Source organism: Bos indicus x Bos taurus, chromosome 22 (assembly GCF_003369695.1).
Source record: "Bos indicus x Bos taurus breed Angus x Brahman F1 hybrid chromosome 22, Bos_hybrid_MaternalHap_v2.0, whole genome shotgun sequence".
Classification (NCBI taxonomy): domain Eukaryota; kingdom Metazoa; phylum Chordata; class Mammalia; order Artiodactyla; family Bovidae; genus Bos; species Bos indicus x Bos taurus.
In genome coordinates, this window is record NC_040097.1 from 33,357,339 (window position 1) to 33,934,054 (window position 576,716).

Here is a 576,716-nt window from a genome sequence, read left to right on the forward strand (position 1 = left end):
GTTTTCAGGATACAAGCCTGAATATAAAAGCGTCAGGAAGAGGACAGGGTTACTGAGGAGTCTGGTTCCTGGTGAAAGTCCTGAGTAGTGTTTTTTCAGGCCTGACCATGGCAGTTTGCAAAGGCTTCAACCGGCAGGTCCAGTGCAGAGCTGTGCATCAGATGCAGGCATGCAGTCTCTGCAAGGGGCCGCAGTCGAGGGCGCAGGCCCCTGGTCAGGTCATGCTCTTCACACACTTCCATTTCCAGCTCCAGAGTCCTCATCCCCCGGACTCTTTATCTCAGTTCTCAGGCCGATGTCTCCTTCAGGTACCTCAGCCAAGGCCCCCTGTTAAGGAGGGGTCAGCTCCCAGTGACTCCACACCCAGCATTTTACTATTCTGAGGTCTTCCCTTTCCCATTGCCCTCAACTTCAGGGTCCACAAAGCTGCCAGAGCCCTCGGTCTGCAGCTTCATCAGCAGGGGAAGGCCCAGCCCTCTCCCCAACCCTGCATGGGGGTACAGCTCCATGGGAAGAAATGGGACAGGGCAGAGGGCTCCTTCTCTGGTTTTAAACTCCTACTGTTACCGTCACATAAATTGGTGAAGAGGCTTAAGGCTTTCATTTTTGTCTGTGGTTTTTAACAGGAAACATGGCCTTGCCAATTCCTTTAAGGAAATAATAAGCAAGGCCTTCTCTATGGGGCACAATCAAGAGGCTGTTCCTCCTCCAGGCCTGTGGGGCCAGGGCTTGGAGCTAGAAGCTCAAGCCTTTATTTCATCCTCGTCCACCTGCGCAGCCATAGCAGCGGCCCAGGCCCTAGCAAAAGACATGGAAGGGGGAAGGGGTGATTTCTCTATGGAGAGTAAGGCTCTGGGCAGACAACAGACAGAGCCAACACCCTAGGCTGCGTGCAGCAGCGACTATAGTGAGGACTGGAATCGGGCCTTTCGTTATAACAATGATGGAATCTGTGCAAAGTGGAGAACGCAGGGTCCTTTGTCGCCCTTCAGAAGGCAGTGAGTACACAGAGGCACGCGGACAGTTCATCTCACCACAACACAGGGGAGACGAACACACTCATAACTGAGAAGAAAATCGCGGAAAGAAACAAAGGCACTTCAAATAAATACCCAAACGTTCTCACACCCACTGTGTCGCTAGACCCATGATTAATACCTTGAGATGAGCATATTTATCCAGTCCTTTGTCAATGTTTGTTTTTATGAACTGTTAAAAGCTTGGATCTCTAGCCTCGAACTTTCTATTTCTATTGCTAAACTATAATTTCTATGCACAAACTAAAGAGCAGATGAAATGTAATTAGAATATACCTTTCAAGAAGAAAAACGAATACCTAATAGGAGCATGTCAAAACAAAGTTTGAGCTTGAGCAACGAAACTCACCAAATACTCTCAGTGTTTCGCTGATGCATGTGGTGATGTTTGAATCGGGGACCCTTTATTGGATAGAGATGATTGAACTCTTAATGAATTCAAAAGTGACCTGAAAAAACTACATCTATCTTTTTCCTTTGAAAAGGATTTGGAATCTAATCTTTACCCTCAAAGTATAATCTTTTCCAAGCAAGCACATTTTGAGGACAACATAATGACCTGGAGGTGGTGACTTTTTTGTTTTTTGTTTTTTAAATGTATGTCCTTCCCAGGTACAATGATCACTTGATTTCTAAAGTGCCTTTAAGTATGATAGTACCATTTTAGCTACTTTTAAAAAGTCAATGTGAATGTAACCTCAGATCCTCTTATTGTTACACCTTCAAAAAACCATTCTCATCCTCTTAAATTGAACACTTTTACAGTCTACAGTAGATCACCATCTTTCAGAGATTTAAACCTCATGATTTTGACAACTGGCAGTGACTATGAATGTATGCTAAGTCATTTCAGTTGTGTCCGACTCTTTGTGATCCCGTGGACATTGGCCCACCAGGCTCCTCTGTCCATGGGGTTTCCCAGGCAAGAATACTGGAATGGGTTGCCATGCCCTTCTCCAGGGGATCTTTCTGACCCAGGGATCAAACCAGCATCTCCTGAGCCTCCTGCTTTGGCAGGCGGGGTTCTCTACCACTATTGCCACCTGGGAACCTATAAATGTCTATGACATATAGTAATTTGTCATTTTCTGGAGCCCTTCATTGAAAGAAGTAAATCCTTCCCTTCCCTTCCTTACCCACACAACTCCCTTCAACTGACCCATGAACTCAGCAGTCAGATGCTAATACCTAGCCTGGGAGGGGACCTCCCAACTTTTCAATCCATCATCACTCTTGTTTTAAAACTCAAAGAATATAATTGTCCAAGATCAATCAGAGCCCAGCTTATCCAGAGAGTAAGGGAAATGGAAGACATACTAAGGCTTCTTTTTAATTAAAGAAAAGAGTTGACAAGTTTGTTTATGTCTGCTGCAGTCATGGTGGATTTTTTTTTCCCCCACCATGGAACAACCTGAAGTTTCTATGAATTCCTGAGGCTCTCAAATCTCCCAGACTTGTCCAATTGTGTCAAAGATCAAAAGGAATCTAAGAGGGAAATTCCTGCATTAATACGAATGCACCAAATTTCAGGGTGCTCTCTTTACTTTTAGAGACTCAGAGTGTTGACAGGCAGATGCGGATTTAGATTTGGGACATAGCCATCTCAACGATTCAATGAGACGAAAATGTCAACAACAGTTTGAAAGTTGTCTCATATATAACCATATGACATAATAATGAATGCATGAGAATTTGTCATCACCATATGTTTTTAGATAATCATTGGGTTTAAAGATGTTCTAAAGCAGCACTAATACAGATATCCAGGGGAATGTCTTAGTCACATCTTGGACAGATTTTCCTCCCGTCCCTGTTGGCTAAGTTCTTCATGTGTAAATTATGCCAGTTTAAATTGAATCACTTTTCTCCATTTGGTCCTTAAAGAAACAATTGTTGTTCCTCATAAAAAGCTCCTTCAATGTGAAACAAATGGTTTAAAATTTTCTGTCACCTTCTCTTTTCATTCTCCTTTAGTCAAATTATTAAGTACCATGTACTATGCTAGGTACCGGGGCTATAGATGAACAACATATAATATTATATATAATTCTTGTCCCCATGACCTATGTCATGAGGGTCAGATATGAACGGGGGAATAGCAAGGAAAGAAGAAAAGGATGAGAAGGCCTTGACTTGGAAAAGCTACTCTGCGCAGCAGGAAAAAGAACTATGTGGACATGGTGAAAGTCGCTCAGTCACGTCTGACTCTTTGCGACTCTTTGCGACAGTCCCTGGAATTCTCCAGGCCAGAATACTGGGGTGGGTAGCCGTTCCCTTCTCCAGAGGATCTTCCCAACTCAGGGATCAAACTCAGGTCTCCCACATTGCAGGTGGATTCTTTACCAGCTGAGCCACCAGAGAAGCCCTACACGGTGGCCCTGACATGGTGGGAGAAGGGCAAAGAGGTACGGCATTTGTGACCTCATTGAAGATTTAAAGAACAACAGAAAAGATCTGAAGACGTACAAATTAAATGTCATACAGCAGATTCCATTTCTATAAAGATCTCTTGGGTCACAGTGTGAATACTGTCTTGGATAGGACTAACAAGGAAACAAACGATCCTCGTAAATATTTCATGCCAGACAAAGGGTGGCTTGAACAAAAATAATGGTAGTGAACATGGAAAAACATGGACAGATCTGATATACATTCAGGAGGTAAAATAATCAAGATAATTTGGTGGTGACATGAATACAAGGGATTGGGGTAAAGGGTATTATAAGGATTGAAGTAGTGGTGTCATCTCCTCCATATTCAGAGTCAGGGGAGACTGTACTAGGGAAGAACAGAATCTGTCCATGTTGGATCTGTTTCTTTTCCTTTAACCTTTGCTCTCTGTTGCTTTTGATAGGGTCATCACTGAAAGCATGCTGTCTATAGCTGTAAACATACAAAATGGCCTGTCTTAGGGAACCCTTCCCTTTGGCCTGAATGTTAAACTAAAATCCTTTGTTCAGCTCAAGGGAGACATTCTGACCCTGCTCACCTGTTAAAGTCTGCAGAAAAGCAGAAATCGACACATCTCCTCCCTGATGTTGGCCAAGCCAGGAGACATTTTGCAAGATTTATGGCCTTTTTACTTTACTTGCTCACTTCTTCTCCTTCTCTGTTCTGTAAGAGAACTGGCATCCGGGCCCCAATAAGACAGTACTCTAGGACGCTAGCCTGTCATCATCTTAGACACCCAGCTTTCCGAATAAAGTTTCTATTTCCTGCCACAACACCTCATCTCCCAATTGTTGGCCTGTCGTGTGGTGAGCAGGGCAAGCTTGTATTTGGTAACAAGATCAAAGGTTCATTTTCAGTTTTTCTCAAGGTCTATCAGCATTCATAAGGAGAGGCCATAGGGACTCAGCTCTCACTATGCAAGTCTAGAGTTCATAAAAATTAAACTTAATCATGTTGGTCACTAACATTTGCAGGAGCAGTATAGCATAGAGGAGAGTTTAGGCTTTGTATTCAAAGGCCTGGGAGGCAGAACCAAAGAGATTGTGAATCACCAGAGAAAGACTCTGAGCTAGCCTAGGAACTACTTTTATTGTTTACATGGTTTTCCAGTTCCAATCCACAAGTGTTCACATAATAGTAAACTTGACCTTATGGTTGCCTTGGTCTGTATCTTGAAAGCAAAGAAATAAACATAATGGATTTTCATTTGGCTCTGCTCAGATGACTAACTGACTGGAGGCTGGATAAGGAGGCTAAACTCAAAGGGATCAATAATCAAAACACACAGTAGCTCCAGTCTTGCTCTGGAGACTTCTTTATACATTTTGCTTTTTCACTCTAATTGCTTGGCACTCTAGTTAATGATTTCTGTGGGATTAAACTCTATGACAAATAGTACTGATTCTAGCAAGAATCAGCTCTGTAACCATTCCTGCCCCTGTCTGTTTAGATGTCATCAGCAGAGCCAGTGAGTCCTACCTATGAAATCTACCTTCACATTTCAGTGTGAAGCAGTAAGCAAAATTCTCAGGATATTAACTCAGCACCAAAAGTACCCACTCTATACAAAGAAAATCATTACCTTTTTCATCTTTTATATATACCTTGCTCTTCCCTGTGCCAGCCTGGGAGATATTCTTTCCCTCTGTTTCATAACAAAGTCACATTTGGAAGGGAGTATCTTAATATAAATTGCTAAATTGGCTATGATTAGTCATAATGTTTCTCTAACATGATCATTTTCCTTCTCTTTTAATCCCTGATTGGACAAACTCACTCTGGCTTCTGCCTTGTCACTTATAAGACCTACACTTGATTGAGAAATTACTGTATACTTGGGTAATTTGGGTAAATTCTTTAAAGTGCATTACAATATAACCACTTTAAGAGGCAAGACATATCTATGTTTTATTATATATATCTATGTTTATGACTAAGCTGTACTTATCTATCTATATATTTACCTATGCCTATAAATAGATATATTTTACTTTCATATAGGACTTCCCTGGTAGCTCAGACAGTAAAGCATCTGTCTACAATGCGGGAGACCTGGGTTCGATCCCTGGGTCGGGAAGATCCGCTGGAGAAGGAAATGGCAATCCACTCCAGTACTATTGCCTGGAAAATCCCATGGACAGAGGAACCTGGTAGGCTACAGTCCATGGGGTCACAAATAGTCAGACAGGACTGAGCGACTTCACTTACTTTCATATTATAAACATATAAATATACTTTGTTTGTTAATTATAGTCAAACAAGTTGAAGGTTAGTATGCTGCTGCTGCTGCTAAGTCACTTCAGTCGTGTCCGACTCTGTGGGACCCCATAGACGGCAGCCCACCAGGCTCCCCCGTCCCTGCGACTCTCCAGGCAAGAATACTGGAGTGGGTTGCCATTTCCTTCTCCAATGCATGAAAGTGAAAAGTGAAAGTGAAGTCACTCAGTTGTGTCCGACTCCTAGCGACCCCATAGACTGCAGCCTACCAGGCTCCTCTGTCCATGGGATCTTCCAGGCAAGAGTACTAGAGTGGGGTGCCATTGCCTTCTCCGTGAACTCTAGATTGCGTGATTTCCAACCAGAGCTCTTGGCTGCATAAAGGTGGTATTTTCAGAATCATTCTTATCTGTAAGATTCCATAATATTTGTGACATCATATGTCTCAATGAAATTAAATATTTGCATTAAATACCTGTATATGAAATACCACCTTCATAAAAGCTTATGTGCATGATCTTTGGTGTTTTGAGACCAATGTAACTGAGTTGCCAAAGAAAGAATCATTTTCTCAGACTAAATGCAACTACTGAGAATTATAGCCACTTGTTCAGCAGCAGTATCTACTTGCAGTGAAATGTCTTTAAAAATAATCGGCTCTCCTAGATATTCAGTTCATTTTCCAGCTGTAAATTATTTAGAAAAGGTATCATCTATGCAGTTCTAATAAATCCTATGGACTGTTTCTCATGATATCATATTTATATGAGAATGTGAAAAACCTCCATCATCTTCTTCTTTTGAACCAAAATAAAATATAGCAAAGCTGCTGAAAACTTACAGTAAAGCCCTGGAATTATGTTTCCAAAAATAGTCAGGAAATATTCAAATAGAAATTTTTTTTTTGTATGTGAGTGAAACTGATTAAGAGCCTAACATACTTGTGAGCCAATGGAGGTGTCAAACTGATGGTATAAAAGGTTTCAAGTAGGTGTCTAACTTATTTTAAGGTGAAAACATACCACTCACCACATGCATATTGTTTTAATGCACATGTCTTCCTTAATGAGTTCTGAGTAATAAAAAGAGAATTATTCTAGGAATTTCATGTGGAATTATGTAATGCAATGAACAGTCTTTGCAAATGGTTTCTTTTCTACCCAGGAGATGCAGTGTGTAATTCACTAAAACCCTGGGTATTAACAGCTCCTATATCTGGGCTGAACAGCCTTAGCTACAAATGAAAATTTCATAGAAATATAGCCAAGTTTAAAACGTTGTTCTCAGAAGAAGTTGGGAGAGGAAGAATGTAATATTTTTACTTATATTTATTCCTTACCTTAGGAGGACAAGCTAAGAATGGTTTGACTTTTTCTGTGTTATGTAAAACACCAGAATATGCCCAAGGGGCATCACTCATTTTACCTGACACACAGTGATTTCTACTTCTTCTTGGGAGTCTTCACCCTTCTTTACTCAATCATAATCCTTACATCCCAAAACAAGCACACTGAAATGTCTTAAGTCCTTCCTTACAGCATTCAGGAGCTGCTGCTGCTGTTAAGTCACTTCAGTCGTGTCCGACTCTGTGCAACCCCATAGACCGCAGCTTGCCAGGCTCCCCTGTCCCTGGGATTCTCCAGGCAAGAACACTGGCATGGGTTGCCATTTCCTTCTCCAATGCATGAAAGTGAAAAGTGAAAGTGACGTCACTCAATCAAGTCTGACTCCTAGCGACCCCATGGACTGTAGCCCACCAGGCTCCTCCGTTCATGGGATTTTCCAGGCAAGAGTACTGCAGTGGGGTGCCACTGCCTTCTCCAAGCATTCAGGAGAATACTGTCCAATTAACTTCTAAGGAGATTCATCCTCAAAAGCTTCTTCTAGGGACATGGAATACAATGTCTTTATTACTTACATAATCTTTAGATCTCAGAGTGTCTGACAAAGTGAAAAGTGTTATGAGGTTAAACCGTCTCTCTGATAGCTAGCAAATCTCAAATATTAAGTCCTCTTAAGGCAACCCTGTAATTTTATCTTGCAGTTATTTCTAATAAGAAATTGTATACATCATGGAAATAGAAATTAATTTTCAAAAATCTGGGGTTCTTTGAGAGTGGTGTATACATGTATTTATAGAAATGAACTCTGCGTATTACATTGTATTTGTTTTTTAAAATTCTGTCTTATCCTAACATTCTCCAAGACAAAGGAGACTTCAATACTTGGACAATATCTGGGAGACTTCAGCAAGTAGAAGATGGTATATTCCAGAATTCAAGAAACAAAGGCCTCTTTGTTTTCAGTAGTAGCTGACAGCCTCACTTTTCTCAGGACTCAATTTAGCATGGTATTCCCTCCTCAGAGAGTTCAGGCCTAAAGTCATTAGGTGGAGGTGAGCAAAGTAAGTGTCCAGGTGGGGTTCTGGGGAGGGGATGTACAAGGGGAACTAGAGATCAGAGATGAAGAGGGGTGTTCTCGAGCAAGTATGGAATGGGGTGGAGGAGGCAGCCTGGCAGATAGCCTGGAGGTAGTGTCAGAGTCCTAGCAGGCTACAGAGTGCTATCCAGTGTGGGGTGTTAGAGCCCCAGAGGGGTCAGAGGGCAGGCATGTGGAAGACAGTCTGCCACAGGGGTACCTGAGCCCGAGCAGACTAAAGTTGTCATCCACATGGGAAAGCAACTTGATTCAGGGTGTCAGGACTTATCTAGATGATGAAGGCATCCCTGCATGAGGAGAATATAGTTAGGGGATGTTTGGGGGTGCAGTTCTTGGTATGAGGAACTGGGATGTGGACAGGGAAAGGAGAGGTGGTAAGGGTTTTAGCAGGTGGTGGTGGCAATTCTATCTTGGTTACACATAAGCAGAGTGAGCAAATAAGTAAATACTGGGTTGGTCAAAAAGTTTGCTTGGATTTTTCTATAACATGGAAAGGTTCAAACAAACTTTTTGGTCAACCCAACGCTTCAAAGGATGTAGAGGCTGGGATTCTCATTGTCAGAAAATGCAGAAACCAAAATGCCACAGAAACTAAGCCCACTGAATCCCTTTTATGAGAGGGCAATGAGGAAGCACTTGGAAAGTTCTAATATCTGATTATTCAAGTCCGTGAAACTACATTGCTAGCCAACAGATGAGTCTCAGATGAATCCTTAGATTTTCCTGAGACTTAGCACATAATTACACATCATAGACTTAAAGGTACAGATTAAAGGCCCAATTCAGCCACCTAAAAACTGAAGAGCCTTAAACCTGATAAACGTGGGGACAGATGATCCTTCTCCTCTGAAAGACGTAGAAGAGTAACTTACTCGGTCTCATGGGACTAACCCCGGAAAAGGAGGAATGGGTAAGACTGCTAACAATCAACAGATTAATGTGCTGCACTATGATACATGCTTTACAGGTGTTTTCTCAATTCTCACAGCAACGCATTGTGGGTATTGGGAATATGGATATAGTAAGACTATTTTTCAGATGAATAGTGCAAAGGTTCAAAGTTAAATACATTGCCAGGGACTTCTGATGGTCCAGTGGCTAAGACTCTGTGCTCCCAATGTAAGGGGCTGGGAGTAGATTCATGATTGGGGAACTAGATCCCACAGGCCACAACTAAGAGTTCCTCATTAACAACTAAAGATCTCACATGCCGCAACAAAGATCGGAGAACCCATCCCAAGTGCCACAATTAAAAAGCAGACAAAAGAAACCACGGCTAGCGAGGGCCTTTGAATACGCATGTATTATTGGGTAAAAGACCTTAGTATGATTTTGAGCCCATATTTTCAGTCTTTTTACTTCTTTCCTAAGAAAGAAAGAAAAGTAGTCTCTCAGGTACAGTAGACTTTCTAATAATGTAGCATTGCCAACTTTCACTAAGTATGTTACAATAAATACTCTCTTACCAGGATACATGAGCATTGCGTATTCTAAGGAAAAAACCAGTGATGAAACGTTTATGGCTCTAAGATAATCAAGTGTTTTCTAAGCTAATGAGTTACTACTTTTATCCCTAAATGAAAATTTACACTTTATAAGAAAGCTGAGTTTGTTTTTCTTGTTTCTACTGACTTTCACTCGTGGTGCCTTATTTCCTTATGTGTTTATCAATTTTTAACTGTTTGCTGCTCATTTTGTTCGTAGACTTACATGTGAAACATCTTTTGAGTTGTGGGATGCAGGTGGGTACCTCCTGAGGGGATTTGTCATCTGGTCCTGGCATGGGTCTTAAATGCACTATTACTTGGGAAACACTTATATCTAAATTTCTGGCTTGAAGTGGTTCTGTGTTGACCACATAGTATGAATTTATGTCATAGACTGGTTCAAATATCAGCTTCTAGTTACAGGCAATTCCCCCATTTTCATGTGGATACACAGTTACTTTTAATTCAAGTTTAGATGGAGACTGTAGCCCTTTTGAGACCCAGCTATCATAAAAGAGGATCCCTGTTTCCCTTTCTCATTTTGAATTAGCTTTAGAATTTTTGTCCCTTCTGTACCAGCACCTTTTCCAGTCCTGTGAAAAAGTATAACAAGAAATGATACTCAGCAAATCTGATTCACATGTGCCCTCAAGGTGAAAGCGGGTGGCAGTTTTCCAATTATTCTCCAGTTCTTGCCTTCACTTAATTATTGCTTTAAATTTTTTGCTTTCTTGCTAGACTACATGTACATTTCTCTTCTATGTTATTTACTGTTTTCAGAAGAAAGACTGGTCCTAGATCCTCACCTGCTACATTGCTAGAAATGGAACCAGAGGGTAAGTTTTTCACTAATTTCCATTCAGTTATTCAAACTTTATAGTTAAAAGTTCAATGATATGCATTATTATTTACCTGAGGAGAAACTATTATAGATGGCATGGATTGTCTCATAACTTTAAATTCAAATAAGAAATTTAAGCTATTTTAATCTTCCCCTGTTAATGGATTTCTATTCTTTTTATAGAAGCTCAATAATTTTCTCTCAATATTCTAAGGGATAATGATTTATTGACAGGCCCACACAGACACTTGCGTTCTATGCTAGCTTCTATACTAAAAAACTGTATCACTTGGTAAGTGACAATCTCTCTAGACTACAACTTTAAGAAGTTAGTAATCTCAAGTGGAAAGTTTTGTGGTTCCTATAGCATTTAATCATGGACAAGAATAATACACAGATGTAAAGAGTAAATCACAAAGAGGCCGTTTTGGACTTAAATCTCATTTCTAACCATAAGATCTTCGAGCATGTTGATTTTAAATTGATGCATAATTGCATAGCAGACACTTTCTACTTATAATTCTGGTGTCATTTGGTCTCACAAGACCTAATCTAAAGTTGGTAATGCTTATTACATTAAAACTTACCAATGCCACTTGGACAAATTAAACTGTGTTAGATAATTAAAATATGCAGTATTTAATATGATACTTCAAATCAGTACAGATACTTGACAGACGTATAAGGGCTTCAATGACTCATCTTTTAGAATTCAATGAGTGAAGCTGCTTCTTTTCATCTTATGCATAATCTTGGACTTCACAAAGGAAACACACTGGAATGTACCGAGAGAAAACCAACAGTTTATTTTCACTTCTATTTATTTTATATGAAATATAGGTTTCTAACAACTACATAGTCAAATTATGTTGCTTAAGTCCTGATAAAAAATAAGATGAAAATTTCCTCTTGTTAAGTTCTGATAAAAACTAGAAGGAGTAATGCTTAGTAAATGCACGAATGTTTCCTTGTAAATTTTACACAAAACTTGGTTCAGTCAAGATACTTCACTGATTGGTTTTATGACAAAACCCACATGTTAAGTAATCATATTAAAATGTTTTGAGAATAATAGTATTGCCTGACAGTGTCTGGCACCTAAGAGCATCTGTATTTAGTAAAATATATGTGGAATAAATCAACCACTGAATGAATAAAATGTGTAACGGATTTACACATTTAAAATAGCTCAAATCAAATAGCACATTATTCTTTTTTTTTTAATTTTATTTTTAAACTTTACATAATTGTATTAGTTTTGCCAAATATCAAAATGAATCCGCCACAGGTATACATGTGTTCCCCATCCATTAACTTATCAAATAGGTATTCTAGGTCAGAGCTTTTAGCTCTATGGATGGACTAGGGAAGGTCTTATGCTTTTGTAAAGTATGTACAAAATTATGATTTACAGGCCTAAATGTATTGTTCCCCCTGCTGAATGATCACGGCTCCCAAAAGATCCTTTAAGTGGCTGAGGTGAATAAAGGTCAAATATCACAATCTTAAGCAAAGATGGACTCACTGTTTGGGATCAAGTTATTTTTCTAATCAACATGATTCTCTTTTACCAGAACAAAAAAGAAAAAAAAAATACTCTGATGTAGTCAAGTCTTGGGATTTTAAAAGAACAAAACAGTATTAAGTTTAATCACCGCACTTCCTGACATAAAATCTCATGAATGTAAATTTCACAAGGGCAGGGCTTTTTTTGTTGTTGTTCTCTTGTTTATTGGATGTGTTTCCCAGCACCTAGAGTGGCACTTAGCTTATAAAAGTTCGTCAGGTTTTGTTGAATAAATCAATCAAAATTCAAATAAAGTATTAGACATTGGTGATATTTCAACAACTTAGTGAACTATCACTGTAAATATTAATAAGCTCAAAGCAGAGGGTGTATCCTCAAAAATATCAAGTTACATAAATATGAAATATTATATACAGATATTTTATGTGCTTAGATTCTGGAAAGCCCTTAATTATCAACTTCAGAAATACCTGAAGCACGGACTTCCCTCACGGTCCAGTATGTAAGAATTCACCTTCCAATTCAGGGGGCGTGGGTTCCATCCACGGTTGGGGAACTAAGATGCCACGTGACACAGGGCAACTAAGCCTGCGTGTCACACCTACTGAGCCCAGGAGCTCTGGAATCCCCGCGTCTCAGCAAGAGAGAAACCTACGCTGCAACTACATAGCGCATGTGCTCTGGAGCCCGGGCGCAGCCAGGACAAGATCCGGAGTGTCAGCCACAATGAAAAGATTTCACATGCTGCAAGGAAGACCCGCCTCCCTGAGTGGCCAAAAAAATGAAATTTAAGAAGCTGTTGTTTAAATAACCTACCATAATTTTTGAAAACCTTCCTAGAGTATGGTAAAAAAAAAAAAATGGTTTTGCTCTATTGAATGGTTTCCCCTATCCCAGTCAACCTAAAGGGGTCCCAGTTATTTCATTCATCCATCAAAAGCCCAGTGTGCCCTATAAGCACAATGTGTTAATGAACCAGCTAGATACGACAGCACTTATACTCATGCAGGTGAAAACTGAGAGATCCAGGTCTTTGATTTGTGTTTTCTGTTTGAAAAGATTAAATCACAAATTACTAGATAAACAAAAGAAAGCAAAAAAAAAAAAAAATCAAGAACTAACATTGAGTAGTAATACATTATTCATTATATCCACATTTACACATTAATGACAAGTTAAACCTAGAAGAATATTTAGGGATGATCCAATCCTACACTCATTTGACAGATGGAATACAGAAGAGCAAAGAGGTGACTTGGCTTATGCAGGATTAAAAGAAATAAAGCAAGAAATCAGAAGTTAGGATAGACAACCATGTTTTCTAATGGCTATCTCAGAAGGTACTTCCTCATAAAATGAGAACACACTTGTCCCCTAATATAGCCAGTCTGTTAGTTGAATATATTAGATACATTTTATTTCCCATATAAACAGACACATAATAGCATGCTAAAAAACTCAGCATAGTCAAGAACTAAGAGTAGGCCCTTTGTGTACTGACAGGTGATTATTTATTAGCTGGTATGCTAGTGGTTCTAATCTAAGAGTCTAAGGGCTCCCTTAGTAAAAAATTAAACTGTAGGTAATGGCTATCCTGGTGAAACGTTGATGGTTACATTCTGGTACACCATATTGGAGGGGCATTTGGCAATATCTATTAACACTATTGCTTATCTTTTGACCTTGCCATCTTGTTTCTAGAAGGTAGGCCTAAAGATGTGCATACACATTGGCCAGGATACTTATAAAAGTAACATGTGTAATAGGAAAGAAAAAAGGCACATGGCTAGCTCTGTTCAAATTTGTAGGATTACAGTGAAGTGACTATTTAAAAAGTATCTGAAAACTTTAGTCCCAGCATCTAGAATCAGTATGATACGTACTTAACCTTTGAACAATATCAGGGTTGGGGCACCCACTCTCCACAGAGTCAAATATTCACATATTGTCAGCCCTGTAGATCCTGGAGGTACTTCTGTGTCCTCTGTTCCTCTAAATCCACCTATTCCACCAATTCCTATTCCTATTCCACCTATCCCACCAATCATAAATTATGTAGCACAATAGAATCTACTATTGAAAAATATCCACGTGTAAGTGGCTCCCAGAAGTTCAAATTCATTTCTTTGAGGGTCAAATGTGGACTATCAAATTCATCTTAACTAACTAATTCCTCAAAAGCACAGAAACTGACCCCTCTTATACAGAGAACTTCCATGAATGTTCCTGATCAACTCATTCTACCCTAAATGTACTCACTCAACCTACTAGGAGGTATCTCATGATTGGTGTCAAACACCTAGATACTTATCTAGACTGGAAACACTTAGACACTCAAAACCTGTTTTCCTTTTGTTTGTTTCTATAAAGCAGGGGTAATAGCACTAACTTCATTAGGCAGTTCTAAGCAATTATCCTAACATCAGAGCCACTTTGAATGGCCACCATCATCATCCTCTGTATACACGCACAGGCATTATATACCGGAAGCATCATTTTTGTTGTCTTGGAAGGGGTTAAAATACTGGCTCCATTTTACTGGGTTGCATTGGAGCTCAAGGGAAATGCTGACTACAATATCCTTTACATTTCACATAATTTAAAGTAGTATTATTAAAAATTATATTTTAACAGAAATCCTAAGAATTCTTAATTGAGGTATATGTCTCATATAATAATTACAGAGGTTGTGACAGAGCTATGGAAGAAGTCTAGTAATATAGAAATCTATTTAAAGTAAAAGTACCCTGATATGCCATGTGCCTACTATACAGAAATTCTGAAAGTATAATAGTATATGCAGTAAAAAAGCCAAAATTCCTTCTTTTCCTCCTAAAGAATAACCATTTATTGAGGCTGGTATATTTTTTGAAGCATGTATAACCACTGACTAACACTGGGCTCTATATTTTAAAAAGGGACAACAGTCCACGTTTTTCTTTGCAAATTCTAGTTTCTATAGACCCTCAAACAGCTCAAATCTGACAATCTATGTCATGTCAATAATATATATTCTTGTGATTTTGTAGCTTCAAAAAGAAACAGGTTTGATTTTATTTAAACCGAGAGTCAGCAATCTTTTTTTTCCCTGTAAAGGGCCAGATGATATCTTCAACTTTGAGGGTCAGATAGTCTTTGCAGCAACTACTCAACTCTGTCATTATAGCATGAAAGCGGCCAAAGGCAATATGTAAATTCATAGGAATGGATGTGTTCCAATAAAACTTTATTTACAAAAAACCGGTTGTGGGTCAACTTCACCTAAGGTTTCTGTTTGCTGAGCCTTATTTTAGATCACTTTTCAGCATCGAACACTAGTTCCTAGTCCCCTAAGCTAGACAGCATTTACATGAACTTTATATCCTTGTGCAAACTCATGGAAACTAGAGATTTCACAGAGACTTTTAATTTCTAAAGGCACACAATTGTCAAATGATGAGTAAAACATGGTCACAGGGCAACTCAAAGGCATCTTGAATATAACTGGCCCCCGTGGAGAGAATCCCAGTAGACTGTTACTTTATAAAGAGAAAATGGCACATCATTTATTCTTCATTAAATGAAAAGAACAAAAACTACTCAGAAAATATATTAAAAGCATGTGCAGATTAAGTGAAAAAAGAAATAGATGAGGTATGGCAGCAAAAAGAACTATGTCAGTGCATTTTATTGATCATTAACCTTTTGCTTTAGGAGGCATTTGAAAACAGCAGAGAAGTTTGTTATTGGTTTGGCATAAAACCTCTAATGATGCATGAGAATATATGCTCAAAAATGTCAGAGGTCACTAGAATCACATATTGGCAGATAAAATGTTTTTGATACTGTGTTATATAGAAGTAAAGGGCAGCAAGCTGACTTTGATTGTAATGCTCGCTGGGGAAGTTTTGTGGTACTTCATAAAGTAAAGTTAAAACTGAATGTGGTGCAATGTAACCCTGACCTTTTTTCTACACACCATCAAATAACACTTTGCTAAAATAACAATGCCATGGATGTATTTCTTATCAAGTGTTCATTAAAAATGTCAAGTATCATCCAAAATTGTTATATTAATGGCGGTTCAACTATTTACCAGTGTAGATTTTTTGTCAAAAATTGGAAAACCAACTCACTGATAGAGACATAGGTGTCTATCTTAGAAAACAAAGTTCTCCTCCAATTTACTCATTCTGTGATTGCAAATATCTAAAATATTTCCATGAGTGGTATTTTATCTAAGCCATTAAGCCTTACAATAAATTTGATTGAACCTACTTTTCTAGAACAACAAAAAAAAAAGGGTCTAAGGAAAACAGGGATCTGCAAAGTTTTCCATATTTTTTAAAGATCACCAAATAAACATTGAAATAAAAAATAAATCCTACCATACTCAGAACATTATACCTATAGGACCTGATCTGGATTTCTTGAGTTGCTTTATTTGGAAAATAATTCAACATTCTCTTTTCAAATAAAATCAATTTACAAAGTTAAGCTCTAGAGGTGTATTAATTTGATAAAGATAGAAATTAACTTTAGATCAAAAATAGTAACTTAGTATTAGGGTAGGATGGATTTCCTGATTTTTGTTGACAGTGACCTACAATCTATCTGAAGAGAAGACAACACTTATAACATGTGGTATAAACGAGAATACCAAATACACAGGAAAAGAAAATTATCCTCATGCATTCTCCTAGAGACTTTAAAAAAATGAAATGCCCTGTGAGTTTTAGTTTGACACCAAAAACAAAAACAAAATAAGACATCATCCTGTATTTCTAGTTTCCCATATCCTCCCCTATTGAATTCATTAACACTATTATTGATCTTGTCCCCAGAATCTCACAGGCATTTCATTTCCATTCCTCTTTATCACCCTTTCCAGTTTTTACTCCAGTCTGCACAACCGAAAGTCTTATCGTTACAATCACACTGACCTCCCAACTGGCCTCCCCAGTTTAAACAGTTTAACACACATTGGCCAATTTGATTCTTCTAAAACTATCTAGATCATACCACTCTTATGCTTAAATATTAGATTGTTTTCCATTTTACTGCATATAAAATCCAACTTTATCATGACAAGTCTACAAGATGTTTGCATATTTCATCTGATATTATTTTCTCTTGTTCAAACTCTATTCTTGCCTCAAAGTCTTTAAATGCTTTCTCTGTTTGGAAATGTGAAGTAAAATTCATATTGTTTGGCAAGACAAGAAAAAATTATACGTAAAATTTTTTCTGTGCCCTTTCCCCCTGGCTGTGCACTGTGTATCTGAATTACACATGAACCGAACCTCCTCCACAGGCAGAAACACCTGCTCAACCATAAAGACCAATATTCTCTAGCGTCAACAAGAACCAACCAGACAACTCTGCAAAAAACTAACACTCCTTCTTGATCTTGTAAGGGGTCACATGACCCACCGGAAGGACACTTAGATCAGGATTACATAAACTGTCAATAATTTGTCATTTGACATAGTCTCCTCTGCCTCAAAAAACTTATATAACTGTGCCTTGATTTCTAATTGGTAAAACAGAGTGCCTGCCTGCTCAGTCCCTTCAGTCACGTCTGACTCTTTGTGATCCTATGGACTGTAGCCCACCAGCTCCTCTGTCCATGGGGATTCTCCAGCCAAGAATAATAGAGTGAGTTGCCATGACCCCCTTCTAGGGGATCTTCCCAGCCCAGGGATTGAACCCATGTCTCCCTCATTGCAGGCAGATTCTTTATCACTCAGCCACTGGGGAAGCCCAGTACTCACGAGTTTTCTGAGATGCTGTTCCTGGGTTATAATCATCAAATTTGGCTCAAATCAAGTTTTCTATCTCTTTGCCACAAATGATTAATTTCTCAATGACAACAGATTATCAGGCATTAAGGAATGAATGAGATACACACAAAGGATAGAAGTTCTGCAGATCCAAGGATAAAATAATGGCAATATAAGAAAAGCATGCACACACAGAACCAGATATTTTATAATTAAAGCCTCAAGTCTTAATTAGGCATTTTTTGAAAATGGCATAATTACAATCAGCTATTAAATGTAGACAGACAAGGGAGGGAAAATATTATAATAGCAAAAATTCAAAAACTCTTTTATGCTGAAAAAACATAAGAAAGCTTAAAATCAGAATAATTTTGTTTATGTAACTGATTTTATGTCCCCAGATTCAACAGGAGCTTGATTAGAAACATTCCTCTATCAAAATGCATCTCAGTAAATTCAGTGCACTCCTAGCTACACCAGACTATGCACTTTGCTTTACTTGGGTTCCACATTAATTCTTACAACAGCTTGACTGAGGTGCTATGACCATTGTTGTCATTTTGCAGATTAGGGAATCTTGAGTCTCTTATTTCAACAGGCTATAGAAATAATACTTCAGCAAATCATTGGCGAGGCTTATAGAAATGAAGACACTGCAGATTTCACTGCTGTGTCTAACCATTTATGAATCTTAGTTTAAATTCCATCTCTTGCTAGAGACTGGAGACACTGTGGAATCCCTAGTTAATTAAGGGAAAGGACATTTCATGTCTTTCCCTGTAATTCACACAGAAATGTCAGTTATTAGAGATTGGCATCAGAAGCAACAGGACTGAGAAGATGAAATCAGACTAACGGATGGGAGAGAAGATTCCAGAACTCTTATTAATTCATTTAATTATTTTATTTATTGATTCTCTACCAGTTATCAAGAAGAGTTGCCTACCTCTGAGTTACAAAGATGAACAAAATGTATTCCCTGCCCTAGACTCAGTGACTGTCATTTGAGCAGAGACAAGTAAACCAATGATAAAAGTACACCAGATAACTTCTATAATAGATGGTGTTTATGGAAAACTTTAGGAGTTAAATATACTTAGCTTCTGAGTAAAGGAAACAGTGCAAAACCAGTTGGCGTCAAATGCTCTCTTATAAGAAAGTAGGGAAATGTTGAAAACACAACTCATGAAATAATTATACACATCTTAGTATATGTTAATAGATATATAATCAAAACACAGTTTCCAGAAGGAAATAGAAAAATTGCTGTGAAACAAGAAAATCTACTTTATTACTGTTTGACTATTTACTTACTTATCCCACTCACCAAATTCATACCATATTGCTATTTATTTTAGACATAAAGCTGTCAGATTAATGCATGCTTTCATGCAAAACTTTATCCTTGATTGTCTGAATTTAATTCCTAAGTGCCACTGCCTGACAGATGGTTTCAACTTTTCTATTCTCACAATAGACAAGTTTACCCTTCTCAGGAAAACAATCTAAATTTGATTTCCAATAATTCTTAAGGATAAATTAGTGACTACATATCTATAAAATGTCCAGCATATCTATGCAAAATACTTGACAGTCTATTGTCTTATAAACCAAGTGATATTTTTGTACTGACAAGTCAAATTTAAAGCATCTTTTCAAATTAATGTTGCTGGGAATATAAACACATTATTGTAAACACAAATACTTGACAAAAGCATTTCTATTCCTGAAAGGTTTATTTATAAGACTTTAAAAATTTATTTTCTTTCTTACACTTGATTCAAATATATTTCTCTTTGTTGGTATTTGTATAACACTGATTATTATATACTCCCATGCTTAAAAACTATTTTTAAATAACAATATAATTTCTATGTTCAGTTTGCAACATTCTCTTCTCTTTTTCATGCTTGTTTTATGTCATACCAGATTTTTAGAGATTAAAGTTTAAAAGGAATATAAAGAATATAAATATTCCATAATGAATGCATGATTTATTTGCACCATACATATTAATTATATTAAATTATATACATATATATATTTAGGAAAATAAAAATGAAACAGTACGATATATACAACACCAAGATTTTGCAAAACAAGATTTCCCTCAGGCCCCAGCTAGTAACCTTAACATGATTTCACGGCCTCCAAGCCAAGCAAGCATTTCAGAAATTCCTTTGACCTCTTCTGATTAATCACCCTATCTTTCCATAAGGAACTCCTCCTTTCACACCCCTGCTCCTTTGTCTAAACTGCAAATTTACCCTGTGCTTTATTGTATTATTCAAATTATGAGCCCATTCTTTTCCTGTTTTACTTGGCTCCAAGAACGATGACTTAAGATTCAGTTCAGTTCAATTGCTTAGTCGTGTCTGATTTTTTGTGACCCCATGGACTGCAGCACGCCAGACCTCCCTGTCCATCATCAACTCCCAGAGTTTATTCAAACTCATGTCCATTGAGTTGGTGATGCCATCCAACCATTTCATCTCTGTTATCCCCTTCTCCTCCTGCCTTCAATCTTTCCCAGCATCAGGGTCTTTTCAAATGAGGAGTTCTTCGCATCAGGTGGCCAAAGTATTGGAGTTTCAGCTTCAGTATCAGTCCTTCCAATGAACACTCAAGACTGACCTTTAGAATGGACTGGTTGGATCTCCCTGCAGTCCAACGGACTCTCAAGAGTCTTCTCCACCACCACAGTTCAAAACCATTAATTCTTCGGCACTCAGCTTTCTTTATAGTCCAACTTTCACATCCATACATGACTACTGGAAAAAACACAGCCTTGACTAGATGGACTTGACTAGCCTTTACTTTGTTGGCAATGTCTCTGCTTTTTAATATGCCATCTAGGTTAGTGACAGATTTTCTCCTAAGGAGCAAGCATCTTTTAATTTCATGGCTGCCGACACCATCTGCAGTGATTTTGGAGCCTCAAAAAATAAAGTCTGACACTGTTTCCACTGTTTCCCCATCTATTTCCCATGAAGTGATGGGACCAGATGCCATGGTTTTAGTTTTCTGAATGTTGAGCTTTAAGCCAACTTTTTCACTCTCCTTTTTCACTTTCATCAAAAGACTCTTCAGTTATTTTTCACTTCCTGCCATTAGGGTGGTGTTATTTGCATATCTGAGGTTATTGATATTTCTCCCGGCAATCTTGATTCCAGCTTGTGCTTCCTTTAGCCCAGTGTTTCTCATGATGTACTCTGCATAGAAGTTAAATAAGCAGGGTGACAATATACAGCCTTGATGTACTCCTTTTCCTATTTGGAACCAGTCTGTTGTTCCATGTCCAGTTCTAACTGTTGTTTCCTGACCTGCATACAGATTGCTCAAGAGATAGATCAGGTGGTCTGGTATTCCTATCTCTTTCAGAATTTTCCACAGTTTATTGTGATCCACACAGTCAAATGCTTTGGCATAGTCAATAAAGCAGAAATAGATGTTTTTCTGGAACTCTCTTGCTTTTTTGATGATCCAGTGGATGTTGGTAATTTGATCTCTGGTTCTTCTGCCTTTTCTAAAACCAGCTTGAACATCTGGAGGTTCACGGTTCACGTATTTCTGAAGCCTGGCTTGGAGAATTTTGAGCATTACTTTACCAGCGTGTGAGATGAGTGCAATTGTGCGGTAGTGTGAGCATTTTTTGGCATTGCTTTTCTTTGGGATTGGAATGAAACTGACCTTTTTCAGCCCTGTGGCCACTGCTGAGTTTTCCAAATTTCCTGGTATATTGATTTAAGATTAGTAAAGTAAAACTTTTTACTCATAACCAGAAGCTTTTCTGTGTGAATCAAGAAAACCTTCATTTGAAATCCAACTTGCTGGCTCTAAGGACTGGGGAAAACAAAGTATTTTCTCTCTTGCTTGGATTAGCCTTATTTCACTCACTGCCATGGCTACGAGCCCATAAAGGAAAACATACTCAGACCACCCCTGAGAAGACAATGCTATGATAACTGAATCTGAGACTTAAATCTGAGATGAAGCCTGAAGACAACAGGGTCCACATTTTAAGAGTGTGGAGCTCAACCTCCATGTGATACTTACAAACTATACTTCAATTAAAAAAAAAAAAAATAATAAAAATCAACGTGAGGAAAAATTTTAGGAGTCAAAGCCCTCATTCATACTAAACAAATGTAAGAAATTTATGAGTGAGGAAACATTTTCTTAAAATATTGAATTTTATTGAAGTATAATTCTCTTACAGGGTAAGTCCATAATGACTCAATATTTATGTAGAATACACTCCATACAAAGTTATTATAAGAATTTTGAGGAAGGTTTTGTTTGTTACAATTACAAATACTCATTCCCTTGCATTGGAAAGATAATGTTTCTTCCTCTTTAACTCAGTTTTAGAGAGAGGCTTCAAGGAGTTCACTTTATGTATCATCTGTATTTTGAGAACATAATGGATTGATGTGTGTGTGACTGAGCAGGACCCTATGGGGCCTTTCCAGGACAGACTCCTGCTGCTGTGTTCTCTGCCTGCCTCTTATTTATAGAAGACTTGTAGTCTCCTAGGGCTCTTCTGTGGAGAAGGCAATGGCACCCCACTCCAGTACTCTTGCCTGGAAAATCCCATGGACGGAGGAGCCTGGTGGGCTGCAGTCCATGGGGTTGCTAAGAGTGGGACACGACTGAGCGACTTCACTTTCACTTTGCACTTTCATGCATTGGAGAAGGAAATGGCAACCCACTCCAGTGTTCTTGCCTGGAGAATCCCAGGGACGGGGGAGCCTGGTGGGCTGCCGTCCATGGGGTCGCACAGAGTCGGACACGACTGAAGCGACTTAGCAGCAGCAGCAGGCCTCTTCTGAATCACAAAAGTCTGGCTGAAGAATTAATGACTGAATTGATGTGAACATGAAGTGACAAAGATATCTGTCAGCGGCTTCCCTGGTGGTCCTGCCAAAGAATCGCCTGCCAATGCAGGGGTCACAGGTTTGATTGCTTGCTGGTCCAGGATGATCTCACATGCCGCGGGCCAACTAAGCCCACGCAGCACAACCCTGAGCCAGCCCTCTAGAACCGAGAGTACAGCTACAGAGCCACGTGCTTAGAGTTCAGGCTCTACAAGTGAAGCCACCACAACAAGTCTGCACGCCGCAACTAGAGAGCAGCCCCTGTTCACTGCAACAAGATAAAGCCCAAGAGCAGCAACAAAGACTCAGCCATAAATAAATAATTTTTTACTAAAGGATAGCAGTTAGCCCAGCCTAATTGGTGAAAATTTAAATAGTCTACCAGTCACATGGAAATCACAGAATATTTAGTTCCTCCCTGAAGTACACAGGTAACACTATTTGATGCACAGTCCCTGAGTTGTTTTACAGATGCTGCAGCTCCCATCAAATGGAAGAAGTCAACTGCTTGATGACCATGAGCACACAGTCCCCAGACTGGCTGAAGCCTGAGGACTGACAATGCTAATCCTGTGACAGCGCCCTGTTACCACACCGTCAACCAGTCAGAGAACTGTGCAGGGCTGATCATGTATCTGTAACTTCCCTCCCTCACTTTGCCTTTAAAAATGCTTCTCTGAAATCCAGTAGGCAGTTTGGGTTTTTAGAGCATGTGCTGCCTGGACTCGTTGTACAACACCTACAATAAATGCTACACTTTCCTTTACCACAAGGAGTTAGTAGATTGGCTTTACCACACGAGGGCAAGTGGACCCAAGTTTGGTTCAGTAACCTGTTTCCCACATGGGATTATCTGAAGACAAGGTGTTCAGCCTGCATTCTGAGCTGCAATATGCAACATAATGACTAGAGTTAACAATGACATATAGTATATATGAATGTTCTTAAATTCTGAGTTCTCGCCATAAGAAAAAGATTTTTCCCTTATTTTTATGAGATGATGAATGTTTACTACACTTGTGGTCATCATTTAATGATACATGTAAGAAAAGTCATCATGTTGTACACCTTAAACTTATACTGATGTGAAGTACAAGTCACTCAGTCGTGTCCGACTCCTTTCCCTTCTCCAGGGGATCTTCCCAACCCAGGGATCGAACCCAGGTCTCCCACATTGCAGGCAGATTCTTTACTAGCTGAGCCACAAGGGAAGCCCAAGAATATTGGAGTGGATAGCCTTTCCCTTCTCCAGTGGATCTTCCCAAGCCAGGAATCAAACCAGGGTCTCCTGCATTGCAGGCAGATTCTTTACCGACTGAGCTATCAGGAAAGCCCCAAAACTTATACTGCTATGTATCAATTATATCTCAAAAAATCCAGAAAAATACAAAAATAACATGGTGATAAGTCAAAAATAAGATGCTTTATAGTTATATCCCATGAGCCTTGCTTGTCTGTTTTTTGATATAAAAGTTATACCACTTTTTAAATATGCTGCTGCTGCTGCTAAGTTGCTTCAGTTGTGTCCGACTCTGTGCAACCCCATAGATGGCAGCCCACCAGGCTCCCCCGTCCCTGGGATTCTCCAGGCAAGAACACTGGAGGGGGTTGCCATTTCCTTCTCCAGTGAATGGAAGTGAAAAGTGAAAGTGAAGTCGCTCAGTCGTGTCTGACTCTTCGTGACCCCATGGACTGCAGCCCACCAGGCTCCTCTGTCCATGGGATTTTTCCAGGCAAGAGTACTGGAGTGGGGTGCCATTGCCTTCTCCGTTTTAAAATATATACCCAAGTAAATCTGGTCCCATCACTTCATGGAAAATAGATGGGGAAACAGTGTCAGACTTTATTTTTCTGGGCTCCAAAATGACTGCAGACGGTGATTTCAGCCATGAAATTAAGAGCTGCTCCTTGGAATACCTCCTTTAGGCCCTCCTGCACCAGTGCAGCTACCACTCCTTGGACATGGGGTTGCTCGTCTCGGGTGTTGCCCCTGGCCTCGGGTGGGGGATAGCTCCTCCTGGCCACCGCCCCTGACCTCGGACATGGGGTAGCTCCTCTCGGCTGCTCCAAGAAAATTAGACATACCAAGGGAACATTTCATGCAAAGATGGGCTTGATAAAGGTCAGAAATGGTATGGACCTAACAGAAGCAGTAGATATTAAGAAGAGGTGGCAACAATACACAGAAGAACTGTACAAAAAAGATCTTCACAAACAAGATAATCATGATAGTGTGATCACTCACCTAGAGCCAGACATCCTAAAATGCAAAGTCAAGTGGGCCTTAGAAAGTATCACTACGAACAAAGCTAGTGGAGGTGATGGAATTCCAGTTGAGCTATTTCAAATCCTGAAAGATGATGCTGTGAAAGTGCTGCACTCAACACGCCAGCAAATTTGGAAAACTCAGCAGTGGCCACAGGACTGGAAAAGGTCAGTTTTCATTCCATTCCCAAAGAAAGGCAATGCCAAAGAATGCTCAAACTACCGCACAATTACACTCATCTCACATGCTAGTAAAGTAATGCTCAGAATTCTCCAAGCCAGGCTTCAGAAATACGTGAACCAGGAACTTCCAGATGGTTTTCAAAAAGGCAGAGGAACCAGAGATCAAATTGCCAACATCCGCTGGATCATGGAAAAAGCAAGAGAGTTCCAGAAAAACATCTATTTCTGCCTTATTGACTATGCCAAAGCCTTTGACTGTGTGGATCACAATCAACTCTGGAAAATTCTCAAAGAGATAGAAATACCAGACCACCTGACCTGCCTGTTGAGAAACCTTTATGCAGGTCAGGAAGCAACAGTTAGAAATGGACATGGAACAACAGATTGGTTCCAAATAGGAAAAGGAATACGTCAAGGCTGTATAGTGTCACCCTGCTTATTTAACTTCTATGCAGAGTACATCATGAGAAACGCTGGGCTGGAAGAAGCACAAGATGGAATCAAGATTGCCAGGAGAAATATCAATAACCTCAGATATGCAGATGACACCACCCTTATGGCAGAAAGTGAAGAGGAACTCAAAAGCCTCTTGATGAAAGTGAAAGTGGAGAGTGAAAAAGTTGGCTTAAAGCTCAACATTCAGAAAACAAAGATCATGGCATCTGGTCCCATCACTTCATGGGAAATAGATGGGGAAACAGTGGAGACTGTCAGACTTTATTTTTCTGGGCTCCAAAATCACTGCAGATGGTGACTGCAGGCATGAAATTAAAAGACTTTTACTCCTTGGAAGGAAAGTTATGACCAACCTAGATAGCATATTCAAAAGCAGACATTACTTTGCCAACAAAGGTCCGTCTAGTCAAGGCTATGGTTTTCCCAGTGGTCACGTATGGATGTGAAAGTTGGACTGTGAAGAAGGCTGAGCCCCGAAGAATTGATGCTTTTGAACTGTGGTGTTGGAGAAGACTCTTGAGAGTCCGTTGGACTGCAAGGAGATCCAACCAGTCCATTCTGAAGGAGATCAGCCCTGGGATTTCTTTGGAAGGAATGATGCTAAAGCTGAAACTCCAGTACTCTGGCTACCTCATGCGAAGAGTTGACTCAGTGCAAAAGACTCTGATGCTGGGAGGGATTGGGGGCAGAAGATGGGGATGACAGAGGATGAGATGGCTGGATGGCATCACTGACTCGATGGACGTGAGTCTGAGTCAACTCTAGGAGTTGGTGATAGACAGGGAGGCCCGGTGTGCTGTGATTCATGGGGTCGCAGAGAGTCGGACATGACTGAGCAACCGAACTGAACTACTCCTTGGAAGGAAAGTTATGACCAACCTAGATAGCATATTGAAAAGCAAAGATATTACTTTGCCAACAAAGGCCCGTCTAGTCAAGGCTATGGTTTTTCCAGTGGTTATGTATGGATGTGAGAGTTGGACTGTGAAGAAAGCTAAGCACTGAAGAATTGATGCTTTTGAACTGTGGTGTTGGAGAAGACTCTTGAGAGTCCCTTGGACTGCAAGGAGATCCAACCAGTCCATCCTAAAGGAGATCACTCCTGGGTGTTCATTGGAACGACTGATGTTGAAGCTGAAACTCCAATACTTTGGCCATCTTATGTGAAGAGTTGACTCATTGGAAAAGACCTTGATGCTGGGAAAGATTGAGGGCAGGAAGAGAAGGGGACAACAGAGGATGAGATGGCTGGATGGCATCACCGACTCGATGTACATGAGTCTGGGTGAACTCTGGAAGTTGGTGATGGACAGGGAAGCCGGGTGTGCTGTAGTTAATGGGGTCGCAAAGGGTTGGACACGACTGAGCAACTGAACTGAACGGAAGTAAATCATGAAGCATGGAATGCATTATTTTAATTAAGGTGAATATTTTAACAAAATTATCATGGGTAAGGCTAAATACATCTTATATTACAACTCCTAATCTCAATACTGCCACTTCATTCCAGAGATAACTATTTTTGATATATGTTTTCTTTCAGACCTATGGTATTATAATGAAAGTATATCCATTGAAAATATCACTTACATTTTCACATGATTAGAACCATTCATTTTTTTCATCTTTATATTTGCCTGTAACTCCCGAAACTTGCACTGGGGGAGGCAGTTAGGAAAACTTGACTGCTGGTTGACCCACAAGCTAGACCCAGGCAGCTGGAGGCTTCCATCCCACCTACCTTGTCTTGGTATGTGTGTTCAATTTGCCTTCTCTGTTCCTAGAAGCTGCTCCAGGGATACAGCCTCAAAAGAGTGACAAATCCACTTAGGTGCTCTATATAAACATTTAACCTCTGTCTGGTGGGCAAGGAGATCGTCTCTTCTTGCAACCATCAAGATAAGCCTTCTTCTATGCTCTCCTGCTTATTATTATTACAAACCTGCCACCTAGGAACCTGGATGATATGCCTTTTCCTTTGGTCTCTCACACCCTGCACCTATTTCAGATTAAACCCAGGAAGCTCCTGAGGAGGTTATGAAGCAGCAATCTCTCTTGCATATTTTGTACTTGCAGATTCCTTTTTAAGTACTCCATGCTAATCCTCAGCATCTATTTATCATATCATAGTTAATAGTTTTCCTTCTTGTGGATTTCTAAATTGTTCTTTTTTTTTTCACAGACAATGAATATCCTTCTTATACTATTAAGAAAGCATTTTGATATAAATCTCAGTTTATAAATTCTTAAGGCTAAAAGATAAATACTTTAATTAGATTCATTCTTTCATAGATCTTAATCATGATGTCTGATTTTACTTTACACATTATTTGTCTTATTAAGAAATGTTTTTGCCTTGTCTCAGATATTCTTTACTCATTTGTATTTTAGAACATTGGATACCAAATCATTTTAATCGGCTCATTAGACAAAAATTTGTAGATTCCTTCCCTTATCCTGAGAGACTCTGATTCAATACACTTGGGGAGGAGCCCAATTCTGATACTTTGGTTTCAAAGACCATAATAGAGAAAAAAGACCTAAAGACACACTCGTCCTTCTGTAAACATTTTCTTAAAGAAAATTCTCAGGGTAAGTTATTTTCATGCATATGCTATGCTGTGCCGTGGCAGCAGTATCTAGATAGTAACCTCTGATGTCCTGATACAGAAAACTGTGGGACTTGCTGGTATTTCTAACCACTGATATCATCTATACATCACAAATAGCTCTGCACAAGGCCCAGGTTTGGCCTGGGAAACAAGGGATTTTCAACGAAGAGTCAAGAAAAAAATCCATAGTATATGCTGGTAGGAAGGCATTCAAAGATTTTCTATCTCAAAGTTAGTGGCTGGAAAGCTTCTTTTTTTTTTTTTTTCCTGCTATTGGAAAAGGGATCTTAGGTTCGTTCAAGTAAAAGAAAAATATCCAGATCCATACGTTTAGTTAAGGTACCACTCTCCTAGACAGCATATTAAAAAGCAGAGACATTAATTTGCCAACAAAGATCTGTCTAGTCAAAGCTATGGTTTTTCTAGTAGTCATGTACAGATGTGAGTGTTGGTCTATAAAGAAAGCTGAGTGCCACAGAATTGATGCTTTTGTGGTGTTGGAGAAGTCTCCTGACAGTCTCTTGGACTGCAAGGAGATCCAACCAGTCCATCCTAAAGGAAATCAGTCCTTAATATTCATTGGAAGGACTGATACTGAAGCTGAAACTCCAAAATTTTGGCCACCTGATGTGGGAAAGATTGAAGGCGGGAGGAGAAGGGGACGACAGAAGATGAGATGGTTGGATGGCATCACCAACTCAATGGACGTGAGTGTGAATAATCTCTGGGAGTTGGTGATGCACAGGGAAATCTGGAGTGCTGCAGCCCATGGGGTCGCAAGAGTCGGACACGACTAAGTAACTGAACTGAACTCCTAAAATCAGGATGTCATGATTAAACTGGAGAAGGAAATGGCAACCCACTCCAGTGTTCCTGCCTGGGGAATCCCAGAGACGGGGGAGCCTGGTGGGCTGCCGTCTATGGGGTTGCACAGAGTCGGACACAACTGAAGTGACTTAGCAGCAGCAGCACCATGATTAAACTGTTTTCATGTTAGAGTCTTACTCAAATTCTCGAGAAAAATCTCACAAATAAGATTAAGCCTGAAGATATTCCTGCTGGCTCATACTTGTTTTATTCATAAAAATTTGAAGGTATCTAAGAGTCAAGTTTTACCTTTATTGATAGAGAAAAGCTTTAAAACTAAAAGACTCAGATGGGAATATGCTATTAGAGAAGAGGGAGAAATGAGTTAATTTTTGGTACATTTTTTCCCTTAAGAATACCATTTTGTTTCAAGGAAAATAATAATTCAAAAAGAACAGTTAGGGATGCATGGCCCTAAAATTATTTACATGTGACCACTTTGGGAAAGTGTTCTGAATCAGTCAAGAATGAAGGCTACTTTTCCTTTTTGATCTCCCTTTTAAACCCAAGAAAAAGCTGTCGGTATTTCTTTTCAATATGGTGCTTTGTGTGTCAATTTTCACCCTGAGCAACAAGCAAGTGTACACATGGGGTCAATGAAAATGATACACAAAATGAAACTTCAAGTATTAAGAAATTAGCACTCACCTTCTCCTTTCTGTAATATTTAAGATGGGAGAAGAGCAGAACTGGTTCTAAGTTCAGAGAGCCGAGAGGGCTTCCTTTCTCAGGCAGAGCTGTAACCACATTCTCCGTATTTTTTCCTTTATTTATCACGCACCAGAGGCAGGCACATCCCGCCTTCTTTTCACAGGTGAGGAAAGGGATTTTGATTGCTCAAGCACTGAGCTTGAAAGCCCCAGGCAAGTGAGAGACAGGCTCCGGCACTACAGGCTCTGATTTGAAAGCACATTATTGTAATCATTTCCTAAACCCTCCTACACCAACCCTTCTAAAACATGATTTAAGTGTACCTACCAAGACTGAATGCTCAGCTCACAGGTCTGCACCACTTCTTTTCCACCACTGTGTTGCTCAGATCTGGAAATTCTTTCCCCCCACCACCCCGGAGGAAGCACCTTTGGCTTTGTCTACGACCTTTCAGCCTCCTTGCTTCTCTCCTGAGCAGCTGGGGCTCATCTACCTTCAAAAACACCTGTAGCCACTTAGCTGCCTTTTCAATGGGGCTCACTGCAGAATGATCTCCACAGAAGTTAGCAAGCCTCTGAATAGAAGTATGGGTATGTGTCATTTTAAAGAAAATTCTCTTTGAAGGTAGTGAACAACCTTTCAGTGAAAGGTACATGTCCCTGAAAATAAGTGAAATGTTTTCAATTAGTATACAGTTCAGTTCAGTCACTCAGTCGTGTCCGAATCTTTGCAGCCCCATGGACTGCAGCACGCCAGGGCTCCCTGTCCATCGCCAACTCCCAGAGTTTACTCAAACTCATGTCCATTGAGTCAACGATGCCATCCAGCCATCTCATCCTCTGTCATCCCCCTTTCCTCCTGCCTTCAATCTTTCCCCGCATCAGGGTCTTTTCAAATGAGTCAGTTCTTTGCATCCGGTGGCCAAAGTATTGGAGTTTCAGCCTCAGAATCAGTCCTTCCAATGAATATTCAGGACTTATTTCCTTTAGGATGTACCGGTTAGATCTCCTAAATGGAAAACCACTTCAGTATTCTTGCCTTGAGAACCCCATGAACAGTATGAAAAGGCAGTTAGTATTACCCTAGAAAATATTCCTAGGACTTACTCTCCCCTGTGCCTTTTCTTTAGACTCAAACCTTGGCCTAGATCTTTGTTTTCTCTTTTATCTCTCTCTTCACGATCATTTCACTACTATACCAATGAATCTGCAGAGCTATGGCAACTAGATTTTTCCCCCCATTCTGCATTCCTTAGCATCTCCTCTTATAGGAGAGGGGAGACCCAAGGAAAGAATGGCTTTCTTTCCTACCGAAAGGGTCTAGTCAGGTGTTGCAAATTAAGATAAATGCGCTTAATTTCTGAAGTAAGAAAGCTTTTCTTCATGTGGTATCCCCCCCAAAATATCCCTTGACACTTGCAGTCCTAGCAGAACTTAGCCTGTCACTCATGGGCTGTGGTCCTGACAGATGACAGTAAACTGCTCTAAGTAAGACACCAAACTAAGAGCTGTCCTCAAAATGGGGCTCTCAGACAGTCTTCCCATGATTTCCTTTTACTCAATACATTCCTCTATGCCAAAGCTCTGCAAAAATTCTCAGCTCCTCTTGCTCTTCAGACTAACATCTGGAACCTTCTCTGTAGCCAAACAAGCTGTAGTAGGCCACAGACACTGGTTTCAACTTAATTACATGAGGAACAAGTATGAGGTCATAAACAGGCCTGACTGACTGAAGGCAGAAGCAGTGACATTTTAGTCTGAGATCTAACATCTTTCTGAACAACATCTTCTGAGTAGTATTACTGCACTTACCTGTGACAACATTCTGAGCTACCTGCCATTTGGATCTTGTTTTCAGAGAATAAGGATTGCCACTAACAGAGACTGAGTGCCTGACATGTACCCAGTATTTTGCTATAAGCCCTATAAATATTACTTTAGTTCTCACAAATACTTAAGCATGTATTCTACAATATCTTTCTCATCCTCAAATTACTCTTTAGTCCTTTTCTTTGCTTTATAACTCACATGGAACCTCCATAAAAGGAGATATCTTGTCCCAAGACCAGTATCTGAAATTATGGATGAAATAATGAACTCCCATTGGAGGTTTAATATTGTTTGTGTATTTTGCAAGTAACTTTGAAGAATAATTCAGCATTTAAAACCCAATCATCATAATAGTATTATTATTAGACTCTCTTATTGAGTACTCATTAACCTAACATGATGAAAGCTTACTGTGATTGGATCATGTCCTCTTATCATGACTATTCTCCAAGGCAGGTCCTTCCGTTCATTGTTGTCTTTTTAGAGATAAGCATCATATCTCAGAAAGTTTAACCTGCCTGCACAAGGTCACACAGTTCTTTAGAGACATGCCTAGGGTTCCAACACAGACCTACTACTGAGAACAAATGTTCTTAACCACTATGTCACACTTCCTTCTTTCCAATTTGGTCAACTTTCCCAACAGAGATGATCTATTGCTTTTATTTCAAATACATTTTAAAATGCATTTTAGTCTCCTAATTGGCATATCTTAATGTCTCCAGGGGCAGCATGGGAGAAAAAAAGTAAGTAAGTAAGATATGCAAGGGTGAGACAAAATGGTTCACTCAACTGTTAGGTGCTGAGCATCTGAATAGGAGCTGCACACAATGACGAGTGTACTTATTGTGCCACAGTTTATGATCCCAATGAGCATTTCCATATGTGAATCTGAAACTTACTCTTGCAAGGGCAGCCATTCCTGTCTGAAGGCTTTGGAAAAGTCAAAACACCAATCACACTGAATGGATCCTTCACTTCATCAATAGCCAGTCTCCACCAACACTTCACATTAGCATGGGCATTTACATTAGTCTGTCCCATTCCACTGTCTGATGGATGGTAAAATAATTCTACTAATTTGCTATTCTTATCACTTGTCTCTGTTTTTTTTTCCTGACTTTTCCCAGGTAACATCCAATTATACAGGATTTAATTCTTTTCCTTCCCCATGGTATTACTGATCAAGGTAGAATCATCAGCCTGCAAGATAATTTCGGCAGGCAAAGTAAGATTCAAGAATAAGAATGAATGCTGACAATCAATAGAAACAACCCTTTCTTACAAATTTAATTCTGTATTATTCTGGTGCAAGTTCAAGAGGTAATTATCACCTATATGTAAACCAAGACATTAAATCAGGACAGGGTTCAAATAAAAACAACAGCAGAAAACCTGACCATTCAAAAGAATTATAGTCCTATCTGTTTACATATTTTCTTTCAAAAGAGTGGTACAATTTACTAATTGCTAAATTTGTAATTGCTGTTCTGGTGATTTTACCTCCAATATTTACTGAAGTGTATCCAAATGATAATGAATATCAGTGCAATTTTCATTTTTAAAAAGGGTAAAATACTTTGGAAAAAAATGAAACCAGTTAAGATTAATTTTAAATTTAAAAAGAGATGTCATTATAAGAATATGAAACAGCAGGGGTGATTTTAATTAGGAAATAAAACTTGTAACACTCTAATAATTTTTCTTTATTTAATTGAACTATACTCCTAGGTTTTCATTGAAAATGGTAATACTACTGAAAATCAACACAAACCATTTTCATTTTAAAAATGTCTGAAGAAAATTAAACATACAGCTTGAAAAATATTTTTAAAACAGAAAAATATTTTCGTAATTTTTACTAAAAGAATTCTGACACTTGGTCAATTTTAGATTGGATAGCCTTCCATGTAAGAATTAGAGACTATCAAAATCCACAATACCTAAAAGAAGTCTTCCTAGGTGTTTGGTTCTCCAACTTGAATTATCAATAATAGCAGCAGAACAAAGTATACCACAAATTGGCATTAGAGATACTTATTTGGGATCTCTAAATCTAATGGATCTGATTTTCAGAGAGATTAAAAACCTAATCATGCCTCAGCCTCAGGGGTTGCAGCCAGATTGCCTGGGCTAGAATCCCTTTTAACGGTGTCCCTGCTGGGATGATCTAGTACAGTGTCCTTAATCTTCCTGAACCTTGGTTTCCTCATTTGTAGAAAGGGCTGGATAACGGTATCTAGTTAAGATGGCTGTGTGGATGAATTGAGAAAAGATAGAGAGCTTACCGCAGAATCGGGCACCTAGAGAGTGAAGACAAGTTAGCATCAATATTACATGATGATGAAAAGCTAATCTGATTCTAGAATCACTTTACTCTCTCTTCTAGGAACTCCTGGAATCATGTACCTTTCTTCTCAGCAGAATGAGACCAAAGGAGAGCTCTGAACATATATAAGGCCACCTTCGAACATTGTCTTTTGTCTTCCAGTGTCATATAGTTAGCTACTGATACGAAGAATAATAAGGGCATGATTCTAGGCACTCACACACATCATTTTGTTTCCTAACTCTCAACAGGTAACACCAATAACTGCCATTTTCTTAAGAGTAGAAACTTCCACAAAGAGCAGTCACTGAAGATTTGACACCCCTGAGAAGATAATACCACTGGGGCTGGTTTGGATGGTCTAATCTGTTTCTGCACATTCCCCAGTTTTTTGACCTTTATTTGCATGTTCAGTCTCTCAGTCATGTCTGACTCTTTGCAACCCCGTGGATGGGAGCCCGCCAGGCTCCTCTGTCCATGAGATTCTCCATGCAAGAATACTGGAGTGGGTTGTCGTGCCCTCCTCCAGGGGATCTTCCTGACCCAGGGATCAAACTCATTTTTTCTGCATTGGCAGGTGGATTCTTTACCACTGAGCCACCAGGGAAGCTGAAGTTACACTAATACAACTGGTACAACTAGACTTAAAATCAGAGCCACACACATATGTGTGCACACACACATGTATTCTCACACCCTGGCAGAAGCCCTACACATACTTTTTCCACTGAATTCTCCTGCCTCTAAGTATACCTTAGGTTTTCATGTAAGAAAATGATTGAATTATTATTTCATGTCTAATTTTCCTTACATCGATGATAACATTTAAAACTCTTTACTAATTAAAAATCAATCTTTTCCTACTGCATGTATTCAAATACTTAGTGTATATTATAGCACAAGGATTGTTTAGAAGCAAGTCTCTAACCCTGATACCAAGGAGAAAATTAATGAGAGTTGATAAATTGACACCAATATTAAGAAGATATTTGTCAAAAAAGTGGGAGTAGCTGTATCAACCAAATAAAATCAGAAGAAACTAAATACCATAATTCAATAAGATAATTTTCTGCTTCTCTTTTCTCCCATCTACCCAAAGCTGAAATACCTTTAATAGAGAGGGCATTGTCTCAAACTACTGTCATGAGATTATAAAAAGATAAAAGTTTAAAAGATAGAAAGACAAAAAGTAGACTGAAAAATATAAGAAATGATAGCATCAGAACAACTATTATGATGCCCTCTTATTTCTCCCTTAAAATGTTCTTTTTGACCATAACACAATTAATCACACATAGGCATTTGCTTTTTATAAATTTTATTAGAATAATAAAAAATAATACATACAGATAACCATAGGATACACACACAGGAATTTAAAGGTAAATGTCATACTTTTCAATATGAAACAAAGTACATATCTCATGGAGATATATTTCTAGAAACACCATGAAACAAGAGATTAATCATCTTGAAAAATGAAAACTATAGGAACATATTCTAGGAATTACTAAGTAATAAAAAGGTACAACTCCATTACATGTTGCATAAAATACAGGTATTGGAGGAAGTGTTCCCCCACTTTTTGACCTGAAATAACAATGGTCATATGAAATCTACTTGTTCAGATTTTTTTCTAGATATATACACTATATACAGAACTTCCAGAGAAAAGTTATAAATATTTTTTTCTTTGTGTATAATGATGTTATCTTAAAAGGAATCTCTAAATGTAAAGTAATGCTTTATGGTGATATCAGAATTTTGCTAATATGTATTCTCTTTTGATATCTGTTGGTTTCAAATTCAGGTATCTTTGCAAAGAACAAGTTCCTGCAAAATGTGAAACCGTTGGAAATAGGTAAAAAATTGATTTTGCAATGTTTAACACTCAATCTGCTGATTTTCTTATATTTTTAACATATTGCTATGAAGTCATGTCTTTGACAATCCTTTGAACACAATGCATTGAGAGACTGAGTCATACATATCAAAGTCAGCAGCATGGCCATGGTTCTATTACAAATTTAGCTCAGGAGCTAAAAATTCTGCCAGACTCACTCTGATAGACTGTTGGACTTCATTAAAAAACCATCTCCACCATCCAAAAAAGAGTCCCGTAATGGAATAAAAAATTGGAAATGAAGGATCATGTGAATTTTGTATAATATATGGGTTAAGATTCAGGTCATTTCTTATTTCCTCCACCAGGTTTTAATAAAACCTGAAAGCTTGTTCATAGGTATGAAGGAAACTATTCCTTTTAATTTTATTTCAGTTTTTAAAACTTTTGAGAAAATGATAGAATGTGATCATGCCAAAATAATATCATGGAATGAAAGAGAAAGCATTACCTACAATGAAAACTTTGTTTAAAGTGCAAACTTTAAAAATATGACAGGTTCTCATGACTTTAATATTATTAAATAAACTCACACTAATATTTTGTACAGGCTTAGTGCATTAGGGGTAACAAAGCACTTTCAGATTTCCTTCTTTATCTTTTAGTAAGTAATGTACGGGGCAGAGGCAGATAAGATGGGTATTACTATCTCCACATTTTAGGGATGAGTAATTGAGAAGCAGAGTGAGAAAAGTGATTTGTAAACAATCTCACAAACACTCACTAGTTTACCTGAACAAATAGCACACTTCCACATTCTAGCGGAGCATCTCTAACAACGTTCTTTTGAATCACATGCACCCTTTTCCAAACAGGGTAAATTTTAAAATGTAATTTTTCATCCTTGAGTATTTCAAATGAGCATTTCAAAATAATATTAATTATATCTTCCAAATAGTGCTATTACAATGGGAAGAAAGCATTTGGATTACATGAGTTTTTCTCTATTAATTAAAAAAAAACCCTAAAAGCACCACAGCCATGCATGTGTCTGCATATGCATACACATGGTGGCATGTGAGTCTTCATCCACAGGCAGGCCTCAAATCATAGCTTAAGAATGTCTCTATCAAAAATCGGGTGGATGTAATATATAAATTCCTTTGGTTTATCAAGTAAATATTAAGGCATTTCAGAGTCCCCTAAAGGGATTTACTGTTTTTTTCTATTATATTCATATTTTACCTATGTAGAAATTTAAAAATACAGTTGAAAAAAAACCATGCATCATCACTGGATTTCATGAAAGCACTTCTTTTCCAATAAATAATTAAAAATGACTATCACCACAAGGTGTTTACAATAAAGAACATTATTACAGAGACATAACTTGACACAGGGTAGACAGTGGAGATGGCTGACGTACAACCTCTTGCATCCATATCTGTCAAAGACGATAAACAGCTCATTAATGAGAACTGCACCAATTTAAGCAACCAGGACAAAAGCAAAGTCTTTCCAATCATAAGCAAATCATATCAGGGACCTAATTTACTACCACAAGTTAACATTAGTTTTCAGTTTATTTATCAATGTAGCCGATTTTATTTGCCATGGGTATCTATAAACACCCTGACGTACTTAAGCTTTCTTAAATGATTCTGGGTTTTGTTTATCTAGTATTATTTAACTTTAATTGAAAGTGGAAAAGCAACTTAATCATTTTGAAAACAACTATACTCTATTACAGACAATTTTGAGCTAATTCAATGGTTTAATTAAAGCTTCATCAGAGAAGGGTTCTGAAAAATCTGTGTTTATTTCTCTTTTGTGCATTTGTACATAAATTGTTATGTATAATATAAAACAACATCTTAAAAAAGCAATCAGTAACAAGCTCCATTTTCCTAGAGATGGCTTTGTCTGCACTTAAGACCGGCAACCTATGCATGCTCAGCAAGATGGCAGATGTCAGAGGAAAAGGCTACTCTTGAGATGGCAGCCCTCAAATGCTAAAATCATGTCTGTTCCTGCAAACACACAGAACCCATTCCTGTTGACAGTTCCTCTTTGGCCACGCTGTGCACCGGATCTTAGTTGAGGGCACACGGGGCCTTCGGTCTTTGTTGCGGCACATGGGTTCATTAGTTGTGGCATGCAGGATCAGCAGTTGCGGCATGCGAACTCTTAGCTGCAGCATGCTAACCACCAGGGAAGTCCCCATGCTGGGTCTTTTAGCTGTAGCATGCAGCATCTTTTTCATTTCGGCCTGTGGCGTCTTTAGTTGCAGTATGCAGAATTTTCAGTGGCGTCATGCAGGGTCTTTTAGTTATGGCATGCGGCATCTTTAGTTGTGGCATGCAAACTCTCAGTTGCAGCATGCAAACCAAGGACATCCCCACGCGGGATTTTTAGTTGTAGCATGCAAACTCTTAGCTGTGGCATGTGGGATCTAGTTCCCTGACTAGGGATCGAACCCCAGGCCCCCAGCATTGGGAGTGTGGTGTCTTAGCCACTTGACTACCACAAAAGTACCTGGCCATATTGTAATTTTAACTCTGAACCTTGAGCTATCGTAGAAATAGGACAGAATATCTTAATCTTAATTTTAAAACTTAAATATTATCACTAATATTACCAATAATAAGCTTAAATTAATTTCTGGTTTTGCTCTACTGAAGTGCATACACTTTTAAAAATGTCTGTAGTCCTAAATGGTTTCTACAGATTTTTATGTTGCAGAAGTCAGTTCTGAGATAAACATTTCGCATTTTCTTCACATGGCTACTTGTTTGTTTTTGGTCTAAGTATTGCAGTCTTTATGCTTTCATGAAAAGATAAAATTCTTCCAAATTTCCACATCTCCCTTTCTCTATATTTGCTAAAGATGTCCCATTTTGTTTTCCAAGATTACAGATAAGGGTTTTAATTTTGAATGTCTAAGACTATAGATTAGGTAGAGTTCAGTGAAAGGAAACAAAGTAATTTAGGTTACTAAGGACCAGAGAATAAAGTATGAAGACAGGATGGCTTCTGCGGTACTTAAATGAGGCCCCAAAACTCCACACTTGAGATTTAAAAGAAAAGATAAAATGTGTTCTACCGCTGTCACTGATAAAATATGTATGAAAAGTCTGTTTCCCTCAACTCTGAAAGTGTAACTTTATATTGTAATAAAGTAGGCTTCATGTGGACTTTGAAAGGAAAAGTAAGTATGAACTTCCTTTGAAATCAGAAACCAAGAATTTGTTTAGAAAGTGTCTTTCAGTTTGGCCAAAAGTGGGTTATGACCTTAAAAATGTTAAAATTTCTACTTGGTAAAGAACTGATAAGACATATCTATAATTTCTAGGAGGCAAACAACTGGAATATTAAAGATCTTAAAATTGTTTTGTGGGTTCAACATTGCCCTTGAGAAAAAGAATTCTATTTTTATGGAACTCCAAAGGCAAATTTATGCAAAGCTCAGAATACAAAAGTTAAACTAATAACATTTGCTAAACATTTCTCAAGGGTTTTTTTTTTTTTTTTCCTGTCTTTCGGCTCTTATCATTCTCCTTACTTAGCAGCACTCTTGAGGAATTCCTCCTTCCCTCACTTCTCATATTCTAAAACCTTCTCAGCATTCAGACAAAAGACACAGTAGGAAAAAAAAGAAAAAAGACGGGGTGGGTTGTGCGCAAACAGACTCTCTCTTGCAGGCTCATAACTGATGCTGGGAATTGAGACACTGACTTCGACCGACTTACTGGTTATTCTTGGAATCCTGATCTGTTCACTACTGGTCCCATCCCCGCCATCCGTTGTGGCCTTAACTTCAATAATGTAGTCCTCTTTAATGGGCAGCAAAAGTTCAGCTGAAGTTTTATTTGTGTTCAGCACTTGCACATTATTTTGACTGCTAGTCCTATAGAAAACCTAAAATGCATGAACAAACATAATCTTTTTTACTGCCTGCTTTTATTTTTTCATCAGAATTATTCCCCTGATGTTACTTCATTTATATCAGTTGTTTTTCTATACCCACTACAGTATCTGCTGCATTCATAGATCTATCATAGATCTTAGATGAAGGGTCAGCACATGGTAAGACTCATCCAATCCTCAAAATCAATGAGGTGGGGAGACTGAACTTCTTCCAAGAAACATTCAGTTGGTTGGGTATTTCTAAGGCTTCAGAGACGGGGCAAGGACCTGAACACCAGACCAAGGAATCAGAGCCAAAACTATGGATTCATTTTAAGTAGTATATAGATGAGTATCAGAAATAGGAAACAACAAACGCTTTACCAACATTTGGCCTAAAATTCCCATATGAGCACAATTATTTCACTTAAATTTATATTTAAGAAATCAGGCATTTTGGAAAAATATTCTTTTCACAAACAGCTTGATATCTGTATGTCAAAAGTAGTTTATAAAGACCACACCATCAACATTTAGGGAAAAAACAAACAAACAAACAAACAAAAAACTGTTCAAATCTAGCTTTCTTTGAAAAGTACTATCAGAAGTGGGAAAAGAAAGCATTGCGAATTATACCACTTACTTTATATCCTGTTACTTCTGATTCATTCTCCATGGCTTTCACTTGTTCCCAATTAAGCAACACTTTCGTGTCTGTAGCATTCCAAACAACATTTCCTGGTGGCTGACTGGGAGCTTGAAATGCAGAATGAGAAAAGCAAAATAGATTTGAGCATGGAGTGATATTTTACATACGACACATAGATAAAGGAGGCGGCAGAAGTAAGGCAGAATCTCTTTGGTAACTCATAGTGCATAGGCAGAATCAGAAAAAATAACAGAATAGCTAAATTTCCTTTTACAAAGTCATTTCCAGAACACTGTGAGACAATTCATTTTAGCATATTCATGATACACTTTAGGGCATTTCTTCCCAGGTGGCTCAGCAGTAAAGAATCCATCTGCAATGCAGGAGACATGGGTTTGATTCCTGGGTTGGGAAGATCCCCTGGAGAAGGAAATGACAACCCACTCCTGGAGAACCCCATGGACAGAGGAGCCTGGTAGGTTATATAGTCCATGGGATCGCAAAAAGTTGGAGACAACTTAGCAACTAAACCACCATCACCACAGTGATGTCTTGGAAAACTTGTTGATACTGGAGATAAAGAAATTCTTTTATCCACCACTAGAGGGTTGCCTGTTGATGGGCCAGGAAAGGCAGGCAGTGTGTCCTGTTTCATACATCCAGAGGCTGAGAGAAATTGCCAACTGAGCAGATTAAAGTTGTAGGAAATGAAGTGCAGATGATTTTTAAGCCAGCCATGTATGATGAGACGAGCAAAATGGGAGGCAATCAAAAATAAAGATTACTTAGATTTATTCCCATGAAGTAATAGCTACACACATGAAAAATTGCAGCAAACAGTCTATATTTTAGTCTTCGTTTTCCAAGTTTAAATCAATTTTTGAGAAAAATAAGGCAAAACACTAAAACGTTAATGAGAATTCCATTACATAATTAATGAAACTCTCTGAGGTTTAAAAACGTGGATTTATAATTTAGTTTCCTCTCACTAGCGGAGAAGGCAATGGTGCCCCACTCCAGTACTCTTGCCTGGAAAATCCCAGGGATGGAGGAGCCTGGTGGGCTGCAGTCCATGGGGTCGCTAAGAGTCGGACACACTGAGTGACGTAACTTTCACTTTTCACTTTCACGCATTGGAGAAGGAAATGGCAACCCACTCCAGTGTTCTTGCCTGGAGAATCCCAGGGATGGGGAAGCCTGGTGGGCTGCCGTCTATGGGGTCGCACAGAGTCAGACATGACTGAAGCGACTTAGCAACAGCAGCAGCAGCATGAACACTAGATGCAGGAGGAGCGGGGTTTGGTAGCATTTGTCAAGAGCAACATAGGGCACTGAAAAGTCAGTTTCTTAATCACGAAACAGCAAACATAATATTATCCATTTGGCAACAACATCACAATTGCCCGAAACAGTGCTGAAATACATTGTACTTGTAGATTTAGCCACAAAATGTAACTTGGTTAACTGAATTTGTTACGGGAAAATGATATAAAAGATTGGCCATGCTGAGACATTTCTAGATATCGCTGACTCATGCCATGAGGGAGAGGTGGCTGGACTTACACATGGGGAGACCACACAGATACACTGAGGTGACTAATGATGCTAAACAAGACTATTCCCTGCAGATTCTTTGGCTTCCTGTCTGTTCTTTCATACTATTCCACATTGCGTTTAAAATTTGTGATCTGATATTCACAAGGAGTTCAGGTCAGCTCAGAGCATTCAAGTTGCAAAGCTTATATAACAAAACATACATAATGGCAGTTGCCTAGGGTTCCTAATGACTATGTTCTGGGGGCTCCATCCAAATGTTATGAATGCACTGTTGTGAGAACAGTTACCAAAGTCTGTGATTCCCCATGGCCTAGCAGCACCAGAAAAGGACAGGCTCCATTTGATGCAGTTCAGATAATATACTTCATCATGATGTGTCCTGTCAAGAGATATGTGCTTGCAGAGTATAGAAAACTTGAGTGATTTTGGTGGAATTTATTTTGGAGTGATTTATTCCATCACTAGTCTTGCAGAAGAAGTGACTTCATGTTTAGCATTCAGCCTTATTTTGTATGAGTCCCAGAATATCAACAGACGAGCTGAATGAGTGCATCCTAAACTCAATACTTTTTGAATGGACAAAAAGAAAAAAAAATAATAATAACAAAACAGGAAATGGGAAAGGGGGGGAAATAAAAGCTCCATGCTGGGTCTGATTACTCATTTTCCATATTGGTGTTTCTAAGCATCAGATAGTCATGTTCCATTTCCATCATTTTTGCTATTTTTTAATAAATGAACTTGATTGAACAAAAAAACACATAAACATTGACTTTCAGTTCAGTTTAGTTCAGTCGCTCAGTTGTTTCCCACTCTTTGCGACCCTATGGACTGCACCAAGTCAGGCCTCCCTGTCCATCACAAACTCATGTCCATTGAGTGCGTGATGCCATCCAACCACCTCATCCTCTGTTGTCCCCTTCTCCTCCCACCTTCAATCTTTCCCAGCATCAGGGTCTTTTCAAATGAGTCAGTTCTTCGCATCAGGTAGCCAAAGTATTAAAGTTTCCACTTTAGCATCAGTCCTTCCAATGAATATTCAGGACTTATTTCCTTCAGAATGGACTGGTTGGATCTCCTTGCAGTCCAAGGGACTCTCAAGAGTCTTCTCCAACACCACAGTTCAAAAGCATCAATTCTTTGGTGCTCAGCCTTCTTTATAGTCCAACTCTCACATCAATACATGACTAATGGAAAAACCATAGCCTTGACTAGACGGACCTTTGTTGGCACGGTAATCTCTCTGCTTTTTAATATGCCATCTACGTTGGTCACAACTTTTCTTCCAAGGAGTAAGTGTCTTTTAATTTCATGGCTGCAGTAACCATCTGCAGTGATTTTGGAGCCCCCCCAAATAAAGTCTGCCACTATTCCCACCGTTTCCCCATCTATTTGCCATGAAGTGATGGGACTGGATGCCATGATCTTAGTTTTTTGAATGTGGAGCTTTAAGCCAACTTTTTCACTCTCCTCTTTCACTTTCATCAAGAGGCTCATTAGTTCTTCTTTGCTTTCACCAACGCCATAAGCGTGGTGTCATCTGCATATCTGAGGTTATTGATATTTCTCCTGGCAATCTTGATTCCAGCTTGTGCTTCATCCAGCCCAGCGATTCTCATGATGTACTCTGCATATAAATTAAATAAGCAGGGTAACAAGATACAGCCTTGACATACTCCTTTCCCTATTTATGTCCAGTTCTAACTGTTGCTTCCTGACCTGCATACAGGTTTCTCAAGAGGCAGGTCTGGTATTCCCATCTCATTCAGAATTTTCCACAGTTTGTGGTGATCCACACAGTTTAGCCTTTTCCTAAACACCAATAGTCACATTATCATGAGCCTGTTATGCTAGTTACATTCCTATGGTATTCTATTTAATAAATGAAGCATTATTAAAACTTAAAAAATATTTATAAGCTATTTTAAAATCATCTCTTATCACTACTGGTAAGAATAACATCTAGAAAATCCTTGATCAGACCAAATTTCTCTTCACATTTAAAATTCTATTACTGTTAGCAACTAACGTTTATTAAAACCTAAACTATGTTAGGAATGGTAGAATATACTTTTTTATAATTTACTCAATTCTCATTATATTGCATTATAATGATGCCCATTTTCTGTACATGGGTAATCTGGACCCAGAGAGTTTATAAAAACAGATTCTACATTCATGTTGATAGCAGCATCATCCCCAGTAGACAAAAGGTTGAGCAACCTAAGTGTCCATCAACAAATGAATGAGTAATTAAAATGAGGCTTATCCGTAGAGTGGAATACTATTTAGCCCTAAATAGGAAGGAAATCCTGACACATGTTATAATATGGATGAGCCTTGAGGAAATTATGAAATAAACCAGTCACAAGAAGACAAATTCTGTATGTGAATCCACATATACAAGGCAGCTGGAGTAGTTAATCCATAAAGGCATAATGTAGAATTGCGGTTGCCAGGGGTGAAGGAGAGGAGAAGAGGAGATGTTTAATAGGTACAGATTTTCTCTTTCCTAAGGTGAAAAGAGTTCTGGAGATTAGCTAACCAAGCCTAACAGCAACCAAGCCTAACACTCAGGAACTATACATTTAAAAACAAGTGAGATGGAAATTGTATGTCATGTGTATTTTTATCACAAAAATTAAAAGCAAAGAACTTGCTAAGATGCACAACTGGTAAGAGATACCATGTGGATTCAAACAAGCTCTTGTTAATTCCAAAGTCTATGCCGCCCCTATTACACTGTGCTGACTATCTGTGACTACAGCTCTTGAAAGAGTTGACAAATGATTTGTCCATATGTCCATAGTTTTTAGTCACGAATCCAGTATCCTGTCAAAGGTAGATATCAACTTAAGATTTTATATGTAACTGGCTGCCATTTTAAGGCAAGAAATAAAACACAAGGATTAAGAAAAAAACTTTTGTAGCATTATTAGAAAATAAGTTTGATCTATTCCCTATGTGTCCCTAAGGAATGGTTCATGCAATGATAAAGTAAGATAATGAATTGGGTAAAGAATCAGGAAAAAAAATATCAGTTTATTCACCATGGTATCATCAGGACAACATATGGCTGGACAGTGTTTTCAAATATGACATAATAGGATTTAGAATGTATTTTCTAGCTCCATGGTTTTTATAGTCCTCTAAGACACAACCCAATAAATGCTATAAATTTCACAAAGACCAAACTGGGACATTAATGCTGACCATCAGCTTGAGAGTTTGAATATAGCTGATCATGTTGAGGCTAAGAAGACAAGAAACATAACAGAAAGAAAAAATAAGAAAAAAACAGTTAAACAATTGGTGTGTTAGTTAAATACTTAAATGATTTGTTAACTAACATAGTTCTAAGTGTTAAGGGAAAAAGCAGATAAGGAGGTGCCAACATCTCAAGTGGATTTTGAAAGATGATAAGAGTTGAACATGTGGGGGTTGAGCCGGGCGTGGCAGGGGGTATCCAAGGCGAAGGAATGACACAGGCCAGGGTGCAGAGGCCAAGAACTAACACGGTGCCATGGGGAGCTGAGTCCTGACAATACAGGTAAGGATGAGGGGAAGGGATCAGAGCAAAGGCAGTTGGAGAGGCAGGTAGGAACCATATTCTAAAGGGTCTAGAAGGTCAAAGGAACTAGAAAAGGAATATTTCTTTGTAGGCAATTGGCAGAAGGCTGAAGAAGGATCAGATTTGTGGAACCAATAGGTGTATGCTCATAGATCTTTTGCGGGGCAGAGGGAGAAGGAGGAAAACCTTGGTGGAAGCTCCGTAGGGAATACACTGTAGCATTTTGTGTAAAAGGCAATAAAGGTCCAAATGCAAGTGATGGTAGTGGAGTTGGAGGGATGGGGCAGAACTGGAATCTGTGAATAGGCCATGATGATGGCGGTCATATGAGTGGTGGGATAAGAAGGAAGGCATGGCAGACCGGATGAATGACACAGGCCTTGCAGAAAAGGTTTCTATCTGGAAATCCCTTTCAGTCACTACATACTCAATAAGCACTTGCTCTGTGTCAGAGATTCTCCTAAGTACAGTGAGAACAAGGTAAAGATATTTTCTCACTTCTAACCACGAACCATGTTAGTGGTTCCCAGAGATCAGTACTTGTACCACTAAGATGATTTATGTGGATAACATTTTAATTGCAAATATTTGCCTATATTCACATTAGGGGAAAAAAAAAAAAAAACTACAACATCCAACTCTTAGTTGGATGCAATTATTCATAAATATGATTCTTTTTGATGATGCTGAAATTGGCATATCAGTGGCAATCTACTTTAAATACAACACATAGATTAAACTATGATCTAAATAATGACACAGAACAAAGGGCATTATACAAACAAATAACTCAGATGTTTTCAGTTGCACACAGATGTCTGGTAAACACCCCAAAACACACAGTCATAATTCAAATTAACTCTGACCTAAGGATATATTTACTACAAATAATTCATCTCAAATTGAGCAATCAAGAACAGAATATCACTCTACTAATAACAATCATTAACACTCCGATTCGCTCATTGCAAAACTTATTTTCATGGACACATTTCTGGCAAATGATTATGTTTCTTTTTGCTATTCACTGTAGTTTTAACTGTTAAACTTTTCTCTGTTTAAATAACTGATTTGCTTTCATTTTTATAGAAAAAAAATGTAGGACTACCACTTTGTAATGGAGAGAATATTAATCATGTTCTGTAAATAACAATGATACAAAGCCTTTTAAAATAAATATATTTTACAAGCAACTCCTACAGCTCAACTCCACGAAAATAAATTACCCAATCAAAAAATGGGCCAAAGAACTAAATAGACATTTCTCCAAAGAAGACATACAGATGGCTAACAAACACATGAAAAGATGCTCAACATCACTCATTAACAGAGAAATGCAAATCAAAACCACTATGAGGTACCATTTCACACCAGTCAGAATGGCTGCGATCCAAAAGTCTACAAGCAATAAATGTTGGAGAGGGTGTGGAGAAAAGGGAACCCTCTTACACTGTTGGTGGGAATGCAAACTAGTACAGCCACTATGGAGAACAGTGTGGAGATTCCTTAAAAAACTGGAGATAGAACTGCCTTATGATCCAGCAATCCCACTGCTGGGCATACACACTGAGGAAACCAGAAGGGAAAGAGACACGTGTACCCCAATGTTCATCGCAGCACTGTTTATAATAGCCAGGACATGGAAGCAACCTAGATGCCCATCAGCAGATGAATGGATAAGAAAGCTGTGGTACATATACACAATGGAGTATTACTCAGCCATTAAAAAGAATACATTTGAATCAGATCTAATGAGGTGGATGAAACTGGAGCCTATTATACAGAGTGAAGTAAGCCAGAAAGAAAAACACCAATACAGTATACTAATGCATATATATGGAATTTAGAAAGATGGTAACAATAACCCTGTATATGAGAGAGCAAAAGAGACACTGATGTATAGAACAGTCTTTTGGACTCGGTGGGAGAGGGAGAGGGTGGGATGATTTGGGAGAATGGCATTGAAACATGTATAATATCATATATGAAATGAGTCGCCAGTCCAGGTTCGATGCACGATATTGGATGCTTGGGGCTGGTGCACTGGGATGACCCAAAGGGATGGTATGGGGAGGGAGGAGGGAGGAGGGTTCAGGATGGGGAACACATGTATACCTGTGGTGGATTCATTTTGATATATGGCAAAACCAATACAATATTGTAAAGTTAAAAAATAAAATAAAAGAAATAAATAAAATAACAACAAAAAAGAGTCTTCTCCAACAACAAAAAATAAAATAATAAAATAAATATATTTGGGTATTAAAGTAAATAAATTAGGGAAATAATAATCAGGTTGTTTGAGTATGTGACTAAAATCTTGCAAGAATCATTCAATGACTGGAGATTGTAAAACATTAAGCAAATTATGAACAAAGTTTGATTATTGTATGATCCAAACTTCTCTTTAGTTATCTTCATCCCTACTTTCGACTTCCACCCTTAGTAATCTTTAGTTACCCTGTATTAGGGGATTCTGTGATGGTTCAGTGGTAAAGAATCCGCCTGTAATGCAGGAGACATGGGTTTGATCCCTGAGTCCAATCCCTGGGTCATGAAGCTCCCCTGGAGGAAGGTATGGCAACCTACTCCAGTATTCTTGCCTGGAGAATCCCATGGCCAGAGGAGTATGGCAGGCTACAGTCTAGAGGGTGGCAAAGAGTTGTGCACGACTGAAGTGACTGAGCACGCATGTACCTTGTATTAAGTCTTAACTGCTCTTCTTTTCTAGCTTACTAAGGTCAAACTTCAACTATTAACCCTTTCCTTCCACAAACTAGCAAAACTATTTACCTTTAAGTGAAAGTGTTAGTCACTCAGTCATGTCCAACTCCTTGGGACCCCATGGACTGTAGCCTGCCAGGCTCCTCTGTTCATGGAATTCTCCCCTCAATAATACTGGAGTGGGTTGCCATGCCTCCTCCAGGGGATCTTCCTGACCAAGGTATCGAAATTGGGTCTCCTGCTTTGCAGGCAGATTCTTTACCACTGAGCCACCTGGGAAGTCCTAACACTATGCCTTCTCTGAGACATGAGCTCAGACCCTTCAGATTATGAGGTTGATGTGCTGCCACTTCGCTAAGAATTTACCTTTGTGCACCAACAAACAGCAAGCCTGAAACATCACAGACCAGATCTACCTAATACACTTCAGACTTTCTAGATGCACTGTGGCCATTCACAAGTCAGCTGTAATGAGTCTACTCCCCTGACCTGATAGACGCCAGTGTCTCAACTGCAAAAGAAGGAAAACGGCCGGCAGAGCTATTGCTGAAGTTAAAAACACAAGACAGTGAAACATCTGAAACTATAAAGCTTCAAATCAGACACGGCAACCTGAGAGTTCCTGAAAGCCAGACCCAGCTAACAAATATTTCTTGTCTAATCCAAATACTGTATTTTAATTTGGGGTAGGTGCCAACATTTAAATTTGGGAAGTTTCATTTAAGTTCTAGACTTCTGGTTTCTTTTGCAAAACCAGACGATGAGAAACACTGGTCCTACAGTGATGGATAGAAAGGATGGGGTGAAGGAAGAAGAGATTGCCCCACTCACCTCCCATTGCTTAGTTAAACCTGCCTGTCTATTGAAGGCATTTGAGGTTATCATTCTTCTTTCTAAATCAAGAGTCATTTGGGGTAATTTTTATACGTCTTGGGGATATTTAATTGACATATTTATGTAAGTAATCCATCTGGCTGGAATAAATTAACTTGTTATATCTATAAAGGCTTGAGGTTGAAGATGCTGAAGGAAAGATATGAAGGACGAAGGCGCAGGCAGTATAGGCAGATGAAAGAGCAACTCAGGGATCCCTAGGCATCTCTTGATACCTGCAATTTATTCTTAGCTCCTCCAGAAACATTTTTAATGATCCTTATTATTGGTTGGTAGGATTGATTATCAGTGTCTAAAAATGTTTTGGGGTAGACTGTATTATTATTTAAAGTCTCTGCAATCCTCTGTTCCTCACCCTCTGTGAGAAGATCAAGCTCCCCTGCCTCTCTGTCACTGACAAGCAGCTTGGCTACAGTACTTGTGGTCCCCTGCTCTTAGGAAGACATGCGTCCCCTTCTCACTGGCATCTCACAGACATCAGGCTTTGTCATATGGCTTTCTTCAGGCAGGGGAAGGAAAGCAAATGTGGAATGACCCCTTTAGGGGGCACTGAAGAGCATGGTCCATCATTTTCCCTCTGCCATGAGACCAGCACGACCTGGAAAGCGGCTGCTCCTCCAGTCTGGATCCTGCAATGAAGACGGAATAGACTGGATCTGAGCTACACCAGTGATGGATATGTAGTATGAATGGGAAAGAAACTCTTGTAAGTTTAAAGCGTCTGAGGTGTGGAAATTTTCGATACTTGAGCTATGCTAGCCCAGTCTGACAGAGCTATGAAGCAGTAGCCTAAGCAGTTCTGGCTTCCCTTGGTGGCGCAGAGGGTGAAGCGTCTGCCTGTAATGTGGGAGACGTGGGTTCAATCCCCTGGTTGGCAAGATCCCCTGGAGAAGGAAATAGCAACCCACTTCAGTACTCTTGCCTGGAAAATGCCAAGGATTTTGCATGCTCCAGGAGGAGCCTGGTAGGCTACAGTCCAAGGGATCGCAAAGGGTATTACACGACTGAGCAATTTTTTTTTTTTTTCATTTTTTAGGCTTCCCTGATAGCTCAGTAGGTAAAGAATCTGCCTGCAATACAGGATTTATGGATCAGGATGATCCGATGGAGAAAGGATAGGCTACCCACTCCAGTATTCTTGGACTTCTATTGTGGCTCAACTGGTAAAGAATCTGCCTGCAATGTGGGAGACCTGGGTTCGATTCCCAGGTTGGGAAGATCCCCTGGAGAAGGGAAAGGCTACCCACTCCAGTATTCTGGCCTGGAGAATTCCATGGACTCCATAGTCCATGGGGCTATGATTATATGGGTTATAACCCTTATGATTATACAGTGGAAATGACAAATAGATTCAAGGGATTAGATTTTAGATCTGATAGACAAGAGTGCCTGAAGAACTATGGAAGAAGGTTCATGACACTGTACAGGAGGTAGTGATCAAGACCATCCCCAAGAAAAAGAAATGCAAAAAAGCAAAATGATTGTCTGAGGAGGCCTTACATAGCTGAGAAAAGAAGAGAAGCGAAAGGCAAAGGAGAAAAGGAAAGATATACCCAGTTGAATGCAGAGTTCCAAAGAATAGCAAGGAGAGATAAGAAAGCCTTCCTCAGCAATCAATGCAAAGAAATAGAGGAAAACAATAGAATGGAAAGACTAGAGATCTCTTCAAGAAAATTAGAGATACCAAGGGAACATTTCATGCAAAGATGGGCACAATAAAGGACAGAAGTGGTAAGGACTTAACAGAAGCAAAAGATACTAAGAAGAGGTGGCAAGAATACACAGAAGAACTGTACAAAAAAGACCTTCATGACCCAAATAATCATGATGGTGTGATCACTCACCTAGAGCCAGACATCCTAATGAGAAGTCAAGTGGGGGTTAGGAAACATCACTACGAACAAAGCTAGTGGAGGTGATGGAATTCCAGTTGAGCTATTTCAAATCTTAAAAGATGATGCTGTCAAAGTGCCACATGCAATATGCCAGCAAATTTGGAAAATTCAGCAGTGGCCACAGGACTGGAAAAGATCAGTTTTCATTCCAATCCCAAAGAAAGGCAATGCCAAAGAATGTTCAAACTACAATGGCACTCATCTCACACACTAGCAGGTAAAGTCAAAATTTCTAAGCCAGGCTTAAGCAGTATGTGAACTGTGAACTTCCAGATGTTCAAGCTGGGTTTAGAAAAGGCAGAGGAACCAGAGGTCAAATTGCCAACATTGGTTGCATCATGGAAAAAGCAAGAGAGTTTCAGAAAAACATCTACTCAGGCTTTATTGACTATGCTAATACCTTTGACTATGTGGATCACAACAAACTGTGGAAAACTCTGAAAGAGATGGGAATGCCAGACCACCTGACCTTCCTCCTGAGAAATCCATATGCAGTCAAGAAGCAACAGTTAGAACTGGACATGGAACAACAGACTAGGTCCAAATTTGAAAGGAGTATGTCAAGGCTGTGTATTGTTACCCTACTTATTTAAGTTATATGCAGAATACATCATGCGAGATGCCGGGGTGGATGAAGGACAAGCTGGAATCAAGATTGCCAGGAGAAATATCAGTAACCTCAGAGACACAGATGAAACCACCCTTACAACAGAAAGCAAAGAAGACCTAAAGAGCCTCTTGATGAAAGTGAAAGAGGAGAGTGAAAAATCTGGCTTACAACTCAACATTTAGAAAACTAAGATCACGGCATCCGGTCCCATTACTTCATGGCAAATAGACGGGGAAACAATAGAAACAGTGACAGATTTTATTTTTGGGGGCTTCAAAATCACTGCAGATGGTGACTTCAGCCATGAAATTAAAAGATGCTTGCGCCTTGGAAGAAAATCTATTACCAACCTAGACAGCATATTAAAAAGCAGAGACATTATTTTGCCAAAAATTGTCTGTCTAGTCAAAGCTATGGTTTTTCTAGTAGTCACGTATGGATGTGAGAGATGGACTATAAAGAAAGCTGAGCATGGAAGAATGGATGCTTTTGAACTGTGGTGTTGGAGAAGACTCTTGAGAGTCCCTTGGACAGCAAGGAGATCCAACCAGTCCATTCTAATGGAAATAAATCCTGAATATTCATTGAAAGGACTGATGCTGAAGCTGAAATTCAAATACTTTGGCCACCTGATGTGAAGAGCTGACTCATTTGAAAAGACCCTGATGCTGGGAAAGATTGGAGGCAGGAGAAAAGGGGATGACAGAGGATGAGATGGTTGGATGACATCAATGACTCAATGGACATGAGTTTGAGTAAACTCCAGGATTTGGTGATGGACAGGGAGGTCTGGCGTGCTGTAGTCCACGTGGTTGCTAAGAGTTGACACGACTCAGTGACTAAACTGAACTGAACTGAAGCAGCTCTGATGAAACACAGTGCATTTTTGTACCTGCATGGAGTTAGGTACTGAAGCGAAAATGGGCAGGAGAGTTGATGGCATCTCTCTTAGGAATTCCAGTTTTATTTTTCAGTTCCATCTGGTTAGAAACCCAATCCAGAAGGCTGGCTGAATTTCACACTTTATTAAAACTAACTTGATATACGATCTACATTTTGAAATTTGTGTAATCATATCTCAACTTTCATAACCTGTAGATTTTTCCTTTGTCAACTCAATCTCTACTGTATTGGCAGTACAGTAAAATGGAAAGAAAATGGTAAAAACTAATCTAATTCTAGTAGAAATGTGGCACAGTGACAACACTAATTGATAGGCTGCAGCATTATTTCAGTAATTTCAAATGTTATGTGACAAGAATAATATTATGTCGAAGGCTTTTATTATTATCATTTTTTTAGCACCTATAATGATATCCTCCATATATATGCTTATCAGACTCCTCAACACCATCTCTGTAAGTTTTACTAAGTCTGCAGCCACTTGACTGCATACAGGTGATTACAAGGCTGTTGATTGGATGAAGCTGGAAATATAAGACATGTCTACCAATAGGAAAATGGTTAAACTGTGGCGCATTATCACAATGGAATGTTATACATACACTAACATATTTACGAAAATTATTAATGACCTAGTGAAAGTTCTGATACCAGGTAGCTAAATACATGGCAAAACTGGCACTGTCTAAGAGAAATACCATAGAACATAAGTCTGGAAAGAAAGAACAATTTTAAAATGGTCTTTCTGAGTGATAGGCTTATGGGTGATTACTTTCTTCTACTTTCCTCCAATTTCTAGCAATGAATGGTTTCCTTTATTTATAAAAAGTAGAGGTTGTTAAAGAATATTGCTGTCAAGAATTTTCAGTAGTGATATCTTCATCGTGTGGATAGGGAAGTTGGCACTGACTTTCAAAACATGGAATTTTAAGAACATATGTTTGCTGTGACTTAAGGCAAAACTCAATAGATTTCTTGACTATCTGATGGTAACGAGCTGACTTACATGATAAGTGGTAGCTTGAGGATATACTTTCCACTCGGATTTCACTTGAGTTAAACATCAGCATTTGTAATTAAACTGCTAAAATATATGACATGGTGCAGAAAACAAATCACCAAAAGCCATTTTTTCCCAAATAATAAGATATATTTGTCCTGAAATCACTGAATTATAAATTTATTTACCATAGGAAATTGACACCATTTTTTAAAAACCCAACAAAAACACCTGCTTCTTAACTTAGCATAAACTCAGAAAAGCCTCTGCATGTGTGCATGCTAAGTCACTTCAGTCATGTCCAACTCTCTGCAACGGACAACCAGTCTCCTCTGTCCATTGTGTCCTCCAGGCAAGAATACTAGAACGGGTAGCCACGCCCTTCTCCAGGGGATTTGCCCAAGCCAGGAATCAAATCTGCGTATTTTATGTCTCCAGCGCTGGCTAGCGGGTTCTTTACCACTAGCACCACCTGGGAAGGCTAGAAAAGACGTTACTTGGGGTCTAATCTAGAAAGTCAGGGAAGAAATTCTTTCTTCATTTTTAAATGACCAGGGATTTCCTTAACCAAAATCTCTCCTTTAGAATAATATCAACATGAAAATTTGTAGTCTATAATTAGAACATTTACACATTTTTAGAGAATTCATGGGCAAGGTAGGCCAATTTTCAAAAAAAAAGTACCAAAGCTCCTACCAAGTAAAGTTCATAAGATTTATACATTTTTCCAAAGGGAGGATTTGACTCTGTATTAGCTGAAACTTCCTAATGGAATCCTGCTTAAATTCACTGTTATATTGCTATCTTGCTTCAGTGCTTACAAAATCAGGAATCAATTTCCTGAAGTCCACAGATTGGGGGGAAAAAAGTCTAAATCCGAGGCATGTGCATTGTTAGTAAACAGTATATTCTAATGCTGTATGTGTGATCTCTGGCATGTCATAAACAAACATATATACATGGTATGTGATACACACAAAAGCCAACAAATAATATTTAGTCATTGGGAGAGGAAGTGTCTTTTAGTCTTATTGGTTTCAAGAGAAAGCTGGATTTGGGGGCCATAAGCACAAATGCATGCACAGGTCCTTTATGGGCTTCCCTGGTAGCTCAGTGGTAAAGAATCCTTCCTCCATTGCAGGAGACATGGGTTCAATCCCTGGTCTGGGAAGATCCCCTGGAAAAGGAAATGAAAAGCCATTCCAGTATTCTTGCCTGGGAAATCCCATGGACAGAGGAAACTGGCATGCTATATAGTCCATGGGGTCAAAAAAGAGTTGGATATGACTTAGCAACTTAAACAACAGGTCCTTCATATTCCTTTAGTGCTACATCACAAACAAAGAGGAAGCAGGTTCAGATGTCTGAACAGACAAGACCATGTTGCTAGTATTTAAAATGGAGAATAGCTTATTTTTCATTATATTTATTTTGTCATTGTTATTTATTATTTTTTAACATCCAATGATATTGGTTTCCTTACACAGGAAGTTAGTTTTCATTTTCTTTAAGTTTATTTAAGTAAAAAGAGAAGTTAGTTAGTTTTTAAGAAAAAATACTAGGTACACATTAGTAGAGAAGGCCTACAGAAATGGCAAAAATTGAGAAAGCGGATCATCTAAAATGAGAAGCCTTGCACTGATATATATATATGGATCCTGAGTCTTAGAGTGGTTGCTTATATAATTAAATTGTACCTATAAAAACTCTAGAATTTTCAAATTAGGTATTTGAAGCAGGAATATTCATTTTATCTACAGACTCTGAAATATTCTTACTCTTTCTTACTTACTAAATATTCATACTCTTTCTATGCTTGTTTTATTCACATTTCCTTTTTACTTCCTGAGGACACACTTAATTGGCTTCCTTAAATCCAGGCAATTAATTTTGGCTCAACTTACACGGATGAGCTTTCCATTTGGACATGTGAACACTCAAGTGAAAAACTGATTTCACCATTTAATTTCATTGTTTTCTCAAGGGGAGAATCTGGGCATGTGACAGAGGCCAGGCCAATCGAGGTTTTCTCCCTACTGGCCACAATTTGGCTCTGAGTGCAGGAATCAGGAAGGAGTTGCCCAATTTCCCAGCATGTTGAGTTGATAGAAATGGGCTTGGAGGTGCTTACTGGAAATTCTGTTACTCTGAAGAGGGTATCTGGTGAGAATGATGCCACCATGGAACAGAGCCAAGAGATAGTCTTGTTGGTTTAATAAATACGTATAGGGCACCAACTATGATTACTTAGACAGTAATGATAGAGCAATGATCAAAACAGGGAAAATCTCTGCCCTGCAGGAGTCTGCCCTTCAGTCAAGGAAGACTGCTGAAACAATAAAATAAATACGAACATGCCACAGTATGTATGATGGCTCTAAGCATGATGGGCAGGAATAAAGCAGCAAGGAAGATGAGGGAAGGCTGGGAGATGAGGTGCAGTGCTTTTAAATATGGCAGTCAGGGGGCACTGAGGTGACATGTGAGCCTGGGGGAGGGTGCCACATGGGCATCTAGAGGAAGAGCTTTCCCAGTAGAGGAAAAAGCAAATGCAGTGGCCCTGAAAGGAAAGTGGAATGAGTCAGGTGGAAGATAGCAGGAAGCAAGTCTAAGTAGGATTTGAAGTTGGATTATACAGGCCTTGTCCAATGTTTTAAGGATTTAGCATTCATCTGGAGTGGGATGGGAAGTGACTGGAAGGATCAGAGCAGAGAATTGACACCATCACTCCCACTCTGGCTGAGGGAGGCAAAGGCAGCTGGGCTGAATGACCAGGGCCACTGCTCTGATCCCTGTGAGGGCTGTACCAGTGGGTACCAGGGCGGCTGCAGTGAATGCCTTAAGAAGTGGTGGATTCTTGCAGAAGTCAGGTTTTGGATCAGGTGTAGGGTATAAGAGAAAGAGAAAAGTTGAGAGTGATCCCCACCCAAACTTTGTGCCTGAGCAAATGAGATAATGGGATTGAATTCACCAAGATGGGGGAATACTGTAGAAGGGCCAGGTTTGAAATGGGGTAAATAATTTAAATAATTTAGCTTTAGAAATGGGTTTCCCTGGTAGCTCAGTTGGTAAAGAATTTTGCCTGCAATGCAGGAGACCCTGGTTTAACTCCTGGGTCAGGAAGTTCCCCTGGAGAAGGGATAGGCTATCCATTCCAGTATTCTTGGGCTTCCCTGGTGGCTTAGATGATAAAGAATCTCCCTGCAACGTGGGAAACCTGGGTTTGATCCCTGGGTTGGGAAGATTACCTGGAGAAGGGAACAGCTACCCACTCCAGTATTCTTGCCTGGAGAATTTCATGGACAGAGGAGCCTGGCGGGCTGCAATCCATGGAGTCACAAAGAGTCAGATATGACTGAGAGTCAATTTGAGATAATGGATGATTCTCAAGGATGCAAAGAGCTGAATCTACCCACAATGAAAGCCAGAATTAACACCTGAATTTTCAGTCATACAAAGCAGAATATGTGGCCTCCACATTCTTTCTTGCAATCTCCAAACATAAACTTCTTAATATACATGTCTCCTTTCAGAAGCCACATCATTTCATCATTTATATGCCATCTGAAATTTTTCCTCATCAGCACCTTTAGATAAAAGTTGTTCTTAAGAGTTAGCTCTCTTTGGGTTTCCAGTTAAAAAAAAAACCATCTTATTTAAAGATGCTAATTAGTGTTTAACTTAGAAATGCTTTAAAAAATACAAGTATTTGGATATCAGAAATAAAGTGCTTAATGGAAGCTACACGTGCAGTACTTGAGAATCCTCGTATTATTTACATTAATCAAAAATATCACCCAAGATCTGTATGAATATAAAGCCTTGCATACAGAATTCCCTGATTACAAGTACATGGAACTTGCACATTCTAAGCAAGATGGTGAAGGACTCCAGACATTTTGGAGTTTTGAATTCATCATGTTCAGTACTTCACACTTATGGGCTTCTTTAGATTTCATTCATCCATCTAGTCACCCACTCAATATTTAACGAGCGACCCTCAGAGCCATGCTGGGCACTGGGGCTGGGTAAACAAGACACAGAAGGACTCTTTCCCCATAAAGTTTACAAATCCAGAGGAGAAGACAGATAGAAAGAAAGGACTCAAAGATGCTATTTTCATTCTTTATGCCTGACGCATGACAATAATTCTTATAATGATAATCACAAAAGCCTTATCAAAGTTCTTAACTAGAATTTCAAGCTAATACCACATTAAAGGTTAGGATGACTATTAAGAGCTGTCAGAAAAACTTTTAAAAGATTTTGTTATTTTGATAAATTTGAAAAATTATTACCATAAAATTTCAAAATTAACAATGATCTTTATATACAATCTTTGAATAGTTATGGGATTTTAATTATCTCTATGAATTTCCCACTCAGCATAAGAAAACTTTCTTTAATAACACTGACAGCCCCACAGACAAATTCCAGTTAATGGCAGTAGGAATGTATCATTTTCAGGCAGATATTATTCAATTGCTGGAAGTTCTATCACGCTCCAGCTCCATGAGCACAGAAGTTCTGTCTATCTCTGATCACCTTACCTGGTTCCTAAACACAAAGTAAAGTCCCGATAAATATTGGTGCTATGTATGACATGAACATTCTAATTATATGGTTGAAAGAAAAGATAGTACAGTGATTAAGACTAATTTGTATGGCTCTCTGGCTACTTTGTGATCTCATGGAGTTATATAACCTCTCATATAATTATAAATATAGTTATATGATGTTTCAGCAAACTCGTCTCCAAAGTGTGAGACTACTAATAATTTCCAAGTCATGGTGTTGCTGTGAGTATTAAGAATCAATACATGAAACACACTTAGAACAGTGACTGGAAATTGCTCTCTAAATTGCTAGTCATTAAAATCATCATCATCATCATTATTGTAACCTGCAAATTTCTACTTTAGATGGGGTATTTATAAGCTATCTTTAAATTTCAAAGGGGTTGTGCTTCCTTTTAAAATTTTATTTCACTCACTGTGCATTACCATGATATTCCTATTGATTTATAATCAATCTCTTCTGTCTAACCAATTCACGAAACTCTTCACTGATTCCATGATGATGTCACACTGTCTTTTACAATCATAATTTCTTAGTGAGTAATCACATCAATTATTAAGTCAGATGAAAGAACCAGATAAATCTGTTTGCATATATTTGTGCAATCAGAAATTTTGATTAATACTGTGCCTTTGAATATATAAATAATGATGTGTATTTAAATCTTACTAATTCACAAGTGTTATTGGGAATACCAAACATACTTAGTGAGAAGTTCTAAATGCAGAATATTTTTAGCTTGTTGTCACACCTATATGTTCCATGGTCTAAACCCCAACCATGTGCTATAAATAAGAGATTGGGTCAGGCTTCTCCTAATAATTAGTGAAGGACAATTAATTATCACATTAGATGGCTGCTTGTAAATACATGCTGCTTAAAGGGATTAAAGTGTTTTATTGCTAAACTTCTACTCCAAACTCTCTTTTTTATAGATAATATTGATACAAAAGTAACCATATGGACTTTCCTAATCAAATTAACACTGGTTAAAAAAAAAATCCAAAGTAGTAGAATTATGTTGTTTGTTTTTCACTTTTTGGTCACACTGTATGGCATGCAGGATCTTAGTTTCCTGACCCAGGACTGAACCCGTGGCTCTCTGTAGTGGGACTATCTTAACTGCTGGACCACCAGGGAAATCTCTAGAATTATCTTTATATATATGTTTTAACTTAGATCTTCCCTGGTGGCTCAGATGGTAAGGAATCTGCCTGCATGTGGGAGATCCCTGGGTCAGGAAGATCCTCTGGAGAAGGGCATGGCACTCCAGTATTCTTGAATGGAGAATACCATGGACACATAAGCCTGGTGGGCTATAGTCCACGGGGTCCCAAAAGAGTCAGACAAGACTGAGTGACTAACATATGTTTTAATTTACCCACAACACTAGCCAATACAATTAAATTTTATACTATCTTTGTTCTTAGCCCTTTTAGCCAGCCAATGAAAATCTGGGAATTATATATAGAAATAGGATTAAATGAAATTGGCGATCAAGCAAAATAACTATTTCATTCCCATATACAGAAAGTTTAAAAACATTTTTACTGAGTTAATTTTGGGAATAAACTTAGAAGAAAAAATTGTTTTCTGCAAGTCAACGTGATACATCATTATGGTAAAATTAAATTAATCCCTTCATGCCTCACATTCCTCACCTTTAAAAAAGAAAGAAAAATGACACCTATCTTAATGTGGTAGGTCTGAAGTGTAGATGTGGAAATACATGTCAAACAAGTGGACATAAAATGTTCTCAGTCGCTGTGATGATGACAATGTGACTCGAGTGGCTGCATTGCATACAGTGACTACATAGATACTGGCTGCTATCAGTTTCGTGGAAATATATGTGAACAGCAATCAGACTGCAAATCACTGATTTTCTTGTAGCCTAACTTGCTGCTGCTGCTGCTGCTAAGTCGCTTTAGCTGTGTCCGACTCTGTGCGACCCTAGAGACGGCAGCCCACCAGGCTCCCCCATCCCTGGGATTCTGCAGGCAAGAACACTGAGTAGGTTGCCATTTCCACCTCCATGCATGAAAGTGAAAAGTGAAAGTGAAGTCACTCAGTTGCGTCCAACTCTTAGCGACCCCATGGACTTCAGCTTTCCAGGCTCCTCCATCCATGAGATTTTCCAGGCAAGAGTACTGGAGCGGGGTCCCATTGCCTTCTTCGGTAGCCTAACTTAAAGCCAGGTTAATGTATAGCTCATAATTGGTGTTTGTGAATGCATCTGTGAATACAGTTACCAAAGACTCAGCTTTGAAGAAATCACTGACTGACATCTCTGGTCAGATTTCTAAATATATCAATATATTCATGTGGACCAACATCTTTGGATGGTAACCTTTTATTGTACACTTCCCTCTTTGCAATAATGTAGGAAAGAAAAAAATCACTTTTGATTGTTTGGCCTAAGCTCCCTGGTGGCTTAGACGGTAAAGTGTCTGCCTGCAATGCAGGAGACCCAAGTTTGATCCCTGGGTTGGGAAGATCCCCTGGAGAAGAAAATGGCAATCTACTCCAGCACTCTTGCCTGGAAAATCCCATGGACAGAGGAGCCTGACAGGCCACAGTCCACGGAGTCACAAAGAGGCGGACACGACTGAGAGACTTCACTTTAAGTTATTCATGCTTATCAAATATCCTCAAGCTTTGGAGACCTAAAAATACATGAAACAAACCAATTTGTGTGATCACATTTTTAAAAGAAAAGTGGATAGCCTTGACTGAACATCCCACACTAAGACTTTTCAAAAAGTGCGCATTCATATTCACATGGAATTTTTAACCAAAGATTTAGGGGAGTCAGGAAGACATGTATGTGTGCCTCTGAGTTTGAGCTGGCTTTAAAAAATCCAGTGGGCTTATGGACTTGGGTTGTCCATCTAGAATAATAAAGAAGACTATTATTTTTAAGTGGAAAGTATGTTTTTTGCCATTTAAAACATCAGAATGTACGTACGAGTTTTCTTGGTGGTTGCATTAACTGTGGCACTAAAGGGACCGGTACCAGCGCTGTTGAAAGCCCGGACAGCCGTGTAATATGCCAGGTTGCTCTTCAAGCCACGGAGTCTGGCTGATGTCACATTTCCTGCCACTTTCAGTTTGTTTGATGAGTCCTCTTCTCCTCCATTATTCCAGTACCTCACCTGGTAGAAAGAAAACATAAAAGATGTGGAGGGTTGACAAAACAGCATCCTTACATTAAATGATTTTCACCAACACAGGCACTGTAATTTATGTACTTCATCAGTTATTCCACAGGAGTTATTAAGGACCTACTATGTGCTAGGTGGTGTGGCTCAGTGATAAAGAATCTCCCTGCGAATACAGGAGAGGAGGGTTCAGTCCCTGGGTTGGGAAGATCCCCTGTAGGAAGAAATGGCAACCCATTCTAGTATCCTTGCCAGGAAAATCCCATGGACAGAGGATCCTGGCAGGCTACAGTCCATGGGTCTTCGCAAGAAGCTGGATGTGACTTAGCATGCAGGCAGTGTGCTGGGTGCTGCTTTAGGCTCACAGAGGTGAAAGAAAAGGGACCCCAGAGGAGACAGATATTAAGTATGCAAATAAAGCATATAAATTCAAAGAGTAAGTGCTACATGCTGCTAGACCATAGCCTTATAAATGGGAAAATGAAGGGAAATCTGCATTTCTAATAGAGTGAGCTGCTCCTCTTTCTTAGACCCTAATCAACCTGGCCCAAGTTCTACTCCAGAAGGCTGACAGCTATGCTTAAACTCTAAAGGATTGTGAAGATTCCTTCTATGAAGAAACCGACTTGTCAGAGCAAAGAGGATCAAAAAGCCAGGACTGTCCACTGGCTTGTCCTACAGTGATAGCTAAGTGTCACCAAGTCCCCCTGTGCAGGCAGAGCTGCTGCAGAAAACAGGAATGCAGGTAGTAGGTAAATTTATGGATATACTGAAATATTTTATTTGTATTTCATTATACTGAATTGTGTGGAGAAGGCAATGGCACCCCACTCCAGTACTCTTGCCTGGAATATCCCATGGGCGGAGGAGCCTGGTAGGCTGCAGTCCATGGTGTCACTAAGAGTCGGACACAACTGAGCGACTTCACTTTCACTTTCATGCATTGGAGAAGAAAATGGCAACCCACTCCAGTGTTCTTGCCTGGAGAATCCCAGGGACGGGGGAGCCTGGGGGGCTGCCATCTATGGGGTCACACAGAGTCAGACCCGACTGAAGTGACTTAGCATAGCATAGCATACTGAATTGTGTAATATGATCTGAAACTTCTTATAAATGTATATATTTACATTCACAGTATAAAAATATAAAAGTAAGTTATGAGAGTATTTGATAAATTAAAGAAATAAGGGTAGAAGAGATAACCATAATAAGACATGTTCCCCAGTGAACTCCAATTTATGCAATGAAGTTTGGCTATGTTTGGTAGACAGTTTGTACCCTTCCTAAGCAAAAAAAGAGACAAAACCAACAGCAGCAAGAAAGTTACCAAACTATTCCTCAGGTTTTCCTGTGATATGTGCCCTTTGGTCTGATTTTCATTGTTCTACTTTGACAGCAAAATATGAAAACAAGAAACCATTTCTATAATTTGAGTAAGTAAACAGTTTCTTGAGCACCATGAAAACGGCAATCAAACCCTAGCCATCAGAGTCATGAAGGCAATACAGACTTGTGGGGTCTGTGGAAAAAAGACAGGCAAGTCTCATCTTTGTAATGGAACCTCTGCTCAGCTCTGACTGATGGGGAGAAGGTGGACCCAGTGTTTTCTTTTTATAAAAGAAAGCAGAAATCCTGCTTTAAATGTCAAATTGTCCTAAGTGAAGAGTTGGCTCAATCTTTTAAAAATAATGTGTGGACAAACAAAATGTGTTTATAGGCTGCATAGGGCAAACCCATTTCAGTTCTCTGAGAAAAATACACCTAAAGCTACATTTTGCTTTGTTTTTTATTTTAAATGATCAACTATAAAATTATTTCTTTAAAAAATTAGTAGTAAAATATAAAATCTCATGTTTTCCAATAATAATCACAAAATGCCACAGTAATATTATGCTAGATATTTTCCCCATATATGTGCATGTATATATGCATGTATATTTATATATTTTTATATTTATATCAATGACCCCTTAAATTCATGTAAAATACTGGGCTCATGGATAGGTGTATGTGCATTTTTCCTGGAAAGCAGTTGTCAATATTCAGAAAAAACCTTGAAAGGAAGATGCAAGCCCAAGTGATTAGGATTAAACTTAACATGTAGTTCCTACAGCTTTAAAGCATTAGATCTACTAAAACTTGGGCTTCCCGGTAGCTCAGTTGGTAAAGAATCTGCCTGCAATGCATGAGACCCTGGTTTGATTCCCAAGTCAGGAAGTTTCCCTGGAGAAGGGATGGGCTACCTACTCCAGTATTCTTGGGCTTCCCTGGTGGCTCAGATGGGGAAGAATTGCCCTGCAATGTGGAAGACCTGGGTTTGACCCCTGGGTTGGGAAGATCCCCTAGAGAAGGGCATTGAAACCCATTCCAGTATTCTTGCCTGGAGAATGCCCATGGACAGAGAAGACTGGCAGGCTATAGTCCACGGGGTCACAAAGAGTCGGACATGACTGAGCGACTAAGCACAGCACAGCACAGCACATACTAAAACTTGATGATAAAATTGTAGGGAAAAAAAAATCCATATATCTGACACCATTTACCATTCTCAAACAAAACTACATATTATTTTTATTAATTAGAAATAACATGCCAAATTGTCTTTTATAAAGTCACACCCAATAAATTGGGGCTTCCCAGGTGGCGCAGCGGTAAAGAATCCAACTGCCAGTGCAGAAGGTGTAAGAGATGAGTTCGATCCCTGGGGTGGGAAAATCCCCTGGAGTAGGAAGCGGCAACCCACAACTGAGCACGCACACGCACACATGCAACAAACGGCTAATGGCCACTGAAAACTCATACTCTGGGTTAGCCAACAATTGCATTTGGGTTTTCCTATAATGTCTTACAGAAAAATGCAAATAAACGTTTCTTGACAGCCCTCATTCTAAATTCACCAACTGTGAGCACTAGAGGTATTGCTAGGTTTAGATGGCTCCAAACATAAAATGCTCTCCCTGCCCTTGAAAGCATTGTCTAGTTATTAACCAAGAATGACACATAATTGATAATTTTATTAAAACATTATGGGCAACCTCAAAACTTGTGGCCTGAGATATAGCATAGATTGGGGGAAAGATCACATAATTATGAGCTTTAGTAAAGGTCACTCAACAGGTGGAAGGGCAGAGGTCAGTTGAAATTAAGTAATCAATCAGGATCCTTACATACTGGCCTCTTGTTAGGCTGCAATCCTTGCACCGTTCTTCTTGTATTCAAATTACCTCAATATAAATTGCCTAAGAAATCTCTCCTTAGAAGACTGATTTAAAGAAGAGAGAAAAACAGTTTTCGATTGGCATACGGATTATCTTTTATAAATCAATTCCTAAAAGGTGCTTGAAGGCTCTTAACAGCAGTTTCTGAAGCACTTGAAGCAATCTCCATGTATTAGAATGAGAGATTTATTTTTAGATCTCAGTTGCTGACAAGTATTATCAATATTTAATCATAGAGAAAATTAGTGCAAAAATTGAGCATGGTATTAGTTCGAATTGATTATATGATCTTCTCAAATAGCTTTACTTTAAAAGTTGAATAAAAATGCATATAACTAAAGCATAAAGAAATAAAGCAATGACATATATATTTCCAGGTAATAAATCAGTTACATTTTGGTCAAAAATATGTATATGAGGATAGATACTTTTATTATATAAGTAATAAATTACTTATATTCTATAAAATTTTGTTCAAAATATTTATATGAGGATAGACTATTTTTAAAGAGGGAAAAGCCAAGCATGAAAAGAGACCAAAAGTTCTACACCCGAGAGGACAGAATGTAACTCCACACTAATTTGGATTTCCTAGGCACAACCGCAATACAGGGATGAAGAAAGGAAATGGGTCCCAGGAACACAACTGTGTAAAAAGAGTTAGTGTAACACTGACAGAACATGAAGGCAGCAGCTACAAAGGATGAGCAGAGAAAGAAATACTACAAAGCTCAGGAAGAGCTCTGCCCACAAGAAACAGAGTCAGCAGACTGGACGACAGGAGACGAGCTATAACACACTTATCTGAAATGACCTTGAAAGAAGTATACTTAAAATGTTCACATTTACTAAAGAAGAGACTAAATTTATGATATGAGAAGAGGAGACAAAGAAAAAAGATGGGGCAAATCTGAAAAATATCAAGTAGGATTCCGACCCCTGAAGAATACAGTGTTAAGAAAGAAATCAGTCCTAGAACTGAGCTGAAGGCTGGAAGGTATAGAAGAATGGATAATTCCAGAACATGAAGAAAGAAACAAAAATTATGAAAGCCAAATTAAGAAACACTGAGAATAAAATGAAATGTTCCAACCAGAGTTCCGGAAGGAAAAGTCCAACAATTAAAGGCACCAATTAAAGACAAAATGTCCTGAGAATTTTCCAGACCTGAAGAAACACAGACATTTTCATGTGGTAGCTTCACTATGAGTTCAGAGCCAGCAAAAATAAAAGGCAAAGCTACTCCAAAGAAAGAGGTGATTAAGACTGAACTGTGGCTCTCAACACTGTTTCATCACCTGAGAGGTACAGGGCACTCCTTTCATCAGTAGAGGATGACACTGCCTTGGTTTTTGCTAGAGGGAGTGTGCCCCAGGGGTAGCAACTGCATTCCTTGGCACAGCAGATAGCAGGAAGGGAGGATGCTAAAGTAGAATCAAGCACAGGAGGCAGATTTGTCTTAGTCATCACCATAGCTCTGCCACTCAGTACAAAGCTTGTACACATCAAGTACCCAATATTGTTTAATTTGTAAATAACTTAAACACATGCAGTTTACAAATCCCTCCCTCCTTCCCATCACAGAGATACAGCGGAAATATGTATCTGGCCTTTGCTGGAGTTTCCTGACACACCCCTCCCTCCAAATCCTTAGGATGTCAGAAGTGATAAGTGTCATTGTATGCCAATGATATATCTGGTGATTGTGCCTTCCTGGTTACCTTCAGGATGGAAATTGGTCATCAACCTTGTAATTACAGGGTTGGAACTTAGAGGCCCACCTCCTGACACAAGGCTGGAGGTTAATTTAATTTGGTTGCTGCTGCTGCTGCTAAGTCACTTCGGTCGTGTCTGACTCTGTGAGACCCCATAGACGGCAGCCCACCAGGCTCCCTGGTCCCTGGGATTCTCCAGGCAAGAACACTGGAGTGGGTTGCCATTTCCTTCTCCAATGCATGAAAGTGAAAAGTGAAAGTGAAGTCGCTCAGTTGTGTCCGACTCTTCGTGACCCCATGGACTTCAGCCTACCAGGCTCCTCCATCCATAGGATTTTCCAAGCAGAAGTACTGGAGTGGGCTGCCATTGCCTTCTCCATTAATTGACTCATTAGAAAAGACTCTGATGCTGTGAGGGATTAGGGGCAGGAGGAGAAGGGGACAATAGAGGATGAGATGGCTGGATGGCATCACTGACTCGATGGACGTGAGTCTGAGTGAACTTCGGGAGTTGGTGATGGACAGGGAGGCCTGGAGTGCTGCGATTCATGGGGTCGCAAAGAGTCGGACACGACTGACCAACTGAACTGAACTGAACTAGATGGTAAATGATTCAATCCTTCCTTCCTTTCAATGAAGTGCTAAGTTGCTTTAGTTGTCTCTGACTCTTTGCAACTCTGTTGACTGTAGCCTGCCAGGTTCCTCTGTTCATGGGGTTTCCCAGGCAAACTGGAGTGGGTTGCCATTTTCTCCCCCAGGGGATCTTCCCAACCCAGGGATCGAACCCACATCTCCCGTCTCCTGCACTGGCAGGCAGGTTCTTTACCCCTAGCGCTACCAAACCTCCATAAAAAACCCTAACTGACAAGGTTTGAGGGCTTCCTAGTAACTGAACATATTGAGGCGCTGGGAGAGTGGAGGGCATGGGAAGGGCATGGAAGCCCTGTGCCCCTTCTCACGAACCTCACCCTAGGCATCTCTTCTACTTAGCTGTTCCTGAGTTGTATCCTTTATGATAAATGGATAATGGTAAGCAAAGTGCTTTCCTGAGTTTTGTGAGCCATTCTAGCAAGTTCTCAAACCCAAGGAGGGGGTTGTGGTAACCCCCCTAGTTGACCAGAGGAGACCTGGACTGATGGCATCTATGTTTGTGTGTGGTGGGTACCAGTCTTGTGGGACTGAACCCTTAGCCTGTAGGAAAGTGAAAGCGTCAGTCATTCAGTCATGTCCTACTCTTTTCGATCCCATGGACTGTAGCCAGCCAGGCTCCTCTGTCCACAGAATTCTCCAGGCAAGAATATCGGAGTGGGTAGCCATTCTCTTCTCCAGGAAATCTTCCCAACCCAGTAAGCCTTGTAGTATCTGAAGCTAACTCCTCATACAGTGTCAGAATTGAATTGTATTTTGGGGCACCTAGCTGGTATCAGGGGCTTCCCTGGTGACTCAGACAGTTAACAATCTGCCTGCAATGTGGGAGACCTGGGTTCAATCTCTGGGTTGGGATGATCCCCTGGAGGAAGGCATGGCAACCCACTGTAGTACTCTTGCCTGGAGAATCCCATGGACAGATGAGCCTGGTGGCTACATACAGTTCATGGGGTCGCAAAGAGTTGTACATGACTGAGTGACTAAGCACAGCATAGCTGCTGGTATCAGAGAACAGGCTGGTGTAGAGAAAAAAGAAAAACAACAACAACAACAACAACAACACATTTTTCATGTCAGAACTGTTCTGTGGATAGAACAGAGACGGATATTTTTTCTCCTTTAATTCACCAAGCTAGTTACTCAAGTCCTACTACTGTATGTGCCTATAAAACACTGGGACTCCAATTTCTTGATGAGATAATAATTTTTTCTTTAGAACCGTAACACCAGTTCACAAACCAATATATTTTGATCTGGGTAGGTAAACAGAAGCAAACTTGAGGAATATCAGCATTTTAAATGCTATCTCTATTCCTGCAAGTAATGTGGTTATTCCGAAAACTAATGTCCTTGCAGTGAGGAGTCCTTCATATTATGGCATCACAGATTTCACTTAACCTTAAACCAAATGCAGTTTATGAAAATAATGTATTGAAAAATGGCACCTTTTTAAGCCATTAAAGTACAGGTATTGTCAGAAATGCAGTTTTAATAGACCAAAATAATTTTGTGCATACTTCTAGATTTTCAGGGAGACATATTTCCTCTTAGCTGCCAGACAAAACACATTTCGATAAATATCAGGCAGGCAAATGCATTCGATGGTGTTTAAGAAGACAAATCCAGATCTATCTTCTGCTCTTCTTTAGGGGTTCCCTGACAGCCCTTCCCTGCTTGGCACTCAGTCCCTGGGGGGCTGACTTGTGAGAACTGCATGCCAGGCTCTCTGACCCTCTCTCCGGCTTCTCACTGGATGGAGACGAGATGGAGCAGGACACTGTGGGACCCTCCAGGTACAAATCCTTTCTGTGTCCCCTATTTCTTGTTTGCAGAAGATAGTTTCATTTAACCTCCTTGACCTTCCCTGATTTCCAAAGGGCAGATTCAAATAGTTGCTTAACAGGAAAGAGAGGAAATGCAGAAACTAAGGAGAAGCAGTAAAGAACTAATAGTGCATGCAAGTGGAGTGGAGGTGCAGGGTCCTCAAGAAATATACTTAACAATACCTCTGAGTTCTTCTGCAAGAACTTAGCACCACCCTTCCCCTCACCCGGGTGAAGGAGGAGCACAAGATTCCTGGAGTACTTCCCTGTTACCTCCCCACCAACCAATTAGAAAATAGTCTGCACGTGACGAAGATAGATGAAGGTTCTGGCCCACTCCCCAAATGATTCTCCCTTTAAAAACTTGACTGTCGAGCAGAATCTTCAGAATCCGTTTGCCATCTCCCCAGGTTGCTGGCCTCCTGAATAAAGCAACCTTTCCATTCCTATCAGCACTTGTCTCTTGACCTTTTGAGAGGTGAGCAGCCAAACCTGAGTTTAGAAACAGAGAAGCCAGGAGATGGGCCGGTGCAAGGTAAGAGAGGCTGGGTATTTAGTCTCTCAGTGCTGAGTGAGTCACAGTTTGGTAAGGACAATATGTGCCTAATAACAAACCCTGCTTTGTTTGGGCAACCCTCACTCACACACATACTTACTGCTCTCTCCAGCATAACAAATCCTTCCATTACCTCCCAATAGTCTGCTTTTTATTTACTCACTTCATTTTTTGCCAGCTTTCTATTTATTTAAAAGGGTTTGAATTGTCTATATCCAATTTTCCTATGTACCTGTGACTCTTCGTTCTAGAATGAAGTTAATTCTTTGCCTGATTGTAAGGAATCAGACTCTGTCTATATGTTTTCATTTTTGCCAGTAGAAATTTTATATTCAAAAAGAATTCAAAGTATTTAACATCTTTTCCTATTCTAATTAAAATAGTGGGAGCTAAATATATTCCATATAGCTGTTTACAACAGGGGGCTGAACAGAGATATCAGTGAAGTTTCAGTTTGGTCTTCTGTATACATTTTTTAGTTATATTCTCCTGGCAACAACAACAAAAATCTACTAGGTCCCCCACCCCTTCACTGCCCAAGTTATGTTCCTCTGTCAAATATTAAAAAAAAAAAAATCTACTAGCTCCCCTCTCAAAATATACTTACCTGTAATATTTCAAAATGCTTCCCAGGTGCCTCAGTGGTAAAAAATCTGCCTGCCAATTCAGGAGACTTGGGTTCAATCTCTGGGTCGAAAAGATTCCCTGGAGTAGGAAATGGCAACCTACTCCAGTATCCTGTCCATGGGGTAACAAGGAGTCCAACACAGCTGAGCGTGTGTGTGTGCACGCACACATGCACACACACACACTATTTCACAATATAGCTTTTCCCATTGCTTGTCAAGATTATTCTTCCAAGTTTTATTTTCTCAAGACACAAAATGACTGTAAAGAAATGGACCGTATGTACCCAAATAGAACTTTTGAGCTTTTGTTTCTCAGGCACCTACTACCCATGAATTTAAACCATCTGTCTCCTCTTTATCTTGTTCTTATCTGTTGTTTCTACAAAAAGGGGCACAAGAAGAGATCTGAGCCTGAGTGTTGTGGTTAGAAGATGAAATAAATTGGAGCCCAGGGAAATGAGCTCCTCAACAACTTCTTGGTCAAATCAGAAAAAAAAATTAGTCTAGCTGCTAATGATGATGTGTGCTCAGCACGCCCCATGGCACATGATCAACCCCCACTGAGATGAGAGGAAGGCAGGAGCTATTAACAATTGCGAAGATATATTGGGGAAACTGCAACCCAGAAAGTTAGCCACACGACTGCTAATTAAATACTCAGCTAAGTCATTTATTCTTCCAGGTTACTGTTTAAATCATTACTGAGACTATGAAAATACGTATTTCTATCTTGGCACAATTATATACACTATTTCTTAAGTTGTTGCACAGAGTGTTTCTTTCTTTCTTTTTTCTTTCTTTTCATACACACCAAACCCTTGGGGAGTTCCCAGGGGGCATTAGTGATAAAGAATCCACCTGCCAATGCAGGAGATTCAAGAGATGAGGGTTCAATCCCTGGGTCGGGATGATCCCCTGGAGGAGGAAATGACAACACAGTCCACTATTCTTGCCTGGGAAATCCCATGGACAGAGAAGCCTGGCAGCCATAGTCCACTGGGTCGCAAAGAGTCAGACACCACCGAGCATACCCAGCACACGCAAGCCCTTGGGGGGAAATTTTCACTAGCTGTTTCCTTTCAATACTGTACTCAGGCTTTATGTGGATGTTAAGTTCGCTACTCTCATAGGGAAGATGCTATAATTAATTCAAGGCAATTTCCATTTCCTCATCAGTTCCTCATCTTTTTTGCTCTCCTGGCCAATGGCAACACCAGTAGCAACACAAACCATAGTGCTGAGTCCCATGCTCAAGACTGTGCTATGTGTTTCTGTACTCCTTCACTGGTTTTCAGAATTCTCCTTCCAGTGAAATCTTATCCCAAAGCCCAATATGCAAAAACAGAAAAGCAGAAGCTCCCAAAGTGTCTTTGGCCCATTTTCGCAAAGGCTGCTTTATCTCATTTAAAACTTCTCCAATGATGCTGTGAGTTACTTACTATTATCTTTATTTTAACAGGGCCTTGGAGAACATTCATCACGTGCTCAAGGCCAAACAGCAATAAGATAATGGAGCTGAAATTGTATTTCTTCAGTCACCATGAGCTTTCTGCAAATTTCCTCTGTGCTGGATACAACTGCTGGCACCTGGGATACATAAGTGAGCAAACAGGCAGGGTTTCTTGTTCCTGATGGAGACTGTATTCTGCTCTAGTGGATCTGAATGCAGGTTTGTCTAATTCAAAAATGGTGGGAACTTAACAAGATAACTATCCTGGAACTACATGGATGCTTTGGTTTTCTCTCTTGTTCAATCAACCTGAGCCACAGCAGTATAATTCTCTTTTCTTACAGAGTTGCTTATCTGGATGACTCCTGATCTGCTTAAACTGACATATTCTAACATCAACATCTACCTGCCTTCAAGCTGTCAGACAATCACCAGTGACTGATAACACTCCTGTGGCCCTTGGAAGCCTACAAAGCTCATTTATATATAGTCTCTTATTTATTTCTCTTAAGTATTTCACAAGCTACAACCAGGTTGAGAATTATGCCCCTGTCATAGAGTGTACCCTGGAGAAGGAAATGGCAAGCCAATCCATTATCCTTGCCTAGAAAATCCCATGGACAGAGGAGACTGGTGGGCTGCAGTCCATGGGGTTGCAAAGAGTCGGGCATGACTGAATGACTAACACACACTGAAACACACACAGAGTTTGTAAAGGACAAAGTTATTGAACGGGGGAGGTGTACCTCAGTCTCCTGTTGGAGGGATGTACGATGAGCTCATTTATTTTCTCTAAGTAAATCTGATTTAACATTGAATTTCATATCCTGCTTGACTTCAATCACTCCTGGGGTTCCCTTCCCAAAGCCTTGCCAAGATAACTTACTCTTAAACTGTTTGATCCCTGTAGGCCCAGCAATTCTGCCATGCTGGGGAAATAAGAAGTCCTTGTTGAGTATAGGAAGCGCATCTGTTCCCTTCTGTGGCCTCACCATCACCCTGGGCACTGCCAGGGAGAAAGTGATAGGACCCACAGGACTTCGTAAGCCTAAGATCTTTGTTTCTTCCAAAATCACCTGAAATTTCTCTTGCATTTTTTTCCACTGTGGCATTTTCTCTCTCCCCACTCTCTAGGATACATGAAATAATCGGCTTAAAGGCCTGAGCTTTGGAAACAAAGCCAGGAAGGAAGGAATCTCACAGGTCATCCCATCTTAATAGCTGTCACAAACTCTCCTGAGGCAAAAGCGCTTAGAGTTGAAGAATTGTTTGAGAATATTTACTGGGAAGAAATCTATAAATTTATATCTCAAAATTCTTTGGGAATATGGCTCATGCTTCTTCATTGGTTACTAATATGAGCCAGAAACTGTGAGATGCACAAGTATCTAATCACAGTTTATGTTCTCAAAATCCTAGTTAGGTTAGGTCCATTGTTCCCACTCTGCAGGTGATAAAAGTAAGGCTCATAGAATTTACATCACTTTTGCAGCAAAGGGAAAGGCAGGGTTGGAATCTGGCACAGATTTGACCTCAGAACTATACTAGTACATCTGTGTTCCGTCTATCCCACCTACCTTCCCTGTCAATGCCACTTCTCTAATTATGGGGGACCTACTATTGGTTGCCCACTATCTTTCACTGCTTCCATTCACTGCTAGGGAATTACAGGAATTTTTCATCCAAATGTTCCTGGCTCCCTTTAATATGCTAACCAAGTTGCTCTTCTATATGTATGTGGTGTTTTGCTTCTTCAATATCATTTTACCTTCCTTAAGCTGAACAGCTCTGTCTCTGATCAAGGGTCACTGTGCCAAGACCAGGGCCTCCTATACACACATGTGCAGGAAGATATTTCCCTATGGGTACTCACTAAAAATTCGCATTCATGACATCTGTCTCTAGATGAGTGGGTTCAGTGGGTCCAGGGATGATTCTGGGGGCTCATCTTCAGCAAAAATTCAGGTAATTGCGGGCAAGATGGCCTATGGGGCCTCCTCTGAACACCTCTGCTCTAGCTTATCCTTTCTTGGCTTTGTCATTAGTGCTTACTCAAGTCACTGCTTGTTTGGTTACAAGGACCTGGAACTCTTGGAAGTTCACTTGTAAAGAAAGTTGACTGAAAAGAAGGACAAGGCGACATTATGAGAAAGAACACAGCCAACTTGAGTACTGGGTGCTGTCAAAGAGCTATTCTGTTCTGTTCTTTAAGGCTCCGTGGGTCCTTGTCTCCTGCATTTTTTTAGGGTTGCATCCGTGTTCTTGCCTGGAGAATCCCAGGGATGGGGGAGCCTGGTGGGCTGCCGTCTATGGGGCTGCACAGAGTCGGACACGACTGAAGTGACTTAGCAGCAGCAGCAGAGTATGTCTGCTCCATCTTGTCCTGGTAGAGCTTCTTTGTTATATTTCCCAATGGCCTTCACTGGGCTTCCAGGGGGCTGAGATGGTAAAGAATCCATTTACAAGGCAGGAGACCTGGGTTCAATCCCTGAGTCAGAAAAATCCCCTGGAGAAGGAAATGGCAACCCACTCCAATATTCTTGCTTGGAGAATCCCACGGACAGAGGGGCTTGGGACCCTATGGTCCACAGCATCTCAAAGAGAGTTGGACACAACTGAGAGAATAACTCTTTCTCACTTTCACTTGGCAAGTCTGATGTGGGTGCTAAATTTGACATATCATGGCATCACTCTTACTAAACACAACCTCTGTGTTGCTTGCTTCAAGACATCATACAAGAATCTGACTTAGTTCAGCTGACCTGTCCATGTGCAGTTGCCTTTGATCCACCTTTTGGCCACCCTGGTGTAATCATTTGAGGGTATGTTGGCAGGTGGCAGGGTACATGGTCCTGTACTGCAAACATGTGCTGCATGTAAACCTGCCACGGAATCAGGAATTAGAAGCATGAGGGAAGCTTCCTAAGCAGATGGCTGGGGGTGGAGGTAAATCACAACGGCTACTACCAAGTAGTAGAGAAATCTGAAGACTGAACTTTTTATCTTGTCCATTCTCTGCCCGTTTGTTTTCAGTTCTCTCTAACGGCTCCCTCCTAAACATGGGGCCCAGTCAGAATGGTTCTTCTTAACAGTTATGGCCATCTGTGACCTGGCCCCACTATATTTTTCTTTTCTTCACCTGAAACCAGCTTCCACAGGCAGACCGCTACTCCTTCCATTCCTCCAAAGTGCCATGCTCAGTCTGGAATGTTTCCACTTTCTCTGTGTTTCCTTACTTTTTCTGTTAAGCCTGAATGCCCTTATGAAGCCTTTCAAGGTCTCTCAGCCCTCAGCCACTCTGTGTGACCTAGTCTGATATTCATGACATTTGGTTGTGTGTTATCCTATTTCACACCATTCATCTTCTTTCACCAAAGACAATTATTTGAAGGCAAGAATTATATTCTACACAGATGGCTTCTTCAGAGCCCAGAAGCAACAAGTCCACCAAGAAAATAAGCCAAAGCACTGGAGATTGAGTTAACTGTCGTCAAAGTCATCCTATGAACTTAAACACTAGAGTTCAATCTTATTTTTTGTCAATCCAGCTAAAAGATTAGGCCCATGGGATACATTATTTCCTTTCATTTTATTATTATTTTCTTTTCTACCATGCTAAAGTTATTTTCATTCAATTGGTTGAGTTAAAACCAATATTTGTTGATAGTCACAGGGAACAATATCCAAAGTCAGACTTTAGCTAAGATTTCATTACTATAAAGACTTGTAAACGAAAGCAAAGTAGCCTGCCAACATTCATACATGAGCTAGTTAATTTTAAAAGATATTACCTCATAACCGAGTAAGTGTCCATTGCTCAATTTCCAAGGAATGGCATTCCATGAAACTTCAATTTCTGAGGAAGATAGGCTATTTGCAGAAACTTGAGATGGAGCTGTTGTAGGCTCTGTTTGGGAACAGAATGTGAAATCCAGTTATAATTTTGATAGTTAATTTAAAAATCTACTGAAGTCTTTATTAAAAAAAAACATTTCAACATATTTGAAAATACTATAAAATACTCTTTAAAAATATTTGAAAATATGAATCATGTCTTGGTCATGTCCCATTTCCTAGGAAAAGATGGCATCAGAACCACAGGCTTCTTCTTGCTGAACAACCAGAACAATGCTACCCTCCTCTCTGGCACTCCTTTCTGGGTATTCTACTTTTCTCCCTTTTTTCCCCCTTTGTTCTTTCCACTATATCATTATTTCTCTCTTTTTCATCCTTCAGCCCTGGTGGGAAATCCTATGTCCATAAATGCTACCTATTTTTATTTTTGGCCTTGCCAATCAAAAGTCAAGGTCTACAGAATTCATTTACTCAATAAGCATTTAGTGAGTGTCTTGTCCAACCAGGCTCACAAGAGGGGCAAAGTTCAATGAGATCCTCTACTCTGCTGAAGAGGAGATAAACCTGCACAGAGCTATTACACAGTACAGAGATCCCCTTGCTAATGGAGAACTCCTGGGGTTTCACAGGCCCTCCGCAGTGATTCTCCCATCTCAGGACACAGCTCTGAGTAGACCTGTCTCCTCCCCCAACATTCATTTCTATGTTAAAGGATCCTGCTCCCTGGCCATGGCTGATGGATACTGACAGCCTGGTCCAAGGATGGGCCTATTAGATAACTTTCTCTTGAGAACGTGGGTTTGGAGAAACAAGGGGGACTTGAGGCCAGTCAATCAGCCCTGGCGCCCTAGAGAAGCCCTAGGTTTCTGAGGGCTAAGAGCTTCCTTGATTAAGACTCTTCATGAGGTCTGCTATTCAAACCCCCCCCCCCCCCTTTGATTCAGTGAAATGTCTGAGGATATTTCCAATAACTCTCGCTTTTTTCAAAGACCAGTCAAGTCAGATTCTGACATCTGGAACAGACAGAAAGACCTTTAACTGACTCATCAGTGGTTGCAGGGAAGGTAACAGGAGAAGGAACGTGCAGGAGGCAAGAGGCTCCGGCTGTTGCCTCCCTCCTAGCTACCAGCCCCACTCCTGTCCAGGATGCACAGGGTGGACAGCACCCCAAAACTCCCTGGTCACTCCCCATCACTCCCCAGACCCCTGACCTGCCTTTGTAATGATAATCCTTCTCAGTAACTCTTGGAGAAGAGTTCTGGCTATGAATTTAAAAGCTCTTTCTGCTGCAAAAATTCTGATAATGCCTTTTCCTTTTTCTCTCAGAACTCGGCAGAAAAAGAACAAAACTAGGGGGTGATGGTATGATGAAAAAGTGAGCTTTCCTTACTTGTTTTTATGAATGACAACTGTGGACCCACTTCTGCAATTTACTGTAAGGCTTGGTAGATAGAGGAGATGCTGTTAAATCTTATTTCATGAGCTCAGACTACTCAAGAGCAAAAGCCTAAGTTAAAATACTAGCTCGATAGGTCTGTATGGATTTTGGCAAATTCATTAATTTTTCATCAAGCTTCCATTTTCTCCTATGTAAATGGGAAATGACAATAGTACCAACACATCACTCCTCTTTGGAAAATTCAAATTAGGTAATGTCTGGCTCATAGTAAGCATTCGATACTTGTTACTCCTGCCATTCTAATTAGGTAGAACCACATGAGCTAGCAAAATATTCAGCTGCTTTTAACCTACAAAATGGCTTTATAGACTTCTCCTAACACTACTATTATTTTGTAAAGAGATGCAATAACTGGGACAGAAAGGCAGACAAAGGGAATGAGTCCAGAGTGGAGTGTGTGTGAGTCTATACTAACTGGAACTGGTGAACCCCATCCTCGAACCTGCACATTCTGTGCTTCACCAAAGTCATACTTGTGGTCTTCCCTCTCCAATCTGCTAAAACCTCTCTTTCAGCAATTAGGAACCACTTTATAACTTGAGACTAGGGCACTTCAAAGAGAGTATCTTAATCTTACCCCCAAAAGAAGAAAGCTCTGGAAGGCAGAGCCACTCCCTGCTTCAGAGACTAGGATTCAATGTATTTCCCCCTAAAGAGATGTTTAACTAATTGTGAACCCCTCTGACTATTCACTGAATTTCACACTTCAGGTAAGCATGGTTGATCTTTATTACCTGGATGAGGACTCTAACTGTGACTTCAAACATTCTTCTTTTGAAGAAATATATCTGAACTCACAAAGAACTTCCAAATTGGGGTTTTGGATCATAATTGGATTATTAAGTTTGGAACTGATAAAAAGAGCTTCCTATATTTATGATGAGGCTTCCCTGGTGGCTCAGATGGTAAAGCATCTGCCTGCAATGTGGGAGACCTGTGTTTGATCCCTGGGTCAGAAAGATCCCCTGGAGAAGGAAATGGCAACCCACTCCAGTACTCTTGCCTGGAAAATTCCATGGATGGAGGACCCTGGTAGGCTACAGTCCATGGGGTCACAAAGAGTCAGACATGACTGAGTGACTTCACTTATATATCAACAAACACATTGTCAGTCAAAAATATAAGTTGAAAATGCATGTAATACACCCAATATATGAAGAGCATAGCTTAGCCTGTGCTATGTGCTTAGTTGCTTAGTCATGTCCTACCCTTTGTGATCCCATGGATTGTAGCCTGCCCAGGCTCCTCTGGCCATGGGGATTCTCCAGTCTAGAATACTAGACTAGGCTACTATGCCCTCCTCCAGGGGATCTTCCCAACCCAGGTCTCCCACATTGCAGGCACATTCTTTACTGTCTGAACCACCAATGAAGCCCAAGAATATTGGAGTGGGTAGCCTGACCCTTCTCCAGGGGATCTTCCCAACCCAAGAATCAAACCAGGGTCTTCTGCATTGCAGGCAGGCAGATTCTTTACCAGCTGAGCTACCAGGGAAGCTCTAGCTTAGCTTAGTCTATCTTAAACAGGCCCTGGACACTTACATTAGCCTCCAGTTGGGCAAAATCATTTAATACAAGGCCTATTTTACAATAAAGTGTTGAACGTCTCATGTAATTTATTGGCTACTGTACTGAAAGTAGCCAAAACTAGGAGCTGTGTCTACTGCTGCCCAACACCCTGATACATTATTTGATTCCACATGACCAGCCCAGGAAAAGACTGAACCAAAGTAAAATTTCCACTGAATATGTGGCCCACTTCACACCACTGTGAAGTTGAAAAATCATTAATAGCCTTTCCATACCTTCTTCTGCAGAGAAAACCGTTGTCACTGGGCTAAACGGCCCTTCACCTTTGTTATTATAAACACCCACTTTAACTTCATACAGTGAAAATGGCAGGATGCTTTCATTCCTAAAGACGTATCTTGGGGTATCAGGAGACGTGACCACTGTCTGGATCCAGTTGGTTACTCCAAGAGGGCGGAAAGCAACAACATACCCAAAACCTTCACCATTCTGTAGTTCTTCAGGGACTGGCTATAAAGGGAAGACATATTAAATCACACTTTCACATGAGGGCAAGGCAAAAATAATTTCAGCTATAATGCGAAGTCTTTTCTAAAACTAAAAGTCATCAAATAATAATCTTCATTGTACGAAGTGGCTGGATTAGGAAAGGAGAAAAGGGACAGGGAGCGAGTGAGCTGCTTTAAAACAGACACACGCCACTCTTTCATAGCCATCTAGATAACTAACTAGAATTTTCCAAAATAATTTAGATTTTTGAGCATCCTGTAGCCCCAATTTGAGTTCTGAGTAATAAAGATATACTTTCAGTTGAAATACTGCATCTCTAAATTAAATAAAAATCATCTCCTCTCTAATGTTGATCTTACAGAAAAAATTATATATTGACATGATAATTCACTGCAAGAGTAAAACTTTAAAAAAGGAAGTAAAAACAAGGTTTTAAACTCAAAGCTGTATTTGCATCATGTCAAAAATTTCTATTGATACTCCATGATCTCTTGACTTCTTATTTCTCCATCAACATCTTCAAAAAATAAAGATAACTTTAGCGCCTTCTGGCTTTGTTAGTTAACATTTTTCCCAATTATGACATAAAGCAAGGGCTGAGAGAATGGCCAGAAGGCAGCACTGCCTGGAGCCGTGGCGTGTGCATCCTCAGTGGGGGAACAGCTCCAGAGCCAACAGTCAAGACTTGACTCATCCCCAGCCAGATGACCTTGGGCAAAGTATTTCGTATCTCTATGCCTTAGTGTTTTTAACCTAAAAAATGTTGTGAGGATAAAGTGAAAAAAAAAAAAAGCAAAATGCTAGGAACAGAGAATAACACAAAGTGAACATTAAAAAATATGAGCCAGTATTAATAGCTCTACCACCATCAGCACCATCAGCATCACCCAGGAAGCCATGGCTATGGGAAGACCATCACCCTAAGGGGGCAGACGCGGCCCAGACACTTACATCCCAGGTGATCACCAGTTCAGACCGGCTCCCACCTCCTCCACTGACTTCTGAAGGAGGCACTTCTGGCACTACACAGGTTAGAGAGAAGAAATGAAACCCTATTCACATTTGGTAATATTTATCTGAAGGAAGACTCAACATTGTTTACTTTTAATATCTGAATAATTCTACGACTGGCACATTACGTGTGTGTGTGTGCATGTGTGCGTGTGCATATATACATGCAATACGTATGTGTGTATATCTAAATATATTTATCTTTTGGGGAGATAGTCACATGATTTACATTTGCATAAAATTATTAAAGATTCAAATATTTCAAACAGTAAGAAAAAATTACTCAGTATGAAGGTTAATAAAATGAGAAAAAGCGTTTCACGAGGGATTATGATAAATCAATCCAGCATGGAAATTTTTTTCCCCAAGTGTCAAAGTTACTTTTTTTAAAATTGAAATATAGTTGATTAACAATGTTTTAGGTGTACAGCAAAGTGATTCAGTTATAGACATATATACATACATATGAACACACACATATATATATTTTTCAGATTCTTTTCCCTTACAGTTATTGCAAGATATTGAATACAGTTCCCTGGTTGCTTATCTATTTTATATATAGTAGTGTATCTGTTAATCCCAAATTTCTAATGTATCCTGCCCCTTTCATTCTCCCTTTGGGAACATTTCTTTTCTACGTCTGTGAATCTATTTCTGTTTTATAAATCAGTTCATTTGTACCATGTTTTCAGAGTCCACATATAAGTAATATCATATGATTTAATTTTACTTGGTATGATAATCTCTAGGCCTATCCATGTAAGCATGAACATTTAATTTGTGACTACTCTAAGTAGAGTTCCCACAACACTGGTTTTATATAAAAATGACTCACACTGAAATCTTCAAGTCCTGTTCTTTTATGAATCTCACACAGGCATTAGATTTCTCACTAACAGAAATTTGTTTTATAAATCTCACGACACACCTAGAGCATAAGATACCTAAAGGTAGGTCCTTGTTGTGTTCACAGCTGTACCCACTGTACCTAGAAAGTGCTCAGCACACAGCAGATACTTTCTAAACATATTTCTGTGAATAAGTGAACTGAGTCTCAAGATGGATGTGGCTCCCCAATTTCTCATAATCCCTGGCACGAACATTCTATGCATTGTCCTAAGTGAAAAAGCATCATTAAAATTACTGAAATATATTCCATGACTTCTATCTTGGCTTTGTTCCAAAGTGATACATCGGCTGTATTTATAATTTTAGTCTTAACACTACAGATTCTGAAAAGGAAAGTCTTAAATCCTGTCTGATGCCTCAATAATGTGATACCATACACATTTTCTGTTCTGCGGTTTCAATGTTAGGCTGTTTTTAGCATTACAAAGGGGTCTTATGGTTAATATTAATAGTTACCCCTCATGAAAATTTTAAAAATAATTCTCCCTTAATTTAGTACTCAAGGAGCCAAAATATACCTATTCATCAATCACTTAAGCTCATTCACTGAGCTTGGAGGGCAGAATGAGATTTCCTAGCAGCTGATCTCCCAAAAGTCATTATCCTACCAATTTGTCAATGCTTGTTATAAATGAAAACAGCACTTCCCCTGTTAACAAGGTGACGATGTCAGATAGTAATTATAACCTTAAGTGACAAAAACATAGTCACTCTACATGCACTAATGAAGGCTGGCACTGGACTGAACTCTTGCAAATGTCACACTACATCAGATTCACTTACACGTGTGTCTTTTGACAAACGCCATATGGCCAGTCTGCCGTGAGACAGGTCAGATAATTGCAACGAGGCATTATTGAGGCTGAACCCCTGCTGGCCTGGGGATCAAGGGCAAGAGAAGTGGAAACACACCCCGAGGAAGACCTATGAAGCCAAGACTCAGAAAACAAAACACTAACCTGCCTCTTCAGTTCTTACTTTTTCTGAGGGTAAACTGGGTTCTCCACCTCCGATTTTGTTACTGGCTACAACCCGAAATTCGTACTCCACCCATGGATTTAACTCGACTACCGTAGCTGTGTGTGTTTTCCCATCAATGACCTCAGGCACTACAAAGGAATATTTCAGAGAGGTGAACGTTTGCGCATCTTAGGGTTGATCTGAAATCCATTCATTTGTACCAGTGGCATCTGCCTCACCCCCTTTACCTGTTGTGGCCGTTTGCCAACCCACGGAGAAGGGCGTCCTCGCCTGGACAGAATAGGCTATAACTGGGCTGTGGTTGTCTGTACCTTCTTTCCAAGAGAGCTGGGCAGTTGTGTCTGTAATTTCATCTACCTTCACGCTCTCTGGTGGCCCAGGTGAACCTATGGAAAGCAAAAATGCAAAGAACAGTTCAGTTCAGTTCAGTCACTCAGTCACGTCTGACTCTAGTTAGCAATTCCATAAACCAAAGTGAAGAACCTGCCTCATGACACGTGACACCTCATGACACTCCAATGGATCCCAATTTCAAAAGCACTTATGGAAAAAGGAAATTTCCCTGGCTATAAAACAGCCATTTTCTTTTGCATTCCTGTTGTTAGATATTTAATCTGGATTTTGAGCCATGAATTCCAAAGGCATAACACTCCATGACTGCAAATGTACATCTGCTTTTTGAGTCCTCTGTTTGGCAGGATTCCTGTCTCTTTCCAAATTCAATAACCTTCACTTTTGTGTGAAGCCTTTTTTTTTTTTTTTTAACCTCTTGGGACATCTCTGTAGTTTCCGGTTTGTTATCTAGAGCTGTTTTATTTTACAACGCACTCTGGGTCATTTTTCAGCCCAGTAGAAAATCAGTACTTTGGACAGTAGCTCAGATTGGCAAATTTTCTCAGGCATTCTGGATGATCCTGGTTTTTTGGAAGTACACACATACACACACACGCACACTCTATCACTATTATCTTTCACATTTTCACATTAAACACTATCACTGAATTAATGACATATTCAAAAACACATCAGCTTGGCAGCACCTGTGGAATGCTTACTAGTGTGAGAGCTATTGGAATGACAGAATTGAGATTTTTATTTCTTTGAATTAGCATCTGTCCTCATTGGTACAACTTCTGGTCTATTTGGGTGGGGTGGGTATCAAATCAATATTATAACTTGCATGCTCATACTGCTATCTCTGGAGAAGGAAATGGCAACCTACTCCAGTATTCCTGTTTAGAGAATCCTGTGGACAGAGGAGCCTTGTGGGCTGCTGTCCATAGGGTTGCATAGAGTTGGACACGACTGAAGTGACTTAGCATAGCATTGCTATCTCATCATGGTTTTTTCTTCAGCAAGGAAGGCTCAGTTAACATGTTTAAAAACAAAACAAAACAAAACACTGAGCCATTAACGCTTACCTCTTACTATGAGGTCAGCAGCAGATGAAACGCTGTCCACCCCCGTCTGCACCATACAAACATATTTTCCACTGTGCTTCAGTTGAATGTTTCTGATCATTAAATCACCTGATGAACTCTGTTGGAAAACACAGGTAATGAACATATTATTATTCAGAAAACACAGAGAATCTTAAAGGCCATATTCAACACCACTGGGACAAAACCCATATTTAGAAAGAAGACCTAGCTGGTTACAAAACAGAAAATTGCTCCAATGGAAAGTATGGAAATAAAAACAAGTTAAAAACCACACATGACTGCAGACATAGGTTTCTGTAGCTAAATAAATGACAAGCTTTCCCCTGAGCGTTTATGGTTTCACAGATAAATAAGGGCAGAGATTACAGTCTCAGAGTCTATTTACTTCCACTAGGGTGACACTTCTTTTTATATCCACTGCTCAGCACCAGCTCAACTCTTTTCTCTTGTTCCAGCCTCTCTGCAATTATCTGCCTGAGAAGAAGAGGGAAGCATTTAGGTATCTGGTGAGAGATAAATGCAGCACGACAAGGGGATTACCACGGTTGAGACACTTTTCTGAGCTCTTTGAAGCTTAAAAAGCCTAATGCTGTTTAATTCCTTTGCTACAGAATTTAGGGACAGTCAGTATGAACCCCTCAGTAAGAAGAAATTAAACATTTTAAACCAAAAAATAATAGCTGCCCATAAAGACACTGGCTGGCGTTTCCCAGTGCCAATTAATGAAGCAAATGTATTTCTAAAAGCTCAACTTCAAATAGTCTTCATTTTAAAAGAATGTAAAATCATGTTCATAAAATGACTAACTGCAGGCCAGTTTCACGCATTAGTAAAAGTATGGATTGAAATAAAATGATTTGGAAAGCAAAGCCTTTTGAAAAGGATCACTTACTGGGAAAATCTCTAAACTGTACAGACAAGGAAGCAATGAGTGGTTTGTCTTATACATTAAAAGGATAGTTTTACTTTTGGGTTTTCCTAGTATTTGTTGAAAGATGGATTCCACTATCTTGTTTTTAGGTAATTTCCCAAGATCTTCTCTAGGTTGATTTCTTAAATATTGCTTCAAATCCTCAGGACTCTTAATGGTCTATACATTCTCTGACGGTTTGGAAAGTGGCTTCAGCATGATTTTCTTGAGTACTGGGAATAGACAGATGTGAGGTGATTGATGGCTGTAATTAAATAATAATCCAGAAACTGTTAAGTTTGCACATTTTACTTTGATCAAGTTAAACTCTTTCCTTTCTCTCCCTCTCTCTCTTTCTCCTCAGGGTTATTTAGAAATTTATCCCTAGGACAAAACCTTCAATGCTTGCTGACCTTTAGAAACTCTCAGGTTTTATGAGCTCCATATCCTCACAGGAGGTTGATTATCATTTCTATAGAAATCTCTTATTTTCAGTGAAGTAAGAACTTTTTAACGATTAAATTCCATTAAGGCATTAGGGTAAGCTGTTATTATTTCCTGTGTTTATTTGCTTATTTTGAAAGCAGTTGGGTAAAAAGGGGCTGAAAGCAGGATTTTCTTTATGTCCATAGATTCATGAATACAGTTTCTAGGCATATAAGCTGGTTTTGTTTCTTGAAGAAGTTAAAAAAAAAAAAAAAAGACTGATGTTGGGTTTGTCATTTCTGTTCATTTCGGTATTGATGGGTGAAGAGAGACATAACTTAGCTAGTTTATGTAATACCCAAACCATCTTCCTGAAGAAATATAGCTAGGCTCACTCACGATGAAGAGAAATATAACTTTTAATTATTTTTTACACTGAGAGTGAAAACAGAAACAATGAACATGCACACAAGGAACAATTGAGTTTTTCTTTCAGAACCAACATGAAATTGAGTGGATGAATACATTAATGAAAAACAAAATGCAGCAAAAACAAAGAAGGATCCTGTCCTTAATTTTTGTCTTTCTCAGTAGACTAAATTTATGTTATTCCTCTTCTAGCACTTTTTCTCTCTCACCCTATCTGTTGTCTTTTAATGAAGCAATATAAAGAGTCAAGATTGATCTTAACAAAATTTCATTAAATGCTTGCCATATATGACTCACTTGAGGTTAGAGAAGTGCCTTATACATAACCTCTGCTCCCTAGGATAGAAACCTAAGTCAGGGTTTTATGTGTGTGTGTATGAAAGAATTTATGTTTACAAATTTATGGAAGTTTATTTAATAAAGGTTCAATAAATCACATGGCACATACCATATATACACAACCTCAGAATGAAAGAGGAAAGAAATTTCCAGTCCCACTGAGGATATGGAGCAACTGGAACTTTTATTATTACTTATGGGAGTGCAGACTGGTGCAATTACTCTGGAACTCTGTTTAGAAATAGCTACTAAGGCAGGATATAAGCATAATCTACAATCCGGCAATTCCACCCCTATTACATACTTTACAGATACGTGTACATATGCTCCCCAAAGACATTTATAAGAACGTCTGTGGTAGTACTAACCATAATAGCTAAAGGATGAAAACAATCTAACGTCCATCACAATAAAGCAGCTTAATAAGCAGTGAAATATTCATTTAATGAAATACTAATAGACCATGAAAATCAATGAACTATAACTACACAGATCATGCACAGCCAAGACTCAACATAAATAAAAGATATAAACCAGATAGAAAGAGTAAAATGATACTGACCTATCATATTATAAATCTGGATTGTGACTATCTTTGGTGGGCTATTTAGCACTGCAATGAAGCAGTCACTAGACTTCTGGAATAGGGCTTCCATTGCTTCTGGGTTTCACTGTTGTTTACTTGAATGGGTTCATTTTATGAAAATTCATCAGGCTATACATTTATAGGTTGTGTATTTTTGGTGAGAACATAATAGCTGTCAAGATGTAGTTATTCTAATGTGTAACTACGGCTCTAAAAGCACCACTCTAAATAGGACCATAGTTGAAATGGTCAAAAAAACATGGCTGTAATTCTAAACTTCAATTTCTTTCACAAGAATAAAATGCTTAATAATAATAAAATACTATTAATTAAACCATTTGATACTTTCTTATGAAAATGACTATTCCCAGACATTAAAAAAAAAAAGATAAAAAAGGACAAGGGAATTCCAAAAGGAAGTTTCACTTTGACCAAACCAATCTTTTCCCCATTAGTTTTCACTGTTAATGGTTAAAATACATGCAATTAATTACTGATTACAATAAAGATAATAGGAGAAGAGTGTAAAAAAAAAATCCAAGTAGAATTAGTCTATTTGTGGTATAATGGCACCTGATAGATTATTTTTCAATATAGTCATCAGTGAAATAACATCTATTATTTAGAAATATTTAGAAACCAGCTTGTAATCCCTTGAGTGTAAACATAATTCACATAAAGCAACTTACAAACATTACAAACATTAATATTCTTTGAATAAATTCTTAGAAGCACAATAATTCTTTGAATAAAAATAGCTTCTACTTTATTATCTCTTAAATTAGTGTTTTAGTCTTTCTTTATACAGTTTTCCTAAATTTTCCTTCCCCTCACCTCAAAAACAATGGACTAGAATTAGAACAATACAGAAGCAAATCTTCATTTCCCTATCCCTATTTCCCTTAAAACATCTCCCTCAAACTTCAGCAGTATAATTTCAGTCTTTCAGAAAGCAAGTCCTTTTTCTACGCTGCTGATCATAGCATTACTTGAAAATGGAGCTTTTCAGTAATAGAAGAGCCCTGTTCCTACAGGTTAAACAGGGTTTTAAGATGAGGGAGACATTCAACTAAGTCATATGAATTTTAGCTCTTTCTAGAAAGCACTATCTTTTTAAATATAATCATTGATTCAAATAATGGCTATCAAACCATTCAACATCACAGTAATCCAAGTCTATGCCCCAACCAATAACGCTGAGGAAGCTGAAGTTGAACGGTTCTATGAAGACCTACAAGACCTTTTAGAACTAACACCCCAAAAGATGTCCTTTTCATTCTAGGGGACTGGAATGCAAAAGTAGGAAGTCAAGAAACACCTGGAGTAACAGGCAAATTTGGCCTTGGAATATGGAATGAAGCAGGGCAAAGACTAATAGAGTTTTGCCAAGAAAATGCACTGATCATAACAAACACCCTCTTCGAATAACACAAGAGAAGACTCTACCAATGGACATCACCAGATGGTCAACACTGAAATCAGATTGATTATATTCTTTGCAGCCAAAGATGGAGAAGCTCTATACACTGAGCACAAACAAGACCAGGAGCTGACTGTGGCTCAGACCATGAACTCCTTATTGCCAAATTCAGACTTAAATTGAAGAAAGTAGGGAAAACCACTAGACCATTCAGGTATGGCCTAAATCAAATCCCTTATGATTATACAGTGGAAGTGAGAAATAGATTTAAGGGCCTAGATCTGATAGATAGAGTGCCTGATGAACTATGGAATGAGGTTCGTGACATTGTACAGGAGACAGGGATCAAGACCATTCTCATAGAAAAGAAATACAAAAAAGCAAAATGGCTGTCTGGGGAGGCCTTACAAATAGCTGTGAAAAGAAGAGAAGCGAAAAGCAAAGGAGAAAAGGAAAGATACAAGCATCTGAATGCAGAGTTCCAAAGAATAGCAAGAAGAGATAAGAAAGCCTTCCTCAGTGATCAATGCAAAGAAATAGAGGAAAACAACAGAATCGGAAAGACTAGAGATCTCTTCAAGAAAATTAGAGATACCAAGGGAAAATTTCATGCAAAGATGGGCTCGATAAAGGACAGAAATGGTATGGACCTAACAGAAGCAGAAGATATTAAAAAGAGATGGCAAGAATACACAGAAGAACTGTACAAAAAAGATCTTCACGACCCAGATAATCACGATGGTGTGATCACTGACCTAGAGCCAGACATCCAGGAATGTGAAGTCAAGTGGGACTTAGAAAGCATCACTATGAACAAAGCTAGTGGAGGTGATGGAATTCCAGTGGAGCTATTTCAAATCCTGAAAGATGATGCTGTGGAAGTGCTGCACTGAATATACCAGCAAATTTGGAAAACTCAGCAGTGGCCACAGGACTGGAAAAGATCAGTTTTCATTCCAATCCCAAAGAAAGGCAATGCCAAAGAATGCTCAAACTACTGCACAATTGCACTCATCTCACACGCTAGTAAAGTAATGCTTAAAATTCTCCAAGCCAGGCTTCAGCAATATGTGAACCATGAACTTCCTGATGTTCAAGCTAGTTTTTGAAAAGGCAGAGGAACCAGAGATCAAATTGCCAACATCCGCTGGATCATGGAAAAAGCAAGAGAGTTCCAGAAAAACATCTATTTCTGCTTTATTGACTATGCCAAAGCCTTTGACTGTGTGGATCACAATAAACTGTGGAAAATTCTGAAAGAGATGGGAATACCAGACCACCTGATCTGCCTCTTGAGAAATCTATATGCAGGTCAGGAAGCAACAGTCAGAACTGGACATGGAACAACAGACTGGTTCCAAATAGGAAAAGGAGTACGTCAAGGCTGTATATTGTCACCCTGCTTATTTAACTTATATGCAGAGTACATCATGAGAAATGCTGGGCTGGAAGAAGCACAAGCTAGAATCAAGATTGCCGGGAGAAATATCAATAACCTCAGATATGCAAATCACACCACCCTTATGGCAGAAAGTGAAGAGGAACTCAAAAGCCTCTTGATGAAAGTGAGAGTGGACAGTGAAAAAGTTGGCTTAAAGCTCAACATTCAGAAAATGAAGATCATGGCATCCGGTCCCATCACTTCATGGGAAATAGATGGGGAAACAGTGGAAACAGTGTCAGACTTTATTTTTCTGGGCTCCAAAATCACTGCAGATGGTGACTGCAGCCATGAAATTAAAAGACGCTTACTCCTTGGAAGGAAAGTTATGACCAACGTAGATAGCATATTAAAAAGCAGAGACATTACTTTGCCAACAAAGGTCCATCTAGTCAAGGGTATGGTTTTTCCTGTGGTCATGTATGGATGTGAGAGTTGGACTGTGAAGAAGGCTGAGCGCCGAAGAATTGAGGCTTTTGAACTGTGGTGTTGGAGAAGACTCTTGAGAGTCCCTTGGACTGCAAGGAGATCCAACCAGTCCATTCTGAAGGAGATCAGCCCTGGGATTTCTTTGGAAGGAATGATGCTAAAGCTGAAACTCCAGTACTCTGGCCACCTCATGTGAAGAGTTGACTCATTGGAAAAGACTCTGATGCTGGGAGAGATTGGGGGCAGGAGGAGAAGGGGATGACAGAGGATGAGATGGCTGGATGGCATCACTGACTTGATGGAAGTGAGTCTGGGTGAACTCCGGGAGTTGGTGATGGACAGGGAGGCCTGGCTGCTGTGAGTCATGGGGTCGCAAAGAGTTGGACACGACTGAGTGACTGAACTGAACTGAACTGAACTGATACTTTAGTCACTGGGGATACAATGGTGAGGGAGAAAAAAACAACAACAGTCCTTATGTTCATGGAGCTTTCAGCTGAAAGATGGCCATTAGTCAAAGGACTACTACAAATCAATGTAAAATACAGTGTAATGCAAGGTCAAATATGCAGACAAATCTATGAGTTTCTGGAGTCTCAATATATTGATAGTTAATATCTGCAATAGGAACAGAAGCCATCCAGCAAAAGAGGGTTAGAAAAAATGGTCTATAAAAGAGACATATATGCAGAGACTCCAAGACAGGTGAGAAAATAAGTCTACTTTGAGGGTGTGAGGGGTAAGGTATGTCAGGGGGATAATCAATTCACAAATCCAAATGAATAAGCCTCCCCCACCACCAAAGGCTCCATTTAATTTTGCTGTAGCTGATTTCAGGTTTATACTTATGTCTTAATGACAGTACATTTTTTATTATTTTTGAAAAAACTCAAAGAGGTTTGCTAAGTAATTAAGAATTACTTACTTATCTAATTATTTGTTCATCTAATGACATAGATTTCTCCAAGTAAAGATCATATTTACAGAACATGTTACATGTATAAACAGTAAATGGATTTATAAGCCAAATCACCTGTGAAGTAAATGCTAAGGAAAAGTTCAGAGTCCATAAGATGAAATAGAAGAGAAGTTTTCAGAAGCTTTAACTATAAGCAAGGTGAAAAGACAGCCTTCAGAATGGGAGAAAATAATAGCAAATGAAGCAACTGACAAAGAACTAATCTCAAAAATATACAAGCAACTCCTGCAGCTCAATTCCAGAAAAATAAACGACCCAATCAAAAAATGGGCCAAAGAACTAAACAGACATTTCTTCAAAGAAGACATACAGATGGCTAACAAACACATGAAAAGATGCTCAACATCACTCATTATCAGAGAAATGCAAATCAAAACCACTATGAAGTACCATTTCACGCCAGTCAGAATGGCTGAGATCCAAAAGTCTACAAGAAATAAATGCTGGAGAGGGTGTGGAGAAAAGGGAACCCTCTTACATTGTTGGTAGGAATGCAAACTAGTACAGCCACTATGGAGAACAGTGTGGAGATTCCTTAAAAAACTGGAAATAGAACTGCCATATGATCCAGCAATCCCACTGCTGGGCATACACCCTGAGGAAACCAGAATTGAAAGAGACATGCGTACCCCAATGTTCATTGCAGCACTGTTTATAATAGCCAGGACATGGAAGCAACTTAGATGCCCATCAGCAGACGAATGGATAAGAAAGCTGTGGTACATATACACAATGGAGTATTACTCAGCCATTAAAAAGAATACATTTGAATCAGTTCTAATGAGGTGGATGAAACTGTAGCCTATTGTACAGAGTGAAGTAAGCCAGAAAGAAAAACAGCAATACAGTATACTAACACATATATATGGAATTTAGAAAGATGGTAATGATAACCCTGTATGCAAGACTGCAAAAGAGACACTGATGTATAGAACAGTCTTTTGGACTCTGTGGGAGAGGGAGAGGGTGGGAAGATTTGGGAGAATGGCATTGAAACATGTATAATATCATATATGAAACGAATCGCTAGTCCAGGTTTGATGCATGATACTGGATGCTTGGGGCTGGTGCACTGGGATGACCCAGAGGGATGGTACGGGGAGGGAGGTGGAGGGGGGGTTCAGGATGGGGAACACGTGTATACCTATGGTGGATTCATGTTGATGTATGGCAAAACCAATAAAATATTGTAAGTAATTAGCCTCCAATTAAAATAAATAAATTTATATTAAAAAAAAGAGAAGTTTGTTAATTTTCCTATATATTTTCTTAGGTGATGATGGTAATGAAATTTCTGATATAATTTAAAAACCGTTCTGTATTGAAAGAAAAACACTACATAATAACCCACACCAGGTGAAGATAAGGAAGCAGATAGCTCATCACTAAATACAGGTAAGCTGAAAGTACATTGTGAGATATACAGCATGCTAAAAGTCAAATTATAAAATAAACCTTGGAACTTGGAAAACCTCTTGAACCCTGCACATATAACATGAACTTTCAATAAAACAAATTTTCAGCAAAAACTAATTCCCTAGTAAGCACTCTTGATATAAATGCTGCTGCTGGGCTGCCAAGAAGCATAATTTGCCAGTGTAAGTGGGAAAAAAGGTACTTTGAAAACAATTTGGAAGGCAAGGTAGAATAGAATTTCTTCTCTTTTTAAAATCACTTTTACACAGCCTGTTATTGTACAGACTCCAATATTAATCATTCATCCCAGCAACTGGGTTGTCTTCCAAGCCCTGACATTGCATGTGAATCATACATAGGAACCTTGCAACAGTCTAACCAATAGCTTACTTCTGAAACCTGAGTGGTGGTTTTATCTGTGAAGGTCCCTGAGGGAATTGGTAGCAGATGTGAGTAACTTCTGTATTTCTGACCAACCAAGTTAAGTCCCCCCAACACATCCCAAATGGCTGTGACACAGCCACCTGTTTTACAGATGGACACTGCTCACCCAAGGAACAGAAATAATGACAACCACTGAAAGATGAAGATAGGCCCTAACACTAGAAACAGTGTTAGTTTATCTGGTTCATTAATAGTTTCATCTGAAACTTTGATGCCAAGCTATCTATAGAGGTCATATTTAGGGCAGTAATAAGCAACTGGTTCACATCAAAAAACTTTTGACTTTCTTTGGTACCAATAAATTGGAATACATGATCCTTTATAGATTCAAAGGATTAGATCTGATGGACAGAGTGCCTGAAGAACTATGGACAGAGGTTCGTGAGATTGTACCGGAGGTAGTGATCAAGACCATCCCCACGGAAAAGAAATGCAGAAAAGCAAAACGGTTGTCTGAGGAGGCCTTACAAATAGCTATGAAAACAGAAGAAGCAAAAGGCAAAGGAAAAAAGGAAAGATATGCCCATTTGAATGCAGAGTTCCAGCCAATAGCAAGGAGACATAAGAAAGCCTTCCTCAGTGATCAATGCAAAGGAATGGAGGAAAACAATAGAATGGGAACGACTAGAGATCTCCTCAAGAAAATTAGAGATACCAAGGGAATTTTTCAAGCAAAGATGGGCTCAATAAAGGAAAGAAATGGTATGGACCTAACAGAAGCAGAAGATATTAAGAGGTGGCAAGAATACACAGAACTGTACTAAAAAGGTCTTCATGACCCAGATAATTATGATGGTGTGATCACTCACCTAGAGTCAGACTTAGAATATGAAGTCAAGTGGGGCTTAGGAAGCATCACTACAAACAAAGCTAGTGGAGGTGATGGAATTCCAGTTGAGCTATTTCAAATCCTAAAAGATGATGCTGTGAAAGTGCAGCACTCAATATGCCAGTAAATCTGGAAAATTCAGCAGTGGCCACAGGCCTGGAAAAGATCAGTTTTCATTCCAAACCCAAAGAAAGGCAATGCCAAAGAATAATCAAACTATGCACAATTGCACTCATCTCACACACTAACAAAGTAATGCTCAAAATTCTCCACGCCAGGCTTCAACAGTATGTAAACTGTGAACTCCCAGATGTTCAAGCTGGATTTAGAAAAGGCAAAAGAACCAGAAATCAAATTGCCAACATCTGTTGGGACACTGAAAAACCAATAGAGTTCCAGAAAAACATCTATTTCTGCTTTAATGACTATGCCAAAGCCTTTGACTGTGTGGATCACAACAAACTGTGGAAAATTCTTAAAAGTGATGGGAGTACCAGACTATCTTATCTGCCTCCTGAGAAACCTGGATGCAGGTCAAGAAGCAACAGTTAGAACTGGGCATGGGAAAACAGACTGGCTCCAAATTTGAAAGGAGTATGTCAAGGCTGTATATTGTCACCCTGCTTATTTAACTTAAATGCAGAGTACATCATGAGAAATGTTGGACTGGATGAAGCACAAGCTAAAATGAAGATTGTCAATAACCTCAGACATGCAGATGACACCACCCTATGGCAGAAAGTGAAGAATAACTAAAGAGCCTCTTGATGAAAGTGAAAGAGGAGAGTGAAAAATTTGGCTTAAAAATCAACATTCAGAAAACTAAGATCATGGCATCTGGTCCCATCACTTCCTTGCAAATAAATGGGGAAACAGTGGAGACATTGACAGACTGGGCTCCAAAATCACTGCAGATGGTGACTGCAGCCATGAAATTAAAAGACACTTGCTCCTTGGAAGAAAAGTTATGACCAACCTAGACAGCATATTAAAAAGTAGAGACATTACTTTGGCAACAAGGGTCTATCTAGTCAAAATTATGGTTTTTCCAGTAGTCATGTATGGATATGAGAGCTGGACTACAAAGAAAGCTGAGCACCAAAGAATTGATACTTTCAAACTGTGGTGTTGGAGAAGACTCTTCAGAGTCCCTTGTACTGCAAAGAGATCCAACCAGTCCATCCTAAAGGAAATCAGTCCTGAATATTCATTGGAAGGGTTGATGTTGAAGCTGAAATTCCAGTACTTTGGCCACAGCCACCTGATGCAAAGAACTGACTCATTTGAGGACTCTGATGCTGGGAAAGATTGAAGGAAGGAGGAGAAGGAGATGACAAAGGATGAGATGGTTGGATGGCATCACTGACTCAATGGACATGAGTTTGAGTAAACCCAAAAGTAAGCTTTTGAGTATAAGTTTGGTGATAGACAGAGAGGCCTGGCATGCTGCAGTCCATGGGGAAACAAAGAGTTGGACAAGACTGAGCAACTGAACTGAACTGATCCTTTACAGGATTTAGATATCAGCTTCTTTTATCCTAACTATTGCGAGAGTGACATATAGAAGATAAAAGCTTGGTCAAAGACTCTTCAGACATATATTTAATTGTATCTAATATCCAAGTTACCTTTGAGGTATCAGCTTCTATTTCAACATCAAGCTCATATTAACGACCTGGGGATTTTTTTTTTTTTTTTTTCTGGTCAGGGTAGTGTTCGTGGAGTATCTTACTGGAAGCTGGTGATCTCAAGATCCCAAGTGTCTGTTCCCAGAGTGATTGTTTCCTCAATGCTTCCTAAACTTCAGCCATTAGAAGGACACCTCTGCATTTTTGGTAAGCCACATCTCAGCACAAAATGCTCTATTATTTACTTAATTTTTTCTTAAACTATTTAACTTTCTTAAACTTAAATTATATAGAAGTCAACACAGAAATATGTGTACTTTTATCTAACATGGAACACTGCTGACCAAAATAATAGTTAACTGATAAAATGAAAAGTGTAGAAATAGAAAATAATGCAAACAGACATGGTCCACAATAATGTAAATGGACACTAGCTGTACATTTTCAAAGTCTCTGAGAATGTGACCTTTGCTCTTTTAATTAAAAAGGCAGATTAACAAGAATTGGAAAATCATTTGTGACCAACCTAACACCATACTGAATTACTCTCATTGATTTAACCTAAATGATTGAAACAAAATTGAAAACAGTATGGATCTTACTCTGCTTTGTTGTCTATGGTACCTTATCTTTGCTTTGCAAAATACTTGGCTACTCAGATCATTAAGCCAGTAGTTCTCAACACTGGCTGTACAATAAATTCACCTGGACAGTCTTTATAAACATACCAGAACTCATGAAGCTGCATCTCAGAACAGTTAAATTAGGATGGATAAGAAATGGAGAGCTTTTAGCTAATTCTAATGATCAGCTAGTATCAAAACTCGTTAAACTCCTGAGATTTTATATTCTTCATCTTCACTCCTCCTGGAACGAAAAGGCTCAAGACAGTCACCAACATCTTCTCCCTAGGTTTAAAGCTCCACAGTCAATAAATGCAAAAAATAATCATCAAGTTAGGTTGTTTAGTGCTGGATTTATAAGCAGAGGAAAGTATCCCGGTACATATTTTCATTCTGGAGGATGGGTGAGAAAGTAATATTTGTGAAACAGGAACTATAGGTCAAGCACAAGGCTCATTTCCTTGACATTAGTTGCACTGACGTACCTGTTGTCATTTTAAAAACAATAGTCATTGAAATAATTCAACACAGTGATAGGTTTCTACAGAAACTGTTAGTCAATGTGAATCACCCTAAGATTACTCTGAACTGATGTGACAATTCTGACAAAGAATGAAGGTGTTTCAAGTCATAATATCTAAGAGCATATCTTGAGTGGCAATCACATCTCACAGATCAAATGTCTTTTTTCTTTTTGTTGTTTTTACCCTGATACAAGAGGTTTAAAATATACTGGGAGTAGATCTGTCCCTTGTAGAATTATAAAGTAGCACATAAAAAAATGAAACCCACTGATACAAAGGTACAAAAAGCCACTGTTTCATGGAAACTTGAGCAAGCAATTTGTGCCAAATGTCTTGCGTTGACTTCCTAGTTCCAATTAATTTTGGTGTGTAATAAATTACTCCCAAAATTTAGTGGCTTAAAAAAATGATGATCATTCACACCACTCAACAATGTGTAATCTGAGCAGAGATCATCAGCTCATCTCAGTTGTAAACCTTATCAGCTGGGGCAGCTTGAATGGGGACAGTACCAGCTTACATGACTGTTGAGTGGTGTTGGCTAGTGAGTGGAAGCACAGCCCTGCTCTTAAGGTAGACCTCTCTGTCTACCTGTTTGTACTTCCTCATATTATGCTGGCTGGATTCCAAGCAAAACTGTACCAATACAACAAGGTGGAAGTGCATGCATTTTTATGAGCTAGCCTCAGCAATCACAGAGCTTCACTCCTATTTTTCTTTAGCAGTTAAGGCAGTCACAAAGGTCTACCTGGGTTTAAGCAGAGACGCATTCATTTCACCACTTGATGAGAAACAGTGTCAAAGTCATAGTGAAAGAAGAGCAAGTTGGGCAAAGTGTGCTTGTGTAGCCATTTTTGGAAAACACCATGAGCCACATCCCTTCAGATCCATTCTGTAGCTGCCATACTGCCTCTTTTGAGGGTAGGTGACCTACAAAGACTATACAAAATGGTCCTCTTACTTTCTGTCTTTTCCTCGGCTTCCTCCCATCAGCAGTTCTGAGAGAGGGAGAATGGTGAGTTTATAGTTTTTGTTCAAAATTCATCCTTGCAGGGTTGTTTTAAGCTGACTGTGCCAAGAAACCAAAATAGATGTAAAAAACTCTAACAACCCTGAGCTAGATGTCCTTGCATGTCAGTAGCCTGTGTGATAAGCCAGAGAAAAGATACCCACAGTCAGAGAGAATAAAATCATACTCTCTCCTAGGAGAGTTGTTCACAAAGTGATCATGCTAGCTTTATTACGACTTCAGACCAAAATATTCCAACAGTTTTCCTGATACTCCAGAAATATAGATTTTTAAAATCTCAAAGTGAAAGAAAGAAAAGTGAAAGTGAAGTTGCTCAGTCGTGTCTGGCTCTTTGCAACCCCATGGACTGTAGTCTACCATGCTCCTCCATCCATAGGATTTTCCAGGCAAGAGTACTGGAGTGGGTTGTCATTTCCTTCTCCAAAATCTCAAAGTCTTATTTAAAAATATAACGAAAAAGATGAGAGACTGAGAGAGTCAATTCCTAGGCAGGTTGATAAGAAGTCCAGGGTCCCCAAGGAGGTCTCAAGAAGGAGGAAAGGACAAATGTCTTTTTTTTTCTCTACATTCCTTAGTCTTAGTCACATAAAATGTTTTAAAATGTTATATAAATTAGTCACATAAAATGTTTTCCATAACTGATGATTACGCAACAAACAACTCTGTTTAAACTTTGTACTAAGGATTATATAATATATCTTGCTTGAGGACAGTTTCTCCTTCTTGAAAACCTGACGAATCCTGTTATCTTAAAATGTATATTATGGGAGTGGGTCTAGTAAGATCTTTACAACCTTGAGACATTCTTTTGATCTACTGTAATAACCAATTAAAAAGTATATAACTCCCTTACTAACACTAGCGAGGGGGGCACTCTCCATACCCCTTTTGATGTCTATGTCAGAAGCTTTCTCTGCCCCTTTTCTTACTTTAATAAAACTCTGCTACACAAAAGCTCTTGCGTGATCCCAAAGCTAAATCTTCTTCTTCTTTGGAGATCATGAATCCAACATCATTCACTGTAAGCTATCAAAGACAGAAGGTTGGATGTCAAATATTATCATTAGACTATTTTTCTAGTAAAAAGCATCATCTAAAATTTTCAAGTCAGTATTAATAAATGGTTTTCAAAATTAGAGTATTTACTGTAATAAAAAATGGCTAAAATTCCTGGGTTTTGTGTCTAAAATTTTCAATTGCCCAAAATGAGCCATTTATTCTTCACTTTCTTTTTCATGTCCAGATCAACTATATGGTATAATTAAATATTATGTCTTGTAAAGTAGAGTAATTTTCTTTCTGAAATTGAGACATAAAAATCAAGCCACTATGGACAATTACAACTCAATAATAAAAAGTCAAATAACCTAATTAAAAAACAGAACAATCACCCTGACTTCTGATTTTCAACTGGCATATAAACAGTTTAGCAGTCATCACTCTGTTCTGACAACAAGTAAAAAGCTAAGCAACTCCTGTTAAATCTGACAGAGAAGTGAGGTCAAGAATAAAACCACTACCTCTAAAATGGAGAGACAATAGGCAAATACAGGGAACCACAACTTTCTGGAGCAGAAATCCAACAGCAGAATTTTCCCTGGAAGCCAGTACTGGAGTAGAAAAATCTGAACTGTGATTGATGAATTTCTGGAGGGTCAGCAGAACAAGTCTAAGAGCTAACACTCCTGGGAACCCAGGACATAGGTGGTTCCCCACATTTTTCTGAGTTTTACCTCCAGGAACTCAACTGGATCATCATAGTGAATGATTGAAGATCTTCTCATACTTCTGGGAGGGGGAGGTAAAATGAACCATTCTGCAACAAGCCACAGCACTATATTCTTCTTAAAAAAACAAATTTTGCCTTCAGAAGAAACTATTTTACCAGAGCCTAACCTGCTGGGGTTTTGTAATAGCCTAGTAAATCTTGTCCATGGGGTGGCATAGCATCACACATGACAGGAACACAGCACCACCACCTCTTTCTAAGAAAAATACCCAAATATAGCTTTCCACACGGGGGAAAAGAAACACACAGCTCCAGTCCCTCAGCCATCCTATCTCACCAAATGGGTGAGGAGGAGACAAAGAACTGGTGAAGTTGATAATTCAGGAGGACAGGTTCACCAAAACAATGGGACCAAGACACATAACTAGAGAATACTCCCTCTCACTCCCATACTTTCCCACTATATTTATAAAGCCCTATTCACTGCACTTCTTTTAGCCAGTACATCATTCATGGGTTTCAAGAGAAAACTTACACAGCATATTAAAATGCAAAACACAACAGTATTAAGAGGTTGAATACACATCGGAACAGGCATCAGACATGGCATGAGTTATCAGACCAGAAATTTTAAAGAACTATGATTAATATGCTAAGGTATTTAATGGAAAAAAAATAGGTAGTATGCAAAAAATGGATAATGTAAGCAGAGGAATGGAGATTCTAAAAAAAAAAAAAAAACACAAAAAAAACTAAAAAAGAAACGTGTGAGTTGAAGGGCAAGTTGCTATCATCTATAGGAAGCAGTATAAGACAAGGCACCTGTTTTCTTAAGGATCTGTAGAGAAGAAAGTCTCCTTAAAAAAATTCTTAAATTTAAAATTTAAAATTTAATTTTAGTTTTAATTAAGAAAATTTAATTTAATTAATTTAAATAAATTAATTTTTAATTAAGAAAAATTCTTAAATCTCCTTAAAAATTCTTAAAAAATTCTTAAAAAAGAAAGCCAGTGATCAAAAATACTGTAAAGAGATAAGTAATGACTTTGATGGGCTCATTAGTAGACTAAACATGGCTGAGAAAACAATCTCTAAGCTTGAGGATAAAGTGTGTATGTGTGTGACAATCAAATGTTCCAAAACTTAAAAGATGAAACAACTAAAAATAAAGAAGAAAATACTTAAGAACTGCATAATGGTGGTAACAGAAGGAGAAGAAAGAAAAAAAGGAACAGAAATAACATGTGAAGCAGTGGTGATGAAGAATTTCCCAGATTTATATCTGAAATCAAACCACAGGTCTCTCTCCAGAGAGTACGAAAGTGATAAAGGCCAGAAACACAGGCCTAAATAAGAAAAGAAGAACATCAGAAAATAAATAAGTAAAATATTCTTAATTGATCTCATAGTTTTTTTCAAAATAACAATTCACTGCTAGGAGGAAAGTGAAACTAAACATATTCTTGCCATATGTAGGACCATAGGAAAAACAAGAGAATTCCAGAAAAAACATCTGCTTCATTGACTATGCTAAAACCCTGGACTGTGTGGATCACAACAAACTATGGGAAATTTTTCAAGAGATAGAAATACCATACCACCATACCTGCTTCCTAAGAAATCTGTATGCACGTCCAGAAGCAACAGTTAGAACTTGACATGGAACAATGGACTGGTTCAAATTGGGAAAGGAGTACCTCAGGCTGTATATTATCACCCTGCTTATTTAACTTATATAAAGAGTACATCAGGCAAAATTCCAGGCTGGATGAAGCACAAGCTGGAATCAAGATTGCCAGGAGGAAATATCAATAACCTCAGATATGCAGATGACACCATGCTTATGACAGAAAACAAAGAGGAATTTTTCATCAACCAAAGACCTCTTGATGAAAGTGAAAGAGGAGAGTGAAAAAGCTGGCTTAAAACTCAACATTTAAAAAACCAAGATCACGGCATCAGGTCTCAGCACTTCATGGGAAATAAATGGGGGAAAAGTGGAAACAGTGACAGATTTATATCCCTGGGCTCCAAAATCACTGTGAATGGTGACTGCAGCCATGAAATTAAAAGACGCTTACTCCTTGGAAGGAAAGTTATGACCAACTTAGCATATTCAAAAGCAGAGACATTACTTTGCTGATAAAGGTCTGTCTAGTCAAAGCTATGGTTTTCCCAGTAGTCATGTATAGATGTGAGAGTTGGACCATAAAGAAGGCTGAGTGCTGAAGCATTGATGCTTTTGAATTGTGGTGCTGGAAGACTCTTGAGATTTCCCTGGAGATCTCCCCTGGAGATCAACCAGTCAATCCTAAAGGAAATCAACCCTAAATATTCACTGGGAGGACTGATGCTGAAGCTGAAGCTGAAGCTCCAATACTTTGGCCACTTGATGCAAAGAGCCAACTCTTTGGAAAAGACCCTTATGCTGGGAAATATTGAGGGCAAGAAGAGAAAGGGACAACAGAGGAGGAGATGGTTGGATGGCATCATCGACTCAATGGATATGAGTTTGAGCAAGCTTCGTGAGACAGTGAAGGACAGTGAAGCCTGGCCTGCTGCAGTCCGTGGGGTTGCAAAGAGTTGGACACGACTGAGTGACTGAACAACAACAACAACAACAAAAAGGACCTAGAAATCTTACTCCTTGATGTTTAACCAGATTGAAAACTTATGTCCATACAAAACCTGCACACAGCTTTATTCATAATTTCAAAAACTTGGAAGTGACCAAGCAGGCCTTCAGGAGGTGAGTGGTACACTATTATATCCAGTACAAAAAAAAAAAAAAGAAAAGAAAACCACCTTTTAAGCCACTAAAAGATAGGGAGGAAATAAAAATGTACAGTACTAAGTGAAGTAAGTCAATCCAAAATGGCTATATACCACGTGATTCCAACTACAGGACATTCTGGAAAAAGGCAAAACTATGGAGATAGTAAGGAAAAGGCAATGGCACCCCACTCCAGTACTCTTGCCTGGCAAGTCCCATGGACAGAGGAGCCTGGTGGCTGCAATCCATGGGGTCACGAAGAGTCGGACACGACTGAACAACTTCCCTTTCACTTTTCACTTTCATGCATTGGAGAAGGAAATGGCAACCCACTCCAGTGTTCTTGCCTGGAGAATCCCATGGACAGTGGAGTCTGGTGGGCTGCCGTCTTTGGGGTTGCACAGAGTCGGACACGACTGAAGTGACTTAGCAGCAGCAGCAGCAGCATGGAGATAGTAAAGATTATAGGATGCCAAGGGTTTTTAGGACACTCTAAAGTTGATGATGATGATAGATGTAGATCTCTTTGAACATACCAAAGCTGTTTAATGGTACACTTTAAATAGTTGAATTATGAGAATTATTTCCTAAAAAAGCTTTTAAAATAATAAGTCATCAGGAATAAAAGATAATGCTGTGATTAGCAGATACCATTTACCTCCTCATTTGGTTTGACTGATTTGTTCATTTACTGGATTTGTTAGTTTTAAGCCTATTTTTGACATTTTTCAGAATGTATTCATGAACCTTTGGCTCACCCCAAAAATAAAACCAAAATTACAAACTGCTAGTTCATTCCTCCACCTCCAGAGATGAGATATTTTAAATTTGCAAATCATAGATACAAGCAAACACCTGTTATTTACAATGGTGGATCTGAAAGAATTATAAGCAATACTGAATGAATTATTACTGACTCAGAACTTCCTTTGGAGATTTTTTAAAAGTATCTGTACATAGCTGCATTTAGATTTTCATGTGCTGGGATATATACAAACATATTTATAGATACACAAACATACACATTAGTATCTCTTTGGTGGTAGCTTATAGTTTTCAACTGGCTAACTGGAGGACGGGTCCCGTGGTGGAATCTCAGTATGTCCTAAGATCAACAGTAAACAATAGATACCCCCACCCCTGAGAAAAATTCAATTCCTAAAAATTGGAGTGGTGACATTTTATAGAAGTTATGTGGGGAACAATATGAAATTAACAGCAAAATCTCCCTGAAATATTCTGTAAATATCTGCATATCTCCCAAAGTTCCTCTCCCATAGCATTAGCCTAACTTCTCCAAATTTTCTAATGTTACTCTCCATGAATACTAGTTTTAAAATCTTCATATTCCTCTTCAAATTGCTACAGTTTGAATTTTCCATTCAATCCAAGAAAAGTTATGAGAACTATTAGGAAAAGAACAATACAGATTTTTTTGACTACATGAAAATGAAAAGTTTTATTCTGAGTGATATAATAATAGACAAGTTTAACACAAAAGTGGCATACTAAAAGAAGACATTTCCAGTGAATCACACTAAGATAAGATATAATTAAGAGTCTGACTATATAAAGACCTACTGTAAACCTGTAAAACAAAAGACCTGACTTCTAATGGAAGAAATGAACGGAGGATACAAATCTGCAAGGTATGGAAGAGGAACAGGAAATGGCCAGTACATACTGTGAATTTGTGTGTAATATTTCCTGCTATGACCTAAGGAGAACACTGTCTAAAGGACACAAAAAATACGTGAGATTAAAAATCAATTATATGAAAATATCAACATCATTACTTTGTTTCTAGCAGAAATAAAATAGGTCTGATTTAGCTGATGGTTGTCTTGAAGCAACGTGTTCTACTTTTGTGATCTGGGGAAGTCATTCTCTATTGCTAGATTTAAAATAATTTTTTGAATATTCTTCTGTATAATAATTCAGGCAGCTGGGCTTTTGTAAATTTCTTGAGCTAGAAATTAGGCAAATTTTTTTTGTTTTCTGCAGAAGTTTCATGCATTTCAGAAGTCAGTATTAAGCCCCAAATTTTCTTGATTTGGAGGAGTCTGTTATAATTCTGAATCTTCCTTAAGTATCCAAGTTACTAATAAGCAAAATGGAAAGATTCTCAATTTTACTGTTTATTCTGAGAAATGAGAAACTGTTCATAAAGAGATAACACTTCTCAACCACCTGCTTGGGAATTTTTTTATTTAAAAACCTCAAGGGAAAAGATGTGTGGAAACGACTGGGGAAACAGGCACCCTCCTGCTCTGCTAATGAAGCTGTAAATTGTTGCAGTTTTCCTAGAGAATTCTTTAGAAACAATCCTACCAGTGGTGCTAGTTGTAGTAACCACAACAACAGCAGCAGCAAGAGCTAACACAAGTTGGTCCAAGTATTTTATGCATACCTTAGAATAAATTACTATTATCATGTTAGTTTTATAGATGAGTAGATAAAAGTTTTATAGATGAGGCAAAGAAAGATAAACAGCAGTTCACAGGAGAATGAAACAGGTTACAAGAGTTGGAATTTTGAGTGCAGATGATTCAGTGATGTAACTATACGTATAATTCCAATCCTATCCAGCAATTCATACCTGAACACATATCCTCCAGAAAACAACCTGGGAATTGCTGACAAAGTGTCATTACTCTTCTTTCAGAACACTCTAAACTTTTCTTTTCTTTACCTCAGAATTGTCCCAAGTGGAATCTGACTGATAGTCATTTTGGAACCATGGAAAAATCTAAGAAAAATGAAAAGCCTTACGATATATAGCTCTTATATTTCATCTAGGAGCACGGATGGTTTTTATTATTCTTTCCCTGTGCTTCTCTACATCCACCCATTCATCCTAAGAAAGTACTGTAGCTGGCTTTATTTAGACCTTCTGCACTTGTGCAAATTATTAACATATATTTTAATCTATCTTTTGAGGGACATTTTTGTATACTTTTCATTGGTTATTGTTGACACATAAATAAGTCTATTGCTTTTTGTGAATTTATTTTGTATCACAGTAGTTGACTGAACTCTGGTTAGTTTTAAAAATTTTTAGAGTTGATACTATTCGGTTTTGAGAAGCCCTAGTAAGTCGGACACGACTGAAGTGGCTTAGCAGCAGCAGCGGCAGCAGTATCATTTTGTTCTCCAATAATGATAATTCTGTCTCCTTATTTCACAAATTAGACATTCATTCTTGTTCATATCAACTGTATTGGCCCAAAACCCTCCAAATGGATTTAAGGTAATGGTCTATGTGAAAGTTGCTCAGTCACGTCCAACTCTTCACAACCTCATGGACTATACAGTCCATGGAATTCTCTAGACCAGAATACTGGAGTGGGTAGCCTTTCCCTTCTCCGGGGGATCTTCCCAACCCAGGGATCGAACCCAGGTTTCCCGCATTGCGGGCAGATTCTTTACCAGCTGAGCCACAAGGGAAGCCTGAGAATACTTGAGTGGGTAGTCTATCCCTTCTCCAGCAGATGTTCCTGACCCAGGAATCGAACTAGGGTCTCCTGCATTGCAGGTGGATTCTTTACCAACTGAGCTATCAGTGAAGTCCAAGGTAATGGTACTGGTGTGTATTTTGTATTGTTCCTGGTTTAAATAAAAGGATTCCTGGCATTTCCTTTAAAGATATTTTTGAGGTGTGAAGAAGCAATTATTTCTTCCTATATTGGTCATTAATTTTATTGAATGTCTTATAAATGTCCATTGAGGATACAGTGGTCTATTTTATTATATTTATTGATATGAAGCATGCACATTTCTGAAACCATCACTGAGTACTTCAGATTTTATTAGGACTTCCCTGGTAGCTCAGATGGTAAAGCATCTGCCTACAAAGTGGAGACCCAGGTTCGATCCCTGGGTCAGGAAGATCTTCTGGAGAAGGAAATGGCAACCCACTCCAGTACTCTTGCCTAGAAAATCCCATGGTCAGAGGAGCCTGGTAGGCTACAGTCCATGGGGTTGCAGAGAGTCGGACATGACTGAGCAACTAAACTTTTCAAATTTTTTTGCTAAAATCTTATTTAGGTTTTCACACTATAATCATGAAATTGATTCAAATTTACTAATTTTTTGTAATCTTGCCAGGTTTTGTCCTCAGGAATATACTAGCCTAACAAAATAAATTAGAAAGATTTAAAACTTTTTATATTTTCAAATAGCTTATATAACAATTTATCTACTGCCAAAGAATTGAAAAAAATTACCAGTAAAACTCTAGTTTTAGAATCCTTTTTTTGTGGGGGCAGGGGGTTACACAGTTTTTTTTATGATTATGGATTTACAAAGGAATTCTTATTAATATTGATCATTTATATTCTTCCCAAAAGTTTATATTTAATTGAGTTTTCATACATATGACTTGAACATGGAATGCTGTTTATTAATTCTTTCTTACCTATCACATTCTCTTTCTCATTTCTAATTTTAGCTGTTTTAACAGCTGTATTCTTCATTAGTATCTTTCAGAGCTTAACCATTGCTCTTGGCCATTCCTCCATCCTTCCATTTCTTCCTCTATCTATCTCCTTTCTATATAATTGTTTTGTTATTTTTATTTTCTAAAATTCACAAAGGTGTGAAAAGGATGAAAAAGAAGGTATATTTTTTAATTTTAGGATCAATGTTTTATATGTATGTTACTTCCATTATGAAATAGTTTTTTTCTAATTTTTGGCAAACTATCTGTTGATGATTAAAAGAGGAATTCTCAGACTACATGATAATTTTGTTTCTCACTTTTCTCTTTGTTCCTGACTTGATACATTTTAATGGCATATTAATTAGACTATTATGATTCATGATTACTATCTTTATGGCAGAGCAAACTTTTTACAAAATAAATTTCCTTTTTTACATTAAAGGTTTGCCTTGAATTACTATTGTTTTTTTTATTTTATTTTTTTGTTTTTGTTTTTTATTTTATTTTATTTTTAAACTTTACAAATTGTATTAGTTTTGCCAAATATCAAAATGAATCCGCCACAGGTATACATGTGTTCCCCATCCTGAACCCTCCTCCCTCCTCCCTCCCCATACCCTCCTTCTGGGTCGTCCCAGTGCACCAGCCCCAAGCATCCAGTATCGTGCATCGAACCTGAACTGGTGACTCGTTTCATACATGATATTATACATGTTTCAATGCCATTCTCCCAAATCTTCCCACCCTCTCCCTCTGCAACAGAGTCCATAAGACTGTTCTATACTTCAGTGTCTCTTTTGCTGTCTCGTACACAGGGTTATTGTTGTTTTTGAAATTAACACTTGTTAGCCTTTTTTTTTTCTTCTGTTAAATATGACTGATTAGTATTTGCACATCTTTTCACTCATAGTGTTGGTTTTGTTTTAACTCTGGCTGTTTTTATGGATTTTAGCTCAAGTTATAAGTTACTTGGTCTGACTTCTGCTCATCTTCTTATAAATTTAAATCTTGCAGGGTTTCTACTGGGGTGGAGCTTAATAAACACTGTATATAATAAACACATTCCTGGGATACTAATCACACCTTAATAAGGAACTGAGTCTATATGCCTGGGTGGGCAAATGATGAGCTAGTAAAACAAGCTCAACTTCAGCTATTTTGTGCAATTCCCTTTTTCCAACAGGCATTGGAGAATTCTTATTTTTTCATCCCCAAATAGTTTTGTGGGAGGAATTGTGAGGGGCTATTGTACTATGCTCAAGATGAATAAAAATAATTCTTCTGGTGGAATCACCAACTTTTATGGGCTCATTGCTGAATACAGTCTCCTAATGATCTTTCCAAGTCAGTTAATATTTTGAATTTGGACAAGGTATAACATTTATATGACACTCTAAGTGGAAGATGTTTAAAAACACAGTGTATTACCACTGGTACTGTTTGGAATGAGTGCTTTGCCTCGGTTCTGTATTTCAAATGCACATAAAACCTCTTACAGAATTTCGTATCATAAAATAACTGGTATTTTCAAACCCTTAGTCATCATACCCAAATAATTCTATGAAATTAATCAAGTCAAAGTGGCCATATTGTGTTATTACACACAAAGGATTTCTTTCAAAGATACTCTTTCCTGCCATCGAGGGCTGGGAAATACATCAAGACTCAGGCTCACAAGGAGTGGCTGTCACTCGACTGTGATTGTGGCCCGTGGGAGATAAATCACACTGAAGGCAGTCAGTTCAATGAGTGGCAGATTGGTTGTCACTGCTAAACCTCTTATTGCTTCCAGTGACTTTTATCCACACACATTCTAATCCATCACAGATCCAATTCCACAAACCGTGTATAAAGCTCTACAGCTTGGCTCTATACATTCCTCATTTCTAAACTATCTGCCCCACATCAGGTTTATCAAATATACAGGGGACTCATGAGATGTTTAGGTTTGAAAGTTTCAAGCTATAGTCAGTCTCCATTATGTAATATATCTAAGTCCAAAAGTTAACTTATCACAGCAAGCCAAATTATTTTTGAACGTTCTTAAAAGCATACTTAAGTTGTCAGGCCCTTTAAATCCTTAGGTACCAGCCAATAATGTTCCTTCATTTCTCCTGTGCTTGGGGCTATTATCCCCTTTTTCTTGTCAGTAGAAGCTTGCTGCTGCTACTGCTGATAAGTCGCTTCAGTCCTGTTCGACTCTGTGCGACCCCATAGACAGCAGCTCACCAGGCTCCCCCGTCCCTGGGATTCTCCAGGCAAGAACACTGGAGTGGCTTTCCATTTCCCTCTCCAATGCAGGAAAGTGAAAAGTGAAAGTGAAGTCGCTCAGTCGTGTCAGACTCTTAGCGACCCCATGGACTGCAGCCTACCAGGCTCCTCCGTCCATGGGATTTTCCAGGCAAGAGTACTGGAGTGGGGTGCCATTGCCTTCTCCACAGTAGAAGCTTAGATATATTTAAAAGCAGAGAAAGAAAGATGCTATACTGGGTACTGGGTGAATGATGCAATTCCTCTTTTTTCTTTCTCCTTTTCTCTTTTTCTTTTCTTTCTTTTTTTTTGGAGGGGGAGTGAATGGCATAGAGTTCTGTTGATTAAACATGGGTATGATAGAATGCTACTGTAAACATACTGTTGGGACTGTGTCTCATCCTATTACTGTGCATATATGAAATTTAAGTATACACAAACCCACATACATTCTTACCTACATATACACAACTACATATGAAGATATCTAAACAGGCAAAAGGAGAGGGAACAGTATTCTTGGAAGAGGGATCAATGTGTGCAAAATCTTGTGGTGGGAGGGAACATGGCAAATACTAAAAAGTTTTGGGAAAAGCAACCAGAAAATGGGGAACATAAAGGACCCCAGGCAAGGGTATCATCTAGTGAGCAAGAGGATCTAGACCTCACCTGTACCTGAACACAAACTCCCTGCTTCTCTATTTATACCACATACATGCGCCTGCAAACAAGATTTGCTTGGCCAACAGTGGACTTAAGTGGAAGCCTTTTACTGTTGACTTAGTTATACAACTTTGATTTGTCGTATGGAACAAAGCCTGTATTTGACCTATATTTCTCCTTGGTGATGTGTCAATTTGCTTTACACAATTAGCTTAACAAGCTTTTCTGAATGTTATACATTCTGACAGAGCAGAAACCTGAACTGCAGTTGAAACAGGAGGTAAGTAGGCGGGGCACAACAATAAGATTAATGAAGCAGGGGTGCAGCCTTTAGGATGTGATAAAAACTGGATGGAACTGGCTGAATGCAAGGTGGAACGGAGAACAGTCTGGTCACTGACTTTTAGCTCATTGTATCTTCATTTCAATACTCAAAACCAGTCTCTTGTGCACCATGAGAATTCAGAGGTGGACCATAAAAGATCAAAAAGTGGGCAGTAGCCCAGTTCCTGGGGATCTGCATCCTTCCCTGGAATAGTTAGAATATTCTTCGGAATCCTTACAGCATGCAATTACTCAGTCCATAAAAACCAACAATCCCATGCCCTGGGGCCCCTCTCACTTTCTGAGGAGGTCCCCGTTCTGCCTATGGAATATCTGTCTCTCTAAATAAATTTGCTTTCACTTTACTCTGGCTTGCTCTTGAATTCTTTTCTTCATGAAGCCAATGACCCTCACTTGGTGACCTGTATTGGACATGACAATTTCCTCTCCTCCAACAGTCATCACACTCCTTTGGCATGATGTACAAGTCTATACAACAGATTTAATCTAAATGGTTAGAGGTTGTTTTGAGCTTCTGGGTTTTTCTCGAAAAGTGTGTGCTTTTTATAACAAATGAATACTGAGTACTCAGAGTAGTCTCAAGGACAAGTGGCTGAAATAGTTTAAAGCTGTATGCTTGATTTTCCATTTTTCAAATTCTTTCTCTCTTTTTCTTAAAAAAAAATAAATGGTTCTTAGACTATCCAGCTTTCTAGACAACTTTCCCACTTGGCAACTCCTTCCTCACATTCCATTGCTTTTGAAAACAGGGAATCTATCTATGAACACAATGCGATAAAAGAAAAGCAGACTTTCTAGATATTAACGTGGATGCTGCAATGAACACACAATCAGAGGATAAAGTGTTGTTATGTGACTCCCTTCTCATGCAACAGAAAACCAATTTATTTAATAGCCTGTACTTGAGGGTAATGTCATCTTGTAGGGCTTACCATTTTACATTGATGGGAGAATATTAAGTTAACTAATGTGACAAGTCAATAAAAAATTCATAGGCTGTGATCAAGGATGTTAGAAAAAGAACAGAATTGGCAAGTGATAGGGTTAATTCATGAAATTGCATGGTTCAGATACCCGAGTCTTGTAGAGAGATGGCTGACTTAATACTTTTTATGTAGAACCTATCAGCAGCACAGCAGCAGTTAAGTAACATTATTATCTTGAATATTCTCAATTCTAAGATCCTCTTAAGAAAGCAGCTGTCTACTTCAGTCTTAGCAAATGTTTCTTTGAGGATGTTTGATGCATATAAAATCAAAATACTTTGAATTTTTAGTATATCAACATATATTTCTTTAGCATTAGCTCAGATGGAGGACATTGTATTGGATAAAATATTATCAACAGTTTAAAATCCAGAGGATAAATCACAAATACTGTTATCTACAATATGCAGAAAAGCAAAAGTTTTAAATCAAATTGTTTATGAATTAGAGTAAGAGCTGGGTTACAGGAGAAGCATTTTTCTGATTGGATAAGCAGTTATTGTGAAGGTAACATTCTTGCCTTTTTTTTTTTTTTTTTTCCCCTCCCCATTGCCTCCTCTCCAAGAAAATGCAAATGATAAACCCTAAGCATGGAGTAAAGAGCTGGCAGAGGATACTGGCATATGCCTTTTCCTGTTGTGATCGAAGAGACTGGTGATTTTTAAAAAAAGCATTTAAAGCAATAGTGAAAGAAATGGTAATGCTTTGTAGCAACTGATGACGTTCTTAAAAGCCTTGAATTGGTCAGAATAATTTGGAAAGTTAACTAGAACTTTGAAAACAAAAGCCAGATGACAGAAAATAGAAACAGCATTGAAATTGCACTTAACTGTGGCTAGATATCTAAACATCTTCAATTTCTTGAAAACCATTTGTAGAGGGTCAGTAGGGCTGCTATAACACAGTAACATAAGCGGGGGGGCTTCAAACAACAGAACTTTGTCCTCTTAGAGTTTTGGAGCCAGAAATCTGAAATCAAGATCTCTCTCCAAAATTTCTAGGATAAGACCCTTCCCTGCCTCTTCCAGGTTCTGGCAACTCCAGGAACTCTAGGACTTGTGGAAGCAAAACTTCACAGTGCCCGCCTCCATCTTCACAGGGCCATTTTCCTTGTGTCTATGACTTTACAAGGTGATCTTCTCTCTGTGTGTTTGTCTGTGTACAAATTTCCCCTGTCTTATAAGGACAACAGTCATACTGGATTAGGGTCCATCCTATTCTAGTATGACATCACCATAACTTCACTAACTATTTCTGCAACAACCCTTTCCAAATAAGGTCACATTCTGAGGTACTAGTGTAAAGGACAAACTCTTTCTGTGTCACCTTTATGGTCAACCACTCTACACACACTTAGAACACCAAACGTGTGTGTCTTCCGTATCAGGCAAATTTCCAACACTAGGTCTGGTAATTCAATGACAGGCAGTCCTATAATTCAATTCTGGTATTAACTGCCTGGAGATAGCATCAGATTGAGTCTCAGATTGCCATTTGTACTCCTCACCAATCACTTATAAACTGACGCTTCCATGACATGCTCCTTGGGCTCAATAATGTGCTAGAATGACTCACAGAGCTCAGGGTAGTACTTATTTATTTTATGATGCTTTAAACATGAATGCCATAAAGGATCATTAAGAATGCACCTAAACATCCAGAGGAAGAGATATAGGGTGAGATCCTGAGGGGTTTCAAGTGAGAGAATTTCTATCCCATGGATGTGGGGTGTGTCACCCACGAAGCATGTAGCTATGTTCACCAACTCAGAAGCTCTCTGTGGTGAAAAGTATTTTACTTTTGGGATGCTTCTGGGAGCATCATCACATAGGCCTGGTCAATCATAAGTTCAATCCCCAACCCTTCCCTCCTTCCTGAAGGATGGGGATGGGGTAGGGAGTGCTGAAATTCCAGGCTTCTAATCATGGCTTGGTCTTTCTCATGACCATCCTGAAGCTATCCAGGAGCCCACAGATTCACTTCATTATGGCAAAAGAGGTTTCATCACCCTGGAAACTCTAAAGATTTTAGAAGCTCTTTGCTAGGAACCAGGGACAGAGACTAATAATTCTATTTCACAGCTAGGCATTAGGATTAGAACAGATCTTTTAAGGGAACACCATTCAGGTGGCTCAATTGTAAGGAATCTGCCGGCCAGTGCAGGAGACACAAGAGACACAGGTTCGACTTTGGGTTGGGAAGATCCCCTGGAGAAGAAAATGACAATCCTCTCCAGGACTTTTGCCAGGAAAATTCCAAGGACAGAGGAGCCTGGCAGACTACAGTCCATGGGGTTGCAAAGAGTCGGAAACGACTGAGCATACACACACACATTCAAGTTTTAACACCATCCTTTGAAGTTGCACACAATCCTGACACATTACTAGGCCCATGTATATACATACGTACTTTTAATAAATACTTTCAAATGAATATAGATGAATTAAGCATCATACTGTTTTGTCCATAAGGAGAAAACCCAGATTTCATAATGATGCACCACTGACATCTTAGCCAAAATGAGTGAAGATAATCTTGTGTCGATGCAAACTGGCTGGCAAGGAAAGCTGGCCTTGTGATTCTGGATTCACAGACATGTGGCCAGGTATGAGGTTTAACTCTGAGTGGTTCACAACACTGAGTCCCTTCTCAGCAGTTCTCCTCAATGTGTCTATTTTCCCTTGAAATTTATAATTCTTCCTCAAGTAGAACCATCACACATGAGGTGAAAAAATGGACCAGAAGAAAATATATGTGTAATTTGGGGACTCACATATTTAAACTTGGATCTAAGTTCCACCACTAACCAGCTCAGTGACGTTGGACAGATTAATAAGTTTACAAATCCTTGGTTTAAACACCTGCAAAATGACAATTCTTACCACTAACATCCAGCACCACTGCAAGAATTAACTGGGATGAAGAACCTGACCTGATACATTGGAAGCACTTCATAAATGTGAACTTCATTCAATTTCATAACATTTTATGTTGAAAATAAACACTTGCATAAGAACACCTTCCCTTCTGGAAGGGAATACTCATGACAAAAGTATCACAAAGTACTGTTAACACAAATACAAATTTATGTTCATGTTAAAGTAATATTTAACATAAACACAACAAACATTAATTTTAAATAAAATTATAATTTACAGATTGAAATAAATGTGATCACTTTCTGGTAATTACAATGATAAAGTTAGATCACAGATCACTACAGAATTGAAACCCTAGTTGTCTCAAAGAACAAACATTACTGGCGCAACACATATGTCCCTGATGTTTCTATGGGGATAAAACATCAGAGACGTGTAAAAAGCAGGAGGAAACTGTCACGACTTACCCCACCAACTTTCTCAAAGTGAGATCCATCTTTCCTAAAATCTGCGAGGGCCCCATTGAAATACCAGGTAAACATGGTAGCTAACAGGGGGTCGTGTTGCACCTGGCAGGGCAAAATGACGCTCTCACCCACGGAGACATCCATGTTGGACGGTGCCAAGGTTATCCTCGTTGGTTCTATTGGGGAAACAATAAAGTGTTCAGCAAAGCTTCAGCATTTTTATTTCAACAAAAGCAATTTTCAGAGGCAGATTGTTAATCTCACTTACAGTATGCATGTTTGTGTAGGTATATATATGTGTATGTGTGTGTGTGTGTGTAAATATACCTCTATATAATGAAAAGTCTTCAGGATTAAAACAGACATTTTGATGAAGATCCATAATATATTTCACTGCACACACAAATTCTTGTTAAAAGAATTAGGATATCTAAACCTATAGACTATAGAAGTTTAAAAATTAAAGTCACCTGTAAACAAGAGTTATAATACTATTACAAAATCAATTTCATTTTAGTTTTATTGCTTCATGAAATATAAGAGTAGAAATAGAAATCACTGCATTTTCAATGATTGGAAAATATACTACTACCAAGATTTAAATAGACTCAAAACTTTTGAGATACTACAAAAAAAAAAAAAAATGATGTTTAGAATAGGTAGGATACTTAGTTAAAATGCTAATTAATTTGTTTCTTCCTAAATGCAAATATCCACATGTGCATTTCTGTCATCACAGTCCTTCCAACTTTTATGAATTCAAAGTTCTCTGACTCCAGTTTTCCATTGCTACTCCCCGTTTCTTGCTCCACGTCACAGCAAAAGTCTTCAAAAGAGTCATTTACTATGTTTTCCACAACAGCAATCTCCTGATGCTCCTCCTACCCTACCTGGTAGGACCTCAGCCTTTCTCATCTCGGTTGTTTTGGCTGGTATTCTTCCTGCTGTTCACCACACACCCTGCAGGAATGCTTCTCTGAGCACTCATATCCAGTCTGCCAGCCATGCCAGTGACTCCACACTCAGAATATATTTAGATTTGAATGCCTTCCGTCCATCAGCTGCTGCCGCCATCTCACTGTGGTCATTATCACTCCTGCCTGGATTACTGCAGCGTCTCCTGGGATTCCTCCCATTTCGGCCCTTGACTCTCCATAGTCTGTTCTCTACTGAGCAGTGAAGAGTAAACCTTTAAATATACACTTTCCATCATTTCATTTCTCTGCTCAAAACTCTACACCGGTCTCTACTTTTCACTCCAACTAAAACCTTAGTCCAACTAAGTGCTAACAAGGGTTACAGAACCTCTACAGGATTGTCCCTAAGAAACAAACTGAATTCCTTCATCTCCATGAAATCTTGGTTCACATCTCTCCTTCTCCGATCCCCTGGTTTCATGCTCCAGCTTATGTTTCTCAGACACTCCTCTGGTATTTTCTGCTTGTGTGAATTTTGTTTTCAGTGGATTTCCTTGCTTTATATTCCTTGCAGTATACTTATATACTGCCTATTTTCTTTGTACCTCCGAAAGAAGGTACAGTGCATGTGGGCAGCATCTTTGTCAGTTTGTTTACTGAATAACCCAAGCGTGTTGTTGTGCTGTGTTAGCTGCTCAGTTGTGTCTGACTCTTTGCAACCCCATGGACTGTAGCCTGCCAGGGTCCTCTGTCCATGGAATTCTCTAGGTAAGAATATTGTAGTGGGTTGCCATTGCCTTTTCCAGGGGATCTTTCCCAACACAGGGATCAAAACTGTATCTCTTGAGTCTCCTGCATTGGCAGGCAGATTCTTTACCACTGCACCAGCTGGGAAGGATAACCCAAGCATGGTAGGTACTCAATGTTTTTCTTCGATGAATAAATGAACAAAAATACAATCACAACTCTAAGTAACTCTGACTGATAGCAAGGATTATTTCAGAGATTTAAACATCTGCAGAAAATATTAAAGATATTGAAGAGGGAAAAAGTGTACAAAAGATTTGACATAATAGAATAGCATAACATAAAAGTATAGGAGCAGCACACGCGACTTGCAGTTCTATTGACCATTACTCCAACTGGTAACTCGTGGATTCCTGGTACACACTGTGATGTCTAAGGAAATATTAAGAACTGTTCTCTGACTGTCACTTGTTAAAGATAGTGAAAGTGTGGAACTGTTAGTCACTTAGTCATCTCCAACTCTTTACAAACCCATGGACTGTAGCTCACCAGGATCCTCTGTCCATGGAATTCTCCATGCAAGAATATTGGAGTGGGTAGCCATTTCTTTCTCCAAGGGATCTCCCTGACCCATGGATCGAACCCGGGTCTCCCGCATTGCAGGTAGATTCTCTCCCATCTGAGCCAAACACAAGGCCGACCTTTATAGTGCACTGCATATCATGAGAAACATTTTTTCCCTTTGATCTTAGTAAGAAGGCATGCAGCATATCCCTATGTAAAGAAGTCTTTAAGAAAGGCACCTACCTGTAACAACCAAGTGTGTTGTGCCATTTGCTTTCCCAAACTGGTTTTCAGCTATGCAGGTATAAATTCCAGCATCAGCTTTAGTTACATTGACAATTTTGAGTCCTCCATCATTTAGGAAAGAAGTTCTAAAGGAAATACAAATGAAACAAATAAATGTCTAGAAGTCACTTTTTTCCCCAAAGTAAACAGAGTTTTTTAACAGAAGTATCACCTTTAGCTACTATATTTAAAGCAAGATAAAGCAGCCCCTTAGCTTTCTTGGGTATTAAAAAAAATAAAACAAAAGACTGTTCTATACATCAGTGTCTCTTTTGCTGTCTCATATACAGGGTTATAGTTACCATCTTTTTAAATTCCATATATATGCATTAGTATACTGTATTGGTGTTTTTCTTTCTGGCTTACTTCACTCTGTATAATAGGCTCCAGTTTCATCCACCTCATTAGAACTGATTCAAATGTATTCTTTTTAATGGCTGAGTAATGCTCCATTGTGTATATGTACCACAGCTTTCTTATCCATTCATCTGTTGATGGACATCTAGGTTGCTTCCATGTCCTGGCTATTATAAACAGTGCTGCGATGAACATTGGGGTACATGTGTCTCTTTAGGGAGGCGGGAGGAGGGTTCAGGATGGGCAACACGTGTATACCTGTGGCGGATTCATGTTGATATATGGCAAAACCAATACAATGTTGTAAAGTTAAATAATAAAATAAAATTAAAACAAAATTAACATACACATGCACACAGATGACTAAAAAGAGACATTCTACCAATATGAGTATTTCTCGATATTTTTACACAAATTTACCTAACAGCAATACCAAATATTTTACCTGATTTCAAGGATGCCTTTATCATATAAGTGTGGTATATTTTCCAAAACTATACGGTGAAGGAGATTACTCAAGGTTTTGCCTTCTCAATTTGGAGAAAACAAAAAGTAGACAGGACACCATTTTCCTTAAGTGTGAAATAGCTTATGAGAAATAAGAAACTCCCTGACCTTTAGTGATGAACTTGGGAAAGTCATATCTAACCCAGTATAAATCCAAATTTTGCAAAAGAACATGCATATGGTCACTCATGAAATACTGCAGAGAATTGGGACAACGTAAATGAAAATCACATTTGAATTTCTGAGGGTACGCTTAAAGTACTTAAGGCTTTTGCATCTAACTAATTAACTAAGGACACAGAACTGAGTACCTTACATGTGCTAGACACTATCAGAGTCTCTGGGATCACAGAGTGAGCAAGAGAGAAAATTTCTACCTCGTGGAAATAACAGTCTAGTGAGTGGCACATGCAGTAAATGATTAAACAGGTAAATGTGGTAAGTTCAGATTTTTGAGAAGTAATCAGAAAGATTCAGATGGGGTGATAAAATAAAGGCAATGGCCACAGGGAATGTTTCCATGAGAGAGCGCTTCCGAAAAGCCTCTTAGAAAAGGTGCCATTTGAACTGAGAAAGAAGAATGAGAAAGAGCTGACCTGTCATTAGTCCGATTCATGAATCTTTACTGCCCATCTTGTCTACCCAGATTTATTTTCCTTTTCTTTGAATCCCTAAAATCTTTACTATCTATATTATACATTTAATGCTTTGAATACTTTTTATTATTTATGGTTCACATCTCTGTTACCTGAGTGTCGTATCCAAATGAGTGGTAAATTTCTTAAAAGATCTGCAACTCCAGCATCAGCAATGCATGATAAGTGTAAATCCTGGGAGAAACAATGCTCCAACTTCTGGGTGACATAGTACAGTAGACAGGAAAGATGCTGAGGACCTTAGACTAGAGTTGGAGGATCTCAATTCAATCTCTAAATACTATCCTATTTGTGGGAAGATATTTAGGTGTGTGTCAAAAAAATGTGACTATTAGGACAAGTTTATGTATCACAATACACAAGATACAGATTTCATGCTGTATATGTACATATATATGTGTGTGTGTATGTATATATGTGTGTGTATATATATAATTTGTATGTATTTTTCATAGCTTATGATTCACCTTCACCTGCATCTTGGTTATATTTTCTTGGTGGGAAGGTTGCAGTGGAATCAGAGCTCGCACATAGGGACCTGTTCGTGATTCTGGGTACAGATACCCATGACTGTTAGTTGCTCATATGATTTTTTTTTTTTTTTTGACATGTCCAGGTATATTCCAAATACAAAGGTTTAAAAGCAATGGCTTGGGCAGCTAACCACAGAACACACAGCACTATTTTATCTCAATTTGAAGAACTACAGTGAAGGGTTAAAAATTCTAAGATCCTGTAAAAAAGGCACTATGTCTGATTTCCTTCCAGAGGCCCTGCCCTCTTTGCTGGGTGTGAAATGTAATCTGATCACTTTTTGCAAAGGGATGATAAAAAAAAAAAATCTCTTTATACCTTATCATAGAACAGATATTTTCTTAAATAGTGTGCAATAATAACTGAAAGAGAAAAGCCTGCAGGGAGGTACACATGAATGAAAGCTTAAGATACAAAGATTCTTTGGAAAAACATGGGGAGTAAGCTTAGAGAAATAGAAATCTGACCACTAATCCTGCCTTACTCCCTTCTGCCCAATTCTGGCTTAGACCTCCTTCCTGGCATCTTATTACCTGCAGGAAAAAGATGACATCCTAAGCCCTAAATTAGCCATGTGTCCCATCAGGACCCTGCCCCTCTAACTACAAAAGGCCTCAGGAATTCTATGCTTTGCTTTTCTCATCACCCAAGCCTTCTTTTAACTGCTTTTGTGCTTCCTGTCTTGGGGCCTTTATAAAACCTGTTCCCTATGTTTGATAAATGTGTACTCAATCATCAGATTTTGGTCACTTCCCTAAACCGGTTGGATTACATCTTTCTCTACTGATTATACATCATCTGTGCCTTTGTCATAGCAATGGGCAACTGGCCAATTATATACCTGTGTACTTATCTGGCTAATATTTTCCTCCTCTTGTGAGTTTAGAGATGCTAAGGTCTTTTGAAGCACAGAGTGGATAGTATCAGGATTTTTCATCACTAAATTCCTAGAGCCTTGAATTATTTCTGGTATAGAGAGATGCTCAAATATAAAGCTTGCTGAATGAATAAATGATTATGTTCTTTTAGAGAGTCAGTGTAGAGGAGAGGATTAGTGAAGGCAGGATTCAAGGCACTGAGAAGTTTACAGATTACAAGGAAGTAAGTTCAGAGATCAAATTGCCAACATCTGCTGGAAAATGAAAAAAGGAAGAGAGTTCCAGAAAAGCATCTATTTCTGCTTTATTGACTATGCCAAAGCCTTTGACTGTGTGGATCACAATAAACTGTTGGAAATTCTGAGATGGGAATACCAGACCACCTGACATGCCTCTTGAGAAACCTGTATGCATGCCAGGAAGCAGCAGTTAGAACTGGACATGGAACAACAGACTGGTTCCAAACAGGAAAAGGAGTTTGTCAAGGCTGTATATTGTCACCCTGCTTATTTAACTTGTATGCAGAGTACATCATGAGAAACGCTGGGCTGGAGGAAGCATAAGCTGGAATCAAGACAGCCAGGAGAAAAATCAATAACCTCAGATATGCAGATGACACCACCCTTATGGCAGAAAGTGAAGAGGAACTAAAAAGCCTCTTGATGAAAGTGAAAGAGGAGAGTGAAAAAGTTGGCTTCAAGCTCAACATTCAGAAAACGAAGATCATGGCATCTGGTCCCAACACTTCATGGCAAATAAATGCGGAAACAGTGCAAACAGTGTCAGACTTTATTTTTGGGGGGCTCCAAAATCACTGCAGATGGTGACTGCAGCCATGAAATTAAAAGACGCTTACTCCTTGGAAGGAAAGTTATGACCAACCTAGGCAGCATATTAAAAAGCAGAGACATTACTTTGCCAACAAAGGTCCATCTAGTCAAGGGTATGGTTTTTCCTGTGGTCATGTATGGATGTGAGAGTTGGACTGAGAAGAAAGCTGAGCGCCGAAGAATTGATGCTTTTGAACTGTGGTGTTGGAGAAGACTCTTGAGAGTCCCTTGGACTGCAAGGAGATCCAACCAGTCCATTCTAAAGGAGATCAGCCCTGGGATTTCTTTGGAAGGAATGATGCTAAAGCCGAAACTCCAGTACTTTGGCCACCTCATGCGAAGAGTTGACTCATTGGAAAAGACTCTGATGCTGGGAGGGGTTGGGGGCAGGAGGAGAAGGGGACGACGGAGGATGAGATGTCTGGAAGGCATCACCGACTCGATGGACATGAGTTTGGGTGAACTCTCGGAGTTGGTGATGGACAGGGAGGCCTGGCGTGCTGCAATTCGTGGTCCGCAAAGAGTCAGACACGACTGATTGACTGAAGTTCAGAAAGTGTGCAGACTTTTATACACACATATATTTATGTATATATGCACATATGCATGTTTTTTCTCAATATAAATATATATGTTATGTTGTTGTTGCTCTGTTGCCCAGTCATCTCCGACTCTTTGCGACCCCATGGACTGCAGCATGCCAGGCCTCCCTGTCCCTCACTATCTCGTGGAGTATGTTCTTTGCATTGCTGATACCATTCAACCATCTCATCTTCTGACGCTCTCTTAAATGTGCGTGTGTATATATACACAACTATACATATGTACATACATATATATGTGGAAAAGGAAAGATGAAGCAGTAGAGGGCTGGGTGAAGAGAATTCAACAACTCCTGTTAAGAGGACTGAAAATTCACTTGTACTATTAAGCAAGATGCTAATCAAGGGGGAAGGACTGAAAATAAGGGGAAGAGAAATGGGGCGGGGGGTGGGGAAAGAGAGAAAACTGATGGAGAAATGTCTCAGAGGAAGAAGGAATGAGAATAAATTAATAAACCAGGGCAATGTTCCTGACTGATTCTGGTTGCTAATGTACTTGTTAAACTTTTGACCAAGATCCCCAAAGAAGACAGTCCTTGATCCACAGCTTCACTCATTAAATTTTCCCTCCCACTGCTTTAAAAAGAAAGTGGAGATTTGCTGGACATTTTCATATTTAAAACAAAACAAAACAAACAGGCAAGCAAAAAAAACCAAGTTGATGTCAGAAATATGGTATCAGAAGGTCCTGAAGACATTGAAAGGCTGAGGCAACCTTATCTGTTCTGAGTTGGAGGATAGAAATAGAATTGGAATCTCCAGGAGGTGGGCAATCAACTTCTGAGATTTGTAAGCGATAAAACAAAGTAAAGATGTCTACTGTCGCCTGAACAAATATTCAACTTAAGCATAGCGCTTCTCCATTTGGGTACCACAGAGCAGAGATAGGCAATTTCAGATATCTTCTCAAGCTATAAACTAGTGTAACTGTCAACCTTTGACCACAAATAAAGAACTATTTACTGTTGGAAGAACTAGAAATCCTTTAGTGCATGAGGTTTAATAACTCTAAACAAGCAGGCCTAGACTCATGGCTACGTTAAGATAAGTAACAGTTTAAAAGGCAAGGCTGGTACCTCGGGAATTGCACAAAAACTCCAAAACAAACATATTGACGCTCAAAGAATGCAAACTCTGTACATTGTAAAATTTTGAGCTAATTGGATATTTTCTTCGTCAATTGGTTCTTCCAGTCAATTCTAAGAGGCCCACAGGGCATTTCACACAACATAAAAATAAACAATATTCAGTAAATGGATAAAGTAATTGTTTCTCAACAGAAAACCTTCAATAACCCGTGCTTCCCTACAGAGATTCGAAGTGAAAATTTTATACCACTTCACTATAAATGAAATTGCTTTCTGTGCTTTCTGGGAACACGATTTTCTGCAAATGGGTAGAGCTGAAAAGGTAGATAACCATGAGTGACTCTAGTCTTGGCACAAAAAGTTTAATGAAGATTTATGAGACTGAAATTCAGAAATGTGGTACTCTGGGCTGATTTGAGAAATGTGTAATTTTAATCACTGTGGAATTTTATCTCCTCGATCAGTTTTACGATATACCTTTATATGAAACCTTTTACTGGTTTTTCCTTTTGTAGTAAAAGAGGTTAAGTATTTCACTTAACTTCATGCAGTCGATGGTTAGTTTGGAATAAGGAAACTTAATGGCTCTACACTGCTCTAATGGGTCCATTCTGTAATTCAGTGATAGCATTAAATTTATGGCTGTTAAGAAACTCTGTTTGCTCAGAAAGTAGACTGCTGTCTATGCAACACTGACCTGTACTATATGACGACATTTTAGCATAAAAACACACTATGTATCAGAATGGAAGAAGTATGGAGCATTATGTATGCAAGGCAGGAAAACATTGTTTTCCCCCCGCCTAGGTTCTGAATATTACAGTAATTTATTCAACTTGAATTTTAACAAACACACGGCAACTCTATGTTTTCTCAGGAAGCTCATCTCAGTGGAGATGAGATCACATGAGACTGTAATGATTAAACCGCTCTATAGAAAATAACAACGCTATTTTGGACTTCACTTTCTGAGTACATATTGTAAGAGACGGATGCTTACAATTAGCAAGAAGAAAAAAGTACTCATGATGCATATACTACAGGATAAATAATGACATTTAAGAAAAGCAAATATAAATTGATGAAAATGCATGAGAAAATAAATGTCAAAGACAAAGAGCATATAGCGTATGTTTTCATTTACAACCAATCTCACTCCCGTATGCTTGGTAAATAACGTCTCTCCACTGAGTTCAAAGATAACCTACAAATAGTATTTAGGAAAATAATATTAGCATTTTCATCCTTTTAGCTATACCATTTGGAGCTTTCATCTTATGAATTCAACAGTGTTAGTTTAGTGATTTATTGATGAGAAAGTCTCCAAGGAAAAGAGAGACAGAGTAGAGAAGACTCAGCAGTTAATTATCCTATCTTTGAGTAAGTACCAGGCTAATAATATGCAGCTCTGTTACTCTGTTGGATACACAGGTTACACAGAACAGGCACCTGAAGTCCTAAAGAAATAATACAGTGTGGCCCGACTCTGTAGCCAAAATAAATATGCATTTCTCACATTAATACTTACCCATAGTCAGAAGAAGAGAACCAACAAAAAAAGAACATTTTCATTACATTTATAAAACTTTTCCAAATGTGTATCTATCGTAACAAATATATCTGGAGCTAAATTTATTGTTATGACACAGACAACAGTTTTACTCCTAAAGTAGACTCACATCTATAGAACAAAAGGCCCCTAAAAAGAGATTTCCAGTTCGAATGAATATATAAAACTATTTAAGTAATTCATGAAGCCTCAGCAACAACCCATTTGAAACATTTAAATTCTCATACAATAAATCTGCAAAAATTACAAATACTCAGATGAATGAGTTAGTAAAACAAACAAACATGACAAATCAACAATTCTCTGATGGCAAATGTATTTAAAGAAAACCTCATAAAGAATATTTAATAGGATTCAAAGGGGCCTCATACTTGACACTATTCCTCTCTGCCTGAAACAGAGAGTCATCAATCACATCAATGCAAATCACGATGTCAGCTGTATTACAGGAAAACGTAGTTCAAAACTGCTTAAGTGAGTGGCTGTGGTTTCTTGACACCTCACCCCAGGATTAACAAAAATGGTATGGACCTAACAGAAGCAGAAGATATTAAGAAAAGGTGGCAAGAATACATAGGAGAAATGTACAAAAAAGATTTTCACGACCCAGATAATCATGATGGTGTGATCACTGACCTAGAGCCAGACATCCTGGAATGTGAAGTCAAGTGGGCCTTAGAGAGCATCACTACGAACAAAGCTAGTGGAGGTGATGGAATTCCAGTGGAGCTATTTCAAATCCTCAATGATGATGCTGTGAAAGTGCTGCACTCAATATGCCAGAAAATTTGGAAAACTCAGCAGTGGCCAGAGGACTGGAAAAGGTCAGTTTTCATTCCAATCCCAAAGAAAGGCAATGCCAAAGAATGCTCAAACTACTGCACAATTGCACTCATCTCACACGCTAGTAAAGTAATGCTCAAAATTCTCCAAGCCAGGCTTCAGCAATATGTGAACCGTGAACTTCCAGATGTTCAAGCTGGTTTTAGAAAAGGCAGAGGAAGCAGCTGGATGCCAACATCCACTGGATCATGGGAAAAGGAAGAGTTCCAGAAAAACATCTATTCCTGCTTTATTGACTATGCCAAAGCCTTCGACTCTGTGGATCACAATAAACTGTGGAAAATTCTGAAAGAGATGGAAATACCAGAACACCTGACCTGCCTCTTGGGAAACCTATATGCAGGTCAGGAAGCAACAGTTAGAACTGGACATGGAACAACAGACTGGTTCCAAATAGGAAAAGGAGTATGTCAAGGCTGTATATTGTCACCCTGCTTATTTAACTTATATGCAGAGTATATCATGAGAAATGGTGGACTGCATGAAGCACAAGCTGGAATCAAGATTGCTGGGAGAAATATCAATAACCTCAGATAGGCAGGTGACACCACCCTTATGGCAGAAAGTGAAGAGGAACTCAAAAGCCTCTTGATGAAAGTGAAAGAGGAGAGTGAAAAAGTTGGCTTAAAGCTCAACATTCAGAAACAAAGATCATGGCATCTGGTCCCATCACTTCATGGCAAATAAATGCGGAAACAGTGGACACTGTGGTTGACTTTATTTATTTGGGCTCCAAAATCACTGCAGATGATGATTGCAGCCATGAAATTAAAAGACACTTACTCCTTGGAAGAAAAGTTATGACCAACCTAGATAGCATATTAAAAAGCAGAGACATTACTTTGCCAACAAAGGTCCGTCTAGTAAAGGCTATGGTTTTTCCAGTGGTCATGTATGGATGTGAGAGTTGGACTGTGAAGAAAGCTGAGCGCCGAAGAATTGATGCTTTTGAACTGTGGTGTTGGAGAAGACTCTTGAGAGTCCCTTGGACTGCAAGGAGATCCAACCAGTCCATTCTAAAGGAGTTCAGTCCTGGGTATTCTTTGGAAGGTCTGATGCTAAAGCTGAAACTCCAATACTTTGGCCACCTCATGCGAAGAGTTGACTCATTGGAAAAGAATCTGATGCTGGGAGGGATTGGGGGCAGGAGGAGAAGGGGACGACAGAGGATGAGATGGCTGGATGGCATCACCGACTCGATGGACATGAGTTTGAATGAACTCTGGGAGTTGGTGATGGACAGGGAGGCCTGGCGTGCTGCGATTCATGGGATCGCAAAGAGTCGGACACGACTGAGCAACTGAACAGAAGTGAGACTTCCTGGCACAGGTACATTAGCACAGATCCTCCTTGTGAGGGCAATCTCCATTCCTGTACAGTAAAGAGAACAGCAGAATATATTTATTCTCTACAGGCAGATGGACCCACAGAGAAAGAAGGAAGATATCTTAGCTACAATCTCAAGGTCTTCCACCCAATTTTAGGAGTCAGATGGTTTCTCTGGGGAGGTGTTGAAGAGAGACACAAGTGTTATCCAAATGAATGCTCTTTTTCTAGAGATGAGCAGTCCTGGAATGGAGCCCACTTTCAACAATAACTATAGAAGCAAGATACCGTGTATGCAAAAGAGAAATGTCATTGACTCAAGGAATGTGGAAGGTACTGGGCATTTTTTGGTTGCCCAGAATCTATTTCCCTTTCCTAAGTAGCCAACATTGATCTTTCTTTGGAGAATTCTCTTCTATTATTGTATGCAGTCTTGGTAGGAATATGAATTAAGGTCCTCACCCTATCCTAGCCAAAGGGGAAATATGGAACACAGGGCTGCACGGTTTCTCAAACTTTGTGTGCATGCTCAGTCGTGTCAGACTTTTTGCCACCCTATGAACTGCAGCCTGCCAGACTTCCCTGTCCATGGGGTTTTCCAGGCAAGAATAATGGAGTGGGTTGCCATTTCCTAATCCAGGGTATCTTCTCAAACCATGGATCGAACGTGTTTCCTACAATGGTAGATTCCTTATCACCGAGTCACCCAGGAAAAGTTTCACCTTCTCAAACTTTTGTTGTTGTTTAGTTGTTCAGTTATGTCTGACTCTTTTTGACCCCATGGACTGCAGCACGCCGGGCCCCCTGCCTTCACAGTCTCCTGGAGCTTGCTCAAACTAATGGCCATCAAGTCAGTGATGCCATACAGCCATCTTATAATCTGTTTTCTCCTTCTCTTCCTGCCTTCAATCTTTCCAAGCATCAGGATCTTTTCCAATGAGTCAGTTCTTTACACCAGGTGGCAAAAAAAAATGCGAGCTTCAGCTTCAACATCAGTCTTTCCAATGAATATTCAGGACTGATTTCCTTTAGGAAACCCCAGTCCAAGGGACTCTCAAGAGTCTTCTCCAACACCATAATTCAAAAGCATCAATTCTTTGGCACTCAGCTTTCTTTATGATCCAACTCTCACATCCATACATGACTACTGGAAAAATCATAGCTTTGACTATAGGGACATTTATTTGCAAAGTAATGTCTCTTCTTTTTAATATGCTGTCTAGGTTTGTCATAGCTTTTCTTCCAAGGAGCAAGTGTCTTTTAATTTCATGACTGCAGTCACCATCTACAGAAGTTTTGGAGCCCAAGAAAATAAAGTCTGTGACAGTTTCCATGTTTCCCTATCTATTTTCCATGCAGTGATGGGACTGGATGTCATGATCTTCGTTTGTCACTCTCCTCTTTCACTTTCATCAAGAGGTCTTTGTTTTATGAAAAGTTCCTCTTTGTTTTCTGCCATAAGGATGGTGTCATCTGCATATCTGAGGTTACTGATATATCTTCTGGCAATCTTGATTCCAGTAGGTGCATCATCCAGCCTGCCATTTTGCATGATGTACTCTGCACATAAGTTAAATAAGCAGGGTGACAATAGAGAGCCTTGACATACTCATTCCCAATTTGGAACCAGTCTGTTGTTCCATGTCCGGTTCTAACTGTCACTTCTTGACCTGCATACAGGTTTCTCATGAGGCAGAGGTTTCTGGTATTCCTGTCTCTTTAAGATTTTTCCACAGTTTCCTGTGATCCACACAGTAAAAGGTTTTAGCAGAGTCAGTTAAGCAGAAGTAGATGTTTTTTTGGAATTCTCTCGCTTTTTCTATGATCTGACAGATTTTGGAATTTCATCTCTGGTTCTTCTGCTTTTTCTAAATCTAGCTTGAACATCTGGAAGTTCTTGGTTTGTGTACTGTTGAAGCCTAACTTACAGAATTTTGAGCATTACTTTGCTAGTGTATGAGATGAGTGCAATTGTGTGGTAGTTTGAGCATTCTTTGGGATTGGAATGAAAACTGACCTTTTCCAGTCCTGTGGCCACTGCTGAGTTTTCCAAACTTGCTGGCATATTGAGTGCAGCCCTTTCACAGCATCATCTTTCAGGATTTGAAACAGCTCAACTGGAATTCCATCACTTCCACTAGCTTTGTTTGTAGTGATGCTTCCTAAGGGCCACTTGACGTCACATGCCACAATGTCTGGCTCTAGGTGAGTGATCACACCATCATGATTATCTGGGTCATGAAGATCTTTTTTGTACAGTTCTGTGTATTCTTGCCACTTCTTTTTAATATCTTCTGCTTCTATTAGATCCATACTGTTTCTGTCCTTTATTGTGCCCATATCAAACTTAATTTTGTACCATTCACCTGGAGGACTTGGTCTTTCAAGTAATCCCTCCTGAGCCCACTGCCAGATTAAGGGCCAAGGAGTTACATTTCTAATTTCCCAGATGGTTCTGGTGCTACTAATTTGGGGATACACTTTGAAAAACAGTAATGTAAGGCTCTGTCCTTTGGACTCACCCACTTCAGACTTTGATTTGTAACATAAGGATGAAAATAATGATTAGTTCACTCATTTCAGCACTTGCTATGACAAGATGTTGCAATGCAGGATTCCTGGAGCCATTCAATTCCTGTCCATTCCTAAATCAGTTCTTACAGCTTATTTAACAATTTGTTCAATATCTTTGAATTGCTTCTCAGCTAGAGTGCCCAAATCCCTAAAACGTACAAGTTACTAAAAGTCAGTGCTATGCACGTAGTACCTGTTGAATAAAATTTTGTCTTAACCAATGTGAAGGGTTCAGAGACAGTTTTCTACATAGAGAGGATGAGGTTTTTCCACAAATTGAGTGACCCTACTATTCCAATTCTAAAGTCATCCTGTTTTAGAGATGTCCATTAAAGTTTAAGTGGCTCATTTAGAACTTTATGCAGTGTTTATCTGGGACACAAAGTTCTTTGAATATTTGAAAAATCTGAGGACTCCATCTGCAGAAAACACACACACATAAACAACTATAGTAATAACAACAGATCTGATACAATTCAGGATGCATCATTTATGCTTCTGTGGACACCAGGTTAGCAACTCTTGGTAGAAATTCAGCTCATCTGATGAGACGGGTGTATTTAGAATGTCTCTGCTTTAGATGTTTCTGTGTGAGTCTTTTACGCTGTGCCTTATTGAGCTTTTCTTTTTATAATGACTATGTACATTTGATTACTGGCTACTTATAAATTATTTTGCACAAAAGAGAGTACTGATATTACACAGAAGGGAGAGTCTTAGATCCCACGTTCATCCACACACTGGAGTGGGTTGCAAAGTTTTCTGAGAGAAGAATCTCAGCCCCAATAACCTGAACTTGCTTTTCCCTCCTTCACACAGAGGTTTAATCATCATCATCTATTTCGACACAGTATCTGGTAATCCACCAACCCTTGATGAGATGATATAAACTTTAATGTTAGTCCAACTGACTCAGCATTTGACTGCATTTTCACAGCAGCACCTTCTCTTTCTCCAAGACTCTTGACACTGAACATAACCTTCTATTTTCAAGCTTATTAAAACATACATGTGAGAAATAAGCTTCACGGAAAATTAGCTAAAAATAATGGCTATCTATTCCTTAAGAGTATTAAGCCTTAAAACTCAAGGTTACCCTTGGATTTTGGGAAAGAACAAAAAAAACTTTGCAAGTCATATTTCATCTTAAGGACATTAATTTATATATTACTCAATGTTATCTCCATCACAATCCACTGACTTTGGACATATCCATTTGCATATTTTTGCCTAGGAATAGCTGCATATCTCCTCATCAAATGGCTTCATTCAATATTACAGACAGCATGGATTCTGTTATTAGCAGTACTATTCTTTGCTCATTTGTTAAAAGCTCTGAGTCAACACTGTGGATCTCAACTAAGTGAATTAATCTGCTGGCATATGTTTTGTACACCAACCTCAGACATTCATTCTGTAAGTATTTAATGAATGTGGACTATGGACCATGCTCTGTGATAAGCAAAAAGGATTTACTGGGAAGAATTTATCCTGTCTCGATGAAACCTGTGTTCTAGAAAATTGGAACTCTGGCATGATTTTTCTCCTCAATGTTCACTTTGTGACTACTTTGATAAACTATCCTCAAACTCTTCAGAATGAGGCATGATGTCAGGAAATGAAATTAACTAGAAAATATAAAGTTATTAAATCAGTAGAGTCATAAGCAAATAATAAATTTAGTGAGATATAAGGTGTTTCAAGAACCTAAACTAGAAAAACATACTTTATATCAAGCTTTAAAAACAATTTTACCAATTATGTAAATTGAGAAATACTGCAGAAAATTAAGTACATAGTACAATCTTCAAGTTAAAGGGGCTTCCTTCTTTAGCATTTGAATGTAAAAGGTAAGAGGTAACAATAACCCTGTGTATGAGACAGCAAAAGAGACACTGATGTATAGAACAGTCTTATGGACTCTGTGGGAGAGGGAGAGGGTGGGAAGATTTGGGAGAATGACATTGTAACATGTAAAATATCATGTAAGAAACGAGTTGCCAGTCCAGGTTCGATGCACGATACTGGATGCTTGGGGCTGGTGCACTAGGACGACCCAGAGGGATGGTATGGGGAGGGAGGAGGGAGGAGGGTTCAGGATGGGGAACACATGTATACCTGTGGTGGATTCATTTTGATGTTTGGCAAAACTAATACAATTATGTAAAGTTTAAAAATAAAATAAAATTAAAACCAAAAAAAAAAAAGAAAGAAAAAAAAAAAAAAAAAGAAAATGATTTCTTCAAAACAAGACAGATTATATATATTCAACCTCAATTACAGATTTTTTTCTCAGAATTACAAGACTCACAAAGGGTCAAACACTCTCGTGCCCCAAAACAAAAACTGCTTTAGCAGTTAAGTCTACATTAAGATATTAATGTGGTCTACATTAAGATAAAACATTGCAAATAATATCAGTAAATGAGAAACAGGTAAAAGTACAAAATGATTTTTCAAAATTTTAAAAAATTTGTTAGGCAGTAAGAAATGTAACTCTGGGTACCAACTGATTAGAACTTATATAACAGATTATAAAGAATTTATATAACAGATTATAAATTATGAATAACTCCTTTCCAGCATAAGAATGTAGGAGGCAGCAACCATCAGTGCCAGTCCACATGCTTATTCCTTTTTCTATAGACGTGCAATGCCAGCTCACCTAATCATTCATTCAACCATCCTATCCATTCCACCCCTCTTTCTATTATGGGCTTCAAGAGGGGGAAGAATAAACTAAAATACAGCACTTTTCATATTTTAATAGGAAGCTTCAAGTATAAATCTATAAAAAAATCAATTTTATCCATTTCTAAGAAATTGTTGCAATAAATTAAATAAGAAACTTATAGGTACTTTTAAGATATGGGAAACTATCCAAAAAAAGAATAAAATTCATTTCAACAAATACTTGTTGAGCACTTACAACACAGTTTTCTGAAAAACTCACAGAGGAGTAAGGATTGGCCCCCATTCTTTAGAGACTTACAATCTAATGGTTGCAGGGGGTGCATTTAGTTCATGCACAACTACCAATAAAATCTGACGGTCTGGTAAGAAATTTTGTATCTGAGGTACAAATGTATCCAGCTCGATCACAATATGCACAGTAACCTTTTCTACAATTCCTACACTTTATTCGAAATCAAGCCTCTAGTAATTACTGCCTGGACAACTCCACGTTGCCTCCTAACCAGAGTCATTGTGCTTTCCCTCTTTCTCTCCTCAACCCACTCTCCACACTATAGCCAGCGTGGTCTTAACCAGAGCATGACACACCTCTGGGTTAAAATCTCCAATGACTTATTATTCCTAACAGTTTTATCACAGTCTTCAAGGATCCCATTTCTGGATTCCGCCCATCTCTGGTGCTATTGTTGTTCAGTTGCTAAGTTGTGTCCAACTCTTTGTGACCCATGGACTGCAGCACGCCAGGCTCCTTGGTCCCCCACTATCTCCTGGAGTTTGCTCAAATTCATATCCATTGAATTGGTGATGCTATCTAACCATCTTATCATCTGCTGCTCCCTTCTCCTTTTGCCTTCAACCTTTCCCAGCATCGGGGGCTTTTACAACGAGTTGGCCCACCTCTGGGACCTCATATTTCATTATTCTTCCTCTCTATGGATGACACTTCAGTCACACAGTCTCAAATAACTCAATTTCATTCCCATCTCCTGGCTTTTGTTTTTATCAGTGCCTCTCCATGAATGGCACATCTTGGCATGACCCACTGCTTCTTACTATTTAGTTCTTGTCCAATAGTTACTTCCTTAAAGAGGCCTTTCTTGAAACCTCCTATATAATTAAATAACTTTCCCCCTTGGTGGCTAATATAATTGCATTTTTACCCTATTAAATGTGGTCTCTCCTTCTCCAAGTACCACGAGGAAGGGACCATATCTGTCTGGTTCACTGCTATTTCCTCCCATTCCAGCACAATGCAAGGCATGTGGTGGGTGTGCTAGACTGCATTTCTTAAAAGTGGCCACAGAAGGACTTCCCGTCCTAAATGCTCTCCTAGAATCTCGCCATTCTCTCACGAAGATAGAAGGTCCAACTCCCCTCTTTCTGAATCTGGTTAGGTTGGGAATTCACTGGTAACCAATGGAATGCAAGGAAAATAAGGTTCCGTGTCTTTGAAGCCTAGGCGATCAGATTTCCACTTTGCTTGCTTAAAAATTCACTCTTGAAGCTCTTGCTGGCCTTAAATATTTCAGCTTCCCCTGAGGCTGCTATGTTTTGAGGGAACCCAAACTAGCCCACAGAGAAGCCATGGGCTGGCCAGAGAGATAGCAGTGCACAGCCAGCCCTCAGCTACTGGAGCCCCAGCACAAGCCTGACTACAACCATGTGAGATGCTCTGAATAAACAATGCCCAGCCAAGCCTTTCCCCAACTCCTGACCCATGGAAACTGCAAGAGATAATAAAATGATTGCTGTTTTATACTGTTAAGTTTGAAGGTGATTTGTTATGCAGCAATAGTTAAAGCGAACAGTTTAGTTCAGTTCGTCGCTGTCACGTCCGACTCTTTGCAACCCCATGAACTGCAGCACGCCAGGCCTCCCTGTCCATCACCAACCCTCAGAGTCCACCCAAACCCATGTTCATAGAGTCGGTGATGCCATCCAACCATCTCATCCTCTGTCATCCCCTTCTCCTCCTGCCCCCAATCTTTCCCAGCATCAGGGTCTTTCCCAATGAGTCACCTCTTCTCATCAGGTGGCCAAAGTGTTGGAGTTTCAGCTTCAACATCAGTCCTTCCAATGAACACCCAGGAACTGATCTCCATTAGAATGCACTGGTTGGATCTCCTTGCAGTCCAAGGGACTTTCAAGAGTCTTCTCCAACACCACAGTTCAAAAGCATCAGTTCTTTAGCGCTCAGCTTTCTTTATAGTCCCACTCTCACATCCATACATGACCACTGGAAAAACCATAGCCTTGACTAGACAGACCTTTGTTGGCAAAATAATGTCTCTGCTTTTTAATATGCTGCCTAGGTTGGTCATAGCTTTCCTTCCAAGGAGCAAGCGTCTTTTAATTTCATGGCTGCAGTCACCATCTGGAGCCCAGAAAAATAAAGTCTGACACTGTGTCCACTGTTTCCACATTTATTTGCCATGAAGTGATGGAACCAGATGCCATGATCTTCGTTTTCTGAATGTTGAGCTTTAAGCCAAATTTTTCACTTTCCTCTTTCACTTTCCTCAAGAGGCTTTTGAGTTCCTCTTCACTTTCTGCCATAAGGGTGGTGTCATCTGCATATCTGAGGTTATTGATATTTCTCCTGGCAATTTTGATTCCAGCTTGTGCTTGCTCCAGCCCAGCGTTTCTCATGATGTACTCTGCTGCTGCTGCTAAGTCGCTTCAGTCATGTCCGACTCTGTGCGACTCCATAGACTGCAGCCCACCAGGCTCCCCCGTCCCTGGGATTCTCCAGGCAAGAACACTGGAGTGGGTTGCCATTTCCTTCTCCAATGCATGAAAGTGAAAAGTGAAAGTGAAGTCGCTCAGTCGTGTCCGACTCCCAGCAACCCCATGGACTGCATATAAGTTAAATAAGCAGGGTGACAATATACAGCCTTGACGTACTCCTTTTCCTATTTGGAACCAGTCTGTTGTTCCATGTCCAGTTCTTACTGTTGCTTCCTAACCTGCATACAGGTTTCTCAAGAGGCAGGTCAGGTGTTCTGGTATTTCCATCTCTTTCAGAATTTTCCACAGTTTACTGTGATCCACAGAGTCAAAGGCTTTGGCATAGTCAATAAAGCAGGAACTGAATGAATATTTGATAAGTAAATGAATGCTAAAATGAATAAACATGTATGGAACAGTGGTCTAGGCTACAAAGATAGAGAAGGTGAGAACCCAGCCGAGATCGCCTCCTGCACGAAGAGCTGTGTTAAATGACACAGTTGGGCCTAAAGAAGTCTCAAGGGTAAAGCAGAAGAGCTATGAATCTCACCTACTGGGCTCGGGAAAGGGTTCCCATAGTGAGTAATAATAAGATGGGCCTTGCTTGATAAGTAGAGGTTTGCTGGGCTGAAAGGAAAAGACATTCCAGCCCAGGAAATACAGAGTTATAAATGCAGGAATATATATATGCAGACTGCAATAAGAGTTCTGCTTTGTCTTAAAAAAAAAAAAAGAATTATGAAAAAGGCAATGGTATACACTCTTGATAATGTTAAAATCAATATTCTTATTCTGAGAGAAAGTTCCTCTTTTTTTCTATCTTAAACATTTTTATCAGAAAATGTGCAAAGGTAGTACATAATGATATGACAGGATTCTATGACAAAATAGTTTTTCTTTAAGTTTTCAGTGAAAGCAGGGATATAGAACATGATTAGGCTGTAGGCAAATGCACATGGGATTTTGGGGCTTGAGTGAGAAAATATATATGACCATATGGATGTGGTATGGGGAGACGCACCCAGTAAATAAAACATCTATGCTGAGCATTGTTATGAATTAATGTACCCAGTTCTAACACAGAACTGGCTAGAAGTAAATTCCAATGCCCAGCACATTCAAATTCATTAACCAGCTTTCCCCTACCAAAATCATAAACTGACAAAATATTTTTAAAGGGGCCTTAACTTTTACATCCATAAAAATCAAATTTAAAACATGGATTTAAGAACCACACAGTCATGGGCAAAATTTAGATGATATACTTTTAGGAAAACATTTGAAAGCTGCCAATTCTTTAATAATATGTGGGTGGAATTTATTCACTTGAGGTTAAATAACATAAAACTCAAAACTGGTTGCTGTAAAAAAGAAAGGTCTTTTTTGTTTTGCTTTAAGAAAGCTCTTTGCCCATCTTTCTTTTTAACCCAGTCTTATTACTTTTAATGTATATGAGTAACATGATGAAAAAAATAATATTAAAAACATAGATGTGGGGATTAACAGATGCAAACTGTTATATATAGGGTAGATAAACAACAAGGTCCTACTGTATAGCCCAGGGAACTATATTCAATACCCTGTGATAAACCAAAACAGAAAAGAATATGAAAAAGAATATATATAAAGAACGTACATATGTATATATATATACACACACACAGACGTGTGTGTGTGTGTGTGTGTGTAGTATGTGTGTAACTGAGTCAGTCTTCCCTGATGGCTCAGTGGTAAGAAATCCTCCTGCAATTCTGGAGATATGGGTTTGATCCCTGGATCAGGAAGGTCTCCTGGAGAATAAATGGCAACCCACTCTAGTATCCTCGTCTGGAAAATCCCATGGACAGAGGAGCCTGGCAGGCATCAATCTGTGGGATTGCAAAAGAGTTGAACTTGACTTAGCAATTAAAGAACAATAGTAAATGAATCATTTTCCTGTACAGCTTAAATTAACAAAAAATTGTAAATCAAACGTACTTTAATCAAATAAATTTGAAAAAACTGTATCAACAGCAGCAGGTACATTTTTTTGAGAGCCTATGTAGAAGCCACCACCATAGTGGATGCTTCATATATTTCATTTTATTATTTTTATTATTGCAACTAGAGTCTACTGAGACAAAAAAAGAATGTAAGAAATTACTTTGGATAGTATATTCATTTTCACTATATTGATTCTTCCAATCCATGAACACGGTATATTTCCCCCTATCAAGCTACCAAAGGTATTTTTCACAGAGCTAGAACAAATAATTTCACAATTTGTATGGAAATACAAAAAACCTTGAATAGCCAAAGCTATCTTGAGAAAGAAGAATGGAACTGGAGGAATCAACCTGCCTGACTTCAGGCTCTACTACAAAGCCACAGTTCATCAAGACAGTATGGTACTGGCACAAAGACAGAAATATAGATCAATGGAACAAAATAGAAAGCCCAGAGATAAATCCACGCACATATGGACACCTTATCTTTGACAAAGGAGGCAAGAATATACAATGGAGAAAAGACAATTTCTTTAACAAGTGGTGCTGGGAAAACTGGTCAACCACTTGTAAAAGAATGAAACTAGAACACTTTCTAACACCATACAGAAAAATAAACTCAAAATGGATTAAAGATCTAAATGTAAGACCAGAAACTATAAAACTCTTAGAGGAGAACATAGGCAAAACACTCTCTGACATACATCACAGCAGGATCCTCTATGACCCACCTCCCAGAATATTGGAAACAAAAGCAAAAATAAACAAATGGGACCTAATTAAAATTAAAAGCTTCTGCACAACAAAGGAAACTATAAGCAAGGTGAAAAGACAGCCTTCAGAATGGGAGAAAATAACAGCAAATGAAGCAACTGACAAAGAACTAATCTCAAAAATATACAAGCAACTCCTGCAGCTCAATCCCAGAAAAATAAATGACCCAATCAAAAAATGGGCCAAAGAACTAAACAGACATTTCTCCAAAGAAGACATACAGATGGCTAACAAACACATGAAAAGATGTTCAACATCACTCATTATCAGAGAAATGCAAATTAAAACCACAATGAGGTACCATTTCACACCAATCAGATAGGCTACAATCCAAAAGTCTACAAGAAATAAATGCTGGAGAGGGTGTGGAGAAAAGGGAACCCTCTTACACTGTTGGTGGGAATGCAAACTAGTACAGCCACTATGGAGAACAGTGTGGAGATTCCTTAAAAAACTGGAAATAGAACTGCCTTATGACTCAGCAATCCCACTGCTGGGCATACACACGGAGGAAACCAGAATTGAAAGAGACATATGTACCCCAATGTTCATCGTAACACTGTTTATAATAGCCAGGACATGGAAGCAACCTAGATGTCCATCGGCAGATGAATGGATAAGAAAGCTATGGTACATATTCACAATGGAGTATTCAGTTCAGTTCAGTCACTCAGTCGTGTCCGACTCTTTGCAACCCCATGAATCGCACCATGCCAGGCCTCCCTGTCCATCACCAACTCCCGGAGTTCACTTAGACTCACGTCCATTGAGTCAGTGATGCCATCCAGCCATCTCATCCTCTGTCGTCCCCTTCTTCTCCTGCCCCCAATCCCCCCCAGCATCAGTCTTTTCCAATGAGTCAACTCTTCGCATGAGGTGGCCAAAGTACTGGAGTTTCAGCTTTAGCATCATTCCTTCCAAAGAAATCCCAGGGCTGATCTCCTTCAGAAGGGACTGGTTGGATCTCCTTGCAGTCCAAAGGACTCTCAAGAGTCTTCTCCAACACCATAGTTCAAAAGCATCAATTCTTCGGCGCTCAGCCTTCTTCACAGTCCAACTCTCACATCCATACATGACCACAGGAAAAACCATAGCCTTGACTAGACAGACCTTTGTTGGCAAAGTAATGTCTCTGCTTTTGAATATGCTATCTAGGTTGGTCATAAGTTTTCTTCCAAGGAGTAAGCGTCTTCAGCCATTAAAAAGAATACATTTGAATCAGTTATAATGAGATGGATGAAATTGGAGCCTATTATACTGAGTGAAGTAAGCCAGAAAGAAAAACACCAATACAGTATACTAACGCATATATATGGAATTTAGAAAGATGGTAACAATAACCCTGTGTACGAGACAGCAAAAGAGACACTGATGTATAGAACAGTCTTTTGGACTCTGTGAGAGAGGGAGAGGGTGGGATGATTTGGGAGAATGGCACTGAAACATGTATAATATCATATATGAAATGAGTCGCCAGTCCAGGTTCGATGTACAATACTGGATGCTTGGGGCTGGTGCACTGGGATGACCCAGAGGGATGGTACGGGGAGGGAGGAGGGTTCAGGTTGGGGAACACGTGTATACCTGTGGCGGATTCATGTTGATATATGGCAAAACCAATACAATATTGTAAAGTTAAAAAATAAAATAAAATAAAAAAGAAAGTAAAAAAAGAAAAAAAAACTAAAAAAAAAAAAAAAAAAAAGAATGTGAGAGAAATGGGGCAGGACAGAGCTGGAAGTAAGTTGTCCTCTCTCTACCTGTCAACCAAGACGAGTCTTTTTAGCCAACCTCTTGCTAAGAGTTGGCTATGCCACAAAGCAAATGTCATCTAATATACTGACTATCTCTGCACAGTAAGAATTTCTGGCTCTAATACACAAAATAAGGAAACCAAGGCTCAGGGGTTAAGTAACTTGACTAACATCACACCTGTGTGGTAAATGGCAGAGTCACAATTTGACCAGTATCTTTTTGACTTCAATCCTCTGCTCTTTCCACTTACTAAAATTAAATCAAGAAGCAAATAAAATATATACTTAACTTCATCTGACACAATGAGTAATATGCACAGAATTAGTATGCATGTAAATAATTATACAAATAGGCAGAAAATTAAGCTGACTGCAGTTAAGAGGAGATCATCTGTAGGTCTTGTTTGTGGCTGGAGAATGGGAAGGAGGAGAGAAGTGATTATGATCCCTTCCCATGAGTCCCATTCAAAACCCAGTCTTGGGCTGCATGGACTCCTCTCTTTTCTTAAATAGTAGTTTATGCTCTTACGGTGTGGGGATTATGTGGCAAATGCATCCTTTTCCTCTTCTTTTCCCAGCTGGAAGCATAAGAGAAACAGAGGTATGGGTTGGGTAACCCAGTGACAGGAGAGGAATGTCTCTCTTTTCTGAGATTCTTGTGTATTTACCCAGGTGTATCAATCTCCCCTTCAGGAAAAATTATCTTCCTCCAGGGTTCACATCCTCTGAAGGAGAAAAATGGTTCCCTATATGGGAAGGAACTCAGGTTAGGCTTTCTCATTTTCCTAGTTACATGAGAACTTTACTTTGGACATAATTGTAATACATAAGCAGTTTTACTTCCTGTCCATGCAATGGTTTTGTTCAGATGGTGTTTTCCCTACTATTATTCCTTTGCTTGGTTTCATAGATCCTTCATAATGGAGCTTCATCATCACTTCCTTTGAGATACCTCTAGGTATGGAGTTGCTTGCCCACTCCCCCAAGATGCTGGCTGAGACAACAACTCTTCTCTGTGCTTCTTACTGTCTTACAAACATCTCCATGATAGGGTGGAAATGTCCCATTTCCTTGGGCAAGTCTCGGTTTCTATGTGTTGTCTTGGCAGGAATTACCAACAGGGTCCCCTTTCTCACCAGAATGCCCCAGACTGTAGAATAAAGTACGTATGGTCACCTTAATCATACAGTCCCTCCCAAATTAACTTATGGGTAAATTCTCCACATTCTAAACAGAATGTGTGTGGACTCCCTGAGGGTTTATCTCTATATTCCCAGCCCAGTGCATAGTCCCTAGTGTTGAAAAGATAAGAGAAACTAGTGGACAGCCTAGTACCTTCCCTGCAGACATGAAGCAGAGACAGCAATCTCGAAATGACTAATATCCAGGTCCTGAAAGCTGGCAACATCACATGTGTTAAATAAATAAAATTCTCCTCTGTTACTGTAAATTTACCAGTAAGAGATTAATCTGGAGTTAAGGGCACAGTCCTTTGGCCACTTGATACGAAGAGCTTACTCATTGGAAAAGACCCTGATGCTGGGAAAGATTGAGGGCAGGAGGAGAAGGGGATGACAGAGGATGAGATGGTTGGATGGCATCACCGACTTGATGGACATGAGTTTGAGCAAGCTCTGGGAGTTGGTGATGGACAGGAAGCCTGGCATGTTGCAGTCCATGGCATAACAGAGTCAGACACGACTGAGAGACTGAACTGAAGGGTACAGGAGTAAAGGTTCCTTGAGGTCTTGGCTTATGTGCCCAGGGGTAGATGAACTGAAACTCTCTGAGCTTCATTACCTATCTAATCAGTGTGAGGGGACAGCTGTTGAGATGCGGACACCAAGGATGATGAGGAAGATAATCCAGTCTGGATTTTTGTGAAAGGAGCAATGGCAGGCAGAGAGAGAACAGCATTTTTCAATAGTATGAAGAAAAATCGACTCCAGTGTGATAAGAGACAGAGGAGCCAAGAAATGTGAGGAAATAGGGAAGGAATAGAGACAGAAACGATTTGGCAAAAAAATTCTTCATCTTCATCTAAAAGCTCCAGCCAAGGGAAATACCATCTAACAGATTTGCTGGATAGTAACAGAGTCCCCAGACACATCTTTACAAAATAAGACTGTGGCGACTACTAGCAGCAATGGCAGAAATGCCAAGTGGTTCTTGCTCTGATGAATTATCTTGTTTACTGGCAAAAGTTTAGATGCTACTTCCAAGTAACGTCATCAAACTACTCAGAGTCCCCAAAGGGGCAAAGTGACCAGTTGGGGGCATTTCTTGAGCTCTGAAACTCCTATATTAAGCTACTCATGAAATCAGATATATTTAAAATTGCATGCAAAAGTTTGCTTAATATATTTAGGTATAATTTATAGACAAAATAACCTTTTTGGCACAGAGTTAGGTGACTTCTAAAGAAGCAATGCAGTCATGTAACCATTGTTATAATCAAGGTCTAGAACAATTCCCTTACCCTCCAAATTCTACCATGACCCCAAAGAGACAATCTCTCCTCCCACTCTGAGCTCTGGACAAGCAGTGATCACTGTTTTATGTCTGTAAAGCAGACTTTTTCAGGTATTACGTATACATGGAATCATACAGCATACAAAGCTAACTGACTTTTAAAGCCAGCTCCTAACTACATGTAAAAAAATACATTAAAATTGGCTAATATATTTTAAAACACTGGATTATGGCTATTAATATTTGGGGAAATCTTTATTTCTTTCTTTAGAAAGCATTTAAATTTCTATAGTATTAAATGCTGCCTAAAACCTTTGAGACAACTTTAATGTGTTTAATTAGAAGTAATGGGTCATTCTTAGACTCTCTGCTGAATTGAGGCTATTGTAATAAAATATTTACTGTTATAAGCAATAGCATTCAAGAGAAAACCCCATTTTTAAAGATAATTGGCTAATGTGTTTTAAGTACCACTAAGTGATACAAAAAAGCTAAACATTCTCTAAAATATGCCAGCTGGCTTTCTCTTCTTGCATACCATGCCTATTCACGTTCTCAAGCATCTTCTACAATTCTCCTTGGCCGAAAAAAGACAACACACCCTGTTTTAATTCAAGTCTTTTGAAAATATGTGAATTTAAGTAAATGAATATAAAAGCACTAAAATTTTGACATTTAGTGAAATACCATTGTATGCTCGAAAGGGTACAGCATTTCTGTTTATAAAGAAAACCTCCATTTTACAGGGTAAAAAGCAGAACAGTTCTTCTTGGTACTGGATGATACAAATATAAAACAAAAAGAAGGGGAAAAACTTTATCAGAATTAATAGTAGTAACTTAAAAGTTTAGAATATCTGCATTCCAAGCAACAAGCAGACCTTTACTTAACAAATCAATTACTATATAAATCAATTGTGACTGTTGGTCATTTAAATGATGTAAAAATAGGCATCTTCTACTTACATTTAAATTTCCATCAGCTTCAGAATTAAAGATACAGGCTCTCTTTTAAGTAAATGATTTACTACTTAATGATATGTACCTGCCAAAAACTTTGATCCACTGCCATGCTTTCAGCTACCATCTATATACACACAACACCTAAATTTCCATCTATAGCTCCGGCCTCATTCCTGAGTTCCGGATTCAAATAGTCAATCTCCAAACCCACATAGATATATCCAGCTGGTTTGTCAACAAGCAGATCAAACTGAAACAATTCCGAATTGAATGTGTCACACTTGCCCTCACCTCCGCTCTTTCTGTGTTAGTCCCCGTCTTACTAACTAGGTCTAACACAATCCTGATATCTGAAATGGAAATTCAGGATTTGACTTTTACGAGCTTCTTCCCTCCTCATCTTTAATTGAATCAAATCCTGAGTCCTGTTAATTTAACTGTTTCACAACCCTCTCTATTCTCTTTGCTATTTCTTTACTTTGGGCTCTAATTCTCTCTTGCTCAGACTGCTGAATTGTTGCTAACTGGGATTGTTGCCTTAGGTTGCAGTGATTTCAATTCATGCTTTCTGTGATTTTTTAAGAACGTAAATTTTCTCTTTCTCCTGGGCATAAATCCAGTTAATGGGTGCGTGTGTGTTAAGCACTTCAGTTGTGTCTGACTCTTTCTGACATTATGGACTGTTGCCCTCCAGCTCCTCTGTCCATGGGATTCCCCAGGCAAGAACACTGCAGTGGGTTGCCATGCCCTCCTCCAGGGGATCTTCCCAACCCAGGGATCAAATCTAAGTCTCTTACATCTTCTACATTGGCAGATGGGTTCTTTACCACAAGTGCCATCTGGAAAGCCCTCATATATCCAGAGAAAACTGTAATTCTCAAAGATATATGTACCCCAACGTTGACTGCAGCATTATTTACAATAGCCAAGACATGGGACTATGTAAATGTCCATCAATAGAAGAATTCCTAACACACACACACACACATATATATACATACACACACACACACAAACACACACAATGCAACGCTACTCAGCCATTCAAAAAGAATGAAATAATGCCATTGGCAGGAGCATGGACGGACCTAGAGATTATCTTATGAAGCAAAGTAAGTCAGACAGAGAAAGATACATACCATAACATACATATGTGGACTTTAAAATATTACACAAATGAACTTATCTACAAAATATAAACTGACTCATAGAGTCAAACCTGTGCTTGCCAAGGTAGAGGAGAGTGGCAGAGGGATGGAGTGGGAGTTTGGGATTAGCAGACACAAACTATTACAAATAGAATGGGTAAAAAACAAGGTCCTACTATATAGCACAGGGAATTAAATTCAATATCTTATGATAAACCATATGGAAAAGAACATGAACAGAATGTGTATATATGCAAACTGAATCACCTTGCTGTGCAACAGATATTAACACTATATGGTAGATCAACTATATTTCAATAAAAATTTTAAAAATAAATAAATGTGATATTTTATGTATTATTTTATTGCCGTTTTATTTTGTTGCTTTCATCAGAAATAAAGTTGGAACTGTTTATTTCATTTGGTTTCCTGTGCCACTCACAATAAAGTCCTTGCTCACCTCCACGGCCTCTCTCCACAGCCTTCTCTCCTAAATCACTTTACACTTGAACAGATTCACTGAACATCAGATGCCTACGCTGTTATAGCCTTTGTGCCTTCGCACATGCTGTTCCCCCTGCCCAGAACACTCTTCTCCAGTGGATCCCAGTCATCGTTCAAGTCTTGCTATACATATTACATCTGCCAGAAAGCCTGCTCTACTCTCTAATTAGAAGATGGGGCCTGTTCCGCTAATCACTGAACATTCTGTACTTTGCCATTTGAGTTTTACTATAACTGTCCTCTGATACCTGTCTTCATACCCTGTAAAGCTACAAATAATGGGATGGACTTCTCTAATGAAATGTAAACTTAGTGCCTAGCACATAGTAGGTATTCAAAATATTTCAAGTGAATGAATGAGCACTTAATTTTAAGAGCTCAGGAACCACTATTTCCATTATAAGCCCTTATTATCTATTCAGACCAGCTTCACTAAGACCTCTGTTACGAAATAATCTTTTTATTATCTTAGCTTGAAAGGTTCTCTCTACTTCTAAGCACTAACACTGGTTTCTTTAAAACTTTTCTGTAATTCAGGTGTCTCACTCACTTAGATCCACAATACTATGGCTGATGCAAAACTGCAAAGCTCTTACTGTGCTAATACAAAACCTTCACACCACGTAAACTCTAATTATTTAAACATATTGTGTGGTTTACATTGGGTATATCTATCACTTTATCCAATTTTTAAAAGACACATTTAATCCTTGAATTTGTTTTTCTGGTTAGGGTTTGAATGATACTATATATCTATATAAATACACAGATATCTACATTTATGTCTCTATCGCATACTAGATATAAATATAGACATGCGTTTATGCATGTGTGTGTGTACGTGGTCACTTCAGTCATGTCTGGCTCTTTGCAACCCCACAGATTGTAGCCCACCAGGCTCCTCTTCCTATAGGATTCTCCAGGCAAGAAAACTGGAGTGGGTAGCCTTTCCCTTCTCCAGGGGATCTTTCTGACCCAGGAATTGAAGCTGTGTCTCTTATGTCTCCTGTATTGGCAGGCAGGTTCTTTACCGCTAGCATCACCTGAGAATGTATATACAGGTTTAATGAAAGAAACTGTCAGCAACCCCTAAGCTAGGCTAGGGAAAGCTTTCCTATTTATCCCAAGTTTCTTATTCATTGACAAACCCCTCTTGATTTACCTAAAAACACCAAACAAAACAAAAAAACAAAGTACAACCAAAGTAATTAAGTAAGAAATGGATTGAAAATCTTGCCATAAATATGTTACCAAAAAAATTTTGCCTTATCTTATATTTTTAAATTCACCAGTGAATTCATTTGTCCCCAAGATGAGATCTGAATCTGCATGTATTATGCTGGAACAGCCCATGACTGAACAACCACAATAAATCTATCATTTAAAGTGCTTCCTCAATTTGGCTTAAGGCTGCAGACCAAGAGGGATAGATATGGGGTTTCTGTTGCCAAGTGATGGCTGAGACCCACTCCAATTTCACATGAACTTGGAGAAGATTCAACTCTGCAACTTGTTCCATAATTGCTTCGAGCAGCTTTTCCCCTAAGCATCAAGGCCCTGGCTTATCAGTGCTGTTGCTGTCCAAAGAGATAAAAGCAAAATCCAAACCACCAGCCCTGGTGCCATATACTGAGTATTAGTGTTTCCCCCAAATTTTTATGTTAAATCCTAGTCTCCAATGTGATGGTGTTCAGAGGCAGGGCCTCTAGGAGGGGATTTGGTCATGAGGGTAGAACCTTGATGAACAGGATTAGTGCCCTTATAGACAAGACCTCAGAGAGCTCTCTGGCTCTTTCTGCCTTGTCAAGTATATAATGAGAAGGCAGATGTCCTTACCAGGAGTCAACCATGCTGGCACCCTGATTCTGGGCTCCCATCCTACAGAACTGTGAGAAAGAAATCTCCAGTGTTTAAGCCGTCCAGTTTACGGTGTTTTGGTGTAAAATCTCAAACTAAGATACCTGTGAAGAACCTGCAGCACTGTGACCCTTGCCTTAAACATGTTTACTCCTTTTAACCTCATTTTTATACCTGAAAGTTTCCTTATTCACTGAGGAGATGTTAGAAATACTTCAAATGGGAGGTTCAGGAGGGAGAAGACATATGCATACCTACGGCTGATTCATGTTGATGTATGGCAGAAAGCAGCACGATATTGTAGAACAATTATCCTCCAGTTAAACATAAAGGTACTTAATAAAACAATTAAAAAAAAAGAAATACACCATACAAAGTAGAAGGTCAGAAGGCTTAAAGGGGCTTCCCTGGTGGCTCAGATGGTGAAGAATCCACCTGCAATGCAGGAAAGCCAGGTTTGATACAGAGGTCAGAGAAACAACATTAAACATGAGACAGGGCTGGAGTGACCACCACTTTCCCCCTTTCCTCTTAAATCATAATCTCAATTTCTCATTGGGCATATTCCCATCCAGGAAACAAATCTGTATTTCCCAATCTCTATGGTAGCTACATTTGGCTAGGGAACTAACTTCTGACAAACTGGGTCAGAGAACTAATTTTCCATAAGGAAAATTGTTGGATGGAACTTCTGGGAAGTTTCTTAAAAGGAAGTAAGTAGACTTTGGTTTCTACCTTCCTCTCTCCTGTCATCAGGGGATGACATGGGGATGACACTGGGAAGAATGTCTTTGAGAGGCTGAAGCCGTCCAGCAGCCGGCCTGGTTCATGATGGGAAGCTGGAAGCAGCAAGATAAAAAAGGTATGTATCTTTGATGTGTGTGGACTCTGGGTAGCCTTAACTGCCAACCTTTCAAGAGACCAACCTATCAATGAGTAGCCCAACCTACCAACAAAAAACTTCGTCTCTCAGCCACTGCTTCTTCCAATGTTTTATTTATAATGTAACCTCACTGGCCTGTATAGTAAAAGCTATAGTTTTTCCAGTAGTTATGTACAGACGTCAGAGTTGGACCATAAAGGAGGCTGGCACCCAAGAATTGAGGTTTTTTGAACTCTGCTGCTGGAGAAGACTTTTGAGAGTCCCTCAGACAGTGAAGAGATCAAACCAGTCAATCCTAAAGGAAATCAACCCTGAATATTCATTGGAAGGACTGATGTTGAAGCTGGAGCTCCAATAATACCCTTTGGCTACTTGATGAGAAGAACCGTCTGTTTGGAAAAGACCCTGATGCTGGGAGAGTATGAGGGCAGGGGCAGGGGGTGACAGAGGATGAGATGGTTGGATGGCATCACTGATTCAATGGATGTGAGTTTGAGCAAAGTCAGGGAGACAGTCAAAGACAGGGAAGTCTGGTGTGCTGCAGCTCACGGGGTTGCAAAGAGTCAGACATGACTTAGCAACTGAATAATGCTAACAGCAACCACCACTACCTCATTCTTATTGATCAGTGTATCTACAGACAGTGGGTAAATGCTTACTTTACAGCAACTGTATAAGGTAGGAGTTTATCTTTCAGTGTCATATCTTTTTGCCTTTTCATACTGTTCATGGAGTTCTCAAGGCAAGAATACTGAAGTGGTTTGCCATTCCCTTCTCCAGTGGACCACATTTTGTCAGAACTCTACACCATGACCCGTCAGTCTTGGGTGGCCCTACATGGTATGGCTTGTAGTTTCATTGAGTTAGACAAGGCTGTGGTTCTAATTTGATTAGTTTTCTGAGATTGTGGTTTTCATTCTGTCTGCCCTCTGAAAGATAAGGATAAGAGGCTTTATGGAAGCTTCCTGATGGGAGAGACTGACTGTGGGGGAACTGGGTCTTGTTCTGATAGGTGGGGCCATGCTCAGTAAATCTTTAATCCAATTTTCTATTTATGTGCAGGGTTATATTCCCACCCTTTGTTTGATGTGAGACCGAACCAAGGAAGGAGTAATGAAGATAATGGCCACCTCCTTCAAAAGGTCTTGTGCATCCACTGTTATATTCAGCGCTCCTGACCCTGCAGGAAGCCACAGTCAACCCATGCCTCCACTGGAGACACCTGGACACTCACAGGCAAGTCTGGGTGAGTCTCTTGTGGGGTCATTGCTCCTTTTTTTCTGGGTCCTGGTGCACACAAGGTTTTGTTTGTGCCCTCCAACTCTGTCTCCCCAGTCCTGTGTAAGTTCTGTAATCAAATCCCACTGGCCTCCAAAGTCAAATACCCTGGGGGAATTCTGAGTCCCTTTGCGAGATCTTCAGGATGGGAAATCTGTTGTGGGTCCTAGAACTTTCTTAACAGTGTGAGAATTTATTTGGTATAATTGTTCTGCAATTTGTGGGTCATCTGCTCAGTGGCTCTATGGTGGGGTTAATGGTGACCTCCTCCAAGAAGGCCTATGCCACATGCTGTGTGACCCAAGTCTGCAGCACCCAGAGTCCCTGACCCTAGGACAGGCCACTGTTGAACCACGCCTCCGCAGGAGATACTGACACACTCAAAGGCAGGTCTAGCTCAGTCTCTGTGGGGTCTTTGGGTCCTGGTGCACACAAGGTTTTGTTTGAGCCCTCCAAGCGTATCTGGCGGGTATGGGGTTTGATTCTAAACGTGATTGTGCCCCTCCTATCATCTCGTGGGGCTTCTCCTTTGCCCGTGGACATACGGTATTTTATTTTTTTATGGTATCCAACATTCTCCTGTTGATGGTTGTTCAGCAGCGAGCTGCAATTTTGGAGTTCTCACAGGAGAAGATTAACGTATGTCCTTCTATTATGTCATCTTGTTCCCAGTATGAAAAGGCAAAAAAATATGACACTGAAAGATGAACTTCCCAACTGGGTAGGTGCCCAATATGCTACTGGAGAAGAGTGGAGAAATAACTCCAGAAAGAAGGAAGAGACAGAGAGAGCCAAAGTGAAAACAAGACCCAGTTGTGGATGTGACTGGTGATGGAAATAAATTCCAGTGCTGTAAAGAACGATACTGCATAGGAACCTGGAATGTTAGGTCCATAATCAAGGCAAATAGGACGTGGTCAAACAGGAGAGGGCAAGAGTGAACATCAACGTTTTAGGAATCAGTGAACTAAAATGGACTGGAATGGGTGAATTTACTTGACATGACCATTTTATCTACTACTGTGGGCAAGAATCTCTTAGAAAAAATGGAGTAGCTTTCATAGTCAACAAAAGAGTCCAAAATGCAGTACTTGGTACAATCTCAAAAACGACAGAATGATCTCTGCTTGTTTCCAAGGCAAAGTATTCAATATCACAGTAATCCAAGTCTATGCCCCAACCACTAATGCCCAAGAAGCTAAAGTTGAAACGTTCTATAAACACCTACAAGACCTTCAAAACTAACACTCAAAAGAGAAGTCCTTTTCATCATAGGGGGCTGGAATGCAAAAGTAGGAAGTCAAGAGATACCTGGAGTAACAGGCAAATTTGGCCTTAGACTACAGAATGAATCAGGACCAAGGATAACAGAGTTTTGCCAAGAGAATGCTCTGGTCATAGCAACCCTCTTTCAACAACACAGGAGAAGACTCTACATATGGACATCACCAGATGGTCAATACTGAAATCAGACTGATCATATTTTTTGCAACCAAAGATGGAGAGGCTCCACATAATCAGCAAAAGCAAGACCAGGAGCTGACTGTGGCTCAGATCATGAAGTCCTTATTGCCTGATTCAGACTTAAATTGAAGAAAGTAGGGAAAACCACTAGACCATTCAGGTATGACCTAAATCAAATCCCTAATGATTATACAGTGGAAGTGACAAATATATTCAAGGGATTAGATCTGATAGAGTGCCTGAAGAACTATGGATGGAGGTTTGTGACATTGTACAGGAGGCAGTGATCAAGACCATCCTCAAGAAAAATAAATGCAAAAAGGCAAAATGGTTGCCTCAGGAGGCCTTACAAATAGCTGAGAAAAGAACAGAAGCTAAGGGAAAGGAGAAAAGGGAAGATATACCCATCTGAATGCAAGTTTCAAAGAATAACAAGGAGAGATAAGAAAGCTTTCCTCAGTGATAAGTGCAAAGAAATAGAGAAAAGCATTAGAATGGGAAAGACTAGAGATCTCTTCAAGAAAATTAGAGATACCAAGGGGACATTTCATGCAAATATGGGGACAATTAAGGACAGAAATTTTTGGACCTAACAGAAGCAGAAGATATTAAGAAGAGATGGCAAGAATACACAGAAGAACTGTACAAAAAAGTTCTTCGTGACCCAGATAACCATGATGGTGTGATCACTCACCTAGAGCCAGACATCTTAGAATGGGAAGTCAAGTGGGCCTTAGGTAATCATCACTACGAACAAAGCTAGTGGAGGTGATGGAATTCCAGTTGAGCTATTTCAAATCCTAAAAGATGGTGCTGTGAAAGTGCTACAGTCAATATGCCAGCAAATTTGGAAAACTCAGCCATGGCCATAGGACTGGAAAAGGTCAGTTTTCATTCCAATCCCAAAGAAAGGCAATGCCAAAGAATGCTCAAACTACCTCACAATTGCACTCATCTCCCACACTAGCAAAGTAATACTCAAAATTCTCCAAGCCAGGCTTCAACAGTTCATGAACTGAGAACTTCCAGATGTTCAAGCTGGATTTAGAAAAGGCAGAGGAACCAGAGATCAAATTGCCAACATCCATTGGAGCTTCGAAAAAGCAAGAAAGTTCCAGAAAAACATCCTATTTCTGCTTTATTAACTATGCCAAAGCCTTTGACTGTGTGGATCACAACAAACTGTAGAAAATTTTTCAAGAGATGGGAATACCAGATCACCTTACCTTCCTCTTGAGAAATTTGTATGTAGGTCAAGAAACAACAATCAGAACCAGAGATGGAACAACAGACTGCTTCCATATTGTGAAAGGAGTGCATCAAGGCTGTATATTGTCACCCTGCTTATTTAACTTATATGCAGAGTACATCATGTGAGATCCAGGCTGGATGAAGCACAAGCTGGAATCAAGATTGTTGGGAGAAATATCAATAACCTCAGATATGCAGATGACACCACCCTTATGGCAGAAGGCAGAGAAGAACTAAAGTGCCCCTTGATGACAATGAAAGAAGAGAGTGAAAAAACTGGCTTAAAACTCAACATTCAGAAAACGAAGATCATGGCATCTGGTCCCATCACTTCATGGCAAATAGATGGGAAACAATGGAAACACTGGGCTCCCAAATTACTGCAGATGATAACTGCTGCCATGAAATTAAAAGACACTTGCTCCTTAGAAGTAAAGCTATGACCAACCTTGAAAGCATATTAAAAATCAGAGACCTTACTTTGCTGACAAAGATCCATCTAGTCAAAGCTATGTTTTTGCCAGTAGTCATGTATGTATGTGAGAGCTGGACTATAAAGAAAGCTGAGCGCTGAAGAATAGATGCTTCTGAACTGTGGTGTTGGAGAGTCCCTTGGACTGCAAGGAGATCAAACCAGTCAATCCTAAAGGAAATCAACTCTGAATATTCATTGGAAGTATTGATGCTGAAGCTTAAACTCCAATATTTTGGCCACCTGATGGGAAGAACTGACTGATTGGAAAATACCCTGATGCTGGGAAAGACTGAAGGTAGGAACAGCAGGGGATGACAGAGGATAAGATATTGGATGGCATCATCAACTCAATGGAGATGAGTTTGAGCAAGCTCTGGGAGTTGGTGATGGACAGGGAAGCCTGGAATACTGCAGTCATGAAGACTCGGACATGACTGAGTAACTGAACTGGAGGTAGGAATTATTATCTCTCTCTTATGGATGAGGATATTAATGTTTATGGGAGAAGGCAATGGCACCCCACTCCAGTACTGTTGCCCGGAAAATCCCATGGATGGAGGAGCCTGGTAGGCTGCAGTCCATGGGGTCACTAAGAGTCAGACACGACTGAGTGACTTCACTTTCACTTTCCACTTTCATGCATTGGAGAAGGAAATGGCAACCCACTCCAGTGTTCTTGCCTGGAGAATCCCATGGACAGAGAAGCCTGGTAGGCTGCAGTTCATGGGGTCGCACAGAGTCGGACACGACTGAAGCGACTTAGCAGCATTAATGTTTATAGGTGTTAGAGAAATGACCTAATGATACTGATGTAGCAAGTGGCCAAGTGAAAAATACCAGGTGAGATTCTAGACCTTAAATTTTTTTAGTGCATCATCCCATCATTATGTAAAGTGAAAGTTGCTCAGTCATCTCCAACTCCTGGGACCCCATGGACTATACAGTTCATGGAATTCTCCAGGCCAGAATACTGCAGTGGGTACCCACTCCCTTTTCTGGGGGATCTTCCCAACCCAGGGATCAAACCCAGGTCTCCCGCATTGTAGTTGGATTCTTTGCCAGTTCAGCCACAAGGGAAGCCCACCATTCTCTAAAGTGGGAGTAAATCTCTCCTGTGTGCCTTCAGCTAAACCCGCTAATCTTCTGTCCTCTTTTAAAGTTAAGATTAAAACCTCTGCCTACTATAGGCACTACTGTGAGGACAAGTGTGTTTATTATTGTGCAAAGCATTTAAGTCCTTGGAACATAATTACTATTTAATTTATGTGTACAATTAAAAGTCTTTAAAATGTTTTCAACAACAAAACTGTCACCATTTATACAGAAAGGTTTAACTTGCAGCATTGTAAAAATTAAATGGTTTGTATCTTGACCTGTTTAAACTGGCTTGGACAACTAAATTCGAAATCACTAATTACTTTTCTGTTCCAGAAATCTATTCTGTACTGCCCAGCACTTGGTTAGACTGTGTTTCGTAACCGCTCAGTTCACAATTTTGCCTTGTCATCCCGCTGTGGCTGCCTGAGGCATAAAGTATCGTATAGTCCCCCACAAAGTATCATAGGAATAGCAGATTGTGTTATCCTAACCAACTCACAAAAATAACTTTGGGACAACAATCTAAATGCAGTTCAACCTGGTTGTCTGTCTGCAGTAGGCCTTAGCAGTTTTGGAAAAGTAAATTTACATTTCTTTGTCTAAGAACTTGTTTCCTTGTTTCCCTCCATCTCCAAAAAGAATAATTCAGACCCCCTGATTTCAAAGGCTGAGACCACCTCTCAGATTCTGTGTTCTCTATACAAAATGTTGCCCTGAAAACACTTCATGGTTATGCCCTAGCTATGGATTCACTCTGGCTATGTGACTTAGGCAAATTATATAATTCCTCTAAGCTTTAGTTTTTTCATTAGTGAAATGGGGATAATAATATGATATAAACAGCACAGAGCTGCAGAAATATTGAAAGGAAATAAGATGTGTGGCACTCTGTATCAGTTTCCTTTTTTCCCAATTACAAGTTACTATAAACTTGGTGGCCTAAAGCAACACAAATGTATTATATTACAGTTCTGGAGGTCAGAGGTCCAGTATGGGTCACAACAGGCTAAAATCAAGGTGTTGTTAGTGTTGTGCTAGTTTTTGTTGTCATCATTAGTGTTCAATCGATAAGTCATGTCAGACTCTTGCGACCCCACGGACTGCAGCCGGCCAGGCTCCTCTGTTCCTGGGATTTCCGAAGGCAAGAATACTGAAGTGGTTGCCCTTTCCTCCTCCAGGGGATCTCCACTCCCAGCCACTGCCATCCCCGACATATCAAATGAATGTCTTCTGCCTTGGGAGGTGGATTCTTTACCACTGAGCCACTTGGGAAGCCCTGTGTTACTCTGGAAGGTTCTGGAATCATTTTCTACTCTTTCACATTGTTGGAAGAATTCACTTCATTTAAGTTGTGGGACTGATATCCCTATCTCCTTGCTGTCAACTGAGGATTTTCCCATTTGATAGAGGAATCTGGAATTCCTTTGTTCCTTGGCCCCCTCCCACCATCTTCAAAGTCAGCAGTCCCAATTAGGGTCTCCCTCATGCTGGAAATCTCACTTGCACCTTCCTTCATTATCATACATTTCTTTCAAACACTTCTGCGTCTTCTTCCCCTTTCAAGTGCCCACCTAGAGGATCCAAGATAATCTCCCTATTTTAAGATCAAGTTGTTGGCAACCTTAATTTCACCTTTAACTTTCATTATCTTTTGTCATGTGACATAATATAATCAAATTCTCCAGAAGAAGGACATGGACATGTTTGCGGCCATCAGTCCACTTATCAGAAGCTTTCAGCACAAGGTTCCAAGAGGTAGTAAGTACTCAATCAATTAGAACAATACCCAATACTTATGTTTACTCTCTGCCAGGTTCTGACCTAAGTGCTGTATAGATATTTATGGGTTTTATCCACATACCAACCCTCATAATGTGATGTATTTGCTAATCCTATTAATTAACAAATGAGGACTCAAAACACACAAAGAGTAAGTCACTTCCTTGATCTGGTAAAAGAATACAGATTGGAACCCGACAGTCTTGTTCCAAAATCTGTGCTTTAAACTAAGCCCTATTCTGCTTCTTCATTTTAAATGTTATCATAGCAGTCAGGAAATCAAGAGAGCCTTTGCTTAAACTAATACCCATAAAATTACTTCAATATAGGCCAACAAGATTGATATTCATCTAGCATAGGCTGCCATCTTCTATTTTCTTTGCCCTGAGACGTTGGGCCACCTGAGAGAGAGCCTTGGGCCAGGGCCAGCGTTCCTTTGTCATTCCAGTTTTGAGTCTTACCAGTCAAATGTGGAAGAAACTCATTTCTAAAATACTCTATGTTGGAAGAGGTGAGGTAAATCTGTTTTTAGATTTCAAAACCTGATTAGTATCATCTCAAGAGTATTGCGAACAAAAATACTGCTATTATGGTTCCCGAACGCCTCACATTTTATTGAAATGCTACTGTTTTTCATTTCATATTGAAAGCCTACTTCAGCATTGCTATGGAAAGCCAGAAGCAGGTAAAGCACCACCTTTATGGGCAATAGAATACCTTTCATTTTCCTGAACGATCACCTCTCCTTTCTTCCAGGAGGAGAGTGCCCTGGGGGAAGCTCTGGGTTTACAATCCAAGTTGACCTCACTGCCCACCTGCACCTGAATCAACTTCTTCATTGGAGTCTTTGAAAAATCTGGAGCAGAAGCTGAAAAAGAGGAAAGAATATGAATTTGATTTTATTTCTTTAAATTCCTATCAATTCCAAAGGTTGACTTTATAATGATTTTTTTAAAGGTTCTTGACAGGTGAGCTATGACTTCTTGATTTGTTTGACTGACTGGGGACCACTTACAAGATGTTTTCGATGCTCAAAAGCTAATTCCTACTATTGTGTTTTATGGCAAGTACTAATTCTTGAGACAGTTACTTTATATGAAAATTTTAAGTTTACCATGAACTTTTAAAATAGCTCAGTCACAAATTTAATAACACTAAAAATACTTATCATAGAATGTTCTTGAAAGTTCCATAAAGATAACAGGGTCAGTCTCTCTCTCGTGACTTCAAAGACACAGTGTATAGCACAGTGCCTGATAGTCAGTAGGTACTTAGCAATGTTTACTGAATAAAGGCTGAGTGCTGAACACTTAGTCTCCTGGATAAACATTATCAAGATCTATCATAAACATTATTAAGATCTATTATAAAATGTTCATGTGGTTAGCTTTAACTTCAAAGTTGGAGAAGTATAACATGCATCATTACACTATGTTACAATATTCAATTAAATAATATGTAGAAAACACGTTTGCTAATAATGCATGGAATGCTGATCTTGAAACAATACCTGAACATTCAAGAGACAATCTATCATTTGAAGGAAAGCATATGTTAATCAGAAAATCATCTTCCTTTTACTGCAAATGTGGAAAAAAGTTAAGAACTCAGTGCATTTCTATAAATATCTAATCTACTTTCCTATGGCATATCCCAATGAATATAATTTATTTTTTAATAACTGGATATCATACAATGAATTATATGATACATATATGTGATTGCAGATAAAGAAGACATGTTATCTTGGAGGTTGCTGGCCTTAAAAATTAAAATTCTAAGAGAATGCTGCTGCTGCTGCTGCTGCTAAGTCGCTTCAGTCGTGTCCGACTCTGTGAGACCCCATAGACGGCAGCCCACCAGGCTCCCCCGTCCCTGGGATTCTCCAGCCAAGAACACTGGAGTGGGCTGCCATTTCCTTCTCCAATGCAGGAAAGTGAAAAGTGAAAGTGAAGTCGCTCAGTCGTGTCCAACTCTTAGGAACCTCATGGACTGCAGCCTACCAGGCTCCTCCGTCCATGGGATTTTCCAGGCAAGAGTACTGGAGTGGGTGCCATTGCCTTCTCTGAGTCTAAGAGAATAATTTTTACTAAAACAAGCCAAAAATATCTTTATATATTAGTATAATCTCTTTTCAAACATAGGTCATATTTTTTTCCCATTAAAAAACCCCATGCAACACTAGGCAGAGATTCATTTGGTTTAAGATGAATAAACTATGGTTTATAAGACTGATTGAGAGTACAGCAGGCTTCCACTTCAGATATGTGCACATTTCACCTCCTTTCTGTTGTAATACCATATGTCTCTGTCATGGATAACACCAGCCAGATTTTCAGGTGATGATCTGCTGTTCCCAAGCTTTAGTCTTCTTGGTACAGATGAAGTGTTTCTAACTTCCAGGCACCAAGAGACACCTGTTTTCCTTAAACCAGTGTTTTTCCATGAAACACATAACATTTTGGCTATCTTGGGCACTGAAGGACATTAAGCATTAAGCAGTCTCTGGTATCTGTCTGCAAGATGCCAGGAGCATATGCAGGCTCCATCCCTTACACTGTGGCAGCCCAAAATGTCTCCAGACATTTCCCACTATTTCCAGGGTGCAAAACCGTCCCCAGTAGGGAAGCACTGAGTTAGATCAATCAGGACTGTGACTTGCACTTAAGCAATTAAGAAAGCTATCCTTCTTTCACTAGATTGATAATGAAAATTGAATGTCCTGGGGATCATCATATGAGACCTGAGAGTGGTGATGATGTTAGAACCCTGAGTCAAATCAAACTGAAATCCAAATTCTCTATTTTAATTACAATGAACAATACATTTCCCCACTCCCCTTCTCTTTCCTTCTTCCCACCCTCTTGCTTGCTCTCTTCCCTCCTTCCCTCTTACCCTTCCTTTCTTCCTCCTCTCTTTCTTTCTTATCTATACATATTATGTTATGCTCTGACAATTTCGGTTGGACTTGAAGTCATTTGCACCTTACAGTATCTTTTCTGGACAATGGGCCTAAACATAACATTTCCTTTCTTCTCTTATACCTGAAGTACAAGAGAAACAACTCGTAATTTCAAGTAGTTGAGCCTCGGTTAGTTAAAGCTCTGGTGTGCCCCAAACTTAAACCTTCCAGCAGAGTTATTAAAGACAAGGACAACAACTCCTTTTGGATCAATAAACTATTGATTGGAATTTTGATATTTACTTTTATGGACCAGCAACTGAGAACACCAGAGTCACTTATTCTCCTAAAAGGTACTACTTAGTTCACACTATTGGTGCTGGATAAGGATGTTTTAGCTCAACACTCTCTCCCTATTGTTTCTCTACTTCCAACTTTGGGTTTAATTCTGGCCATAATTGTTGCCTTTCCTTAGAAATCATTAAAGTGTACGCCTCGATTAAAAACTCTGCATGATTCTGCTGCAATACTGAAAATGTTATTAGATGTAGGAATCTAATATGAAAGGTAAATATTTCTGCTTCTGGCAAAAATGTAGGATTTAAGAAAAATAAATTAAGATGAGAAAGTTGGTCTTACCCATGACCTTGAGCTCAGCACTAGAATAGACGAGACCATGTTTGTTCTCTGCTATGCACTGGAACATGCCAGAATCGGTCACATTTAGGTTTGATATTGTAAGGGCACCATTTTCTATCTGTATTCTCTCCTAGACAATAATAAAAATGCCTTGCATATAAATGTATATACCATTTTAGATGAAAAATGATAACCACTGAATATTATTTCAATCATGCAAAAGTGTCCTTAATTTCTTCCCTCATAGTATTAGGCAATCTGACCTGAAATTTAAATGATTCCCTTATTTGAAATGCTGAGAGTGACTTAACAGCTAGACATTAAAAATACTAATAAATATACTGCAGTCAAAAAGTATATCAGTCAAATAAATAACAAAGCATAAATGGAAAATATTGCAACTATTTCATTTTTCCCTATGGATAAAGTTGCAGATTTTAAGAAATATACCAGGTTCCCAACCCATGAACTGGAAAGGTTTTCACCAGTTTTTAAAATCATGCAAATTGAAGACATAATAAATTCTGTGTATTAAAAAGGGTGCTGGAAAACATATATCTATTTAAGATTTGTAGTATTATGAATGGTTATGTGGAAAAATCTGAAGGAACATAAGTGACTTAGTACAACAATTTTTAAAAAGAGCAAAAATTACATGGCTTGAGAAGTGATTGAGAAAATACTCATGTAACAAGGTAAACATATAATTGATACATTTATTTTCCAGAGGCCATCCATGTCATTAAACAGGAAAAATAGAAATCGCATTCTACGAATGATTAAAATAAAGCCTTCTCTAATTTCAAAATGAAAAAAAACAATAGTGCAGTGGACCAAAGTTTGAACTATGGGGAGTCCACTTATTTCATACTTTTTCATTGAAAACTGCAAATACTACAGGACCTCATAGTCCCTGGTTGGTTGCATCCATGGATCAGGGACACAGGGAACTGATTATAAATTATACAAGAGCTAACACTTGCACTGTTCATAGGTTGACTTTATATCATGAACTAAATTGATAATATAATCTTTCTCCAATGAAATTCAATACTGAAAATATTTCCTCCTTGGAAGACTGGGTACTTGATTTTATCCTTTTTTCCCTTGCACCACTTCTCAGATGAATGTGATAAAAACTCTTCAGATGAATGTGTGCAAACTCACCAGTTTACTCTGACAGTTGGTACCAGAAAAGGCATTTATACAAAGCGGGAAAAATGTGTATTAACCAGGCACATGACCTTACCTCAAGCACAAGGGCTTCTCCATTTTTCAACCATCGGTAGGAGGGTTTGGGCTTACCACTAGCCCGACATTCCCAGTAAAGACTGTCCTCCACTGCTAATTCTACATCTTTTATGAGTTGAACCCAATGAGGCTTTGCTGCAACGAAAAAAAAAAAAAAATTCAAACCACTCCACGATAAAAAACAAATACTTTATCCACATAAATATAAGTGGATATGACTATGGGCAATAATAGACTAATGTAAGCTAATGTAATGTAAGTGGCTAAAACTGTATTTAATTCACTAGGTATTTATTAAGTGGTATGTGAAACATTTATAGATTTGAGAACGGATGTTACAACCTGCCCTTTCCTAAGTCAAATTCATTATGCTTTCTCTGTTTTCAAAATTCTGGGCACTGTATTACGTTCTTCAGATATCAGCAGAAAAATGCAGGTACACAAACTATATAGATTTTCTTGTCCACCTACATTTTTGAATTACGAGCTCACAACTGATGGCAACTTAATATGTGAATGACAGCAGATACCAGTCTTAATTATGCACTAAAAATCAGCATCAATAGAAGAGAAACTTGTACAGCAAAAGAAAAAAAATATTTCCTTCAGGTTAGAAATAACTCTTAATTAAATACAAACCAGTGAACATCTTACGAACCTCTGTGCAAATTAAAATGAAAGCAGGGAAAGATGGATAAATTCATTTAATTTGAATCAAATGATTTTTTATGAAAAAGAAGTAACTCGTGCAACCTTAAATTAGGTATGCAAATCAGTTGCATCAAGTGGATTTATCATTTTTACTTGCATTTTAGAAGACACTTGGGAAGTCCTTTTACAGATGAAAGCAACATACCACTCACAATGAAAGTCACTCAACATTCAAAGTATATGCAGCCAAATCTCAGTCTGTGTTTTCGATCTAAGACTAGGAGGTGAGATTTCTTCCCGATTTCACATTGCATTATACATGTGATATGTACTTCGGGGTTCACATTTGCATCCTCCATATGAAGAAAGATTTTATCTATTGCTATTTAATTTCAACCATGGGAAGATTTGTTTTTCTATTTATATCTCATAAAATTGCCTTTTCTATAAATGAAACTGAAACTATAGCTATTCAGCTTTTAGAGAAAATGTACCCATCGAAGTTTTACCTTATTTTGTCCTTTTATAAAATATAAACAGCTTGCCCAATCTGAAGTATAATTCAGTCCCAGATCACTCCTCTCTACTCTATATTGAAACACACTGTCTTCTTTCAGGAATTAATCAGCCTAGGTGGGATGAGACTACAGTAGACTCACATATGATCCCTTGACTAAGGCTCAAGTTTCTAGCAAAAATTTCCACTGGCTTCTCATACTACTGTTCTCCAAATGGAAAGATAATTTGCTGGACTAAGTGAATCCTAAGACTACAATTGCCGCATAATGTGATTTATCCCCTTATTCCATCATATGAAATTCAAATATTCTACTGGACCATTTTTTACATGAAATATCAGAGCAGATAATCAAGAACTGCAAGGCATTTATTGAATATACTAGACTTCAGACAGAATTTTAAAGTAACTTTCATCAAACTCTCTAATTGATTTCTGATTTCTTTTTTTAAATTGAGATTTTTTTTTTCATTTTATTTTTTGGCTGCACCGCACTGCATATGGTATCTTAATTTTCTGATGAGGGATCAAACCTGTGACCCCTGCAATGAAAGTGCAGAGTCCTAACCACTGGACCACCAGGGAGTTCCCTCTAATTTATTTCTTAGGTACATATAAAAATGGACTAAAGCAACCATCTGCCTCATTTACTAAGTATAGCAGATAATGTTTGTTGTCTATTGTGTATCCATTTTCTCTCTTCTTTATTCCTAAGATGCCCTCATTTTTTATTGAATTATCTTCTCTTCTACAAAATCCAGGGAAACCTGACCATATTTTGTATTCCAAAAAAGGCTCATAAGTTGTTGAAGCCAATTTGTCTTGTTAGTGATTGGTTTAGGAATGAACATGCAGCCAATGAGATCTGAAAAGTGAACTGCAAGATGTTTTAGAGAAAGGAAGCATGCACAAGAACGAATGTGCTGGTCACTGCTGGTAGCCATTCTATGACTGTCAGGGAAGTCAACATGCAGAGAAAGGGAAAAGGTAAGGGCAGAAAGAAACGCCAGAGAAACTGAGCCAGGGCCTGATTATAAGGCGCTTAAATGTCAGCTTAGCTTTGAATGTCTTGCCAAACAAGCAAACAAGGGTTTATTATTGGTGCAGGGCTGCCGTTCCATACAGCTAAAAACATTCCTACTAAAACATTAAGACAGTTGGAATATCTTGTATTTTCCTGTCCTGGTCACTTCTTACCCTGGGTCAGGTACTGGCTGTTTAGAAAGGAGAAAATGAGCTTGGACTTGTTTGTGGTCAACTTAGAGCCATACAAGCGCATGGTTTAGGGGTCCCCAGCACATATCTGTATCATCCTGCCAACATGTAGAACGTGGTGTCTGGGAAACTACAACTTGGCGCTGTGTATTCTAACCAAATCTTGTAATAAGAAGGGAGAAGTACAACACAGAATGGCTCATGCTATCAATCCACACCTCCGTTTTGTTCCTGGCAGATCCTATAAACTTACAATAAAACAAGTGTCAGTCTAATCAGATGTAATGCACTTGCAAACTTCACGTTCCTTTGAAGAGGCTTTACTTGTCTTTGCAAAATTTTTCCTCTCTGTAATATTTATGTACACTATACAAGTTTGCATTGCAAATTATTTCAATTTTCAGTTTTTAAAATAAATAGAATATATTGTCATTTGCCGTTCACAAAAGTGATCAATTCTCATTCGTTTTACAATGTTTTTAATGGTTAAACTGCAAAAATACATTCACTGAGTTTACATCTTCACATATTTTATAGTACATTTTATAAAATGTTTTATTTCTAGTTTCTAAATCATACTTTCATAAAAATACTTAATATTATTTTTCTTAATAAAAGTGATTTGAAAAGAAGTTTGGGCAAAAAAGATAATCTAATTTTCCTAAGACCCTGATGCTGGGAGATTGAAGGCAGGAGGAGAAGAGGACGAGAGAGGATGAGATGGTTGGATGGTATCACCCACTCAATGGGTATGAGTCTGAGTGAACTCTGGGAGTTGGTGATGGACAGGGAGGCCTGGCGTGCTGCAATTCATGGGGTCACAAAGGGTCGGACACAACTGAGTGACTGAACTGAACTGAATTTTCCTAAAAACAGACTCTAAACAAAGGTAATTGTATTAACCTTTCTTACCCAAATTTAACAGTACATAAAATAAATGTGACTACAAATTAAAGGCGGCAAACATGGTACATTTTTATTATTGGAAAGCACAGAATAACACTGAAGAGGTCAAGCGAGCCTGAGTTTATGTGGTTGGACTAATGCAGTAATTTCAGGTTTTCCAAGTAGACAGTTTCTTTCTGCTTAGTAAAGATCACAGAGAAAGATATAAAATCCCATTTTCTAGAGGTAATAGCAGACAGAAAGGAGATCTCTCCTTGATTCGGTTAAGTGAGTAAATTGCTATTCTTAACCCCCCCCAAAAAAGTGAATATTTCATTATCATATAAATCAGTTTAAAATGCAGTAAGAATATATTACGTCTCCAACTTCATTGCAAAATTTTCTTTCTTTTTAATTCCTTTTATGATAAATATTTATCCTCATTTAACAAAGTATAGAACAGGACAAGCTGGACATTGGGATTCTGCTAAAATCTCCTACCCAGCCTCCAATCCAAATACCAATAATTTATAGAGAGAGCAAAAGGTAAAAATCCAATATGCCAAAAGTGAAGGCTTACCATAGTAAGTGAGACGCCCCCTGGCAACATTTTTCCCTCGTGAATTCTCAGCAATGCATTCATAGGAACCTGAATCTTCTTGTTGGAAGTTGGGAATTTCAAGCACACCACTGAACTTCCTTAACTTAATTTTACTGGAAAAAGGCAGTCCATCACTTCTTCTCCAATTAATCTGAGGTACAGGACTATGAAGAAATTTATCAAGTTATTTGCTATTTTAAGACATGTCTGGAAGCCTTTTAGGTTTGACAAAATAAAACTTTTGTTAGGATAGAATAGAAATGGTACAGATTTTTCAAATGCAGAAAGTCAGCTGTCAATTACTAAACCTGCAAATGCAAAGATTTATCTCTTTAACTTGATATTTTAATAAAATAAACTGTGCATTTTCTCGAGTTAATTAATAATTTAGAGAAAATGCATACCCACAGTATTATAATACAACAAATGAACAAGCAAAAGAAAAATAACACCAATTTAGTTTATGAAATTAGGCAGGCACAGTCATTTACTGCAAATTGCCTTTAAAATTTCAAACTAAATTATATATGTGAATTTCCCCTCTATTTTAATTTTCCTTTACTTCTAAATGAAAGACATTTTTAGAAAGTAAGGAAAAGAAGAGTCTGTCTAAAGCTATCTTGATCTCTCACAGCAACCAAATGTTTCCGCATATCGGTGTAAATGTTATAAAACTTACTTTCCAAGGGCAAAACATTCCAATTTCACAGTTGAACCTTTAGCTGCTGGAAGAGTTTCTGGAAACTGAACTTCTATTTTCGGCTCATATTCACCCATCACACCTGTAAATGCACAATACAAAGTTAATGGTTTCAATCTTTCCTTTCGGAATTCTCCCATTTTTCTTAAATAAATTTTTTTTTGCTCTATTTTGAAGTACTTCTTCCTAATGATTTAAATTACTGACTTGCCATCTAGTAGGTACTTTTAGAAGCAGTGTTACCTTGGTCCAAATACGCAATATCATTAAACATGTGGAAACTTTGGATTCCATGATTCATAAGTTACAGCTTACAGAGGAGTTTCAAGAAAACAACTAGACCTTTTTTACATTATATAAAATGGGAGGCTTTTTTATTCTGTATTCAATTTGGAAATTTCTAGTCAAACTTCAATATACAATATATAATGACTTCTTAAAATTTCCTAAAGAGCAAAAATTATGGGAGGAAATTTACTTAATGGTACCCTGGTAGCATAGACACAACCTTAAACTTATTAAATAGCTCCCTGAAGTCAAGAAACGGTAATGTAATAAACAAGAACGGTCAAATTCAATTACACTTGACTGGAAAGAAGTACTTAGATACTTCGTGTTCATGGCATTGTGCTGTATCAGATATTGTTTTGTGTAACTGGGACAGGACCCAGGCTTATAAATCTGCTTTGCAGTTCATGGGCTCCCTTGAAACAGTCACTGAGGGGCTAAAGAAACATGTTTTCCTTTTTCCCCCTCCAGTTTTAGTGAGGTATGACTGACAAATAAAAACTGCATAATGTCATTTTTTAGGGTGTACAATGTGATGAGTTCATACATATATACATTGTGAAATAATTACACCAGTCAAGTCAACATATTTAACACCTCACATATTTACTATTTTCAATTTTTAAAAATAATTTTTTTTCTCTAGTGAGAACACTTAAGATATACTCTCTCAGCCAATTTCAAGTTTGCAACACGGCATTACTATAATCGCTATGCTGGTAGGGGTAGGGGAAATGAGGTGATGTTGGTCAGAGTGTACAAACTTTCAATTATAAGATGAATAAATTCTAGGGATCTAATGTACAATTTTTTATTTGATTTTATTTATAGATGCTTTTTAACCTATAACAAAATATCTAGAACTTTAATAATGTCAGGCTGGCAAAAGTCAAGACGGGTGACGTCATGAGAATGCAAGGTGACCCCCAGGCTTGAAGGGTTCATATTTGGTTTAAAGGCATAGTGCCACCATCTTGAGATTCTTTAAAACATTTTAACAAGCAGTTCATCATCTTTACTCAGTATTGGTCCCTGCAAATTAGGAAGTCAGTTCTGAGTAAGAATTACTTTACAGGGACTTATAGTTGATGGAATCATTTTAGCCACTGTACTCATAAATATTTTTTGTTCTGGAAAAAAAAAATAATTCTACAGGATACACTTTTCATTTCTCCTAATTTGTTTTGTCTAGTATTCACAACAGCATTTCCACTTAGAATTGCCCCTTGAAATATTTCCTACCGTCAGAACGAAGCACCAAAGGAGTTGGGGAACCCAGCACTCTGGCATTTGTCACTGTACTAGTCACCACACACGTATAATTGCCCACGTCCGATGGTTCCACTTTGGCTATGTAGAGGTGGCCTGTCTCTTGAGAGACAAATCTCCGACTATCTTCTTCAACAAATGATGGATATTCATTGAAGATCCAAGCATATGACAGTTCTAGTAAAATTTTTAAAGAAAAGAAATTCTATCTTGAAGGAAAAATTTCTACAATATATTAAAAATATCTGAAATCACCTTTACTGCAAAGCAACACTTAGGGTTTTCTTGCAGGTCATGGAGAGAAACCATTATGTGACATGATGCTGTTTATTCTGCATTCTACGGAGGTCACTGTCAATCCGCATTCTTGTGGGAGCGATATTATCACTGTTATTATCACTACTCTAGACACCTCCTAACAAGTTTCTTTGGCTTGTCTTGCTCCCTTTTAATTTGTGTCTCCACACTACATGCTCTATGATCTCTCAAAATTATCAATCTCATCATGCCACCTCCTGCTATAACACTTTCAGCAATTACTCGGTACTCTTTGGAATAATGAAAAATTGCTTAACTTGAAAATGAGACCATGCATGATTAAGCCCCTACTTATTGCCTTAGAAACTGAGAAGCCTACTACTGTCTCTTGTTTGTGGGTCTTTATATATGCTTCTCTCAGAGGCTGTACTGTCCTTTTGCTCTGTTCAAGGCTTTCCTCCCCTTTCAACACCAAAGCTCATTCTGTCGAAATAACTTATAAAGTTATATTTTTCAAAGATTGGTTCCAATATCATGAATCACCTACTCAGAAAAGTCTTCCTTATCTCTCATTCTCTGAGTAAGTGCTTTTATACAGAGCAACTCTATGCTGATATTACTTAAATTACTTGTCACTTTTATATAACGATCTATTTACTTATCTGTCTTCCCACCACTTGGTAAACAAAAAGAGATGTCAATTTTTATCCTGCTTGCCTTCCTCTTCTAAATTAGCAAATGGAAACATCCAAAAACGTCTAACTGCCCTCGATAAATATTTATTGAGTTAATTAAGATAAAATTATGTTACTAATGTCCAAATCAAGTCCAACATTAGAGTTTTCCTGAACTTTGGGAACAAGGCAAACGAACTCTCCCTTTTAAAGGAACTGTTGTTCTCCTCCTCTGTGATAATAAGGGCTAAATATTAGGTTGCTTTGCTCTAGATGCTCATATTTTTCAGAAGCAAGTCATTATGTAATATAGTTATTGTAGTTGGCCTATTTAATTTTTTCTTTCTGTGGCTGTATTTTCTTTTACAATTTTACTAACCTTGTAGCACTGGTTCATACTGTAATGCTTTTCCAAAAGCATCTTCAAAAACCAGATGCAATAAAAATCAATTTTAATGAATAACAAACTCAAAGAAATATATTTAAGGCACAATTCCAAAGGTGTAGGGTCTTTCTACTTGTTAGAGGGAGACAATTAGTCATTACACAAATAACAGTGACACAGTGTCACTGGGTGAGAGTTACTGTGGGTTTCAGAGGAAGGAGAGATGACATTCTTATAACTGAAGAACGGGTCTTAAAAAACAGGAGAACATTCTGACACGAAGGGATAAAAGTGCTCCTGACGGAGGGAAAAGAGCATGTAAAAGGGGAACTGGGTGAAGAGCAAGCACCTGGTGAAAATGAAAAATGACTGTCTCTCTTCTACCTTCAAAGCAGCTGGGAATGCTGGATGATTCTAAAGCTTAGCAAGTCAATGTCATACTGTGCAGATGTTCAGAAACATTGATCTGTAATCCTGAACTGAGCTTTACATCGGGCTATCATATCAGCAGAGTGTTTCATGAAATTCTACTCAGTCATGTGATTTGTTTGTTAAATTGTATGAAAACAAAAATGTATCTCCAACATCCACTCCACAGTTGGTCTCCTGCCTATCCTGATGGTGCTTTCTCTTGCACTAGTACTAAATAAACTACAGAGCTGAAGAATGTTGTAGGCTCCCCTAAATGGCTCAGTGGGTAAAGAATCCACTGCAATGCAGGAGATCTGGTTTCAGTCTCTGGGTTGGGAAGATCCCCTGGAGAAGGGAATGGGAATACCCACTCCAGTATTCTTGCCTGGAGAATCCCATGGACAGAGGAGCCTGGAAGGCTACAGACCATGGGGGCTCAAAGAGTCAGGACATGACAGAATGACTAATCCGGCTTTCTTTGTTTTAAAGAAAGCAAAGCAAAGCAATCTTATTCTGCTTTTTGAAATGTTTTATTCATGAAATTGATATGATTGTACCTCTCTCTTTAATCCAGGGAGAGTAAAACTTCTGCTGCTCCCTGACAGAACAGGCTGCTTCCAGCTAACGAAGTTCCCCTAGGGTGTTAATGCTGCCATTCCTGCAGGATTCCTCACAAGGGCAACTAACGCTTGCAGACTCCACCAGAATGGCCACGGTGTTTTCAGAACTGTGCTCTGGCATTCTGCCTGCCCAAGTTTTCCTCCCCTATCTTTGTTCAAAGCTTTCAGAGCTGAATCTCAGTCTGAATCTGCCTTGACCCATTGCTGCTCCCTTCCTCCTTATCCTTCACAGGCACTTTTTCTGTTTTGTTTGCTTGTTTATGTGTGTGTTTTTAATGTCTGATTCTCTGATCCTGTCTTGTAGTCTGTCTCTTAGGAAACCTGAACTCACACGATGTTGCTGAAATTGAGCAACACACTATCTTCCTTCACTGAGGGATATTTAAAAACTGCCTCTCCCTTCAGACCTGGAGGAAACATTGCCTTTCACTCACTTTCTTTCAGGCAACTGCCCCTCTCTACAACTTCCATCAAGAGAGTCCTGCCCCTCATCCCCCAAGCTCTTCAAATTTACAAATTGATCTTTGGTTTATTCTTAGTGGCTCAGCTGGGAAAGAATCCACCTGCAATGTGGGAGACTGGGTTCAATTCCTGGGTTGGGAAGATCCCCTGGAGAAGGGAAAGGATACCCACTTCAGTATTCTGGCCTGGAGAATTCCAAGGAGAGTATAGTCCATGGGGTTGCAAAGAGTCTGACACAACTGAGTGACTTTCTCTCTCACTTTTTCACTTTTATTCTTAGTACCTGTCCTCTAGAGAAGCCCAGACAAATCAGCATCCCAGAGTCAGTGTAAGCCTATCTTGATACCTAACTCATGCCCCCTCAAAGTAGAAAAATTTCCACCATTTATGCAATCTTTCTGGGCTTAGTTACTGATTTCTTGTTCAGTCACTAAGCTGTGTCCAATTCTTTGCAACCCCGTGGACTGCATAATGCCAGGCTCCTCTGTCCTCCATTGTCTCCCTGAGTTTGCTCAAATTCATGTCCATTGATGCTATCTAACCATCTCATCCCATGCTGCCCCCTTTTCCATTTGCCTTCAATCTTTCCCAGAATCAGGGTCTGTTCCAATGAGTCAGCTCTTCACACCAGGTGGCCAAAGTACTGGAGTTTCAGCTTTAGCAACAGTCCTTCAGAAGTAATGAATATTCAGGGTTGATTTCCTTTAGAAATGACTGGTTTGATCCCCCTGCTGTGGAAGGGACTCTAGAGTCTTCTCCAGCACCACAGTTTGAAAGCATTGATTCTCTGGCTCTCAGCCTTCTTTATGGTCTGATTCTCACACATGTATGTGATTACTAGAAAAACTATAGCTTTGATTATACGGATCTTTTTTTGCTGTTGTTGTTGGCAACCGATACCTCAGGTTTTTAATACACTGTCTAACTTTGTCATAGCTTTCCTTCCAAGGAGCAAGTGTCTTTTAATTTCATGGCTGCAGTCACTGTCCGCAATGATTTTGGAGCACAAGGAAATAAAACCGGTCACTGCTTCCACTTTTCTCCTTCTAGTTTCCATAAAGTGATAGGACCAGATGCCATGATCTTAGTTTTTTGAGTGTTGAGTTTTAAGCCAGCTTTTTCACTCTCATCTTTCACTTTCATCAAGAGGCTCGTTAGCTCCTTTTCACTTTCTGCTGTTAGAACGGTATTATCTGCATATTTGTGGTTGTTGATGTTTCTCCCAGAAATCTTGATTCCAGCTTGTGGTTCATCAAGCCTGGCATTTCACATGATGTACTCTACATATAAGTTAAATAGGCAGGATGACAACATATAGCCGTGATGTACTGCTTTCCCAATTTGGAACCAGTCTGCTGTTCCATGTCCGGTTCTAACTGTTCCTTCTTGACCTGCATGCAGGTTTCTAAGGAGACAGGTAATGTGGTATGGTGCTCCCATCTCTTTAAGAATTTTCCACAATTTTATTGTGATACACACAGTCAAAGGCTTTAGCATAGTCAATGAAGCAAAGTAGATGTTTTTCTGGAATCTTCTTGCTTTTTTGATGATCCAATGGATGTTGGTTCCTCTGCCTCTTTGAAACACAGCTTGTACACTGGAATTTCTTGGTTCACACTCTGCGGAAGCCTAGCTTGAAGGCTTTTGAGTATAACCTTGCCAGCATGTGGAATGAGTGCAATTGTATGGTAGTCTGAACACTCTCTGGCATTGCTTTCTTTGGGATTGGAATGAAAACTGACTTTTTCCAGTCCTGTGGCCACTGCTGAGTTTTCCAAACTTTCTTACATATGAGTGCAACAGTTCATGGTTCACCTACTGTTCAAGCCTGGCTTGGAGAATTTTGAGCATTATTTTGCTAGCATGTGAGATTAGTGCAATTGTGCGGTAGCTCTAGCATTCTTTGGCATTGCCTTTCTTTGGGATTAGAATGAAAACTGACCTTTTCCAGTCCTGTGGCCACTGCTGAGTTTTCCAGATTTGCTGGCATATTGAGTGCAGCACTTTAACAGCATCATCTTTTAGGATTTTAAGTAGCTCAGCTGGAATTACATCCCCTCCACTAGCTATGTTTGTAGAAATGTTTCCTAAGGCCCACTTGACTTCACACTCCAGGATGTCTGGCTCTAGGTGAGTGACCAAACCATCTTGGTTATCTGGGTCATTAATACCTTTCTTGTATAGTTCTTCTGTGTATTCTTGCCTAGTTTTCTTAATCCCTTCTGCTTCTGTTAGGTCCTTGCAATTTCTGTCTTTTATTGTGCCCACCCTTGCATGAAATATTTCCTTGATATCTCCAATGTTCCTGATGAAATTTCTATAGTCTTTCCCATTCTATTGCTTTCCTCTATTTCTCTGCATTGTTCATTGAAGAAGGCCTTCTTGTCTCGCCTTGCTATTCTCTGTAACTCTGCATTCAGCTGCATATATCATTCCCTTTCTCCCTTGCTTTGCACTTCTCTCCTTTCCTCATCTATTTGTAAAACCTCCTCAGACAACCACTTCACCTTCTTGCAGTTCTTTTTCTTTGGGATGGTTTTGGTCACCATCTCCTGTACAATATTACAAACCTTCGCTCATAGTTCTTCAGGAACTCTGTCTCCCAGATCTAATCCATTGATTCTATTCTTCATCTCCACCATATAATCATAAGGAATTTGATTTAGGTCATATGTGAATGGCCTAGTGGTTTTCCCTACTTTCTTCAATTTAAGCCTGAATTTTGCAATAAGAAGCTCAGGATCTGAGCCACCAGCAGCTCCAGGTCTTGTTTTTACTGACTGTATAGAGTATCTCCATCTTTGGCTGCAAAGAACATAATCAATCTGATTTTGGTAGCCTTAAACCACTGTACAATAACCCACCTATTGGAATATGATATAACCAGAATAATACAGTGGTTTTCCTCCACTGCTTCCTCCAAAGACATCCTCAGAAAATCAAGAGGGATAAAAAAAAATCTAACAACACAAAATACTAACTCTAAGGTTTTGAGCTGGAATAAGCAGAGGAAATAGGAAAATCAGAAAGAAATACCACTGTGGAGATGGGAAAAAGGTTGTCCTGAAAAAAGATTTTGAGACACTAGGAAGATAACTTAGAAGCAAATGCCTAACACATGGGCAGAAACCTGGCAAACAAAAGTTTAAAAGAGAGCCCGGGCTTAATAACGGTAGACAGAATAGTATACATTCTTTGAGTTTACATACTTTTACTTTAGAACATGTCTACATCCTAATTCCTAAATTCTGATTATGCTAGCTGGTAAGGCAGGAGGGACTTTGAAGATGATAATACATTGAGGGTGTTGCAATGGGACAATTATTCCAGATTATCTGGGTGGGCCCGCTGTCACCTCAAGGGTCCTTATAAGAGTGAAGCAGGAGGGTCAGAGTCATTGAAAGGATGTGTGATGTCAGAGGCAGAAGTTGTAGTCAGAGAAAGATTACTTCAAGATGCTAAATTTGGGGTTTGAAAATGAAGAAAGGGACCACAAGTCCAGGAATGCAATGACTTCTAGAAGCAGGAAAAGGCAAGAAGTCAGATTTTTCCTTTGGACCTCTGGAAGGAAAGCACATCTGCCAACATCTTGACTTTTAGTCAAATGAAACTGGTTTTGGCCTTTGGACCTTCAGAACTAAGAAAGAAGAAATGTGTGTGTTTTAAGCCACTAAATTCATGGTGATTTCATTACAGCAGCATTAGGGGAAATAATACAAACAACAAAGGAAGTCTGCAGATGTGATCAAGTTGAGACTCTTAGATGGATCTGGAATTATGAAATGTAATCCCAAACGTCCTAAGGAACAAAATGGGGAGACAGGAGGGTCAGAACTGCAACCAGGAAAGCAGAGAACAGAGTTATGGGATTGCTGTCTGAGACCAAGAGCCAACAAATGTGGGTAGCCTTAGAAACTGCAGAAGCAAGTGAACGTAGCCCTTTATTTTAGCCCAGTGAGACCTGTGTTGGACTTGAAGGACAGAAGAATATAGCACCTCAAAATATGCCTGTTTGGCATAAGGATCACGTTAAGTTGGTTATTTTTAAGAAGCAGTACTTAGGGAAAGCTCTGAAAACTGAGTAGAAATTATCGTTTTATAAGAGATGTTTACATTTATAAGGGGAATCTCTATCTGTGTACCAGGAAAAAAAGGATGACTAAGCTCTAATCAATGTGGAATTTAAGAATTGAAATCTATATAACTGTCTTCATCTTGCTGACCATACTTTTCCTAACCACCTCCTATAACAGCTGTCCTCCTCCCTGACCACATTTTTTTCTGTCTTTTATCTGGAAATGTTTGTTAAGGTGGTGACTCTGGCCATTACAGGGAGTTATTCATTTTTCTTGGGTCTCTTCAATGTACATATGAGACATATGTATGTATACTCAGTCGTGTCTGACTTTTTGAAACATATGGACTGTAGCTCAGCAGGCTTGTCTGTCCATGGAATTTTTTCAGCAAGAATACTGGAGTGGGTTGCCATTTCCTTCTCCAGGGCATCTTCCCGACCCAGGGATCTAACCTATGTCTCCTGCATCGGCATGCGGATTCTTTACCACTAGCACCACCTGGGCTATCATATTTAGCGTGTTCATATATAATATATATGTTTTATATTCAAATTCTGCTTGCTTTTCTTCTGTTCATTTGTCTCTTATTATGGGTGGGGGGTGTCTAAGCCAAGAGACTAGAAGGCTAGAAGGAAAACTATTTTTCCTCCTCCACAGGTTTCTGACTTGCAGCACTGTGAGATAATAAATTTGTGACGTTTTGAGCTATGAAATTTGTGATAATTCCTAACAGTGGCAACAGAAAACTAATACAAATGACGATGACAGTTCCAATGAAGTGGTCACTATATGTTAGGCACACTAAATGCTACAGATACAATTTTCAAAGAAAAGCAAACAACCAGGGACAAAGAGTGGAGAAAGCATACCCGGCTAATGACTAAGGAAGAATTAGCTTTTACACAATCTATTTATAAGATCAATACAAGTAGGGAGGGGTAATTCCAAAAGACATATTAAGCTACAATGAAACCACAAGGCAAATGAATTAGTGAGTGTTCTATATAAAGATTCAGATCCTCAAAGATTTATGGAAAGAAATCAAACCTATAGTTACAGTATATACTGTTCATGAGTGGTACACAGAATTTTCTAGCACCAACCTTCCTTTCTTTACAGACTTTCTCATTGAAATGGAATGAAATATAACTTTTCTGTCTTACAGTGAAGAGAAAGAAGATCTGCACTACTTCATTTATTGACTGCATGTCTATGTTAAAATATATACGGTGCCACTCTGATTAAAAATGTTAGAAAATTATGCGATTCACTGTATTCTGAAAAAAGAAAAAAAATACCTGGCATAATACTATCAGAGTTTTATTCATCACAAAAATCTGCATTTGCAATAAATGTTAATTGCATACTGCAAAGTAAAATGTATATCAAATCAGCATTCTTTGGAGACTTTTCAACATCATTTTATGCATGATGATAAATACAAAGCTATAATAAAAATGATAATTTTATATACTCAAACAAGCTAGGCTTTATGAAACCTTTCCCAACCTCTTGTATAAATCACAAGCACATTATGCCAAAACTTCTTGGCCGCTGGGCTTTCTATTAACAATGTTACATGAATATTGGGAATGAGAAATATTTCTTATTAGAGAACAAAGAGGTTTTACCAATCGAAGCCATAAATTAACAAAATGCAGTACTGAACCTCAGCTTTCTAAAAAGTAATACTTGATGAATGACATCATTCCTCCAATCACCTGCCTTCCTGAGTCACTTAAGCGTAAGGCCAGTCAACTTAACATGAAATATGTCACCTCAGTGTTTACCTGGAGATACATTAATACGCATATTACTGATATTTAAGGGTTTATTTCAGGTTCCATTATAAAATTCTATTATGAGGGATATCCAATCCTTTGTATAGGCATTTTCTAGAAGAAATTCTGTCAAACAGAATTGCAGTTGAGCAAATCTGTGCAAGTAACAGGCGATTTTCTGTGGTGCCAAGTGGAAAGTGTGACCTACTTTAAAATAAGACATATTTAAAAGGGTCTGAGAGCTTGCTTGATGTCACTCAAGATTTTTAACACTGATTCATACAGTTGAGAAGGAAATTTTGCTAGTTTACACATGACACCACAATGACAGAGGATCTAGAACAAATAACATATACAAAAACTAAGGCAATGGTAGACAATTGAAACTTTGAGTTTCAAAGAAGGATCGAGGATTAGGATAGAAAAGTCTGCACCTTGAAGCAGAAGGCATCTACGGCCACTTCTAACATTCCAATGTCTTGTCTTTCAAAAGTTGTTTTGTAATAACTTTTGGTGACAATATTACCTATGCAGGTTTCCAATGCGTTCTGATTTACAGGCTTACAGGCTTGGCTTGCGAAGGTCCTAGGGTTAGAACAACGATCGGGGAGGGAAAACACTAAAGGTGACCTTCTTTTCTCCTTTCATACCAGGTGGCCACAGGTCAGCAAGAAACACCCAGGAGGTCAAACCCAGACTGCTACCTGCTTTGTAAACTACATCTTTCGGAACGTACTCACACCTCTTCAATCGTTGTGCGAGGGCCACTTTCGGGCTGTGAGAGCAGAGTGAGTAGCTGACACAAAGACTATATGGCTCGTGAAGCTTCAAAGATTTAGCTGATCTTTTTTTTTTTTTTTAATTTGTCGACTCTTGTTTTAGGTTAATATTATCTCTAGACCAAATTTATGAGTTTGATGACCTCTTAGTTGCCTTATTTATTTTTACTCCTCCCTTCTTTATAGGGCTGTCATGTTTTCTTCTTTAGTGGGAAAAAAAAAAAAAAAAAATCATGGAGCTCATGCTAGCCCGTTAGCCCCCTGTACTTCACTTTCTTTGTTTCTCTCTCTTGCTTTAGTCAGTACCATGAGGAAGCATATACCAGCCATTCTATTGTGTAATAACTTCCAAGAAATAATGTAGTTCTGTGACCTCTACTTTTGACTCTACTATTTTCTTTTAGGAACAGGGAGTATTTTCAGTGGGTACCTGCATCTTCCATCACATTCTGACTTGACTAGGCATTGCCATCCTTGTCTTTATTTTTATTGCTTCTGCTAGGGAAGCCATGAAATTAAAAGACACTCCTTGGAAGGAAAGTTATGACCAACCTAGATAGCATACTGAAAGGCAGAGACATCATTACTTTGCCAACAAAGGTCCGTCTAGTCAAGGCTATGGTTTTTCCTGTGGTCATGTATGGATGTGAGAGTTGGACTGTGAAGAAAGCTGAGCACCGAAGAATTGATGCTTTTGAACTGTGGTGTTGGAGAAGACTCTTGAGAATCCCTTGGACTGCAAGGAGATCCAATCAGTCCATTTTGAAGGAGATCAGCCCTGGGGTTTCTTTGGAAGGAATGATGCTAAAGCTGAAACTCCAGTACTTTGGCCACCTCATGAGAAGAACTGACTCATTGGAAAAGACTCTGATGCTGGGGGGGATTGGGGGCAGGAGGAGAAGGGGATGACAGAGGATGAGATGGCTGGATGGCCTCACCGACTTGATGGACATGAGTCTGAGTGAACTCCAGGAGTTGGTGATAGACAGGGAATCCTGGCGTGCTGCGATTCATGGGGTCGCAAAGAGTCGGACACGACTGAGCGACTGAACTGAACTGAGGGAAGCTCATCTCCTAACAAATGCCTTCTGGGTATCATGGCTGCTAAAATTGATTTGGTGCCAAAGTGACACTCTTTCCTCCATATTTGTTGAGGCAGAAATGTGCACTGCCCTCTCTAGAGGCTATTTTTTTATTTTTGTTTCTATATACACCTGTGTGCCTAGGTGCTCAGTGACAGCTGACTCTTTGCGACCCCGTGGACTTCAGTCCTTCAGGCTCCTCTGTCCATGGACTTCACCAGGCAAGAAGACTGGAGTGAGTGGTCATTCTCTTCTCCAGAGTTTCTTCCTGACCCAGAGAATGAACTCGGGTCTCCTGCACTGTAGGTAGATTCTTTGCTATCTGAGCCACCAGGGAAGCCTGCTTCCATGTATGCATTCTTCCTCTTTCTCAAGAACATTTATTTATTTATTTTTCCAATTAACCTCCTCTCTCTCATCCTTAGTTCAAGTTATTCTGGTGAGACTGTCTCCTTGCTACAAGGCAATCTCAAGAGGAAATACAAGTGGGAGTCCACTGCAGTGACATTCAATACTTAATGCCCAGAAATGATCTGGGGTAAAAGTGGAGACAGATTTAGAGATGGATTTGCAAAAACACTGGCAAGGTATTTACTGACATACTTCCTTTGCAAGGGTGCTAAAGAAAAAGGATATTGCTACAGCAAGTGGTTCAGACTTTCATAGAAGATGAGATCTAACAAGGACAGGATGGAGTCATCATGATGCTTTATGAGGATATGACAAGACTTCTCATGCCACAGACCCAATCAGCAGTTACTCATCCCCCAGCTTGTATGAGAATTGCTGGTATTACAATGACACTCAGGAAGAGAGCCACAAAATGGTAGTTAGAAGTTAAGAAAAAAGAGACTTTGGGGAATATAATTCATTTCTTCTTGACTTCCTCATCTTTATTATAAAAATGTACCTTTTCAAAGAGTGTAGATATCCTGAAAATGTTAAAAAGTGATTTTATGATTAGCTCAAATGCTACAACATTGGAAGTTTCATTGCCATGACTTGCTTGTGCAGCTAAAAGAAAATGCTTTGTAACGAACACGTTTTTGTACACTGCTACACTTGACATGGACTTCCCAGGTGGTGCTGGTGGTCAAGAACCCAGGTGGTGCTGGTGGTCAAGAACCCCTGCTGCCAGTGCAGGAGACATAAGAGACAAGATTCAATCCCTAGGTCGGGAAGATCCCCTGGAGGAGGGCATGGCAACCCACTCCAGTATTCTCGCCTGGAGACTACCATGGACAGAGGAGCCAGGTGGGCTACAGTCCATGGGGTCACAACGAATCAGACACAACTGAAGCAACTTAGCATGCACGCACACACACACGCTTGACATATTGTGCATTTGGTGCACAGATCTTAAATATATGCCATATCCTTTTTTCCAGGTTTGCACTTGCTTCATCACTTACACTGAATAATGGATATTTTTAATGACTTCAGTGACAGTAAATAACATTTTCTTTTTAAGTGCAGCCCAAGAGAAGGTAAAGAGTCCTACAGCTCATGGGAGTGCTAATTGGAGCCAATTATAATTTGATTGACCTGCCTTGCTTATTAAAATGATATGCAAAATTTACACTGCCTTGCAAAATGGAAACTGTCTTTAGTACAAGCTATCTATGGGAAGGCTGCCTTTTAATGAATCTAAAGGTGGTGTTTTGGGGCTGTAATTCCCACATCAAACCTCAGAAGCTAATTCCAGACAGGGATTTCATGGGATTGCAAATGATACAAAAGAAGTCTATGGAGGAGGAAAATGTGCAATAAAATAAATGAAATAATTAAGGGCTAGTTAATAAAGAAGCAGCATCACAATAACTCTGTCCATTCCTCATCAAGTCTCATTTTCTTTTATGAAAATTAAAATGATTTTCTTAAGGAATGTGTTGAGGACTTGATATTTCTCTTCTTACCATGTAGGTGATTTTTTAAGCAGAATGTTCATTCTCACTGTTAAATAGAAATCAGGTTATTAGTAGGAGATGAAGTCATTCTGCCAAATCACAAGGGTCGTCGTACAGAAGACAAAAAATGAGTTCTTAGGAAGGTAAAGACATTAATGTTTCTCTCTCTCTTTCTCACACACACACACACACAGTACAACTACTTACCATTAGTAACATATCAAACTGTTCATCAAAATAGGGTTGAATACCATTTAAAAAAACTTATTTTAAAATGGATCTTCACCCTTCCTGGTCTAGCTTTTCTGAATGACAGATTTTAAAAAGTAGTGGCTCCATGATAAATTATACTACTAAAATAATTCTAAGTCATCTCATTAAAAAATAAATGAAAATCAAATGAATCCAAATCAAATAAATATTTGATTATGGCAGGATGTGCAATTATGCCTGAATAAGTGAAATAAACATGATAACAAAAAAAACAAGACCCAAAGAAATCAATCACCAAAAGTAATTCCCTTCCTTCAAATCTGCAGGGCTCTATAAATGCCAATTTCTTTAGGCACTAAAGGATATGCTCTGGAGATTTCATAGCAGCCTCAGGTTCAAGTCAAATATAGACAGAAGTTTGCAGGTTTTCAGAAAAGTGATAGATCACAGAGTCAGAAAAATAGCTTTTAGACCACCTCACATTTCCCTGCCTCCCATGCTCCCTAACACATGTATAAAGGCATATATCACTTTATTGAGTTTCACTTTATTTTGCTTTGCAGATACCCTATTATTTTCCAAACTGAGAGTTTGCAGCAACCCTGTGTTACATGAGTCTGCTGCTGCTGCTGCTGCTGCTGCTAAGTGGCTTCAGTCGTGTCTGCCTCTGTGTGACCCCACAGACGGCAGCCCACCAGGCTCCTCCGTCCCTGGGATTCTCCAGGCAAGAACACTGGAGTGGGTTGCCATTTCCTTCTCCAATGCATGAAAGTGAAAAGTCAAAGTGAAGTTGCTCAGTCGTGTCCGACCCTCAGCGACCCCATGGACTGCAACCTACCAGGCTTCTCCGTCCATGGGATTTTCCAGGCAAGAGTACTGGAGTGGGGTGCCATTGCCTTCTCCGTACATGAGTCTATTGGGGCCATTTTTCCAACAGCATTTCCTCACATTCTGTCTCTGTGTTACATTTTGGTAACTCTTGCAATCAATATTTCAAACTTTTCATTATTATTATATTTATTATGGGGAACTGTGATCACTGACCTTTCATATTACTGCTGTAAGTGTTCAGAGCATCCACTTAAGACAGCAAATTGCTGGGGGCCAGGAAAGGCTACCCAAAATACGACTCAATGGCATATTGATTACTTTGAATTAAAGTTACTCAAATGGCCAATGCAGGAGATACACTCTGACCCTCGTTTCTGTCTCTCTGAAAGAAAGAAAGAAATGTCTCCTGAGAAAGGTGCGCTCCTGTGTCTGGAGGTAGAAGGACATCCTTATCACCACAGATAGGAATCTGGGGCCAAGAAGCTCATATAAACAAACCTTGTTATTTCCTTATTTTACTACCCAGAGCCCATACTTTGTTTAAATTCTTCACTTATTAAGAACCCAAAGCTTCAGTTTCTTTGTCCTGTCAAATCTTCACAAATGTACTGTTTCTTTTTCTAAAAAGTATAACAGCAGCCTGTTTGGCCACTTCTGAATTCACTTTCTGTGCACATGAATTAAAATGTGTTTCTTTTCCTCTGGTTAATCTATCTTGTGCCAATTTAATTATTAGTCAAGCCACAAGAGGGCTTCCCAGGTGTCTCAGCAGTAAAGAATCTGCCTGTCAATGCAGGACGCAGGGTTCGACACCTGGCTGGGGAAGATTCCCTGGAGAAGGAAATGGCAAGTCACTAGTGTTCTTGCCTGGAGAATTCCATGGACAGAGGAGCCTGGCAGGCTCCAGTGCATTGAGTCACTAAGAGTCAGACAAGACGGAGCAACTAACACACACACAACGAGGAAGGCTTGTGGAAAGCTGAGACAGGCAGAGAGCTAGGCTTCTTGTGCTGGTTAGGAAGTTGTGAAGGCAAAGGAGAGGTTCTTGAAGGAAATTACAAGTGCCACTCCACTGAAGACATGGATTATCAAAAAAAAAAAAAAAAAAGCCCAACAGTCTATTTGCTGATATGGAGAAAGCTTTTGTGGTCTAGATAGAAGATCAACCAGCCACAACATTCCTTTAAGCCAAAGCATAACCAAGAGCAAGGCCCTAACTTCTTTTCTTTCCAAGAAGGCTGAGTGAAGTAGGAAGATGCAGAAAGAAAAGCTGGAAGCTAAAAGAGCTTGTTTCATGAGATTTAAGGAAAGAAGCCATCTCCAAAACATAAAAGCACAAGATGAAGCTGCAAGGACTGACGTGGAAGCTGCAGCAAGTTATCCAGGGGATCTAACTAAGATAATAATTGAAACTGCCTACACTCAACAACAGGTTTTCACTGTAGGCGAAACAGCTTTATGTTAGAAGAAGATGCCATCTAAGACTTTGATAGTTAGAGAGAACTCAATGCCCAGCTTCAAATCTCAAAGGATAGGCTGACTCTGTTGTTGGGGATTAATGCAGCTGATGACTTTAGGTTGAAGCCAATAATCATTGATGATTCTGAAAATCTTATGGCCCTTAAGAATTATGCTCCATCTACTATGTCTGTGCTCTATAAACAGAACAACAAAGCCTAGATGAGAGCACATCTATTGACAACAGGGTTGACAATACTTTAATACTTTCTGAGACCTACTGCTGAGAAACAAAGACTCCTTTCAAAATATTACTGCTCCTTGACAAGGCACCCAAGAACTCTGATGGAGATGTATGAGAGTCTTGCTGTTTCCATGCCTGCTAATACAATGTCCATTCTGCAGCCCACGGATCAAGGAGTCATTTCAAATTTCAAGACGTATTATTTCAGAAATACATTCTGTAAGGCTACAGCTGCCATAATAGTGATTCCTCTGACGGATCTGGGCAAAGTCAGTTGAAAATCTTCTGGAAAGAATTCACCATTTTAGATGTCATTATGAACATTTATGATTCCTGAGAAGAGGTCAAAATATCAACACAAACAGGAATTTGGAAGAAGTGAATTCCTACCTTCATGAATGACTTTGAGGGTTCAAGACTTCGGTAAAGGAAGTAATTGCAGATGTGGTAGAAACAGTAAGAGAACTAGAATTAGAAGTGGGGCTTGAAGATGTGACTGAGTTGCTGCAATCTCGTGATAAAACTTTAACAAATGAAGAGTTGCTTCTTATGGCCAAGAAAAGAAAGTCATTTCTTGAGACAAAACCTACTCATGGTAAAGATGCTGTAAAGTTTGTTAAAACAACAATAAAAGATTTAGAATATTACATACTTTAATATGTAATATTTGAGAACTTTGCCTTTTCAGAAGATTTCAGAAGATTCTCTAATCCTGAAGGTTCTACTGTGGGTAAAATGCTATCAAACAGTACTGACTGCTACAAAAAATCATCCTTGAAAGGAAAAGCCCATTGATGAGGCAAACGTTGTTGTTGTCTTATTTTAAGAAATTGCTGCAGTCATACCAGCCTCCACCAACCACCACCCTGATCAGTCAGGAGGCATCAACACCAAGGCAAGTCCTTCACCAGCCAAAAGACTGCAGCTCCCTGAAGCCTCATAGATTGGTTAGAATTTTTTTAGCAATAAGGTATTTATTTATGTATTTATTTTTGGCCACACTGCTCAGCTCGTGGGATCTTAGCTCAACAATCAGGGACTAAACCTGAGTTCGCGGAACGAAAGCCCCAGGTCGTAACCACTGGGCCACTAGGGAACTCCCTGCAATAATTTTTAATTAAGGTTAAGACACTCATTTCAAAAAATAAAGTTATTTCACACTCAATAAACTACAGTCTAGTATAAACGAATCTTTTATATGTACTGGAAAGACAAAAACATCATGGGATTCACCTTACTGCAGGATTTGCTTATTGTGGTCTGGACTGAACGTGCAATCTCTGAAGTTCGCCACTAGTGGTACTACTGACAATTGTCTCCAAAACGTAGTAAATTTTATGTTTACTATTTTAATTAATTTCTTCCCTTTTACTTTTTCCAAACAAGGAACAATTATAATAAAAGCTTTAAGAGCAAATGACCCTTTTTGTGGCTCAATATATTTAACGGAAACAATACAAAGAAATGCAAAACAAAACCACCACCTGCTCACTCTTTCAAACATTCCATTGCAAAATGTTTCTAATAAAGGAGAGAGGTTTCCTTTTGAAAAGAAACAGCAGCAATCATGTAAGCTATTCTTCAGCTGGTATGATGAAATGTTTGTTTGTTTGTTTGTTTCCAAGAAGCAAATATGCAGATCTACAGTATAAGAGTATTAGATCTGGCCTTGATCAAAGTCAAGAATAAATATATCTAGAAATTTTAATCTGTTTGACATAAATGTTCACTGATCCTTTTTCACTGAGAAGGATACTGAGCTTCATTCCTTCAACTTCTAATTCAATATTATGTCTTCTATTTATTTCCCTAACAGTATTATATTTTTTATTTTCAGAATAAATTCATATTAAACAAGTTGTCCTGCTGCTTTACCCTGCTTTCTCTGATTCTTTTCCTTTCACATTACCTGAGGTGATATAAAGATTTCTTCTGTCAATTATTTTTTCAGCAGTTAATACTCTATTATAAGCAAGAGTAGTACATTTATTTTAGTTACCCTGTAGGACTCTAGTCCTCTGCTTCTAGATAGGTTTGCTGTATTTTTTGAGACCATCTGTTTAAGGCTCTGGGAATTATTGAAACAGCTTATATTTGTTTTATACCACATTATATTTCAACAACATATCTTCTGGGAAATTTATAAGAATGCTTATTTCTCTCACTCCTTTATTGTATTAATTCAATTAGTTGACCTTCAGCTGGCATGCAATGAAGGACTTTCCTAGCTTCCAATGTGAATGTGTTAAATCAAATGGGTCAGAGCTATATTTTATTTCTGTTGCTTATGGACACTTAAATTACTTGGGCTCCAATAAAAAAAATAAATTTTATCTCTTCTCTTTAGAAAAAGATTTTTGAGTTCCAGTCAGAATTCTCTTTTTGTACCACTTGTTCACAGAGAACATGTAAGAAGGCAAGATCTTAACTCTGAGGATTCAGTCATCAACTCCTAGGAGTCATGAGACTAACAATGGTAACAGTTACACAGGATAGAAACTGTTCTGTCTTTTCTCCTAATTTCCTTTCAGCTTCATACAAGAAGATACAAAGGGAAGCTTTTCTACTGCTTAGCAAGGAGAAGGAGTAAATATAACATGGATAATGGAAACTAAGAGAGCTTGAAATATTGTTTAAGGATGACACAAATTTTGACCAAGCTATGTCTTTGATTGTGAAACGAACCTGAAATAAGCTTTGATGGTGTGAGGCATTTTTGGAAGAAAGAAAGATTTCTGCACTGGAGTCATGGGATTTGGGGTTTATACCTGACTTTCTCTCATTCTAGGTATGTGCCTTTGGTAAATTCACTTAAAATATCTGGCCTGTTTTTTTTCCCTTACATGAAAAATGAGAGCGTTGCATAAGATTGCCCTGAGTTGCAACCTGTAGGTTTTATGAGATTGCTCTGGTTGCTAACCTATAGGATATGGGTTCTTTGGGAATTTGGAATTGCCATAAGACTAGGAAATCCATATGCATCATCATGATGGATAGACTAGATACATGATGTACTACAAAATATATAAAAAGGTTCTGCTATTTAAAATGTGAGTTGTACTGTAATTAACAAAACTATACATTCAATTAAAAAGTGTTAGTGAAGTCATTGTGACTTTTAGGTATCATGCATTTTCTCTCTCAGAAATACAAAAAGTAATAAAATCACCTGAGTATTTACTTTGAGTCTGATACTGATGTTCTCAAACTAAACATATTATGTTATTTAATTTTCACAAAAGTCTATAAGGTAAGTCTACATACTTTTTACACAGACTTGGTAACTAAGACAATGAAGGAAGTTCCAAGTAATAAATAGTGTTAGAAGGATTTGAATCCATGCAATGTGGAATGGCTTGGAGAAGGGAATGGCAACCCACTCCAGTATTCTTGTCTGGAAAATCCCTTGGGCAGAGGAGCCTGGTGGGCTATAGTCCATGGGGTCACAAAGAGTGGGACACAACTGAATTGACTTAGCACCCAGCACCTGGTGGCTCAGATGGTAAAGAATCCACCTGCAATGCAGGAGACCAGGGATTGATCCCTGGGTTGGGAAGATCCCCTGGAGGAGGGCATGGCAACCCACTCCAGTATTCTTGCCTGGAGAATCCCCATGGACAGAGGAGCCTGGTGGGCTACAGTCCATATGGTTGCAGAGAGTTGGACATGACTGAGCGACTAAGCACAGCACAATGTGGAACAGAGTCGATCCCATGATACAGGGCTGTCTTCTCTGTGTGGTGTCTAAATCATGTGACAATAGTAAAATTTTCACAGTTAAGATGAATCCATAAATTCAAAAGGGTTGAGGACTATTTGTGTTTCAGATTCCCTTTTATCCTTTAAATATCCTCTGGTATAAGTTTTATCTCAACAAAAGATAATCTAGGGCAGAAGTTAAAAATAAAAATTGCTGGTAAATTAAACCATAAACTATGACTGGAGTCCACCCCTAGTTCCGTCCCTACAGCTATGTAACCCAGGGCAAGGCTTTTTTCTTCTCAGTGCCTCAGTTTCCTTATTTGTAATATAGAGATATCCCATAGGTTTGGTGTTTGGATTAATTAAGAAAACACAGAGTATTTACAGTTATGCATGATAATTAGTAAAGGTTCAATAAATGTCTGTGTTTATTGTTTTTGTTGTTTTCCTCGTTTGATTGTCCTCTGTGGGGATCCTACAAAGAAGCTAAATATGCAAATTGCAGCTTTTGTGGAGGAAACAGAAAGGCAGGACTGCATAGCTCAGACACTGCAATGAACCAGCCCATCCAAATTCAAAGAGTAAAGATACAGTTTTCACTGGCAGATCTAGGGAGCACACCAAACCAACTGGAGGAGTTTAAGATGCTGGTAGCAGATGTCAAGCTCTAAGATGATGGTGTGCATGAAGATACTTGACTCCTATAACCAGCTAGGTTGAGTGGTGAGAGTTGCTTTTTGATGGTGTTTTGATGCACTTTAAGGAGACATTGAGATATGTACTTCTGGATATTTAACTACAATCACACGTGAAAAACAGAACAAGAACTTGGCAATCAACTTTTCCCAAACAAAAGAACTGACAGAACTGGACAGAGCAGATTAAAATCATTATACAGCACAACCAAGATTACAGCTTACTCATGAGAGAAAGAGAGATTCTGAGATGGTCCACACTCTGTCTGTGGCGTGCCACGTCACTTCAGTTATGTCTGACTCTATGCAAACCTACAGACTGCAGCCCCCCAGGCTCCTCTGTCGAGGGGATTCTCCAGGCAAGGATACTGGAGTGGGTTGCGATGCCCTCCTCCAGGGGATCTTCCCAACCCAGGGATTGAACCTGCATCTCTTATGTCTTCTGCATTGGCAGAAGGGCCACCTGGGAAGCCACTCTTAAGAGAAAATACAAACTAAACTAAGTGTTCTGAAAAAAATCAACTGGTCTCACTTTAAAAGGAAGGTAATAGGATTGAACAACGATTCTGAGAAATAGTCACAATGCAAGCAAGACAAAATGCAGCATCCTTTTTGCACAATTAATCAGATGAGCTAAGTATGCCACAAAAGCAGGGGTTCACAGTATACATGGTGCCAAGTGAGCTGGGGAGTGGGTACCCTGCTCTGCTCAGCACTCAAAGCTAGCAATGATTTGCAGTTCTATTTCTAAGTTGCTCTTGGAGTTATTTCCAAACGGGAATAATCATTTCTAAATGTCAGTTGACTGTCTGTTATCTTAAGTCATAGAAATATCTCCTCACATCTCTATGAGGATATTGAAGAGGCTTTGCCTTTAAAATCAGAAGGGCTGTTAATTAAATGCTCACGTGTGTGCTCTTGTTTTGGGAGGCATACAGATATTAAATGAAACGAACAGATCCCCATCCCACTCAACTGGTGAACCTTAATGATGACATAATGACACAGGTAGGAAAAGAAACTAAATTTATATTTAACATTCTAATATCGCAGACATAAAATGAGATCCCAGTAATTAAGAATGCTCTCTACTATTCTTTAGTTGATGAATTCTTACCCTGGGGTTAAAGGGAGAAAGTTTAAAGGCAGATGATCAGCCCAAATTAGCTCTCCTGACTGATGGCTGAGTCAGGATGGTTTATTCTAGGCTCTCTGAATAGCCAGACAATAGCCCATTCCAGTGCCAGGGTGATTTCTGATAAAAACTATATCACTGAAGTAAAATTAGCCTAGTGTTTCTCAAAAGGTAGGCACCTAATGGATAGTGCCTAATAAGCTAATGTGGACAAATTTTAAAAGGAACATGAATTTAAATAAAATTCTACATTGTAAATATTTATGAAAATTTAACATGCCAGAAAGGTAAGTATTTAAAGCCTCTTAGAATTATTAATTATATAATATTATGATCAGATATATTCAAATTGAGTGGCTATAAAGTCACTAACTTTTGATAAGTATCTTAAATATGACTCAAAAATTAGTACCAGAAAAATTCTAGCATATGAACGCTCAGAGATGTTTCATAATTGTTTAAAAGAAAAAAAGAAACAAAGAAAAAAGCTTTTAAAACCCAGCAAAAGTTTATCTTTATTAAAAACTTTGCTATCCCACAAAAAAGGTTTTCAAATAAATCCTAATTTCCTAATTATTACATTTAACAAGTTTTTTCCTTTAAAGTTGTATTCTAAGGGGAAGCTAAAATAGTCTTTGGATATACAACAGAGGTTACCCATTTTTCTTCACAGTACATCTCACAAAATTGCCTATAGGCACACAGGCAAGAGAAAATTGACTGGCCTTTATAACCTTAACAAAGAAGGCACTCTTGTAGGCCACTTGGCAGAAAGTCCTGGATAAAAATCAAGGAAATAAAATTTTATAAGGATTTATCCTTATACTTACTTCAGAGAAAAGATGACTATTCCATTAGACCCTCTTCTTCTTTTTTTTTTTTTTCTTTTTCATCTCTTAGGCTAGTTACCAAGTTTGATTTGATTTGATTACTGAAGCTAATTCTCACAATTTTCCATATTAAAGATCAATATATATACTCCTGGCACTTTTCCTAAACAACTGATTAATTTTTCAGTTTGGATCCAGTCTGTGAACATGAAGCAAGTGACTTTCTATGCAAGTTATTGTTAGAAGAAATTAAGGCATATAAAATATAATTTTAATTATTGAGCCTTATCTTTCAACAATTGTATGTTCAAATAGATAATTTACAGACAAACCTATGGAATCAGATATATTTGCAGAAAGACTAAATTTAAGTCACCCTCATATTGTCACTGAATCAATAGGTTGAATTAATTTGGGAAATTAACATGCTGCTTAATAAAGTAAGAGTTTACAAGTTACATGACAGGAAACAGGTATCCCCCTTTCTCATGGGAAGAATATTTCTGACTCTTATAGTCTATTTAAAAAATACTTCTTAGGACTTCCCTGGTGGTCCAGTGGCTAAGACTCCATGTTCCCAATGCAGGACACCCAGGTTGTATCCCTGGTTAGAGAACTAGATCCTGCATGCCGCAACCAAGACCTGATGCAGCCAAATAAATAAATATTAAAAAAGAACCCCAAACCAAAAAAATCCCGGTTCTCACAAACATCAAAAACTCACATAAGGACCATGACATTATTTTTGTGCTGGTTGCTATGGTTTGAGAAGTATTACATAAATGAGAAGAGAATCTTATCATTTTAATCCCATTTTACAGAGGGGAGTAATGAGGTCCCAAAATTAAATGAGTTCTCATACACAGTATGGGACTAAAGTAAACTTGAACCCAGCCTGGTCCCTGAGACCCTGCTCTTAAAATCTAAGCAGCTCCATATCCACTAATTCAGGCTTGCCATCATTATCCATTCTCCCTCTTTAATCCAAGCTCTGTTCCATACGCCAAAGATAAAAGAGAAAATGAAGGCCTAAAAGTTAGATTCCAAGCCTAACGACTTGGAAGGAAACCTTATTATTCTCTCTGAAATAAATCATGAACTCCTGGAAGATGTAATTAAGATTCTGGGGAACAAGCATGATAATGACTTGTAGGAGTCAACACATACCCTTGCCTATCTTCAGATCTCTTCTTTTGAATTGATCCTCTATTCACATGTCTCCCTCACCTCTCACTGGAGCTAAACGGTACTGAGAATTACATTCAATGGTCTTCAAAAAGTACTCTGTAAAGTACTCAAAACAAAATTCTAATGTATTAGCCTAGCGATCTCATTAAGGAGCATTACTCCGGCTGTCAGCTTAAGAGCTCTAACAGGGCTGGATTTCCAGATCCTGAAGTATTTGACTGGGGTGGGACAGGGGCCGAGAATGCCAGCTTTCGTCAAAGGGTTTGACTAAATAGAAAAAAAATGTTAAACAACCCTAACAGCGTGCCATTTTATACTTTCTCTCTCTGCTGAGAGTCTGCTCTTTTTAGAGAAAGGGCCATTTCATGACAGAATAATTGGTTCTGATTCCACAGTTTTCTATGTCAATGTTCTTTCTTCCATGAAGCCTCAGAAAGCTCTAAGCTCCATTGAGGGTAAAAAAAATCAGGATACAGACTCAACCCATTTAGAAGCTCCAGCCCAGTTGGAAAATCAGGCACTGGAAACAGAGCAGAAGTCACAGAAGATGGGTCCTTCCTCTGAGAATTGCATAAGGTCACTGTATTCTGGGGCTTCCCTGGTGGCTCAGATGGTAAAGAATCTGCCCGCAATGCAGGAGACCTGGGTTTGATCCCTGGGTTCGGGAGATCCCCTGGAGGAGGGCATGGCAACCCACTCCAGTATACTTACCTGGAGAATCCCCATGGACACAGGAGCCTGTGGGCTACAGTCTTTGGGGTCGCAAACAGTTGGACAGGACTGAGTGGCTAAGCACAGCACAGCACTGTATTCGTGCCCAGAGAATTTCATGGACAGGGGAGCCTGGCAGGCTATGGTCCATAGGGTCACAAAGAGCTGACATGACTGAAGCGACTGAGCACGGTCATCACTGTCATGATCAGCCCAGCCTCGGCCTACCAGGCGACCTGGGCCAGCCTGATGGGCTCCTAGCGCACAGTATCCACCCGCTCACCTGTTCTTCAGGTCCCCACTTAACACTTCCAGACGTCTTCCCAACACAAATTAGACCACTGTAAAGTTGGTAATAGGCTAACAATAAAAGTCAGAATTTAGTAGTGTTCAGACAAATAGGTAAACGTAACTGAGCAATCAGAGATATGATACACATGCTAATTTAGGTGAACAAGTAGGATTATAAAGGCATCCTGCACTCTGAAAGCATTTCCTCTCACATTTATTAGTTTCTCTGCCACAATGCTATTTATTAAAGTATAATAAGAGCCCATTCTTGGTCATGAATTACCGGAGATGGGTCTTACCAGAGGAATTAAACACGTAACAGCCTGTGATATGAATGAAGCTGTTTTAATAACTTTGGGTTTGGCAGCCCAATAAAACATTATGATCATCTTGGGATTTACACTGAAGTTAGCAGTCCTGCTTAATGGAAACAGGCTGCACGTGGATAATCTATGCTTGCCTAACTACATGTTTCCTCCTTAGGGTGATATGGGTTCAGATTAAAGAACATACGGAGGCATATCATATCACGGGCATAAAATTGCAAAGAATGTGGATGTTTCTATAAACAGTAAATATTTGTTTCCTGGGTTAAGAGGCAGTTTTAAGTAGTGCTCAAGAGCATTAACTCTGACTCTGCTGCTCATCAACTACCTCTGAGCTTCCATGCCCAACTGTGAAATGAAGAAAATAATACCCTGACCTTTATGAGGTTGTTGTGAAGATTAAATAACTTAACATACTTCAGTGGTTCAAATTAAATGCTCAATAAACTTTAGCTATTAGCCTATTTTTTTTTTTGTATTATTATTTTGCACTCTTCTACTTAGATTGGTGAGAACAGAGCCCTCTAATTTTGATGTGAACTGTTATGTGACTTTACTCAAGTAATTAGAGATGGGATGTGGAATGACAGAGAGGGGATGAGAAGGAATGGGAAAAAAGGGATGAAGACAAAGTAAGAGGAAGGGGAATTAAGGAAGGATTGAGGGGAGAAAAAAATGACAGAGTCTATATCAGAATCCAGTAAGTGGAATATTTAATTCAGGAGACATTAATTAGAAAGCATTACTCCAATGGAAAGGGCTGTGCTTAGGCAAAGAAGAGCTGCTGGTGAAGAGAATTAGAGGTGACCAGGCAAAGGTAGAAATGGCAACCCACTCCAGTGTTCTTGCCTGGAAAATCCCAGGGACGGGGGAGCCTCATGGGCTGCCGTCTATGGGGTCACACAGAGTCAGACACGACTGAAGCGACTTAGCAGCAGCAGGCGAGGGTAGAAGGCCCATAGCTCTGCTTGTCCTGCTGACACTTTGTCCTTTCTCATCCTTTCTTTCTTTCCTTTCTTGTTTTACTCCTTTCTTTTTCCTGCTTCCCACCTACCCTCCAGTCTTTTCACACTCCTTCTCTCCTTCCTTCTTTCCTCCCATTCACCCAACAAACATTTATTCAGGCGTCATTAAACCCTCAGAATATCATAAAAATACACGCTACATAAACCTCAGTAACAAAAGCGGAAAGATTAGGTATCGGATAGACAGGATATTTGGAGAAGGCGATGAAACCCCACTCTAGTACTCTTGCCTGGAAAATCCCATGGATGGAGGAGCCTGGTGGGCTGCCGTCTATGGGGTCGCACAGAGTCGGACACGACTGAAGCGACTTAGCAGCAGCAGCAGAGAGGATATTGCAAAGTCCATGAAGACAGAGAAATTCAGTGCCAGTAGAAGTGTGACTGTATGGTGACTAACAATTTAGAGGAATACTCTGCTCTTAGGGAGCCTGCATTTTCATAACAGACACAAAAATCTGTATCAGAATAATATCATTTGAGGAGAGCTACTATGAAGAAAGTGTCAGAAGGTAAGACAGAGAGAACTCACAGGGTGCAGGGTGGTCAGGAACAGGATTTACTTCCCTAATTTTTGAACTGAGGTTTAGCATTCACCTACAGAGAGCAGCATTCTAAATGCACAACAGGGTGCATTTTATATCTATATATACCTGTGCAACTATCTCCAAGATCAAGTCCAGAACATGTCTAGAGATTTGGTTCATGTATTTTAGTTTTTCATAAATGATATTAATAGCATGCTATATCTCTCTCTCTTTTTTTTTCACCAGGCACTATTTTAAGACCTCTCTCTACTACACTATTTACTTATGTTTTCTAACCTCTGTACATACTCCGTGATGTGCATCAACCATACTTCTACTCATCCTCTAACCTGGTAACGGGTCTAAGGTTGCTTCCAACATTCCGGCCATGTAAAGAACACGGAAAGGGACATCCTCAAACATTAACACTTACTGAGCTATATGAATTTTTTAAAGAAAAATCATGAGTAGAAGCAGTAAGTCACTATCTGAATCTATAGGAAGAATAATTTGATCAGTGCCAGATTACTTTCCAGAACACATACCACTCTGCACTCCCACCAGCACTGCACATTTGACTGTTGTTTTGTATATTTACATCCCCTGACATCTCAGAATTTAGAAAATTTTTCACATAACTCTAAAGCCTCTGAATTTCCTCCTCTTAAACTCATCACTCCTTTTCTGGGGTACATTTTTCAAAGTGTGTGGCTGTCCCCTTCTTGATTATTTGTAAGAAGAGTATTATTGGGGTAATACAAGCTTAGATGTGATTAACACAGAGGAGCAGACGCTGAAAAGATAGGGGAGGAGCAGGCAGAGGACAATGGCCCTCAGGCAAGATGGAGGCCCGTTGTGTAGAGGAACAGGGAAGTTCACCAGTGTGGCTCAAACACAGTGGGGATGGGTTGGGAACAGGGGGAAGGAAAACAGATGAGGTCAGAGATGGCGAAAGGGCTGGAAATAGCCACGTGATTCAGAATCTGCCAGACAGAGCAGTTTTCTTGTTCCACTTGCAGAATTTTTAGTGTTGAACCTAACCTTTTAGTTGCCATCAATGAATGGAGTATGGCAAGACCAACTTCAGCTGATGTGCCTTCAAGAGGTTAATAGTAATAAAAGTGTTGTGTTAGTCGCTCAGTCGTGTCCAACTCTGTGTGACTCCATACATGGCAGCCCACCAGGCTCCTCTGTCCCTGGGATTCTCCATGCAAGAATACAGGAGTGGGCTGCCATTTCTTCCTCCAGGGTATTTTCCCAACGCAGGGATCAAACCTGCATTTCTTGCGTCTCCTGCACTGACAAGCAGATTCTTTACCACTGCACCAGCTGGGAAGCCCAGTAAAACAACTGTGACTCTAAGCATTTAGAACATCAGAAAAGTGCATTCTAAAATAATCTTAATAACAAAGAGTTAAAATATTCCAAATCAGGTAGAGGAGAATTTGTGTAGCAGACTAAGATACACCACTGAGAGGGCACAGAAAATTGCTTCCTCTTCACAGGAAAGGCTGAAAATAATAATAATAATACACTTATTTCATTAGACCAGTCTGTGGAGATATTCTCCTCAAATTACTATTGAAATGAGTCTACACAAGGTAAGGGATTTTGAGATTTAAGTTTAAGGACAAACTGTTCTCATTTTTAAGTAAAAACTCAAAGGGTAGTAAAGGGTAGTAAGTTAATAGCTATTAAAAAAAAAAAAACAAAACAAGCCTGGGACTGATTAGTGAGAACATTATATAGTCTTAATAAAATATATTAACTTTTCAGATGTTAATTAAGCATCTAGCAATATAAAAATAATGTGATTCAGAAGCAATGTATTCTAAGGCTCCTGGAGGACAGAAATAGAAGATTTATTATTTTAATCTGGTAGAGAGTGAAATGGGAGAAAAAAATGGCAACCCACTCCAGTATTCTTGCCTAGAGAATCCCGTGGACAGAGGAGCCTGGTGGGCTGCTGGCCATAGGGTCACTCAGAGTTGGACACGACTGAAGTGACTTAGCATGCCTGCATGCATTGGAGAAGGAAATGGCCACCCACTCCAGTGTTCTTGCCTGGAGCATCCCAGGGACAGAGGAGCCTGGTGGGCTGCCGTCTGTGGAGTTGCACAGAGTCAGACATGACTGAGAGACTTAGCAGCAGCAGCAGAGAATGAAGTAACAAAGACTTTGTTGTTTGACACTGGGGCACGTGACATCTAACCTCAATATGTCTGGCCAACAGTAAAAAAGTCATTATGAAGATAATGGCGAGCATGGTTAAAAAAAGAAGCAGCAGAGAAGAGTAAACACAGAGATAAGTATATTTATGTTTGTTGTTGTTTAGTTGCTCAGTCGTGTCTGACTCTTTGCGACCCCATGGTCTGTAGCCCACCAGGCTCCTTGAGAGATTTCCCAGGCAAGAATACTGGAGTGGGTTGCCATTTCCTTCTCCAGGGCATCTTCCCGGACCAGGGATCGAAACTGCATCTCCTCCATTGGCAAGCAGATTCTTTATTGCTGAGCCATGAGGGAAGCCCCCATATTTATGTTTATTTTATAAATAATTTTTTTCAAATATTAAATGGGAAGTTAATCTCTCTTTTTAGCTATTTGATTTGAAAAGATGGTGTGGAATAATAAAGGGTGAAGATAGTTTCTAAGCCTTTGCAATAAATGTTAAAATAACCATCACAATTAAGAAAACCTTTGATTCCTCTCTCATCTTTAACAGTGACTTCTAATTTTAAAAAGAAGATATGATTTTAATCACTCCTTTTTACTCTGCGGTGATGATTAATAATTTGATATGCATGGAAGTGCTTTGAACTCATAGAAAAAAAGAATCTATAAATATAGAACTCTCATTCTTTCAAACAGTATAAGAAAATGTTTAATGTACAATGAAAATGAAATATATGTTAATAATGTACTAAGATAAAAATGCAAATAATCTAAATTGATATAATGATCAAAACAACTGTAATTAACTGAGTGGCCTGAGAAGTCTAGATTAGATACACTTGATTACATAGGTCTATCCTGTATATTCTGTTTTCCTACAAATTGTTCATGTCCTTCTCTGTTTCTCCTATTGGTCCCTAAGCATCTCAGATAAGGAGCATCATCCTCACCTCTGTGGCCCAGAGCATGGGATGGGGAAAGAGGTCAGGAAACATATGAACTGCTCTGTCCAATGAGCAACTGAGGGAAACACACATGCTTTGAAAAATAAAACCAAAATTGGCTTGATTCAGCTTTTCTGTAATCATCCGGATGCTAAGCATCCGTCATTGCCTACTCTATTATATATACATACACACACACACACACAAACCCATATACATGGAAATTAGAAAGACACTGAAATCAGAGCAAGACATATGAGTCTGACTCCTAATAAATACGGATTTTATTATTAAACATTTATGATAGTATCTGGTGTTTAGTAAGGCTTATGTAAGTGCTTGATTTATTTTAAAACAAACAAAATGGTACTTCATAGTGGTTTTGATTTGCATTTCTCTGATAATGAGTGATGTTGAGCATCTTTTCACGTGTTTGTTAGCCATCTGTATGTCTTCTTTGGAGAAATGTCTGTTTAGTTCTTTGGCCCATTTTTTGATTGGGTCGTTTATTTTTCTGGAATTGAGCTGCAGGGGTTGCTTGTATATTTTTGAAATTAGTTCTTTGTCAGTTGCTTCATTTGCTATTATTTTCTCCCTTTCTGAAGGCTGTCTTTTCACTTTGCTAATAGTTTCCTTTGATGTGCAGAAGCTTTTAAGGTTAATTAGGTCCCATTTGTTTATTTTTGCTTTTATTTCCAATATTCTGGGAGGTGGGTCATAGAGGATCCTGCTGTGATGTATGTCAGAGAGTGTTTTGCCTATGTTCTCCTCTAGGAGTTTTATAGTTTCTGGTCTTACGTTGAGATCTTTAATCCATTTTGAGTTTATTTTTGTGTATGGTGTTAGAAAGTGTTCTAGTTTCATTCTTTTACAAGTGGTTGACCAGATTTCTCAGCACCACTTGTTAAAGTGATTGTCTTTAATCCACTGTATATTCTTGCCTCCTTTGTCAAAGATAAGGTGTCCATATGTGCGTGGATTTATCTCTGGGCTTTCTATTTTGTTCCATTGATCTATATTTCTGTCTTTGTGCCAGTACCATACTGTCTTGATGAACTGTGGCTTTGTAGTAGAGCCTGAAATCAGGTAGGTTGATTCCTCCAGTTCCATTCTTTTTTCTCAAGATCGCTTTGGCTATTTGAGGTTTTTTGTATTTCCATACAAATTGTGAAATTATTTGTTCTAGCTCTGTGAAGAATACCATTGGTAGCTTGATAGGGATTGCATTGAATCTATAAATTGCTTTGGGTAGTATACTCATTTTCACTATATTGATTCTTCCAATCCATGAACATGGTATATTTCTCCATCTATTAGTGTCCTCTTTGATTTCTTTCACCAGTGTTTTATAGTTTTCTATGTATAGGTCTTTAGGTAGATATATTCCTAAGTATTTTATTCTTTCCGTTGCAATGGTGAATGGAATTGTTTCCTTAATTTCTCTTTCTGTTTTCTCATTATTATAAAGTCTACAAATAATAAATGCTGGAGAGGGTGTGGAGAAAAGGGAACCCTCTTACACTGTTGGTGGGAATGCAAACTAGTACAGCCACTATGGAGAACAGTGTGGAGATTCCTTAAAAAACTGGAAATAGAACTGACTTATGATCCAGCAATCCCACTGCTGGGCATACACACTGAGGAAACCAGAAGGGAAAGATACACGTGTACCCCAATGTTCATCGCAGCACTGTTTATAATAGCCAGGACATGGAAGCAACCTAGATGTCCATCAGCAGATGAATGGATAAGAAAGCTATGGTACATATACACAATGGAGTATTACTCAGCCATTAAAAAGAATACATTTGAATCAGTTTTAATGAGGTGGATGAAACTGGAGCCTATTATACAGAGTGAAGTAAGCCAGAAAGAAAAGCACCAATACAGTATACTAACACATATATATGGAATTTAGAAAGATGCTAACAATAACCCTGTGTACGAGACAGCAAAAGAGACACTGATGTATAGAACAGCCTTATGGACTCTGTGGGAGAGGGAGAGGGTGGGAAGATTTGGGAGAATGGCATTGAAACATGTAAAATATCATGTATGAACGAGTTGCCAGTCCAGGTTCGATGCACGATACTGGATGCTTGGGGCTGGTGCACTGGGACGACCCAGAGGGATGGTATGGGGAGGGAGGAGGGAGGAGGGTTCAGGATGGGGAACACATGTATACCTGTGGCGGATTCATTTTGATATTTGGCAAAACTAATACAATTATGTAAAGTTTAAAAATAAAATAAAATTAAAAAAAAAACACAAACAAACAAAAGCCAAGCTAGGCCAAACCTACGGTGTCTATTAGCTTGTCGATCTTGGGTGACTTTTTACTGCTCTGAGCCAGGGTTTCCTATATCTGAAAAATGGAATACTTCTTACTTAACAGGATTTTTGTCAGGAGTAAAATATAGAAATGAACAGAAAAGTATTTAGCATGCAGGTTCAAAAAACACTACCTCTTTTCCCCTACTGCTGATGTCTACCCTTTAAAAAACGATCTAGCTCGACATCTGTAATGTGTATCTCTAAATTTACTCTTAAATAATTAACTTTTGGTAAAGTGAGTTTCTATGATGAAGAGTCATACGATAAGAGAGGTTTTACAGAATGCTGTGTAAAGGTGAAACTTTAGTCCCTTGCTAACCTCTGAGTCCCACCTGTCCACCCCCAGGGCAATTCGTAAATGCCTTCACTGCTTATCATGTGGCTTAAAGGTCTCTTTTTCACATGTTTCTCTATCCCTAGATTATGAGCAGCATCAATGCAACAATTATGTCTTCTTTACTGTTATATCCTTTGAGCCCAGCACAAAGTAAAATAAACGCTTGCTGAATTAAATGAACAAGTGATATTGTGAGTCAAAACCTCCTGACTCATCTGTTTATGCCTGGCTGCATCACAAAACCAGAAAAGTTAACCTACTCTGGACAGAGACTTATAACTGTGTTTAAATTGTTAAAAATAAATTTCTGATTGAAGCGTCTAATTAAAATTTGAAAGTAAATTTTACACAAAGATTCTCCAATTTAACACAAGGCTCTTCCTTTCTCCTTCAAAGATCCCATTACTTTTTCTTTTAACTTTCCCATTTGTTTATCTTCAAATAGGAGGTGTTCATAATCATATCCATTTAACAGATGGGAACACTGAAGTTCAGAGCTGCTGTGAAATTGCTTTCTCAAACAAGAGCACCATCCCAGTTGGGGTCATGATAGAAGTCCTATATCTTCCATTACTCTTTCAATTAGAATCTGCTTCCAAGTAATTAACACATTTTCTTTAGCTTGCAAAATAATAATCTTTTGTACAGCTGCAGTGTGGAAAATTTTTATTTGAGAAAGACTTATTTTGGGAAGTTTTATACGAATGTGTAATCGCAGGCCATTGTGAAAATCACCATGCCATTTCAGGTTTAAAAGTGTAATCGTGATCAACAGTTCTCTGCAACCATGACAACACAATGTGTCCCTTTCTAGCTGTTTACTCTCAAAGAATTAAGAGACTATTTAAGGATTCAGATTACCATGCATGCTATACCAAATGACCTTACAAAGAAGAAGATAAAAGCTCTGAGTACTCAGCTTTGTAAATCAGTGCTAGTGATTACTTCAGATTACATAGGTATACATAAAAATTCAATTCCTTGGGAAACATTAGATTAGATTAGATATAGATTCCTATAGGAATCTAGCAATGACAATGATATTTTAAGAACTGATCTACATACCAAAGGGAACTTTATTATAATATTTGTTTCCATAAGTTTATGGATCAGTGTTTAGTACCTGTTATGAGATCAAAGCAAAGGAAGATTCCTTCTACCTTGAATTTCCAAATCAGAAGACAATCAGACTTTTGACCGCTTCTCTTAAAGATCTATTAGTGTTCATGTAAGATGAAGAGAGAAGAAAAACTCAAGAGGGTTAATTGTGTGACCTTGTAATAGAAAGAGAAAAAAAAAGCATCTTAACTCCAAGGTTATTTGTGCCTGACTACCAAGAGACCAACTCAGTTATTAACAAAAATATCAAGAACAAACAAAGGCTTCATGTATTTTGGTTCCACTACTTAAAAAAAGATTCAACTTAATCTATTCTTGAAGCTCAATCACTACCCAGGATGAGTTCTTTAATCACAACTTTTTAAACTGCTTATACTAAAAAAGGGATTCAAACTGTCCTTATTGTAACCAAATTAGTTTTCATAAAAGCTTGTGCTCAAGATAATAGGAAACCAGTATTTAAAGAATTTTTTTTTTTTTTTTAACCAATTTACCTGTAAGCCACAGGTCATTAATCCATCTAGCTAAATTCGAATGCTTTAATCTTATACCCCAGATATTTGAAACAAGCTGATTTAGGAGCCTAATTAAACATTACAGTATTTGTAAGAACCATTCTAAAATGCATGACATGCTTCTCTCTCTTAGTATACTGAGTCTGAGGCACACAACTCTCATAGCAAAAGCATTAGTTAACATAATGTAATAAACTGATGCTAAGAGATGCTCCAGGGAGCCATAGGGACAGAGTTGAAGTCTCTGTAATGAATGCTCCCAATGCTCCCTCAGCCTCTTGCGTCCCTCATCCTGTCATATCCACACAGCCCACAACTCTGCTACTCAGCGAGTTATTTTTCCAGACGAGCCCACTCTTCTAACCATGCTCATGGTTAAGCTTTCGTATCATCCTTCTACGGTGAGGGACAGGAAAGCCTGGTGTGCTGCAGTCCATGGGGTCACAAAGAGTTGGACATGAATTGGTGACGGAACAACAAGAAGAAATCAGCATTCTATATTTACTTTTAAGCAACAGGCTGTGGTTACGAAGCAAGCTCATCTCCTAAGGATAAACTCTGCAAAAGATATAAGATCTTTAATGTTTCTTAGACTGAAGGGTATGCTCCTCAGAAGCAGAAGCTTGGCTCCTGGGGATATGAGGCTCTGGGGCACACACTGCACATCTTCCAAGGGTATCTATTTTACCATGTGGATACACCGTGGGGCAGGAGGCAAAAACACAAGAATCTTCAAAGTAAGATCTGAGACTTCAAAGGATTCTTGGGTTTATGTTTGCTTTCCTATGGCTATGTCCCAGAACCCCTAAGGTCTGTGCTTTTTTTTCTCTCCTCTTTTCAGAAAGAGAGAGAGAGAGATGAACATTACAGGCAGAAAGAGTAGCCCTAAATGCTGGAGGTTCTGAGGAGTAAAGGACAGCAGGTCTAGGCAGAAGGAAACATTGGAGAGGGGAATGGGAGAGTGTCCTACCTTGGGTTGATACCAGATGTTCCACACTGTGTGGGGAAGACAAGGATCTGAACTTGACTTTGTGATAAGCAGCTGCTGAAGGGCTTTTAAACAAGAGAATGAGGTGACTGAATTTACATTTTAAAGCCATAACTGGCTACTGTGTGGACAAGCACTGTAGGGAGAGACTATAGTGGAAATGAGAAATCTGAGAGGAGACTCCTCAGGTACAGACACTGGCAGTTTCCAGAACTGGAGAACTTAAAAGATGTCCAAGCCTTTGTTGAGTGGAATTGCTAAGGTCAGATGAAGGGTAGAGAAGAACATAGAACACCTCACATGCAATTCTCTCAGCCTAAGGAGTCTGGAGGTCCCATGATGACCTCATGCAAGGTCATAAGGTGCTGCTCCTGCTAAGTCGCTTCGGTCGTGTCCGACTCTGTGCGACCCCAGAGACGGCAGCCCACCTAGGAGGTTTAATCAGGACTGAAAGTAGAATTTTGACTCCACCCACAAACTTTTTGATGTCAACTGATCAGTTCAAAAATTCTAGTTCTTCAATAGAAAGCAAGGCAATACGATCAGAAAGAACTTAAAAGTCTAGTTCATCAACCCGATGTTTGACTGTCCTCTACCACCATCCCCAACATACCACAAAGCAGTGGGTGTTCAATATCGCATAATTTCAGGTTTTTTTTTTTTTTTTTTAAACACGTACTCAGAAAAATGTCATAGGAAATAGGAGCCTGTTCAGGTGATCATGAAATCAAACAGAAGTTCCTGGGCTTTCAGAAATATTCTCATTTCCTTCTTGTTTGCCATTAAACCCATTAACGTAGGGAGTTCAAGTATTCTCCTCTGGTTCTCATTTCTCTCCTTTGTCTAGATTTATTGATACTTCATGCCCTAATGGAGAAGGCAATGGCACCCTACTCCAGTACTCTTGCCTGGGAAATCCCATGGACTGAGGAGCCTGGTAGGCTACAGTCCATGGGGTCGCTAAGAGTCGGACACGACTGAGCAATTTCACTTTCACTTTTCACTTTATGCATTGGAGAAGGAAATGGCAACCCACTCCAGTGTTCTTGCCTGGAGAATCCCAGGGATAGAGAAGCCTGGTGGGCTGCCATCTATGGGGTCGCACAGAGTTGGACACGACTGACGTGACTTAGCAGCAGCAGCATCCCTTAATTCTGAAAGGCCACTTTGCCAGGAATCTCCTACATCTCATCAAGTAAAATAGTCTTTCACAAAATGCCTCCTTTTTGAAATCTTCTCTTCTCAGCTCATAATATGGGGTTGGCCAAAAGCTTTGTTTGGGTTTTTCTTTAACATCTCATAGGAAAAACCAATTGAGCCTTTTGGTCAACCCAATACTTTCATTCACTTGGCTCTGATGGGTTCACCATTCTCTGTCTTTCCTTATTTAGACCAATGTCTAAGGCTCCCGCTTACACATTAGAAATTATTTCTGATTTATCTTTTTGATAAGATCCTTTCCCCACACAAAAGGCAAAAAATGAATATATACAAAGTAAACAATTACCTAACTTTTAAGCTAAGTTTACTCTATAAGGGGTCCATTCCATTTTAGAAAAGATGCCAAGGGATCAGAAATTTTCTTTCTTAATTTAAGTTGGTGAAAGTGAACTCACAAACATTTGTTAATTCAGTAATTATTTACTAGGCCTTTTCAGTAAGATAGCGATGCTGTACTCATTGGACAAACAAAAGAAAGGAGGATGGCTAAGTCTCCTCAACGTCCATTATTCTGGTTTCTCTAACTGGGGGACCTTGAATATGATAAATCATTTCCATGCTTGACTGTCTTTGACTACAATATCACCTTTTTCTCCCAACTAAAACTGAAGTCTGTTTCCTTTTAAGAAAAGCTTAACACCCATTTTTCCTTATAGAATTCATCATGTTCTTAAAAGAAGCCAGAAGACAGCACCCTGTACTGAAAAGAACAATTCAGAGTTATCAAAAAACCTGAGTTTGACTAGGGCTCTGACATACACTATGTGATTTTGCTCAAATCAGTCTATAAAGATCTCAAGATTCCTCATCTGTAACTAGACTTTTCTATAGCATACTAATGCAAAATACTGATGTGGTTATGAAACAATATAGTTTGCTTGAGATATTGATGTTTTTTTTGCTTGTTTGTTGGGACGCTTTTAAAGCAGTGGAAAAGAAAAGAAAAAAAGATAGAATAGACAAGAATGGCTCGTGTTTCAACTACAAAAACTGTATCATCAGGCTCACTACTTGTGGTCTTGAAAAGGAATTCAAATAGAGAAAAATCTTTTATAATACCCTTAACTATGAACTAAATTTTACACTCAAAGCTATTCATCACAGCATTATAACAGCAGAAGTCCAAACAATCTAAATGACCAAACAAAACCAAGATGATTATCTATTAGAACAAAAGAAAGATAGCCCTAGTTACACAAGAGCAATGGAACTCTCCTCCAGGTGTATTTCAAAAATGGCTCCGATGGTATCTTCTGGGGACACAAGAGCATCACCCAAGAATTTAGACACTAACTTAGTGGCCAGAAAATTTGCAAGTAAGTATGGAAAACTAGGTAGCCCTCTTTAATTTAGTCACCATGTTTTTTTAAAATATGTAAATTAAAAACATTTAAATGTAATGATTCTGATGTGCGTTTAGAAGAATGTGTTTGAAAGACTTTTTTTTTTCTTTTTTGGCTAACTGTATAATAGGATTTGTCCCACAAATTATTAAAACAGTATGGAATTAAAATAGATACAGCATTTAAATACCATGGTGATGCTATAGCAATAGAACAGTAACACAGAATAAAGAGTTCAAAAATTTATTCATGCATGTATATACGTATATATCAATCTACATGATATTTTAATACAATTTTGATGGATTTCAAAGATGTCGAGGAAAGAAAGGATTAGTCATTGAAGTGTGCTGAGATAACTATTAATAGCTGTTCGTGTGACAAGTTCAGTTCAGTTCAGTCGCTCAGTTGTGTCCAACTCTTTGCAACCCCATGAATTGCAGCACGCCAGGCCTCCCTGTCCATCAACAACTCCTGGAGTTCACCCAAACCCATGTCCATCGAGTCAGTGATGCCATTCAGCCATCTCATCCTCTGTCATCCCCTTCTCCTCCTGCCCCCAATCCCACCCAGCATCAGAGTCTTTTCCAATGAGTTAACTCATCTCATGAGGCAGCCAAAGTATTGGAGTTTCAGCTTCAGCATCAGTCCTTCCAAAGAACACCCAGGACTGATCTCCTTTAGAATGGACTGGTTGGATCTCCTTGCAGTCCAAGGGACTCTCAAGAGTCTACTCCAACACCACAGTTCAAAAGCATCAATTCTTAGGTGCTCAGCTTTCTTCACAGTCCAATTCTCACATCCATATATGACCACTGGAAAAACCATAGCCTTGACTAGATGGACCTTTGTTGGCAAAGTAATGTCTCTGCTTTTTAATATGCTATCTAGGTTGGTCATAACTTTCCTTCCAAGGAGTAAGCGTCTTTTAATTTCATGGCTACAGTCACCATCCGTAGTGATTTTGGAGCCCAGAAAAATAAAGTCTGACACTATTTCCACTGTTTCCCCATCTATTTCCCATGAAGTGAGGGGACCAGATGCCATGATCTTCGTTTTCTGAATGTTGAGCTTTAAGCCAACTTTTTCACTCTCCTCTTTCACTTTCATCAAGAGGCTTTTGAGTTCCTCTTCACTTTCTGCCATAAGGGTGGTGTCATCTGCATATCTGAGGTTATTGATACTTCTCCCGGCAATCTTGATTTCAGCTGTGCTTCTTCCAGCCCAGCATTTCTCATGATGTACTCTGCATAGAAGTTAAATAAGCAGGGTAACAATATACAGCCTTGACATACTCCTTTTCCTATTTGGAACCAGTCTGTTGTTCCATGTCCAGTTCTAACTGTCGCTTTCTGAGCTGCATATAGATTTCTCAAGAAGCAGGTCAGGTGGTCTGGTATTCCCATCTCTTTCAGAATTTCCCAGTTTATTGTGATCTACACAGTCAAAGGCTTAGGCATAGTCAATATATCAGAAATAGATGATTTTGTGGAACTCTCTTGCTTTTTCCATGATCCAGCAGATGTTGGCAATTTGAAATTTGGTTCTTCTGCCTTTTATAAAACCAGCTTGAACATCTGGAAGTTCATGGTTCACGTATTGCTGAAGCCTGGCTTGCAGAATTTTGATCATTACTTTACTAGTGTGTGAGATGAGTGCAACTGTGTGGTAGTTTGAGCATTCTTTGGCATTGCCTTTCCTTGGGATTGGAATGAAAACTGACCTTTTCTAGTCCTGTGGCCACTGCTGAATTTTCCAAATTTGCTGGCATAATGAGTGCAGCACTTTCACAGCATCATCTTCCAGGATTTGAAATAGCTCAACTGGAATTCCATCACCTCCACTAGCTTTGTTCGTAGTGATGCTTTCTAAGGCCCACTTGACTTCCCATCAGGATGTCTGGCTCTAGGTGAGTGATCACACCGTCATGATTATCTTGGTCGTGAAGATCTTTTTTGTACAGTTCTTCTGTGTATTCTTGCCACCTCTTCTTAATATCTTCTGTTTCTGTTAGGTCCATACCATTTCTGTCCTTTATTTAGCCCATCTTTGCATGAAATGTTCCCTTGGTATCTCTAATTTTCTTGAAGAGATCTCTAGTCTTTCCCATTCTGTTGTTTTCCTCTATTTCTTTGCATTGATTGCTTGCCATTCCCTTCTTGTAAGACAAAAATGATGCTAAATCCTTATCTTACACATTACATCAAAGAAATTCTAGATAGATCAAAAGCATAAAGATCTGAAAAAATACATATTTAGTTGAACATACTTATAACGTGGAGACTTTATCAAAAGTGACACTCAAGGCAGAACACTGTATATAAACCAAAGGGATTTTACTATACAGTTTTATTTTTGATACTCTAATAAAGCAAAATAAGGAAACAAAAACAAAACTAACTAAATACAATAATAAAAGGTGACAAATCAGATAAAAAGTACAAAAATGTGCCATATATGACAAATAAAATGATATTCATCTTAAAATATAAGGAATGATTTAAATCATTATTTTTATATAAAGATTTTCAATAAGATAGGATTGTTTCTAAAGTGTTCGTACTAACATAGAAATGTTACCACATTAATAGAAAAAATGTAAATATGTCAGTGCAGTTGCTCTCGATTATGAAACAAAATATGTTAAGAAAAAATAAAATAAATAGATCAAGATGATGGCTATTTTGGTAATATGGGTAATTTTACCTCTGTGATTTAAACCTGCTAAATTTTCTGTGTTCTATAATAAGCACCATTGATTTTAACACCTAAAAAAAAAAAAAAAAAAAAAACACAAACTCTTTTTTTTTAAGTATCTTCAAGGGAAAATATTGGGTTTATTTTAAAAATCTTACTTTTCAATATGTTCTTTAGTTTAACTATATTTAGTGGAGACTATGTGTCAATAAATACCTCCTTTTCTCTATGCATGTCATTCTCCTGCATCGACAATTCCCTTCCTTAGCAAATCTACAATTTTGCCAAAAAGCAATATGTACACGTGCACACAGGAAGGAAATAAACAGCTGAAATATAACAGCTACATTATTTCTCATTGTTAGTAATTTTTTTTTTTCTGCCAGAGGAGGAAAGCAATAAAGAAAACATATATAGAATTTTAGCAGTGAACACGTACTTATTAATTCTTTTTCAGGGCTACAGTGACAACTCTACTTCATTTCCTACATTGTATCTTGAAAAATATACAAAGGGACAAAAGAAAAATGAAATTTCCTGTGCTCAGCATCCAGTTCTCAGATCTGAGGTTTACATAAAAATGTGGTAGAGTGGAAGGAGTCCTGTATTCTCCTTTACAACTAAACATGAAGTCTTCTTTCAGTTTCAGTGGTCAACTGGAATTTGTTATACTTTTCTATGTAAAGCTCAAGATAAGTGGAACTTCAGAGAAACAATAAACTGAAGAATCAGATCAGATCAGATCAGTCGGACTCTTTGCAACCCCATGAATCGCAGCACGCCAGGCCTCCCTGTCCATCACCAACTCCCGGAGTTCACTGAGACTCACGTCCATCGAGTCAGTGATGCCATTCAGCCATCTCATCCTCTGTCGTCCCCTTTTCCTCTTGCCCCCAATCCCTCCCAGCATCAGAGTCTTTTCCAATGAGTCAACTCTTCGCATGAGGTGGCCAAAGTACTGGACTTTCAGCTTTAGCATCATTCCTTCCAAAGAAATCCCAGGGCTGTTCTCCTTCAGAACTGAAGAATAATACATGCCAAATGTTCTTCGCAAAAGACCCAGAAATTTTTGTGCCCAAAGAAGAATTTTAAGTAGCAAGTTTGGAATACAAATAAATAAATACTTGATGGTAAAATATAACACACATCGCATCCATTCAAAGATATCCATTTAAAGATATCTCAGCTTGAGAAAATATCTCACCTTGACAGTGTATTCAAAAAGCAGAGACATCAATTAGCTGACAAAGGTCCCTACAGTCAAAACGATGGCTTTCAAAAAGTTGATGCTTTTGAATTGTGGTGCTGGAGCAAAGAGATCAAACCAGTCAATCCTAAAAGAAATCAACCCCGAATATTTGTTGGAAGGACTGATGCTGAAGCTGAAGCTTCAATACTCTGGCCACCTGATGTGAAGAGCCAACTCATTGGAAAAGACCCTGATGCTGTGAAAGATTGAGGGCAGGAGGAGAAGGAGGCAACAGAGGATAAGATGGTTGGATGGCATCACTGACTCCATACATGAATTTGAGCAAACTCCGGGAGATAGTGAAGGACAGGGAAGCCTGGCATTACTAACTCAATGGACATGAGTTTGAACAAACTCTGAGAGACAGTGAAGGACAGGAAGGCTGGCATGCTGCAGCCATGGGTCACAAAGAGTCAGACATCACTTAGTGACTGAACAACAACAGCTTGATAAAATATAATACCTTGTCAACATTTAAAGGAATCATCTTCTCCCTAACTATACAGGATGCATATCATAAGTGCCATGTACATACAAGACACGTTCTCCAATGGGGGTCCATGTTTGTGAGCAACGTGAGCAGTCTCTAGTTAACCTTACTTTGACCTGATATTTCCTAGATTAGCCAGAATGACCCAGGCAATCACTGGCTTCCTGCAGTCAGCTTGTAATTTGGGGTAGAAAGGACCTTAAGAGGTCATCAACAGTGCCTGAATAAATTTCGCTCCATGGTGGGAGGATGCAAACTTCAAGCTCTTGTACTTCAAAGGAAATTAATTTCCCACTGGTCTTGCAACTTTGTGTTATATAAATCCCTGGATTTAAGACTAGGAATATTTCTGATGTGCTTTTGAAAATCTGATCTAAGAGTTTAAAAAAAGGAAAACAAAATTCTCTAGAACGAAGCACTGTAGGCCTTTAATAAAAGGTTTGCACTGAGTAAGTCTTATCCCTGGATTATCTCCCTAGTACAGTAACTGGCTGGTTTTTAAAGGGTATCACAGAAAAAAGAGACAATAATAGGGCACGCTCAGGAGGCAGTGCATGGTATTCTTTCAACTGTACTTGGAAGTTTTGCCTGTCCTTGGAGGGGACACAACCAGGCCTGAAACCAACCTGCAATTGGAATGTTTCCTGATGCATTTCCAAACTGGGCCAGATTGTTGGAGACATTCTCCCAAAGGTGCATTCAAACCGCATACCCCTATCCTGACAGAGATCATGCTGAACCTCGGTAAACAGACTTGGAATTCTCTGGAGAATGTCCCTCATTTCCCATGTGGAATTGTGTACGTGACTTTGTTAAAGAATTCCTTTCCCTTAGTCAGGGCAATTATCCGGCAAAGGAGGCTCTTGCATTCTCCGATTCCAAAAGAATTTTCATAGAACTCATCTGTCCTTTAGTCTTCCAGTGAAACACCCCATTGTTCAAAAGACCATTTGAAGGTTACTTCCCTAAGCTCTTACTAGTATTCTACCAGCACTAAGATAGAGTATGATTGTCTATACATTTATCAACTCCATTATATTTTTTCAATTCCAGGTATAAAGGTTCTCATTCATTAGGCTTGCACAGAGCTTAGAAGAATCAATTTTATATGATACAAAATTTTAAATAAATTTGTGTGCATATATATATATATGTATAATGGTTTTAAGTTATGTCCTCTATTAGGATGTCTTATCATAGTCCTAGTAACCACTGTTGTCCTGTGTGCTGTGCTTAGTCGCTCAGTCATGACCGACTCTTTGCAACCCCATGGACTGTAGCCCACCAGGCTCCACTGTCCATGGGGATTCTCCAGGCAAGAATACTAGAATGCGTGCCATGCTCTCCTCCAGGGGAACTTCCCATCCCAGGGGTTGAACCCAGGTCTCCCACATTGCAGGCAGATTCTTTACTGTCTGAGCAGCCAGGGAAGCCCAACCCACTGCTAGTTGTCTCAATTCCTATTAAAAGAGATTCAAGGAATTAGTCTCTAATCATGTGTGTAAGACTGAGAGGGTCACAAGTGTAACAGCAGATATGCACAGATGCTGTTCTTTGGGCAAAACTCTCTCACAGTTTCAGTTCTAAATTTTCTCTACATAATACTTCCAATGGAAATTCCCAGCCTATCTCTTTAATGCTTCCTTCCTTTGACTAGGTATCCAATTCATGCATTGTTTTCAAGTTCTCCCAACTTGCAGATACCTGGATTTTCAGTGAGTTTTGCATTTCATCTACTCCTTTCACTTGCTCAAGATTTCCTTCATTATATTACAATGGGCGGATCGTAATGACTTGGCTTTAGAAAACCAGCATTTCTTTCAATTAAGCGTAGGATTCTTAATGATTCTTTGTAGCTTGGAATATATACCTCCAAAATACTTCATTGAGAATCAGAAAGAAATCATGGGCACTTTGATACATTCCAATGCCTATTGCTACTTCTGCTAAGTCACCTTAGTCGTGTCCGACTCTGTGCGACCCCCACCCCTGGGATTCTCCAGGCAAGAACACTGGAGTGGGTTGCTATTTCCTTCTCCAATGCATGAAAGTGAAAAGTGAAAGTGAAGTCGCTCAGTCGTGTCCGACTCTTCGAGACCCCATGGACTGCAGCCCACTAGGCTCCTCCATCCATGGGATTTTCCAGGCAAGAGTACTGGAGTGGGGTGCCATTGCCTTCTCCACCAATGCCTATTGGAGATATGTAATTGTGCCTCTGTTCTACTTCCATAATAGAAAGATTAGCAATGCCTTTTTTTACCCTCTTTTGCATCTGCTTCTTGTTCTAATATTCCTTTAACCTTCCTTATTCTCCACTCTGGGGCTTCCCAGATGGTGCTAGTAGTAAAGAACCCACCTGCCAATGCAGGAGATGCAAGAGATGCTGGTTCAATCCCTGGGTCGGGAAGATCCCTTGGAGAAGGCATGGCAACCCACTCCAGTATTCTTGCCTGGAGAATGTCATGGACAGAGAAGTCTGGTGGGTTACAATCCACAAGATCACACAGAGTCAGACACAACTGAAGTGACTTAGCACGCACGCATGCATTAGCCACTCTAGTACTGTAAAGGACAAAATTCTCTCATTTTATTGCTAAGGACTCTTGAACCTCTGCCACTCAACTAATCTATACTAAGGAATCCAAGATTCAGAACCACAGCGAAGGAAAACCAAGAAATAACTTTTACTGCATACCAGCATTAGTTTAAGAAAACTCATATAGATTATGTGTTATAGCCATGGGAAAAAAACAAAACATTTCACACGAGTATTGGAAAGCAGTTGGCAATATTAAGTATGTGCTAAGAATTAACATTTCATGTTTACACCAGATGTCAGGTATACCACTTCTCTCTCTGAGCTGTCAAAAAAGCATAATGCAGAGAAAAAAGGTCAAAGAATCCTGAGGGACGCGAGTGGTGCTTAAAGGCATAATGATTGGAAAAGATTGCTTTAAGTCTACATACATCACCACTTCAAATGTCATTTCAAATCACAAGTGGAAACAGAATAGGCCTTCTCAAGAGATTTGTGGAATACAATATGTTTTGGCAGTAGTCTTCAAAACACAGTATGGCTACTGTAAGCATGGGCCGGCATCGGGCCCCTTATCTGAAGATCAATGATTAGAGATGATTGATGGACTCGTTTTCTCAGCAGAAAACACCAGCCTGTTGTTATTCCTGTAACAGATGTAATGTGATCCACACATAATTAATCAAATTTATAAAATGCTAGAAGTATATTAACTAGTCAAAGCAACACTTATTTTTCTCCCCTAGTTTTCATAATGATATAATGAAGACTTCACCCCCTAATACATTAACAATTCTACAGCCAAGATTAATCAGAACAAATGCAGGGAACTGACTGCACCTGCTCACTGATAAGATAGGCATGTCCTCTACTGCTGTCCTTCTCTTTTCTTTCCTCCTCTCCCTCTTCTTTCCTCTCTCCCTCCCTTCCTTTTATAATATGTTAGTACATAATTCTATCTTTAAAGAGTATTCATGTGTAAGGTAAGGTAAGTCACTTCAGTCGTGTCCGACTCTGTGCGACCCCATAGATGGCAGCCCACCAGGCTCCCCCGTCCCTGGGATTCTCCAGGCAAGAACACTGGAGTGTGTTGCCATTTCCTTCTCCAATGCATGAAAGTGAAAAGTCAAAGTGAAGTCACTCAGTCGTGTTCAACTCTTAGCGACTCCATGGACTGCAGCCTAACAGGCTCCTCCGTCCATGGGATTTTCCAGGCAAGAGTACTGGAGTGGGGTGTCATTGCCTTCTCCGATTCATGTGTAACTACAACATTTAAAATTGGTAAAGACAGAATTGTTCTATAATGCAGGAGACCTGGGTTCGATCCCTGGGTTCGGAAGATCCCCTGGAGAAGGGAAGACTATTCACTCCAGTATTCTGGCCTGGAGAATTCCAACCAGAATTTGCAACCATGGGGTTGCAGAGTCGGACACGGCTGAGTGATTTTCACTTTCCCTTTTGGGGAAATGTGAGGTCTGTACACTAAGCTATCCCAAACTTTCAGAAACCCTTAGAGCATTTGGCAGAGGATATTTTGAAAATTTTTCTGGTATGTATGGTCTTTAAGCTATGTAAATGTTTCCTGAGGTGTACTTCTCAGAATATCTGGTCTTGCAAGATGCTACATAAAGGGTTCTGTTGTCAAGTAAGTTTGGGAGAAGATGCACACTAGACTCCTCCTCTAGGTTACATAAAATTAACACTGTGCTATTAAAAGTTCTGAGAAATAAAAGAAAGGTGCTTTCTTTTGCTTTTCCTAGCATTTTTGCAAACTTTTTTTTTTTTTTTTTGTAAACTGCCTCACTCTTTTATTTGATGCCTATTACTATTCCACAAGAACATGGTGAAAAATGTTTGCTCAGTGTCAAACAAATGGTCTATGAGTAAAAATATAAAACCACAAGAGAAAACAAGGAGTCTATGGCAGGTACACAGAAAGTACCTGTACCCAGTGTATATAATCTATCAACCCATGCGTGAGATGGTCATGGCAGGGGGCAATGCACAGGAAGGTTCCTTTCTATGATGGGTGATCAAGACTAGGGAGTGCAGACATATGTGTAATGTTGTATGAAAATTATAAGGAAATTAAAAGAAGCGATACAAGTGGGCTGCAAAATACATAATACTTTCAAGTACAGCAATGTCACTGAAAACATTAAGCTTATATTAGAAACATAAGAAAAAAATGTCTTCTTTTTTTTTTTTGGCTACTCTGCTCGGCTGGTGAAATTTTAGTTTGCCAGATGAGGAATTGAACTGGGGTTCTCAGCAGTGCAAGCATGGAGTTCTGACCAATGGACTGTCCGGGAATGCCTGAAAAATTCTTAGCTTTTTACATGTACATAAAAATTTACATTAGGAATAAAAAATGATATACTCATAGCTACAACAGAAGAACTAGCTATGTGGCACCAGTGTTATGAACCTGCCTGCCAATGCAGGAGACACAGGAGACACAGGTTCGATCCCTGGGTCGGGAAGATCCCATGGAGGAGGGCATGGAAACTCACTCTAGTACTCTGCCCTGGAGAATCCCATGGACAGAGGAGCCTGGCAGGCTACAGTCTATGGGGTCACAAAGAGTCACACAAGACTGAAGCGACTTAGCACACAACACTGCTGAATTGTCATGTTTACTCTTGAGAATACAGTGCTTCTTTATGGCAACTGAACTTTAGCTGACATCTACCACTGACTTTCCAAGTTCATTTCCTTTCAGATAAAACCAAACGGAATCTCAAAAATGACAAAGTTTGTACTTACATCTAATAAAACCTCACACATTAGACCCCCAGGACTTTGCTGTGTATAGTTGACTGGTTTATTCCCACTTTGGGGGCATAAAACATTTGCTAACAAACGTAATAATGAAAACAAACTGAAAGGGAAGAATGCTTAAGTGCTTCAGAAAATGGATATACAATGAATTTGGAAAACTGTTTAAAGAAGGATTGAGGTGCTACTTCCAGCACTGCAGGCCTCCAGGAGCCCATAATTAGCTGTTTTAATTAGCCGTATTTGGAATTGTTTTATGTACTCCTGAATCTCATAAAAGATGAATTTTTAAAGGCTATAAACAATACTTTCAACTTTCTCTTAGACATACATCCCCTTGGACTATTGAGTGAATAAGACTTTTTAAAAAATTAACATTAATTGAATGTGCTTGAGGAAGAGACTTCTAACTACAACCCACCGGTTAAAGGCACCCTCAGACCAAGTACTATCTGATTCACATTGCTAACATTTTGGAAAATTTTGCCAACATATAGTTTCTAGCTATACTTGCTTTCCCCATGGAAATAATTAACTGGAGATGAGCAACATTTGAACACTTTGGGTGGCGTGACCCTTTCGAGTGCCATTTTTCATCATGATATATCATTGTACTTAAACATTTTTGTGTTGGAAAAGCGGGATATCTTAAACTAGTTGTTGGATCTAGGTGTCATCACATCTGGGGAAACTGAAAGAGATTACAAGGCCAAAAAGCTAAAGAAAACAATAGGAACATATGGTCAATTACATTATTAGTAAAGTTATCTGTTGCTCCTTCTGTGACAGAATGGTTTCTGGCTCATTTGATCAGTATTGGCCATAGTACATGCTTTTCAAAACAGAATGGGAGCAAAAATGATGTATATACCACCTGTGAACAGGCAAAATGGGTCTTACAATTTTTTTTCTTCTCCCATGAGAATGACATATCCCAGGGACTTCCCTTGTTGGTTCAATGGTTAAAAATCCTCCTTGAATATGGGGGATGTGGATTCGACCCCTGGTTGGGAAACTAAGGTCCCATATGCCTCAGAGCAACTAAGCTCGAGGGCCACACCTGTAACTAGAGAGCCTACATGCCACCACTACTGAAGCCTGCCTCACGACTAGACAATTGGTGTACCACCAAGAAAGATCCTGCATGATGCAATGAAGACGTGCTACAGCTTAAAAAAAAAAAAAAAAGACAAATCTCAGACAGGGGCTGCTTTTTCCCAAATTAAGTAAGTCCCTTGGGTTTCCCTGATAGCTCAGCTGGGAAAGAATTCACCTGCAATGCAGGAGACTCTGATTTGATTCTTGGGTGGGGAAGATCCGCTACAGAAGGGATAGGCTACCCACTCCAGTAATCTTGGGCTCCCCTGGTGGCTCAGCTAGTAAAGAATCTGTCTGCAATGTGGGAGACCTGGGTTCGATCCCTGGGTTGGGAGATTCCCTGGCGAAGGAAAAGGCTACCCACTGCAGTATTCTGGCCTGGAGAATTTCATGGACTGTATAGTCCATGGGGTCGCAAAGAGTGGGACATGACTGAGAGACTTTCAGTTTCATGGAATATAGTGGCAACAAACCCCCAGCATAGAGCCTACAAAACTGGAAATCAATCTAAATTATTATAAGCCATTGAGACTCTGGAGTCATGTGTTACTGCAACAGAACTTAGTAAAAGCTTGACTGATAGAGAGCAAATTTCAAATAAAGAAAAAAAATATTTCTATGTGTTTAATATGCCAAGTGTGTCTGTATCTAATGACTTTAACTCAAGAGGACATTAGGAAAAAAGCCACAGTAAGAAATGTAAGCAGAAAATGGAGAGTATGTCTGATAAACTCTCCATAAACTCAGAGTTCAGTCCAGTTCAGTCACTCAGTCATGTCCGACTCTTTGTAACACCACAGCACGCCAGGCCTCCCTGTCCATCACCTGGAGTCCACCCAAACCCATGTCCATTGTGTCGGTGATGCCATCCAACCATCTCATCCTCTGTCGTCCCCTTCTCCTCCTGCCCTCAATCTTTCCCAGCATCAGGGTCTCTTCCAATGAGTCAGCTCTTCGCATCAGGTGGCCAAAGTATTGGAGTTTCAGCTTCAACGTCAGGTCCTCCAAAGAACACCTAGGACTGATCTCCTTTAGAGTGGACGGTTGAATCTCCTTGCAGACCAAGGGACTCTCTAGAGTCTTCTCCAACACCATAGTTCAAAAGCATCAATTCTTTGGTGCTCAGCTTGCTTGATAGTCCAATTCTCACATCCATACATGACTCCTGGAAAAACCACAGCCTTGACTAGATGGACCTTTGTTGGCAAAGTAATGTCTCTGCTTTTGAATATGCTGTCTAGGTTGGCTATAACTTTCCTTCCAAGGAGTAAGCGTCTTTTAATTTCATGGCTGCAATCACCATCCGCAGTGATTTTGGAGCCCAGAAAAATAAAGTCTGACACTGTTTCTACTGTTTCCCATCTATTTGCCATAAAGTGATGGGACCAGATGCCATGATCTTAGTTTTCTGAATGTTGAGCTTTAAGCCAGACCTCAAAGGGTAAAGGGAGTTGAAGGATTTTAAAACTCCTCCCTGATAAGATCAGTCTGGGTTCTACTCCAGATGGGCACATCCCCTTGAGATGAACACACACACAAACACAGACAATAACAACAATAAACGAATCCAAACTGCTCAAGGATAAGATACTCAAGGATTGAAAGCTCTGAAAACTTAACCAATGCACAGTTCCTGTGATTATTAACAAGCACAGCTGACTGCCTGGCACCAATTGCTCCACACGTGGGAAAGTGGATGAGCCCCAGGGAATATTCCGCTATACACCTAGGCACGCTGGAAGCTGTACTCTCTAAGAGGATCAATGTTAATGAAGGACAAATTGAGCTGAGATAGGAATTGTCCAGCTTATAAATAAATGAACCTCAATGCCATATATAAGGCAAAAATTCCACTTTCCTTTTAAAGTCCAACATGTCCTACTTAAGAAAATGTAACTCCTGAAATGCTTCAATGCAGTCCACCAGGCTCCTCTGTCCATGGGATTTCCCAGGCAAGAATACTGGAGTGGGGGTGTCATTTCTTCCTCCTGGAGAGCTTCCCAACCCAGAGATCCAACTTGCATCTCCTGCCCTGGCAGGCAGATTTGTTTTTTACTGCTGAGCCACCTGGGAAGCCCCAAAGAGTGGAGATTCCCAGGAAAGACTCCACATTAAGGAATGAGAATCTCTGAGAGTGGGATCGTGGGATACACATTTTCAACAAGTTCTCCAAAATGAACTTCTTATGTTGCCACTAGAGTTCATGAAATACAGACTTTTGAGACACTCTGCACCTCATGTGTCTTTGGTCTTAACATGTTTGTGCTTATTTTCAAAAGTACATGTCAGAGTGTGGCAGAGAGACCCGTTCCCACTTCCCCAGGGACACACAGTGGTCCTCCTTTGCTCTCGCTCTGACTGTGTGACTGGGGACCAGTCAACAGAAAGTACACTTAAGTGACGTGCCATCTCCTGCAGTCAGAGGTCCATAAAAACCACCCATGGGGCTTTCCCCTCCTTTTTTATCTGTCAACTCTACAAAGACAGAGGTAGTGACCATGGATTTTAGACGCTGAAATGGAGAGGCATAAACAGATGGAGCCAGAGGCCTATGATCAAAAACACTTGATGTGGACTTTGAGCAAGAAATATGATTTGGTTTGAGCTAATATATTTTCAGATTTCTTTGTTACAGTAGCTCATGTAATCTTAATTAAAACATTAGTACATACAAATGCATTTTTATGGCAAATCAATGAGCATTTAACTCTCTTGCTAGCACACAAATTAGTTCTTAGGTTTCCCCTAATGTTACTGTTTTTGTTTTTGACAAAACCCACCAAGTAGTAGTTATCCTTAATTTCTGCTTAAGCTGGCAAGAATCAAAGCCTTTACTATTTACAGTGCAATTTTTACTTAAAGCAGAAAACGTCAGAGCTCTGCTACCTTTAAGTTCTTATAGAAGAAACTTCCAGCTTACACATGTGATTTTTTTGTTGCTTTCATGAGCATAATGTTCTTTCTTACTTCTCTTTGTGAGTGGATGGAATTACAGCAAGGAAAACTATGTGGTCTTTTCAGTGGGAGAAAATGATTTCTCACTGACTATACCAGACCATTTTACGGGATTTGAGAATGAAATGGGGGGCGGAGTGAGCCTGAATTCATGCTGCTGTGATGAAATATATGCAGAGCAGTCCTAGATAGTCCTAAAATTTTCAGGAAACCTACTCATAGAATGAACAGGTAAATAACCCTAAATGCAGTTTCTTCAAATTGTCTTCTGTGACCCGTCTCCTTCTAGGACCACTTATGGTATGTTCTGTGCTGACTTCAATCACAAATGGATGCTAGAACAGCGCAGGGGCTCTTGTGCAGACATGTAGCTTCTCTTCCTTTACTTTTTACATTAAATTTCCTCTTCTCCTTGCATCAGTTATATTACCTCTCCACCTCCACACTGGTGTAGCCCTAACCATAATGCCCTTTGTATTAGCTCGAGCCCTTGGATGTAAAAAACAAACCCAGTAGACTCAGATTAAAATAATTAAGGGAACAGAATACATATCCCTATACTGGGGCTGTTTCATGGCGACAGAGGATAAGAAAGCAGCTGCTAAGGGAGGAAGGCTGGAGGGCCGGCAGCCAGGCAGTCTTTAGCCTTCACTCTGTCCCCGGTCTCTGTTTTCAGTCTCTGAAGGGCTGCTTCTCTGTTCTACGTCCATCAGCTTTCTCAGCATGATAGGGAAGTTCTGCCTCAAATCTCCAAATTCAAACACTGCAGCCTGTCAGGTCAATTTTCTAACTTCTAGGAGAGAGTAGCTGATTGACCCTTCTCTGGGCTAAGCAGCTGAGACTGGCTGGAACACACTAGGTGAGGGTCTAGGCTGTGGAGGCGAAGGAGGGAATCCGCAGGAGGAGAGGCAGCCACTGATGCTTGTACAGGCCGGGCACCTCAGAGGCATCTCTAGGCCTCTAAGTATCAGCGTGTTGGTAAGCAACACATAAACAAGTCTGAAGTCTCCAACCACAGATAATCCGACCCTCATGGTTGCAAGCAGGAAACCCAAACACTCTCCAGAACTGTGTTTTCTAAAATGGGGTACCAATATTCCAGACAAATGTACAAACGTACCTTGGGGTACAAGAAGAAAACAGAAATAAACCCTCTTCATAAATGTACTTAGCTATTTTAATTTTATATTTTCTCCACAGTAAACATATTAGGATTATAGTATATTTTGATCTATATAAATAAATCAGACATACATTGATATATATTATTTTCATAAATTCTCACAACCACCCTATAAGTTCTGTGATTATTCCCTGTTTACACATAAGAAACAGAGATTCAGAGGCTAGTTCTTGGAGGCCTGGTTTGTCCTCCCTGCGCCTGCAGGTCTGCCTCAGTGTATATGCATGTGTGTGCACTGGGTGTTGGTGCTTAACAAATATTTTAATTATATCAGTGCATCTGTGAAAAGGGTTTGGAGAATGCTGTCCCAGAATGCAGAAGATATGTAAATCGGAAAACTGAAGCCTGTAGTTTCTGGAAGCATAAGAAAATTTTCCATCAGAAAGCAATAGACCTAGGTCTGAAGTCAAATTTACTGTGTGTGTCTTTGGACAAATCACCTGACTGCTCTGAGGCCCAGCTGGTTGGTGCAGAGTGATCCTCCCTTCCTTGATGCTATCAACAACAAGCTCAGCATCCACCTGAATAACAGCGCTTATCTTACTGTCACTACAGGGTTAACCCATCACCAGTAATCCCACCTTTCTCCCTTCCAGTGGAGCCATAGCCCTTGAGGACAGGTGGATTCCTACTGCCTATAGTATGAGTGCATTGCACTTCATTTGGGGAGCAGTTTGGGTGGGGTTCAAAAAATATTGATTTGATACACTCCTATCAAGTTTATCAGTAATGCTTTCTACTTTATTCTATTTAATATTAAAATTATTTGAGTAAATGGCCATATTTAGTATTGTAAAAGTAGCATTATAAGATATAAATACCTTTCCTACATCAAAAGATACTTGATGAATGCATGAATAAATCAAAACATGAATAAAATAGTTGGATGGGTAGGTGGACAGATGGAAGGGTGGATGGATGGATGGAAGTAAGGAGGCATGGCAGACTCAAGGAATAATTTTTTTTAATTTAAATTTATTTATTTTAATTGGAGGCTAATTAGTTTACAATATTGTCTTGGTTTTGCCATACATCAACATGAATCCACCATGGATGTACACGTGTTTCCCATCCTGAACCCCCCTCAAGGAATATTTTTAATTCACAGTTTCTACATTTAAGCAATCTGGAGAAACTAGCGGTTTTTCATTTCCATTTCCAACTATAAAATCAATGTGCAGGAATAAGAGTATTTACTACAATAGATACTTCCTTGAGAGATCAAAATATTTCATTGTTATCCATGTAAGCAGTGACTGAGGCTTTTGTGTTAACAAATTCAGAACATACTTGTCTAAATGCCGCTAGGAATTTGTTAATATTTTGGACTCCTATAAATATCGACAGTCACATCAACATTAGCATATAGTCAAAAAACAGTTTTACAATTGAAAAATATGATTCAGTCATTGTACAGATGGATTCTCTTAACTCTTTGTCATGACATGGTAATATCCCTCCGCCTTCCAGGCTTGGGGGCATTAACTGAGGAGTGATATTTTGTGGTGTAGATAGAGGCTTACTCCTCAGTAACCCACCAATCGTCTGCTGGATTTTGATTTCACAATCTGTGACAGTATAAAGGTGTGCATGGCGCAACTTTCAGACACACTGTTTTAGGGAAGGGGAAATCGCTGGGTTCTCAGAAAAACCTTTTACACAGTGACCAGTGATGCAAAGATCATGGGAGGCAGAAAGCACATTTTGCCCATGAACAGCCTATGTATTCTTTACCTCAAAGTTTTGTAAAAAGCTATTGTTGCTGCTTAGTCACTAATTCGTGTCCGACTCTTTGTGACCAACTCTTTCTCGCCTCTTTCAAGGGCAAGAATACTAGAGTGGATTGCCATATCCTTCTCCAGAGGATCTTCCAGACTCAGTGATAAAACCCACATCCCCTGCACTGGCAGGTGATTCTTTACCACTGAGCCACCTGGGATCCAGCAACTAAGATTCCATAGATTAGGAACCTCAACAGTAGAGAAGTGTAGTTCAAGGAAAAATGAGTGCCCAAGACAAGACATGCGAAGTTTACACATTAAGGTATTTAGGGAAATTCTCGATTGGGGTCAAAGTCACATTGAAAATGCTTGGTAATATCTCATTCCCTTGAAACAAAGTCTAGTAGCTGGACGAATCTTTCCAGAACATTCCTACTTGGAAACTTTTCTTTAAGTTCCCTCAGCTAAACTATCTGAGTTAGCTTTTGGGTTTTGGTCCTCGGTAAAGGGGGCAGAAAAAAAAAAAAAAAGATGTTGCTACAGAGTGTGTAAATCCCATGCCATCTGGTTATGCTGCTGACAGTTCTCACCTCTGTCACACCAGGATTTACAAAGCAATTTTTAGGATGAAGTTGCTTCAACCTCCACTACTTGTTGTTTGGCATCTCACACTCTCCTTTTCACATCTCAGAGGCTGTGTTGTTGTAAGTGGATGGCAGTGTCCAGGGCTGTTATTGGAAGAAGAATATTCACAGAGCACAGACATGGGAAACTGAATCAGACACCAAAGTCATCTGCTTATGAAACACTGCGAAACACTCAGGTCTATTATTTACTCAGAATAAATCTCATTAGCCATCCTTGGACAAAAATCAAGTCTTTGTTCACATGTGTGTATGCAATAACTTGATTAACCTATGAATTCCTGTCTAATTAGTACTTATCATGAAGGACTCATAATCCAGTGTTGTATCTTTATTTATACTAGGATATTTTTTTGTATGCATTTGAATTTCTAATGATCTTGTAGCGAAATCAGTAACTGACTGGTAATTATACTAATTCCCAGCTTTTCACACTACTGGTAACTAGAATAATAATTAAGCCACAGATAATCCCTGGCTGGTACCTTTTTTTTGGCTTGCTAATTCCTGATCTTCCAACTAATTTTCAAGAGTATACAAATCCTTTTCACCTTAAAGAAGTACTGGATTATTCTGCAGAGATGATGATGAATAGGAAGTGGCAGAAAGGTCACAGAATGCGTGAGAGATAAGACTCTTGTCAAATGACAGTAGCCTGCATTGCTTAGGAATTATGCGGACCCCCAAGAAACATTTCTAATTGTCACTTATCATGAAACAATTTTTCTTTCTTATGGCATCAAATAAATGGGAACTGCTCTTCAGCAAAGCAGCCCCAGGTGGCTGCTACTTTCCTATAAATTATCTGCATACATGAATTAATTAAGGGAGTAGGAGGAACATATGCAGTGTCCATACTCTGGGACTCCTGTTGAGGCTCTCTCCTTGCATATCTATCTCCCTTGTCACTTATCCGGTTCCTCTCCATACTTTTAATCAAAAGAATCTCCTAGAAGTTGATTTATTTCCACCAAGAGCAAGCATACTGCTTAGCAACTAAGTAGCACTCAGTAAATAGAGGGTACTATTATTTGTTGTTGTTATTATTACTGTCATTACTTCTATTATTATTTTGCCCCTGTGTCTACTCTGTCAGGCTATTAGAGCATATGACAGATGAATAAAATATGAGGGTATCTTCAGTAATCAGAAAGTAACAATGACATTAAACATTTCTGACCAATGAAAAGAGACCAAGTAGAATGGAAGAAACATGGCAAAGTGAATAAAAATAACACAGTGGCGAAGACAGAAAAGGGAAACTCATGTCCTGGAGGGACGATGGGACTTTGTGGGAAGAAGACAAAATAGGTCACAGCAGGGCGGCCAGTGCCCCACATCACGCCTGCTGATAAACCCTGAGGTCATGGCTTTGGCTGCTCTATGCTGCCTCATATCCTCCCCTGAATTAGAAGTCTCCCAGTCCACAAGAAAATGAAGAAGGGCAGATAAAGTTGCTGTGGTCAGAGTTCACCATGATCTGGCCGTGTCTGCACCTGTCTTCTTGGTGCCCAGGGCATATCAACTGTTAAATGCGTCTATGTCTAGAAACAGGATTTCCAGTACATTCTCAAAAAGCATTTATCATTGGCCAAATCTAAGAAGATTCCTCTGTTCATTTCATGAATATGTTCATTTGTTAACTATTACTTACTGACTGCTTGTTATAAACCAGCCTTGTGCTGGGCTGCTGCTGCTACTGCTGCTGCTACGTCACTTTAGTCGTGTCCGACTCTGTGCGACCCCATAGACGGCAGACCACCAGGCTTCCTGTCCCTGGGATTCTCCAGGCAAGAACACTGGAGTGGGTTGCCATTTCCTTCTCCAATGCATGAAAATGAAAAGTGAAAGTGAAGTCGCTCAGTCGTGTCCGACTCTAGCGACCCCATGGACTGCAGCCTACCAGGCTCCTCTGTCCATGGGATTTTCTAGGCAAGAGTACTGGAGTGGGGTGCCATTGCCTTGCTGGGCACTTGGGTGCAAGGCAAACTTGAACATAGGCTCTGTCTTCAAGATGCTCCCAAACCAAGGGGTCAGAGCAGTGGGTATAAACTGTGTCTTGGCAGGCACAGCATTAGGTAGACCTAGATCAATGACAATCCTGTTTTCAGTGTCTACATCTGTTGCTCTGGTCCCTATCATTTTCCTGCACAACCTGGCATGAAGGCAAGTATGCTTTTGTTCAGTTGTTTGTTCTCCCGTGCATGCACCGAGTTCTTAAGAGCTAATGCACCATATCCAGGCAGATTTCTTTCCTTCTTTGCCAACAGTTCTACAGACCTCCACTGTCAGCCCAGACTGTGAGCTTTAAAAATGAAAGGAGAACTATATGAAGTCACCAAAGACAGAGAGAAATCAGGATGTCATTACATGAGGAGAGCTGTGATTGGCGGGCAGTTCTCCAATTTCATGACAACAGAAATGATTCATCTTTTGTAATATGTTTTATCCAACAGCTTATTAAGACACCCTCACGGTGTGCAACTCAAAGAGCCCCTCCTCTGTCATCAGGGAGCGCATCATAAAAGCGCTTAAAGAAGATCATCTAGGCAGGCTCATAAATCGGGTCAGCATTTCCCAAATACATCATAAACAAGACTGCCCAGCTACTATTTTATGTTGATTTAAACAGTAAATTTTAGTAATTTTGATACTTGCTTACTAGCTGTAATTCCAACACTGTTTAGTGGTTAGTGTGTATCTAACACATCCCTCTCCCTTTTTTTCCTTTTTTTTTTTTTCTCATAATGAAACCCTTTTCCTTTGAAAACGATGTCTTTCTTATTCAAGTGCTTGTCATTAGATGGAGCTGGTTTCAGCCCTTTGCTGGAGGGAAAAATCTGATAAGCAAGGCCAGTCCAATTAACATCAGGAGCTACTGAGCAACAGGCTGTCTGGCCCAAGAGGATCTTTAGCATCAAGGATCATGAGAGCCCAGAGTTGCCAGGGGCCACCTGTGCTACACAGGGAGTCTACAGAACAACGGAATCAACATGGAGGGAAGCAGAGCCAAAAAATACCAAGAAACATAAACTGCTTGAGAAATTGGCTAAATTAGTGAGTTCACTAGTTTGGGTTCTCAGGGAGCAAAAATTAGAGTCTGGGATGAAAGATTTTGATTAATGATCAAAACCTGTGAAAACAAGGAGGCAGAAGCAGGATCTGAGATCAGAAAGAAGTCAAATTGGGGTCATCCAAAAAAGCCATGGTCATCCTGGCAGGTAGCTCTGGATAGAGCACTGGCCACCAGAACTTCCCAGTGTTAACAGGCAGAAATGGCTGACCCCAAGACATCCTCTCCTTGTTCAGACACCAGAGGCAGGCAGCACCTGGAAGGGTGAGGTCACAGGCAAGTGGCTCCTGCAGCCAAGGAGACTGGGAAAGAGCTGAGAGCAGGAGGCCACCGGCTGACCCCACTAACCACAGTGAGGCAGCGAGCTGTTCTGGGTGGCACATCTCCATGTTAACCACACAGCTCTATAGACAGCATGCGATCAACCCAGTTTTATAAGCCAGTAAATTCCCTATTTTCTTCAAGTCATTTTGAAATCAGTTACTTTTCTTGCTAATCAAAAGAATCTATGCTTCCCTTCAAAGTCAAAGATCTGATGGAACTTCATGATGTCAGCAAAATATATACTGCTGAATTAGACTGGGGAGCCCAATTTAAACTCGTACCCACCAACACGAGGGCAGGCAAAGCAGATAAGCCCCAAATTTGCAGTGTGCAGCTGGCTCAGACATTTCAAATGATCAGATACTGAAGACGGGAAATGTCTGTTTTACTGGGCTGAAGGTTTTGTGATTTAAACTGCCTACTCACCAAAGGGCCACAAGGACTTTGCTTCAGATGTCATGAAACAATTGAAGTCTAGCATATTTTTATTTGAATAAGCTTTACTCTCTTGGGAAGAAGACTTTTCAGTTTCCCCTCTGGTCAGGAGCATGAGAGGAAAATCCAACCAGCACTCCAGGCTCTTAACAGGGAACAGGGCTTATTAAATTACTTTCATACATGCAGAAGTTCATTTTCACTCTTGCAGCTTTTTCATTAAGGTCCTGAATTTCCAGCAATAATTCAATTTATACCAATGTAGCATAAAATTTGTAATTTCAACACCTCAATAAAAATGATATGAATATAAACATATTTCATTTTCAATACATATTACATATATATCAAGAGGTCCAACAGCATATATCAATAATCATGTATAAGTGTGTGTGTATGAGGCAGGGGGAGAGACAGAAAGAGAGAGGGAAAGAGAGGAAAGAACCCCACGGACACCAATATATGTCATGGTCTAAAACTGAATAACAAATGGTAATAGTGTAAGGATGAAGCATTGTTCAGCACCATTAGGGAACTGGAATGAACTTGATCTTGCCTGCCTTTAGATCTGTTTTGTTGGAATGAGTAAATCATGTTTGTAAACTTCTCGAGATAGACAATGTTTTGTTGAGTTTCTTATATTCCAACTCAGCCGACAGAATACAATGCTTGGATTATCAAGTTTCTCAAAGTAATTTATGGAAGCAATAAGAGCACATATACTGTGGGTCTTGCCCTGAAACTTATTTAATAAATATAAGAAGCAAAAACATAGCACTTGTTACCTCCAGAGTGTGGCGGGGGGCCGCAGAGCAGGACGACTCCCTGGCCTTCACGCACTGACACTGTACTTCTCATTTTGGTTTTAAAATTTTCAAGATCTGATTTGAAAACAAAACAAAACAGGATTTCAGAAAGGACCATACATTTAAAATGTTTGAACAAGAGACATTCCTTTCCTTTTATAGGAAAATTAAAAAAAAAAAAAAATCCCTCTCAGGAACCTTAGAACTTTCAGCATTTGCTTTGAGAAGGAAACTTTGGATTTTGATTTCTTTATTAGTGTTTCTAGAAATTCAGTAATAAAAATAAAAACTATACTCACTAACCCTGTGAATTAAATTCACATATTTCTTCTTTATTTATAGTGAAAAAAATACAAACTGTTTTTATCATTGCCCACATAATTATTTTTAAGTATTTAATAAAGCAATTAAGGCAAATACTATTTTGATCACCAGTGATCTTTTTTAAAAACCATTTGATTTCTTCTCATAACAATCCAGAATAGCAAATTCTAATTCATATTCTCCAGCTTATAGCATGGAGAAAATTTATGGGCTTCATTTGAACAAAGCTTAAGACTATGAGGAAAGAGAAGAAAAGCCTGTTTCTCTAAACTCTGATTAAAAAAAAAAAAATACTGTGCATTCCACAGTTAATACACCGCGAGGTGTCACTTTCTGTATCAGAACACTTGTACTGTCAATTTGTGAAAGAATATACTTACTTCACAGCTTTTAAGGGTTGATATAAATTGCCTATGTGGTGACTATGAAAAGTAAGGCAGAGCATGAATTTTAAGATACGACTTCAAAAATTTCAACTTTGCCTTGAAAAATGCAAAAACCGAAACAACCATCTTCAAATTGATAAAACTACAAACTGTAGACACATGAATATAGTCAACACATCAAAGGGAAATAAGAACCCTATGCTGTTTCATTTTATTGTGACTAAAAATAGTATTAAATTGTTAGATTATAAACATGGAATTAAACAATCAGCAAAACTGATCGTATGTGTGACTATAAAAGGAGAAAACATAGTGTTCATGGTCTTATTCAGAGTTTACCCTACAAAATTTATATAACAGTATTATAGCATCTTAAATCTGTAACCAAAAGCTGCTGCTGCTGCTAAGTCACTTCAGTTGTGTCCGACTCTGTGCGACCCCATAGACGGCGGCCCACCAGGCTCCCCTGTCCCTGGGATTCTCCAGGCAAGAACACTGGAGTGGGTTGCCATTTCCTTCTCCAATGCATGAAAGTGAAAAGTGAAAGTGAAGTCGCTCAGTCGTGTCTGACTCTTCTCGACCCCATGGTCTGCAGCCTACCAGGCTCCTCCGTCCATGGGATTTTCCAGGCAAGAGTACTGGAGTGGGGTGCCATTGCCATAACCAAAAGCAGCATTATCAAAACAGTAAGGCTCTTGAAATGTAACTGAGTTGAAACTGCAATACTGGAATGTTTTCCAAAGACTAGAGAGAAGAGTACATCATATCAGAATGTTAGCCCATACATGGAAAAAGTTTCAAAACATTATTTTCTGACAACCAAGTGTGTATCATAATTTTTACTGATTTCTTGTCCAATTTTTGTTCTCTTCTATTGTATATAACTTTGCATCAGAAAACATACTCATCACTGATTTTACCTAGAATACACCAAAAAGATAGAAGCCCTACAGAAACTAATGTCTCTTCTCTTCCAAAGGTGAAAATCTCTTTTGCCTAAACACTAACTATGTCTGTCACAGGTCTGTCCCTTGCTCTGCAGTGACACTGTCTCTACAGTATATAAGGGCGTGTGTGTGTCTGACACTCTGAGACCTTGTGGACTGTAGCTGGCCAGGCTCCTTCGTCCATGGGGTTCTCCAGGCAAGAATACTGGAGTTGGTTGCCATGCCCTCCTGCAGGGAATCTTCCCTACCCAGGGATCAAACCTGTGTCTCTTTCATCTCCTGCATTGGCAGGCAGATTCTTTACCACTGCACCCCCTGGGAAGCCCCACAGCCTATAAGGGCAAGGCACATTATTTGTGGAAACCTGATGTGGCCAGTTTCTGGAGAATACGCACCAGAAGAGCAAAGAAAAAATAACTGTAGTGCTGTAAGTGTTTTCCCAGCTTCTTTCTTTTTTTTTGAACCTTAGGGAATATAGAGATAAAAGCAGTATAAACATCCAAAGTTTCAGATTACTGATATATCCTGACAGATTACATATACAACCCCAAACTCAAGTCAAAGCTGCATATGGTTCAATCTTGACAAGAACTATATTAGAACAAGGCCTGTCTAGGAGTCAAAATAAATAAGAAGTCATGCCAGAAATTATTTGGTAGAAACTTCTCAGAATTTTCTTCCTATCTCCTAATTCTTGCAAACTCTGACATTATTCTGAAGCCTCCAAAGCCAGATTTCAAGAAACCAACGTGATAAGGAGCATCTAAAAAGAACTACATCTAGGACCAAAGCTGAACGTGAATTTCAGAAAGAGGATGGTTTACTGGTTGCCAGTGTTTAGGGTTTCCATCTATGGGGTCGCAACAGAGTCGGACACGACTGAAGCGACTTAGCAGCAGCACCAGCAGCATTGTTTAGGGAAGCTGGGGGCAGGACTATGGGAGTGGTTATAAAAGGGCATTGTGAGGGATCTTGACCATGAGGTGGATATACAAACTACATGTGATACAACTGTATAAAACTAAATACACAGACACACACAAAATAAGTATATATACAACTGGGCAAATCTGAATTAAAAATCAAAGGCAGAGACTTCCTTGGCAGTCCAGTGGTCGACGTCACGCTTCCAGTGCAAGGGGGTGCATGTTTGATCCCTGGTCAAGGAACGAAGATACCACAACAAAGATAAAATCCACCTGTCCACATTTTTTACTTTCTTTCACCTTCTTCCACACCACCTCCTACAGGATCCAAATGGCTCACCTTGACTGCCCTTCTGGTCACACACTGTGCAGCTCTAAGGTATCCCAAGTTCTAATCACACCCTGGAGACAGTAACTCCCAAACTGACATTAAAGGCAGGAACGTAGAACCATGAGAGATACACTCTCTATTCTAATTGCTTTCTCTGTGAATATGCACATGGACCATTCTTGGTGTATAAAACAGTTCACCCGGACACATGTTAACTTTCTATATTGGGTCAGGTTTTCTAAGGTCTGCTCGCACACTTCACTTTCAAGTTGATCTCACCACACCAGAGAGAGGAAGACAAGGCCACAAGACAGAAGCAGTGCCCACAGAGAAGAGTGAGGGGTGACTCTGATTTCCTCCGACATGCATGTGCTCAGTTTGGAGTCTGAGTCTACTGGCTACATATCACTGATGCTGGTTTCTCTGTGTGGATTCATCCAGGTAGGCTATCAAGCAGGGTATGTGAAATGTCACATAATATAACTGCACGGCTTAGAGTACACAATTCTACCTCTGTAGGACTTGAAATCCGGAGAAGGCAATGGCACCCCACTCCAGTACTCTTGCCTGGAAAATCCCATGGACAGAGGAGCCATGGGGTTGCAAAGAGTTGGACATGACTGAGCGACTTCACTTTCACTTTTCACTTTCATGCATTGGAGAAGGAAATGGCAACCCACTCCAGTGTTCTTGCCTGGAGAATCCCAGGGACGGGGGAGCCTGGTGGGCTGCTGTCTATGGGGTCGCACAGAGTCAGACGTGACTGAAGTGACTTAGCAGCAGGACTTGAAATCAGCCAAAGAATGACGACGGTTTCCCAACAAGAAGCACTTGTTTCTTGAGCCATAAGATGTGTTCAGCTAAGCAAAATGAGAAACATCAAGTACAGTATGGCAGAGACAGAAAACAAAATAAAATATGCACTGATAATGTCTACTACGGTGGGATGGATGTTACAGAATGGCCTATATATTTCTGACCAAAGAATTCTGTATAGATCGTTTTATGGGAAATGGTGGAAAAGGTCATATGTTGAACTGGATATACATATGTGCAGTTGAATATGTCATAATACAAAACATATGACAATAAGAGATGTCAAGGTAAAAAACAAAATCCCCCTAAGAGGATTAAAATGGAACATACAAGTAGCAATAAATCTGAAACTATGGCCAGCTGACTAAATGGTCCTAAAGTTTAAAAATTTAGAGCTCAGTCTCAAAACACCTTGTGATCACTTGCAATTATAACACGAGAAGCTAATAAAATCAGCATCACTGAAAACTGCATGTGAGCTTTACTACTTATATAATACAACCCTACTGTATTCTATGAGGCGATGTGTTGCTTTTTCAATTAAAATGCAAAATCCTGTCCAGTAGTGATAGTTAAATTGCAAATAGAATACAGATATTAGCAATGTAATAGCTTTTTACACATAATTCCTGAAATTTCTTTAAAGTTTAATATTGAAATGCTTAATGGTTTATAGTTACCAAATTAAATCATTACCCGAACAGTGTCAACAACAAGATTGCTTTTGAAGGAATCAGAAAGCTTCCAGTAAGAGAAGTCATGCGTGTGAGTAAAAAAGCTGGGGAAAAAAAACACAATGAACACATCCAAAAAGACAATAAAGATCAAGACTGCAGTTCAGTGAAGATTTTGGTCTGAATCTCTCTGATACCAGATGTTACAAATAAAGAAGAATCCCATGCAATGATCCAGCTTCCATGATCAGAGGTATAATTGCAATTAGCTGAAAAATCTCAGTAAAGGATGCCCTACTACAAAAAGAAAAAGAAAACTAGGGTTCAGGGGATGATCATGACTTCTCCTTTTTCCTGACAAAAGCTGAAGCTTCTGGAAGGCAGACCAAATGTGCATATAACACAGAACCCATTGACTCTTAATCATGATCAGTATCAGCAGGACATAAATTTAACCATTATTTTCTGCTCTGTATTCCAACCTCCAAATTTAAAGCATCTCCTCCTCTTTTGTTCCCTTTCCTACTTAACAGGTTAGTCAAATTCTTAAAATGTTTAATCAACATTGAAGTTTCTAAGGGAAAATTCTATCATGGCAGGCAATATGTATGTCCTGGGAAAATAAGTGTTTCCTTCTGTAAAAACAACGGTTTAATCAACAAAGTCAACAGTATCTTAGTTTTTCTTCTCCAAAAGTAGAGCCAAGAAAGACTTGAGTGACTGAGTGTATATGGATGATTATCTCAGGAGGTAAGAGAAACAGTCTGAGGTAAGTAAAAAAGGGATGGAGGAAAAATCATTACGTGGTACATTACTTACTAGAATCAATGAGGGCTTGATTCTGCATGAACCTCTGATAAGTATACAGAATGCCTCCTAGAACTGTCAGTTTGAAAGATGTGTGGGGAAGGGGGGTACTTCCCTGGATGTCCAATGATTAGGACTTCCCCTTCCAATGCATGGGATATGGGGTTAATTCTCAGTTGGGCAGCTAAGAATCCATAACCTCATGCTCCCCCCCAAAATTAAAAAAAATAAAACAGAAGCAATATTGTTCAGCTGAGTTCAGTTCAGTTGGTCAGTAATGTCTGACTCTTTGTGACCCCGTGAACTACAGCACGCCAGGCCTCCCTGTCCATCACCAACTCCTGGAGTTCACTCAAACCTGTGTCCATTGAGTTGGTGATGCCATCCAGCCATCTCATCCTCTGTCGTCCCCTTCTCCTCCTGCCCTCAATCTTTCCCAGCATCAGAGTCTTTTCCAATGAGTCAACTCTTCGCATGAGGTGGCCAAAGTACTGGAGTTTCAGCTTTAGCATCATTCCTTCCAAAGAAATCCCAGGGCTGATCTCCTTCAGAATGGACTTGTTGGATCTCCTTGCAGTCCAAGGGACTCTCAAGAGTCTTCTCCAACACCACAGTTCAAAAGCATCAATTCTTCAGCACTCAGCTTTCTTCACAGTCCAACTCTCACATCCATACATGACCACTGGAAAAACCATATCCTTGACCAGACGGACCTTTGTTGGCAGAGTAATGTCTCTGCTTTTCAATATGCTATTTAGTGTGTTAGATGACTGCAATTGTGTGGTAGTTTGAGCATTATTTGGCATTGCCTTTCCTTGGGATTGAAATGAAAACTGACCTTTTCCAGTCCTGTGGCCACTGCTGAGTTTTCCAAATTTGCTGGCATATTCAGTGCAGCACTTTCACAGCATCATCTTTCAGGATTTGAAACAGCTCAATTGGAATTCCATCACCTCCACTAGCTTTGTTCGTAGTGATGCTTTCTAAGGCCCACTTGACTTCACATTCCAGGATGTCTGGCTCTAAGTCAGTGATCACACCATCGTGATTATCTGGGTCGTGAAGATCTTTTTTGTACAGTTCTTCTGTGTATTCTTGCCATCTCTTCTTAATATCTTCTGCTTCTGTTAGGTCCATACCATTTCTGGCCTTTATCGAGCCCATCTTTGCATGAAATGTTCCTTTGGTATCTCTGATTTTCTTGAAGAGATCCCTAGTCTTTCCCATTCTGTTGTTTTCCTGTATTTCTTTGCATTGATCACTGAAGAAGGCTTTCTTATCTCTTCTTGCTATTCTTTGGAACTCTGCATTCAGATGTTTATATCTTTCCTTTTCTCTTTTTTTTTTTTTTTTGGTCTTGTTTTTGTGACTGTATAGAGCTTCTCCATCTTTGGTTGCAAAGAATATAATCAATCTGATTTCAGTTTTGACCATCTGGTGATGTCCATGTGTAGAGTCTTCTCTTGTGTTGTTGGAAGAGAGTGTTTGTTATGACCAGTGCATTTTTTTGGCAAAACTCTAGTAGTCTTTGGCCTACTTCATTCCGTATTCCAAGGCCAAATTTGCCTGTTACTCCAGGTGTTTCTTGACTTCCTACTTTTGCATTCCAGTCCCCTAGAATGAAAAGGACATCTTTTTTGGGTGTTAGTTCTAAAAGGTCTTGTAGGTCTTCACAGAACCTTTTAACTTCATCTTCTTCAGCGTTACTGGTTGGGGCATAGACTTGGATTACTGTGATATTGAATGGTTTGCCTTGGAAACGAACAGAGATCAATCTATCATTTTTGAGATTGCATCCAAGTACTGCATTTCGGACTCTTTTGTTGACCATGATGGCCACTCTATTTCTTATGAGGGATTCCTGCCTGAAGTAGTAGATATAATGGTCATCTGAGTTAAATTCACCCATTCCAGTCCATTTTAGTTTGCTGATTCCTAGAATGTTGACATTCACTCTTGCCATCTCTTGTTTGACCACTTCCAATTTGCCTTGATTCATGGACCTGACATTCCAGGTTCCTATGCAATATTGCTCTTTACAGCATCGGACCTTGCTTCTATCACCAGTCACATCCTCAGCTGGGTATTGTTTTTGCTTTGGCTCCATCCCTTCATTCTTTATGGAGTTATTTCTCCACTGATCTCCAGTAGCATCTTAACTCAAGGCAAGAATACTGAAGTGGTTTGCCATTCCCTTCTCCAGTGGACCACATTCTGTCAGATCTCTCCACCATGACCCGCCCATATTGGGTTGCCCCACGGGCATGGCTTAGTTTCACTGAGTTAGACAAGGCTGTGGTCCTAGTGTGATTAGATTGACTAGTTTTCTGTGTGTATGGTTTCAGTGTGTTTGCCCTCTGATGCTCTCTTGCAACACCTACCATCTTACTTGGGTTTCTCTTACCTTGGGCATAGGGTATCTCTTCACAGTTGCTCCAGCAAAGCGCAGCCATTGCTCCTTACCTTGGACGAGGGGTATCTCCTTACCGCTGCCCTTCCTGACCTTCAACGTGGGATAGCTCCTCTAGGCCCTCCTGCGCCCGTGCAGCCACGGCTCCTTGGATGTGCAGTATATTTTCTATACTTTTCTGTTTTTCCATTTTGTTCTCTTATTCTAGGGGCTCCAAAAAGATTAGAACATTGTCATTTTCATCTTGATAGCTCTAGACTATTGCATATTTGCTGGCATTGTATGGGTCATCAATAGTTGTTTGAAATGAGTTAAATTATCTTTGCATCCATCATGTCATTTTCCTTGGAATCTCCATGCTGGTTCTCCCCACCAAAGTTAAATCCTCTGTGCCTGGGTTGCAGATTTTTAAACTTTCTACCAGTGAAATTTAGGAAAAGAACACAAGACTGAGCACACCAGGAATCCTGTCTCAGCTCTAAGATAATCCAGGTCTGTAAGCCTGGAGGAGTTACCACTTGATTGGTCTGTTGTTTTTGTTGTTCAGTCGCTCAATTGTGTCCAGTACTTTGCAACCCCAATGGACTGAACCGTAGCAGGCTTCCCTGTCCTCCACCATCTCCCAGAGCTTGCTAAACTAATGTCCATTGAGTCGATTATGCATCCAACCATCTCATCCTCTGTTGTCCTCTTCTCCTGATTTCAATCTTTCCCAGCATCAGCGTCTTTTCCAAAGAGTTGGCTCTTCACATCTGGTGGCCAAAGTATTGGGCTTCAGCATTAGCATCAGTCCTTCCAATGAATATTCAGGGTTGATTTTCTTTAGGATTGACTGGTTTGATCTCCTTGCACTCCAAGGGACTCTCAAGAGTCTCTTCCAACACCACCATTTGAAAACATCCATTCTTCAGGGCTGAGCCTTCTTTATGGTCCAAATCTGACATCCATACGTGACTACTGGAAAAATCACAGCTTTGACTAGACAGACCTTTGTTGACAAAGTAAAGTCTCTGCTTTTTAGTATGCTGCCTAGGTTGCTCATAGCTTTTCTTCCAAGGAGCTACTGTCTTAATTTCATAGCTGCAGTCACCATCTGCAGTGATTTCAGAGGCCAAGAAAATAAAATCTGTCACTGTTTCTATTGTTTCTTGCCATTAAGTAATGGGATCAAATGGCATGATCTTCATTTTTTGAATGCTGAGTTTTAAGGCAGCTTTGTCACTCTCCTCTTTCACTTTCATCAAGAGGCTCTTTAGTTCTTCTCTGTTTTCTGTCATAAGGATGGTGTCATCTGCATATCTGAGGTTATTGATATTTCTCCTGGCAATCTTGATTTCAGCTTGTGCTTCATATAAGTTAAGTAAGCAGAGTGACAGACAATATACAGCCTTTACATACTCCTTTCCCAATCTGGAACCAGTCTGTTGTTCCATCTCCAGTTCTAACTGTTGCTTCTTGACAAGCATATAGGTTTCGCAGGAGGCAGGTAAGGTGGTCTGCTTTTCCCATTTCTTTAAGAATTTTCCACAGTTTGTTGTGACCCACACAGTCAAAGGCTTTAGCATAGTCAGTGAAGCACAGGCAAATTTTTTTTCTGGAATTCTCTTGCTTTTTCTATGATCCAACGGATGTTGACAATTTGATCTCTGGTTCCTCTGCCTTTTCTAAATCCAGCTTGAAAAACTGGGAATTCTCAGTTCCTGTACTAGTGAAGCCTGGCTTGGAGAATTTTGAGCATTACTTTGCTAGTGTGTTAGATGAGTGCAATTCTGTGGTAGTTTGAACATTCTTTGGCATTGCTTATCTTTGGGATTAGTCTGTACCTCCCAGTTTTTCATTTGTAAACTGTGGACAACACCTGCCCTCTGAACCTCACAGGCTTTTTGAGAGGGAATCTCCAGCATCACAGGCCTGCAAGCCCTTTGACAAATAAAAAGAATTCTAGCAGTGCAAGACTCCCTTATTCCTTTTGAATCTCTTCCCCCTCTAGTATTCCAGCACTTATATATTTTAAATTATTCAATAACAATCTAAGATGTTCATAATTATTTTAATGTTCACAATCAGAAAGCTTGATGAGGTACCCAAGACAATAGCTCTCATTCTTCTAGATCCTGAAAGCAGGTGCCAGGGCAGAAATCACAGGAGGGCTTATTCCTGCGGCATCCTGCCCATCACAGCGTATGGAAATTGCTGGTGCAGTCATATTGCTGTTTTGGTTTTTTTTTTGCATTTTATTTTTTTTTAATTGGAGGACAAGTGCTCTACAATATTGTGTTGGCCTCTGCTGCACATCAACATGAATTAGCCACAGGTATACATATGTCCTCTCCCTCTCTGTTTTTACAACTATCTGTATTTCAGTCTCTTTCATCACCTCGTATATGATTTCAAACATGCAAAGATCATGCGTACAAAAGCAAAATACATCTTCCAATAACTCTCATGCTCCACTTTTGTTAAATAAGTTCCCTTTCCCACTGACCACCTCTTTGTTTCCTTCCACTTTTTAACTTGGGTTAAACTCAAGTCTGTATCCTCAAGAGTCAGACAAACCCAGCCACAAATCCCTGTCCTGAAACTGCCTGACCTACGGTACATTCCTTCACTTGTTGATCCACAGTTTCATCATCTGTAAATTGAGGAAAATAATAGAAATTATCTCTGCTACTGTCATGAGGAAGAAATAAGATATGCCATATCATTCACTTAAAACAGTGTATAACATAGAAATGTTCAAAAGTGATAACTATCATTTTTCTTTACATTCTCTCAGAACTCGTGATGCTTCTACCACTGTGCATATATCAATGCTGTGCTCATCAAAATTTTGATTCAAAACATGCATTTTCTGCTTGCCTTCTGGATACATTTTGGAAATCTAAATGCCATCTCATAGTCAACATTTCATTTTCCTATTCTTACAGTGGCCGCTCTAAAACCCTACAACTTCTGTACTGTATTGTTACTAAGACGCCCATGTAACTTGCCACTGGTCATTCCTACATTTGTTTGACTCATTCAATTTTATCATGTTAATTGTTTTGCTAAGTTCATCCTCGTTCTTCCCATTTTTCTCTAATTTCTCACAAGCACCATTTTAATTTTATTGAAAAATTTTTAGAGTGCAAATTCACTGGGGGTATACAAAGCATATGGCCCCAACATGCCATGTCTGTCTTTTAAATCTCAGCAGCCCCACTGTCAAAAGAATATGCTCTATCAAAACTCACTAAATTGATATATGAAGGGATTAATGGATGAATGGATTTACAAGGCTGTGTGACAGAATTTTGTGGAATTGAGCTAATTAATTTTCACAAAAGCTCCATTTAAAGGTAACATTTTTTCCATTTTCCAAAAAAGCTGTGGCTCAATTAGTTATGGACTTTGACAAAGGTGACACAGTAAGGGATAGAGCCGCTTACACTGATTTCCAACCCAGTTCTTTTAATCTTTATACTGTGTGAGAAGTTTATCTAACCTTTGGGCTGGTCTCCCCAGCTGTGGTCTCACCTTTCTCATCAATCCATCTATGTGCCCATAGAGTTGAGTTTAGCTTTCTTCATAAAACACATTTCCAGTTTTTAATACCTGCTCAAAATTTTACATCAGTCTCTCATTTCCTAGATGATGAAGTCCATTTTCTTGTCCTAACATTTGGCCATTCATTAGACAGACATGTTTATATTTGTAAATATAGGTGCGTGTGTCTGTATGCATGCGTGAAATATGTACCTGTGTTCTAGGTATTGAGACAAGAGAGCGTGGTTTGTCATTCAGAGTATTTCTGATTCTAAAATTTTACTTATTCCCCATCCTTCTCCTTTTAATTTATGTTAAGTTTCCACATCTCAGTTCAGTTCAGTTCAGTTACTCAGTCATGTCTGATTCTTTCTGACCTCATGGACTGCAACACATCAGGTCTAACTGTCCATCACCAATTCCCAGAGCTTGCTCAAACTCACGTCCATTGAGTCAGTGATGCCATCCAACCATCTCATCCTTTGTCATCCCCTTCTCCTCCTGCCTTCAATCTTCCCCAGCATCAGGGTCTTTTCCAAAGAGTCAGTTCTTCGCATCAAGTGGCTAAAGTATTGGGAGTTTCGGCTTCAGCATCAGTCTTTCCAAGGATAATTCAGGGCTGATTTCTTTTAGGATTGACTAATAGGATCTCCTTGCAGTCCAAGGGACTCTCAAGCATCTCCTCCAACACCACAGTTCAAAAGTATAGATTCTTCTGCACTCAGCTTTCTTTATAGTCCAACTCTCACGTCCATACATGACTGGAAAAACCACAGTTGACTAGATGAACTCTTGTTGCAAAGTAATGTCACTGCTTTTTAGTCTGCTGTCTAGGTTGGTCATAACTTTCCTTCCAAGGAGCTACCGACTTTTAATTTCAAAGTAGCTCCTTGCAATTTCTGCAGTGGGCTTTGGAGCCCAAGAAAATACAGTCTGTCACTGTTTCCCCATCTATTTGCCATGATGTGATGGGAATGGATGCCATGATCTTAGTTTTCTGAAAGTTGAGTTTTAAGCCAGCTTTTTCACTCTTTTCTTTCATTTTCATCAAGAGGCACTTTAGTTCTTCTCTGCTTTCTGCCATAAGGATGGTGTCACCTGCATATCTGAGGTTACTGATATTTCTCCCGGCAATCTTGATTCCAGCTTGTACTTCATCCAGCCCAGCATTTCTCATGATGTACTCTGCATATAAGTTAAATAAGCAGGGTGACAATATACAGCCTCTGACATAATCCTTTCCCAATTTGTAACCAGTCTGTTGTTCCATGTCCAGTTCTAACTGTTGCTTCTTGACCTGCACACAGATCTCTCAGGAGGCAGGTTTAAGGGGGTCTGGTATTCCCATTTCTTTAAGAATTTTCCACAGTTTTTTGTGATCCACACAGTCAAATTTGGCATAATCAATAAAGCAGAAGAAGATGTTTTTCTTGAACTCTCTTGCTTTTTCTATGATATAACAGATGTTGGCAATTTGACCTCTGGTTCCTCTGCCTTTTCTACATCCATCTTGAACAGCCGGAATTTCATGGTTCACATACTATTGAAGCCTGGTTTAGAGATTTTTGAGCACTACTTTACTAGCATGTGAGATGAGTACAATTGTGTGGTAGTCTGAACATTCTTTGTCATTGCCTTTCTTTGGGATTGGAATGAAAACTGACCTTTTCTAGTCCTGTGGCCACTGCTGAGTTTTCCAAATTTGCTGGCATATTGAAGGCAGCATTTAAACACCATCATCTTGGTCCAGTTAAAAATACTCATCCTTTGTGACAGAAGAGTTCTCAGATAATTCTGAACTATACAGTAATTGTGTTTTAGATTAGCTGCTCTCACAAAACTAAGGATTTTGGTTAGGCCCTCCTCTAGCTGCTCTTTTTGCTTTCTGCAGACCTCAAAAAGCACCTATCCAGCACAAATGGCTTCCACTCAAGCAGTATGATTTACCCGCTCTAAGAAAGATACTGTCGGCTGTCAAGAGCACACAGAATGCTTGTACCTAGTAGCTACTTTCTAGCATGCCTTTCTGCTTCCACCAGGTGAACTGCTTATATTTGTTAACAGAACTGATCACCTTCGCTACGCGTCTTTGCTGTTGCTGAAATTAAATTACTAGTGAAACACTAAAAAAGTTGATGGAATAAGTATATGAGAAAATGGAACTGTTGCTTATAGAGAATTTTTAACTTTTGAAAAACTCAATAAAGAAACTCACCCCTTCCCCAAGATTGATGCTAAAATAGATGGAATACATGTTGCAAAATACCATAGAAGCTTATAAATACAAGATAAAAATCTTTAGACTATTTCCATATCCAGGTTTCTTAAGAAATATTTTTAAAAATTATCACTTAAATTCAAAGAAAAACAATAGCTGGAAATCACAACATATTCCTAAGAGGTATGGTTTATACAAATAATACAATGAATAATACCTTCCATCAAAGAATAGTGCATGGCACTACATTGAAAACTAAAAAAAAAAAAGCAGAATACATATATAGATTCATATTTGAAGCAGAAATAAAATTTTTATAATAGCCAGATACTTTTTCTTTAAATGGTTATATATTTTAATTTATTAAGGAGTTTTTCAACTAAATAGTCCAACTACTGGTCCTGACTATATCAAAGCCCCCTGTGTATTTAAGGAAAAGTAAATGTTGGATTTTTAAATCAAATGAGAAAAATTATGATGTTTTTGATATTGACAGCTCTACTCTTCTAGTACATTAAATCTAAGGAAAAAAAAGCAAAAAATGGTTCCCAGTTGACTGTGGATATTAATTCACCTGTAATACTATATTTTAAAACATGAACAGTTTAATGTAAACTGAAGAATAATATAAATCTTACTTTCTGAAAATTTTTTCTTCTTATGCTTCATGTATAATTTAAAAAGCTAGCTTTGTCATTAAACCACATTTTAAAAAATTTATGTGGCAATACTATAAATCATTTTCGTTTTCTGTGAAACTAAGATCTCCAGGTATGCCAGAGGTTTGAGATAATTCAGAAAATCTGTATGAGAACCATCCTTTAAAAGATAATTTGATTTTTATAGGGCCATTGAAGCCAGTTTTCTTATACAAAACAGTGCCAAATACAGAAAACTATTTTCAAGACTTTTAAAAAATGTTATATTTCAAAAACTAACCATTATTGGGTGTGTCACAGAGGAATTCTAATGATTAGTTATACAAAAATGTGCTTGATCTTTTCACTTAGAAACACCTACTTGCCAATTTGGAAATAAAAATATCACATAAAATGACAATATTCTGAAAATCGGAACAAATCACATAATTTCAATGCAGTTATCTTAATAATATCTCAAACATTTTAAAAAAGCTTTTCAACAGTCTAGATTAAAATGGCTTAGTGACTTCTTCAGCAAAGAATCTAAGTTAGATTTCTGTTAGAGTCTCTGCTACTAAAATAAGTTTTGTGATTTTAGACAGTTTTCTCAGACTCTTTGATAAGCAGATTCTTCTGAAAAATGCAGATAATATGACCTGTGTTAGAAACCTGCTGAGAGGATTATATGGGAAAATAAATACAAAATTCTTGGAATTTATTATTCTTGGTAAGTATTACCAAGCTGCTTCCCCTCCCCAGCCAATGGTAAATTCTACATACTCATCAGCCCAGACCTGCATCATTCAAGCCCAGCTAAAAGTTTCCATTCTCCTTTGAAGATTTTAACAATATTTCAATTTATCTGTACTTGGTCTCTTGCTTTTAACAGGCATGTCTCTCTCTCCAGGAACATAATAATTTCTACTGTTTTCTCCCTGCAATTAGTAGAGTAGTTGCTAAGTAGTATTTATTGAAATTCAACACATGAAGTGAATTTTTAAAAAGCTCCTGTTATTTGCTAAATTGGCTGAGTCACTGAGACTGTTTATACATTTCATGGAACAGTTGCCATTAAGACACATGTGATTTTAGCAATGAATATATAGTGTTACATTATATATTTATTTCTATCCATTATAGGAATAAAGAAAAATAAAATAGTGACTGAAGAACAATCTATTACAGGAATAAAGAAAAATAAAAATGAATTAACATAATGCAATAACCCTCCAACATTATAAGAAAAAAATATCAAATACTGCATTCTTACCCTTATTTATAAATAGCTTTTTTTTTTTTTTTTAATGATTCACTCTGCAGCACATTTGCAGACTAATAGCAGGGCTCACAGGTAATAAGAACTCCTGTGGTCTGGCATTTAAAGATCACCTTTTTTTACACAGAAAGAAGCTAATTAGGTTTATTTTTCTTTAATTGTATGAACACTTCACACTGTCCATTTTCATCAAAGTGAGAAAGAGAGAGAGACATCAAAGATTAGTTAGGGAGTGCCTGAAAAAAATTACTTACTTAATTCAAATTAAATGAAGATTACTTTCTAAAGAATCAAAATTACTTGCATGTGCACAGACCTCTTGAGGTAGACACATCTTATCGCACATTTCTCAGAAACAATCTGTGAGACAGGCAACACATATATCATTATTCCCAATTTCTACAAGAGCAAGCCAAGTCCAAGAGAGGTTAGATTTTACCCAAAGTCACACTGCTAATTAAGTATCAAGCCCAGACAGATGACATAGCCTCTGATTTCTAACTTGGAGAAAAAAAGGAGGAATATCACATCCAAATTAAAGTTTAAGCTTCTGATTCTTTCAACTGGTTACTCAATTCTTTTTTTTTATCACTGTGAATATCAACATTCTATTTTATTTTTTTAATTTAAATTTATTTATTTTAATTAGAGGCTAATTACTTTACAATATTGTATTGGTTTTGCCATACATCAACATGAATCCGCCACAGGTGTACACGTGTTCCCAATCCTGAACCCCTCTCCTACCTCCATCCCCATACCATCCCTCTGGGTCATCCCAGTGCACCAGCCCCAAGCATCCTGTATCCTGCATCAAATCTGGACTGGTGATTCGTTTCTTACATGATATTATACACATTTCAATGTCATTCTCCCAAATCATCCCCTACCCCCATTCAATTCTTCAACAAATGTTACTATGTGCCAACAAGATATTGAAGAAGATGTGCTCTCCCTCTGGACCTTGCCAACTCAGTCTTCAACCATGCAGTGCCTTGGTTTTCTCTCTCAAAACAAGGAGGGATAACACCCACCCAGGAATCCCTTGGGGTTTGATACAATGATCAAAGGCAATGATCAATGAAACAGATTTCAGTAAATGATAGCAACATATTTAGCTGTAAATGCGCCCATTTGTCATCAATCTCTTGATCTTACGTACTTTCTGTTTCTTTGAAGTCATTATACAATATTGTAGAATGTACTTACTGTTTCTTCATTTACTGCCCATCCATCCCTCAATCCTGGGTAGAAAGTAAACTTTACAAAACTAAAGCCTTTCTTCTGCTTAATTTTAATAGTAGGCATACAGAACAGTGTTTTGGATATATTACGGGTCAAGTACATAAATTAATGTTATCACAGTTCTCATTTTCCATGCCCCTATATTAACAACACATATAAACTAATTCCTGTATGTTGCTGCAAGACTGAGAATACCTTAGATCATCACCTTGTGCACAGCTGACTTCTGTTGTTCTGCTGCATATCTCCTGAATGATTAAGTTAAAGCTTACAAAGCAAAATAGCTATAAAAAAAACTCCCCAAAAATATCATTATGAAATCTAAAGTTATGCATGATGCATGTATTTCTCCCTAATTTTCATACAGGTCAGACTTACTGTGTTGTGTACATCAATTTCAAAACTTTTATAAACAAATAATGTATATAATTTAAAGTAGGGAATAAGAAAAATCTACACATGATTCATGTTGAGGTTTGACAGAAAACAGCAAAATTCTGTAAAGCAATGATCCTCCAATAAAAAATAAATTAAGTAAAAAAAAATCTACAAGTGTAATAATGACTTCTTAATTTTCATGATGTCTTCAAAACCATTTAACACAGAAAAAAGCAACCTAATATAAAGTTATTTAAGAAAATAAGGGTGTATGTTATCGTACCCTAAACACCAAACCCTAAAATAAACTAAAGCATAATAGATGATATAAATATTATGATAGTCTGCTTGTTGCCATGGAAACATCACTATCAGTCAACCTCTGAATATGCATTTGCCTATGTTTCTTAGAAGAAAGCAAGCATGAATTTATATTACTTGTTTTCTTTATAAGTTATATCTGAATTTGAGAATAAGCAAAGAACAACAGTGCAATTTTGTGCTACAGAAATGCATTACACAGGATACTAGGTGACACTAGGCCCCCCCGACACACACATACACTTCAGTACTTAAAGAGTTAGTGAAAAAGGTCTTATCAGTCTAAATTTTTAAAGCATAAATGTGTATACAAATTAGAACGCAATTAGGGCAAATGTGCTGATGCAGAGAGTAAAATAAAGTGAAAATGGGACAAATGTAAATATACTACTGTTAGAATAAATGGGACAACTTATTTAATGGGTTATATTATCCTTTGCACCTGTTTATTAAAGGTGCCAGAAATCATGAAGCTGGTGGAAGAAATGCACTCCATCAATGCTGTGGATGATGTTTCTATCCATAAATAAGCCCTCTCTTGCATTTAACCAATATGAAACATTAGGCTACCATTCTTCCCTAAGTATATATTCTATGCTTGAGTGTATGCTAAGTCACTTCAGTCATGTCTAACTCTTTGTGACTCTATGGATTGTACCACCAGGCTCCTCTGTCCATGGGATTCTCCAGGCAAGAATGCTTGTCTGATTACCATTTTTTCCTCCAGTGGATCTTCCCAATCCAGGGATTGAACCCGCAACTCATGTCTCCTGCATTGACAGGCAAGTTCTTTACCACTAGCGTCACTTGGGACCCCATATATTCCATAAGCTCTATTTTTCAAACACAGAGATCGCTGTTCCTATTCTAATCAAAATCATTTCTTGTTTAATGATTACATAATCAGGTAGGAGGTAGATACATCACTCCAATCTCTGCCTTCATAGTCATATGCCTTCTTCCTGTGTGTGTCTATCTTCACAAGGATGTCCTCTCATAAAGACATCAGTCACATTGGATCAGGAACCCACTCTACTCCAGCATGTGAAGTGTGAAAGCGTTAGTCACTCAGTCATGTCCGACTCTGCAACCCCATGGGCTGCAGTGTTTGCCCATGGAACTCTCCAGACAAGAATACTGGAGTGGGTTGCCATTCCCTTCTCCAGGGGATCTTCCCAAACCAGGGATCGAACCCAGGTCTCCTGCACTGCAGACAGATTCTTCACCATCTGAGCCATCAGAACCACATCTTAATTATTTACATCTCCAGTGACCCTATTTCCAAATAAGGGCACATTTTGAAGCATTGGGTTAAGACTTCAATGCAGTTTTTCTGAGAGAACAAAATTCAACCCACAACAGGTAGTGAACAATATAATAAAGGCAGCAAGTAGAAATGTTCTGTCTGGGGCAGAAAGGGTATTCAAGAATAGAGACTTGGGCATTTTTCTTATATCTATGCATATTTCAGTGGATATCCTACTGAAAGCCACACTTTTTATGTTTCTTCCCAGAACTTTTCACCTCTCAGACAATAAAGTATGTTTAATCACAAGCTTCAAGTTCATATGACAGTTTTCTTTAGATTCTTTTTATGTCAAACAGAACCAACTTTCCAGTTTTCCAGTTTTCTTGGTGTTGTCTACTTCCAACACAACTGGCACATTAAATGCAGCAAAACTTCACTTAAACTTTTTTAAAATTAGTACTTTAAATTTTGATACCCACTAAGAAAACCATTTTAATTCAGGTATTTTTATTATAACAACAATTAAAATTTTCTCCATTATAAACCTATCAGGAACTAACTGAATATAGCCTGTTCCTTTACTGCTCAATAAAGGGACATTACCAACCAGAAACAATTAATTTTAATTGAAATCCACAAATGGTTAAAACTAGGTAATACTGAATATAAATGACTCTGAATATTTTTACATACCACAAAGATATCTTACCTGTGATACATGTTAATACAGAAACATGATAAAAACTATACCTAGTTTTTATATAAAACTATATAAAAAAACTATAAAAAAACTATATAAAAACTATAGCTATCTTTCCTGAAATCAGCAAACATTCAATAAAGCATATATTGTCTAGACAGCTACTGTAGTAATACTCCATGATGAATACTGCATTTCAGTATGCTTGATGCCTCTAACAGCATTCATAATATTTAAAGCACTCATGATATATTTTAGTTAGGAGGTTAGCTGATGTTTTCAATGCAACACTTTCTAGAATGTCACAGTCTTCTGACAGTAACATATGGAAACATTAAAAACTACTCGTTTTATGAAAGCCTTCTATTAGAATCAATGAAATTAAAGAGAAATGCTTTAATAAGATATGTATTTAACTATGACAGTAGGCAAAAGCAGTACTACTAAGGCATGAATTTGGAAAGCAATACATTTTATGCAGCTCCTTAATGTGTATTGCCAAACCAGGGGTAACAAAAATGAGGGATATGATAGTCATGCTAGTGGAGAAAGATGTGTGCCTCGTGATTAAGAATCACAGGACAAGTCAGGGCCTCTGTGATGGCATCAGAGTATATTCTTCATTAGTGTTTTTTTTTTTTTTTTTAAAGAGAGGGAGCTCTAGTAATTTGTCTATTGATCTGGGGTACATATGCACCTGAATTCAGGGCTGCCACCCACAGCTGCACAGATTGTAATTCAAGTGAGAATCCTTCGCATGGATATGATGTGAACAGGGCCCTGAGGATGTGTCCTGTGTTCAACTGTCAATCAGAGAGAAGTTCTGCTTAACTGCCAAGTCTCTATGATCCTGATCTTTACACTACGTAACACATGTCTGACAATGTTGTGGCCTAGGGCAAAGGCAAGTAAATGCCAGATCAGAATTTCTCTCTTTCCCACTGTCAACCCCTATAGGTCAAACCTACCTCTACCTAGTCACACCTGGAGGACTCGGACCTCTGGCTTCTAAGTGCATTGGTTTTAGAGCCATAAGAACTGGATATGAGTCTAGGATCTGTTACATAAAACCTCTGCAACTCTGGGCTAGCTGCTTATTCTCCCTGTGATTCAGTTTCCTTGTCTGTAAAATAAGAATAATACTCACTTAGAATATCTTAAGAAGATTTTAATGACAACCAGTAACAACAGCAACAACAACAAAAAACACAACATATACAAAGTTGTACTATGCACCAGGTTTCCTTGGAAGAAAAGCTGACAAACCTAGAAAGCATATTAAACAGCAGAGACATTAATTTGCCAACAAAGATCCATCTAGTCAAAGCCATGGTTTTACCAGTAGTCATGTTTGGATGTGAGAGTTGGACTATAAAGAGGGCTGAGCACTGAAGAACTTATGCTTTCAACTGTGGCGTTGGGGAGAAGACTCTTGAGAGTCCCTTGGACAGCAAGGAGATTAAACCAGTCAATCCTAAAGGAAATCAACTGTGCATATTCATTGGAAGGACTGATGCTGAAGCTAAAGTTCCAATACTTTGGCCAAATGATGCAAAAGATCGACTGGCTGGAAAAGACCCTGATTCTGGGAAAGACTGAGGGCAGGGGAAGGGGGTGACAGAGGATGAGGTGGTTGGAACACTGACTCAATGGACATGAGTTTGAGCAAATTCCCGGAAATAGTGAAGGACAGAGAAGCCTGGCATGCTGCAGTCCATGGGGTCACAAAGAGTCAGACCCAACTAAGAGACTGAACAACTCAGCGCCAGGCACTGCTTTAAGTGTTTCACAAACATTAATTGTTGCAGCCCAGTAGAGCAGTCACTACCCACATGCAGCTACTGAGCCTTAGAAATGTGACTAGTCTGGACTGCATATACTGTAACTGGATTTCAAAGATTTTGTATAAAAAAAAAAATTAGATGCCTCATTACTAAAATCTACTGGTATAACATCAAATAACTCACTAATAATTTTTTATATTGAATTCATGTTGACAACAAAACTTAGGATATACTGTGTTCAATAAAATATATTATTAAAATTAATCTCACCCATTTCCTTTTCCTTTTAATGTGGCTACTGTGACATTTTATATTACAAGAGTGACTTGCATTATATTTTTATTCGACAGTGCTGCTTAAAAGTATTTTTCATCTGGAAGCCAAAACACAAATACATTTCCAGAAATTAGGGTCAGAATGTATGGATTTTGACTTTTAGTCAGAAAGACTTGCATTATAGGGCATGCCGATAAATCTTACCTTACTATTCTCTACACAAATATTCCACACCAGGTGTTATTTATATGAATATAATACAAGTAGTTTGAAAGTTCCAAAGACATTTTCTTCCATTTGGGTCTATTTACAATTATTTCATAAATGTGTATTCATAAAGCTTCCTGCAGTATACAGGGGGCACACTTCACTGGGGCAACTGGAGAAGAGTTTGACAAAGAGCAGGGTATAAGGAAGCTGACAAAGCATGAAGCAGAATTGCAGGGCTAGTGACATGGGGAACAAGAACATGCTTAGATCCAAACAGTGAGAGGACTGGAGATTTCCAAAACACAGAGATGGTAACTGTATAGAGACAGGTACTGTTCGGAGCTGTAGCCTCTAGTAGGAGGACTCCTAGATAATATACAGTGTCTAGCAGCCAGTACTTTTGCCTGGAAAATCCCATGGATGGAGGAGCCTGGTAGGCTGCAGTCCATGGGGTCGCTAGAGTCAGACACGACTGAGCGACTTCACTTTCACTTTTCACTTTCCTGCATTGGAGGAGGAAATGGCAACCCACTCCAGTGTTCTTGCCTGGAGAATCCCAGAGATGGGGGAGCCTGGTGGGCTGCAGTCTATGGAGTCACACAGAGTCGGACACGACTGAAGCGACTTAGCAGCAGCAGCAGCAACAGCCAGAGAGCTGAGTTGGTAAATACCCCGACCTTTCCTCTTCCCACTCTCCAACTTCCTACACTGTCTCTCATTAGCCAAAACCTATCCAAAAAGCCAAATGGCAAAGGAACCCTCTGATGTGGTCCATATGGGTCTCATGGGGGCAGAAAACAGGGTGGAAGATGGATCTGGAAGGGCAGATGGAAGACAACTAGCACAACTTATTTTTATTCGTTTTTCATTATTCTTTGGTCAATTAATTGAATAAAGAGATGAGTAATTACAGGGAAAATAAGACATGCTAAGATGCTCCCCCAAACATTTGAAATTGAATTTAGTTGAAGGCTCTGGCATTTTTGTCACAAGTGAGGTCACAATATTACTCTCACCACCTGTCCTATTTTCAAGTTCAAGATTTACCATTAACTTTCTTAGAATGAACGATCTAGTTTTTAGGTGTTATTATCCTTTAGGTGAAGAGTGCAGGAGTTTCACTGCTCTGGGTTTCTAAAAGGAGGAAAATAATTTAGATCTCAAATTAAATTGTTCTATTTGAAAAACATGATGCAGTTTATAATGAAGAGAGGAAAGCAATCTCAATAAGTCTTTTTTTTTTTTTTTTTTCAGTTACTTGGAGAATAACTCATTCTGGCAGATCCATCAGGATGCAGCCCAGCTTCAAACTGGATGATCCACTGCAGCCCACTGCCTGATGTCACTTTATGGATGAGGCACTCAGCTGGGAACATCTGCTTTAAGATTTTCCAGGTTAAAGCTTTGTCTTCTATACTACATGGGGCAGAACTCCAGGGCTTTTTAATGAATTGCTTGCACACATACTCAGTATGATCCATGGATCTCCTCTGGACAAAGAATCTTTTTACTCTGCTACCATCATGAATTCCATGATACACACCCACACTGCAGTTGGAAAACCCAGGGTCTAGGTGAGAATAAGAGGGCAAATTCATCTTTCTTCCTTGCTTACATCCATTCCAAACACATATGTTTGCCATGTATACTGCCATAAAAGCACATAAATAGATGGGCTTCTTTTAACCTACAATATAAAGTAACAACAGAATCTTTAGACACCATTTTCATCTCAGGACACTAGATAAAGGGATTAAGGTAATCTGTCTTGGTCTAGAAAATGAAAGGCTGAAATAATGAAACTATAAACTCTCTATTCATCCTTATTCTCCAATATGCACAATTTATTATTTTAATTTAGGACAGCAGAAGGCAAACCACTTGGATGAATCTGATAAGCACATAAAGTGTAATACGAGACTCTCAAGTCAGGGTGACACTTGGTAACCCAAGCAACTCAAATTACTCAGCCTCCCTACACACACCTAAGGTTCTAAGATGTAAAACAAGAAGAACAATATTATATACATTTCTGGGTTTTTTTTTTTTTTGGAAGATTAAATGAAAAACCATATACCAGGGCAGGACAAACACCAAATGTTAGCTATTATTATAAGGTATTAGCCAAATTCCCTGGTGGCTCAGACGGTAAAGTGTCTGCCTGCAATGCCGCAGACCCAGGTTTGATCCCTGGGTTGGGAAAATCCCCTGGAGAAGAAAATGGCAACCCACTCCAGTATTCTTGCCTGGGAAATCACATGGACAGAGGAACCTGGTAGGATACAGTCCATGGGGTCACAAAGAGTTGGACACGACTGAGTGACTTCACTTCCCTATTAACCAAACAAGAAGTGTCTTTCATGGCTGTATTTAATGCAAAGCTCTCAGAGTAACTAGAATGATACATTTCACAAATATTTTTCTCTATATTTTGCAAAACATTTATTATTTTCTCTGTTATACAATATCCATCACTATACAGCCCACATTCACACTTGATTATTTAGTTCAAAGAAAATAAATGTTAGCCTCTTCTGACAGTCATATATGCTTTCTATAACCTCGATTAAAAATGTATAAGCCAACGTGTTTCATTGGGTGGCAGTGATCAGGATACTTCCCAGCTGTTAGAATCAGCATCTCCCAGATGCCTCTGTCTTTTAAATGGTCTCCATCCATTATTATCTGTGGCTGTCCTGTTTCATACTTTCTTCTGCAAGCCAACTCTAGTCTTTTCAGGAAGCATCAAGTATAAATCATGAAGAAATATCTACATATTTATAATAAAAATTAATGGAGATTCACTGTGGCTGCTTATTGTACCTGCTCTGGGGCCATTTCATTGTCAACTGACATCCTACCACAAGAATGACAAAGAGAAAAGGACTGAAAATCATTTTTGGATGAGGTTCTGACTTTTAAGTAAATCATACCATTATAGCAAAGAGTTTAAACCTGAATTATTTATATGCTCTTTTAGAACACTAATCTCTTTAGTCATCTGTGCTCAATTAAAAAGAAAACCAGCCATCATTTTTAATAGAGAGAAGAATAAAATTCACTCTGGTATATAATAATCAGCAGGGAAGTATGCTTAAAGTTAAGATCCCCAGGCCCCAACTCTAAAGATTCTGATTCTGCCAGTGGGGGGCAGAAGGCTTTTGGATTTATTATTAATAAACATAAAACATGTGCACACATGCATGCTCAGTCGTGTCCGACTCTGCAACCCCAAGGACTGTAGCCCACCAGGCTCCTCTGTCCATGTGATTTTCTAAGCAAGAATACTAGAGTGGGTTGGCATTTCCTCCTCCAGGGAATCTTCCTGCCAGGGATCGAAACCACGAATACAAATATAAATATGAAATAGGTACATCTAGTTAGTGATTTGAGGGCCACACATTTTAATATTTTGTACAAAGGGGTAGTCTACTTGACAGGCAGCAAAACCTGCTGACAGAATTTACCCTTCATTAAAATATAAGCCTGGGTTGACTGAAGTCATTTTGATTCTTACAGTTACCAAAAGCTATGTGGCCTTAATTGCTCTTTTCCCAAATGTTCAGGAGAACAGAAGACTACTCCATTATAGAGTAAGTAAAATACATGTACCCAGGACCCTAAGATCCATAGGAATATCTTTGGAACACTGTCATTAAACATAAGAAGTGTTTGAAAATTCTGGACACATAAGGCAATTTAACTCCATGTTTCTCAAAAGAGCATGTTAAAAATACATTTCTTACCTTCATAATAATTTCTGTGATCTTAAGTAGTTACATAATAATTTAGTCACAAGAGAATGAAATATACTGAGTGTATTTCCCTCATTCCTTATCTAAAAATGAAAACCCTTCACTTGAAAGCTTATGAAAATTAAGTTACTAAATTTCTACAAAAGCATCTTACTCTATGCTAGGGAAGATTTTTATTTTGTTTTATAACTATTTGAAATATATTTTACATGTGTACAATTCTTTGACATACAGTTTTTAAAAACCACTGAATCTTCCAATTATAAGGATACCATGTATTTAATTTCCTAAGCATACCAGGAACTCCATATTTTAGACTAATTATACATGTGTGCAGTCTATAAATTATTCTGAATTTAAGAACTTGCTCATTCCAAAAGTTCAGTTCCAAGCTTGTTTGACTGGAGAATGCAGAACAGGAAATACTTAATTTTGAACCTATTATTTTTAAGCATCTGCCTCTACCTTCCCTGCTCTAAGAGTGCTAGAAACCTATTAGATCTTAAAGAGCCCTTGTTCCAGTTTTCTACTGCTGGGTAACAATCATTCCAAATAAACTAGTTGCTTAAAATAACAATAATAATTTGTTTCTTCACAAATATGTAACCAGGGCAGGGTTCAGCAAGGAACTCTAATAATCTCTGCTACATGTGACATCAGGTGGGGCAGCTATTGGGACTGGAAGGTTTTCTTCAAAGAGAGCAAGCTGACATTGACTGTCAGTGGGGAGTTAAGCCAGAGCTGAGAGCAAAGAACCTTGGTTCTCTCAATGGGTGACATGGTTTTGTTTTGCTTTGTTTTGTATTTTGCATAGTTGCTCAGTTTCAAGAGGGACTATCAAAGGACAGACAAGCAATATTGCCTTTGATGACCTCTTCTTTAGAAATCACGTATGATCACTTCCACTGTAGTTACAGGATTGCCCAGATTCAAGAAGGTTGCACAGATCTTACTACTTCTCTTTGGGAGGAATGTTAATATCACACTGTAGGTCGGCCATCCTGAAACAATCTTCCACAGCCCTTTTAATATTCTCTCCTCCTGTAATCACCTACCTATCTATAGGATCATATTTTCTCAGTCTTTTTTGGTGCCTTTTTCCCCCTGACAGATCCTCTGTCTAGCCCTCTTAGCCATTCATTTATTATCAATACTAATTTTTAAAAGTTACAAAAATAGAAGAAAACCTCAAGAAAGATTGTTTTAGAAATGCTTAGAAAAATCTCATACATTATTGGTGGGGATGTACATTGGTATAACTTTGAAAAGCAGTTTAACAAAGATCCATCAATCTCCTTAAAAGGTCTATATATAAGGATCTTCACTGCAGTACTATTCATAAAAGGAAAAGGCTAGAAAAAGCCTAAGTGATTTTTAATAGACACCTCTATAAAGAAGATGATTCATCTGAAGCCCTGCATCTCAAGCTTTCATGGGCATCAGAATCTCCTGAGATCTTCTCGGGTCCGACCCATAACTGTCTGATGCAGAAGGTCTGCATTAGAATTTGGATTTGCAATAAGTTTTCAGGTGAAGCTGATGCTGCTGGTCGGAAAGAACTATGCTTTGAATTTAGTGGTCTATGGCATGGACTGTTACACAGCTCTGTGGGGGAAAGCCATATATTCGGATAGGAAACAATATTCAGTATATACTAAATGGGAATTGTAAGGTGCTGAACAATGTGGTGTTACTATTTTAAACCTATGCATGCTTGAATAGTCATACAGGAATTGTTGCCTGGCAACCAAAGGTATGGGGGTAGGAAAGAGACACCCTTATCAATACAAAGCTTTAACATATTATAGGGCTTCCCAGGGCACTAGCGGTAACAACTGCCAATTCAGGACACATAAGAGACTAGGGTTCAATCCCTGTGTCAGGAAGATGCCCTGGTGGAGGGCATGGCAATCGACCCAAACATTCTTGCCTGGAGAATCTCATGGAGAGAGGAGTCTGGAGGGCTACAGTCCATCGGGTTGCAAAGAGTTGGACATGGCTGAGTGACTTAGCATGCACACAGGCTACTTTTAAAAATGAAGATCTATTGATTGAAAAAAATTAACAATATTAAAATTTAATTACTTTTCCACTAACTCACAAAACCCCTCTATATCTTTCTTGCCTAAGAGCATCTTACTTCAGAGTTATTGCAGTAGCATAAAATTTGCAATCTGGAGAACCCTAAAGCCACTTATACACTTTTTTGGCAATGTGTTAGAATCATATTGCATTAATGGGTTCAGGACGAGTGGTATAGATATAAAAAGTGATTTGTTTCTTTTAGAGCAGTAAAGTACACTACTAAAATAGGAACATAATGTCAGCATGTAGGAACAGATGAAAACACTGAAAGAGATAATCTGCTCATTTAGCATTAGGCGGTATGCGTTGGTAAAAGCACCTGATATTCATGCAGGTGTCAAGAGGTGGAAAGTAAATTATTAAAAACAGTTGGGTTGTTGAATGTTTTGCTATCTAGGAAGCCAATGACTGGTAGGAAGTTACACTGTAGGTGATTTTGCATTTGCCATTAAATAAAACACAAAACTTTTTCAATTTCCCTTTTTATGACTTAGGTTAAAACTTTCTTGGTAGATGAACATGTGGTGTTCATTTCATCTGGCTGAACATTTACAATGTTCCTTTTATATTGAAATAGCAAATTAGGACACATTCAAGGGAAAATAAAATCTATTTATGAAGAATTTTTAATATATACTTTGCATACTATAAAAATAAAACAAAGTAATTCTTAAGGCCAATGAACACAAAGGATATTAATAAATCTCCTTCTACAAATATGCCATGTTAATGGCAGAGTTTACTTTACCTTCATAAAATATTATATTTTGTAAAAGAATAGAAGCGAAAAGCAAAGGAGAAAAGGAAAGATACAAACATCTGAATGCAGAGTACCAAAGAATAGCAAGAAGAGATAAGAAAGCCTTCTTCAGCGATCAATGCAAAGAAATACAGGAAAACAATAGAATGGGAAAGACTAGGGATCTCTTCAAGAAAATCAGAGATACCAAGGGAACATTTCATGCAAAGATGGGCTCAATAAAGGACAGAAATGGTATGGACCTAACAGAAGCAGAAGATATTAGAAGAGGTGGCAAGAATACACAGAAGAACTGTACAAAAAAGATCTTCATGACCCAGATAATCACGATGGTGTGATCACTGACCTAGAGCCAGATATCCTGGAATGTGAAGTCAAGTGGGCCTTAGAAAGCATCACTACAAACAAAGCTAGTGGAGGTGATGGAATTTCAGTTGAGCTATTCCAAATCCTGAAAGATGATGTTGTGACAGTGCTGCACTCAATATGCCAGCAAATTTGGAAAACTCAGCAGTGGCCACAGGACTGGAAAAGGTCAGTTTTCATTCCAATCCCAAAGAAAGGCAATGCCAAAGAATGCTCAAACTACCGCACAATTGCACACAAGTGCAATTTACGCTAGTAGAGTAATGCTCAAAATTCTCCAAGCCAGGCTTCAGCAGTATGTGAACCATGAACTTCCTGATGTTCAAGCTGGTTTTAGAAAAGGCAGAGAAACCAGAGATCAAATTGCCAACATCCACTGGATCATCGAAAAAGCAAGAGAGTTCTAGAAAAACATCTATTTCTGCTTTATTGACTATGCCAAAGCCTTTGACTGTGTGGATCACAATAAACTGGGGAAAACTCTGAAAGAGATGGGAATACCAGACCACCTAATCTGCCTCTTGAGAAATTTGTATGCAGGTCAGGAAGCAACAGTTAGAATTGGACATGGAAAAACAGACTGGTTCCAAATAGGAAAAGGAGTACGTCAAGGCTGTATATTGTCACCCTGCTTATTTAACTTATATGCAGAGTACATCATGAGAAACACTAGACTGGAAGAAACACAAGCTGGAATCAAGATTGCCAGGAGAACTACCAATAACCTCAGATATGCAGATGACACCACCCTTATGGCAAAAAGTCTTGAGGAACTAAAAAGCCTCTTGATGAAGGTGAAAGTGGAGAGTGAAAAAGTTGGCTTAAAGCTCAACATTCAGAAAACGAAGATCATGGCATCCGGTCCCACCACTTCATGGAACAGATGGGGAAACAGTGGAAACAGTGTCAGACTTTATTTTTCTGGGCTCCAAAATCATTGTAGATGATGACTGCAGCCATGAAATTAAAAGACGCTTACTCCTTGGAAGGAAAGTTATGACCAACCTAGATAGCATATTGAAAAGCAGAGACATTACTTTGCCAACAAAGGTTCATCTAGTCAAGGCTATGGTTTTTCCTGTGGTCATGTATGGATGTGAGAGTTGGACTGTTAAGAAGGCTGAGCGCCGAAGAATTGATGCTTTTGAACTGTGGTGTTGGAGAAGACTCTTGAGAGTCCCTTGGACTGCAAGGAGATCGAACCAGTCCACTCTGAAGGAGATCAGCCCTGGGATTTCTTTGGAAGGAATGATGCTAAAGCTGAAACTCCAGTACTTTGGCCACGTCATGTGAAGAGTTGACTCATTGGAAAAGACTCTGATGCTGGGAAGGATTGGTGGCAAGAGGAGAAGGGGATGACAGAGGATGAGATCACTGGATGGCATCACTGACTCGATGGACATGAGTTTGAGTGAACTCCGGGAGTTGTTGATGGACAGGGAGGCCTGGCGTGCTGCGATTCATGGGGTCGCAAAGAGTCGGACATGACTGAGCGACTGATCTGATCTGATCTGATGGTAAAATTAATATTCTAGTAGTTAATAGTCTTTTATTTTAATATTATAAAAATCTGATATTTTTGCAGAAGCCTATGATAAACAAAATTATACAACTGAATTTATTGGGGAAAAAAATCACCATTTAACGTTAAGAGTGAGAAAAATTAAAAACTGTTTTAATTGTTTGCAAAGGTTTAATGTACTCCAAATGGGTAACAGTTTTCAGAAAATAACTCTGCATAAAGGTAGAAATTTACAAGTTAGGTATGCATAACAGCTTTTCAGCTACAGGTAAGTAGCCAAGGTTTATCATAATCTGTATGCCTAAAGCATATCACCTAAAGTCTTTGAGACTCAGTATTCTCATCAGGAAAAGAGGAATAACAGAATAATACCATTTACCATAACCAAATTAAGTAAGATAGCCCTCCGAGAAGCTTCCTCAATCAAAAAAAAAAAAAAAAAAAAACACTATTCAAATTTTAAACATTATTTGTAGAACAAGGTGTAGGTGTAGGAAGAACACTGTGTAGCTATTCCTACTGCCCTTTAAAAATAATTAGGCCAATAAAAAAATTATTTTCACTCCATATGTTTACTTTGACCTCTTACACTCACTACCAAAACTAAGAAATCTTTTACATTTATTATGTATAAAGAAAGCATGACAAAACTTAAAATGCATTAAATTTTAAATGCCTTGCCTTTTTTAAGAAAACTTTTGCATGACTCAGAAGGACAAGACAAAAGAATAATAAGATCTAAAATGTGTAAAAAGTAAAAAGCAGTGGTATAAAATATGGAGAATTAGGAACTGCATAAAGTCCTACCTTCTTACATTCTAGTCATAAATTTCATTCTGAGCTTTCTAATGATTATGAAGAAAACAAACATTTGTTTGGTTCAACAATGCACTATGTCCAGAAAGACTTTTTTTTTTTTTTTCCATTCCACAAGTGAAACACAACCATACCTGATACTAAATGTTCCCATACAGAGAACGGTTGGAATTTCTGAGTGTTTCACGGCTATTTCTCACAGCATCTTCCACATAGGCTGATGAGCTCTGGATTGACCACATAACATCATCTACCTCAAGACAATTTTGAACGTGAAAATAGGCACTAAATACACATGCAGATGCTTCCTCCTTGGAAGAAAAGCTATGATAAACCTAGAAAATATATTAAAGGGCAGAGACATTGCTTTGCCAACAAGGGTCCATACAGTCAATGCTGTGGTTTTTCTGGAGGTCATATATGAATGTGAGAGTTGGACCATAAGGAAGGCTTGATGCCAAACAGTTGATGCTTTAGAGTTGTGGTGCTAGAGAGAACTCTTCAGAGTCTTTCAGACTGTACAGAGATCAAGCCGGTCAACCCTAAAATAAATCAACCCTGAATACTCAGTGGAGGGACTGCTGCTGAAGCTGAAGTTCCAATGCTTTGGACACCTAGTGTGAATGACTGAGTGGGATGGACCCCAATGCTGAGGAAGACTGAAGACAAAAGGGGAAGGGGGTGGCAAAGGATGGGATGTTTAGATGGCATCACTGACTCAGTGGACACAGATCTGAGCAAACTCCAGGAGACAGTGGAGGACAGAGAAGCCTAGTGGGCTACAGTCCATGGGGGTGGCAAACTGCTGGCCACGACTTAGCAAGTGAATAACAACAATGCACCAAGAAGAGAAAATAGATCTAAGCTGAAAATGCCCCAGGCAAGTTGACATCAGTGGTCATCCTTGCTGAATTTATCAGTAACACTTGATTCTTGAGAGACTGAGGAAGAGAGTGGCTAGTACTTTGATGAGGTCCAGGTACACAACTCTCTGATGGAATTAATACATATCTTATCCTCTTCTAATCAGCAACGGAGATCATAAGGCTTTTATAGTCATCAATAATAAAAGTAGTTAACATTTTCTAGGATTTACAATATGTTTGGGGTTAATGGTTTGAGATTTGGCACCCTACTGCCTAAAGGACAAATCCAGTGTGCCATCTAGTTTTTGTTATTATTGTTCATTATATTAGTTAAAAATAATGAAAAGAAGAATTCTCTTTAATGACATTTAACAACTATAGAAGAAAAAAAAATTCAGTGCCAAAAGACGGTTGTACTGGAACAGAGCCAAATCCATTTTATCTATATATTTTCTCTGGCAAAGGGAGAACTGAGTATGAATGGACAGAGACCAATATGGTCCACAGAGAAGCCAGACTCAAAAGATGTACTGTAAATCCCATTTATATGGCTTTATGGAAAAGGCACAACAATATACACAGAGAAGAGATCAGAGGTTGCCCAAAGTAAGGGATATGGGAAATTGGACTACAAAGGAAAGCTGGAGAAAATGCGCTTCACTGTGCCATCGTGCAGCTGTCAACACCTGTACATCTATATACACCAAATGGTGTGAACGACATAATTAAGGGAGAGAAAAAAGATCTATTTGGTTCCAAACTCTGTAGCTATCCAGACTCAATAAAACACAGTTTTGTGTCTTTTCAGTTCTGTTTTCTTCCAGCTGGAAGCTACAGAGCAGCTGTAAATCTGGAGTCTCTATTCACATACCATGTAATGCAAGAGCTATATTTCATTCAGTTAAAGACTGCTAAGTGCATCTGCCTCATGTGAAGATCAGCCAAAGCCTTTGTCCACTTGACTGATCTAGAACCCCACAGCCATTCCTATACTGACTGGACTGCTCAGCGCTCCTCGAATCTTCAGCTCTGTGCCTTGTAACAGGGGGTTGTCCAAAGTAGAGCTTGCTCTCTTTACTCCATGTTGCCTCTTCATACCCCATTGTTTCCCCAGACCCAGAAAGATCTTGCTACCACTTTTCACTTATTCTTCCTTACACTCAATCTATCACCAAGTTCTGACACTTCCAATTACCTCATGAACCTCCAGGGTTACGATCCTTATCTGAGCCACCATGATCAATCCATTTTAGCAAACATCCTCCACAATCATCCAAGTGCAAATCTCACTCTCCTACCTCCCAGCTTACACCACTTCAATGTCTTCCCACTGACTGACTTCTTACCAAGGCTTGTGAGATCCCTGCATGCCTCATCTCTTTCCATCGATCTCTATAAATTCTAGAGTCCAATCATCAAAGTACTCTCAAGCCCTAGCATGTCCTATGCTTGCTGCTTTTCCGACCACTAAGACTCTATACGTGCCATTCCCTCTGTTGAAACTTTTCTTCAATCATTCTACTTGGGTCTTCACCCTGTATTCATCCATTAGCCCTCAGTTAAAAGCTGTCTTTAACCTTGAAGGTAGCCTGCCTAAATTTAGTCCGTGAACAAGATCACGTCCATCTTTCATCACACTTTTACTAAGGTTTCATACATTCTACTTTTATATTTTCCTGGGGTACTTTAAAGCAAATCTGAACAGCTCATTATTTTAAATACAGTCAGCTCTCTGTATCCATGGCTCCTGCATCCCGGGATCCAACCAACCACAGATTGAAAATACTCAAAACAAAGTTCTACCAAGTTTCTTCCAAAAAGCAAAACTCGAATTTGCCTTGAGCTGTGAACTATTTACATAGCATTTACATTGTATTTACAACTATATACATAGCATTTACACTGTATTAGTTATTCAAGCAAACTAGAAATGACAAAGTATAATGAAGGCTGTGGATAAGTTATATGGAAACACAATACCATTTTATATAAGAAACTCAAACATGGGGGGATTCTGGTATGTGGGGTGGTATCCTGGAACCAATCCCCTTGGATACAGAGAGACAAGTGTATTGTAGTATTATTTCTAATAGCTACAACCCATTTCATTCAGTTAACATATGAGCTTTACCATTAGCACACACAATGTTTGCAATAATTTCTTCTAGTCCATAGGATAGATTTTCATCCTCTTCCCGTGGTCTTTGATAGGGCAAAAAATGATTCTTAATTAATGAGGTCTAACTTAAAATTTTTCCTTTTATGAATAATGTTTTGGAGCCCAAGCTTAAGAACTCTTTAGCTAGTCCTTGGGCCTCAAGAAATTTTTTTCCTATTTTTATAAGTTTTATATTTTTGCATTTTACACTGAAGTTCATGATTAATTTTGAGTCGATTTTTGTAAAAAGTATGAAGTTTCTGTCGAGTCATTGTTTTGCTTAGACATATCCAATTGTTCCAACACCATCTGTTGAAAAGCTTGTATTATCTTGAATTGCCTCTGCATCTTTGTTTAGAATATATGTGTAGGTCTAGGTATGGATCCTCTATTCCACTCCTTCATCTGTGCGCTACCCATTTTCCAACACAATGGTCTTCATTACTGTAGTTAAATATTAATCCTTAATACCAGGAATCAGAGTGATTCCTCACACTTTATTCTTCCTTTAAGGAGTGCTTTCAAAGTCTATGCCTCATATAAATTTTAGAGGAAGTTTTTCTATATATAAAAACAAAACAAATCAAAATAAAGTTCTTTTTTTTTTCCCTTTTGGAATGTAATTAAACCTTCAGATCAGTTTGGAGAGAACTGACATGATGGTATTCTGTTTTATGAACATGGTATTTCATTCCATTTATTTAGGTATGCTATTTCCTTCATTAGCATTATACAAATTTCAGCATAAGGATGTCGAATGTATTCTGAAAAGTCTGTATCTCTAGGATTTCATTTTCTTTGGAGCACCTGTAACAATTTTGATTTCAGTGAGTTCACTTGTCATCGTATAAAAACATGATTGTTTTTTGTGTGAACTTGTTTTCTTTGACCTTGCTAAACTTAGTTCTAAGAGATTTTTGTAGATTCCTTTGGATTTTACATATATCTGTAAATACAATTGTGTTTTTTTTTTTTTTTTTTACTTTCCAATATGTATGCCTTTTCTTTTCCATGACTTACTTATTGCAGGGGCTACAATTTCTAGTATTATATTGAAACAATAAAGGTTAGAATGGGCATCTCTGCCTCATTTCTGTCTTTACATGGAAACCATCCAATCCTTCACCCTTAAATACAATGTTAACTATAGGGGCTTCCCTGGTGGCTCAGATGGTAAAGAGTCTGCCTGCAATGAGTGAGACCTGCGTTTGAACCCTGGGTTAGGAAGATCCCCTGGAGAAGGGAAAGGCTATCCACTCCAGTATTCTTACCGGGAGAATTCCATGGATAGAGGAGCCCGATGGGCTACATCTCTTGGAGTCACAAAGAGTCGGACATGACTTAGTGATTTATTATCCTTATACTGAATAAGAAAGATGAGAATAAACATCTTGGTCTCATTTCTGACCTTAAATGGAAACCATTCAATCTTTCAGCATTAAATACCATGCTAACTACAGTGAGGTAATTCCCCTGTATTTTTAACTTGGTGAGAGATTTTATCACACATGGGTGATAAAATATGTAACATGATCATATGACTTTTCTTATATATCATGTTGATAAATGTACTGGTTGATTTTTACTTCTTTTACAATGTAAGGATACAAGAAGTCTGTGACTCTCTGTGAAGAGGGCCCTCAAGGGACCAGGCTGAAACCCTGGTCTTTGACTTCCAACCTCCGGAAGTGTGAGAAATAAATGTCTAATGTTTATAAGTTCCCAGTCTGTTATTTGATATAGCAGCCCAAATGAACCAAAATAACAAGCTTTTTGTTTCACTGATGTGTTTTACCTCCCCTTCTTCCTGCTCCTTCTCTTTTTCTTCGTGCCATTTTTATGTTGAAGGAAATAAGTCACGTGTGCTGTTGAAATGATTTTAATATAGACTAATTGCATCCCTGTGATTTCTTTTAACTTGAACTTCTATCCCTAAACTGGTAGTTTGACTTAGAAACTTAATTAAAGTCATTATTTTTTACTTATTTAAGTTAACCATCATTTATAGGTTTTACTTTCCATAGCATCACATCGAGAGGCACCTAATTCTGGATGCTCCTTTTTGTGGATGTTAAAATTGATCAGTAGGTTCAGATATTATTTGTTTCTCTACCTAGATGCATTAATCTCCATCACTTGGAGTTTTGATAAAACTGCAATTCCACTTTTCAATCTGTTTGCATTTAATCCACATTATATTATTGGATACTTGAATTATCATTGAGATGGCTTGAGAAAAACTTAGGAGAGGTCATAGTTGATACTAGGGGTATTAGTAAGGAGGGATATTTCAATGTGGAATGCTTTTATAAGTGCTTAACTTATTAATGTTAGATCACTGAAAAAGCAAGAGAGTTCCAGAAAAACATCTATTTCTTCTTTATTGACTAGGCCAAAGCCTTTGACTGTGTGGATCACAATAAACTGTGGAAAATTCTGAAAGAGGTGGGAATACCAGACCACCTGACCTGCCTCTTGAGAAACCTATATGCAGGTCAGGAAGCAACAGTTAGAACTCGACATGGAACAACAGACTGGTTCCAGATAGGAAAAGGAGTATGTAAAGGCTGTATATTGTCACCCTGCTTATTCAACTTCTATGCAGAGTACATCAAGAGAAACACTGGGCTGGATGAAGCACAAGCTGGAATCAAGATTGCCGGGAGAAATACCAATAACCTCAGATATGCAGATGACACCACCTTACGGCAGAAAGTGAAGAAGAACTAAAAAGCTGGTTGATGAAAGTGAAAGAAGAGAGTGAAAAAGTTGGCTTAAAGATCATGACATCTGGTCCCATCACTTCATGCAAATAGATGGGAAACAGTGGAAACAGTGGCTGACTTTATCTTTTTGGGGCTCCAAAATCACTGCATATGGTGACTGCAGCCATGAAATTAAAAGACGCTTACTCCTTGGAAGGAAAGTTATGACCAACCTAGATTGCATATTCAAAAGCAGAGACATTACTTTGTCAACAAAGGTCCATCTAGTCAAGGCTATGGTTTTTCCAGTAGTCATGTATGGGTATGAGAGTTGGACTGTAAATAAAGCTGAATGCAGAAGAATTGATGCTTTTGAACTGTGATATTGGAGAAGACTCTTGAGAGTCCCTTGGATTGCAAGGAGGTCCAACCAGTCCATCCTAAAGGAGATCAGTCCTGGGTGTTCATTGGAAGGACTGATGTTGAAGCTGAAACTCCAATACTTTGGTTACCTGATGAAGAGCTGACTCATTGGAAAAGACCCTGATGCTGGGAAAGATTGAAGGTGGGAGGAGAAGGGGATGACAGAGGATGAGATGGTTGGATGGCATCACGAACTCAATGGACATGAGTTTGGGTACACTTCAGGAGTTGGTGATGGACAGGGAGGCCTGGTGTGCTGCAGCTCATGGGGTCGCAAACAGTCGGATATGACTGAGCAACTAAACTGAACTGAATTTATTAATGAATATTTTCTTATTAAAATCACTTTGCTACTCAATTGTACTTCTTAACTATAAGGAATCAGATAATGAAAACTTGCATATTGAGAAGGCATCCTATCCTTCAAATGACCTAGCTCCCATGCTCTTCCATTATAGTTTATCCTCCTAAATTAGAAAATACTGGGGAGAGCAAACATAAGAAGGACTTTCCTTATAAACACTTTTCTCTCTCCTAGCACATAACTAAAACATTGGCAGCTGAATGATATATCAATAATAAACGTCTCAAAAAAAAATGCTTTTTTACCCAGTCCTCTAAAGCTATCACAGCACTCTTCAATCTCCCTGTTATGCAAAAGTAAAAGTGAAGAATCAGCCTGAGTCATCTTGCTTCTTTATTCATTACTCAGATCTAATCCAGACTATCTTGAACGTGTTTTATCAATTCTTTTCCTGCTGTGTCTAACGGCAGTCTAATTAGCCTTCCTTTTTCTAACCTCTTCACCTCCAAACTATCATATAATCCTGCAGATCACACATCTGAAAACACACACCTGGTCACCTTGTCAACTCTGACATTTAATATCTTTCCATTGACTATAAATGAAGTCCCAAATTCCATACAATTTCATAAGACCTATGTCATCTATTCTTATTTCTCACCAGTCTCCTTTGTGCAAAATTTACTCAAGAAACAAACAAAAACCCTCTTTCCTTGCATCCATATGTCTGTACTTTGTTTAAAAAGGACTACTGGCTAGCATGTTATCTCTAAAAACTGAAAGCTGTGTCAATATTCAAAGCTTTTGATGAGCTGTGTGACATGGGCACCAACAAACAGGTTGACTGCCAGCCAATAAACCCCACTGGTTGGTATAAGTTTTAGAGCAGTCTGACTGTCAAGTCTCAGCATTCTTTGGGAAACTATGTATTGAGCTCCTTCCTCTACAATATTTCTGTGTATTCCTCCAGATTCCCATAGTCCTATTAGACTTTAAAGTATCACCTCACTCCATTTTTAATACTTAAGGCATATGTCATTTTCCCTTTTAATCTGTAAATATCCTGAATTAAGAGCTCTCAGATTTATCTTTAATGTCTTTACCATGCCTATAATAAAGCCTGTGCTCCATTTATCTAAGACAGACCTGTAAGTCTTTGAAGTCCAAGAATAACTGGCATCTCTGAAGTACAACCTTCCAGAACCTTCATGAATTGGTTAATATCTCCCTAGTCTGTACTTCAATAATTTCTTCAAATTGCTACCTGCAGATAAGTCAATCTTTCCTGGTAAGCTATAAGTCAATTAAGGGCATGGACGCATGCCTTTATATTCCACATATTTAGCATAAAGACAGGCACATAGAACTTGCTCATAAAGAATTATTAATTTATATAAAGCATTAAATGTGCTCAGGATCCCTGCTTCAATGAAGATTTGTAACAGCTTTGATCCATTAAGTGTTAGATTCTACAATGTCTTGACTTAGCTAATTTGCATTTTGTGTATATCCTTTTTTGGCAAAAGACTGGAAACCTCATGAGTATGTGCCATGTCCCTTTTGTCTCTCCCATAATGTTTAATATCTCTGAATACCTGAAAATGATTGATAGCTAGCATCAATACAATTAGACACGAATTTCAGTTACCAAGTAGATGATTAAAAGCTCACTCTGCAGGATTCTAGGCAGAGTAGAGAGGGAGTGAGGCATACCTATCCTGGTAGCCTGCTGTTAGAATGCATGGTTCTTTCTCTCATTATAAAGCTGACTCCCTTCCTGAATGCCACTAGGAGGAACTAATTGGTTTTCTGGATTCCAGATTTCCTATATAAGATGTCAAATGAGTTTGCACTTCATGCAGACATATCTCACAGCAGGGACCAGACTATCTCAGAAATGTTACATGTTTCCAGTTTAACACTGTTTTGGCTGGTTTCCTGGTCAGTCACTTAGGGAAATCTGAGAAAACATGTCTTGTGTTGTTGTTTTGTTCTCAGGTCAACATCTCCTGGAGAGCTAGCATGTCTTATTCACACCTTTCACTTTCTCTCTAATGAAATGATGCTGTTGTCTAAATAATTGTCTGTCTTGTCCACCAGCATCTTTAAATCAATCCATACTACACAAGTGTTGAATCTGAAGACAAAAATCCACAAGGACAAGAAACAGTGGTTTCCAGCCAAAGGTATATGGGTCTGGTTTTACTGTTTTTATTACACTTGATCCAGTTGAAACTGCCAAATAAACTTTCCCTAAGAATCCCTTGACAGTGTTTCCCACTAAACCTAGCTGGGCCTTAAATGTCTTCCATAGTTGTTTTTTTTTTCCCCTAGAGTCAATCTATGCTAGGCTATGCTAAGTCACTTCAGTTGTGTCCGACTCTGTGTGACCCCATAGACGGCAGCCACCAGGCTCCCCCGTCCCTGGGATTCTCCAGGCAAGAACACTGAAGTGGGTTGCCATTTCCTTCTCCAGTGCATGAAAGTGAAAAGTGAAAGTGAAGTCGCTCAGTCATGTCCGACTCTTAGTGACCCCATGGACTGCAGCCTACCAGGCTCCTCCGTCCATGGGATTTTCCAGGCAAGAGTACTGGAGTGGGGTGCCATTGCCTTCTCCGAGAGTCAATCTAGTTAGTGGTTAAAGCATGGGTTTTGCATGAAAGTATTAGGTTTCAAAATGTGGCTCTCCTCTTGCAAGCTGTGTGACCTCATAGAGTTGTTATAAGAATTAAATGACAGGACCACACAAATGACGTCATTAGAACTGTGCAAGTGTTAGTCACTCAGTCATGCCTGACTCTGCGACCTCATGGACTGTAGCCCACCAGGCTCCTCTGTCCATGGAATTCTCCAGGCAAGAATACTGAGTGGGTAGCCATTCCCTTCTCCAGGGGATCTTCCTGACCCAGAGATCAAACCCAGGTCTCCTGCATTGCAGGCAGATTCTTTACTGCCTGAGTCACCAGGATGCAAGTTCACAATAAATGCTTTACATATGTGTACTCAAATACACAAAAGGAAAAAACCATAAACTATGTTTTGTTAACTAGCACTGAAAATTCTCAAGTGAACATATTATCTATTGGCCCCAAAATAAACTTGGTTATGGGACCCAAACTAATGTACTGTGATTTCTTCTTTGCTGAAATACTTGATGGTATATGCAGATATAACAGCAGAGGTGTAGAAAACAGTGCTAAAGCATGACATAAGAAGAAGAATTTAAAGGAGAGAATGCAGTAGCAGAACCTGCTGACAGCTTAAAAGTCAGCTGTCAAAGTCCATAGCACTTATACCTCAGTCAAGAAGAGGCCCATCAAAACCATTTACTGAGGAACCACTGAACCCAGAGGACAGTATGTGAAAAGTGCCAAGTCAGGGAAAAAGTCTATCTTATTCGGTAAATCCATATAATAAAACTGTTGAATTTGAGAAGAGTCCACAGAGGAAAATGGTGTTTCCAGTCAAGAATACATAGGTACCACATTTTACTGTTTCTATTACATGTACCTCTGTTACTAGTAAATACATGTTCTCTAAGAATATCCTCTGACATCAGTTTCCTATGAAATCCCACTGATCTTAAAATGCTTTCCCAGATACTTAAGAAAGCAATTGGTATATGGAAGGCCCTCATAACTGTTAACAAGCTATCAGAATTATTTTCCTTCAGGCACTGTATACCATTCTGAGGACAAAAAGTCTATAAAATGATCCCACACAGTGTACTAAGTGCTGTGGATATAGACAAAAAGCACAAAAAAATAAAGGTCCTTATACTGTTATTAGGCTCAGGAATCAGTTAGCGGGGGTGGTGACTGGTACATTATTTAAGAAAGAAAAAAATAACTACATGGTAAAAAAGTTCTAGGGGAAAAAAGCAAACAACTTGACTACAGCCTCAATTAACCAACTACCTCTGAAATTGTTTTCTCCTGCTGCTTCTCTAAAAGAAAGAATCTAGAAAGCACTGTAAAGTGGTGATTGTTTCCAGGGCATTAAATGCTTTCTTATCCTTGTCCAGGAACCATCTTTGCACACACAAAATATATTTCTATCCAAGAAAATGGTTACCGTGGTATATTCCTTTTTGTCTCTGCAGCCTCCATCCCTCCTTTGGTAACAGAACCTTTAATTTCCTTTCAAATCACTTCCCAACCTGCACTCCCTCATGCCTCACTGTAAAAAGAGTGAAGGAGGCTTACCCATTGGTATATTCCAGCCACCTTGTCAGAGTTGGTCCAAGACAGAAAGGCCTCCCATTCAAGGTGGGTAAGGTTTACATTTGGGCTCCTCTCGCCTGAGATGGCTAAGCTTGGGATTCTGACAGTGATCCTGACATGGAGCAGACAGAGGATGACCCAGAGTGACGCCAACAGAGAGGAAAGGTGACACTGGAGAAACCAAGGCTTGCGGGGCATCATTAGAACCCTTGGATTCAGTCTTGAGTAAAGCCAGTTGACTTAGGACTTTTCAGCTGCAGGAGCCAAGAATCCCCTTTGGAGCTTAAGCCAGTTCTGATTTGAGTTTGTATCACTTGTCACTGAAAGAGTCCAAGTTAAAATAAGTGGGGTCTGAAAAGAAATAGAAAGACACTGCCAACAGGAGAGAACAATAGCACTAAGTGAGTTTGGTGGGAGGGCAAGAGACTCCTGGCAGGAGCAGAGGCCAGTTAGGGAGCAGTAACAGACAAGAGGGGCTTCCCTGGTGGCTCAGTGGTAAAGAATCCGCCTGCAGTGCAGGAGACACAGGAGATGCGGGTCCAATCCCTGAGTTGGGAAGATTGCCTGGAGGAGGAAATGGCAACCCATTCCAGGATTCTTCAAGTAAAATTCCATGGACAGATGAATCTGGCAGGCTACAGTTCAAGGGGTTAAAAAGAGTCAGACACAACTGAGCAGAAACACACGCACATACACACACGAGACAACAGGAGAAGATAAACATGCCAAGTGGCGTAATATTAGTCTTACTGGACACTGAACTCCTTGCAGAGGAGCTCAGGATCTACTCAAGGCAAAAATAATTTGAATTGCTGACACTAGCGAAACACAATGTTTAAAAAAAAAAAATCCATGATTAAAACATTACTAACAAAGAAATTTGGAGAAGGCAATAGCACCCCACTCCAGTACTCTTGCCTGGAAAATCCCATGGATGGAGGAGCCTGGTGGGCTGCTGTCTATGGGGTTGCACAGAGTCGGACACGACTGAGAGACTTCACTTTCACTTTTCACTTTCATGCATTGGAGAAGGAAATGGCAACCCACTCCAGTGTTCTTGCCTGGAGAATCCCAGGGACCAGGGAGCCTGGTGGGCTGCCTTCTATGGGGTCGCACAGAGTTGGACACGACTGAAGCAACTTAGCAGCAACAAAGAAATTTATAATAAAGAAAGACAGGGAAATATAATAATGAAATTGAGATCACCTACTAAAATTTATGCTAACTATTATTATTCATTAGGAGATATAACTATTTTGATGGGTGAGAAAATTATAATATGTATAGTTATATGCCTTATCATTAATATCTCCTCTGATAGGAGATTCAAGTCTCAATGAGTTGTCATGGGGAAAATTTATCTAAAAATCCTGGGTTGAGGGAGACATTTTATTAATAAGTTATCTACTGAAAAACCTGGAGCTATAGATTTTTAGGAAACATTTTCAGTGTATACATTAAAACAAATTTAATAATATGAGAAGTTAGTTACCATTAAAAAATGTGAACTTGATAAAGTCACAATCAAGATACTATGGATAAAAAAGATACACTAAAGAAATGAATATTACCTGTTGACATTAAACCATTAACATATTAGTGTTTTTGAGAAGGGATACAAATTCAGTGTGAAAGTCACAGACAGCATTGTTAATCATAATCTGCACATAAAGAAAGAGAAACTGATTAATGTTCACAGTAGGAAATTTCTATCAATAGCTTTACCAAATCAAATAACTGAAGTTATAAAATAATAAATTTTATAAAGTACTATCCTTTGAGATTTTGAAATAAAACACTCTTAAGCATGATCTATAAGCCAATAGAATTTTTTAAAAGATATAATGAACTCTTGAATAGCATATTCTTCCCTCTATCACAGAAAAATTAGGGCAGAAAATTCACAAAACAAAAAGAATAATGTGTTTCACAAATCAAATCATTTAAAAACTGACAAACAGGAGATGATTTACCAAACTAGAATAATAAAAAGATGTACAGTGAAGTATTATATGCTTATAAAAGCTATTTTGATTTTTAAAGTCGTAACTCCAAATTGAACAAAAATAAAGGAAAGGAGGAAGAAGAGAAAAATCCTCCAAAACAGATCATTACTCTGAAAATTACAGGATTTCAGGTGTGATTTTAAAGACATTTTTCAACATTTGCAAAATAGAATCACAGCAGTATAATGGATGAGCATTAAACCAGAACTCAATTAAATAGATGCTCCTGTAGAAGAAGAAATTATAGAATATTTTTAGCATGCTGCAGCAAGGAAATACAACAGTCTAAAAAATTATGGTACACGATATACTACGAAACACCATACACATATAATAGTGCCTTATCCTAAATTAAATGCTTGAGTTCAATTCCAGCCTTTTCACAAGCCATTTGGTTTCAACTTTAAATACACCACCCAAGCAGCTGCTTCCTTCACCAGGCAACACTTTCTTTCACAGACAAGCCATAACAGTTCTACTATAGACAGGAAATTGCTTTCAGAGTCCTTAAGAAGAAGTGATTAAAAAAAAAAAATCCCAACAGAGTAGCAATAAAGGAACACTCCTACAGTGACCAAAGAGGGAAAGTAAAACAAAACAACAGGCAGATGATTTCTAAGCAAGAACTTCTCTGAGGTTCAAGGAAATAAAACTGATCTATCCAGAGAAATATCCAATCTACTCCTACTGTATGAACAGAAAAAAATCCATATGAAAGAATGCCAGTTAATCCAATGGCCAAATGGGCTGATGATATTGCCAGCTTTGAGAAATTTCCAAGTTTCTGGGATACTGCATTCTGACAAGACAGGATTTCATATGCATATGTACATATATTACAGCATATATATATATATATATATATAGCATCTATATAATGAATATATTGCATTTAATTTGAAAGCAATTTGAATCAGCTTCATTAAAAGCTAAGCAGCATTTTTTCTTTGATCCCTACCATGATGTAATCAACATGCTTTGCATTCAAAAATATTTATAGCAAGTTAAAATGTTATTGCTACTCAAGCAAAATCTTGACTCTAGAAGTTTTCCATGACAGATAATGGACAAAAAAGGGAAGGGGACTAAAGTCCAAACAAGGCTTAATATAAAAGATTTAAATTATTTTTTAAAGAAATGTAATAAAAACTAAATTATATATGTAATTAAGAGATTAGAAATCTTTTAGATGCTCATGCATGAGATATATTTCCATCATTATCAAAGAGTCTAACTTAATGAATTTTATATAACATCCAGTGATTGGCCCATGCTGATGAGACAACTCTATTTCAATAGCAACATGTTTGATGGAAATATTCTATTTGAATTCATACAATTAACTGGTCAAATTTTTTAATGATGGCATTAACCAAAACTAACTGGATAAGACAAACCACAGCTGAGAAAAAAGCAAAAAAAAAAAAAAAAAAGGAAAGAAAAATATATTAACCATCAACTGGATTTCCAAGAATGCTACTAAATTTCAATACAGGAAGAGGGAAGTACCTAGACTTTCCAGAGTAACAACCTGTGGTTATAGCAAACAAGAGCCACTTCCAATTGTCAGCCTCCACATGACAGATGAGTCTCCTTGAGACCATAGATTCTGGAGGAATTTAACATTATTGTTCAAACTGTGAATCATTTTATAGAAACAGTTTATAAGCCTATTATTTGGTTCTTAGTTTCAACAAGACTCCTTGGAAGGGAGAAATGCAAAAGGGGATTCTAAGAACCCTTGTTAATACCCTGACATTTGGAGAGTTCTCAACAAAAAAAGAAGAGGCGAAAGATATTCCATCCAAACTCTCAGTTGTTTCAAAATCCCGAAGTTAGAATCTTTGCCTGGAAAGGAAAACTAGGTTCATTCTCTTCAACTTAACTTCTAAACTTAGAATTACACAATAGAAGAAGGAGAGTCTTTTAGGGGCTAAATTCTTCCTTACAAATAAAGCAATTAAAGCCCAGGGTGGTCAAGTGATTCCCACATAGTGGCTGAGCCAGAACCAGAACCAAGATCTTCCACATCTAATCTTGAATTAATTCTATTCTATCACATTGTTTGATTACTATAGTATCTGAAATATTTCATTTTAACCCTGCTGGATGACTTTCAACCTTTTCAGCCTACTATTTGCACATTTCTACCACTGACCTCAGAAATTTAATTATGTATGATGTATAGAAACCAACATAATATTATAAAGCAATGATCCTCCAATTAAAAATAAATTTAAAAAATAAAGCTAAATAACACACAAAAATAAAAATAAAGAGGTGACTAAAAAATTCATCTTATCAATAGAATGTTAGGAAACATTACATGAATCTGACAAAGGACTTCTTATATCTAGTATGTATAAATAATTCATAAAACTTAGTAAGACAAATAACCCAATTAGAATATGAGCAAAGGATATAAATAGACCTTTTCCCAAACCAGAGAAATGGCCAATAAAAACATGAAAGCAGCTTTGAATCACTAGTCACCAGGGAGATGAACATCAAAACCACAATGAGATATGACTTCATACCCACTAGGACCATTGTAATCCAAAGGACAAATGTAACACATGTTGGCTAGCCTGGGGAAAGCTGGAACCTTCATACACTGCCAATGGGACCGTTAAGTGCTGCAGTGACTTTGTGAAACAGTATGGCACATCTCCTTAAGAGGTGAAATACAGAGTTATCATATAGTGTAGTGATTTCAGTCTTAGTTACAAATACAATAGAAATGAAAACTGTCTACAAGAAAACTTGTACACAAATGTTTACAGCAGCATTAGGTATAATATCCCTTAATGTGAACACAACCCTAATGACCATCAACTACTGAAATGATAAATAGCAAGTGACATATCCACATAAGGAATACTATTCAGCGATAGAAAGGAATGAACTACTGATGTATTTTACAATATAGATGAAGCTCCAAGACATTATACCAGATAAAAAGAGTCAATGAAAAATGACCTTATATAGTCTTACTCCATTCATATAAAATGTTCAAAACAGGGAAATCCATGGAGATAGAAAGTAGACGAGTGATTTCCAGGAGGAGGACGCTTGGGAGGAAATAGAGAATGACTGCTAAAAGGGTACAGTTTCTTTGTGGGATTATAAAAATGTTCTAAAATTGATTGTGCTGGTGGTGAACATGTATATCATACACAACACATGAATGGATTTATATATTTAAAAACTCTGTGAATATACTGTAAATAACTGAGGTATAGTCTTTAAAAGGGAAATTGTTTGGTAATGTGAATTATATCTCAATGAAGCAGTCATAAAGTAATATCAATTAAATCTGTCCATTGTCTCAACTCAAAACACCCCTAGCTATTGACAGAACCATCGTGACATATATAATGTCTGTGTAAGAACTGTAAAAAGCTCCCTCTTCTGGATAGTCACCTTGTCCTCCATGCAGACCCAGCCAGAACAAGGGCAGCCTGTCTCAATAGAAAAGGAAGCCTTAGTTACACTTCATCAAAGTGCCTCTGGGCAAGGCTTGGCCTGAACAAACATGCATGACAATCAGGCTGATAGATTGCTCTATTATTATCACACCAGATGGACTTATAGAAGATGTCATAAATCTGTTATTGCTGTTCAGTCACTCAGCACTGTCTGACTCTTTGTGACCCCATGGACTGCAACACTCCAGGCTTTCCTGTACTTTAGCATCTCCCAGAGCTTGCTCAAACTATGTCCATTGAGTTGATAAGGCCATACAACCATCTTGTTCTCTGTCATCCCCTTCTCCTCCTGCCTTCAATTTTTCCTGGCATCAAGGTCTTTTCTAATGAGTCAGCTCTTGGCATCAGGTGGCCAAAGTATTGGAGTTTCAGCTTCAGTGTCAGTCTTCCCAATGAATATTAAGGGTTGATTTCCTTTAGGATTGACTGGTTGGATCTCCTTCAGTCCAAGGGACTCTCAAGAGTCTCCTCCAACACCATACTTCAAAGGCATGAATTCTTCAGCACTCAGCCTTCTTTGTGGTCCAACTCTCACATCCACACATGACTACTGTAAAAAACATCGCCTTGACTATATGGACCTTTGTTGGCAAAGTAATGTTTCTGCTTTTTAATATGCTGCCTAGGTGGGTCATAGCTTTTCTTCCAAGGAGCAAGAATCTTTTGATTTCATGGCTGCAGTCACCATCTGCAGTGACTTGAGACACCAAGAAAATAAACTCTGTCACTGTTTACATTGTTTCCCCACCTGTTTTCCATGAGATGGGACTGGATGCCATGATCTTCATTTTTTTAAATGTTGAGTTTTAAGCCAGCTTTTTCACTCTCCTCTTTCAAATTCATAAAGAGAATTTTTTAGTTCCTCCTTGCTTTCTGCCTTAAAGGGGGAGTCATCTGCATATCTGAGGTTATTGATATTTCTCCCAGCAATCTTGATTCCAGCTTGTATTTTATCAACCCTGATATTTCGCATGATGTACTCTGTATCAGTTCAGCTCAGTTCAGTCACCCAGTCATGTCTGACTCTTTGTGACCCCAAGAACCGCAGCATAACAGGCCTCTCTGTCCATCACCAACTCCCAGAGTCCACCCAAACCCATGTCCATTGAGTCAGTGATCCCATCCAATCGTCTCATCCTCTGTCGTCCCCTTCTCCTCCCGCCTTCAATCTCTCCCAGCATCAGGGTCTTTTCCAATGAGTCAACTCTTCGCATCAGGGGGCCAAAGTATTGGAGTTTCAGCTTCAGCATCAGTCCTTCCAATAAACACCCAGGACTGGTCTCCTTTAGGGTGGACTGGTTGGATCTACCTGCAGTCCAAGGGACTCTCAAGAGTCTTCTCCAACACCACAGTTCAAAAGCATCAATTCTTCTGTGCTCAGCTTTCTTTATAGTACAACTCTCACATCCATACATGACTACTGGAAAAACCAAGCCTTGACTAGACACACCTTTGTCTCTACTTTTTAATATGCTGTCCAGGTTGGTCATAACTTTCCTTTGAAGGAGTAAGCATCTTTTAATTCCATGGCTGCGATCACCATCTGCAGTGACTTTGGAGCCCCAAAAAATAAAGTCAGCCACTGATTCCCTGTCTATTTGCCATGAAGTGATGGGACTGGATGCCTTGATCTTAGTTTTTGAATTCTGAGCTTTAAACCAAGTTTTTGACTCTCCTCTTTTGCTTTCATCAAGAGGTTTTAGGTTCTTCTTCACTTTCTGCCATAAGGGTGGTGTCATCTGCATATCTGAGGTTACTGATCTTTCTCCCAGCCATCTTGATTGTAGTTTGTGCTTCCTCCAGATCAATATTTCTCATCATGTAATCTGCATGTAAGTTAATTAAGCAGGGTAACAATATACAGCCTTGACATACTCCTTTTCCTATTGGGAACTGGTCTGTTTTTCCATGTCCAGTTCTAACTGCTGCTTCCTGACCTGCATACAGGTTTCTCAAGAGGCAGGTCTGGTGGTCTGATATTCCCATCTCTTCAGAATTTGGCACAGTTTATTGTGATCCACACAGTCAAAGGCTTTGGCATAGTCAATAAAGCAGAAATAGATGTTTTTCTGGAACTCTCTTGCTTTTTCGATGATCCAGCGGATGTTGGTAATTTGATCTCTGGTTCCTCTGCCTTTCCTAAAACCAGCTTGAACATCTGGAAGTTCACCATTCATGTATTGCTGAGGCCTGGCTTGGAGAATTTTGAGCATTACTTGACTAGTGTGAGAAGAATGCAATTGTGTGGTAGTTTGAGCATTCTTTGGCATTGCCTTTCTTTGGGATTGGAATGAAAACTAACCTTTCCCAGTCCTGTGGCCACTGCTGAGTTTTCCGTATTTGCTGACATATTGAGTGCTGCACTTTCACAGCATCATCTTTTAGGATTTGAAATAGCTCAACTGGAATTCCATCACCTCCACTACTTTGTTTGTAGTGATGCTTCCTAAGGCCCACTTGACTTCACATTCCAGGATGTCTGGCTCTAGACGAATGTGAGTGATCACATCATCGTGATTATCTTGGTCGTGACGATCTTTTTTGTACAGTTCTTCTGTGTATTCTTGCCACCTCTTCTTAATATCATCTGCTTCTGTTAGGTCCATACGTTTTCTGTCCTTTATCGAGCCCATCTTTGCATGAAATGTTCCCTTGGTATCTCTAATTTCCTTGAAGAGATCCCTAGTCTTTCCCATTCTGTTGTTTTCCTCTATTTCTTTGCATTGATTGCTGAGGAAAGCTTTCTTATCTCTCCTTGCTATTCTTTGGAACTCTGAATTCAGATGCTTGTATCTTTCCTTTTCTCCTTTGCTTTTGGCTTCTCTTCTTTTCACAGCTATTTGTAAGGCCTCCCCAGACAGCCATTTTGCTTTTTTGCATTTCTTTTCCATGGGGATGGTCTTGATTCCTGTCTCCTGTACAATGTCATGAACCTCCATCCATAGTTCATCAGGCACTCTATCTATCAGATCTAGTCCCTTAAATCTATTTCTCACTTCCACTGTATAATCATAAGGGATTTGATTTAGGTCATACCTGAATGGTCTAGTGGTTTTCCCTACTTTCTTCAATTTAAGTCTGAATTTGGCAATAAGTAGGTCATGGTCTGAGCCACAATCAGCTCCCGGTCTTGTTTTTGCTGACTGTATAGAGCTTCTCCATCTTTGGCTGCAAAGAATATAATCAGTCTGATTTCGGTATTGACTATCTGGTGATGTTCGTGTGTAGAGTCTTCTCTTGTGTTGTTGGAAGAGGGTGTTTGCTATGACCACTGCGTTCTCTTGGCAAAACTCTATTAGTCTTTGCCCTGCTTCATTCCGTACTCCATGGCCAAATTTTCCTGTTACCCCAGGTGCTTCTTGACTTCCTACTTTTGCATTCCAGTCCCCTAGAATGAAAAGGACATCTTTTTGGGGTGTTAGTTCTAAAAGGTCTTGTAGGTCTTCATAGAACCATTCAACTTCAGCTTCTTCAGTGTTACTGGTTGGGGCATAGACTTGGATTACTGTGATACTGAATGGTTTGCCTTGGAAACAAACAGAGATCATTCTGTCGTTTTTGAGATTGCATCCAAGTACTACATTTTAGACACTTTTGTTGACCATGATGGCTACTCCATTTCTTCTAAGGGATTCCTGCCCACAGGAGTAGATATAATGGTCATCAGAGTTAAACTCACCCATTCCAGTCCATTTTAGTTTGCTGATTCCTAGAATGTCAACGTTCACTCTTGCCATCTCCTGTTTGACTCTTTCCAATTTGCCTTGATTCTTGGACCTAACATTCCAGGTTCCTATGGAATATTGCTCTTTACAGCATCAGCCCTTGCTTCTATCACCAGTCACATCCTCAAGTGGGTATTGTTTTTGCTTTGGCTCCATCCCTTCATTCTTTCTGGAGTTATTTCTCCACTGATCTCCAGTAGCAAATTGGGCATCTACTGACCTGGGGAGTTCTTCTTTCAGTATCCTATCATTTTGCCTTTTCATACTGTTCATGGGGTTCTTAAGACAAGAATACATCAGGTGACCAAAATATCAGATCTTCCGCTTCAGCATAAGTCCTTCAAATGAGTATTCAGGGTTGATTTCCTTTAAGATTGACAGGTTCAATCTCCTTGCTGTGCAAGGAACTCTCAGCAGTCTTCTCCAGCATCACAGTTTGAAGGGATCAGTTCTTCGGTGCTCTACCTTCCCAGCTCTCACAACCATACATGACCACTGGATAGACTATGGCCTGGATTATATGGACCTTTGTTGGCAGATTAACGTCTCTGCTTTTCAACACACTGTCTAGGTTTGTGGTAGCTTTCCTGTGTTGGTGGTATAGTGGTAAACATTTTCACATTAAGCTCCTCAAAAACAAGAGAACTGAATTGTAAACACAGCAAATCCAGTGGAAACTTAGATTAAGACACTTGTCAGCGCAATCTTCCAACTAGCTTTGGCCCCAAAATGTAGAAGTGAAATAATATTTTCATAAATGTCCTAAGATATCAGCAGTTATTTTATAAACTAAAACCTTTCATGATTCAAAGGCAAACAACAAATATATTCCATTTACATGGAAAAACATAAAATACATAGACTGAGAAGTTACTGAAAAAACACTGACTTTAACAGAATCTTAGTTTTAAAGCTCACAACCTTCCTGTGTGACTAGGTTGAAATGTATTGTGTTTGACTAAAACACTTGCTTTTCAAATTCAGAGAGAATGAACAGACTACTGATAAAGTTACAGCCTTTTAAAAGAAATTTAACTTGTTGTTAAACCATCAGAGCAAAGTAGCTTTGAACTTCATCAAAGTCTTTATGTTCAAAGATGAAATTTATTTTTTTAGCTTCACTTTTAGTTACGAGAAATAGCACTGCCTGTAACTCACAGCAAACTAAGCTCCTACTAATTATAACAGAACAATTTTAGCTAATTAGTCTTTAGTAATTTTTCTTTTCAGATACCGCCAGCCACTCTGGGATTCATCCTTCAAAATTTTTGCACTTCTTTAATCTTTCTCCACATTTAGTTTTCTAAGTCTCTATGTGTTTTTAAAGAGGAAGAAGTAAACTTTTGTAGTCGAAATATAGTCAATTTATGTTTTATACAAAGATTGCAAATGGACAGAAGTTAAAAGGGAATAAAAAAGGAAAAAAGAAGCTTTGGGCTGAAGAAATGAGCTCTTAAATATCTTCTTAAGAGACAGAGGTAAGAACATTTCATAATCTAGTGTAACATTTTTTATGTGTTGAGAGCATCTGTTCTCAACATCTAGGTTGGAAGTCATTAATGACAACCCCTGGGCTATATTTGACTTTCACTTGTCTGCTGCAGATAGGGTTGACCCATGCAGTGTTTTCGTAAAAATTAAACTTAGTCTCTAATATGTAAAAGGTCAAAACACTGTATGTAAATAATGGATTCTGGGTTATTCTGAAAAGTGATCAGCTTTGGTAACTGTATGGTCAGGCTATTCTCCTGCTCTCTGTACAGACCCAGCTCAACCAGTACCTGATTCTCCTACATCTTCCTGACTGACCTTTCTGGCCCAGGCCCCAGCTAGAGATTGTATTTATCAAAGAAGTGGTGAGGGGCTTGCTCTTATGCTAGTCTCCCTGGTGACCGAAAAGCCAACCTGGCATCAATTTCCCCTCTAACTGGCAATCTCCTCTTCTCCCCAGGAGTAAAGACTCCCACCAAGTCCTGCCTGCCTTCTGCAGAAGATTGCGGGGTATCACTTCAGGACTTTGTTTCAGACATGTCAGATTCCCCATCCAGTAAACTACTGATGTCTCTGTCACTGACTCCGGGCTCTTTCTTGGGTCTTGAATCTGGGCAAACACAGGATTTGTAGACCTGTGGGCTGCACCCCAACAGTAACACTGTTTCTGCATTTCTCACTCATTATTTCACTCATTAATTCACTCATGAAATCATGAATAGTTCATTCATTATTTCATTCATTATTTCACTCATTAATAGCAAATGAGTGAAAATCTGATCGCTTTTCAGAATAACCCAGAATCCATTATTTACAAAAGACTGGATGGCTGCACAGTGAGCATCCCTATAGGAAGAGCATGTCGTGGCTCTGATCCATTCCAGATCTCACTATCCTTAATGCTTACACAAAGATGGCTTCACTCATGAACATTATCTTCCTAAGTAATCCAACTGAATAGAAATATAAAGAAGCACAAAAAAATGGTAGGAGATTTTGAGTTCCAAAAATTGCTTTGCAATGCTGGTTAAAATACAACAAAAATTTAGTAGAATGTAAAGCTGAGCAAACAAAGTAAGCTGCAAAGCAGAATGATTAATTCTAGAGCCTAGGCTGTGACAGCCAGGGCAGCAGAAAGGTGTGGGGAATGGGAGATCAGTCTGGGCAATCTGATAGCGTAGGTTTAATTGCCCTTGAGGAAACAGGAGATGAGGAGGTCCTGGGCTCAGGAGCTGGATATTTGAAAAGGAGTCCTTTCAGACATAGCTGGGTTTCCAAGGTGGCTCAGTGGTAAAGAATATGCCTGTCAATGCAGGAGATGCAAGTTTTATCCCTGGGTCAGGAAAACCTCCTTCAGGAGGAAATAGCAACCCTCACCAGGATTCTTGCCTGGGAAATTCCATGGACAGCAAAGCCTGATGGGCTACAGTTCATGGGATTGCAGAGAATTGGACACAACTGAGCAGCTGAACACACATTCGTGCTTTAAGGGCTGCACTCATGCGTAAACCCACCCACAAACTTAGAGAGAAGGCTAGGGAGTTAGTCTATCCTTCATTTACTTTTTGGAGTGAGGTTGCAGTGAGGTGGGAGACTTGGAGGGAGCGGCTACTTCAATGAAGAATTCATGATTGGGGGCATATATCTCACATGATTCAGGGTTTCATATGCATTTTACATATAATAGACCCTCATTTGTGGATTTCATATTTGTGAATTCACCTGCTCCCTAAAATGTATTTGTAAAGCCTTAATCAGTATTTGTGCACTTTTGTGGTCACTCTCAGATATGCTCAAAGTGGTGAAAAATCTGAATCACTCCAGGTGCACGTTTCCAGCTGAGGTGGAAGGCAGCAATGCTTTCTGCCTTGCTTCAGTTTACCTTCTTTACTCTAACTGTAAAAAAGGGTCCTTTTTCCTACACACTTAATGCCTTTTTTTTTTTTTTTTTGGCATCTTTGTGCTTTCTGTTGACTCTGCTTTTTAAATTGGAACTAAAGCATAATGCTGAAACGTTATCTAATCTCAAGCACAAGGAGGCCGTGCTGGTCTTATGAAGAAAAACCCATGTTAGGAGAGTTTTGTTCAGGCTTGAGTTACAGGGTTCCTGACCATGAGGTTAATGTTAGCAAACCAACAATGTTTATTACATAAGATGCCTTTAAACAGAAATATCCATAAAACAAGGTTATGTATTGAATGGTGAATGAAAACCATACGGCCCAAGGTTTGCAGGAACCCGCCAACCCTACTTTTCCTAAAAGTGATGCTGCAGTATCTACAAATTCATTTTTACAGGTGAGTGATAAGAAAAAGTGACTATAGATGGTAGGCTACATTGAGCCAATACATTAACATAATACAGTCTCCAGGCTGGTTATATCCCTGGTTCCTGGGGAAACCCACAAAAGCTGTTGGGTATGGACACTTCTTCAACCAAGGTTAAGAACAATCTCATGTTGACATGGGAGGGGAAATTCTCCTAAAGATCAGATTCACATCAAACATTACAAAAATGGTAATATGTTCTACAAATGAGAGTGAACAGATCAACAAATCACAGGTTAACATCAATGATATCCTGAGCTTACAGAACAATATAATGAAAGAACACCTAAATGAACTTTAAACAATTGAAGTAATAAAAAAATGAAGATGGGTGTCAAATCCTCAGAAAAAACAGGATGCTCTAAGGAGAGAACAGAAACCTATGGAAAACAATCAGACAGAAAGTCTAGACAAGAAAAACATAACCACTGAAATTAAAACTCAAAGGACAGTTTAATAGTAAATTAGGCAGAGAACAAAGATTAGTGAACTGAAGATAAGAACTAAGTAAGCAGAGATAGAAAACATGAAAGACAGGTTAACAGACATGGTGAAATGAGAAATTTCAATATACACTTATAAAGGAAAACCAAAAGGAGTAAGAAGCAGACAAAACTGGAAGAGATAACAGCTATGAAATCATCAGTTACCATAAGACATGTATTTCAAGATCTGGGAATCATAACCTAGAATTGTCTAAATATGATAATAGCTTATCTTTGAACAGCAGGCACTGTGTGCCAGGCACTGCTCCAGATGCTTAACAATATTGTAGCTCGTTTAACCCTCACACCTGATGAAGTAAATTCTACTGTTATCTTTGATTTACAGTTGAAAAGTTGGAAAAATAGGTTCAATATTTGTCCAAAGTTACATGGCCGCTAAGAGGAAGGATTTGAATCCACACAGCCTGGCTCCAGTCTCTGCACCTTTAAAATTACATTTTATAGCAGAATTATTTTTGGAAGAATAAGGGCAAGTAACACACTCTCTGAAGACCAAAAGAGGGAAGAGAAGAAAAACAAAAGAGTACTGACCATCAATGGAAACTCACAAAATGAACTTCTAGAAAATAAAAAGTCATAGATGCATGAATGATGGTGCACAAAGGAAATGATAAATGCGGGTAAATCTAAAAAAAAAAAACTAATATGAAATAAGAATAAGTCTCCTAGGGAAAACACACACATCTGTACTTTCTCCATTCCTCTGAGAGATTCCCCAACGTAAGACGTAAGTGCAGTAAAGATATTTTTTGAAGGTATAAACTCAACAAAAACAAGTAATAGAGCAAAGTGCAATAAAATTTTGGAAACTAGAAAGTAGAAGTGATGGTGTTGAGGGTTCGACATAACAGAGAAAGATGTCTTTAAACTTACAGTGAGGAAAGGAATGGGAGAAAGTAGTAAAGTTGGAATTTTAAGCAATTGCTAGGTACTCAGCTTCCCTGTCCCACCTACATATCACTCCACATCAGGTCAGAGGAGGCTTAACTCTCTAGAGACGGTAAAACATAGGATGCCAACAGGTCACTCGGCAGATTTTATAGAGGATCTTGTGAGGAAACAGGCGGCTTAAGGAAATATATATGTACACACACTGGATGCTGCAGTCTCTTAGGCCTCTTCTCCCATCAGGCTTCCAAATGCCAATGGAGCCTTTCATCATCCAAGGGGGCGTTTGGACTGTCTCTCAACCAAGCATGTCAGTATAATAACTTTTAGAACATACACTCCAGAACAATCACAGCTATCCTTCATCCTTTCTTGAGAAACTTGAGGACATGGTGCTCTTAGACACTGAACACCAAGAACAGGATTATAGCGGAAGGAAGATCCTGGAAATACAGCCTTGCCCCTAATGTGCAGGAAAACCAAATCCAAATGGGAGCACCCTGAAACCTCCAAAAAAAGATTTCTCCAAGAAGGTAAAATAGAATACTGGACACCTCTCAAAAATTTGAGAAGAGATTCAGAAAACTGGTCAAAATTTTGGCTGATGTAAGTCTCTCTCTCTCTCTAGTCTCTAAGTCATGTCCAACTCTTGTGACCCTATGGACTGTAGCCTGCCAGGTTCCCGAGTCCATGGGATTTTCCAAGCAAGAATACTGGAGTGGGTTTCCATTTCCTTCTCCAGACATAAATATAAGACCATAGCAAAATGGAAAATTAAAAAGTAAGATTACTAATTTGAAGGAAAATAATTATGCATGGAAGGAAAAACAATCATAATTATAGTGTGCTATAAAAGTCAGCTCTGAATATCATTTATAAATTCAGAGTAATATAAACACTGAATATTGACCTAATTCAAATTCTGACCCAATAAACGCCTGTAATAAAATGCCCTGAATTAATACATGTTCAAATGTTAATCACTGGAAACTTGAGGCAGGTGAAATGTTTATTCTCTGTGGAGGTTTGAATGGGGATTAGGTTGAAGAATGGGCTTGTCATCACTCTATCCAATCAAAGTACAGTGAATGGAATATAATGTGGATTTCCCTATTTTTAATTTTTGTGTTTTTGTACAAGCTATGCATTTAAAAATGCTGTTATTTTCATAAACCTCATAGAAAGGCAACCTTACATTTCTGTGGTGGCAAGGTAGTGGTATGAAAGCATTAAAGCATCAGCTACCAAATTTGATGGTCAACAGTAATACTTAAAATTGAAAAAATCAAGAGGTAGCAAATAAGCAAATTATTTCAAGAGCCAATCAAAAAGTTGAAAGTAAATAAGAGCCAATCAAAAAGTTGAAAGTTGTTCTCTCTAGGAAAGGAGAAATAAAAAGGATGTGAGCAGAAGTCTAACATTTTCCTTGAAAACAAGCAGGAAACTCCCAAACTATGTAGAAGTTTGCATAGACTTATATTATTTCAGATATAAAAGAAAAACTAGAAAATAAAAGGAACAGTAGCAATAATATCTAATTAATGGTGTTAAAAATTTTGACTAAACTACTGGACAACAATAATATTAATATAACATCCAGGAGGAGGGAAATACAGTTTAAAATATTGGAAATTTTTCTATTGTTGGAGACATTAAGTTTAGAATTTGTTAAATATGTCTAGTAAATTTTCTAGGGTGATTATTATAAGAAAATAAGTAGAGTATATAACATTTGATGTTACTGAAGGAAAAATAAACTCTCAATCAGTCCAAGGAAAGAACACAAATATTAACATTTCTGTATTAATATGTTAATATTTAAACTATAAGGCAAATGCCTTATTAGAGATAAGTGGGTCACCACTTATCTATTAAATGCTTTATTAGAGATAGTGGGTCACCTCATACTGACCAAAAATATACCCATTCTAAACTTTCATACATCAATAATTTATTAATTAAAAAAAGCAAAATAATCAGAAATATCAGGATAAACAGAAATCTACCATCACTGTGAGAGAAACTGATAGATTAATTAGATAAAGCATCATTAATGATATATATGATTTGAATACAATTGCGGACTTTAACTCAAAGAACATAAGGAAGACACTTCTCTTGTCAATAGGCCACTAGGTTAGAAATCAGTAACCAAAGATGACTAGAAAAATTCCATATGTTTGGAAATTTTAAAACACACATCTGACAATTCATGGATCCAAGAGAAAGTAATAATGAAATCATAAAATTTATAGACAGTGTGAAAAGTGTTAGTTGCTCAGTCATGTCCAACTCTTTGTAACCCCAGAGACTGTAGCTCCCCAGGCACCTCTGTTCATGGCAAGAATACTGGAGTGGGTTGCCATTCCCTTCTCCAGGGGATCCTTCTAACCCATGGATTGAATCCAGGTATCACACATTGTAGGCAGATTCTTTGCTGTCTGAGCCACCAGAGAAGCCATAAAACTGAACCAATAAATATGCTACAAGTCAGAACACTGGTTTACAGCTAAAGCTGTGCTTTTGAGAAAAGTTAAAGTCATACATATTTAAATTAGAACAGAAGAAAGGTAGGAATGTAAGGAGTTAACTACACAATTTAAGGGATTAAGAAAAGAACAGTCAAATAATCCAAGAAGTTGGAAAGAACAGTAAAAAATTGAGTGAAATGAATGAAATATAGTATAAAAATTCAAAAGCAAGGAATAACATTAAATTCTGAAAGGTAAGATACTAAAATAATACTTAGAATGAAATAGGGAATGTATCTATTGATAAAGCACAAACAAGAAGATTGAGAAGATGCTTCGAAACAACTTTTGGGCAATTCATTAGAAAACAAAAACCAAATGGATATAATTCCTAGAAGAAAAAACACAACATACCACAAAGAAAGAGATAGTATGCTGGTCCTACAACTATTCAAATGATTTCATCAATAGTTAAAATATTTCCTGAATAAGAGCTCCAGGCCCAGTTAGTTTTATTTGTATGTTTTACTTTTTATTCAAGAAGTAGATAATTCCAATATTTTTAAAATCTTATAGGGAATATAAAATAAGAAGTAATCGTCTATTCATTTATAGAGACAAATGACTTTGATACTGAAGCCAAAAAAGTACAGTATGAGAGAAGGAAAGAAAATCTCCTATATTGATATATGTGCAAAATACTAAACAAAATACTTACAGATAATAACATCCAAGTATTAAAAAACATAAAAGCCAATCTGAAACTAACCCAGGACTAGAAGGTTGGTTAATACTAAAAATGGTTCACTGTATTAACAGGTTAAAGGAGAAAAACAGAATGACTATCTCAGTAAATGTAGGAAAAGCATTTACAATAATAAAGAATTCCTGATTAAAAACTAACAGAGAAGAACTGCCTTAACTTGATAAAAGAGTACCTATGAAATCTAGAGTAACCATCATACCAAATGGTGAAATGTTAACCTTATTCACTCTTGAAAATCAAGAGCAAGACAGGGATATTCATGCTCAATATACCTATTCAACACTGTACTGGGTGAGAGAAAGTGCGCTCATATAAAAGCTATAAAAGGAGCCAAAAACTCACACTATTTTCAAATAATACGATTTTCCAGACACAAAATTCCAAAAAAGCCAGAGACATGACCACACATTGCTTTACAGTTGGTTAAGAATTGCCATCAACTGAGCACGTAGAGTTGATTCCCCTCTGAAATAAAATAAACAAGTAAATCTACTTCACAAGATATACAAAACCAATTCTAGGTAATTAAAGACTTAAATGCAAAGAGGAGAATATTAAACGTTTATAAGTACATTTAAGAAAATGTTTTTACCATTTCATGGTAAGGAAGAAAAAAAATTTAAACGATTCATGAGAGAACATGAGCTATAAAAAAAAATCAATACTTTAATGTAAAATTAAGAACATCTGCTCATCATTTGACAGCATCAAGGAAAAATAAAAAACCTAGCCACTAAAATGGAGAAACATATATAACTGGCAAAGGATTAATCCAAACTATACAAAGAACTCTTAAGTTTAAAAACAAAAAAGACTACCATACAGTGAAAAAGTATCTAGATAACAGAAACATAAACGTGGTCAACAAATATCTGAAAATGAACTTGCTGCTACTGCTAAGTCACTTCAGTCGTGTCCGACTCTGTGTGACCCCATAGACGTCAGCCCACCAGGCTCCCCCGTCCCTGAGATAGAAATGCAAATTAAAACCAAAATCACATTTTATTTAAAAAATAAAAATGGAAACTGAAAAGTGAAATACAATTTTGTATTCAATAGATTTGCACAATTTAAAATACAGAACAATAACAAATGTTGACAAATATCAACAGATATTCACAAATATAATGCTCATGTGAAAAGTAGTGTAGATATAAGAATGCTGCTTGATGTCATTACATAAAAGTTTAGAAATTAAAAAGGTAAAAATTTTATCTGTTGCTTAGAAACACATACATATTTATTCAAACAATAAAAAAAAAAACACCATATAATTCAGAACAGTGACCACCTATTCAGAGGAAGCTTAAGAGAGAAGGAAATGTCATCAAGGTGAGTTACCAGGTAAGTTTAATTGTACTCTGAATTTTTAAATCTTAAGATAAGTGGTAGCTACACAGGCATTCTTTATACTTTTCTCCATACCATTTTCATGTCTAATATAATTCATGATTAAAATGTATTGCACCTTAAAATAGGTAAAATGAAAACATTTTAATAAAGAATGTCAGGAAATTCAAGAGTAAGAGAAGTAAAACTAATTGTCAACAAAGCAAAGATATTTGTAGTTTTGGAGGTACTGTCCTAACATTTTGTGGTTGGAATTCAAATTCTGTCAAAAACACCTGGAAACACATTTTAAAGGCTTCAAAAATCACACACATGCAACATAACAGCAAATCACTAAGAAAATGTCTACAATTCAAACACTGCATTACTTCATGTATTTTTCCCCTCTCTAAATTTTGTGATTATTCCACAAAGCATCTGTTAAAAGGGATAAAGAATGCTTACAGAAAGCAGACAGCTTAAACTATGAATGAGCTTTTCACCTTCATTTAATTATAAATACTATTTTTAAGCATCTTGAACAGTAAGATAAAATTTCATTGCATTTTCATCAGTGTTAAAAGTGGTACATTGAAGATGTTATTTATTCATTTCTCCACAAAGAACATTTTGAATGTATTTTTCCATGGCTGACAGAAACAAAGAAGTATTACTAAGTTTGCAAACATAGAACAATTAGAACATTTTTCAACAACAACACTTCATTAATTGTTTACCTGTGACAAAACCAGTCACGGCTCCCCTGTAGTCATGAGCACCTAGAAGGATATACTTGGAGGAATACAAGTCTCCTTATTAACCCCTTCTTTGAGTCCATGTATTACATCCCTTCAAGGCCTCCAAGTGAAAGCAATGCTTTCTAATGCCTTGTAACTTGGAACTCTGATGTATTAAATACTTTCCACTTTTTGCCACCTTCTTTGGCTTCTTTACCAGAAACCTGTATCTCAGCCTGTACCTTAGGTTGAGAAATTAAAAAAAAAATTTTTTCATTTTTATCTTCTTAGCTCAACTAGGCATGGGCTAAGAATACCCAATATTGCTCTTCATAATTTCCAAAAACCACATGTGAAACCATCAAAAAAAATTACAAAGCAAACAAGACTAAAGAATATCACTGTATGTCAAAAACCACAAAAGCAATCACATGCCAAGCACATGAGAAAATAAAACTCATGAGGCAGATGAGGATAAACTGCAGGGAAACCCAATGGACTAAATGCTACATTCTGGGTTTTCTTTATGAAAGCAAGAAATCACAACAGAAGTAGGAAGGTATTCTGTACCTTACTCCCCACACTTATCCTGACGGGATGCACCCAAAAGAGAAACTCAAGGACAGTAGTACCAAGTGAAAAATAGAAAAACTTAGTTGGGATAAGCAATCCACTCCATGTGCTCTTGCTTCCTTTTAAGATTTTCTGGGTTTGCCAAGAATGAAAGGCCTAATCATTCTTTACCAGGCCCATTTCTCATGAATATATTTTCAGAGAGCAACCAGGAGGGATAAGACAAGCTCTCCCTCTAGGAAAAGCAGGCTTGCTTACTGCTTGCTATAAAAGAGGTGGATTCCCTAATCTTAATGCTCCTCCTAGAATGCAGCATCCATCCTGGCTAAATCCTATCACCTCTGTGGGACCTGGGGGCAAGGGGAATTGAAGCACGGAGCTTGCTATGTGGTGAGTAATAAACCTCTCTGTTACTGACCCAGGAAATCATGTCTTCTGGTAGCATCCATAAAAGAGCAACAGGCTAGCTTATTAGCTTCTAACTGGGGTAAAATAAAATCCCAGGATCAACAACTTTATCCCACTTTGCCTATAAATTACTGGCCATGAAGTAGGGGCAGACTTCAAGAGGCATGATATATTTTCAGAAGTATTTCCAAACAAGTTACATTCTCCAGGAAGAATAGACTGAGGAAAAACTTGTAAGTAAATGATACTTTGTCAGATATTGGAAGAAAAGACTAAGGAAAAACTTGTAAGTTAATAATACTTTTTCAGATATTAGAAAAGTATAGCATGCAGTAAAAATATACTCCAGTATTTCTATATGCATTAAGAAATATACTTAAATATGTGAAAGTCACTCAGTGTCTCTTTTGTGACCCCAGGGATAGTCCATGGAATCCTCCAGGACGGAATACTGGAGTGGGTAGCTGTTCCGTTCTCAAGGGAATCTACCCAACCCAGGGAATGGACCCAGGTCTCCCACATTGCAGGCTGATTCTTTACCAGCTGAGCCACCAGGGAAGCCCAAAAATACTGGAGTGGATAGGCTATTCCTTCTCCAGCGGATCTTCTTGACCCAGGAATCAAACGGGAGTCTCCTGTATTACAGGCGGATTCTTTACCAGCTGAGCTACCAAGGAAGACCCTACTTAAATACAGTTAGAAGAAATAATGTATTTTGTGAAAGACTCCTGGCAATACAAAATTAAGACTGGAAACTGCACCTTCCCCTGTAGATCAGAGAAGTGCATCTGACCTCTGCAAATTCAGAGTAATCAACTGACATGTGTGTATAAAGGCTGACTTTGGACAAAATTTGCTTTCTAACCTATTAAAAGTTTTAAGCATAAAAATGGGAGGACCAAATGGAAGTAGGAAGAAAGACTGCCTGTAAGAGCCAAAATGGCATTTTAGAGGACTGACTGTATCTTCAGAATAATACAAGCAAACAGATGTGACTTCAATAAATCAGAAACAGAAATTCATAGGAAAGAACAACCTGAAATAAAAAGTATTTCAAGAAATAAGACAAAAATAATCCCTTTCTACCCTTTTAAGAATATAAATAAATCAAACATAAAACAAATAGAGACACAAAAATTTCCTAAATTCTTTATGGGATGTGTAAGTATAACAAAATAAATTTTCAAGTTCTAAGCAAAGCAAATTAAGAGATCTAAACGAAGCTACATGCTGGAAAATTAAATATATATACGTGTATATATATATGTATGTATGTATATACACATATATGTATGTATGTATATATACATATGCTATGCTGTGTTTAATAACTCAGTGTTCAACTATTTGCAACCCCATGGACTACAGCCTGCCAGGCTCCTCTGTACATGGTGATTCTCCAGACAAGATCACTGGAGTGGGTTGCCATGCCCTCCTCCAGGGGATCTTCCCAACCCAGGGATCAAACCCAGGTCTCCCGCATTGTGGGTGGATTCTCTACCAACTAAGCCACCAGGGAAGCTGAAGAATACTGGAGTGGGTAGCCTATCCCCTCTTCAGAGGATTTTGCTGACCCAAGAATTGAAGCAGGGTCTCCTGAAAGCTATCAAAATACCCAGGGAAGATACAGGTAAAAAAAAAAAAAAATATATATATATATATATATATATATATATATATATATTCAAAGAGAGAAAAAAACTGAAAATGAAAGAAGTGAAAGAGCAAGAAGTATGAAAAAAAGAACACACAGAATATAATGGCAGGAATAAAACCAACCACTGCCATTATAAAAACAGAAAGCAAAAGAATAAGCCATGCATTAAATGACACATCATCAATTTATTAATGGCTTGTGGCAGTGGGGGAAGACTACTACCACATTATTAGAACATCTGCATTCTAATTTCGGAATAACTGAGGTGTAAAGAACTAAAAGAAATCTCAGAACCAAGGTAATGATGATATGCATTATATACGAAACATGGCAAAAACAAAGGAAGACAGACTAGTAAAAAGAAAGAAAAAGTAGAAAATGGTCTAAATATGCATCAGGAAGATAAAGACTAAATTAGGTCTCTGGTCTCAATTCTAAATTCCCAGCTAAAGAGCATGTGATTTCCTCAGGATGGGACATGGGTTCACCCTGGTCCAATTAACATGGTACAGACTTTGTCTCCAGAGCCAGACCTCATGGGGGTTGCACTGAAGGTCATCGTGAGCTGGCCAAAACTGCCATGGAGGTCAAAGATATGTTACATTCTTTTCTTTCTCACTGTCTTTGTTCCTTTATATTTTCAGATTTGTTAGATGTAATTTTCTAATTTCAATGTTCTGCCAGAGCAAAGGTCGTGACTGACAATTTGTTCATACTCTTTTTAGTTCTAACATAGTACAAAGCACAGAGTAACTAATGAGTAAACACATCCTTAACTAGATTATTTTTCCTCCCTTAAGCAGAATCCTTACAAAACAGTCAAACAGAAAACAGGCATGCACACACACACCACATTCATACACACACACACACACTTTAAACTCTGCTTTGTACAGTATATAGAGATAAAAAACATTGAATTAATTTCTCAGCCTATTTCCTTAATTAATAAAAATCCTCATACTGTTTCTGAAATCCAAAATGACCACACAAAGTCAGTTATATGTTTTTAAATGTTGGATTTGTTACATGTGTAAACATACACTTACAGGCAAACTGGAGCTTAGCTTCTCTGCTGACAATTGTCCCGACTGAATTTGTGGCAAAGCATTGATAATTTCCTGTATCCCAATTTCTGTTGGGGTTAATAACCACAAGATTTCCTCTTATCAGCTTATAACGATACTCCATACTCAAATCAATATCGCTTCCATTCAGCTGCCATCTGTAAAACAAATGTCCAGGATTTCTCCCTTAGTATAATTAAAAAAAAAAAAAAAAAAACCTACATTATAGAGAATCTACTTTAAACATCAGCTCTCTTATGAATGAAAGGGGACAAATATATCATTCAATTGTTATATAACTGGAAATCAAAGATGCCCCAGTTTAAAAAAAAAAAAACAGAAACAAAAGGTTAAATTATAGTAGAAAGCACAATAGAGTAGTATCTAAAAGCTGAAAGTTTTCAAGATTTTCTGCAGAGGAGAAAATAATTTAGTTTGTTCACTAGGGGGAAAATTAGTCTAGGTCTGCATAGGCAAAGATGAAGTAGAAAGTTGAGGTAATTATCTCATACACTTCAGGCCAGTCTCATGCTGCCGATGGAGGAGGGGGAAGCACATTTCTTTGATTTACCCAGACTGACTGAGCACATTTAATAAATTAATTGGGTAAGTGTTCAACCATCCATTTCAATTTGTCTGGGTAAAAACCTGTCCCCAAGGCACCTTCGGCTCGTCTAAGCCATCACAGAGCTATTTACTAAATGGTACACTGTGGTACAAGACCCTAAATGCCACCCAGAGGGTCGGAAACGGTAAAGGCACTAACCTGAGAGCCGTATTTATCAATGGGAAGCCAAAAGAGAAAAACAAAGTAGTTGGTTTTTAAATAAGAGTTTTTAAACAGAAAAACCAGAATTTTTTTAAACAGTCAGCACACCAGACACATCAAAGTAAAAAGTAGACATTACGTTTAAAAACTCATTAAATACCCCGCAATCTCAAGAGCACATCCATTGTACAAAGCCATCGACCTGCCAGAAGGCTTGATTTTATAAGAAAATTACACTGGTATCGGGTCTATAAATTTAAGGGTAATATGGCAACAATCATCTCAATTCCTCTTTATAATAACTTTCAGAAAATGGGTAATAAAACACCCATTTCACAGATGAGAATTTCAATAAAACAGCTTAGTGAGCTGTTGTCAACTTTCTCCAAACTCTTAATTACAGATCAGAACTACTATCCATTTGAATTCTGGCCCAGAGATTTTTAACCATGTCACGGGTCATATAAAAACTGTATCAATACACAAAATGTTTAACCTGGAAATAGTAGCATTGTGAAAGCACATAAAGTATTGTGAAATGTGAACATTATCACAAATAAAAGTGCATGAAGTTAAAGGAAATATCACATAGCTGTGAAAAATGTATGAGATTTTGTAAACATAGAAAAGCCTTACAAAGGTGAAAACTTTTTTGCAAAATGCAGTTCAATATTATGTATATAAAGTATTTAAAGATATAAAGTAATATTAAGGAAGTATTAAACATGTTTTTAAATGTATAAAAACAAAACACTTCAAGTTTAAGGTATTTTAGAGTTTTCACGGAGGGAAAAGTGTGAAGAGGTTACAGGGCAAACACTGGAAATTGAGCTTTTTAGGTTTGATTTTCTAAACCAAATAGTGTTTTTATGTGGTATTCATCATTATACTTGCCTCTATGTTTGTATCATTTTCTATACCTGAAAGAGCAGGACATTTAAAAAAAATTAATGCTAAGAAATGAATAAATTTAAAAGTTTAGTTTCTATTGATCAAAGTAGTATTGTATCATTTGCTCAACTTAAAAATTAAGACTTCCTTGATTTTTTTTTTCTGTATTCACATACAAGACTCCTAGGTTTAAAGCAACATTCTGAAATTAAGAGGAAAATCTGGAGGCCTCAAGTCTTTTCTTTTGAGCTGAAAAGAACAAAATGTTAAAGAAATAGAAAAACGCCATAACTGCTTTCTCATTTGTGGCAGACTTTTGCTATTGGTTTGATTTTGCTTGGCTTGTACAGTAACTCCCTTATGATCCTTCCCAAGGCAAGTCTATATTTGCATGTGTCTTTTAGATTACTTTCTTCTATTCGGACTTTAATCCTGCCCCTAGAATTTTGAAGTGGGACTGTAAACACCTATTACCCCTTCTTCATTTGATTCCTGCCCAAATCCTAGAACTATGGAAACTCAGAAAAGGAAATTAAGGAAAACTGTTCATCCACATTCTTTCTTAATACTCTGCACTCTTGATATACAAGGTGGTCTGCAGATGGTCATGAGCACCCTAATTATCATCCAAGAGTATGCTTTAAATGCAGAATCTTAGACTCTATCCAGGTCTACTAAACCAGAAAATGGCATCCTAGTGAGAGTTGCCAGTGTTTAATAGGCCCATTCCAGTTTGGAAGAACTGGTCTATAATATCCCCAAGAAGTAACCATGGACGGCCTATGAGGGACATAGATAAGAGTTACCCAATCTTGATTTATCCCATTCCATTTTCAAGAACTCTTATTAGAAAAATCAACCCTCCTTCCTTCTTTCCTTCTTCATTCTACCCTTCTTCCCTCTCGCCCTTCATCCCTTCATCCTTTCTTGGCAAAAAAATATTTGAAAGGTAAGAGAAAAGTGTTAGTTGCTCAGTCGTGTCCCACTCTTTGTGACCCCATGAACTGTAGCCCACCAGATTCCTCTGTCCATGGGATTCTCTAGGCAAAAGTACTGGAGTGGGTTGCCATTCCCTTCTCCAGGGGATCTTCTAGACCCAAGGATTAAACCCAGGTCTCCCACAATGCAAGCAGATTCTTTACCATCTGAGCCACCTCTGAGTGCCTATGTGTCCAGGCTCTAAGGAAGGGGTGAAAAAGCTCCTTCATGGAGCTTACACTGTGCGAGAAGCCGTTTTTCTGTTTCTCAGTTCCTGTCCCTCCCCCCGTGTCTAGCCTAGTCTCTATCCAACCCTACCATTAACAGCAGAATGAACAGAAATGAGATTCATAACCAAGTGCTCCTTGGTTTATGGGTTGAACTCATTGTGTGACCATGAGCAATTAACCAAACTCCATTAAACCTAAGATTTCAACATGTAAAATGAAGACAGTATCATCTTCCCCACATGGTTGTTCTATCAATTTAATTACAAACCGCTGAGAAAAGAAGTAAAACAAAGGTGAAGGAAAAAAGGAAAGATATACCCATCTGAAGGCACAGTTCCAAAGAATAGCAAGCAGACATAAGAAAACATTCCTAAGTGATCAATGAAAAGAAATAGAGGAAAACAATAGAATGGGACAGATTAGAGATCTCTTCAAGAAAATTAGAGATACCAAGGGAATATTTCATGCAATGATAGGCACAATAAAGGACAGAAACAGTATGGACCTAACAGAAGCAGAAGATATTAATAAGAGGTGACAAGAATACACAGAAACTATACAAAAAAGATCTTCATGACCCAGATAACCATGGTGGTGTGATCACTCCCAAGACCCAGATATCCTGGAATGCAAAGTCAACTGCACCCTAGGAAGCATCACTACCAACAGCTAGTGGAGGTGATGGAATTACAGCTGAGCTATTTCAAATCCTAAAAGATGATGCTGTGAAAGTGCTGCACTCACTATGCCAGCAATTATGGAAAACTCATCAGTGGCCACAGGACTGGAATAGGTCACTTTTCATTGGCATCTCAAAGAAAGGCAATGCCAAAGAACATTCATACTGCCACACAATTGCCCTCATTTCACAAGCTTGAAAAGTAATGCTCAAAATTCTCCAAGCTAGGCTTCAACAATACATGAACTGAGACTGTCCAGATGCTCAAACTGGATTTAGAAAAGGAAGAGGAACCAGAGATCAAATTGCCAACATCCGTTCAATTGTAGAAAAAGTAAGAGAATTCCACAAAAACATCTACTTCTGCTTCATTGACTATGCTTAAGCTCTTGAGTGCGTGGATCACAACAAATTGTGGAAAATTCTTAAAGACATGGGAATACCAGACAACCTTACCTGCCTCCTGAGAAATCTCTATGCAGGTCAAGAAGTTACAGTTAGAATGGGACATGGAACAACAGACTGGTTCCAAATTGGGAAAGGAGTATGTAAAGGCTGTATATTGTCAACCTGCTTATTTAACTTATATGCAGAGTACATTATGCAAAATGCCAGGGTGGATGAAGCACAAGCTGGAATCAAGATTGCTAGGAGAAATTCCAATAACCTCAGATATTCAGATGACACCATCCTTATGTTAGAAAGGGAAGAGGAACTAAAGGGCCTCTTGATAAAGGTGAAAGAGGAGACTGAAAAAGCTGCCTTAAAACTCAACATTCAGAAAATGAAGATTATGGCATCCAGTCCCATCACTTCATGGCGAATAGAAGAGGAAACCATGGAAACAGTGATAGACTTTATTTTCTTGGTCTCCCAAATCACTGCAGATGGTGACTGTGGCCATGAAATTAAAAGATGCCTGCTCCTTGGAAGAAAAGCTATAACAAACCTAGATAGCATATTAAAGAGCAGAGACATTACTTTGCCAACAAAGCCCCATATAGCCAAATCTATGATTTTTCCAGTAGCCATGAATGGATGTGAGAGTTGGACTATAAAAATAGCTGAGCACCAAAGAATGGATGCTTTTGAACTGTGGTGTTGGAGAAGACTCTTGAGAGTGTCTTGGACTTCAAGGAGATCAAACAAGTCAATTCTAAAGGAAATCAACCCTGAATATTCATTGGAAGGACTGATGCTGAAGCTGAAGCTCCAATACCTTGGCCACCTGATTCGAAGAGCTGACTCTTTAGAAAATACCCTGATGCTGGGAAAGACTTAAGGCAGGAGGAGAAGGGTATGACAGAAGACAAGATGGTTGGATGGGATCACTGACAGCTGACAATGAGCTTGAGCAAGCTCTGGGAGATGGTAAAGAACAGGGAAGCCTGGCATGCTGCAGTCCATGGGGTTGCAAAGAGTCAGACACAACTGAGCAACTGAACAACAACAACCATCAATCAATCAATTTATTTAAACAGTGTATATAAAACCAGTGGCTCATGGTAGTCATCCAACAAATAGGCAGGCGCCAGTGTTAACATGGGAGGGCTTTCCATCCAAATCTGCAAGTCCATCCATTTGCTTTGTTTTTCTTTTCTTCTATCCTCATAGAGCGTATGCTGGTTAAATGCAACCTGTGTGATTCAATGCTTTGGGTCATCTCTTCTCATGTGGCATGAACTGTGTCTTCCACATATGGTCTGTCTGCATTTGTACCTGACTTAGAAGTCAGTGAAACGCGGGACAAAACACATGCTGGGCTTGACCTTCAGAGAATAAATCTGACAGTAAATCACAAGTAGGTGGGCTGAATTTTTAAGCTGCAAACAGTTTGCTAGTTACTAAGTTATTTGACGGCTTGTGGAGGAAGAAGGGAGAACTCCTCTACATGCAAAGCAGGAAAAATGCAGTTAATTTCACACACTTTTGAATGGAGAACTCTCATGACAAATGGTACTTGTGGCTTTGTTATCTACAAAGAACAGTGTGTATCAAGGAAAAAAGGTTTCAGCTCCACAGTCTAGAATGTTTATGGCCTGATGAAGCGTGCCTGATGGCTTCATTTGAAAATTCTGTTTTCGTGTTTAGCTGATGAAAAATAAAGGTACAATGGCTATGTGGCAAATTGTAAAGATAAATAAAAATATATAGAAGCACTTCTTCTTGTCTATTTAATAGCTGGAAAGATTTAAGAGATCATAAAATATGTGGGAAAACACCTTATTTCAGTAAGCATCTAAGATGTAAAAGCTATCATATCTCTCAGTTTTGACTGAAGAGCCAAAATGGAAAACATTTCTTACATTATGCATGAATGTTTCTTACTTATGTTATCTCACTCTTTGTCATATACACACAATCTCTAAATTATTTTACTGTGCAAAAAGACCAAAACTGCTCTTGTACATATGTTTCTGCTGTAACAAAATTATAACTGCGTTTGTTTTAGTAAACTCATCAGAGTGAAGATATACTTGAGATACTCAGAAGATGGTTAATTTTCTTTTAACAAAGCAATATAATTATGTCTCTCCTTCTTAGTATTATTCATCATTAAATGGAACCCATCCCCCGGTGATATAAAATTTCTCAATATCTTATTATACATGGGTTGCTTTTCTTCTTGCTAAAAATATGTTGATTCAAAAGGGTTGTTTTTAAACTCTGCAATGTGTAAGCAACCCGTGAGCCTGGGCATCCAAGTGTTATTTTATTCTGAGAAAATAGTGCACTTCACTTCCTAATACAGAAATTTATTTCAGAATATTTTCAATACAATCTTTTGTATAAGAAATAATCAGGAAAATTGAAGGCACACAAACATACTCCTTCCACAAAGAATGTGTCTAATAAACCTACAAATTAGACTACATTTCTTTGGAGTAAATTGTAATCCAACTGTCCAGAGTTCGTAAACATCATGCACAGTGGTAAGACAGCAACAGGTAAATGGTGCATTTAGATCATAAATTTGGGAAGCTTTCAGAAGCAGACACTGCCTTTTAGCTTTGAACATGCACAATCCTTTGTGAAAGTTAAAAATGTCTACTTTTATGAAGGGATTTTGAAGTTCCTTAGGACTTTAAAGTCTCAGAATGAAATACTTTTTGAAATATGGAAATCATTTAAAACTTCATAAAAGTAAAATCTGCATATTCCAATTTCATTCCGAAAAGCTTCATGCAGTGATTTGGAGCAAAAGAAGACAGCTCTGGGGCTCTGGGGGTGATGTACACTAGCATTTCAATCATATAACATTTACACTGTGCTCTGGAAGCAGACTAACCTTGTAGCTTTCGTTCAGTGGTAAATGTCACAAGATTAAGTACCTTTGCATACTCATCATCTTGTAATGCTCTTGAATGATCTTGTAAGATCACTGTCAGCTTTCAGTGTTCAAACACTCATTCTACATGAATTAGGATTTGCTTTTAGAATCCACAAGTGAGAAATGGTTTAATTTTCATATTTCACAACTCTGATTCTCAAGCAATAGGCTCTCAACCCCTTTAACTGCTTGATGTGGAACTTATATGTGAATTAAGGTCAATAACTCGAGGTTCAGATTCTGGAAGAAGTTGCAGTTCCAGAAGAAGTCCTGGACCACTTACTCTGCCAGCTGACCTGAGGTAGCATGAATTAGATCGGTCCATTTCTAAATTTCAGTTACACACTCTATACAACAGGAAGCTGTTACTGGCCTACAATTTCTTTAAGACATTGTACAGGCCCTTGGGTTAACAGGTTTTGAATCTTAAGTATAAAGCATAAGGTGGGGATATTTCAACTGGGAGTTAATAGTTTTAAATGATGGAAACAGTAATTGTGACTTCTAAGAAATAACAGAATCATCAATCATGGGGAGTATATGAATCACTACCTTCCAATACAGAGAACAAAATATGTGTAAGATTCTGTGTATGTTTGTGTGCAAACAAAAGTTTATGTAACAATGAGTAAATTAACATAAAAAGACTAGATTCTAAGTGTCGAAAGGTATTTTCAAACCATAAGGCACGCTATCCATCACTGCTGAATTCCTACCATCAGTCATAACAGGTAGGTGAGCATACTGGGTGCTCACAGAAGTTTCCTGAATGAAGTAATCTTATTCTACCCTCTAACCTAGCCATCCTAGCCTCCATACAGTCATCCCTCTCACTGTGGTCATCCATATTATCAATAAATATCTCAAAGACAGGGAATGAATGTATAATTATTTTCACTACCATCCAGTTATTATTTATTTACCATACTAGTTATTATTGGATATGGCAACCTCTTTACACAAAACCACACTAGTATGGAATGAGAATCATGAAGATAAACATAGACATATCTTGTTGTCAGTTTAATTTAAGGCACTAAATCCTAACTTGGATCTTCCACTAAAACTCTGAAATAAAAGGTTAGAGAATATCACCCTTTGAAATTGAAACTAACAAAACTCAGTGACAATAAATTGAGTGACAATTAGGTAGTTTCAAAATAATCTCAGGATGTAATTCATCTCATGGTTGACTGTATTATCCTTCAAGGTATCTACACCAACTTATAAAGTTTGGTCAGGAAAAATGGAAACATAAACAATATTCTGGAGAAAAACAAATGCTACATATTAGAGTTTGATGAAAAACCAAGAAAAAAGCAAAATAATTTACTAAATTCTTTAAGAAGCTGGGGCTGGGTTTTGAAAATATGCCCACATTAAACACTTGTTAAATCAACAGGCAATACTTTATTTAGGGTTTGACAGGAAAATTAGGAATTTAATCACAGAAGCAATTTGTGGTTGTGGATGCAGCTTTCAAGTTAATAAGCAAATGCATTTGTGTTCAAATGCAATGTTTGTTAATATGTTTACTGAAGTGATGAGAATAATTGCAGCCCTTGAAGAATGAATGCCTGAATTTGCATATTCAATACTTTATCCAAAAATAACTAGTTAGGCTTCAGCAATAATTAGTGACGATACAAATGAGTTAAACTGTGATGCTGTGTTTTTAAAAATGAATTTCTAAAATGTGTTTCATGACAGAGATTCCCACTCATTGATAAATTTTAATCATATACAATAAAAAAAGACATAAGAAGAGATGAGACCTACACTGGGATTAAAAACAATTTAACTCCTCAGTTTATACAGGTAAAGCCTAGCTCAGACTGACCAGTGATTACCTTTATATTACGCTGAGAAGAATCAAAGAAGATGGCTGAGCTTTCTGCATCTCTGCTTTCCTTTCAGCTTTTACTGGCAGCATCTTTCTCATTCTCCTCTGGACAGACCATGCCTCCCAGGACCCAGGCATGGCCACTGAGACCATTCCTACTTTCAGGCCTTAGAGATTAGTTAGTTGTATAACTGTGATCCAGTTGATATAACTAGTGTTTGATCAGTATCTGTTTTCCTTCCTTCTTGCCTCATGACAAAAACATAACAACAACAAAAATATGTTAATTTTTCAACTACCATCTTTAATATCTAAAACCTAACCTCTACATTTCTCCTGGGTTCTGACTACTGACAGTATTAGCTGTGTTTTTATTTCATGTTTTTCTGACACCTTTCAGAGCTTTTGGTAACACTAATAGGAAATATTTCCTCTTTTTCTAGTTAACATTTTGTGGAGGATGTAAGTAGACCTAGGCAGTCATCTTTGCCATTTCAAGGGCAATCTGTCTTAAAATAGAGCCATTAAGAAGGGCTCAATCCAAATTTAAGAATATCCTATAGAAGCAACTATAGATTGCTTTTGTTCCTGTGATGCTTCATGACACTCTTGACTCCTGAAATAAAACCTAATCCCAAACTGTTTCTGTTTCTTCCCAGTTAACTTCATCCCATTTCTTCATTCATGCCACCGATTTACTTTTCACTACCATCCCTGTAGAAAAGAAATGCAAAAAAGCAAAATGGCTGTCTGGGGAGGCCTTACAAATAGCTGTGAAAAGAAGAGAAGCCAAAAGCAAAGGAGAAAAGGAAAGACATTAGCATCTGAATGCAGAGTTCCAAGAATAGCAAGAAGAGAAAAGAAAGCCTTCCTCAGCAATCAATGCAAAGAAATAGAGGAAAACAACAGAATGGGAAAGCCTAGAGATCTCTTCAAGAAAATTAGAGATACCAAGGGAACATTTCATGCAAAGATGGGCTCAATAAAGGACAGAAATGGTATGGAACTAACAGAAGCAGAAGATATTAAGAAGAGGTGGCAAAAATACACAGAAGAACTGTACAAAAAAGATCTTCACAACCCAGATAATCACGATGGTGTGATCACTGACCTACAGCCAGACATCCTGGAATGTGAAGTTAAGTGGGCCTTAGAAAGCAGCACTACAAACAAAGCGAGTGGAGGTGATGGAATTCCAGTTGAGCTATTTAAAATCCTGAAAGATGATGCTGTGAAAGTGCTGCACTCAATGTGTCAGCAAATTTGGAAAACTCAGCAGTGGCCACAGGACTGGAAAAGGTCAGTTTTCATTCCAATCCCAAAGAAAGGCAATGCCAAAGAATGCTCAAACTACCACACAACTGCACTCATTTCACACTTTAGTAAAGTAATGCTCAAAATTCTCCAAGCAAGTGTTCAGCAATACATAAACCGTGAACTTCCAGATGTTCAAGCTGGTTTTAGAAAAGGTAGAGGAACCAGAGATCAAATTGCCAACATCCACAGGATCATGGAAAAAGCAAGAGAGTTCCAGAAAAGCATCTATTTCTGCTTTATTGACTATGCCAAAGCCTTTGACTGTGTGGATCACAATAAACTGTGGAAAATTCTGAAAGAGATGGGAATACCAGACCACCTGATCTGTCTCTTGAGAAATTTGTATGCAGGTCAGGAAGCAACAGTTAGAACTGGACATGGAACAACAGACTAGTTCCAAATAGGAGAAGGAGTACGTCAAGGCTGTATACTGTCACCCTGCTTATTTAACTTCTATGCAGAGTTCATCATGAGAAACACTGGACTGGAAGAAGCACAAGCTGGAATCAAGATTGCTGGGAGAGATATCAATAACCTCAGATATGCAGATGACACCACCCTTATGGCAGAAAGTGAAGAGGAACTCAAAAGCCTCTTGATGAAAGTGAAAGAAGAGAGTGAAAAAGTTGGCTTCAAGCTCAACATTCAGAAAACGAAGATCATGGTATCCGGTCCCATCACTTCATGGGAAATAGATGGGGCAACAGTGGAAACAGTGTCAGATTTTATTTTTTGGGCTCCAAAATCACTGCAGATGGTGGTTGCAGCCATGAAATTAAAAGACGCTTACTCCTTGGAAGGAAAGTTATGACCAACCTAGATTGCATATTCAAAAGCAGAGACATTACTTTGCCAACAAAGGTCCGTCTAGTCAAGGCTATGGTTTTTCCAGTGGTCATGTATGGATGTGAGAGTTGGACTGTGAAGAAGGCTGAGCGCCAAAGAATTGATGCCTTTGAAGTATGGTGTTGGAGAAGACTCTTGAGAGTCCCTTGGACTGCAAGGAGATCCAACCAGTGCATTCTGAAGGAGATCAGCCCTGGGATTTCTTTGGAAGGAATGATGCTAAAGCTGAAACTCTAGTCCTTTGGCCACCTCATGCGAAGAGTTGACTCATTGGAAAAGACTCTGATGCTGGGAGGGATTGGGGGCAGGAGGAGAAGGAGACGACAGAGGATGAGATGGCTGGATGGCATCACTGACTCGATGGACATGAGTCTGAGTGAACTCTGGGAGTTGGTGATGGACAGGGAGGCCTGGTGTGCTGCAGTTCATGGGGTCGCAAAGATTCAGACATGACTGAGCGACTGAACTGAACTGATTTGCTAAGCATTTTGAATGAAGGATGAAGAAAGAACTGTCTTCACCTTAAGGGAGTTACATTCAACCAGGCAAGTACACTTCATTTTAGTAAACTTAATAATACAGGAAGGCATAGGTAAAATAGGCAGTGCATGGTGGGAACACGGAACCCAGCTCTGAGGGTATTGAGAAGGCTTCATGGGAGAGATGGTAGCATAGTGAAGTTTAAAATGCCTACCTCTACTTGCCATCAGGCACCACAGAAATTCTTTGTACTTAGTGTTTGCAATCATTTCAATCATGTAAACATTTCACTGCTCTTAGTAAAAGTGACTGTGGGTTTGGGGACCACAGCTTATCAGCTAGAGAAGTCGGGATGCCAAGGGAAGTTGAGCGTGAGGATAAACAGAGAATTGAGCCTAGTAACCTGGCAGAATGCACTGTATCTCCTTAGGACCAAGAGACTTTAGAAGAATAAAGGGGCAAACTGCATATAATCAAAGATATACTAAATACAGTCCTATTGTATTAATATAATGTATCACATCCTATATATAATACATAGGCTATGGATGCTCTACCCTATAAACTGTATGTGGTCCCATGTACAGTGTTACATTTGTGTGTCTGCAAGGATGTGTGTTTTTAGATAACAAGTAAACACCTTACATTTACTCCCTGGATAAATGATGGCCAGAAATTAGTCCATTATTATTATTTTTTCTTTCTTATACTGGATGCGCTTAGTAGAATTCCAATAAATTAAACACATGAGAGCTAACTCCATTACAGCAAACACTACTTAAAAGGGAGAAACTACCGCCTGAAAATCTGCATTTTGCAGTGCTATGTAGTCCTTACAATGTGTATATCCAAGAGTCCTCCCCTGTACTTCATTAAAATTGCTTACTTATTATATAAAGCTAGAAGAGAATTATATTCTGGTTGCTTCCTTGTGCTGAGAATAAAACAGAACATTTATAGAAAAGCTGTGGATCCAACAAGGATCAAAGTAGAGCACTGCTGTCCAACAGAACTTTCTGCAAGCACAGAAATGTCCATTTGTGTGTCCAGTACAGTAGCTATTAGCTACGTGTGGCTACTGAGCACTGGAAATGAGGCTGCTATGACTGAGGAACTGAATTCTTGGTTGAACTGATTTAAACATACGTGGACACATTTGGCTACTGGCTACCATACTGGACGGCACAGCCTGTTAAGTCTTGAGCCAGACTAAATGTTGTAAACACAAAACCCACATGGCCCACATTCACATTTAAGGCTTATCATCTTTGGCCTTTACTATGTTTAAAAAGTAAGAGTCAACATTAGAAATACAGAGAATCAAAAAAAGAAAATTTCTGTTTTAAACATCTCTTGAAAAGGTTTTGTAGTAGTGGACCAGGGTTCCTGGATGATAACAACTGGCCAGTGCTCAGAAGCAATCATGACCACTGGATGGACTTCTGGCTAAACGTGGGCCAGTCTCTCGTCATGATTAGATGTGTCTACATGTTATTAAGGGCCGCCTCTTCTAGTTTGTTACTTGCCTGGTCCCCACTGACATTTCCATATTAAACCCTGGTCAGTCCAATATGTGCCTTGTAATGCTGAATGGCATTAGTTGAAGTGACCAGGGAACTTCTTATTTGGGGTCTTTCATCTTAGCAAATGATGGGCAAATTTAACCCTATGAGAAGTCAGAGAAAATCCTTCCCATTTAAAAAATGTTATTAATACTTCCTCAGGGCAACCTCTTTCAGCATCATCAGCAATTACAACCAGACTGAATACTAATTAACCTTTAAACATAGGCTTTGGGGCTCAAGCGGGAAGAGGCAAAAGAAAGAATAAAAGTCTCAAATAAACCCTAAGATGAGTAATTTCTCTTGAGAATTTCTGAACTTTTAGATTTCTAATATGGCCAATTAAGAGTTCTTTTTATCCAGTGGGATAATAACAAACACAAGATCTCTCATCAGAAAAGTTTGCCTCAGTCTACAAGACAGGATCTGGGCTTTCAAAAGGATATTCCTTTACAAGACTCTTAGACTTTACTCTGAGTCTTAGAGAATGTGTTTGGGTTGCTTTTAATTTACATTTTCACATGAACTGTTAATTTCCTCCTTGATATCTTTCTTTTACCCTCCCTTCTTCCCTTCCCTCATTCTTTCCTCCCTCCCTCCCTTTTCTCTTTCTTATCTATGTGCTTGTATTTATAAATACTTACAAAAACATATCCTTTCTCTAAATTAATGTAAAAAAAAAAAATCCCCATGTTAGATGGCTCAGATGGTAAAGAATCTGCCTGCAATTCAGAAGACTCGGGTTCAATCCCTAGACTGGGAAGATCCCCTGGAGAATGAAATGGCTACCCACTCCAGTATTCCTGCTTGGAGAATTTGATGGACAGAGGAGCCTGGTAGGCTAGAGTCCATAGGATGGCAAAGAGTTGGACACGACTGAGCAACTAACACTGTCTTTCACTTTTAAAGTCATTACCTATTTGCACTATTTATTCATAATTTTTAAAGGATAGCAGAAAATAAGAACCAGCACGTGTATTTTCTTCTGGAACAGGTAAAGGAATAATGCAGGATATTACTTGGTTGACTATTAAAATCAAAAACTAGGAGAAAAATCAGGCCATAAGTGAAGGTGTTGTCTAAGCAAAGAGGCGGACATGACTGAGCGACTGAACTGAAGTAGATGAGGTATAATTGCAGCCCACTGTAGTCTATAATCCCATCTACTCATCAGCATAATAACTGATTCAGATAACATGGTAATATGGAATCATTGCTTATTATAGAAAAGCCTAATATTTTCACAGGGAAAGGAGGTTTCCTCATGTTTTTTCTAGGTCTCAATTTCTAGTAACTCTAATGTGAAATTTTATACTGGTCAGAAGTTTTAACTTCAGAGTATCTTTAGAGCAATAATGAAAGTGTTTTCTATTTACCTATAAACCAAATATTTTAAAACAATACCTAGCATGTAAAATTTCTTCATTTATCAAACTTAAAACTGATTAATTAATTTCAGTCACACATCTCCTATTTTCAGGTACAGATTTGTTTCTAAATGCAACATATAGTCTCAGGACATACAATAAAACATAAAAAGTACTGTGCAAATGACAGAACTTTGTCAACATTTTATACATGTTATCAGTTTATTTAAACACATATATCATGTCTATACAATAGCATTTTGAAAACACTTGGTACTTTAATTGTATTTACTCTAATTGTAATACACTGGCATTAAAATAAGTACCTGATAAATAAATAAACACAACAAAAAGATATTTCTGAATTTCTAAGCTCAAGACTTCTTGCTGTTTGATTACTTTACCAACATAATTAATCTATTCATTTAGAAATAAAATCCTACGTGACTATATCTTATATCTTGACAAGTTTTCAACTGAACAGATTCATCACCAAATTATTCATAAGATAAAATGCCAGGAAATAATTTTACTGACAACAACCAAAAAAAAAAAAAAAAACCAGCCCACGCATCAGTCATTCACATGTATTCTTTAAAATATTTACAGTCATATCTAAAAGGATAATCTTCCATTTCAGGGAGAAACAAACAGATGCATTTAGAAAGTGTTAGAATGTCCTACAAAAACGCTGGTGAAAATGTTTCCAGGACAATGTCCTAATTAAGTGGATCTGTTCATCTTCCCTCCAAAGAAGAAAATATTTCCACCTGTTGCAGGTACGGTGTCTGATTAACTGACCAAGCTCATAAAATAGTTTTTTGTTTGATTTTAAATCATGTTGACAACTTTTCTTATTTCTATAGGTTAAGGAAAAGGCAGAGAGAAGAAAATCTTCTATCACCTCAGCCAATTCTGACCAGTAACCAGGATCATTACAATTATTGTGTTGAAAATACTCAACAGGTGCTCAATATATACGCTGTTGAGTACTGCTGACAGAAACTGATTTTTACTTGCAAATGCAAAAATACAAAGGTCTACCTTCTAACCTAAGCTTGAGCCAAGTTAACAATGATTGTTGGCTACTATTATCAACATGGGTTAAGAGAACAATAGGAGTTCAATAAGATCTACATCACTACTCAAAACACTAAGAATTTCATTAATAAAGGCTGAAGTCTGCTTGTCCTTCAGGTTATAGAAAAGGTTTTGCCAAGCGAAGTTGACTGTAAACAGGGAGTTTGAGACAAACGCTTGCAGTACTCAAAAGAGCATGCTGTTTTCAAGGTGCCTCCGGCACTTTCTCATAACCATTTAAATAAAAGCAGCATATCCTGTTCATAAATAATTCATCTCTTCATTAATGTGGGTCCCCTGAGAACCCTAAAAGTAAAAATTGTTAATCCTGTATTATTTAATAAAGTATATACCCATCACATCCAAATAAACTATCATCATCTCACCAAATATTATATTTTTATCTTAAGGTGATGGGAGTTCAGTTTTGTTTTGTTTTTTTTTTCTGTTTTTCCTTATACCTTTCTGTGTTGCTGGAAGGTTTCTAGTGAACAGGTTATTATTTATATTATTTGAAAAATGTATACTTTCACATGAAAAAAATACAATAAAATTTATCTTCTCTTCAAGAACAGTTAGTATGACTTTAGTGGGAACGTAGTTTATTCTTCTACACTGTATGAACCTTCTAACACATACTCAGTAAAATAATAAAGGAAGAAGGATAGACGCGGTTACCTTTTTCTAAAGAAAAACTGTGATTGCTACATACTTTTACAACATATTTAATTTCATTCCTACAATGGATGTGTTCCCCAAAACTACATGTAAATCCAAGTTTATACATTAATTTCTACCACAAATCAAATGAAAAGACATTGCTTATTTAAGAGACTCTATCATGTTTTCTTTAATCAAGAATTCTTACTGTAAAGTAAACAATCAATCAAATATACAAAATATGGACCCAAAGTTTAGGTATGACTGTTGAATAAAGCTTCATGTATTATAACTTACTGATAGCATAAGTATACTGAAGCAAAAAAAATAAGTTCACAGTTGCCAAATTGCTTTTTTTTTTTAATATGGATTTTCAAACTTTTTCCACTGTACCTGTAATGAGGTGAAGGGTTGCCTCGTGCTTCACAATTTAAAGTTATTTTTTCATCCTCTGAGCCAACAGGAAAAATGCTGTTGCTGGGTTCTTTGACAAACACTGGGCCCTGTAAGAGCAGCTCACCTATATGGGTAGAGGACATCCAAAAAATAATCATAATAAGTAAAAGGTACTGTACCAGCTGCACTCTAGAATCAAAGAAGAAAAGCAACCAACCAGTGTCTCTAGTGCTGTTTTTTAAAAAAGGGAAGCAGACACCGCTTCTTCCCTTATCCACAAAGATGCTCTGCAGGCACTGCTTTGTTGACAAGGCATCACTGAAGCTGTCCTTGCAACCTAGTAACACTTCTAAGAAAATGAAAATCACTATCAAAACCACTGCCATATTAATAAGATTACTTAAAAGAATAAATAAGGCTGTACTAATCATTTTTATAATATAAATTCTACCTAAATTATCATTGGTGAATTACCTGGTCTAGGAAGTCTCTCTGTCATAAGCCTCTTTACAAAACTAAAGCTGTATTCAAAATCACTTGAATCCCTGAGTATTGTCTTTCTCATAATACTTGCCACGAATGCAAATCTGAGTGTTGACAATGTCATTTTGCATTCCAACCTCAAAACGCTCAATATTTGGTAGGATTTCCATTTGATTACTAGCAAATTGAAGAGAAGGATACAACACTGAACAAGTGTCCTTTAAAAAGTGCTTTTACTTTGGTTAAGAGAACTTGAACTTCCTGAGAATTTCCACATATACACAACTAGAAACCTGTGTCTTTGTATGATGAATTTAAAAAGGAAAGAAATAATGCCATCACTAACAGCTTATGCCACTGCAATTGTATAATCATTGGCAGAGCATTCTGAAAACAAACACATTCACAGGAAAAAATATAAACACAACCAAACCCCTTACTCCTATTTTGAAATGCTCAGTAAAACTGCAGGAAAAAATAAATAACCAGACTAGGAGACAAAGAGAACCTCTGAAGAGATAACAAAGAAAATTAAATAGAAAAGCATTCAAAAAGCCTAGAAACAATTTAGGCTACCTAAGTAGTAATAGCATTATAACATTAACAAAAAATTTCCCATATTAACAGGAATAGTAAAATAACACACTACTGAAAATAATCATTGAAATGATGAAAAAGCCACAATGAAAGCCACCATGTGAACTCTACGTGTCCACATCTGTTCTGTAACTTTCACCACGCTTTAGGAGGTAAGTCCTGTAATTATTCCCAATGTACAGAAGAGAAGGGTTGAGTCCAAAAGTGGGTTTATGAAACATGCAAGTACACACAGCTTTTCAGAATGTGCAGTTGATGATAGAAACGGCAGTCTGGAGACTGTGCAGTCAAATGCCAAGCTTTGGCTGAATCTGAGCACTCTTCACTGAAACATCACTACACAGTTAACCCCTACTACGGCCCACAATGATTTAAGAAAGTTGTGGGCTGTCCTCAGAAGTCCCTGGTTTTTATTTACATATAAGGGGAAAATGTCACAAAGGGGAAAAAAGTCTTACTTTCCCTTTGGACAATCTCCAGAAGAAAGGGATTTTGAAACAGGTACTAAAGAAACAGCTCTTAATTAAAAAGAGCCAATGCTGTCATTTTCTTGAATTTCCCCCCTCAGTTTATTGCATAAAAGTAAAAAAAAAAAAAAAAAGTGTATCATTAATAATATTTACTGTCTTAGAAATTTGAATATATTTCTGTCTGTTACAATGTCTGCCTGTATTTACAAAAAAAATAGATTTTTTCAGTGTTTTTTCTAGTGCAATGGCTTCTGAATATTTTGAGTGGCATATATTTTACTCATTTAGGAGATGGTATAGCAGTGCTGTCCTGACCAATTGATGCTTGCAGGGCTTGACAGCAATAATATATTAACATAATAGTGTATGTTTGAAACCAACAGGTAAGTTGGGGAAGCAAACCAACAAAAGGAAAATTGGGTATAGATAAAAAGGGTGATTTCAATGAAAAAGACAGGTGTTTTTAGAGAATCAACTTACAGTCACTAGGGTGAAGAAGGGTAAGAATAGATTAGGAGTTTGGGATTGATATATACACACTGCTATATTTAAAAAGATAACCAACAAGGACATACTGCTAAAGAAAGATAAATAGAGGTGTTTTTTAAAAAAATTTTCCTACAAGTGACCACAATGAAAACACAAACATTCATCATAATTTAGTAAAAGTCAAATTCCCAAATGATGTTCTAATTCTTCTCCAGAGACTGCTATTAATTTAAGGTGACAGTATTAAATAATTAGAAGCATTTCTTTCTGAGACCCTTTTGAAAGAGGGGTGATAACAGCTAATTTGCTAACATTTATGAGCCAGGCACTGTACTCAGCCATCCACAAGCCTTGACTCCCTTATTCCCAGGCTGCATTTGCCGCACTGCCTACTTTCTGAGGTCCAGCTGCACCATCATCCTTGTCTTTGGCTCTGAGACACGCTGAATTTTGGGTTGACCTTCCTTCTTATTCTTGTGTTCTCATTTCCTTTTGTCATTCAGAACAGAGCATAAATGTCATCTTCTCAGCTTAAATAAGACTGCCCCTCCCCCAACTATGTCATGACTCACCCCTCACTTCCACCAGTCAGAGACATCAGCTGTGTACCTCACTATCTATAAATATTAGACACATTTATATAAGTGCTTGCCATTTATTTTGTATCGAATTCATTGCTGCTTCTCCAACTCCTAGAGCATGGCAGCTATTCAATATCTGCTAAACAGGTGATTAAGATGAAGAAATTCTCGTAATAACGTAAGACAGATATTATTTTACAGCTGGTGAATGACAAAGTTAAGGTTTTAATTCCAGAGCTTATATTCTCACCTTATAGTTGTTCAGCCTCCCCAGAAGAAATGAGACCCAAAGAGGTTAAATAATCAACCACGGTAACACAGTTTTTGGCTGAGAAACCTGGGATCACAGCCCAATGGTCATATTCTTGGTTTGTTTCTCTTTCCATTAAACTACACTGTTCTAAATAGAGTCAAAGGTGAAAACTAACCATCAACTTGCTTTGTCAACTTTAGTATTTCCTGATGATGGTGTTCCCAGGTGGTGCTAGTGGTAAAGAACCTGTCTGCAAGGCAGGAGACATGGGTTTGATCATTGGGTCGGGAAGATATGCTGGAGAAGGAAATAGCAACCCACTCCAGTAGTCTTGCCTGGGAAATCTCATGGACAGAAGAGCCTGGCAGGTTACAGTCCATGGGGTCGCAAAGAGTTGGACATGACTGAGCAATTGAGCACATAACATTTCCTGATGACACACTAGAGTTAACAGCCTCTGAGGCACATACCAGGCACTTCTGAAATTTAAGGCTCCTAAAGGCATTTCAGACCACCAGCAGCCATTCCCGAGTCTCCAACGACTCCTAAAATGTAAGTGCAAATAATAATCAAACATGACAGGCTGGTTCATGCTTTACATGAGAGACAAAGGCCTCTCAATCTTGTTTCCCCGGAATGAAATCGGTGATGAGAGATGCTGGGTTATAATATTCTAGTCTCCTGCTAGCAATATAAGCTTAAAAGGAAAAAAATTTCTGAGGTCTTCACTAACCTAAAGGAAATTATCCAACAGTTTCTTCAAAGCTAATTTTGATCCTCCAAAGGACAAAACCTTGACTATTTACACGTAACCAGCAGAAAGCAGTTTGACTGAAAACAGAAGAGGGTTTCATGCCTAAGTAAAGGGATTCAATGTAACATTTAGATTGATGTTAAACTTTACTTTCTGTGACAGGGCTTTTTTTTTTTTTTGATATGTTGGCCTGGCTCCTAAGCTCCATTTTAAGTTTACAACCTAAAATAAAGGGCATATAACATTTCCGAACGGGACTAATAAGTCGAAAAATCCAATCCTGAGGTGGTTTTTTTTTTCTTTCCCCCAAACACCCAGAGGCTATAAGGAATAACTGCCTTTGAATGTAAGTACAAGCATTATGAGCTCCTAAGGTAATGTCACTAAAAGATCAAACTGTGGCAAATCAATTCTAATGGTCATACTCTGTACAATTTTTATGAAGAATGACAGAGAGAAACAGACAAAGGATTGCAGGCAGTTGCATTACTTTTACTAGAAGAAATGAAAATCCTAAAAGACTGTAATGTTACTCCTGAAATTCACACAGAAAAGGAAAGCATATTCCCCATTTCCCCTGGCAGACTTGCACCATAGCTACACGGCACAATACAGGAGGAAATGGTCAATCCAAAAGGGAGCTAGGATGGTAGTGCTATCTAAGAAAGAATTTAACAGACAGTGGATCTAGAAAGGGATTTTCAATGTACTTAAAAGAGATACCCAACCTAAACAGAAGGATGTCTAGTGCAAGTCAGAGAAAGAAGAAAAATATATGCCACCAATGATACGAGATCTATAAAACAAGCCCTATTATTCCACAGGGAAGGACATTTGAGATGGAGAGAAACACTTTGTAGCCGTGGGACATCACCACTGATTTTGGCATTGGTGCCTTACAGCTAGAAAATGCTAGAAAAAAAGGCAAGCAATGATTGAAATACAATTTCATTAATATTCTTCCAAAGTCAGGAAAGGCCAAACATTTCAATAATTTCTTTAACAAATATCTGAATGCCAGACATGGGCACCACATGAAAAACCAGCTGTGGCAGATACTGTCTGCTGTCGACTCAACAGTTCTTCCGGAACTGTTTTCCCTGCCAACAGAACCCGCCTTTCACCTGAGATATGAAAAGCACCAGCTATGTTACCTTTCCAGACCTCTGCAGTTTCTGACTCTGGGGAGCAGGGCAGACAGCGGGGATTAACTATGAGACCAGGAACAACTGCAAAGGGGTTCATTAGTTTGCCAGGTCTGCCGTAACAGAGTACCACAAACTGGGATGTTTAAGAAACAGAACTTAACTCATCTCACAGTCTGGAGACTAGGACTTTGAAATCAAGGTGTGGGCAGGGCTGAATTCTTCAGAGGGCCCTAAGATGAGTTCCAGGCCCATCTCCTTGGCTTGCAGGTGGCCACCTTCTCCCTGTGTCTCTTTACCACATCTTCCCTCTGTGTGCGTCTTTATGCCTGAATTCTAACCCCCCTTAATAAGGATACAGTCATAATGGATTAGGGTCTGCCCTGATGATCTCATCTTCAAAAATGATATCTACAATGACCCTGTGTCCAAATAAGGTCACTTTCTGAGGTCCTAAGGATTACAGCTTCAACATACAAATATTCAGGCAATACAATTCAACCAGTAACAAGTGCAGTGAAAGTTGCTCAGTCGTATCCACTCTTTGAGACCCCATGGACTACACAGTCCATGGAATTCTCTAGGCCAGAATACTGGAGTGGGTAGCCTTTCCCTTCTCCAGGGGATCTTCCCAATCCAGGGATCGAACCCAGGTATCCGACATTGTAGGCAGACTCTTTTCCAGCTAAGCCATAAGAGGTAGAGGAAAATCCACTAGGATCTTCTAGAAAAGAGCCCTCACATCCTTGAGCTCTTGAATCAATATGAACTATGTTAACTCTAAACATTATGTGTTGGGAAAATAAACCTTTAATGCATTGTTATCACCTGCAGCTGAATTTACTGTCAACCACACACTAAAAAAAGGGGGGGAGACAATACAGCATGCTTTAGATGAGAAAGGCCAATAAAATGCTTATGAAGAATAGCCAATTCATCCATTTTCCATATCGGAAATGCTATCAAGCAATTAGGTTAAAAGGAAAAATGTTGGAGCATGACATACATTTGGTGTAGTACAGCATGACAGAGAAACTGATAAAAAATTCTTTAAATTGTAAGTTAACAGCTTACTACATGTTTTGCTCAATGTTTAGTTCATGCTTCATTCATACCCCAAATGGAAAAACTGCAAGGGAAGCAGTGCTCAATAGTTAGAGAATTAGAACTGAAAGCAGCTGTTTGAGCTTTACAAGTACTAGAAATAAATGTTCACATAAATTTGCTCAATGTTTAGTTCATGCTTCATTCATACCCCAAATGGAAAAACTGCAAGGGAAGCAGTGCTCAATAGTTAGAGAATTAGAACTGAAAGCAGCTGTTTGAGCTTTACAAGTACTAGAAATAAATGTTCACATAAATGAATGTTCTTCCATAAAGTGGCAGATACCTTTCAATGCAGGAAAAAGTTTTTTAGCCAAAAATTGCATTTTTCCTCTCACTGCAACCTGCTTGCAAAAAAAAAAAAAAGTAATAAGGTTCATACCCAGACACATTTATGTACATAACAGTCATGTTTAAGGTTAAATATCTGGATTTTGGCACTTTAGTAAACCAATCACAGATTTTGATGTAAGATACCATCTATTTCACTGGATGGATTAACATTCAATATATAATATAGCTGAGTAATATTAGAGAACTTGGGTATATTTCTGAGAGAATATGATATTTTATCTTGATGCTTTTAATCCAATTGCTGTATTTCTGATTTGTGGAATATTCTTTACATTTGACAGATGTTTAAACAATGTACAGTCCTATGACAAGAAATAATGTATTGGGAACAAAACAAACATAGAGGAGATAGGTCGAAGTAGATTAAAATGTTTTCATAATACTGTCCCTTTCTTTATTTAAATACGTTATTGTCTTATGAATGTGAGTTCTAGTGCTTTTGAATGTCTCTGACATAGTTCCATAATACCCAGTCCATAATTATACCTTTCTTGATAGATGGCTTAATAGCAACTCAACATAATAAATATCTTATAATGCTATTGAAAGATACAGTGTGGAATGTGTACAGTACACTCAGGAGTACACAATTCACGGCTCATTTATTCAAAATGGAAAAAAAAAAAAAACACTTATATCCCTGCTTTCTATTATACCAACTTCCACTGAATATCTTTGAAGTATGCAAATTCACAAGGTTCTCTCCAACCATGTTGAACTGAAAAGACTTCATTATTTCATTAATCAAATTAAAAAAAAAAAACAAACACATTTCTTTAGTAAACTTCTCTTGGAGAGTTTAACAGAGTTGGTTGTATTTGTGGTTTCTATTCTTTACCAAAGAGATTGGGTCAAGGCTCTCTGGGGCTCAGGCATGATTCTCCTTGTGTACTTTAATAAGGATGTTTCATATCAAACTCTAGTTGAAGGCTATTGTTTCTATGAAAAAATAATTATACAATAAAAAATTCCCTGTTATAAAATGGTTATAATGGAGAAGCTATTAAGAAGTAATATGAACCAGTGATTGCATTTTGTAGTATTTTTGCAGCTGTAATCTCATAAAGTCGAAGGGAGGATATTCTTTTCTTGCCTGCACATCAGCAAGCAGAAGCGGGAACGGTGTCTGTAAATATCTGAGTATATGAGATACAATCTAGTTCCCTCTTCCCACTTCTTTTCCCAAACAGGGACTTGCTTTTGTATTTCTAGACCATTAGTGGGGAATTAAACTGGGTTATCGGGTAGGTATAGAGATCAAAGAAAGTAAGACAATGAACAACCACTCCCAAAACTGTATCTGGAACTCTGGGGTCTTCTTGGGTGAGTCTCAGAGTTGCAGAAACATGAATAATTAAATAATTTTTCAAATTATTTTTCATTTGACCTACAACTTAGATTCACTTTCCATCGTGATTTATTGTAGATACAATGTGCATGTGTATATAATCACATACACAACTGATTAAAAAGTTTCTTGAAATAGTACTAATTCTTACTGCATGCAGAATCATAACAGTTTTTTCTATTTTATTCTATTTCATTTTCTACCCCTAATTTGACAATCCATGGTCTAGAAGCATACTTTCTATCCCCAGAGTCCAAGATTACTATTTTCGGGGAGGGGAGTAAAATTGTAATGATTGCAAGGTATTTCTTTCATTTCCTTCACTTAAGAATCGTGGCAATGAAGGAAAAGAACAAACCACATTCAACATGGAAAAAGTTTCTGTGGTCCCAAGATGTAGTGGTGACAAGTGAGCCTTCTCCAAATCTGTGAAATCACTACATCTGTAGGCTTGGGAAGAACAAACAGTATTGTGTCCTGCCGGTAGTCAAAGGAAGGAAACAAATTTTACTCTGAAAAACATAGCTCCTTCGTTCTGTATAATATGGAGAAAAATCCCTCATCATAAATACTTCATATAAACACATGCACAGTCTCAAAAGTTAACAAAGAAAAAAAATAAACATTGAGGATCAGGCCCTACTCTAGACATTTTATATCCACCAAGTCACCTAATTCTAAGTGAATATTGAATACTGAATAAAAAACAGTACTCATTTGAACATTACTGCTATTGTTAATATTGATACAGATTATAAATAATAAACCTAAGGGCTAGTAAGGATGAGTTACATCTCTCTAGAATTTTGGTACCACCATCCTGAAGAACATCTTGCTGATATACATGAGAAGTCACAGGCTACCCAGGTGGCTCAGTGGTAAAGAACGTGCCTCCTGTGCCAATGCAGGAGATGTGGGTTTGACCCTGGAAAGATAACACAGAGAAGGAAATGGCAACCCGCTCCAGAATTCTTGTCTGGGAAATCCCAGGGACAGTGGGGCCTGGTGGGCTACAGTCCACAGGGTCACAAAGTCAGACATAACTTAGTGACTAAAAAACAACATGAGAAGCTACAGTCATTTAGGAAGTCTAAAGAAACTCACTAAATTATTTCATTAATTCTTCCTCCATGTAACCATTTAGTAGCAATCTTTTCCCATTGCGAATTATTAGAACAATTTTTCCATGTTTTATTCATCACAATTTCCCTAGTGTACTACACATTACCTTCACTTATTTTCACTCATAACTCCTCCATCACCAGTCTTTAAACTTTTAGAAGACAATAACTATATTCAACATATATATATTTACCCCCTAAGCATCCCTATCATATTGTATACATTGGATAATTTGATAAATTAGTATTTGAAAGGAAATGTGTGTGTTTACGCTTCATTGCAAACTTACAAAATGTTAATAGAGGATCAAATGAAAGAATATAGCCATTCTCAAGATAAATGTATAAGCAAATATTCTATCTCCAACTGGAATATGTATATCTAACTGAAAAATGATTCACTTTGTGAAAACAGGAGCTTATTCCTATAAGCTAATTGAATGATTACATCTGTGACTCTTAAAAATACCGTCACTATGTTTTTACAGTAGTTGTTCAGTCACAAAGTCAACTCTGACTCTTTGAGAACTCATGAACTACAGCACGCCAGGCTCCTCTGTCCTCCACTATTTCCCAGAGTTTGCTCAAATTCATGTCCATTGAGTCGGTGATGCTATCTAACCATTTCATCCTCTGCCACATCCTTCTGCTCCTGTCCTCAATCTTTACCATCATCAAGGTCTTTCTCAGTGAGTCAGCTCTTCTCATCAGGTGGCCAAAGTACTGGAGCTTCAGCTTTAGCATCAGTCTTTTAAGAGTTGATTTCTTTAGGTTTGACTGGTTTGATCTGGTTGCAGGCAAGGAATTCTTGAGTCTTCTCTAGCACCACAGTATAAAAGCATTAATTCTTTGGCACTTAGCCTTCTTCATGGTCCAACTCTCACATCCATATGTAACAACTTAACTATATAGACCTTTGTTAGCAAAATGATGTCTCTGCTTTTTAATATACTGTCTAGGTTTGTCATAACTTTTTTTCTTTTTATTTTAATTGGAGGCTAATTACTCTACAATATTGTGGTGGTTTTGCAATACATTCACATGAATCAGCCATGGGTGCTCATATGTTCCCCATCCTGACCCTCCTCCCACCTCCTTCCCCATCCCATCCCTCAGGGTCATCCCAGTGCACCAGCCCTGAGCACCCTGTCTCATGCATCAAACCTGGACTGGCGATCTATTTCACATATGTTAATATACATGTTTCAATGCTATTCTCTCAAATCATCCCACCCTCGTCTTCATCCACAGAGTCCAACAGTCTGTTCTTTACATCTGTGTCTGTCTTGCTGCCTCGCATACAGGGTCATCGTTACCATCTTTTTAAATTCCATATATATGCATTAATATACTGTAATGGTATTTTTCTTTCTGACTTACTTTGCTCTGTATAATGTCATAACTTTCCTTTCAAGGGTCAAGTGTCTTAAATTTCATGGCTACAGTCACCGTCCGCAGTGATTCTGGAGCCCAAGGAAAGAAAATCTATCACTGCTTCCACTTTTTTTCCTTCTATTTGCCATAAAGTGATAGGACCATATGCCACGATCTTAGGTTTTTTTGTTATGTTGAGTTCCAAACTACCTTTTTCACTCTTCTCTTTCACCTTCATAAAGGGGCTCTTTAGTTCCTTTTCACTTTCTGCCATTAGATTGGTATCATCACCTGCATATCTGAAGTTGTTGATATTTCTCCCAGCATTCTTGATTCCAACTTGTAATTCATCCAGCCCAGCACTTCGGATGTATACCCTACATAGAAGTTAAGTAAGTAGGGTGACAATATAACAGATCATTGCACTCCTTTTCCAATTTGGAACCAGTCAACTGTTTTATATCGAATTCTGTTACTTCTTGACCCTCATTCAGGTTTCTCCCAAGACAGGTAAGGTAGTCTGGTATTCCCATCTCTTGAAGAATTTTCCATAGTTTGTTATAATCCACACAGTCAAAGGCTTAAATGCAGTCAATGAAGCAGAAGTAGATGTTTCTGTGGAATTCTCTTGCTTTTTCCATGATCCAACGAATGTTGGCAGTTTGATCCCTGGTTCCTCTGCCTTTTCTAAATGCAGTTTGTACACCTGGAAATTCCTGGTTCACATCCTGCTGAAGCCTAAATTGAAGGATTTTGAGCATAATCTTGCTAGCATGTGAAATGAGAACAACTGTCCAGTACTTTGAAGATTCTTTGGCATTGCCTTTCTTTGGGATTGGAATGAAAACTGACTTTTTCCAGTCCTGTGCCCACTGCTGAGTTTTCCACATTTCCAACATAATGAGTACAGCACTTTAATGACATCATCTTTTAGGATTTTAAATAGCTCAGCTAGAATTCCATCACCTCCACTAGCTTTGTTCAGAGTAATGCTTCTTAAGGCCCACTCAACTTCACACTCCAGGCTCTAGGTGAATGATCACACCATCGTGCTTATCCAGCTTATTAAGACATTTTTTGTATAGTTCTATGTATTCTTGCCACCTCTTTAATTTTCTCTACTTCTGTTAGGTCCTTATCGTTTTTGGCCTTTATCGTGCCCATCCTTACATGAAATATTCCCTTAGCATCTCTAACTTTCTTGAAGAGATCTCTAATCTTTCCCATTCTATTGTTTTCCTCTACTTCTTTGCACTGTTCATTTAAGAAGGGCTTCTTATCTCTCCTTTTTATTCTCTGGAACTCTTCATTCAGTTGCTTGTATCTTTCCCTTTCTTATAGTAGAAGCATTCACTATTATTGGGTGGCTATTTCTGTTTGGGCAATTTGTAGGATCTTGGCCATCTACGTTACACATGCTCCTTTGCAGTACTGAGAATACAAATACTACACAGGAGTTGTTTTCCTAAAGCCACACATGAAAAGCACTTTAAAAGCAACAACACTTTATTAGTAATCTCGTTTATAAACTCTGAGTGCTGAAGCAAAGTCCCATTTCTGAATTTTAATGACTTGTTTGAATAGCCACCAGAATCTTGAGCTTTTGGTGGGCTGTTTATTACCCAGATACCTAAGGAAGTTTTTTATGCTTAATGTTATTTTGAAGACGGGTTTCAAGAGGATTTCAAAACATTAGCATCTGCACAACTTTGACCATTCCATGGGATGGATCTCTTTGCAAAACAACCCCAGATCTGTGATACAATGATACCTGTATCTGTGACACACGTAAATCACAAATTTCCTTAACACATAATCAGCCCTTAGTCTAAATCTTCAGGCTAAATTTTTCAGTTCAGTTCAGTTGAGTCCCTCAGTCATGTCTGACTCTTTGTGACCCCATGGACTACAGCACACCAGGCCTCCCTGTCCATCGCCAACTTCTGGAGTTTACTCAGTCATGTCCATTGATTCAGTGATGCCATCCAACCATCTCGTCCTCTGTCATCCCCTTCTCCTCCCACCTTCAATCTTTCCCAGCATTAGGGTCTTTTCCAATGAGTCAGTTATTCACATCAGGTGGCCAAAGTATTGGAGTTTCAGCTTCAGCATCAGTCTTTCCAATAAATATTCAGGGTTGACTTTCTTTAGGATGGAATGGTTGGATCTTCTTGCAGTCCAAGGGACTCTCAAGAGTCTTCTCCAATACCACAGCTCAAAAGCATCAATTCTTCAGCACTCAGCTTTCTTGATAGTCCAACTCTCACATCCATATATGAATACTGGAAAAACCATAGCCTTGACTAGATGGACCTTTGTTGGTAAAGTAATGTCTCTGCTTTTTAATATGCTGTCCAGGTTGGTCATAACTTTTCTTTCAAGGAGCAAGTGTCTTTTAATTTCATGGCTGCAGTCACCACCTACAGTGATGTTGGAGCCCCCAAAATAAAGTATGTCACTGTTTCCACTATTTCCTCATTTATTTGCCATGAAGTGATGGTACCAGATGCCATGATCTTAGTTTTCTGAATGTTGAGTTTTAAGCCAACTTTTTCACTCTCCTTTTTCACCCTCATCAAGAGGCTCTTTCATTCTTCGCTTTCTGCCATAAGGGTGGTGTCATCTGCAGATGTGAGGTTATTGATATTTCTCCTGGCAATCTTGATTCTAGCCTGTGCTTCATCCAGCCCAGTGTTTGTCACGAAGTACTCTGCATATAAGTTAAATAAGCAGGGTGACAATATACAGTCTTGATGTACTTTAGTCTAAATCTTCTAAGGTTAGGATGGAATGTTAGGATTTCTATCAGTCACTTGTTGAATGCCTGAACATGCTCCACATTTCTCTTTACCTCAGAATTTGAGTTTAACTTAGGAAGTCATGTTTGCTTTTCAGATAGAACCCGAGCTAGACTGTCTTTCTGGAGTTCAGCAAATCTGTGATTCTCTAATTATATGGAGCTTGTATGATGTGACCCACCATATATATTTGGAATCTTTAGTTTGACCTCATTTAAAAATCGAAATGTATTAGGTATAAATTCAAAATTCACCTTTAAAAAAATCATAGGTCTAGCAATAGTAGGCCTTGTCTGTCTCTTGGCCCTCCTTGTCTGGGCACTGTCACAGAGACAGAGCACATTCTCAGCTTCCCCTGAAGGCAGTCCTACAGGCAGGGCTGTCAGTAAGAATGTCATCTATAATTATATGCAGAATAACTGTGTTTACTAAATAAGTTATCCTTAATTGATTTATGCCATTCTTCTGTCTGGAATGCTTCCCCAGTCTGTCCTTCAAGACACAGAGTATTATTTTGATAGTCCAGCCAAAATTAACTCCACTTTATCAGAAATTCAATGGAATCTACTGGATTATACCTCTCCCAAAGCATCTATATTTTAGTAATTTCCATGAAGGTTTCCTTCTTTTTCCTCAACCGACTGCCTTTTTATTCCCTTAGAAAGTGAAGTTGCTCAGCCGTGTCCGACTCTTTGCGACCCCATGGACTGTAGCCCGCCAGGCTCCTCCAACTATGGGATTCTCCAGGCAAGAGTACTGGAGTGGGTTGCCACTTCCTTCTCCTTTATTCCCTTAGAGCATACAGCAAAATACCTTGCCCATGATAGCATGATAAGTGCTTGATTAAAAAATGATCTGAAAAAAACATGTATTTATGCTTTAGAACTGGGATCAGAAAACTATGGCCCATTGGTCAAATTCAACAGCATCTGTTATGTTATGACCTGTGAATCAAAAATATAATATTCCATGTCACATGAAAAATATATGAAATTCAAATTTCAGTGTCCATAAATAAAGTGTCACTGGAACACAGCCAGGTACTATCTGTGGCTGCTTTCGTATTACAGCGGCAGAGATGGGTAGTCATGACAGAGACCATATGGACTGCAAAGCCCAAAATACATCCTATCTGAACATTCTATTAAAAAGTATGCTGACCACGGCTTTAGGAAAAGCTACGTCTGTTAGCAGAACAGTGACTTTGCCTTGTGAGAAAAAAAGATTTATTTTATAATACTTCTATCTAGGTTTAGGAAGTCATTTTAGCTCTCAGAGTCCCTGAATTCTCTACTGCTCTACAGGAATGATACCAATATTACAGGGCTTTTGATGCAGAGATAAGCAAAAAATTTTAATACAGCAAGCAGCAGTATCATAAATGGTATTGTTACTGCATTTTTTGCCTAGCCCTCATGTCAAATGTTTAATTATCTCTGGTTGAGGACTAGTAGTTTATGAGAAGGCAGCCTAATAAATGACTTCATTCACTAGAGTCTCATATCTACATGACACAAAAAACAGGATGCAATTTTCCTTATTTTCATGATGGTTGTGAACACTGGCACCTGTGTTCACTTACCTGGTTTGAGCAAATAATTGCAAGTATTATGCCAAAGAAAAAAGGTGCCTGTGGAGGGTGACTGCTTCAAAAAGTTTTGAAATATGGAATCGTCAAGACACGCATGCCATCAGTTCTCACTGAGAGACAATTCTCCAACAAGTATTTACTTTCCACTCTGTCTTCAAATAATTACTCACCAATGAAGTGTCAATGGAAAACTCAACAAGGTAACAGCAAAGAGCATTCAAAAACCCCATGAAGCAGAAAAAAAACACGGGATTCTCTTATATTGCTGTTAGCAGGAGGTGTATCTTCTCTCTTCTCCCATAATAGAAATTATTGCCACAGCACTGAGGATCCTCATTTTACTTTGCTGTGTAATCAAGCACATAAAAAAGGCTTGTGTGGCACTGAATATGCTGTAGTAAATATTATTTCTTAACTAAAAGATAGATGGGCACTCAGAAACCCATGCATCACATTGTTCAACATCCAATATTTCATAATTACCTACATAATTATGCTCTGCATGTGACCGCTTTTCTATATTTCTTATACATATGTTTGAGTTTAAATATCATGTGTGAGTGTGTGCACACACACATACTCATGAGGTCAGAATGAAAAGCTGTTTTCCTATAGAGTCAAAAAGTCAAAGCGTATTAAAATCACTAAAATCCTGTGAAAGAACATGTAGTTATGCAAGTCTTAGGTGTAGACTAAAATTCCAGGAGTCCTGCTATAAAAACTTAATGCTAGAATAAAAATGCACACAAAACACATAAAAACACAAAACTGCCATCCTTCTTTAAACCTACCTGGGTGGCACATGAGACTGCCCTTTGAGTGGGCATATTCTTAGAACAAGAGACGTATATTGAAGAACAGGGACATTCTGTTCCCAGTATTCATGTATTCTCTAAACAACTGTTGAAATTTATCAATGCCCCATGTCCACGAAAGTGAAAGTGAAGTCCCTTAGTCATTTCCGACTCTTTGTGACCCCGTGGACTGTAGCCCACCAGGCTCCTCCATCCATGGAATTTTCTAGGCAAGAGTACTGGAGTGGGTTGCCATTTTCTTCTCCAGGGATCTTCCCAACCCAGGAACCGAGCCCAGGTCTCCTTCATTGCGGGCAGATACCTTACCATCTGAGCCACCGGGGAATCCCATGTCCATAGGCAGTAGCAATCAATGTCACAATGGTAGCAACCAATCCCAGCACCACCTGGATGCCTTAAGTCCAGCCAACAGTATCCTTCACCACACCTCCTTGCTTGTAGGATCAGAGGAGCAAATAAAGTTCACATGCTTGGAATTAATTGAGTTAGTCATCAGAGCCACTCAAAATAGCAGCTTACAAATTCCACTCTCAAGTTTAAAAAGAAAAAAAAAAGTGAATTAAGTCATGGGTTCAGAGAATTTTAATTCATGAGCCACCACACCATCTCACACCATCCCTTGAATTTTCTTTCTTGACCACAGATGATGGGGTTCTCAGTGACTATACAGTAAGTCCAAGAAAAAAGCCACTCTTCCTTGAAATAGTCTCCCAAGGTCACTCAATACAAGCCGGGCATCAGATCTACCTGAGAAAGCCCTCCTTTCTTTCTTTTTTTTTTTAAACTGTTCTTTTAGTTAAAAGGAACAAATTGCCTCCTGTTTAAGTGACAGGTGGGAACATTACCTTTGTCTCCAGCAATCTTATAAATAAGTAAACCTAACAGGTGACTCTTATCCTACTAAGATAAGAGCTTAATTCCTCAGCTGCCAGGCAGCAGTTGGAAGAGGAAGCACATCTGCATTGGTAAATCTAGTAGGGATACAGTAGATTTTTTTGTCTTTCCCTTTTTTGCTAAGATCAAGTTTGTTGTTTTCTTCCTTTATACACAATAAATGCCCAAAACACAGTCTGACCAAAAAGCAGTGTTTCACATTCAACAGATGGTTTTCAAAATGAATGGAACATTGAACAAACATTTTATTAACAGCAATACTTTAATCTTAACCTTCTAACATGGAATTTTACAAGTAGAAGTGTCACAGTGATGCACAACTGCACAACTGCTTTGGTAATGCAATAGCAGTTATTTCAGGCTCCAATTATGCCATTCACTTGAAAGATAAAAGAAATAATAAATAAAAAAGGATGTTGAACAATTATATTTATCTACTGAGGGACAAATAAATTCTAACATTTCAGCCATTTCCAAATGTCATTTGCCTTCTCATTTTCACTGACAACCTTCAAAGAAATAAATGCGGTGTTCCTTGTGGGCATTGTTAGTTACCCTTCTGTAAAAAAACAAAAGAAAACTGGCAATCACTGGACAATTACCAACCACAAAAAAACAGCTAAACCTCCACAGTTGGCAAATAAAACCTCCAAAAGTTGTTCAATAATGTGATAGTGCTTTAAGCTTATGGAAAGCTACATCAAAAAAAAAAAAAAAAAGAGATAAAATGTCTATCTTCTCCTATAGTTTCTTCAAATTATACACACAGATACTTATACATGTAAAGATGTATCCATAATTCAATTGCTCCCTACCACATACTATTCTCATTAAATAATTTTAAATTTAAAATGTTTTTTTGTAAAATAACATCCAGTGCTGCATGCATTGCCTGGTGGCTCAGATGGTACAGAATCTGCCTGAAGTGCAGGAGACCCAGGTTTGACCCCTAGGTCGGGAAGATCTCCTGGAAAAGGGAATGGCAACTCACTCTAGTATTCTTGCCTGGAGAATTCCAAGGACAGAGAAGCCTGGCGGGCTACAGTCCATGGGGCGGCAGGAAGTCAGGCATGACTGAGCAACTAAGCGCACAGTGCTGCGTATCTACTCACAGAGTTCTGTCTCTTGACACTGTCTCAAACTTAAAGTGAGGACTGCTGTTCAAAGAAAGCGACGTGCAAAAGTGAAGATAAATTGGATCTCTATGATCTTTGGTGAGGAGGAAGTATAGACAGGGTACCTTAGGCTTCACTGGCAAAACGGAACAAGCAGCTGTGCCACTTCCCCAATTAAAATATGCAGCAGGTTTTTGGGTGAGAATTTTCCTTTGAAAGTAATATGGGTGAAAAAACGGTCCCTCTGCATGGACATTTTCTGATGACCAAGCTATGCATGTATGCAAACAGCGAGGGTACTGGGGCGAGGGTGTCACTGGAAAAGATGAAGTGGAGGAAAGGATCCCCATGGGATGCCTGTCAGGCTTTTTCACTACCATGGGATCCAAATGATATATTAAGCAAAAGAAAAAGAAGTTTTCAAACTGAGCTAAAACGAAAGACAGGAAGTATATGAGAAGGCTTCATTGATGGCTTAGTGGTATGGGATCTGCCTGCCAATGCAGAAGTCAGGGGTTCAATCCCTGGTCCAGTAAGATGCCACCTGTCATGGAGCAACTAACTCCAAGTGCCACAACCACTGAGCCCATGTACCACACCTACCGAAGTCCATGGGTCCTACAGCCAGTGCGCCACCACAAGAGAGGCCACCGCAATGAGAGCCTGCACATCGTAAGTAAAGAGTAACCTCTGCTTGCCGCAGCTAGAGACAAGCCCACGTGCATGCAGCAATGAACACCCAGCACAGTCACAAATCAACAAAATGATGTGAGAATTGCAGAAACACATAGTAAAATACCCTGCACAGTGCCGAGCACTGAGGACAGCCAAGCAGCGATGGTCATAATTTTTAGGTAAGCTCAGAGGCACTGACAACTGACATTTGTGAGGAAACGGCTGATTTCCACACTGGTGGGCATTTCCAGTCAGGCTCATATACTGATGAGCAAGATGGCACAGGCTCAGTATAGAGGATACATATAGCACACTCAAGAACCCGACTCCCAACACTCAGCAACGCGTGGGATGAATCAGCAGTCACTTGAAGCAATACACACTGGTGTGTGTCCACAATCTATTCCAGGAAAGCACTTCACAGTCCTCAAGAGGGAAAGCAAAGGAGATAAATACAGAGGCCAGGCCTAGAATTTTATTAGGAACAGCAATGTGATCCCTCAGCCAGTTGGCCCATCAAGGCAATTCTAAGCAAGCTAATACCAATTAAGCCTCACACTTTTTGAATTCAAAGTGGCTCTATGTCACAGGCACCATTTTCCTTTCAGCAGCCCAGTCTCTCTAGGGCAACACTTTCTGTCCATTCATTTCAACAGTCATGTCTTCACAACCCAGTGAACTGTAGCCTACCAAGCTCCGCTGTCCATGGAATTCTCCAGGCAAGAATACTGGAGTAGGTAGCCATTCCCTTCTCCAGAAGGTCTTCCCAACCCAAAGACCGAACCCAGGTCTCCTGAAATGCAGGCAGATTCTTTACCGTCTGAAAAACCAGGGAAGCCCACTTTTCTTAAATAGGATCCTAAACCTACAGCCACAAAATTAAATGATGCTTGCTTCTTGGAAGAACAGTTATGTTGAACCTAGACAGCATATTAAAAAGCAGAGATGTTACTTTGCCGACAAAGGTCCATATAGTCAAAACTATGGTTTTTCCAGTAGTCACGTATGAATGTGAGTTTTGGACCATAAAGAAGGCTGAACGCCAAAGAACTGATGCTTTGAACTGCAGTGTTGGAGAAGACTCTTGAGAGTCCCTTGGACTGCAAGATCAAACCAGTCACTCCTAAAGGAAATCAACCCTGAATATTCATTAGAAGGACTGATACTGAAACTAAAGCTCCAACACTGGCCACCTGATGCAAAAAGACAACGACTCGTTAGAAAAGACCCTGATGCTGGGAAAGATTGAAGGCAGGAGGAGAAGGGGACAACAGAGGACCAGATGGTTGGACGGCATCACTGATTCAATGGACATGGGTTTGAGCAAGCTCTGGAGATGGTGAAGGAGACAGGGAGGCCTGGCATGCTGCAGTCCATGGGGTCGCAAAGAGTCGGACATGACTGAGTGACTGAAAAACAAAAATCTTAGCATTTTTTCTCCTCTCATTGTCTGCATGTGCCTTCTTTCACTCTCAGACAGAATGCAACCTGACTGACTCATCTTGAACTCCTCCAAAGCACTTATCGCAATGCCTCACACAGAGCAGACACTCCGTGAATGCCTGCAGGATGGCTGCACAAACAGAGAACTCTAGTTGCAACGTATGAGATGCACTGCAGAAAGGAAGGAAAAGCGGGCACAGAGAGGAGGAGCAAGGCCAGGGCAATAGTTGAGATGAGAGATAATAAAGGCAAGAGCTGTCCATGTAAACATATACTGAAGTTGGAGTAGAGATAAGGTGAGAAAAAAGGACAATGAAGAGGAAGTATAATTTAGTATCACAGCATAAACCCTGCCTTCTCTTTGCTTACAGGCGTATTTGCAAAAGAAAAAAAAAATGTGTTATTGACTAGAATCAAGATTCCTTTTGTTGTGGTTTGTATAAATGTATATATACACGTGTGACTGTCTTATACTCAAAGTTCAACATTATTCATGAGCTAATACTTAAGAATGCACCCTCACATCCCAGGAGTCCAGACCATTTAGCTCTGCTAATACAATTCATAGAAGACATAATTTGCACAGGGGTACTTAAAAACACTTTCATGTGATGAGTACTTTAAGACTGCTTACCATTTAGGCAATAGTCAATTAAATTGGTTTGAATGAGCACTTTATTCACAGGAGTCAGTGAACTAATCAACAGAAACTTTTGAGACAATAGCTATTTTAAGAGCTAAATAAAATTGTGGGTTTTATTTAACCTTATGTGCTTGTTGAACTCTAACAGCATTTCCAACATACATTATTTTTTAAGCACCCCCCCAAAGCCTTCTTAGTCACCACAAAGCTTACAAAAATCCATTATTTGGAGATCAAGATTACAGGAAGAAAACACACCAATGATGCTTGCTTTTCCTCTCCCTGATTTTCACATGTATACTCTGATAAACTGTCAAGATATAAGTAGTACAAATGAAAAGCAATTCAAGATTTAGGGTGGTGCAACTGAGGGAATGATTTGAAATAAGTTTACCGGTGAAATCATGGAGGACGTGAAGATTTATAAGCAGAGATCAGTGACGTCTCCATCTCACCAGTATCAATGATATAACATCATATTATACACACAGAAAAATGACAGCTATTTGCGTTAATGGCAACAGTTTACTAGAAGCACCACATCCAGTGCCACAAACTCATTTTCTCAATGATTTCAAGGGTGGCAGTTATTAAACCAATTGAACAATATTCCTCAATTATCTCAAAGAGAACTTGGAATGTGTATTCTGTTTCCAAAACTTTCCTTAATCACTATTTGGATGAAAGACTAGTGCAGAAAGTTTTCATGTTAAGATGACAAAGAACAGGATGGAACCTATGATCGAGGGCACTCTAAGATGCTTGCCAATAAGCTCAATTTGTATTGTATTTGCACACAAACTATCGGCCTTAAAACACGCAGAGTTTATGATGTGCAAATGCAGCCCAAACCTGTGCATTTTCTTTGTACATGCTGTCCATTATTAAATCTATACTGTAAAGGAAGCCAAGGCTCATGCCCAGTGATCACACATTTTAGCCTCAATTATAATACCAACAATTTAAAAAAATGATTTAATCTAGATGATATAAATCTTCTCATAAAACTGAAGTCTTTTCTCAGTTATAATGCATTCAGGGATACCTGTGAGTGGACACAACCTTCACTGCCTTGGTAGGTCCTGAAGAGGTAGGTCCTTTTTCCAGCTCTGTGGCAAAAGGGTTAGGCCCGGTCACAGGGGCTGGAGGAGGGGCATTTTCTGCTTTGGATGATGTGTAAGCCAGAGGGGGCATATCAACATGAATTCATCAAGGGGCTGGTGTCTTCTGATTTCTCTGATCTGAATGCAGAGTCAGCTCTGCCCTCAGGCTGGCTTCCCAGGTGATTGTAGGCTGGACACCTGACGCAACCAGGATGCCAAGATTCCTCATTCAGATACACTAGGAGAAAGAGCACTTTTCCTAAAGTTTGAAGAAAATGTCCTTGATTTAATCAAATCTTGTGTTAAAAAAAAAAAAAATCCCTTAAGCTCAGTGGCTTAGGCCAATCACTGGGGCAAATCAGAAAGGTCTATCTGTAGGGCTCTGCATCGGGTTAGTCTTTTCCAAGCCTCAGGGCTGTTTCATGACAGCAGTAAACAGTTGATACTGGAGACACCAACAGAATATCCACTACAAGAAAGCTGCTGCTGCTGCTACTGCTGCTAAGTTGCTTCAGTCGTGTCTGACTCTGTGCAACCTCATAGACGGCAGCCCACCAGGCTCTTCTGTCCCTGGGATTCTCCAGGCAAGAGTACTGGACTGGGTTGCCATTGCCTTCTCCAATGCATGAAAGTGAAAAGTGAAAGTGAAGTCGCTCAGTCGTGCCCGACTCTTAGTGACCCCATGGACTGCAGCCTACCAGGCTCCTCCGTCCATGGAATTTTCCAGGCAAGAGTACTGCTCAGGAAGGCTTTCTTATCTTTCCTAGTTATTCTTTGGAACTCTGCATTCAGATGTTTATATCTTTCCTTTTCTCCTTTGCTTTTTGCTTCTCTTCTTTTCACAGCTATTTGTCAGGCCTCCCCAGACAGCCATTTTGCTTTTTTGCATTTCTTTTCCATGGGGATGGTCTTGATCCCTGTCTCTTGTACAATGCCACGAACCTCATTCCATAGTTCAGCAGGCACTCTATCTATAAGATCTAGGCCCTTAAATCTATTTCTCACTTCCAGTGTAGAATCATAGTGCCTAAGTATCCATTAATGAGTACTGTTAGTATTACTAATTTTGAAGTCTTCACTATTATTTTCCTCATCTGAGTGTTACTTCTTTTTCTGGTTTCTTAGACTTCTGGAGGGTTCTTATCTCTAAATCTCTGTTTTCTACATAGTTCTCAACTTTTTTCATAGCAACTCAGTAAGAAACATGTGTAAGATCAAGACTCAATTCACATATATTAAAAGGACAGCTCTAGGAGGACTGGGACATTGTTTTGTTCACAGGTATATCCCAAATGCCTAGAAGTGCTCAGCAGACTATATTTACTAAATGGACAGTGAATGCTGATACATTATACTTTAAGGTTATTTTATTTTCTAATGAAAATGCTTGACATGATCCAAAGAATCGATCTTTTAATCCCTTACTTCGTAATGACCTTCAGTTTGGAAAACTCATCCCTGTCTTCTGCCGGTTCTTCATTTCATTCACAAGGTACACCTCTTCAAGTGGACGCAAGGTGACACTTGAGCCTTGAGGTTATCTTCAAGCCTTTCTTTTTTCTCATATCCCATATACATCCCATCCACAAATCCTCATGAGTATATATTCAAAATTTATCCAAAATCTGACTACCACCCTGATATTTTAGCCACCTGATGAGAAGAGTCAAGGCCTGATGGCTGGCAAAGATTGAGGGCAGGAGAAGGAAGTGACAGAGGATGAGATGGTTGAATGGCATCACCGATTCAATGGACGTGAGTGTGAGCAAACTCCAGGAGACAGTGAATGACAGGGAAGCTTGCCTGGCATGCTGTAGTCCATGGGGTCACAGAGAGTCAGACACAGCTTAACTACTGAACATCAACAACCCCTGCTACCACCCTGAAGTCAGCTACCAACATCCCTTCCCTCATTACAGCATTAACTTCCTACTGGGGCCTCTGCTTGCTCCCCTTTATCTCTACAATCAATCCGCAACACAATGTCCCGCCAGGTCCTTAAAAAAAAACACACAAAATTACATCACTGCTCTGATCAAATCACACTATGGCTCCTGAGGGCAGTCAAAGCAAGAGCAGTAAATATTTTCAGTGATACACAATGCCTTCATGTTCTGCTGCATCCATCTCCACATTACTTCTTGACTTTCACCTACTACTTCTTTTCCATAACTCTTCCATATCTAACCAGGCTAACTTTCCTGCTATTTCAAGAAATAATCAGCATGTCATATATTAAACACTTGCATGGATTGCTGACTTTGCCTGAAGCTCTCTTCCCTAAATACCCACAAGGTCAACTCGTTCACTGCTAAGTCTTTGTGCCACACATCACCTTCTCTATGAGGATGAATCTGAAGACCTCATTTAAAATGGTAACTCACGTCCCAGCCCCCCAAACTTTCATGTTATGCGGCTTATTTTTCTTCATAGCGCCATCATCTACTAACTCAGTGTGATTCTCTACCACAACCTGAGTATATATAAACCCTACATGACACAGATCTCTGTCCCTTTTCTTCACTGGAAACAATGTACAACATATAATACATGCTTAATAAATATTTTTTAAAGAATGAATGCAGCCTGGTTTTTTTGAGGAAAAAATGCTCATGTTCATCTTAGGAAAAACTGCCAGCTCAAAATTGCAATTTGCCTCTTTGCTGCAGAGAGAAATATGCAGAGACAAAACAATAGAAGGAAATCATTTTTAAAATGCACAAAATAATGGATAACAGAAAGCTTAGATATGAAAAAACAGAAAGTCAAAATTATCAAGCATTTGCTCTATTTATTGAGTTAATGTCTTAGGATAAACTCTAGGTAGTGAATTCACATAATATGTCTTTACTTGGTATTTATTTATAGATACCTACTACATCAGGAACAGATTTTAAATTTAATATTTAAAAAGTGACCCAATATTGGTTAACAGAATATCATACTCACAAGCTAGCTTTTTTGTCTAAATTTTATATAAATGCAAAAAGAGTACCAATATTGAGTATATAAAGAACTGTAATGCAATCAATACTCTTCAGAAAAGTGGTCAGAGACAAATTATTCTCCATACCGTAATTGTAAAGATTACCAATTCTGTAAGTAATGCTCTCTATATAATTTACCATGTATTAATCCAATTCTCCTTTACCAACTTTTATAGTTTTTTAACATACCTAGAAAATCAAGTGTTCCTTTAAAACTTTTTAAATAATGTCTTAATATTTTGTAAATTAATACTGCTTTTACTGCATTCTCTATAAGAAAGCAGTATCATAAGTATAAAACATTTCTAAGTTACTGAAAGCAAGCAATACAGTTTGTACACAGTGCCAAATTACAATTTAAAATTTTAAACCTTTGACACACTAATCGCACTTCCTTTAGCTATATTTCTACTTTCTAAGTATATCTACCCGCTTCCAAGTAACTGTAAAATTTCAAGGTTGTTTCTATGAAAGTTGACATTGTGAATAATAATACTGCTGAAGTATATTTCCTTTCATTTTTCTCCTTTAACAACAGAACTCAAATTTTAAATTTTTTAAAATGAAGGAAACAGTGCAAGAAAAAATTGCTTTCATATCTGTGTGGATCGTCTCCAAAGACTATTTAAAATAGTAAAAATTTAAAATAATTATTCCTTTTTCGCTCACTGCTAGGTTAGTAGCAAAGAAAATCTTTTAGAGAACAAAACTGAGGCATCAGGGAAAAACCTGCTTAAAAAAAAAAGTTTATTTTAAAAGTTGGAGGTTTAAGTATCATTTAAATATTTTAAGAATGTTTAAAATTTGACATAAGGGCTCAGAAGTCTACTCCAATATAAACATGTCTTCAAGTGACATATATTTTACCTGACACTGCATTTGGCCTCATTCCACACCAATTTCCTCCTCTTAGAAAAGAAAAATGACAGGCCACTTTTTTTGTCTACTTTCCTTAAGTATCAAAAAGAACTTGTTCGTCTAGAAAATAGGTCATCTTCTCAGGAGACAGATGCTTAAATTTTGTGGGTGAGAGGTGAAAACTTCTGTAACCTACTTTCAAGTGGTGTAGTCAATCTACCAATAAATGGAAAATGCATATACATGTGCATATAGATAGAATAAGTACAGTTAAAGATGCAATAAAACGGTGTGTATGTGGGTATTCATCGTACCATTCTTTCAACTGCTTATGTACCGGAGAAATTTTATAATAAAAAGAAATAAAGTAATAAGATGAAAAAGCAAAAAAAAAAAAAAATTAATCCTTGTACATATATTACTTCATTTAAAGCAATCTTTGTCTTTACTCCTCTACTGTTCCAGAAAATGAAACAAAACGAACAAAATGAAACACATTTTAAGAGTTGCTTTTGTATGGTGGATATAGGAGAATCTTTCCCTTTTTTGTTTTGTTTCAAGCTACAAATTTTCAAAGTTTAAAAAATTAAAATTCTATCTTTATTTTTACTCCCTTAAAAAAGTTATTTGGTAGAAGAAAAACTGTATTGCTTTTAAGATTAGACATGAAAATACTGAAATTCCTTAAAATCTATATTCTTCCTTTATACTAAAGTTTACAAAATTTAGACTTTTTGGAAAAAATGTCATACACTACTCTTCTCAAGTTCTGGTTGTTATATTCATAGCACTAAACTAGATCTGTTTCAGTAAGTGACACTATATTTGTGATGAAAGTAAAATAGCTTGCAAAAATTAGGAAGCAAAACAAGACTCCATTTATCAGAAAAGTAGTATTTTCTTTCTGGGAAAAAAAAGATTTGTGGAGTATTGTTCAACATTTAAAAATTATTTAACATGTGACTCAAGCATAGTTCTAACTTCAACTTAGAAAATACAGTTTATTATTACCTTCTAGGCAGCCAATGAATGAGAGGAAGATCAAATGCTTCCATGACAACAACATCTTTAACTTCGAAAAGCAAGAGTAACTCTTGTCCAGTTTCTGATGAATACAATGTTTAGTCTTCAGGTAAATCCTTTAATCTGTAAAATATATATACAAAGAAGTCAGACTTTAAAAAAATGAACTGCTTTAAAACGTAGATTTTCTTCTTCTCATAAAACTGTACCATTCACAACACCCAAAACAGCACCCAAAATCCCCAAATGAAATGCATCTTTTTGAGGCAAATAAAGATGTATGGTATATAGATGCTTAAAAAACTCTTTATGTAACTGATAGGCATACAGAGGAAGCTTCACAAAATTAGAAATGTCCAACAAAACTAAAATATTAAATATTAAAACTTTGCTTGATAGTAATCATAACAAATAAAATACGGCCTTGAAATTAAAGCTTTTCTCATTTTCTTTCATGATAATAATTTTGGTTAAACTAAAGGAGTCAAATCAGTAGATATCTTGAAGCAATGCTTTTCATAGTCTCTTAATCCTTCATAAGACATATAAATAACATTGTCAACATTCATCCTAAGCCTTTTTTTCAGGAACACCTGTAGAAAGCCCTCAATTACTTATGCTTCATAAAACAGATAAAAATGCTAACAATGAAAATTGTTCAGTCAGATAATCTTGCACATGGAACGACCTTATTTTTTGCTTTCTTGAATTTTCATAAACTTGAATGTGCTGGCTAAGAGTAGATAATTACGTGAATATCCTGTGTCATTTTTGGTGGCCACCTGAAACTACCTCAACTGCACGGTTAACGATCAAGTAGGTTAGATGCACACACGCATAAAATCAGAGAATCACTTTTCGATTGCTGAAACTCAACTGGTTCCATACAGGAGAATTAATGACTCTAATGTCAGCCGTTTTAGCAGAGAATGTGTATAACTTTCAGTCAGCAGCTGCTATGGACTGGGCTATCTTAGTTGTTGCTAAGAAAGGAGAGCAATCTCAGTAGTGCTAAACTACAGGATCTTGCCATGACATGTGATGTATTCCATTAGAATTAAGTGTGTCCCAAATAATAATTTCAAGAGTAAAAACATGGTATCTTGCAACTTACATACTTAAAACAAGTTATTAAATCAGTTACTGCTATATGATGTTGCTCTTGTTCACTTACAATACAATTCTTGGGGGAGGCAGAGGTAGAACTGCAGCCAGAATTCTGAGATTTGGGCATAACTTTGACTTGGCCTATGGGAATCTGAGATAGATGGAAATACAATTGAGAACTACTCCTCTAAGAACTGCAGGTTGACAGCTTACACCATCATGGGATCTGTGACCATTTTTCACTATTAAGGTTCCCCTTAGTGCAGACACTGCAAAACGAATTGAAGTGCAAGCAGTTTACATGAGAGGTGAACAATAAAATCAGTCGGGACATGGAGAAGTGAAAGAGAAAGGAAGACAGCCAATAAAGGCTAAGATGTGAGAGCTAAGCAGAGGTTATTCCTTCTGGGGAAACTCTGAAGTCCAGCTTGTATAGAACATATGCCTCAGAGTAATGACAGAGGTACACTTGAGTTGTCCAGTTATTCTTGCCAAGGGGCAAAGGAGCTGAGGTATTTTTATACCAGCTCCCAGGAGTCACTGTTTGGAGGATGTTTTCAGGGAGTATTAATGAGCCAGCATTTCTAGCCTCTCAAAGGGGTAGCAAAATGGCTCTAGAAGCAAAAAAAAAAAAAGCTATTAGGTCCAATCAAAAAAGGCATTAGGCTTTCATGCATTGGAGAAGGAAATGGCAACCCACTCCAGTGTTCTTGCTTGGAGAATCCCAGGGATGGCAGAGCCTGGTGGGCTGCCGTCTATGGGGTCGCACAGAGTCGGACACAACTGAAGTGACTTAGCAGCAGCAGCAGCAGAAGTGATGTGTGTACTGAAGTGAAAAAGGAAAGAGAATATGAATGAGTCACATGTGGTGTCTGTCACACTGTGCATATGAAGCTGAGATGTTTTGAAGCTATTTTCAACAGCATTCAGTTCCAAGAGATTTATGCCCAAAATCATAAAATGATTTAAGATAGAAAGAAAGACACATATTCTACCTCATTCAATCATTGCTTCTCAAAGCTTTCCAGTGGTTGATTTCCCCCACCTGGACCAAAGGGTTTCAGTTACCTAGACTGCCTTCATTTTTTCTGCTCAATCAGTAAGATATTTAATTTTTTTTTTTAAGTATCTTATTTACTTATTTGACTGTGCTGGGTCTTAGCTGCAGCTTGTAAGATCTTTCGTTCTGAAATGTGGAATCTAGTTCCCTGACCAGGGACTGAACCCAGGCCTCCTGCATTGGGAGCACAGAGTCTTAGCCACTGGACCACCAGGGAAGTCCCTGTATTTATTTCCAGCCATTAACATGAATAATTACTTTAATGATTCTACATTACACTTAAATATGACAGCCTTGCATGAGTCCTATGGACTGCAAGGAGATGAAATCAGTCAATCCTAAAGGAAATCAATGCTGAATATTCATTGGAAGGGCTAATGCTGAAACTAAAGCTCCAATACTTTGCACACCTAATGTGAAGAGCCGACTCATCAGAAAAGACCCCGATGCTGGGAAAGACTGAAGGCAGGAGGAGAAGCAGATGACAGAGGACGAGATGGTTGGATGGCCTCACTGATCAATGGACATAAGTTTGGGCAAGCTCCAAGTGATGGTGATAGATAGGGAAGCCTGGTGTGCTGCAGTCAACGGGGCTGCAAAGAGTTGGACACAACTGAATGACTGAACAACAACAATCATGCATGTGAGGATAGCATAGTGTGTATGTCACTCTTCTCACAATTTCTGCACTATACAAATATATACACAGTAGAAAATCGAAAAACAATTACATTTCAAATAAATACAATGACAGTTATTCATAAAAGGCATTGGAAACATTAAATGCAATAATATGATACATGAAATGTCAAACCTTCATAAAAAGTTAAGGAACAGTTGCAAGGAATATTAAAGTCTGGGGACAATGGTTAAGTCTCACACACAGGAAAGCCTTGAGAAATGTAACAATGATTGAAATAATACTTCGATCTTTGAGAAGTTAAAGCTACCCAGCTTATACATTAAATGTACTTAGAAAGAATTTGTTAATAACAAAAAAGTAGACTTAAAAAGAACAAGTTGTTGGAATTTTCGAGAAAAAAAACAAGGATAAATTTTAGCAGAAGATCCTGTGGAAACATTATCACAATCATTAAAATGCATCCAAATAAATATGAAGCTTTGCTCTATGGTCTACAGAGAGCAAAATATATGGTCTACATGCTAATACAGCAATTGGAAAACAAAATATTATAAATGCTTATAAATGGGATAAAGAGAAAATTACTAGACTGAAGTGTCTCTGAAGGTAGGACCACAGATTATCCACCACTGGCTGTTCCAATGTTCCCAACACCCTGTACATTATTGTAGGCTTTTAAGTAATTTTTCTTGCTGAGGTTTAAGGAAAATGAATAAATCAGCTCTGAAGATTAAATCATTTCACTGGACATCAAGTGAGTGAGAAGCATTTCTACTGGAAAGAAAAATAACAGCATGGGATACACCCACCACTACTTAAAAATTTATTTCAGAAAATTGTGCAAGAAGGCATTAAGAATATGGCCACTTAAAAAAAAAAAGTAATCTACTCAACAATGCATCCCACAAGTAACATGCATATCAGCTGCATTTGCAAAATATAAACATGCTCAAAGAAGTTCTAAAGTCTTTTTGAGCATTCATTCAATAATATTTACCTCCTATTAGGTGTTGAAATTTCAATTCTGGAGGAAGGTGGAAATGGGACTGTCAGTTAACTGATGACCCCTGCCCTCCTGGATTATACAAACTAACGGGAGTGACATATGATTCAATTACTTATAAAGTTTATTTGTAAACTGACCACTGTGAGAGAGAATGTGAAAGGTACAATGTGAAGAGACAGGAGTTTCTAATGAAAACCTCAATGAGAATAACCTTCATCAGGAAGGTCAGGGGAAGCTCCTCTGAAGTGAACGGAAAATGGAAGAAAAGAAAATATGATATGATATAATCAGATTGTATATGTGTTGCAAGGTGAAGACAGAAAGAAATTTTCCAGGTATACACAAAAGACTTAGTATGGCCTTCAGTTGGTAAGTAGGCTGGTGAGTAGCCATTGTCTGGACCTTTTCCCATCAACTATCACCTTGCCTCCCAGGCTGGACCAGGACCCTAGCCCACAAACCGAGATGCATCACCTAAAAAACTAATGACCGGCTGAGCAAGGGGCTTCCAGAATCCTGCTTTAGTCCGTTTCTCTCTCAATTGGTCAGTGGCCATGCCCTATTGCTGGTTAAACGCTCTGGCAATTAACTCTCGTTGTAAAGGATAGAATATGCAAAGGCCCCGTGGCTTCAGTGTTCATGACTTGTAAGAACAGAAAGAAGACTGATGAGATGGAATGCAGATGGCCAAGTTCACTGTGGGGTGAAATGAGACAGCAGATATATAATAAGGGTCAAGCTTCTGTGTCTGGCTAAGAATATTAGTATCAAGATAATGCTCTTAGAATACAAGACACAATTTTAACCAGGAGCTAACATGATCAGATTTATAATGAACATTTGAATCAGACATATTATAATCTGTATCAGGCTTAAAAAGGTAAGAAGACAATACATTTTGCAAGACACCAATTTCATTCTTGCAAATTCATAGCAATCAGAAACTGGACCACACTAACCAAACTATCTGATTTAAGAGAAGAAATAAGTATATTCCATTATTCTTATATATGCTCACATACATACATAGGCACATACTGTATAAAGTTGAGGATAAAAAGAAACCTCATTCAAGAATATTATTTTTAAAAATTATGCTGCTAATTTTTAATCACTGCTAAAGTGGGGTACTGACTTTATAAATAATGAAGGTAATTAATACAATCATGACCTGACTTGCCAGTGCTGCCAAGTATTGTCACAGAGAGAAGGGTCATACAAAAGCTCATTCCCTTTCTGAAATCACCATGCCAAAATAAACACAAAGGAAGCAAATAAAGCAAGACAAATACAAATCAAAATGTCATCTGCTACAATAAAAACATTCTACTAGTCACAGAAATGTTTTAAATCAAGGAAAAAAAATAGATACCCTTTAGAATTTTCTCTGTTAGTAGACATTTGCATCTGGCAGCTAAAGCTTAATATATTCATAGCACGTTTCTCATGGTGGTCTTTAAAAAGCCCCCCAAATTCATACATATTAACAATGGCACTATCTATGCTTAATGTCAGCTGAGTTAAAAATACTAGACCTTGGACTTAAAAACCAAAAATGCCCAAAATAGTTGTTCCTGAATGCTCTAAAGGAAGAGACCATTGGTGACTTTAGTCATACACTTTACAAAATTGCTACTAAGCTTGTGGATCATGAAATACTGATACATATTTGATAATATTAAATGCATACACACAAGTTTGAATGCAGTCTTAACAAATGCTCAGTTAAGTTTCTTCATGCAGTGGAAAGTTTTGGTGTGAGAATGACTTGACTCCATTTCTATCAGAGTAACCAGAACACCTGATCTGCCTCTTGAGAAATCTGTATGCAGGTCAGGAATCGACAGTTAGAACTGGACATGGAACAACAGACTGGTTCCAAATAGGAAAAGGAGTACGTCAAGGCTGTATATTGTCACCCTGCTTATTTACCTTATATGCAGAGTATACCATGAGAAACGCTGGACTGGAAGAAACACAAGCTGGAATCAAGATTGCCGGGAGAAATATCAATAACCTCAGATATGCAGATGACACCACCCTTATGGCAGAAAGTGAAGAGGAACTCAAAAGCCTCTTGATGAAAGTGAAAGTGGAGAGTGAAAAAGTTGGCTTAAAGCTCAACATTCAGAAAACGAAGATCATGGTATCCGGTCCCATCACTTCATGGGAAATAGATGGGGAAACAGTGGAAATAGTGTCAGACTTTATTTTTGGGGGGTCCAAAATCACTGCAGATGGTGACTGCAGCCATGAAATTAAAAGGCGCTTACTCCCTGGAAGGAAAGTTGTGACCAACCTAGATAGCATATTCAAAAGCAGAGACATTACTTTGCCAACAAAGGTTCATCTAGTCAAGGCTATGGTTTTTCCAGTGGTCAGGTATGGATGTGAGAGTTGGACTGTGAAGAAGGCTTAGCACCGAAGAGTTGGTGCTTTTGAACTGTGGTGTTGGAGAAGACCCTTGAGATCCCTTGGACTGCAAGGAGATCCAACCAGTCCATTCTGAAGGAGATCAGCCCTGGGATTTCTTTGGAAGGAATGATGCTAAAGCTGAAACTCCAGTCCTTTGGACACCTCATGTGAAGAGTTGACTCATTGGAAAAGACTCTGATGCTGGGAGGGATTGAGGGCAGGAGGAGAAGGGGACGACAGAGGATGAGACGGCTGGATGGCATCACTGAGTCGATGGATGTGAGTCTGAGTGAACTCTGGGAGTTGGTGATGGACAGGGAGGCCTGGGGTGCTTCGATTCATGGGGTCGCAAAGAGTTGGACACGACTGAGTGACTGAACTGAACTTAACTGAATAGACATCTAACGATTATTCTCCTCTTCAAAGAGACAAACCTTATAGCAATTTTGTTGAGAAACATATTCATGAATATACATTATTTCCAACCCATATCAAAAGCCCCCCACAAAAAACCTTGAGCAGATTACAGATGTTTAGCAGACCAAAATGTTTAATCATTAATACATAAAAGTCTGATGAATATGGTGTTGTATTTTGAGTCTTATAGAGAAATTACCTCACCATTGTGGAATGCAACATACGACCACAGTAGTCAGCTAATAAATGAGTTTACTACTTGATAAGATTGCATATCATGCCAGTTCAGAAATCAGGCTTCATACACCACTTGGTTTTCATTCATAATCATTCATTCATTCATGATCTCTACATTTTCCAAAAATGTAGTTGATCTACTCTGCATGCTCAACCTCTTTCCTGCTGAAACTGAACAAGCAGAGGATGAAATTTACATGAACATTGGGCTCCAAGTCCAAGATTCTTGACAATTCCACATATATTCTCCCTACAATTTCTAGGTGTCCAGCAGCTAAGAAGTGGGGGGAATATGAGCCAAGCTTGATGTTATCTTCACACCAACAGTTCTATGCTTACAGGAGCAAAATCAGCAAATAAGGCAAATGACAGCTGCAAGGCCCCTCCTGTTCTTAAGAACACTTACAGACCTTTATCATCCTTCCCTGACCCTCAACATTTTCAACACCTTCCATCATAGTTAGAGAGACTATGGCTTTTCTCTCCAACTAGACTACAATCTGCAAAAAACAGTGATTCATTACCTTATGTAGGTTAAGGTACCTTTTGAGAAATAAATCAAATCTATGGACCCACTTAACTCTCTATTCCAAATACAGATAGACTGACATAAGATAACTTTTGTTTCATACACATTTTATTTTATTACACTGGAATTTTTTTCTTTTACATTGATGTTACATGTCTGTGTGTGTTGTGTATACCTTTACATGTTTATATTTATTACATAGAGGTGGGGTATGAGTGTGTACATGTGTACGTGTGTGTATGTTTTTTGCAGATTTATTTCTTCTTTCTTTTTTCATGCAGCAATCAATGAAAAATAAATCAAAATGGAGGTTAATATAAAACACGAATGTTGGAAAGAAAAAAAAATGTTAAAAAAATAAATGCTTTTGAAAAGGCCACTGTTGAAAAGCTTGACAAGCTGAAATCATGAAAGTCTTTGGGATGGAGAGAGGCATCTTATTTCTCACATCCAGTTAATTTTTTTTGTTTGATCTTTTAGCAATCAGTGTACACAGGCAGTAGCGAATCAGAGCTCTTTTTGTGCACACTGCAGTAGATTAATCAGCTATATAAAAATACTACCAGAACGCTCTGAGACACCTTATGTTGATTTCAGAGCCTCTTTTTACTTTGTCCTCAAAGAGGTCTTCTTTGGCAACTCAAGAGAGTTGTCTGGCAACTCAAGAGATCTCTCTATCCTTAACTCAAAGACAGTTTCATTGACACCACCACAGGAAAAAAAAAAATTACAATTCCATTTTTCAGTTGGTTACACTAATTTCACCCAAATGCAAGCTAAAGAGGACACAGCCAGCAAATCATGCCAAGCTATTTTCTGCTTCAAAATATTAGACACAATGTTGATACTCCTATGTATATCTACCAGAGGGTTTAGTTCAGTTTTTGGCTTTACTATAAGTCTCAAAATAATGTGGCCATTTCCAAGGCACAGTGTTTTACAAACATCTCTCCAATCAGGGCTGGCATGCAACAATGACCCTTGAAGACTATTGTGTTATGGAGCAAGCCCAAGTTTCAATAAAGTTACAGCATCTTCTAATGGAATCTTCATCCCTGAAAAAGGCTGGCACACTCATGTTCTTCCAAGGTAATGAGAGTGAATGTGCTCTTGTGGGGACTTTTTTTAAATTTAATTCTTGCAGTGAAGAGAACCTTGCCCTAAGAAAGAGCCTTAGACTTCCGGGTCCTACCTCATTTAATGGTAACAGGAAAACTAAATAACAAGCAAATACTTATCCTTGACAATTTCCAAATTAAACAAGAAACAAAATGAAGAAAGACAAATTTCTGTAATTATAAATACTGCATGAGTTTTCTTCACTTCTTACTGGATGGGCAATTACTGCAGACCTCATGACATGGTGATGAGGAGCAACGGATCCTTCTTAAGTCTATACCACAACATTCACTGCCACTATATATTTATTTAGAATTTTAAAATAGTTTAATAATCACATGATGCAAATGATTTTCCAAATATCAGGAAGGAAAATGAATTGTAATAGAATAATCACTGTGTTTTATTGTTTGTAATTTGCCAGATATTGTTTCATAAGTTAACTCACTTCATCCTCACAACAATCCATGAGGCTCATTCTATTACTAACCCCATTTTTCAGGTAAAGAAAGACAAACATGGGTTAAGACATTTACCCAAGATAAATGAAGACAGACCCTTTATATGTTCAATTTTTTCACTGAATATGTAGCAAATGGAATATTTAAGCAATCAGTTTGACAGGGAAACATAAAGTACAACCTAATCTTTTATATACCTTTAAAAGTTCCTATTAATATGGTTGGAAGTTGAAACTAGTGTGATAACTGATAATACATTAAATTTCATTTAATTTCATTCAGTTCAGTCGCTCAGTTGTGTCTGACTCTTTGCGACCCCATGAATCACAGCACACCAGGCCTCCCTATCTATCACCAACTTCTGGAGTCCATCCAAATCCATGTCCACTGAGTCGGTGATGCCATCCAACCATCTCATCCTCTGTTGTCCCCTTCTCCTCCTGCCCTCAATCTTTCCCAGCATCAGGGTCTTTTCAAATGAGTCAGCTCTTCACATCAGGCGACCAAAGTATTGGAGTTTCAGCTTCAATATCAGTCCTACCAAAGAACACCCAGGACTGTTAATTTAATTACATTTTAACAAATTAAACTTCTTTTATAAAGGGAAAGTACTGGACAGTTTAAATGAATAATCCTTCTGCTTGATTTCAAGTATACACACTGTAATCACGAATCATCCCTATTGCAGCAAAGAATCAAAAAGAATTCAGCAACTCTATTTGAGATTAAACCAAGAAATCTCAAAGACACATGAAGCCACAAACACAAGATTCAACACAAAGTGTGTTAAGTACCATGCCTTTTTTATGGAGACAAATATATATACCTATATACATTCACAAAAACAAAGAACAGTTCGAAAGAATATTTGAGGACTGGAGGAAACAGTTGTCGCTGGGGAGGAGGACTGTGCACTTCAGAACAGAAAACAGACAAAATCCTTTTCTCTCGCCATTCTACATATATTTTAAATTTTATACAATGTCCACATATTGATTTCTCAAAACACTTCCAAACATTTTGAACAGGGGAAAAAATCCTCCTTTAACATCACAATAGGTTCCAAAATATGTAAATAATTCTTCTGTGGGGACTGAGGAGAAAGGGGTCAAGAGGATGCGAGGGGCTTAAAAAGTACTTTCTGGCCCAGATGAAGCAGTACTCATGGGCAGTCCAATTCTGGCAAGGCCATTCTATTTTTTTTTATCTTGCAATTTTGAATGGAGAATAATCTTGGTGAAAAACCTCACATTCACTGAATGCTTACAGCATGTCAATTACAGGCACAGACAGAGTATTTTAAAATAAATCATCGTCTTTGACCTCCAGGTACTTACAGTCTCAAGAAGCAAACTGACCCAGAAATATTTTAACACAAACTTCTAAACCAGAGGAGAGAGGCCTGTATGTAACAGGATGTTAATGGGAAGTTTCTTCTCCAGTCGCCAAGACACAGCAGGTGTTATACCCTAAAGGTAAGAGAGGTGCCAGAACATAAGGAGGAACAAATTTTCAAAGGAAATGCTGCAAAACCATCTGTCTGCCTTGGAGACCCTCGCTCACATCAGAGGTGCTTGGAGATTGAGTAGAGGATTTGAAAAAAAGCTCCTTCGGAGAGAAATCCTGTGAGTTCCACTGATTCAGGGGAAAAGGAGGGTATTCCTCTAAACCTGCTGAGGGGGGACATGCTCTAAGGAGACCACAGCGAGCTGCATTTTGAGGGATGCAGGGGTATAGCACCACACTAAGGAAAAAGACTAGGCTAAGAGAAGATTGCAATTATGAAGAGAGGGGTCCTCAGAGACATTAAGGGCACGGAATGCATGGTGTGTTCTGTGAGCCAGACACACCCCCCACACCTGGGAGTGCCTAGGGGGGACAAGCTGTCAATCATCCAGGCAAGAGAACCACTGTGGGTTGGTGGGGAGGGGTACGGGAAAACCTTCCAGAGGGAAGCCAGGGCATCTAAGGAAAGAACCACTGAAAAAAAACACCAGTTCTACATTCCTGGTTAGTGCTTGATCATGATCCTAACTCACAACAATGGAATCAATCAGGTTAAAGGTGCAGTTTCCCTTCTCTTCTTTTGTAACACAGTAAGTAGATCTGGTCCCATCACTTCATGGAAAATAGATGGGGAAACAGTGGAAACAGTGTCAGACTTTATTTTGTGGGGGTCCAAAATCACTGCAGATGGTGACTGCAGCCACGAAATTAAAAGACGCTTACTCCTTGGAAGGAAAGTTATGACCAACCTAGACAGCGTATTCAAAAGCAGAGACATTACTTTGCCAACAAAGGTCCGTCTAGTCAAGGCTATGGTTTTTCCAGTGGTCATGTATGGGTGTGAGAGTTGGACGGTGAAGAAAGCTGAGCATTGAAGAATTGATGCTTTTCAACTGTGGTGTTGGAGAAGACTCCCGAGAGTCCCTTGGACTGCAAGGAGATCCAACCAGTCCATTCTAAAGGAGATCAGCCCTGGGTGTTCTTTGGAAGGAATGATGCTAAAGCTGAAACTCCAGTACTTTGGCCACCTCATGTGAAGAGTTGACTCATTGGAAAAGACTCTGATGCTGGGAGGGATTGGGGGCAGGAGGAGAAGGAGATGACAGAGGATGAGATGGCTGGATGGCATCACTGACTCAATGGACATGAGTTTGAGTGAACTCCGGGAGTTGGTGATGGACAGGGAGGCCTGGCGTGCTGCGATTCATGGGGTCGCAAAGAGTCGGACACAACTGAGCGACTGAACTGAACTGAAGCAGAACTGGAAACAAGTTAGGGGAAGAAGGTGTAGACCTATTAGGTGAGAAAAGAGGCCAAAACATTCTTTCTCTGATTGCAGACTTCCCCTCTCCAGCAGTGAAGCACTGGGGAGGGAGATTTATCTTATCTTTAAGGGAAGTTCTAAGTTGTAATGATTATACAGGACAAGAATATTACAGTTTTTTGATTGAAATGATGTCAGATATAGAAAGCATCAGCAAAAATGGAGTGGACAGGGCTGCCTGGGTTTTATTCCAGGGGCAAGCCAGGAACTAAGAAAAGAAATCCACAGAGAGACTCTAAGAGCACAAAGAGAGACAACAAAGTTGTCTGAGGGTCACAGCTCATGGGCCGTATTTCTTTAGATATAGCTGTAGATAAGAAGTAGGAATGGGGGTTAGAAAATGGGAAAACTTCACAGTATTGGTGGCATCTGAGGTCATTCTTAAAAGGAAAGTGAGGGCTTATCTAGGAGGAAAGGAAGGAGATGAGTATGGGGAAGTGAACAGGATTAGCAAAATCTAACACCATTGATTCGATTCATGCGAGTGAGAGAAATGGCTCACAGAAAATCCAGAGAGCAGTGGGCTGAGACAGTAGGGCGAAGAAGTCCAGTGTTTAGGACATGGGCAGAAGAAGATCAAATTCTTGAGGATGACAGAAAAGGAACATACCTAGAGATCCAATGCAACTCCTGCATGTCTGGGTTAGGAAAGCTAAGGGTGCACGCAGAGTGTTTTGCTTTCCAAGGGGCTGACGGACATCACAGAAAGAAATAGGTTGCTTGGGGCTGGAAGTAGAACAGACATGACTGACAACAGGCAGGGAGGCTCTTTCTAGGATGATCAAAGTATTTTAAAATTGGTTTGTAGAAATGACTGCACAACTCTGTAAATTTACTAAAATCACTGAGTTGCACAATACTATGAGTACAATTTATGGTATGTGAATTTTACCTCAATAAAGCTATTAAAAAAAAAAGGCAGAAATAAAAAGAGAATGAGACCAAGAAAAAACTAGGAGAGACAGAGGGGGGAAAGAGAGAGAGAGGCTATAAATTAAGGTCTCCTAATGCCTCTGGTGATGTCATTGTGCCCAGTTTCAGCAGAGTCCTGGGGGAGCATCAGCCTCACTGTGGTGGGCAGAAGTGTGAATAGAGGGTGAGGAAGTGGAAATAGCTAGAATCAGCTACTCTCTCAATAATTTAGAATGAGAGAGATGGGATTGCGGTTGGAGATGGCTGGAGGGTCGGTCGATACAGAGTCAATGAAGGATATTTTTAAGTTGAAAAATTCTTGAGCATATTTATAGACTGAGGGGAAGAATTTAAACTACAGAAAACGAAAGGTATATTTTACTAGAAGAGAGATTCTTCTGAAGTGAACTTGCATGGTAATGACTCTGCCTCAGCCAAAATCACATGAGCAAGATTCAAAATAGATGCTGAAAAGGAAAGAGCAATGATTCACCACCATTCAGTGACCAAAAGGTGAACTTCTAGAGTGGAGACACTTTGTGGAGCATTTCAGGCTCATCACTGTGGGTTTTTTATCAGTGTCTCCAGAGGGTGCAGAGCATGACTCAGACTAAGCATTCTAAGTAAACAGTCTCAAAGCCCTGAGATACACTGAGCAACACTAGTATCTAAACATGATATTAATACAGATCCTGACCCAGGGATCCTGCACTGCAGGAGGATTCTTTACAGTCTCAGCCACCAGGGAAGCCCCTTCACTTTCCAGAGAGCCCCTTCATTCCTCAACTACCCAAACCACAATTCCAGTACAAGTTCTAGGTAGGTGATAACAGCAAACCCTTAATGTATGCCAGGCAAGACTCTAGGTGGTTCATGAATATAAACTCATGTAATATCACAAAGGAGCTGTCACCCATCCCCATTTTACAGATAAGGGAACTAAGGTAGAGAAGAGTTAAGCAAAGTGCCCAGTTTCATACACGTGATCCCTCCTGAATCTGGTATCTTTAAGTCAGTCCCTAGTAGTGATGATTCTGCCCGATGGATTCCTCATTTACCTAAGACACAGGCAGAATGTGGTTCTCTGAAGTTTTGTTCCTCTGCTCAAAGCCCAGCTAGACATATATACACGGTGGGCACAGGCTCTATGGCAGTGGTTCTCAACCAGGAGTGACTGTGCCCCCTGCAGGGGACATCAGTGGTCCCTGTGTGAGGAGGTTTTCAGTTGTCACTGCTGGGAAGGGGAGGGGTGTGCATTTACCACCTGCCTGGGTGGGGGGTAGTCCACCCTACAATTCTAAGGTGCACAGCAAAGTCCCTCACAACAAAGAATATCCACCTTGGAATGTCAATCGTCTCAAAATTAGAAACCTAACTTTACAGCCATCTGGCAGCAGAAGGGTTTAAAACCAGCATCTGTCCAGCCTGGCTACTTTCTGTTCACAAAACTTTACAGAATAAAGGTCACACTTCAACCTACACAGTCCTGCTCTCATACAACCATGAGCCTTGTGGGAAAACAGAATAAAAGATCTTGGAGGCCCTTCTACTTTGTCAAAAGATCTTTCTGTTACGAAAAAAATCCCAATCACATACAAAGTAAAGCGAATAGGATAATAAACTCCCATATACTCACCACCAATTTCAAACAAATATCAATAATCTGCCATTCTTGTTTTTTTTATAGCTCCACTCACCCTACCCCCTCCTGATTATTACTTTTTATTTATTTAAGGTATAATTTGCATACATTAAAACCACTGTGTAATTTTTTAATATAGAATTATTTTATTGTAAAATAAAACAAAGACCTTTCTAATGTAAATGAAACACATATACAGAGGCAGATGTATGTCATCATAAATTACTGAACCGCAAAACCTCCTGTATCTGCACTCATTTTAAAAGCATCTGCCCTCCTCATTCTCATCATCCGAAATTGATTCCATAACATCTACCTTCTAAGTCAGTGTTTTACAAACTTCAGATTGCATCCCATTTGGAGGACTAGGCACAGGGCTTTTAAAACATCTGTGTGTTTGCTACAGCGGCAACTAAGAGAACAGAATAAAATAGAAATGATCAAAATGCACTACATTTAAATAAGGACTAGAACTGGTTTGTATAAGGACACTATGGAAGGACGACCTATTAAGCATTAAACTCTGAAATAACTAGTATTTCTTACTATGAATGGCGGTAAATCAAGTTTAAAAACAGGACAGGCAGAAGTAACTGTGGTTAAACACGGTATATGTGTATATGTGTGTGTACAGATACGTGTTAGATAAATATATCTGTATATACATATTCTGCTGTATAACCTCAGGCAAGTTACTTGTTACTTAAACCTCTTTTGCTTTTGAATTTTGTAGCTGTAAAATGGTAGTGGCAAATATTCACGTAATTGGTTTACTGTAAGAATTAAATATGACTGTGATTATATGATGAACCAACTTTTGGTATGCAAGACATGATAGTTACTGCTATTATTTCAAAGATATTAAATATAATTAACACCTTCATTGAAATCAAAGACTTAAATGAAGTACTAACTCAACCATAGGTCTCTAAATCATTTTAAAGAGACATTAACACCTCATGGACTGCTTACATCTTTTTTTTTTAAACTTGTGTTGCTTAACTGTGTTGTTTAAAATTGCTTTATCACAACCAAGGAAAGGAGTGATTTTGACACCTTTTGGAACTGCTAATCGTGGCTATGAATAGTTATCTGCTTAGCATTCACACCTACTAGGGGCTGTATTTAGGTGTGTAAAACATCCACTCTATCAACAGAGCAGTGTAAACCTAAACTGAAGCAAACTGTGATAGAAGCTTGAATTTACCTCCGTAGTATCATTTTCAGCTGAGGACACAAAGGAAAAGCGTCCTGGACCCCCTCCTCCACTGCAACAAACCTCTATCTGTTATCAAACAAATAAATAATGGTTCACATGAAGCCCATAACCACAAAGTGACTGCCTGTATGGAATAATCTGGAATGTACACACATAAAGTCATAAGGAGGGTGGAGCCGGAGAACAGGAGTACATGTGCTCATATAACTCAGCCTCAGGGGCTGTCTACTGGTGCAAAGAGAAGCCTGGACAGACAGAGCTTTTGATAAAATCTCCTAGTTTTCAAATATTAGCAAGCAACTATTTAAAACCATCAGGTCAAAACATTTGTGTTGACCAAACAAAATATGTCTGCAATTTAGATACAATCCATCTTGAAACCTCCAACCAAACTGCACGCTTCTGATTAAAATTCTGAAAAGCATAATTGATCACTCTATTGCTCCCAGAGAAATATGCAACACTGCATACCAAAAACACTTTAATATTTTTTTTCTAATCAGGAATACATTTTCAAAAAAATTTTGTTTTCTATTTCCACTGGGGAAAGTATGACAATGAAGAGGTTACATCTCCCTGACTTTCCAGAGCAGGAGATCTCTGTTATGTAGAAACTCTCCTGTTTTCTTCATTGAGATGGTTCTCTTTCATCCACTAATGACCTCAGGCCTAAGAATCAAAACTGCAAGAAAAGTTCAGAGTGTTCCAAAGACTGTGTCCTCAATGGAGATTTCCTCAGCTCTGTGTACCCAGGCTACCTCTGTCACAAGGAGACTCCTTTTTCTACCCAGATGCTCCACATAGATACAAACATTTCTATGCATGCCACACAGGAAACCTTAGGAAAGCATTTGTAACCACTGGCAGGAAAAGTTTGAAGACCTTAATGAAGACTAGGAGCTGCAGCTAAGAGTTGATATAGTTTAGTTCACACAACAGTCATCACTGTGGTTTCATTTCCCCACACGGTTTGATTTAGGAGATGGAAGTAAATTTACCAAAAGGCTACATGCAGATCTGTAGGTAAAGGTACAATTCTGAATACCAGTCCTGCTTCTTTAGCACCGAGAATTCTGCCTGGAGGAATACATTTATAATACATATACTTCTAGGAATGGACTTCTGAGATTGCTGGTTTGTTCAGAGCACAGATGCTTACTTCCTGGTTCTCTAGTTGCTCAGTCTCTCTGACTCTGCACCTCCATGGATTGCAGCACACAGGGTTTCCTGTCCTTCACTCTCTCCCAGAGTTTGCTCAAGCTCATGTCCATTGAGTCAATGATGCCATACAACAATCCATTTCATCTCATCCAGCTGTCTCTGTTGCCCCCTTCTTCTGCCCTCCATCCTCCCAGCATCAAGGTCTTTTCCAATGAGTAGGCTCTTCACATCAGGTGGCCAAAGTATTGGAGTTTCATCTTCAATATTAGTCCTTCCAATGAGTATTCGGCACCGATTTCCTTTAGGATTGACTGGTTCTCTAGATCCTCCATATAAAGTCGCATTATGTGGACATTTGAGGACACATTTCATTTTGTAGATCCTGAACAAATTCTGTTCACTGAATCCTCACATTTCAAAATAACAAGTGATAGTTTTCATGAACACATATATAATTTTCTTAATATCCTCATAATGTCAGGATATTAAAGAACAGGCAGACATTATAAGTTAGTGATAATGCCAGATGGGGATGGCATGGAGCTGCTGAAAGGCTACCCAATAAAAGGGACAGCTGCTTCTCAGTTTGAGAAAATAGCTGCTAATCTCTTTGTTTTTCCATGTTGGTGATTTTTTTTTTTTTTTTTAACATGGGACTGTCCTAACAAACTGTAGGGACCTGAGACCTCTGGATACAGTTACGGCGGGGGGAGGGGGAGAGTAACAAAAATCCTCTTAAGAGAGACATTCTTCTTCACATAGAGATGAGCTCTGTTGTGCATACTGTCTGCCTAGCCGTTTCTGTGCACATCCCCGCTGCATGCCCAAAACCCTGCTGCAGTGCTTGGTTCACAGAAGACACTCAAAACAATATGTGTGGAATTAATGAACGTCAGATTTAGGGCAGTAACTGCCACACTTGGCTACATATCTGACTATCTGGGGGAGCTGTGTAGAAAGGCTGATTCCCCTGGTCCCACTGCTCCAGAACTTCCAGGCACCAGGCCCAGAACTGCTTGTTTGTTTCTTTTTAACTTCACAAAGTAATTCTGCTTCAGGGTCATCCATGCATACAGGAACCACCGCCTAGGACTCAGCGAGCCTCCAAATTCTAGCCCTTGTGTCAGAGACAAGACTGAAAGGTATTTTCAGTTCTGGGGCTGTTGTTAATATTTTTAACTTGCTTTGTTTCCCTTGAGTCTACCCCTTTTGCTAGCTCTGTGATTCTTTATCACAAGGAAGGAGGAGGCAGGAGGGAAAGTTAAAGTTGTCCTCCCAGCAAACTGCTTCCAAAAGCACAAGCTGTTCCCAAGAAAATATTGAGAAGATTCAACAAAAGGATAGAAATACATGAATACCTTCCAGCTATGGAGGTCTGGAAGGCCACAGGACGGTGACTGGACTCAAGAGAGGAACAGTGACCCAGAGCTCTCTCAGGGAGATGAATTTGGAAAAGCTTCTAAGAAACAGGAGCTGGGACAGGCAGTCTGACCAGAAGAGACAGTGGAGAGAGACAAGCTCAATGGATAAATGACCCATGATCCATCCTTCTAAGCCTTGCTCATTCTCACCCAGTTCACAAGTCACGGGCTCTGTGATGACTCTGGCAAATGTAAGAGAGTAGCTGGAGAGGCAGAATGAGTATGCCATTAAAAAAAAAGCAAATGGTGAAGTTGAGATACAAAAATATAGGAAGTAGAGTTGTTTGTAGCATATGAACCTGGGGTGCGGGGCTGGTGCGGGTCAAGATCTCAGCCCCTGAAGTGAAGAAGTGAAGTGAAGTCGCTCAGTTGTGTCCAACTCTTTTCGACCTCATGGACTGTAGCCCACTAGGCTCCTCCATCCATGGAATTTTCTAGGCAACAGTACTGGAGTGGGTTTGCCATTTCCTTCTCCAGGGGATCTTTCTGACCCAGGGATCAAACCCAGGTCTCCCACATTGCCGGCAGACACTTTACGGTTTGAGCCACCAGGGAATCCCTATCAACCCCTAACACCTGTCTAAAATAGCCTTTTTATATAAACTCAGGGGTGATGCTTAGTTGAAAGGATTTTGCACAGATTAATTAGTAACTGTGAAACAATTTGGTGCAATAAGAATGTTCCTTATTTTGTTTTTTTTTTATTTTTAAACTTTACAATATTGTATTAGTTTTGCCAAATATCGAAATGAATCCACCACAGGTATACATGTGTTCCCCATCCTGAACCCTCCTCCCTCCTCCCTCCCCATACCCTCCCTCTGGGTCATCCCAGTGCACCAGCCCCAGGCATCCAGTATCATGCATCGAACCTGGACTGGCAACTCGTTTCATACATGATATTATACATGTTTCAGTGCCATTCTCCCAAATCTTCCCACCCTCTCCCTCTCCCACAGAGTCCATAAGACTGTTCTATACATCAGTGTCTCTTTTGCTGTCTCGTACACAGGGTTATTGTTACCATCTTTCTAAATTCCATATATATGCATTAGTATACTGTATTGGTGTTTTTCTTTCTGGCTTACTTCACTCTGTATAATAGGCTCCAGTTTCATCCACCTCATTAGAACTGATTCAAATGTATTCTTTTCAATGGCTGAGTAATACTCCATTGTGTATATGTACCACAGCTTTCTTATCCATTCATCCGCTGACGGACATCTAGGTTGCTTCCATGTCCTGGCTATTATAAACAGTGCTGCGATGAACATTGGGGTACACATGTCTCTTTCCCTTCTGGTTTCCTCAGTGTGTATGCCCAGCAGTGGGATTGCTGGATCATAAGGCAGTTCTATTTCCAGGTTTTTAAGGAATCTCCACACTGTTCTCCATAATGGCTGTACTAGTTTGCATTCCTACCAACAGTGTAAGAAGGTTCCCTTTTGTCCACACCCTCTCCAGCATTTATTATTTGTAGACTTTTGGATGGCAGCCATGCTGACTGGCGTGAAATGGTACCTCATAGTGGTTTTGATTTGCATTTCTCTGATAATGAGTGATGTTGAGCATCTTTTCATGTGTTTGTTAGCCATCTGTATGTCTTCTTTGGAGAAATGTCTATTTAGTTCTTTGGCCCATTTTGTGATTGGGTCATTTATTTTTCTGGAGTTGACCTGTAGGAGTTGCTTGTATATTTTCGAGATTAGTTGTTTGTCAGTTGCTTCATTTGCTATTATTTTCTCTCATTCTGAAGGCTGCCTTTTCACCTTGCTAATAGTTTCCTTTGATGTGCAGAAGCTTTTAAGGTTAATTAGGTCCCATTTGTTTATTTTTGCTTTTATTTCCAATATTCTGGGAGGTGGGTCATAGAGGATCCTGCTGTGATGTATGTCAGAGAGTGTTTTGCCTATGTCCTCCGCTAGGAGTTTTATAGTTTCTGGTCTTACATTTAGATCTTTAATCCATTTTGAGTTTATTTTTGTGTATGGTATTAGAAAGTGTTCTAGTTTCATTCTTTTACAAGTGGTTGACCAGATTTCCCAGCACCACTTGTTAAAGAGATTGTCTTTAATCCATTGTATATTCTTGCCTCCTTTGTCAAAGATAAGGTGTCCATATGTGCGTGGATTTATCTCTGGGCTTTCTATTTTGTTCCATTGATCTATATTTCTGTCTTTGTGCCAGTACCATACTGTCTTGATAACTGTGGCTTTGTAGTAGAGCCTGAAGTCAGGTAGGTTGATTCCTCCAGTTCCATTCTTCTTTCTCAAGATCGCTTTGGCTATTCGAGGTTTTTTGTATTTCCATACAAATTGTGAAATTATTTGTTCTAGCTCTGTGAAGAATACCGTTGGTAGCTAGATAGGAATTGCATTGAATCTATAAATTGCTTTGGGTAGTATACTCATTTCACTATATTGATTCTTCCAATCCATGAACACGGTATATTTCTCCATCTATTAGTGTCCTCTTTGATTTCTTTCACCAGTGTTTTATAGTTTTCTATATATAGGTCTTTAGTTTCTTTAGGTAGATATATTCCTAAGTATTTTATTCTTTCCGTTGCAATGGTGAATGGAATTGTTTCCTTAATTTCTCTTTCTGTTTTCTCATTATTAGTGTATAGGAATGCAAGGGATTTCTGTGTGTTGATTTTATATCCTGCAACTCTACTATAATCATTGATTAGTTCTAGTAATTTTCTGGTGGAGTCTTTAGGGTTTTCTATGTAGAGGATCATGTCATCTGCAAATAGTGAGAGTTTTACTTCTTCTTTTCCAATTTGGATTCCTTTTATTTTTTTTTTTTTCTGCTCTGATTGCTGTGGCCAAAACTTTCAAAACTATGTTGAATAGTAATGGTGAAAGTGGGCACCCTTGTCTTGTTCCTGACTTTAGAGGAAATGCTTTCAATTTTTCACCATTGAGGATAATGCTTGCTGTGGGTTTGTCATATATAGCTTTTATTATGTTGAGGTATGTTCCTTCTATTCCTGCTTTCTGGAGAGTTTTTATCATAAATGGATGTTGAATTTTGTCAAAGGCTTTCTCTGCATCTATTGAGATAATCATATGGTTTTTATTTTTCAATTTGTTAATGTGGTGTATTACATTGATTGATTTGCGGATATTGAAGAATCCTTGCATCCCTGGGATAAAGCCCACTTGGTCATGGTGTATGATCTTTTTAATGTGTTGTTGGATTCTGATTGCTTGAATTTTGTTTAGGATTTTTGCATCTATGTTCATCAGTGATATTGGCCTGTAGTTTTCTTTTTTTGTGGTATCTTTGTCAGGTTTTGGTATTAGGGTGATGGTGGCCTCATAGAATGAGTTTGGAAGTTTACCTTCCTCTGCAATTTTCTGGAAGAGTTTGAGCAGGATAGGTGTTAGCTCTTCTCTAAATTTTTGGTAGAATTCAGCTGTGAAGCCGTCTGGACCTGGGCTTTTGTTTGCTGTAAGATTTTTGATTACAGTTTCAATTTCCATGCTTGTGATGGGTCTGTTAAGATTTTCTATTTCTTCCTGGTCGAGTTTTGGAAAGTTGTACTTTTCTAAGAATTTGTCCATTTCTTCCACGTTGTCCATTTTATTGGCATATAATTGTTGATAGTAGTCTCTTATGATCCTTTGTATTTCTGTGTTGTCTGTTGTGATCTCTCCATTTTCATTTCTAATTTTATTGATTTGATTTTTCTCCCTTTGTTTCTTGATGAGTCTGGCTAATGGTTTGTCAATTTTATTTATCCTTTCAAAGAACCAGCTTTTGGCTTAGTAGATTATGTAACCAAAATAAGGAACATTCAACAAGAATGTTCCTTATTTTGGTTACGTAATCTACTAATTCTGCCACTGGAAAGCAAAGTGATTAAGGTTTTATCACAAGCTACAAAAGCCAAGAAGGCTAAACTTCAGTGAAAGTTCTCTCCCCATGTATTTCCTCCTGAGCCCAATTATCTGTAGGGTCAGACATTTATAATTTTATTTAGCAAAACTGGTGCTCTGAAACACAGTTTCAAGGAACAACAAGAAAGATTCTGGTGTACCATAATAAAAACCTTCCTGTTTTATTTTCATGTGGGGGATGCCCTATTATATTGGAGTACATGTATTTGAATAGATAATGTTTATTGTCATTTGGACATTTTGAGAACTTACATATTTTATGATATAAAGGATACAAAGGATGTGTGGATACTCAGCTCCTTGGTAGATGGTATGCTTTTTTGTGAGAGGAGCTTCCCTGGGGGCAAGAATGGTAGAAACAAATCAAAAACAAAGCTGCTGGCTCTATGGGGACCAGTTACTAAAAGACTGGAAATGGAAATGGCTAAAGATTTTCAGCCACAACCCAGACTCTCCAAGCCAGGTTCAAGGTTGCTATTTAATTCAGGTGTCCACAGTACAGTCATGGCAATTACATGGAGTTGCTGTGCATTCTGATAGGGAAATACCACACCCTTCCTAATATTTTGACTATCAGTCTCACTACATTAAAAAATAATTTAGTGGATTTTTTCACATTATATGGGAGTTTATAAACGATCTTTTCCTAATGTTTTAAAAAGAAAGCTGCCCAATAATTTCAATGTGCACCAAGATATTAGGCTGGCCAAAAAGTTAGTTTGAGTTTTTCATAAGATATTCTAGAAAATCCTGAATGAATATTTTGGTGAACCCAATGTTTTCCTCTCAGTACAGCATCTCCCATGGACATGGGTCTGACATAAAAGAAATACATACGAAGCGCAGGATGATGGTAACAGTGAAATCCAAATATTTAATGTGCCCTTTGTGGCAGGATTGTCAATTTGAAATTTCAGAATTCAATTTATTGTATTAATATTTAATATTGAATAGTGGTGCTAAGACATGTTTTTATGTATTAATTGGCAAATACTGCTAGTGATTCCTGTCACTTAATGATTACCATGTGCCTGGCACTAAGCTTATTTAATCCTCCCAGCAGCCCTCTCAGGGAAGGGCTTTGACTCTTCCCATTTAGAGAGGAAAAACTAAGGCTTAAGAGAGTAAAGTAATATATCCATCATCACACAGCTACAGAAAAGTGGTTTGGAGTCCACTCCAGTGGAATTTTTAAGATTGAGCTACTAAATTTCCACTTCCTGAAACAGCCATGTGTCTCTTTAAAACATCTGTTCCTTCTGGGACAGAATGGCAACACAATCATAATTTAAGACATCATCCCCCAGGCAGCTGCTGCACAGATACTTCCAGTGTGGAATTCTGGCACTGCTTTTTTGTTAGGTCACGGCTGCCACTTCTTTATGTTTATATTTGAGTTCACTGACATGCTTGTACTTTCCTTGCCCGTTTGAGACTCTGAGGCGGGGATGGGGGTGGTGGGTGAACTAAGATGGGAAAGAAGTAGGAATAAAGGAACATGTCAGTTCAATGCAAAGCCCCTCACCACAGTCTAAACACCAAGGCTTTCCTCCCCACTTCCACAGTGTATTTGTTCAGAAAATAGGCTCCATTTTGCTTTAAGAGGTGACCGAATAATGACCTGGCAGAGAGCCTTCTAGAACCGCACTACACATAAAATCCAGACCGGCATGACCGGTCACACCAGCATTAGAGAAGCTCATCTTCTACAAGATTAGCACTCCAGGGGACAAAGTTTCTAAGAACTAGCGAAGTACATGGCTAGCAAAACACTTCTCTCACAGAGATCTGGCAGCCATCCATGCTCCAAGAAGTAGATATCTGAATTAGAAAGCCAGCTTTTTGAACATCCTAATTCCTCTCTGGTTTCTATTTCTGTTCATACTTTTTTCCTGAGGTTTTCTTCAGAGATTCCCCTCATTGGTTATTCAATAAAAGGGATAGGGGGAATGGGGAAAGCTATGGATAAATAAACAATAAGGAATAGTTTGGGGGATTCCCCTTCATGTACTGCTTAACAGTTAATACTTTCATCCTTAAAAATGAGTTTATATGAACACTGATTAGATCATAAATGATATATCATTTTGCTTTTGACAGTTAGTATTTGTTTTCCTGTATTGTTACTTTCTTTTTGTACGTCCTGTTTCTCCAAGCAGATGCTCATCTAAGTTTGCTGAGCAGTGACTCCATGCCATGTTCTACAGAGAGGGTTTTATATAGATTTTATCAATTAAACTTCACACAACACATAAGGCAGTCGTTATTAGGGTCTACCTTACACTAAGGAATTTGAATTTAAGTTTTGAGGAATTTAAGTTTGAGAGATTAAGCAATTTGCACTTGGCTAATTAGTGACATAGCTGGTAGACAATCCCCAAAGTGCTATCTCCCTATCCCCACTCCTTTACACTGCCTCCTAATCTGCCCAAGACTTTCTTCTGCTTCTCTGTATCCAAACTGCAAAATTAATCCCTAGGACAAAAAGGATACAAAGAATAAAGGACATTGCCAAGTGGTTCTACTGAATCAAATAATAATAATTAAGTATTCACCTGTTTTATACGTGTGAAGTGAAGTGAAATTTGCTTAGTCTGACTCTTTGTGACCTCATGGAAAAATTTGTATGTGTGTATGACTATACATACACATATATACAGACAGCTGGTACATATAATTTATATGTTTGTAATTATAACATATGGATTGTCCTGTAGTCTACATTTTTCCATTTAAAATATTCAAAACTTTTGGTTTTAATTTAATAATATAAATTCACTGTGTAAAGTGTAGAATATGATGGAAAATTGCTTTTACTTTACATGTTAATTTACTCTTTGGCTATAGCTTTCTGTCAAACTATGTTAAAGATGCTCAGACCAAAACTGAATTCACCTGGAACGAAGGTCATGCCGCACTGCCAGTGTACACCGTGGGTTCAAGTGGAACCCAAGAGTTTAGTGCCAGGGATTTCTGTTGCTTGATATCAGTTAGAATTAAGGCTGTATTTGTAGCACATTCTAGCCTTCTCTAGGGTGAGGAGTGGATAAATGAAACACTACAATGTATGAACGTGCTCACTTGCTAAGTCGTGTCCAACTCTTTGCAACACCACGAATTGTAGTCCACCAGGTTCCTCTATCCATGGAATTTTCTAGGCAAGAATACTGGAGTGGGTTGCCATTTCCTTCTTTAGCAATTTACAAATATTCTCCTATAAATATGGGGACTCACAAAGGCCTTGGAATACAGATGTATTTAAAGGTCTTCTATTTAACGAAGTGATTTTAGAATTCCCTAGCAGTCCAGTGGTTAGGACTCAGTGCTAGGGCCTGAGTATAATCCCGGGTTGAGCAACTAAGATCCCACAAGCCATATGGCACAGCCAAAAATGAACAAATTAATAAATAATGAAATATTTATTTCATTTAGGGAAATAAACCTGGTAGTTACTTGAAAGATTATAATAAGATAAATCAGATCACTGAATCAGAAGATTACTGTGAGGCACAGTTTTTGCAATCCATATGTTTTGCTCTACCCAAGAAAAACCTAAGGTTTGGGAACATACATGTGAAAAAGTTCTTAATGCAATTCTGATCCACACAGCTATTAATTCTGAAATAGATGGGAATACTAGACCACCTGATCTGCCTCTTGAGAAACCTGTATGCAGGTTGGGAAGCAACAGTTAGAACTGGACATGGAACAGACTGGTTCCAAATAAGAAAAGGAGTATGTCAAGGCTGTATATTGTCACCCTGCTTATTTAACTTATATGCAGAGTACATCATGAGAAATGCTGGACTGGAAGAAGCACAAGCTGGAATCAAGATTGCCGGGAGAAATATTAATAACCTCAGATATGCAGATGACACCACCCTTATAGCAGAAAGTGAAGAACTAAAAAGCCTCTTGATGAAAGTGAAAGTGGAGAGTGAAAAAGTTGGCTTTAAGTGCAACATTCAGAAAACAAAGATCATGGCATCCGGTCCCATCATTTCATGGGAAATAGATGGGGAAACAGTGGAAACAGTGTCAGACTTTATTTTTGGGGGCTCCAAAATCACTGCAGATGGTGACTGCAGCCATGAAATTAAAAGACGCTTACTCCTTGGAAGGAAAGTTGTGACCAACCTGGACAGCATATTCAAAAGCAGAGACATTACTTTGCCAACAAAGGTCCGTCTAGTCAAGGCTATGGTTTTTCCATGTATGGATGTGAGAGTTGGACTGTGAAGAAGGCTGAGCCCCGAAGAATTGATGCTTTTGAACTGTGGTATTGGAGAAGACTCCTGAGAGTCCCTTGGACTGCAAGGAGATCCAACCAGTCCATTCTGAAGGAGATCAGCCCTGGGATTTCTTTGGAAGGAATGATGCTAAAGCTGAAACTCCAGTACTTTGGCCACCTCATGCAAAGAGTTGACTCTTTGGAAAAGACTCTGATGCTGGAAGGGATTGGGGGCAAGAGGAGAAGGGGACGACAGAGGATGAGATGGCTGGATGGTATCACTGACTCGATGGACGTGAGTCTGGGTGAACTCCAGGAGTTGGTGATGGACAGGGAGGCCTGGCATGCTGCGATTCATGGGGTCGCAAAGAGTCGGACACGACTGAGCAACTGAACTGAACTGAACTGATTCCTCTAAAATGCACTGAGTAGTATTAGGTAATATGATGAATTAAAAACAGTGACTGTTCCAATTTGATATGAGTCAGTAGTAATCAGTTTAAATGTAGCTAGCAGTTTAAATGTGTCAGTCATACACACTGTTTAAATAGCGTGCAAAAGATTCACTAATTTCAATTCTATTTATTTCTTTCTACTTTTACAATTGCAAAGGTTGTTTGATGGCTTTATATATTCTTCATAAAATAAAAAGTACTAATTAAAAGAATACAGTTTCAGTGATTCGGAAGTTGACTTGATAGTTGAAAATAGTGTATTAGGTTTCATAGTATTCAACAGGCAGAAAACACATGGAATGTGTGGAAAACTCGGATACATTTTTCAAGATAAAAAGAACACATGGGCATTTAAGAAGACAATGTTATCAGATGAAAAGTTTAAAATAACAATTTATTGCATGGGAACAATGAACTCTAGTGGTAACAGATCTGCTGCTGCTGCTGCTGCGTCACTTCAGTCATGTCCGACTCTGTGTGACCCCAGAGACGGCAGCCCACCAGGCTCCCCCATCCCTGGGATTCTCCAGGCAAGAACACTGGAGTGGGTTGCCACTGAGGATACTTCAAAATTCATGTAGTCAAGCTAAGACTATGGAGTTAATAACCAACTCCTGGCAAAGACTTGGTTATGACACATTGTTTTTCTACAAGAAGTAGCTAAAGTGAAAACAGATCCAAATGGGACAATATATAAAATTCATTCACAGGAAATATGAATTAATTTGAATAAACTAAAAGATTTTTCAGGTTTAGTGATATAAATTGTTGTGATCCACACAGTCAAAGGCTTTGGCATAATCTATAATGCAGAAGTAGATTTTTTCTGGTACTATCTTGCTTTTTCGATGATCCAACAGATGCTGGCAATTTGATCTCTGGGTCCTCTGCCTTTTCTAAATCCAGCTTGAATATCTGGAATTTCACAGTTCACGTACTCTTGAAGCCCAGCTTAGAGAATTTTGAGCATTATTTTGCTAGCATCCGAGATGAGTGCTATTGTGCAGTAGTTTGAGCATTCTTTGGCATTGCCTTTCTTTGGGATTGGAATGAAGACTGACCTTTTCCAGTCCTGTGGCCACTGCTGACTTTTCCAAACTTGCTGGCTTATTGAGTGCAGCATTCGCACAGCATCATCTTTTAGGATTTGAAATATTTCAACTGGAATTCCATCACCTCCACTAGCTTTGTTCATAGTGATGCTTCCAAAGGCCCACTTGACTTCACATTCCAGGATGTCTGGTTCTAGGTGAGTGATCACACCATTGTGATTATCAGGGTCATGAAAATCTTTTTTGTATACTTCTTCTGTGTATTCTTGCCACCTCTTTTAATATATTCTGCTTCTGTTCGGTCCATATCATTTCTGTCCTTTATTGTGCCCATCTTTGCATGAAATATTCCCTTGGTATCTCTAATTTTCTTGAAGAGATCTCTAGTTTTTCCCATTCTATTATTTTCCTCAATTTCTTTGCATTGATCACTGAGGAAGGCTTTCTTATCTCTCCTTGCTATTCTTTGGAACTCTGCATTCAAATGGATATATCTTTCCTTTTCTCCTTTGCCTTTCACTTCTCTTCTGTTCATAGCTCTTTGTAAGACGTCCTCAGACAACCATGCAATTCTTTAAGAGAAGGGAATACCAGACCACCTGACCTGCCCCCTGAGATATATGGATGCAGGTCAAGAAGCAACAGTTAGAACTGGACATGGAACAACAGGCTGGTTCCAAATCGGGAAAGGAGTACGTCAAGGCTGTATATTGTCACCCTGCTTATTTAACTTATATTCAGAGTACATCATGAGAAATGGTGGACTGGATGAAGCATGAGCTGGAATCAAGTTTGCCGCAATATCAATAACCTCAGATATGCAAATGACACTACCCTTATGGCAGAAAGCAAAGAAGAACTAAAGAGTCTCTTGATGAAAGTGAAAGAGGAGAGTGAAAAAGTTGGCTTAAAGCTCAACATTCAGAAAACGAAGATCATGGCATCTGGTCCCATCACTTCATGGCAAATAGATGGGGAAACAGTGGAAACAGTGACAGACTTTATTTTGGGGGGGCTCCAAAATCACAGCAGATGGTGACTGCAGCCATGAAATTAAAAGATACTTGCTCCTTGGAAGAAAAGCTATGACCAACCTAGACAGCATATTAAAAAGCAGAGACATTACTTTGTCAACAAAGGTACATCTAGTCAAAGCTATGGTTTTTCCAGTATTCATGTATGGATGTGAGAGTTGGACTTAAAGAAAGCTGAGCACTAAAGAACTGATGCCTTTCAACTATGGTGTTGGAGAAGACTCTTGAGAGTCCCATGGACAACAAGGAGATCCAACCAGTCCATCCTAAAGGAAATCAGTCCTGAATATTCATTGGAAAGACTGATGCTGAAGCTGAAATTCCAATACTTTGGCCACCCGATGTGAAGAACTGACTCATCTGAAAAGACCCTGATGCTGGGAAAGATTGAGGGCAGGAGGAGAAGAGAAAAACAAAGGATGAGATGTTGATGGCATCACTGACTCAGTGGACACGAGTTTGAGTAAACTCCAGGAGTTGGTGATGGACAGGGAGGCCTGGCGTGCTACAGTCCACGGGGTCACAAAGAGTTGGACACAACTGAGGACTGAACCTACCTGAACTGAATGATATAAATTAACATAGTAGAAGGTCATAAGTACTACACATTAGACCTTCAAAATTATTGCATAATTTAACCTGGAAGATATTCTTATCATTCATATCTTATGCACAGATACTTCTTTTTATTTCCATCCCTCCCCCAAATTTAGAGGAACATTTCCATCATAGCAACTGCACAAGCATAGGCAACATATAGTCAAATCTGTGATTGGACCATGGCTACCTTAACAAAGACCTGATAGCCACTGCCTCACTCTTCCAATCAGAAGATCACAGAAATGCCAGGGTTGGGCAGAACAGCTGAGACAATATGGGGAATGTAACTGGACAGAGCAGCAATGTGATCATCCAACCAAGTCCTCTTAAGAGTTTTTCCGGGGGAAAAGAAGGTCAAGTACAAAGACAGCCCAAAGAACACAAAAAAACATTAACATTTCTTTGCAAATGGCTGTTCCTCATATTTGGGAATTTCAAGTTAAACTTTCAATTTGCAGTGGTGGAGTTTGTATAGCCATTGAGGATAAATTCATCAGCAACTCTAGGAATTCAAAAGTCAGAAGGAAAACAGACTGATTTTTCTATATTGATCACAGACCACAGGTAGGAAATAAATTGAAGCAACTATCATGGGAGGTCAGGATGGCATTGAAAGGGGAAAGGCATTGTTAGAATTTCTTCTTGATAGATTATGATATGAACTCACAACCTTATGATAAAACAATACACATTGAACATTCAAGAGTATAATCTGGTTAACTCTGAGAAACTTTAAAGTTTAAAGGAGGCTTTATTCATTTTCAGATCATCTTACTGAACTCTTCACTGAACATATGCCTGAATATTTGCTTCTAATATAGTATTTGCAATACAGGTTTTTAGTATTTGAACTAAAATTTAATGATGGTCAGACATCATTTTATCTAAGAATAGCTATTTATAAGTCCATGGTGAATTTTCTAAAGTTGAGAGGGTGAATATAGACAATCTTCTATTCTAAAATAAAGAATGTATGGTGCCTTTAGAAAGATACGACTTGAACTGTCCCCTTCAGAATCCCTTGGAGTGCTTATCTTAAAAAGCATATACAAAGTGACAGAAGTTCCAAGACACTGCTGGGGTGTTTGCCTTGCAGGGCAACTGTTTCAAACACTCACTAGTTAACTGACAGCTATTCCTGTCTATTACCCCAAACCACAATTTAAATCTCTATTGTCTACTTTAAAGTTTTCTAAGTAGAAATCTGTCCTAAACATTTCTCTAATCTCTGATAAGCTGTTGATTCAGATAGCTAATATTTTCTATGTAAGTAATTTGCCTTAAGTGTTACATAGAAAATGTCTGTATTGTTTTCTCACCACTAAATTAAACTTGGAGCCTCTTAAATGTCTTTCATCCATACAGAATTCATATCTAATTATTTATCTTATACATACACGCACACACACACACACACACCCCATATAGTAAGATAAGGGGCCCACCTTAATTTTTACTCCAGATGGATAGTCACTTGTGCCAATACTACTTCTTAAAGGAATCATCCATATACCATTACAATGGAATGCCACCTTTGGTATATATTAAATTCCCACACATACTAGTATCTATTTCTGATTCTCTATTATAGTCCACGAATCTATTTGTCTATTCTTACATCAAATCCTACAGATTTGTTAAAGTAAAAGTGTTAGTCACTCAGCCACGTCCAACTCTTTGCAACTCCATGGACTGTCGCACACCGGGTTCCTCTGTCCATGGAATTCTTCAGGCAAGAATCCTGGAGTGGGCTGCCATTCTCCAGGCGGTCTTCCTGACACAAGCATCGAAACCAGGTCTCCTGCATTGCAGGCAGATTCTTTATCATTTTAGCCACCAGGGAATCCCTAATAAAGTTTTCTGACATAATGTGATCAAAGGCATCTTTGTCTATTTCTTAATTTAGCTTTAATGGTTGGCCATTTTGGCCAAAATATGCAGTTTTCATGGTTTTTACTATATAGCCTTTACTATATCTAAATACTGTCTCTTCTCTTTTATCTATGTACTAAATGAGGAGTCACAACTGAACCCTATCAAATGGCTTTTCACTATATATTTACCATGGTCACATGATTTTTCCAAAATAACTTGTTGACTCTGATGACATAGTAAAATACTCTTCCTTTCCTTGAAGAAACCTTCCCTGGTCAGAATTATTATTCTCTTAACATACTGCTAAATTCCAGCTGTTAGTATTTCAATTCTAATTTTTACATTTTAGTTAGAATTCAGTTCAGTTCAGTCGCTCAGTTGTGTCTGACTCTTTGCGACCCCATGAATCGCAGCATGCCAGGCCTCCCTGTCCATCACCAACTCCCAGAGTTCACTCAAACTCACGTCCGTCGAGTCGGTGATGCCATCCAGACATCTCATCCTCTGTCGTCCCCTTCTCCTCCTGCCCTCAATCCCTCCCAGCATCAGAGTCTTTTCCAATGAGTCAACTCTTCGCATGAGGTGGCCAAAGTACTGGAGTTTCAGCTTTAGCATCATTCCTTCCAAAGAACACCCAGGACTGTTAGAATTAGTTTTCCTAAAATCACATGTATTTTGGTAACTTCCTTTTAATATACCATAATAGCGTTTATGAGAAACCCGGGTTCAATCCCTGGGTCGGGAAGATCTCCTGGAGAAGGAAATGGCAACCCACTCCAATCTTCTTGCCTGGAAAATCCCATGGACAGAGGAACCTGGTAGGCTACAGTCCATGGGGTCACAAAGAGTCGGACACGACTGAGCAACTTCACTTTCTTTCAACAGCTTTTGACATTAAAACTATATAGGATTCATAACATGAACTGCTGAGCTTTCTATATTTTTCTAGGGCGTCTGCTTGGGATAGACAACCATATGTATGTATTTGTGGTCTTGCCCTAAGATATAGTAACTCTTCTAGTTATTGGCACTGTATAGTTTCAAGGGAACTAGACAATGTGGATCCTCTGCAGAAATGATGTTATGTCAATGAAATCATGTTAATCAGACCAAACGAGCAAGATATGTCAAGCATATTAAAAGCCCTGATATAATACATGTGTTCCAGGAGGTAGGAGGAAAATCTCATCAACATCCAGGGGTCTTACTCATAGCTGAACTGTAATTTTTTTTTTTTTTTTATGATTAAATGATCTGGGACAAGTGAGGACATTTTCACCAGACTGAAGGACAAATTATTATGTGTCAGATCTTCTACTACCAGTTTGCTCTCTTTGTCTTAGGAATACTACTCTGCCTATCTGTCATGTAATACAAAGGTTGCCAACATTGAGTAGGCCCAGAGTAGTAAAAGACTCTGCAGCAAGCCCTTCTCCTAGGGCCAAATGACCTGGCAGATGCTTGGGTTTAGAGATATCAGTGGTGGGTAGATGCACTGTAAAGTTTCTGGCAAGTTCCAGTAAGAGAATCACAGCATATCCCCTCCAGGTCCAGGAACAAGTACATGCCATCTGCAGTGAAGAATGATACACCAATTGAACAACAGTCCCTGGAATGCCACTAAGCTCCGGTAAAGAGAGATGTCTGACATTATATGGGACATGATACGACCATTCCAACAGAACTGCCCATCACAACTTGGGTTCAGTCAAACCCACCAAATCAAACAGTCAGGCAGGCACATTCAAAACCTATCATAACAAGAAAATGGTATTCCTGGGATCAGGCATGAACAGGGTCAGACCAGCCAGTTGTGTATGTGGGTACAAATCAAAAGTAAACCGCTGTACCACATCTTCCTACCACAGGTCACCCTGAAAGAAAGCAGTGAAGGAAAATCTCCACAATGGGTAGAGCATCCATTTTCTGTTAAAAGAGAAGTATCCCAAGGTGAGAATAAATGTACTGACAAGCAGTGTTAAATAGTTTGGCTAAGGTGGTCAGGAGCCTGAAAAAAAGAAATTGTAGACCACAGACAAGGTAACCTGGGGAACAGTCTTGTGAACAGAAACAGGAGTGAGAATAAAATGTGAAGACCTTACAATTTAACGCATACCAGTGAAAGTGAAAGTCGCTCAGCCGTGCCTGACTCTCTGTAACCCCATGGACTATACAGTCCACAGAATTCTTCAGGCCAGAATACTGGAGAGGGTAGCCTTTTCCTTCTCCAGGGATCGTCCCAACCCAGGGACCAAACCCAGGTCTCCCGCATGGCAAGTGGCTTCTTTACCAGCTGAGCCACCAGGCAAGCCCAAGAAAACTGGAGTGGATGGCCTATCCCTTCACCAGCGGATCTTCCCAACCCAGGAATCAAACCAGGGTCTCCTGCACTGCAGGTGGATTCTTTACCAGCTGAGCTACCAGGAACATAACAGAGAGGCACCTAATACCCAATTCAGGCAGAACAGCACGCCTGATGGTATCAGCTACTTTTGCCATCATCCACCAAAGAGCCAGCACAACAGGTGTATGAATGGATTGGCAGCACAGAGCGAGGCTATGGATGCGCCCCAAAACATGGTCTCCCCATTCACCAAAGTCAGGGTACCCTGCCAACAGGAAACCAGTGATGAGTCCCCGAAATTACACTATCCCACCCGCAAACAACAAGCAACTTGGCAAGGAGCTGATTACATCAAACTCCTTCTATTACTGGAAGGTGCAGTAATTCATCTGGACGGAAATTGATCTATATTCTAGATACAGATTTGCCTTTTCTGCACATGTGTCCTGGCTAGCACCACTATAAAAGTGCTTATAAGGTATCTAAATCATCCAACATGAGATCACATACAGCACATAAGGTGAAAAGGAATACTCTGAAGCCACGGAGATGCCAAAGACAACACAATGGTATCCAAGCCACTATATTAGTACACTCCACAATATCAAGAAGCTGTCAGCCTGATAAAGTGATATAATAGCCACTTTTTAAAAGAGACTTTATTTTTAGAAGTTTTAAATTCACAGCAAAAATGAGGAAAACACATATTTTCTATATACTCCCTGCCTCCACACGCACACACAGCCTCCCCCACTATAAATATCCCACATCAGAGTAGTACATTTCTTACAACTGATGAACTTACACTGACACATCATTATCACCCAAAATCCATAGTTTACCTTACGAGTCACTGTTGGTGCGGTACCTTCTATGGGTTTTGGCAAATGCATAATAACATGTATCTACCATTAAAGTATCCGGAGAAGGCAATGGCAACCCACTCCAGTACTCTTGCCTGGAAAATCCCATGGACGGAGGAGCCTGGTGGGCTGCAGTCCACAGAGTCGCTAAGAGTCAGACACGACTGAGCGACTTCACTTTCACTTTTTACTTTCATGCATTGGAGGAGGAAATGGCAACCCACTCCAGTGTTCTTGCCTGGAGAATCCCAGGGACGGCGGGGCCTGGTGGGCTGCCGTCTATGCAGTCGCACAGAGTTGGACACGACTGAAGCGACTTAGCAGCAGCAGCAGCAACCATTAAAGTATCATAAAGACTAGTTTCACTGCTCTAAACAATCGTCTGTTCTCCACCTACTTATCCCTCTCTTCCCCTTGTTGTCATGTTGCTCTCAGTCGTATCTAATTCTGCAACACCATGGACTATAGCCTGCTAGGCTCTTCTGTCCATGGCATTTTCCAAGCAAAAATATGAGATTTGGTTGGCATTTCCTACTCCAGGGTCTCTTCCCCTTTACCCCTAGAAATATTGATCCTTTTATTGTTTCCATAGTTTTAACTTTTCCAGAATGTCATGTGGGTGGAGTCATTACTTCATGGCAAATAGATGGGGAAAATGTGGAAACAGTGACAGATTTCATTTTCTTGGGCTCCAAAATCACTGTGGACAGTGACTGCAGTCATAAAATTAAAAGAAGCTTGCTCCTTGGAAGAAAAGCTATGGCAAACCTAGACAGTGTATTAAAAAGCAGAGATAACACTTTGCCAACATTGGTTTATATAGTCAAAACTATGGTTTTTTCCTGTAGTCATGTACAGAAGTGAGAGTTGGACTAAAAAGAAAGCTGGGCGCCAAAGAACTGATGCTTTTGAGCTATGGTGTTGGAGAAGAAAGGAGATCAAACCAGTCAATCCTAAAGAAAGTCAATCCTGAATATTCACTGGAAGGATGGATGCTGAAGCTGAAGCTCCAATACTTTGGCCACCTGATATGAAGAGCTGACTCATTGGAAAAGACCGTGATGCTGGGAAAGACTGAAGGCAGGAGGAGAAGGGGACGACAGAGGATGAGATGCTTGGATGGCACCAATGGACATGGGTCTGGGTGGACTCCGGGAGTTGGTGATGGACAGGGAGGCCTGGCGTGCTGCGGTTCATGGAATCGCAAAGAGTAGGATACGACTGAGTGAATGAACTGAACTGGTCTTTTTTTACACTTGGGACAACGTATCTAAGAAATCATTGCCCTATTTCAAATCTATGAGTATTTACACTTTTCTTCGAAGATTTTTATGGTTTTAGCTCTTATAGTTAGGTCTCACCTATTTTGAAAGAGCGTGGCCTGCTGTGTGACGTAGCAGTCTGACCTCTTCTACATGTGGACACCCAGTTGTCCCAGCATTGCAATAGCATTTCCAAGGTCCAGTGAGGCGTCAGCTTATAGAGCATTCCCTGCAAGAATGTGTATAAGAATTCTCTAGTGCACAGAATATACTCTAAATCAATGACCACCCTATAGTGCTGTGTCCTTAATAAGGAAAACACATACATTTATGAACCAACGAATGGAAGCAGAAGTGGCCTCACTTGTGACTCTAACTCACATCAAAAATTTCTTCTTTAGATTTTCTGAAACTCTGATCATTTAAGAATCTGTTTCTAGAGAGGGAACGTTTCTGCCAGAGGACAAAGCCAGAGTCCCCCTGAACTTTAAGTTATAGTTTGCACCTTGTCACCTCAGGGTCCTCATGCTAGATGGTCTATAATAAAAGGCGGTAGAGATGGAAATGCCATTCAAAGGGAGTCTAGTGTTTTTAATATATTATCTGTATAATGATATACAGATTTTATACTTGGAGGCCAAATGCAGAGATAAACAATGCGTTTTGTCCCACTGGCTGTCCCCTAATCAGACCAAATGTTTTGGTAAGTTTCTTCAAAAATAAGGCCAACAGGAATCTTGGAAAATCTGTTTCCAAAACCTATTAGCAAACGCAAGTGGATGTGTTCAACACAAGGAGTGGATGCAGTGGTCCTTCAGAATGAAGCATTCATGACCCGAACTGCAGGAAACACAGATGAGACAACGCAACAACAGTGACTGACATATCCATATATCCCTAAGCGATATATTAAAAATGATGATCTGAGCTGTCCTTTTCTTAAAAAAAAAAATCAGATATATATCATTTCAAAATCAAAGAAAAAAAAAAGAACAGCATACAGATGATTTGCATAGTCTCTGATATGATGTACTTGAATTTGAATCCTTACTCTGCTACTTACTGTCTCTGACTTTGGGTAATTACTTACTACACATATACTATTTTATTCACCTATAACATGGGGTTAAATAAAAGGAACTGTGCTCAGGGAGTCATTTTAAGAACTAAATAATCCCTGGCACAAAAGGTAATGAGCAACAGAGCTAAATAAAAATTACGTATTATTTTCATAATTAAAATTACTAGGAAAAAACTCATAGAAGTGAGTTTAAGCTCCAGTCCTGACACTGTTAAAGTGTTAAATTTAATCAGGTTTCTTTGTCTAGCCTACACCTCAGTTTCCTTAAATGCAATATGAAGAAAGCAGAGAAAGACTTGTTGGGCTATTTTCTCCAAAAAAAGAAAATAAAAACACCATGATTCTTTGGATACATAGACCCAAATGACTTGCATCAGGGGGTTTTTCAGTATTAACAACTCCGGGGATGCTGCTGACTCCTTGGCAGTCAAGGAGAGGCACTGGCAACCCCTGCTCCTCTGGGGCCTCATTAGAGCCTGGCTCCCCAGCAACTCAGAGGACCCCTCATTCTCAGGGACTTCAGCGTGTGGCAGTGGCTTGTGACTTTACATACCTAGGCCAGCAGGGAGCTTTGTGGCTGACAGCCCATCCTGACAGAACTGGAGGGTAAACACAAAAGATTAAAATAAACAAACACACATACAACCAACCTGGACTTAAAAAAAAAAGCAACACTGAGCAATATTTTAACACTTGTACAGAAAACAAAGCAGAAAACAGAAAAGGAAGAAAAAAGTCTGCCTCCTTAGAAGAAATGAAGTCATCCTAATTTTACTTCGATTTTTTCTTCTCTTTAGATGGCTTCCTGATCACATGGTGCAATTATTTGATGTAATGATACAGAGATTCTGTGGCTCCACAAAGTATATTTCAGGGACCCATTACCAGAATCATGGAGACAACTGTCTCAGTTATGATGGAATTTAGCGTCCAAGACCTTGGGGCACTCAAATGATCTGGAAGTCCAATCTCCTAGTCTAAAATGTGCTTTGCCAAGAAAAGTAAGATCTTGTATCATTTACTCAAAGAGTGAAATTCAATAAACACGTTATTTTCTTCTCACTTTTGTGGACTGGATAACTATAAATGATGCAAGTATAGTGTCAGCACCATCCAGGCTCTGAAGCCAGAAAGCCCTGGGTACAGATCTCAGCAGTGACCTCACTGGCCAGCTATCATTAGTTCCTCCTCTAGAACAGGAATTACAATGGCACCTCCCTTCTGAGAACTGTATGAGCTAATAACTATGGAGCACTGAACAGAGCACCCAAAAACGGGTGATCGCCTGATAAGGGCTATTTTTAAAATTTAATGTATGTTTAATTTTATATTGGAATACAGCTGCTTTAAAATGTTGTGTTAGTTTCAAGTGTACACTAAAGTGATTCAGTTATACATACATACATCCATTCTTTTTCAGATTCTTTTCTCATATAGGTTTCTATAGAATATTAGGTAGAGTTTCCTGTGCTATACAATAGGTCCCTGTTGATCACTATTTTATATAGAAAGGTGTGTATACCTTAATCCCAATCCTGTAATTTATCCCCTCCACCTTTCCCTTTTATTAACCATAAATTAATTCTCGAAGTCTGTGAGTCTGTTTCTATTTTATAAATAAGTTCATTTGTATCATTTTTTAGATTCCACATATAAGAAATATCATCTTTCTCTATCTTTCTCTGTCTGACTTATTTCATTTATTATGAAAATTTCTAGGTCCATCCATCTTGCTGCAAATAGCATTACTTAATTCTTCTTATGGCTGAATAATATTCCACTGTACATATGTACCATATCTTCTTTATCTTTTTCTCTATCAATGGACATTTAGGTTGCTTCCATGTCTTCATTTCAGTTCAGTCACTCAGTCATGTCCGACTTTTTGCAACCCCATGGAATGCAGCATGCCAAGCTTCCCTGTCCATCACCAACTCCTGGAGTTTAATCAAACTTATGCCCATTAAGTCAGTGATGCCATCCAACCATCTCATCCTCTGCTGTCTCCTTCTCCTACCGCCTTCAATCTTTCCCAGCATCAGGGTCTTTCCCAATGAGTCAGTTCTTCACATTGGGTGGCCAAAGTATTGGAGTTTCAGCTTCACCATCAGTCCTTCCAGTGAATATTCAGGATTGACTTCCTTTAAGATGGACTGGTTTGATCTCTTTGCAGTCCAAGGGACTGTCAAGAGTCTTCTCCAATAATACAGTTCAAACGCATCACTTCTTCAGTGCTCAGCTTTCTTTATAGTCCAACCCTCACATCCATACATAACTACTGGAAAAACCATAGCTTTGACTACATAGACCTTTGTTGGCAATGTCTCTGCTTCTTTAATATGATGTCTAGGTTGGTCATAGCTTTTCTCCAGAGGAACAAGTATCTTTTAATTTCATGGCTGTAGTCACCAACTGCAGCGATTTTGGAGCCCCCCAAAATAAAGTCTATCACTGTTTCCACTGTGTACCCATCTATTTTGCATGTCTTGGCTATTGTTAATAGTGCTGCAAAGAACACTGGGGTCCATGTATCTTTTAGAAGTATATTTTTCTCCAGATATATGTCCCAGAGTGGGATGGCTAGATCATATAGTAGTTCTAGTTTTAGTTTTTTAAGGAATCTGCATACTGTTCTCCATAGTGGCTGTACTAATTTACATTTCCACCATCAGTGTAGGAGGGTTCTCTTTTCTCCACACCCTCTTCAGCATTTATTGTTTGTAGACTTTAATGATGGCCATTCTGACCAGTATGGGATGATACTCATTGTAGTTTTGATTCACATTTTTCCAATATTCATGATGTTGAACATATTTTCAAGTGCCATCTGCATGTCTTCTTTGGAGAAATGTCTATTTGGATAATTGTCCATTTTGATTAGGTTGGGTTTTTTTGTTTGTTTGTTTTTTATATTTAGCTTCTGAGCTGGTTGTATATTTTGGAGATTAATCCTTTGTCAGTCACTTCATTTGCTAATATTTTCTCCCACTCTGTGGGATGTCTTTCATTTCATTTATGGATTCCTTTGTTGTGCAAAAGCTTTTAAGTTTAATGTCCCATTTGTTTCTCTTTATTTTCATTACTTTAGTAGGTGGATTAAAAAAGATGACTTCAGACTCTACTACAAAGGTACCGTAATCAAAACAGTATAGTACTGGCACTAAAACAGAAATATAGGTCAATGGTACAGGATAGAAAGCCCGGAAATAAACCCACTTATCTATGGTTTATTAATCTACAACAAAGGAGGCAAGAATATGCCACAATAAAAGACAGTTTCTTCAATAAGTGGTGCTGGGAAAACTAGACAGCTACATGTACAAGAATGAAATTAGAACGTTCTGTAACACCATACACAAAAACAATGTCATAATGGATTAAATACCTAAGTATAAGACTGGTCACTATAAAAGTCTTTGAGGAAAACCTAGGCAGAAGACTATTTGACATAAATCACAGCAATATATTTTTGGATCCGCTGCTAAACTCCTATTACTCTTAGAGTAATAAAAAAAAAAGGGTGATTATTTATTATGTGTGATGTTATTATTGATGACAACCTCAACATAAGTCACATATTTTTAGACATGCCTCCAATGCCTCACTTTCATATAAACGCATTACGATTTTTAATTTTATATATGAAATAAAATATATAATGATACTTTTCTCTTCTTACACATGTATATATTTATGTGTATACATGTATGCAAACAAAGATTTATAGAAACTTAGAAATAATCTATCGATGACTCCCATCTTCAGGCTATCTTCCCTGTGCAAACTAACCTCTTAAAAGGATTATTGAAAACGACATTTAACTAATCTGCTTCTACTCTTGCCCTCCTCCTTTTCATTCTTCTTCTAGAAGCCAGTGCTCAAAACCCAAATTGGTACTTAGTACCTGGTTTCAAACTCTCCAACAGCTTCCCATTGTCCATGGAATGAAATCCAGACTCCTGATCATGGGCTACAAGAGCCTTCACATCTGGACCCTGTCTCTCCCTCTGACCTCCTCCTCTTTTACCCTCAGGCTCCCGTACTACACTCTAGCCACAGTGGCCTTATTCCTACTCTTTCAGTAAGACAGATTTATTCCCTCCTTGGAGCACCTGCACTTGCTACATTAGGTCTTAGAATATTTCTTCTGCCCCAGCATCCCACAGCTGGCTTTTCTTCTCCTGTTTCTGGCCTCCAATTAGGAGAAGCCTCCTTCCATAAGAGTCCTCTGTCCCTCAGCTCTCCCATTACAAAACCTTGTATCATCCTCCTATTCATTATCACTCCCTGGGTTCATAACGGTCATTTATTTTTTTACACTTATTGTTCACCTCCTTTCCATTAGCAAGGAAGTTCCATGAGAAAGAGACTGAAAACAGTTAACACTAATTAGGTACATTGTAAATGAACAATTTCCCAATATCATTTTTATAGAGGAAATGACTTATACACCAAGAGAACTTGTAACCATATTTTTTATAGAAATGCATTTTATTTCTACTGACCATCTATTTCACAAGTAAGAAAGACCGAATTGGATTTAGCATTCAAAATGCAGCTCTGCATGATCCTTAGAAAACATTTCCAGAAAATATGAAGTAAGCTATTCTCACAAACCTGACTCACCCAGGACAGTAATTCACCTAAACCCTTGGGATTGAGACCCTATAAGCCTCTTGGCACCTCCCCCATATTTCCAACCAGTCACATCATTTTTTATTCTCATTCGCAGCAGAAATGATTGACAACACAAAACAAACAAAAAAAAAACCTGTTAACATATTTGCAGGTAATGGATTCTAGCATGTATGACTAGCTAGGAAAATAAACACGTTCAGTTTTACAAAGTCAGATCCAAGTTGAAATAAATGAAGACCTGCTTTTCTTGCATCTGGTGTTAGAGCCATAATTTCCCAAAATAATACCATTCTTTCTTTTTAAATTTCTCATTTTTGTGTGTTTACTTTCCGCTTTTCATATTTCTTTTGGTATCTAAAGGGAAAGCTCACACATCATTGTTATTTCGTCTCTGTTTGCCAAAGAATTAAATGCTATGGCAACAGCACCCAGAACACGATTATTGAAAATAATTAGGACTTAAGCATTGACACAAATTATATTCAGGTAATAAACTCAAAAGAAAAAAAAAATAAAGGGCTAATGATGGGCCTTGGAAGGTAAACTCTTTTTTTTTTTTTTTCCCAAAAATGAGTTCAACATAAACTGGTGAAGGTGTCTATAATCTTGAAAACACTGGCTGTAAATGGTTCTTCCTCTCTCTCTCTCCCTTTGCAACCCTAGCTCAGCACTGAACTCTGGATGCTTTATATTAACAATTCCAGAGCACTCTCACTCAAGTCATCATTGGGAGTACTTCTCCCTCCAGGACACTTTAACTTTTCTAATCCTTTCCTTCAAAGCAGTTTAGATGAGAGAAAGAAAAAAAAAATTACTATATTTGACCTTAAATCTCATTTCTTGAATTTCAGTGCAGTTAAAAACAGCTGAAATGTAAACCCCACAGTGAGCTTCTATTAGAAAAGCTAGGAGACACTGAGGCATCCCCGGCATGCAAAGACAGTACACCCGTTTGAGGATAATGATAAGGCAGCTGCAGATGTTCAGTCAATTAGATTGCCTGATTAGCGCAACATTCCAATGCATCATGCAATTCAATAACAGTCTGCCCCCCTGCTCTGCTTCTGGGGGAATGGCTTTAAGCAGCACACCCACCACAGCTGCTGGGTTCCATCTATTTGTTTCTACACATTCCACTACTCAACCCACCTCTTCTTCATGCTCCTTTTGGTTGCCAAGTTGCAGATGTTTCTGTCTTCTTATTTCTCCTCTACAGAATACCTTTTTTTTAATTTGAAATCAAATAAGCCTAAAGGGGAAAAAAATCCACAGTAGCTCTTCAAACAGTGGGAGCTAAAAACAGATACATCACTGTCTACTGAAAAGGTTACATCTGCAAGTGCCAAGTTTCAGGGTGCTACTGCTAAGCAAGAATGAAACACACTTTACAGTCACCTCTCAGTGGAGAGTGATGGCCATGCTGGTAGGTCCATTCATTTCCCGAACACACAGCAGCTATTCTAGCACTGGATCTTACATTGGTCATGATATTTATGACACAAGGTGTGAGGTCCATGGTTTTTGTCTGTGTAAATTCTTGGCCTAGCTCTCAGGTCTCAGATATTTTCTCCTTCATTTATCAAACATCCTTTAAATAAATTCCCCTTTCTGCTTATAGAGGTAGAGTCAACCTATATTGCCTACAAATTAAGAATTCTGACAAATATGGCCAGAGGAGAACAATGATATATGATGGTTAGAGTACAGGCTGGTACAAAGAAACAATCATGCAGTGACCCTATTTGGGTCACTTATTTAGTGACCCAATCATCTTATTTAGACAGATGCTTATTTTTCTCTGAATAATCCAGACATCAATAGCTCTGTGCCATGAGGTCATTTGGGGATCTGGGTTCCTTAGAGCTTTTTCCATCATCTTCTTCTGCAAGGTTCAATTCAATTGCCACTATTTTTACAGTTCAAACCAGAGGAAAAGGAGAAACAGCTGAGTGGAATACAAGTAGTTTTCTTTTTTGATCTTTTTCCCACTAATGCTATAAAAGATTCCCCAACTTTGTGGCTTAAAATATCATAAGCTTATTATCTTGTAGTTCTGGAGGTTAGAAGTGGAAAATGGATCTTACAAGCTAAACTAAAGGTGCCCAAAGTGTTCCTTCTGGAGGCTCTTTCAGTTTTTAGAGTCTGCCTGCATTCCTCAGCTTCTGTCCCCTCACTTCATCTGAAAACAACAGTCTAATGTCAGCTTCCATAACACATATGTATGACTCTGATCCTCTGCAGCCCTCTTATAGAGACTTTTGTCATCACATTGGTCCCACTGGGATAATCCAGGATGCCATTTAAAGAGCCATAAATTAACTGCATACAGAAAGTTCCTTTTGCCACAGAAAGCAAGATGTGTATTCAGGGGTTCCAGTGATTAGGACATAGACACACTTGAAAGACCATCATTCAATCAACCACAGAATGGTCCGCAGAAGCAGAACCTATCATTTTCACTCACATCTCACCAACTTCAAATTAGCCACATAGCTACCCATAGCTGCAAGAGATCCTGGACATTTCAGAAAACCCCGTGAACATGTGCCTGGCCAAAACTTAATAATAATGGTAAAGGGCATTCTATAACTAAAAAGAAGATGAGAAGAATGGAAACTGGGTGTGTCAGTCAAGGTTATTTCAGTAGGAGAGAGCCAATTCAAAAGCTGTAACTGAGTTCAACAAACGGACTGAGTTCAATAAATGGACTATTCACAAATGTATGAACAAGGAAATTCTGCGAGATAGTGGAGGACAGGGAGGCCTGGCTTGCTACAGTTAATGGGGCTGTAACAAGTGAGATATGACTTAGCAGCTGAACAACCACAATATGAATAAGGATAGAGGAAGTTATTATGGGATATTATCTTAAAATTAGCAACAGTGGAGAGTGCTTACCACTCTTAGGCCTAAGGAAGGGGCAAAAGAAGGAATGTCTCCTAGGGCTACCAGAATCAAACACCACCAATCAGTTGACTTAAAATAACAAATTTATTCTCTCAGTGCTTTGGAGGACAGAAATCTAAAATTATGGTGCTGGCAGGAGCAGGCTCTCTCTAAAGGCTCCAGGGAAGAACGCTCCCCTACTTCTTCTAGCTCTTGGTTGTTGCTGGCAATCCTCAGCCTTATTTGGTATGTACCATCATAACTCCATTCCTTGCCTCCAACTTCACATGGTCCTCTTCCTTGCATCTCCACTGCTCTTTACATCGCTCTCTTTGTCCTTATAAGGAGGCTGGACACCAGCCCTTGGGTTTATTTAGGAGCCCCCATCCTAATCCAACACGACCTCATCTTAATTTGATTACCTCTGCCAAGATCCTGTTTCCAATTAAGGCCACCTTCACAGATACAGGGGGTAAGGACTTTAATTTTTTTTGAGGGAACATAATCTAACCCACAATAGAAGGGAAGGTTACCAGGTACTGGAGAGGACTTCCAGCTTAAGAACACAGCATATGAGAAGTTGTAGCCTCCAGTACAGGAACAAAGCTGATGTATGATGACTCAACATGGAGGAGGGAGGAGGGTTCAGGATGGGGAACACATGTATACCTGTGGTGGATTCATTTTGATATTTGTCAAAACTAATACAATTATGTAAAGTTTAAAAATAAAATAAAATTTAAAAAAAAAAAAAAAAAAACATGGATACAGATGATGGAACGACCACTGTGACTACATTCTCCTCACCCTCTGATGCTCTGTCATCAACTGACTAACTGGTGTCAACTGAAATGGGGGAATGAGCAGCAAGAAAGTCCATTAGACCAATCCATACTAGTTAATCCCTCAGGGCATAGAGCAGACTGGAGAGCAGGATGAAGAAGGAAACAGAATCTACATTAGGGGGCACTTACAGTCTCTGCCAAAGGGACCTTCAGCAACACAGCACCTCAAGTGGCTTCTGAACCTCTGATAAATGTGTATTAGTAGAAATCAATTCAGCATGCTGTACAACACATACCATGATAAGCACTAGAGCAATGACAAAATCTGAAATACAGCACCTACAGCGACCTTGTTGGTGGGAAACAGAAGGCACCTGCCTATCTTCCAAGAAGTAGACCCTTTTGAATCTTGAGAAGATAAAGGGTGCAGGCTTTTTTCACAAGATAATTTTCCTCTGCTGATAGCCTGACAATTGCTTCCGGGTATCTGTTTTCAAGATGCTTAGAGTTGCATGGAGGAGACACACAGCTAAACAAAAACAATTTGATGGGAAATTTAAGAGTATGTAAAAGAGCTAAGAGAATACAAATGAGAGAACAATTAGCTGGGTTCAGTACATTGTTGGTTATAATTTACTGGATTTTCTCTCCTTGAAATTGTCAATCTATGGAAAATAACTAGAGGAATATTTGCATTAGCAAAATTGGAACAGTTCTTGTAGTTCTCAGTCTTTCTCTGTAAACTGGGAGTTACTAATTGAAGCCCACTTGGTGACTGTTCTCAGGGACATTCCTCACGGCAGCCCTGTAACTTTCTAAACCAAAGTAGAAAGAAACTGTTAAGCATTTTAGTAATCATCAATATCAATTCTTAATGACTGAAAGGCAATATTCTCTCAGTGCTGTCCAATAAAGAACTCATGTATCTAACAATTAAAAAAAATGTTATGTGACATTTGAATAGTGATTCCTACATGATTTGATGATGGCAAATGGAAATATTCTCATCTGCATGTACAGAAAGTCTAATACAGATTCTAAACACATGTGTTTGCACTTGAATGGAAGCATATGTATATGTGTTTGGGGAAAACAATTTCCTCCACTCCTTCTATGTGGACACAGTCTTACTAACCTACCACTGCACCTTCTTATTCCCCTGCTCGCGGAGAGGTGGAGTGATTCAAGTGCCTGATCCAGTTGGAAACAATAAATTGAACATGCTCAGCTCATTCCACACTGCTATCCTATGATTCCATGCTCATTCTCCTGCTCTTTTCTGGAACGAGAGTCTGAGCAGTGAGACCCTGTCCATCTTTGCTTATAAGAGTGCAGACACACTGCGCTACTCGTAGGGTTCAGCCTTAACAAGCCCACTTAGCCCACAGCACTAAAACTGCTCTCCGACTTGGCCTCTGCCAGTAACAAATGTAAAAATTTAGCTTCCATAGACGTCTTTATTTTCCACTGTTTCAGAATGTAAGTAGGTGAATGGGGTTCTATTTATTGAGGACCCTCTCAATGTCTTCAGGCTTCGGGGAACGATCTCGGGTACTATGAAGGACACATCAAAGTGTCAAAGTTGGTGAAGCACATGGTGCTCTCAGACACTAAAACCTGTGGCTTTTAGTCTTGCATTTTATCGTGTGGGTAAAGGAAATAAATTTTGATGGCTGAGTCTTAAACTTTAGAGTATGGGTTAAAAAAAAAATTAATAGATGGATAAACCTTATGTAAGGCCAAGAGGGGGTTAAACAGCCATGCCTTGAGAACGAGGATTCATGTCTGGGGCTTGTGGTATCTTGAACTTGGAGGACTTAGGGAAAATAGCTGATATTCTACTAAGATCCGCTTATATCCATTTGACAGTGTATCCTGTGTATCTAACTCCCAGTTTCTATATGCTTTGTGTTTATAAACATTCATTCCTCTTACCTGTAACCTCCATTAAAGACCTCTCCTTGTATCCTAGAGATGGATCACCTTTCTAAGCACAAAACAAAAAATGGCTGGGAATTACATCACATGGCATAACCCAAAGCCAAGAGGTGAATGCATGGGAGAAAAAAGGCCCAGCTTTCCCCAGTTAACATGGGACAGACTTCAAGGGGTAATTTACACCCCAAGTTCCCTGCAAGAGCAAGATCAGCCAGGACTTGGCCTGGATCTGCCCACGGCTTGGCTGCTTCCCCTTTCCTACTCTGATCCTTACTTGTCTACCAGCCCCTTCTGGAAGCTTTTCCTCAAAAACTCACTAATACGAAAGTCCTCACCTAGGGGTCAGCGTTGGGGTGTCCAGCCTGAGAGACATCAGAGCTTTGGCCCAAGTGAGTAGCTGTGTACACGGTGACAGGAACTAAAGCACAGCCTAGGCCTTAAGCACAAGTACAGGTGCAGGTAAGCCAAGTCTGACAGCAGTGAGGCGGTTGACTGCAGGGGCTTGGGGGGGCGGGGGTGGGAAAGCAGCACAGTCTCCAACCAGGAGAGGTGGGTAGCTTCAAGCCTCAAGGGCTGGCTGCTGCAGTTGACTAAGAAGACACCGCTATCTTCAGGCAAGGTTGCGGTCAGGATTTTACTGAGCAAAAGAAAGGCATTTTGTAGGCTTTGAGAGGCACAACAATTTTTACAATGTTTAATAGCATTGCTCCACTTGCCACACAGAACGAGAGCACCAGTCCTAGGACAGCTGCACTAAGAGCCCTAGAAACCATTCTGTATTCTGGGCCGCAGGCAGGAAGTCGTAGTAAGACTGAGACTGAAGGCCTTTTGCTGGTCCACGGACTCAAGAAAGAAGAGCTTTCAAATCACTCAGTGACTAAGTGATGACCTAACTATGACCTTTGAGGTGGGTGAGTAAGTAAGGTCTGAACCCTGACGGAACATGATGGAGAAATAAATAGAACTTCAAAATAAAGTCTTCAAACAGAAGTACTGGTTTTCAATAGCTCCTGAGGTACAAGCTCCAGTAGCATCAACAGCAGCCTGCAGTCCTAGGATCAGCTTAGAGGAAGTTTGCAGGAGAAGATGCAGAAAAAATCTTCCCCAGGAGACACTGAGGCAGTAGGATGGCTGTGGGGGCCGGAAAGTGAAAATGTACAACATCACGAGAGATGACACGTCAGAAGATAAACCCACACTCCACTCAGGGCTGGATGGAGTGAAAATGGACATATCTAGTGGGTAAGATAAATAAGACCTACTAATCAGAGCTACTATCACTGCACTTTTTTTCACTTGGCATACTAGTTTTCCATGGGCTTCCCTTGTGGCTCAGCTGGTCAAGAATACACCTGCAATGCGGAAGACCTGGGTTCAATCCCTGGGTTAGGAAGATCCCCTGGAGAAGGGAAAGGCTACCCACTCCAGTATTCTGGCCTGGAGAATTCCATGGACCCCATAGTCCATGGGGTCGCAAAGACTTGGACACGACTGAGCAACTTTAATTATTTATGTATTAATTTTCTGTAGCTGCATAACAAATGACCACACATTCACTGGTTATAGTAATACAAATTTAGGCTCTCATAGAGTCTGTGAGTCAGGAGTCCAGGCACGTTTTGGCTGTGGCCTCTGCTCAGGGTCTCACCAGGCTGACCTCAAGGTATCAGCTGGGGATGTGACCTCACCTGAGACTCTGAGACTTCTTTCACAGTGACTTGGATGGTGGCAGAATTAATCGCTTGAAGTTGTAGAACTAGGTTCTTGGTAGCCTGTTAGCTATCAACCAAAGACCACTCTCTGCTCCTAGAGTTCACACCTGAGTCCTTGACACATATCCAGGACAGTCCAGAACACAAACGGCTATTTCCTTCCAAGCCAAGAGAAGCACATCTCTCTACAGCCAGCTGGAGAAACTGCTCTGCTTTTAGAGGGCTTGCCTGATTAGATCAGGTCAACGTGGATAATATCTCTTTGTCCTATAAGGTACCAGTAGCATAGAGTGAGATCTCATTATATTCACAGAGCTCCATCCATATTCAATTAGATGATATAATAAAGCAGAGGCTCAGGAGTCTTGGGGCCACCTTGCAATCCTGCTTACTACACTTTGCAAAACAGGCTAAAGTCTAAAATACCATTCTCTGAAAACACTATGTAAAGGTGGATTTTTCTCCCAGGTATGGCAAATGAATAGCATCAATTTTAAACTCTCATGAAGACAGAGTTTCTTTTCGTGAGGAAGATTCTGCAAAGGAAGTTGAAATCAAGATACTCTCTATTAGCTCCTCGTGATAGTGGAGCACTGGACTTCTGGCAACATTAAATGCTGGGTTCTGCAAACATATGCTGCCTGGGATAACTGCTCTGGAGACAGGTTTTGGTTTTTTGTTTTTTTTTTTAACTCAGATTATGTTGTAGTGGAGCCAATGTTGTGTAATAATCTCGTGTGTCACATTAACTCTCTGGTTCTTAAAAAGGAAAAGGCATCAAAGTCTTGGCCTCAATTTCGGAGGTCTTCCTCAGACTGCAGGAGCTCAAGGATCACCAATTTTCTGAGGCATTGCTTAAAATGAATTAGAGGGAATGGAATTGGAATCAACTGTTACTTTAAGATTTTGAAATTTTAACTGAAAGACAAGGAATTTGATTGCAGATTTTAATTTAGTTGAACTTGAATACATTTTCTTACTTCTGAGAAGGATTTGATTTTTAGACTGAATGTTTTCCTTGATACAGGATAGTGGAGCATTTATTCATACTTGAATTTAAGGCATTCCTAAGATAATGTAATTTATAACACAATAGAATAGAAACATCACAGTGTGTCACATCTGCATGGATAACTGCTTTTACATGAAAGTGTAACTTAGGAACTATGTATATCTGTATATTTGTGCTTGGTTACAATATAAAATATATTTCATACTATGTGTTAGTTGCTAAGTTGTGTCTGACTATGATCCCACAGACTGTGCAGCCTGCCAGGTTCCTCTGTCCATGGAATTCTCTGGATGAGAATATTGCAGTGGGAAGCCATTCCTTTCTGCAGGGGATCTCCATACCCAGGAATGGAACCCAAGTCTTCCGTACTGCAGGCAGATTCTTTACAGTCTGAGCCACCAGAGAAGCCCATTTCATAATATAGATTGTAGCAAAAGCAACTTGAAAGCCATTTAATACATCTCAAGTGCTTAGTGTGGTCTCTGGCATCTAAGAAGCACTGCTGTATTTTAGACAATGTTTCTATCAGCAGTAGCACTGGAATCAGTGACTTTTTCACCCTGGGTTGACCATTCCATCGCTTGGGGAACTTTAAATTACCTGGGCATGCTTGCTTCCTCACACCCACTCCCTGCACCCAGATTCTAATGTGGCTGCCCTGGGATGTGGCCTGGACTTTTATGAAGATGGTGATTAGCTTGGTGGTTCAGACCTACAACTTGGCCTTTCAGTGTTGTGTCACCCTGATGCATGGTAATACGGGTACAATTTTACTGTCTGTTTTACAGAACTCTTCCATAATAGGATTATTATGAAGCTTTAATGCCTTGAAAGTGAAAGTGAAGTCGCTCAGTCGTGTCCAACTCTTTGTGACCCCATGTACTGTAGCCTACCAGGCTTCTCCATCCATGGGATTTTCAAGGCAAGAGTACTGGAGTGGGATCCTAATCCAGGGGATCTTCCCGACCCAGGGATTGAACCCAGGTCTCCCACATTGTAGGCAGTCGCTTTTACCATCTGAGCCACCAGGAAAGTTCAAAACCTCTTAATACCTTAATATATATAAGTATGAGTCACTCATTTGTGTCCAACTCTGCCCACCAGGACTCAGTCATGTCTGACTCTTTGCCCATCATGGCCTGTAGCCCACCAGGCTCCTCTGTGTATGGAATTCTCCAGGCAAGACTACTGGAGTTGGTTGCCATTTCCTTCTCCAGGGAATTTTCCCAATCCAGGGATTGAACCTCGGTCTCCTGCATTGCTGGTGAATTCTTTAGGGCTATGCCACCAGGGAAAATCATATATATAAAGCACTTAGCAAAGGACCTGCCCTCTATGTTCTAAAGTGGTAGCTACTGTTCAGACATATTAAAAACCTACAACAACAGGAAACATGAATTTAGGTGTTTACTGATGACTTTTGTCAAAATAATCTAGTCATTTCTTAAGATAATACACATTAGAAAACATCATTTTACACTCTGAAGCTAGGAAACAAAACTTGTAGAACTTAGGTCTGTCTGAATAACACCAATTATAAATTCCATGTTAATACATTTTGTCACTTCTTCCTGTTCAACTATTAGTTGCCCAAGTTCATATTTTCTCTTTCTGGCTTTGCAGTCTTTCACAGCTGTCAAATAAGGTATAATATCAAATACTTCACTGGTGGCTTTGGGTCATATACTGACCTCTGCCCTGACTGCCCCTCCATCTGTGCTCCACCTGCCACAGGCTCTACGTCTTTGCAAATCTTATCAACTTCTTTAGTGTTTCTGAGTTACTTCTAAATAAAAGATCAGTTTTCATTCCAAGCCCAAAGAAAGGCAATACCAAAGAAAGCTCAAACTACCGCACAATTGCACTCATCTCACACGCTAATAAAGTAATGCTCAAAATTCTCCAAGCCAGACTTCAGCAATATGTGAATCATGAACTTCCAGATGTTCAAGCTGATTTTAGAAAAGGCAGAGGAACTAGAGATTAAATTGCCAACATCTGCTTGATCATCAAAAAAGCAAGAGAGTTCCAGAAAAACATCTATTTCTGCTTTATTCACTATGCCAAAGCCTTTGACTGTGTGGATCACAATAAACTGTGGAAAATTCTGAAAGAGATGGGAATACCAGACCACCTGACCTGCCTCTTGAGAAACCTATATGCAGATCAGGAAGCAACAGTTAGAACTGGACATGGAACAACAGACTGGTTCCAAATAGGAAAAGGAGTATGTCAAGGCTGTATATTGTCATCCTGCTTATTTAACTTATATGCAGAGTACATCATGACAAACACTGGGCTGGAAGCTGGAATCAAGATTGCCGGGAGAAATATCAATAACCTCAGATATGCAAATGACACCACCCTTATGGCAGAAAGTGAAGAGGAACTAAAAAGCCTCTTGATGAAAGTGAAAGAGGACAGTGAAAAAGTTGGCTTAAAACTCAACATTCAGAAAACGAAGATCATGGCATCTGGTCCCATCACTTCACAGGAAATAGATGGGGAAACAGTGGAAATAGTGTCAGACTTTATTTTGGGGGGCTCCAAAATCACTGTAGATGGTTACTACAGCCAGGAAATTAAAAGATGCTTACTCCTTGGAAGGAAAGTTATGACCAACCTAGATAGCATATTCAAAAGCAGAGACATTACTTTGCCAACAAAGGTCCGTCTAGTCAAGGCTATGGTTTTTCCAGTGGTCATGTATGGATGTGAGAGTTGGACTGTGAAGAAAGCTGAGCGCCGAAGAATTGATGCTTTTGAACTGTGGTGTTGGAGAAGACTCCTCAGAGTCCTTTGGACTGCAAGGAGATCCAACCAGTCCATTCTGAAGGAGATCAGCCCTGGATTTCTTTGGAAGAAATGATGCTAAAGCTGAAACTCCAGTACTTTGGCCATCTCATGCAAAGAGTTGACTCACTGGAAAAGACTTTGATGCTGGGAGGGATTGGGGGCAGAAGGAGAAGGGGACGACAGAGAATGAGATGGCTGGATGGCATCACCGACTCGATGGACATGAGTCTGAGTGAACTCTGGGAGTTGGTGATGGACAGGGAGGCCTGGCGTGCTGTCTCAAAGAGTCAGACACGACTGAGCGACTGAACTGAGCTGAAGGGAAAGGGGCCTATCTTGCTTTTCTACTTTCTTCACTAAGAACAGCTATACCCAAAGGTCACCAACCAATACATATAATGAATTTTAGTTTCCTGGGTCTCCAAGGAAGACTAAGCTAAAGAAAATGCCACTTTTCACCCAACAGGTTACCATACATTTCAAAACCTGGTAATATCAAACATTGGTAGAAAGGAGGCCAATAAGAAGTCTCCTGTACTACTTGAGGGAATGAAATGAGTTACTGCTTTGAACAGCAACCGGAAATTATCAAAATTTAAAATGGACTTATCTTTGCATGGTACACTTACTGATGAACCAACAATTAATTCTGAATATCTAATGTAAGAGAAATCTTCCCACATTTGAAGAACGAGGCACAGTCCATGACATTCACTGCAGCCCTGGGACCAATAACAAAAATCTGGAACCAACATAAATGTTTAGCAGAAAGGGAATGGCTAATTAAAATATGATATAGTCCACTATGGAATAAAAGCAAGAATCAGATCTACCTACAACACAACATAATATGAAGTAATAAAAGGATGATGAAGAGGACATATTATGAAGTTACTCTTTTTAAAACAATATAGGACACTACTGTGTGTGTGTGTGTGCAAGTATATATGTGTGTGTGTAAAAGGCCCACAATATACAAATGAAACTGTTAAATCTGACTGTCCCTAGAATGGTGGGTAATCTTATCTATACTACTTGAATTTTATTAAAGGATATATTTATTAATTATACAATTAAATCCATGTTTATAAAATTCCTATTTCTAAAAGAAGAAAAACTGACCTCTATTTTTCTTTTCCTCTTGCAGCACTTAAACTGGTGATAAATGAAAACTTTTAGGAGAAGCCAAGAGAAGAGGAAAGTCTGAATTATTCTACCTTTTAAGTAGCTGCCCCCAAAAGTACCTGGTGGGGGGGACTCCAAGGGCCATATTTAAATCACCATGTTGGAATATAGTTAGTGCTTAGATGGACTGAAGAGAATGGAGGTTCCTTTTTATCTTCACAGAGCAAGCTGGGATGGCAGTTTCCACAGGGCACACGATTCCCTGCCTAAATGCATGAAACCCAGAGCAGCTTGCCTTCTACCCAGACCAATGGAGGGGATCCATCAGCACACCACTAAGTTGGGAAGGACCTATTCAACCTGAAGGACACCCCAAGTCTCAGGGAAAGGACATAAGGAGACAGACACAACAGACTATGTCTGAGGGCGGCATGAGATGGGGGTGGGTGATAGGACAGGTCAGATAAATGAAAGACTCTTTAATTGTGCATGCTTTCAGAAGCACCAGTTCCATAATACCAGGCTGCCACAGAGTAAGGTCAGTGTATTTCCTCTGCACTTATATTTCCAAATCTACACGGTAAGTCACAAATCACCACTGGTATTCTATGGAAGATAATTTTGACAGAAATGAAAGTTTAGAGCAGTTAATACCTAAGCCAAGCCATAAAAAGTAAGTCATGGACTACCTATACAAGAAAATGTTTTCAAAGGTTCAAGGCATGCAAAAATTATACCCAACTTATATATCCAACAGTTAGGGACTGATTAATGGACTGCAGTATCCTCACTACTGGAATATTATGTGCCTTTTAAAGGGGTAGTAGAGATATAGATTGTTCAGCATAGAAAACTGCTCAACAGAGACAAGAAGGGATAAAGTTCAACAGAGGCATCCTGAAGCAGACAGCCTAGGACTGAGTCTAGGATACTGCATTTGTGATCTGTGGAAATATCAGCAAATCTCCCACCAAGTCTCTTAGCTAAGACTTGAGCAATACCCGTAAGCTGTGTCTCAGTATTATAATGCATCAGACTTATAGAGGCTATTGTGAGAATTAAACTATACACACGCACACCTCAGAAAGGTGCCTTGGACTGAGTAAATCTTCAGTAAATAAAAACTACTACTATTCATATTATAATTAATCAAGAATCCCCATTAAATCATACAAAAAGTTCATAATACAATGAAATATTTTCTCATTTTGAAAAAGCATATAAATGTATACACAATCTATATTGATGTATAGAAATAGCTAAACCACACAAAGGAGAAGGCAATGGCACCCCACTCCAGTACTCTTGCCTGGAAAATCCCATGGATGGAGGAGCCTGGTGGGCTGCAGTCCACGGGGTGGCTAAGAGTCGGACACGACTGAGTGACTTCACTTTCACTTTTCACTTTCATGCATTGGAGAAGGAAATGGCAACCCACTCCAGTGTTCTTGCCTGGAGAATCCCAGGGACGGGGGAGCCTGGTGAGCTGCCGTCTATGGGGTCACACAGAGTCGGACAGGACTGAAGCGACTTAGCAGCAGCAGCAGCAAACTACACAAAACATATGTATGTATCAAATTTTAATGATACAAAAACAACTGAAAACATAAATTTACTGAATACTCTACTTCCTCTCTTTGCTTATTGGAAGAGCACAATTGTTAGAAGCCTGGGCTGTCAAGCCAGATCATTAACATTCAGTTTCTGGGTTGACTGACTACTTGTTGACTATGTGACCTTGGGAAATTCATTTAATTTCTTTGGGTCTCAGTTTTCCTCATATGTCAAAGGGTAAGATTATTTATATTTACATTAAATAAGAATGAAATACTTATTTAAAAATCATACTGTTTACCAATGCACATGGATTATTGAAGATCAAATGATTTAAATATATGTGCCAGACATAAAAGCATCATGCCATTTTTTGTTTTCTATCATAAGTCTAAAAACCCAGAATTTTCAGATGACACATTTTTATATGCAGACGATCCTAAAGAATCAGCAAAATAACAGAACTATACGCACAGAATGGAATATTATTTAGCCATAAAAACAATCACTGATACATTCTACAACAAGGATGGACCTGGAAAACATTATGCTAAGTCCAGGAAGCCAGACACAAAAGGCCACTTATTGTATAATTCCATTTATATGGACTTTCGCAGATTAGTCATTGGTCGGAACTGGAGGGTAGGGAGAATAAGTGACTGCAATGGGTATAGGAGTTTTTCAGGGTGATAAAATTTTCTGGAATTAAATAGTAGTGATGGTTGCACAACTCTTACAATTTCCCTCCTTTTGAGTATACTGAAACCCACCAAAGTGTACACTTTAGTGAATTAAACAATATGTGATTTATATTTAAAGAAAAGAATACTGCTTAGAACATATTTACAAAGCTAAATAAAGTTCTTTAATTCCTGGCTATGTTTCATTGTGATGAAACCAAAGCCATTTAGGCTTTTGAACTTCAAGATCTTCCAATAGAATTCATGTCACTTTTCTTTAACAAGCTTTTTCTTTTTCCCAGTGTCACATCTATGTTTTCAATCATTCCAATAGTACCAATAATTTGGGGAATCAGATGCTACCAAATTAGATTAACCTCTTTTTGTAAGATTCTCGGAAAAATCTGCTTATACCAGACATTTCCTGAAGGAGCAATAATACCTCCCTATACTTAGTCCTACCTCTGAAAAAAGATGAAAATTGCTGGTGAGAAAGTGAATATGAGATACTAAACAGCATAGTGATAATTGTGATAAAAATAGATGTTTTCTCAGAATTTTTTTTTCTCTAATTTTATTTTTAAACTTTACATAATTGTATTAGTTTTGCCAAATATCAAAATGAATCCGCCACAGGTATACATGTGTTCCCCATCCCGAACCCTCCTCCCTCCTCCCTCCCCATACCATCCCTCTGGGCCGTCCCAGTGCACCAGCCCCAAGCATCCAGCATCATGCATCGAACCTGGACTGGCAACTCATTTCCTACATGATATTTTACATGTTTCATTGCCATTCTCCCAAATCTTCCCACCCTCTCCCTCTCCCACAGAGTCCATAAGACTGTTCTATACATCAGTGTCTCTTTTGCTGTCTCGTACACCGGGTTATTGTTACCATCTTTCTAAATTCCACATATATGCATTAGTATACTGTATTTATGTTTTTCCTTCTGGCTTACTTCACTCTGTATAATAGGCTCCAGTTTCATCCACCTCATTAGAACTGATTCAAATGTATTCTTTTTAATTTTACCTATTAAAAGCACGAGTATACCTGTGGCAGATTCATTTCGATGTTTGGCAAAACTAATACAATACTGTAAACTTTAAAAATAAAATAAAATTAAAAAAATAAAAATAAAGTGATTAATTTTTAAGATATGTAATTGTGAGTCACTGACCCTTGAGTCTCTCCCACAACACACACATATGCATACATGCACACACACACACACACACAGTGTTTCAAACTGTACAGCCTAATCTTTTGTGGCTCCTTGATTTAAGGAGATATATCAGTGTGGCTTTGTTCCCCTAATTTCCTTCAGTTTGGGGTGTCCCTGTCTTAAACCATGTGAAATCTTTCTGAGCAGCTTCTCAGCCCACTGGGTTACTATGGAAATACCTACTATCTCAGCCCACAGGGTTCTGAAAAGCCAGCATGTTTATTTACTTTTTCAGAGGCGAGCTTGGGTGGGTAAACTAGGATGGCCACCGTGGTGCCCAGAGCCTAGCCTCCCTAGGTCCCCCATATGTACTGCTGCCTCAACCAAAGCACCCCCAAGCCCAGGAAGACTCTACCACCTGTGCAGGACTGGCCACAGGCACCGCTCCTTCCAACACCCCAGACCTCCACCTCCTTCTAATGTTAAGCTTCCTTCTCCTGCTTGTTATCAACTCATTCCCCTCCCTCCTCTCTTCTCTCTTCTTTTCGTCCTTCCCTCATTGCCAGAATCTGACATTTTCCCTGAGAGGCAATGCAAAGGAACAGTAGGAATATCACACACAAATCTGTGTCTTCAGAAATTATCCTGCCATCCAGGTATGTGAAAATAAACACAGGTCTCTGATCTAAGCATATCAAATAAGCTTCCAATATTTTCATCAATAAAATGAAAGAAGCTGGAGAGCTAACCTGCCTAGCCTCATCCTTCCCATTTAAAAAAGAAAAAAATTCAATATCACATACAATATGTCTAGTTGAATAGAACAAGAAAAATTTATCCCCGAAACCTAACCAGACAAAACACCATATTCTGAATGTACAAAACCAATAATCATTAACCTAGCCACAAGCAAGGAGGAAACAATTTCATAAATCTATAGAAATTGAAATTACATTAATCATTTATTGTAAAACAAAAAAGGCCTTTCAATGGCTGAGATAAAAATTAAGCTAATCATACATTATTCTATCAAAACATCCTTAAACTGACATCCTTAAACTGTACTTATTCTTTAAAAATTTTTTTCCTGATGATATAAACTTATACTAAGTAAAAAAATAACGGGGGGTGGGGTAACATACTGCAATGCTTAATGATGCTTTTTCCTATTTAGAAAAGATAAAAAGCAATCCTACACAGTACTGGCTTTAAACAAGTGTATGGTTTTTTGCATTTGTGTGTGTGTGAGCGTGTGTGGGTTTTTTTGGCCATGGTGTGCAGCTTGCAGGATCCTTCCAGTTCCTGACCAGGGATTGAATCTAGGTCCCCCAAACGAAAGCATGGAGTCCTAACCACTGGACCACCAGGGAACTCCTTTAACAAGCGTATGTTTTTAATGTTGTTGTTTAGTTGCTAAGTCGTGTCCGACTGTCACCCCATAGACTGCAGCACACCAGGCTTTCCTACCTCCCAGAGTTTGCTCAAATTCATGTCCATTGAGTCTGTGATGCTATCTAACCATCTCATCCTCATGTTTTTAATGAAACAAATTCAAAGAAAGCCTTAAATCGTAACTCCCATGTTTAAGGTGATGTTACTTTTCAGATTAACCAACAATTCCTGAAGAATCTCAGTGACCATCCTTGGCCTTCTAAGGAGAAGCAGGAGAGAAATTGTAAGCAGACTTCCTACTATACCTGAGAGTATCGTAAATGAACACCTCCTGGAAGTTTATTGTGTCCCTACTTCATTCAGGAAGGAAAACAAAGCACACTGCTTCCTAGAAAACAATGTAGTTACTACAGTCAGAATACAAAGTCAAGTCCTCATGACCTAAAGTCAGGAGAAAAGCCATGCAGGGAACCATGCCAAAGATGTTTTAGATGAATGGATAAACTAATATCAAATGAGTATCAAATGCTTCCATGCACTATAAAAATGAAGAGATCCTTCACTAAAACAGATTGTTAATCTAAGGGATATCAGCAATTTCTTTCTTGGAAGTTGTGATTTTTAACTGCTCAAACTTCCCAAGTGATTGCATTAAAATGCATCTGGCTTCATTCCTCGATTGGCTTCACAGCATTACTTATTCTATTACACATTTTCAACAGTGGAGGGGAAAAAAAAGAATTATAGTTACGTGTACGTTACTGCAACGACCTCAAACCCAAATAGCATAGTTCTCTCTCATTTAACCAATGCATATTTCATTTTTACTACCATACAAGAGCTCAAGTTATTCTAAATTATTCATGATCACTCCTTCCCAGTACCATCCATATGTTCCCACTCACCCAAAAAAGAAAAGCCATTTCCATTCTTGATTAGTAGCATTTGTAACCCATCACCTTTCTTTACAATAAAAGAAGGTTGAGTATTTCAAAAAATAAGCATTATAACATTGGCAAAAGCTGAAGACCTGGTCACATGCTAGCATTAATTTCAGGCAAAAGTTTTCTCCTGAACCACTGATGGATGTTACTGACAGAAACCTATGATTAGATATTTTAATATTAATTACGTTACCAATATATATGCAGTTTGCAGAATCTTGAAACATGCTTGGCCCAAGGCAGGAATTTTACACACATTTGTTAACTTTACTAATGAATGCCTAACTGATGGAAGTTTCATTTTAGAGTTTTTTAAGAAAAGGATATATTTATTTAAATTTTCCATATTTCCACTACAATAAACTTCTGATGAATCCATACCAATTTGCAAATTAAACAACAAAAATAGCAACTTCCTTATAAGGTAAAGTTAATGCTATTTATGAACTTCCTCTTAAAGAAAGCCTAAATGACTGTATACTTAAAATTCCCATTTGTGTTAAGCAAGTTATCAACAGAGGTAGAATATCAAACAGCCCTATAACCAGAGGCTGTAAAATATAAAAGAAAAAGTTGAAACTATAAAAACACTACAGAAAACATTACATAAAATAAAATTCAGTATCAAACTACCAGATACCACAGTCAAAGGTTTCTCCACTGCTGGAAATTCATATAAAAAATTACAAATCACACACAAAAGAGATTCTCATGCAATGCATCACTTCCAGTAGTGAATTAATGAAATCATGTTCTATGAAAGGCTGGCAGGTCATCTAGAGTTAAATCAAAGTACCGTTCTTCTACAAAGTGGAATACCTACAAGCCCGTGCTGCAACTTCATTTACAAGTGCATTCATTAACCCTCAGAGTATTCCATCAAGAAATCAGGAATCATTAACAATTCATAGTTGGCTAAAGTAGCATGCTCCACAAAGGTTAAAATGTAGGGCCCTTCCATAAAGGGCCACAGGACTCATTACATTTTCTATGTGTTCTGGAAAAGACAGGGGAGGGGAGAAAAATCACAAGGTTTTAATCACTAGTTGCAAAAGCTTTATCTGGTTTTAAAAGGGCTACCAAGGCAATGGCGCCCCACTCCAGTACTCTTGCCTGGAAAATCCCATGGACAGAGGAGCCTGGTAGGCTGCAGTCCATGGGGTCGCTAAGAGTCGGACACGACTGAGCGACTTCACTTTCACTTTTCACTTCCATGCACTGGAGAAGGAAATGGCAACCAACTCCAGTGTTCTTGCCTGGAGAATCCCAGGGACAGGGGAGCCTGGTGAGCTGCCTTCTATGGGGTCACAGAGTCAGACACAACTGAAGCGACTTAGCAGCAGCAGCAGCTTTAATTTAAAAATCTCAAGTTTGTCAATTATATTTCAACAAAGTTAATAAATTAAATAAGTAAATTTTGAGAATTAAAATGGTGACTTTGTCCCCTTCCTCAACAGGAATCAGGAGTGAATTCACGTATACCAACATATGACACTCTTCTCTAACCACATCAACAGTTAAATATAGCCAGACTGCTGCTGCTGCTACTGCTAAGTCGCTCATAGTTTTAAGTCTCAATAGAGAAGAAGAAAGATTCAAAATTAATCATCTGAGAGCCTACTTTAAGAAGCAAAAATAGAGGAGCAACTGAAGTTCAAAATGAACGTAACAAAGAAAATGTTTTTAAAAGACCATAAATAAATGAAATTTTAAGGCACGAACAACAGTGAAAATCAGCAAAGTAAAACACTGTTTCTTTGACTATATTAATAACATTGACAAGTCACCAGTAATTCAACACATGAAAAAAAGAGAAAACACAAAGTTCAATTTCATGACATGAAATGAACAGTATCACAACAGATCCTGCAAATATTAAAATGATAATAAAGGAAGATACTGCAAACAACTTTATGCCATAAATTCACAAAATCTGATGAAAAGGATACATTGCTTCAAAAACAAAAATATACCAGTTGATGCAACCTGAAGCAGAAAATCAAAGTTATCCTGTATCTATTAAAGAAATTGAACCTGAAATCAAAACCCTTCCCAGAAAGTAAGCCTCAGGCCAGATAACTTCATTGAGGAGTTCTAATATCCAGAAAATAATTATTTTGTACAAACTGTTTCAGAATATAGGAGAAAGAAGAATACTTCCTAAATCATTTTATGAGGTAGCATTATTATGTTACTAAAAATATCTGAAAATACTATAAGTTACTGACCAATATTTTCTCATGCAAAAAAAAAAAAAAATCCCTTAAGATTCTGCAAAATGCCAAACTCCTTAAAAGTACTAAGAAGTCAAACATTCAATATAAAAAAAAGTAAAATATCGTGAAAAATACGTTATTTACCTCAGAGGATAAGATTGGTTTAACATTCAAAATACTAATCAGTGCAATACTGCCATGTTAATAAAATAAACACTTTCAGTGTAAGAAGAAAATGCATATAAACAAAAGCCATGATCATAACAATAAAACTGTCAACAAAGTAGGAATACTAAGCAATCATCTAAATACACTGCGTATCACCACCACCACCACCTCTATCTATAACAAAAACCCACAGCACTTCCGTTAATGGTAAAAATTAAACCCGTTTCCCATACCATCAGGGAGATGGAAAGTATGTTTTCTGTAACCACATGTATTTATCATGGTACTGGAGATCCTAGACAATGTAATAAAGCAAGCAAAGGAAATAGAAAATAAAAGGCATTCAGATGGAAATATTTATAAAACTCTCATTCACAGACATTGTAACTGTTTTAGAAAACACCATAAAATGTACAAAACAGGCACAAACATACACATTACACACACACACAACTGCTTAGATTAAAATGGGATTTAGCAATGTTGCAGAATATCAGGTCAATATACTAAAATTAATTGTATCTCTAAATATAACAATGACAAGTTGGAAAATGAAATTTTAAAATTATACTTACAATAGCATGTAAAACCATCAACATATCCAGGAAGAAATATGACAAGTATGTGTAATATTTCTACACTGGAAACCACAAATAGTGGTGAGTTAAATTAATGATGACCTAAATAAAAAGCTATGCAGCACTCATTGATTTAAAGACTCAATATTGTTATGAAGTCCATTCATTCTAAAATGCCTTATAGATTCAATGCAATTCCTTGCAAAATCCCAACAGGCCCTTTTGAACAAAGAGATAAGATGACTAAAATTTATATGCAACTGCATAGGATCTAGAATAGCCAAAACAAATTTCAGAGAAGAACAAATTTTAAAAACCCTAATTGATTTCAACCTACAATTAAGACTGTTGAATTTACATCGATAGACAAATAGATCATTAAAGAGAAGACAGACTTCAGAAACAGACCCCAAATGTTAGGACAATGTTTTTGTTATTAAAACAAGGTACCAAAGCATTTCATGGGGGAAGTGTTTTTAATAAGTGTTATTGCAGAAACAGATAACTATATATTAAAAATCCTCAAAACCTATGTCATTGCATCAACAAACTCTTATTTGACATGGCTCATAGATCTAACATGGCTCAGGCTTCCCTGATAGCTCAGTTGGTAAAGAATCTGCCTGCAATGCAGGAGACCCCGGTTAGATTCCTGGGTCGGGAAGATCCACTGGAGAAGGGAAAGGCTACCCACGCTAGTATTCTGCCCTGGAGAATTCGATGGACTGTACAGGCCATTGAGTTGCCAAGAGCTGGACACAACTGAGTGACCTTCACTTTCACTTGCATACATCTAAACATAACCCAGCAAACCAGAAAGCTTCAAGAAGATCATATAGGAGAATACTTTTGTGACCATGGGCAGGACACACAAAAACTCAACAACTTAAAAAAAATTAAAAATTGAATTTCTTCAACATTAAAAATTCCTCATCACAATGTCATTTAAAATATTACTAGACAAGCCAGTCAGGAAAAATACTAGCAGTCAACTTGTATGTTGAATAAGTAAGTAAAAAATAAAAATATAAAAAGCCCTATAAAAATGGGCAATAGACTTGAACAAACTCTCCCCAGAAGGATATGTATAAATGATAAACTAGCATATGAAAAGATGCTTAACAGCCATTAGTCATGCAAATTAAAATCATAGTACTATACACTTTGTCTTTTACTAGAAAGGCTAAAATAAAAGACTTGACAGAAATATCCCAAACAAGAACTGTAATAGAAACCTCCAAACAGTCCTGATGTGAATGCAAATTGGTACAACCACTTTAAAAACTAAGTGTGTGTGTGTTTGTGCATGCATGCATGTATGACCCAAGGACAAAGAAGGTCTACATTTAGGTATTTAACCCAGAGAAATTAAAGCAAGCACTCAAATGAATGATATACACGTGTCCATGGTGATGGTCACTCAGTCGTGTCCAACTCTTGCAACCCCATGGACTGTAGCCAGATAGGCTCCTCTGTGCATGGAATTCTCAAGGCAAGAATACTGGAGTGGGATGACATTCCCTTCTCCAGGGGATCTTTCTGACACAGGGATCAAACCCAAGTCTCCTCCATTGCAGGCACATTCGTTACTCTCTGAGTTAAAAAGGGAAGCCCAAAACATAGTTCAAACTGTCCCATTTGTACCTGTGGGGTTTTAAATTATGAAAGGTGACTGAGTGAAGACACAGAGAGGGAAATGCCACTAAAAGAAGATTCACAGCTTACATATTCCAAGAGAAGGGGACAAGCCAGGCCACAGGGCACAGGAGAAAGCCCCAGTTTTGGACAGGAAGGAGAAGCAGAATGGCGGTGAAGGTATAAGACTTAGCCTTTCTAAGTAAGCGTTCTTTGGCATTGCCTTTCTTTGGGATTGGACTAAAAACTGACCTTTTCCAGTCCTGTGGCCACTGCTGAGTTTTTCAAATTTGCTGGCATATTGAGTGCAGCACTTTCACAGCATCATTGTTTAGGATTTGAAATAGCTCAACTGGAATTTCATCACCCCCACTAGCTTTGTTCCTAGTGATGCTTCCTAAGGCCCACTTGACTTCGCATTCCAGGACATCTGGCTCTAGGTGAGTGATCACACCATCGTGATTATCTGGGTCATGAAGATCTTTTTTGTACAGTTCTTCTGTGTATTCTTACCACCTCTTCTTAATATCTTTTGCTTCTGTTAGGTCCATACTGTTTCTGTCCTTTATTGTGCCCATCTTTGCATGAAATGTTTCCTTGGTATCTCTAATTTTCTTGAAGAGACCTCTAGTCTTTTCCATTCTATTGTTCTCTATTTCTCTGCACTGATCACTGAGGAAGGCTTTCTTATCTCTCCTTGTTATTCTTTGGAACTCTGCATTCAAATGGGTGTATCTTTCCTTTCCTCCTTTGCCTTTGGCTTCTCTTCTTTCCTCAGCTATTTGTAAAGCCTCCTCAGACAACCATTTTGCCTTTTTGCATTTCTTTTTCTTGGGGATGATCTTGATCCAAGCCTCCTGTACAATGTCACTAACCTCCATCCATAGTTCTTCAAGCACTCTGTCTATCAAATCTAATCTCTTGAATCTATTTCTCACTTCCACTGTATAATTGTAAGGGATTTGATTTAAGTCACACCTGAATGGTCTAGTGGTTTTCCCTACTTTCTTCTATTTAAGTCTGAATTTAGCAATAAGCAGTTCATGATCTGAGCCACAGTCAGCTCCCTATCTTGTTTTTGCTGACTGTATACAATTTCTCCATCTTTGGCTGCAAAGAATATAATCAATCTGATTTTGGTATTGACCCTCTGGTGATGTCCATGATGTGTAGAGTCTTCTCTTGCATTATTGGAAAGGGTGTTTGCTACGACCAGCATGTTCTCTTGGCAGAACTCTGTTAGCCTTTGCCCTGCTTCATTCTGGACTCCAAGGCCAAATTTGTCTGTTACTCCAGGTAGATACCTTGACTTCCTTCTTTTGCATTCCAGCCCCCTATAATGAGAAGGACATCTTTTTGGGGTGTTCTAGAAGGTCTTGTAGGTCTTCACAGAACCATTCAACTTCAGCTTCTTCAGCATTACTGGTTGGGGCACAGACTTGGATTACTGTGATACTGAATGTTTGGAAACAAACAGAGATCATTCTGTTGTTTTTGAGTTTGCATTCAAGTACTGCATTTCAGACTATTCTGTTGACTATGATTGCTACTCCATTTCTTCTAAGATATTCTGGCCCACAATAGTAGATATAATGGTCATCTGAGTTAAATTCACCCATTCCAGTCCATTTTAGTTCATCGATTCCTAAAATGTCGACGTTCACTCTTGCCTTCTGTTTCACCACTTCTAATTTGCCTTGATTCATGGACCTAACATTCCAGGTTCCTATGCAATATTGCTCTTTACAGCATCAGACTTTACTTCCATCACCAGTCCCATCCACAACTGGGTGTTGTTTTTGCTTTGGCTCTGTCTCTTCATTCTTTTTGAGTTATTTCTCCACTGATTTCTAGTAGCATATTCAGTACCTACCAACCTGGGGAGTTCATCTTTCAGTGTCCTATCTTTTTGCCTTTTCATACTGTTCATGGGGTTCTCAAAGTAAGAATACTGCAGTGGTTTGCCATTCCCTTCTCCAGTGGACCACGTTCTCTCAGAACTCTCCACATGACCCGTCCGTCTTGTGTGGCCCTACAGGACATGGCTTAGAGTTTCATTGAGTTAGACAGGCTGTGGCCCATGTGATCAGAATGGATAGTTTTCTATGATTGTGGTTTTCAGTCTGTCTGCTCTCTGATGGAGAAGGATAAGAGGCTTATTGGAAGCTTCCTAATGGGAGAGACTGACTGAGGGGGAAACTGGGTCTTGTTCTGATGGGCAGGGCCATGCTCAGTAAATCTTAATACAATTTTCTGTTGATGGGTGGGGCTGTGTTCCCTCTCTGTTATTTACTTGGGGCCAAACTATGGAGAGGCTTCCCTGGTGGCTCAGAAGACTGCCTTTGTCTGTCTGTAAAGCATCTGCCTGCGATGCAGGAGACTCAGGTTTCATCCCTGGGTTGGGAAGATCCCCTGGAGAAGGAAATGGCAACCCACTCCAGTACTCTTGCCTGGAAAGACCCATGGATGAAGGAGCCTGGTAGGCTAGAGTCCATGGGGTCGCAAAGAGTCAGACACGACTGAGTAACTTCACTTCAATCTACGGAGAAGGCAATGGCACCCCACTCCAGTACTCTTGCCTGAAAAATCCCATGGATGGAGGAGCCTGGTAGGCTGCAATACATGGGGTCATGAAGAATTGGACACGACTGAGAGACTTCACTTTCTCTCTTCACTTTTATGCATTGGAGAAGGAAATGGCAACCCACTCCAGTGTGCTTGCCTGGAAAATCCCAGGGACGGGGGAGCCTGGTGGGCTGCCGTCTATGGGGTCACACAGAGTCGGACATGACTGAAGTGATTTAGCAGCAAACTATGGTGGAGATAATGAAGATAATAGTAACCTCCTTCAAAAGATCCCATGTAGATACTGCTACACTCAATGCCCCAACCCTGCAGTAGGCCACCGTGACCCACACCTCTGCTGGAGACTCCTGGACACTCATGGGTAAGTCTGGGTCATTCTCTTACAGGGTCACTGCTCCTTTCTCCTGGGTCCTGGTGTGCACAAGGTTCTGTTTGTGCCCTCCAAAAGTCTATTTCTCCAGTCCTGTGTAAGTTCTTGCGGCTCTATGGTGGGGTTAATGGTGACCTCCTCCAAGAGGGCTTATGCCATACTCAAGTCTGCAGCACCCAGGGCCCCTACCCCTGCAACAGTCCACTTGTGACCCATACCTCCACAGGAGACACTCAAACACAGTTCTGTCTCAGTCTCTGTGGGGTCTTTGGGTCCTGATGCGCACAAGGTTTGTTTGAGCCCTCTGAGTATCTCTGGCAGGTATGGGGTTTGATTCTAAACAAGATTTCACCCGTCCTACTGTCTTGCTGGGGCTTCTCCTTTGCCCTTGAACATAGGGTATCTCCTCAAAGTTGCTCCAGCATGGCACAGCCACTGCTCCAGCACTGTGCAGCTGAACTAAAAGATGATGCTGTAAAAATCCTAAAAGATGATGCTGTGAAAGTGCTGCTCTCAATATGCCAGCAAATCTGGAAAACTCAGCAGTGGCCACAGGACTGGAAAAGGTTGGTCTTCATTCCAATCTCAAAGAAAGGCAATGACAAAGAATGTGCAAACTACCACACAATTGCACTCACCTCACACGCTAGCAAATTAATGCTCAAAATTCTCCAAGCCAGGCTTCAACAGAATGTGAACCGTGAACTTCCAGATGTTCAAGCTGGATTTAGAAAAGGCAGAGGAAACAGAGATCAAATTGCCAATATCCACTGGATCATCAAAAAAGCAATAGAGTTCCAGAAAAACATCTGCTTCTACTTTATTGACTATGCCAAAGCCTTTGACTGTTGTATCACAACAAACTGTGGAAAATTCTTAAAAGAGATGGGAATACCAGACCACCTGACCTGCCTCTTGAGAAATCTGTATGCAGGTCAGGAAGCAACAGTTAGAACTGGACATGGAACAACAGACTGGTTCCAAATAGGAAAAGGAGTATGCCAAGCCTGTATATTGTCACCCTGCTTATTTAACTTATATGCAGAGTACATCATGAGAAACACTGGGCTGGAAGAAGCACAAGCTGGAATCAAGACTGCCAGGAGAAATATCAGTAACCTCAGATATGCAGATGACACCACCCTTATGGCAGAAAGTGAAGAAGCACTAAAGAGCCTCTTGATGAAAGTGAAAGAGGAGAGTGAAAAAGTTGGCTTAAAGCTCAGCATTCAGAAAACGAAGATCATGGCATCCGGTCCCATCACTTCATGGCAAATAAATGGGGAAACAATGGAAATAGTGACAGACTTTAGTTTTTTGGGCTCCAAAATCACTGCAGATGATGACTGCAGCCATGCATTTAAAAGACTCTTGCTCCTTGAAAGAAAAGCTATGACCAACCTAGATATCACTTTGCCAACAAAGGTCTGTCTAGTCAAAGCTATGGTTTTGCCAGTAGTCATGTATGGATGTGAGAGTTGAACAATAAAGAAAGCTGAGTGCCAAAGACTTAATGCTTTTGAACTGTGGTATCAGAGAAGAGGGCTTTCCTGGTGGCTCAGACAGTGAAGCGTCTGCCTGCAATGCGGAAGACATGAGTTTGATCCCTGGGTTGAGAATATCCCCTGGAGAAGGAAATGGCAACCCACTCCAGTACTCTGCCTGGAAAATTCCATGGACGGAGGCGCCTGGTAGGCAACAGTCAATGGGATCTCAAAAAGTAAGACATGACTGAGAAGACTCTTGGCCTGCAAGGAGATCCAACCAGTTCATCCTAAAGGAAATCAGTCCTGAATATTCATTGGAAGGACTGATGCTGAAGCTGAAACTCCAGTACTTTGGCCACCTGATGCGGAGAACTGACTCATCTGAAAAGACCCTCTTGCTGGGAAAGACTGAAGGCAGGAGGAGAAGGGGATGATAGAGGATAAGATGGTTGGATGGCATCACTAACTGAGTAGATCTGAGTTTGAATAAACTCTGGGAGTTGCTGATGGACAGGGAGGCCGGCCGTGTTGCAGTCCATGGGGTCACAAAGAGTCAGACACGACTGAGCAACTGAACTGAACTTTTTGGGGAGAGGGCAAGGCAGGGCTGCATACACAGTTTAGGATTGGCTGGTTTGAATAATTAAGGGGGAACTGTGTGGAATAGCGACTGTCCCCAGGTATCTGGCTCCTAAATCTGGATTGATCTAGGGCCATGGAAATACTGGCTTGGTGCATGAGAGTAGATAAAGGAGGTGGTTCAGAGTAGATAAAGGAGGTGGATCACAGACGAGATATAAACAACTCTGGCCAGTAGTTTGGCCCTGTAATTAACAGATGTCAAAGAGACAAATAACAGAACCTAAGAAAACACAGTTAGAATAATAATAGTCCGAGAGTGGAAACATGGAAACCAAACCAAATGTCCATCAGGAGACCAATGAATAAACGGTTTATGGTATATCCCTGTAGTGAAAGATTACTACTCAAGAGAAAAAAAAAAATCTAGTAGATGCAACACTACTTGACATAAATCTGAAAAACATGATGCTGAACAAAACAGCCATACTATTAAGAATATATGCATGATGCTTCAGGTTAATAGAAGTCTAAGAACAGGTAAAACTCTATTGTGGCAGGGGGCGAGGGGCTTGGGATTGACTAGGAAGGGCCATGAGTGTCCTGTATCTTGTTGTGGGTATCCATTTGTGACAACCTGAGGGTAATTAATTGTCAAAAGGCGTCAATTTGAACATTAAGACCTATGCATTTAATTGCATGTTAATTATGCTTCAACTATTTAAAATGAAAATAATCTGTTAAGGAAAATTAGAAATCTAAAGTACAGAATTGCTCTATTTTTATTGCTTACTTTTCATGTGTATCCTTATTTAGAGTCCAAGAAGAAGACAATAAAGGGCTTCCCTAGTAGCTCAGCAGTAGAGAATCTGCCTGCAATGCAGGAGCTGCAGGAGACTACGGTTCAATCCCTGGGTCAGGAAGATCCCCTTGAAGAGGACAAGCCACTCCAGTATTCTTGCCTGTAGAATTCCCATGGACAGAGGGGCCTGGAGCATTACAGTCCACAGGTTCACAAAGAGTCAGACAAGACTGAAGCAACTGCGCACGCGTGCGTGCGAGAGGCAACTACAGTAGTTCTAAGTGGAGGGTTTCCAGACTTTTAACTTCCAGTCCTGGCTCTTGTTCCTGGTTCTCATCCAAAAATCTCTGTGACTTTTTACCAAGGTACTTATTCTTTGAAAGCCTCAGCTTTTTCACTTGACAAAAATGGAGATAACAGTACTTATTTCTTATCTACATAAATATTCTGGCAACAACACAAGAGAGGTGATAACTGATAATCATAGTCACAGTAAAGATTATATTGTTAATAAAACCTGTATCAAACATGTCTCCAGGATGGATAATTAGAGGTAATACAATTGTAATATATGATTATTACATGTAATATGTAAATTTTGTACTTTACTCTTTATAATAGAATGTGACACCTGATACAGTTGTTGACATCCAAATGAGACAATATACAGGAATATAACATGTCGTTATATTATCTTCTTTCTCAAAAGGTATGAACTGCGGCACAGCACTTACAATCTGTTTTACATATATTATTGCATGTGATCCTTGCAACAAGCCAATTAAATAGATCCTATTATTATTCTCATTTGACATTTGAGGAAACTGAGGCTTAAACAAGTACCAAGCTCAAAGATGGAAAGTGGATAAGAGGTAGAGTAAGGATTTCAACCTTCTCATTAAGAACTCAGATACTTTCCATCTTTCCATCCTGACAGCCTCAGGAAAACAGTTCATCCCCTCCTGATTGTAAGATGGCTGTCTCTGACTGGATATCACATCTTTATACAGAATCCCAAGTACAGAAGGAAGAAAGAGGGCCATTCTGCTTTGTTCTTTTTTAATCCAACCAGTTGAATAACTAACACAAAGAGGGTTTCACCATTTTAAAATTCCTTTGAAAGGAAGAAGCTAGGAAGTGGCCTATCTTGCTTTAAAAAATATATTGTAGCTGAGATTTTTACATGCATTGAGAGTCATTAGATTGAAGGCTTCTGATGGGTCCATATTTGCAAGTCACAAGTGGGGACCTGCACAAATGAATCCACGCTAGAGCGACAGGGAGAATCAAATTAAAAGTTGTAAATCCCGGACTGTACTTATGTACGATTGAAACAGAAGTGGAGTATCTAATTCACATTACTTTCAGTGTTAAATAATAACAGTGTATAAGTCTAAACTCCCTGGATTTTCTGCAAAAGAACTGTGGAAATTGAGTTCTTGCAAACTACAGAATTAATCATTTACTGACATTTGTGGGCTTACATTGCATTAGATTTCTTATTTTGAAGTCAGGTTTTAGACAAGCAGAACACTACATACAGCTGACCACCCTTTATGGTATAATAAGCTGAATTAAATGTCATATTTGCAATTGACCCAAAATCTCTTATAGAATAACATTTGCCTTTTGTAAGACATACCAAAAACATTATATCATTACATGCTGACTTGATCATTAAACATTAAGTATGCTGCTGCTGCTGCTAAGTCGCTTCAGTCGTGTCCGACTCTGTGCGACCCCAGAGACGGGAGCCCACCAGGCTCCTCTGTCCCTGGGATTCTCCAGGAAAGAACACTGGAGTGGGTTGCCATTGCCTTCTCCAATGCATGAAAGTTAAAAGTGAAAGTGAAGTCGCTCAGTCGTGTCCAACTCCTAGTGACCCCATGGACTGCAACCCACCAGGCTCCTCCGATCATGGGATTTGCCAGGCAAGAGTACTGGAGTGGGTTATATATACATTTTAAAACCGAGTGTAAAATTAAAACTCTTTAAGTTTAAAAACCTTTATAGTACCTATCATCTTGAAATACTAAATGGCTCTCTTAACAAAACCTAATGATTGTACTGTCTGAAATAAACAAAACTAAAAACATAATTTTAATATATCAGATAAATAGATTAAAAGGGGATGTATCTGTGCCCATTTAAGAGTTCTTTTAGCTGTCAAAATGAGCTACAGAAGAACAAATGGGAATTGCATTCTATTTTATTTCACCTTTCTACAGAGGCACAGTATGAAATTCTTTTCTTGTAACTTCCTTGTTAAAATTACAATGTATCAAGTTGAACACCGACCCACTGGGATAATGGTAAAATTACTGTCTTGGTATTCAGACTTCATTTCCTCAAAGATTCTGGAAGTTGTGACAAGCTGCTAGATGTCTTCAAACTACAAAGGAAAGCAAAATACCCTTATCTTGGCTGGCACAGGACAAGCCAGCAAACAAAGTAGGGCATGTAGCCTCGGGCAATGGTTTCTCTGTAGAGACTCCAGATCTGAGAAAACCACTTATCAAAATATTTGCTCCTCTTAGTCATAGAGGAGGTTTTCAGCCAAACATGGAATGGGTATTTCATCAAGAAAACATATAAAGGTCATTAAGAACATGGGAGAATGGAAGGAGAATATTAAACTATACACACACACACACACACACACACACAACCCATTAACTTCTTTCCTTGGGTTGACTGACAGAAACACTCCCCTTGATCTTGTGGAATTAACAGTCCTTTTCTGCCTTTCAATCTGCATTAATGATGAGGGATATACTGTGCAGTTTGAGGAAAAATGTATTAAAATACATCAAGTGGCCACTCAGTAAATAATTATACTGGTGGGACACAGAGCTGCATGTACTGGGTTTAAAACCCTGGCACAGACAGTAAAGAATCTGCCTGCAATGTAAGAGACCCGGGTTGGATCTCTGTGTCAGAAAGACCCCCTGGAGGAGGAAATGGCAACCCACTCCAGTATTCTTGCCTGGGAAATCCCATGGACAGAGGAGGCTGGTGGCCTATAGTTCATGGGGTTGCAAAAGAACTGGATACAACTTAGCGACTAAACAACAATAACAAATAATACTAATATAATTATATTATAAATGAACGAATAAATAAGCAACAATTTAAGAAAGATACTATCTGAAACACTTCCCATGGCATATTTTTTTTAAAAGTATTAAGCATCTTTGTTCACGAAATGATGAATCTAATAGGGAACACAGGAGTGTCCATGGCATTTGCCTGCCTTTGTCTTGCACGTGTTCTGCCTTGAGTTTACTGTGATGAGTAGCAGCCCCCAAGCTACTCTCCCCAGACCTCTCCTCCCTCCGCAGCTACTCTCCCCACTTATAATTCAGGCGGGGCGTTTCCCACTTCCTTGGTTCCCAATTCAAGGATACACACATGGCCCAGACTTGGCTCCAAGAAGTCATTTCAGAACTTGGTCTCTATTAATAAGAAAATGACCTCTTTTTCCACAGAGAAATAAAAAAGCATTTAAAAGATAACAGGGGAGTCAGGTAAAGCATGGAGGAAGGGGTGTGTATGTAGAGACAGTGCAGGCAGATAACAATGCAAAAGAAACCCACGTGTCTTCAACATCAGGGCTTATCTGTCCACAAATGCTATGCTTTTCCTTTCAGTTCGGGCACAGAAGAGGACTGCACTCCGACTCTGAATACGGACATGCCCATCTGACTGGTTTTAGCCAGTGAGATGTGAGCAGAAGTGACCTGTACTTCCTGTAGGCTTTGAGACAACTACACATTTTGCCATGCTCCATTTTCCACGTCATTGGGAGAACAGAGGCACAAGCCAGAATTGCGCTTCTGTCAACTTGGGTCCCTGAGTAACCACAATGAGCAGATTTCATCTGCTGCTTAGGTTAGATATGTAGCATGAGCAAGACATAAGCTGCAACTGTATGACGCTATAGTGAATCTGAGGACTTAGCCTGCCAGATGAATACATGAGCAAAAAGAAAAGAGGGGGATACAGGCAGAGCAAGCCAGAAACCATGATAAACCTCAGTTTCACTCTGCCCAGTAAACGAGTCCTGGACTTTTCAATAAGGAGGGCTGATGCACTTAGAGGGGATGGAGGGTAGAGGTTTGAGCCCGTTTGAGTTGCAAATCTGACTTTTGCAACCAAATATATACCTTCTACTACAAAAGAGGCACCATTCATGTACAAAAAATAAATAAATAAATAAGCATACACAACAGGTGCTAAATTACCACAATGCACTTTTAAGCAGGCGGGAGGTCAGAGTGTAAGGTTTAGGCATGGATTTGATTCTGAGAAGCAACCAGAGGAGTACAGACTTTCCCCAGGAGAAAGGCACACACAGGTAAAGGTGAGTGCACAGCACAGAGGTAGCGATGCCCGTGCAGAGATCAGAGCAGTGGCTCTTGGCACCATCCCTCACCTTACTGTGTGGATACTTTGGAAAACATCTGGGGGCATTCTGGTTCTCTCACTGGGGAATACCAGGGTCTTTAGAAAGCAGAGGCCATGAAAGCTAGATATTTTGCAATGCAATTCCCACAGGGTTTTCATATGGGAAGGTTATGTAAGAAAAAACCTATCCATCATTACCTGAGCCTATGAAGAATAATTTGCATGGTCTTAATACATAAGGATGCAAATACTGTGTGAATCAAAGGAAGACCAAATTTGCAATGAATGTTCAGATGATACCAAGAATTGTCGCTCATATCATTTACCACATCACCAGTGGCAACATCCATAATGGGAACCCAGTCAACAATCTGACTCACAGGTAACCGGTCTGCAGCTGTAGTCACCACATTCACAGCGATTTTATGATTATATTCACATATACATACTTAGTTATCACGTTCATGTCAAATATGAAGACAATGCCAAAGTTTAGCTGACAACTGTCAAGTGTCTCTTCAATCCAAGCTTAATGATTATAAGACATGCAAGCACAGACAACCTTATCTTCTGGGGTGGGCATAACAAAACACTGAAAGACTAGAACAACAGAATCATGAACCAATTTCAAACAATAAATTACAAATAAAAAAACATTATAATTTCAAACAACAAACTGTGAATCAAGTTCCTTGTATTTCTCTTTTTTTATCATACATAAGATCTTACACGAGCCTTTCTGAAATCATGTGAACAATTCTGTTGTATTAACCATAATGTCATGTCAACATATAAAGGGGATATTACAAAATACTAGTTCGTATGTATCCTCATTGAGAACCACTGATTTTGAGGAGAGCAACTGAAAAAATAATATTGTTGCCAAAATGCAAGAAGCCTTGAATACCAGGTTAAGGACTTTTATAAGCAGCAGAAAGGTATTACAGTCACACAGTGAAAAAACTGAATGAACATGGCTATGTCCAAAGATAACTGATATGGTACCACAGAGGGTGGCAGCAGAAGAGGAGAAACCAGGAGGCTGTTGCTGTGGCCATGGTAACATGACGATAAAAGCCTAAACCAGAGCAATGGCTGGGGAGACGGATCTGAGGAACGATGCAAAGATGACTCCAGCATGATGAGTGTCTGGTTAGGGAAGTGGGGAGGTGAGGAAAGAATCGATGGGAAATCCAAGGCTTCTGGCTCCTTTGACAGGGAAGACTGATGGTCCAGAGACAGAAATAGGGAAGAATAAGCCAAGAAGTCATAAGATGAGGAGAAACAGGAGTTCAATTTCAGACGTACTCAAGTTTAAATCAACAGTAAGACATTCAGATGGAAATGGTGTGGTTGGGGAAACTGGGACTAGAGTGACAAGACCTAATCAGCACACAGGAACAACAGAGTTACAGAGAGAATGGAAGGACTCTACTGGAAGAGAGAAGGGAGAAAGAGAAAAGACTGTCAGCAGCTGAAGCTCAGACAACATCCACAACAAGCAAGGTAAGGATAAAAATCAGCCAGATGGAGCAGACACATAAAAGGACTCTAAAAGTTCAGTGCTATGAAAGTCACAAGAAGTAAAGTGATGGTAGAGATCAGCAGCAAATAGCACTGAGAGCTTGGAAACAAGGACTGAGACACAACCACTGAACCTGACCTGCAGAAGCTACCTGTGATCTCAGAAATGCCACCTGTACAGGCGTGAGATCAGAAGGCAGACAGGAAGGCTATCCAAGTCCAGAGAGGACAAGGAATCAAGGGGGCACATACAGGGCACACGTTCTAGAAGCTCAGCAGTGTACAAGAGGGCCAAAGGAAGAAACCTCAAGTCACTGATTACTGATTTCCACATGGAAGATGAAAAGATATGTTGATTGGTACAGACAGGGACTTTAACCTAAAACTGAGAACTGGGGGAAAAATACATCTACTCGAAAATGCATCACAGGGCAAAAAGAAAAACAAAATGAGACATATACAAATCATATCCAATAATTCTCAAAGAAAGTAACACACACACTTTTTCAAAGCGCTCAGACTTCAGGATGTGGCTGCCCCATGTGGCTTAGCTGTGAGATGGACTGACATTCTGGGTCACTGTTTCCCTTGCTTCCCTGAACAAAAATGAGGGTAAAACACAGATTCTTAATTGCAATTTTGTTCACAGCAAATGACTGTGGGTCACACCTAACTAAAGATTTACCTCTCCAGTATTCTTAATAAAGTTATTTTTCAAAAAGCTTAAACAAAACTCTGGATACATATGTCTCACTGATCATAAATTCTCTCTAGGAAATCTCTTTCTAGTAAGGTTAAAGAATAAAACATGTATAATTTACTACATCAACAATTGTTACCATTAATCACTTCATAATAGGAGGAACCATTGAGTGGCTAGTAGATTTCAGGCATACGTATAGCTTTAAAATAACTTAGCTTGCAAAAAAGTAAATGATTATGCATATTGACTCAATAGTCTAACACTTCTTATTAGATATTGAATTTTGTTTTTGTTTTTAGAAGTCTCACAAATTCTGACTAGCAAATTAACTGAGAGTTTTATAGCCTGGCAAATTTGTTTTAACTTTAGAACAATTTATGACAAGGAGTCCAAAATATACTGTGGCTAATTAATGACTTTTTTGTGGTTTCACATACATAATGCATTAGCCTTGTGATAGCTTCACCTCATATCCTACTGAACCATCTCTCTCTCTCAAATTTCAATGCATGTAAGTGGCTGAAAGAATAGAAACTCCATTTTCTCTTCTCTTTTACAACAACTTCTGGTGCAAAGGTGATTTGCTACTGAACATCAAACAACAATAGAGAGACTTTGAAGGTTAAAGAAGATTACTATATGTGACTTTAAATTTCCAAAAATATTACACAGTAGTCCAGAATTCCTAGTGGTGTTACAAAGTCTATATGCTCATAGAAAGAGAAAGTATTTTCATTAATGCTAAGAAAACACTACTGCTATTTGAGCAGAGTAGTTACAAGTGCCAATATTAACTCTGTGCCAGAAACCATATTATTTTTAATTTAGACAAGGAGATTTTATAGGGTACACACACACACACACACACACACACACACACACAAGAAAGCCCCCACTCCCACAATGCATGTGTGTGTGTGTGTGTGTGTGTGTGTGTATGTGTGTGTGTATGTGTGTGTGTATACACACTTGGGGGTGTGAACCTATGCAAAAACCTCGCTTTGACCCAGTTCACTGGTTGCTATTGTTTTACCAGTGGGATCAATATTAGTGGCTGTTTCTATTATTTGAGCATCTACTAAGAGGAAGCCCTGGATAGTAAAAGCTGTGTCATTGACTTAAAAATCCTTATAAAATAGAACTATCAAATATTATATATCTTCTTGCAAACCGTCTCACAACCAAGCCACAATACAGTGGGGTAACATGAACAGAGTGACTGACAGTTCACTCTCTAGAAGAGGAGAAAGAGAGACAGCACTTCAGAAGACAGACAGGACAGAAAAGGTCAAGGACACATGGAAGAGAAGAGATGAAACTCTAAGGGGAACAATTTATTCTGCCCAATAAGAGGATATGTTCAAGCTAGTTTTAGAAAAGGCAGAGGAAGCAGAGATCAAATTGCCAACATCCACTGGATCATCAAAAGAGCAAGAGCATTCCAGAAAAACATCTATTTCTGCTTTATTCTCTATGCCAAAGCCTTTGACTATGTGGATCACAACAAACTGTGGAAAATTCTTCAAGAGATGGGAATACCAGACCACCTGACCTGCCTCTTGAGAAACCTGTATGCAGGTCAGGAAGCAACAGTTAGAACTGGACATAGAACAACAGACTGGTTCCAAATAGGAAAAGGAGTACGTCAAGGCTGTATGTTATCACCCTGCTTATTTAACTTACATGCAGAGTACATCATGAGAAACACTGGGCTGGAGGAAGCACAAGCTGGAATCAAGATTGCTGGGAGAAATATCAATAACCGATGACACCACCCTTATGGCATAAAGTTAAGAACTAAAGAGCCTCTTGATGAAAGTGAAAGAGGAGAATGAAAAAGTTGGATTAAAGCTCAACATTCAGAAAACGAAGATCATGGCATCTGGTCCCATAACTTCATGGGAAACAGATGGGGAAACTGTGGAAACAGTGTCAGACTTTACTTTTCTGGGCTCCAAAATCACTGCAGATGGTGACTGCAGCCATGAAATTAAATTTTGTACTCCTTGGAACAAAAGTTATGACCAACCTAGATAGCATATTCAAAAGCAGAGACATTACTTTGCCAACAAAGGTCCATCTAGTCAAGGCTATGGTTTTTCCTGGGGTCATGTATGGATATGAGAGTTGGACTGTGAAGGCGGCTAAGCACCGAAGAATTGATGCTTTTGAACCGTGGTGTTGGAGAAGACTCATGAGGGTCCCTTGGACTGAAAGGAGATCCAACCAGTCCATCCTAAAGGAGATCAGTCCTGGGTGTTCATTGGAAGGACTGATGTTGAAGCTGAAACTCTAATACTTTGGCCACCTGATGCAAAGAGCTGACTCATTTGAAAAGACCCTGATGCTGGGAATGATTGAGGGCAGGAGGAGAAGGGGATGACCGAGGAGAAGATGGCTGGATAGCATCACCGACTTAATGGACATGGATTTGGGTGGACTCTGGGAGTTGGTTGGTGGGCTGCTGTCTATGGGGTTGCACAGAGTCGGACACAACTGAAGCGACTTAGCAGCAGCAGCAGCAGCAGCAGGGAGGCCTGGCATGCTGCCGTTCATGAGGTTGCAAAGAGTCAGACACGACTGAGCAACTGAACTGAACTGAACTGAAAAGGGAGCTAAGGGTGAGTTAAGAAGCACAGGCAGCCTCTCAATAGACTATCAGCATCCTGTTTGTTAGAAATATCCTAGTGCACTCCACGTGGGTGTGCTAGGTTATAGGCATGTTTGCAGTGGGCAATTCCATCAGTGCCTACACTTACATGAAAAAAAAAAAATAGTACTGTAGTTACATATTCTAAACAACCTCTCCTATTTCAAAAAAGCATTAAAACAACGTATACAAAACAATAGCGGAAAACCCTACAATGTATTAATATCATCAACACTGAAATCCATGGATCTCATTCCCTGTGTAAGTCAATGAATGGAAAATAAAGAAGGCAAATGGACTTGAGTACCAAAGGTCTTCCAGTTGGAAAAACTATAATTATGTCACTGCAAGGTATTACTGTTTATGAGGCAGAGTTCTGTCTCCAGCATGGCATCAATATGAACCTTATGGACCTGGAATTAATCCTTTTCCCTTCAATGGATGCATGAGCAATGTTGCCCTGGAATTAATGTCTCTCCCATCCTCCTAGGTATACGTACTTGCAGGAGAAGCAGACAATTTAAATATACCATGCATTTCATTTACAGAGATTTCTAAGGCAGCAAAGTAATCAGAAGGATAAGAGGGCTCCATTCGCTGTCTCATCAGTTCACAGGTCTGACGGGAATCATCAGTGCAGACTGACTGTACACAAGGGTTGATAAATCAGACTTATACTAGGTTTGGTCCTGAACCAAAAAACCACTGTTTATAACCATTTAAGAAAGAAAAACTTCATCATTATCCTTGCAAGAATAATTTCATTAGATATATAAACCTCTTCACACGATTTAATATCATATGGAGAAAATATCTATAAGCAAAACCCTCTTCTAAGCAAAAATCTTCCTAGAACTAAAATTTACTGGGGAGTTGGTTGTTGGTTCTTTTTTTTTTTTGGATAAGGAGTAACCCAGACTTTGTTGCGCCTACTTACTGAGCTGTGGCTTTGTGAAATGGAATTTACAATTACTAAAAAGAAAAGAGCCCCAAATCCCACAACTTCTTTCACTTAATTATTCATGGCATTGATCAGCACATTTATTTTTAAAAATAGATAAAGTTAGAGCAGTGCTTGTAGAGGAAGAAAACTTCTTCTTCCATACTTACATTACAGTGGACTTAGGAGTTTCTTTTTCCAGAGTTTGTACTTTGCATATGTAAATTTTAAAACCAATCAAATATCATCACAACATATTTGAAACAAGTTTACAATGTTCAAAGCTGTTTTGCAGGTGACACTTCTCATTCTAATTCACTCACCAGGATTAATTTCTGTTCAGTTCAGTTCAGTCGCTCAGTCATGTCCGACTCTTTGCGACCCCATGAATCGCAGCACGCCAGGCCTCCCTGTCCATCACCAACTCTCGGAGTTCACCCAGACTCACGTCCATTGAGTCAGTGATGCCATCCAGCCATCTCATCCTCTGTCGTCCCCTTCTCCTCCTGCCCCCAATCCCTCCCAGCATCAGAGTCTTTTCCAATGAGTCAACTCTTCGCATGAGGTGGCCAAATACTGGACTTTCATCTTTAGCATCATTTCTTCCAAAGAAATCCCAGGGCTGATCTCCTTCAGAATGGACTGGTTGGATCTCCTTGCAGTCCAAGGGACTCTCAAGAGTCTTCTCCAATACCACAGTTCAAAAGCATCAATTCTTCGGTGCTCAGCCTTCTTCACAGTCCAACTCTCACATCCATACATGGAAAAACCATAGCCTTGACTAGACGGACCTTTGTTGGCAAAGTAATGTTTCTGCTTTTGAATACGCTATCTAGGTTGGTCATAACTTTTGTTCCAAGGAGTAAGCGTCTTTTAATTTCATGGCTGCAGTCATCATCTGCAGTGATTTTGGAGCCCAGAAAAATAAAGTCTGCCACTGTTTCCACTGTTTCCCCATCTATTTCCCATGAAGTGATGGGACCAGATGCCATGATCTTCGTTTTCTGAATGTTGAGCTTTAAGCCGACTTTTTCACTCTCCACTTTCACTTTCATCAAGAGGCTTTTTAGTTCCTCTTCACTTTCTGCCATAAGGGTGGTGTCATCTGCATATCTGAGGCTATTGATATTTCTCCTGGCAATCTTGATTCCAGCTTGTGTTTCTTCCAGTTCAGCGTTTCTCATGATGCACTCTGCATAGAAGTTAAATAAGCAGGGTGACAATATACAGCCTTGACATACTCCCTTTCCTATTTGGAACCAGTTTGTTGTTCCATGTCCAGTTCTAACTGTTGCTTCCTGACCTGCATACAAATTTCTCAAGAGGCAAATCAGGTGGTCTGGTATTCCCATCTCTTTCAGAATTTTCCACAGTTTATTGTGATCCACACAGTCAAAGGCTTTGGTGTAGTCAATAAAGCAGAAATAGATGTTTTTCTGGAACTCTCTTGCTTTTTCCATGATCCAGCCGATGTTGGCAATTTGATTTCTGTATATTGTTCTTAATCATAAAAATTAGACACATCTAGCAGTACTAAAAATAAATGTGGTAATGAGGGAAATAGAATGGATAAGTCTTAGAAATTACCTCAGGTTTTACAAAAAAAATATTAACTTTCAATAAATTACAAGACATTGAATTTAACAGAATAGACTTCCCACACCCCAAATCATTTAAGAGTACCTTGGAAACTTCTAGAAGAAAATTTAGAAGATACAGAGTTCCCTTAGAGTGGAAAATCATCTGAAAATATAGCAGTCAGCAATTCTTGGACTTCTCTGGTGGTGCAGTGGTTAAGAGTCTGTCTGCCAATGCAGGAAACACAGGGTCAATTCCTGGGCCAGGAAGATCCCACATGCCTAGGAGTAACTAAGCCCGAGTGCCCCAGCTACTGTAGCCCACAAGCCCTAGAGCCCAGGCTCTGCAACAAGAGAAGCCACCGCAACGAGAAGTCTGCACTCCACAACTATAGAGTAGCCCCGCTTGCTGCAACTAGAGGAAGAATGAATGCAGCCAAGACCCAGCACAGCCAAAAGTAAATAAATAACTAATTAAAACAGTTCCTCTGAATGCTGTGTGCTGCACTGCTTATTCCCATCAAGTATGTATCGCCTATTCTTGATTCTGGACTGGCCTGGTGACATGCCTTACTCAACAGAATACAGCAGAAGGGACATTCCGCTGGTTCCAGGGTTAGACCTTGAGAGGTTTCCACTTTCACTCTCATGGGAAGTAAAGGAAACCAAGGCTAGCTTACTGAACCATGACAGGTGCAGTAATAGTAACAATGACAGAGCAACCCATCCAGGTCCCAGTCAGTCCAGTTACCCCAGGAGGCAACAAGCTTGGGGGTAAAGGTATCCTAGATACCCAGACCCAGACACAGATTAAAGATGCGCTGTGCCTGAACAGCCCTGGTTGAATCTCTAACTTACTTACAGAGCTGTAAATGATAAAGTGACTGTTTTAAAAACCACTAAATTTGGGAATGATTGGTTACCCTGCAAAAAGTAACTGATACATTTATAAGTGAATTAAACACTGTGTCATTTCCACTCACATTAATTCTAAAAAAGAATCAATGAACAAATATTTCCTTCCAGTGAGACATCTACTAGTTATAAGGCACAGAGAAAAAAAATTAATAATAATCATAATCAATTCAGTTCAGTTCACTCGCTCAGTCGTGCCTGACTCTTTGCTACTCCATGAACCGCAGCACAACAAGCCTCCCTGTCTATCACCAATTCCCGGAGTCCACCCAAACCCATGTCCGTTGAGTCGGTGATGCCATCCAACCATCTCTTCCTGTGTCGTCCCCTTCTCCTCCTGCCCTCAATCTTTTCCAGCATCAGGGTCTTTTCAAATGAGTCAGCTCTTCGCATCAGGTGGCCAAAGTATTGGAGTTTCAGCCTCAGCATCAGTCCTTCCAATGAATATCCAGGACTGATCTCCTTTAGGACGGACTGGTTGGATCTGCTTTCAGTGCAGGGAACTCTCAAGAGTCTTCTCCAACACCACAGTTCAAAAGCATCGATTCTTCGGGGCTCAGCTTTCTTCGCAGTCCAACTCTCACATCCATACATAACCATTGGAAAAACCATAGCCTTGATGAGACAGACCTTTGTTGGCAAAGTAATGTCTCTGCTTTTGAACATGCTATCTAGGTTGGTCATAACTTACCTTCCAAGGAGTAAGCATCTTTTTATTTCATGGCTGCAATCTCCATCCACAGTGATTTTGGAGCCCGAAAAAATAAAGTCTGACACTGTTTTCAATGTTTCCCAATCTATTTCCCATGAAGTGATGGGACCAGATGCCATGATCTTAGTTTTCTGAATGCTGAGCTTTAAGCCAATTTTTTCATTCTCCTCTTTCACTTTCATCAAGAGACTCTTTAGTTCTTCTTTGCTTTATGCCATATAGGTGGTATGATCTGCATATCTGAGGTTACTGAGATTTCTCCCAGAAATCTTGATTCCAGCTTGTGCTTCATCCAGCCCAGTGTTTCTCATGATGTACTCTGCATATAAGTTAATTAAGCAGGGTGACACTATACAGCCTTGACGTACTCCTTTTCCTATTTGGAACCAGTCTGTTGTTCCATGTCCAGTTCTAACTGTTGCTTCCTGACCTGCATACAGGTTTCTCAAGAGGCAGGTCAGGTGTCTGGTATTCCCATCTCTTTCAGAATTTTCCACAGTTGATTGTGATCCACACAATCAAAGGCTTTAGCATAGTCAATAAAGCAGAAATAGATGTTTTTCTGGAACTCTCTTGCTTCTTCGATGATTCAGTGGATGTTGGCAATTTGATCTCTGGTTCCTCTGCCTTTTCTAAAACCAGCTTGAACATATGGAAGTTCATGGTTCACATACTGCTGAAGCCTGGCTTGGAGAATTTTGAGCATTACTTTTCTAGTATGAGAGATGAGTGCAATTGTGCAAGTTTGAGCATTCTTTGGCATTGCCTTTCTTTGGGATTGGAATGAAGACTGACCTTTTCTAGTTCTGTGGCCACAGCTGAGTTTTCCAAATTTGCTGGCATATTGAGTGCAGCCCTTTCACAGCATCATCTTTCAGGATTTGAAATAGCTCAACTGAAATTCCACCACCTCCACTAGCTTTGTTTATAGTCATGCTTCCTAGGGCCCACTTGACTTCCCATTCCAGGATGTCTGGCTCTAGGTGAGTGTGAGTGATCACACCATCATGGTTATGTGGGTCATGAAAATCTTTTTTGTATAGTTCTTCTGTGTATTCTTGCCATCTCTTCTTAATATCTTCTGCTTCTGTTAGGTCCATACCATTTCTGTCCTTTATTGAGCCCATCTTTTCATGAAATGTTCCCTTGGTATCTCTAATTTTCTTGAAGAGATCTCTAGTTTTTCCCATTCTATTGTTTTCCTCTGTTTTTTTGCATTGATTGCTGAGGAAGGCTTTCTTATCTCTTCTTGCTATTCTTTGGAACTCTGCATTCAAATGGATATATCTTTCCTTTTCACCTTTGCTTTTTGCTTCTCTTCTTTTCACAGCTACTTGTAAGGCCTCCTCAGACAGTCATTTTGCTTTTTTGCATTTCTTTTTCTTGGGGATGCTCTTGATCCCTGTCTCCTCTACAATGTCACAAACCTTCATCCATAGTTCATCAGACACTGTGTCTATCCGATCTAGTACCTTAAATCTATTTGTCACTTCCACTGTATAATTGTAAGGGATTTGATTTAGGTCATACCTGAATGGTCTAGTGGTTTTCCCCACTTTCTTCAATTTAAGTCTGAATTTGGCAATAAGGAGTTCATGATCTGAGCCACAGTCAGCTCCCGGTCTTGTTTTTGCTGACTGTATAGAGCTTCTCCATCTTTGGCTGCAAAGAATATAATCAATCTGATTTCAGTTTTGGCCATCTGGTGATGTCCATGTGTAGAGTCTTCTCTTGTGTTGTTGGAAGAGGGCGTTTGCTATGACCAGCAAGTTCTCTTGGCAAAACTCTATTAGCCTTTGCCCTGCTTCATTCCGTACTCCAAGGCCAAATTTGCCTGTTCCTCCAGGTGTTTCTTGACTTCCTACTTGCATTCCAGTCCCCTATAATGAAAAGGACATCTTTTTTGGGTGTTCGTTCTAAAAGGTCTTGTAGGTCTTCATAGAACTGTTCAACTTCAGTTTCTTCAGCATTACTGGTCGGGGCACAGACTTGGATTACCGTGATATTGAATGGTTTGTTTTGCCTTGGAAACAAACAGAGATCATTCTGTCATTTTGGAGACTGCATCCAAGTACTGAATTTCAGACTCTTCTGTTGACTATGAAAGCTACTCCATTTCTTCTAAGGGATTCCTGTCCACAGTAGTAGATATAATGGTCATCTGAGTTAAATTCACCCATTTCAGTCCATTTTAGTTCGCTGATTCCTAGAATGTCGACGTTCACTCCTGCCATCTCCTGTTTGACCACTTCCAATTTGCCTTGATTCATGGACCTAACATTCCAGGTTTCCGTGCAATATTGTTCTCTACAGCATCGGACCTTGCTTCTATCACTAGTCACATGCACACCCAGGTGTTGTTTTTTCCTTTGGCTCCATCCCTTCATTCTTTTTGGAGTTATTTCTCCACTGATCTCCAGTAGTTTATTGGGCACCTACCGACCCGGGAAGTTCATCTTTCAGTGTCCTATCCTGTCCTATACTGTTCATGCAGTTCTCATGGCAAGAATACGGAAGTGGTTTGTCATTCCCTTCTCCATTGGACCACATTCTGTCAGACCTCTTCATCCTGTCATATCAACAATATAATGTGCATTTAAGCACGATTATTAATTCATTAAATGAATATGGAATGGCTACTAAGACACAGATTGTATCCCACGAACAGGTGACCAGCAGGTAGAAAATTTTATAGTGTAGAAGGGTATAAAGCCAATGATAATTCATAATGCCAAACGCTATCATGTGCTGCCCTTTGCTAAATTGCTTCAGTTGTGTCTGACTCTATGTGACCCCATGGATTCCAGCCCGCAGGATCCTCCATGCAACAATACTGGAGTGGGTTGGCTGCCATGCCCTCTTCCAGGGGATCTTCCCTACCCAGGGATCAAACCTATGTTTCTTAAGTCTCCTGCATTGGCAGGTGGGTTCTTTACCACTAGCACCACCTGGGAAGCCCAAAATAACGGAGTTAAAATAAAGGTATGGAGATTTTTTTCTAAATCTAGAAATAACTATGTTGAAGCAATATAAGCATCATAAGAAAGGTGGCTCATTTTTTGTAAGGATTAAATGAAGTGGTTAGCATAGCACTTAGCACGTAATTAGGCCACATTAAATGGTGCTGAAAAATCTCAACTATACAAAGAGTTACACGAATTCAAACAGGGAAAGCTCATGAGTGGTTTGCAGGTTATTTGCAGATTTTTTCTAATTCGTTCAATAATTTTGAGAGGGTACTCTGTGCCCATTGGGAGAATAACCCAGAGGGGCCAAAATAAAGACACGTTTCCTTATCTCAAATTACTCAATGTGGAAAATACACACCAAATAAGAATAATGAGAGATACAAAAGGTAGAGCAAAAGAATATAACCTGTTCAGGAATGCTGTTTAATCTGAAATTCTTAAGAGGAGGAGGAGTAAGCCAGGCAATGGCTGCTGGGCATGTATGTATGAATCTATTGATATGTGTGAGGGTGAGGCAGAAGCAATGGGAAGTGTAACCCAGCCATTTGTAACAGTACATGCAAAGGTCTGGTCAAGAAATGGAAGACACCCATCACTGTTAGAATCAGAAAGCACAGGGAGGACCTCCCTATAGTAAGGCCAGAGGGAGCAGGGGGGTGAGAGATCACAGAGTGCTCAGGATTCATGTCAAGTAACCTGGACTTTAACTTAAGATCAACTGAAATTTACCAGAGTTTTGGTAAGCATTTCAACAGGGTTTTGTATTTAAAACACATGATGCAGTGTGAAAATAGAATCAGAATAGTCAAGAATAGATATTGGAGACAGAAGCCAGACCGTATGCTTTTGCAATAATTGAGAAAAATGATGATGGTGGTTTATCTGAAGCTGCTGGCATTAAAGGTGGAGGGAATGGGGCAGTTTCAGCAGATATTCTGGATGTAGGAAAGACGGGACTTATTGCAAATTAATGCCTCAAAAAAGGGGAAGAAGTCAGCAGGAAATCCTAGGTTTGTGGGTTGAGCAACTGATTTGATTCTGGTGTTACTTCCCTGTAGGGACAATGGAGAACACATTGGTAGAAAAATAACTCTGGCCAGGACTCTGGCTGACAAGGTCAGCTCTATACCTATCAAGGCTGAAGGGCTCTGAAACATCCAAGTAGACATTAGACATTGTATATTGACCAGCATAAATGAGGTTATGCTATACCAACAAACAGCTTGCAAATCTCTGTAGATGACAACAGTGAAGTTTAACTCATGCTCATATTTGATGTCCACTGCAGGTCCACGGAGGGCTTTGCTCACGGCAGCCACTAACCTCCCAGGATCACGCAAATTCCATCTAAGCTCAGGCTTTCCTGGCTGCAGAAGCAGATGAGGACACACAGAACCATGGATGGGCTCCCGGAGTCCCTGCAGGGAGGGACAAAATGTGAGATGTTCACATTCCTTTGGCCAAAGTAAGTTAAGGAACCAAGCCTGCCATCAACAATGCGGCAGGAAAGAAATCATCCTTTCCTTGGGAAGGGGTAAATGATTATCAATAGCTTCTTACAGTAATAAAGCAAACAATAAAGATAAATAGGTTTAGACTTTTAGATTAAACTAACTAGAGAGAGCGAGAGAGCAAGAGAGAGAGAGAGAGATGTGAGAAGAGAGATGTTAAGGTGAATTTTTTAAAAGATGGGTATGATTTTCAAGGGAGTTCCCAGGTGACACAGTGGTAAAGAAGCTGCCTGCCAACGCAGGAGATGCAAGAGATGCAGGTTCAATCCCTGGGTGGGGAAGATTGCTTAGAGCAGGAAATGGCAACACATTCCAGTACTCTTGCCTGGAGAATTCCATGGACAAAAGACCATGTTGGGCTGCAGTCCATAGGGTCGCAAAGAGTCAGACATGACTGAGCAACTCTTAATTGTGCTCATAAGCATAGCACATGATTTTGACAGAAGAAAGAAAATCATTAAGGGCTTCCCTAGTGGTCCAGTAGTTGGGACTCAGCCTTGCAATGCAAGGGATACTGGTTTGATCCTTGGTCCGGGACGATCCCATAGGCTGTGGAGCAACTAAGCCTGTGCGGCACAGCTACTGAGCTAGTACTCTAGAGTCTGCAAACTGCAACTACTGAAGTCTGTGCGCCACAGAGCCTCTGGTCTGCAACATGAGAAGCCACTGCAATGATGAGCCTGCGTACCACAAGGAGTAGCCCCCACTCGCCACAACTTGAGAAAAGCCTGCACAGCAAAAAAGACCCAGTGTAGCCATAAATAAATAGATCTTAAAGAAAAAAACATTAAGAGGATTCCAGATATTAATGTGGGATGATGGAAAGCAACAGTGACAGGTGAAAGTTTTCATTAGATTTTGCACACCTCTCTTTACAATGAAGAGGAAAAAGTGGGGGGGAGTAAATGATTCATTTGAGGGAGAAGGAAAATGAGCCAATCAAAGTCTCCATGACCAAAAGAGGAAACAGCAGACCACCTTGGAAAGAAGGGAAATGACAGGGTTAAGCTGGGAAGGGAAATTGGGAAAGGAAGCTGAAATAGGTCCTGAAAAGTAAAGTCAATTTTAGACAGAGATGAAATTTTACATAGAGAGAAAAATGAGTCTACTTGGGGTCTGAGATGAGTAGAAAAGTTCACTCACAATCACTATGGAAGACAAGGCAATAGCTCTCATTTACAGTTATATATATATTGTCTTTCTTATGAGTGGAGGCTGTTCTGGGGTGAAACATGCATTGCTTTTGGACATGGGACATGCAGATTCCATTTCTGGTTAGGCTGTTAATCTGTTATTTGACCTAAGGTACTCAATGAATATTTTTGGTCTCACTAGTAAAATATATTCTAAGATGCTAAGCTGTATAAGCATTTCTGGACCTAACATGAAAGCAATACAAAGAGAGATTTTACCTAGATCCACTCCCTCCTTGGTCTCCTAGTACCTGAGATTCACAACAGGATACAACCTCCAATCTACCTCCATGCTCTAATACCTGACACTCCACCCAAAGCAAAATCTTCCTCTGTCACAATTTACAACCTGCCAACTATCCACCTAACATGTTCTCCTTTGCAACAAGCATGGAAATGACCCACCGGTTCCAGAACTTGCCAGGACAACTCTTACCAATGATCAGGAGGCCTTCCCTATCATTCTACTTGACAGTCAGCTCAGATTCCTTTTCTTCTGAACTCCCTTGTCTTTTCACATGTATCACATTTCCATTTTTCTATGAATGTATATATATATAGAGAGAGAGAGAATGCAAATACTAAGGACACCAACACTAATATTGTACAAACACAAATATCAATAGGTAGCAAAACTATTGACTTTCCCCTAAGGTTCTTGCCTCCTATACTTATTACAACAAATCTATACAGTTGGAATCAATATTCCAACTTTAAATATGACACTAAGCTGAAGAATGTAGCCAAGGTCACCAACTATTAAGTGGTAAACAAAGTTGGCCTGGATTAAGACGCACAGGCATTATGACAGGCACAATTTCATAATATTGTTCACAGGTTTCTAAATACATGTCAGTTCTTCCCATTGGACTGTATGCTCCCTTAGAGCCTTCATTATATTTTCTCTCTATTGCTGGACTTCATACTGAACTCTTCCACTCAGGCAGCAATTAAAGAGTTATAATTCATTTAAAGGCAATAAACTGACATTTACATTTCCTGTTCCTTATTTGAAAACCAACTAAAATCTAGGGGGCATTTACAACGCTTAATGGATATCAGGCTTGCTGGTACGGCAGTATTCATTATTGGCTCAAATTCTCCACCCCTCCCTACCTGTGCCTTGGCCATGTGACAGTTCCTCCCACTTAAGGGGCAGAGGATAGTCCCGTTCCCTGGAATTTGGCTTTGGCCGTGTTTCTTGTTATGGCCCACAGAACACACAAAGGTGACGTGCTAGTTGCAAGCCAAGATCGTGATAGATCTTCTATGTTTCTACTTATCCTTTTGTACTCATGCAACTGGCATTAAGAATAGTTTCCACCACGGAGCTTCTCCTTCAGCTTGCACCCCAGAATAACATGTGGAAACACCTGAATCAGCCAGACCTGCAGCTTGAGCAAAGCCCAGTCAAGATGTGCCAACCCTCAGCTCATCCACAAAAATACGAGCAAGCGTAGCTGAGTTCAGCAGAGCCACCCCAGCCAATCTGCAAAAGTGAGAACTAGATAAATTTCTCTTTGAGGCTACTGAAATTTTCTGGTTGCTATTTATGTAGAATCAGTGTGGCAATAAATCAGTCATACATGTAAACTGTACTCATGATTCACAAACAGTTCTTCTTCACCCCCAGACCTATATGTGGAATGTGTTTCCACCCACTGTCTTGCCCATGCAGTTTTTTGATAGCATATCGAGATATGAGGCATACGCCAGGACCCAGAAGAAACTATAATGTGCTAGGAAGGGTTTGCTTTAGTCTCATAAGATGTTGAGACTTCACTAAAATCTTAGACTTCTAGCCTGATGATATGATTAGATAAGACTTTGGGGGTATAGTTTTTATAGAGGGAGTGAGCAAAATTTGTATACATATAATTAAAAGCATACTTTGTGTGCATGAGGTACACTATAGTAGATTTACTATTATTTGTAAACATTTACTTTATCTTTTTATTGGCCATATGGTGGCTTCTGGCCAACAAAATGCTAGAAAACCTGATATATGACCAATTCTAGCCAAAGTTTTGAAAGCAACTGCACAGTTCAGGTAAGCCCCTTGGGTTTCTATTCCCCTCCATGAGAATATAGCCGAAATAAGGACCCTTTTTAACTTGAATTCCCTAAGAACAAAATCTGAGATGAAGAAGGTTTAACGGAGAAATGATTGTGAAAAAAGGGTGAGGTGAGGGGGAAGGTATTAGGAAGGTAAAAAAAGGAAAAAGGCAAGAACAGCCAGAGGGGAACTGGTACAGTAGCTGCAATGGAGGCGTCAGTTGGTCCTAAAGGGCTTTTGAAGTTGGGATGATCCTTCAGAGCTGTGCCAAAACCAGGGGACCAGGTTTTGTTATCCCTGTATCAGTCAGTCGCCTGTATGAGCCACCACCCACGAAAAGGCATAAACTTGGCTGAGACAGCTCCCTACACAAGAGGAAATTCCTAGGTGAGAGAGGAAGCTGAGGGCCACTGATAGCTGGTTTTCCGAGCAGACGTGGGTAGATATATCGGCCCTGAAGAGGTGGACCTGGGGAGAGCACCACAGTATCCACTACAACTGGGCCTTCAACCTGGACTCCAAAATGGAAAGCAACATTGGAAAGTCACTCCACAGAATGGAAGAGAGCCAGACCATCCCAGAGCCGACCCTCAGCTCACAGGCAACAGAGGGAAGGGAACTCTATTGTTAGAAGCCCTTGAGATTTTCAGATAGTTAGTTATAAAAGAAAAGCTGACTAAAAACATTTATAAAATAACAAAAAAGAGATAAGACCCCACGTTTTTTAAAAACGTGACCAGTTTTTGTTTTTAACATTTACCTATCTTTTATAATATGCTTTTAAAATTAGAATGTGTGTGTTATTGCTGCATAAACTACCCCCAAACTGAATCACTTAACCACATGTATTTGCTGATTATTATGCATTTGACATGAGTTAAGCTGAGCAATTGGTTTGCCATTATGCCTGGGGTCATTCATGTAATATTAATCTTCCGATGGCTTAACTGATCACTCACATGACTGATTACCAATTTTGGCTATTGGCTCTGCCTTTATCTGGCTACTCATTGTTACAAGGCTTTCCTTGACTTTTTACGTGGTAGTCTCAGGGAGAGATGGGCTTCCCAGGGGGCTCAGTGATAAAAAAACCCGCCTGCCAATGCAGGAGACACAGGTTCGATCCCTGGTTCTGGCAGATCCCCAGAAGAAGGAAATGGCAACCCACTCCAGTATTATTGCCTGGGAAATCCCATGGACAGAGGAGCCTGGCGGGCTACAGTCCATGGGTTGCAAAGAGTCGGACGTGACTTAGCAACTAAAACAACTCATGGCAAGAAGGGAACCTCCCAGTGTCTTAAGATTGAGGATCAGCATTCACATTCATACCTACACTTCACTTTATCTACATTTTATTGCTCAAATACCATAACTTAGCCCAAAGGGAAGGGAAACAGATTCATTGCTTAAAGGGAAGAAAGAGCAGAGTACCAAGGACAGTGTTATTGCAGCCATCTTTGCAGACAGTTTCCCACAGGGCTGATGTGTACTTTATCTTTTTCTAAAGTTATTTTTCTCTGATATTCAAACTTGACAGACACATTTTAGACTTTCCTTTCCCCACCCTGGGGGTGGGGGGTGGGGGATACCTGCAAACATATGTAATTTTTTCAATTACAGACAACAGAAAAAATTTACCTACTAGGGGTCAGTCTAAAAGAGTCAGTTCAAAAATATGACCCTAAAGCAAGAAATAAAACTAAGAAAAGGAAATAAAGAGAAGGGGAGATGAAAAAGAAGGGAGGAAGAAGATACTAACTTTAAATAACACTGACATTTCACCCTATATAAAACTGCAAAAGCCTTCCCATCATTAGATTTTATTCTCTTCTGCTTGGACGCATACAAAATGGATGCATTTCTTACTCTATGAAGTTGTGTGTGTGTGTGTGTGTGTGTGTGCGCTAAGTTGCTTCAGTCCTGTCCGATTCTGTGCAACCCTATGAACTACAGCCCACCAGGCTCCTCTATCCATGGGATTCTCCAGGCAAGAATGCTAGAGTGGGTAGCCATGCCCTCCTCCAGGGGATCTTCCTGACCCAAGGATCAAACCTGCATCACTTAGGTCCCCTGCATTGGCAGGGGAGTTCTTTACCACTAATACCACCTGGGAAGTCCTATGACTTTATGATTTGGGATTAATCTATTCCCTATTCTAATCTATGTCTTGGGTAAGGTGTGTTCGGTAGATGAATGAAAGTGGGTGGGAAGAATGACAAAGAAATAATCAGATTACTAATAATCAGATGGAATAATAATTTAAAAAAAATCAAGATTCAGGAAGAAAACCCCATAAGAAGTTTCTGGAAAAATGACAAGGTATTCGCAAGCTAGTTGTAATGCAAAAACATTTACAGCAACAGACAAGTATGACCCTATTAGATTAAAAAGAGATAATGCCTGTAAGTCCAGCACTTCTCATCTTTGGAGATATGTATGCCCTCCATGTATAAGAACCTTTACAGAATATATGATTTGTTTTATGACACAACAAAACCTATATACTAAGACCTTTTTGTTATTTTTAAAAACTAATATTTCTAATGAGTACTATAACAACAACCCCACAGAGGCAATTACTGCTTAATATTAGCGATATAACAATTCAGTAAATTAGCACTAAATATAAACATGTATTATCTTTCCATTGCATATGAGAAACATTTTATTTAATGGCATGAGAATATGAGCAAGAAAATATTTGACACACAAGACTCAAGTTTCCAAACTGCACAGCAGGTATACACAGCACTCAGTTGGTTTCACTTGTCAAAAATAAAAGAAGTCCCAGTAAAGAGTCACTGAGAATAGCTGAAAAAAATGACAAACTGCCCAATGTATAAATGTGAATGCCTTTGTAGGTATAGGGAATGGGTGGGGGTAAAGGAGGTACTGTCGACTGCTGCATGCACCCAACTTGGGTACGACTGAGCCTTATCTATATTCTAGAGGCCTCAGAATATTCATCAGAATTAGTAACAAGGAATGGTAATCAGCAACTTTCGGCTGCTTTACATTCACAGAGGCGGCCAGCCCCAGTGAGTAGCAGCCATAAGATTAGATCCCTCGCTATACTGTTCGGTTGATTTTAATTGCCTGAAAAGGGTCATTACCGTCTACTGCAACGTGTTAAGTTATTTTAAAGAGTGACTATTTCTATGTAAGAAATAAAAATGGACTGTGATTTGGTTTGAAAATACAAGAACGCATTCAGCTGGGTCTTCGTCCTGGTGGCATAAAAGTGCCATCCAACTCTGATTAAACAAACACGTTTGCCTGCAGGACTTGTTAAAAGTAGTACTGAAAGTCAACACAGATTCCCAAACCAATGACCACAGAGAACCACCCAAATGTCATATCCTGGTTTATAAAATGCCAAGATTTCCATTTCTATAGCAACTTTTATATATATATATATATATATATATATATATATATACACACACACACACAGGCAACTCCAAGGTAAAGAACCGCATGATATTTAAGAAGACAAATATTTGCATAGAAAAAGGTCTGTAGAAGTGGCACTTTTGACACCTCAAAGATACTTGAAAAATATTACATCAGTGTAGGCTCACATGGAAACTGCAGCTCTCAGGATAGCTGTCCTTTAAATTAAAATTCTAGACTCATGAACCTATATATGGCATAAAACAGCACAGAGGTATGTACACATTCTTGCAATCAGGTTAAACCAATAGTGACACAGAATAAGATCTGCTGTCTGGTTAAGGCAATGCACTAGGATCGATTTACTGGTTCTGGTATCATACTACAGCTATAGGCAACGTCGCCATCATGGGGGGATGGGTGAAGGATATTCAGAACTCTTTGTACTATCTCTGCAACCTGCTATGAGTATAATAACTTCAAAACAAAAGGTTTTAAGATGTAGGTTACCAAGACTCACTCCCACAGGTAACTCTGAAAGTCCTGTAAGGGCCAAGGGATTTCCATTATTTCAAGAAGGAAAGTCCACGTTTCTAGAAAGATCATTAACTGGGAAGCAGTGAAAAAAGAGTATATTCAGCACAATAAAAGGGGCTTTCTGTTTGAAGGATAACTGGTGAGACTGCTTAATGCTCATAAAGCTTTCATTCATTTATAAGCAATTACTTATAGCTCAGGAAGAACTGCTTTTGATTTCTTGCGATACAGTCATTTAGTTATTTCTTATCCAAATGTTTTATTCTAATAAAAAATGAAATTTGAGAATTCCAAATTATCCCCTTGCACTAAAAGGAACCAATTACACCAAGGACCAATCCATAATACTGACAACCTTTAGCTTATGCTTCTTTTAGGGTACAGGTCTGTTAAAAGAATTTTCTAAATTCAGATCATTATCAAGATATTCATCTACTGTCAACGAATGGCTTGTCACCCTGTGTAAAGTAAAATAAAATCTTTACATATACACTAAAATAATTTTAAGTTCAAAAAAAGAAGCCCTCATATAACTACAGTAGAATCTATCTTTATTTCCTTCCACAAATACTTACCAAAATCCTAATACATGGGTTCTACTCTACTCACAGACTATCAGGAAAGGCAGATGTTAAAAAATGAATAGTGTTAAACTCTAATCCATTGTCTCTCTAAAGAACATTTTAAAACACAGGTAAGAGCAGACAGCCTGGGGCAAATCTAGTCTGGGAGGACAAGAAAGACTTCTTGGAGAAACATGGATGGGCATAGCTAGATAAATGGTAGGATTGAAAGTAAAGAGCTTTCCTGTCAGAGGTAACAGTGAATTAAGGGTAGAGATGAACTGAAATGGGAATGAGGGGCTTGAGATGGAACCCCTGGGTGCAGAGACCCTGAAGTCATGTCACACTGAATTGTAAGGAAAGATGGTGCCTGTAGTGGGAATGCTCCATGTGGGGGGAACCAGGGGAAGAAGTCTCATGCAGACAGGCTGCATCAGTGGCACTTCTTCTCTAGGCAGTGAGTATCCAATGACACAAAATGGATTAACATAACACCATGGGTTGGAAAGACTGGAGCAAGAAAGGGAGTGAAGGAAGATCGTTTCTTAACCTGCCATATTTACGTAAAATGTGTACAGGAAATAAAGTGCTTGGACCCCAAAGTGAAGGTGTTAGTCACTCAGTTGTGTTCAATTCTTTGCAACCCCATGAACTATAGCTCACTAGGCTTCTCTGTCCATGGAATTATCCAGGCAAGAATACTGGAGTAGGTAGCCATTGCCTTCTCCAGGGGATCTTCCCAATTCAGGGATCAAACCTGGATCTCCCGCATCGCAGGCAGATTCTTTACCTGAGTCACCAAGGAAGCCCTCGGACACTACACTGGTGCATAAAACCTGAATAAAAGTTCTTGTATTTTTAAGCAATTGACTACCTACAGGAACAAAGGACGGAGAAGGCAATGGCACCCCACTCCAGTACTCTTGCCTGGAAAATCCCATGGATGGAGGAGCCTGGTAGGCTGCAGTCCATGGGGTCGCTAAGAGTCAGACACGACTGAGCCACTTCACTTTCACTTTTCACTTTCATGCATTGGAGAAGGAAATGGCAACCCACTCCAGTGTTCTTGCCTGGAGAATCCCAGGGACGGGGGAGCCTGGTGGGCTGCCGTCTATGGGGTCACACAGAGTCGGACACGACTGAAGTGACTTAGCAGCAGCAGCAGGAACAAAAGAAGAGGGTGATGTCAAAGACCTCTGGTGCCACATGCCTTGAGGACCACGATGAGAGTCAAAGAAAAAAGACATCATCTAAATTTGAACCAGCTTGAGAAGAAAAAGGATGACTGCCATATTGACAAAATAAGTCTGAAGTAGTAGATATTCAGGAGATCTAAGAGACTATGCACAATGCCACAGAGAGAATACTCTGAAAGCCAGCTGCAGACTTTTGCTGAACAGGGAGAATCTTCACGGAATCCCTGGTCACAGGGGTGCTCAGTCACATGTTGCAAACTCAATGCCCCCAAAGCACAGTTCTCATGGGTGGGATCAGGGCTTCCTAGTGGCTTGGTGGTAAAGAATCTACTAGCCAAGCAGGAGACAGAGGTCGATTCCTGGGTCAGGAAGATCCCCAGGAGAAGAAAATGGCAACCCACTCCAGTATTCTTGCCTTGAAAATCCCATGGACAGAGGAGCCTGGAAAGCTATACAGTCCTTGGGGTCACAAAGAGTCAGATACAACTTAGAAAGTGAACAGCAACAGCAAGCTGCATGGTGGATCAAACTCACTATGAGCCAGGTACTATGACAGGAGCTGCCTTGCACTAGCAAGGAAAACAGATGTGGTAACTGCCTGACCAAACTGATCACACAGATTGCAGCCCTGCCTTACTCAATGAAACTATGAGCCATACAATGTAGGGCCTCTCAAAATGGACAGGTCTTGGTGTAGAGTTCTGACAAAATGTGGTACCCTGGAGAAGGAAATGACAAACCACTTCATCATTCTTGCCTTGAGAACCCCATGAACAGTATGAAAAGGCAAAAAGATAGGACACTGAAAGATGAACTAAGGTCAGTAGGTGCCAGATACGCTACTGGAGAAGAGTGGAGAAATAGCTCAAGAAGGAATGAAGAGACGGAGCCAAAGCAAAAACAACACCCAGTTGTGGATGTGTCTGGTGGTGGGAGTAAAGTCTGATGCTGTAAAGAACAATACTGCGTAGGAACCTGGAATGTTAGGTCCATGAATCAAAGTAAATTGAAAGTGGTCAAACAGATGACAAGAGTGAACATCAACAGACTCAGTGAACTAAAGTGGATGGGAACAGGTAGATTTAATTCAGATGACCATTATATCTATTACTGTGGGCAAGAATCCCTTAGAAGAAATGGAGTAGCCATCATAGTCAACAAAAGAGTTCAAAATGCAGTGCTTGGGTGCAATTTCAAAAATGACAGAATATCTCTGATTATTTCCAAGGCAAACCATTTAACATATTAGTAATACAACTCTATGCCCCAACCAGTAATGCTGAAGAAGTTGAAGGTGAATGGTTCTATGAAGACCTACAAGACCTTCTAGAACTAACATCAAAGAAAGGTGTCTTTTTCATCATACGTGAATGAAGTGCAAAAGTAAGCAATCAAGAGATACCTGGAGTAACAGGCAAGTTTGGCCTTGGAGTACAAAATGAAGCAGGACAAAGGCTAACAGAGTTTTGCCAAGAGAACACACTGGTCATAGCAAACAACCTCCTCCAACAACACAAGAGATGGCTCTACACATGGACATTATCAGATGGTCAATACTGAAATTGAACTCTTTACCATCTGAGCCATCAGGGAAGCCTGTACTGAAATCAGATTCATTATATTCTTTGCAGCCAAAGATGGAGAAGCTCTATACAGTCAGGAAAAAAAAAAGACCAAGAGCTGACTGTGGCTCAGATCATGAACTACTTATTGAAAAATTCAGACATAAATTGAAGAAAGCAGGGAAAACCACTAGACCATTCAGGTATCTAAATCAAATCCCTTACAATTATACAGTGGAAGTGACAAACAGATTCAAGGGATTAGATCTGATAGACAGAGTGCCTGAAGAACTAAGGATGGAGGTTCATAACACCATACTGGAGGCACTGTTCAAAACCATCCCCAAGAAAAAGAAATGCAAAAAGACAAAATGGTTGTCTGAGGAGGTCTCACAAAAAATTGAGAAAATAAAAAGCAAAAGGCAAAGGAGAAAAGGAAAGATATACCCATGTGAATGCAGGGTTCCAAAGAATAACAAGGAGATATAAGAAAGCCTCCCTGAGTAAACAATGAAAAAAATAGAGGAAAACAATAGAATGGGAAAGACTAGATATCTCTTCAAGAAAATATGAGATACCAAGGGAATAATAGTTCATGCAAAGATGGGCACAATAAAGGACAGAAATGGTATGGACAGAAGAGGTTAAGAAGAGGTGGCAAGCATACATGGAAGAACTATACAAGAAAGATCATAATGACATGGATATACACGATGGTGTGATCACTTATTTAGAACCAGAGATCCTGTAGTGCGGAGTTAAGTGGGCCTTAGGAAGCATCACTACGAACAAAGCTAGTGGAGGTGACGGAATTCCACCTGCTGCTGCTGCTAAGTCGCTTCAGTCATGTCCGACTCTGTGCAACCCCAGAGACAGCAGCCCACCAGGCTCCCCCGTCCCTGGGATTCTCCAGGCAAGAACACTGGAGTGGGTTGCCATTTCCTTATCCAATGCATGAAAGTGAAAAGTGAAAGTGAAGTCGCTCAGTCGTGTCTGACTCCTAGCCGAATTCCACCTGAGCTATTTCAAATTCTAAAGATGATGCTGTAAAAGTGCTGCACTCAATATGCCAGCAAATGTGGAAAACCCAGAGGTGGCCACAGGACTGGAAATGCTCAACTTTCATTGCAATCCCAAAGAAGAGCAATGCCAAAATGTTCACACTACCGCATAATTGCACCTATTTCACATGCTAGCAAAGTAATGCTCAAAATCCTTTAAGCTATGCTTCAACAGTACATGGACTGATAACTTCCAGATGTACAAGCTGAACTTAGAAAAGACAGAGGAACCAGTAATCAAATTGTCAACATCCATCAGATCACAGAAAAAGCAAGAGAATTCTAGAAAAACATCTACTGCAGCTTCATGGACTACACTAAAGCCTTTAACTCTGTGGATAACAACAAACTGTGGAAAATTCTTAAAGAGATAGGAATAACGTACCTGCTCCTAAAAAGTCTGTATGCAGGTCAAGAAGCAAGTTAGAACCAGATATGTGAAAACAGACTGGTTCAAAGTTGGGAAAGGAGTACATTAAGGCTGTATATTGTCACCCTGCTTATTTAAATTGTAAGCAGTATACATTATGTGAAATGCTGGGCTGGATGAAGCACAAGCTGGAATCAAGATTGCTGGGAGAAATATCAATAACCTCAGATATGCAGATGACACCACCCTTATGGCAGAAAGTGAAGAAGAACTAAAGAACCTCTTGAAAGTGAACGAGGAGAGTAAAAAAGCTGTCTTAAAATTCAACTTTCAGAAAACTAAGATCATGGCATCTGGTTCCATCACTTCATGGCAAAAAATGGGTTAACAATGGAAACAGTAACAGTCTTTATTTTCTTGGGCTCCAAAATCACTGCAGATGGTGACTGCAGCCATGAAATTAAAGACTCTTGCTCCTTAGAAGAAAAGCTATGACAAATATAGACCACGTATTAAAAAGCAGAGACATTACTTTGCAGACAAATGTCTGTCTAGTCAAAGTTATGATTTTTCCAGTAGTCACACATGGATGTGGGTGTTGGATCATAAAGAAGGCTGAGTGCTAAAGAATCAATTCTTTCAAATTCGGGTGCTAGCGAAGACTCTTGACAGTCCCTTGGAATGCATGGAGATCAAACCAGTCAATCCTAAAGGAAATCAAGCCTGAATATTCATCGGAATGATTGATACTGAAGCTCCAATATTTTAGCCACTTGATACAAAGAGCCAACTCATTTGAAAAGACCCAACTCATTGGAAAAGACCCTGATGCTGGAAAAGACTGAAGGCAGGAGGAGAAGGGGACAACAGAGGATCAGATGGTTGGATGGCATCACCGACTCAATGGACATGAGTTTGAGCAAGCTCCAGGAGATAGTCAAGGACAGGGAAGCCTGGCGTGCTGCAGTCCATGGCATCACAGAGAGCTGGACACAACTGAGCGACTGAATAACAACTGTTCACAAGATGGCTCACAGAACAGTCAACAGGTATCAGATGAGGAAACAGTTCCAAGTTACAACAAAAAGGACATGAACAGAAAGTTATGGAGGATATGAACAGAGGTGCCCTAATTTAGAGAAGAAAGGAAATCAAAGAGAGCCCTCTCTGAGAAACTGGTATTTGAACTGTGACCTAAGGAATGAGCATCAGGCAAAATATTCAGAGTGTGTGTGTGTCTTCATGTGTTTGTGTGTTTGGGGGTAAAGGCTAAAGAGAGCTACGAGACAACGGGACAGATGGAGCCCTAAGGCAGGAAAGAGGTCAACAAAACCACAGACATAAAAAATAAAGCCTAGAAGCAGAAGGAAATGGCAACCCACTCCAGTGTTCTTGCCTGGAGAATCCTAGGGATGGGGGAGCCTGGTGGGCTGCCATCTATGGGGTTGCGCAGAGTCGGACATGACTGAAGTAACTTAGCATAGTAAGTTCCTACTGGTAGTGTTTGAATCCTACAGGACTCTCTTATCACAAATAGCTCTGAACACCATAGAAAGCCATCTAAGTGCTTGGAGGAGAGGAGTACTAATTTAATTTACATTGAAAAAAGAAAAATACTGCCCTGACAGCTGTGCAAGAAGAATTTGGGGAAAGAATCAAGAAAGAAGGCAGGGAAGCCAGTGTAGTTGTCTCAGGAGAGAAGATGGTGAGTTGGAGTAGGATGATATGACTGGAGGGAAGTGGGCAAACCGGAGAAATGTTTTAGAGTTATAATCAAAAGGACACATGAGAACTGAGTTGCACTAGTTCCCAAAATAAGAGTTTTTCAAGTTTTGTGATCCCAATAATTCTTTATTCTATTAAAAATAGTATACTGTCAGGCTCATTTATCAGCAATATAATCAAAGTGCTTTTTGAATTACAGAGCTCATCTCTTAACATTTCCAAGGCATTCAGAGTCACGATTTAGAAAAACAAATCTGTTCTATTTTAGAACACAGAAAATTTATAGTCTGATTTCTAAAGGCACCTAAGAGAGTGCTATGGAATTGCTATAACATACATAATCTATTCTTAAAATGTCAATATGTCTACCATAAGGAATATGCATACCTTCTGAATTATTTTATCCTACTTAATAAAATAGTCATTTCTTCTCACTTTTTTGGCAAGGCAGCTTCTTGCACAGTAAAGATTCTACAAATATTTACATTCCAAGTAGCAGAGCTGTTTGAGATGCAATAAAGTTCTGCCAGCACTTCTATTACAAAGCCTTATTTCTTGTTTATAACATGTACATAAAAGGGGGGGGATAAAACTCTACTGTGGATTGAAACTTGGCATACAAAGTTTCAAAGAGAAAGTGCATTTATCCTGCAGCAAATTTTCAAAAGGAATATTCCATCGTGTTTAGGAGACATACTGAGCTGCAATGGGGATAGGGACTAAGGGGCAAAGAATGCTTGGGGGGAGTGGACACAAAAATCATTTCACACACATGATCCAATTCTCAATTCTGAATTTTTTATACAAATTAGATCTGAGACTGAGATCTGTAACCCATCAATCTCAAGCAGTGTTCTATCTTAAAATATTCTGTGGCTGCAGGATGCTAATTACTGCCAAACATCTTTGCAAAAAGGGGTATTATCCAATGCTTATTATCAAGCGTAAGAAAGGAATAGCCCAATAGCACTAAGTGACTAATAAAATTATAGGAGCACCTCAGAGATGCCCATCTTTAGGGAGACAAAGTACCTCCCTAAGATCAGAAGGGTTATTAAAGTTGGACTGGTAATGATTAAATCAGAGATGGCAAGCAAACATGCACAGCATCAATAAATCCTCCTGCCCTCCGCGTATCTCCTAATGCATAAGATAACATTACCTTACTGCTAACAACTTACTAACTGGTGACTGGAAAATAGAGCTTCTCTGTTTGGTGGCATTGCAACAATACACTGAGCTATATATAGATCTGGCGGTTTGAAAGGGGCAATTATATCTATATACTATTTCAGCACAAAACATATTAAGAGTTAATGAGAACTTCAAGTTGGATACTTAAATTATGCAGTAAAAACAAAGCTGGAAAATGTGTACTAAATGGATGAGAAGGAGTTAGAAACTTATAAAAGAGAAAGACATACCTTGCCAGCAGAGCGAAGAGGTTATTATTTTGTAATAACTAGGCATATATGAAATGTGACAGTGATAAAATTGAACATAAATCAGCAACAGAAAGGCCACAGCTTGTTGTCCGCAGCTAATCTTTTGCTGGAGTTGAAATTGCTCAGCACTTTGGTCCTATTAAATGTTTTGTTCCCATTTGAAGGAACACTTGGGCTATCTGGTTGTGTTGTAAAAGATATTTAAAAGTTAGCATTCTCCTGTGGAAATGAACTTAATGCCTTCATGTCTTCAGGCTGACATTAATGACATCCAGACAGCAAGTAGGGCATGGGGCTGAACATTATTGTCTGCTGAGGCAGGCAGTGCCTGAATCTATTCTGCTGCAAATCAATTAGCCACTCAATGCCTCCGATAGCCCATCTTTAGAAAGGAGGCCCATGCATATGTATTCAGTCCCACCACTCATGTAAAAACAAATGTGCAGCAATTGGCTCTATGTTCCTGATGGATATGGATCCTTTCCGGGGTCCTCAAACTACATGTTGACTCTCAACTGATTACAAGCATGCATTCAAACATGAGTAATCCCTGAAGCCCCTAATTTTATAATTTGCAGTCTTCCCATTAAGAAAGCTGAACCTATCAGACATCTTTTATGAACAATGCTTGCGAGAACCTGTCTTATTGCCCTCAGTAATTGGCACATAGTAGGCATTTTGCAAGCACTGTTCAAACGAATATGGATATTAACCCCTGACAACTTCGTCGCTAGTACCTTGACCCACAAAGGGTTAAAACCACAAACTCAGATGCCAGGTTACAGCAGCCAAAGTCCTGTTACTGTTAGTAAACAGAGCTAACAAGGCAAAAGTAACACATTTGACTTCAATATTGAGACATAATAGCTGTTTCAAAAGCAATTACTTCTCCTTTCAATCTCAGAAGGGCTCTGATTCATTGTTCTGATTAATTCCTGTTTTTAATCTATTTACAGATCAGAATTCTTTTTCAGCTGGTGTGATATTCATCTCTGTGGGGGTAGACAGAGACCACAGCACTCACAGTCTTCCTACTTTTTTTCCCCCAGTTATTCTTGCTTAATCATCTTTAAATTATTTCTGCATTTAGCTAGTCACCACATGAGCCGGGGTTTCTGACCTCCCTCCTGCACAAGACACATCTCCTGTCTGTTGCTTTCTCTAGCTGTGTTTCCCCACATCTTGGTTTGAGATGGACAGATTTAGCCACCCCTTTCCCAGAGCTCTATCTGTGTCCCTCCCTTAGGCTCAGAACGGAGATTTGCTCTCCTTCCCATAGCGGGCACCGTTTGTTATTAAATCATTCCTCTGGGCGCATCTCTGTGTTGAAAATCAATAAACAAATGCGATACAGGGAAGGATACAGGGAAGGATAGGACTGGCGGGCCGTGGAGCTTTGCACAAGCAGAGCCCAGAAGCTGTTCACATCAAGCAAACCAAAAAAAAAAAAAAATCCCCCAAGGTGTTATGACTTGGACTGCCCGGTTAGCACTTCCTAGTTTTCTGATCTCAATATTCTGATACCTGCTTGGTGAGCTTCGCAGGGCTCCTCAGAGAACTGAGAAGCATCCAAAGACCAGTGGCCAATCTCAATTACACTGGATCACTGCCCATCAGAAAAAACCTGGCAAATGAACGCAACGGAGGATTCCGTCCAAGACTGCAGATTTGAAAGTGGAAACTGAATGCAGCTGGAAAACTTGATTGCTAAATAGAAGCATCCTCCACCCTGGCTTGCTCAGAGCTGGAAGCCAGAAGGAGGGTTCTGGCAAAAAAAAAAAAAAAGGTTTCCCATTTTCACTCTCTGCACCATGAACCTGGGGTTCTTCCTCTGCACCCTCATGGTTAGCAACTTTTCCTCCCAACTTTCACTGGCCAAAACCGCTCCGTAAAGGGTAAGCCAGGGGAACCCACCTCGCTTTTCGCCAAGTTCCTGCCAGGGATGCGGCGTCTTCCTATCTGGAAATCAATCCTCCCCCGAGAAAAGGCAAAATAACCCCTCTAAAGCAAAGCAGCCAGGAGAGGCAGCTTTTATTCTCGACCCTTGAGGTGTATTTCTCCGCAAACAAACTTTGGGGCTGAGGAGCCATGAAGCCAGTGAGGAAAGTTTACCCCAGCTGATGGCTCATTCCAGTACCTGGACCGGCGCGAGGAGCCGGGCATGTCAGAACCTACCTGGTCCCTGCAGCTAGCTGACCAGGCGCTAGCCCCGCCAACTTGCCAGCCACCGACAGCCCGGGCCCGCCGGGCAGCAGTGCGCGCCCGCGCGAGCCGCCGCCGCAGTGTCCCGGTCCGCGCTGTTCCCAGCCGAGCCCTCGGCGCCCGCCCGACAGCCGCCGCCACCGCGCGCCAGGCTGCTGTGGCTGCTGCCGGCGCCGAGCAAGCGCTGCCTGCGCCTCCGCCTCTCCGCGCGGGCGCGGGAAGGAGGGGAGACGCGCGGGCGGGAGGGGCGGGGAGCGCTGCGGAACAGCCAACGAGGTCCCGCGCCTCGCGCCGCCGGCTCTCCCCGCTGCGCCCCGCTGGACCCCGCGTCGCCCTGCGCTCGGGCCGCGTGCGCCCGCGTGCGTTCGCCCTCCGCAGGGCCCTGGGCGCGGCGCCGAAGGGGGGAGGTGGTCAACGTGTCACCACTGGGTGGCCTCGTGCGCGCACAGTTGGGCTCCAGGGAGCACGGGGTTAAAGGTAGGGGGTTCCTGCTGCTTCGCTCCTACAAGTGCACAAAGATGGACAATTTTAATATCGAAGTCAGTAGTACACCAAGGGTTCTCTTTGTACCAGGTAGTAGACTGCGCGGTTGAAGTGAATTAGTTATTTATTGCTTGTCCCCAGAGCACCCCTGGATCTATTATTACTCCCTGCTTTAGTGATGAGGAAATAATTTGACTAAGGCTTCATTGAGTCAGTTATGAGAATAATTCCCTCCTTGGGGGTGGGGGGCGGTGTCTTTTTACAAGGACCCTGTGAGGTAGATCTTATCACCTTTATTTTCTTAAATAACAGACAGTGTTTGGAGAATCTGGCCTTGAATGAAAGCCTGCTGAAGTCCTAAACCCGTGCTTTGAACAGCTAGACTAGACTGACTTCCCTACCTGTGCAACGGTTGTTCAGTGTAGCTTTACTTCTAATTGAAAAACTGTAGGAAACAGCCTACCATGATTAGGAGAATAGCTAGTTAAAACATAGTGGAGGCATAGGATGTAAAATATAATACAGCAACTACAGAGACGGAAGTACATATACCGATATTGGCATGAAATGACCTTCAAGAGGTATTACTAGGAGAAAAAGGGTTCAGGAAAAGTATTTTCAGTTTTTTGCTCATAATACATGTGTGCATGCATATTTATGCCTTCACCATTTCTGGAAGGATGTCCCAAGATACTGATAACAACAGTCCTTGTGAGTAAAACGGAAACTGGGACTGAATTTTATAATTATTTGACATTATTTTTAAAGTGTAGCATAAATTTGCCTTCCTTTATAGTAAAAAAAAAAACAAAAAAAAAACCTCTCTTTTTAAAAAAATTACACTTAAAAGAGCCCTGTCTCCTCTCCTGTCCTTTCCTCTCTCTGATCCCTCCCGTCAGAGGAACACAACCTCGAGTCAAGAGCAGTGACCTGGGCCAAAAAGACCTGAGAGGGGGGTTAAGGAAAATGGCTGCTCGACTGTTCTTTCTATTTTTGCTTATTTCTCCCAGAAATATGTGTTTCTGTTTAGTCCCCTACAACTCAGAAAGGGATTCAGGCTTTTGGAAAACCCCTTCAGGAGGTATACAAGACAACAGGTAGAACCCAGGTCAGTAAGATGCAGGGCACCGCTCCCTCCAGTGAAGCCCACACGCAGGGCTCCAGTCCTGCCTGCTGGCAGAAAGAAACTGCTTCAAAGTGAGACGGTGTACCCCAGAACTATGTGGGCAGCTATGCCTCCTTTCCCCTTGAGCACACAGCAGGGTCCTGGGATATACTGCGTAACTTTGATCGTGCCCACTTTAACCCTGTCTCTCACTTTGTCAGGAAAACTATTCTTCCCTGTCAAAGAAATGGCTGAATGAAAAAAGAAGAAGAAGAAGAAGATGAAATTATTTATGTTTCAAAAGAGGGGAGGCAAGCATAGATAGAGCTCACTGCTATAAATAAAAATAATGTGCTTTTCCCCATCAGAATTTAATTGCAGTAAATTTGGACTCCTTAAGGTCTCTCTACTTAGCAAAAGAAAAAAATAGAACAGGTACCCAACGGTGGTTTATGGTCGCTTCAGTTGTTATTGGTTACTGTAAATAATCTTTTTGCTTGCAATCTGGGAACATGTTGGCAAGCCCCCTGAGTGTGACAGCATGTTTTATTGGGTAGAACTGGTGTATTCTGGAAGGAACTGAGGAAACTTTCCATGCAAATTATGTTCATGCCTTCACCTAGCAGGTGCAATTACTGCCAGGCCCACATCCATCACAGGAGTGCCTCTTCTCTTAATATTTGCAAGTTGATGTCTCACAATGCATTTTCCTTCGCATACATACATAAACATAGACCCTGTCTAATGGGAAGGGAAAGAGCATTTTTATCAAGGAGGGGGAGCTGGCCCCAGGCAGCAAAATGACGGGAAAAAGACAGAAGTTGCTTTAAATGAGAGGGAGAGAAATCCAAACCTGAACCCTCCAACGCTGTCTCCAAATAATTAGTCATTTCCAAACTCAGATTACATTGCCTGTGCTGGCGAAAGCTGATTAGCGCTGGAAAGAAATTTAGTGGAATTTCGAATCTATGGTTGTAGCAGAGAGGGGGACACCCTAAATTTGCAGGAGTAATGATGAGCATTTTGTGTGAGCCAGTTTCATAATCAGAAGAGGTAAGAGGTGTGTAAATATATGTATATAAAGAGATATGCATCATTTTATTTCCTCCCTTTGCTCAAAATGTAAAGCATAATGTGAGTCAACTGAAAACCTGATATTTACCAAAAGTTGATACACAAGAGCAGGTTTAAATAAAATTTCCATCCAATTTCTGGGCCGGAAGCCCAGGAAATTTAAAAAAAAAAAATTAAAGGCACATGTGGGTCTTCTCACTGTGAATGCCGGATGGAGTTTTTATTGAATTTGGCCTCAACTGATTGTAGCATTATAAGCAATTCTGCAGTTAATTTTCAGCAGCCATTTAGATGGCAAACCCCCCTCTTTTTTAGGGGATTATAACTAAGAATAATAACTTCCTTTTTATATGGCACCTTTTATATCAAAGCACTTTAAAGTGTGAGATCATCTTCTCATTATTAAGATACCCCATCTGTGTTGGAATACAGAAGCTATTTCATGCCACTGACACTGTATAACATTTATTTGTTTGCCTATTTATTGCGAAGCAGAAGGAAATGAAGAAAAATACCTACTAAACCCACAGACTGACATTCTGAGGGAAAAGTGTAAATCGGAATGTAGCCAAGTTACTAAGTTAAACATATGCGTGCTAAGTCACTTCTGTTGTGTCTGACTTTTTGCGAGCCTCTGGACTGTAGCCCACCAGGCTCCTCTTTCCATGGGATTCTCTGGGCAAGAATACTGAAGTGGATTGCCATTTCCTTCTCCAGGGGATCTTCCCTACCCAGAGATCCAATCTGCATCTCCTGAGGCTCCTGCATTGTAGGCGAATTCTTTAACTCTGAACCACCTGGAAAGCCCCATGTTAAACATACCCATTTCTGTAAAAAGAGGTGAGGAGTCTTCTAGTTTCCATAGGTGGAAAGATAAGTCCTATGAACTTTCACATGATACTGTCCCCAAGTAAAAAGCTAGCTGTAGAGATTGTATTATTGAGTATACAGAATTGTCATCTCTAAGGCTGAGGTGGGCGGTTCTAGGAAATTCCTTGCGTCAGACTAAAGAGTTTTCAGCATTCCAAATGAGAGTAAAAACTAGTCACAATAACTGGGTAACGCAAGCAAACATTCTTCCATGAAACTTTCACCTTAAATGTCTTATTCAAGCAATTTCTCCACTTTTATGGTAAGAGTCAAACTGGAGGATTCTGGAAACATGAATGCATATAAAAACGCTTATCAATGTATCTGAAACTTAGCTTCTGTTTGATTAAGATAACTAATTCATTTGTCTATGATGCTGGGAAAGATTGAGGGCCTAGAGGAGAAGGAGGTGGCAGAGGATGAGATGGCTGGTTAGCATCACTGACTCAATGGACATGAGTTTGAGCAAACTCTGGGAGATAGTGAAGGACAAGGAAGCCTGGTATGCTGCAGTCTGTGGAGTCACAAAGAGTCAGACACGACTTAGGGACTGAACAAGAACAACTCACTTTTCTCCTCCGAAGGTGATTGCCAAAATTTCTGTAATAGCTTTGCTGTCATTCTGTTTACTTCACAGAATAGCCCTATGTGACTTTTTTTACATGTTTTTTTGTTGCCAGAATCCCTCGATAGAATGTAAGATGCACAAAAGCAGGGTCTTTTTTTGTTTGTGTACTGTGGCATTCACTGCTCCCAGTACATATCTGACCTACACATGATACGTGTACCATGAATGTTTAATGACTGAAAGAATTTCCAGCGTGCCAGGTATTCATTGCTTATACCCAGTATCTTGCAACTCTTAAAACAACCCCAGGAGGTAACTGTTGTTTTAACATCTTTTTACAGATGAAGGCACTAAGACAGAAAAATGAATTCATATATTTGGAAGCTCTCTGTTTGAAGATTATGCAAGCTGTAAGTAGCAAGGTTTGGCCTTGAATTGAGGGGGTCTGGTGCTAGACTCTCCTTTCTGTACATTCCTGTGAGTTTTAGTGGACTTTGCTACCCATTCTAGTCCAGCACTTGTAAAACTTGAATGTGCCTGCAACTGGAAATATGGATAAAACACAGGTTCTCATTTAGCACCTCTGGAGTAAGACCTGAGACTCTGCATTTCTACCAAGTTCTCAGATGATGCTTGTGCTGCTGGTCCAGAAACCATACTTTGAACAACTATGTTTTCATGTTAACACACCATCCAATTGGCACATCTCAAACCTTAGGGATGGAAATTAATGGAAGTTAAAAAACAATATTGGAATTCCTTAAATAGGTATGAAATCACAGAGTTCTACTGAGAATTATTTCATCTAGGTTAACAGTGACTAGTCCAAAGTAAAATTTTAAAGAATATTAATTTCCTATACGGAAGAAGTTGCTCAGTCGTGTCTGACTCTTTGCAACCCCATGGACTGTCCATGGAATTCTCCAGGCCAGAATACTGGAGTGGGTAGTCTTTCCCTTCTCCAGGGGATCTTCCCAACGCAGGGATCGAACCCAAGTCTCCCACATTGCAGTCGGATTCTTTACCAGCTGAGGCACAAGGGAAGCCCAAGAACACTGGAGTGGGTAGCCTATCCCTTTTCCAGGGGATCTTCCCGACCCATGAATCGAACCAGGGTCTCCTGCATTGCAGGCGGATTCTTTACCAACTGAGCTATCTACAGAAGAAGAAACTGAGGCACAGAAAGATTATGTAACTTTTCGCAGTTCGCTGGTGGCAGAGCTAAAATGGCAGCCACCTGTCCTGTTTTTTATCAGAAAGCCCTGACTCCTTTTGATCAGTTTTTTTAAAAGTAGATTGCATGGAAATTTGAAACAGCACAGACTGACAAGGTTAAGAGAGTTGGTAAAGAGAGTGTGCACAAATGTAGTTAGCAATTGCACTTTGGTAGAGATGAGGTTGTTGCACCCTAAGGAAGAAATGAGGCCATTTGAAGTTCAGAGCTCTTGAATTGATAACCTATTACATAGCATGATAAAGGCTACTGAATATAAAAGCCCTTCCCCCTAATGTATGTGACTATACACAAATAGTATAAGTTTCCTACTTAGTAACTCTATTTATAGGTTTTTTTGCCCCTATATTAATGGGCATAAATTTAAATATTTAAATATGATCATGTTTCAAAAGAGGTTTTGTACATATGTCCCTTCATTGAAAATATGGGCTTTTGCACAAAGTAACTTGCCTTTCATTAATTTACCTCATCCTTTTTTTTTTTTTAAACTATGAGCTTCAATAAATATTTTATCACTGTATCTATCTAAAATGTTTTCCCCAAGACTGCCAACATTTCTTGGATAAAATGAAGATTTTTTTCACATGCTGAAATATAGAAAAACATCCCTTTTATATTTTAATTCTGTTCATACTGTTATTATGATGCAAATTTTTGACAATAATAAGTATTTGATGTTAAAAATGGGCTTCTCTATATGTATCTTTGAAATATTTTATACATCTAAAAAGCTTAGCTAATGTGGTAAGACAAAGGGTGTTTTTTTAAACTTATGGTGAAATAAAGTTCTTTACAGAGAATTTGAGAATGAAAAACACTTTTTTAATGAATAGAGGATGACAAGTATTAATTGAAAAAGTATCTTGGATGCGGAATAAAGAATGAAAGCAAAAGTTGTTTTAGTCAGCTCTGTGTCCTAAAGTAAATTACCACAGACTGGCTGGCTTAAAGCACAGGCATTTATTTCTCACTGTTCTGGAGGCTAGAAATGCAAGATGAAGATACCAGCATGCTGGGTTCTAGAAAGCCCTCCTGCTGGTTTGTAGATGATGACTTATTGCTGTATCTTCACCTGACACACAAAGAGAAAGAGTTCTCTGTTCTCTTCTTCAGTTCAGTTCAGTCGCTCAGTCGTGTCCGACTCTTTGCGACCCCATGAATCGCAGCACGCCAGGCCTCCCTGTCCATCACTAACTCCCAGCGTTCACTCAGACTCATGTCCATCGAGTCAGTGATGCCATCCAGCCATCTCATCCTCTGGCGTCCCCTTCTCCTCCTGCCCCCAATCCCTCCCAGCATCAGAGTCTTTTCCAATGAGTCAACTCTTCGCATGAGGTGGCCAACGTACTGGACTTTGAGCTTTAGCATCATTCCTTCCAAAGAAATCCCAGGCCTGATCTCCTTCAGAATGGACTGGTTGGATCTCCTTGCAGTCCAAGGGACTCTCAAGTCTTCTTCAACACCACAGTTCAAAAGCATCAATTCTTCGGGGCTCAGCCTTCTTCACGGTCCAATTCTCACATCCATACATGACCACAGGAAACACTATAGCCTTGACTAGACAGACCTTTGTTGGCAAAGTAATCTCTCTGCTTTTGAATATGCTATCTAGGTTGGTCATAACTTTCCTTCCAAGGAGTAAGCGTCTTTTAATTTCATGGCTGCAGTCACCATCTGCAGTGATTTTGGAGCCCCAAAAAATAAAGTCTGACACTGTTTCCACTGTTTCCCCATCTGTTTCCCTTGAAGTGATGGGACCAGATGCCATGATCTTCATTTTCTGAATGTTGAGCTTTAAGCCAACTTTTTTACTCTCTTCTTTCACTTTCAAGAGGCTTTTGAGTTCCTCTTCACTTTCTGCCATAAGGGTGGTGTCATCTGCATATCTGAGGTGATTGATATTCCTCCCGGCAATCTTGATTCCAGCTTGTGTTTCTTCCAGTCCAGCGTTTCTCATGATATACTCTGCAAATCCCATTCATGAGGGTTGCACCCTAATGACCTAAGTACTTCCCAAAAGCTCTACCTCTTAATGTCAAATTTTTAATGTAACAGGCAGTTACTTCACCAGTAAATGTGAGTTTATTCAAGAATAGAGGAATTGCAATTCGGAATACCTAGACATGGAGGATAACAGACAAATCTGGAGAACAAGGAAGAGGAAGTTGGTTTAATGGGGAAATGTCAGGGGAGGGGGTGGTAATAAATGGTCCTTTGGGAGAAGCTGGGAGTACAAAGTATGGAGGCTTTACATGGGCTGAGCTGCTACCTTCTGATTGGCTGGGCTGTCTTAGGGTGGAGTTCACTTTTCTCCTCCATGTTAGATAGTAAAGTAGGCAAGCCTTTCTCCGTGAGATGCCTGCATATGTCTTTTTCTATTTGTAGGAAATGACCATGTATGGCAGACATGAGAGCTCCCCCCACAAACCTGCACAGACTCCAATTTTAGCTGAGGTTTCTTTCATTCATTTCACAGTATCATTACATTGCTGCTGCTGCTGCTGCTAAGTCGTGTCCGACTCTGTGCGACCCCATAGACGACAGCCCACCAGGCTCCCCCGTCCCTGGGATTCTCCAGTCAAGAACACTGGAATGGGTTGCCATTTCCTTCTCCAGTCATCACACTGGGGGGTTATGATTTCAGCAGATGAATTTTGGGAGGACACATTCATTGCGTCACAATGACATGAAGTAAGTTGAGGTAAATACTATGCTAGATATAGAAACCATTGTATAGAAGAGAGAAAGAAGAACAAGTTTGTGTTGCTTCATTTGCTATCCTCAGATCCTAATAAGCCTACACAGTAATATGGTGAATAATATTTTGACAACATTTATAGCCATCTGTATGAATTGAGTCTTTTAGGCTCTGAAAAAGGAAATATAAGAAATTGTTTTACATTTCAGCCAGTTTACCCCATTGGAATGCTTTTTTCTTTATGAACTTAATGTAACACGAAAATGAGTAGTGTTAGTTGCTCAGTCTTCTCTGACTCTTTGCAACCCCATGGACGGGAGCCCACCAGGCTAAAAATAGCACAAAGTAATTATCATAATTCCTGAACATCTAATCATAGCCACTTGATCTATAAATAATAAAAAAAAATCCATTTCCACTATTTGCTAATAATTGGGGAGGAGTAACTTCCACACCTAGTCACAACTGACCAAAATTCAAGGAGACCTTCTCTTCCTCCAGACACTGGAGTAAAAGCAGCTGATTCCTAAGGTTCTAATAACCATTTTTGGACCTCTCACAGGGTCTAACACACAGAAAACATTAAAATGTTCATTGAATGAATGTGTATCAAGTGGCAAATTTCTAAAATTCCTTTTGATTATGTGCCATTCTGATCCCCTACTTTTGATTTTTTTTTTCATTATTGTCAATGTGGTTAAAGGGAAAGATTTTTCTTATTGAAGTACACACACTTCATTATGCTAAATATCCTTTCAAGAAACTGATAACTAGAATCCTTCAGTACTTCTGAGACTTTTGCCTCACATTAGATTCACATGGGAGACTTAAGCAATCTGAGTGCTTGGTTTCACCTCTTACGCTGAACTTGGTATTTCTAGGGTACAATACCCAGGTATATCAGTATTGTATTAACAGACCGTGCAATTCAACTATGCAGCTAAGTTTGAGAAGCACTGTGGGTTGACATGTGTCCCCTCAAAAAAGATATTGAAGTCCTAACCCCAGGTACCTGTGAATATGCCTTTTTTGGAAATAGGATTTTTGCAGATGGAATTAGTTAAATTAATGCAAGATTTTAAGGATTAAGGTGAGCATTAATGCAATGACTGGTGTACTTTTACAGTCAAGGAAATTTGGACATACAGAGAGAAGAGAATACCCTGAAAAGACCCAGGGACAAATAGGAACAGAAGGAAGACAGCCATGAAAAGGTGGAGGTTGAAACTGGCTTTGTACAGCTATAAGCAAAAACACATCAAGGAATTCCAGGAAGCATGAGAAACAAGAGAACAGCCATGGAACATCTGCTCCCTCTGAGCCACCTTGAAGAAACCCACCCTGCTGATACTTTGATTTTGGACAGCTGGATTCCTGAACTGTGAGGGAGTTAATTTCTATTGTTTTAAGCTACTGAGTAATTTGTCACTGCAACTCTAGCGAATGAATGCAGCACTGCTTAGTTGGTCCAAGAACAAAGCTGGCTTGCAGCTAGTGGATTCCTCCTTTTACTTAGTCATCTAGCTGAATTGGTGGGTGGGTTCTAAATCAATAGCTATTTTCACTGACTATGCTAGAGCAAATGTTCTTCCTCCTTCCATTCCTCTCTCTGCCCTACCTCAGTCATTAAGCCAGGCAGAAAAATTTAAAGCACTTATTTGCATGAAACATTTGTTTGAGTCATTGTTTTGGGGCTTAGACTTTGCCACTTGTTAGCCCAAGCTTTTGTTTGCTTACATTCTTTCCATGGATCCGTAAAATACTGAGTCACGTTACTCCAGTATTTTCTCTTTTGGCCAAGTTCAATTGAAGCAAAAGTCAGTTAATATAATTGAATCATTTTAACATTTGAAAACAATGAAAAAGAAATAGCTTTCTTTTTCTTGAATTTTTTAGCCAAGGCAATAGGTCCCCAAATATATGTACCCATAAAACAATCTCTTCCAATTGTTTTTTCAGTACTTATGAAATATGCCTACATTACAAATTATTTTAAATATGAGATTCAAAGTGACTTTAGGTGACTCTTAATCATTTTCAAACTATTATCACAGTTATCACTATCACTGGGAAAACAAGTGTAGGCATAATTTGAACATTGGTGCAAACAACCTAGTAATCAAAACCCGAGAAAGCAACTCTCTTCCCAGTCATTCATTTTAGGTGATAAAACAAGTAACTGTAAATAAGACTCTGTAGTTAATGAGGATATTCTGGTTATAGCATGAATGTGTGTGAAACTTCAGAGCAGACTCAGGAGTTTATAATCCCCAGTAGGACCATTGTGTATCTGACACCTTAACTGAGACAGGAGAAAAGGGGCAGGGCATAAGAGAATGGCCTGGCCATAGGAGGTGCCAAAAACTGGTTAGAATCAAATAGGTCCAAGATGGCAGAAGATTATACTTCCAGTGGACCTTGAACCTCATTATACACTCATTGTAATACATTAGCATCTAAATGACACAGCCACCAGTGAGTGCCATGACAGTCCTAAAGCCAACCACAAGAAGTCAAAAAGTGAGTGGTGGCCCAATCATGGAAATCCTTACCCATTCCCCCAAATAATTGGAATAATCCACCTACTTAGGAGCCTATGAAATTATCCAGCCCATAAAAACTAACCACGTCATATTTCAGGGCTCCCTTGCATTTTGAAATGGCCCACACTCTATCTGTGGAATGTGTTTCTCTGTCAATAAATCCTCTTATTACCTATCACTTCTTCTCTGTATTCTTTCTCAATGAAGCAAGAACTTTAAATTCACCAGAAACACAACTAACAAAAATTAGAACCATAAATGCAGGTGAACAATTACAAAAGCATCAGGAGAGTTATCAAGTGAGTTTTTTTTGACATTTGTTAGTGAGTCTTATGTATAGAAGTACCACTAGTGGTGAGAGAGCTTCTGACTTCTGTTATCAAAGATTGCTAGTTTCTAGAAATAAGCATTCCTGATATTTTGGCTAGTCCTATTTTGACCACTAGGTATATTTCTCTGGGGCTGTTTCTGGCTTTTATATCCTCAGGATCCTTAGCAGGGAAAGCAGGCATAAAGAAAGGAAGGTGGAGAATTACAATAATACTACCTAGATGATTGGAGAGGAAAGATCTCTCCCGCTATGGAGAGCTGATATATTTTATATGCAGCTAATGGTTGACAACATAAATTGTGGCATAATTTTAGTGTGAAATGAAAATGTGGGACCCCTTGTTCAAAACACAGGAAAAAAATGTCTATAAATACAGCTTTTCCCTTTCTTTCAGAGTTAATCTCTCTTAAGTTGTCATGTTCTTTATTTGCTGTTTAATGTCATTCTAAGAAGAATTAAAAATATTAATTTTTAGCATGAATTTTACCGTGAATATTTATGTTGTGCACTACCAGTTTTAAATGCAAAAAGGCACATTTAACTCATATGTGGTATCACCAAAATTACACAATTTATATTTTGTAGCTTCTACATGCATATGTATTTTGCTCTTCCCAGAACAATGGAAATACTGGACAAAGCTAACTCAGCTGTTGTTATTTTATCTGATATGTATACATTCTACCAATACTCTCTATTTTGTGTTTAGTGATGAATGAGGAAGCATTGAAAGGAAAAGGAAGTGTAGGTTGCTTTATCTTTAACTTTTACGTTTGTGAAAATTGGCTAGTACAGGAAATGATAGCAAATAAGAAAGAACATAATAGTGTTCTTTGGTTGTTAGTATTCTTCAGAATGCCATTGCTCTTTCTGCACTGGAAACAAAATTCTGATTCCAATGGAAAATGTGCCCTCTCAGGGCTATCGGAGAAGGAAGTGGCACCCTACTCCAGTACTCCTGCCTGGAAAATCCCATGGATGGAGGAGCTTGGTAGGCTGAAGTCCAGGGGGTCGCTGAGGGTTGGACACGACTGAGCAAATTCACTTTCACTTTTCACTTTCATGCATTGGAGAAGGAAATGGCACCCCACTCCAGTACTCCTGCCTGGAGAATCCCAGGGACAGGAGAGCCTGGTGGGCTGCCATCTATGGGGTCACACAGAGTCGGACATGACTGAAGTGACTTAGCAGCAGCAGCAGCAGGGCTGTCAGCACCTTGCTTACTCAGTTGCAGATGTAACCAGCTTTTTCCTTTGATTCTTGTTGAATGCCCAGGCTTAGTGAGTGCAGTGGAAATCTGTGCTTATGGGCTTGCAAGAACACTTGTGTATGGCACACCAAAGACTGTCAGAAACCAAGACTACATGTATCTCCTCTGCTTAAGCACATACTCTGTTGTCTGATGGATTTCATTTACAGAACACAAGTTCAAAGATAAATTTATTAAGAATTTCAGGGCAGCTGCAATATAGCATTAAACCAAGAGCTGGACAACTGCATGGGTCAAGCCACCATGAAGCCCCCTGGGAAAAGCTGGTGTAAGCCTATAATTATAGTTTTCAATTTTAACTCTGCCCTTCCACTAGCATACAATGTCCTGGATTATATGTAGGTTTCAGGGTGATAGCTAAGACATTCAATCTAATAGATTACTTGAGATATATAAAAAATAGTGCCTTCATTTTTTAGCCCTTATAGCCACATTTCGACTCACTAAAAGTCTATTATTGTATAAAATAGGTAAGAACTGTGTCCCTGAATATGTATCACCCCACTCTCTCCTTTCCTTCCTTTCTTTCTTTTTCTTTATTTTTCCTGTGTCCTTTCTTTGATTCATATTGAAAGTTTTCTCTCAAGAACTACCCACAGTTTGTGTTGTCGACCTGAAAAAGCTATCTAACAAGCCTCAGGCAATAATATTTACTTGAAATCAACCTTAAATATTCATTGGAAGGACTGATGATGAAGCTGAAGTTCCAATACTTTGGTCTCCTGATGCCAACAGCCAATTCATTGGAAAAGACCCTGATTCTGAGAAAGATTGAGGGCAGGAGGAGAAGGGGGCGACAGAAGATGAGATCGTTGAATGGCATCACTGACTCAATGGACATGAGTTTGAGCAAACTCCCAGAGACAGTGAAGGACAGGGAAGCCTGGTGTGCTGTAGTCCATGGGGTCACAAAGAATGGAACACGGCTTAGCAACTGGACAACAACAGGAGGACAATATAATTCCACAAGCAGTCATACTGTCCCTCTTCTGCATGCATTCATGTGCATTTTGTTCTTTTCTTAAATTAGTGAAGTCATTGATTTTGTTGTCTTTCTTAGGGAGCAACTTTTACCCTGCATGTTTAGATGGTGATGATAGGGTTCTTAGATATGTGGCCTTGTGATTTGGATAGAGCTTTTGAGGGTAAATCTGCCTTTTCCGCACTATTCAGCTCTTTTTGCCACCACTCCTTTTTTAGAGAGTTCTTGCATTGAAAATTTACATCATTAACTTTAAGCAGGAAATGGAAGAATCCCAAAACTGACATAGGTTTCACAAAAGCAGCGTGGGGTCTACATACACTCCTCCAAGTTTTCATAATCCCAAGTGCTGCTTCTGCTGGAAACATTCCAACTCTGCCCTGTATCTGGTACACTGCCCTGCTAACCAAGAGTGCAAATCTCATAAACCTTACTCTTAATAAGGCTACCAGGTTCAGAGCCAATCAAAAAAAGGAACAGCCTTTATAAATATTCACACCTCACCAGAGACTGAGCTATAAAAATTAATGAATAGTCATAGGGAATCTCATCACTGACTGAGACCCATCAATGCAAAAACAAAACCCTATTTCCAAAAACAAAATAAAGGAAACACGTCTATAAAATACAAGCTAAGAGTAGTATTATGAGAACAATTATTTCAATTTAGAGATGTCTCTGTTATCGTCCATGCATCATTTATTTTCTCCCGCCCAGATTAAAAATAGATTTTTAGATATAAATATCTGTTTTTAACATCACCCTTATGGCAGAAAGTGAAGAACTAAAGAGCCTATTAATGAAACTGAAACAGGAGAGTGAAAAAGTTGGCTTAAAACTCAGCATTCAGAAAACTAAGATCATGGCATCCAGTCCCATCACTTTATGGCAAATAAATGGGGAAATAGTGGCAGACTTTATTTTGGGGGGCTCCAAAATCACTGCAGATGGTGATGGCAGCCATGAAATTAAAAAACTAAGCTTATTCCTTGGAAGAAACGTTATGACCAACCTAGACAGCACATTAAAAGGCAGAGACATTACTTTGCCAACAAAGGTCCATCTAGTCAAAGCTATGGTTTTTCCAGTAGTTATGTATGGATGTGAGAGTTGGACTGTGAAGAAAGCTGAGCGCTGAAGAATTGATGCTTTTGAACTGTGGTGTTGAAGAAGACTTTTGAGAGTCCCTTGGATTGCAAGGAGATCCAACCAGTCCATCCTTAAGAAAATCAGTCTTGAATATTCTTTGGAAGGACTGATGTTGAAGCTGAAACTCCAATACTTTGGCCACCTGATGTGAGGAACTGACTTATTTGAAAAGACCCTGTTGCTAGGAAAGATTGAAGGCAGGAGAAGAAGGGGACAACAAAGGATCAGATGGTTGGATGGCATCACTGACTCAATGGACATGGGCTTGGGTAAACTCCAGGAGTTAGTGATGGACAGGGAGGCTTGGCCTGCTGCAGTCCATGGACTCGCAAAGAGTTGGACACGACTGAACGACTGAACAGAACTGAACTGCTATGTTTTTAAAGACCTATGTTTCCCAATATACCATTTCCCCCCTCCTACTTAGATAACTGTGTGTTCCTGTGCCACAGACAGCAATAAGATACATGCATTTTCTCTGTGTAGCACATCTGTTGGCTTGCAGGACTCATGGGAAAGTAGTAGGTGATTTTTCGATGGTTTCTGGCTTGTTGTAAACATTTCATCCTGAAAACTGGAAAACCATTTGGTTCAACTACCCTCAATTTGAGAATAAAATATTTGGGTTTAAAACATAAAGCAGATAGAGGCATATGGGCTACAATGAGTCAGGAAGTATTCTGGACATTAAATCTAGGAAAGTGGAGGAAAATGTGTCTCTCCTTCCTTATTTCTCCCTTTACTGCTTGTTAAATAGAATTGTCATAGCCTCCAACCTCCTACATCTGTTGCGATGTTTTGTAGATTATGTATTTGGAAAGCACTGTTGTTTTTCTGAATCTGTCCTTCATGTGATCAGCTCTCTGTTCTGAAACCTGTACAATTATAAATGATTTCATAGGTATGTGCTATGAACAGGACACTTCTGGTTGTATGATGTACTTACCTTCTCACACCCTGCATGCATCTGTATGATTAAACTCTAAGAAAGACCAGAGCACTCTGAGTATTTTAATGTATACATGAAATAAAGTCCACAGAGACTTTCTTCATTTATTCTTTTAACACTCTTGTGATCCACGGCTCTCTCTGCGTTTGTTTCTCTCTTTTTTTTTTTTTTCTTTTTTTTGAAGTAAATTATAGTTGACTTTCTGTCCATGGAATTCTCCAGGCAAGAATACTGGAGGGGATAGCCACTCCCTTCTCCAGGGGTTCTTCCTGACCCAGGGGTCAAACTCAGTTCTTCTGCATTGCAGGCAGATTCTTTTTTTTTTTTTTTTTAATTGGAGGTTAATTACTTTACAGCATTGTAGTGGTTTTTGCCATACACTGACATGAATCAGCCACATGTGTCCCTCTCCTGAACCCTCCCCCCTCCTCCCTCCCCATCTCATCCCTCTGGGTTGTCCTAGTGCACCGGCTTTGGGTGCCCTGTTTCATGCATTGAATTTGGACTGGGGATCTGTTTCACATATGGTAACATACATGTTTCAATGCTATTCTCTCAAGTCATCCCACCCTTGCCTTCTCACACAGAGTCCAGAAGTCTGCTCTTTATATCTGTGTCTCTTTTGCTGCCTTGCATGTAGGGTCATTGTTACCATCTTTCTAAATTCCATATGTGTGTATTAATATACTATATTGGTGTTTTTCTTTCTGACTTACTTCACTCTGTATAAAAGGCTCCAGTTTCATCCACCTCATTAGAACTGATTCAAATGTGTTCTTTTTAATAGCTGAGTAATATTCCATTGTGTATATGTACCACAACTTTCTTATCCATTCATCTGCCAGTGAACATCTGGGTTGCTTCCATGTCCTGGCTGTTGTAAACAGTGCTGCCATGAACATTGTGGTACATGTGTCTCTTTCAATTCTAGTTTCCTCGATGTGTATGCCCAGCAGTGGGATTGCTGGGTTGTATAGCAGATCCATTTTCAGTTTTTTAAGGAATCTCCACACTGCTCTCCATAGTGGCTATACTAGTGTGCATTCCCACCAACAGTGTAAGAGGGTTCCCTTTTCTCCACACCCTCTCCAGCATTTATTGCTTGTAGACTTTTGGATAGCAGCCATTCTGACTGGCGTGAGATGGTACCTCATTGTGGTTTTGATTTGCATTTCTCTGATAATGAGTGATGTTGAGCATTTTTTCATGTGTTTCATCTGTATGTCTTCTTCAGAGAAATGTCTGTTTAGTTCTTTGGCCCATTTTTTGATTGGGTCATTTATTTTCCTGGTATTAAGCTTCATGAGCTGTTTGTATATTTTTGAGATTAATTCTTTGTCAGTTGCTTCATTTGCTATTATTATTTCCCACTCTGAAGTCTGTCTTTTCACCTTGCTTATAGTTTCCTTCGCTGTGCAAAAGCTTTAAAGTTTAATTCGGTCCCATTTGTTTATTTTTGCTTTTATTTCCATAACTCTGGGACGTAGGTCATAGAGGATCTTGCTGTGATTTATGTCAGAGAATGTTTTGCCTACGTAGGAGTTTTATAGTTTCTGGTCTTACATTTAGATCTTTAATCCATTTTGAGTTTATTTTTGTTTATGGTGTTCTAGTTTCAATTATTTACAAGTGGTTGACCAGTTTTCCCAGCACCACTTGTTAAAGAGAATGTCTTTTCTCCATTGTATATCTTTGCCTCCTTTGTTAAAGATAAGGTATCCATAGGTACATGGATTTATCTCTGGGCTTTCTATTTTGTTCCATTGATCTAAATTTCTGTCTTTGTGCCAGTACCATACTGTCTTGATGACTGTAGATTTGTAGTATAGTCCGAAGTCAGGCAGGTTGATTCCTCCAGTTCCATTCTTCTTTCTCAAGATTGCTTTGGCTATTTGAGGTTTTTTTGTATTTCCATACAAATTGTGAACTTATTTGTTCTAGTTCTATGAAAAATGCCATTGGTAGACTGATAGAGATTGCATTGAATCTATAGATTGCTTTGGATAGTATACTCATTTTCACTATATTGATTCTTCTGATCAATGAACATGGTATATTTCTCCATCTATTTATATCATCTTTGATTTCTTTCATCAGTATTTTATAGTTTTCTATATATAGGTCTTTTGTTTCTTTAGGTAGATTTATTCCTAAGTATTTTATTCTTTTCGTTGCAGTGGTGAATGGGATTCTTTCCTTAATTTCTCTTTCTGTTTTGTCATTGTTAGTGTATGGGAATGCAAGGGATTTATGTGTATTAATTTTATATCCTGCAACTTTACTATATTCATTGATTAGCTCTAGTAATTTTCTGGAGGCATCTTTAGGGTTTTCTATATAGAGGATCATGTCATCTGCAAACAGTGAGAGTTTTACTTCTTCTTTTCCAATCTAGATTCCTTTTATTTCTTTTTCTTCTCTGATTGCTGTGGCTAAAACTTCCAAAAGTATGTTGAATAGTAGTAGTGAGAGTGGGCACCTTTATCTTGTTCCTGACTTTAGGGGAAATGCTTTCAATATTTTGCCATTGAGGATAATGTTTGCTGTGGGTTTATCATGTATGGCTTTTATTATGTTGAGGTATGTTCCTTCTATGCCTTCTTTCTGCAGAGTTTTTATCATAAATGGGTGTTGAATTTTGTCAACGGCTTTCTCTGCATCTCTTGAGATAATCATATGGTTTTTAATCCTTCAGTTCATTAATGTGGTATATCACACTGATTGACTTGCAAATATTGAATCCTTGCATCCCTGGGATAAAACCCATTTGGTCATGATGTATGATCTTTTTAATATGTTGTTGGATTCTGTTTGCTAGAATTTTGTTGAAGATTTTCACATCTATGTTCATCAGTGATATTGGTCAGTAGTTTTCTTTTTTTGTGGCATCTTTTTTCAGCTTTTGGTATTAGGGTGATAGTGGCCTCATATAATGAGTTTGGGAGTTTACCTTCCTCTGCAATTTTCTGGAAGAGTTTGAGTAGGATAGGTGTTAGTTCTTCTCTAAATTTTTGGTAGAATTCACTGCAGGCAGATTCTTTATCATCTGAGCCACCAGGGAAACAACAGTAAAAAATCTGCCTGCAATGCGGGAGACCTCGGTTTGATCCCTTGGAGAAGCGAATGGCTATCTACTCCAATATTCTTGCCTAGAGAATTCCATGGACAGAAGACCCTGGTGGGCTACAGTCTATGGGATTGCAGAGAGTCGGACAGGACTGAACGCCTAACACTTTCACTTTTCATTATACTTGATGTAGAGCAAATTCATTTCATAGTCTGTCACCTGTTCCTCAAATGCCCCCCACCTTCAGTTCTAGAAACTTGCAGCTGCTGACTACATTAAGTATAAATTCATCAACTTTACATTGTGCTTTTTCTCATTAGTACTCTGTCAGCATTACGATGCTTTGGGTATCAAAAAATAGATACCCAAACAAAAAGGAAAATGTGCTTGTTTATAAAACCAAAAAATCCAGAGCTATAGTTAGGTTTTAGATAAAACTAAAGGCTTTAGATAAAGATATAGGGCTTTAGATCCAGAGCCTTATATCATCTCATCAACACTCAGGCTCTCTCTTCTCTCTTGCCTTTGAATTAAGTTCAGTGTTCTCACCATTTGGCTACTCCTGGTAGCTGCAGGCCTACATCTCTCACAGTTAAGTGTATCTGAATGAGATTGCTCTCAATCCCAACAGTTCTAAAAGAAGTTCCAGAATGAGGTTTTAGGACTCACCTGGTGGTCCAGTGGCTAAGACTCTGTGCTGTGCATGCAGAGGGCCAGGGTTTGATCCCTGGTTGTGGAACGAGATCCCACATGCTGCAACTAAAGATCCTGCATACAGCAAGGAAGATCAAAGATCCTGTGTGCTGCAGCTAAAACCAGGCACAATAAATAAGTAAATATAAATATTAAAAAAGTAAATCTCTTTGTATTCCGGGCCTGCTGCTGCTGCTGCTGCTGCTGCTAAGTTGCTTCAGTTGTGTCTGATTCTGTGTGACCCCATAGACGGCCTCCCACCAGGCTCTCCCGTCCCTGGGATTCTCCAGGCAAGAACATTGGAGTGGGTTGCCATTTCCTTCTCCGATTCCTTGGCCTGCCTTATGTTATTTGCTGATCTTTGATCCAGTCTCTGGAACCAGAGGAGATGAGGCTTTGATTGATGGATTTGAGTCCTGTTCTTGACTCTAAGGCATGCAGTCAGCTCCTCTTAACTGCACAGACTGTGATACTCATAGGAAAAGTAAGGTCCTGTAGACAGAGAGTTGAAGCTGGGCAGGAAGTAACAACAGACATCCACCAGAACCCAGAGCCTACATTTCTTATCTTCTCTCATTTCCCTCAAACAACCCGTTGTGGTTTTATCTTTTTAAACCAAAACCTCTTTGGTTTTATCAGCCACAGCACAAGGGGAGGTCATGAGTATCAGGCATGGCTTAGGGATCTGTAGTCCTTGAGTCCTCTTCCCATGTGACTGCCTTCAGGCATATAAAATTTGCAGGAAGTCTTTCTACCAGTTCTTAGTCCAAAACTTAGTCTTGAAATCAAGTCTCATCCCCAAAGACATTTGTTTCTGGGGAGATTGGGTCTCTATTAAAGTAAAAGCTTAAACTTGGACCAGAGTTTCGTGGCTGTAACCTCTCTGAGATGTTTAACTATATATTCAACATACATTTAATCATATACTGAACATCATATAGCAAGGATGGTGAGGTAATCATTCTGACACCAGGCACCTCCCAATTGCATTAAGCCCCACAATGCAGATCCTCACTGCAGTGCAGCAGTCAAACTGACAACCCAGTATAGCCCTCTTAAGACGTTGCCTCCCTCTTTGACCTATTCAAAAGCTATTTCTGAAAGGTTTAATTCTGCTAAGCAATGCATCCCCAGTAGAAAATAGGATGCAAAGACATTAAAACATTAAAAGATAAGTATAAATTTTATAACCTACTTTTGGCATTAATTTTTTTAATATCCTTAAATCCTCAAAAAAAGGCCTTCTGTCCTCAATACCTTTAAAATTCTTTCTGTATTGAAACTTTTCAGATGCCACTTTCCTCTAAACCGTCACAGCAAGTTCTGAACTTCACACTGAATCATTATTTTCTGCTTTGAATTAGAGTCATTGTGTGCAAGCCTCAGATAGCAACCTTATGAGATCAAGGTACATTTATATCTTGCCTCTGTGATATTCACATTTTTTTTTTAATGCTATACTTGTTCAAGCCTTCCAATAGTATCACATTCACCTTGAGGATGGGACCTTTGTTCCACTCACTGATGTATCTAGTCAGAGCCTGGTCCAGGATTCTGTGTACAGAGTTGGTACGCAATTCATATTTATTAGAATAGCATGAATCTTTTAGTCTTCATTTGTCTTAAAAATGTCTATTTCTTGTGTGTACCTCGATCGTCTCAATTGTAGTTGGTAATGAAATCCATATTTTGCTTTGATCCTGTGAATATATAAAGGGCTGCCCCTCTGAGAAGTACTTTTTATAAATACTCCTAACTTGCAATCAGATAGAACTGATAGCTTCTCTGGCCCATTCCACATACTTTTCAGTCCACCATTTATATGCATCTGTCAGGTTGCATTTTTATTAATAGTTTCTGTGCCTATAACATTTCCTATTTCTGTGAGCCCTTCAAAAGACATGAGCTGTTGTTTTATTTTTAATTTTTGTAATCCCTATGCCTAGATCATAAATTCTGGTCTGTCATTATTTTTTATGTTATATAAGTGAAACAATGTATTCAACATAAGACAATTAAGACAGTTCTTCAAGGGAAGGATGGACTCTGGTGTAACAGTTAATATTTACCATGATAACACTTCATAAGAAACTGCCCCAAGATTGTGCGGATTAAGATAACAATCATTTATTCATGCTAATGTGTCTGTGCTTTGATCTAGCTGTGATCCAGGTGGTCCAGGCTCCTCACCACAAATTGGGCTCGATCTATACCACATGTGTTGATTCTGGAGGCCTGAGTGGAGATGTGGCAAATTACCCATGGAAACCCTTGTCATAGTGATGGCAGAAACGCAAGAGTGCAAATCCAATCACATAAACATATCAAGCCTTTGCTTGCATCGTGATACTAATATCAAGTTGGTATTAACAAGCAACAGGGATATATTGTACAGCACAGGGAAATAGAGCCCTTATTTTGCAATAACTTTAAATGGAGTATAATCTATAAAAATATTGAATCACTATGTGGTACATCTGAAACTAATGTGGTATTATAAATAATCTATACTTCAATTAAAAAATATAATATCAAATTGGTATAAAATAAAAATCCAAATGGCTAAGCCTAAAGTCAGTGGATGGGTAAGTACACTTTGAGGCTATGAGAACTGGAAAATCTTGAAGTAAAGGGCATAGGAGCAGGCAAGGGTGAAGAATTGTGGTCAACATTTCCATCTGGCATATCAGGTTATAAAGAAGATTCGTGAAAGAAATGGCAATCCTAGAGTTGGATAGTTTCATTCAGCAATTGCTGTTTGGGGATTTATCTGTGGTCGGCATCCAGGATACCTAACGATGATTCTACTTTAAATCATATTTGAAGATCTCCTGAGTTGAGGTTTATGAGTTGCCTTTTTACTGCATTTTCAATATAAATTGTATACATTTATGATATCAAAATGTTGCTGTGCTATGCTTACTAAATCTAAGGTTAGTGTCTTTCATGACTAGATTGTCCTTATTATGACCCTCATTTTAAACACTCCCCTAAGTAAGTTGCATCCTTAACAATTATAATCACGGCACTGTATTCAGAGAGGCAGTGTTATTAATTGCCTCCTTTCTCATAATCAAGTCAGACTCCATGATCAGTTAAGGATCTTTTTTTTTTGAAGTTGTAAATGAGTATAATTTTATTCACATTTATGCAGTAGTTCCAAGGTTTAATATTTTGCACCCTCTGCTGGGGAAAAACAAAGAGAATTATAGCAGATGTGGAGAAGTGAATGATTTAGAACTTGAAGTGAAAGCTTAGATGACCACTTGGCTCATAAAATTCTGTTATTTCCAATTAGTTTGAGAATGTGGTTCTGTAACTCTCCTTACATAAACAATATATTATGAATATTAAATTCATTAACATTAACCTGAAAATATCCAAGGTTACAATATATGGGGTGCAGAAATGTGAAAAATCCCTTTCTAGCCTTCCCTATGGGTGGATTTTGGAATATTTAGGTTAAATCCTATTGATAAGAACCCAAAATAACAAGAAACAGAAATACTAAATATCTGAGAAGACTGAGACTTAAGTGGTAGTTTCCATTAAGAATTTTACAGGCTAGTAATTTTCTGTTCTCCATTCTACAAAGAGGTTGTCAGCTTATGCAGTATTTGAATTATAGGGAAACAAATATCTTTTTGTTTCAAAAATAAATTTAAATGCTGTAGCCTCTTACAGTGAATTACTAAGAAAGCTAATGGCAATATCTACTGGCATACACTTTCATTTAAAGGTCTCCACATACGACGGCAAAGACAGTCTAAAATTTCTTCAAGTTAGGTTCAAACATAACATAAATCTGAATTCCATAATGCCTTTCATAAGACTGAAGAAAGTAGCTACCTACAAAACATTCTCCAGCTCTTATTCATAACAGGTGAACAGTTTCATCAGAGTGAAACGATCACTTAGAATGACAAATGTGTTAAATGGAAGAATATGAGATTCAAATAGATCTTCTTTCTAAAGCCTTTCATCTACACACACACACACACACCTGTGTGACTGTCCTAGTTTATGTTGAATGCCTCTATCTATTGTTGAAAGTGGTCAGACTTAGCCATTTCCCACGTTTTATAATCCACTGTTCAAAGAATATTTCAGCTGACACGGCTGTCTCAGTAGCCTCTGGAGCAACACAAACCTGGTATTTTCTAATCCAAGGTTATTTTTCAGGTCATCAATTCTATTTCCAAACATCTGACAGATCCTGGTGTTCTTAATTAGAATGGTGACACATCTATCGATCATTATCTTTATGACTTCAGTTTTCTTAATGTGTAACAGGTTCAGAAGCAGGTTTTCACAGACCTTGTCGGTTGTTCTCTGGATCACATCTACTAGCATTTACTAAGCCAGTCTGACATCATTTGATAAGTAAAACACGGATCCTCAGATGGTAAATCAAAAATAGAATGGTCTACCTCCAGGGAAGGGACCTTAAGGGCAAAATGGTAAATTCTGATCTCAATCTTTTGCTTGTACCCTCTCTTTCTCCCTCCATTTCTCTGTCTGCCTGTTTCATAAAACCATACACTTACAAAAATATCAGAAACATATATAAAAATGTAACATAGAAATACAAATAAAATTACTTTTCCATATCTTGTTGCTAGTCTTTAAATGATGCAGGAAACATACATACGACATTTGTGAATACATGCAGTCTTTCTAAACTGTGCCATGTATAGGAATACAGGGAAAAGAGCCATAGAGGTATGGTATTTTCCAGGTTGATATTATGTGATATTATGTGAGGATGTCAAATAACTTAGCCTTTCCTTTCCAACTTTCTCCTCCAGGTTTTACAATGTATGCTATTTTAGTAGATCCTCTGCCTTTAATAGCATTTCAAAAGGCTACTCTTGCCCATTTATTCATGTGTTAGAACCTCTACTGACTATCTTCCCTTCTCATTTCTACTTCTTCACACTATCTCTCACTCTTTGCAACCCCATGGACTATACAGTCCATGGAATTCTCCAGGCCAGATTACTGGAGTGGGTAGCCTTTGCCTTCTCCAAGGGATCTTCCCAGCCCAGGGATTGAACCCAGGTCTCCCGCATTACAAGTGGATTCTTTACTGGCTGAGCCACAAGGGAAGCCCAAGAATACTGGAGTGGGTAACCTATCCCTTCTACAGTGGATCTTCCCAACCCGGGAATCAAACCAGAGTCTCCTGCATTGAAGGCAGATTCTTTACCAACTGATCTATCAGGGAAACCCTCCTGTATGATAAGTAATGATTAAAATTCTTTTTCAAAAAAGTCAGCATAAAATAATAATTTTTCTAAGGCTATGACTAATCTAATTATTTAATTCAGTTCAATTAAATGTTGTCACATACATGTCTTTTCAACACAAATTCAGGTTGAGTAGGTTAACCCTTATATTTCTGGATCCAGATTCCCCTTTGCAATGTCCTGGGGTTGCAAGTGGGAGGATATCTTCCATCCAATAACAACCACTGTTTTGATTTCCCAGTCTTATTTTCAGATCACATAGAGAAAGATCTTAAATTAGAGTTTGTCTCATCTTCGTTTTGCACTCCTTATGCTTTCCCTGAGTATTTTCAACCCTTTTCAGTCTCAAGTAACAGAAAACACAGTCAAACTAGTTTAAGGTTAACAAAAAGAGTTTATTCTGGATGCAGCAGGGAATAATACAGGGTAGTTCTCAGAATGAAAGGTAGAGATCTAAGCTTTAGAGTCTAAAAATGAAGTCTCAATGCTTTCCAGATACTGTTTGTATGTATATCTTCTGTCTCTCTCTTTATGGGACTCTTCTTCTGGCTCAGCAAACCTCTTTCTGTGTAGTGAGAATCATAGATTAACTAATATGTTTTCACAGCTGGTGTTAATAAAAAAGATTGTTCATTGCAATGGTACCATGTACCCAAGTACAACTAGAGTGAACAAAGGATCCATTTACAGTGCGACCTACATGTGGGTATGAGATCACACCAGATCTCCCTAAGAGCAGAAGCCATAACAGTTTTGTTTACTGTTTTATCCCCAACACCTAATACAGAACCTGCAAAAAAGCAGACAGTTAATACAGTAATAGTGACTGAAGAAAAATAAATACATGCAAATGTTTGAATGTACTTTGAAGCTATGCTTTGGATGATAAATAATACTCCCTAAGTATATGAAAAATTAAATTCATTAGGTACCTGACATTTTACTGATGGCTTTGGTGAATAAACTGTGAGATAACACACCAGAAATGAAATGCTGTATGTGGAGGACAATAACAAAACTTTAAAGTTAACCCTAAAAGATGATGCTGTGAAAGTGCTGCACTCAGTATGCCAGCAAATTTGGAAAATTCAGCAGTGATCACAGGACTGGAAAAGGTCAGTTTCCATTCCAGTCCCTAAGAAAGGCAATGCCAAAACATGTTCGAACTACTGCACGATTGCACTCATCTCACACACTAGCAAAGTAATGCTCAAAATTCTCCATGCTAGGCTTCAACAGTATGTGAACTGAGAACTTCAAGATGTTCAAGCTGGATTTAGAAAATGCAGAGGAACCAGAGATCAAACTGCCAACATCTGCTGGATCATTGAAAAAGCAAGAGAATTCCAGAAAATCATGTGCTTTATTGACTACACCAAAGCCTTTGTGTGGATCACAACAAACTGGAAAAGTCTTCAAGAGATGGGAATACCAGACCACCTTACCTGTTTCCTGAGAAATCTGTATGCAGGTCAAGAAGCAACAGTTAGAACCAGACATGGACAACAGAATAGTTTCAGATTGGGAAAGGAGTACATCAAGACTGTTTATTGTCACCCTGCTTATTTAACCTATATGCAGAGTCCATCATGTGAAATGCCAGGCTGTATGAAACACAAGCTGGAATCAAGATTGCTGGGAGAAATACCAATAACCTCATATATGTAGATGACACCAACCTTATGGCAGAAAACAAAGAGGCACTAAAGAGCCTTTTGAAGAAGGTGAAAGAGGAGAGTGAAAAAGCTGGCTTAAAACTCAACATTCAGGAAACTAAGATCATGGCATCTGGTCCCATCACTTCATGGCAAATAGATGGGGAAACAATGGAAACAGTGAAAGATTTTATTTTCTTGGGCTGCAAAATCACTGAAGATGATGACTGTAACCATGAAATTAAAAGACACTTGCTCATTGGAAGAAAAGCTATGACCAATCTAGACAGCATATTAAAAAGCAGAAACATTACTTTGCCAACAAAGAAAGGTCCATCTAGTCAAAGCTATGGTTTTTCCAGTAGTCATATATGGATGTGAGAGTTGGACTATAAGGAAAGCTGAGCACTGAAGAATTGATGCTTTTGAGCTGTGGTGTTAGAGAAGCCTCTTCAAACTCCCTTGGACTGCAAGGAGATCCAACCAGTCAGTCCTAAAGGAGATAAGTCCTGGGTGTTTATTGGAAGGACCAATGCTGAAGCTCCAATACTTTGGCCACCTGATGCGAAAAACTGACTCATTAGAAAAGACCCTCATGCTGGAAAAGATTGAAGGTAGGAGGAGAAAGGGATGACAAAGGAGAAGGTGGTTAGATGGCATCACTGACTTGATGGACATGAGTTTGAGCAAGCTCCAGGAGTTGGTTACATCTTGTCTGGACAGGGAAGCCTGGCTTGCTGCAATGCATGTGGTCACAAAGAGTCAGACATGACTGAGCAACTGAACTGAAAGTTAATGAGAAACTAGTAATATGTACTTCTCCATTTTAAAAGATGAATAAAATGAGAATTAAAGGGATTAAATTACTTAACTAAGATCACACTTCTAGCCAGTTAAGAAGACAGAACTAAAACCCAGGACTTATGAATTCCACTTCACCCATCTTTCTATTTTTAATTAAAAGAGAAAACTTAATATCGAAGAAGACCAGGTTGTGTTTTTACTTTGATTCATTTTTATGAGTTTAACTTGTTTAATTTTTGTTTATAGATATGCACGTGATTGAAACCATAGCTAACTCTTTCATTTAGTTTGGAAGTATTTACTTAGGACCTACCAGACAACATCTACTGTGAACAAAATATCAGAGAGCTTTCCATACTGAAACTTACTAATTATGAAAGAAACAGACAAAAATTATCAAAGATCAGTAAACATACTTACTGCACATTATGAAAAGTCCTCCTAAGAAAATTAAGTCATTGCTAAGACAAAGATTAATAAAGGATTTGGGAGAAACATGGATGACCAGTTTAAATTGAGAAGTCAGGAGTGTATTCTCTGAGGAGGTTACATTTATGCTGAGACCTGAACTGTGAGAAGGAGACATGCAGAGACTGAAAAGAACATTCTACCAAAAAAAATATGTACAAAGGATTTGAGATAGGAAAGAAGTTAAAAAAATTAAGATAGAGTGAACGGAGCCTGGAGTGGCTGGAGTGAAGAGCAAGTAAGTTGGAAGAACAACTTGTTGCAGATAAGAAGAAGGCTTGTTTTCACCAAGATCTTTCTTTCTCTTCCTTGATTCTTCTTTATTTTCTGATATGTGTTTAAAGAGGCAGTTGGTAGACATAGCTTCCTTGGGCCTCTTGCTCTCCTATATATCTGGCTGGCTCCGCTAAAGGTACAAGCTTTTGCAGCCCTTTTCAGGTATTTCTCAGGGTTATTTATTCAGCCAGTAACCTTGACAGATGAGATTACTTCTTGTCTGGACAAAGAGCAGGCTTGCTTACTATCTGTTATAAAAACAATGGATTTCCCCAACCTCAGAGTTCTCAACTATGACACAGACGCATTATGTGTGTGGCATCACACACATTACCCACCACCCCCACCACAGGACTTGGGAGCAAGGGTCACTGAGGTAGATACACAGATATATCAGTATTCATGGTGCTGATTGTGCTGTAAGTGTAAAGTCATGTGTCTCTGACCCAGCCATCTTGTTTCTTAACCAGCATCTATGAACAGTAACAGTATCACATTAGCTTGTAAGTAGTGTAAAGTAAATCAATTCCCAGCCCTGACACTATGTTTGTTAACTCCTCAACAATTTGGGGGAAATAATAGAAAAGATAAGATTTTGCCTTTTAAAGAGCTTAAGCCAGAGATTTGACTGAATACAGTCACATTAACTTTTAGTGTAATTTTTAATAAGGAATGACATATGAGAATATTATTAAGGTTTGGTTACCAAGGAGATCAGTCCTGGGTGTTCATTGGAGGGACTGATGTTGAAGCTGAAACTCTAATACTTTGGCCACCTGATGTGAAGAGCTGACTCATTGGAAAAGACCCTGATGCTGGAAAAGGTTGAGGGCAGGAGGAGAAGGGGACAACAGAGGATGAGATGATTGGATAGCATCACCAACACAATGGACATGGGTTTGGGTGGACTCTGGGAGTTGGTGATGGACAGGGAGGCCTGGCGTGCTGCGTTTCATGGGGTCGCAAAGAGTCGGACACGACTGAGTGACTGAACTGAACTGAACCGTCTGTGACTAGATGCAAAAATATCATTTGATTACCTTCAGAGAGATAATAAATATTATTTTGTAAAAAATAAAGAATTTCTATTCCCGTGAGTAGATTTTCATCTTGAATTTACAGTGTTGAAATACAAATAACCAATTTAGTTTTGTTATATACTACCTAGGAAGCTTTATTTTATTGAAGTATCTGTACCACAAATGTATATTTTTCTAAGGTATTCTTATTTCTGTAGTTTCTATTTATTTTGCATAATAATGATGCATTAAAATACATGGATATCTAAGGACTCTTTCAATAATAAAGTATTGGAGATTGACATTTTATCTTTTAAAACTTGTCATTTTTAATAAGTTATGTTGAACTCTCAAAAATTCTCTGAACTAGAACAAAATATCTCAAATTTGAATGGAGATGCAAAAGACCCCGAATTGCCAAAGCAATCTTGAGAAAGGAAAATGGAGCTGAAGAAATCAGGCTCCAAGAGTTCAGAGCTACCATCATCAAAACAGTATGGTATTGGCACAAAAGCAGAAATATAGATCAGTGGGACAGGATAGAAAACCCAGAAATAAACCCAGGAAAAAACAGAAATAAGTACCAATAGTCAATTAACTATGACAAAGGAGGCAAGACTACAAAATGTTAGAGGAACAGTCTCCTTAAGAAATGGTGCTGGGAAAACTGGACAGCTACATGTAAAAAAAAAAAAAAAAAAGATCATTCTTTAACTCCATACACAATGATAAGCTCAAAATGGATTAATACCTAAATGTAATACTGGATACTGTAAAACTTTTAGAGGTATATATAGGTAGAACTCTCTCTGACATAAATCACAACAATATCTTTTTGAATCTCCCTCTCAGAATAGTCAAAATAAAAACAAAAATAAACAAATGGGACCTACTTAAATTCAAAAGCTTTTGCATAGCCAAGGAAACAATCAAGAAAATGAAAAGACAACCCACAGATTGGGAGGAAATATTTACAAATGATGTACCCCAAAGGGGATTAATCTCAAAATTTTACAAACAGCTCATGGCACTTAACAGCATCAAAAGAAACAAACCACTCAAAAAATGGGCAGAAGACCTAAATAGACATTTCCCCCAAGAAGAGATACAGATGGCCAGTAGTCACATGAAAAGATGTTCAACATTGCTAATTATTAGAGAAATGCAAGTCAAATGAGATATCACCTCACACCAGCTAGAATGGGTATCATCAAAAAATCCACAAACAATAAATACTGGAGACAGTGGGTAGAGAAGGTAACCCTTCTGCACTGTTGGTGGGAATGTAAACTGGTACAGCCACTATGGAGGAGAGTATGAAGGTTCCTTTAAAAACTTAGTGTAGAGCTATCATATGATCTTGCAATCCCACTCCTGGGCATATATTCAGAGAAAAACATGATCTGAAAGGATACATGCACCCCATTATTCATTGCAGCACTGTTTACAAAAGCCAAGACATGGAAGCAACCTAAATGTCCATCAACAGATGAATGGATAAAGAAGATGTGTTACGTATATATAATAGAATATTACACAGCCATTAAAAAGAACAAAATAATGCCTTTTGCAGCAACATGGATAGACCTAGAGAGTGTCATACTGAATGAAGTAAGTCAGAAAAGGAGAAATATTGTATGATATCCTTTATATGTGGAATCTGAAATAAATGATGCAAATGAACTTACTTACAAAACAAAACAAGTTCACAAACTTAGAAAACTAGCTTATGGTTTCTGGGGGAAAGGACAGGGAGAACAGATAGGGAGTTTGGGATGGACATGTATACACTAATATATTTAAAATGGGCAACCAACAAGAATCTACTGTATAGCACAGGGAACGCTGCTTAATGTTCCATGGCAGTCTGGATGGGAGGGGAGTTTGGGGGAGAATGGACACATATATACGTGTATAGCTGAGTCCCTTCACCGTTCACCTGAAACTACCACAACATTGTTTGATAATTAGCTATAACCCAATACAAAATAAAAAGTTTAAAAAAAATTCTCTGCGACCCAACATGTAAGAGCATGAACATTTTATTCAGGTCATTGCAACAGGGAAAACTGTCAAAGGAAATAAGTGCCTCCTCAAACCTGGTGAATAAGAGGGACTTCTTAGGGGAAGGGAACAAAAGGAGCAACACACTTGCTGTAAATTTGGTGGGTTTTAGTGAGGCAAGGACTTCAATTGTGGTTGAAAGGAGAAGGGTTTTATGTAATAGTGTGTGTGTGTGTGTGTGTATGTGTGTGATTTGGCCCATTATCAATTCTTCACATCCTGTTCTTAGACTTTTTGACTTAAAGAAGGCATTTAGAAAAAGGCAGTATTTATTAACATGAAATAGAACATTTTTTCCCCAAAATGTTCACTTCTGTTTAAGATTCTTTTGAAGATTGACTAAAGGATTGATATTATTTTTTAAATGTATCTGTTAATATTACAGATGTTGTCACCAGATTGCCAATAAATTTATTTTAAAAATAAATGAAACTTCTAGACAAATGCAGTTATTTAATATTCTGCAAGATATGTTTTGAACCTCCCCTTGTGAAACCTTACATGAATGAACATTCCACTGATTAACTGTGGAACAGTGATTTATCCTACCTCAAACTTGGGAGTCTAAATATAATCATTTCATTACTGGTAACAAATCACCTTAAGAGCAGTTACAGCTAGAATATTTCCTCACATCTGGAATTAAATGTTGAATGCAACTTTCAGCTCTATCTCCCTTTATCATGCTGCAATGAACCCGAAGGTTAATTTACTTCCCATCTGCCTTTATTTCTTATTCTGTCAATCTTACACTTTTTTTTTCCATTTTTTCTTTCATGAGAATATATTCTCCATTCCAGCCTTCCTTTTTTTTTCACTTAGAATTAGGCAGCTCATTTTCAGTAAGACATCACACTAAAGGATCATGCTTTCATTAGCATAACATAAATACTCTCTCTTTCAATTAATCAGCAGACTTTATAATCCGAATTTTTAAAGCATCTTTTTTCTTAATTTTCTCCTATAGATGAATAGGACTTTGAAATTTGTAGAAACAAATACTGTTAGTCCTATCTAAATGAGTCCATCTAAATGATATTCACATAACTTAGGCATATTTTTCTGATAATGGAGCTATTATTACTTTTTTGTCCCTTTAGACTTTGTCAATACTAACTAGCACATGACATGATACTATCTGCATCTAAATATATTCAAGGAGAGAGGCAAATTTAATAACATCACTTTTAAATTTCAATCAGAGTTTCAATCAATGAAGAAAAACTTGGATAGTCTGATGGGGTGTATAATGGGTTATAGCACAGTTTGGCCTTCCTCTATCAACTTGTAGGTGGTGTAGTACAGTGGTGAAGGACATTGTTTTGTGGTCAGTGTCACTTGGTGACTTTAGTCTTAACTGTTTAACTGGATCTGTGAGCTTGGGAACGGAGAAGGCAATGGCACCCCACTCCAGTACTCTTGCCTGGAAAATCCCATGGATGGAGGAGCCTGGTAGGCTGCAGTCCATGGGGTCTCGGACACGACTGAGAGACTTCACTTTCACTTTTCACTTTCATGCATTGGAGAAGGAAATGGCAACCCATTCCAGTGTTCTTGCCTGGAGAATCCCAGGGACGGGGGAGCCTGCTGTGCTGCCGTCTCTGGGGTTGCACAGAGTCGGACACGACTGAAGCGACTTAGCAGCAGCAGCAGCAGCAGCGAGCTTGGGAAAATACCTAAACCTTATTTTCTCATCTTTAAAATGGGAACCATACCTTGACCAGAGAGTGACTGTAACAATATGTATTAATAGATCAATAAATGTTATTTCTCTATTATTACTATTACTGATACTAAGGCAGAACCTCTGTAATGTGCATATTTACTACCAATCTCAGATGCCTGTTTTGAAACAGCAAGTCAGTTACTTAGTTTTTACATATTACACAGACAATGTCTTAATGTCCCTATTTGAAATCTAATAATAAATCTAAATAGATGTTATCTTGGCCTCAGTTTAGACTACTGGGCACTTGGATTATGAACTTTAACATTTTAAGTCATTCATCTTAAACTGTCAGATATTTTCAACCTTTTTAAAATATTTTATTGTATAGTTTTTTTTTTGTTGTTGTTCTTTTACTTTTCTTCGAACCTGACATCAGTGCCTTACAATAATATGTAAGTTTTTGTTACCCAATGAAAACATGAGGAGAAAAACTAAATAGAAATTTCTCCAGCCAAAGATGGAGAAGCTCTATACAGTCAGCAACAACAAGACCAGGAGCTGACTGTGGCTCAGATCATGAACTCCTTATTGCCAAATTCAGACTTAAATTGAAGAAAGTAGGGAAAACCACTAGACCATTCAGGTACAACCTAAATCAAATCCCTTATGATTATACAGTGGAAGTGAGAAATAGATTTAAGGGACTAGATCTGGTAGACAGAGTGCCTGATGAACTATGGACTGAGGTTTGTGACATTGTACAGGAGACAGGGATCAAGACCATCCCCATGGAAAAGAAATGCAAAAAGGCTAAATGGCTGTCTGGGGAGGCCTTACAAATAGCTGTGAAAAGAAGAGAAGTGAAAAGCAAAGGAGAAAAGGAAATATATAAGCATCTGAATGCAGAGTTCCAAAGAATAACTAGGAAAGATAAGGAAGCCTTCCTCAGCGATCAATGCTAAGAAATAGAGGAAAACAACAGAATGGGAAAGACTAGAGATCTCTTTAAGGAAACTGGAGATACCAAGGGAATATTTCATGCAAATATGGGCTCAATAAAGGACAGAAATGGTATGGACCTAACAGAAGCAGAAGATATTAAGAAGAGGTGGCAATAATACACAGAAGAACTGTACAAAAAAGATCTTCACGACCCAGATAATCACCATAATGTGATCACTCACCTAGAGCCAGACATACTGGATGTGAAGTCAAGTGGGCCTTAGAAAACATCACTACAAACAAAGCTAGTGGAGGTGATGGAATTCCAGCTGAGCTATTTCAAATCCTGAAAGATGATGCTGTGAAAGTGCTGCACTCACTATGCCAGAAAATTTGGAAAACTGAGCAGTGGCCACAGGACTGGAAAAGTTCAGTTTTCATTCCAATCCCAAAGAAAGGCAATGCCAAAGAATGCTCAAACTACCGCACAATTGCACTCATCTCACACGTTAGTAAAGTATGCTCAAAATTCTCCAAGCCAGGCTTCAGCAATACATGAACCGTGAACTTCCAGATGCTCAAGCTGGTTTTAGAAAAGGTAGAGGAACCAGAGATCAAATTGCCAACATCCGCTGGATCATGGAAAAAGCAAGAGAGTTCCAGAAAAACATCTATTTCTGCTTTACTGACTATGCCAAAGCCTTTGACTGTGTGGATCACAATAAACTGTGGAAAATTCTGAAGGAGATGGGAATACCGGACCACCTGACCTGCCTCTTGAGAAACCTGTATGCAGGTGAGGAAGCAACAGTTAGAACTGGACATGGAACAACAGACTGGTTCCAAATAGGAAAAGGAGTACGTCAAGGCTGTATATTGTCACCCTGCTTATTTAACTTCTGTGCAGAGTACATCATGAGAAACGTTGGGCTGGAAGAAGCACAAGTTGGAATCAAGATTGCTGGGAGAAATATCAATAACCTCAGATATGCAGATGACACCACCCTTATGGCAGAAAGTGAAGAGGAACTAAAAAGCCTGTTGATGAAAGTGAAAGAGGAGAGTGAAAAAGTTGGCTTAAAGCTCAACATTCAGAAAACTAAGATCATGGCATCTGGTCCCATCACTTCATGGGAAATAGATGGGGGAACAGTGGAAAGAGTGTCAGACTTTATTTTGGGGGGCTCCAAAATCACTGCAGATGGTGATTGCAGCCATGAAATTAAAAGATGCTTACTCTTGGAAGGAAAGTTATGACCAACCTAGATGGCATATTAAAAAGCAGAGACATTACTTTGCCAACAAAGGTCTGTCTAGTCAAGGCTATGGGTTTTCCAGTAGTCATGTATGGATGTGAGAGTTGGACTGTGAAGAAAGCTGAGCACTGAAGAATTGATGCTTTTAAACTGCGATGTTGGAGAAGACTCTTGAGAGTCCCTTGGACTGCAAGGAGATCCAACCAGTCCATCCTAAAGGAGATCAGTCCTGGGTGTTCTTTGGAAGGACTGATGCTAAAGCTGAAACTCCAGTACTTTGGCCACCTCATGCGAAGAGTTGACTCATTGGAAAGACTCTGATGCTGGGAGGAATTGGGGGCAGGAGGAGAAGGGGACGACAGAGGATGAGATGGCTGGATGGCATCACTGACTTGATGGACATGAGTTTGTGTGAACTCCTGGAGTTGGTGATGGATAATGAGGCCTGGCGCGCTGCTATTCATAGGGTCGCAAAGAGTCAGACACAACTGAGCGACTTAACTGAACTGATACTACTATAAAAAATGATATAAAAATAATAATTTGTTTTTTTGCACTTTGTTATTATATTTGTTGAAGAAGGGAGAGTTCATAGTCTTAATTTTTATAGTTTATTTTCCTCCTAGTTTCAAGCATTGTATTGTTTTAAAATGTTTCCTTTATACTTAAAAGCCAAATATATCATGAAAGTGGAAACATAGAGTCATGGGGAAAGACGACAAGTTGTAGCTGGAAACTTGGAATCACAATCTAGTTTCCTTGCTCACTGGTCATGAGGTCTTAGATTAGTTATTTATACTGAAAAAATGTCATTTTCTTTGTTGATAACCTGAGGATAGTAATATACATGTACGTTTACAGAGAAGATTTAAGGAAGAAAAAAAAATATTGTAAATAATAGAACATATACAAATGTAAATTGTTACCATGAAAGTGACTCAAATCCCTACCACTTAAATTTTCTAATAAAAAAACAAAAATAACAAGTATTGCTGAGGATGTAGAGAAATTAGAGCCCTTTTAGTCTAGGTGCTATGAAAACTGTATGGTTTTTATATTTATATTTTTATATTTCAAAAAATATAAAATATATTTATATATTATAAATATGTAAAAATATAAAATATATTTATATATATAAAATATTAAACAGAATTGCCATACGATCCAGCAATTCTACTTCTGGTTGTATATTTAAAATAATTTGAAGCAGGGTCTCTAAGAAGTACATCCATGTTCTTAGAACTATTTTATGCAATATCCAAAAGGTAGAGGCAACCCAAGTTTCCACTGACAAATGAATAGATAAATAGAATATATACTACAATGGGATATTATTCAGCCTTATAAATGAAAGAAATCCTGGTATTTCAGGAAGGGGGACTCCATGTAGGGCCTAAAAGCAGTCTCTTTTCTAACACTCACAAATGAATGATCTGAGGAGACACATGTGGAAGAGACTTTATTGGGAGAGGGTGCTCAGGTGGAGAACAAGAGAATAAGGAAACCCAGGAAAATTGCTCTGCCACACGGCTCACAGCCTCAGGTTTTATGGTGATGGGATTAGTTTTTGGATTGTCTTTGGCCAACCCTTCTGACTCAGGGTCATTCCTAGTGGTGCATTCATTGCTCAGCCAAATGGATGCAGGTGAGAAGGATTCTGGGAGGTGGTAGGACTTGTGGTGTCTACTTTTGACCTTTTCTGAACTCTTCCAGCTGGTGGTGGCTTATTAGTTCTGTGCTCCTTATCAAGACCTCCTGTGGCAAAATAACTCATGCCAAAGGTTACTGTGGTGCCTGACCAGGGTGGTCGGTCAGTCAGTGTGTTTCCCCTGACACACGCTACAACATAGATGACCCCTGAGGATTGTACACTAAGTGGAATAAACCTGTCACAAAAAGATAAATATTGTTTTATTTCCCTTATGTGAGGTACCTAAAGTAGTCAAGTATTTAGAGAAATAAAGTAGAATAGTAGAAGTTTCTGGGCACTTTGGGGAGGGGATAGTGGGGCAATATTCTTTAATGGATACATTCCACTGAGAAGAGTTCTGGGGATTGACTGCATAACAATACGAATGTATAAAAATGTGAGTACTCAACTTGTTGCTGAGCTGTACACTTACAAATGGGGAAGATGGCAAATTTTTTTGTTATGTGTATTTTACCACAATTTTCTTAAAAATAGCAAATTGTTTTTGTCTGGCCATCCTAAAGGCTATATGAAGTTGAATAGCATAGCGTGGTACTTAAAAATGCCTGAAGGGGTGTCAGGCAAACCTTGCTCAATTACTTACACCAGGCTGTTCCTAACTCTGAAGTAAGTAACTCTAAACTTGAGTTACTGCATCTATAAAGTGGGTGGGATCAATGCATCTACTTCAGTAGTGCTATTTTGATGTTTTAAAAGAGATATTGTTCTTAAAGCACAGCAGGTTATCTGTATTCATTTGCTAGAGCTGTCATAACAAAATAGTACAGACTGGGAGGCTTAAAAAGAAACAGAACTTTCATTTTTCCTCAGAGTTCTAGAGGCTAGAAGTCCAAGATCAAGGTGTTGGCAGTTGGTTTTTCTCTAAGTCCTTTCTCCTTGACTTAGATGCCGCCTCCTTGCTGTGTCCCCTTATGGTCTTTCTTCTCTGCATATGTTTGTCCTCAAATCTCCTCTTTTTATAAAGATATGGGTCATATTGAATTAGGGTCCACCTGAAATACCTCATTTAGCTGAATTACTTCTTAAAAGATCTTATCTCCAAACATCCTGAGGTACTAGGAGTGAGGGCTTCACCATATGAATGTGAGCAGGCTACCCTTTAGCCCATAAATGTGGAGAAGAGAGTGGAGAGTAAGTGCAAACTTGTGTATATTTGTTATTTTCATAGATATAACATATGATGTTGTATATAACAAATAACATGAAATTTATATATTTGATATTTCATGCATATAACATGATAGTCTCACAATTTGTATGTTTTATAAAATTTATTTATTTTAGTTGGAGGCTAATTACTTCACAATATTGTATGTTTTGAAAATTAAATATGATATGGACAAAGTTATTCATTCAGCAAAACGTGACTCATCAATCACTTGAATGGACAAGGGCTTACTGTCAGAATTAAAACATGGTTGGTTCATGCTTTCTAGAAACTGAAAATGAATGCCATTGTTTTCATCATAACATTTACATAGCACCCAACTAGTCCATTCTGAAGGAGATCAGCCCTGGGATTTCTTTGGAGGGAATGATGCTAAAGCTGAAACTCCAGTACTTTGGCCACCTCATGCGAAGAGTTGACTCATTGGAAAAGACTCTGATGCTGGGAGGGACTGGGGGCAGGAGGAGAAGGGGACGACAGAGGATGAGATGGCTGGATGGCATCACCGACTCGATGGACGTGAGTCTGAGTGAACTACGGAAGTTGGTGATGGACAGGGAGGCCTGGCGTGCCGCGAATTCATGGGGTCACAAAGAGTCAGACACGACTGAGCGACTGAACTGAACTGAAATGAACTACATTTTATCCTGTTCCTAAGACCTTTGTAAGGAAGATATGGGCCTATGTTTTATATGTTTAATATGATATATTTTTCCTATTGCATCTGTTTCTAGGGATGAATTGTGATGGTTTGAAAATGATATCAATTGTTCCATTTAAAACGAGAGTAAGGCAATCTTGACAATAATCCAAGGATAAAAACTTACACAAAATACTGAGAAATATGGACTCAGGACACAATATGGCTACATGTCTGTAGTATTCCCTTCTGTTCCAAATCTATTCAAACAAGAAAAAGAATATATATGTACATCATCATATGTACATCCATGTAGCCTGTTCTGCTCCTTTCTCCAAATTGTCAAGGGCAGACTCTTATAATCATAATCAGCTTCTATATTGCAACATGAAAGCAGACAACCTTCACATATCTGAGGAAAACTGAGGCAAGGGGAAAAAGGGCTGGTGGAAGAGTTAGCAGAGGGCTCAGGAAATGCTTTAAGATAAATGGTCTCAGAGCCATCAGGGAGGATTAGCATCCTAACCTCAACAACAGGCTGGAAAAGTAACCTAGTCAAGATTTTTTTTTTTTTTCAAGAAACTCTTGTGAAATTATAATAAGAATAAATTGTGCTGAATATCAGAATGGGAACAACAGTGGAGGAAATTAAGGAGCAAGAAAAGGAAACCCAGGGATTTTTAGAAAATTTACTGCAAAAGTCAAAAGATATGATAAGAAGAACTAAAAGGTAATAGGAAGGAGAGGAGGCATTTATAAGTTTCAGCGAGATGAAGAGAAGATGACAAAGTAATGAGGGAAAAATTTCTAAATGAGCAGCTAATAAGATGAATGAAACTAAAATTATTCATTTTTTTTTCTCAACCACTCTAGTGAAAGTCTGGAAATTCAAGGTAAACAATGAGGAGTAAAGAGTACAATACAGAGGAAAGCAAATTGTCTACAAGTAAATGAAAGTCCAGATGATATCAGGGTTATTTTCAATAAGAGTCAATGTAATAGAACAGTAACAAAATAATTGAAAATTCAGAATTTCCTCTGGATTCAAGTGTATAATCATTTTTATCACGGAAGACTGAATTTTATCATTTTTTCTTTGAAAGAATTACTCAAGGATATGTATTGGTAATGCATGCATACTTAACATACATACAAAGAAAGAAAGGAAGTGAAATTAGAAACTTGATAACAAAAACATGTGGCAGGCAAACAGCCTAGTAAAAACTTCCTTTAGTTAAATCTAAAACATATTGTTGCACAGGAAAAAAATTAATTTATTTTATTTTTATAAAAAGTACATGTAAACATGAAAGTCTGAGACAGAAAAAGAAGAAAAGATAGGAATAAACAGAAATAGGAAGGATACGGTGAACTTCAATATTATGGAGGAGATTTAAAAATAAGTGACTGCTATCTTGCCAAAATGTATGAATTTCCAGACAATATTTTGAGGAAATAAAAGGCCAAGACTTTGAATATGAAATTGTGATGTAAGGTTTATGTTGTTTGTTTGAAGAGATGCTAACCTGAAAGTATGACCCCTGGGCATGTTGAATATTTTAAGCTGAAGGAGTTTGAGAAAATAGCTGAAGTATGAAGGTTACTCTGCTCTTTCCCCAACCCTGCTCCCTTGAAACAGGACATAAAATTCCTATATGAGAGGTGCCCTCCCCATACTCAGAAGAAAGACACATCCTTATCTTTGAAGACAAATAAGACATCAAAAGGAATCCTAACAAACCTGTCTTTGCTGTACCCTCAGTTTACTACACTTAACCTCATATCCTTTAACCTATCATACTCCTCTACCTGCTCTTCATCAAGCCTACACTCAGGTTTAATTGTTTCTTTGGGTTTTTATTTCCTAATGAAAGGCTCTCGCACATGAAAATAACATGTGTGCTTTATTCCCTCTTAATCTGTATTTGTCAGTTTAATTTTTTCAGACCTAGCCAGGGAGTCTAGAAGGTGGAGGGGAACTTCTTCCTTCCCCATATATATATATGACCATAATCCAAGGACCCCCACCTTCACTTTCCAAAAACTTCTCCAAACTGATTTTGAAATCAATAGTGAAGAAAGGACCTTTTACTCATAAAATGAGCACGTTTTTGTAAAGGCTCTTAGAAAGGAAAGCACTTTTGATATGGACCCGAAAAGAGGTCAAATGCCTTTGGAAAGGAAACTTGAAGAATCAGAGAATTTATTCAGAAGTCAAGGGTAGTTTTACACTGAATATCTATAAAGGAATCCTGGTATTTTTCAAGGGAATAAAGAACTGTTGTCTGCTTTGTTCCGTAAGTTTTAATTCATAGGACATAAAGTTCTCTAATATGCATAATTATTTTAATTATGAAGAGAAAGGTCTCATCTAAATACAGTTTCTTAATTGGCTCAGGTAGTAGTGAACCTGTACAAATGGCTATCTTAGTAATAAATGGACAAGTCATTCACAAATTTGTTGTTGTTTAATCGCTAAATCAGGTCTGACTCTTTTGCAACCCAATGGACTGTAGCCCACCAGGCTCCTCTGTCCATGAGATTTCCCATGCAAGCATACTGGGGTAGGTAGCCACTTTCTTCTTTAAGGGATCTTCCTGATTCAGGTACTGAATCTGAGTATCCTGTATTGGCAGGCTGATTCTTTACCATTGAGCCACAATACATGGGCTTAAGTAAGTTAATTTATATACATGATTTTTTTTAAAAAAAGATGTTAGTATATGATATATATTACATCATATAAATAATTCCAGGGCATCAGTTAAGTTCAGTTCAGTCGCTCAGTCGTGTCCAACTCTTTACGACCCCATGAATCACAGCACACCAGGCCTCCCTGTCCATCACCAACTCCCAGAGTTCACTCAAACTCATGTCCATCAAGTTGGTGATGCCATCCAGCCATCTCATCCTCTGTCATCCTCTTCTCCTCCTGCCCCCAATCCCTCCCAGCATCAGAGACTTTTCCAATGAGTCAACTCTTTGCATCAGGTGGCCAAAGTATTAGAGTTTCAGCTTTAGCATCAGTCCTTCCAAAGAACACCCAGGACTGATCTCCTTTAGAATGGACTGGTTGGATCTCCTTGCAGTCCAAGGGACTCTCAAGAGTCTTCTCCAACACCACAGTTCAAAAGCATCAATTCTTCGGTGGTCAGCTTTCTTCACAGCCCAACTCTCACATCTATACATGACCACTGGAAAAACCATAGCCTTGACTAGACGGACCTTTGTTGGCAAAATAATATCTCTGCTTTTCAATATGCTATCTAGGTTGGTCATAACTTTTGTTCCAAGGAGTAAGCGTCTTTTAATTTCATGGCTGCAGTCACCATCTGCAGTGATTTTGGAGCCCCCCAAAATAAAGTCTGACACTCTTTCCACTGTTCCCCCATCTATTTCCCATGAAGTGATGGGACCAGATGCCATGATCTTAGTTTTCTGAATGTTGAGCTTTAAGCCAACTTTTTCACTCTCCTCTTTCACTTTCATCAAGAGGCTTTTTAGTTCCTCTTCACTTTCTGCCATAAGGGTGGTGTCATCTGCATATCTGAGGTTATTGATATTTCTCCCACAATCTTGATTCCAGCTTGTGCTTCTTCCAGTCCAGCGTTTCTCATGATGTACTCTGCATAGAAATTAAATAAGCAGGGTGACAATATACAGCCTTGACATACTCCTTTTCCTATTTGGAACCAGTCTGTTGTTCCATGTCCAGTTCTAACTGTTGCTCCCTGACCTGCATACAGGTTTCTCAAGAGGCAGGTCAGGTGGTCTGGTATTCCCATCTCTTTCAGAATTTTCCACAGTTTATTGGGATCCACACAGTCAAAGGCTTTGGCATAGTCAATAAAGCAGAAATAGATGTTTTTCTGGAACTCTCTTGCTTTTTCATGATCCAGCGGATGTTGGCAATTTGATCTCTGGTTCCTCTGCCTTTTCTAAAACCAGCTTGAGCATCTGGAAGTTCACGGTTCATGTATTGCTGAAGCCTGGCTTGGAGAATTTTGAGTATTACTTTACTAGCGTGTGAGATGAGTGCAATTGTGTGATAATTTGGGCATTCTTTGGCATTGCCTTTCTTTAGGATTGGAATGAAAGCTGACCTTTTCCAGTCCTTGGCCACTGCTGAGCTTTCCAAATTTGCTGGCATATTGAGTGCAGCAATTTCACAGCATGATCTTTTAGGATTTGAAATAGCTCAACTGGAATTCCATCACCTCCACTAGCTTTGTTTGTAGTGATGCTTTGTAAGGCCCACTTGACTTCACAATCCAGGATGTCTGGCTCTAGGTGAGTGAGCACACCACTCACTAGATCACACTAGATCACACACACAGTCACACAGATAATGTGATTATCTGGGTCGTGAAGATCTTTTTTGTACAGTTCTTCTGTGTGTTTTTGCCACCTCTTCTTAATATCTTCTGCTTTGTTAGGTCCCATCGAGCCCATCTTTGCATGAAATGTTCCCTTGGTTTCTCTAATTTTCTTGAAGAGATCTCTAGTCTTCCCCATTCTGTTGTTTTCCTCTATTTCTTGCCAAGGAAGGCTTTCTTATCTCTTCTTGCTATTCTTTGGAACTCTGCATTCAGATGCTTATATATCTCCTTTTCTCCTTTGCTTTTTGCTTCTCTTCTTTTCACAGCTATTTGTAAGGCCTCCTCAGAAGCCATTTTGCTTTTTTACATTTCTTTTCCATGGGGATGGTCTTGATCCCTGTCTCCTGTACAATGTCACGAACCTCTGTCCATAGTTCATCTGGCACTCTATCAGATCTTAAATCTATTTCTCACTTCTACTGTATAATCATAAGGGATTTGATTTAGATCATACCTGAATGATCTAGTGGTTTTCCCTACTTTCTTCAATTTAAGTCTGAATTTGGCAATAAGGAGTTCATGATCTGAGCCACAGTCAGCTCCTGGTCTTGTTTTTGCTGACTGTTAGAGCCTCTCCATCTTTGGCTGCAAAGAATATAATCAATCTGATTTTGGTGTTGACCACCTGGTGATGTCCATGTGTAGAATCTTCTCTTGTGTTGTTGGAAGAGAGTGTTTGTTATGACCAGTGCGTTCTCTTGGCAAAACTCTATTAGCCTTTGCCCTGCTTCATTCTGTACTCCATGGCCAAATTTTCCTGTTACTCCAGGTGTTTCTTGACTTCCTACTTTTGCATTCCAGGGCATAGAAACAACTAAATGCTCAGGACTGGGATGGCTGAAAAAATTTTAAATCATCAATATTATAAAATAAAATGCAGACATTTTACAATGAGATGGCCCTTTATATGGTCACATAGATGAATATTCAGGACAATATTTCCATTAAAAGTCACAGAAAAAAAGCATTTTCATTTTAAATTAACTATATACACATATTTAAATATACATATAAAGTTAAATTCATACATGTAGTAATCACCTCACAGAAGAAGAGGTATATGTGTATGTGTATTAAGGTATGGGTTGGAAGACTGGGTGGAATTGAGACATTCACATTAAAATCTATTTTTTCTGTGTTTTATTAATATTTTTGAGTCAGAATGTTTTTGTTGCCTACTTTGTAATGAAAATATGCTTAAATTAATAGGATAAAATAGAAATCATGCCAAAGTGTTTCATTTTCAGAGAAAGATGAAGGTGCTGAGTCTTGGGCTTAACCAGCTCTTTGCTAAGTCAGGAAGCTGGAATACTAACCTGAACTCAAGGCCAGGTTTTTGGAACTTACTCTCCCCCAACTGATATATTTATTTCTAATTCTTATTTTATGTGCATTATAAATTACATGTGAGGAAATTCTGAAGACAAAGCTGCCATGCACACATACTTCATGCATTAATTGCAAAAAGTATAAAAAGAGGCATGAATAAAGATCACTTACTACTGCGTCACTTGAAGGTAACTACCTTGGTGATCCAGTGGCTGGAAATCCACACTCCTGATGCAGGGCACCCAGGTTTGTTCCCTGCTTGGGGAACTAGATCCCACCTGCCACAACTAAGGATCCTTTATACCTCAACTAAAAGATTCCATGTGTTGCAACTAAGACCCGACACAATCAAATTAATTAATCAGTTTTAAAAGGAAGGTCATTAATGTTAAAATTCTTAGGTCTATGCTTCTAGAAATATTTTTAAAATTAAGGTTATATATACATATGTATATATTTCTAGTTTTTACATATGACTATATGTATGTGTGTGTGTGTGTGTGTATATATATATATATTTATAAAATAAAGGTCGCAATATATGTTATGGCTTTCTTCTCATACTGTACAAAATTTTTCTCCATGCCATTGAACAGTCTTGTAAAAGCAGCCCAAGTAGTTATGTATTACTTAAACTTTTGAAGGGATGTGGCAGGACTTAGTGAACCAATTCATTGTCACTGTAACTTTTTACTATATATATCTATGAGCCTTTTTTATAGCAAATCCCTAGAAATGAAAATTTTTGGCCAGAAGTCCTTTAAAGGCTTTTGATAGACCTCATGGAACTGCCTTCCAGAAAGTTTTTACCACACTGGTTTAATAAGCAGGTTATTTCCTCTTACCTCAGATGAAATTAAATAATTAAAAATGAATTTGATCATTAAAGTTTCCCAAAATGATGGGTGCAAATGATATCCTTCTACTTCTCAGGTTCTACCACTTAGTTTCAGCCAAAGTATCTGACAGAAACACAATACTCTGGACAAATGTTTACAGTAAAAAGCAAGTAGGTTTTAACTATCAAAGTATTCCGTTAGAAGTAGGTCATTCCGGAAGAATTCCTGAGTGTCAGTTATGTTCTAGGTATAACCCAGATAACAGCTGAAGTAACTTACTCTGTCCTTTGAGATGCAAATAAAATTAGTTCAAGCCTGCTTTGTTGTCCTCAGGAAGTATAATATTCCCCCTGAGATGTCTGAAACTCAAGAAGCATAGCTTTCATGGTTATCCTGTACTCTGATTTCTTGCTCCATCCACACTTTCCTCCCTCTAGCATCGCTCCTGTGGAGTCCTAGTCCCATCCTTACAATATTGACAGAACAGGGGCCACGCTCCTGACACCCTTCTTGCAGTTCAGTCCTGTGTGTAATGGGGTCGCTGTGGGTGGGAACTATAGCGTTTGCACCCCAATTCTACCCAGCAAGTGACATTTATACATTATGAATTTAGGAAGTGAATAGAAATTAAATATTAGCCATTCCAATCTTTAAAGTAATTCAGCTAGCATGCCTGGCCCATCTCACTGCTCTGCTTTCTCCTAAGGCCAGTCAACTGCTCATGTGCTTAGTCCCTGCATGCTTTTACATAGTGCACTCTCATTTCTTCTGTTTCTCTTCATTCAACTCTCCCACCAATCCAAACTCTCTTAATTTCTTACGTAGAACGGTTTAATGATCACTTTTTCTACCTCAAAACCATCCAGCCAGACACTTCATCTTCATAAATAAGTGTGCCCATACAGGAATGTTTGTGGACAAAGACAATATTCTCCCAGAGAGATGTGTTATCAGCAGCACTTAAAAGAATACATTCAGCCCCCTCACTGTTTCAAAAATACAATTATAGGAAAACTTGGTCATGCCTCATGGAACAAAATATGATTCCTGCATCCCAGGTTCTCCTAATCTAGGCTCTTTCCTCGCCTCATTCAGGATCCAAATATTATTGCAAGGTTACTTTTCAGTTCACCTGCAGACTGAACTCCCACATTTTGCTGTCCCACATCAGGGCCATGGTCAGTATTATCTCCTAAAACCATTCTGGACTCCTTATTGATGCCAGAGGACTTCTATGCCAAGACCATACATATTGAGTTCATCCAACTTGAGTTCTGTCTTTATCCTATTGAGCTTTCAGAATGAGTTATTATTTAGGATACTTTCTTCAGTGACAGACCCAACTCAAATTACCTTAAGAAAAAAAAGAAAGAGAGAATTCATGATTAACATCTTAGGAAGCCCAGCAGCAGGACTGACCTCCTCTTTCTCTATTTCTCTAGAAAATGGAGTGCTATAGAAGAGGGTAAGAGCAGCTGGATTTAAGAGATAAACACTATACAGATTCAGGCAGTGTGGTATTATAGAAAGAGTCTTGATTTTGCAATTAAAATTCTGGGTTCTAATTCTAGTTTTGGCTCAAGCCAGCAGTAGGTCCTTAAGGAACTTTTTTAATTCCTAGACTTTTCCAGGACCTGCATTTCTCATCATCCTGTAGTTCACCTTATAGTTTATTGCAATTACCTGCAGAGTTTATGCAAAGCAGGTGCTTGAGCTGTATGGCAAATTCATTGAATCACTATCTCAGGGGAAAGAGTTCCAGACACCGGGAACACTGTGGTGATGCTTATGTGTGACCAAATTTGTGAAACACAGAAATAGTCCATTCTTTGGTGGGGGCGGTTCTTTTCAGACATACAATTTATGAAACTAGGAAGTTGTAGAAGGACTAAATCCAGCTACATAATATTTGGAAGTTCATTATAAAAAAAGCAATATAATTACAAACAGTTCAAGAGAGTCATGTGTTCAGGTTAGACTTTATGTTCTCTGAGATAAAGTAAAATGGATCTTCTAAAAGTTCACAGAAAAAGCTTCCAAACATGCAGGGAATATGGTAGGCATGCACTTCTCATAGATAATCAACCAACAAAAACATGAATCTGGAACTTGAGGGAAAAGAATAGGTAGTGATGGCAAATTAATTAATGTAAGCACCATGGAAATTTTGGTAGCAAAATACAAGATAAATGCAGAAATAATTATATGACTTACTAGTTAAACAGGAAGAGACAAGGTAAATCTCATTACTCAGAACAGTGGTCATGACACTTCTCAGTGTAGCAGGATTCTTGTGGACTTTCATACTCAGCTTAGTAACTTAGAACTTAGTAACAATAATTTAAAGAGAATCATTTTAGTGTATTTTATTATTTTATTATTTCTCTAATAATAAAATAAGAGAATCATATTTTACATAAGGAGTGCAAAGGAGACTCTGCACTCCTTATGCATGGGGCTCAACTTCGAGCCCTGATCAGGGAACAAGATCCCACATGCTGCAATTAAGAGTTCACATGCAACAAAAAAATATCCTGCATGCCACAAGGCAAATCAAAGATCCTGCATGCCACACCTAAGACCTGGAACAGCCAAATAAAGAAATAAAAATATTTTTATAAAACAAAAATAGTCACATTGTGACCCATGTTGGATCCTTCTTGGTTCTAGATGAGCCCAATAAGGGGGGGGGGGGGGTCTTTACTTACTGAGTACTCAGTCGCTTCACTTGTGTTTGACTCTTTGCAACCCCATGGACTGTATCCTCCCAGGCTTCTCTTTCCATGGGATTTTCATGACAAGAATACTGGAGTGGGTTGCCATGCCTTACTTCCTATATTGATTTAACGTTTCAGATGGATCAGTGGTAAAGAATCTGCCTGCCAATATAGGAGACATAGGAAATGTGGGCTTGATCCTTGGGTCGGAAGGTTCCCTGTAGTAGGAAATGGCAACCCACTCCAGTATTCTTGTTGGAGAACCCCATGGACAGAGAAACCTTGCAGGCTACAGTCCATGGGATCACAAAGAGTCAGACATGACTGAGCATGCACGCACATGGAATAACTTGATACACTGTTTAGGTAGAAAATCCTACAATACTTGTTACCCTGAATTAAATAATTCATTTCCCTTTAGGCAAATAAGCATTTTACCCTAGCTAAAAATTTATAGTTTATAGTAGTTCAAGAGTCTTTCAGTTAACAGACAAGAAACAGTCAACTCAAATAAGCTTATGAAGAAAAAGAAAAGGAGGAAGGAAGGGAGGGATGAAGAAGGAAAGAAAGAAAAAGAAAAAAAGAAAGAGGAGGGTATATCTTATTTGGTCACATGATGGGAAATCTACAGTCCTTCTTCAAGTCAGCACGTTCTATAGTTCCAGTGCTGTCTTTAAGCCTTGGTTTCCCTTAGTCTCCTCTTGCCTACACAATCATATAGGCCATCTCCATTTGGCAGCCTGAGGATGGAAGGCATTTCAAATAATTATTACTATCAAAGTAATAATGCTTCACATTTCTAAGTATTCTACATGTATGCACTCCTTTATCCTCACAATAGCTCTGTGAGACAGGTCCTATTATTTCCCCATTTTAGAGATATGAAGACTAAACCACAGAGAAGTTAAATAATTTACCCAAGTTAGCGAGTAATAGAACTGGAATTATAATCCAGGCTGTCTGACACCAGAGCCCTAGTCAAACCTGGGTCAATTGCTTTCAGTTTAGGGTGAAAAGATTAGATTCCTGCTAATGTTGTGCCTGACAATGATTATTATAAAACTAGGACTGAAGGCAAGGTTTCCCCAAAGGAAGCAATGATGGAGATACAAAACCAACAGACTGTCAAACCTCAACATGAATCAGCTATAGGTATACATATATGGCTGATTCATGTTGAGGTTTGACAGAAAACAATAAAATCTGTAAAGCAATTATCCTTCAATAAAAAAATATATTAAAAAGAAAAAAATCTCTAATAGAAAAAAAAGACTAAGATATATTTTTTCTTTCCATAATTCAACAACAAATGTAATAGAAAAAAATGCATTTGGCTGTAGGACCAATGAAAGAATTAATTAGAATTAATCTAATAGTTAATGAGGTCTGTGAGAAAAATTAATTTTTGTGGGAGGAAGTATAAGAGTTGATGATATGGAATAAAGGAAGCAGCAAAAATGGGAAATTAAATGAATCCACCTTAGTGAGGTCTTTTTTTTTTCCACCTCCTAGTTTTCAGGTAGCTTTATGAAAGACATTTATATTTCAGAAAGCAAAACAATTTTGTAAAGCAATTATCTTTCAATTAAGTAAATAAATAAACAAAAGCATAGAACAAATACTGAGTGTTCAGTTCAGTGAGTCACTCATCGCATCTGACTCTTTGTGACCCCATGGACTGCAGCACGCCAGGCTTCCCTGTCCATCACCATCTCCTGGAGCTTACTCAAACTCATGTCCATTGAATCAGTGATGCCATCCAACCATCTCATCCTGTCTCATCCCCTTCTCCTCCCACCTTCAATCGTTCTCAGCATCAAGGTCTTTTCAAATGAGTCAGTTCTTCATATCAGGTGGCCAAAGTATTGGATTTCAGCTTCAGCATCAGTCCTTCCAGTGAATATTCAGAACTGATTTCCTTAAGGATGGACTGGTTGGATCTCCTTGCAGTCCAAGGGACTTTCAAGAGTCTTCTCCAACACTACAGCTCAAAAGCATCAATTCTTGGGCACTCAGCCTTCCTCCTAGTCCAACTCTCACATCCATACATGACTACTGGAAAAACCAAAGTTTTGACTACATGGACATTTGTTGGCAAAGTAATGTTTCTGCTTTTTAATATGCGTCTAGGTTGGACATAACTTTTTTTCCAAGGACCAAGAGTCTTTTAAATTCATGGCTGCAGTCACCATCTGCAGTGATTTTGGAGCCCCCCAAAATAAAGTCTGTCACTGTTTCACTGTTTCCCCATCTATTTCCCGTGAAGTGATGGGACTGGAAGCCATGATCTTAGTTTTCTGAATGTTGAGCTTTAAGCCAACTTTTTCACTCTCCTCTTTCACTGTCATGAAGAGGATCTTTAGTTCTTCTTTGCTTTCTGCCATAAGTGTGGTATTATCTGTATATCTGAGGTTATTGATATTTCTTCTGGCAATCTTCATTCCAACTTGTGTTCCATTCAGCCTAGCCTTTCTCATGATGCACTCTGCATATAAGTTAAATAAGCAGGGTAACAATATACAGCCTTGAGTTACTCCTTTCCTAATTTGGAACCAGTCTGTTCTTCCATGTACAGTTCTAACTGTTGCTTCTGGAACTGCATACAGATTTCTCAGGAGGTAGATCAGGTGGTCTGGTATTCCCATCTCTTAAAGAATTTTCCACAGTTTGTTGTGATCCACACAGTCAAAGGCTTTGGCATAGTCAATAAAGAAGAAGTTGATGTTTTTCTGGAACTCGCTTGTTTTTTCAATGATCCAATAGATGTTGACAATTTGATCTCTGGTTCCCCTGCCTTTTCTAAACCCAGCTTGAAAGTTCATGGTTCATGTACTGTTGAAGCCTGGCTTGGAGAATGTTGAGCAGTACTTTGCTAGTGTGTGAGATGAGTGCAATTGTGCAGTAGTTTGAGCATTCTTTGGCATTGCCTTCCTTTAGGATTGGAATGAAAACTGACCTTTTTCCAGTCCTGTGGCCACTGCTGAGTTTTCCACATTTGCTGGCATATTGAGTGCAGCACTTTCACAGCATCATCTTTCAGGATTTGAAATAGCTCAACTGGAATTCCATCACCTCCACTAGCTTTGTTTGTAGGCATGTTTCCTAAGGGACACTTGACTTCCCATTCTGGGATGTCTGGCTCTAGGTGAGTGATCACACCATCGTGATTATCTGGGTCATGAGGATCTTTTTTGTATAGTTCTTCTTGTATTATTGCCACCTCTTCTTAATATCTTCTGCTTCTGTTAGGTACATACCACTTCTCTCCTTTATTGTGCCCATCTTTGTATGAAATGTTCCCTTGGTATCTCTAATTTTCTTGAAGAAATCTCTAGTCTTTCCCATTCTATTGTTTTCCTCTATTTCTTTGCATTGATCACTGAGGAAGTCTTTCTTATCTCGCCTTGTTATTCTTTGGACCTCTGCATTCACATGGGTATATCTTTCCTTTTCTCCTTTGCCTTTTGCTTCTCTTTTTCACAGCTATTTGTAAGACCTCCTCAGACAACCATGTTGCCTTTTTGCATTTCTTTTTCTTGGGGATGGTCTTGATCTCTGTCTACTTTACATTGTCACAAACCTACTTCCATAGTTATTCAGGCACTCTATCAAATCTAAACCCTTGAATCTATTTCTCACTTCCACTGTATAATTGCAAGGAATTTGATTTAGGTCATATCTGAACGGTTTAGTAGTTTTCCCTACTTTCTTCAGTTTAAGTCTGAATTTGGCAATAAGGAGTTCATGATCTGAGCCACAATTAGCTCCCAGTCTTGTTTTTGCTGACTATATAGAGCTTCATTCCTTCCCTGGTGGCTCAGATGGTAAAGTGTCTGCCTGCAATGTGGGAGACCCGAGTTCGATCCCTGGGTTGGGAAGATCCCGTGGAGAAGGAAATGGCAACCCACTCCAATACTCTTGCTTGGAAAATCCCATGGACGGAGGAACCTGGTGGGCTACAGTCCATGGGGTCACAAAGAGTCGGACACGACAACGATTTCACTTTTATAGAGCTTCTCTGTCTTTGGCTGCAAAGAAAAAATCAGTCTGATTTTGGCATTGACCATCTGGTGATGTTCATGTGTAGTCTTCTCTTGTGTTGTTGGAAGAGGGTGTTTGCTATGACCATGTGTTCTTGGCAAAACTCTATTAGCCTTTGCCCTGCTTCTTTCTATAGTCAAATGCCTTAAGAAAGATAGGATATAGTTCAATGAAAAAGGAAAGTGAGAAACAATTTTAACGTATGAGTTTTCAACATCTTAAATTTACTTGCTTTGTTGTTTAAACACACACATTTTACACACACACTTTTTTGTAGAAACACCAAAAGTGAATGTTTTTCATATCAGAATCAAGACTGATGGCATCTTTTGTATGATTAATTTCTTTTCCTCTAGAAAAGTCATCTTTCTTTATTCTCTGTGCCCAGAGTGTTTTTTTTTTAAATAGGTTTTGAATCACAACAAATCTCACCTGAAAACAATGAGGGGCTAAAAAGCAGAAGGAAATAAACAATGTAAGAATCAAGCTACACAATTAAGCACCAAAGAAGGGCAGGAATGGGCACGTTTTCTGAGTGTTTGTGTTTTACCACACTTAGCTGGTTCTGTAGCAAAGGCCAACCTCTTATTGTTGTGGTAGTAAACTTTTTATGTAGGACATATATGACAAGAGCAATCATTTTTGCTTTCACTGCTAAGCAATATTTTAGAATAAGATTTACAGAATGGCCATAAAGAAAAACGTAAACCTTCCTCTCTCCAATAACATATTGCTGCTTATTGGTACAATATACTAGCTGGAGAATTTTTATTTTCTGGAAATATTTTCACATATTTTCCATCACTTTTGGGGATGATTCTCTTCTGAACATTTTTGGTGTGATTTAATGAGACAGTAGAATCACCATGATTAGGATGGCTTAACGTAGAGGATTTTTTGCTGGTATGTATGAAAAATATTCTCAGAAGTCCATCATCTTTTTGAACTTAATACTGTACATGGTGAATGTGTCTTTTTAGAAGTGAGTATATGGGTGTTCTTTGGAATAACTGATGCTAAAGCTGAAACTCCAATACTTTGGGCACCTCATGAGAAGCATTGACTCATCGGAAAAGACTCTGATGCTGGGAGGGATTGGGGGCAGGAGGAGAAGGGAATGACAGAGGATGAGATGGCTGGATGGCATCACCGATTCAATGGACATGAGTTTGAGTGAACTCTGGGAGTTGGTGATGGACAGGGAGGCCTGGCCTGCTGCGGTTCATGGGGTCACAAAGAGTCGGACATGAGTGAGCGACTGAACTGAACTGAACTGATATTCTAATAAAGCTTATTTTATTTGGTATATTCCATACAGGGCTTCCCTGGTGGCTCAGATGGTGAAGAAATCTTCCTACAATGCAGGAGACTAGGATTCAATCCCTGGGGTCAGGAAGATCCCCTGGAGAAGGGAATGGCTACCCACTATTACCCAGTATGGTTAGTCCCATCATGACTGGTATTGTTCTTAATGTTACCTAAATGAGGTTGATCACATTTTAATAATAACCAGATTCCTACTCCTTTAAGGGATCTTAGCTTCTTTGGTAAAGTTGGTGGTAAAGAATCCACCTGCAATGCAGGTGACACAGGTTAGATCCCTTTGATCCCTGAGTTGAGAAGATCCCCTGGAGAAAGAAATGTAACCTACTGCAGTATTTTTGCCTGGGAAATCCCATGGACAGAGGAGCCTGGCAGGTTACACACAGTCCATGGGGTCGCAAAGACTTGGATGTGACTTGGCACTAAACAACAACAACAACCTATCTTTAGCGGGTATTTCTTCTTCATTGCAATGTTGCTGTGATAAGAGATGAGATACTTGGAAGAGATTGAAAACAGTGTTTAAGGTTCAGTTCAGTTCAGTCACTCAGTTGTGTCCGACAATTTGTGACCCCATGAATCTCAGCATGCCGGGCCTCCCTGTCCATCACCAACTCCCGGAGTTCACTCAGACTCATGTCCATCAAGTCAGTGATGCCATCCAGCCATCTCATCCTCTGTCGTCCCCTTCTCCTCCTGCCCCCAATCCCTCCCAGCATCAGAGTCTTTTCCAATGAGTCAACTCTTCACATGAGGTGGCCAAAGTACTGGAGTTTCAGCTTTAGCATCATTCCTTCCAAAGAAACCCCAGGGCTGATCTTCAGAATGGACTGGTTGGATCTCCTTGAGGTCCAAGGGACTTTCAAGAGTCTTCTCCAACACCACAGTTCAAAAGCATCAATTCTTCGGCGCTCAGCTTTCTTCACAGTCCAACTCTCACATCCATACATGACCACAGGAAAAACCATAGCCTTGACTAGACGGACCTTTGTTGGCAAAGTAATGTCTCTGCTTTTGAATATGCTATCTAGGTTGGTCATAACTTTCCTTCCAAGGAGTAAGCGTCTTTTAATTTCATGGCTGCAGTCACCATCTGTTTGCTGCTGCTAAGTTGCTTCAGTTGTGTCCGACTCTGTGCGATCCCATAGACGGCAGCCCACCAGGCTCCCCCATCCCTGGGATTCTCCAGGCAAGAACACTGGAGTGGGTTGCCATTTCCTTCTCCAATCACCATCTGTTTCAGGTTAGGCTTGTGTAAACAGTGAATGGACTCAGCCATACATATTTGTGTATCCCTTCTTCCCCAAACCCTCTCCCATCCAGGGTGTTCACCTGAAACTATGACAACATTGTTAATCGGCTATACCCCAATACAAAATGTTTTTGGTGTTAAAAATTTTAAAAGAAAATAAAATTAGAAGAAAAAAATTGTTAAAAAGGTTAGGTTTCATCTTCTTAAAGCAAAATAAAATCTAATTAGAATAATGTATAGGCAATTTTGAAGTCTTTTTGAAGCTAGATATAAATATATACTTTCAAATAAATTAGTGAATTTGATAGAATAAAAATATATTGAATTTTGTATATGTCTATGAATACTGAGATACACATTAAACACTAAACATTTGTTATCATATATAATGTCTCATAGTTTTAAAAGTAACTAGTTTCATTCACTATTATCCCACTTAATACTATTGAATTATAGTGTTTTCTGAAAAAAACTTTTCAAATTTAAACCTGTTTCCTTATGTACCTAAAAACAGATAATCACTGGAATAATACGGAGATCAATTTTATTCATTTATTCATTAAAATTGTAATTATCTTTGAACCAAAGAATTTCTTATGTCTAAATTCATCTTTGGAAAGATGACATCATGCCCTATTGGTGGAATTCCATTAAAGCTTATAAGAATTTTTTTTCAAATTACATTTCTATATTTACTTTACCAGAAAGAATATTCTTTATTTTGTTTAATTAGTAAGATCTGATTATCTGTCAGTAATGTGGGCAAATTAATTTCTTCCACATTGCAATTTTTCCAGATTGTAATCTTCACAATATATTGTGTATTTATTATTTTCTAATAGATGATTTTTATAGCAAGGCTTCAGAGAGATTGTAAATTATTTTCACTAACGTTTAATACAACACTGTGCTTATTACCTATAAAAGAAGGCAAAGATTGATACCATTTACAGTTACTGGGTGGAATTTCTGTGTGTTTCTGTTTGTATGTCATATTTTCTAGTATTTACCGTCTACCATCTAGTATTTACCATCAGAAATGTTATTTTTCACTATTTAAAATTAATTTACTGAACTGAAACTGGCCACATATTAGGAAGCTGAATGTCACAGGCTTTAAGTTATTTTTAAACAGACAAAAACATGCATATATTCTGGAGACTGTAGTGGTTGATTATTTCCATCCTGCCCCCAAATTTTAACTGTGAGTATAACCACTGAAGTAATTTGGTTTTTAAATATTGATTCTCAATCAATCCCAGGCTTCAACGAAAATACCAGGAAAGAAGACTGATTATAGTAAAAACTTCTGTGTTTAGTAACCTTAAAACACATCAATATGTTAAAGTACAACAATTACAGAATCAGAATGAAAAAATAGAAATATTTTATTTCAAAAAGTTTAAACCATCACACATACAAGAAGTTGGAGGTCAATGTGGTGTCATTATTCTTTGATTGTTGAGCCTTTCTTTATTTTGGGAGGGAGGCAGTGATTAGAAACAAAGGCTCTGACATCAGATATAATTAAGTTTTGGTCTTGAGTCCCTCTCCTTGTAGCTTTACATCAATTTCTTAATTTATAGAATGGAGACAATATAGCTGCTTTGGAGGGTTGTAAGGATTAAATGACAAATATACCCAAGTCCTCCATGTACTGCCTGGCTAAAAATCAAGGAAGAGTTAATGATGTTGCTGTGCCTGTATCGTAGTTGTTGTTATTATTATTTTTGTCTCCTGCTGGTGAGATAGTTTGTAATCAGGCAATCATACTATTTTGATCTTTTAAGATAATAATTATTTACCTGTGAATGCCTGGGGAAAGCTAGTAAGCTTAAAATATGTTAGTAGATTTTCACTTTATAACCAAATTTAAATCCCTGAATTTGCTGGAATTTATTTAAGCACAGAAAAAGGGTATCGGCAGGAGTGGAGAGCCTTTGTTGTTGTCTCAGCCACCTATAATAGAATACTTCCCAACACACTGGGTGGGAGGTGGGCTCCACGCACAGACTGTAGAAATGAAAGACGCTTGATTCCACTGAAGCACTCAAACCTCTTTGTATTCTATACATGCCATGGAGACTGGGACCATATCTATTTTGTTTTCTACTGAATCCTTTGTATCTAGCACAGAATCCAGGTTAAATATATATGTATATATATATATATATGCTGTGTTGTGGTAAATCACTTCAGGCGTGTCCGACTCTTTGTAACCCAATGGACTGTAGCCCACCAGGCTCGTCTGTCCATGGGATTCTCCAGGCAAGAATACTGGAGTGGGTTGCCATTATCTTCTCCAGGGGATCTTCCCAACCCAGGGATGGGACCCAAGTCTCCTATGTCTCCTGCATTGGCAGTTGGGTTCTTTACCACTAGCACCACTTGGGAAGTCCAAATATATATATTTATATATATATATTTTTTTTTTATATATATATATTTTATATATATATATATAAAACACTAAATATATATTTGCTGAATAAATCTATCAGAAAGGGTATTAAATCACAATGCCATTACAAAGCTTCTATCTCCTTATTTCTTAAAATTCTGAAAAACAGTAGCTAAGCTAGTTTCTTGTCAATTTTCAAGTTTGTTTTCCTTATTACATACATATAAATCTGTGTTCCTTGGTATTAATTACTAATGTCAAAGTAGAAAAAAGGCTCCAGTTTCATCCACCTCATTAGAACTGGATGAAACTGGAGCCTATTATACAGAGTGAAGTAAGCCAGAAAGAAAAATACCAATACAGTACACTAATGCATATATATGGAATTTAGAAAGACAGCAATGATAACCCTGTATGCCGGAGAACAAAAGAGACACAGATGTATAGAACAGTCTTTTGGACTCTGTGGGAGAGGGAGAGGGTAGGATGATTTGGGAAAATGGCATTGAAACATGTATAATATCATAAGAAATGAATTGCCAGTCCAGGTTCGATACATGATGCTTGGGGCTGGTGCACTGGGATGAACCAGAGGGATGGTATGGGGAGGGAGGTGAGAGGGGGTTCAGGATGGGGAACCCATGTACACCCGTGGCAGATTCATGTTGATGTATGGCAAAACCAATACAATATTGTAAAGTAATTAGCCTCCAATTAAAATAAATAAATTTAAATTAAAAAAAAAATTTTTTAAAGGTAGAAAAAAGGAGAGTCTATTCGAAGATACTGACTTACCTTATTGAAGCCAAAGGGGTGGTGGAGGGGGAGGACAACTGACAACAAAGGTCAAGATTAATAGCAGATTCAGGAGCTTCTGCATAATGGTTTAGCTGCTGATAGAGTCCAGTCTCACTGTCTTTAAAGTTTCAAGAGACTGTAATTAGCCCACCTTGAATGAGCTGTCTACTTTTGGACCAGTCAACTATAGCAGGGATAGCATCACTCATTAGTAACATGCCTGCTAAGAATCTGCCTGTGGGTAGCTTACCTAGTGTAGAGGAACTGAAAGAGCCAAAAGACAACCCATATTTATCAGAAAGAGCTAAGCTATCTGTGGTAAGGAATAGGCCCAAAGTCCCAATGACTCACACAAGTTTTCTGTCTTTCTTTCAGCACATTTCCATTGCTGATTGCCTGGGGGCTCTGCTCTGCAGTGTCCTCACTTTAGGACCCAGGTTGAGAGAGCAGTCAGTACCTAGCAATTTGCTGTCCAATATAATAGCCTCCAGGCACATCTAGCTGTTTAACTTTAAATTGGTTAAAATGAAATGAAATGAAATAAAATACACAGCTCCTCAGTCACACTACCCATGTTTCTAGTCCTCAGTAGCCCAATGTACTGTGGCTACTGGCTAATATACTGGACAATACAGAGAACATTGCCATCTTTGCAGAAAATTCTATGGGACAGTGCTGATCTATTGCTGATGACTGGCAGAAGAAAAGAGAGCTCCAGGGGGTTTTGAGCTGGCAATTAAATGCTTTAACTTAGGAGCAACACGTATCACTTTCACTCACAATAATGACCCCATCAAAATTCATGGTCCCACCAACCATCAGGAGAGTCCAGGAAATGTGAGCTTATGCTGGTGGTTAGTTCCATATGTCAGTCTGACTCAGCCAAAGGATGCCCAGATATCTAGTTAAACATTATTTCTGGGTTTGCTTGTGAGGGTGTTGTTTTGGAGGGGATTAGTGTTTGAACTGATGGACTGAGTAAACCGTATGGCTTTCCCCAGTGTGGGAGGGCATCATTCCAATCCACCAGGGGCCTGAAGAAAGCAAGGCAGAGGCAGGTGACGTTGGCCCTCTGCCTGGCCGCTGTAGGTCGCGCACTGATCTGCTACTGCCCTTGATCTTCTTGGCCCCCAGTCCCTGGGTTTTGGACTGGAATCTATACTATCCACTCTCTGGCTCTTAGGCCTTATACCACACCACCAGCTTTCCTGGGGTTCCAGTGTGCAGAGAGCAGACTATGGGACTATTTTTATAGTCACATGCATCGATACCTTTAATAAATCTTTTTTGGTCTGTATATATATATATATATATATATATATATATTTGGCATATATGTGTGTATATATATATATATATATATATGCTGCTAAGTCACTTCAGTCGTATCCGACTCTGTGTGACCCCATAGACAGCAGCCCACTAGGCTACCTCATCCCTGGGATTCTCCAGGCAAGAACACTGAAGTGGGTTGCCATTTTCTTCTCCAATGCATGAAAGTGAAAGTGAAGTCGCTCAGTCACGTCCGACTCTTAGCGACCCCATGGACTGCAGCCTACTAGGGGCCTCCATCCATGGGATTTTCCAGGCAAGAGCACTGGAGTGGGGTGCCATTGCCTTCTCTGTATATATATATAGATATAGATAAATATAAATATATATATATAAAACTCTGTATCTTATGGATTCTATTCCTCTGAAGAACCTTAACTAATAAACTTACTATATGACTAGAAATAGGAACCAGGAAATATTTGGTGAATGAGCACAAATAGCAACTACACAAGCCAATACACCTTTACTACAACAGCAAAATTTAGAACCATGTAATACTTAAAAAGCATTTTTTTTTTCAGTAAAATATGTGTGACTTCTACAGTTTCTTGTTTGTTTGTTTTTGGAGAACAGTGTTGGACATAAAAATCTTTATTTTTTGATCTGGAATGGTCACACCATCCAAGAAGGTACCAAGTCTTCTGCGTATGCGTATGTGTGTGTGTACATGAGCAAGAAAGAGAGAAATGGTGAAGGGTGACAAGAACCTGGTGGGTTTTGTTACTTTTCTACAGTTCTGCTTGAGGACAGCGTCCAAATGCTTTGTTTCTATTCTCAGAACATTGTATTCATGTGACTACAGTTGTTTGCTAAGCTAAAAAGGAAAAAGTATCTGATCTTAGGAAAACAAGTAGGGTGGTGATGGTGTTGAGGAACACTTCTTACCCTCTCAAACTCTGACCATAACCATAGTAACAATATGTGCCTGGAATTATGTTACATCTGTAACTAATTATTTTATTAATTCAGTTCAGTACAGTTCAGTCGCTCGGTCGTGTCCGACTCTTTGTGACCCCATGAATTGCATCACACCAGGCCTCCTTGTCCATCACCAACTCCCGGAGTTTATTCAAACTCATGTCCATAGAGTCGGTGATGCCATCCAGCCATCTCATCCTCTGTCATCGCCTTCTCCTCCTGCCCCCAATTCCTCCCAGCATCAGAGTCTTTTCCAATGAGTCAACTCTTCACGTGAGGTGGCCAAAATTAATACTTATTAATTAAATTGTTTAATCATCACATCAGAATTTTATGAATAAAGAATTGTGGAATAGCAGCTCGAGATCAATGAGGCTGAAATCGTGTCTGTCTCCCCATCTGAATTCTAAGTCCATGTCCTTGATGACTTCACAGTGCTGTTCCTCATGGCTTCCTTATGGTGTCCCTTCTAGGCACTAAGATAATAGCTATACTTAAAGAGAAAATCTTTAGAAATTGAGATTTGCTAAAGACCTTTAATCTCCTTTTGAATAACTTATCTTACAGTTGGACTGGGAGGGCTACATGGGGTTAAGGCTGTTGATTAAGGTCACAGAAGTAGCTATTAGCAGGGGCTAGATGGAGACCCATGCCTGCTGAGCCCTGTGGCTGTTTACATTTATGGGGCAGGGGAAAAACTTATGATGCTTCTCCAGCTACCTGGTAGATTTTTATTCATTTAGTCACACATTAATTCACTCCACAGATAGTGGAATATATTCCACATTTCTAGTCCTCAGTAGGTCATATGGACACAACGCTAATCAGGTATGGTCTCTACACTTATAAAGGTGTTATTAATTGTGGCATAAATTTAGTTACTTCTTTAAAACTTTGATATATTTTCTATCCTTACAGCTTTTAAAACTTTAAAATAAATGCTAGTTAATGCCAGCACCTTTTACTCGAAAATCAGTTTTGTTTTTCTTTTTTCCTCTATGCTCAGAAAAACATGAATACTTGTTTAAGATGGACGGTGCCACTCCAGTTTTATTAGGCTGCTTTAATATTTTACTCTCAGCAAGGCTTTTGAGGCCCTCTGCCCATCTCTGTGTTGTAAGCTTTTCTGGATTTGAACCACTGACGCAGAAGTGATAGAATTTATATTCTGCATCTGACCCAGTTTATAGTCTCTGACACCTCCCGTTTTCTCCAAAGGGTTGATTTATGATTGTACAACAGATCGTTATACATTTCTTCAGTCACAAGATACGCACTGGCGGCTGCTCATGCACGTGTTGTCTGAAGACCTTGCTTTCTGAGTTCTTTTAAAGCTGAGCCATCTGTCTTGAATGCTTAGTTTAAGCAAACTTGACTTCCTTTTGCTATCAGATCCCCTATTTATAAGGGTAGTTTCATGCCATTTACACAGGAAAAGCATAGAATTTGCTTTTCACATAAAGAATTATGTATTGTCCTTGGTGCTCTAGAGATTGTGAAAATGTACCTATTGCTTTGGAGGATTTCCCCCTGGAAATCATGAAATCTTAATTTGCTTTATAAAATATTATCTTATTATTTTGGCCATATCTTTTTGAAATAGATAATCTGTCTATTTTCCTCATGGGAAGAAAACAGACCATCTTCCAAACTAAAAATCAATATTAAAAAAAAAAAAAAACAGACAAAGGAAAGGAAGGCTGTTATTAATGTGTAGGATATCATGTACATCTCTTCTTAAATTTTGAGGCCATACATCAAATAAAAGCAAGTGCATGATAGTCACAATAGTAACTTGCATACAGACTATAATTTATTCTCTGTAATTATTTGGTCATTTGGATTGAGAGATGGGGTGTACAAGATAATGGATGCTGTTGGTTTCCCACCTATATCCTGCTTTTCCAGCTCAGTACGCCCATTCATCAGCTATTTGTGAATGATGGCAGCTAGTGGCTTGCTACTCCAAGGAAATTAGCCTTCCTGCTCCAAAGAGTTAGCTTTGGTTGATAGGAGCCATGCCACCCAGGAAGTCACAGAGTAAATCAATGATCTGGAGGTCCTAAAGGCCACTATCTTACCTCAAAGTGATTCACCTGTGTTCCAGAGTTCCCTGTGGATCAGGCAAGGTTAGACTTAAATGAAACCATATCTCACACCCTTGCTTATCTTTTTTTCCCTCTGCCCTAATCTTGCTTTCTTCCTTTAGACATCTTACCCATAACAGAGATGCAAGACTTTTAAGAAGACTTTTCTGTACAATTGATCTTAGAAAGCAATAAATAATGTGGTGAAACATGAGAGAATAGATTTTATTTTCCAGATTCTTGGGAACTGAGAGCTGGAAAATCTGCTCAATGGCTAAATGATGGAAAGGGCCACTCTAACAGCCAGGCCAGATGTCCAAATTGCCAGATTTCTCCACTGTAAATTTATCCCGTTTCCCTTGCCATACCTTATTCTTTGGAATTGAGATAACTAAATGTAATCCACACTCAAGTGGAGAATTAAATTACCCTTCCTGAAAGGGAGAGTATCTATATACCTTACGTAAAATTCTTCTGCAAGGAAAATTTGTCCTTTTTAAAGAATGCACTATTTACATCTGAAAGACAATGAGAGAAATCAAGAAGACAGAAAAGGAAATCATAACTAGTCATGAATATGTAAATCTGACAGAAACCTGGCCCTGGCAATCATGACTTTGACGAAGCTTAACATCTTTCACAATAATTTTTTGATATCATGTACTCCCGATTTGATGTCATGAGTTAGAGTGCACTTCACATCTCTGGTATTCTTCCTTTAAACTGATAACCCTAGTCTAATCCTGAGAAGACACCAGGCAAACCAAATTGAGGGACATTCTTCAACACACCTGATCAGTATCATTAAGAAATGTCCAGACCATGGAAGACAGAAAAGATTGACAAACTCTTACAGATCAGAGAAGAAGGCAGTGCTGAATCCTGAGCTGCCTCCCAGTGAACCGAGAGGATACTAGTGAAAGCACCATGAGATCCAAATAATGGACATGATTAAGTTCATAGCACTGAATCAATGTTATTTACTCAGTTTTAACAAGAGCACCACAGTTATGCGAGAGCATCAGGGGAAGCAAGACAAACAGTGTAAGGGAACTGTGTACTATCTTTGCAGCATTCCTGTAAATCAAAATTATTCCAACATAAAAAATTTTGTTAAATAAAAAGAAAAAGAACCTTTGCTTTGGTATAGACACTTTTATATCCAAAAGTCAATGATTAACTTAAAGTAACAAAACCAATGTAATGGAATAATCCTCACTACAATTGGCTGATTTTAATCTCGATGCCCTGAGATAAGAAATACCAAACCAAACTGATAGAGAAATTTTAAAAGATCTTTTAAAATCTGTTGATCATACCAAATAATTTTTGAGATCTCATTATGTGTCAGGCACTTGAAGTAAATAGCCTTATGCCTACATTATGCAGTATGTGCTCTAGAGACCAACTATCTGAATCCAGAGCTTGAATTTGCTTCAAATAATTGAACTATTTTTGTGCCTCCATTTATTTAACTATACAATAGGTGATAAGAATTGTATTTAATTTTATAGAGCTGTGAAAAGTAATGGGAACAAAGCACATTCAACAGCTGATGCATAGCCGTGACTCACATGATGAACCACTTGTTAGGTATCTCATTATTATAAGGGTCAGATACATCAGTTTGGTATTATTGCATGCATGTGTGTTAAATCGCTTCAGTTGTGTTGGACTCTTTGCAACCCCATGAACTGTAACCTGCCAGGATTCTCTGTCCATGGGATTCTTCAGGCAAGGATACTGGAGTGGGTTGCCATTTCTACCCCTAGGGAATATTCCCGACCCAGGGATCAAAACCACGTCTCATGTCTTTTGTATTGGCAGGCAGGTTCTTTATCACTAGCACCACCTAGGAAGCTTCAAGAGCTACGATATCAACCACCGTTGCATTAATGCTATCAACTATAAATTTTAATTTTCTTGATTCTCATAACATCTATGTTTTAAAATAAATACATTTCATCATTCTGCAGAGGTGAATTCTTGGACCATATATGGGAAAAATGTTGAATGATCCGGCCAGTGTGCAAATCATTTAATAGTGTGAACACCAGTTACTTGAATTTAAATCATTAAGAAGAGTAATAGATTTTGGATCTGTAAATGATACTATTTAAAGTTCCACTGTAGTCATTTACAATTCCAGTTTGGGGATGTTTATCATAACCATTTAAAGAAGAAATTGAGGCTATGTGTGAAAACCACATTTAAATAAATTAAAATAGATGGATAAATTCAGTTATGAGATTACACAAACAGATAACATTTAAGTGAAGGAGCTGAGAGCACACTGGCACACAATCAAAGAATTGAAGTCGGTTCTCTTTAGCTGGCTGCAATACGGAAAAAGACTATTTTCCCAGTCTTGTCTCTTGCTTGTCACCCTTTACAGCCAGAACCAGATAAAGCAACTTTGGGCCATTTGTTTACTGACATTAAAGTGGATTTACCAAGACTGAAAGCTTTTCTGTTGTCCCTTCTGGGCTGAATCAACTTTATTTAAATGGTAATTCACTCACATATTTCTAATCCCCTTCAAATGCTTTCTTTGTTTATAACAACCAAGATATTGAGGATTTAGAAAAACAGTTTGCAAACATTATTGAACATATTGGCTAATAGAAGCCGTGTGCTGATACTTAGTAAATTCGACAGTCCTAAAGAAAATAGAGTGGAATATTGTCATTTTCAAACTAAAGATTTAAAATATTACACACAGGATTTAAGCATAATCCTATATGTATAATTAATCACTAATTCTGGTAGATAGTTAATAACTACTCCAAGAAAATAGAGTCTGTTATCATAACTTTCCATAAGTCATTTCTATTGTGTTTCCTCTTGGTTGAAATAATTCTAATGGAAGTAACGATTTTTTTTTTTTTCTCTTCTCTCTCCATATGGGTATTTTACCTTGTGCTACATTATTTCACTAAAATTTATCTTTCTTTTTTAAACACAATACTTCTAAAATAAAGTCCTTGGAGTTTAGTTTGACAACTGTATCTGTTCATCTGACTTGCATACGTGGTTGCTTAGTGTTTTCTATTTCTTCTCTTTTTTAAAAAAATATGTGTTTTGAAGGTTTTATGTGCTTGCATTTCATAATCAAACCTATGAAACCGTGTAAAACCAACCCCAATTTGTGAATGTATATATATATATATATATATATACGAAGTGCTGTCTTTTTAACCAGCTGATTGTTCAGGAATGTTAAGCTGATGTGTCAACATGGTCAGAAAAGGTGGAGAATATACAGACAACTGGATATAGTTTTGGTATATTTTTATGCGTTTACCAAAATTTGATTACAGGGATCTCACTTATAAATTTTGTTTGGATTAAAAATTCTCTAGCACTCCAATTAAAAATATGATATTCTTTGGCTGAATAAAAATGCAAGATTCAACTATGTGCTGTTTATAAGAAACAGACTTTAAATGTAATGAAACAGAGGACTTGAATAAAAATAACTACCAGTATAATACCATGACCTAATACTAAAAGCATTGTGTTGAGGGCAAAAAGTCAGACACCCCTGCCAAATTACATATGAGTGATTTCATTTATAAGATGCCAAGGACAGGCAATTATAAATGTATAAATTAGTTTAAAGACAAACAAAAACACCCACTGTACTCTTTAGATCAGAATTACCTGAGATACTTGGTAATTTCCCAGGCTGTACCAGGTATTTTGAGGTAGAATATTTTGGGATTAGGGCCTCAAATTTGTATTTTAAACACATTTCCCAGGTGATTCTTAAGTAGTCTAAAGTTTAAGAAATGGAGTACTAAATGATAGGTAGACAAAGATAAGCACAGAGAAGCGAGGTGACTTATCCAAGGCCATGCATTGCTTGGATTGTGATCACATCTCTTGAGACTCAGTCTGTGACCATTCCCTTTATATAAAACACAATTCTTAGTTTAGATATGGGAGCCAGTTAAGTGGATCTGTGGAATACATTGTAATGCTGACGTCACAAGTGACCTTAAGCCATGGCTACTTCTACTTACAATCCCAGGAGTATGTATTTCCAGGCTTGTATAACACATCACATTCAGTATCACATGAGAATTTGCTAGAGGATTTATCAGAGGAGAATGCTAATCAGAGAAAGCAGACTGATGTTTAGAAGAGAAGAGGAAGATGGTAGATTCAGGCAACAGAGAAAGAGAGAAAATAGACTAAAGTCTCTAACTTATGTCAAAAATCAGAAATAATAAAAATTTAACTTACAATGATTATTTTTATTTCAGAAATAATATTTTAGTTTCTAGTTAAACAGATCTGTATCATGTAGTAATTTATAGGCATAAATCTATTAATATATTTACTAAGTGGAAATAAATTAAATATAATAGTATGAACAAGGATACAGTACCATAAAGAAAGAATATTATAAGTTTTCTCACAAACATTCTGAAGAGACTTATTATCATTAAGATAGGTGGGAAGAGCATTAACACCATGTTTTTTTCAGTATCATAAGAAAGAAATACTGTTATTTTTTAAGTTGAGGGCAATAAAAATAAGGCTACAGGGTTGTGGGTGATTATAAACTTTGATCCTTGATGATGGTAGAAAAGATTGCTTTATTTTAACTTGTTTCTTTTTGTGAATGTGGTACTTGACATTGATAAGTTTAAACTTTGTGGTTTTTTCCTTCTAATTGCCATAAGGAATACTCATATATGAAACAATAATCATCACAGTCTATCTTATTAACATAGATACCTGAAATTTAGACACAAATTAAAAATAAATCTTCAGTTATTTCTCAGAAGCAAACTGAAGTCTATGAAGAGGAACAAGGTATAATTCAATGAATTTAATCAATTCAGTTTGTTGAATCCAGTGAATTCATTAAAAAAATGAACTGCTTTTCATCAATACTTTTGAAATCACCATTGCTCAAATCCACAATTCAAATAAAACCCTTGGAATGCCTTAAAAGATGAATGTATTAAAATATATAACTGCGGGATAACTAGTCCATTTTTAATTTTTTTGGAGTGAAATGAGGGTAAAACTTGGCAACATGTGCATAAACAGAAGTGCAAATCTGAAGACTATTCAGATTTTAATATCAATATCAACAAGCCAAATCAGCTCCCTAAGTTCTAAAAATAGGTAATAGACAGCTCTGTAATTTACAAAATACCTTCAAAGACATTATGACAAGTCATCTGAACAAAACCCATGAGATAAGAGGAAGAGGTATGATAAACATGTGTGACCATGGAAGTTATGGAGACTCAGCTTGTCATGATGGGGGAAATCAATGTAGGGTTTTTAGATATGTAGTGGTTATTATTTTCCTCATTTAATAGTTGTGGAAATTAAGGGGTTCAAAGTAGAATTAGTTATGGTTTAACATCACTTGAGAGGTAAAATTGCTCAGTTCAGTTCAGTTCAGTTCAGTCGCTCAGTCGTGTCCGACTCTTTGTGACTCCGTGAGTCGCAGCACGCTAGGCCTCCCTGTCCATCACCAACTGCCAGAGTTCACTCAAACTCACGTCCATCGAGTCGGTGATGCCATCCAGCCATCTCATCCTCTGTCATCCCCTTCTCCTCCTGCCCCCAATCCCTCCCAGCATCAGTCTTTTCCAATGAGTCAACTCTTCGCATGAGGTGGCCAAAGTATTGGAGTTTCAACTTTAGCATCATTCCTTCCAAAGAACACCCAGGAATGATCTCCTTTAGAATAGACTGGTTGGATCTCCTTGCAGTCCAATAGACTCGCAAGAGTCTTCTCTAACACCACAGTTCAAAAACATCAATTCTTCAGTGCTCAGCTTTCTTCACAGTCCAACTCTCACATCCATACATGATTACTGGAAAAACCATTGCTCAGTCATGTCCAAATCTTTGTGACCCCATGGACTATACAGTCCATGGATTCCTCCAGGCCAGAATACTGGTGTGGACAGCCTTTCCCTTCTCCAGGGTATCTTCCTAACACAGGGATTGAACCCAGGTCTCTCACATTGCAGGCGGATTCTTTACCAGCTGAACCACCTCATGGGAAGCCCAAGAATACTGGAGTGGGTAGCCTATCCCTTTTCCAGCAGATCTTCCTCACTCAGGAATCGAACCAGGGTCTCCTGCATTACAGGCGATTCTTTACCAACTGAGCTCTCAGGGAAGCCCCTGAAAAGTAAGCATCACAATGTATTCCATACGTTTACTTAAATGACCCCACATTTAAACTTAGAATCACTGTGTTCATTAAGGGCAATGGCTCCCAGTTTATTACTCCCAGTAATAGAGTGAGAATCAAAAGATATGTAATTGCAACCCATTCAGTGTCTGACTTGAGTATGGAGAGAAATGATTTGTAAAAGGACATAAACGACTGGAGGTCCTGCAGATGGTATTGGAACCCAGATACTGCTCTCTGGTCAAGGTCACCTTCAGAGGAGGGCACTGAGTTTGGGGGACTCTGATGATCATGTTGAGAGGACCCATGTCTGATTATTTCACTTTGTGCCTTATGGGTACAGCCACAGAATTCAACTCCTAGTTTCTTTTTTATTCTAATTGCACCTAATTTTCCATCCTCATGGTCTTCTGTCCTCTGAGTGGGTCACAGAGAGATGACTGAGACCATAAAGCTGCTGAAAGTAGCATAGATAAGAATGACAGCATATTCTAAAAGAAAAATATGAAAATTTTATTTAGGAAACATGAGTTTTCTCTCTTGTCTGCCACTAGTCATCTATATGAACAGCAAAGAGGCTCTCCATGGAGAGATTCTTGTAATACATGTATTATTTATTTCATAGGGTAATAATGAAAGGAAACTGTATGTTAATAGAGTTTATAAAAATAAAATGTCCTACACATACAATTTGTCTCTGTAAGATTCCATTCCTATTAGGCTATGAATAACTAAATTGAGAGTCAAGTAACCTCTTTTAGGTACATTCTGGTTTATAAATATCATCCCCATTAGCATCACAGAAAACCAGGTTTGGAAGGAACTTTAAATTATTTAGTCCAACCACCCCACTGTTGCTTAGATACATTCCACATAAATGGAAATTATATAACTAATGAAAGCATTTGACCTGATATCCAGACATAGCACTCTAAGGAGAGTCTAATTTTTATACATAGTAGTGATATATTACACTGGAAGTTTCAAATCATGGAACATATGGATATATGTATAATGGAATTGTAGCTTACCTGAGGATTAAGTTAGGAAGTCAGCGCTAAATCACTCATAATGGCTTAGATTGAGGCTGTCAAGATTTAAGAACTAACTTGTTTTGTTTCTACACATGTATGCCGTTTAGTTACTGGGGCTAAGGTTTTCCTTGAGGAACATGTTGGAGACTGGGCACAAGTGGCTTACAAAGAAATGATTCTCTGTTTTGCTGATTTCTTCACATTTATTTTGCTTATGTTAAATGTGTGTATTCTTGATTTCAGTTGGGCCTAAATTTATTTCTAATGTGGTTAAAAAGCACTAACTATAACACTGCAATCTGTTGCTTGCAGCCTCAGTAAGCACACGTGTCCATGTTCACATATCTTCCACACTTCTCAGAATTTTCTTTTATCTGTATCATTTTTGTAAAACTTCAGCAACTTCACTTTATATGGCATGACTGAACATTTTAATATTCTAAACTTGGCCCTGAAATTATTTCAAATTAAAACTAGCTCCCTTTCCTTCTTTCTTGGTTGGCATTGACCTTTTATTCTCAAAGCATAGCAGAGATCATGACACAATGATGTGTATATAAAGTCAGAGGCAATTTGAACAGAAGAAAACCAACCCTTTTTCATACAGCATGACAGTGCTTGGAGGTCTGAACAGTGGTTTGGTGTCTGTGGAAGGATCAGGTAACATGTGCTGTGGTTTCACACTTTAGTCATGTTTTCTAAATTATTTCCTGTTTATCTGCTACAAAATTCATACTTGAATTTTTGCAGCCAAAAGTATTTGATTTCTTTGACATCTTTTCAGGAGTTTTGGATAGATAATTCCTAGATAAGTGTCAAATTTTCAAGTTATTTCTATATATATGCATGTATTATTTTGTATGTGTGCATCTGTTGGGAAAACACAGTTCCTTTTTTCCTTTTTTTTTTCTTTACTCTCAAACACTTCTGACATCAGACGTATGGGTTTTCTACACCATGCAATTTTGACACTAATGGCCTTAAGTTAGGGCAGACCCCACAGATTAAGGTTCAGTCCCACAAGACTGCTCCCTACTTCAAAAGTAGTAAGTCCCCAAGTCACTCAGAATTTCTGTCTGGCTTGGCTATAAATGGGAGGTTCACCTAGTATGGCTATAAATGGGAGATCTGATAATTTGTTAGAGCAATCTCACAGAACCTAGAACAGAGTTTACTTATTGATTGCTGCTGCTGCTGCTAAGTTGCTTCAGTCGTGTCCAATGTATTACAAACAGTGCGCTTCCCGGGTGACTCAGTGGTAAAGAATCTGCCTGCAACTCAGGATATGCAGGAGACGTGGGTTCAATCCTTGGATTGGGAAAATCCATTGGAGGAAGGCATGGCAACCCACTCCACTATTCTTTCCTGGAGAATCCTCATGGACAGAGGAGCCTGGCGGGCTACAGGCCATAGAGTCACAAAGAATCGGACGTGACTGAAAACTGAACGACAGCATAGCACATTATGAAGGGTATTTTAAAGAACACAAATGGACAGCCAGATAAACAGGTGAACAGCACAGGGACTGGAAGAGCCCCAAGCACAGGAGCCTCTATTGTCATGGAGTTGGGGTATAATACCCTCCTAGATGTGGATGTTACCAACCTGCCAGCTTTTCAGACTCTCCCTGGATCAGGAAGATGCCCTGGAGAAGGAAATGGCACCCCACTCCAGTATTCTTGCCTGGAGAATCCCATAGACGGAGGAGCCTGGTAGGCTACAGTCCACGGGGTCGCAAAGAGTCGGACATGACTGAGTGACTTCACTTCACATAGCATGATTGATAATTATACCAATCTCCATTTCTTCCCCAGAGGATAGAGGGTGAAGCTTGAAGTTCTAAGCTTCTAATCAGGCTTAGCATTTCTGGGGACCAGCTTCCATCATGAAGCTATCCAGGAGCCCACCAAGTGTTTCTTCATTAGAACAAAAGACATTCCTACCACCACGCAAATTCCAAGGAATTTAGGAGATATATGTTAGGAACTGGGTTAAAGATCAAATGTTAGAACAAACGTTGCTTTTAGCACTTTTACCACTTTGGAAATTACAAAGGATTTAAAAGCTCTGGCTAGGAGCTGAGGAAGAACACCAAAGTATATGTTTCTTATTATATCACCATATCACGGTGAATATATATTTGTATATTTCCAAACCATAAATCTTCTTGTATCTCTATCTCCGTAACTGGACATTTATTAACTCACACTCTCCGCTGACTTCTATGCTACTCTTATTGGTTAGCAAGATGCCCCTGGAGTCTTTGTGCCTGAGCTTTTCCCAAAACTGTGATTCCCTCCATGTGTAACTTAGAACAAATTACATAACCTGTCTGAAATTTCAGTCTTGCCATCTGTAAAATTGGGATGGCAGTTACACTGACCTCATAGGATTGCTGGGAGATGTTGAGCGCCTAGTACAGGACTGGCATCATATAAATAGTCATTGACTATTAGGTCTTAAAGCACACACATACACATACATATATATGTTATTAAGCAGTAGAAAAAGAAGGACATTCTGCCATTTGTAATAACAAGAATGAACCTTAAGAATATTATGCTAAGTGAAATAAATCAGAGAAATATAAATACAGTATGATCTCACTTTTATGTAAAACCTGAAAGCACTTAGCTCACAGAAACAGAGAAGAATGGTGGTTGCAGGGGCTGTGAGGTGATGCTAGTCAATGAGTACAAATTTTCAGTTATAAGATGAATAAGGTCTGGGAATCTAATGAGTAGTGTGATGACTACAGGTAACAATATTGTATTGTGCACTTGAAACTGCCCTGAGACTAGAGCTTTAATGTTCTCACCATAACAACAGCAAAGCAACAAAAGTGAGATTATGCGAACTAAAAGATGTGTTAACTAAGCTCATTGTGGTAAATATTTCACAATAGATACATATATCAAATTATCACATTATTCACCTTTAACTTGCACAATGATATATGTTAATTATATCTAAATAAAGCTGGAAAAATAAATATTAGCTCCTATTACTCTCCTTTGCAAAGAGTTGACTCATTGGAAAAGACTCTGATGCTGGGAGGGATTGGGGGCAGAAGGAGAAGGGGACGACAGAGGATGAGATGGCTGGATGGCATCACTGACTCGATGGACGTGAGTCTGAGTGAACTCCAGGAGTTGGTGATGGACAGGGAGGCCTGGCGTGCTGCGATTCATGGGGTCTCAAAGAGTCGGACACGACTGAGCGACTGAACTGAACTGAACTGAATCTTCTTTTGGTTTTACCATTTGTATACTCATTTAATTTCCTCATCTATATTGTAAATGTCTAAAGAACAAAGATTTTATCTTGCCTGACTTTGTTTTCTAATGACTATTCCCTTATACAATGAGTAGTACTTAGAAATACACATGGGCTTTGTGGTCAGAAAGATATGGCTTCATGTGTGAATTCACATCTAGGTTCCAATACTTGAGAACAAGCTTCATTGTTTCATGTGTATATTTCAAGTAATAAAAACACCAAGATCATAGGTACTCCTGGTTTTCTATAATGTAAAAAACATGAAGAACTTAGCTCAGTATCTGTCACATAGTATTAAGACAATATTAATGGTAATTCTCTTATTGTTATCACTTGGAAAACGAAACATCACACAAAAACTTATGTAAGTTTTGAAAATTAACGAACTGTCTAAAATCTACTAAAATTCTTTCCCATGCATACAGCGAAATTATTTGCACTTTTTATAAATGGGGCAGAGTCTTATTCTGGAGTCTACAGCATTTTAGAGACAGCAAATTTTCCCCTCAGTCAAGCAGATCAGAAAATGGAGATGTAGGAAGGAGAATTAGTTTGTAAAAGAGAGCACAAATCTTTAATGATGCTATCTTGTGACCTCTTTTAATATTTCTTGGTCTTCATTTCTTCCAAAGGTAATCTCTAGCCAACATGAAAGTAATAATTTGGAAAAGATTTCTAACTTACCTTATCTGCTCTTTTATGTTTTTTATCCTTCTCTTTCTTTTCCTCATATCTGGGACAGGAGATCTAGCTCATCATTTAATTTGAGCTTCAAAATAGCCCTGTATTGTATATAGGACAGGTATAATTATAGCCAACCTTAAAATGAGAAATAGCCTCAAATAGGTTAACTATCTAAGATCATACAACTCTAGTCACTAAAAGGCAGGAAATGAACCTTGTCCTTGACCTCCACATTCAGTGTTCTTCCCATCACATCCGCTGGTTGTGACTTTTAAGACTGCTTGGGCCAGCAGTAAGCAGTTTTTAACTTGGGATGAAAGGCATGCCTCTTGCCATCAGCTCTCCGGTCAGTTGACAAGTGTCAACTTTGTTGTGAGCATAATAGTGCTTTATAACACTTGGAGGCAAGAACAATTCAAATCCCCAAAACAAATGTATCAGGGGAAGAAAAATGTTCACTATCAGAAACATTTTAGCAAAATAATATGCTCTGCCAATACAGTCAAAATGAAAGAGTTTCATGACTATTTGGTTCATCCTTGAAATTTCTGATACAGTGCTGAATATTTGCTTAGGAAAAGCATGTTTTCAATGATAAAACCCAATTTTAAAAGTGCAAATCTGCCATGAGATGTTGGTGTATAAAGACATTATTCACTTTTTGAGAATACAGGGGTTTTTGATGCCCAGTTATGCTTTGAGTCCATTTCTGAGAAAATATACATCTCAGAGTTCCTATTTTTATTCTTGACTTCTCCCAATAATGTTGAATATAGGCATTAAGTTCTCATACATTAAAAAAAAAAACTACTGAGAAAATATTATTCACTGACTTACTGAAATTAAACCTCATAGCACAAAAACACCTCCTAGTTTCTTGGAGGGGCTGGAGTCAATAATTCATCTCCTTGTAGACAAGGTGGAAAGCAACTCTCCGCACAGCTGACTGCTCCTGCTCTGAGTGGTGATTGATGGGGGAGGAAGTAGGCAGAGAATGCTCTTAAGGATTTCTTGCAGTCAGGGTTCTTAACCTCAAGTTCATGGATAACTTGGGGCTTCGGTGATAAACTTTATAAGGTCTGCAAACCACCACTAATAGTGTATAAATATACCTCAAGAACTTTATATGTACATCCTACTTGAAATGTATATAAACATAGTCCCTCATTAATAATCTCTGGTGTAAAACACCAGTGTAGTTAATTTAGGGACATAGCTATCGCAAGCCGCAAGAGAATTGTGTAGCCCACTGTTTCATAGATCATAGGGAATAGCTGAAATGTTGAAACTTTGCTATTGTAGCTTCACTGCCCCAATCTTTGTGGATTATGGGTAGGACAGAATATTGTGAAATGTGCTTTGAATATGAATTTCCAGTGGAAGTTGCAAAGTAAATACAATTATGTTACCCATTTCTGTTAAGTGTCCAAAAATATCCCATTACATTCACTCTAAGTGATACCCATGAAAAATGTGCAATGAACAGCTATGGAAGGAATGATGAAGTATTGGGAGAGCTGAGTATTTCAGGGTAAAATAAAGTAGATAGGTAAGGAACAGAATATGTCTCCAGAGAAGAGAATGGAGTGGGTAATTGTACTGCAGTCATTAGGACAGTCATTTATTGTTAGGTTTCTTAATGTTCCATAAGACATTGTTTATTTCTAAATGGTGAGTCTTCTGTACTTTATTCTTTAGTATAAATGGCAGCCCACTCCAATATTCTTGCCTAGAGAATCCTGTGGAGGGAGAAGCCTGGTGGGCTGCTGTCCATAGGGTCGCACAGAGTCGGACACGACTCAGGCGACTTAGCATGCATGCATGCATTGGTGAAGGAAATGGCAACCCACTCCAGTATTCTTGCCTGGAGAATCCCAGGGACAGAGGAGCCTGGTGGGCTGCCATCTATGGGGTCGCACAGATATGGACACGACTGAAGCGATTTAGCAACAGCAGCAGCATATCCCATATTTAATATCTGCCTTCATCACACTTCCTTCTTTTCTTACCATTGGATTATCTTTTCATTTTCTTGAATTCCCTTACATTGTAAGCTTCATAGGACATATTTATTTTGTCACTCTTATCTATGTGTATGAAATTTTTTTCTGTATACAAATATCTATGCTGAAAAGATGTTGATAAGAGAAAGTATCAGCCTCTGTGCTGAATGTCACTAGATATATTTACCTGCAGATTTTCAAACCTACAATTCTCTTTTGTATTTTTTCATTGTTCCCATTAAATGCATGTGATTTATAGTGAAATTTGCAGAAGTAAACTGGGATGACTGAATGGAATATACTGCAAATGCCATAGACCTGTGATAAATGAGGTAAGTCATATTTGCTATTTTGGAAAAAATTTCTTCCTTTCTAATTCTGGAGTGATAATAATTTTCAGTTGCTTGGAATACCTTTTCATGTTAGTGAGTTCTGTCTACAATTTATATTGAGTTTCAGAAGAGGAAAAATGCATATTTCACTTGGTTGAGACAAAGAGTGTAGGGAAATTACAGAAGTGCTAACTATGGACAATTGTCAAGTCTGGTATGCTAACACTATTGATTGTGTTTTTTCTGGACTTGAAATCATCTTTTCCTAATGATGAGATTTTATAGGCCATAGGGTTTACTGTAAAAGAAGTTCACTGCTTTACTACAAAAGCTAAAAGAAAAAGAATTATCCTGGTTGTTGAGCAGAGGGCAGTCTGTAAAACAACTGTATTAATTTATACACACATTGCATTGCTATAATTACGGGTGAGAATCATCTTAGCAATGAGCCTGTTCATCCTCATAATTATCATTGTCCTTGAAGGATAGTATTTATTGTAATTTTTTTTTAATTGTAAGAATAAGTGATCAGAGTTAAAATTTTTTTGAACTTGTGTTTTGGGGTTATCTGAATGAGAATTAATCTTTATGTAGGAGGCCAAAGCAAAGCTTAAGCTTAGTTAACATCTAAACATTTTTCCCTTTGACAGGCTTAAGCCTAAGTAAGCAGATTATGTTGATATAATAAAAATGCCTTGTTTATATAATAGATAATCAAAGCTATCAAGGATAATCTGTTGTGAATTATCATGGATAATCTATTTTGTGGTTTTATTAAACTTAACAAAAATGGAGTCTACTGGGAAAAACACACAGTGTAAAAGCAGTAATTTGAATTTATTCTGTATCTTACTAAGGACTATAGCTTGGGATACAGACACTCAGATAGCTCTGAAGAACTGTTCATAAAAAGTGGTGGGGGGTGGTGCGCAGAATATATGTGATTTTGTCAAAAGGGTTTATACAATCATCCACACATTTTGATGGAAGATTTTATCATGAGGAACAAATATCTCAGGTCATATTTTACTGCTTTCTTAGATATGAGAAGATGCAAGAATTTGGGTTCATAAAAATTTCTCCTGAAAATATATCTATCTGAGTCTTTTCTGCTTAATTTCCTCAAGCACAGAATGTCTCATTACTGATTTTCACCCTTGAAATTCCTTTCAGGGTGTACTGCAGATTAATGACTGCAGTTGTTTGTAGAACCAAATGGTGAGTGACATTCTTTAGTTTATAATAATTAATTTAGTTTGATGCACATTTATAAATCAGTTAGGAAGAAATTTAATTAGGATAAAGGTTTCACTTATTTGACTTCAGATTATTCAGTTTCAATTATATTCAAATCTGTTGAAGCTTTTCAAATAATATAACCTTCAGTGAAAATCTGGAGGGTTAAAAAATTAATATCAAATGAGTAAACTTCTTTCTAGGCATGAAGAAAGAGCAGTAACAGTTATTCAAAGCCCAATGTTAGTAAACTAGCTAAGTGGAGCTCTTTATAAAGTATATTGATGTTGTGGATATAGCTGACTGGGTTATTTGTGCTTTGGAAAATCAAAGCTTTTAGTTTGAATCATCTAGGTTCAATCTTGTGATTTTTAAATATCAGCTAAAATACCTTCTATTGTCTGAAAACTGCCAGGGGCATTGTATCTTAATGCTCATATAGTTTCTGGTACACTGTGACCATTTAGTGAAAGTATGGGAGAAACAAATGTGTTTTTCTAGTTTATTTCATGTGTTATTTTCCCCTAATAGACCTAATTTCCATATTGAAATGGTGAACATGACTTGTCAAGGTTTTAGACCATATTTTATTTTGCATCTGGCTTTTCAACCATTGTACACATTTTTCACCATGCCTCTTTCCTTCCTGGTCCCTCTTTCATAATTTCTTTCTTTTCCTTTTAATAGAATTCTCTGTTTCTATGATTATTTGTATATAAGGGCTTGAGCTTAGCTTTCTGATTCAACTTTGGTAACATTGTCTCAATTACAAAACTCTTAAGACATTTAGTTGCAGAGTCTTCTTTACCAAGACTGCAACCCATCACAATAAGGTGTTGGCATCAAAATAGGGTGACTGCTGCAGATGTCTTTTTTTCCCTCAAATAGGAACAGAACATTTCTGATTCATTACTTTCTAATGATGCAATCTTACCCAGTTTTATTTTGTTAGATGAATCAAGAATAATTCAGGGTAATCTAAATATTCAATTCTAATTTTTATTTACAGAAGATTTGTGGAAAAAAGTGTTTTTTTTTTTTTAACCGAGGTTTTGAAAATCATGAAAACCAAACCCTCATGAAATGAGGGGAGTCTTCTGTTTATGCACTGCAATCAAGCCACTTTCTCAGTGCTTTAACCTCCTGAAGGACCTGCTGTTTAACCCTCCAGTTTTTTTCCTTTAAATCATATGACTTATTTTTCCTTCCTAAACCATTCCTTAGGATTTTCCTCAATTATCTCCTGCCTGCAGCGGTCTTACTCAGAATTAATGTGGATAACTCGTCCCTACCTTCAGCTTGTCTTCAAAAACCTACCTTGACCATTTTTTGAATCTTAAAATTATGCTCTCACCCCAACTTTTGGTTGTCTCCTACTTACTCTAGTTGACTTTTCCTTTTATCTATAGTATTCATCATCCTATACCCTAGAATACTTACTTCTTTTATTTCTCGTATATTCCTTTAACTCTCATCCTATAGCATAACCTCTATAAGAACAAGAATATTTGTCTGAGTGACTCACAGATAGGTTTTAATGACCCAGAACAGTGCTGAGTTACAGTAGAAGTTAAATAAATATTTGCTGAATGAATAAATTACATGACCTGTTTGATCTGTTAGATTTATCTCTATTGCAAAGTAATTTCATAAAAAAATACCAAAAATGTTCTTAATTATTCTTAAAATTTCTGGTGTAAACCGTATATTCGAGCAAAGAGAATAAAATATTTACCAAAAACTACAGGTTAATTCCAGTAGTCATGTATGGATGTGAGAGTTGGTCTATAAAGAAAGCTGAGCACCGAATTGATGCTTTTGAACTGTAGTGTTGGAGAGAGTCTTGAGAGTCCCTTGGACTGCAAGGGGATCCAACCAGTCCATCCTAAAGGAAATCAGTCCTGAATATTCATTGGAAGGACTGAGGCTGAAGCTGAAGCTCCTATACTTTGGCCACCTGATGTGAAGAACGGACTCATTGGAAAAGACCCTGATGCTGGGAAAGATTGAATGCAGGAGGAGGAGGGGACGACAGAGGATGAAATGGTTGGATGTCATCACCAACTCGATGGACATGAGTTAGAGTAAGCTCCTGGAGTTGGTGATGGACAGGGAAGGCTGCGTGCTGCAGTCCATGGGGTCTCAAAGAGTAGGACACCACTGAGCAATTGAACTGAACAGGTTAGTTACCATAAATGTGATAGTTCAGTTTCTGTCATTAGCCTCAAATAAAAAGAAAATTCAAAGCACTCGCTTTATTCTTTAGAAAGAATACTATTAGAGAAGTGAATTTATTGAAATAAAATATTCTAACATTTTAACAGCATCAGTAAAATTGTACATCTCAAAACATTTTCTGAGCAGAAGCAGAAATGTTGTGAAGGTTTTATAATGATACAGATCTGAAATAAATGGCAGATTTGATTCCTTAGAGAACCATGGGATTCTTTCAACCAGAGTAGAAAATAACTTTTTCCCTCTTATTGGAGAGTTTTGTCCAAATTACAAGCACTATTAAAAAATGAATTAAAAATGTTTTTTAACTTACAGCTGTGGAACTATTTTTGTCTCTTAATTTGTACTCTATTTTATATTCAAATAAAATCTAAATAATGTCAACTTTTGATTTGAGGATGTTAGGTTTTTAGAGTAATATCTTTTGAGACACAAGCATTTTCACTGTAAATACACAATAAGCATTCATGCAATAAATCCACCTTTATCAGGCACTATATTTGCTGATTGAGAAAAGAATATAAAAGAGCTATTGACTGAGAAGAAAGGTTCAATAGCAATCTCCAGTTTACTTTATGGAGAGAAAAAATGGTTTTCTTTGAAGAGTGGGGGAGATTTAATTAAAAATAAAATAAGGAAAAGGTTACTTCCCATTAAAATTTGAAAGGTTAAGAAAGTAAATATGAAGAAGTCCATGACACCATTTTTTTTTCAAATTCTCACTTCATTTGCATCATACAAAGCAGATAAATCGTGTACTCCCTCCCCAAAGCGGGTAACAGAGATATGCGTATAACATGAAAGAGTATCTGTTAGTAAGTCTCTCCTGAAAAAAGCGGGAAGGGCAAAAGCTTACTTCTTTCAGAATTAATTTGGTAATAAGAGCTCTCTTTGAAACTTCAGATGGCTCAACACAGAATAGCACAGAATGTCAAAGTGTAGATGGAATTTCCAGTGTAAATTAACAGGTAGATGGTAATAAGTAGATGCAGTGCTAATTCCTCATTTACTAATTGCAGATACAATCATAATTTGTTAAGACAATATGGGAACACATGAAAGTAAAAAAAGAAAAAGGACACATCTGCTTATTATTAATTATGTAAGTTAGAAATACAGCAGTAAATCCATCCATGAGAGAAACTCAGTTATTGTTTTTTTATCATCCTTCCTCTCAGGGAATTGCTCTATTTCCCAAAAATGAGTTTTTTAAAAAAGAAAACTATAGCCTCTACTTTGAAACCAGGTACAATTATCTTATTAGCAATTAAAACCTTCCCCACATTTGGAGAGGCTTAATTTAAACTTCTTAGGACCTAGGTAATTGGATTGAGATCAAACCAGTCAGTCCTAAAGGAAATCAACCCTGAATATTCATTGGAAAGATTGATGCTGAAGCTGAAGCTCAGATATTTTGGCCACCTGATGCAAAGAACCAACTGATTGGAAAAGACTCTGATGCTGGGAAAGATTGAGGACAGAAAGAGAAAGGGGCAATAGAGGAAGAGATGGTTGGATGGTATCATGGACTCAATGCACATAAGTTTGAGAAAACTCCAGGAGACGGTGAAGGACAAGTAAGCCTGGTGTCCTTCAGTTCACGTGGTCAGGAAGAGTCGGCCACGACTTAGCAACTGAACTACAGTTGAATTGACTATTTGCTCACTAGTAACTAGAATGCATTTACTAAGATGCTCAATCATTTCTTCAGTCCTAAGAGTGTAATCTCCAATTCATAATCATCAGGGAACATCTGTGGAAAATTTCTGCCTTGAGTTTATTTTGTGAAAATTTAAATAAGGCCTAAGGAAAATCTAAAAGTTGCTTTGAGTGCCCTCAGCATGGTGATGGGAGTTAAGGGGTTCTCTTGATAGAAATATACTTTTCATAAAGATTTTTTATGATCATATATAATTATCTCAAATAAAATAGACAGTTAATACATGTTATTTGAGGATAATGGGAGGCAATAAGTAGAGGGAGTGGAAACATTATGTTTTTGCATACTGAGTTGTTATTTATTCATAAGTTGCTTGCTATCCCACTTTTCAACTAATTATAAAAAAAAAAAACAAGCCATAAACTGTCACATTAAAATATCAGTGGCTAATACTGTACAAAGAAAATTGTATTACTCTTTCCAAGGTGGTTTGCATCTTCAAATACAATGTGTAAAGGGGGAGATATTTTCATTTAAACAAAGCATCTCTAGACAGCGGTAGATGAAAGAGATCTATTTGGATGTATGCTATCCTTCAAATCGAATGCAATAGGGAAGTTTCTGTTATGCTTATAATGAGTATCCTGGTTGCATATTAAAATGAAACTTCTAAGTGGGTTCCAGTTGCAGATGATATAGAGTAAGGACACTCAACCCCGTGTCTCCTACCGGAAGCAAGTGTAAAACCTGGAAAGAATGCATGAATCAGTTATTTGCAGTCTCTTAAAAGTAAATATATTTAGGAAACAACCCAAATTTCCATCAGTGGATAGTGGATAGTGGATAAACATGCATACTATGGAATATTATTCAGCCTTAAGAAGGAAGAAAATTCTGACACATCCCACGGTATAACACAAATGAAGCTTGAAGACATTATGCTTAGTGAAATTAACCAGTCATAAAAGACAAATGCTCTATGAATCTATTTAAATAAATCATCTAGAATAATCAAATTCATAGAGACAGAAAGTAGGGGAGGGTAGAATGGGGAATTATTCTTAAATGGGTACAGAAATTCAGTTTTGCAAGGTGAAAAGTGCTCTAGAGATGCATGATTTCTATGATTTGACAACAATTCAAATGCACTTAATACTATCATGAAAGTGAAACTCTCCCAGTCGTGTCTGACTCTTTGTGATCCCTTAGACTATACAGTCCATGGAATTCTCCAGGCCAGAATACTGGAGTGGGTAGCCTTTCGCTTTTCCAGGGGATCTTCCCAACCTAGGGATCGAACCCAGGTCTCCTGTATTGCAGGCGGGTTCTTTACCAGCTGAGCCCAAGGTACAGTACATTTAAATCTGGTTAGACTGAATTGTCAGAGAAGGCAATGGCACCCCACTCCAGTACTCTTGCCTGGAAAATCCCATGGACAGAGGAGCCTGGTGCACTGCAGTCCATGGGGTCGCTACAGGTCGGACACGACTGAGCGACTTCACTTTTACTTCTCACTTACATGCATTGGAGAAGGAAATGGCAACCCACTCCAGTGTTCTTGTCTGGAGAATGCCAGGGACAGGGGAGCCTGGTGGGCTGCCGTCTCTGGGGTCCCACAGAGTCAGACACGACTGAAGCGACTCAGCAGCAGCAGCAGCAGCATAATGATGACATTATAGACTGAATTGTGTCTCCTGGCCACATTCACATGTTGAAGTTATAATCACATGTTTATACCTTAAGTAAAGGTATAAATCACATATTTATACATTAAAATATGACTGTATTTGGTGATAGAGTCTTTATAAAATGTATTTGAGGTTTAATAAGGTCAATATGCTGGCAAATTTGGAAAACTCAGCAGTGGCCACAGGACTGGAAAAGGTCCGTTTTCATTCCAATCCCAAAGAAAGGCAATGCCATAGAATGCTCAAACTACTGCACAATTGCACTCATCTCACACGCTAGTAAAGTAATGCTCAAAATTCTCCAAGCCAGGCTTCAGCAATGCATGAATTGTGAACTTCCAGATGTTCAAACTGGTTTTAGAAAAGGCAGAGGAACCAGAGATCAAATTGCCAACATCTGCTGGATCATGCAAAAAGCAAGAGTTCCAGAAAAACATCTATTTCTGCTTTATTGACTATGCCAAAGCCTTTGACTGTGTGGATCACAACAAAGTGTGGAAAATTCTGAAAGAGATGGGAATACCAGACGACCTGACCTGCCTCTTGAGAAACCTTTATGCAGGTCAGGAAGCAACAGTTAGAACTGGACATGGAACAACAGACTGGTTCCAGATAGGAAAAGGAGTAGATCAAGGCTGTATATTGTCACCCTGCTTATTTAACTTCTATCCAGAGTACACCATGAGAAACGCTGGGCTGGAAGAAGCACAAGCTGGAATCAAGATTGCTGGGAGAAATATCAATAACCTCAGATATGCAGATGACACCACCCTTATGGCAGAAAGTGAAGAGGAACTAAAAAGCCTCTTGATGAAAGTGAAAGTGGAGACTGAAAAAGTTGGCTTAAAGCTCAACATTCAGAAAACGAACATCATGGCATCTGGTCCCATCACTTCATGAAATAGATGGGGAAACTGGAAACAGTCTCAGACTTCATTTTTTGTGCTCCAAAATCATGGCAGATGGTGATCGCAGCCATGAAATTAAAAGACGCTTACTCCTTGGAAGTAAAATTTTGACCAACCTAGATAGCATATTCAAAAGCAGAGACATTACTTTGCCAACAAAGGCCCCTCTAGTCAAGGCTATGGTTTTTCCAGTGGTCATGTATGGATGTGAGAGTTGGACTGTGAAGAAAGCTGAGTGCTGAAGAATTAATGCTTTTGAACTGTGGTGTTGGAGAAGACTCTTGAGAGTCCCTTGGACTGCAAGGAGATCCAACCAGTCCATTCTAAAGGAGATCAGTCCAGGGTGTTCATTGGAAGGACTGATGCTAAAGCTGAAACTCCAATACTTTGGCCACCTCATGTGAAGAGTTGACTCACTGGAAAAGACTCTGATGCCTGGAGGGATTGGGGGCAGGAGGAGAAGGGGATGACAGAGGATGAGATGGCTGGATGGCATCACCGACTCGATGGACATGAGATTGAGTGAACTCCGGGAGTTGGTGATGGACAGGGAGGCCTGGCGTGCTGCAATTCATGGGGTCGCAAAGAATTAAACACGACTGAGCGACTGAACTGAACTGAAGGTCATAAGAGTGGAACCCTCTCAGAAGGACTGGTGTCCTTCTAAGAATAGAAAGAAATTCTAGAAATGTGCACATACAGAGAAAAGATACATTAATACCAGACACCAAAATATATTTTAAAAAACTAAAAAGATACAGGAAAGGGAAAAACAGGGAGACAGAAACAGAGACATCAAAAACTAACACTGGTAGCTGCTGCTGCTGCTGCTAAGTCTCTTCAGTCGTGTCCGACTCTGTGCGACCCCATAGATGGCAGCCCACCAGGCTCCCCCGTCCCTGGGATTCTTCAGGCAAGAACACTGGAGTGGGTTGCCATTTCCTTCTCCAATGCATTAAAGTGAAAAGTGAAAGTGAAGTCGCTCAGTCGTGTCCGACTCCTAGCGACCCAATGGACTGCAGGCTACCAGGCTCCTCCGTCCATGGGATTTTCCAGGCAAGAGTACTGGAGTGGATAGATCCAAATATATCAGTAATTACATAATCTGTAAATGTTCTAAACACAAAAATTAAAAGTCTCATAATATATAAAACACTTGGCCTAAGTATATTTTGGGGCTTCCCTGATGGCTCAGATGGTAAAGAATCTGCCTGCAATGTGGGAGACCCGGATTCAATCCCTGGGTTGGGAAAAACCCCTGGAGAATTCCATGGACAGAGAAGCCTGGTGGGATACAATCCATGGGGTTACAAAAAGCTGGACACAAATAAGCAACTGAGAAAACATTCACACACTTTTAATATTAACTTTTATAATTTTTTTTTCATTTGATACCTTCAGGTGCTATTTGAATTTGTTACTAATTTTTTTTTCTTTTTTTAAAATTTTATTTTTAAACTTTACAATATTCTGTGTTTTTAAAAATATAGGACACTTTATGAATTTACATGTCATTTCTGCTCAGGGACTATGCTCATCTCTGTATCATTCCAGTTTTAGCATAGCTGCCAGTGAGCATTCTTACAATAATGCTCTTATTTGCTTTTATCTTTACTAAATTAGAGGCCTTGTTGAGGCAGAGATGATATCTGACTTATTTATAATTGTTTTTCCTAGGCTTGTACATTAAATATTTGTTGAATGAGTAGTAAAGCTTTATGGAATTTAACTGTACACTTTTTACTGAGAGAATTAACATATGGTTGTCCATTGGTTCTCAGTTACTTATGTCAGAGGCAAGCCTGAGAGTACTGGTTATACACTTGAAGGGAGACTGAATTGGACTCAGTTTTTTACTTTTGACTCCTCTGTTTCCAGCTAGTTACTAAGCCAACAATTACCATCTTTATCCCAAATCAGAGTTCTTTCTGATCTAATAATTTTGTGATCTTTTTTTCAGGAAGGGCTTTATAAAATGCTCACTTAATATTATAATATTCCACTCTCCATGGTTTCCTGTATTTTGATAAACCAAACATTCTATCTAGCACATGTATTGATAAGAAGGTAGCTCTTCAATTGTAGCAGAAGTAAATTTGGCACATAATAAAAAATGCTGGCATGCAAATGAAGTAGTGTCAGGTTAACTGATGTGTCATAGCACAGCAAAACAGCACAGTATTTATTGAAAAAATACATTAAAATTTTTTTATATATATAGCAATTCAGAAAATGAAGATCATGGCATCTGGTCCCATCACTTTATGGGAAATAGATGGGGAAACAGTGGAAACAGTGTCAGACTTTATTTTTGGGGCTCCAAAATCACTGCAGATGGTGATTGCAGCCATGAAATTAAAAGACGCTTACTCCTTGGAAGGAAAGTTATGACCAACCTAGACAGCGTATTGAAAAGCAGAAACATTACTTTGCAAACAAAGGTCCGTCTAGTCAAGGCTATGGTTTTTCCAGTGGTCATGTATGGATGTGAGAGTTGGACTGTGAAGAAAGCTGAGCACCGAAGCATTGATGCTTTTGAAGTGTGGTGTTGGAGAAGACTCTTGAGAGTCCCTTGGACTGCAAGGAGATCCAACCAGTCCATTTTAAAGGAGATCAGTGTTCTTTGGAAGGAACGATGCTAAAGCTGAAACTCTAGAACTTTGGCCACCTCATATGAAGAGCTGACTCATTGGAGAAGACTTTGATGCTGGGAGGGATTGGGGGCAGGAGGAGAAGGATGTGATGGCTGGATGGCATCACTGACTCGATGGACGTGAGTTTGAGTGAACTCCGGGAGTTTGTGATTTACAGGGAGGCCTGGCGTGCTGCAATTCATGGGGTCGCAAAGAGTCAGACAGGACTGACCAACTGAACTGAACTGAACTGAGAGAGATCTAAAGAACATTCTGAAACTTCATTGTTTTGATATTTTAGAGTCTACTGACAGATTTGTCAGAATTAATTTACAATTTTAGGATCTGCTTTTATGTTTCTGTAAGAGGACATATAATTTAGTTTTAAAAGTAAAATTATAGACAGAGCATAGACTTTTAATCTTGACTCATTATTGAAGATGTAAATGCAAACAACAAATGGCTGCTAATTATAGTAGAATAAATATCTCAAGTTTAGTATCACCTAATAATTTAAAATCGTCTTTTATATCCTAGATTAAGTGGGAAAGATCATTTTAAAAATATGTATAGATTCTTTTCTGTAACAAAAATTGTTTTGAATTGTTTTTTAATTATTTTCTATTTCTCAGAGCTCTCCCCTGGCTCAAGTTAAAATTCCTTGAGGGTATAAAACACGAGTTTTAGCTGTTTGGTGCTGTCATAGCACAGAAAAAACATATATGTATACATAGTAGGTTCTGATAAATATTATTTGAAAGCATGCTGCCTCTCTGGCACCTTCTGTTCTGCCCTCTCCTGGATGCCTCTTCCAACACTCTTCTTCCTGTATGGCTCTACTGTTTCATTCAGTCTCTGCTCAAATGTCATCATGTCAAGGAGGCCTTTACCATGTTATATAAAATCTCAGTTACTCTTTCCCTGGTCCACTGTCCTGCTTTAATTTTCTTCATTTAAGAAATAAAAATCATGGTTTTTTTTTTGAAACCAATTTTAAATATAATTTAAATTTTTTTCTATGACAGTGATATGTTTTAGTGAAAAATTAGAAGCTGTACGACAAAAGAAAAAACTTTATCATGCAATTATATAAATATGCTTAATATTTAAATTTAACACTTTCCAGGGGTTTCTTTATAAATATTAACCTATTTTATTTTTTGCTTTCATTTCTGAAGTTATAACACCAATAAAACATACATTATTAAAATTTGAGTTTAAATAAGAATAAAATATGCCATTAATTTAAACTATTAAGAGCTAGAAAATTTTGGAAAGCTATGATGAGAGAATTTGAAATGACAATATAATGGTATTATTAAAATAAATTTGTTTATATAAAAATAGCATCAAATTTTCCAGTAGTAATTAAGAGAATTAGAGATCTTAATAGCTATTTCACTGATACTGATATAGATATATCTACTTAAATTTTAGTTTTAGTTGACTGAAAAAATAATAAAATCTGTTTACCAAAATTTAATTTTGCCATAAGTTTCTTCACTCTTCCATAAAGGATTGATCTCACAATTTCAATTAAAAAGTTTTATAAATTACAACTGATCCACACTAGATGACATCCTTAAAGTCAACAGATATACACAGGATAAAAAATTCTCTGTACTGTTGAATCAACAAAGCTGATGTAGTAACATTCTGGTCAAAAAATTATTTCCATGTTGGCATTGGTTTTGGAAGATTGTTTATACCCATATGGAAGTGGAAATGTTAGACTACAATTATGAAGAGGTTTTGACTATTGGACAGTTTTGAGGTTTCCCCAACTAACTCCCCTTTTATCTAAACTAGTTCGAGTATCTAATATTGATGCCAAAACCTCCCTTGCAGAATACATACCTGTCAAGAATTCAGCACAATGCATATATTAGACAGCTCAGCACACTGGGACTTATTATGCATTTGTTTGCAAGTTTAGTTTTACTGTTTTCTCATACCGTAAGTTAAATTTGACTTTTTTCCCCTAAATATGTCTTATCAACACAAGGTTTCAGCAATGACTTATTCTTTTAGAGGAAACAAAGTGGAACCCTGGCTATTATGCTTAGATTTTCTAATTATCTATGTGACCTAGATCACTCATTTGTTTTCAGGTTGTGAAGCAGAGACAGTACTATTTACCTGTAGAAATATAGGTAGGTGGTAAAGATAGGAGACACTATTTGCAAAGAGCTTTCCAAAATAAAAAATAAAAACTATCTTTGGTTTTGCACATTTTTATCAGAGATTACAGATTTTTAGCCCTGGACTAGTTGGGTCCTAAGACATTTTATGTGGCATATACACACAATTTCTTTCAGAAAGACCCTGTGTCTTCTTCACAACTCCTATGTTCTTCTTTGCTCATTTTATTAATTTGCATTTCCTGTAAATACTTGAGTTGCTACTGCAGCTCTTAAGAGTTCAAAAATGAAATTTTATTTTGTGAAAACATTAAAACCTAGTCATTTCTTTCTTAAAACCACTTTGGGTTGGAATATCCTCAATGTTATTCCAACAACATCTATCAATGTTATATTGTTACTCCAGAATCAGAATTCTTATCCAGCGGTCCTTGATAGAACTCAAGAGGTTTGTGAATTTCAGTGTGTGTGTGCTAAGTCACTTCAGACATCTCTTAACTGTTTGGGACCCTATGATCTGTAGCCCACCAGGCTCCTCCATCCATGGGATTCTCCAGGCAAGAATACAGGAATGGGTTGCCATGCCCTCCTCCAGGGTCTCTTCCCTGACCCAGAGATCAAACCTGTGTTTCTTTTGTCTCCCGCATTGGCAGGCAGGTTTTTTTTTTTACCACTAGTGCCACCTGGGAAATCCCTTGTGAATTTCAGTGGGGAAATATAAAATATTACATCTTTATTTTCAGCATCCATTAATTATGATTGTAAGTAACAAACCACACTAATGTTTGTTGTACCTAATAAAAATTACAGATAATTTTGTATCACATGACACGTATTTCTGACATCTTGAAATAGTGCTCTTTAGTTTGGAATGATGTTGCTTGTTAAACTCACTGCTAGATTGTCTTATTTGATATGTTATTAAAGGAGTGCACATATTTCTATACTACAAATATATGCTATTAATATTTTGATAACTGTACTTCAGAATAATGCATTTCCCTTTTATTTCTATATGTTTTAGTTCATGCGCTTAGCAAATTTATTCTGAGAGGAATCGTGGTATGAGATAAAGGAAACAAGAAATAAGACAAAATCTACTGCCCTGAGACAATGTACTTTAATCTAGAGAAAGTACTTATTAGTTCAAAACAATAAACATGTCTAGTCTATGTTGACATATAATGTTTTATTTTCAGTGCAACAAAATACATTGGAAATATTTATATTCCAATTGCAAAATTATTCCTTTAGTTAGTGTTTCTTTTCTTAAAAGCATAGTTCTTATAAACACAATTATATACACATTGTATCTTTTATCACACTTGGCTAAGTGTAGCAAAAAATGGTTTAAAATTATGTATTAAGATTTGATTACACTCACCACTGGATTTACATAGACTTGAAAATAGCAAAATAGCACAGTATAAATCATACACAACAGGGGTTTTGAAAATCTGGATAAAACATTCAATTGTAAAATTTTAAATAGCAGATCTAGACTTTGAGAGTCTCTTATTATTAAGCTGTTATCTGCTGCAACTGCCCAATTTATGTATTCTACATGTTGGAGAACCAGGTATGTAGGATTTTAATCTTAATGTCAGCTCTGAGTTTCTGAAGAAAAAGGCAGCCACTCCAGATACACCAGATGCTTCTCTCTGTGTTTTAAACTCTCAATGTAATGTAGCTTTTGTCAGATCAGAGTGTGAATATGAAGGGTTATGTTCCTGCTAAACAAATGATGCTTTTTCTTACACGCCTCCCTGAGCAGTGATTATCAGAATTCTAACTTTCAAGAGACAAGTATGGCATTAAAAAATATCCAAGTTATTAAAAGATAGGTTAAAATAACAAAGAAACTTAATAAATACTATTGTAACAGTATTGTTCCCTACACCAACCAAAAAAAAAAAAGAAGAAAGAAAAGAAAAAAATGAAAAAATCAGTATGGAGAAAACAGATATATTATACATCTGTTGACGGTTTCTCAGTTCAACTCCAGAGGTTATTAGTGTCTAAGAGAATTGTAACATTTTGTACATTAATAACAATTTCCATAATTCACCCTAGATTGTAAACTCCAAAAAGTGGCAATCTTTCTTTTGGCCCATTATTCAAATGCAGGATGCTTTGGAATGCTTTGCTGGTAAAGTGACCCAAACAGCATCACAGGGGCAGGAGGAAGTGAGACAAGGAAGGGAAGGAAGCCAATAAGTAGGACTGGTGATGTAATTCCTCTGGAAAACTCTGGAAGAGTGTGGGAAACAACTCAGAAGGTGGGGCAGTTACTCTCCAGCTCTAATCTATCATTGGCTGAGGGCTGCTGTGGAGCCATTAATGCTGCTGCACTTTGCACTTGTTTGTCCCATGCAGAACTCAGCCAGGCAAAAAGAAGCCCTTAGCGAGGGTCAGGTGATCATAGCATGAGGCCTTCCACGCCCGCAGGACTGATGAAAACAGAGAGGTATCAGGGGAGACCAATTTTTTGTATGATTCATAAAAAGAAAACTATATGAGGTTAGGAGGGGAAATTGCCTAGAAAGTCTAAGAAAACAAGACTGAAAAATAATTTTAGAAATCACTTTCCAATGCTTCTTACAGTTTTGCTTTAGGATAAGCATTTACATTTTTGTCAACAGAAGCATGTCTGCTCTTTAATAAAACTTATAGAGAGAAGGTGGGTAGAAAATACAGGCAAAGTACATGTGATGAGGAAAGAAAATGAATAAAATTGCAGTATTGAAGGAAAGCAAAACGTGCTCAGTGTCCCACAGTATTTTAGCACAAAAGGCGTGAAGCGAGAATCAAGGGCAAGTATTTCATCCTTCTCTCCCACCAAGCAGAATTTGCACTATAAAAATTGACAAGTCTTTAGCTTCATCAGAGTTAATATTATACAGTATTTACTATTAAATCATATTAAAACATACAGAATTTATTATAGCCACCACTGCATTTACCTAGATTTTAAAACAGCAAAATAGCAGTGTATAAATCATACACAACAAGGGTTTTAAAAATCTGGATCAAACAATCAGTTATAAAAATTTAGCAGAGCTTGACTTTGAGAGTCTCCTACCTCTTAATATTAAGTTATCTGCTGCAACTGCCCATACACTCACATTGAAATAGTTTTATATATATATAAATATGTGTTTTATTTTGGAAAGAAATGACTCATTCTACGGTATCCATTAGAAAATGCCTCAGAATTATGGACAGTTTCTCAGTGTGATGTAATCATTTACTTTACTTATTTTCCTCTGACTAGGATATAAACTCTGTGAAATCAGGAACTATATGTGTTTTTGCCATCTACTAACACATTGTCTAGTATGCATTTGCCATCTACTAACACAATGTCTAGTATGCAGGATTCACTCTGTATGTGATAGTTGGATGAGTGAATTTAATTGGTTATATTAAATGAAGTCATTTCATAATCCAGTGGCTCTTAAAGGGGGATAATAGGAGATGATTTGGCCTTTTTGCATTCTGCCACCCCTGGGACATTTGTCAACATCTAGAGAGATTTTTGATTGTCAGAAAGGAAGAGGGGACTACAGATATCTAGTGGGTAGATATCTGCAATGCTGCTAAACAACTCAGAGTGTACAGGACAATCTCCACAACAGTTATCTATCTCAAATGTCAACAGTGACAAAGCTTTTTAACCCTGTTGTGATACCAAGCAGTGTCCAGTCATTCACACATTGTATTCACGCTTTATAAAATGCCCTTTTAGTCAATAACTACCAAGGTGTTTTTGTTTTTGTTTTCTTTTGGTCCAACATTAATCTATCTCACACATAAACTTCCTTGATTCATTCTAGAATTAATGCCTGTCCACTGTTTGTGCTAAGTTACTTCAGTCATACTGGACTCTTTGTGGTGCTTTGGACTGTAGCCCACCAGGTTCCTCTGTCCATGGGGATTCTCCAGTTAAGAATACTGGAGTGGGTTGTCATGCCCTCCTTTAGGGGATCGTCCCAACCCAGGAATCAAACCCACATCTCACGTGTCCTGCATTGGCGGGCGGGTTCTTTACCATTAACGCTAACGGGGAAGCCCTTCCTGTGTTTGGATTCACCTAAAAGCCAACCCAGAGATAAGGAGTCCTACAGAGGTAATTTGGGAGTTGACCTCTGAGATATCAGTAGGAAGTGGAGAATTGAGGTAAGGAAAAAAAGGAAGCAGTTAATGATGTAGCGTTATTAGGATATTGACCACTGTGGGCAACTGGAACTACCAGTACTGGAAGACCTGGGAGATCGAATAGAGTACAGCTCAAAGCCATCCCAAATGTGGGGTAGGGACTCTGGGGCATGTATTCACTGATTTTGTAGCAGTTACTCCATCATGATGTGCCAGGTTTATGACCAAATGTGAGTTCACATAGGCAACTGCATGACTAAAATAGTTTACAGTGAGTTTTTACTACACTCTTCTTTTTCTCTTTGAAGACTCAGTACTCTTCAACCCTTAATTTTATTATTATCCTTGGGATATTTTGGAATTCTAGAATCATGAAGCTTTTCAGTGTATCTAACCCAGTCTTCTCTATGACTTGGACAAACTGATAACTAGCTTCTGTTTCAGCATTTATGTCCCACTACTGTCTAACTATTTGATTAATTGAATTGATAATGAATAAGAAATTGTCTGTTTTTCTTTGTGCTTTCACTTTTCATTATGGATTAATTAATGTCAGACTGCCCTTGCCATCTAGATCTATTGCTCCTAGAAATGCCTTGTCATTAATACTTGATTTATTCTTGGAGAAAGATATTAAACTCAAAAGAATTGGCCAAATTTTGTGTAGAAAATGGTGACTGTTTGAAGGTCTCTGTATTTTGTGTACATTTGTAGTTTAAATATTAATGAAAGCTTTCCATTAAATACTCATTCCAATAGGTGTGTGATATTAATTTATAAAGAAACACAAAATTAGTTTTATAGAAACTTCTAAAACTAGTATTAATCAACACCCTATGCAATATTCATCTCTGTCCACACATTATATTAAAGTGTGCTAAAATGTGTAAATTTAACCCTGATGCATACGGGCTGAGGGCTCTTTTATATGATTTATGGGATCACTTAAAGATTTATTTCTCCTCCCTAGTCGTTTTTCTACTATCATCCAAAGATTTATATTATCCAATCAGGTAAAGACCACTTTCAACCCTATTTGAATAACCGCTGATAAGTCATAACTTTTCTAGAAAGGTATATCAGGTACAGTGGTGATATTCTTTGGTTTGACAAATCTTGAACAGGAGAAGCTTGGCTTTTGGAATTTTCAACATGAATCCATTTTTGAGTTTTTATAGGTTTTTTTTTTTAAGTCTCAAAACACAAAAATGAACTATTTACATCAACTTCTCATAAATAGTTACCACACACACACACACACAAAACCTTGTTACCAAAAAAGCTATTCTATTTAACTTTAATTTGAGGAAAGATTATTGATATGGATGATTATATGACAGCTACAATTACTTCCATGCCATAAATAATGTGAATTTATCACATATTTCAAAGAAGGCAATGGCAACCCACTCCAGTACTCTTGCCTGGAAAATCCCATGGACGGAGGAGCCTGGTGGGCTGCAGTCCACAGAATTGCTAAGAGTTGGACATGACTGAGCGACTTCACTTTCACTTTTCACTTTCATGCATTGGAAAAGGAAATGGCAACCCACTCCAGTGTTCTTGCCTGGAGAATCCCAGGGATGGGGGAGCCTGGTGGGCTGCCGTCTCTGGGGTAGCACAGAGTCGGACACGACTGAAGTGACTAAGCAGCAGGAGCAGCAGCATCACATACTTCATAAAACATGCTCTGTAAGTTATATATTTTTTCTTCGAGTTCTGATTGGATGCAGTATCATTTTTGTCCAGGCACATTTACCTCACATTTTATTCACTGCTATGAGCTCTATCACTCTGTAGAGAGTTAACAAAGGGCAAGAACACTAAAGATAACATTTTAGATACTATTCTATAAATATTTTATAGAAGCTTGATATCTAGGAGGAAAAGTTTGCTTCCATTAAACACATAGAAAACGCTATTTAAATCATTTTAGATCACGCCACTGAAACTATTCTTTAAGTAGTTTATGAAAATTATGTTTTAGAAGAGATTCTAACACCATGAAAGACATTGGTTATACTTATGGTTTACTGAAAGATAGTTCTTAAAGAAATGATATAATATTTACAGTGAATCTGGAGTGAATTTGTCCTAGTTCCATTTTGATATATGAATTGCATTTGATATCTTTGACAAAGTGCTATAGCAATCAACCTGGTTTTTATTTAGCCTCTGAAAGGACAATCAGCCAAATTCTAATCTCAAATGTGTGATTTTATCACATATTTCATAAAATATGCTGCTTTGCAGTCTCAAAAATGGATTTAAGACATTTATGGCAATACACAGCATGTGAGAGGCACATCAAGTTGGATGAATTTATTTTCAGGGAATGAACCTGGGCTTAACCAATGCCTTCAAGAACATAAGACTTTTATTTTCGTCTACAGGTTCTAGTCAGTTCAGGAAACTTGTTATCTGTGGACAGAATAGAGAGGCTAACCATTTTGTGTGGGAAGAAAGGAGGGCAGCAAAACTTGGAAGTCATAGATTATATGAGAGCTGCTGCTGCTACTGCTGCTCCTAAGTCGCTTCAGTCGTGTCTGACTCTGTGTGACCCCATAGACAGCAGCCCACCAGGCTCCCCCGTCCCTGGGATATTCCAGGCGAGAACACTGGAGTGGGTTGCCATTTCCTTCATATGAGAGCTACTCAGTGCAAATTAATGACTATGTTTTCTTTCAATTATCCCTGATTGAACTAGTCACTGATGATTTGCATTCTCCTACATAGATTTTCCTAAATTACAGTTATACTTCCTTTTCCACTGGCTTGCTGCTGCTGTTGCTGCTGCTAAGTCACTTCAGTCATGTCCGACTCTGTGCGACCCCATAGACAGCAGCCCACCAGGCCCCGCCGTCCCTGGGATTCTCCAGGCAAGAACACTGGAGTGGGTTGCCATTTCCTCCTCCAATGCATGAAAATGAAAAGTGAAAGTGAAGTCTCTCAGTCGTGTCCGACTCTTAGCGACCCCATGGACTGCAGCCTACCAGGCTCCTCCATCCATGGGATTTTCCAGGCAAGAGTACTGGAGTGGGTTGCCATTGCCTTCTCCGTCCATTGGCTTGATAGCCTACCAAATATGACTATTATTTCTTTAACATACGTGTTCATGATTTGATTCTTTCTCTCACTTTCTCTGCCTCACAAGGAGAAATGTTATAATAATGTTAGAACGTGACAAAGGACCTTTAATATTTATACATTTCAATTAACCTTCTATTAATTAACCGTCTAAACGTATCATCCATGAAAGTCAATCCAGAATGTTTCACCCTTTGAAGCATCTCTGATAAGTTTCAATGTGCAGCTTAGCTGTATCATAAAGAGAAATATTTACTGCAGGAACTCATATTTTGTGTATCTTAACCTCTACATTTTGAAGCCTGATCATGTATCCTATACACCACATTTCCAGCTATGTTTAGTCAATTGCAGCTTTTTGACAAGTTCTAATGAAACATTCACTTGTCAATTTTTAGTTTTCTTTACGGGAGCTATGGCTCTTAAACATTATTATTTAATATGAACTAATAGTACCATTTATGAATGTAGGCTACATTCCGATAAACAATTAAGTATTCTGAAGGAGGTAGCTTTATTTTTAAACATGCAATTCAATTGAAACTGACATTATGAAGTTCAAAATATATATATTTAGTCTACCTTAAGTTTGGAGATTTATAATCTGAATGCATTTCTTTCCGCTGTTAATAATAACTCTGCCTGAAGATCAAGCCCTGTAGACAAACCATATGCCAACCTTCACCACACATTGGTTCTTTTAAGTGGCCAATTTAAAACACACACACTCAAGTGTACTATCTTTCTTCCCCCTTATATGCTGTGTGAATATGTCTCTGAAAGAAAGTCTCAAGCATAGATATTTAGTGTTTTCTATTGTAACTGCCTCCTTTCACTCTGTAATAACATACTGTTTGCATCATATAGTAAAGATTCTTTGCAAATCAAGATAGAGAATATGAGTGAGATTGATCAACATTACTTTCTAAGTGGCTATGAAGAAGATGGGGAATCTTGGGAATCTTTAATATGCAATGGAGAAAATTGTGTAATGACTTATTGCAACATTTTACAAAGGAGTTTTACATGCTTTAAGAATGTTTAGAGTTATAATGTAATAGTTTATACATTTCCATGAGTAATGTTGCCTGTATTACTGTATGCCTTATACCAGGCTTCTCTGGCGGTTCAGACGGTATAGAATCCACCTGCAATGAGGGAGACCTGGGTTCAGTTCCTGGATCAGGAGAATCCCCTGGAGAAGGGAATGGCTATCCATACCAGCATTCTTGCCTGGAGAATTCCATGGACAGAAGAACCTGGTGAGGTACCATTCATGAGATCTTTAAAGAGTCAGACAAGACTAAACGACTAAGCACACACAGCACAAACATCTAATATCGAAGCAACAATGTCCCGGCCAGACTGAATCCACTCATGGAACTGTTGTTAAGGTTACCGTTTTTAGTTTTATTGTCGCACTCCTGCAACAATGTGTTGCATTATATTACTGTATGCCTGATACCAGGCTTTCCTGGTGGCTCAGATGGTAAAGAATCTGCCTAAAATGCAGGACTCAGGGTCGATCCCCAGGTTGGAAATATCCCCTGGAGAAAGGAATGGCTAGCTACTCCAGTATTCTTACCTGGAAAATGCCATGGACAGAGGAGTCTGGCAGGCTACTGTCCCTGGGGTCACAAAGAGTTGGACACTACTGAGTGACTAACACGGTTACAGTTATGTCTTATACCATGATACGCAGTAAGTGCCTTACTCATAAAATATACCATACCAGTAAGACACCATTCCTGGCCTCAGAACTTCAGGATTTATTCAAATCATCGCAATCTATGATATGGCGAGAATCATGATGAAAGAATAAAACAGGAAAGCTGTAATGGCACAACTGTTTCAATATGCAGCTACCATGCGGCTGCTAAGTCGCTTCAGTTGTGTCCGACCCTGTGCGACCCCAGAGACGGCAGCCCACCAGGCTCCCCCGTCCCTGGGATTCTCCAGGCAAGAACACTGGAGTGGGTTGCCATTTCCTTCTCCAATGCATGAAAGTGAAAAGTGAGAGTGAAGTCGCTCAGTCGTGTCCGACTCTGTGCGACCCCATGGACTGCAGCCTACCAGGCTCCTCCATCCATGGGATTTTCCAGGCAAGAGTACTGGAGTGGGGTTCCATTGCCTTCTCCATGAAGCTACCATAGATCCTTTTAAATTGAATATGCACCTCTTGTATTTAATACTATCTGAAGTAAATCTCTAAATATGAAACATAGTTGCTTAAAAGTTTACTATATAATAATCCAATGTGCACAAATTAATCATCATCAATAGTAGTTGGATGATTCAATGATGGAAACTTATTGAATATTTCAAAACTTAGTCTAGATAATGAATCTTTGGTAAAGTTACATGTTTAATATGATGGTTTCCTTGGTGAATCCTTTCTTCTCTAATTCAATTCTTAATTTGAATTTGGCTAATTAAAATTATTTAGCCTAATATTTCACTAAACTATAATACTTTGCTGTGCTCTGCTGTACTTAGTCACTCAGTCACGCCCAACTCTTTGTGATCCCATGAACTCACAAGGTTCCTCTGTCCATGGGGATTCTTCAGGCAAGAATACTGAAGTGAGTTGCCATGCCCTCCTCCAGGGTACTTTGCTAACTTCTTAGAATTCTACAAATATTTATTGGGCCCTTATTGTATGCCTTATATCAAAATAGGCACTAAGTACCTATAAAAGATATCAGTAAGATAGCATTCCTGACCTCAGAACCTCAAGATTTATGCAAATAGTCACAATTTTTGCTATGACAAGAATCATGTTGAAGGAATTATATGAAGAAAGAATAATGGCACAAATATGTATTCTAATAAATAAATTATCAAAATTCTTGTGACCCATTTTCTCAACAAATATTCATCAAGTAGTTAATAGGGATATATTAGTGAACTAAACAGACAAAATACCTCTTCTAGTGAGGCTGACATGCTAGTGGGGGGAGATAGAAAATGTCATAAGTACCATATATAAGTAAATTCTGTATTAATGGGATGCAATATTCGATTAACCATTTTCCCCCTTTGAAGGAAATAAACTTATGTCCTGGTAAAGGAACATATTTGGGGCAATTAAAAACTTATTTAACTCAAATTATTCATGTTGAATTTCAAATGTATTGGAAAAATATGAAATAAATTCTAGGTAACTTCACGAAATTTCGTATTTTATTGCTGCTAATACTTATTTAGTGACTCTGGAAATAGAGCGTGTCATTTAATCAATAGGATGTAACTTCATTGTCAGCATGGTAGCAGTTGTGTGGTCACCTACTGTGCATGCACCAACTTGGAGTTCATTCATGATGGCACAATGGGAAAACAACTACCCCGTGGCCTTTAACACACCATGTATGAACACATTAAAGAAAGAATATAAGTGCTGGTTGTGGTCTGAAACCTGAGATTAATTCCCTGTATAAGGTCACAAAAGCACTGAATAAAAACTTACCACAAGTGTGGCAGCAGCTCTTGGGAAAAGCACCCTTGAGAAACGCTGTATCACCAATGCTGTCGATGGCACAAGGGTCAGTACTGTGGCAATAAGACAGAACAAGGATATAAATGACTCTAAGTAAAAAAGGGATTCAGGAGAATTGCACTCTGAATGTGAAAACATTTTGAAAATACCCCAATTATTTGGTTTATATTTCCATTTTTAAGTGTACACAAAGTGATGTTAAAGATGTTAGCTAAGTCTAAAATGCCTCTGCAATATTTTTAAATGAAAATTTCAGGTAATATGAATGTATAATCCATCAAACAGGCAGCTTTTTTCTCATTTTCAATGGAACATAAATTAATAGTTTGTTTTATAATTAATGATGCTTTAAATTTTAGCAAATGCAATATTGTATAAGTGATAGCTGGATTTTCACTTTTATTCAGGGAAATAATTATTCCCAATTGAGGGGAAAAAAATCCTTATATTTGAAAACTATCATAGAAAAGATTATCTCTTTGGATGTTTACACATGAACATTCCATGATCAGCAGGTTAAAAAGACTGAGACCATCTGTTGCAATTAAATGTGGAAGCTTTCATTCAAATGACTGAATAATTTCTATAAGCTCTTTGCAGGAAAATGAAAAGCCATTGCTTTAGTTCTTTTTGTCATTCAGAATAGTTCAGTCAAGTTTTTGAAAGCCATGATATTTTTAAAAAGATACATTGTTGCATGGTTTAGAATTTGTTCATCTCCACCACTCTGATTTTTAAAAAATGTATTCAAGTTGATTGATAACAGTGATGTAGTTTTCTTTGTAAATTCAATTATGTTTGCAAAGCTATTGCTCTGTTGTGCATACCTGGCAGGTAGACTTAAAATTTTCAACCACCACTATTACGACAATCGATCGTTTAACAGCTTGTTTGGAGATAATGGCATGGTGGTAAAGAACTGAGTGCATGATTCAATTTCTGTTTGGTACATATTACGGATTTCAGGATTTCAGTCTGTCTTCAATCTTTGAGGTTCCTGGTCATTGTTTATAACACCACTTCTTCCTTTTGTCCCATGCCAAATCATGCAGACACAGTGAGTAATATTGTTTATTAAAAAACAAACAAATGTAGGGAACACACAATTTTTCGTCCATATTTCGGTGTGTTGTGGAAGGAAAGGATTCTTTCTGATCCTCCTCAAATAATGCCCAGTGAATACTATCTTTCAAGTTTTTGATCACTTTTGGTGAAATGGAAAGTATACCTTCTAATGCATGATGTGTGCCTGCCCACTAAGTTGCTTCAGTCGTGTCCCGACTCCATGCGACCCTAGGGACTGTAACTCCCCAGGCGCCTCTGTCCATGGGGATTCTTCCCTCAAGAATATTGGAGTAGGTTGCCATGTCCCCCACCAGGGGATCTCCCTGACTCAGGGATTGAACCCGTCCTATGGCTCCTGCATTGCAGCTTCTTTACTGCTGCCACTGGGGAAGTTCCCCTAATACATGATATGCTATTTCAAAAATCAGATAAAATGTGGACTTTCCATTACTGTTTTTGATTTAAGAATGTAGTACTTTTTTGCTTTGTTGAGCCAATGTCATTTTAAAAAATGTGTGATACTCGATTACTCACCTATATCATTTATAAAATGAATGGTCTATAAAACATGAGTAATTTTTTTAAAGACTAACTTTCCATTAAAATTTCTTTCTGAAGTTATTGGCAGACATTTCTCATTTTAGGTTACACAATTTCCTTTTGTCATTGAGGATATTGGTGAAATTATAGAAAATCTAAATGATGCATTATGAGACCCATATCTCAGCAACAGGGTTTTACTGTGACATATTAGTTTTATGGTGTGCCAAACTTACTAGGCACTGGAGAATAATGAAAGTTTGGATAAATGAGCATTTTCTTTTTAATTGGATAACTTTAAATTTCATCCACTCAGAGGCAATTTTTTCATTAAATGTAATGTACTTTGTTCTTCCTTAAGACGTAGAAACCACTTGACTTTATTTGGTCCCCAATCAAGGTCATCTTTAACATTGATTTTGTTTTATTTGTTGTTCAGTTGCTAAGTTGTGTCCACTCTTTGTTACTCCATGGACTCCAGATGCCAGACTTCCCTGTCCTTCACCATCTCCTGGAGTTTGCTCAAACTCATGTCCACTGAGTCAGTGATGCTATCCAACCATCTCATCCTCTGTCACCCCTTCTCCTCCTGCCCTCAGTCTTTCCCAGCATCGGGGTCTCTTCCAGTGATTCAGCTCTTAGCATCAGGTAGTCAAAGGATCAGAGCTTCAGCTTCAGCATCAGTCCTTCTAGTGAATATTCAGGGTTGATTTCCTTTAGAATTGACTGGTTTGATCTCCTTGCAGTCCAAAGGATTCTCAAGAATATTCTCCAGCACAAGTATTCAAAAGCAGTAATTCTTTGGTGCTGAGCCTATTTTATGGTCAAACTCTCATATCCATATTTGACTACTGGAAAAATCATAGCTTTGACTGTACAGCCCTTTATTGGCAAAGTGATGTCTCTGCTTGTGAGTATGCTTTCTAGATTTGTTATAGCTTTCTTTCCAAGAAGCAAGCATCTTCTAATTTCACAGCTGCAGCATTGTCTGCAGTGATTTTGGAGCCCAAGAAAAGAAAATATGTCACTGCCTCCACTTTTTCTCTTCTATTTGCCATGAAGTGATGGGACTGAATTCTATGATCTTAGTTATCTGAATGTTGAGTTTTAAGCCAGCTTTTTCATTCTCCTCTTTCACCTGCATCAAAAGGCTCTTTAGTTCCTCTTCATTTTCTGCCATTAGAGTGGTATCTATAATCTACATATCTTAGGTTATTTATATTTCTCCCAGCAATCTTAATTCCAGCTTGTGATTCATCTACTCCAGCAATTTATATGATGCACTCTACATATAAGCTAAACAAGCAGAATTACAATATATATCCTTGATGTACTCCTTTCCCAGTACTGAACTATCTGTTGTTCTAGGTTCAGTTCTAACTATTGCCTCTTGACCCACATACGGGTTTCTCAGGAGACAGGTAAGGTGGTCTGGTACTCCCTTCACTTTAAGTATTTTTGGTGTGATCCACACAGTCAAAGGATTTAGTGTAGTCAATGAAGCAGAAGTAGATGTTTTTCTGGAATTCCCTTGCTTTCTCCATGATTCAGTGAATGTTGGCAATTTGATAATTGATTCCTCTGCCTCTTTGAAACCTAGCTTATACATCTGGAATTTCTCAGTTTACAGACTGCTAAAACCTAGCTTGAAGGACTTTGAGCCTTAACTTAATAGCATGTGAAATGAGCACAATTGTATGATGAACATTTTTGGCATTGCCCTTCTTCAAGGTTGGAATGAAGACTCACTTTGTCCAGTTCTGTGGCCACTGTTGAGTTTTCCAAATTTGCTGACATATTGAGTGTAGCACTTTACAGCATCATCTTTTAGGATTTTAAATAGCTCAGCTGGAATTCTATCACCTCCACTAGCTCTGTTCCAAGTAATGCTTCCTAAGGCCCACTTGACTTCATTCTCCAGAATGTCTGGCTCTAAGTGACTGTCTACACTATTGTGGTTATCCAGGTCATTAAGAGCATTTCTGTATAGTTCTTCTGTGTATTCCTGCCACCTCTTATCTCTTTTTTTTTCTGTTAATTCTTTATTGTTTCTGTCCTTTATCATGCTCATCCTTGCATGAAATATTCCCTTGATATCTCCAATTTTCTTAAAGAAACCTCTAGTCTTTCCCATTCTATTGTTTTCCTCTATTGTTTGCATTGTTAATTGAAGTTTTCTTAGTTTTCCTTGGTATTCTCTGGAACTCATCATTCAATTTGGTGTATCTTTGCCTTTCTCCCTTGTCCTTTGCTTCTTTTCTTTCCTCAGCTATTTGTAAAGCCGTCTCGGATATCCTATTTGCCTTCTTAAATTTCTTTTTCTTTGGGATGGTTTTGGTCACTGCCTCCTGTGACCTCCATCCATAGTTCTATAGACAGTATGTGTCTAAAGAGACATAGACATTATGTATTTGATACGTCTACCAGATCTATTCCTTTGAATCTATTTGTCACCTCCACTGTATAATCATAAGGTATTTGATTTAGGTCATTCCTGAATGGCCTAGTGGTTTTCCCTACTTCAGTTTAAGCCTGAATTTTGTAATAAGGAGTTCATGTTTTGAGCTACAGTCAGCTCCAGGTCTTGTTTTTACTGACTGTATAGAGTTTCTCCATCTTTGGCTGCGAAGAACAAAATCTGGTTTTGGTATTGGCCGTCTGATAATGTCCATGTGTAAAGTTGTCTCTTGCATTGCTGGAAAAGGGTGTTTGCTATTACCAATGTGTTCTTAGCAAAACTCTTAGCCTTTGCTCTGCTTCATTTTGTACTCCAAGGCCAAACTTGCCTTTTACTCCGGTATCTCTTGACTTCCAACTTTTGCATTGTAATCCCCTATGATGAAAATGACTGTTTTTGGTGTTCTATAAAGTCATGTAGGTCTTCAGAGAACTGATTAACTGCAGCTTCTCTGGCATCAGTGGTTGAGTCATAGAACTTGGATTTCTGTAATGTTGAATGGTTTGCTTTGGAAACAAACTGACATCACTGTGTAGTTTATGAGATTGCACCCAAGAACTGCATTTCAGACTCTTGTGTCTACTTTAAGGGTTATTTCATTTTTTCTAAGGGATTCTTGCCCATAAGTGGTAGATATAATCATCATGTGAACTAAATTCACCCATCCCTGTCCATTTTAGTTCACTAATTCATTAGACGTTGATGTTCAGTTTCTCCATCTCCTGCTTGACCCATCCAATTTACCTTGATTCATGGACCTAACATTCTAGGTTCCTATGCAATATTGTTCTTTGTAGCATCGGACTTTACTTTCACTACCAGACACATCTGCAACTGAGCATCATTTCCCCTTTGGCCCAGCCCTCTGCTCTTTCCCAGTAACATATTGGACATCTCCCGATCTTTGGACTCATCTTCGGGTGCCATATCTTTTTGCCTTTTCCTACTGTCCATGAGGTTCTCCAGGCAATTATGCCAGAGTGGGTTGCCATTTCCTTCCCCACTGGATCACATTTTGTCAGAACTCCTCAATAAAACCTGTCCATCTTGGTGGGCCTGTACAGCTTGGCTCATAGCTCCATTGAGTTATGCAAGCCTCTTCACCATGACAAGGTTGTGATCCATGAAGGGGAATAGCATTGATTACTGGATGGCAATTATAAAATAAATGAATTTTTGTGGGGGAGCTTTTAAGAAGCAGTTAATTAGCACATGAAAATACTTCGATGAATGATGTGTTGTTCCACTTATGACCATTGCTTTCACATACTTTATATTCAAGTAATTTTTACTAGCCTCTTTACATCTCAGCTGGCCATGACTGCCAGCTGTTTATATCCTCTATTTTCTTCATACTTTGGTCTATTTTCTTCCTTTCCCCCATCTTCTTTTCTTTTATCTTGTCACAATTTTTTTTCAGACTTTTTGGCTTTCATACATTAAGATTTGGCTCATAATTATCACTAGACAACAAAAGCAAATTCTTGGTTGGATTAAGATCCCTTCTTTAGTTCTTCTTGGCTAGATTTACTGGTAGAGTTTTCTATTCCTTCTCTTGTCAGAACTGTTTCAGCATATTGGCCATGCCCACTATCTAAGTGCTGGATATACACTGCATTCTTATGATAAAAATGAGAGCCTTTGGATATGTGAATTATCTATGCCAATTTTATATACATGGCATTTGGATGCATAACAATATTTTATGAAGGACACTACATATTGTTGCCAGAGTTTGTGTCTGATCTAATGTCTGTGACTGCTGTGCCAACAATATGGCTAATAAGTAGATTAAAAAAATCAAATCTGATAAACATCTGAAAAGAAAGTGTCTAGTCACCATCAATTATCATTTACATTATTTCATGAAATAAGAAGTTGGCATTGAAAGCATTTTTAAAAAATTTTGAAACGTATCTCCTGTGTAATGATATATCTCTGTACCATCCCAATCTATTTGAATGAAATCACCAAAATGATCAGAAAGCCCATAACTTAGAGTTTTTGTCCTTAGTATCTAATACAACAAGGACCCACATTTCATAATGAAGTATATTCTGGACAAATAATGCAACCAGGCCCATACATCTTATCTATTATCATACATCTTATCTATTATACAATTGCTAATGTGAGCTAATGTGAGCCTTTGTTCCTAGTTATATATATTTCTAAATTAAAACATAAAATTTGTGCATGTTCCTCCCAATTTCTACATGGAAAAATATATTAAAATTTTTGTGAATCAAACCTGTGTCTCTTTGTCTATGGCTTCACAACTCTTACTCAATTCTAAAGCACTCATATTTTTTAAGCAAGAGACAATGTTATGGGACTTATCAGTTCAGTTCAGTCACTCAGTTGTATCTAATTCTTTGTGCACTGCAGCACACCAGGCTTCCCTGTCCATCATGAATTCCCGGAGTTTACTCAAACTCACGTCCATCAAGTTTGTGATGCCATCCACTATCTCACCCTCTGTCATCCCCTTCTACTCCCACCTCCAATCTTTCCCAGCATCAGAGTCTTTTCCAATGAGTCAGTTCTTCGCATCAGGTGGCCAAAGTATTGGAGTTTCAGCTTCAACATCAGTCCTTCCAAAGAATATTCAGGATGGATTTCCTTTAAGACTGACTGGTTGGATCTCCTTGCAGTCCAAGGGACTCTCAAGAGTCTTCTCCAATACCACAGTTCAAAAGCATCATTTCTTCAGTGCTCAGCTTTCTTTATAGTCCAACTCTCACATCCATACATGGCTACCGGAAAAACCATAGCTTTAACTAGATGGACCTTTGTTGGCAAAGTAATGTCTCTAATTTTTAATATGCTGTCTATGTTCATCACAGCTTTTCTTCCAAGGAACAAACATCTTTTAATTTCATGGCTACAGTCATCATCTGCAGTGATTTTGGAGCCCAAGAAAATAAAGTCTCTGTTTCCCTTGTTTCCCCATCTACTTGCCATGAAGTGATGAGACCAGATGCCATGATCTTAATTTTCTGAATGTTTGAGTTTTAAGCCAACTTTTTCACTCTCCTCTTTCACTTTCATCAAGAGGCTCTTTAGTCACTTCCTGCTGAAATAGTGGTGTGATCTGTGTATCTGAGATTATTGATATTTCTCCCGGCAATCTTGATTCCAGCTTATGGGATATATGAGTTCTTTCAAATGATAGTATAACATGAAGCCAAGAGGCTGACTCTGGAGTTACACTAACCTAGGTCAAGCCTCAGTGCCATTATCTTTAATTTTGGGATATAGGGCAAGCCAAACTTTTAATTCCTGGATTTCACTTTCCTTATCTGTAAAATGAGAGGGGTTGGGGAATACTATGAGTGTATTTGTTATATAGCTTTGGAGAGAATTAAATGACAAAGTACATTTAAAGCACTTAAATTACCTGACCTATAGGAAACACTGACAAATGTTAGATCTTATACATATATTTTCTGAGTAGCTATTTTCCATTTAGACATGAAATGTGTAAGAATGAACAAGAATTTGCAGGTGTATTTATTGAAGAAGCCATGATTACATATTAAGAATCACAAGTAAAAGGACGGTGTGATCTTTCCTTATATATATATACACCTATATTTCAATGAACAATTCATCTTCCACACTATGCAATTTAATTTAGAAAAACCTTTAACATGTAGCCAGAAGAATAAGGTTTTGTTTCTCTGAATATTGTCACTATGCTGGAGAGAAAACAGGGAATGATATAAAGTGGATTTCAGTTTTTAATACTTAGAAACTCACTGTCTAAAATGAATTTATATAAATGGAAGTTGATCTTTTAGAATTTGTGAAACATAAAATGGAACTCAGCTGGATGCAGGGTAACCTCCTTTGCCTCTGATTACTATATACACCACCGACTCTAATTTTAACATAATATTTAAAAATCTGATACCAGCCCTGACGTGTGGGGTCTAATATCAAATATAATATTGAGGACATTTTGAGAGCTAAATGTAATAAGAAAATAATTATAATGTCTGTTGGTATTTTTATACATAAAAATAAAAAGCAGTATGGGTTTAATGCTTGGTTTCCAGAAATTATTGTTTTAAATTATTAATAATTCAGTTGTCAAATATAGAGTATAGAAGAAAATTTTTTTCACGTGTTTCAAAATTTCTCTATCCTTTACATGTGAATTGAAGTATTTTGTGAGTTTGATTTGAATGATATTTAATAATTCATTTTGTAGAAATGTATTCTTCTACTATAACAAGATAATGACCCACTTAATGAATGCTAAACTAAAACATGTACTTTGATCCATGTTTCAATTAATCAGTTATCCAAAATTTTATTTACAAGTTAATGCTGAAAAGGATATTAAATATTTTCTACGTGTTTACAGTTCAAGGGGGAGGACAATAGTTATGTATATGTCACAAGTAGACAAATCATTAAATGTACCTCAGAGTACACAGGATATTTTTCAAAAGCTCTAAAATAACAGTTAAATCTATGGTGCTGTCAGCATTTCATGTAAGTCACGCCATTTCACAAAGCAGCAAAGCATCATCAGAAGAGCTACAGAAACTGGCTTAACATTTGAAGTTTTTTCACTCCATCATCCAGACCAGGTCATGTCAGTGCTACTCATGATTATCATCAGCCGTGGCTAGAGGTTGCTCAACAACGAATATGTTAATATGCAATTTCGGAAGATCTTATGGGATAATACAACATTTTCATATTCTATACAGTTTCTGCATAAAGTTATAGTATTGCCAAGGGGAATGTGAAAGCAGTGCATAGCATAGTGGCTCCGATAAAATGAATAGAGACCTGGCAGTCATTAGCAGACCATTTTCTATTGTAAAATGCTGAGGACATGCAATATTCATATGTGGTTGTTCAAGTTGTACACGGCACAACTCTAATGCCTATTATTTGCCTATTTAATCAAGAAAAAAAATTTTTTTTCACTACAAATATTTGATTGATAACAGAGAGGAATCTCCAAAACAAAGAAAACAGGTAGGCTTTTCAAAGCAGGAATAACTACGTCAGTGCAAGTAATGGTGATGTTGAATGTGAACTATCAGTTCAGTTCAGTTCAGTTCAGTCGCTCAGTCGTGTCCGACACTTTTCGACCCCATGAATCGCAGCACGCCAGGCCTCCCTGTCCATCACCAACTCCCGGAGTTCACTCAGACTCATGTCCATCAAGTCAGTGATGCCATCCAGCCATCTCATCCTCTGTCATCCCCTTCTCCTCCTGCCCCCAATCCCTCCCAGCATCAGAGTCTTTTCCAATGAGTCAACTCTTCGCATCAGGTGGCCAAAGTATTGGAGTTTCAGCTTTAGTATCGGTCCTTCCAATGAACACCCAGTACTGATCTCCTTTAGAATGGACTGGTTGGATCTCCTTGCAGTCCAACAGACTCACAAGAGTCTTCTCCAACACCACAGTTCAAAAGCATCAATTCTTCTGTGCTCAGCTTTCTTCACAGTCCAACTCTCACATCCATACATGACCACTGGAAAAACCATAGCCTTGACTAGATGGACCTTTGTTGGCAAAGTAATGTCTCTGCTTTTTAAGATGCTATCTAGGTTGGTCATAACTTTCCTTCCAAGGAGTAAGCATCTTTTAATTTCATGGCTGCAATCACCATCTGCAGTGATTTTGGAACCCAAAAAACTAAAGTCTGACACTGTTTCCACTGTTTCCCCATCTATTTCCCATGAAGTGATGGGACCAGATACCATGATCTTAGTTTTCTGAATGTTGAGCTTTAAGACAACTTTTTTACTCTCCTCTTTCACTTTCATCAAGAGGCTTTTTAGTTCCTCTTCACTTTCTGCCATAAGGGTGGTGTCATCTGCATATCTGAGGGTATTGATATTTCTCTCAGCAATCTTGATTCCGGCTTGTGCTTCTTCCAGTCCAGCATTTCTCATGATGTACTCTGCATATAAGATAAACAAGCAGGGTGACAATATATAGCCTTGATGCACTCCTTTTCCTATCTGGAATCAGTCTGTTGTTCCATGTCCAGTTCTAACTGTTGCTTCCTGACCTGCATACAGTTTTCTCAAGAGGCAGGTCAGGTCGTCTGGTATTCCCATCTCTTTCAGAATTTTCCACAGTTTATTGGGATCCACACAGTCAAAGGCTTTGGCATAGTCAATAAAGCAGAAATAGATGTTTTTCTGGAACTCCCTTGCTTTTTTGATGATCCAGCGGATGTTGGCAATTTGATCTCTGATTCCTCTGCCTTTTCTAAAACCAGCTTGAACATCTGGAACTATCAGTTGCTTACATATCCTAATGGCAGGATTCTGACAGATAATTCTTTGAAGGGGTAAGAAAATATTTTATTTTCAGTTTCTGTCATTTTCCTAGGTTCTATTTCAGATGCTTTTGAGAACTGAATTGGTGAAGTTTATGTTTTTGTGTGTTTGGATTGCTGGAAGATCTTCAGCGAAGTTGAAAGCAAATCTGTCTACACAATATGTAACAATTCAATATTAGTTTAATATCTCTTTTACCTCCTATTTATCAACCACCCTCAGGATTAAGAACATTTCTAATAACTGAAACCAAAAAAAGCTTATTTTATTTGTATATAGGGATAAATTTATATAAGTATAAAGTGTATAGTATCTTTAGATGCAATATTATAGTGTGAAGAACTGTGAACAGAGTGCTCAAATGTACTAGCATATGTTGTGTGGAGATTCAGCTGCCATCATTCTCCTTTGCCACATTTCTGCATAGCAGGAGGGACACGCAGATGGACTACTGTCTTGGAAAGGTAAAGCAGAAGAAAAGTCTTTTCTGAATTATAGATTCTTACCTCTTATCAGTTGAAACCATTTATCTTGATTAAAATGGAGACCAGAGATACCTAATGTTTATGGACATTGCAAACTCAGCTCCCTGATCTGTACTGATGAAAAACAAGAGTGGTGGAATAGGGCTGAGTTTTGCCAAAATTCATTCCCCGGTGGCTCAGTGGTAAAGAATCTGCCTGCAAAGCAGGAGATGCAGGTTTCATGCCTGGGTCAGAAGGATCGCCTGGAGGAGGGCATGCAAAACACTCCAATATTCTTGCTTGGAGAATCCTGTGGACAGAGAAGCCTGGCAGGCTATAGTCCATGGGATTGCAGATTTGGACACTACTGAAGCAAGTGAGCACAGCACTTTATAAGAGCATTTTAGTGTATGTAAATTGTATTTCGATAAAAGTGATTTTGAAATACTAGCTACTTATATCCAAAAGTAATATTTCTGTATCCAAAATAGAAAAATGTTTTGTGTTCTGAAGAAACAGTGGTACATCTGTATATTTGAAAACAAAGGAAGAAGTCATGTTGAGAATTAATTCTTAAAGAACTGAATTTAACTAAAAATAAAATATAACAACATCATTGAAAAATGTTTCCAGGTCATTAAATCTCTATGAGTATGTTTGAGTGTGTGGGTATATGTGTGAATGAAGAAATAATTATCCCATAGCTAATCTAAAAATGTATAATTTGTTTGCTATGAACACTGAACATTTTCTCCTCTTAAAAAATGTAATTTTGGTACAAATTAGTACATTCACATTCTCTTTGAAATATTTGAGCTGTATGACATACTCCGTTTTTCTCCTTGCTTCCTAGTGCTCATTGCTCAACTGAGACATCACAACTGGAAGCTCGCACTTGTACTTTGCTGTGTGTTATTTCAGATTTTATTTATTCATTCATTGAATATTTTGGGTACGAATGAGTGGATTCACAAAGTAGATACACACACTAATTCTACAACTTTATCTCCACTTAAGTATTTAAAAATATTTCAAACATTACTAAGTAGGACTTTGTGTGTGTGTGTGTGTGTGTGTGTGTGTGTGTGTGTAAGTTGCTCAGTCATGTCCGACTCTCTGTGACCCCAAGGACTGTGGTCCTCCAGGCTCCTCTGTCCACGGAATTCTCCAGGCAGGAATACTGGAGTGGGCTGCTATGTCCAGATGCAAATTCATCTGACCAATTTTAAAGCATAGGCTTCCTCCAAAGTTTATTGCAAATGGATCTTACAGTAGTTAGAAACCCACTTCAGTATTCTTTCCTGGAGAATCCCATGGACAGAGGAGCCTGGAGGGGTACAGTCTATGGGGTTGCAGAAAGTTGGAAATGACTGAGTGACTAACACTTTACTGTAGTTAACAATTTAAAGTCGTTGATTTCAAGTGGCTATTAGAGCAAATATTTTAAACATTTTAAACTTATATGTAAATTACAAAGCATATACCTTAAATTTAATCTTGACAAATGCAAACATGTGTAATCCACAACTCTATCTAGACATATAATTTTCTCAACTTCCCAGAAATTTCTTTCACATCCTTACTCAAGCAGTATCTGTGGCATTTGTTCTTAAGTCTTTTACCATAAATTAGTTTTGTCTCTTCAAGGACTTCATATCGGAGAATGCAATGGCACCCCACTCCAGTACTCTTGCCTGGAAAAGCCCATGGACCGAGGAGCCTGGTAGGCTGCAGTCCATGGGGTCGATAAGAGTCGGACATGACTGAGTGACTTCACTTTCACTTTTCACTTTCATGCATTGGAGAAGGAAATAGCAACCCACTCCAGTATTCATGCCTGGAGAATCCCAGGGACGGGGGAGCCTGGTGGGCTGCTGTCTATGGGGTCGCACAGAGTCGGACACGACTGAAGCGACTTAGCAGCAGCAGCAGCATTCCTTTTTAGTGTTGACTAATATTTGCTTATAGGAATATACTATTGTTTGTTTATCCATTTTCCTTTGATGGGTATGAATAAGTGCTTAAGACTATTTTTATACAAGTCATTTTTATGCCTAAATGCCTTATTTCTTTGGAGGTGAATGCTTAGAAATGGAATTGCTATGTCTTAGTGTCTGGTTAACTTTTTTAGAATCCACTAGACTTATTTCTAGAGTGGTTATATCATTTTACACTCCTACAAGCAGTGCATGCCAGTTCTGGTTAATAGCCTATATTTTAAAGCTATTAACTTCAAAGGAATTTTGGTACCCAGTATTTTAAAAGAACCATGAGTCTAAATGGACAATTTGGTCACCGCCATCAGGGAGCTACTTTTAGCTCTAAGAGGTCGTTTTGTAGGGCAAGAGTTAAATGTCAGAAACTGAACAGTTTAAATTTCTGCTAACTGTCAGGTGTATTAAGAAAAGTCCTTGACTTTTCAGCTGTTGTGGGGCAATATCAAAACTACCATATTGCTTCAGTATATGACATATTTTGAAATATTATATAAATTAGTAGTTGCTTAAAACAGAACCTAATTTCCAGGGTTTTCCTTTTTAAAAGCTGATACAAGCCATCATCTCCCAATGACTTAATTGTAAAGTGCATTACCCAGCACAGAAATAAACACATATCCTCAGTTTTTTCCCTAATCATTTTCCCACCAACTCTGACATTTCTTTACAAATTTGAAGTCTTCCAGTGGGGGTTTGGGGGTTGTATAAACATCAAATTCTAACTCTACCCCTTACTCTCTTTAGGATTTGGGCAGGTTAGTTAAGAGAGAAGGGGATGAATGGGGGGGTGGTGTAAAAACTACATAAAGTGATGCAGATGAGACACTTAAAGGATGGCAGGAATTTGTAGCTATCGGATATTGTAGTAGGAGGAGTCTCATAAAGTGATGCAGATGAGACACTTAACGGATGGCAGGAATTTGTAGCTATCGGATATTGTAGTAGGGGGGTCTCTTTCCTTCACCCCATGCCATAGACAAAGTGGGGGTGCTGATTGTCTCCTAAAGGTAGCCTGTTGTCTCTCTGCAGTGCCTTTATCCATATTGTTCCTACTATCAGGGCAGGGATCTCTTCCTTTTTCCATAATTCTAGACCCTCATAGTAGTTCCCAATTCAAAGGCCACCACTTTATCTGAGTCTCTCAAATTTCCTGCCTGGAAACAACAAACTTTCAAGTGAAGTCTAACTGTCCTTTAAAAACAGGACAATTTTGTTTTCATGAAAATTGTCTTGATGACAATTTTGTCCTCATGTTTTGTACTATTAGAAAGTAAGTTACAATGAACATCGGGGTACATGTGTCTTTTTTTCAGTTATGGTTTTCTCAGGGTATATGCCCAGCAATGGGATTGCTGGGGTTGCTAAGTCTATAGTAGTTTTATTCCTCCTAGTTTTTTAAGGAATTTTCATATTGCTCTTCATGGACGCAGACCCAGATAACAGACTTGTGGACATAGGGTGGGAGGGAGAAGGTGGGACAAATTGAGAGAGTAGCATTGAAACATATGCATTACCATATGAAAAATTAGATAGCCAGTGGAAATTTGCTGTATGACACAGGGAGCTAAAGTCTGGTGCTCTGTGACAACCTAGAGGGGTGGAATGGAATGGGAGGTGGGAGGGAGGTTTAAGAGGGAGGGGACATATGTATACCTATGGCTGACTCATGTTGATGCAGAAGCCAGCACAATATTATAAAGAAGTATCCTCCAATTAGAAATAAATAAATTGAATAAGAAGGTAAGTTAAACAAAAGTTGATGTGTTTTGTTTATTTATATTTTTCACTCTATGAGAAGTATAAAAAGTACCATGCCATGTATTACCATCTTCATCATCACTATGAGAGCTAACATTAATTAAGTGCTTTCCATGTGCCAGACCCCAGCACTAACCACTGACATTATTAAATGAATGAGGTAAATACACTTGGGGATTTTTAAAATCTCACTAATATTAGCTTCTTTCCTTTAAAACTTCTGAGTATGCTAATTTCCTTTAATCTATTACTGAGACTCAGGGTAGACATCACATGAAAAATCACTGCAGAGAATCCTACATTCATCTAGAGTTTGACAGAGATTAAAAATGAACATTCACTATTAATGTCTAATTTCAGGTACTTTTTAAAGTTCCCTTTCTCTCTGTCTCACTTTCCCCCATCTCTTTTAATCCTAGCTCATATGTGAATTTCAGCATTAATATTCATAAATTGGATTATGGTGAGGAAGACTCACTGAAATACTGTATGAACTCTTTCAATGCATATCTGCAATGCAAGTTTGAACATGTCAAATTACTGGAAAGTGCACTTGTCTTTCGCATTGAACTTCTGTAGGTCATCTGAGAATACCAAGGCAATTTTTCAGGCATCAAATAGACAAATCCATATCAAATTTTCTTCCATATCTGGAAACTTTCTCTGACTTAATCAGTGGATATGTTGTGTCCTATAATAGCTCATGATTGAAACACATTTTATTTATTAATTTTATTGTAACTTTAGACATTGAATGATGTTTTAAATGACTTAATTGAGGTACTGTTAATATTCAATAATATTAACCTACTTAATTGTATAGCTTAATGAGTTTTGTCAAACGTGTACTCTCATTCATCAACCAAGAATCAGGTATAAATCATCTCCATCACTTAAAGTTTTCTGGCACTCATTTGCAGCCACTTCCTATCATTTCCACATCCTGACAACCACTTCTTTTGCATTCTTACATAGCAGATCAGTATTGCCTGTTCTACAACTTCATGTAAATAGAATTCTTAGAGTCTGTACTCTAAGAGCCTGATCTGCCTCTTGAGAAACCTATATGCAGGTCAGGAAGCAACAGTTAGAACTGGACATGGAACAACAGACTGGTTTCAAATAGGAAAAAGAGTATGTCAAGGCTGTATATTGTCATCCTGCTTATTTAACTTACATGCAGAGTACATCATGAGAAACGCTGGGCTGGAAGAAGCCCAAGCTGGAATCAAGATTGCCAGGAGAAATATCAATACCCTCAGATATGCAGATGACACCACCCTTATGGCAGAGAGGGAAGAGGAACTAAAAGCCTCTTGATGAAAATGAAAGTGGAGAGTGAAAACGTTGGCTTAAAGCTCAACATTCAGAAACCCAAGATCGTGGCATCTGGTCCCATCACTTCATGGCAAATAGATGGGGAAACAGTGGAAACAGTGTCAGACTTTATTTTTGGGGGCTCCAAAATCACTGCAGATGGTGACTGCAGCCATGAAATTAAAAGATGCTTGCTCCTTGGAAGGAAAGTTATGACCAACCTAGATAGCATATTAAAAAGCAAAGATGTTACTTTGCCAACAAAGGTCCATCTAGTCAAGGCTATGGTTTTTCCAGTAGTCATGTATGGATGTGAGAGTTGGACTATGAAGAAAGCCGAGCACCAAAGAATTGATGCTTTTGAAGTGTGGTGTTGGAGAAGACTCTTGAGAGTCCCTTGGACTGCAAGGAGATCCAACCAGTCCTGGGTATTCATTGGAATGACTGATGCTGGGGGTGAAACTCCAATAATATGGCTACCTGATGAGAAGAGCTGACTCACTGGAAAAGACCCTGATGCTGCGAGGGACTGAGGGCAGGAGGCAAAGGGGACGACAGAGGATAAGATGGCTGGATGGCAATACTGACTCGATGGACATGAATTTGAGTGAACTCCAGGAGTTGGTGATGGACAGGGAGGCCTGGTGTACTGTGATTCATGGGGTCGCAAAGAGTCAGACACGACTGAGCAACTGAACTAAACTGAACTGAATTGAAGAGCTATAATAAAATTATTTTTATATAGAAAGGATATGAAGTAAAATATGTTGGTTTTTCCCCATATGGATATTAGTTATTTCAACACCATTTGTTTAAAAGTTTTTCCCTTTCCATATTAAACTAGATTAGAACCTTTGTGAAAATTTCAATTGGCTGCATACTATGGGTCTATTTCAGAACTCTGTATTCTGTTCCTTCAATCAAATAGTCTGCCCTCATACCAAAACTGCATTGTCTTTATTACTATAATACTACTTTATTACTATAGTCTTTATTACTATGTATTATAGCTTTATAGCTATAATATAGAGCTATATATACCTATAGCTATAGCTATATTGCAATCAGGTGTGATTTTTTTTCTTCTCTTGAACTTGACTTCATTTTCTTTTTCAAACTTATTTGACTATTTCTGATCTTTGTTATTTCCATATAAATTTTAAGAATAGTTTATGTGGAAAAAAGATGGGAAAAATTTGATAACGATTTCATTGAAACTACACATCAACTTGGAAAAAAATGAAACCTAAATACTATTGAGTCTTCTAAAACATAACAGTATTTATCTCTATATTTATTTAGGTCTTCTTTAATGACTTTGAATGCTGTAGTTTCCATTATAGTAATATTGATCAATTTCTATTGTATTCATTCCTAAGATATTGATTTTTTTAATGCAGATATAAATGATATTCAAAAATTTACTTTGTACGTTCCTTGATAAGGTATTAAAGTGCCATTTTTTTCTGTATACTGATCTTATATCTTGCATCGATACCAAATCCACTTATTATTTCTAGTAGTATGATTTTTTGCATATATTATTTTAGATTTTTCTCTGTACACAATCATAGCTTCCAGGAATAATGGCATTTTTACTTCTTCCATTTTTGACATTTCTATTCTATAGACATTTTCCCTTGTGCTCTCAGCACATTACAATGCTGACCAGAAGTGGAGATAGTAGACATTTCTACATTGTTCCCAAACTCAAAGAAAAAAGATTCACTTGTACACCATTAAGTGTATTATTCTGTTTTTCATAGATACTCATTATCTCATTGACAAAATCCTCTTAATATCTAGTTTTCTGAAAGTTCTGATAAATATGTGTTGAAATGTATCAAATGCTTTTATTGTATCTTGAAATAATCACATAGTATTTCCTTTCTATTGTGAACATATTGTGAAGTGTATTTATTAAAATCTTAATGTAAATGCAGTCTTTGATTCCTAGGACAAATTCTAGTTAGCATTATACAGTTTACATGTACTGGATTTCATTTACTTATTTTTAGTAAATATATTTTAAAAATTTTTAATTATTTTATTTTTATTTTTGACTGTGCTGTCTTTGTTGCTGCCATGGGGGTCTACTCTCTAGCTGCATGCACAGGCTTCTCTCTGGGGTGGCTCCTTTCATTGCAGAGTGTGGGCTCTAGAACATGTGGGCTCAGTAGTTGTGGCACAGGCTTAGTTGGCTCATGACCTGGGATCTTCCTGGACAAAAGATTGAACCCATGCCACCTACACTGGCAGGTGGATTCTTAATCAGTGGACCACTAGGGAAGTCTGATAAATATTTTTGTACCTATATTCATATGGACATTAATTTTCTTTCCTTGGATTACCTTTGACTTAGTTTAGAATCTCAAATATTCTGGCCTAATAAGATAAAAAAATAATTGCTTCTCCATTTATTTTCTGAAACAGATTGTCTAATATTTTTATCTTAGTTTTGAAACAATTTATCAGTAAAGTGATCTTGATTTGATTCCTTTCTTTGCTGAAAAGTTAGCAGCATTTTTATTTTGTTTAACAAATATGGGACTATTTCAAAATTTTCCTTTTGTATTAGTAAAAACGTTTATTGGAAATTGTTAATTTCATCTAACTTTTCATATTTATTGGCAAATACTTTTCTCATTAATATTTTCTTATCCTTTTAGTGTCTGTAGGATCTGCACAGATGTTTGTTATTTTCATTCCTGAAATTGGTGATTTATATCATTAATTCTACTCCATGATCTGTATAAGCTTTTCTGGCTTATTTTTGTTGGATTTTACTTCGGATTATGGGTTATAATGTATGCTACTTTTTTGTACATTTACACTAGAAGTTTCTTCAGAAAAACAGCTCAATTATTTATTGATCAGTTTATCTTTTCCTTTTTCTTCTCCTAAAAGCCATCTTTTAAAGCTTTGTTAAAGCATATTTAGGCTTCCCTTGTAGCTTAGTCAGTAAAGAATCTGCCTGCAATGCAGGAGACCCAGGTTTGATCCCTGGGTTGGGAAGATCCCCTGGGGAAGGCAATGGCAACCCACTCCAGTATTCTTGCCTGGAGAATCCCATGGACAGGGAAGCCTGGATGGCTACAGTCCATGGGGTCTCAAGGGTCGGACACATCTTAACCGCTAAATTACCACCACAGCACATTTAATGTACCTTTTACACTAAAGCCAATTTAGTTTAGTCTTAATATTTAGGTGTGATCTCTGGCAGCTCTGTTGATTGCCTCAGTGTTCAACAAGGTCTTTCTTCCAGTGACCAGAGGTTTTGCTTATAGATCTCCAGCTGTTCTTGTTTTCTATTGCTTCAGCTGATGGAATCTTTCCTTTTGAAAAGTATGATTAGTATTTAGTGAAAACTCAGCGAACCTCCTGTGCAGACTGTGTGTGTGTAGTTGCTCATTCATGTCCTACTCTTTGCGGCCTCATAGATTGTAGCCCTCCAGGCTCCCCTGTCCATGGGATTGTCCAGGCAACAATACTGTAGCAGGTAGCCATTCCCTTCTCCAGGGGATCTTCCTGACCAAGGGAAGGAACCCAGGTCTGCTGCACTGCAGCCAGATTCTTTACTGTCTGAGCCATCAGGAAGCCCTATGCAGACCACTGGTACCTTTTCCCCACAGATAGCTCCCTCCCATTCAGTACTCCGGTCCACAAATTACAGCTGATTTTGCCTCCCTAAAAGCCTATCAGTGTCTCTTCATCCTATCAAGATCTCCATTTTCTGCATAGGTTCCTCCTTCCTATTGCCTATGTTCTGAAATCAGCTCCAGGTAGTAAGCTGTGACTTACTTTTTTCCCTTCCCTTAGGAATCACAGTTCTACACTTACTGTTCACGTGTTTGAAAACAGTTGCTTCCTATATTCAGTCAAGTTTCTAACTTTTATTTCAGAAAGGCAGGTTTCCTACTTGTCACTCTTTCATAGCCAAATGTAAAAGTTCTGAATTATACTTCCATGTCTTGAATTTCCACTATATAAACAACCATAAATTATTGCAAACTCTGGGGTCACAAAATAACTTTGACTTTATAGAGATTTATTGGATAAGTTGTAAAGAATTTTAGTTTCCTTATTCTATGCCAATTCTGTTTGTAAAACTAATGACTTAATTGAACATTAACATAGTAATACTATTTTAAATTATTTGATTACTTTTCAATGGATCTATTTCTTTCCCCCAAAGCTTCTCAGCATACATTCAAAATTAGTAAAACTAGATTGAGGTTAACTGGGGTAATAATAACAACATTGAAGTGAAGTGAAGTCGCTCAGTCATGTTCGACTCTTTGTTTATAACAACATTAACTAATATTTATGGAACCTTAATTATGTGCAAGCTGCTGAACTAGATTATTTATATAGTTTATTTTATTGGAAATCATCAGTTGTTATTGTGCTGATATATTGATGAGAAAGCAGATAAGGTAGATAATATTATCATACCCATGTTTCATAAGAAAGTAAATGCTTAGAAATATTATACACTTTCTAGAATATGAACTTAGGTTTCTCTCAGAAAAGTACAAATAAATGTTTTCTCTTTAAAAAAACAAAACCCATGTGAATTTAATGTGTGTGTTTTAGGATATTCCTGAAAGAATAACCTTTAAAACCAAAGCCAGAGGCTGATTTGGGAATGTGAAAACACTCCTCTGTTAAAATTACTTGCAGTGTCCATTTGAGATTTCAAAGGCTCTTATTAGAAACATAAAAGTTTATTTCACAGTCTTTTATTTACTTTCACTTTTATAGTTATTGACATCATTATTTGTGGGGACAAATATTTTCCCCATTTCTAATTCCTTTATTTATCAATATTTAGTTGTAATCAAGATCACCACCATTAGTATTTCTCCAAAGATCTTTATGCCATTACAATCTGTCCTGTTTTACTCTAGACATAGATTTATTTATATTCCAGCACCTCTCAATGCACTTTGCACATACTGTAGTGTTATTCATTATGCATTTGTTGAATAAATGAGTAAATGCAATGAATAAGTAATAAAAGTCTGAAGTCCCATGTCTGCTCTCCAAATTCCCTATGCCAATTACTTACTCTTTTTGCTCACCACAGAATTCCACATCTCTAAATCACTTACAGTGTGAACAAGTTATTGCTCCTCTGTAGAGAATCTAAATTCTATCACTTTATTTACTCTTTCCTCCCTTCTTTTTACACTTACCTCTCTAAATTGTAAATATACATACAATACACAGACAGTATATATTTACTAACACAGTTTACTTTTAATTGTTCAAGTTTCATTCACTCTTTCACTAATGAAATACACCTGATTGACAGGAAACATCTTGCAATAAATGGAATGAGTGTGTCCACCAAAGACTGTCCACTACTAAGGAAAATGCTCTCTAATTAAAAAAAATTTTATTATTATTATTATTTTTTACTTTACAATATTGTATGGTTTTTCCATACATCAACATGCATCTGCCACGGGTGTACATGTGTTGCAGAGCACCATATGCCACCAAATTTGGTCATATTTAAGGATTATATACATATATTATCTATATTTTATATATATATACACATACAACCAAATACTGTCTTCACATAGCACTTTATAATGTACTCATTTTATTTCATGATGTAAGTAAGCAGCTGCTGCTGCTGCTAAGTCACTTCAGTCATGTCCGACTCTGTGCGACCCCATAGACAGCAGCCTACCAGGCCCCACCGTCCCTGGGATTCTCCAGGCAGGAACACTGGAGTGGGTTGCCATTTCCTTCTCCAATGCATGAAAGTGAAAAGTGAAAGTGAAATCACTCAGTCGTGTCCGACTCTTAGCGACCCTGTGGACTGCAGCCTACCGGGCTCCTCCGTCCACGGAATTTTCCAGGCAAGAGTACTGGAGTGGGTTGCCATTGCCTTCTCCATAAGTAAGCAGACACAACCCTAATTTATAGAAATATATATTTTAATATGAGGAGAATTTTTAAAAGTTTAACCTAGACATTTTCTTTTTTCTTTTTCTTTTTTTTAAAGCAACAGAACTGGGTGGAAGAACAGACTGGTTCTAAATTGGGAAAGGAGTACATCAAGGCTGTATTTTGTCACCCTGCTTATTTAACTTATATGCAGAGTACATCATGAGAAACGCTGGGCTGGAAGAAGCAACAAGATGGAATCAAGATTGCCAGGAGAAATATCAATAACCTCAGACATGCAGATGACACCACACTCATGTCAGAAAGTGAAGAACTAAAGAGCCTCTTGATGAAAGTGAAAGAGAGTGAAAAAGTTGGCTTAAAACTCAACATTCAGAAAACGAAGATCATGGCATCTGGTCCCATCACTTCATGGCAAATAGTTGGGGAAACAGTGGAAACAGTGACAGAGGGGCTTCAAAATCACTCCAGGTGGCGACTGCAGCCATGAAATTAAAAGACCTTTGCTGCTGGGAACAAGAGTTATGACCAACCTGGACAGCATATTAAAAAGCAGAGACATTACTTTGCCAACAAAGGTCCATCTAGTCAAAGCTATGTTTTTTCCAGTAGTCATGTATGGATATGAGAGTTGGACTATCAAGAAAGCTGAGTGCTGAAGAATTGATGCTTTTGAACTATGGTGTTGGAGAAGGCTCTTGAGAGTGACTTGGACTGCAAGGAGAGCCAACCAGTCCATCCTAAAGGAGATCAGTCCTGAATAATGATTGGAAGGACTGATGCTGAAGCTGAAACTCTAATAATACTTTGGTCACCTGATGAGAAGAACTGACTCACTGGAAAAGACCCTGATGAAAGATTGATGGCGGCAGGAGAAGGGGATGACAGAGGATGAGATGGTTGGATGGCATCACCAACTCAATGCACGTGAGTTTGAGTAAACTCCAGGAGTTGGTGATGGACAGGGAAGCCTGGCATGCTGCAGTCCATGGGGTCGCAAAGAGTTGGACATGACTGAGTAACTGAACTGAACTGAACTGAACCTAGACATAACAACAGAGAGAATATTTAACATAATATTTATAAAGTACAGAATAGTGTGATTGAAATGAATTAAATTTGGGGAAAGATGAAAAATTATCATGTTAATATTTTATTAATTATATAATAATATATTATTATATTATATTATATATTATAACATACATATAATTATATATATAATATATATCATTAACTATATTTCATTTATATATGTTTTAGCACAAACAGTGTGGGGGTTAGGGATGTCAACTCTTCCTGAAGTCTAAAATTAATGTGTAACTTACAGCTGGCTTTCTGTATATGTATTCATCATACCCATAGATTTAACCAAACTCAGATCTTATCTACTGTAGTATTTACTATTGAAAAAAGTGAACCAATGCAGTATAAAAGTGAATCAGTACAGTTCAAACCTGTGTTGTTCAAAGGTCAAATGCGTTTATTTGGGGGAACTATAAAACTAGAAATACAAATGAGAATATAACATAAGATTAAGGATGTGCATTTGGTATCAGCTCTGGGTATAAAGGATAACTCTGGACTTATAAGCTGTAAGGTCCTGGGGGAATTACAGAAACTCTCTGATCCTTAGAGAGAATAGCTGTTTATATGGCATTGTTTTGATGATTTAATGGTAAGAGGTAAATTCTCTCAAATACTTTCCTATGAATACATTTATAATTACTGTCATATTTACATATCACCTATAATTTACTTAATGTTTCTCTAAATGTACCCATATTTTGACTTTTGTATTTAAAAAGAAAACCATAAATGGAAGTATTATTTTTTAATTCAAATGAAAATTAATGCATACATATTGATATAAGAAATATTCGTAAATCTTCAATGATACACATACAGTTGTACTTAGGTTAAACCTGAGACAATACTAAATTGGAAGAGAATGTGGTACATAACTACTGCTCAGTAAATTATGACTGTAATTATTGCCCATAACTAAATAGGATAATAATAATAAAATAAATTGTGTTATTAGAGGTATTTATAAAGGAAAAGATACTATTTTACTGAGATAGTTAAGCAGGAGAATTTGGTAAATGGGTGCTAAAATTTCAGGGAGGTTTGTGAACCTATATCCCAAAATTTGCTTCCAAATGTATGAGAAAGGATACAGACTTGATGCCTGAGACCTAGAGGAAGTAAGCAGTATATATTTATAGTAAGTTTCCAAAAAGTACTGATACTGCCGGTCCTTGGTTCACACTTAGAGAACCACTGCTCTAAATCATTTAGTCCATCTTTCTCTGATCATTTACACATTTGTTTCTTTCTTACATGTTGGAATAAACCTACTCTTGGAATAAATTCATGTGAAATATTTGGAAGACTACCTTAAGGTAAGGGACTCCCCAAAATTATCTACATTAGGTTAGTTCATTTTTTCTTGACTTTGACAATCCATTTCACCCACCCTAGGTCATTAACCCTATTGATTATGAATCTTAAGATAAATCTCCTCTTCTATCAAGGTTCATAAATCCTGTCTCAAGTCTTGCTCCTTTCTTTCATAGAGTTGCCTCCAAACAGAAACTGCTCTTAGGAAATTTTCCTGAACTCCACTGATGTTTCCATCAAAATATATGAGGGCTTTGCTAAGAGTCAGACACGACTGAGCGACTTCACTTTCACTTTTCACTTTCACACATTGGAGAAGAAAACGGCAACCCACTCCAGTGTTCTTGCCTGGAGAATCCCAGGGACGGGAGAGCCTGGTGGTCTGCCATCTATGGGGTCGAATAGAGTCGGACACAACTGAAGCGACTTAGCAGCAGCAGCCTTCCTCTTGACTCTGCTTATTTATTGGACAAATAAACTTGTATTATGTCTGATAATGCATCTTTTCATAAGCAAAAGTGGATACCTTATCACCTTGATGTACACATGTCTTATACAACACAGAGGGAAGGAGTGTGAAGTGACTTTCTAGGGACTGGCTAGAATCAGGAACTAAAAAGCTATTAGGATACACATCAATTTCATGTATGTGCAAACAAGATGATCAGTGTCTTTGTTAAAAATCAGTGGATAGAGGGGCGAGGAGACATAGGTTCAATCCCTGGGTTGGGAAGATCCCATGAAGAATGGAATGGCTACCCACTCCACTATTCTTGCCTGAAAAATCTCATGGACAGAGGAGCCTGGTGGGCTATAATCCATGGGTTGCAAAGAGTTGGACATGACTGAGCGACTAACACACACACACACACAGAAGGGAGGGATGAGGGGAGGAGAGGGAGGCTCAAGAAGGAGGTGATATATGTATAATTATGGCTGATTTGCATTGTTTATGGAAGAAATCAACACAACACTGCAAAGCACTTTCCCCCAATTAAGAATAAGTTTAAAAGTCAATGGAATACAGAATTTGGCCTAGGTTGGTATCAATTGTTCAGTCATTTACCAATTAACCATGTCCACAGGAAAAGTGGATATAGTACAATTGTAACTGTTAATGTCAACCTAGGCGGTGAGGACAACTCTGAGATGAATGTGAATGTCTCATTCATGGAAAACATTGATATTTAGGATCTATTTATAAATATTACATATGAATTTTAAAATTACAAAAATGAAACTTGCATATAATAAACAAAGGACATTCAGATATGTAATTAATGGAACTAGAGGAATCAAGCTCCATGACTTCAAACTATACTAAAAAGCTACAACCCTCAAAACAGTATGGCACTGGCACAAAAATGAAATACAGATTAATGGAACAGGATAGAAAGTTCACAAATAAACCAACACACCTGTAGTCACCTAATCCATGACAAAGTAGGCAAAAATGTACAGTGGAGAAAAGACAGTCTCTTCAATAAGTGCTGCTGGGAAAACTGGACAGCTACACATAAAACAATGAAATTAGAACATTCTCTAACACCATGCACACACATGCAAAAACCTCAAAATGGATTAAAGACCCAAGTAAGGACATATGCTATAAAACCCTTAGAAGAGGACAAGGCGGAATATTCTCTGACATAAACTGCAGCAAGATCTTTTTGACCCATCTCCTAGAGTAATGAAAATAAAAACAAAATAAATCAGTGGGACCTAAAAACCTTCACACAACAAAGGAAACCATAAATAAAGTGAAAAAACAGTTCAGAGAATAAGAGAAAATATTTGCAAACAAAGGGACTGACAAGATATTAATCTCCAAAATATACAAATTGCTGCTCATGCAGCTCAATACAAAGAAAACAAACACCAACAAAACACAATTAAAGAATGGGTGGGAAACCTAAACAGACATATCTCCAAAGAAGACATACAGATGGTCAAAAGGCACATGGACAGATGCCCAACATCACTACTTATTAGAGAAATGCAAGTCAAAACTACACTAAGGTATCACCTCACACTGTCAGAATGGCCATTGTAAAAAAAAAAAAAAAATCTATGAAAAATAAATGCTAGTCTCCTACACTGTTGGTGGGAATATAAACTGGTACAGCCACTATGGAGAACAGTATAGAGGTTCTTCAAAAAACTAAAAAACGAGCTACCATATGATCCAGCAATTCCACTCATGGGCATATATCCAGAGAAAATCATAATTCAAAAAGATATGTGCAACCCAATGTTCATTGCAGCACTATTTACAATACCCAGTACATGGATGCAAGCTAAATGTCGATCCATAGAGGAATGGATGAAGAAAATGTGGTACATATATACAGTTCCCTGATAGCTCAGATGGTAAAGAATTTGATTATAATGTGAGAGACCTAGGTTTCACCCCTGGGTTAAGAAGATCTCCTGGAGAAGGGAATGGCAACCCACTCCAGCATTGTTGTCTGGAGAATTCCATGGACAGAGGAGCTTGGCAGGCTATAGTCCATGGGGTTGCATAGAGTCAGACACAAATGAGTGACTAACACACACACACACACACACACACACATATATACGATGGGATATTACTCAGCCATAAAAAAGAATGATGTAATGCAACTTGGAATAACATGGATGGACCTAGAGATTATGATAATGAGTGAAATGTCAGACGGAGAAAAACAAATATCATATCATATCCCTTATATGTGGAATCAAAAAAATGGTACAAATGAAATTACTTACAAAATAGAATCACAGATGTAGAAAATTAACTTATGACTGTTGTTTAGTCTCTAAGTCACATCTAACTTTTTTGCAACCTCATGGTCTGTAGCCCACTAGGCTTCTCATCCATGGAATTTCCCAGGCAAGTATTCTGGAGGGGGTTGTCATTTTTCTCCAAGGGATCTTCCTGACCCAGGGTTCAAACTTGAGTCTTTTGCATTGGCAAGCAGATTCTTCACCACTGAGCTAACAGGGAGCCCAACATAAGGTTACCAGGAGGGAAGGGAGATAAATTGGGAGACTGGGATTGACATTTACACACTACTATATATAAAATAGAAAACTAATATAGACCTACTCCATAGCACAGGTAACTCTACTCAATACTTTGTAATGACCTATGTGGGAAAAGAATTCTAAAAAAGACTAAATATATGTGTATGTATAACTGAGACTTGGACTATAAAGAAAGCTGAGCACTGAAGAATGATGCTTTTGAACTGTGGTGTTAGAGAAGACTCTTGAGAGTCCCTTGGACTGCAAGGCCATCCAACCAGTCCATCCTAAAGGAGATCAGTCCTGGGTGTTCATTGGAAGGACTGATGTTGAAGCTGAAACTCTAATACTTTGGCCACCTGATGCAAAGAGCTGACTCATTGGAAAAGACCCTGATGCTGGGAGGGATTGAGGGCAGGAGGAGAAGGGGACGACAGAGGATGAGATGTTTGGATGGCATCACCGACTCAATGGACATCAGTTTGGGTGGACCCCAGGAGTTGGTGATGGACAGGGTGGCCTGGCATGCTGCAGTACATGGGGTCGCAAAGAGTCAGACACGACTGAGTGACTCAATTGAACTGAACTGATAACTGATTCACTTTGCTGTACAGAAGAAACTGACACAACGTTGTCAATCAACTATATGCCAATAAAATTTTTCAAAATTATATACAATGGTGACTTCAGCCATGAAATTAAAAGACACTTGCTCCTTGAAACAAAAGCTATGACAAACCTGGGCAGCATATTAAAAAGCAGAGACATTACTTTTCCAACAAAGGTCTGTCTAGTCAAAGCTCTGGTTTTCCCAGTGGTCATGTATGGATGTGAGAGTTGGACCATAAAGAAGGCTGAGCGCTGAAGAATGGATGCTTTTGAACTGTAGTGTTGGAAAAGACTCTTGAGAGTCACTTGGACTGCAAAGAGATCAAACCAGTCAATCCTAAAATAAATCAACTCTGAATATTCATTGGAAGGACTGATGCTGAAGCTGAAACTCCAATACTTTCCCACCTGATGTGAAGAACTGACTCATTAGAAAAGACCCTGATGCTAGAAAAGATTGAAGGGCAGAGGAGAAGGGGATTACAGAGGATGAGATGGTTTGATGGCATTACCGACTCGATGGACATGGGTTTGAGCAAGCTCCAAGAGATGGGCAAGAACAAGGAAGCTTGGTGTGCTGCAGCCCATGCGGTCACAAAGAGTTGGACATGACTGAGTGACTGAACAACAACAGCAATATGTATACCATCCTTGAGGTAACTACTTTAAAATTTTTTAGTTTGCATGGTGATTTTCTTCTTAAATATTTAAAAACCTTAAATAGATGAAAACATACTCAGATACTCATTTTTTCAACAATATTCTTTAAAAGGTTCTTTGCTAACCAAAACAAACAAACAAACAAACTTGGAGTTATTTGTGGATACCTCCAGACTCTCTATTCTGTTTCATTTATTTATTTACCTATACTTCAAACTAAGAGAACACTATCTTCCTTACTGTAGCTTCATATGCAGTGTTGAAGTTTGGTAGTAAAAGTCTTACAACTTCATTCTCTTTCAAGACTGCTCTGTTATAGTAGACTGTTAGAATTTCATTATAAATTTTAGAACCTCTCAATTTCTCTAAAAATCTTGTTAGCGTTTTGATTAGGATTTAGTTCAGCCAATTATTGATGCTTAATATGAAAAGGAAAAATAAAAGTAGATGCCCACTCTGTTGCTTTATTCTGGGTTTCGGGGGCATTAGTAGTGAGTAGTAATGGGATTTGTTAACTCATTAGTAAAGCTTCTAGAAAGGGAGATCTGTGTTAATCAAGTGCTTTATCTTCTGTAGCTAGTATTACTTGCTAAATAATCTTAATATATGAAACAATTAAAATTTGTTTCTGTGTCACTTGGCATCTTAGTTTGGGTTCCTCCAGAAAATTTCTCCCAGCAACAAGATTTGACTGCACATAGTTTATTTGGGAGGTATCTCCAGGCACAGAAGAGGAGAATTGAGCAGAGAAAGACACTATCAATGGTTCCTTTTCAAGCCAGATAGTCACATAAACAACTGGAGAAGCCATTCTTCAGAATTATTGCTCCTGAGAAAGAATAGACCTGTTGTATTTAGACCCCAAACATCTGCCAGTCATTCACTGGTTGAGTGTTGACCCTGAGGTTGTTAATCCTCAGCACTTTTAACCTGTTGTATAGTCAGAAAAGCAGGTTTCATCCTTCCAGAGAAAACCCTCAGGCAAAGCAGTGTAGGTTGTAGAGGCTGAAGATGAGCCAGTGAAAACTGAATTAGAAATAGGGAAATGGGGAGGGCCCTGACAACATGTATTACAGATAGATTAATTTTCCACTAATTTGCTGTCACATACAGTGGTAATATGGCACAATGGTAGGCAAAGGGAAAAGAAGTTGTTTTAAAATTATATATTAAAACACGGAATTATACCATCGCTCAGGAAAGAATAAAATTCTTTAATGCCCATGTAATTTATGGTAGATCCTGGTACATTCTTAAAAAACTACTAATTTATAAATCATAATGGTTTACCAATTCTATTCAAGTATTTGGCTTAATGTGTGCTTTTATTTCCCTCAAGTGACACTTAAAAATACAAAGGTTATAACAAACCACTCAGGAGTAATATGCAACAACTATATTATAAAGCACATTCCAGGAAATCACAACAAATGACACAGAATAACGAAATTCAGCTACAGCATTACAAAAGGGATGAAAATTCACTGAATATATTAACAATTTTAGGTTCTAGCTCAATTTTAGCTTCCAAAATTTACCTCTTTTTCCTCAAAGATCCCATTATGATCATGGCATTGAAGTGCAAGTAATAATAATACCAGAATTACAAAGAGAATTAACACACATGAGATCTTAAGATGTTTCTGCAAGCCAGAAAGTCTGTTGTTTGAACTATCAATGTATTTCAGATTCTTGGAAGCAGTAGTCTGACATATGACCCTAGAGAACTCATGTGGAGATAACATTTGGTCTGCAGAACAAAACTGCATAAAGGTGCTCAAATTGATATTGGAAGAAAGGAAAGAGAGAAATAAAGAGAACGAATGTATGAATTGGGGTATTGACTGATGATCTGTAAATCAAGAAATAATTAATCCAGTATAAACAGTCACTACCAACCCAGGAGGGTCTTCTATAAAGAAATCAGACACAGTCTCTCTGGAAAACTAATACATGTGATTTATGTAGTGACAACTTGGAACAAAACTCTCTTTAATTCTGTCCTTTAATAGAACCACGCTTGGCCTGATAACATTTTCTTGAATGACCACCCTAAATTGAAGTCTTATTTAACACCAGACTTCCTAATCTGGCATGCCACTCTGAGAAAAGATCTATTAGAAAAAAAGACAAATTTATTAAAAATCAAAGGAAACTAATATTAGCTACCTAAAATAGTCCTCTCAATTCTTTATTCTTAAATAAGAAATGGTAGTTGACGATCACCTGAACTATGAATAAAGTTAGCGGTATGTAAAAGACAGATAAAAATTGAAGAAAAACTGATTCCCTTAAGAAATAATTCTTTAAACCTATCTCTTAAAAATAAAACAGACATAGCCTCAAAATAGAGTAAAATAATTTTCATGAATGGTAAACGATTGTAATAAAACATGAAGAGTAAACTATGTAATACAAAGCATTACAGAGTGTGTAAATACCTGTTATAAATTAAATATGTGATTGCAAAAATTTTTAATCAATTGAAAAGTTGGAAATTAATCTAAATAAAATATCCCAGAATTAAGAATTAAAACATTAGACATAGAAAAATCTGGAAAAAAAAAAAAAAAACTTGAGAAATAAATAGTACAGTATATTCATCATCAGAATTAGAGCCCTGGATAGAGTTAAGAAAACAGAGAAGAGAAAAACCATCAAAGAAATCATACAAGAAAATCTCTCACACTGGAGGTGAACTACATGTCTTTAATATGAAAGGGTTCATTGATGAACATGAAAATTGCTGTACCTTGTCACATTTATGTGATCTGAATGATGAGAAGTCCCTGAAACTAAGTTGAAAAAGATTTAAACAGAAGATAGGACAAAGTAAAGAAAGGCAGGCAGGTATTAGTAATATAGAATGATAAAAGTTAATGAAGTTAATGTTTAACATTTTGAGAAAAACACTATTAAATCTAGAATTCTATATTCATTCAAAATATCAATCAGTTCAAATACTTAAAATGTTCAAAATGTTAACAGTTACCATTTGTGTATCTTTTCTTAGCATTTTCTTGATGTATTTTAGCAAAAGTAGGAAGAAAACCAAAAATAAAAAGCTTATGACATCCAAGAAAATATAGATATTACCTTGGAGAGTGGAGAGGTTCTAAGTTAACAGCTTCTGATCACGTGACTCTAGGATTGGAGAAGATTGGAATATTTGGGGATTTTTATATTTTGGGGAAAAGATTTTATATAATATGTGATTTTTTTTTTTTTTTTTTGGTCAATGGATATGTGATAAATTGAAGCTATAGCGAAGCTTTTTGCTTTGGCTTTTGGTCAAGAAGAAAAATGAAATGTGATTAGACTGTTCAGGATGATCCAAATATGAAGCAGACTCATGTATGGAATGGTTTGAAATAGAGAAGTATAAGAAAAGTAATTTTATTTGACTTATTCTTCAGAGCTACTCTGGAATCAAAATAAGCTACAATAAAGTAGAATGTTCAATCTGGCAAAGACTTATATGAAGTTAAGACACTCATAACAATATTGATACAGCCTATTGGGTTTCAACTTTATTAATAAATCTGTAAAAAGCTCAGATGTAACTATGAATATAGAATGTAATGTTAATTTTAATCTTAAAAACATGCAAAAGATAAATCTGAGAAAAGGCAGGTGAAAAGTAGTGAGAGAAGATGGGATGAAAGGGCATGGGTAATGATATGTCCATCTTACCTTGACAAAACTATGTACTGACTGAGGTTAATGACACAAGAAATAGAGCTATAAAAATGTTATTCAAAGTTAAAAAAAATGATATAAGAGTGCAATTGGGAGGATGATTGCTTTTCATTACAATTTTTATGTACTCTTTAATTTTTATTATTTTTCTGTATTACTATAATAAATACATTAATTTATGTACAATATGGAAGAGCAATTGCTTACTTTTTATGTTACTTTATCTCTTATGTTACTTTATTCAAAAGCAACATTTTTCTAGGCACAATTATCTCATGATAGATGAAGAATTATTAAAAAAATTAATGAAGGGTTATAGGTAAAAACCAAGGCAGACAATCTCCAAGATTGATTCTGAGAAAAAGACGCAAGGGCAAAGGTAAATGGCTGAAAATTTTACAACAAATGTAAATTTCTAGGCTGCCAATAAGTCATTGTGAAATATTTAACTAAGATCACAGAAAAGGAAAATTTAAACAATTACTTTTATAACATGGTTTTTCACTCTCTAGTTACAAATCTCATCTCTTTTTTGCTCTCTTATCTATGATCTCTTCTCAAATGTACTGTTTAGATAATTTCTTATTAAAAGTTGATTATTTGAGTAACCTATGCCTCCTATTATATGAGTTTACAAAGTCAATTGTTGTATTATGACAGAGCTTTTTACATACTTGTAATGAGAATTACAGTCTTATTCAAATAGTGATATCAAACACATTTGTACATTTAGTCACAAATCTCTTAGGGATGTAATGTGAAAAACTCTGCAGGCATCTAACCTACTGAATTTCATTTTGGTACCCTGGCTGTCATTAGGTACCATGTGACGTGCTTTGAGCTCTAGAGCTTAACAAAAGATATGGGAAAACCAGAGTCAATGAAAAGGATTAAAGACTTGACAAGATAATAGTTGGATATAGAAACAGAGGTTTAGCTTGGCAAAAATTATTTTTGGAGAAATAACTAGTCATTTGTGCCATTTTAACAGGGTGACTGTTTCAGTCACATTGAGAGAGTGGGGTAGTGTTAATTTCTCCATCCTTAAAATTAAAGGATTATTTTATAATATCTTAAAGATCTCTTTCATATCTAAATTGCATAATTCTATGAAGCATTAGCACAGAAAAGGTATTGTCTTAAAATATTTTAAACTGAAGCAAGAAAAAGATAAGGTTACAAATTTCAAAGAAAAAGAAGAGTCAACCCAGTTACATTTTTTCAAAAGAATCTCTTTATGAAATTTTTGTAACAATAGGAAGCTAATCTGTGTGGGTGTTTGCTATGACCAGTGCATTCGCTTGGAAAAACTGTATTAGACTTTGCCCTGCTTCATTTTGTACTCCAAGGCCAAATTTGCCTGTTATTCCAGGTATCTCTTGACTTCCTACTTTTGCATTCCAGTCCCCTATCATGAAAAGGACATCTTTTTTGGCTGTTCATTCTAGAAGGTCTTAAAGAACCATTGAAATTCAGTTTCTTTAGCATTACTGATTGGGGTGTAGACTTGGATTACTGTGATACTGAATGGATTGCGTTGGAAACGAACAGAGATAATTCTGGTGTTTTTGAGATTGAACACAAGTACTGCATTTCGGACTCTTTTTTTGGGTATGAGGGCTACTCCATTTCTTCTAAGGGATTCTTCCCCACAGTTGAGTTCAGCTGCTCAGTTGTGTCCGACTCTGTGCGACCCAATGGACTGCAGCACGCCAGGATTCCCTATCCATCACCAACTCCTGGAGCTTCCTCAGACTCATGTACATTGAGTTGGTGATGCCATCTAACCATCTCATCCTCCGTCATCCCCTTCTCCTGTCACCTTCAATCTTTCCCAGCATCAGGGTCTTTTCCAATGAGTCAGTTTTTTGCATCAGGTGGCCTGAGTATTGGAGTTTCAGCTTGAGTATCAGTCTTTTCAATGAATATTCAAGACTAATTTCCTTTAAGATGGACTGGTTGGATCTCCTGGCAGTCCAAGGGACTCTCAGAAGTCTTCTCCAACACCACAGTTCAAAAGCATCAATTCTTCGTCACTCAGCTTTCTTTATAGTCCAACTCTCACATCCATACATGACTGCTGGAAAAACCATAGCTTTGACTAGATTGACCTTTGTTGGCAAAGTAATGTCTCTGCTTTTGAATATGCTGTCTCGGTTGGTCAGAACTTTTCTTCCAAAGAGCAAGGGTCTTTTAATTTCATGGCTGTAGTCACCACCTGCAATGATTTTGGAACACCCCAAAAATAAAGTCTCTCACAGTTTCCACTGTTTCCCCATCTATTTGCCTTGAAGTGATGGGACCAGATGCCATGATCTTAGTTTTTTGAATGTTGAGTTTTAAGCCAATTTTTTCACTCTCCTCTTTCACTTTCATTAAGAGGCTCTTTAGTGCTTCTACACTTTCTGCCATAAGGGTGGTGTCATCTGCGTATCTGAGGGTATTGCTATTTCTCCTGGCAATCATGATAAAGGAAATCAGTCCTGAATATCACTGGAAGGACTAATGCTTAAATTACAATACTTTGGCCATCTGATGTGAAGAACTGATTCATTGGAAAAGACCCTGATGCTGGGAAAGATTGAAGGTGGCAGGAGAAGGGGACGACAGAGGATGAGATGGTTGGAGAGCATCATTGACTCAATAGACATGAGTTTGAGGAAGCTCCTGGAGTTGGTGATGGATAGGGAAGCCTGGCGTGCTGCAGTCCTTGGGGTCACAGAGTCAGACATGACTGAGCGACTAAAGTGAATCTGTGTGGGGAAAATGTCTATGCATATGTCAGGACAGAGTGGACTGAGGTCATTTAAAAAATTGATACCTAATCTCACAAACTTCGGTTCTGAACAAATGGAAACTAGCCACAGCTTCAATCATTTAACCTAACTAATCCAGACACACAGACCAGGATAAGTTCCTATATATTTTAATTAACCATTCCACCTTCACAGGATTTTTTTCTTAATTGGAGGATGCTTGTTTTTCAATGTTGTGTTTGTTTCTGTTGTAAAACAGCACAGATTAGCCATCAGATCAGATCAGTCACTCAGTCGTGTCCAACTCTTTGCAACCCCATGAATCGCAGCACACCAGGCCTCCCTGTCCATCACCAACTCCCAGAGTTCACTGAGACTCACGTCCATCGAGTCAGTGATGCCATCCAGCCATCTCATCCTCTGTTGTCCCCTTCTCCTCCTGCCCCCAATCCCTCCCAGCATCAGAGTCTTTTCCAATGAGTCAACTCTTCGCATGAGGTGGCCAGATTAGCCATAGGTATAAGCAATAATCCCCTCCCTCTTGAGTCTCCATCCCACCCATCTCAGTCTTCACAGAGTGTCAGGCTGGGCTCCCTGTGTTATATAGCAACTTCCCACTAGCTATCTATTTAACATCTTGTACTGCATCTATTTCAGTGCTCCTTGCTCCATTTGTACCACACTCTCGTTCCCCTACACATTTCCTTGTGTCCATTTCGAATACTTTTCCATCACCTTTAAGTCTGCTCATCCTGAAGACCTTTTAAGTCTGCCAATCCTGAAGATCTCAGTTTAAGCATTATGTCTCCCTTGGACGTTGCATAACTCTTCTCATTACACCAAACTGCCCTATTATGAACTCTATTAGCAGCAAAATATTGCCTCTACAATGTGGATGTCAGGATTGGAATTTTCATGTCATTTATGTACATATTTGGACATGTTCTATCTCCTGTTGGCTGACTCTTTGAGGCTAAGGGACCAATTAGGATTTGATCTTAGTTGCATTCCCAAGTTTTGAGACAGACTGATACAAAGAAGGCACAAAACAGGTAGATGTTGAATGAAGGAATGGATATTTTTAAACCTCTATAGAGATTTAAACCAATGGAGGTTTTAAACCTCTTTGGAGGTCCTCAGCTCAGTTCAGTTCAGTTCAGTCATTCAGTCGTGTCCGACTCTTTGTGATGCCATGAATATCAGCACGCCAGGACTCCCCGTCCATCACCAACACCTGGAGTTCACCCAAACTCATGTCCATCGAGTCGGTGATGCCATCCAGCCATCTCATCCTCTCTCATCCCCTTCTCCTACTGCCCCCAATCCCTCCCAGCATCAGAGTCTTTTCTAATGAGTCAAATCTTTGCATCAGGTGGCCAAAGTATTGGAGTTTCAGCTTCAACATCAGCCCTTCCAAAGAACACCCAGGACTGATCTCCTTTAGGATGGACTGGTTGGACCTCCTTGCAGTCCAAGGGATTCTCAAGAGTCTTCTCCAACACCACAGTTCAAAAGCATTAATTCTTCGGTGCTCAGCTTTCTTCACAGTCCAACTCTCACATCCATACATGACCACTGGAAAAACCATAGCCTTGACGAGACAGACCTTTGTTGGCAAAGTAACGTCTCTGCTTTTCAATATGCTATCTAGGTTAGTCATAACTTTCCTTCCAAGGAGTAAGCGTCTTTTAATTTCATGGCTGCAATCACCATCTGCAGTGATTTTGGAGCCCCCCAAAATAAAGTCTGACACTGTTTCCACTGTTTCCCCATCTATTTGCCATGAAGTGATGGGACCAGATGCCATGATCTTCGTTTTCTGAATGTTGAGCTTTAAGCCAACTTTTTCACTCTCCTCTTTCACTTTCATCACGAGGATTCTTAGTTCCTCTTCCCTCTCTGCCATAAGGGTGGTGTCATCTGCATATCTGAGGGTATTGATATTTCTCCCAGCAATCTTGATTCCAGCTTGTGCTTCTTCCAGCCCAGCATTTCTCAAGATGTACTCTGTATATAAGTTAAATAAGCAGGATGACAATATACAGCCTTGACATACTCCTTTTCCTATTTGGAACCAGTCTGTTGTTCCATGTCCAGTTCTAATTGTTGCTTGCTGACCTGCATATAGGTTTCTCAAGAGGCAGGTCAGGTGGTCTGGTATTCCCATTTCTTTCAGAATTTTCCACAGTTTATTGTGATCCACACAGTCAAAGGCTTTGGCATAGTCAATAAAGCAGAAATAGATATTTTTCTGGAACTCTCTTGCTTTTTTGATGATCCAGCGGATGTTGGCAATTTGGTCTCTGGTTCCTCTGTCTTTACTAAAACCAGCTTGAACTGGAAGTTCATGGTTCATGTATTGCTGAAGCTTGGCTTGGAGAATTTTGAGCATTACTTTACTAGCATGTGAGATGAGTGCAATTGTGCGGTAGTTTGAGCATTCTTTGGCATTGCCTTTCTTTGGGATTGGAATGAAAACTGACCTTTTCCAGTCCTGTGGCCACTGCTGAGTTTTCCAAATTTGCTGGCATATTGAATGCAACACTTTCACAGCATCATCTTTTAGGATTTGAAATAGCTCAACTGGAATTCCATCACCTCCACTAGCTTTGTTCATAGGGATGCTTTCTAAGGCCCACTTGACTTCACATTCCAGGATGTCTGCCTCTAGCTGAGTGATCACACCATCGTGATTATCTTGGTCATGAAGATCTTTTTTGTACAGTTCTTTTGTGTATTCTTGCCACCTCTTCTTAACATCTTCTGCTTCTGTTAGGTCCATACCATTTCTGTCCTTTATCGAGCCAATCTTTGCATGAAATCTTCCCTTGGTATCTCTAATTTTCTTGAAGAGATCTCTAGTCTTTCCCATTCTGTTGTTTTCCTCTATTTCTTTGCATTGATCACTGAGGAAGGTTTTCTTATCTCTCCTTGCTATTCTTTGGAACTCTGCATTCATATGCTTATATCTTTCCTTTTCTCCTTTGCTTTTTGCCTGTCTTCTTTTCACAGCTATTTGTAAGGCCTCCTCAGACAGCCATTTGTTTTTTTACATTTCTTTTCCATAGGGATGGTCTTGATCCCTGTCTCCTGTACAATGTCACGAACCTCCATCCACAGTTCATCAGGCACTCTGTCTACCAGATCTAGTCCCTTAAATCTATTTCTCACTTCCACTGTATAATCATAAGGGATTTGATTTAGGTCATACCTGAATGGTCTAGTGGTTTTCCCTACTTTCTTCAATTTAAGTCTGAGTTTGGCAATAAGGAGTTCATGATCTGAGCCACAGTCAGCTCCCAGTCTTGTTTTTGCTGACTGTTTAGAGCTTCTCCATCTTTGGCTGCAAAGAATATAATCAATCTGATTTCAGTGTTGACCATCTGGTGATGTCCATGTGTAGAGTCTTCTCTTGTGTTGTTGGAAGAGGGTGTTTGTTATGACCAGTGTGTTCTCTTTGCAGAACTCTATTAGCCTTTGCCCTGCTTCATTCCATACTCCATGGCCAAATTTGCCTGTTACTCCTGGTATTTCTTGACTTCCTACTTTTGCATTCCAGTCCCCTATAATGAAAAGGACATCTTTTGGGGGGTATTGTTAGTTCTAAAAGGTCTTGTAGATCTTCATAGAACCGTTCAATTTCAGCTTCTTCAGCATTACTGGTTGGGGCATAGACTTGGATTACTGTGATATTGAATGGTTTGCCTTGGAAATGAACAGAGATCATTCTGTCATTTTTGAGATTGCATCCAAGTACTGCATTTCAGACTCTTTTGTTGACCATGATGGCTACTCCAATTCTTCTAAGGCATTCCTGCCCACAGTAGTAGATATAATGATCATCTGAGTTAAATTCACCCATTCCAGTCCATTTTAGTTCACTGATTCCTAGAATGTCAATGTTCACTCTTACCATCTCCTGTTTGACTACTTCCAATTTCCCTTGATTCATGGACCTGACATTCCAGGTTCCTATGCAATATTTCCCTTTACGGCATCGGACCTTGCTTTATCACCAGTCACATCCACAACTGGGTATTGTTTTTGCTTTGGCTCCATCCCTTCATTCTTTCTGGAGTTATTTTTCCACTTATCTCCAGTAGTAATTTGGGCACCTACTGACCTGGGGAGTTCCTCTTTCAGTATCCTATCATTTTGCCTTTTCATACTGTTCATGGGGTTCTCGAGGCAAGAATACTGAAGTGGTTTGCCATTCCCTTCTCCAGTGGAAGGGAAGGTCCTAGCTCTCATTATATTTTAGATTTCTCATTTTGAGGACTGATAAGGTTCTTTATGAACTCACGATTTCTTCCTTCACTTTTACTCTAAGATGGGAGGTAATCTTTATTAACATTCAGGAAATAAATTCTTAGACTTATGAGACATTTGGAAGGGCAACGTCAAAGAATATTAAAAATATCAGATATTAAAAAGTCATAGATTCCAGTCCAAATCAGACCTATTAACTTTGTCCCTTGTTCTTTGTTTGTTCATATGTAAAATTGAATTAATAATATTTGCCTTGTCTGCTGTGCTGGATGGTTTTATGCATAAAGACAAAATACTTCCAAATTTTGTTGTTTTTCTGTTGTTTATTAAACTGAATATATCTATCTAAATATAATCAGGAAAAATAATAAGCAAATCATGAACAGTTATGTATTATTAGAGCTCTTTCAGTTGTAAGTAATGCAAGTGAAATTCAAACAGGCTTAAGAAAAAAGAGACTGTCTTAGCTCATCCAAACAGAAAAGTTCAAAAGAGATTTGAGCACAACTGGATTCAAAGGCTTAAATGAACTCAAAGTCTTCACCTGTACTCTGCCTCCTTTGTATTAGCTTTAGCTTCTGGTAGGATCACCATGTATGTTGGCCAAAATGGTCACATGTAAATCTGTTGCCTACTAGGTTAGCATCACCAGCTGGAAAAAACAAATCTTTAACTGCTGGCCTCAAGTGTCCCAGAATTCATTGACCTGTCTTGCCTCATGTATAGTTCCCTTAATCAATGATTTTGAGATTTGATTAGTTAGGCTAAGACAAACATACTTTTTTGAGTGAAAATTAGGATAAGTCATACCCACACAGATTGAATGAAGAGAGAGATTGAATTTTCTACAGAAAAAACAGCGGGCCTTTCGGGAGGATGGAATACTAAGAAGGTAAAATAAAATATGCCTCCTGAAATATTTCTCTTGTTACTAGGATTACCTATAATCTGTTATCTGCTTTTTACTCCTCTGTATTTTTCAGTAATTCTACAATAATTATATGCTGTGTGGACAGTAACAAAAATATAAATGAGATACTGTATACAATAGTGTGCTCTAAACTCTAGGGAGCTATATAATGAAAGGGATTATTAAGACGACTGGATTTTTTTTTTTCAAATAGAATAAATAGGATAAGCAAAAACCTCAACCAAAACACCTTTAATCCCCAGCATTTTAGACTTACTGAGAATGTTTATGTAATTTAAAAAAAAAATGTGCTTTACCTAAAAAAAGAATTTGAGGTGGTTTTTATAGCATAACGCTGTCATTGCTTCTTAAGGAAAATTTGGTCTATTTGCTGTGAATGCTAGTGAATAACTGTGGCTCCTTATAATAACTCAGCAACTCTTTCCCTACACACTCTTTGGCTTAAGAGAGTATTTTCTCATTTTTCATATATTTCCAATATTTCTAATTCTACTCTTTTATCTTTGGCACTGTAGACCAGTGGTAGACGGAATGCATGTATGACTCTGAAGTTGGTAGAATTCAGCAGCAGCCAATGTGCTTTCTTTAGTGCATCATACTGAGAGAAACAATCTAAATAATTATTTTCAACTGAAAGTTACTGTGATGCTTGTTCATTTCTCACCGCCCCCGCCCCCCCATCTTTCACAGTTTTTTCAAAGGACTCAGCTTTAGAAGGGTTCTGTGTACGATAAACTCTCTCAGGTCAGGTTATGCAGGAAACAGACTAGGGGACAGAGATTTGCATGCACAAGATTTTGGGGGGAATGCCTTTCAAGCAACACCTACCTAGCAGAGATGAAATAGGATCATGCAGAGAGAAAAGTTGCACTATTGTGTGGTGAGAACAAAGACTGATTCTGTGGGGAGCTGAGGAGCTTCAGTGACCCACTAGACTTGTCCTGAATGCAGAAGAGGACTTTTGTACCCAACATAGTTCAGTTATTGAACATGCAGGCGACCCTGGGAAAGAGGTGCAATGTAGGTGAGGGAGCACCCTGTGAATGAGGGCAATTCTTAGCAGGTCTCTTCTGTGAGTGTTTAGTAGTCAACAAGTTCTGGCAACTAGGGAATGAGGATTTTTATCCTAAAAGGAAGCATCTAGGTAGTACAACACATCTTCTACTACATTTATCTAGTGAATTGATGGTGAAATTTAGAATTTAGATTAAAATAACATTTGAATAGTCTCAATAATTAAGGGCAAATATCTAATATAAGGCTTTGATACTTGTATCTAGCCAGCAAAATCAGTTTGATTCTTTTTTTTTAGCATGCATTTTGCTATGACTTTCTCTATCTCTTCATTCATTCCTGAAAATTAAATTTTGCCTCTACTATTATTTTCCTTCAACTTGAACTTCCTTAAATTTTTTCTTCTAGTTTAGATTGGCTGGCAACAAACTGTCTTTGTCATTCCTTGCCTTGACAATGTCTTTATTTCTCTTTCATTCCTGAAGTAGATTTTTACTAGATATATAATCTGAGTTGAAAGTTTTTATGTTTTTTGTTTTTTTTTTCTGTCAGCTCTTTAAAGACATTGTTTCACTAACTATATTCTGGATGGATTTTTTAATGAGAAATTCAGTAATTTAAATGGTTATGCTTCTTTATTTAATGTATTTAAGTTTGTTTGCAATGTCTTTGGTTTTTCTCAGTTTGATTATGTATGTATGTATCTTAGAATGTCTATCTTAGGGTTTATCCTATTTGGAATTTACTGAGCTTCTATATTGTAAAAATGTATATATCCTACAAAATTTGGCATATTTTCAAATGTTATTTCTTCAAATATGTTTCTGCCCTAATATCTTTATCCTCTCCTCTGGGTTAGCAAGGCAACTTACTTTAGACCTTTTACTATCATTCCACAGATCCCTGAGTCTTATTCAATTTTTGTCAGTCTTTTTTCTTTTCTATTTTTGAGCAATTTCTATTAACCCATATTCAAGATTACTGAAATGTTCCTCTGTTACATATATATATGTGTGTGTATATATGTGTGTATATATGTATATACACACACATACATATGTGTGTGTGTGTGTGTGTGTGTGTATATATATATTCTGTTATTGAGCCAAAACAGTGAACTTTTTATATGATATTGCTTTTTTCACTTTAAAAATACTTGTTTAGTTATTTTTTTTTAATTTTATTTTATTAACTTTACAATATTCTATTGGTTTTGACATATATCAAAATGAATCTGCCACAGGTATACATGTGTTCCCCATCCTGAACCTTCCTCCCTCCTCCCTCCCCATACCATCCCTCTGGGTCATCCCAGTGCTCCAGCCCCAAGCATCCATTATCGTGCATCGAACCTGGACTGGCGACTCATTTCATATATGGTATTATACATATTTCAATGCCATTCTCCCAAATCATCCCACCCTCTCCCTCTCCCACAGAGTCCAAAAAATTGTTCTATACATCAGTTTCTCTTTTGCTATCTTGTATACAGGGTTATTGTTACCATCTTTCTAAATTCCATATATATATATGCGTTAGTATACTGTATTGCTGTTTTTCTTTCTGGCTTACTTCACTCTGTATAATAGGCTCCAGTTTCATCCACCTCATTAGAACTGATTCAAATTATTTCTCTACTGATATTTCCCATCTTTATATTCATTTCAGTATAAGTTATAACAAATAGTAATATTTACAATAGCTGCTGGAAAATCCTTGTCTGATAATTTAAAAAATCCAGGTCACTTTGAGCTTGGCATCTGTTAGTTGTCTCTTCACTTAAAAATGGGTCACGTTTTCCTAGGTCTTTCCATGTCAATTTTTGGGTCATATATTGCTCATTGTTACTGGTATATTGTATACATTCTGGTTTCTATTATAGTCCTCTCGGGAATGTGAATGGTTTTGTTTTGGGAGGCAACCACTGTGGATACATCTGGACTGTAAGATCTCTCTTGTCTTTTGTGGATGGTTGTTTACAATTTCAGTTCAGTTCTTTTAGATTTTGCTATGCTGGCTTGGTTGTATTTTGTGATACACTTTTTTAGAGGTTCATCTGAACAGTGTTTAATCAGAACATCTTGCTTTATTCTCAGTAAGTCACACTCATAAGTTGCATTTCTCATTACCATCAAGCAACATTATGTATTGCCAATTACAGATTGACATATATCAGTTAAATTTTCTGAATGTTATTGAACTGAATTTACATTAGGGGAACCTTGTCTCTTTTAGATTTATCAGAGAGGATGATATTTTCATATTTTTTGAAAGCTAGTCCATTAACTTCTACAAATATCTACCTTTTAAGAGAAAAAAAAAATTAAGCTTCTAGTAATGACTAACTAGGAGGTTTCAGAACAGCCTTTTTGCTGAGAACAATGAAATAAGTTAGAAAAATACTTAGAATACTATCTGTTTTAAGACATTAAAAAGATACCAATGGATTGAGAACTTCAAAAAAAGACAAAGCATGAGGAATACCAAAGGAAGTTATTGCAGTGCCTGGAGCCACTTCTCCCAGTGAAATTAATAACAAATACTAAAGCAGTGGTTGAGAGGATAAGCAACTCAGCAGAGTATTGGCTGTCTCATGTTGCTGAGGGAAAACTATGGAGTCAAGGGCTCTGGGTAAATACCCCAATCTTTCAGCTTGTATCTAAAGATCTTGCATTCTACATGTGATATTGAATGAGAAATAGATAAGTATTCATAATAACTAATGCCCAACTTAAAATTGTTTCAGCTTCCATTTGGATTATGGAGACACACCCACCTACTTTATGATAACACAAATAATTCTTCTATGGAGAAGGATGACATTAGCTAATGCTTCAAATGATTGATGCTAATCTTTTATACAATGCTGTGCAATGTGGTAAACAATAAAAATTAACCAGGCACTTAGAAAATAAATATGATACAACGATGTAATGAACAGGGAATATAATCAATATTTTATACTAACTACAAATGGAGTATAATCTATAAAATATCAAAGCACTAGGCTGTACATCTGAAGTGAATATAACACTTTAACTATAATTCAGAGTAAAAAGCAATAAGGTGCAAAATGTCAAGAACCAGCCCAAAACAAGGAAAAAAGCAACTGAAATTGACCAAGAAAATAAGCACATATTAGAGCTATAAAACATAGCTTTTATTAATATGTTCAGAAATTGTGACAAGATGGTGAATTTTAGCAAAGAATTTGGAATTTTAAAAGATAGAAATTCTAG

General features: G+C 38.6%; 1 protein-coding gene and 1 pseudogene across 6 annotated transcripts; both read right to left on the minus strand.

Annotated features, from left to right (window-relative positions):
• Positions 1-35,132: 35,132 nt before the first annotated feature.
• CNTN3 (contactin 3) lies at positions 35,133-434,377 on the minus strand. Of its 6 annotated transcripts, none has more exons than XM_027522607.1 (23): positions 434,151-434,377; positions 329,020-329,154; positions 303,011-303,137; positions 286,567-286,742; positions 221,697-221,792; positions 163,121-163,324; positions 161,570-161,672; positions 160,870-161,054; positions 157,020-157,156; positions 155,771-155,900; positions 152,947-153,097; positions 115,318-115,445; positions 112,847-113,022; positions 82,840-82,957; positions 81,646-81,804; positions 81,397-81,546; positions 79,466-79,536; positions 78,280-78,514; positions 74,953-75,068; positions 60,930-61,116; positions 40,224-40,336; positions 39,424-39,592; positions 35,133-37,118 (listed from the first exon to the last, which is right to left on the minus strand). In XM_027522607.1, exons 2-23 carry the CDS (start codon positions 329,072-329,074, stop codon positions 37,018-37,020), a joined length of 3,087 nt encoding a protein of 1,028 aa, XP_027378408.1. In that variant the 5' UTR covers positions 329,075-329,154; positions 434,151-434,377; the 3' UTR covers positions 35,133-37,017. The 6 variants fall into 6 exon arrangements, with proteins under 6 accessions (XP_027378408.1, XP_027378410.1, XP_027378409.1 ...); XM_027522609.1 differs by lacking the exon at positions 434,151-434,377 and adding an exon at positions 416,687-416,778; XM_027522608.1 differs by lacking the exon at positions 434,151-434,377 and adding an exon at positions 330,839-330,964.
• An 83,873-nt stretch (positions 434,378-518,250) lies between these two features.
• LOC113881086 lies at positions 518,251-518,349 on the minus strand (annotated as a pseudogene).
• Positions 518,350-576,716: the final 58,367 nt, after the last annotated feature.

What these genes read in the sequence shown, in the direction of transcription:
- CNTN3 (XM_027522607.1), bottom strand. Translation starts at nt 329,074, where the DNA reads ATGTTGTTGTCATGGAAGCATTTGATCTTCCTCTCATTCATTGGCTGC. An exon ending in AACCCTTCACCTCATTACAG is followed by an intron (nt 286,743 to 303,010) that starts GTACAGTGGAAA and finishes TTTGTTTTACAG; the next exon opens with ATGGCAGCTGAATGGAAGCG. An exon ending in CAGGATTCCAAGAATAACCA is followed by an intron (nt 37,119 to 39,423) that starts GTAAGTCGGTCG and finishes CGTCTTTGACAG; the next exon opens with ATATGGATGCAAGAGGTTGT.